Genomic DNA, 486317 nt, shown 5'->3' on the forward strand with positions numbered 1-486317 from the left:
AAAATATATTAAATCTACTTTATTTCTTTAGTGAAGACTTTTTAAATGATTTCACATGCGGTTTTCAGAGTAAGCATATTGATAGTTTTTTTGTAATGACTTATCTTGCTGCTGCTGTGGGTTGGAGGAGCAGCCTCACAGTCACACGGGTCATCGTAACGCTCAAACTCACTGCAGCTCCAGCTTTTGGAGCCGAGATGATCGGGTCTCTGAATATCCTCAAAAGTCATCCACACCTGGATACAACATACTGTCGAGGTTGTAAAAAAGAGCAAGCAACTGATGTGTTTTTCTCTCTCTATTCTTCTTCTTAAATTCATATTGTTAACTTTGTTTTGGAGTTGACCAATCAACCGTTAAACCTGTTATGTGGGGTCTATCACCAAATCTGACTTTTTTTAACTTGAAAATATTGCTAAAGATGCCTTTTCTCTCTTTGAGCAACACAAAGGACTTAATGTATGTTTTTATATCTAGCAGTCTTGATCAGTGTAATAATCTGCTCTCTAATATAAAAATATAACAATAAAATAAAATTAAAAAATTATTACATCAGCTACAGCTGATGCAGAACCCTGCCAGACTGCTTACTGGGATCAGAAGGAGAGAATATATTGCACCAGTTCTCTAGTCTGTAGGCTCCAGTAAATACATTTTGCTCACATCTGAACCTGTTTGGCTCTAGCACAAATCTGCTCCACATTCCAACATAAAGAAGAAAAAGCCTTAGAGGCAGCTTTAAGCTTTTATCCTGAGCTTCTAGAACTGTCTGCTGGAGGCCCTGAGAGCAGCCAGAAGTGTTGAAATGTTTAAACAAACTTAAAACTTACTGCCTCAGCTTGGCTTTTGACTGGTTATGTGCATATTTGGTGAATATGCTAAAAATCTATTCAATTCAATTCAATTTTATTTATACAGCGCCAAATCACAACAACAGTCGCCTCAAGGCGCTTTATAATATAAGGAAGATCCTACTATAATACATTCTGAGAAAAAACCCCAACAACCATATGACCCCCTATGAGCAAGCACTTTGGCGACAGTGGGAAGGAAAAACTCCCTTTTAACAGGAAGAAACCTCCAGCAGAACCAGGCTCAGGGAGGGGCGGGGCCATCTGCTGTGATTGGTTGGGGTGAGAGAAGGAAGACAGGATAAAGACATGCTGTGGAAGAGAGACAGAGATTAATAACAAGTACGATTCAATGCAGAGAGGTCTATTAACACATGTTAATGTTTTACTACAATCTGTGAAATATTAACTGATTTTCTTTTTTCTTTTCTTCTACATACAAAAACAAATATTAAATAACTTTCCTGGTTCTTATTTAGCGCATTTGTACTCTGAGCACTCTACACAACTTGCCTAATTCACACATTTAAAGCACTTTTCTCTAGGTTGTTACTAAGTGCTTTCTGTCTAACACTCACATGCATTCATTCTGTTACCCAAGGATATTTGACATGCAGACTGGGATCAAACCACCAACCTTCTGGTTAGTAGGTGACCTGCTCCACCACCTGAGCTACAGCCACCCATTAACATTTGTTGGATGTAGCTGTGCTCTCATCAGCTGCTTGTTATGTCTGTGAGGTCCCAAAAACCTGTTGTAGAGTTGGAAAGTATGGATGTCTGCTGGGAGGTTGCAGAGAGCCATCTGGTGGACAAACTGCTGAACAATACACCATGGTTGGAGTTCTCCTTCATTTCTGTTCAATTCTATATTATCCATATAGCTCCAAATCACAACAACTGCCACCTCAAGACCCTTTATGTTATAAGGTAAAGACTCCACTATAATACAGAGAAAACACCAACAATCAGATGAAGGAGAAGAAGGAAAACTCTATTTTAACAGGAGGAAATCTCTGGCAGAACCAGCCTCAGGGAGGTACTGGTTGGAAGTGATGGGAGGAAGACAGGACAAAAGACACAGTGGAAGAGAGACAGAGACTAATAATAACTAATGATTAAATGCAGCATGGTATATAAACACATAGTGAGTAAAATGGGTTAGTGAAAAAAAAACACTCAGTGCATCATGGGAAGCCCCCAGCAGCCTAGGTCTAATGCAGCGTAAGTAAAGGAGGATTCCTGGAAAGCTGATCCAGCCCTTAAGACCAATCGTAAAAGTAGAGGGGTGTCTGAAAGCTGAAGGCTCTGCCTCCCATTCTACTTCTAAATACCCTATCACCACAAGTAATCCAGCAGTGTGAGAGCAAAGTTCTCTGTTGGGCTGATGCAGTACTAATAGGTCTTTATTATAAAATGGGGCCTGATCATTTGAGCACTCGCATGTAATAAGTAGGATTTTCTTGATTCAAATTAACAGGGAGCCAATGAAGACAAGCAAAATCTGCTCTCTCTTTCTAGTCCCTGTCAGGACTCTTGCTGCAGCATTTTGGATTAACTGAAGGCTTTTCAGGGAGTTTTTAAGACTTCCTGATAATAATGAATTACAGTAGTCCAGCCTGGAAGTAATGAATGCATGAACTAGTTTTTCAGCGTCACTCTGAGACAGGATATTTCTAATTTTAGAGATGTTGCACAAATGGAAGAAAGCAGTCTTACATATTTGTTTAATATAACAATAATAATAATAATAATAATAATAATAATAATACATTTTACTTGAAAGCGCCTTTCAAAACACTCAAGGTCACTGTACACAGTAGAATAAAAAGCAACATAAAAGCAAGCAGTTTACACAATCATAAAAGCACAAGACATAAACAAATTTAAAATAGCAGAGTGGAGAGGTTATGTGGGATAAGCTATTTTGAACAAGTGAGTTTTGAGTTGGGAATTAAAGAGAGAGAAGGAAGAGATGTTTCTTAAATCGGGAGGTCGGGAATTCCAGAGTCGTGGAGCAGAGCAGCTGAAAGCCCTGTAGGGTTGCCAACCGTCCCTTAAAAAACGGAATCGTCCCGTATTTAGAAACAAAAGTACACGTCCCGTATTGAGCTAAGAAGGGACGCACTTTGTCCCGTAATACAGTGAGAATCAAAAGTAAAAGTAAAAAGTAATAAATGTTAATGGAATTAACGCTTTGTTTGAAAACATAATTCCCAGCCCCTCTCCTGCTTTGTGACTGGGGATGGGTATCAAAAACCGGTTCTTGTTGAGAACCGGTTCCCACTGTTTCAATTCCTTGGAATTGTTTGCCATTTTTACAAACGATTCCCTTATCGATTCCAGTCGCCCCGAATGACGTCACCACGTTGCGGAGCGTCATTTACCTGGCAGGAAACATGGCGGCTCAAACGCTCAAAAGTTTGGTCATACTTTACGAGAACAGATGACAACAGGGCAACTTTCAATACTTGCAAAGTAGATATTTCATTTAAGGGAGGAAACACTACGAATATGCAAAAGCATTTGCTCACAAAAAACACGATGACCTTAAATGAATGTCGTGTTTTTAATTCCACTCCGGACTCGTGAATCTCAACCCAGCAGCAGCGGTAACGTTTGCACGTCCTCTCCCGTTAATGCGGCAGGTAAATAATCAACTAACAGTGCATATTATGTTAGCGCGATCTGCCTTATTACAAAACCTGCCATTACTGTGCATTTAGGTGACCATGATGAGAGAGACAGAGTCTGGTTGGCTCAGATGCTGGCAGTTCTCGCTGCAGTCTACCGGTAGCGTCTCCTTTCAGGCCAGAATGTCACCGAGCAGTGACTAAGTTTGTGGTCAAAGGCTTGCACCCATTTGCCACAGCAGATGCCCCCGATTTTCTGTAAGTGAATGTGTTTAATTGTAGGCAGGGACATTACTGGATATTCTTGTGTAATTGCTACAGAATAATTTATGTTATACTTTGTTATTGCAACAGAAGAATATTTATTTTATTGTTTTACATTTACAATTTTTTTTTCCCGGGGACCCTGTGACACCCCATTGAAGAGCCGTAGGCTGTGGATCTCTTAAGATCTCACTGTTGGGTTTGTAAGGCCATGTTACTCCTAAATTTCTATCTTGTTCAAAGAGAAGATATAAAACAAAGTTCTAAGCTAATCGACCTTAGTGTTCTCCTTTTTTAAAGAGAATCGATAAAGAATCGAATCGTTAAACAGAATCGAAAATGGAATCGGAATCGTGAAAATCTTATCAATACCCATCCCTATTTGTGACCAATGAGCTGACATCACACTTATGACAATTCGAGTATGACAATTCAGATTACCGCTTATCTCATTGGTCGAGGAAAGGTCGCTTACGGAGAAAATACCGGAAGACAACAGATGACCACAACAAGAAGCATGACCAACAGGGAAACAAACGCCGACACTGCGGTGCAAGTCTCGGACGACAGTACACCTAAAGCTGGGCAGACACTGCGCGATTTTCAAACTGTACGATTGACTCGCAGGGGTTAGAAGTTCATAGGTCACGATGCAGGGTCTCAAACTATACGGCCCGATGCTCTGATGCGACCTGAGTGCTCACACTGTGCGTCCATAAAATGAAGGTTATAACAGAAAATCTGTCGCTCACTCTCCCTCTCTGTCTTTCACTCACACAGACACACCACCACCATCAACTTTGCTAAATTGCTAATGAAAAACATTGATCAGGCAGCTGTGATTGAGCAGCAATGTAAATCCAACTATTTTCACGGTTGTTGTGGTCGTGATAATTTTGTGAGGCCACATCGAAAAGGCTCGGATGAGCTTTCCAAAGTTCTACAAGTTGTGCCTCCATCGCTTGTGTCCAGATCACACGCTGCACTGCTGTGCTGCTCCGTCTTTTTCACCGACGTTTACGTGTTTGCGCATGAGCAGTGTGAGCGGCTGCGGTGACACCCTCACGAGCGATTAATGAACGGGAGCTGGTCGAGGTGTTAATCGCTTCTCGTTACCCCACGTATACTACACGATGCACGATGAAGGCCAAAATCGGGCCGATCACCAAATCGGTCGCACGACTCAAAAATCGGCTCAAAATGGGCCAAAAATCGCACAGTGTAAGCCCAGCATTAGACCAGCAATGTTTGTTCCCCTCAGAGAAAGAAAAAAAGGCTGCAAAAGTACTGGGAGGAATGGGAAAAGGAAAACACCTGGCTGGAAAAGTGCACGATAACACCTATAAAGCGCACTGCACTGTGTGCCGGCGCACTTTTTCCATAGGCATGCTTCTAATGGTGGGCACATGAAGAACATGAGGGGCGTGAAAGCTCGGGGAACCCTTAACCAATTTTTTGTCCACCAGGCCACGGCAGAAGCAGATATGGTATGTAAACACTGGTTTGTTTTTTTTAAACCCTCTGGTTAAGGTTAATATGGGCATGTGCAGTGAATATCAGCGCTATGTGGCCAGAAGTGTGATAATATCATTTATTTTGTGTAATAAACAACTGCAAGGATAGATGATTAACACAAATAGGTGACTAATACATAAAATTAATACATAGATGATATAATGATGATGAGTTATGATGCGTAATCATGGGAACAAGCGGGTTTACAAACGGCAGCAGCTGATTAGCATTAGAAAAGCTGAAATAATACCTCAACTGAAGCCAATTGTACTAAATGCACTAAATGTGCACTGTTACAAGAATGTTTTTCAGAGTTATTTTAAAGAAAGATTTACTTATATTCTCAAAAGTTAAGCATGACAGGCTTCTGTTTAAGAAAGAGACCTGTTTTATTGTGTTAATGTTGTCATTTTGAGCTAAAAATAAATGGCTAAATGATCATTTGTTTCCCATGTGTTCATATCACAAAGAATATGCATCTACTTAAATCAAATTCAAGTCAAATGATTAAAAAAATAATTTCACACACACACAAAAAGAGCTACAAAATTCACCACACTGGGAAGGGTGAAGACAACTGGGTTGCCCGGCCCTGGCCACGAGGTGTCCCTTATTTATTTTTCAGGGAGTTGGCAACCCTAAAGCCCTGGTCCCCATGATGGCAAGACGGGAAAAAAAGGAAAAAGCTGAAAATTTAAATAGTTAAAAGTTGAATTGTGACTAGTTGGTTTTTGTATTATATGATTTATTTATTACATTTTATGTGGAGTGAATAAATAAAAGTATAAAAGTATATTTACGGTGGCCCCTAGAGACAAAGCACGTACAAACTCCAAAACACGTAAAAACACAACAGAAGTGCTCCAGGATGCTAGGGGGCAGTGTTGAGCTTTTGTTACCTAGTGGCTACACAAGCCAGGAAGTACCAACGACCGGATTTGGTGTGTGGTAGTAACAGGTAAATGAACATTTTTTTTTAATTATTTGAATATATATGAGTGCTTGTGTATAAATACACAAACAATACACATATGCTTTCAATTGTGTAATTTAAGTGATCTAGGTAGCTCTGTTTTGGAAGGTCAGTTAACGCTAGAAATGTGTTTTGGAGTTTGTACGTACTTTTGTCTCTAGGGGCCACCGTATATATTTATATATAAACATATATAAATAAAACCATGTTTTTTTAACATTAGTAATTCCTTTTGTGCATAATTTTATATTATTGTTAATAATAAATTAATTAAAGCAACAAAACAACCTGAAGAGCCGGTTGGGAGCCGAAAGAGCCGGCTCTTTTTAGGGAGCCGAGCCGAAAGAGCCGGTTCTCTAAAAAGAGCCGGAAATCCCATCACTAGGAACTTCACCTTATTCAGCTTTTTTCAGCTGGTCATTTTGCTTGTCCAATATTTCTGCTTAAGTTATTAATTTTCTGCTAAATTATAGTGTTTCATGTTTTAGTATTTGTGCCAAAATTAGTATTTCTGACAAGTTATGTTTCTGTTAAGTCAGAATATTTTTGTTAAGATGTTATGTTAATGCTCCATGTCAGAAATACATTGCAGAAAGCCTCTGTCTGTGTCTGTGTGTGCAAGGGGTGCAGCTGTACTGACAGGAAAAAGTGCACAGCCTGAGGAACCAGACAGAAGCAGCCTCTCTGACTGGTGGATTGAAATTGAGCAAATATAAACGCACAGATAAATTCCTTGCATGCGTCTTCAGCATTACTGGGTTTCTGCAGCTCCTGGTTTTCGTGTTTAATACATTCCAGCACACAAGCAATTAAACACTATGAACTGGTTCCACAATATTTGCAGTCACTTTATAATGGGTAAGTTGTAAAAAGGCAGTCACTGATCACCACTATTTATTTTGACAATAAATTGTATTTGAATAAAACTGTTTCCTGTAGCCTAAATATGTCTCTGTGCCTGAATAGAACTAAAGATTTTTCTCATAGGGTTAATAACATGTCTACCAACTATTTCACGTCCACATTACTGCTGAGAGTTACTCCAAAAACTTCCTTTAATGGCACTTCATCAGAATATTTATTTATTTGTTGACATGAAAATCAGTCAGTGTGTATTTTTAACACCTAAAATTCAATGTGATGCCATTATCCTGCCAGACAACATAAAAGTCTCCAAAAAGGTTAAGTATGGAACATGTTATAAATGGAAAATCTTATATTGCATTCTAAGCACAATAAATGTGAAATGGCAGGAAAGATCAGTGCTCTGTTGCAGTATGCAGAGTACACGTGTAAATTTTTCAGAGTACCAAAAAACACATTGCCTTTGCAGACTGATGATCAAACACAGAGATAGAGGTCGCAGAAACATTACAAATACCTGAACGTTGCTATCTTATGTCATTCAGTCACCTAAAGGTAGTAAGTTTGACCTTCGGAGGGTCATCGTGACTAGGTCTGCATGCCTACTGTAAATGTACCGATTTCCAGTCATGTGACTGGCTGATTAGATATTTGTCTTAATGAGCAGTTGAGCAGCTGTACCTAAGTTACCTGATTTTAGTCATTAGGCCTTTTAAAAAGTATTACTGCCATTTGTGTCTTAATATTTCTAGTAACACTACTTTAACTGCAGTGAGCACGTGAGACATCCCTTTTTATGGAAAAGGGAGGAAAAGTCATATTTATTATTATTCACATATTACACAGACTGTGCTGACTGAACAGGCTCAGGCTGAAGCAGTGCAGTTCCTGGCCTATTTTCAAGTATCATTAAAGTTATCACGTGTATAAATCTCACCATTAGATGTCAGTAGATTGCAGATTGCAGTCAATTCAGTCACTTTTCTTATCCCTCCTAATTCAAATGCATAAACCGATCTACGTTAGCTCTGGTAATTTTGACGATCGTTCAATAAATCTTAGTTTAATATCTTTATTTGCTTTTTGGAGAAGTGAAGTTACAAAAACCTCTTCAATCAAATTTGCTTTGGTGGAGAGAAAACAACCGTTGTAGACTGTTTGGGGTTACCTTTTATAATGTGGGACTAGTATTGAATTTTCAAAAGTGAAGTCAGTTCTTCTGACCAAGTTCAGACCAGGATGAACATAAGTATAATATTGAACCTGAAGTATGATCCTCCCACCCACTAGGGAACGCTCCCAGCTGTGGGTTCACCTCCTCCTGCTGAACTCATAGAGCAGCAAACAACCAGTCCAGGGACAGACTCTAAGGCTACGTTCACACTGCAGGCGAAAGCGCATCAAATCCATTTTTTTCTGACCCTATGCGACCCATATCCGATCATGGTATGACAGTGTGAACGGCACAAATCCCATATTTTCAAATCCGATCTGGGTCACTTTCGTATGTGGTCCTGAATCCGATACATATCCGATGTTTTAGAAAGCGACTGCTGTTTGAACGGTCATGTCACATTAAATCCGTCTTTTACGTCACTGACACAAGACAGACGCCAATTATCAGCGCCGGAGAAGACATGGTGAACGCTTACTGGCCATCCAGCGTAGATGTTAGTGAAACTGTTGGGAAGACAACGTTGGAGAAACGTGAACATTTTATTTGTACTGTATAATCTGCAGATTCTGACAGAAATCTGCAGCTATCCTTTGAAGCACCGCTCCTCTAAAACAGCAATAAGGATAATTATTAAGTTATCTACATTATTATGTAAATAACAAAATAACTTAAAGCAAAAATTGTGAAACGTAAAGTCCGAAGTCTTTATATTAAGGGCCATCAGTCAAACAATATTGTTTGCTCTGGGTCTAAACAGCGCGTTGTGTGTGACGTCTTCTTTTGCGCATGCGGGCCGCTTTGAGCGTTCACACTAGAGCGCGTTTGCTGTCGCATTTTATTTGTAGTGTGAACAAGCAGACAAAAAAAAATCGGATTTGATCAAAAAATCGGAATTGAGTATTAAGACCTGCAGTGTGAACGTAGCCTAATGTAGCATCACTTTCATCGGTCACTCCTGAACTCCTGTGAAACATGACGAATGTGGCCTCTCTAAATATGAGTAACTAAGAAAACATGTCCACTGTTTTGTAAGCCATTGTTTTAGTTCCCATCTACAGTAATGGAGATTAAGCAGGCACATAATATGAAAAGGCATGCTGTAGGTTGACTTTGTCTTTTCTGATCCATCGGTTTGTGTGACTCTTTTCACAGGAGTGACCTAACCCACACTTTATTTACTTATATGATAAATTAAGTTTAGTGCAATGTAGTGCAAAATACACTTCTTTTAATTTAATAACATGAAGCTGCATCAAGTTTCCATGGTGACTGTTCAAGAAATTCTGCATTCATAAATAAACATCAGACTGTCAAAAGAGCTCATCTGTGCGAGACCACCGAGCTGAGAGCATTTTCAGGTCGAGATCCCCCCGTACGCCATCGTTGGAGAGCAGTTAAAAGTTTTTCTTCCCGACTGTGATTTGAAAACGTCTAAATGGAATCAAGTCAAGGAATCTATAAACCTATCAGGGAATGTGACCGTTTTTGTTTTTACTGCATTCAATAATTTGAAGAATTTGTTGTAGTTTTAAAAGTTGACAAACTGAGAATCATTTTAAGTAACAATGACTAAATTGCTATTTCTTTGACAGGTGTTGTTCAACACACCGATTTATGAAACAGCTGTAAAGATCTGCTGGCATCTTCCAGGCTACAGGACTCAGGTAGGACCCAGATTCATGCAAAGCAAAGCTGACAGAAAATATCAGGTAATTTCTGAGGACCTGAGAGTGGTGGTGATTAAATGTCTCCTTTTATTTTTAGATTGCGATTATGACGGAGTTTCTCAGACTTCAGCAGGAAGATCTAATTCCACCGAACCTCACTGCTGAAGATCTGAGAGATCTTTTGGTGGAGAAGAGCAGGGAGACACTCAGAGAGCAGTGAGTTACTGTCACACCTCAAAGTCTGTTTGTGATGACGTGTAAATGCTGAGAGAAAACCTCTGCTTTGCTTTATTTTGAAGGCTGTGGGAGTTTGAATTAGAGGATTTTGAAGAAGAGGAAGCCAAACCTCTCCTAAGGCTGGTAAGACTAGAAAACTCACAAGACTTGTAGTAATTTGGAAATTTCTTTTTTTCATTATGTTAACATAACCTTTAAACATAAGCGCACTGTAAATGTGTTTTCTGTTTCAGGTATGGGCGGTGAACGTCATCAATAAAATGAGGGACATTGAATTTCAAGCCAGAATGCTTCTTCAGTTCCCAGAGGCCGTACCTCCTAAATTTCAGTGAGTCACATGTAGTATACAGTTATTAACCCTGTAAGACCCAACCCATCAAAAAATAGCCAGAAAATTCTGATTTTTTGGAACTGAGATGTTTATTAACCCTTTAAACAAAATCCACAAATTTGTTTTTGACAACAAAACAACATGACAACAAATGTCATGTTGTTTATGATATACTTTTATTATGTATTTATTACAATTTTTTGTAATGAATTTGATACATCGGGTGTTTTTGGCAACTTTTTGTTAACAACAATGTTAATTTTAGACAAAAAAAAAAGAAGAGTTTTGTCCATAACATTTAGAAATTATGGCAAGTATTGATCATGTTGATGAGATCGAGGTCTCAGAAACTCATGTATGATACAAAGGGCATTATAGGGTTAACAGTCCAGCTCCAGTGTTTCAATACTCAAGTGATGCTTTGAATATGTTTAAAAGAGAACTCTTATGTTTTTCTACAGAGCACCTAAACTCATCAGCATGGTGAAGGATTACGTTGAAATCCTAAAAAAGAAGCAGCAGGAACAGCATAACAGCAAACTGCTCACCGCGCAGGAGGCAGTGATCGAGGTAGTTCCCCGTGTTCTCCAGGGTTTCTGGGAGCTTCCTCCTCGTCCCCTCCTAAACATGGCCTCCCAGAGTTTAAGCATCCTCTCCACGAGTGTCACCAAGGCCACTTTAGATCGTGTCTCCAAGAGTCTCACGGTGATGGAAACACAGGCCATCTTCACCCGCTCCATCCGAGACGATATGGTCGACAGCATCCTGACGGAGATTAGGCAGAAATTTCCTCAAGAAATTCTGGTTGCAAACTTTGCACCAGTGTTGCTGAAGACCATAGCTGATGTAGCAATGATCCGGATATGTGAAATCTTTGAGCCCCCTTCAAGTCTTCCTGATGTGAAGAACACAAATGAAGAACGCTCCTCTGACGGTCTTTCAATGGCAAATGTTCCACCAGCCGAAGGATCTTTTTCAGAAAGTGTTCCAGAGCCTGATGTTCCCTGTGAGGAACTTCTTTCTGAAAGGGCATCCAGTCTGAGTTCTCAAGACCTTAAGATCGAAGGAGCTCTGTCAGAAAGTGTGGCAGTGGCTGACATTCTCTGTGAGGAACCCTATGCCGAGTCCAAATCCAGTGTTAAAGGCGAAGATGTTAAGATCAAAGGATCTCGTTCTGAAATTGGGCCAGTTCCTGATGTTCCCTGTGAGGAACCTTTTCCTGAACCCGAATCCAGTATGAAGTGCAAAGACCTTCAGATCAATAAGAAGAAGAAGAAAAAGGGCTTCTTCAAAAGACTGAAAAGTCTGTTCTGCTGTTGTTGCAGACCAAAAGACACCGACTGACATTGAAACTGCGACCCAGTATTGGTGTTCCAGTAACTGTAAATATGTAACTATGTTCCTTGATGGTTGTTGTTCATGTTTTGGGGGTTTCTTTAGTTTTCAGTGGACTGGGTGTTTTTCTCCTTCGTGTTCTTTACTTAATTCTTGTTCATAATTCCTGATTTATTTTCCTAGTTCTTGTTTCTTAGTTTTTAGTTTCTTGATTCCAGTTGAGTTTCTATATGAGTTTTGAGTTTTTGGTTTGTTTTTTGTGACGTTTATCTCTAATGAAAATGTTTTTCCAGCAATAAAAGCTGCCGATTTAAGCTTCATTCCACGTAAGAGTCCTGTGTTTGGGTCCGACTACTTGCCTGTCACAAAACACCATGACAGAAATCAAACTTTATAAACTCATTCACATTTCTACATGAGTCTCCAGCTATATTAAAGATTTTTTTTTCTTTCAAACATTTGTAAGAGTCTCTTATGGTTCTCAAAATACTTCCACAAGTCCAGTAGGTGTAGCCGGGTAAACATAACATATTAATGGTATTATTTTTAATACAATTTGAACTTATTCTGTTAACATATGAACAACAGTAACTGAAACTGGTATATAAAATGAATTTCCTGTAGAAAATGCAGTGTGAATGCTAATAGCTGAATAGTTTGAGTTGAATTTTTATAATTGCTGAAATCTTTGGTAAAAAAAAAAAAAAAACATGTTTAATGGGCTGAAATACACCAAAACATTCACCTGACAGCCAAAGCACAGAACTGAAATTCACACAGAAGAACTTTGAAACTAGCTGAACAGCTTGAGAATGTACATAAGAAAAACTGTCTAAGGGCAAAAGAAAATTTAGAACTAGAACGCATCTGAATGAATATTAATAGCTCATATTCTTTAAATCACTGGAAGAGTGGAATTATGTATTTTAAATGTTGAAACTCAAGAATCTCAAATGAAAAAAAAACAGAATATTTTCAGAATATCTGCTGTGTGTGTGTGTGTGTGTCACCCAATTTTTATTCTTTGGGGGCAGCATTTCATTGGTGGATTCAAATTGAGCATTTTCAGACTGCTTGACTGGCATAGACACACGCAGGACACTCCATGCTCTGTGTGTGTCTCTGTGTGCCCCTGTCTGTGTATGTTTGTATGTCTGTGTTTATGTTTGCATCCATGTTTGTAAACATTGCTTTCTGGATGTGGGTTATGTGTCACTGCATTTCTGTGTGTGTGTGTGTCCATATTTGTAAATATTGTTAGGCATGTCATTTTTGCCTTACCCTTGTGTATCTGCCATTTGTTCGAGGGGAATCCTCTATATGAGAAATACACTGCAGAAAGCTCGTGTCTCTCTTTGTCTGAGTGTGTAAGGGCTGCAGCAGGTGCAGCTGTTTGGGCAGGAAAAAGTACACAGCCTCTCTGATTGGTGGATTCAAATTGAGTTCAGACTCATTGACTGGCATAGATTCACACATGCCCCTCTGTGCTCCATGTCTGTGTGTTTGTGTGAGTCTCTGTGTGCATATGTGTCCATATTTGCAATTTTTGCATCTGCTGGCTGTTCCTTCTTCCTTTTCTAATGTTTCTGCCAATATTTCAGAGTTGAAAAACAAGTAGTTTTGAGAAAACTTCAGCTTTTATCAGCTGGCCATTTTGCTTTTCCAATATTTCTGCTTAAGTTATTACTTTTCTCTTAAATGATACTATTTCTGCTACTATGTTACAGCGAGACAGATAAATATGAAGGCATGCCGGCTCGGGCGTCGCCCGGATCAACAAGGTCCGCGTCAGGTGTTGAGGAACCAGGGCAACCTGACCACAAGTGGGCTACTGGAACAAGAAGGCATCGGTGGGCAAGAGACGAAAACAGGGCGTTGTTGGAATGCTACTACGCAAGTAACCGTGGCGGAAGGGGTTACATGAATAGGATGAGGGACCTATGGATTCCTCGATACCCAACATCCACAATGACGGCGAAACAACTAGTAGCTCAGTGTTCCAACATTCGAAAGAAGGGACTGCTCTCACAGCTAGAGATTGACGAGGTACAACATAAATGCTACGGCAAGGAGGAGCCAGGACGCCAGGTCAGGGGGGAGATATCATCACCCCCACCCGAGATTGGGTACATAGCCCCAAGTGCGATAGGAGAAGGATCGTTGAGTGCGAGAGGAACTGACCTGAAAGATAGGATCATGGCCAAGCTTGAAACCTGGATCCCCCGTAGCCGGTTACCAAGATTACGTGAAGTACCCTCAGAAGGTCTGCTAGATGATGTTAATGCAGCACTACGGACGATACCTACAACCACGATTACTGACACTAACAAGCTGATCTACAATACGGCAGCAGTGATCAGTGAGATGCTTGGCTACAAGTTGAACAGCCACAAGGGGCAGTACCCTCCATGGAGAAGGAGGCTAGAGGCTAAGATCAAGGTAGCACGGAGGGAGGTTAGCCAACTAACGGAGTTGCAGAAAGGCGCGACAAAGAAGGTGCCTAAGAAGTACAGGAAGCTGTCCATACCTGAGGCCTTGGAAACTGCCAAACAAAGACTCACAGCCTTGGCCGCTTAAGGAGGTACACCAGAGAGATAGAAGGCAGGAGAATAAACCAGCTGTTCTCCACAGAACCAGCAAAGGTGTACTCTCAGTGGCAAGGGAACAATAAGAGAACAGCACCACCAAGGCTGGAGACGGAGCAATACTGGAAGAGCATATGGGAGAAGGATGCAACCCATAACAGCAATGCTCAGTGGCTAGTGGATCTGAGGGCAGACCATAGTGACCTCCCTGAACAGGGTCCAGTAACCATCACAGTGGCAGACATCCAAGAAAGGGTCTCCAGTATGAAGAGTTGGACAGCACCAGGCCCTGACATGGTTCACGCCTACTGGCTAAAGAAGCTGACTGCACTCCACGAGCGTCTGGCAGCACAAATGAACCAGCTGCTAGTTAACGAGACACACCCGGAATGGCTAACCGAAGGTCGGACGGTCCTGATCCCCAAGGACCCCCAGAAGGGACCGGTCCCCTCCGACTACCGACCAATAACCTGCCTCAGTACTACATGGAAGCTCCTGTCAGGCATCATATTGGCTAAGATGAACAGGCACATGGGTCAATACATGAGCGGGGCACAGAAAGGGATTGGCAAGAATACCAGAGGCGCAAAACACCAGCTACTGGTAGACAGAACAGTCAGCCGAGACTGCAAGACCAGACTGACCAACCTGTGCACTGCCTGGATTGATTACAAGAAGGCCTATGACTCAATGCCCCACACCTGAACCCATTCAGGCCTATGCAGATCATTAACAAGACTGGCTACGGATACCGACTACGAAACGGAGCGGTTGTCAGCCACCTCCTGTACATGGATGACATCAAGCTGTATGCCAAGAGTGAACGAGACATCGATTCACTGATCCACACCACCAGGCTATACAGCAATGACATTGGAATGTCGTTCGGACTGGAGAAGTGTAGTCGGATGGTAACAAAGAGAGGGAAGGTAGTCAGAACTGAGGGGATTGAACTACCAGAAGGCAACATTGCAGACATAGAGGACAGTTACAAGTACCTGGGGATCCCGCAGGCTTATGGGAACCATGAAGAGGCCGCTAGGAAAGCTGCAACCACCAAGTACCTGCAGAGGGTCAGGCAAGTCCTGAGGAGTCAGCTGAACGGTAAGAACAAGATCCGGGCCATCAACACCTACGCCCTGCCCGTGATCCCTGCTGGGGTAATAGGCTGGCCAAAGGAGGAGATAGAAGCCACTGACATAAAGACAAGAAAGCTCCTGACCATGCATGGAGGGTTTCACCCCAAGTCCAGCACCCTGAGGCTGTACGCTAAGCGGAAGGAAGGAGGCCGGGGACTGGTGAGTGTCAGCACCACAGTCCAGGATGAGACAAGAAACATCCACGAATACATCACGAAGATGGCCCCAACTGACAGCGTGCTCAGTGAATACCTCAGGCAGCAGAAACCCAAGAAAGAGGAGGAAGGCGAGGAACCATCATGGAAGAACAGGCCCCTGCACGGTATGTACCACCGGCAGATAGAGGAGGTGGCTGATATCCAGAAATCCTACCAGTGGCTGGACAAAGCTGGACTGAAAGACAGCACAGAGGCACTAATCATGGCAGCACAGGAACAAGCACTGAACACAGGATCCATAGAGGCTGGGGTCTATCACACCAGGCAAGACCCCAGGTGCAGGCTGTGTAAAGATGCCCCTGAGACAATCCAGCACATAACAGCAGGGTGCAAGATGCTAGCAGGCAGGGCATACATGGAACGCCATAACCAAGTGGCCGGCATAGTGTACAGGAACGTCTGCGCCGAGTATGGCCTGGAAGTCCCGAGGTCACAATGGGAGATGCCCCCAAGGGTGATGGAGAATGACCGAGCTAAGATCCTGTGGGACTTCCAGATACAGACGGACAAAATGGTGGTGGCTAACCAACCGGACATAGTGGTGGTGGACAAACAGAAGAAGACGGCCGTAGTGATCGATGTAGCGGTTCCCAATGACAGCAACATCAGAAAGAAGGAACACGAGAAGCTGGAGAAATACCAAGGGCTCAGAGAAGAGCTCGAGAGGATGTGGAGGGTGAAGGTAACGGTGGTCCCCGTGGTAATCGGAGCACTCGGTGCGGTGACTCCCAAGCTAGGCGAGTGGCTCCAGCAGATCCCGGGAACAACATCGGAGATCTCTGTCCAGAACAGCGCAGTCCTGGGAACAGCTAAGATACTGCGCAGGACCCTCAAGCTCCCAGGCCTCTGGTAGAGGACCCGAGCTTGAAGGATAAAACCGCCCGCAGGGGCGAGATGGGTGGGTTTTTTTTTGTTTTTTTATATACATATATATATAGATAAAATAAATAAAACCACTCTGGTGGAGTTGGAGCTGGGAATCTTCCAGAACTGACCAAAGAGTATCATTAAGAATCTCTGCTTTGGGGTATTATTGGATCATTGCTACTTGTTTAAAAAATAAATAAATAAAAATCACAGTATGTTCAAGCATGTAAGGCATCTTTATTTAGGCTGGTACCATATATACAACAATTTGCTGATGGACGACAGATTAACTACATTCAAATGCCATTCGCTCAACTTAAGCTCACATGAAATCATGACAACTTATAGACTGAAGGTCTGAAAATGGAAAAGTTACTTGTGTTTTAAAATGTCAAAGGAAAACATTAAATTTCAATCACAACATCTTATGATGTCTCATATATCGTTATAAATGACAGCACCTGCTGCTGCCCAGTGTCGTGTTTCAGTTGAATGCATAACAATCATCCCCCAGGCACACCAAGTACAAATTCAACATTTTCCATCTACCGACCTATTTGTCCACCCATGGCATGCATTTCAATTACAGAGTTCCTGTGGTCCAAAACACACTTTGTCTTTTTCAAAGAAAAGCGGGTCTCCACGTTAATGGACAAACATCTAAGTGTGACAGCTGAAGTGCTGTTTCAGTCCCATTCATGTTTTCACTTTAGCCTCATAAAGCAGAGCTGTCCAGGGCCTCTTTCATCCTTCTCTCACTTTGGCAGCGAGTGAAGCGTTCTCCTGTCGAATCGCTTTGTAGTCTTCCAGAATCCTCTCCAGGTTAGCCACAGTTTTGTTACCGTTTTCTGTCTCAATCTAACAGAGAATAACACAAAATGACCAAAAGACCAAAGATTTTTCAAAAGACACATGTTGCCTGTGGTGACTAAAGACAAACATGGATAAAAATATAATTACTGTGTGCCTACTATGGACCTGCTACAGGTATAATGTAGCTTAGCAAATACAACAACAAACAAAAAGCAACCTGTGACTGTTGCTGGTCAACTAATAGCCCTCAAATTTCAAGTCTAATACTTTTTTCTTGTTGGTTTGTTTTCATAAATACAGTATTGAATAAAACTCTCAGCTAAGACTAAATATTTAAACTAAAGAGAAAAATCTGCACATATATAAGTTGTTGCAAACGTTACTGCCTGACTGCTAACCACTGTTCACTGAGTGGAAGCTGATGATCCACATGTGACGTATATAAGTGAGAAATAACATAACCAATACTTTGCTGCAAATAGGAATCAATTCAACTAATATAAGAAAAGTTCGACTTTGTAAATTCATTGTGTGTTGCTTTTACACCACACGTAGGTGGGGAGGGGGTAAACCTCTTTGACAGCATTGTCTACGGGGATAGGTGGGTAGAGGTTTGAGGCAATAACCCACAGGAAGAACATCCCCAGGGAAAAGGGTGACCTGAGCAGGAGATTTCTAAGTTTATAAAGGAGAGGCGGCTACTTTGGGTCCAGATCAAGAGAGACAGAAAGAGAAAGGAGCGGGCGAGGTTCTTTCAGGACACTTTTTAATACGTGTAAAAGTCTACTGGAGGAGAAAAATAACAGAAAGCTGCCATCCAGCAGGAGCTTGAAGAGCACACCAAGACTCAATTATGTGACCCTGAGAACACCCCACTTGGCTCTCCAGAGCATGTGCCTCGTCTCACTGAGCCAGTCTTCAGGTTTGATACTGCGCCTCCCAAAAATGGTCTGAAATTAATCTTGTGGTAAACAAGGCTGCCTTGGCACCAGGACCAAATGGCATGCCTCATAAGGTGTACAAGAACTGTCCCATGGTGCTGAAGCTCCTCTGGAAACTGATGAGGATAGCCTGGAAGGCCCAAGCCATCCCCTCAGAGTACAGCCAAGCAGTTGCCACCTTTACACCTCAAGAGGCCACAACCAGCTGGCATCAGCTTGGAAAAGGCATTGCAATGGGTTGCTCAACCTCACCTATCCTTTCTAACACAGCCTTCAACATCCTGCTCATCGGGTCACAGTTAACTACATCCCGCAGCTCTTTCCAGGCTGGACAACTATTTGACTTTTCATTCTATTCTAATGTAACACAGCAATCAACACTGCAGCAGTCGAACTGTAAATCCTACCTGCTCCTCGAGATCTCGAATCTCTCTCAGGATTGTACCGGTGTCTTCAATGGTTTGGATTAGCTGATTACAGTTCTACGGAAGAATCCAAGATGATGAAAACATTTGTTGTTGATAGTCACCAAGGGTATAGTAATATATGATACACAGACAAACAGTGACATACTTCATGCAAGGCTGCCAGGTACTTGTAGGATTTGCGGACGGTTTCGTCTTTTTTGGCATCCTACACAAATCATACATGACAAATATTTATTGACAAAATAAACACAGGAGCAACTGATTTCTCTGAAAAAAAGAAAACAATCAAGTTAGGGAACGACAAGATTAAAGAGCATCTATCCCATCGCTGGGAAGAACTCAAACCTCTTTTTACTAAACATTTGTTCAATGAAGAAATAAATTTGCTGGTTATAGAGAAATGGTAAAATGATAAAAAGAAATCATCCTCATAATTATGCATAACATTTCTGAACAGTGAGACAGAGGAGTTCCAATCCTGTGAAAATAAAAACTCTCTACTACCTTAAAGACCAGCTCATCAGTCACAGCAAATGTCCTGTCTAGTTTTCCAGTCAGATTATTGATCTCTTTCTGGAGCTCCTTAGTGTCTGATAAAATCTGAAAGGAAAGTGAACAGTGTTAAATCTGAATTTTTAAGGTGCAAGATTTTCAAATCACCAGGATTTGAACTTGTCTGAGATTTTAGCAGATGCACACGTGGTACCAATGTGAAAGTCCTACAGGACTTCGTTCTTGAGATCTTGCATTCAGAAGATTTTCAGAAAACTTGACCTCTGACCTAGACTGAAATTCAAACTTGTATGAGATTTTTAGTAGATGCACCTATGGTCTGTCTAAGGAGCTTGGAAAGAAAAGAGTCTGGACTTCTTTAAGTTTCTTGAAGATGTTTCACCTCTCATCAGAGAAGCTTCTTCAGTTCTAAGAGCAACTGGTGGAGAGTCTCAGATTTTTAAGCCCTATGGGTAGGGCTGCTCAATTAATCGAATTTTAATCTCGATTACGATCTGGGTTTTTCAACGATCATTAAAAATGACTGAGCCGATTATTAGCACCTCCCTCGTGCTTTACTCTCGCGCTGCTCCCTGTGGCAAATCGAGCGCACCTCTCTGCGTTTCGAACACGCGTCACAACAATTAAGAGGACCCGAGGGAAGCTCAGAAAGCTAAGCAGAAGTTATTTGGAGAGGAGAGGATAATGGCTGCTGAAGAAAGAATGCCGTTGGTTGAAAAGAGAGGTAAAACGACTTCAGTGGTGTGGAAACCAATGTTCCCTCTAAGCTGCGCACGTGCGCAATTGCGCACTGCTGGCACGGTCTCTGCGCACAGAAAATCTGCATTGCGCACAAAAAAAATCTAACCTGAATTGAAATTAAAATTAAAACTTTAACAATTGTGTTCTGCAGTGTTAGTCAGTAAGTGACTGGCTGCTCCCGTAGATTAGAACGATGCCACCTTATCCCATAGTCCAGCCAATAATGCGATTTACATTCGTATATACGCAGCTAATCAACGTGGTTGACAGGCTATGACAGCGTCCTTATGTCCCGACACCGGTGTTTTAGCTAGCAAAGCGGTGTGGCTGATGTGGAGTGAAGCCACGTTAATGACAACGTGTACAACCATTGGAGATGTGAGCAGGACAGACGGAACAACTGACGGAAAAAGTGTGGACTTTATACCAGTTTTTAAATTGTGTTGATAGGCCACGTAAAACCAGAGTTATGATAAAAATATCTGCAAAGTTTGGTTTTCTTCCTGAATACTATCGTTGTTTATATTTACTGCGGGAAGAAACGGTAAAAACGGCGTTTTATAAGGAAAACGCTCGAAAGCGCTCTCCACCTGTGAGCAAAAACAACACCAAAAAACCCCACCCTTTCCTATTGGTCGAAAAATGTACCATGTCGACCAATCAAAAAATGATATGGCAACATGGCATTTAGTTGTTAAGAAACGGGGGGAAGTTTTAGGAGTGACGGCGGTGCTTTGAGATGTGAGAGATTTGAGACGTGTAGCACAAATCTTGTGTAGTTAGTGTGTAGTTAGTGTGTAGTGTAGTCAATAGTTTTGTTGTGTGTGTCAGAACAATGAGGCGACTGCTGAATGTTACAGGTGTTACAGGAGTGATACATCTCCTGTTGTCAGGCCTGCAGGTATCAGGCTGTTGTTCTCCTTTATCTCATAGTGGACAGAAATTATTTTTTGGAGTGGCACAAATAATTTGTGTGGCATCAAATTTGATGCAGAACAGCTGATTGTTCTGTAAATAGTTTGAAATGTTTGTTTAAAAAAATGCCTTGGCTGCATTTTTAGGTAAACAGCTGCAAAAAACTTTGTTTGCATAACTCAGTTACTTTTTTGAAGAAGTAACTATATAATTAATTGACCAACATTGGTCATTATATACAGTATTTTACAGACAGAGTTACAGACTCTCTCCCAGACCACAGACTCATAATACAAGTCAGAGCTATATTTTTATTTTTTTTTTTAAAAAAAGAAAGTTGTGTTTTCAAAATTGGAGTTCAAGTTATTTTTACTTCCAATAGTGTTAACATACTACACAGGTCATGAACAGGATTTTTTTTTTCATTGTAAGTGGGCTAAAGCAGTTAATTAAAAGTAGTCTAACATAAATGTAAATGCTGTAATTTGATTATTTTAATAAACCATGTAACTTGGATGGATTCGATGCTGGCGTGACCACAGTGCACACGTCTGCTGTTGCTCACAGTGGTCCAAGGGACCGCTCAGGGAGTTTGTGTGTTCGCTCACACATGAAAAATTAGAGGGAACATTGGTGGAAACATTATGGGTTCGCGGAGTCAGACGTGGATCAAATATTGTGCAGTATTTTGAAGTTCACTAAACATAGATGTTTACATTTTTCATTTATTTTTTATATTGCAAACATTTGCACTGTTATCGGTATTTGCACACTATTTTATATTATTTTTTGACATCTTTAAAGCCATTATTCAATACATTGTTATTGTTAAATAAATATCGTCAAATAATCGAGATCTCAATTTCAGTGAAAATAATCGTGATTATCATTTTTGCCATAATCGAGCAGCCCTACCTATGGGAGTGTCCCTACTGATCCTCTGCCTAATCACACGAGCCAGGGTGTAAACCCACACCCGTTTTTAAACCGTGGCTCGTGTGTGAGTGCTCTTTCCACCAACTGCTCTTAGAAATGAAGCAGTTTCTCAGATAAGAGGTGAAACGTCTTCAAGAAACTTAAAGTCCAAACGCTTCTCTTTCCAAGCTCCTTAGACTGCGAAGACCTGGATGACTGAAACCCTTCACTCTAGGATTTTGGTACATGTTTCAAAATCCTACGTCGCCTCGTTCTTGGGTTATCGCATTCACAAACTTGAGTGTGCACGCCACCTGCCCGCCTGTACACCAGACCTCATCAGCCTTTTATGGCTGAGGGGTAAAAACAGAGGGAAAACCCAAACAATCAAAAGACCTCGTATGAGGACACGGTGACTCCTACAAACCGGGCTCAGAGAGGAGCAAACATTTGCCATTACTTGTTGTGGGTGAGGGGAAAAGAAGAGAGCAGAGGACAAAAAGTACACTATGGAAAGCAAGACAGAATTTAACTAGAAAAAGTTGCATTTCCTGCGAAAATGCAGTGTGGATGCCTTGTAGTGGAAACTGCTGAAAACAGCAGAGGAAGCAGAACTTTCTGCTGAAAAGAGTTGTAAAAGCTGAAATGCTTGCTAAAGATGGCTGTATTTGAAAGGGTACAGTGAAGCGTGTCGAGAAAGCTGAGTGCATGCAAGCGGGCGAACACGTGTGGCAATCGCCACAGGTAGGATTCGAACCTTCGCCACCGGGTCTCACGGCGGCTACTCATCCCACTGAGCCAAACCAGTTCTGATGCCAACCAAAGATATAATGAGAAAAACAATTTGCACTGATAAGAGGTGAAAAAGCTCAAAATTCTGCTGAAAAGAGCAGAAGAAACAGAAAATTGTGCTGAAAAGAGCAGAAGAGGCTGAGATTTGTACTGAAAAGAGGTAAAAATTCTGCTGAAAAGAGGTGAACTTTTGAACTTTGTGCTGAAAAGAGGTGAAAAAACTGAAAATTGTGTTGAAAATAGTGAAAAAGCTCAACTTTCTGCTGGAAAGAGCAGAAAAACTGAATATTCTGCTGAAGAGGGGTGAAGAAGCTGAAATTTGTGTTGAAAAGAGTTCAAAAAAAGTTGAACTGTTTACTGAATTTTTTTTGTCCTAAGCGGGATTTGAACCCGGGCCTCCCGCCCTCATCTTACTGCTCCACACTTACCATTCAGCAAAATGGGCCAAAAAATGGCATAAAAAGCTTAATATCTCAAAAAGTATACAAGTTATGAGCACCAAAAGATATAGCTGGCATTAGCAGAAAGAGCAGAACAGTTGAAAACTTGAATGGTGAAAATCGGCTGAAAACTGAGGGAGTAGTTAACCAGCAAAGGTCGGAGCAACTAGAATAAGGTAGAAGAATAAAGTTTAAAGAGAAACAGGATCTCAATAGTGTGAATGCCTTGAGGCATTCACACAATTATAACTAGATGAGTGAAGAAGAAATAGTGAGTGAGCCTGCAGCAGCCCAGGCGTACTGCTTCAGGGTTACCTGATCCAGCCCTAACAAGTACTCTGCTGGGGTGATAAGATGTGGGGTGCAAAGAAGGACTTTAAATCCTAGATTTAACAGGGAGCCAATAAACAGAAGCTGGGAGAAATACACTATATTGCCAAAATTATTCACGTACCATTCAAATAATCGAATTCATGCAGCTCCAACAATTTCTATGGCCACAGGTGTATAAAAATCAAGAACCTAGGTATGCAGACTGCTGGTCTGGTCATAGGACATGTACAAATCACTAATTAAGATTTCTTCAGTTCTTGGTTTTAAACATACCTTTGTAATTTCCTCCTTCTGTTTCTTGATGTTGCTGACAATCTCTAGAATTCTCTGAGTGTACGCTGAGCGAGACGCATCTTGAGGAAGATTTTCTAACTCTGTTACCTACGTTAGAAACAAACAGGGACAAAAGACCAGCACATTTATTACATTCAGCAGCCAAAACACACATTTTACAAACTAATCCTTCCAACTACTTGCCATAACCATTATAAACCTTATATTACGAAACAAGCTTCAAAGAATGAATGACCTAATTTGATGTATTGGAGATGCACTACTTTGGGATCTGTGGAGCAAATTTCCTTGCCTTTTCTCATAACATTTTTTTCAGGCTTAGAAAATACCATTTTCACAGTATTTAAAGGTACATCAACCACTCAACGTTACAAATTAAAATTATTTTTAATGTTTTTAAATTTGCCTATGTCAACCCCAATAAAAATGTAATTAGTATCTTCGATACCAGCTGTTTGTATGCATCTTCCTTCTTCTTGGCCTCCTCTGTAGAAACACGGATCTTTTCATGCAAAGACTTGATTTCGGACAGCTTCTTGGATGACTCCACCTGTGGAAAATACACAAAAATGATCAAACTGTACATTTACTGTTAAAGAAAAGCAAAAGGCCTGTTACACGACATACATCTTTGCTGCTGCAGATGTCTTTGAGTCTGCGATATTCATCAACGAGTGGAGCACGGTGTTTCTCCCACTGAGATGCCAGGTTCACTACTCGCTTGGCACTGGCCTCTACCAGAGCCTGCAGAGAGGAAAGCACATATATATAGTGGATCTGTGAGACCTGCTTGGCTGGGTGACATCAAGCATCAGCTCCTACCTGAAGTTTCAGCAGGTTATTATCTGCATCTGGCAGAAGATCAATTGTTTTCTTCTTCACTTGGATTTTCTCTTCTTTTTCAGAGTTTCTCAGTTCTCTCTGTTTCAGCTCATCCAACACCTGCACCACACCACAAATAAATAAAAATGATATTATTATATGCATCTTCAGGTTATTCTGTTACATCATTAGCCACGTCGCCGTGCACATTTGTGAATCTTGAATCAGGAAACAATCATTTGTGCTCATTTTGCTCTTTTCAGAGATTGTGACAATACAGCTCCTCCACAGGTTCTTACATTTCTGTCAGCACCTTTCAGTATACTGTCTCTTCATTCTGTGAGATGAACAGACTGACAGTGTCAGGAGTAAAGAAAAGGAAGCAGAACGAGAAGTGGTAACGAAGAATTTACCACTCCTACGCATGTTGCAACCCATAACTCTCACCATGTTATGGATTACAGACCTCGAACCGCCAAGACAGATCTGTTTAACTCCTCTGACCTATAGACTGGTGTAGACTTCCCATTGAGATGTTGCTGGGAACAAAGGAAATATGAAATATCCTGCTTAGCCTTCTGCTACTGCAACCTGACTCCAGATAAGCAAAAGATTATGGAGAGAACGACAGATGGATTTTGTCATCCTTGTTAATCTTCGTCTTACTTTTTAAATCTAGAGCAAACCTGGGCATTGTACGGCCACATTCAGCCCTTTGGTTATGTCTGACTGAACCAGTTGAGATCAATGGGAAGTATAGAGCATGCAGTTTGTCAGCTTTTCAGCCACCAAACAGTCTGATGCATGTTACATCTCATAATGACTATTCAAATTGTAATCCTTAAATACAGGAATCAGCTCTCTACAAGCTTCACTTCTGATGTTGTGTTAAAAAAACCCTCTACACTCTCTCTCTCTCTCTTTAATGTAAGATGACATCATTTGGCCCTTACAACTCGCATGTCTCATCAACGTCTGTTCCAACAGTGAGGGTTTTGTTCTTGGAGGTAACTGAATGTTTGGATATGCTCGAGCTGAAACAAGACGAACTGGGAAGTGTCATATTTTTCAAATTCTTCATTCATACTTAGTGTTGAGTTGAACAAAAGTCCAAATTTTGGTGATTGTTAAGTTACGTACAGGCGACTTGCCATATGAAACAAATGCAAATGGAGAATGTGAAGTTGCTTTTACATGCACAGTGCCAGAGCAGCGCTCTCTGCCTGCCCATCTGTATTGCATTACTTGCTGGGTGTTGCAACATCCATCAATTAATGAATTCACGTTTACGTTTTGATTTTGCATTTTATATAAGAACATTAGCAGTGCAGGTAAATAACTGTTCTACGCTTTCATGTTCAGAAATATAAATCAGCAACAATCACAGAGTGCAAGCGTCACTTCCTGTCTTCTGTCTTGCTCGTTCGGTGTGGACAACCTCTATTTTAATTGCTGCAAGCAAATACGTATGTTTTATAGAAAGGCTCTATGTTATGATTCTGTTATAATTATAATATAAAATGTAAATATGATTATATAATTACAGAATCCTTGAACAAATTTAAAAGGTCTAAGCATATAGTGTAGCAAGCCTGCAAATGAATGTACGTCCATGCTGCTCCCCCTGGTGGATGCACAAGACATTACCGCCGGCTTTCCTAAATGCTGCTTAGGGGCATTTAGCACTCGTGATTACATCACCCACGTCACCAGCTTTTAAAGCCTAATGAAGACAATCTGAGAAAAACACTTCTTTTATTCCAAAATGCTGGGACAGCACTGAGGTACATGAAAAACAACTTAGAATAAAGTAAAAAAGAAAAACAAAAATAAATAAAAACGCTTAAATGTCTAAGTGGGCATTACATAATTCAAAATAAAGGGTGACAAACGAGCTCTTTGGAGTAACTCTTTAAAAATCACTTATAAGTTTTGCCTTCTGTCCCTCGTTCCTCTAATTCAGCTCTCATTCTCTATGAAAATGCACCTTTGCCTTGAAGCCTTTCACCAAATGTTTTGTATCATTAGTAGCAATACTTTAGTGAAAAAATGAAGTAAGATATGAAAGACACATTTGTGACAGGAACAATTCAATCCACTTAGTCAATAATGACTTCACCATTTCAGATAAGTAGGAAAAACTGCTATACACTCCAGTTTCCTCTCAGAAGAAAGAGACTAGAGTAAATGACATCTTTGCAGTGTATTCAGTTCTTATTTATGAATGAAAACGGAGAAAGAGAAAAAAGTAACTATTGACTGCCATCAGTCCATCAGGTTCGTCTTAGGTGAGCTTACCTGAGCGTTGGTAACACTCATGTGCTTCATGTCTGCTGCTAGATGGTCAACCTCACTGCAAAGCTGCTGGAATTGCTGCTGAAGGTAAGCCAACTCCTCCTGCTGACCCAGCTGTACATCCCCCTCTGACTGATGATTAGTCAGGATGGTTTTTGCTACTGGAGGCACTTCCTGTAGAACACACACACACTTAAACATGCTTTAAGGGGGAAGTAGGTTACACCCTGGACAGGTTGCCCATGCTAACACAGAGACAAACAACTACTGACACCTATGGGCAATTTAAAATCTCCAGTTAATTAATTAACAACTACTAATTAACAAAAACATGCAGTTGGTGCATGTCTTTAGAAAAAACTGGGCTACCTGGAGACACGGGGAGAACATGTAAACTCTACAGAGCAAAGGCCAAGTCTATTTGTCGTAACAATGCGTACTTTCACAGAACAAACTTTGCATTAAAATTTCCTGTTTGAATCCACATCTGTAAACATACGGAGTCACAGACAGGATCCATCAGGAAGTTGCTCAGCTCGGGAGCTATTAGAACTACAGTGAAAATCTTTCTTGTTATAAGAAACAAAAGCAATTCCAAAGAGTTTTCAGGCACTTAGTTTGCAGCATTACTGAAATAAAACTTCATTTCAATTTACTGAGCCCAAAGTGGTGACGTGTAAAGGTAAGTTTATTGTTATCTGTATCTAATTTAGTAGTGGAAAGCGAGGCTGTGTGGTAGAAGTAAACCACACAATCTTTCAACTTTAAAGTTTCTTTTTTCCAGTGAAATTTCTTACACAGGCTGAAGGATGTGATGTAGGCTCTGTGAGACCTGAGAGATACATTCAGGACCAAACCTACAGGTTCAAAGACAGGATGTGTTAAATGCCCCACAATAAAAGAATTCGAACTGTCAAGCAGGTTGTTTTAGGTTTGCTGAGGTGGTCAAACTTCAATCAGAATGCATTCATTTGTTGGACAAAGTGTAAATTAGGCTGAAAAAATGTTTTCGCTGGTTAAGAGTTTTGTGAGGATCAAACTGTATGTATGCAGTTGTTTTAAACAATGCTGAGGTCTCTACCTGTGTGAAGTTGAACTTCTGTGTGTGGGTGAAGTGTGTGCCCTTGGTCAGGATGTGGCCGGGTTGAACGGAGCCTTTGAAGGCCTGCAGGAGCTCACACAGGTCAGAGGTGGAGCGAGAAACACCAAAGGCACTATGAGAAGAGGGCAGGGCAGCAGAACGCAGTTGGTCCTCGATCCGTTTATGCAACCGGGCGAATTTCCGTAAGCAATATTCCTGTTACACAACATCCAATAAACATGTTCATACAGAGGTGTACAAGGAGTTAACACTTTCAAATTTGGTGCATTTAGACAGAGCATACTCAACAGGGGTTCATTTAACACTATATCGACTCGTGTGATTCAAAAGATTAGAAATCTGTGAAAAACCTTCATAGTTTCATTCAAAAAGACATTACTTACTGGCTTACTACAAGCCAATAATGAAACAGAAAGGACATGAACATTTTTAAATGTTGATACAATACATCAAAGTTAACTTTTTTGATTTATTTACAATTTTTTTGTACTGGCATTAGTAACATTAGGTTAATAGGAAGCAAATAACTTGTTACAAAACAGATAAAACTCTAAGATTCAAATAGGACTGTGTGAATATTTGCCTGTGGCGTAAAGCGGGACAACAGTCCCTGATTGTTCCACTCGTTGTCCCACTCCTGAGCAGCACTTATTTCAGCTGTGTGCTGCTCCAGTATGGACGCCACCACAGAAGCTTGACTGGAAATCTGGGCGGTGACAGGGGAGAGAACGTCCCGCTGGTAGTCCTTCACTTCTGCAAACACAGCACACCTTACATTTCACTCACACTTTCTCTTTTGTAAAGACTTTTCTGAAGTGATTTCACCGCCAGTGTGATGGCAAACTGAACATTTTCATTATTCATAATTTGTAGGAAAAAAACACACTGTGTGTGTGTGTGTGTTACGTTTGTGTGTGTTACGTTTGTGTGTGTGTGTGTGTGTGTGTTACGTTTGTGTGTGTGTGTGTGTGTGTGTGTTACGTTTGTGTGTGTGTGTGTGTGTGTGTGTTACGTTTGTGTGTGTGTGTGTGTGTGTGTGTGTTACGTTTGTGTGTGTGTGTGTGTGTGTGTGTGTGTGTGTGTGTGTGTGTGTGTGTGTGTGTTACGTTTGTGTGTAGTAGGAGGACTACCTTTTGTGTGCTTCTTGCTTGAGCCTTTAGTGCAGTTCGTTAGGCTGAGGGGCTGGACGTGGAAGCTGTGCATGACTCCTTGTCTCTGTACATGTGAAAATAGAAATAAAACATTTTATAAACAAAACTGATCTTTACCTGGCTGTCTGTTAACTCAGGAAACATAGCTATGTTTAGCTCCACTTTATTATTATTTATAAGAATATTATAAATTATTTCATAGTTTATACATTGTTCAAAAGTCTCACTCACTGCCAGTCATAATTATACACATACATTCAAAAACAAAATTAAAGCTATAGCATATAACAAAGAGCAGAATGGGGCATTAGTTAACCTGTGTTTCACAGTTTAGTGGTAGTCTGCATTTTGGAGGCAGCCAAGGTACAGCAAGATGGGCTTTGATGGCAGCAGCTATGGTTCTCTCCAGTACCACTGATTTCCCTAAAGGAAGACAAAACCAAAGCTTTGGGTGACTTAAATGCATCGTCCTTGATGAAAAATGCCCCGGTCATGTCCACATCATCATCACATCACTTTTTTAAACAATCCACAGCAGATAAATGTGTCGTCTTCTACAGCTGTGAAAGTGTGAGCCAGGGCCCTTGTTAGTTACTACAGGTGGGTCGCAGAAATTCACTTTAAAATTACTCACTAGTGCGTACAGTTATGTATCTATACAAACTAACTGGCATAAAAAAGTGAAATAAAACTGGTAATAGGAGGTAGGTAGTTTATGATTTTACTCATTACTTCAGTTCAATTCAATTTTATTTATACAGCGCCAAATCACAACAAAAGTCGCCTCAAGGCGCTTCATAGGTACAGAGAAAAACCCAACAATCATATGACCCCCTATGAGCAAGCACTTTGGTGACAGTGGGAAGGAAAAACTCCCTTTTAACAGGAAGAAACCTCCAGCAGAACCAGGCTCAGGGAGGGGCGGGGCCATCTGCTGTGATTGGTTGGGGTGAGAGAAGGAAAACAGGATAAGACATGCTGTGGAAGAGAGACAGAGATTAATAACAGATATGATTCAATGCAGAGTGGTCTATTAACACATAGTGAGTGAGAAAGGTGACTGGAAAGGAAAAACTCAATGCATCATGGGAATCCCCGGCAGCCTACGTCTATTGCAGCATAACTAAGGGAGGATTCAGGGTCACCTGGTCCAGCCCTAACTATATGCTTTAGCAAAAAGGAAAGTTTGAAGCCTAATCTTGAAAGTAGAGATAGTGTCTGTCTCCTGAATCCAAACTGGAAGCTGGTTCCACAGAAGAGGGGCCTGAAAACTGAAGGCTCTGCCTCCCATTCTACTTTTAAATACTTTAGGATTACTCTGACCTAAATGTACTCGTGTTGAATTTTGCCCCGATCCACCTGCCAATCTCCCCTCTCTTCTCACATGAACAAGACAAGTTTACAAGATTAAACTCCTCCACACAGTTCTCCACTTAACCTGTCCCTATCCCGGTGTGGGAAGGGCACCCTTTCCTGGCTAAGGGTGTTATTTTAGGTTCTAATTCTCATTACTGCCACTTCACACTCGACTACGGACAACTCCAGTATGAGCTGGAGGGGACCACCTGATGAAGCCAGCACTTCCACATTCTGAGTGGAAGTCTTTTCCCACTTGGCTACGCCTAAAAATTCTGTCCATAAAATTTATTATAAACAAATCCCTGGCAGAGTGCAACACCCACTGAGAACAACTCCAACTTATGGCTGACAGTGCAGACCAAGCTCTGTACCAGGACCAAATGGACCAAACTTCCACTCTCACTCCAGGACTCCACCAGTTACCCCCAGTTGGCACCTTGGCTCACTCAACAATTAGCCGTCAGACATTATACAGGCCACAGATCCACCTGCAAGCGTTGTTGCTGGTTATCTGTCCTGCTCCTGGTCCTGCTTTAATTTTGTGTGTGTAAAACCATGTAGAGATATTATCTTTGACACTGAAGCCCGAGGCCTGTCCTGAGTAAAGGGGGCGTGTCCAAATAAAGCCCGTGTCAAGGCCCGACTCATTCTTCAGAATATTATATGATCAAACATAAACAAGGTCCTGATTCTCTGAAATGACACGACTGCCTTGTTAAGTGATACGAGCTGTTGAAAAGACGCTGAAATTGGGTTTTTTTTGTGTGAACTGGACCTGAGGTTATTCTGAGGATTATTATGAGCCTGCAAAGAGATTGTAAGCACACTATAAATCCACCAAACAAATATCAGCAGTCAGGGAGCATTTGGACATGATATCTCCAATAACAACATACAACTTAAATCAATCTCAGAGAGGATGGTTAGTTAGAGGTGTAATATAAAAAATGGAACAGTATACAGGAACAGATGTTCCAGCTTTGTCCAGCCACTAGCAGGATTTCTGGATGTCAGCCACTTCTTCTACCTGCCGCTTGTCGTGCAGGGACCAGTCCTTCCATCATGGTAAATGGTAAATGGACTGGTTCTTATATAGCGCTTTTCTACTCATCTGAGCACTCAAAGCGCTTTACACAACTTGTGCATTCACCCATTCACCCACAAGCACATCTTTTTAAGTGCTTCATAGCTAACATTCACACACATTCATACTCCGATGGATGCATCGGAGAGCAATTTGGGGTTAGTATCTTGCCCAAGGATATTTGGCATGTAGACTAGGGGAAGCCAGGAATCGAACCACCAACCTTCCGATCAGTGGCTGACCTGCTCTACCACCTGAGCTACAGCCACCCATGGCGGAGAGGAGAGCATGGCTCATGGGTGGCTGTAGCTCAGAAACTCATGGCTCCTCTTCTCTCTCTGGTGTCTGCTGCCTGAGCTATTCACTAAGCACAAGGTCATTTGTGGCCATCTTCCTGATGTACTCATGGATGTTTGTTGTCTCATCCTGGAAAGTGTTTCTGATGCTCACTAGTCCTCGGCCTCCTTCCTTCCCGTCAGCGTACAGTCTCAGTGTGCTGGATTTGAGGTGAAACCCTCCACGCATGGTAAGGAGCTTCCTTGTCTTGATGTCAGTGGCTTCTATCTCCTCCTTCAGAAGGATTATTATTGCAACAGGGTATCTGACAGGGCGTGGGTGTGGATCGCCCTTGTTCTTCCCACTAAGTGGACTCCTCAGGACTTGTTACACTTTGCAGGTATTTGGCTGTTGCAGCTCTCTTAGCGGTCTCTTCATGGTTCCCGTGGGACTATTACCAGTAGCAGATGTTGGACCGCTGAGAGTGAAGAAGTATGTCGATATGCCTTTTTCTTTCTTTTTTTGTGAAAGGGAAATAAAATGCAGACAAATATTAAAAATAAAATTATATGCCCTATTCTAAACATAGATTAGAATATGTAGGAGGTCTACATGTCCTGATAAAGTCTTTCTGAACCTTTAATGAATACGTTATTGTCCCATCACATAGATCTGTAAACGCCTATTAAACCAGATATGTCCCTGTGTCTATATTAACCGACTGTTGTTAAAAGAGGAGAGCATGCTACACAGGGGTAAACATGGCCCCGTCCTAGCTTTTGATACATGTTACTGCCATCAATTTCAAATTGATCTAATATTCAAAATGAGAAAATGTACCATTTCACAAATGAATCATTGAATTCCAGGATGCCGCCTGCACAACAAGTCCAGTCGTAAAATCTCTGCACTAATAAATATTCCACAGTCAACTGTTTGTGGTATTTTAATAAAGTGGAAGCGATTGGGAATGACAGCAATCCCACCACACAGTAATAATGCTACTAATAATCACAGAGGCTCAGGCACATAGTAAGCAGTTGCCAACTTTCTGCAGAGTCAATTGCTACAGATCATCAAACTTCATGAGGCCTTCAGCTCAAGAGCAGTGCATCGAGTGCTTCATGGAATGGTTTTCCATGGCCGAGCAGCTGCATCCAAGCCTTACAACACAGGGAAAAAGTATTGAACACGTGGACAAAGAGGGGAGCAAAAAAGTAGGAAAGTCATGATACCAGCTGAAATCTATCAGTAATAAGAACACAATCGTGCCAAATTTATATCAGCTGCTTTGACTGATAATTGATCATTTCACCATAAACTGGCACAAAGACCTCTTCTCGCTTCGGGGCATATCTCAGCCTTCTTAGGCTAGCTAGCTTAGCATTCCACAGAGTGATAGCTATTTAGCCATTTCCTGTCACCGGGCGCTAGCTACCTTTGCTCATCTCTCCTGAACCCAAAACTTCCCCATGGATCGGGCGTCATACCACTTACCCTCCAGTAAGGCGGTCCCATCTGCACCTGTATATACATATATATGTAAATGATTATTTTTTTTAAAACCAAGATATGTTTGATCTCAGGAACAACCATTTTTTGTTTGTTTGGCTTTTTTCACACATATTTGTTCTTCATTATGGGTGGGAATTGATAAGAATTTGGCGATTCCGATTCCATTATCGATATCACTTATCAATAACTTATCAATTAACAAATCAAAGATGTAAAACCAGCACAAAGACACTTCAAAGTAGATGATTCTACTGTAGAAACACGAACAGGTAGAAACAGAGGCTGCAGTCTGACTGCTCATCTGACTGCTCTGACACACAGACTGAAATCAGCTGACTGTAAGAACCAATAAGTGGGATTGATAGGCAGGCATATTAACAATTACAAGGAATTAGACTACTGGGAATCTGTTTCTGTAGAGAACCAGTTCTCAATTTCCATCCCTAGTCCTCACAGGATCGTCACTACAAACGTGGTTTATAGATATAACAGCAAGAAAAATACTGGTGGCCAGCAGTACCCCTCAGCCTTCTAGAAGATGCACCTATGGTATCAATTTGAAACTCCTACGTTACTTAGTTCTCGAGTTATCGCATCCACAAGATTTTCATAAAACGTGACCTCTGACCCCTGACCTTGAGGTGGAGGTCACTGAGCTTCATACTTGTCAAAGTTGTATGTTCTAGCTTCAATCTCAAGTTATCACAAACTGGGTTGTCTATGTCAGCCACCTGTCTGCCTGCCCGGCAGGATGACAACATTCAACAACTGGGCTGAATTGGCAAATCGCTTCTGTTGTGGCTTCCAGCGAAATGTAGAATTAATTTGAAAATGTTATTAATAAGATATAAAGCCTTTTATGGCCTTGCCCCTGTTCATATAGCCTGTAGTGCCAAGACCTTATTCTATCAGTTCTCTTTTTAGCCATTTGATCAGGGCCTCATGCTTTTCAGGCAGTTAACACAACAACAGCCTTTGTCTGTCCATCAGGTTGCCTGGGTCAGTGGGTTGTTTTAATGTCTGCTGAATGTCAGAGACATTTTCTACTCGAGTGTCTCAAAAAGATTTGCACTGACGGAAAACAATTCACAAAACAAGACCTTTGAATTTACCTGTAGCTGTATCTCATAATACTCTAATTAAATCTTTTCACTCATTAACATTAGAGGCTAAAGTAAAACAACAATTACTAGATAATATAGGAACATGTCTTTATCTCCAAGATTATATGAAACTGTGTGGATGCCAGAGATAAACTGTGTCAGTGTACCTGTCGGCTGGTCTGAAGTCTCAGCACTTTCTCTGGGCAGCTTCTCCACCAGAAACATGAGCAGGGAGCGGATCTCCGGTTCACTGCTGTACAGAAAAGTCTGGTATCCTAGCTCTCCTTTGTATCCAATGTCCTGAAAAATAAGAATTTACTTTGAGACAACAGAAAGCTCATTTTGTACTTTTCTAATAATACGCAATTTTGCTCTTATATCTTCTGTGAACATTATTTGCTTCATCACTCACTGAATTTCTCAGTTGTCATTAACAATTTAGAAATTTCACCTGATGAGAAAGATAAGCCAAAGCTCCAGTACAGGCTATAACTTGTTAAGCTGTGCAATAAATCATTTGAAGCCTATATTAAATTTAAAATAGTACAAAGACAATACTGGCAGCAGCCAGCAGTACCCCTCAGCCTCCGAGTAGATTCACCTGTGGTATACTTTTAAAATCTTATGTCACCTCATACTCAAGTTATCGCACTCACAAGATTTTCAGAAACCTTGACCTCTGACCTTGTCCTTGAGGTCGAGGTCACTCAAATTCAAACTCATCTGAGATTTTTAGTAGATACACTGATGTTATCAATTTAAACTCAGACGGCATCTGATTCTCAAGTTATCGCATTGACAAACTTGGATAACCACGTCGCTCGCTCATCTGCCCAGCAGGGTCACGACAATACCCATAAACACCAGTGTTTTACAGCTGAGGTGTAAAAACATCTTCTTTCATCTTTCATTTGGTAAATATTTACATCGCATGTCCTTCCTGATGGAACACTTCCAAGGATTCACGTCTTCATTCATAATGTGTTAACTACCACAGGAGACACTGAGGTACAAGCAACAAGGGAATTAAATTTGCGTAAATAATGCACTCATGACTGGGTGTAAAAAGAGGATCCCAGGAAGGTAGAATCTTTCAAAAGTAAAGACAGAACAGGTTCATCACTCAGAAAGAAATAATTTCACAATTTAAGAAAAATATTTATTGATATAAATTTTAGTAATGAGAAGAATGAAAAATAGAAATATCTGTATACAACAGACAAGGTTGACAAAACCAAACTCAGTGGGTTTAAGTGAGAAAAGATCACGTAACTTGGAAACTGTAAAGTTAATCATTTATTTTATTAAGGATCCATGAAATTAAGGATGAAAGGAAGGTCAAATTCAACCATGCAAGAAAAAACCCGAAAAGATCCACACAGTAACTAATCTAAACTCTTCAAGAACAATCCTTTATGAAAGGGGAGAGAAAGCTCCATCCCACTGCAAAGGATCATCTGACCATTCATAAAAACATCAACAAAATAAGCCATAACTGCCTGATATATTTAAAAAGAAATTAACAACAGCCTATTAACTCACAGCTGAACGTCATACAGCTGGATTGTGGAGTTGTTGCTCCATAAAGAGGACAGATATAAGCTCTATAATAATGATCTATATTAACTGATGTAAGTGTGCTCAAGCATTATCAGTGTTCATCAGTACTGTCCCTTGAAGTACTGCAGTCCTTAGGATTCATTCTATATCCTATGAGGCAAAGTGGGCCAAAATTTGCAGGGTGATCTACAAACAATGTGCTGTAGTTTACATAGAAAGATGCAGCCAGTTCACTTCAGTAACAACCAACATTCTCCCAGGAGCAGCGTGAAAAATCCAGAGGGAGCCGCTGCAGGCCTGCTAACCAAAATAATTCAGTGTAAGCTCAGACTTCACACAAATGTTTTTCTCTGAAAACGGTGCGTCAGCTCAGATAAAGGAAAATCAATATGCTTCTGATAGAAATCATTCCGCACTGAACACAGGGTTCAGAGGATTAGGACTCAGGTGTGGTGCAAGATTTATCTAAAGGAGGAGATTGTCCCTACAAACCTGACATCTATGTGGAACAGCTGGATTGTACAATATAAAGAAGAACCCAAAACTGTATTTACCATCAGATCACTTATTGTGCCACATTTTGTTGTTACAGATTCAGCAGAGAGAAGCCGCTCAGTGTGTGCACAGTGCCGAGAAAAAGCTCATTTCAGTTCATTTCTGCTGTGTTTCATGAAAACAGTGGTATTAAATTGCAGTAAGTGGGGCTCACCTCTAAACTCTCAGCATGAGGAATGAGCGAAGAGTTTTAGGACAGAGCCAACGTTTTGGCACTGCGCTCACAGCTTTGAGCTGATCACGTTCTCGTTCTGATAACATCTCCCCTCCTAAAAATAAACTAGCTCTGTAATTGGAGCCAGACTGGACACACTGGGGGAAGTGGTGGAAAGATGCACACTAACGATGTTAGAAGTCATCTTGAATAACTTTGATCAATCCCTCACAGCATCTTTACAGAACAAAAAAAACCATCACTACTAGAAGATGACTCTTTCTCTGTTGTAAAACAAAGAGACACAGAAAATCATTGGGACCCAGAGCCATCAGACCTTTTAATTCTCATACAAACAGCAGATAAGCTATGGCATTAAAACCATCAGGGTCTATCACTGCATTTTATTTACATTGAACTGTTTTGGAAAAACTAGGTTGTCAGCTTTTTTCACATTCTTCTTTCCATGGTGAAAAGAGAAACAACATGTAGGCGATGTTCCTAATTGTACTTTCTCTACCAGTTAATGATTCCTGTTGCGAAGAACTAGTTGTGCACAAACTCTTTAAGTAGACAACTGCTTACAGAGTTTGTGTCTGAACACTGCCAACTGTCTGACTGGATTCAGCCAGTGATAACAGGGGACAACAGTTCCATTCAGATATCTTACCTGACAGGCCTGTGCCAGGCTCATGCCCACTCTGAAGCGGGCAGACATACCCGGAGGGAGGGAGGTGGCCAGCGTGCTGCTCAGACCAGGATCGATCACCCGAATACATCTGGCCACCGCCTCTACTATCAGCTCGCTGCTGAACTGTTTCACGCTATTAATTTCTTCAGGCACTTCCCTGCGGGACACGAAGACAAAAAATCAACTCTTAGCTGCTACAAAGCTGGTCGTGTCCACACAAGCTTCAAATAACCCACATACAGCATGATCATATGACTGGGCTGGTTCAACACAGGACTGAGCGGAAAACTTGCCATTAGCCTGTAAACATGTCAGCTCGGTAACTTATGCTTACTTTGAAGATCACAGTGGACAGCTTGGCATTTATGAAACCCTGTTGTTGATACTTACGTCCCAACCTGTTTTAGGGCGTGAATCAGAATTTTATCAACTTCCTCCATGGCCGGAGCTTCTCTGAAAGAAGCTAAACTAGCTAACCAACTGGATAACAGCAAAGCATCCGGTGACAGTGAGGCGAAATATGAGCATCGACTTAGCTGGTATTAGTTAAAGCTAAAGTATTAGCATCATTTCCATGCATAAAACAGAGTTAAGGTACATTCCATCTTCTGCTAGCTTGAAAATAGAAACCAGTTACTTAGCACGACTGCCACTCCTTATATCAGCAAAACGCATTGTAATTATCCGCTGCGTTGGAGACCATTCGCTACAAAACAGCTTCTTTTGTAATTAGTTTTCTTCATTCCCTGCAAACTGAACCTGACCGGGGATTTCTCTATCAAACTAAATAAATCTGACACTTCTGTGTCTGCTACAGTGTGGAAACGAAGTAGCAAGCCAATCGAATAATGTGTGAACGCGGTGTTTCTGGGAGCTTGAGTTTTATTCTAGACTTACTGTCACCGAGAATGAATGGGAAATGAAAACTCGCCAAAATACAGTTCCCAGAATGCACCATAAAGACAGTCTCATGACTATGATAACGTTTTTTTTCCTTCAACTTTATTTAAAAAAATATATCATACATAGCCGTGTCCCAATTCAGGGGCTGCAGCCTTCGAAGGGCGCATTCAAAAGCCTCGAAGTGTAGCCCACAAATGCGGCCTCCTTTTTCCTTCGTGGCCCAAACCATCCCAAGATTCACAGCGCGGCGGTGGTGGAATATTTTCTAAATAATGGCGCACGGCTCAAGAGTAAATTGATTACTGGGTTTTATCTAGTGATGGGCAAAGCGAGGCTTTGTGACACTCTGAAACAAAGCATTTGTGTCCAGACTGTATTGAGGCTTCAAAACTCAACCCCATCCCCGCAGACATGCCCTGCACAACTTCAAACAAAGCTACTTATTATATCAGACTGTCAGTAATTGTGGTCAGCAGATGTTTTCATACACGCAAGGGAAGAAAAATAATGAGACTGTTAAAGACAGATCTGTGACTATAGTGATCGATGTGCTTCAGCAAATTTCTCCATCTGATAATATTCGTGCTGCTCACAATAAATCAATTTATATAGTAAAACAAACAGAGAAAAGACTGCGGTGTTCACTGTAACGACCGCACTGATTTACAGCTGTTTTTGCTCACAGCCCTGAAACTTTGAATGTGTTTGTTTGACTTTTAGGTTTTCTGGGAGTTCATGTCATCATGGGAGTTCATTTTACACACTGTCAAGCAAAGCGAGAAGCTGGCATAGCGTTAGCTTTGATTTTAATTAACTTAAAAATATACATTTAAATGAAAAGACTACATGTGTTTTCCTTCTTTATAAAAAAGTTAACATTTTCATGGGATAATTCTGACCAATCGTAACAGTCCATTTCACGCACATCTTCATCCTCTGCTGAGCAGCCTCTGAACTATGCAGAAACTCTCCTGAACTTTATCTTGTGACACTGGCGTGATGTTTTACTGGGAGTTTTGGTCAAAGTGAGCCTGCATAAGAAAAAGAAGAAGAAAAAACCCCACACATCTGTCATGAAAATTGTTAAGAAATAGATCGCCTGTAATTAATGAATGAGTTTTATTGGCGTCTCTTTTTATAGTATAAACATATTCTTTATGGCGGCGCATATGTAAGTAACGGATTGTAGTGAGGATGAAGTCACTTAATGCTGCAAATGACATTTTCTGTTGAAAGCAGACAAAACTAAATTTTCTCCTTAAAGCAGGTGTGTTGTTGTTATTGAGATCTTTTAATGATTTTACAGCCCAGTGTGCCGCTCTCTCTCTCTCTCTGCTGATAGGAGTGAATGGAGCTCACCCACCAGCCTCTGTCTCTCGCTTTCTCTCCAGTAATCATTAAAATAAACTATTTATATATTATTTATAATGTTTATTCGATTATCCTTTAGATTCCAGTGTTTAAGAGATTGGATAGTCTAGTCTTCACAATCCACAGCAAAAATAATAATGACAGAGAGGGTATTATTTTCTTTTACACGCGCGTATAGTAAATTGAAGCGGTAGTATCAAAAACATGAAGTCAATAGTTACAAGCCTCAGTCCAAAAGACTGGTTAATAGAAAATGGTACGTCACCAGTCGAAACTGGGGTACCAAAACCTGGGTTTGTCGTGGTCACGTGGCCACGATCTGGGTGTTTTGAACCACGTTTCGGAGCAGTGTTTCGAAACATCTGCGCTTCGGGATGTCGAAATGTCTGCTTGGAGCTTCCCATCTCTAGTTTTATCCTAATTTACTAATCTAGCGACACAAATATTCCAGTATCGAAGAACATGAAAAAATTACTTTTGGTCACATGTCGGCAACGTTACCTGACATCTAAATCTGCTTATTTAGTAACCCTCACAGGACAAACAGTAAATGTCACTTAGAATCCCAACTTTATTAGAGAACAGTTATTTTGTTCTCTAATAAAGAACAAAATAATTTCAGCGGTTGAATATTAGGTTTTGTTTGACAACACTTGGATATTATGTAGATATATTACCGGCTTGTTTTGTAGTGCGTTTTTTTTTTGTTGTTGTTGTTTTTTGTTTTTAATTTAGTGCGTCTAATTAACTAATAAGAGTTTGATGTGTTGTGCATCGGAAATCGTGGTAATTCACCAGATAAAAAAACAGGCAAGTTTTTAGACAAGTTCACTTGGTTTACTATTGGTGCCTAGGAACCAAAAAGTCTTTTTTAATTCAGTATATATATATATATATATATATATATATATATATATATATATATATATATATAAATATATATATATATATACGTATCTTGACAGAAGCAGATTTGGTGATATGAACTACTGTCATCAAATATCACAGGAGAATCCGCATAAGAATAAGGTTAACCAATGACACAGACCGTCCATGTTACATTTTAATAAGCTATCCAGTCATGACAACATGAGGTTGCACAAAAACTCATAGATAATATTATATTGAACTGCAGATACGAGCGCGTCTGTGTACTACCAAGGGGTTTTCACAAAGCGAGTGGCTAATTTGAGTACCCCGAACACCGGAACTGAACTGATCACTGAACTGGAAGTTCTTTCATTTTAGCTGAAGACTGAAAATTGTTTCCTTATTTTCCCACGGTGTCAGGCTGAAGACCAAAACCATTAAACGAACTCGTATCTGAAACTCTCCCTGAAAGCAGCAGTGCCGCATGTTAATAGGGTGGAAACCTATGTCTTTAACTAATATCGTGCAGTTGACCAAAACATTAAACGTAGCTAAACTTGGTTTCTACCTTCAAAGAAGCGTTGCTATTACATCCCGAGAAGCTAACTTACCGTTAGCTGCCTACTGAAGTTTGATAGCTTCGGACTCATCAGGACACATTAAAGGTAACATAAATGTATCTTTGATAATTATGCATATCTTTTGTTTCGTTGTAATTTTTTACTGATCTTATTACTGTAGGTAGGTGACGTTACAGCTTACATGAAATCATGACTAAATCGATGAGGAGTCACAACAAATAACGTAATTCATAAAGATCGGTGTAGCATTGTATTGCGTAATCTTTACATATTAGTGGTTATTAAGCTAGAGAACAATAACAGGGATGTGGCAATCATACGAAAAAACCAAACTGCAGTTTCTTTAAATCTATTTAAATGTAGTTAGCTTTCTAGCTAACTTCCGTTTGGTACGTGGCTAGCTGTTAACCTGTTTTGTGGTTTGCTGCACAGATGGAAGTGGTTCTTGTTTATTTTATTTTAGAAACTATTCAAGTGAGTTGGGCTCGTGAATTTATATAAATGCTAACAGGACTTTGAATTACAGTCGCCACAACATAAGCAGACATTTTCGTATTTGGCTAGTGATTTATAATGCTTGTTGTTTTCGCAGGCATTGGGACGGTGATGAAACGGGCATTTATATTGACATTTTACTTGCATTCAGTCTGAATGTTCCCAGAATCCAGTATGGAATTTAATAGTCATTAAAGTGGACATGAAACAGTGCATGTATTTTAGGTATTTTTAGGGTATGATATACTCTGTCAGAAACCCTTTTCCTTGTTTTGGTTTAGAAATTCTCATCTCACATTATCTCACCTAGTGGATTGCTTGATTGTATAAGTGAGGAAAAGTGAACATCAGATGTAAATGAAGGCGTCTGTGACATTAAAAATTTATGAAACCTCTAATAAAGAAAGGGAAGAACAAACAACCCAACATGTGGCATCTAAATAATTCAACTTTTTGTAAAAGTATAAAAGTTAAACTTTATTATCTTGTCCGCACCCACAAAGAGTTGATGTTTACAGAATATGCCCAATCACAAATGTTAGCAAAGCACATATTTTGTAAATGAAGAATGAACTGTAGTGTAAAATATTAGGAGAGGAAATAAATGTAGATTAAATGCATTATACAGTTTAAGTGCAAGATATCTGCTGCAGCCCAGGTAGCTGTATGAGACGGCTGCTGTACAGAGTCCATAGTATTAAAAAGTGTTGTCATTAATGTGTGCACATTAAAGGCCCTTTCACATAGGCCACAGCATGTGCTAGCTAGAGCGTAGGACCCAAAATCCTCTATTCGAGTTTGTGTTTTAATATGTTCAAATGTTTAATTAAAAAAAATAAGATAAGATAAGATAAGATGACCTTTATTAGTCCCACACGTGGGAAATTTGTTTTGTCACAGCAGGAAGTGGACAGTGCAAAAGTTATGAAGGACAATTAGAATAAAATAAAATAAGAATAAATACAGTACACAACTGTACAGAATAGAATAAAAATAGAATACTATATATAGTAGAATAAAATAGAATAAAATATACAATAGGATAAAAATAGAATACAAATGCTATATACAACAGAGTGAAAAATACAACGGTGCCAGAAAGAAGAACGCTTCTATCCCCAGAACCATTGAAAGGACTGACTTAAAGACTCTGGAGTCAAAACATTTACTGAACTCAGAAACACAAAGAGTTTGTTTTCCTTCCTTGTGTAGTTGAACTTAGCGCAGCTGTACGTGTGAAGGTACTTTGCAGCATGCGGTGGTGAAAGTTCAACTGGTTTGAATTTTGACTGCGGTATGCACAAGTACTTGCTGGGACGATTGCGCTGCGCTTTGCTTGGCGCAGTGGGAAATGTTATTGCCCGGCGCAAGCGTTAGAAATAACTAGGTTTCAGAGTGCAGCACTGCGTGTACCGTGTCCTGTGGGAAAGGGCCTTTAGCGCGTTGAGACATCAGTAAGGCTGGAAAAGACTGATCAGTCTCTTCATTTGGATAAAAAATCTCACTATAATTACGGGCTTGGGCACGCATCAGTTTTCATTTTCTTGTCCTTATGTTCAGTTTGTGTTGACTGTGTTGTGCTTGGGAGTGTTCAATACTTTACTTGAGGCACTCAGTTTCTCCATTTTTAAGTTTCCTTTATGATGGATTTACTCACTGCTGATATTGAGAGTGAAAGAGAGGCAAGGTGCTCAGGAGTGAGCATTTGAGGGAATTATTGTTGTACATGACACAAACTGCTTTTACAAAATAGAACGACTTAGTAAAAAGCTAAAGGTAATTCACATTTATACAACATAAAGCAAATTACTCATATTTTCAGAAAAACCCAACCTTTTATGTGCAACATTGATCTTATTCAGAGTTAATAAACACTTACTTGCTCTGTTCTGTTTCTCTAAATAACGTAGTTCATTGTACTGTTATTAGGGGTGGAAATTAGCACCAGTCATTGCCCAAATGCAGGTTAAGTGGCGTGGAAATTTGAACAGTGCACAAACCTGCTAGTCTTCTCTAAATGCCGTTATGCGATTCGAGCAGATACTAACATGTAACGTCGTCATACTGCGTGCCACCGATTGGCTGGTCAGTAGCGTCACTCGGTCTCGTTCGTGAAAATTAAAACCGCCATTTTTTGAAACCCGGAAACAAGGGAATGGTTATAAAAAAGCAACGCCGTGGTCCCCGAAGCACCAGGCTTCTTTTTTTTTTTTTACACACAAAAAAGCAAGATAGTGGCAGGTTAAATGTTTGAGTGGCTGATCAATTTTAATTTCCACCCGTGACTGTAATTATGCCTATAATGCCTATAATTAAATGCCTTCTCAAAAGTAAGATGTGAGTGATCCTATTTATTTGTTTGTATCATGTTAACGTTTGGTTATTTATCTTTATGTTCACTAACGGTAAGCTTTATCAGAAGTGCTTGAAAATTTATGTATTTGTTCCTTTCCTTATTTGTAGTTCATCAATTGATTGGAAGGAGGAGTTGCAGGGATTCTTGCATCCCTCGTCACCATTGGCCCCTGAGATGACATCACAACAACCTCAACTCCCTAATGCTCTTATACCTCCCCAGCTTGCTCAGAACTCCAATGCTCAGCAGATCCGACCTCACATTCACCCGAATCAGCTGGAGTCGAGTCAGAGCAGTGCAAATGCTGGGCTTCTTGAACATAGGCCTCTGACAGGCAGGCCAGGCTGCCCTGGTGCTTTAGCCACTACTGGGGAGTTGGTCAACAGGAATGTTTCTGTTTCCTCCACCAACTCTAGCTTGACCAGAAGAGATGGGGGCTTTGAACCATGGCCTGAGGAAGCAGTGGATAACTCCCATGGGCTGTACTCACTCCACCGTATGTTTGACATAGTTGGAGCACAGCTAACACATCGGGATGTAAGGGTACTGTCATTCCTGTTTGTTGATGTGATTGACGAGTATGAGCGAGGTGGCATCAGGAGTGGAAGAGATTTTCTGCTGGCGTTAGAGCGCCAGGGTCGCTGTGATGAGACAAACTTCAGACATGTGCTGCAGCTTCTAAGGATTATCACCCGCCATGACCTTTTGCCTTATGTCACACTCAGGAAACGGCAGGCCGGTGAGTTAATCTAACCAACTCCATGTTGTCCTATAAATGACTACAAAAATAACTTGCACATTCATGCAGGAATTTACATTAGAGTGGTGTGAAGCAGGAAAAACTGGAAAAATGGATTTTAGTTAGGCTGACGAGGGCCAAGTTGTCATAAGTAGACAAATGGTTGGGGCATCTCAGTGCCCCAGTCTGCAGTAGGTAGTATCTATCAAAAGTGATCCAAGGAAGAAACAGCTGTAAACTATTGACTGGGTCATGGGCAGCCAAGGCTCACTGATGCATGGGGAAAATGAAGGCTTACCCATGTGGTCAGATCCAACAGACAAGGTACTGTTGCTAAACCAAAAAAAAAAATGTTGACGCTGGTTTTGATAGAAACGTGTCAGAATACACAGTACATCACAGCTTGTTGCATATGGGGCTGCATAGCTGCAGGCCAGTCAGGGTGCCCATGCTGGCCTCGTGCACTGCTAAAAGTACCAACAGTGGCCAAGTAAGCGTCGACATTGGACCATGGAGGAATGGAAAGCTGTGCCTAGTCTGATGAATTGCCAATTTGTTTACATCACATGTGCGTCTCCATCACTAAACTGGGGACCACCTGGCACCAGGATGCACTATACTTCAGTAAGTTATATAGCACCAAGTCACAACAATAGTTGCCTCACAGAGTTTGTATTGTAAGGTAAAGACCATACAATTAAACAGAGAAACCACAACAATTAGATGACCTCCTATGAGCAAGCACTTTGTGATGGTGATAAGGAAAAACTCCCCCTAAACAGGAAGTAACCGCTAGCAGAACCAGGCTCAGGTAGGGGCAGCCATCTGCAACTCACCCCTGTGTTAGCTTAACGGTGCACTTAATCCAAGACTGACACTCTGCAGTCGATGTTTGGAGACAGGATGTTTGCCTGACGACCATACAGGAGCAGTAATGACAGCCGGAGGCCTCAGCTTGTGTGACTGTGTGCGTCATCTAGTGTGTTTTACTGTGGGATAATGCTACTTAAGGCCCAGTCTTACTTCGTTTTGATTGTTTATTATATAAGTGTAAAAAATAAATGGTATTTTTGATGTGGTGATTAAATAAGCTGTTCGCTGAATTTACAGAAAACGCACAGAATTTTGTTATATACATCATTATCGGGATAAGAAATTACTTTTGGTAATATTGCACAGCCCTAGCTCTAACTATGTAGTTTATCAAAAAGGAAATTGTAAGTCTAATCTTAAAAGTAGAGAGGGTGTCTGTTTCACAAACCCAAACCACAGAAGAGGGGCCACCTCCCATTCTACTTTTAAATACCCCGGTGACACAAGTAAACCAGCAGTCTGAGAACGCGTTCTGTTGGGGTGATACGGTACTATGAGGTATACCATATCATCCTAAGATAAAATGGGATGTGAACCAACTAATAATGCTAGATTCTGATTATTTTTTTTCTTTTTTCTGTTGCAAATATCATCTTTCTCTTTGCTTTCCCCTGCCAGCACAATAGACACCATGGGGGGAAGAAGTTAAGGAGACAATATACAGTAAATGCAGTAATGTTAAACAGTAATACCCAATGCTGTAATTTAAGCTCTAGCTTTAAAAAAGAAAACAAAACCATCCAGCAGTCAGAAATATCATCCAGTGTCACCGGCTCACTAACATGAATTTCAAGCCTTTTTACTTTTTACATTTTTTAACATGAATTTTTTTTTTTATTTAATTCTGTTCCATTTTGATTCAAAGCCTTTGTTTATAACCATGTTGCATGGAGTAAAGACATCATTCTAGAACCGTCACCTTATCTGTGTATTGTCTTAATGCAAACATTAAAATGATACACATAAAGCTAATTTAATCCGTTCTTTACATAAATGTTGATTGTTGCATGTCATCTTTGCATTATGTGTGACTGATTCCTGTAGTTTGAAGAGGATTAGCTTTTGAAATAAAATAATATCAGAAATCATTTCTTTTCAGTGTGCCCAGACCCTGTTGATAAATACCTGGAAGAGACATCAGTGCGATATATATTACCAAGAGGAAGAGTACAGAACAAAGACACTGTACCGTACAGAAGAACAGGTGGGTGCTGACATCTGAGTGCACGCTTATGTCTTCCTATTCACATTTTACAGTACGATTCAGATCACTAAAAAACATAATAAAAATAATGTTGTTTTCTAGGTCCCCAGCCAGTCATTTGTTGTTCCCCATCAGCACCACACGTGGGTCCTGCACAAACAAAGCCAGCTCCTCCTGTACCAAACCGCAAACGGAAGAGAATTCACTCTTCGGCTGACTGCAGAGAGAAGCAAACATGCGGTAAGAAGAAAGTGCATATACTGCGTTATCAGTGTTTTTATTCTACTATCTTATGTGTGTGTATGTGCACATATACACCAAACATATCCAATCACAGCCCTGCATCATTTTGGGGGGTTTACACCTTGAAATGTATTTTATATATATATATATATATATATATACTATGGCTGCCACGATTAGTCGACTAGTCACGATTACGTCGACTATCAAAATCGTCGACGACTAATTTAATAGTCGACGCGTCGTTTGAAGCTTTGTAAGATCCCAAAAGACGCAGAAATAAGTAGCAGGATTTAAGAGTGTAATAACGGACTGAAACAGAAGATGGCAGCACTGCATGTACAAGGATGCCAGCTGCCGTTAAACCCCGAAGAAGAAGAAGTAGCTCTGTCCCAGAATTCATAGCGCAGCCCAGCTCAGTTTCCAACAATGGCGGCAGCTAGTTAGTTTTAATATTACTCTTATTATTCTTTCTGGGTCACAAAATAAACGTTTAACATGTTTTCAGGTGAGAATGTAACTGTGTAAACTTCAAATATCTGCTCAGTTTATCAAGACACCACATATTTTCAAAAGCGCTCCGACGTTTTCGGAGACGTCTGTTACCCACTAGCTCGATAGCTAGCCGGGGGCAAGGCTCACTAGAGCCCGTGAGAACACCGGACTCCCGGCAAATCGTTTTCAAACCCACCGCAGTCTTTCGCTACTCAGGTTAAACATACATAAGTCACTTAGATAACTTAAAATGTTACTGTTTGGCTTTTTTTTAGTATTTTATTAGTTCCTGAGTAAATCGGTTTGGCTGAGATTAAAGTTATAGTTTTTACACAGCTGAATAAATGTCAAGCAGACAACTGATTATCAGAAGTGTGAGATGCTCGAGAATTTACTCCGGTGTCCCGTTACATATTAGATAGCAAGGAGTTTATTAAACTTCACCGAAACAATCTGCAAATTTCATTAAAATTTATTAAACAATCATCTTGTCTTTATTTTTAGTTAGCACATACCGTAAACACTTAAAGCTGTAAGCTAATGATAGTTATATAAGAGCAGATGCTGCTGGTGCAATAAGCTGTAGTTTTACGTCCAATGGATGATGATCTGATTAGTCGACTAATCGCAAAAATAATCGGTGACTAGTCGACTATCAAAATAATCGTTTGTGGCAGCCCTAATATATACTATATATATAGTTGAAAGAGCTGTTGATAGTCCCACTCAAGTTTTTATCAGATTCATGGATGTATGAGCCCAAGTAGCCAAAAGAGGCAGCACAGTCCATCAGCTGGTTAGCACAACCAAATATAACAATTTCTGTTTTGCTTTCATTAATGAAAATGACGAAAAGTATTGCTTTAACAAATTCATTAGGTTTTTAAGGCAGTTTAACAAGAACCGCAGTGAATATCATATGAAAATAAATCTGGATCTCATCAGCAAAATGATGAAAAGACAGATTATGTTTCCTCAAAGCAAACCTAATGGGCCCTAATGGGCACCTTTAATGTCCACACGCAGTTCAAAGAGATAAAAGAGTAGAAATAAAGCAGTCTTTTGTATTAACTAAAGCAGTGCAATTAGTTTTGCAATGAAAGTCATGGTCTCGATGAACTACCTTTTGTTTTTTAATCTAGCCTTGTTGCTTATTATCGCCTTTCAGAACTTAACATTTTGGGTGGGATATATTAAATAAACTACAAATATGTGGTTTATGAGCTCTGTAGCTCTCAATTTACTACAAATTGCACTGAGCAGAAAAAAGCATGTGGTAATTTGCAGTTGATATGACTGCTGCCTTTAGAAGTGTTGCTTTATTTGGAATATCAGGAAGGGTATAGTATAGAAGCGATGTGTGAGTTTGAAGCATATCTTCTGTTGTTTGTTTGTTTTTTAACACTGTAATGATTGAAATACTCATTGTCTTGTACAACATTTACAAGACAATTAATGACAAAGAAGTTGTCCAGAATACTTTGACAGTCTCTTGTTTTTTGTGTTTTTGTTCAACCCTTTCAGATATTCGTCTACGAGTTCGTGCTGAGTACTGCCAGCATGAATCTGCACTTCAGGGCAACGTCTTCTCCAACAAGCAAGAGGCAGTGGAGCGGCAATTTGAGCGCTTCAACCAGGCCAACACTATCCTAAAATCGCGAGACTTGGGCTCCATCATCTGTGACATCAAATTTTCTGAGCTCACCTACTTGGATGCCTTTTGGAGGGACTACATCAATGGATCATTGTTAGAGGCCCTCAAAGGGGTCTTTATCACAGATTCCCTAAAACAGGCTGTAGGCCACGAGGCTATAAAACTGTTAGTCAATGTTGATGAGGAGGACTACCAAGCTGGTCGACGCAAACTGCTCCGTAATTTGGTCACAAGTGGAGGGAGCTCAGCAGTGGGTAACAAAGACTCTGTATCTTAGAAACATTCTCCAGGTGGTAGGGAGTAGAGTGAGATGTGATTGTTGTTTAAGGTGCCTGAAAGGAACTGAAGAACTTCCAGCCAACCCCATTAAATATTTGAGAACTAAGTTCATATGTTATCTACTTGGCATCCCTTTCCATAGCATGTACAGAGAAATGGAACTGTGTTGGCAAAAACAAAGGGGTGATGCAAACAAGTTGGTATTATTGTTCATTTTCTTCAAGGATGGAATCAAACAAGTGCATTGAATTTAACCAATTTCTTGTTTGTGGTATGTTAGCTCAGCTCATTTAAAACTTTTAACCTAAAGATACTGTTCAATCCTGTTTTAAGGTGAAGTTATTTTGAATGCAGGAAACACTTAATTCTCACAAGTTACTCCCAGTGGGAGATGTACTTATTTTTAGACTTGTTTTGTGTTTTTTTCCCAGGTTTTTCCAGGTAGATTACAAATTGTTTGGCATACCCAACGAGAGAATGTTCTGTGAACACTTTTGCAAAGATCAAGCTTCTCTTTCCCTGTCACCTTTACTGTGCCTGGCATTCTTTAACACATTCTGTCTGCCAACAGCTGTGAATTCAAATTCAATTGTAAAGTCACTGCCAGTTTATGGAAACAATGTAAGAGAATAATTCTAATGTGTTCAATTATTTCCAGTGAGAAATGGACTTTTGTGGTGTTCTTAATATGTATGGATTTGAAAGTGTGTCAGTTCCTTTGTCACCCTGTACCTACTTGCTGTGTTAACTATGAAGCAAGACTGATGTTGAATAAATTTTATAACGACACTAAACACAAATCTGTAAAACAGCAGGGAAATTCACACCAGTATGTGCAGTCACGTCAGTAGGTGCAGGAAGCAAGATGCCAGACCAAAGTGATGTGGGTGACAGAGAGTCGGTGATTGTCTGTGATTGGTTACAAATCTCTCATCTAGCTTTAGCTTTAGAATTGGTATAAAGAGCAATCTTTTCTATGGATACAACATGAGCATGTAGTTAAACTTGTCTCCTCTAATAGTGGTACAGGAGGTGTTGAAATAACATCACATCTCATTTCATCCCATCCCTTAAAGAGCAGTTGTCACAGGTATGGTAACTTTCAAACAGAAAATAAAGCGTAAAAAAATAGCACTGTAGAAGCCAAAATAATATAATAGCAAGATGTAAAGCATGTTGATCCTCCACAATTTAAGTTGCACAATTATATGCTTCTAGTGGTAGGAGGCTTTCACAGTGTAACATGAAACTAATAATGGATGGGTGCCTGTGAAAACCACATGTGGCCCCCCGCCCCTAAAATTATAACCACTTGTTATGTTTAATAAATCCAAGTGTAAGACAGGACTAAGAATGTATCAATGTCTGACATATACATGCCCTTTCATCACACCAAACTATACTTTACTAGTTTCAAAGTAGGCCCTATTTCTTGCAATGACATGTAATGTTAATGTTAGTGTTCACCATCAAATGTTGATATGCAGAATCATCTTTTTGGATGCAATTCATCAGGATAAATGACTAATTAGACATTGATGTCAGGCCAATGCAAGCTCAGTTAGAAAATGTGTAATAGCAGTATATCGAGGATGAAGTAGATCGGAGACTGAATATCATTTCAGTACGTACTGTTACCTGGAACACCAATCTGTAATTCTGCTATTTTACATTTTCCTTTGTTTTTCTGTATGCCTACCCTAAAGTCTCCTACGACATGAACAGGCCAGTACTCAAGAGAAGCAAATGTGTACTGTGTAATCAGCAAACTATGTTTTTAATGCAGTTGTTCACTTTCCAGCTTAATATTTTCTCTTAATGCATTACAGATATGCATTTTTTTTTTGTCAAATGTTGTAATGAAATTTTACTTGTGTTAAAAATGTAACTGAATCTTGTCTAGCTTCTCATCAGTTAGTTAAATGGTGACCTGAATTTAGCATTTGGTTTTATGTAACCTTATAAAAATTCCGTGTGTTTTTATTATGATTTTTGATCCTAGGAAAGAAAGAAATAAAAGCCCCGTATTGTGTTGGCCATAATGGCATCTTTTGGGACATATCAGAACATGCAAGTTTGACAGGCCACTGTGAATGATATAGAAGAGGCATACATTTTATATTTTTATCCAGTGGAATTTCATGTCAAGGTTAAAAGTTCGTATCTAAGAAATAGGTAGGTGTATGTTGACTGTATGTTATGGTAGTTGTTAAATCCAGCTTTTACATTAAATTGCATGCAACCTGTTATGGTGTCAGTGTCTCAAGTCAAGTAACCATTTTGTAAATATTTTTGTGGGTCACATTTTCTTACTTCAGTTTTGCATTTCTTTCAGAAAATAGACCTGTAGAAAGTTTTGATTTTACGTGGCACTGCAAATATTACAAAAAAATAATAATCCAAACTCATCCCTGAAGGCGCTCTTTGTCCTTCGATCATGGGTCCTGTATTAGAGGCCTGGGAGTTTGAGGGTCTCGTGCAATAATTTTGCTGTTCATAGGACTGCATTCTTCTGGACAGAGATCTCGGATGTCGTTCCCTGAATCTGCTTGAACCACTCGCCCAGTTTGGCGGTCACTGCCTCAAGTAATCTGATTACCACAGGGACAACTGTTGCCTTCACCCTCCGCATCTTCTCGAGCTCCTGTCTCAGCCCTTGGTTATTCTTGAGCTACAGCCATCTTCCTCTGCCTGTCCACTTCTACCACTATTCCTCATGGTTCATGGCTCCTGTTTGCTCGTGGGATTCCAAGGTACATGTAGCTACCTTCAATGTCTGCCTTCTGTCAAATTGTACTGGTTCTTATATAGTACTTTTCTACTCTTCATGCTTGAGAGTTTTGAACATTGTTGTTATGTGTTGTGTCCTTCAGCCCATTATGCTCTTCCAGTATTTCTGCATCTCCAGCCTTGGTGGGGCTGTTCTCATATTGTCCCGTGCCACTGAGAGTACACCTGGCATGGTTCAGTGGAGAACGTGGTTTATTGACCTGGCTTCTATCGCTCTGGTATCACGACCAGTCAAAAGTCTGGACACACTTTCTGATTTAAAGGTTTTTCTTTATTTTGACTACTTTCTACATTGTAGATACCAAAGACATCAAATATATGAAGCAAGATATATGGAATTATGTAGCAAAGAAAAAAAATATAAATAATTCTTAATATGTCATATTTTAGACAGAGCTCCAGTAGCAGACACATCTCTACATGTTCAGAGGAGACTGTGTGAATCAGGCCTTTATGGTCAAACAGCTGCTAAGAAACCACGACTAAGAAAAAGCAACAAGCAGCAGAGATTTGTTTGGGCCAAGAAACACGAGGAATGGACATTAGACCAGTGGAAATCTGTGCTTTGGTCTGATAAGTCTTTGTCTTTGTGTGACGCAGTGGGAACCATGCATGGTCTCTACATGCATGGTTCCCACTGTGAAGCATGGAGGAGGTGTGAGGGTGTGGGGGGCTTTGCTGGTGACACTGTTGGAGATTTATTCAAAACTAACGACACACTGAACCAGCATAGCTACCACAGCATCCTGCAGCAACATCCCATCATTGATTTTTCAACAGCACAATGACCCAACACACCTCCAGGCTGTGTCACGGCTATTTGACCAAGAAGGAGAGTGATGGAGTGCTGCACCAGATGGCCTGGCCTCCACAGTCACCTGACCTAAACCAACCAACAAGTGCTCAGCATCTCTGGGAACTCCTTCAAGACTGTTGGAAACCATTTCAGGAGACGACCTCATGAAGCTCATGGAGAGAAGGCCAAGAGTGAGCAAAGCAGGAATCAAAGCAAAGGATCTGAAATATCAAACATGTTTTGAGTTATTTCACACTTATGTGTTCATTCATAGTTTTGATGCCTTCAGTGAGAATCTACAATGTAAACAGTCATGAAAATAAAGAAAAACTATTAAATGAGAAGCCGTGTCCAAACGTTTGACTTGTAGTGTACCTCTTAAGGTGGCTGCCCAAGGCTGTGAGTCTTCGCTTGGCAGTTTCTACGGCCTCAGGTAAAGGCAGCTTGTTATACTTCTTTATCACACCTTTTTGCAGTTCTGACGGTTGGTTAACTTGCCTCTGTTCTGGCTTGATCCTGGCCTGTAGTCTCCTTCTCCATGGAAGGTCATACTCTTTGTGACTGTTCATTTTGTAACCAAGCATCTCAGTGATCACTGTTGCTGTGGCGTAGATCAGCTGGTGTGTTTTAGCGATGGTCGCAGTAGGGATTATTATTATTAATAATAATAATGATACATTTTATTTAAAAGTGCTTTTCAAGACACCCAAGGACACTTAACAATAGAATAAAACAGATAAAACAAGACAAAACAAAGAACAATTTTAAAAAAGATAAAATAAAGAAACAGTTAGTTCACAGTGAACATGCAGATTTGAACAGATGAGTTGAGAGAACCAATGTTTCTTATATCTGTGGGTACAGAGTTCCACAGCCTGGGAGCAGAGCAACTGAAAGCTCTGCATCCCATGGTGCTGAGGCGGAAAGAAGGCACAGCAAGTGGGATAGAAGAAGAAAATCCAAGCGAGCGGGCAGAAGAGGTAGTGCTTAACAGGTCCGAAAGGTAAGGAGGAGCAAGGCTATGAGGGGCCTTGAAGGTGAGCAGAAGAAGCTTGTATACTATTTGGAATTTCGCAGGGAGCCAGTGAAGTTCCTGACGTACAGGGGTGATGTGCTGGAGGAGGGGTTCTGGTGATAATGCGGGCAGCAGAGCTTTGAACCAGTTGAAACTTGTGGAGGGATTTTTGGGGGAGAGACCATGCATGAGAGAATTACAGTAGTCAGTATGCGAGGATTCAGGGTCACCTGATCCAGCCCTAATAACATGCTTTGTCAAAAGGAAAAGTTTGAAGTTTAATCTTGAAAGTGGAGAGTGTCTGTCTCCTGAATCCAAACTGGAAGCTGGTTTCACATAAGAGGGGCCTGGAAGCTGAAGGCTCTGCCTCCCATTCTACTTTTAAATATCCTGGGAACCACAAGCTGTACTATGAGGTTGTTAAGATAAGATGGGGCCAGATTATTCAATTAATTATTTAATAAATGAATGAACAAATTTTTTCAGCGTCACTCTGAGACAGGATGTTTCAGATTTTAGAGATGTTGCACAAATGAAAGAGGGCAGTCCTACATATTATTTTAATATGCTCAATAAAGGACATGTCCTGGTCAAAAACGATTCCAAAAATCCTCACAGTGAAGCTGGAGGCCAAGGTAATGCCGTCCAAAGTAAGCATCTGGTTAGATACCATATCTAAGATTTGTAGGACTGATTACATTAACCTCAGTTTGATCTGAATTTAGAGGCATAAAAATTAGACGGGGAGAGAAACCTAGTGTAGTTCTTATTTTCTTCAATCAATCATCAAAAGCAAGATGTTCTAGCTTTACCAATGGCTTTTTTTTTTACAGAGCAGCGAACTCTTTTTCAAGGCTAAATGGTAACTTCTAGTGAGACGCCTATTCCTCTACAGCTTACAAGTGATCTGCTTTAATGTGCATGTTTGAGAGTTACACTGGAGAGTCAAGAACTTCTGATTTGAGGCTTTCATTTTCAGAGGAGCAAGAGTGTCCAGAGTTGTGTTAATAATCCTAAAATTATTAACAATATAATCAACATCTGTAGGAGTGGAGTTCAGTGAGCTGCTCTGCTCTGTTGGCACTGAAGATGATAACAGTTGATGAATTATGTCCTTAAACCTGTTGCAGCACTTTCAGAAAGACATGTACTGCGATTAAATCTACTCCCCACTGCTGTGTAATCCATTATTGTAAATTGAAATGTCATTAGGGATCGATCAGACAAAAGAGGGTTTTCAGACAACTGTTTGCAGGCTTAATTTATCTGACAGACAGTTTCTTTCCATCATCACAATATAACTCAATTGAGAAGCTGGAGCAAGCTGCAGGTCTCAGAAGGCAGTGAGTCCTTTAATTCCTGTCTGAATTTCCTCCACACTGACACAAATCTTTACACATCCTACCTAACAATGCAAAAACTGCAGAAAATATTAGAACATGTCTGCTTAGCTGCAGACATATTTACTCTTTTATTGAAAGCTGTAGTAGGAACGGTTAATCCCATCTTCCCAACTTTTCAATATACTAAGTATTGGGGAAAAACCCCACATGCACTTTGACTTTTGCACAATTGTTGTTTGTATTTAACCTTCAGTTAGCACATTAGTTTGTTGTAGATATTTTAGCAGCAACATGATATCTTTCTCTGTGTCTAAATATTATCCATTAAACAAATATTCATATTTTCCATCCTCTTAATGGTTAATATCACTAAACAGCTGATGCATGAAGGTTAAAATTAGAGTTATTTGCGTGTGTTTTACAGTTGAAATGTAAGTAGAATTGGTTGTAATATTCATGTCTTTACTAGAAGTACACAAAATAAAGGAGTTCCCTTCATCTGCTCGTTGGCCCCTCCTCTTTTTAATTCATAGAAGGTTTGTATACATTTCTAAGGAGATGCACATTTATGTACTTAGGCTAAGAGTAAGCTTCATATTATTATTATTCTTGGACTCCATTAAAGGATATTGTACGCAATGCATGGTGACAACATCCAATCAAAAATATGATATGATAGATCTCCTTTGGTTCAAACTGGTGGGAGTGTTAGTCTGGTCAGGCCAAGATTACTAACCAAACTGGATGAAATGGTTATGTACAGTATAATATGCATACATATATACGTGCAGTCTGCAGTGTGTGTGTGTCTTCATAAGGGAATGGTGTTGTTGCAATGCAATTTTTTAAATTAATTATATTGCTTAAGATATTAAAACTGCATTCTATATTACAGGACAGATCAGGCTCATTCATTTGTGACTTGTGTTTTTATCACACAGGATACAGACATGGAGGCTGGAAAACAGGGAATGGGGCTGCATGTGAGAGAGGAGATGTGCAGCCAGAAGACGTTCAGTTGGAAAAAAGTGTCTTCATTTAAGCTGTGGTGGTCCTCACTGGCTCGGCTAGCATTGCACGGGTGTGTGGTCTGCTGTTTGGACTTAAGTTACCCACCAGAGCTCAAACACATGTTTGGATTTTTTTTCTGATGGATACAAACTGTCATCCAATGCACAAACTCTCAAAAACAAGTTTGTGGGACAAGTAGAACAAGAGTGGCGGCAGCCAGCAGCCTTTAATGTTAGGTTTAAGATAGTTATAATTCAGCTAGCATGGAATTTCTAAAAACATGTTTAGTCTTGGAAACTGTTGTGCAAAAGTCTTGAACCAGTTGTTTATTTGCTTTTGCTAGGGAAATGGGTGAACATTTTAATACACATGGTATAGTAGGGCATATAGTGTATATTAAAATTATACGGTATACAAGACAAAAACAGTGCTTCACAATTCAAATGACCTTGAAAGTCAATATTTGGTATGAGCAGCTTTACTCTTCAACACAGCCAACTTTCTGAGGCAGCTTTCTGCTAGTAACAAAGTGCCTACATATGAAGTTACATGTACAAATGAGTTCTTTGCTAAGTTGACTGTTATGTGTAGATTGGTTGATCCTTTGGACTCAAATAGACTGAAAAAGCAGCCAATATAAAACACTAAAGATACAAACACACAACTTTGCAAGAGCTTGAGAAAGCCTGTAACACCACAGAAAAACAGAAAATGTGCTGGTAATTTTCTGCCAGGACGTTTTCAGTTTTTTTCCAGACGTTCACAGACTTTTCCAGAAACGGTAAAACAAAAAATCCTGTAGATATAGAGTACACTCTCTGTTCTATTTAGGGACAGTTCCTTCAACTCTAAAATGGAAAAATCATTTTTTTCACAGTATATTTCCTGTATTATTAATGGATATTTTGCATTAATAGAAAAATTGAACATTCTGTTTATATTACCAATTACAGGCACTTCTTTTCACTGTAAATCATTAACCTCCTAAGACCCGAACTCTTCCACGACATGCATTTTTAATTTCTCGTTGATATTTGGGCATATTGGGGCCGGATGAATGTAAAAACAAAGAATTTCCAGATTTTTTTTTTTTATCTTATTTTTGTTTTTAAGAAAAATGAGAGCCACAAATGAGGATATTCATTTAAAATTTTGATAGAACAGTAGCAGTATAATGTCCTCGTAAGTGGATATCAGGCCCATGTAGAGCAAAATTGAGTATTTTGGTCAAAATAACCAAAAATGTGACGTCCACATATGTGGATGGCAGGTCCTAGGAGGTTAAATGTACTTTTTTATATCCTTAACCATACATTCCTATAATTACTACCTAATATATCATTTGCTCAAAACTTCTTAAACTAAAACTTCTTAAATTAATCTGTGCCAAGTACACAACAACATTGGTACAATTAATGTTAGGTATTATTTTATTCTCCTCAACTCAAAAAAACTAATTTTTTATTGACTAAACAGCTAATACATGAACCAAATAACTCACAATCTTTCAAATTTGAGCATTTTAATTTTCCATTAAAAAGGTTTGTAGTCATGTAAATGTGTTCATGTATATACATAAGGGATGGGTATTCACTAACTGATATGATTCTGATTCAATTCAATTCAATTTTACTCAGACAGTCAGAAATATTATAATTCTGATCATTTACAGTACATATCCATATTTGTATATCTATGTATAAAACAAACACTGTGAGACTTCATCAGAAGTGTGAGCGTCACAGCAGATGCCTTTGTGTCAAAGTAACTGAGGATAAAACACAGAAAAACACGAAGGATTTTCCTGGCCTGGCTTTTTATAGCAGATAACCTAAAAATATTCTGCAGGAGATCAAAAACGGAAGAAAACCATGAATCAACATCTGAACATCACCTGATGCTGAAGTGAAACAGAGCAGACCTCTTATCAGAGGTTATTTTTGAAAAAACAAAACTGTGGGCAACAATTCTGGACTGCAGGAAACAGATTTTTTTATGGTGAGCTGGTTTTGAAGTACACTGAGAGAAATGACCTGCTCAGCATTACATAAATCCTATTTTCAGTATATGCTGGTCAGCTAGCTTAGTCTTTACTTTACTTTACCTTTGTATTTCTCCAGCTTCTCGTGTTCCTTCTTCCTGATGTTGCTGTCATTCGGAACTGCTACATCTATCACTACAGCCGTGTTCTTCTGCCACCACCATTTTGTCCGTCTGTACCTGGAAGTCCCACAGAATCTTAACTCTGTCATTCTCCATCACCCTTGGGGGCATCTCCCATTTTGACCTCGGGACTTCCAGGCCATATTCGGCACAGATGTTCCTGTACACTATGCCGGCCACTTGGTTATGGCGTTCCATGTATGCCCTGCCTGCTAGCATCTTGCACCCTGCTGTTATGTGCTGGATTGTCTCAGGGGCATCTTTACACAGCCTGGGGTCTTGCCTGGTGTGATAGACCCCAGCCTCTATGGATCTTGTGTTCAGAGCTTGTTCCTGTGCTGCCATGATTAGTGCCTCTGTGCTGTCTTTCAGTCCAGCTTTGTCCAGCCACTGGTAGGATTTCTGGATGTCAGCCACCTCCTCTATCTGCCGGTGGTACATACCGTGCAGGGGCCTGTCCTTCCATGATGGTTCCTCCTCTTTCTTGGGTTCCTGAGGTATTCACTGAGCACGCGGTCAGTTGGGGCCATCTTCGTGATGTATTCGTGGATGTTTGTTGTCTCATTCTGGACCGTGGTGGTGGTGTGGATCAGTGAATCAATGTCTCGTTCACTCTTGATGTCATCCATGTAGAGGAGGTGACTGACAACTGCTCCGTTCTGTAGTTGGTATCCGTAGCCAGCCTTGTCAATGATCTCACTACGTCATACCCAGCCCAGGGGCTCAATATCTTTCATGTTTGTTGGAGGTCATACTGAGCATTTTTGCCCAACCCATGTCTGAAACCAAATTTTCACCAGACCTGACACGTGTGCAAAATTTCATGAGTTTTTGAACATGTTTAGGCCCTCAAAAAGCCAATTCATTTGCAGAAATAATAATAATAACAATAATAATAAAAGCTACAAGCAGCAATGGGTGGGCCCTTGCACGCATGAAAATGGCACAAAATGTTAACAAATTCCTGTTGCACAGGGCTCCAAGAAACTTTTTTGTACATCTTGATAGCTTACATGAGGGTGCCAAAATTCAGACTCACAGATCAAGCATAGTGCAGGGGCTTCTGTTTTGAAATGTTCTAGGAGGAGCTGTGGATTTATTTTGAAATACTCAGTGAAAATGACCATATAACATGAGAGCCTTCGTCAAGTTGGAGGTCTGTGACAGGTTTCATGAATTTTTTAAGCTTAAAGCACAAAACTGCTGCAAATCAAAGACACATTTGTCCAATCTCCACCAAACTTCACAGGCATGGTGAGAGTCCAGCCCTGACCAGACTGATATGCAGTTTGTATGCAATACTGAGAGCGCCACCTAGTGGGAACAGGAAATACTCAGACGGGTATAATCATAATCTAATTGAGACAAATTTGTCCCAGCAGTCAGCTAATATGACAAATTCTCAAATTTAGATAAATATAAGAACACATTGTTGACACTGTTGACTCAAAATAACATTTTATTGTTATTGGGGTGAGTGTAGTAAACTAATAAGACAAATAGAGGAGGAAAAAGCAGTGATGCTGGCACATTTGGGAAGAACTGTAACTTCAACTGATTGGTCATTTAACAGTGATTTCCTTATCTGTTCATCTTTAATCTGACGTTATCATGGCAGTTTACCTGGTAAGAAGTAAACCATCTTCCTTCTGTGGTTAACCCGTAAGGTTTGTCCAAAGTTGCCTGGATAAGCCAAAATCCTGCTCTGTAGTATTTGGCTCTGGTGTGTCATTTATAAACTAAAGCATTAATTTCAGTTTATTAACTGTGTGTCTATCATGTCCTTCATGATGCTGAAAAACAAACATTTTCCAAATTACAGGGTAAAATTGCTCATACTGGAGATTTCAAAACCCTTTTCCTTTAAAATGTGCATGCAAGTATCCAAGCTGGATTTTTTCAGCAGTTTAGGTTGTTGGTGTAATGATGTTGGGTAATTTTCACTTTGTGCCCCCTAATACCAAAGGATGGCTGCTTCCAGCAGGGTAAACGCACCACGTAGAGCACCTGTGGCAAGTGATTTGGTGTTTTTTTCTCCCAGCTGGATGGCAGGTTGGAAGAGACACAGCGTAGCTCCATTAGATTATTTTTCAACAATGTGCCTCATACAGTATAAAACAGCCTCTTTAAATGTATTAATACTCGTACTACACTGAAAGAGCTGCAAAAGCACAACAGTAATCCAGCTGTTAAACATGTCATGTCTGTTTCAATAGTCCCGTATGAAGTATAAGAAAAGTATATGAACAAATCACTTAACTAGACGCCCCAAAAATACTTCACGAAGAAAGGGCATCGTATCAGAATTACATACATCTTGCAATCACAGTTCACATTATAAGCCATGTGGGACAGTAATTTGGAAATGTGAGCAGAAACCCATACTAACATCATGAATACGCACCTCAGACCATAAATGATTCATGTGAACAAATGTCACATGATAAATTAAGTCTTTTTAATCAAAATATACCAGGCATGTGTATGAATAAATGAATGCTAATTCATTTGAGAAAACAATTTAAAGAGTAATTTGAGTCGGCTTGGTGCTACAGCCTAAGTTTAACTTTGCTTCACATATTGGAAGTTTAACAGAAAAAAAAGAAAAGAAAAAATGCAATGAACTAATTTAGCAACGCAAGAATTACAAAATAAAATAAAAATTAAGAACTCAAACACACAGGCCTAGAGACTGCTCGACAACCCAGAAACCAGCGATCGCAGTATTCCCCAACCAGTCTGGGGTGGTCGCTGGAGGGTGCTGGCAGTAGTTAGATTTGTCACAAAGAGGTATAAGCCTTGTATAAGGCTTGATTATTATAAGTTTACTGGGCTCCACTTGGTTCCAAGTAACATATCCTTTGCGAATCAGATGGCGAGCGTGGACTTCAAAGAAGTACAATCAGACAGCTCAGCCATGATGTCTGCAGCTGTCCGTCTCCACAACAGGCTTTAGACTCTGACGGAGACGATGACTGATTAGTTATTCCTGTTATACAGTCTGCTGCCTGGAGCGCGTGTTAGTGCATTAAATTCTCCACAGACGAGTCTGTGTGGTCACAAAAAATCTGGCAAGTGCCCAGATGTCTGCTTGGCCCCCATCTGATGATGACATCTACAGAGCTCTGACCAATCACCTGTGGATAAGGTGATGCACCGAAACCTTCCTTGTGATTGGTCACTAACAGGTCTCTACAGTCTTACATCGTTACCTTGGAAGACACAAAGCTGTCTACTAAAAACAAACTACTTGCCAAGAAGCAGTGAAACTGTACAAGGGTGACACAACTTAGAACCAGACGTTCAAAGCAGAAGCTGCACCTTTGAAACATGTTTTAGCATTAAGGCACAATTTTTCAGTTTTCGGTTGCGTCACATTTTTAAGTTTCACTACGACTTGGTGAGTCGCAGTATGAACCAGGAAAGATATTTATATGATACACACTTTATCATGAACCTGGTTTTTGTTCTTATGCCTTTCATTTACACTTCAGGATAAATCATTTTGATAGTCTGATGGCACATGTGGTTAAATCAAAGCAGAATACAGTAAGGTCACATCATTCACAGCGGTTAGCAGCAAAGTTGGTGAATAAAACAAAGAAGGCTGATTGAAAAAAAAAAATAGTGCTACAAAAATATTACCTAATTTCTAAAATAACCTCATTTTAAATCTCTGTAGTACACGAAGCATGACACTAAGGAATGATGACCACTACAGCTGTCCCGAGGCTTCTCAAGACCAAGTTACAACCCTGGTATAGGACCATACGACTCTTTGTGCAGTAAAAAAAATGTAGCATTACATTGAGTGTCTCTCTTCTAAGACTGTGCAGTACTGAGTGTGGAAATTATGACAAATGTTAGAACTGTGTTTAGTAACTTGCAATTTGATGTTTGAGAGGCTTAACAGACTGATTTTAAGAGGGCAATACTGATATTTCATATTGTAGGATTTCTATTATTATTAAGACTAAGAGTCTTCAATCTACCAATTTGAAAACTGACAGCATTAGTGATTTAAAGGTCTTGAAGGAGTTATTTGAAAGCTGACTGCAGTTCTTTGAATGCGGCTCGTCTTTGTTTCTGCTCCTCAGCTTGCTTTTTCTTGGCCTCTTGTTCCTGGCGGATCTCCGACTCAAATCGGTTGGATTCATTGATGGCCTTGACCTGTTCAACAGAAAAACACAAAGCTGCCTTAGTAAAGAAGTGAGAATCACAAAATGAAGAAGAGAATCCTCTGACCTCTAAACAACAGCTTTCAGGGTTTTCATCAATCTACTGTTAATTTGTACCTTTAGTTTTTAGTCAGTGAGTGAAACGCATGCACATGTGACATAAATGAGTCATGTCGAGATGACTCAACCACTGGAAAATATTCTACTTCCTTGCTTGAAATGCTTTTGCAGCACGTCTTGGATTACTGTCAACACTTATTACAAAGCACAGTCCAGTCAGTAGCAGAGGATCTGTTTTTCATATTGGTGTGTAGAATTCACACAGTCAGACTCACACAGCCACTAATCACACCGTTGCATGTTAAGGCAGAGATCAACAACAAGGTCAAAAAATAAACACATTAAAAGTAAGATAAAAAAAAATAAAACAAGGAGAAATGTCTAAAAATGAACAACCACAGGAAGATTAATCTACACGAGGTCTGTCAGCTTTAAGCGACCTGATAGCAGAGGGAAGGATTATAAGTACCTGTTTGTTCTACACTGAGGTAACGGCCTGAGAGCAACTTCCTGAACTCAGATGACAAAACATGTCCAGGATGGATAATAAGGCAGAGGCCAGCCACCCTTTGGAGAGAGCTCATTTCTGCAGTCACTACCCAAAGCTTGTCACCATAGGTGAGGGCGTAGATCGACTGGTAAATCGAGAGCTTCGCTTTTACACTCAGCTCTCTCTTCACCACAAGGATCGGTACAGCACCCGCATCACTGCAGCTACAGCACCGATCCTCAATCTCATGAACAAGACTCTGAGATACTTAAACTCCTCCACCTGGTCAGGGATGAGTTCCTGCCCTGGAGTGGGCACTCCACCCTATTCAGCTGAGGACCATGGATATAATAATACTTTAAATATTTTCCAAGGGTCTCTTGTGTTCATTGTGGAAACAAGATTGCCCACAAATATTTTAGTCTGTTCTTCTTAGTGTTAACGCCAAATAATTAGTCTTGATTTCAATTATTTATACGTTTTTAGGAAGTGCAATGCATCCCTCTTTCTCTGTGCCACTAATGAAATGATGTGTTTTTCAATAGAAAGTTGAGAATCATCATGGAGTTTCCGCTGTAACTTCACAGCAAGGAGGTTCTGGTTCAAATTTCTGTGTAGATTTTGCACATTTTCTCTGCGAGTTTGCTCCAGGTACTCTGGATTCTTCCCATAGTTCAAAGAAATACATACTAGGTTAATTGGTGATGAACTAAACTGGCCACAGACGTTGATGAAAGTTAAGTGCAATGACTAGATGACATGCAATGATCAGAAAGACTAGGAAAATTCTATAGAATAAATCCTACTCTATTCCATTTCAACTTACTTTAGCTTCAAAAAAGGTCTTGGCTCCTTTGACCCCCTCTGTAGAGACGTCAATTTCAGAGAGGCGAGCAAGGGCACAGAGGCCGCTGTCCTCTGCCAGCTCTCCTGCTGCTGCCTTCCTGAAAATCAGTAGGAACTGTGGAAGACAAGAACAACAAACAGATACTGATAGAACAGGAACTTCGATTCTGACTCTGAATTTTAATTTTAAAAAAACAAACAAAAAAACCCTCTTGCTTCACCTCTCTGAAGCTGAGCTTGTTGTCGAGGTCTTCATCCACCTCTTTGATCATATTCTTCAAGCCGATGTGTGTCTGCGGAGCTCCAAGCTTCTCCATCATCAGCTTCAGCTCCATTAGGTCAATGTAGTTGTCCTTACCAGCATCATACCTTGACAGAATTAAACAGAAGAACAACTGTTGCTACATTTGCTGAAAGAGTTCATGCTGGTTCTGACAGAATACGCAGTGCATCACAGTCAGGGAGGAAATTATTTGAACCCCTGCTGATTTTGTAAGTTTGTCCACTAACAAAGAAATGACCAGTCTACAATTTCAGTGGTAGGTTTATTTGAACAGAAAAAAATCCAGACAAATGCATTTCAAAAAAGTCATAAATTGATTTGAATTTTCATGAATGAAATAAGTATTTGATCAATCAGCAAGTTTTCTGGCTCCCAGGTGTTTTTATACAGGTAACAAGCTGACATTTGGAGCCTTCTCAGCTCGTTACCTGTATAAAAGACAGCTGTCCATAGAAGCAATCAATCGATCCAGATTCCAAACTCTGCACCATGGCCAAGACCAAAGAGTTTTCCATGGATATCAGGGACAAGATTGTGGACCTACACAGGACCATCGCCAAGCAGCTGGGTGAGAAGGTGACAACAGTTGGTGCGATTATTCGCATATGGAAGAATCATAAAATAACTGCCAGTCTCCCTCGGTCTGGCGCTCCACACAAGATCTCACCTCGTGGAGTTTATGATAATAAGAACGGTGAGGAATCAGGCCAGAACTACTGGACTAAGAAGTTCTGGGCTGGGAACTAAGAAGCATATTAAGGTCTTGGAGCGGCCTAGTCAGTCTCCAATCCCACAGAAAATCTGTGGAGGGAGCTGAAGGTTGGAGTTGCCAAACACCAGCCATGAAACATTGATGTCTTTGCAGAGGATCTGCAAAGACGAGTGGGACAAAATCCCCGCTGAGATGTGTGCAAAAAAAAAAAAAAAAAAATCTGACCTCTATGATTACCAGCAAAGAGGGGCAACCATCTGGCATAGCCGGTTGGGGGTAAAAGGAGAAAGACAACCAGAGATTAATAATAAATAATTATTAAATGCAGAGTGGTGGATAAACTAGAGATGTTCCTAATGATTAATCACTTTGTCGACTAAAAGAAAAAAAAGTTTTAGTCATCTAAAACTAAGAGACACTCAGATATTAAGGTGCACTTGAGAACAGTCTAATGGAGCATATGAACAAACTAATAACCAAAGGTATTTAAAACCATTTATCGCATTTTTCAGTAATGACTTTGTCGCACTGTGACTTAAATGAGGGGCTTATCTGGAGTCAGGTCCAAGGGGCGGCAGCAGGGAATGAGGCGGCATTTGGTGAAATGCAGGGAAGGCTGGACATATTGCTAATCCATCACCCAATGAGCAAGTGGTTTGGTGACGGCGGGAAGGAAAAACTCCTTTTTAACAGGTAGAAACCTCCAGAAGAACCAGGCTCAGGGAGGGGCGGGGCCATTTGGCGCAACCAATTAGGGGTGAGGGGAAGAAGACAGGGGCAGCAGGGTGGCACGGTAGTTAGCACTCACAGCACGAAGTTCCTGAGTTCAATTCCACCATCAGGCCGGGGTCTTTCTGTGTGGAGTTTGCATGTTCTACCTGTGTTTGCGTGGGTTCTCCCACAGTCCAAAGACATGCACTTAGTGGGGGATAGGTTAATTGGAAACTCTAAATTGCCCATAGGTGTGAATGCAGGAGTGAGCGTGAATGTTTGTCTCTGTCTACGTGTTAGCCCTGCAGGCCATACCTAACCTTCCTGTATACCAGGGGTGTCCAACTCCAGGCCTCGAGGGCCGGTGTCCTGCAGGTTTTAGGTCTCACCCTGGGTCAACACACCTGAATCACATGATTAGTTCATTACCAGGCCTCTGGAGAACTTCAAGACATGTTGAGGAGCTCATTTAGCCTTTTGAATCAGCTGTGTTGGATCTAGGACACATCTAAAACCTGCAGGACACCAGCCCTCGAGGCCTGGAGTTGCCCACCCCTGCTGTATACTGTGCCAGCCACTTGGTTATGGCATTGTTAGGGACATCGTTACACAGCCTGCACCTGGTTTCTTGCCTGGTGTGGTAGAGCCCAGCCTCTATCAGTCTTGTGCTTAGGGCTTGTTCCTATCTTTCATTCCAGCCATTGGTAGGATTTCTCAGTATCAGCCACTTCTTCTATCTGCTGATGCTGCATGCCGTGCAGGGGCTTGTCCTCCCATGATGGTTCAGTTTCAGCTGCCTAAGGTATTCACTAAGCACATGATCAGTTATAGCCATCTTTCTGATGTACTCATGGATCTTTGTTGTTTCATCCTGGATAGTGGTTCTGAACCCTTAATGTGTTTTAATTTGCTGTAAGAAGAGACATGGTGATATTCGTAGGTGAGCACAGTTAGGGGGCAGGTTAAACATGCACTGGAGCCTGGAACAGGAGGTATGCCCACAGGGAGCAGAAACTGAAGGAGTGTCAGAAATAGTTGTTGACTAATTGACTTGTTTAAAAAAAAAAAAAAAAAAAAAAAAAAAAAAAAAAAAAAAAAAAAACCTGACAGATTAGTTGACTGCCAAATAATCCTTAGTTGCAGCCCTACTCTGCACCTTACTAAATATCCCCTAAATAAGTTAAAATTACATTGTTAATTTGTTTTACAACGATCTCATAAAAGCAACAAGATGAAACATGTTGTTAAAACAAAGGTTTTCTATAGAATTGTGTTTCTTCACCCTGCGTTGCAAAAGAATTTAACTTTCTACGTCTCCAAAAAGGAACACCGTTGATGATAACTGTAACAAATGTGCAGTACGGGGAAGTGGCACACACTGTTTAAACTAAACACATTTACACAGCAGCTTATCAGTTCAAACTGGAATGTTTGCTGTAATCCATTAGTTCTCACAGCTAGAATTGCTCATGAATGGGAAACGTCTTCTCAGTTTTTTAATCAGTGTAGAGAATCCTGCAAACATGTAGTTGTTACTTAGTGTGTTTACGAGGGTAAATACACTGTTAAATTTAATTAAACTGTTAAATCTTAAACTAACTGCAATTTAAGTTAGTTTATGTCAGAGTAGAACGCTTGCATGTACACGCCAACCTCTATCAACTTGTATAGTGCGTGCAAGTTTTCTTCCTGCAACATACAAATGTGATTGTTTCAGGAGAATGTATTTTCCTCATGTTCATGGCATGAAAATGTTTGGACATTCTGCAAAATTTCGTGATTTGATTATGTGACCATCTCACAAAAAGGCAGAACAGCACCCCCATCGTGTTTCTACGTCAGTACGTGCGGTCAATTCATGTCATTTTTAACCTTCATTGTAACTGCATCTAGTTAAGGAGAGCACCGCTCTTTAAACAAAAATGTTTTTAACTCCCAAGACAAATTTACAAGAACAAACTGTAAAGCTCTGATGTCTCAGGAACAATAAAGAGTTTATGCCATAAGCAAAAAGCACTTAAGTGGCCTAGACAGGCCGAGACAAGCTAGAAACTTGAAGAATCTGGGTTGGGCATTGCAAGGAAGCAGCCATGACTTGTGAACATGCAAACATTACCAAAACATTTCTACCCCGATCTGATTTTTACTGCACTACAAAATTCTTAAACTATGTTTTAAAAGAACAAAGAAAACAAAGTAGCAAAAAAACCCAAAACAAAACTTGATGAATGTTATGAGCTTGAAACGATCTTTGAATGTGGTTTTGGAATGACCATGTCAACATTTCTGGATACTTCGTGCTGAGAATTTTAAATGTGATTTCTGGCATTTGCAGCAGGCAAATGGCATTTAGTTTAATTACATCTAAGAGAAGACGGACAGTTCTACACTACATTTCCAAAACAGGGCAACTCAATCAAAATCATGAAGGATTAACAGTTCAGAGGAGGCTGCTGCTCCTCTATGTTGAGAGGTAACAGGGAGAACAAAGTACATTTCATGAAGAGAGTAGTTGAGTTTGCTGAAATTAAATGTCTGCAACATCTGGAAGAGGGGTCAGGCCAGCACACGTGAGACTGCCATGGGCTCCTGATGTCTTCCACAGGCAGAACTTCCTTTTTATTTTAGGTTAATCTCTTATTTGCAAAGACACATAAAATGAGCGCTGTCTCCTAATACACCTCATAACGGTTAGACCTGCATGTAACAGGTTATTAACAAGACTCATGCAAAGCTGCGTTTGTGGTTTAGCCATTTATAGTCTTCTGTACGGGGCCAAACAACATTAACACCATTAACTGTAAATAACAACTAATTATCAGTCCGCACTATGTCAGACAACAACAACTAAAAATGAAAATGAAAAATGAACACTGACTTGAGTTGCCTCCATGTTTCTTCTTTACAGTGATGATGTGACATTTTTTATTGTTCTTTTGCAAATGTCCCTGGAAATCACATATGAAGGATAATGCAGACAGCCAAAGAAACAGCGCGCATATATCTATATTCATATTTCTATCCATAGGGAGGAAGAGAGACGCAGTTGTTTATTCTGTCATTTGTAGTAGATGGATAAGGCAAGTTATTTCCTGTTTAATTACGATTTGAGCTACACCAGCAAACTGTCAAGTCAACTTCCTTAATCTCAGTGCGTAATCTCAATGCTACTTCCTTGAAAACCAGTGCCCAGTAAAATGACATTAAAACGGGGCAGCGATAGGCATTTCCGAATTGTAGCTCAGTTTAACAGGGATATTGTGAAACACTCACGTTTTGAACAAAGTTTCCATATCTTTGATCTGCTTTCGAGAGAACTCTTTAAACTCGGTGTAGGGGTTGAAGACCTTCATGCTGGGTTGGGAGTGTTCACCAATCCCCTCGTTCAGCTCTTCTCGCCGCAACAGTTTAGCGCCCAGCTCCGAGTTCGCGTTGGCCGTATTCGGTTTCTCTTCCGAACCAGTGTGCTGTCCGGGAGCATCCACGGCGACAGGATCCTCGGCTCCTTCTTCTATCTGCAGCCGACGGCTGAGTTTGGACGAGAGCTCATCTGTGGCCATTTTCAAACCAGGAAACTAATAATCAAGAGACGGACACATGTCTGATAAACGTGTTACAGCCAGAGAATACAGAAACAATACAGAGTGTATATCAAAATCACAAAAACACTCACCTTTCTTTATTTTTCTGTCAAATAATGCAAAGTTAACATAAATACCGCCACTGCAGAATGTACAGGACGCCAGATAACTGTTCAGTACGCTGTCACGTTTATTACCACACCTTTTAAAGTGGCAGTTAGCGTAGTTGTAGGACGGGCGTGTTTTCAGACTGTCGTGCTCAGAAGCCACTAAAGCCTTTTAAGCCTCGAATAGTGTCCTGAATTTTACAAAAAACAGACAGCCCCCCCCACACACACACCACCCACCCCAGCTCCACCTCCACTTCCACTTCCCACGGATTAAAAAAGTAAAAGAAAAGAGAAATCTTCAACACAGAAAGGCCACAAACAGATTAAAACACACCTGGCTGCATTTCATTATCTCACCTATGGAGACAGCTCTGTACATGTTGCTCCACTCCTGCGTGTCTTCACCTTTCTGCACTCCTAGTTATCCTTATTATCTATGTTTTATTTATTAGTTTTACTAACATAACATCCCACAAATGACTTATGATTATTTTAACGTAACTCAAGCAATGAACCAGTGTTGTGTTTACACATATAAACAACTTAGCAGAGAACCAATTTTGGAACTTGTAACTACGGTACTGACGACAAACAACACGTAGTTGTTCCACTTTCTTTAGCTGAATCTTGGTGTCATCTCTGGTATTTCAGTTTGACAGGCGTTAAACGGTATTTTTGCACCAACGAGTTGACTTACAAAAAGAACTTGGCATATCTCAGCCTGGTGTGCAGTGTGAGCTTAAAAACAAAACTGCCCACTGCACACAAACAAATAAACAATAAGAACTGTAAAACACACCCAGACACAGTCAATATGTTCAAATTTGCTCATTTATTTACACATGCTTTTCCATGGCACAAGCCTGTGAAATGACATTCACTACCCATGATGTGTATGCTTTGCACACTTTGTTTCTCCTTCGCACAGCATGTCCTGCTTGCGCTGTCACACTCCCACTCTCCTCTTCCACAGACCAGCTTCTGACACTGCTTTTTAGCCTCGTCATAAGCTGCTCTGCCACCTACTCTCTTACCAGATACTAAAAATAAGGGAGGCATGATTAGAAAGATGGGCACCCCAGCTACTACCCAATCTCACTCATAAATGTAGACATTAAAATACTTTGCAAAGCCCTTGCAAGAAGATTAGAAAAAGTCACTCCATTCATAAATATATGCTGATCAAACAGGTTTTATCAAGGCAGACACTCAGCCAATAATACACAGAGACCAATTAATGTAATAGATTATTGCTTTGATTCATTATTCATAAATTGGATCAAAGCACTATACAGCTCTCTAAATACATCTGTTAGGACAAATTATGTTACATCCCAGAGCTGTCTAAATCTAAAGAGGTGCACCAGACAGTGGTTCATTTTCATCCAACCACTAGCAGCAGCAAAATGTAGATATTAAAGGAATTTAAACTGAAAATACAGACCATAAGATAAGCCTATATGCTGATGATGTATTGCCTTTCCTTCTGAAGACAATAACATTCATAGATAAGTTCTCATCCATATCAGACTACTCCATTAACTGGAGTAAATCAACAGTTCTACGTCTGAGCTGCGAATTTCAGAACACCTCCACCAGTCCACTACAATTAGGTAACATTAGATAATTAGGTATAGATTTTTCGACCAGGCTCTCACACTTGGTACAGTTGAATCATATTCTCCCACTAAGAAGAAGAAGAAGATCCCACGCATTGGAATACTTTACTTATATCAGTCATGGGAAGAGTCGCACCACTTAAAATGATGGTTCTGTTTCAAACAGACAACTGGTTCTTGCTGATCTCTAATAAACTCTTTACTGCCTGGTTTAAGTCACTAGAAAAAAAAACATCATGTATAAGTTTGAAAACTCTATTAAAGCCAAAAAAACAATGGTGGTCTACAACTACCAAAATTGTATTACTCCTTCTTGACCAATAGATTGTTTTATCTTTCAAAATGGATCAAATCAAGCTCACCTGTGGCTGCACCTAGAAGAAGCATTGTGTGGGAAAGTGAAAATCTCTAGTCTGACTTTCATAAGCTTAGAAAGCATTAAGCATCATAACTGCTTTAAAAGCCTTAACATAAACACCTCTCTGACAGCCTGGTGGGAATTTTTAATAAATAGCTCATTCTTAACTTATCCCATTTAAACTAACATCCATTTAACAATCCAGATATCTGCCAGAAACTTGATGGTCCGCGTCCTTTGAAAGCTCTGAGGAGGGGAGGTCCAGAATGTCTGGGGTGTAATAGCAGCCAGAGGGCAGGCAAGCAGACAAGGAGGTGAAGCAGATGTCCAGGTGAGTCCAAACTGTGAGAAACAACAACCTCTAACTTCAAGGAGAACAAGGTTACACAGGGAAAAGCAGGTAGAGGAGGTCTACAAGTCCAGAGGTTATGTGAAGACTATCCGCATGGTTTAGTTGCTGTATCCCAACCTCACTGAAGCTGAGCATCTTGGCTGACGTAAGTGAAACAAAAACATCACATATAGTCCTTACTGCCCTATGCATTGCTAAGAAAATTAGCCTCATAACTGCAAATGAAAAAAACAGTTTGTGTATTACTCAATGCAGAACTTTACTTCTAGATCACATTAGTTTGGAAAAAATGTCTGTCTCCTCGAAAAAACAAACAAACAAACTACTGGATGAATTTATTTCTTATTGGTCTGCACTGATCAGTTCCTTTACCCAGTTGGGGGTGGTCCGCTATAGTCACATTTCCCTGTGTGGCTTGCAGGTGGCTGGGGGTGAACTCTGGGTCTAAGGAAGTCTGGCAGTTTTCTGGGGTCCTAAAGGCTGCAGCTGCTGTTTTGTGGCATACGTATGTCTGCTTTGGTTGGTGGTGGTGGGTGGCTGTGGGGACTGCTGCCTTGTGGTCTTGGGATGTGGGGCCTGGGGTGGCTGGTGGCTGGTCTCCCTTGCGCAGGTCTGGGTGCAGGGCCCAGGATGGACCAGTAGTTGAGCGGGTGGTGTCACAACGGGACCCACACACAGATTCAATCACAGACACCAAGGATACAGTTCTCACACAAGCTTTAGTGCAAAACGTAAAAGTAAACAATGGCACAAGGAGAGATTGCTTAATGTGCTGGGAGGAGAAGGCTAGGGAGAATCTTGTGGCTTACTTGGCAGGAGGAGCAGAAGAAGCTCCTGGGAGAAGTAATATTGACCAGGTGAGTGTCCCGAGAGATGGGAGTGTGAAGTGAATCCAAGCTGGTTTGTACAGTGATCCAGAGCAGTGGAAGGCAGGAAGGCGGTGAAGCATGATCCAGAAAACCTGAAGCAGCCTGAGGATTTCCAAAATGGTGACCAGCATCCGGGTAGAGATGCAAACTGCACACAATGTGAGAACGAGGTAAGTTAATTATAGACGTGACTTGTGAAGCAAAGGTGGCCTGTTACTAACACGGGTTAGATAACAAACTGGCGAGGAACAGATGTGGACATTGGTCTTAAATACTGCCTGTTGATACTCCTGGATCAATGACAGGTGAGCATAACGGCCACCGTGCAGGGGAAAGCACAGCGTTCGATACTGTCGACCATAATATCCTATTAGAGCGATTAGAACATGCTGTAGGTATTACAGGTACTGCACTGCAGTGGTTTGTATCATATCTATCTAATAGACTCCAGTTTGTTGGAGAGTCCTCTTCACACACTGAGGTTAATTATGGAGTTCCACAGGGTTCAGTGCTAGGACCAATTCTGTTTACATCATACTGCCTGAGGGAAGCATGTATGATCAGATTATTATACATGCTTCCCATTAATGGCCTCATAGTACCATATCACTCTCACACTGCAGGTTTCTTCTGTTAATTTGTGCATTTTACTCTGTGAGAGGAAGTTCTCACTCACTTCCTGTATTTATAGCTTCCTGTTTATTGTTGACTTCACAGAAAGGGACAAGGTGAAGAGAGGGAAGAAAACTGTTGTTTAATAAAAGTGCATTTTAGGGTTTTGTTTGCTTTAGTGTTGTATGTATTATTGTAAAATGTAATGTGCACTTTAGAAGTGTGTGTTTTGTTGCTGGTGAAAAGTGAGTAAGAGGATGATTATAATATTTAGTCTCATGTCTTACCTGGATGACTGTATTCTATTTGTATGGACTAGCCCATTGGAGGCAATTTTGTTTGTATAGCTTGAGAGTATTTAAACAGAAGAACTTAGTTGTTCAAGAGACGAGGACCAGGTCAGTGTGCATGTGAGATTCATTTTGGTTGGTTTAAGTTTAGTTATGTTTATTTGTCCAAGGCAGCTTTTAAGTTATTGATTTTTTGTAAATATTTTTTGTCACAATGTTTGTAAATAAATCACCTGCTACATTGGACAGCATCTGTTTCCTGATCTTCTTCAGCCACTTTGGCCCAGCCATCTCAGTCATTTTGCAGAATTTGATTTCCTGCTCTTTTAGTTGTTCGGCTGTTTTGAGGAGTTACACAAAAATGTTTTCATGAGCTTTTGACTGAGATTCTGAGGTTTCTAAAGCTACGACTGATGTCTGTATTTAAATAGACTTTGTGTCACATCATACTAAACCTGTTCCCAGGGGCAAGAGGGACTTACGAAGTTAATAAGTTGTATTTGGGGAACTCCTGACTGAGGTTTCCCTGAGTCAAATCACCAAGAACAATGACTAAGGAGTCCCTGTTTCTCTGCTCCACACAGCATTTGCTGAGCAAGCAAGCACTGGGCTTGAGGTTGCACGTACACACAGACCAGAATAAATTAATAAAACTCATGTGGGGAGTTTGCAGTGAATGGAAAAAAATATTCCAGATGACTGTCACCAAAGCGGTTGCTAACAGGGGATCATATGATTGTTGGGTTCTCTGCTGTATTACTGTAGGGTCTACCTTACAATACAAAGCACCTTTTGGCGACTGTTGTTGTGATTTGGTGCTGTATAAGTAAAAATGAAACTGAACTGAAAGCAGTGTTTCTGAATAACACTGAGGATCTTCTTCAGTGTTATTCAGTCCCACCTCCAGCAGCTCCTAGAAAACAAGTTAGATGTGTAAAGGTAGCATGTGTCAATTTCATGCTGACAATGTTTCCGTCCTTGGCTACAGCTCTGAGAAGAGTCAAATCAGAGCCAACCCAGCTAAGGTCCAAGCGGTTCTGGATTGGCCAGAGCTAACCACTTGAAAACATCTTCAGCGCTGCCTCGGCTTCTCTGTGTCTTTTATGTTGCTTCAGTTGTCCAGTCTTAGAATATACATTGGCCACACATGTCAAAATTCACCTGTCATCCAGCCAAAGTTCGAGTTGCTACAATGTTGTCATATACAGACAACAATTTACCCATAATGTGAATCCTTAGACCCGTGTTCCCCAACTTTACATGAACATATAGAAACTATACAGGTATATTAAAGAAAGGAAAATAATAATAATAATAATAATAATAATAATAATAAAAGTCTCAGAGACGTCTGAGTGGCTGTCTGCCTGTGCCACCTGTCTTCAAAACAAAACTTCTGCCACTCTCCCAGTTGGTCTGCTGCATCATACCTGGAAGTGCCACTGGTCCCATATTGCACTGGATTTTGTTACCTGACTGCCTCCATCTGCAGGTAACACTGTCGTTCTCACAACTGACCGTTTTTCACACGCTGTATACTTCATTGCTCTCCCCAAGTTCCTCCTCGGCCATGAAACCACCCACATCGGTTTACTTAGAAATAACTCAGGAAGTAAAAGTTATCAGCAATATTTCATTATCTTTATGGAACGCCAGGACTGCCATAATGAATTAATTAAATACACCATTAAATAATTAATTAAATGTGTCAATAATTAATTAAAATTGGAATTAATTAATTAAATACATAGTTATGACACATGTAATTAATTAATTATTGACACATTTAATTAATTAATTATTGACACATTTAATTAATTATTTAATGGTGTATTTAATTAATTCATTATGGCAGTCCTGGCGTTCCATATATCTTAGACAAACGCATTTGTATGATATTCCGGTGCACACTCCATACCAGTTGGTGGCGGTAATGCACCAATTCGTTGTTTGTCAACAGCCAATGAACACAAAGAAGAAGAAAAAGAAGCAGCAGAATATCGTCAAGCATAGGAACTCGGCTAGTGCCACTTCCATCATGTCAGGATAGAAAAGCAAACAAACAGCAGACAAAGCTCGGTCGAACCATCCTTTTCCGAAACGGAGTCTTTACGATGGAAGGCGAGGAGGAGAGGGGTGTTGTTCGTGTCAAAGTCAAGGTGGGAGAATGATGGTTTCTTTGACTTCCACATAGGCTGCCAAAGACTGCTAACAGCGAGCCATCATATTATCGCATATGTTAAATTGGCTGTTTAGACAGACACGCTCCCGCGTTAATGTTAAACGTCGAAAATATGCACTCCGTAAACTGGATGTTTAGCAGTGTGCCATAACAGAGGGGGCCTCTTCTATTTATTTGGGTTTTTTCGGTAGCATTGCTTCTTCTCGATGCCGATCAGTCATTGTCCCTGTCAGTTTACACTGAGTAAACCTGTAACATACACCTGACACGGTTATCGGTCATAACACGTTGACAATATCCAATGCAAACATCGGGCTGTCACAGAGGTGAGCTGACGTCACTTGCCTGCCCAGAAAATGTGTGCGTATTGTGCCTGTAGGTATCCCCGGCGGTGTTTGTTCCCCCTGCGTCGGGAGCACGTCCGGTTGACTCCGCCTCCATTACAAACAGCCAGACGTGCAAGTAGCGATGTTTACTTTAGTGCAAACTGAAAGCTGACTGTCGTTACATTACCGTTCAGTTTGTGCGTTACAAACAGAAAATGATACATTTATTGTTCTCACTTTTTTTAAGATTATTTTAACAAACCGACGACATTTTGCCCGATAATTATTTTTATCCTCCTGTACCTTTACTGCATGAAGAGCTAAAACTCCAAAATTTCAGGAGTAGCTGGTCATTAGAAGAAGTGTTTGTGAACTAAAAATCAAGAATGAGGGAAACTCTTTGTCCGTGATTTGGAGAGCCCAGTGGGAAGTCTGCCGGGGATGCCGTGGCAGGACAGGTGCACCAGCATTTTTGTTGTGTCAATTGTTATCTGCATCAAAGACATAACAGCTTATAATGTTACGAACCTTTTTGCTGTATGTTGCACAATACTTCAAAGTCATAATATGACAAACTTCATGCAGAGGAAAGAAATGTACACCGCGTCATTTAATTATACTGTTAAATTAATGGCTTTTTTGTGACACGTTAATGTTGTTATTAATGGTAAATGCTCTGTATTTGTATAGAGCTTTACTAGTCCCTAAGGACCCCAAAGCGCTTTACACATCCAGTCATCCACCCATCCACACACACATTCACACACTGGTGATGGCAGCTACATTGTAGCCACAGCCACCCTGGGGCGCACTGACAGAGGCGAGGCTGCCGGACACTGGCGCCACCGGGCCCTCTGACCACCACCAGTAGGCAACGGGTGAAGTGTCTTGCCCAAGGACACAACGACCGAGACTGTCCGAGCCGGGGCTCAAACCAGCAACCTTCCGATTACAAGGCGAACTCCCAACTCTTGAGCCACGATCGCCCCATTAAACCAAAAGAAATTCATAATACTGTTATAGTTGCATAAATGTGTAGAATGTGTAGAAACTAAAAAGCTAGTTTCTACACATTATTTCTATCACATTATCGGATATCAAAAAGGTTTAATATTCGAATGTACATTTGAACAACATGTATTCAAATATTGAACCAAATAATAATGTTGATTGATATAAAAACCAGAAAAAAATCCCTTCATCCTTCAAGCTCGGGTCCTCTACCAGAGTCTTGGGAGCTCAAGGGTCCTGCACAGTATCTTAGCTGTTCCTAGTACTGCGCTCTGCTGGACACCACTACTGTATCCGGTTGGTCAGCCATCACCAGTTTATCTGTCTGTATCTGGAAGTCCCACAGAATCTTAACTCGGTCATGCTCAACCACCCTAGGGGGCGTATCCAATTTTGACCTTGTGACGTCCAGGTTATACTCGGCACAGATGTTCCTGTACACTATGCCGGCCGCTTGGTTATGGCGTTCCATGTATGCCCTGCCTGCTAGCATCTTGCACCCTGCTGTTATGTGCTGGATTGTCTCTGGGGCATCTTTACACAGCCTGCACCTGGGGTCTTGTCTGGTGTGACAGACCCCAGCCTCTATGTGCTCAGTGCTTGTTCCTGTGCTGCCATGATTAGTGTCTATGTGCTGTCACTCCAGCTTTGTCCAGCCACTGGTAGGATTTCCAGCCACTTCAGCTATCTGCCGGTGGTACATACAGGGGCCTTTCCTTCATGATGGTTCTTCTTGCTCCTCTTCTTTCTTGGGCTTCTGCTGCCTGAGCTATTCACTAAGCACACAGTCAGTTGTGGCCATCTTCCTGATGTACTCATGGATGCTTGTTGTCTCATCCTGGACGGTGGTTCTGACACTCACTTGTCCTCTGCCTCCTTCCTTCCGCTTAGTGTACAATCTCAAGGTGCTGGATTTGGGTTGAAACCCTCCACACATGGTAAGGAGATTGATGTAATCTCTCCAGCATGTCCTGGGTCTGCCTCGGTGCCTCCATCTGGTGGGCCATGCCCAGAACACCTCACCCAGAAGGCTCTGAGGAGGCATCCTAATAAGATACCCAAACCACCTCAACTGGTCGTGCTCCTTTTCCAGCTGAGGACCACAACCTCAGATTTGGAGGTGCTAGTTCTCATTCCCGCTGCTTCACACTTGGCTCCAAACTGCTCTAGTGCAAGCTGGAGGCAACCACCAAGGCCACATCATCTGCAAACAGCAGAGGTGAGTCTCACTGTTTTTCCCATGTGAGCGTTGAAGTTTTCCAGTAGGATGACAGAAACACCAGATGGATCACCCTAAAGCATCCCACTCAGTGACCCCAAGAAGGCTGGCTAGTCTGAACTGTCCATTGGCGCATAAGCACAGATGACAGTCAGGACCCATTCCCCGACCCAAAGGTGCAGGGAAGCAGCCATCTCATCCACCAGCAAAAACCCCAGCATACTGGCAGCAAGGTGAGAGAATACAAGAATACCCATACCTGCCTACCACCTGTCACTGAGACCGGAACAGAGTCCAGCCCCAAGCTGTGCATTGAGGTGAGACCTACTGTAGCTTTATGTATCTGTTAACCTCAGGCTTCTTATTCACCACAGAGGTTACATTCCATGAGTGTGGTCCCAGTGTGGCTGTGCCTGCCAGCACCGATGGCACAAGGCCCGACCCCCCCAGACGCTCACCTTTGAGCTCTCCAGGCCTGGTTCCAGGGTGAGGCCCCAGTAACCCTTTTGCAGATAGAATAAGCTGTCCCTTGATTTCTATTCTTTTCATAGGGGTCGACTTAATCGTGCTTTGTCTGGCCCCTCATCCAGGACAAATTTGCCCTGAGAGACTGTAGCACCCCCTAGGCCTTGACAACCCCCCACCCCCCAACAACGTAGCCCCTGGGGTCACTGGGACACACAAAACAGAGAACACAGAGGATGACGTGGAGCATTATTCCATTAATTTTATGTGTTTTGTATGCTTTACATTTAAATAGATGAATTATTATGTGTTTTGTTTTATAATTATTTTACAGTTATGGTCTAATAACAATGCATTGTTTTTTATTTTATTATAGGGTGGTATAGTATCCCATTGACTTTCTTTGTATCTCTTATTCTCTTACCATGGTTTAACCACACCAAGAATGTTTGTATGTTTACTTGTTTGTCAGTGATGAGATTGTAAAATGATTTTTATTTATTTATTTATTTTTTTCCCAGAAATGTGATGGGGCACTTCCTGTGGAGTTTCGCTCCTTTGCTGTTGATCCCCAGATAACATCGCTGGAGGTTTTGCAGCACATACTTATCAGAGCCTTTGATTTGAATGGGTAAGAATAGTCAGAATGGCCAAACAGACTTATAAACAGAGAAGTGCCCAAAGAATTTATCTAACATTGTTTAAATATCTTTCTCGAATTAGGAAGAGAAATTTCAGCGTTGGTTACCTGTCTCGCGATCGCAGCGGGGCTGAAATGTATCTGTCTCTGCTCTCTGACTGGGATTTGGATGTTGCGTTTGTCAGTGCAGCCAGACCATTTCTGCAGCTCAAGATGGATATAAAACCTTCTGAGGACAGTAAGAACACCAGCAACTTAAATCAAGACTGAAAGCAATGTCATAGATTTCTAATTTATGATGTAAATAATATCAATTTTAAAGATCAAAACTACAGTCTGTGGTAGATGGAACATTTTGTTGCCCATCACATCCAAACTTTTAAAAGTCTGTTTGCAGAAGAGAAATGATTACAACAAAGAATACCTCTTTCAGATTGAAACCAGGCATCAAAACGTGACACAGGAAGGACTAAAACACTGTTGCTGTTAAATCTGCTTGTCTTTATTTGACTGCAGGCCCTGTTTTGGAAGACTGGGACATCATAAGCCCCAAAGACGTGATTGGCTCTGAGCAGCTTCTCACAGAGAAGACTAGATCTTTGGCCTCTGCAGCTCTTCCCTTCACCCAGTCTCTACTGTCCCAGGTTCCTTTAGCTTTCCTCACTCTGTTTAACCTAACCACACACTCTGAGCCACGGTTTTGCTTATGCACCCGTTTCTATTCTGTTTAGGTGGGCCGGACCCTGTCGAAGGTCCAGCAGGCCTTCAGCTGGTCTTATGGGGAGGAGATCAAGCCTTTCAAGCCCCCTCTAAGTGACGCTGAGTTTCACAGTTACCTTAACGGACAGGGACAGTTGACCCGGCCTGAGGAACTCAGACTGCGAATCTACCATGGGGGTGTGGAGCCGTCGCTGCGGAAGGTTTAGCACCTGTGTTTGATTAATATTGTATATGAGCATCTTGTATGCTCTAAACAAAATAATCTGGTTATTATTTAAACTGAACAAATTCTCGTGCTAATTCTAGCTATCCTGCTATCCTAGCTCTCCCTCTTGGCTGAGAGTTTTAACAATCAGCCAGCTTGCAAGCAGATTTGAACTGATACGTTCAGTCATTTGCGATTTTTGGATGAAAAGATGGAACTTGAAGGACAATTAAGAACATATATGTGCAATTATAGAATTTGTATTTTGTGACTTACATTTCTCAAGGATTAACTCCTCTGTTGTCCTCTGTTGGGTTAGGTGGTTTGGCGTTACCTCCTGAACGTCTATCCAGATGGACTGAGTGGACAGGAGAGAATGGACTACATGAAGAGGAAGACGAGAGAGTATGACCAGCTAAAGAGAGAGTGGACAACCCGGGTTAGTCATGAGGACCTTGAATTTATCCGTGGAAATGTTCTCAAAGACGTCCTGAGGACGGATCGAGCTCATCCATACTATGCAGGCTCCGAGGATAGTCCACATTTGACTGCCCTCACAGATCTGCTCACCACATTTGCCATCACTCATCCACAGGTTTGTATTGGCGCATTATCTGGAACGCAAATCTTCTCCTGCAGTCTGAATCTCTGAACCCTCTGTATCCACAGAAACGCCAGAATCTTGGCTAAAAGCTCAACAAACAAATAGAAGAGCATGTAAACACAAATGACATAAACACAAAGCATGGATTCCCTGTTTGCAGAGTCACACAGACAAGTATGTAACATTGAAAGCCGGCATCTCGCAGATTCCAAAACTGCAAGTTTCATCACGCTCCGACCAAAATTCACTGAACCAGCAGCAAAAGAAAACCAAACCACGCTTCGAGTTTGAAAAATAGTAGCATGAATTTTGTCTTACCTTTGCTGTCTTTCATCTAAAACCTATTTTGTCACTGTTAAAGTTCATTAACTAAATAACTCCATCTCCTACAATGCCTCAGAGCAGTTTTCCATCAAAAGAAAATCACAATTTTCTGCCCGGTTACAGAGATTACTGTCTGATAGTGACGGCACGTATGAGGAGAAAAGGAACAAACCAAGACAAAATAACAGGGCTGATATTTTTCTTTAAGAAAAGACTGATTTGCATGACTTTAGCTTTTCTTTGCTCAAAGCAATCCAGTTTTGATTCCTTTAAAAGTATTTTAATGTCGGCTGTTTTAGGGAAGAAAGACCACAGTCTTAAATGATGCATTTGATGATTGTGACATGACATTATATAAGGTGATATAGAAATGCGTTCTTTGTGCAAACTGTCATCTTTTGTAAAGTTTTGCCATTGTGTTGTTTTTCCAGATATCTTACTGTCAAGGCATGAGTGACATTGCCTCCCCAATACTTGCAGTAATGGACAACGAGGCACACGCCTTCATTTGCTTTTGTGGCATCATGAAACGCTTAGAAGGAAACTTCCGGCCAGACGGGCAGCTCATGTCTGTTAAGTTCCAGCATCTGAAGCTCCTCCTGCAGTACTCCGATCCTGAATTCTACTCTTACCTAGTGTCCCGAGGAGCTGACGACCTCTTCTTCTGCTACCGTTGGCTCCTTCTGGAGCTTAAACGAGAGTTTGCGTTTGATGATGCTCTAAGGATGCTGGAAGTTACTTGGAGCTCTCTGCCCCCAGATCCTCCTGAAACTGAAGTGGAGCTTCTGGGGCCACCTCTGGAAGCCGACGAAACAATGTTCAGCAACTTTGAGGACAAGACGGTTGAGGACTACTTTCAAGATAAGGAACAAAAAGAGAAGCAGCGTCGGCGGCACATGCTGCGACCTTCAAGAGAAGAAGCAGACATGAACATAAATGCCATCGCTGATGAAATGGACAGGCAAAGCGTGAGCTCGGACAAAGCAAATGTGGGTGACGAGTGTGATATCCCTCAGGTAACCATGGCAAAGACAGATTTGAAAGGTGCTCCCTTCGAGAGGCAGACTAGTTTTGGGGAGTTTAAATATTATACTGCCCGAAACGAAGACAGCTTTGATATGGAGGAGGGTGAACAGCATCCTCCATGTCAACAGGGTGCGGTGGTTTCAGAGTCGATAACGAGCATCCCGAGGCGCCAATCCACAACTGACACTGAGGAGGACACGGGAGAGCAAACACCACTGTTTAAAAATTTTGATAATGATGTTTCTCCACCTCTTTTCCCAAGCAGCCAACCCGTCTGGAAAACTGGCTCCTCTGTCTCTCCCATGTCTTCAGTGTCACCGTCGAGTTGGCCTGGTGTTTCTCCAGACTCTCCTCCAAAGTCCACATCACCATACGCGAGCAACGAAAGTGAGGCCTTACCAAGAACTGGCCTAAACGTGTCAGCTTCTTCTACTCAGTTGCCCAGCAGTACACGCATCAGTTCACCCACAACCCCCACTGCAAGGACATCCGTCAGCTCTCTTTCTACTGCTCAAAACAGATCCCTGCTGTCTTCACCCATTTTGTCCTTTGGAAGAGGAACATCTTTGTCTGGTTCCAGGTTGTACTCAAACAGTCTCCTCTCACCTGGCAACAAATCCCCCAGCAGCGCTGCTAATACGCCCAGTTCTCTAAAAGCCGAGACCACTGGCATCAAGCCGTGCTCCTTGCCACCTCCTCAAGAGTTTGGTAAAGGCAACCCCTTCATGCTGTTCCTGTGCTTGTCCATCCTGTTGGAGCACAGAGACCATATCATCAAGAACAGTTTGGATTACAATGAGCTAGCCATGCACTTTGATCGCCTTGTGCGACGCCACAACCTGAGCAGGGTGCTGCAAAGAGCCAAGGCCCTGTTTGCAGAGTACTTGCAAAGTGAGGTGTGGGACTCAGAAGAAGGGGATGAGGTTAGCTCAGACTCCCCAACAACAGCTACTGCTACTCAGCACTCCCCTTCTTCAGCCATCTCTGCTAAGCCCATTTACAGCCCTTTAGCATCTCCACAGTTATCATCTCCAAACTCAACCTATAATTTGGCAAACACCATTCCTTCTCTGATAGCTCAAAATTCCTTTTCCACCAGTTCCTGATTCTGTTGTACATCACTGGCCTCCTTTTCCGGACTGCTTAGTGGATTCAGCTCTTTTAATTCTGTCTCTAATTAAATACATATGTTCCTTAAGGTCAGTGTAATATTTTCTTGCTTGTTCTCTGGAAGTTGGGCTAAAGAACCTAACGAGCCTTTTTTCCATTGGGGTTGCTGATTCTTGGAGCTCAGTAATTCAGGAATCTGATATTTGACCCTGAGCCTGTCTGAATCACACACTTGGTGCATTTAACCTGTGTTGCCACTTTTATTATGTTTGTTTACAATCTGGTTTCCTCTCCAGGAAGCCAGGGAAGTATCTTAATTAAAACACGGGAGTTAAATTATTTAAAAACATAATGGGATGGTGGTTTCTTGAAATCATGAGTCAAGTCTTTGCTTTCACTCATCCAGAGTGCACGAGCCACTGAATAATTGCAGAATTTGTATGTTTTGTTTTTTGTTTGTTTGCTTGTTTATTGTTTTGTTTTTTTAATAACCTCAAGTGTGACTTGTTACTCATAAAATAACATGCTTGATAGGGATGTGACCCCAATAATTTAATCCGATAATCTAAATTCTTTTAGTTTGGATATTTTAAATAAGTGTGTGTGCGTGCACAAGGAGCCACTCGCTGACTATGTAGTTGGCATGTTGTTTCATTTCTTTGTATCTTCAAAGCAAACATGCAGAAAGGCATTTGCAGTGACATTCACTGTGCTCGGGAGCACATGGTGCACCATCCAGGACTCATTTCTGCCTGAGATTGCTTCCTGTTAAAAGTAGGTTGTCCTCTAAAACACTCACTTGAGGCAACTAGTTGTGAACTGGTGCCATACAAATAATATTGAATTGAAAACATACTTGGCAATATTTGACACATAACACGACCATAGCTGCATACTTATTGGCCAGTAGTTCCTCATAGAGTAGCTATGGTCCAGATGAACTGGTTTACTTATTACAAACATATAGCTGCTGCGTATGGTCGAGTCTCTGCTCTTTAGACGTTTTCCAGTCAATTTCTAGTTCTTTCTAATTCATCTTGGAGTTGTAAGTCTAGCTCACCATAACCACAACCTACCCTATACTGGAGCAGACAGTATGAAGGCGTAGGGTCTGATGTTGAAACTGAGATGGGGCCACTGTCTCTGATCCAACCTCTGCTAAGCCGCTGTTAAAACAAACAGTTGTGGCGTCTCTTTAAAACATGTTAGCCCAGGACAAAAACTGGCTGCCGTGCTGTGAACATCAGTGTGGTTTCAGTCTACTTTGTACAAATGCCTTTTTATTAAGAGACCTTGTGCTGGGGTCACAAATTAAAACTACATCAGTAGTAAATTAAGTACTGCAAATGTGTTTTTTGAGTAATGTTTCATTTTAGCACTTTGCTTATTGCTCTTTTCCAAAGACTGTTTTATGAATGTACAGCTCGCATCTTCTTTTGTCCTTTTTGGAGGGAAACTTTAAGATCTGTGGTGATCTCACAGAGTGAACCCGACTAACAGCAGTCAATCAAAAAGCAGCTGAAAGCTGTCAGGACACGCCCAGGACGACTGGCCCTATTTTGTTGTTTTGGGTTTTTTTTGAGTTGATTCACAGATTTATTGATCACATTACATATATGCCTGTGAAATCAAAGCTTGCATTGTGCTAGCTCTGATATAAACTCCACTTTAACAAAGCTTACATTCATCATTTTCTGTTATTGTTTGTGTCAAAGCAGTTATGCTCATGCTGTGGTTACAATAGGTGGTGATGATGTTCTGGTCTTATTTTTTACCAGCTCAACATAGGTGAAGGGAAGCAAAATACATATTCATGTTTTAGGCCATGACACTGTCAGTAAGCTGGGCAGCTGGAGAAATGCTTACTCTGGATGGGTTTTGGCCCCGGTCACATGAATCCATCCTTAGACCACATGCTCGACGTTCCAGACCTCAGCTCAGTTGTGTGCCATCTGTTAGGGATATGAAGGCACAAGAGTAGATCTTAAAACATTCTTCTTCTTAGCATGGTTTACCTTACCTATTCTTACTTTTTAAAGGATAGGTATTCTGCAAACACAGTACTCATGCAAAAGGTAACGCTTATTTGAGAAATACCTTCTGAGGACTGTTTCTGTTTAAACAGAATTTGAAGTGACTGATATCGTTGGAGACGCTCGTATGGTTCTGATTCTGGGTTCTGTTTTGCCTCCTTTTGTATGTCAGTATTTAATATCAAAATAAACCAATCAAAGTAACTGTACTCACTAGACTGTGAGCTAGCAATATGTACATTTATTTAAAAAGATTTATCTCAAGTTATCTATGTAAACAAAAGTTAAAACACAATGTTACTGATTGTATATTGGACACAAATAAATATTCAGTGCAGCTGATTGCATGGAGGATGATTGTTTTGAACTGATTCATGAAGGCTACAAAAGTCCAAGTGTAGAATTTGAAATACAATCCTGTTCTCAAAACTGCCTCAATTTTAATTTTACTTGGGTGGATCTAGTACTTCTTTGTTAATTGGTTTAAAGCAATTAAGCATTTTAAGAAGTTAGTCTAACTGATGCACACCTGAGGTTCACACCTGATTATAAATTTGGTTCACACTCACCATCTGATGACAAAGTTGAGCTGTAGACACAGTAGGGTTGAATTCGATGTCAGCCCGTCCTTTGCAGCTGTAACAGCTTCAACTCTTCTCGGAAGGCTTTCTACAACGTTCAAGAGTGTAATTATGTCAATTCTGACCATTCTTCCGAAAGCACATTTATGAAATCGCACACTGACGTTGGACCAGAAGGCCTGGCCTATTCATCCCAAAGGTGTTCTGTCGGGTTGAGGCCAGGACTCTGGCGTGGAAGAGCTTGACTAGCCAGAACAAACTCCCTCATATATGTCTTTGATTTGTACATTGATGCACAGTCATGTTGGCACAGGAGGGGCCATCTCCAAACTGTTCCTACAAAGGTGAGAGCATGAAATTGTCCAAAATGCCTTGGTATGCTGAGGCATTAAGAGTTCCTTTGACTGGAGCAAAGGTGACTAACTCCTGAAAAATGACCCCGCACTGTAATCTTCCCTCTACCAAACTTTACATTTGGCACAATACAGTCACACAGGTACCATTCATCTGGGAACTGGTAAATCCAGACTCGTCTGTCCAATTGCCAGACAGAGAAGCACTGCTCAAGAGTACAGTGGCAGCGTGTTTTACACCACTGCATCTGACAGTTTGCATTATGGTTTGGATGCAGCTGCTCAGCCATGGAAACCCATTCCATGAAGCTCTGTATGCGCTGAGCTAATCTGAAGGCCAGGTGAAGTTTGCAGGTGTGTATCCATTTACTCTACAGAAAAGCTGTGTTGCTGTCATTCCCAGTTGCTTCACTGTGTTATATTACCTGTATCAGTTGACTGGAATTTTTAATGAGGAAATTTAACATCTGGAATTGTTACACAGGTGGCATCCTGTGTAACAGGGTACCGCTCTGAGCTCCTGAGAGCAACCCGCTCTGTCACAAGGAGCAGTCTGCAGACTTAGGTCCTTGCTTTTATACACCTGTGGCCAGTGAAGTGATTGGAAAACCTGAATTCAATGATTTGGATGGGTGTGTGAATTATTTTGGCAACAGCATATTTATATTGCTCATGTTATGTTTGAGCAGGGGTAGCTTGTCGGCTGTCTACCTGCAGAGAGTGTTGTCAGTGGAGGGAGTGTGCAAAATAATCAGTCCACCGCGTCTGTGGGCTGCGCTTCCTGTTGTTGTAGCCAATTGTAGACATGAGCAAAGTTGTAACTTACAAAAGAGTTGAAGTGAAATCAAGTGGAGGACTACACAGGAGCACATTTGCAGTGGTTGAAAACCTCTCCCTGTACATGGACCCTATGACAATGACAGATTTGCAGGATCATAAATCTTTAATACTTATTTTATGCTTGAACGTGGATAGTACAAAGGTAGCCTGTGGGCACTCACAGACTGATAAAAACGTAATACATCCGGTCTTTAGGCTACTCGTAATTGTTTTTGTCGGTCCATCAGCAAACTGCTGAGAAGATCAAAGATATAACTTACAAACAGCTCAAGTAATTTTAAAACAATAAAAAATGGTCATTGCAGCTACTGTCTGTTATTTCCATCCTTTATTTTTCATCATTTATGATTATTTTTACATTTCAACTCCTGCTGGTGAATTCTGCTGTGACTCCCTTCCCCGTTCAGTGTCACACAGTCAGCATTTTACTGACAAATAGACGATCTGCGTCCAGCAACATGAATGCAAAACTGTTGAAAACATGACAAAATCAAAGCTGCAGAAATGTTTTAATCTTGGGATTTATCAAAGAACATTTAAAAAAACAAAAACAAGCAGAGGACGAGGCTGTAGTGATAGATGTAGCTGCACTGAATGTCAGCAGCATCAGGAAGAAGGAACACGAGCAGCTGGAGAAGAACCAAGAGCTGAGAGGAGAACAGGGAGAGGTGTGGAGCGTGAAGGTAACAGTAGGGATATGGAACAGCCAATTTGTGTTAGTGCTCTTTTAATCTTAGCAAACACAGTAGTTAGAGCAGATTAATGATCTTGCAGATATGCTAGGTGCTTAGTGATGTGTGGAACTGTTTATAAGTATACACACCTAAATGCTGCCTGACATTTTTTTTCTGAGTGTCATTTCGGTCCACACACACAGTTGGTGGCGGTAATGCAGCGTTTTGTTATTTGGTAACCGCAAACAAAAATAAGAAGAAGAAGAGTTGAAACCGTAGTTTCCGGTTCCGGGCTAACAGTATCCTTCACAAGTGGCAAAAATGTTGACCCGAATTTCGCGGTTTGGGCTGACTTTGCCCCGGTTACTTTATAATCCACCAGCCCGGTTGGTCTCCCAGTCTAAAGCGAACAGTGCTACAGGCTCGACCGCGGTGACGGAGCTCCACCCCGAGGCCCAGCATTCTGGTCACGGTGAGGTCAGCCCGTATGTCAAGGTGAGTTCTGCTCGATCAGATTTGAGGACGGCATGCTAATGTTATTTTTACACAGTAAAGGGCTTTACACACCGGACGCGTTCAATTCTGTGCGTTTAAATTATTCTCGGACTCGCCCGTTAACGCAGCCGTTCACACCGACCGCGTATTTTCACTGGACGAATTTACGGCATTTATTTTTTCCCAACCAGGCTCGATTTTTGCGGTTCTTCAGATCCAAATAAACCGATCTGACCAATCAGATCTTTATGTAAACAGGATTAGATCGCGGCCACTCAGGTATGTCCGCTGCAGTTATATGAAAGCAACAGCGATATTTCCCCACTGTTTTACCATAAATAAATATTATCAATGTAACTAAATATAATGCAGCATTTGATTCTTTTATTGATGTCATACAGATACACACAGGTCATTTCCGAAAAAAAGGGAAATGTACTATTAATCATTCTATGTCATGTATTTGATTATGTCAGATGTAATTCATATTTTAGAGTAGTAATAGTAAATTACTTCGTGTAATCAAGATGAGAGACCACGGCTATAAAAGCGAAGGTGGATTTGGGAAGTCTGTCGCAGCCATGTCCTGTCCGTTTGTACGCGAGCAACCCATTGCGGAAGGTGCAAGATTGATAAGGAGAGTTTTCAGAATTCAGCGTATATTGCGGGATAGACAGGATCCTTTAGCTCAGCGCGACAGTGTGCTCATAGAGAGATATCGATTTTTTTGTTATTTACTTAACACACTCTCTCTATCTATCTATCTATCTATCTATCTATCTATCTATCTATCTATCTATATATCTCCCAACTTGCTGTGCATGCTTCAGTCACCCCTTGCATGGGAACAAGTAAAAGTGATGGAGTGTTATGTAAAACTACACACAAAAAACCCACAATGTCAATAAATGTCACGGTACGAAAAGCCGGGGTGTGACGAGGGGGTGCAGGACCACCACCTGTCTTTATTTGCTCTGCCCTTTTCTTGGTTGCTGTTATAAACAAACAAACAGATTATTGCAGGGTCTCTTTTCAAGAGACTAAAAGCAATATGATAAATTGAAAGTAATAAATATTACCATTCTGTAGAATATTCTTATATTTCACTTTTACTTGTTCCCATGTTCTAGTGGGTCCTGTTGTGGCTCTAATGTGAAAGAGGATATGATGTAATATAATATAATGTGGTATAATATAATATCACATGATATAATGTAATATCATGGATCACTTACGAGTTTAATTTGTCAGCAACTTTCTGCCAGCCCTCTCTCCTTGCTTTTGCAGCCTTTGCAGTGTTCCCCTGCGTTTTAATTAAACTCTGAAACTCCTGAAATCCCTCAATCAAGAGTTCTTGCTCTGCTGCCGTGAAATACTGAGCGCGCTCCTTCGACATCTTCGCCGACCAATCACAGGGTTGCCGATCAATGTTTCTACTATCGATGCGTAGCCCCTTTTAAGCCACCCAGTGATCTCAGATTACTTCATCCAGCTATACTAATCGTCAACAACAGGTGTGTTCGGAGAACCGGATTAGCGAGCTCAAAGTTAGCGCGATGATTTGATCTTGGATGTAGTAAGCGAGGTACGAAGAACGGACCCCAGGTGTTCGTTTTGTTTTTGTTTGTTTGTTTTTTAAGCAGTGTATTTTGTGTGAGGACCATTGAATCTTACAAGGCCGCTATAAACCTGGAGATGCAAACAATCTTAGCTATCTTCACAACAGAGAAAGGAAACAGGAACAATACAAAGATACAGATTGTACAAATATTAACTATAAGATGCAAACATAACCCACCTGAGGTCTATACAGCACTGAAACACAAGTACGATTAGTCTGAGTTTGAAGGTTTTAAGGGAGAATGAGCTGCTAGAGCAACAGAGGTACTTTAACACGAAGCATCTTCATTTAAAATAAAACACGAATATGCTTATCAGAAAAACAATTAATATTTCACAAATGTGTAAATATCACAAACTGTCCATAATATTAGACTGATTTTAAAAGCTGCTTTAGGCTATTCCCTGTCAGAAGAGGTCACCTGATAATGCAGGAAAATGTCTGTGGGACATTTAAGCGTTTGCAAATTCTTCAGTTTATTCCTCAGGTTCAGCTTTCCTCTGGCTTGTAGTCAGTTGTCTAGATGTAGTCAGATAAGGCGGTTTTAAGTCAGGTTCTCCTGAATAAAACAAAGAACTTTAGTTGTTCTGTTAACATACAAATCATATCAGAAAGTGTAGACAGGCCAGTATCATCCTTCCAGTACTGACTGAAAACATGTTGGATACTTAAACTGGTCCCCTTTTGTGGGTTTTTTTCAGAATCCGGATTACCATGGCTTCTCCAGCGATCCAGTGGAGGATGAGTGGAATATGAAAGTGGGCTTCTTCTTTGGCATTTCAGTTGCTCTCGTCATTGGAGGAACTTTTATCCACTATTTACCCGACCATGGGTGAGTTCTCAATTTATTTTTTCATATCAGCTCATTTATACGGTGGCTAGGCTTAGGACTTAGCTATGGTTCTTTGTCAAAGGACAGAGTGAAAATGTCAGATGTCTTGTCCTAAGTTAAAATAGGATTATATACACTACTCATCAAAAGTTTCAGAACACCACAACTTTTTTTTTTATTGAAAATTATGCAGTTTAATGTCTCATTGCACTCTGAAATGAAAGCATGGTACAAATAAGTAATTGGAGTAAAAAAAAAACAAGTCATGGAATCAGTTTATAGACCAAAATTCTAAACCTTTACTCCTCAAAGTAGCACCTGATATAACAGCTGAACACACCTGCTGCATTCTGTCTACAAATCAAATATTCCCCAGAAAGTTCTTCCCATATTCCCATCTTCCTTTTTTCCCAACATAGTTCTGGCACAGCTTGGACTTATGTTTTGGGTCATTATCTTGCTGTAGGATGTATTGCACTGCAGAATGCTGTTGTAGCTGTTTTGGTTCAGGGAGCCTCTCACTCTGTACAAGTCAAGGATCCAGCAAACAGCCCCAGACCATCACACTTCCTCCTCCATGTTTGACAGACGATGCCACACACTGTGGAACCATCCTTTACCTACTCGACCGTGTACAAAGATCCTGTGTGATGAACCCAAGATTTCAAATGTTGATCCATCAGCCCATAATACCTTCTTCCAGTCTTCAGTAGTCCAATGGTGGTGTTTCACGGCCCAGCCAAGCCTCTGTCTTATTCTGACGTCTGGCTTTCTTGCTGCAACTCGTCCTGTCAAACCTGCAGCTCAAAGTCTTCTCTTCACAGTTGAAACTGAGACTTTCTCACTACGACCACTGTTAAGCTGCTTGAAGCTGTTGTCCTGTCAGCCGCCATCACACAGCTGTTAACTCTCAGAAACTTGTCCTCTGATTCAGTCGTGTCTTTGGGTCTGCAGACCTCTTCCTGTCACAGTTTCTGAGCCTTTGATGGAACAGGAAACTGTACTCACTGACACTTTGACTTTCTTTGCAGTTTCTCTGTAGGACAGACCGACATTTATAAGTGTTATGATGGTCTGTCTCTCTTCCATTGTTAATCACCTTTTCTCCCCATTCTTGTACCATCACACTACTTTCTGCAGTACAGCACTGTTCAACTGATGCTCATGAGGGTATGGTACCACAGTGTGTTCCAGCACAGCTTTTATGCAGACAGAGGGGGTTGGAAGTAATCCAGAAAAGCTGGAACAGCTGTAGGAATTAGTAGCACCAGCTTCAAGGCTTGATCAAGCTCCATTGTTGCAGGACAGCTTTAAATTGTTAATCTGTTTTTGTATAATTCTGAAATGTACATGATTTTTCAGTTTTAGGTAACCTTACCATTTTTTTCCCTTTTTTTAACCTCTGGCAGTTCACCGCTTTGTACCATTTCAAGCTATTTATTGGACCTGAATTGCAATAAATAACTGGAAAAATTGGGGTGTTCTAAAACCCTGCGTGTGTGCATGCGTGTGTGCGTTATGTGTGTACACGGATTCTCTGTCACCATACCACCAACAATGGCGGGCTCCCAGCACACAATTTCAAAACCCCTGCTGACCCTGACCTCTCAGCATAGGTTGAACATGGGATATAATTCAGTTTTACTAGAGTAAAAATAAAATCAGATTAACACCTGATTTGATTGTGGCCCATCGAACCATTGACCCAGTAATGGCCAAGAAAAAGACTAAAGGCAGCGAGGTGTCCTTTCAATGTAAAGGTATGATCAATAATGGTCGGCACCACCAAGACTTATATCCAAGTTTATTTGTATGCACTTGTATGTTACTGATATATTAAGTGTGATTATATTTCAGTATAGTGGTGTGCAATTCTTTACCAGTTTGTACCAGTTCCTACTTGGAAAGTCCACTGGTGTCTGCTCAGATCTGCAAACACTTTAAACAATATTCTTTTAGTTATTATCCTTAGAAATGTGTGTTTTGGTTTTTTTCATGTTTTTATTTATGTATTTTTGGTAAAGCGTCATGGTCAAAGGACGCTACAAACTAGTCACCAGTTCTTGAAATTGTCCCCATTTTGGCCTCATCAGAGTACCTTGTGATTAAGAACACTATGAATGCTGCAAAGTGAGCCGTCGTTTCTGAGCCGTGGTTAAGCCAGCCGCTTGCATTTTCTCACCAGGGTGGAAATTGGCACCTGCCACTGGCCAAATGTGGGCAAATTTTTGAAGTGGTGTGTAAATGTGAACAATGCACAAGCCACTGTGGTGGGTTTCACAGGAGGCTGTTGCTAGCATCAGCCTTGAAGAAGTGCAGGAGGGATGCAGTCCCTACAAGAGAGTGAGGAAGATGAAGGTGAAATTTATGTAAGAAAATCGACAATTCAGGCAAAATGAATGGCTGCTTTGAACATGAGCCACCCTCAGTATCTAAAGTGTAGCAATTAATCCCCACATGCTGCCCTGCTGAGGAAACGAAGATGTCCTAACCAAGCAATAGCTGTACCAGCCCGAATGAAAGGAAAACTTTCAGTAATCAAACAATGATGTCTTGATTCATAGTTAATCATCCAGGTAAAGAAATCCCCACAATGTTGATTCTGTTTATCTCCCCCTGAAAACACTACATCCAGTTGAATGAACTTCCTGTCATTAAATATAATTGTTTGAGCGATCACGAGGGGCCCGTCTTCATGCCCGTCCTCCAGGGCATGAAGCAGGTATGGAGGAGATCCAGGCTCCAGACATCCAGAGGCCCCCAGAACACAGGAGACCAAGGAAGACCAATGCTTATCAATATATTAATAAGCAATACTTAGGAGCACAGCAGATGCTAACTGAATATCAAGTTAATAACACTTTATTTTTTTTAAACAATGACTTGAGATTAAGAAACTTAAATTTTACAGTTGGAATATTTTTAAAATGTAAATAGAATGAAAGTATTTGCGAAACTCTTTAGAATTGCCTTACATAGAGGATTTAAAGTATAACATGAGGCTTGCAGACAGCAGCGTTTGTAATTGTAAATTCATGAAGGAAATTGTCCCGCCTCCTTTTCCAGTCAGTTATTGTCATTAATAACACAGTAATTTAAACTGTGGCTCTACTGAAACAAGGTGCGAGCAGCATTATAGACATTCGTGACTTTGCATTATATCCATTCAAACAGCATAAATCAAAAGTAGCATGTATGTAACCAGATCAGTAATTTTCACCCACTGTTTGCATCAGCAGCTGCTCTCCTCCTTAGCCGGGTTGTACTGGATGGTGTCTTTTCTTTTCTTTTTTTTTCTCAAAAAGAAGTTTGTTTCCATCTCTAGCGTGAACGGTTTTCTTGCATATTTTACTAAGTGCTGCTTTGTTTTGCAATAATGCAAAACCTTACTATAGTAATGACATCACTATGACATTTTTATATTGCATAAAAACTTAGACTGATATTATTGTGGACAATATGATATAGGCACAGCCCTCGTCGATGGTACAACACTAAAACATCCAGACGGTCTGGACAAATCTCATCGGTCTTTGTTCTGCTGGAGATTTTGTAAATGTTCTTGTTCCTGTTGTTGTATTTATGTCGCAGGTTGATCGATTGATTTTTGTATCACTGGATCTGCGGCGTATGTTCTAGACACTCACGTGAAGAGAGAGGGTGAGCTCTTAGCTGATGAATAGGTTGGTGGGGGAGGATGCAAGACAGGCCTGGTGCAACTTAACAGCTTCACTTAAACCATGCAAAGAAAAGATCCAAAAGTGTACCCATCAACTCTGATTTAACATGGACGGATGAAAGTTGTCCTGTTGACTAAACATCACAGTTTAATATTCTTTCTGGAATTCATGAAGGCCTAAGTGGAATAATGAAATGTTTACACCTAAACTTGAGTTAATTATTGTTTAATTATAGGTTTCATTCTGATTTTCTCACCGTCCATATCTGGTGTATTTTTGTGTTCCAGCATGCGGCAGTGGGCCAGAAGAGAGGCTGAACGTTTGATTCAGCAGCGCGAGGCCGATGGTGTCCCTCTCATAGAGGAGAACTACTATGACACAAACAAAATCATTCTTCCCACAGCTGGAGGACAGTAACGTGTCCACTGTAATACCTGATTATTGTATTTCACTGATAAAAATAAAATACATACGTGTGTTGAATTTTGTTATTTTTTGTGGACAGTGATAACTTAGACATATTAATCCGAGCCAATAAAAACATAGAATATGTTTGACCGTACCTGTCAACTGTCAGTCTCTTCTATTTAAAAAATACACTGTAACTTCAGACCCCACATATCAGTATGTAACCATAATAACTGTGTAGTCATTTGGTGTACTTCTACGTTACATGACTTGTATAAAGCTCCTAGCCTGATATAATTCTGGAAATGAAAGACAATGAGGGAATATAATAACTGCTCTGAAACATTTTTACAAACAAACCACTCATCCTAAAACACATTATGATGATTATAAGGATTTGAAAGAAACGGTCTTTCCATGCTGACTTTGTAGTCACTTTGGTGTACTAGTGAGTTACACGATTTGTATAAAAGTCTTATTGAGATTAAAATCTCTTTGCCAAGAGGGCAGCAGAATCACAACATAGTATAACACAGAACAATATTCAGTACAGACAAGTGAATCAACGCAATAGCAAACATTCAACATGGTTACAGAAGAGCGATTCTCTCGCTCCTTTAACACGGACCTAAACTCCCCCACTGTGGCGGCCCACACTCCCATGTTTTATTTAAACGTAAGTACTGAGTGTGTAATCCATGTTTTGGATAAATACATTTGACAGCACGGGTAAACCTTTACACAAAGTAGCTATGTAGCCGTCACTCACACATCACAGAGCCGTTGTTATTATGGTTTGTTTTTGATTCGTAAATTATCATAGTGAATTTCATCAGTCTGTTAGTTAAAAGCGGATTCTGAAATTAAGTTAAAAAAATATGCTGGCCAAGTTTTGGGGGGATTGTTGAGAGGAGCGAAGATGAAGAGTTCAGCAGATTGGAGACACCGGAAGAGCAGAAAGATGAAGAAGGTGTGCGCATCAAAAAGACAAGCAAGAGGTTTAAAACAAGCCACAATAAAAGCAGACGCTATGAAGCCAGGGCTGGTAGAGCGTACTGTCAGCATACTACCTTTCAAATAAATACACTTACAGTTAATTTATGCTCAGTTTCATAAAAAAATACAAGAATTATTGAGGAGGAAAAATAAATGGGGATCTGTGTGGGCTGCTTCCAGGCATTGCCAGGCGCAAGGATTCCCATTTTCTATTAACCAGTCTTTTGGACTGAGGCTTGTAACTATTGACTTCATGTTTTTGATACTACCGCTTCAATTTACTATACGCGCGTGTAAAAGAAAATAATACCCTCTCTGTCATTATTATTTTTGCTGTGGATGGTGAAGACTAGACTATCCAATCTCTTAAACACTGGAATCTAAAGGATAATCGAATAAACATTATAAATAATATATAAATAGCTTATTTTAATGATTACTGGAGAGAAAGCGAGAGACAGAGGCTGGTGGGTGAGCTCCATTCACTCCTATCAGCAGAGAGAGAGAGAGAGCGGCACACTGGGCTGTAAAATCATTAAAAGATCTCAATAACAACAACACACCTGCTTTAAGGAGAAAATTTAGTTTTGTCTGCTTTCAACAGAAAATGTCATTTGCAGCATTAAGTGACTTCATCCTCACTACAATCCGTTACTTACATATGCGCCGCCATAAAGAATATGTTTATACTATAAAAAGAGACGCCAATAAAACTCATTCATTAATTACAGGCGATCTATTTCTTAACAATTTTCATGACAGATGTGTGGGGGTTTTTTCTTCTTCTTTTTCTTATGCAGGCTCACTATGACCAAAACTCCCAGTAAAACATCACGCCAGTGTCACAAGATAAAGTTCAGGAAAGTTTCTGCATAGTTCAGAGGCTGCTCAGCAGAGGATGAAGATGTGCGTGAAATGGACTGTTACGATTGGTCAGAATTATCCCATGAAAATGTTAACTTTTTTATAAAGAAGGAAAACACATGTAGTCTTTTCATTTAAATGTATATTTTTAAGTTAATTAAAATCAAAGCTAACGCTATGCCAGCTTCTCGCTTTGCTTGACAGTGTGTAAAATGAACTCCCATGATGACATGAACTCCCAGAAAACCTAAAAGTCAAACAAACACATTCAAAGTTTCAGGGCTGTGAGCAAAAACAGCTGTAAATCAGTGCGGTCGTTACAGTGAACACCGCAGTCTTTTCTCTGTTTGTTTTACTATATAAATTGATTTATTGTGAGCAGCACGAATATTATCAGATGGAGAAATTTGCTGAAGCACATCGATCACTATAGTCACAGATCTGTCTTTAACAGTCTCATTATTTTTCTTCCCTTGCGTGTATGAAAACATCTGCTGACCACAATTACTGACAGTCTGATATAATAAGTAGCTTTGTTTGAAGTTGTGCAGGGCATGTCTGCATCACTGTTTCACAGAAAGGTATTTTCAAGATGTCTACTGTAGCCAAATTGGCCAGTAGATGTCACTGTGGAGATGGGTTTCAGATTGTTTCAAAGCCTGGCTCATTTCATTTGCGGCACTTTTAGGTACAACACGGGTAACGACGCGCGTTTTGTAGTCCAGCTTCTGCACGTTGTAGTTTCAGCGTGGCAGACATCAATACTTTGGAGACTGTAAAAAGTCGTTGCGATTCTCAGTGCACCGCTTTTCTCCTTATGAGTTATCCTACCCATTTCCCCCTGATCTGCTCACTTTTTCCATCGAAGGCGAGAAAAGTGGTTTAGAAAATTAGATAAAAGGTTGCTGTTGGAGTGATCAGGATTCCGTGACCCTTTGAACGCACCAGTCGTCAGCGTCACAGTGCGCATGGGCAAGTTAACTGAAAGCTGGCGCGAAACAACTAGAGTTGGGATTGGGAACTCCTTTCCACTGAGCCTAAACGAGCCAATGTTAAAAGTACATTATACCACAGTTCAGCCATTTAAACGGGTCAAACAGTAGAAGTGACTACAGCGCTAGAAGAAGTACCTCTCTGGATTTTAAACAAGAACAACTACTCTTGTCTATGCTGCTGCCGACTAACGCCAGATGACAGAATGCCTTCACTGACTCTTAGCGGAGTGACTGTAAATTTCCCCTTTTCTCCCTACGAATGTCAGAAGGCATACATGAACAAAGTGATCGAATGTCTTCAGAAGGTAAGAATCGACTGTCATGTGTCTGTTAATGGAAACGTGCTGCAAAGGGGCAGTACTGAGTAGCCACGGCTATGCGGCCACCATGCTCACCGTTTGCCGCATGACAGAAGTGATCTCGCATCTGCTCGCGCAAAACGTCGCTTCCCAGAAAGCACAACGGCGTATTGCCGACATATATCTGCTGTGTCTGTCGGGATAGGCGCCGTTTCCTCTTTGGGAACAGGTCGTTTAGTGCTGCTTTGCCTTCGTTTCAGGTGGCAGTCGCATCTACGTATCTTAGCACTGCTTTAGCGACTTCCTCCTGCTCTCTGTGCCATACTCATACCGGCTGATCTTCTCACTCAAGTCGTGGTGTAATGTGTGCATTAAAATACAGCAAGCATTCCTATATTCTTTAATAATAGAACATTATGTGTTATGTTTCCCCCTGTTGTGTCAGTACACGAAGCAGGAGTTATAAAGAGCCAGACAGATACACACGTTAGCTGTTTACATTCCGTCTTCTTCTCTTTATTATCATATACCTGAAGAAGTTACACACACACACATAACATGGCGTGGTGCCCACTACTGGCGATAGCTTTTATAACACACACTATACCTCGGCTCATACATAGCATTATGAATTAAGCAAAAAAGAAAAGCACTTGGATACTTAGTTCCTTTCTAAAATTCAGTTTAGGCTACTGCAAACATCTGCTCAGGAATGAAAAGTGATCCAGGCACATGTATGACCTCTTTTTGAAACCTCAAAACACACTGAAGATGACAGAAAGACAACATATCCTTAATAAAGGTGAAAGTAATGGTTTTGCATCTTCATTTATTTTCAGCACATACATTCATGCATTAATATTTCACAGCAAGACTGTGACTGAAGAGGATTCTGATGCAGCACATTTAAAAACAAAGGGGAAAAAGAGCTAACTGTATGCAGAGTCTATTATTGTTCTATTATAAATTTGCCACATTTTCAAATTTGAAATAAAATAAATATTTCTTAGCCCACAGCAGAATGAATAAAGGAACAAAGCACTTTAAGGGAAGGGGGGGGGGGGGCAGTGAGGGAGGATAAGTTACTACATGAAATTGTAATCTTCAGTTGGAGTAATCGAGTGCAGCTGAATGCACAGATATCTTTCAGGACTGTACAAATACACAAAATGAATGAATTTTAAACAGCTTTATCCAAGAAAAGACATGTCAGCAGGTCCAGAGCAAGCAAGACTTTACATCAACAACAAATTCCCCACGTGTGGGACTAATAAAGGTTATCTTATCTTATCTTATCTTCTTCTTGTAGAAGATTTTTCATCATCTTCAGGTGTATGAATTTTACCCCTAAGATTGCAGCAATTAAAGGAACTGATTGTAATCAGAATCCACAACATTCAGCTAAAGAGGTTTCCTCCAGGTGAATGTGTTAATGGAGTTACCCTGTGGTAAAAAACAAAATGCTGGAAAAAAATTTATTTTAATATACTTTGACTTTTATGTTTGAGGAACGCTGGCATGAAATGTGTTATCTACCCAACATAGCAGCTAAGCAAAGCTTTCTAACAGGGCGCCATCCGCAACAGGACATAATCATTAGCTAATGTTAGTAAACTCTCCGTAGTTTTTCAGACAAACATGTTAATATGATATGAAAATTCACATTATTTTATGTTCATCTTCTGTGTCTTCTATTTTCAAACTGTTAGCTTCATTCAAAATTCACGCTCTATTTTCAAGACATACTAAATCCCCAGGAGGGATTGCCCAGAGAGTTAAAAGCGTTGGTGAAATGGGGGTAAATGATGTTGGCAATATGTTGCTGTGCTATACTGGATGAAGTGTGATTTATCGAATACGTTCCTATGTAATGCCGATGTTGCAGCGATGTGTGCACCACTGGATTTTTGTAACCTCTTCCATTGTGTTGCTACAGTTACAGCTGGGTTGAAGAAATGAGTGTACATTCATATTGGTTTTTAATTCAAGTTCAGTTTTATTTATACAGCACTAAATCACAACAACAGTCGCCTCAAGGTGCTTTATATTGTAAGGTAGACCCTACAATAATACAACAGAGAAAACCCAACAATCATATGACCCCCTATGAGCAAGCACTTTGGTGACAGTGGGAAGGAAAAACTCCCTTTTAACAGGAAGAAACCTCCAGCAGAACCAGGCTCAGGGAGGGGCGGGGCCATCTGCTGTGATTGGTTGGGGTGAGAGAAGGAAAACAGGATAAAGACATGCTGTGGAAGAGAGACAGATTAATAATGATTCATAATTAAAAGCAGAGTGCCTAACACCACACTTCACAGTGAGTGAAAAGGGGTGAGAGATGCTGAAACACAGTGCATCATGGGAAGTTCCCAGCAGCCTAAGTCTATTGAAGCATAACTAAGGATGGATTCAGACCTAAAGTCAAAAGTCAAATTTATTTATATAGCACATTTAAAACAACAACCGTTGACCAAGGTGCTGTACAATTAAGATAATTAAAATAAATAAAAACAGAGGGAGATATGATAAGAGTTAAGAAAAAGAATCATGAAATTAGAAGATTTGAGTGAGAAATAAGATAAAAGTAATACAAACTCATTCTGATTTAAAAGCCAAGGAATAAAAGTGGGTTTTCAGACGGGTTTTAAAAGTGTCCAATGTTGGGTTGAGGTCCTGATGTGAAGGGGCAGTTCGTTCCACAGTTTAGGAGCAGTCACAGCAAAGGCCCGATCTCCTCTGTGCTTTAATCTGGACCTCGGGACAGCCAGGAGCAATTGATCCGCAGACCTCAGTGATCTTGCAGGAATGTACCAGTTTAAAAGATCAGAAAGGTATGAGGGTGACCTAGCCCTGACAAAAAAGGAACCTGACTTTTTAACAGTGGCACCAAAAGGCAGCACACACAATAATGCGTTTCACAGTGTGTTGTTTCATGTAAACAAGACACTGATTTTCAGCATGCCTCCATAGTAAAAGAGATCGGTGATAAACTGACGTGCTTACGGTCCAGATCTGTTTTAATACTTTTAATACTTGACGGGCCTGTCCTTACAATTTCTGTATAGTTTCTATGTAAAAAATAAATAAATAAAATAAATAGCACTCTGGTGACCTGTCTGGGGTGTACTCTGGCTCTTGACTGCTGACAAACAGCTGAAATAGCCCCCATGTTAAGTTGAGAACTGATTTTAAAATCAATCTTTTCATGTGTATGAATGACTTGAATGTTTTTGAATGATAACATATTACCCGAGCAGGGTATTTTGCTCTGACAGTGAAAGCTTACTTGTGCTTCTTAGTCTAAATTTACCAGGCTCTTCTATTATTGAACTACCTCTAAGTTTGGGTTCTGGAGCCAGACGCCTTCCCTGCTTTTAACATTGGGCTTCACATTGGGATCAGGTGACCCTGAACCATCCTCAGGTTAGGCTACTGGGGGATGTCCCATCTTTGCACTGAACATTCTGGTTGTGTACTCGCTCTGATAGTTTGTGTTGTGCCATGGCGAGGTGTATGTCCACCTTTCCATCCACAAGTCACAAGAATTTCTACTTCTACAGTACTTGCACACAATTATCACCATATGGATCGTGACCCACATTGTGCTGTTTTTATTTGTTTGTTTGTTTGTTTGTTTTTCTCCTTACCTTTCAGCTGATCTGTGCAGATAACTGCCCTGATAACTGAACCTGGTTCTGCTACAGATTTCTTCCTGTTAAAAGGGAGAGCTTCCTCCACACTGCCAAGTGTTTGCTCATAGAAGCATAGTCTAATACCTGGAAGTCTCTAATACTGCAATATTGTCACCATCACAATGTGCAGTTTTTCTGTTTAGCTTTATCTGTCTGGTTATTTCAGAAAGTCAATGGTGTTCTGGAGAGCCCCACAGGCACAGGTAAGACTTTGTGCCTGCTGTGCGCCACCCTGGCCTGGAGGGAGAACTTCAAGGACACCATCTCTGCTCGGAAGATAGCAGAGAGGCTGGGCAAGGAGATGTTTCCAAACACACCTCTGTCTTCCTGGGGGACAGCTGCCACTGACGGTGACAAACCAAGTATGTTTGTATCATCTGCACATCACGAGTCATTTCTAATTTTACAGGTCAAAAAAGAATAACAGATACATATACACACATACAGACATGCTGTGTGCTTACATTACTGTGCAAAACAAAATGAGCTGGCACTGATTTCTTTATATTTTGGTAAATGGACTGTTTCCTATGTAGTGCTTTTCTACTCTATTTGAGCGCTCAAACCACTTTATATTTTGTTAGGAAAATAGGATTTAACAATTTACTGAAACATGTATATGTGTCCAAACATACACGGAAATATTGTACATAAGGCAAAATCAGCATTTGTACAAGTCTAACAAGGTGGAAGTCAATATTTGGTATGATGACCTTTATACTTCAACATAGTCCAAACTCCCTCTTCGTGATTTCTTCAGGAATAGTTCCTTTGGACTTTCAGCGCATGTTCCAAAGCTGGTCTTTGGTTGTCGGCTACTTTGTGTTCCATTTCCTGTCAATATGATCCCACACTTTTGAGTTATGGTGAGGTCTTGGGAGGTCAGCCATGACTGATGGTCTTCCATTGTGACTTTCTTCTATTCAAGTATGCTTTTAAAACATTGGCAGTATGTTTGGGATCATTGGGAATGGCTTAAATTTTCATAACCAGATGTTTTTAAGATGGGATTGCATGCTGGAGCAAAGTCTGTATTCATAATTCCACCAGTTCTGACAAAAGTCCAACACCACTTGTTGAAATACAGTCCTAAGCCAGAAAGCCTCGACTGTGCTTTACAGATGACTGTAGACACTTACGTTGTACTTCTCTCCTGACATCCTCCAAACATATTGACAATAATTTGAACCAGAACTTTGATATTTTGATTCATCAGACCTGTCACCATTGATTGTGTAATTTGGAATACTTTGTCCTTTTCTCTATATCATGTGTACAGAGAATGTAGTGTAATTCAGTTCAGTTTTATTCATATAGCACCAAATTACAACAACAGTTCCTCAAAGTGCTTTTTATTGTAAAGACCCTACAATAATACAAGGAAACAGAGAAAACCCCAACAATCATATGACCCCCTATGAGCAAACACTTTGGTAGGGATGGAAATGGATAAGAATTTAGTAATTCCAGTTCCATAATCGATATCACTTATTGATTCGATTCCTTATCGATTCTCAATGGCTCTACTTTGAGGAATATATCAAAGACATTACCTTCATGCAAATCAGTTACATCCTGCATGGTCAAATGTTTGTGCATGTTGGAGGTATTTGCTCTTATTGCTGTGGTCAGTGTTGGCGTCATTACTCCAAAAGAGTAAAGTTAAAAAAAAGTTACTACACAACACTTTTCTTAAAAGTAATGCAGTACCTTACTTAATTACACCCAGGACAAAGATATTTGTTATATTACTCTGTTACAGTTACCAGGCTGCTGACAGTAATAGCAATCGAGGTTGTACCTTTGACTGCAATGTATAGGTTTCTTACCACACCTAGGGTCCAAGCTTTCAGCACTAGTTGCCCATGGAGGTTTTACCTCCACAAACCTTGGTCTCCCCACAGTCATCTATGGGGAGCTAGGTAACATTCAGCCAGATTTGCAGCTTCCTCGTCTGTCTTTGGATTGTTCTCCTTCACCCATGTGCAGACATCTGGATGAAGCATGTGAAGAAACTGCTCTAAGATGACGGTTTCCCCAATCTCTTCTTTACTTCGACTGTCATGTTGCATCCATCGCTTATAGAGCCCCTTTATCCAGTTGAAGGTTTCTCTAACACACAGTTCCTCTGGTGCTCTGGAACTGGTATTTGTAGGTCTCCTCTGTCACATTAAAGTTAGATAACACTGCAGCTTTAATAGCATCATAAGAGTCAGACTGTTCTTAATCCATGTCAGCATAAGCCTCAAGGGCTTTGCCATCCCTGTGTTTTAGCTATGCGTTCAAATCGTACAAAGAAACTTTCAGGATGCTCACCTTCCTTAAAGTTTGGTATTCTTGTTGAGGCTGTGCACGGAGTGGTTGAGATGGAGGAGGGAGCTCAGCTTGGTGCTCAGTGGCTCCATGAGGTGGCTGCACAGCTGATAGCTGAGGCAGCTGTTGTAGAAATGTCACTCTGGACAGAAGGCCGATAGAGAAGTTTAGAATAGACATCATGTTGCAGCTTTGGTATATTATTGCTCAGCTGTTTAATCTGTTCAAGCAGTATTGTTTCTGTTCTTTTGGTCATCGAATGAATTCTCTAATTTCGTCAAAGATATCAGGATCAGAAATTTCTTTACCACTGGCTCAAAATCATCCTCGTCAGCCATCGCTCCTTCTGGTGGTGGATCTAGCTTATATGTTTTTCCACCTTCTCTTTCTTCAATGTCAGGAAGGGAACTTTTCCTTGTCCCACGGGTTTTTCCACATCCTACTTCTCTCATTTAGTGTTTTCCTCTTTAATTCACTTCTGACACCACAGTTACGCAGAGAGGTATGGTGAGCATAACAGCAGACAGCACTCTGACTTAACAGAAAACAAGCGTAGTTTATTGGCCCATCTTTGGCACACACAGCAACTTCCTAAATAACAGCCTATCCATCTCTCTCTCCCACATCCTGCATCCTGAAATATATTTGTTTAATGTGCCCATTAAAGTACATATCTTGTTCAAAAATGACTCCAAGATTCCTCAGTGTTACCGGAGAACAAGATAATGGCATCTGGTTAGACACCATATTTTCAGAGCTGAGTACACTGAACTCTATTTGATCTGAATTTAGAAGCAGAAAGTTAGAAGCCAAGAGGTTAACTAATTGGTGTGTGTTATCTGGCTTCATGGAGAGATAGAGTTGGGTATAGCAGTGAAAATGTATACCATGTCTTCTAATGATACTGCCTAAGGGAAGCATGTATAATGTAAACAGAATTGGTCCTAGCACTGAACCCTGTGGAACTCCATAATTGACCTTAGTGAGAAGGCTCGTCTAGCTCAGCACAAGAAGTCTAAGACCAGGCAACAAAGGAAGTTTGACTTACTTGTTGTACGTCGGAAACCACCGCAAAATATGGAGAGTGTCCTCAGCGGCCAGAAGAGACAAGGATGCGACACAGAGGATGTGGACAAGTGGGTGAAGAATTTGTCTGACAGCTCACCCAAACAGAGAAAAACATCCTTGCTAAAGGGTTGAATTTTGCTGTCACACCGAGACAAATCCCGCTAGTGGAGCTGATCACAGCCACAGAAACAGCAATTCGTAACAACAATATTGCAGAAGTGGAAGCAGAGCAACTACGGACGAAAGTTTCGGCCTGTCTCAGCAATGCAAAGCCCCCAGCATCCAACATCACCATGGAGGAGAGGAAGGCACTCACATCACTTAGTGATGACAACAACATTATCATCCTTCCGGCAGACAAGGGTCAAGACTATCATGAGAAGATTTTGTCACTACTCAGTGACGAAAATACTTATGAGCCCCTGAAACGAGACCCAGGAAGTGGCTACAGGAAGAGGGTGATAGACTGTCTGAAGCAGTTAGAACAAGACAAGGCTATTGACCGGACCTTATACCACAGGCTGTACCCAGGGGAGTCTACACCAAGTCTGTATGGTTTACCAAAAATACATAAGCAGGGTGCACCTTTAAGACCGATTGTCTGCATGATCAACTCGGTCACCTATAACATCTCCAAGTTTCTTCGATCCTCAACCCGCTGGTGGGCAGCTCTGAACACCCTGGATTTTATTGAGAAGGTGAGAGATGTCATTATGGAGACAGATGAAACCATGGTCTCGTACGACGTTACATCTCTCTTCACTTGCATCCTAGTCACGGAAGCGTTGGAGGTAGTCCGTAAGAGATTACAGGATGACACCAACCTCAGCAACAGGACCACTCTCAGCATCGACCAAGTGTGTTTGAACTGTGTCTTCATTCCACCTACTTCACATACAAGGGTCAGTTCTACAGGCAGAAACATGGGTGTGCCATGGGCTCCCCAGTTTCACCCATCGTGGCCAATTTGTACATGGAAGAAGTGGAAAAGAGGGCTTTGCTATCCTACCCTGGAACACCACCAAGCCATTGGTTCAGATATGTGGATGACACCTAGGTGAAAATCAAATCTGAGGACGTACCACACTTCACGGATCACATTAACTCGGTGGACCGACACATCAAATTCACCAGGGAGGATATGAAAAGTGGCAGGTTAGCCTTCTTAGACTGTGAGATTTCCATCAGTAATGGGGGACATCTAAAAGCTGACGTGTACCGTAAACCTACACATACGGATCAGTATCTAAGGTTTGACTCTCATCATCCAAACTGGGTGTCATCAGGACGCTACAACACAGAGCGAACACCATCCCCACTGACACAGCGGCCAGGGAGGCAGAAGAACAGCAAGAAGGCCCTGAGTAAATGTGGTTATCCCAGCTGGACTTTTGTCAAAGCTGGAAAGACACCTAAAGAAAGCTCCAGCCGATCCAGGAGAGAAGGACAACCGCTGCCCAAGCGAAAACCTGTAGTGATCCCGTATGTGTCAGGAGTATCGGAGCAGTTGAGACACATTTTTTCTAAACACCGGGTCTCTGTGGCTTTTAAACCCTAAAACACGCTGTGCCAAAAACTGGTCCACCCCAAGGATCGGGTCCCCCGACACAAACAGAGTAACATAGTGTACGCTGTTAAGTGCAGGAGGATTGCCAGGATTTATACATCGGGGAAACCAAACAACCTTTGGCGAAGCGGATGGCACAACACAGAAGAGCTACCTCGTCAGGCCAGGACTCTGCAGTCTATTTACACCTACAGGCCAGTGGACACTCTTTCAATGATGAGGATGTACACATCCTGGACAGGGAGGAATGCTGGTTTGAGGGCGGAGTCAAGGAGGACATTTACGTGAAAAGGGAAAGACCATCTCTGAATCGAGGAGGGGGCCTAAGGGTACATCTGTCACCATCTTACAATGCTGTGATTGCAGCCATTCCCCAACTCTCTGTGAATGGGACTCATGGCCATTGATCAGTGGTCTTTGATCAGTGGGTTTTGGTCAGTGGTTGTTGATCAATGGTCATGAGAATTTGCATATTAAGATTAAGGAACTGACCTCCCAGCCCATTGTTCCTTCAGTGGGCTGGTTTCAGTCATTATGCAAATATAAGATTGGGGAAACCTGCAGTCAGCTGAGACTGAAGAAGTCACAAAACGCTACGTCCAGATGAACAGAATCAACTTTGTGTGTGAAGAGGACTCTCCATTTACATGTACAAATTGGAGTCTATTAGATAGATATGATACAAACCACTGCAGTGCAGTACCTGTAATACCTACAGCATGTTCTAATCGCTCTAATAGGATATTATGGTCGACAGTATCGAACGCTGCACTGAGGTCTAGCAGGACAAGCACAGAGATGAGTCCACTGTCAGAGGCCATAAGAAGATCATTTGTAACCTTCACTAAAGCTGTTTCTGTGCTGTGATGAGCTCTGAAACCTGACTGAAACTCTTCAAATAAGCCATTCCTCTGCAGATGATCAGGTAGCTGTTTTACCATTAATATTGTTTGTTTTGGTTTGTTTTTTTGTTTGTTTTAGATAAAAGGAAAGTTGGAGATTGGCTCATAATTAGCTAAGACCTCTGGGTTAAGTGATGGCGTTTTAATTAATGGTTTAATCATTGCCACTTCTGATGAATAGTTGATAGAACAGCTGAAGGGCCAGATGCAGCTCTGCTGTGTCCTGTGCTAGGTCTTTGATGGATTTCTTTCCCATTTCTCAAGGACATGACATTTAAATATTTTTAATATTTAAATGCAATGGAGGTGCTGAACATGGTCCACTCGGACTGAATGTCCCCAGTCTCCTCGAAATGCTGTCTAAGTTCAGATCCTGCAGACTGTTCCAGCGACACCCCTGCAGGTCTCGTTGCCCAGTAGGATGAAGAAATTCAGGAACGAAAATACTGATAAATCAGATCAGTGCGTGAAATGTTCATACACACGATTTGTGCATACACACAATATCCCAGAAGTTTGACTTGATGCTATACGATGTTAATAGGTGTTCTATTAGGTTTTTTCAGCAGTGTATAAAGCCCTAATTGTCTTTTCTTCTTGTTCTCAAGCTTACTACACTGATGTCCCCAAGATTGTATACGCATCGAGGACACATTCTCAGCTTGCACAAGTTATTAGTGAGTTAAAGAACACTTCATACAGGTAAGCATTTCTAAAAACTACTGGATATAAGTTTTTGATTATGCGTGATTGTCTGAATTAGAGCTGTTCGCAATATAAAACAGTTTTATTTTATACAATTTGGGGAGGAATTCAAAACAGCTGCAAATTTCAAGGTCATCAGTTCTTGAAACAATTGTACATAAGTAAGTTATTTGTCACTGCTGGCAAGACCCTGTTAAAACTGTTATCCTCCGATGAGAGGAAACTTGGTTAGGATGGACAACCCAGGAACCACAAAAGCTGGAGCCATAACCTGGAAAGTTCTACAGCGTCAGCTTCACTGTTCAGTGAAGCGACTTTTACATTGCCCTTTTACATGCACTGAGGTTGTCAACCAATATGCTCTTAAATCAACATTTTCAAGCTCATCTGCAATTTTCAGCTACCTACATAGATGAGTCGAAACCCAAATCCATTTAAATTGTACATTGCACAAAGTTACAAAATTATCCCGAAGCTTGTTGAAAGCTACTAAAAGTGTATCATCGAGGTGCAACTTGCTAAGTGGCATTTAACCAAATATTAGTGGGGCTTTAAAGGGTTATTACATATGTTACAATCATTTTGAGGCCTTACTGAGTCCAGAACCTCTTGTCTGTTCTGGTTTTGTTGGCTATTTATGGCAATCCAGTTCTCCAATGTCTCTGTTGATTCAGGCCAAAGATGTGTGTGCTGGGCTCAAGAGAGCAGTTGTGTATTAACCAGGAAGTCATGCGTCAGGAGAGCAACCACGTCAAAGTAAGTTATAAATGCAGTTTTAGCGATATAAATACAATGGGATGTTTTAATTGTTATGTCCAATGAATTGTATTAAACACAAAACACTGAATGTCTGCAACCTCACTACTGATTTACCAAAGAATATCTACTTTTGACAGACTCACAAAGACCAAACATCAGTTGTGCCAACTCTACTCTATTGGACTTACGCTCAGAACAGTAGCTTCACTCTTGTTCTGCTCAGCGGCCTAAAACTATAGCATTACATAAACCAGTTCTCCATCTGCTGCAGGTTCTGGTTGGTGTGGGCCTTCAGTGTGCAGTAGATCTCAAGAACAGAGGTACTACTATCACCAGCTCTAGTTCAAGACAGTGGAGTTGCGTTATATCTGAGGCAGCTCAATGAAATCAACAACCACCTCAACAGCAACTTTAGATAATCTGTAGATAAGCTTTGTTGTCACTGTTGCAGGAAAACTGAAAAATAGTTTCATTGTTCAAACTCATTGTTGGATCTTTTCGGTTTAGCATCATAAATCCAGAATAGAAGATGATGACGATGATGATGATGAACTTTTATTTTGGACATATAAAACAACCAAAACAATATATACACATACACACAGATACATGCATAAACAAAATCAAAATGACCACTCATCATCAAGCCCAACCCCATTATCAACATTCTATTCACCATATTCATCAATACCCTAACTGGAGGAGTTCAAGTATCTCAGGGTCTTGTTCACAAGTGAAGGAAGAAGGGAGATCGACAGACGGATTGGTGCTGCGGCTGCAGTGATGCGGACGCTACACCGGTCCGTTGTGGTGAAGAGAGAGCTGAGTGTAAAAGTGAAGCTCTCAATTTACTGGTCGATCTACGTCACGAGCTGTGGGTAGTGACTGAAATAACGAGATACAAGGGATGGAAATGAGCTTCCTCCGAAGGGCGGCTGGTTTCTCCCTTAGAGTTACGGTGAGAAGTCGGCCATCCAGGAGGGGCTCAGATTAGAGTCGCTGCTCCTCCACATCAAAATGAGCCCGTTGAGGTGGTTCGGGCATCTGACAAGGATGCCTCCTGATCGCCTCCTGGGTGAGGTGTTCCAGGCAAGTCCCAGCGGGACAGGGCCCCGGGGCAGACCCAGGACACACTGGAGAGATTATATCTCTCGGCTCGCCTGGGAACGCCTTGGCGTTCCCCTGGATAAGCTGGAGGAGGTGGCTGGGGAGAGGGTTATATCATCTGCAGACAGAGTTGAAACCTTGTTTTTCCACTTAACAGTCACATGAAGATTTACCTTCCAAGGCCTCCCCCCGGAGGCCCCCTCACTCCCAAAGGTCAGAGAGGGGTCTCTTCCTCTCCAGTGTCTAATGGTGCCTGGGTGTGCCAGTCCACATCTAACTTACAATAACTGTGTGTGTAAAGCATAAAACACATATATGATGCTATCCTTTCTATCTCTAACTAATATCTCTATACACATTCTATTGTAAAAACACATAATCAATACACTAAGGTAAAAGAAATTTCCATCAGAGTGAAAAAAATGTATAATAGCAGATCATTAAGAGCGACAATACAAACAGTCACACTGCCTCATGGTAACCGTTCCTGACAGTTTCAGTTCCTTCTGCAGATTATTCCAGGAAACTTAATTTGAACTTATGGACAGAAGTCATTATTAGGTTCCTATTTTCAGTTTTTTGTTTAAATACTTCTAATACTTTAATTTGTATTAGCTAATATTTTTTTAATTTCATTTTTATTCTGACAGTCCTGTTGAGTAATAAAAATTATTGATTATTGATACAAGTGATTATTTTCAAATTCGTAAGTTTCCTGGGTCACTCTATCTATCTTAACACATTAATTTCCTGCACATCCTTGCCAGTGATCTAGCTGGTTTAAAAAAAAAAAGATAAGTAATGGGTTAGGGCTAGATGGTTAGTGGTTTGTCTTAATGTGGAATCATTTTTTTGTTTTTCAGGTTCATATGTGCAGAGGCAAAGTTTCCACCAGGTCATGTGTCTACTACAACAACGTTGAAGGTAATGGTCTAACAGAGTGACTGTATCTGTGTAGCAGAACGTAGTCTGGAAAAGCATGTCCTGTTACCTTTTTATGTTTTACTGACTACATGCATAATTTAAATATTATATTATTTGACACTAATAACTCTCGAAGTATGGCACAACCTGTGAGGAAGCACTACTGTGAGAAAGTTTGGAGTCCAGGAATGTCCAACATGTGGATATCAATAAAATATCTACTGCCTGCTTTCAGTTGATTTAAAAAGGGGGAAAACTGTTATGTTGAGAATCTAGTCCATGCATTTGTTACTTTGATGACAGACTATTATAATTATTTATTATCGCGCCGTGTCAGCTGTTTTTCTTGCTCCAACAATGCCCCCGTCCAAACCAGGTTTTGATGGGCCAAGCTCTGCCGTGCAGCGTAGTCTGGAATGTACCCCTCTGGTACCCGACAGGAACGCTGTATGGCCCTCCAGAAATCGGGGGAAGGTGTTGGAAGGCCGATGACACAGAACACATGGCCCATCTCAATTAACAATACTCGGAGGTTGTGCAACTGCAGCACTCCTGCCCCGACATCTGAGTGATCCATGGTAAATCGGGTGCAGTCGCCACCGGAATCATGGGGAGAGAGAGGGAGAAGAAAGAAAAGGGTCAGTAGGTCACCACAGCTGTCCATCAGTGAGTGGAGGTGATAGGACGGAGCCAGGAAGCTTCCTCGTTGGGGCCACAAGGGGTGTAACTGAAATACAGACGATTCAGTTCACGTTTCTGTGTTTACAGTGATTAGTCTTTACCCGTTTTAACGTCCACAATTGTGGTTCCAGTCGTCTTGCTGCCCAGCTTGGCGTCACGTCTTGTTCCTCCTCTCTTCCCAGGTCTTGGTGCAATATTAAAATACACAAGGAAGGTTTGGCGGTTTTAATGTGAGCTGTGTTTGCTAGCTTCACCAGGCACTGCCGCCTGAACCAACTGATTGAGTGTCGGAGCGCAAAAGTAAACATAGAGCATCTACAAATACATCAAGATGATGTCTCCATGCGTGCGTCAGGCACCTGAAAACGCATGGTGGTGAGGAGCCGCCATGTGTGTTCTGTTTTCTCCTCTCTCTTTTTGTCTTTCCCGTGATCTCCCAACCTGTCATGGCAGATTCCCCTTTCTGAGCTTGATTCTGTTGAAGGTTTCTTCACTTGATTTGTTTTATTATTGTGATTTTTCTCCTAAATATTGTAGGGCTTTACCTCGTAGAATGACGCACCTTGATGTGACTGTTTTTGTGATTTGGTTCTATATAAATAAACATGAAGTGAACCAGCTCCTGTTTTGAGTTCAGGACACAGACTGGTGTGTGTCCCCTCCTGAACTCTACATGTTTTTAATTTAGGCTTCAAACTTTAATTTTGGATAAAGCTTGTAGTTATGGTTAAGGTATGGAGTTAGTTATGCTGCTAGTTATAATGACACTCATACATTCTGAATGTCTTAGCATTGTAATAGTATGTATAATTAATTACACTTTATATTTTGATTACACTCTAGCCTTTTGTACATAGTATTTGATTTATTATAGTTCTTCCAGGAAAAAAATCTGTGAGTCTGAAGGTTTAGGACCTGCCTGACCTCGTCTGGAGGGCAATGGGTCAAACAGGTGGTGGGTGGGATGCAAGGGGTCACCAGATCTCAAGCTTGATTTTTTTTTTCTTCTAGATAAGAGCACTGACAGAGATTTGGTTAATTCTATCCTCGATGTGGAAGATTTGGTCCAATTTGGCACCAAACAGAGGTTTGTAGTTCATGTGTTCATTTTTTTGTACTTGTCTGTTTCAGTCTCTGTACTGCGCTTTCTTACTTTGGTAAGAAATAATCATTGGTAACATTGGCGGCTGGGTATGTCTCTGTGTGACACCAAACTAATGTCTTAATATTTGATTTTTCTGCTTCTGATTCATCTGTGGAATCATTTAAAAAGTAGTTAAAAGCTTTTCTGTTTAAACAAACCTGCTGTTGATCAACTTTTTTTAAAAAATACATTTTTTATTTACATGTAACCTTTTGTATTGTCTATATTGGTATGCTTATTTTAACCTCTGCGTACAGCGCTTTGTGACTGCACTCTCTCCAGTGTGAAACCTCTATTGTGATCCATCTGTCAGTAATCTACAGATGGTCACAATTTAGAAAGCTGAAGTCTTGATCAGAACCGTGAAGTGATCCAATAAATATGTGACCAAATATGGGCATTTCATTAGAGTGGGTGGGTCTGCTTATCCACTTAAAGTGGGGATATTAAACATGCAGCAAGGACTAGACTTCCAAAGGGTCCACTGTAGCATCACCTCTGCAAATCAGGAAAATTGCAGATTTATTAATATTTCAAATTCTTGTATAAAAAAATAAACAACAACACAAAAAAACAAACAAAAATCGATACTCTTGTTTAGTTACAAAATACTTGTGGATCCCAAGTAAATGACGCTGTGTACTGAGTGAGTGGTTGGGGGAAAACTGAAGTGTACAGTTAGCTTCATAAGCATTTAGACAGTTATCAAATTTTTGTATATTTGACTCTGCATGCCATACAGTAGATTCTCACAGGCAACAATGAAAATGTGATTTAAGTGTACACTTGCAAAGTGAGGGGAGTTTAACAGACATTAAGTCTTAATTGTTTTGGAATTGCAGCCATTTTTAATGCATCGTCCTCTATTTTTAGCAGTTTAAAGTAGTCGGATAACTGACTGATAGACAGTTTCATGGCCAGGTGAGGACTGTTCTCTCATTATTCCATCACATATTTATCAGATGACAGATCTAGAGTTGATTCCAAGTGCTGAATTTGTATTTTGTAGCAGTTCACTAGAACTTTCAATATGAGGTCCAAAGTCATATCGAAGTGAAGGAGAACATTATTATGCTGAAAAAAACCCAAATTAATCTAAAATAAATAGGAGTGGTCAAATCAACAATCTACAAGTGCCTGAGTGTGCCACAGCTGAAATAATAAATTGGCCACTGGAGGATATATGGGCCACTGATATCAGGACATGAAAACTCCTCACGATGTATAGAGATCTCCATCAGACGCCCAGCACCACAGGCAACAGAAAGAGGCAAAGTCACAATGCAGGATGAAACGCTGAGCATCCACGAATACATCAGCAAGATGGGCCACCCGAGGTGAGCTGCTCCAAGTATGCCAAAGACATGATCAGGAACCATCATGGACAACCCCTGCAGTGGACGTACCATCAACATGGTAGCTAGAAAAGGCCGGGTTAAAGGACAGCAGAGTCCATAACAGACAGGACCCAAGTTGCAGACTGTGCAAAGGTTCCCCGGAGACTTTCCAGCGCATAGTAGCGGGACGTAAGATGCAAACTAGGGCAGGCTACACTGAGAAGGACGATCAAGTGAGTGGGATACAGGAACATCTGTGCTGCATGTGTACTAGAAGTCCCCAGGTCCTGATGGGAGACAACACCAAAGGTGGTTGAGAAAAATTGGGCCTGTGTCCTGTGGGACTTTCAAGTAACAGAAAACTGCAGCTGTGATAGAGTGGACAGCAACATCAGGAAGGAGCACAAGAAGAAGTGCTCAAATAGAAAATGGAGAAGGGCTAAAGTAACAACTGGAGCAGATTTGAAATGAATGAAGAGGCCTTATCACAAATGAGCCATTATCATTTGAAGGATGCTTTTTGACTTTCTTTCAGTAGTTGTCCTGAAACTTCACTACTAAGAAACAGTACCAGAGGCATGATGTTTTCTTTCATTTTTAATGTCTTTTTAACCCTTCAAATTCTCTGAGTCAAAATGCAACAGTCACCTGAGCAATAAATCTTAAAAATCTTAACAACCACCTCCCCTAACAGTGCAGCAACTCGTCCAAGAACCACTGAAACTCAGTAACTGCTGGGCTACGTGGTCACAGGCTAGTGGATGGAAACTATACCTTTTGTACTATGTTATCTCTTTAAACAGCTCTCAGAATGAGTCAGTTTTTCCGTAAAGTTCACGTATTTGATTTCGCATTTGCAAATTTTTCCACAGAGTCTGTCCCTACTACCTCTCCCGTTCACTGAAACAACAAGCAGATGTCATTTTTATGCCATACAACTACCTGCTAGATCCAAAGGTAAGCTCAGTCATCCACATTATATCTGAGGCTGACATATGTGACCATAAATGAGCATCAACAGAAACTTTAGTGTTGTGATTGGCACTGTCATTTCTAATCTCCACGAATGCTAATATTCAACTGCCTCTCCCTCCCTCTCTCATTCCACAGAGCCGCAAGGCACACAATATCGACCTGAATGGAGCTGTGGTTATCTTTGACGAAGCTCACAATGTGGTAAGGTTATATCTGGTTTCTTCTGTTAAATGTGTTCACTAAAAATTGGCATTGTTGTATGTATATAAAAGCTTTGAAGACCACAAGTGACCCACTACTAAACGGGGATGGTCTACACTAGAGGGTTTCAAATTCATTTTAACTTGCAGGCCACATCGAGCCTAATTTGAAATCAGAGGGGCTGGCCTACTCAAACCATAAGGACATATTAAAACCAATGTTTCCAGATTTTCCTTTTGTTTTTGTGTAAAGAAATACAAATGCAAAAAAACCCATTCACATTTAATGAACTGTCCTTTTGAAAACCAGATATTGAACTAATATCTTCAGAAAAATGTGTGATTTTTTACTACATCCCATGTCATTACTGTGCATTACAATTTATAGATCGCAGTAGATCTCAAGTATTTTGCAAATGAACAAGTATTTTCTTCTATGAACTGAAAAACCTGTCAAAGCATATATTCTCCTGTATCATCATGCCATGTATATAACTTGGAGATTTCACAGTGTAATCTTCACATTCTTTCACCAAAGCACACTCTCGTTTGATTCACCCACTAATTATACTCACAGTATTCATTCACTGTATCTTTAGGAATTTGCTAACTTAGATTGTAGTCGACTCTCTAGCAGCACGGCCTCTTCACCTGTCCCTCCTCCACATTCCTGCTCAGTATGTCAGAGCTTTAGTTACTCCTCGGCCCTCTTTAGTAATAACGATACTTGTAATAAATGTAGCCTGTTTACAGCTCTGGAGTCCCGGGTTCACACCCTTGAAAAACCTGTATCTAGCCAGGCCCATGTAGCAGGTGCAGCCAAAGCTAGCATAGCCACCGTTAGCTTTCGCCCAGCAGATTGTCCCAAGCAGCCGGGAAAACAGGACGGCTGGGTGACAGTCAGCAGGAAGCGTAGTCCTAAACAGAGGCCCCGGTACACCACCACACCTGTCTATATCTCTAGTTGTTTTTCCCAACTTAGTGACACATCCTCTGAGGAGCAAACTCTAGTAATTGGCTAATCTGTTTTGACACATGTGAAGCTCGAGACACGAGCAACAGATATGACATAGAAACTGAACAATTTACAGGATCTCCTGAAAACCCTCTTGTCTGATCATTTTCTTATAACATTTAAATTTACAGTTAATGCACAATGCAAGGTGCTGCATATTTAAGGCATGATTCATTATTGAAGAATGTGATAAATACGTGACCATGAGCTCAGGGTCAAGGTCAGAGGTCACGCTTTCTGAAAATCCTACTTACCCTGATGCTGAGGTGTCGCACTGGTGCCTGCCAATGTTATCAGTTCAGCAGTAGAGAGCAAAAGAACATATTTGGGATTTTTGCAAAGCAACAATCTAAGCATATGTCATTCTTGATTAAAGCTCTTTTGTTATGATTATTAATGTGAACACTGTTCTGGAACATGCTCATCATGCTATTTTCATCTATTTATTACACGATGGCCACTTTTCCTGACAAAATCTCATTCAGCTTAATGCAACAAATGTAACTTGAGACAAAGGACTCCTTGGTTGTGATGGTCTAATGCCAGTTTGCTCCACTAAAATCTATATTTTTGTGGACACAACATTCTCAGACAAACTCTACATTTACATTACCTGTCCTGTCATCCTTTGACATGTAGTAACCACACACCATTTTCATTTCATACACTGGGTTTAGAGGTTATATATATATAAAGTTACTATTTACAAAACCATTGGTTGCACAGACTTATAACAATGTTTAAAATAAATATTTGTTATTTGAATTATGCTGATGATTACTTTTGTTGATACTATCCCACCTGATCTGATGTCTCTTTTATTTGCAGGAGAAGACATGTGAAGAATCAACATCGTTTGATCTGACTCCCTATGATGTGGCCTCGGCCATCAATGCTGTGGACAGGCTGCTTGTGGAGCAGGCTAAAGAAATCAGCCACAAAGACTCTGTGAGTGAAGATGTCAACGTGGAATCCCTCAGCTCTGGTAGGAAAACCTTCGCTTATACACATTTTCCTAACAGAGTTTTCCATCTAATACTTAGAGTGTATAGTTGTTTATGAATGTCATGGTACTTTGGGCTACTTGTATACTTTAAAAGTTTGGATTTACTTCTACTTGTTAAGTCTTTACTAGCCCTAGTTTTGCCTTGGCCTTAGTTTCATTATTACTAGTAATTTTAGTTTATTCTTTAGTAAAGCAAGTCAAAGATTGTCAGCTGCAGGTCTTTTGATATTTTGTCTTTTTTTTGTTTTAGGTTTAAAATTAGATTTGTCCACCATCGCTAAAATCAAACGTAAGTATTGTGGAGTGGGTCGTCCTGTTGGTTGGTTATTTGAGGTCTTTTTCTAAACTTGTTTTCTGCTTTAACAGAGATACTACTGGATCTGGAAGCTGCCATTGATTCCTATGATGTTCCAAGTGATAAAGGCATTACCAAACCTGGAATGTAGGTGACAGCAGTGCTGAGCAGGCTTTCAAAATAAGAGCGTATGGATTGTCCATTAATAAACTGATTATGCAGTTGTTCCAGACATATGAAAATGAATGAATAAATCTCAAAGCACACTTGGTGGGAGCTGGTCCAAGAAAATAATAAATATTGTCAAAGCTTTTCCACCTTCAACAATGCAGGTTTGAAATAAGATGGCATCAGAATGTTTTAGCTTCACTAAGATACACATATCCTTACAGAACAGATAACAACATGTATCTGTTCATGTTTATTTTGTTGGTTCCCTGAATGCCGTCAGTGCCACTTTAAGTTAAGGTCATGTGGAAAAAGCAGACAATGTAAGAGAGAAAGCTTCTAAGGCAACAAAGGCAGACTTGGAGTGCAGTTAGTGTAAAACATCAGTAGGATGAGGGCAAGAAACAAGACTTTAAGTGATGACATCTGACCAGGATGAGAGTAAATTTTATTTGAAAGATGTCAATTCGTCAATTTTCCAGAACAGACTGTCAGCATTTATTTTTACACACGGTCTGAGTCGGTTCTGTTCCATAGAGTATGGTTCAGGTAAGAAAACACGTCACAGGTTGGTGTGTCGTATCGTTCGTGTGTGTTTTATGCATAGATTTGTGCGTTTGTGCTTCGTATGATGTCTGTTATGTTTAAAGGCTGTCTACATCCAATTTTCATTCATGGGAATGCCCTGAGAACTTCCTGACATTTAGCACGTGCATTTCCTCTCTAACCCAAAGGTTATCTGCAAACTCAATCAGAAATCATAAGTGACACGCACGAGCTCACGCTTTGACCCCTGCCTCACTTGGCTCCGCCTCCTATGTACTGCATGTATCAAACAAAAGAAAAATGCCAAAATTAATTAAGGCTAAAACAATGTGGCCTCAAGAAAAACACCTGATTATAACTATTATTATAGATACATTGGTTCTTATATATAATGATCATATATATTGGATTATAACTGGAATTTATAGAGTGATTAAGACAAATTGAACGTTGGTGACATCCTACATGTTATTATAATTACAGAAAACTTTTTCTGCACCACAATGTTGTAATAGAAGGAAAAACTGAGATATCACATTTGATTTGATATTTAATTAGCAGCATGAAAAATGCTTTTCTTCTACGTCCATATTTGAAATAATCGTCTATAATGTTTTGTGTGAATCAGTGTTAACTGCATACAAAAAACATTTTAAAAAAATGTACCTTAGTCAGTTTAACCGCTGTTAAAATGGACACACAGCAGAACAACAACGAGCTCTGAGTCTGAGATCAGTTTTATTTATATTGTCGTTTTTATCATACTTTATTGCAGGAAACTGACACAAATGTTCCCAAAGTATTTTTAGGGTAGTGTGGTGACACTGTGACAAATCTGTGGTTGGAGTCATGTATTTAAAATAAAACAAGAAGAAGAAAGTGGTCAGAGACTGTCTGTGTGGGTAGTCCTTAGACTACTGTGACATAAACCCTGGTGGGGTTCTTCCTTAGGTGGTCAGAGAATGATTCTGAATGTTAACTGTTACAATAAACCTGCACTGCATGTCTCTCTGTTGTGTCTTAGTTTCATCTATGAGGTGTTAGAAAGAGCTCATCTGACCTACAGCAACAAGACGGCAGTCTATGAAGCTCTGGAGCAGATCAGTGGATACCTGGCAGGACGTAGGACACATTATCACTTCATTTATCATCTGTAACATTTGCTGGGTGTAGGGATGGGTATCGAAAACCGGTTCTTGTTGAGAACCGGTTCCCACTGTTTCAATTCCTTGGAATTGTTTGCCATTTTTACAAACGACTCCCTTATCGATTCCAGTCGCCCCGAATGACGTCACCACGTTGCGGAGCGTCATTTACCTGGCAGGAAACACGGCGGCTCAAACGCTCAAAAGTTTGGTCATACTTTACGAGAACAGATGACAACAGGGCAACTTGCAATACTTGCAAAGTAGATATTTCATTTAAAGGAGGAAACACTACGAATATGCAAAAGCATTTGCTCACAAAACACACGATGACCTTAAATGAATGTCGTGTTTTTAATTCCACTCCGGACTCGTGAATCTCAACCCAGCAGCAGCGGTAACGTTTGCACGTCCTCTCCCGTTAATGCGGCAGGTAAATAATCAACTAACAGTAAGATAAGATAACCTTTATTAGTCCCACACGTGGGAAATTTGTTTTGTCACAGCAGGAAGTGGACAGTGCAAAAGTTATGAAGCAAAAATTAGAATAAAATAAAATAAGAATAAATACAGTACACAACTGTACAGAATAGAATAAAATAAAATACTATATACAGTAGAATAAAATAGAATAAAATATACAATAGGATAAAAATAGAATACAAATGCTATATACAACTCAGTATAGTGCATATTATGTTAGCGCGATCTGCCTTATTACAAAACCTGCCATTACTGTGCATTTAAGTGACCATGATGAGACAGACAGAGTCTGGCTGGCTCAGATGCTGGCAGTTCTCGCTGCAGTCTACCGGTAGCGTCTCCTTTCAGGCCAGAATGTCACCGAGCAGTGACTAAGTTTGTGGTCAAAGGCTTGCACCCATTTGCCACAGCAGATGCCCCCGATTTTCTGTAAGTGAATGTGTTTAATTGTAGGCAGGGACATTACTGGATATTCTTGTGTAATTGCTACAGAATAATTTATGTTATACTTTGTTATTGCAACAGAAGAATATTTATTTTATTATTTTACATTTACAATTTTTTTTCCCGGGGACCCTGTGACACCCCATTGAAGAGCCGTAGGCTGTGGATCTCTTAAGATCTCACTGTTGGGTTTGTAAGGCCATGTTACTCCTAAATTTCTATCTTGTTCAAAGAGAAGATATAAAACAAAGTTCTAAGCTAATCGACCTTAGTGTTCTCCTTTTTAAAAAAGAATCGATAAGAGAATCGATAAAGAATCGAATCGTTAAACAGAATCGAAAATGGAATCGGAATCGTGAAAATCTTATCAATACCCATCCCTAGCTGGGTGTATTATACAGATCATCTTAGTGCTACTAAGTAACAAATGACCTGTTTGATGCATGTTTCTCATCAGAGCCCGGAATATTCCTCAATACAAGTGGACTCCAGAAGCTGTCTGATATCATACAGGTACACTTTGTATGGATATTAAAGAAACAATGTTAAACTTCTTCTATGTTTGGGTTTTTGGATTGGTTCCATAATATTTGTGTAGCCTACCAGAATTGATTGAGATCATTCCACAAAATGATAGACTTCATTACTATTTATTGCATAAAGAGTAATTATTTAATCACCTCGTGGCGTGTTTGAGCGTTCCCCTCTGTTCTGGTGTTTTCAGCTGGTATTTTGTGGTGAACCGTCAGAAAAGGACAGACAGCACCAGATGGAGACCAACACGGCTCATTTTAAGGTGTGTTTTTGAGAAGTAACTGAAACTGTAACCATTGTTTCGGCATCTTAAATGTTTAATTTCTTTTCTTCTTTTTTTTCTTGAAATGAAATGACTAATGATGATGTGTCATGTGTTTGGCTCAGGTTCATATCCATCGGGACACCAGCGTTCACAAAAAGAAACAGAGTGTTGACGTGTGGGCTTCATCTTCATCAAAAAAACAAGGTAACGATGCACAGCGACGCGTTGGTGGGTTACATGGAGTCACATGAACTGAATGTAATATCATGATATTTTCTTTATACATTTAGGTCAGAATGTGAACCCTGGTATGAGTGTATGAACTATTTGTACTGTAAGTAAATGTGATTTGTTTCTCTGCATATTGCAGGCAATATTCTGAGTTACTGGTGCTTCTCTCCGGGCTTCAGTATGCAGGATCTGGTGAATCAAGGTGTTCGCTGCATCATTCTGACCAGTGGTACCCTCTCTCCCCTGTCGTCTTTCACATCTGAGATGAGAATGTAAGTTAGCTGTCACTCTGACTGCACAGCTGCACAGTTACATTTTTCCCACACTGACCTGAGTAGCAGCTCATTAAAATAAAAACACAATGGCCTTTATACCTGTTTAGCCTGAACACTGTCTACAGTGAACTGTTCTTAAAATGTGAATCTTTGGTGATTTTTGTAACAAGTGAACTACACTCACCATGAAAGTTAATGATTCATTTTAAAGCCAGAAGACTCAGCATAAAAAGTGGTCTTTAACATGGTTAAACCAGGAGTGCTCAGAATGTCCAAACGATTGCATTAACTGTTCAGAGGTTTCAGGCAGTTTTTACCCCTTACGGGTGTGATTGTCCCCAAACCTGGCAGGTGGGTGGTGTGGACACACAGGTTTGTGAATGTGATAAATCAAGAAGTGGTTGGTGTATGACTTTTAAATTGACACCGTAGGTGGATTTAATAACTCGTAACTTTAGCGTATTCACTTGTTTGTCAGTGCAGCCCCTAATGAAACAGTGTTATGCATGTATCTGGGCCAAATATGTTTACTGTAATGCATCTCTATATGCCAGTGAGTTTCTGCTCCTGCTGTTACAGAGAATTCCCAGTACGTCTGGAGAACAACCATGTGATTGAGCGGGACCAGATCTTTGTGAGCATCATTGCACAAGGGCCTGATGGAGCGCATCTAAGTTCAGCGTTTGATCGGAGGTCGGTATTCTTTTTTAGTGTATGATTACTTTCTCACAGGTCGGTCAAGTTTTGCCATGTGCCTAAATGCAAATGAAGGTGCATGGCCAAACTCATTTAGCTCATGGTAGTCTCTGACCTCTGGGGAAAGGTTGTCAAACCATATTTTTTCTCATCTTTTGATTTATTAGAAAGTCAAGTAAAATCCTGCTGTGTGTGTGGAAGACTTCAACTCACTTTAATGTAACACTAGTTCAAGAAAACTGTCTTCTCAAGGCACTTTGTATTGCACGATAAATATTAGAAAGAACACCCCAACAATCAGACTGTTGTGCATTAGAGGTAAACTGTAAATAAGCTGATTCTTATATAGAGCTATTCAGAGATTATCAAGCTAAGCACATAAAGTGGAAGAGTCATAGTAGCAATAAAATCAGTGTTCACAAGACATGAGATTCCAGATTATCTACTTTGTTTCTATTATATTACCAAAAATGAAAACACACTCACTGAAACACTGACACACACTGAAATAAACAACTCGGCTACATCTGGAAAAAAAACAGCTGCATCAGTCAGACAATTGCAGAATATGATCAACTGGAACTGAGACCATTTAAGTACATGGATCACAATACACAGGATTTGGAACATGAAATAGATCCAAACAACAACAACTTGCAACTAGGGCTGCCACGATTAGTCGACTAGTCACGATTACGTCGACTATCAAAATCGTCGACGACTGATTTAATAGTCGACGCGTCGTTTGAAGCTTTGTAAGACCACAAAAGCTGCAGGAATAAGTAGCAGGATTTAAGAGTGTAATAACGGACTGAAACAGAAGATGGCAGCACTGCATGTACAAGGATGCCAGCTGCCGTTAAACCCCGAAGAAGAAGAAGTAGCTCTGTCCCAGAATTCATAGTGCGGCCCAGCTCAGTTTCCAACAATGGCGGCAGCTAGTTAGTTTTAATATTACGCTTATTATTCTTTCTGGGTCACAAAATAAACGTTTAACATATTTTCAGGCGAGAATGTAACTGTGTAAACCTCAAATATCTGCTCAGTTTATCAAGACACCACATATTTTCAAAAGCGCTCCGACATTTTCGGAGACGTCTGTTACCCACTAGCTCGATAGCTAGCCGGGGGAAAGGCTCACTAGAGCCGCTGAGAACACCGGACTCCCGGCAAATCGTTTTCAAACTCACCGCCGTCTTTCGCTACTCAGGTTAAACATGATCTATAAGTCACTTAGATAACTTAAAAATGTTATTGTTTGGCTTTTTTCAGTATTTTATTTGTTCCTGAGTAAATCGGTTTGGCTGAGATTAAAGTTATAGTTTTTACACAGCTTAACGTCAAGCAGACAACTGATTAGAAGTGTGAGATGCTCGAGAATATACTCCGGTGTCCTGTTATATTTTAGATAGCAAGGAGCAGACGGCTGAGTTTATTAAATCTGTAAATTTCATTAAAATGTAATAAACTATCATCTTGTCTTTATTTTTAGTTAGCACATACCGTAAACACTTAAAGCTGTAAGCTAATGATAGTTATATAAGAGCAGATGCTGCTGGTGCAATAAGCTGTACGTTTTACGTCCAATGGATGCATGATCTGATTAGTCGACTAATCGCAAAAATAATCGGTGACTAGTCGACTATCAAAATAATCGTTTGTGACAGCCCTACTTGCAACTGCAGCATTTATTGGATGATATAACTAATGAAATAATTAAATTGAAGCTTTGGCTTGATAAAAACAAATTGTCATTAAATTTGAATAAAACTAAAAATATGTTATTTGGAAATAGCGGTTCAACTACAAATGTTAAGCTTCAAATAAATGGTGTTGATATTGAAAGAGTCAATGAAAATGGATTTCTTGGGGTAATAATAGATCAAAGACTTAACTGGAGAGCTCACATAAGATATATTCATTCCAAAGTATCAATAAGTATTGCAATACTAAACAAGGCAAAGCAGGTATTAGACTGGACATTATTTCTACTGTTCACTGGTTTCACCTTAATTAAGTGGTGGGATTAAATAAGTTTGCACTTCTTCAACTTCTTTTTGATATATAACTGAATCTTTGCTAAATGAACTTTTGTATATTGTTTACATGATCAAAATAAAAATTAGCAACAAACAGAACAGCAGGTTAAACTTATTACTTATTCAGACATTCTCATAGATGCAAATCTGAAAGTGCTGCTGAGCCTTCGCCTGTTCAACTTGCCTTTTATATTAAACCAGACATGGTCAGAACTGCTGTCTCTTTTCTCCATCATAGTTACAGCTTTCCTTGCTAATGTATTAAAGGCATTATTAACATTATTAATTTTTCACATACTTTGGTACGTTTTAATTTATGTTTATTTTTAGATTTGACAAAGAAAGCACCACTTTGGCTTGCTTGTCCTGACAGAACGCTACAGTGTTCAGTATATCAGAACGCCAGTGATGAGTTTAAAGCTTTTGAGGGAATCAAAGTGTTTGTAAGTTCAAGCCTTGGTCACAACCAGTCCAATGGACAAGGTGACAATGCAAACAACAGGAAAAAAATCCAACCTTATTTCCTGTTTATGTAAGAAAAGGGGCCTTCCCATTAACTGACCATAGAACGTGTTTGGTTGATAAGAGTTTAAGTAACTCTTAGTTAAATTGAAATTGTAACTGGAAACTGTTATCTTATTATGAAAATCTTTCAATATAGTGTGTCTGTGAAGGTTCTCAGTCATCCAGGTCATCGTAGTCAAAGGAGTTTGCAGAGAAAAGCGTCTGGACTTCTTAAAGTTGCTTGAAGAGGTTTCACCTCTCATCCGAGAAGCTTCTTCAGTTCTAAGGTCAAATGGTCGAGAGTCCCAGATTTAAACCCAGTGGGAGTGTCCCCCCAAAGAGGGACAAAGGACCCCCTGGTGATCCTCTAATCACATGAGCCAAGGTGTGAAAGCGGGTGTGGGTCACAATCAGCCAGGGTTTCGGGTGAGCTCATTGTGAAACCTGGCCCCACCTTATCATGTGAATTCCTGAGGTCAGATGGCCCAGGATGTGAGTGGGCGTTAAGGCGTCTGGGAAGGGATCTCAAAACTGGATTATAGATGGCAGACAGTTGGTGTCGTAAACCACCGCCTCTGTTCAAAGATGGTCACTCACAGTGGACATAGATGGCCTCTTTCACTCCTCTTTCAAACCATCTGTCCTCTCTGTCCAAAATGTGAACGTTGGCATCCTCGAAAGAGTGACCTTTGACCTTAAGATGCAGATGGACTGCTGAGTCTTGTCCTGTGGAGGTGGCTCTTCTATGTTGTGCCATGCGCTTGTGAAGTGGCTGTTTGGTCTCTCCAATGTAGAGGTCTGGGCATTCCTCGCTGCACTGTACAGCATACACCACATTGTTAAGTCTGTGTTTTGGAGTTTTGCCTTTCGGGTGAACCAGTTTCTGTCTGAGTGTGTTGCTGGGTCTGAAGTACACTGGGATGTCGTGCTTGGAGAAAACTCTCCTGAGTTTCTCTGATACACCGGCTACATAGGGGATGACAACGTTGTTGCGTCTGTCTTTCTTATCCTCCCTCGCTGGTGTCTGATCTTCTTTTCTGTGCCTCTTTGCTGACTTCATGAATGCCCAGTTAGGATAACCGCATGTTTTGAGTGCTTCCTTTACGTGTGTGTGTTCCTTCTTTTTTCCCTCAGGCTTAGAGGGAACATGTTCTGCCCGGTGGTGTAGGGTCCTGATTACTCCAAGTTTGTGTTCCAGAGGGTGATGGGAGTCAAAGAGGAGGTACTGGTCCGTGTGTGTGGGCTTCCGGTAAACTTCAATGTTGAGGTTGCCATTCTCTTCAATGTGCACGGCGCAGTCCAGGAAAGGCAAACAGTTATCCTTTGTGTCTTCCCTGGTGAACTTGATGTTTTTATCCACAGCGTTAATGTGCGCAGTGAAGGATTCCACTTCTTGTGTCTTGATTTTGACCCAGGTGTCATCTACATATCTGTACCAGTGGCTGGGTACTCTTCCTTTGAAAGAGCCAAGAGCCTTCCTTTCCACTTCCTCCATGTAAAGGTTGGCTACAATAGGTGACACCGGGGAGCCCATGGCACAGCCATGTTTTTGTCTGTAGAAGCCTTCGTTGTATTTGAAGTATGTTGTGGTGAGGCAGAGGTCTAACAGTGTGCAGATCTGATCGGGTGTGAAGTTGGTCCTGTCTTCCAAGGAGCTGTCTTCTTGTAGTCGTTTTCTGACGGTCTCCACTGCCTCCGTGGTGGGAATGCAAGTGAAGAGAGAGACTACATCAAAGGACACCATGCTTCATCTGGATCCAGGGTCAGTTTCTGGACCTTGTCGGTGGAGTTCTTGATGTGGTGTGGGGTGTTCCCCACAAGAGGTGCAAGGATGGTAGCAAGGTGTTTCGTAGGTATTGTTGTCACTGAGGAGAGTAGTGATCTTTGTGTGGTAATCTGTAGTGTTTAGGACCACGGTGCATCTTCCCTTATCCGCTGGTAAAACAGTGATGTTGTGGTCTTTGCTCAGGGAAGCGACGGCCTTCTTTTCTTTGAACAGAGGTGGTGGTTTATGACACCAACTGTCTGCCATCTATAATCCAGTTTTGAGATCCCTCCCCAGACGCCTTAAGGCCCACTCACATCCTGGGCCATCTGACCTCAGGAATTCACATGATAGGGTGGGGCCAGGTTTCACAATGAGCTCACCCGAAACCCTGGCTGATTGTGACCCACACCCGTTTTCACACCTTGGCTCAGGCGATTAGAGGATCATCAGGGGGTCCTTTGTCCCTCTTTGTGGGGATACTCCCACTGGGTTTAAATCTGGGACTCTCGGCCATTTGACCTTAGAACTGAAGAAGCTTCTCGGATGAGAGGTGAAACGTCTTCAAGCAACTTAAAGAAGTCCTTTTTTTTTTTTTGTAAGACAGACAGTTTTTTTTGTTGTTGTTTTTTTAATAAAAAAAAACCCTGATTTGTTAATCCCTTAAAACCAGTGGGAGAGCTCCTGTAGGGTTTAGGTCAGACTTATAGATCAAATTACCATAACTCTTAAAACAATGGGGCAATCAAAAAATTCCAGCAGTTTCTGAAAGTATCACCTTTTTTCAGTTATATTAGGGTCATTACGGTAATCCCAGGCAGGGCACCACATCTAAATCTCAGCAAACAACACAGAAAACAACAAACAGCAACAAAAAGAACCCAGATGCCCAATAAAATGTCAGTTTTCTGTAGAGCTTCATCACACTCACTCACTCTCTCTTCTCTCAACCAACATTAGTCTTTTGGGACTGCTGTAGCACTGTGCCTGGGTTTAACGTTATGACCCAAATATCACTGTATCGCTGCTTTCAGGAACCACGAAGATGTCTTTCAATTGAACAGATGGGACAGGAGTTACAGATGTTGAAAAACCTGTCTGATGTCAGCGACAGGCTAGGCTTTAGAGGGCTAAAAGAGGGGGTGTAATGTGTTAGAGAGATGTCCCTCAGAGGCACCCATACACTTTTCAATTTATGGAGGATATGATAAGAAAGATAAGAGCTGCTGTGGCTCAGTAAACGATGCTCTAAAACAGGGCTGGGGAACTCCAGGCCTCGAGGGCCGGTGTCCTGCTGCCTGGTCTGCCTTATTTGTATGACACAGACAATCCCTTTGCAGTAGCAGTTGGTGAGAGTGGGAAGGAAGAACTCCTCTTTTATATGTTACCTCATATATATTTTACTGGTTCTGACTTTGAAGTTGTTACTTGAGTGCTAAACTCAAACTGTAAATTTGTGTGGCAGGTTTGTTCCTGAAAACATGGCGTCTTTAGGCAACACTGTTGGTAAGATCACAGTATACAGCATGGAAATCGTTTGATTGTGCTGACATCACCAACATTGTTAACTTTTAGCTCTGTTGTTCATGGTGATGTCATATTGCTTATTACCTTTTTGATATAGTGTTTAAGGTAGCACTTTCTACTACAGCTTAGCAATAACGGGGCCATAAGGTGGAAACAGAAGGTACGCTTGTACCTGTGTCTATGAAGCAAAACCAATGACTGATAAGAATAGCAACATATTGATTAGACTTAATAATACTACTAATACTGGCTGATGCTGTGACATATAACATATTACTATTTCTACACTATATTGCCAAAAGTATTGAAGACAAGTGTGCGATTGTTTATATCACCATTTTACTGATGGTGCTCGTGTTAATTTGGTCCATGGTTGTTGATCAGTGGTCAAGACAATCATGACAGCTCATTGTTCCTCAGTGCTGCTGGTTTCAGTCATTATGCAAATGTACTGTTTATAAGGTTGGGGAAACCTGAGCTGAGACAGTCACCTGGTAGGGTGACGAAATGTCTCTACTGCTGACAACAATACATCTATATGAACAGGATTAATGTTTTAGGACTGTCTATAAATTTATTTGCCAGTGATGTAATAAAAAATAACCATAACATGATTATAACATTTACATTTAACACACAGACATGTTTTTCTTCTGTTCTGTTTTTTAATTATAGGAAGTATACACACAGATTGTGCAGATTGTTTAATGCTGTACTAATACGCCACATTAAATAATATTTACATTGTTACCTTCAAACAAAGAGTAAGGTTGTGAACACAAGGCAGGATTAAAATCCAGCATTATAATAGAGAGTATCCTACTTTTTAACCATTAGTTACTATTGCTTTATTATTATAAGGTTAATGTGAAGGGCCAGTATATACATATTCAGATGCACAGTAATAGGAATTTTATTATTAGCAGGTATATGTCATATATGATATATATCATATTGCCAGTATATTACTGTAACTAATTGGTTTTGCCTCATAGGCATACATTTTTCTATGTTATTACACCCAATTTTGGCCCGTTACCACAACTCTCCTATAACCACTGTTGATACGAGGTAAAAAATAAAAACCGCTTAGATATTATTCTGGTGATTAAGTCGTAGTAATTTGCTATTTCCATATTATTAGCTTCTTGGCCTTTAATGCCTCGTTATTACCACATTACTGCTGATCTATCACAGGAAGTGCTACCATGTTGGATTGTATATGGAGTGTGAAATCTTTGTTTTGATTGTGATATATATTTGTAAGTTATACTCGCATATATTTGTAACTTGTGTTCTTTCCTCAGCTAACCTGAGCCGTGTGGTTCCTCATGGACTCTTAGTATTTTTCCCTTCCTTCCCTTTAATGGAGAAAACATTGGAATTCTGGAAAGTAAGTGCAAAGTCAGCAGAGTCACCTGTGGAAAAAAATAATAGTTTGGGGGCGGTGTTTTTAGCTTTTCTAGTGACTTTTATGTTGATGTTTTTTGTTTTCCCATGAGCTATATTTTTGTATTTTCTAGCAAATTAGAAATCAATTTACTGGAAATTTAATATGGAGACAACTATGCCAATGCTTCTGCTACTGGTTGACTTGTCAGCAGCCAATAAGAGGTAATGGGATGTGTGACAATTGTGTCACACATCCTGTGGAACCAGGACTCCAGTACAGGAAGTGTGGATCAGGTCTCTCTGTTTAAATAGTCCAGTCTCTGAGCCTGCGAGTATTAAAAATTGCAGAGAGCTTAGATGGAGCCAATTGATGAGGGGACTCGTCCAGTTCCAACTGCCTCTTGGCCTCCCGATGTCTACCTGCCTACCCGAAAAACCGGGGCCGAGTAGCCTTGCAGTGCAGAACACCTCACCCAGGAGGCGCCCAGGAGGCATCCTTGTCTGATGCACAAACCATCTCAGCTGGCTCCTTTCGATGTGGAGGAGCAGCAGCTCTACTCTGAGCCCCTCCTGGATGGCTGAACTCTTCACCCTATCTCTAAGGGAGAGGCCAGCCACCCTTCGGAGGAAGCCAATTTCCGCGGCTTGTATCCACGATCTCGTTCCTTCAGTCAGTACCCACAGCTCGTCACCATAGGTGAAGGTAGGGACGACCACTTGAGAGCTTCACTTTTACACTCAGCTCTCTCTTCACCACGACGGACCTGTACAGCGTCCGCATCACTGCAGCCGCAGCACCAATCGTCTGTCGGTCTCCCGCTCCCTTCTCCCATCACTCGTGAGCAAGACCCCGAGACACTTAAACTCCTCCTCCTGGGGAGTGAGAAGCGCTGGGAATGAGAATCAGCACCTCATTCTCAGCGCTTCTCAGTCAGCTGCGAACCATTCCAGTGCCAGCTGGAGGCCATCACCCGGTGAAGCCAACTGAACCACATCATCTGCAAAAAGCAGAGGTCAGATTCCGCGACCATAAAACCAAATAATCAAATCACTTGAACTATACTTTTTCAATTAACCTACTCGGAGCTAATGCTGATTCTCTTCTGATCTTTGAGAGGAGAGGGTTTGAGGAGAGAAGGAACCAAAGAATGTTAAGCCAAATTGTAAGTCCATAGTTTGGGCAGCAGTTGATCCTTCTGACGTCTCTGCTGGAACTTCCAACTGTGAACTATGAGATCCAATTTTTTTATTTTATTTTATTTTAATTGCTCATCTTCTAGACGACAGATGGAAAACCCTTTATTTGTTCTGCACTAAAGTTTTATACTTGCTCATCCTTTCTCCCACCTCTCTTTCTGGATGTCACATCTTCTGAGGTGATGTCTGGGCTCACACCCACTGTGGCATCCAGTCACTGTTGTTGGCATTTAATCTCTACACTTTACCTCCCTGTCTGTTTCTCTCTGTGACCTTACTTCATCATGATTTTAAGCATAGTTTAAACTTCCAAATCACTTTTACATTTTTTTTTAATTTTCTCATCATTATTTCAATTACATAAATACTTCTTCTTATACTAATTAGAAGCTAAGAATTGCTTTCTGAAGTGTGCAAGAAATACATAAGAAATGCATATTAAAAATAGCATGTAAAGATATCAAAAGAGTTAATCATTAAGTCAAAAGCCTTGTAACCTGTATGAACCAATTTATTTATGTTACGTTTATGTTACTCCGCAGTCAAATTAATCATTTATAACAATCTAAGATGCTGCTGTAAATCATTTCCTGCATGTGTGTCATCACCAGGCTAACGGACATGCAAACCGCATTGAGAACATAAAGCCCATGTTTGTTGAACCTAAGGGGAAGGGCACCTTTAATGACGTGAGTATTTTTTTAGCTATCTAATCACTTGGCTGTAAACCCCTCTATTCACATTTTCACATCTAAAAATATTTCCTAAGTTGTTTATAGTAAAAAAAGAAAAAAAAAGTAAAGATCTGATTAAACTTGAGCCTCTGTCTATTCCCAGGTTATTGATGGTTATTACAGCAAAGTCAATGATCCGGCATCCAAAGGAGGATCCTTCTTTGCTGTGTGTCGAGGGAAGGTGAGGAGGCTGTCCATGAAGTCTGTAAAAGTCCTAAAATGTTTTCTGTTATCATGTTTCACCTCAAAACTTCAGCTGTATACAGTGAGTATGCAGTTGTAGTCAGAAGTTTACGTACACTCATCGTGAGCATGAATGTACAACAGGCAAATCATCCCTCTGCATACTTGATAGTCGGCGCGGTGTTCTTAGGTTTGAAGGCCTCACTTTTACTCGTCCAGTCCAGTTTTCATTGTCTGTGAAGGTTCTCAGTCATCCAGGTTATCGTAGTCTAAGGAGCTTGGAAAGAAAAGCATTTGACCCTAGAACTGAAGAAGCTTCTCAGCTGAGAGGTGAAACGTCTTCAAGCAACTTAAGGAAGTCCAGACGCTTTTCTTTCCAAGCTCCTTAGACTACCTGCTCATTGTCAACAACAACACAGTCGTTGTCTTGTTTGTCCAAAAAACCTTTCTCCAGAAATCATTTGGCTTCTCTGTGTGGGCAGCTGCAAATTCTGTTGGTGTTGAATATCCTATTTTCTCAATCTGAGGCCGACCGTTTGAGTCTCCTTCCAGAGCTTGATAAAGTGGTGAGACATCTGAATAACTTGTATTTACTTCAAATTGTTTGAACTGATGATCTTGGAATTTGCAGTTCAGAAATGTTCCAGTTGACATAAATCTACAGTTCTCATTATTAGCTCTTTACTGAGTTCCTTGGATTTTCATATTGTTCTGAGTACTGGTCAATCCAGACAAATCTTGTAGTTGTAATGGATCACGATCACTAATGAGTTTATAGGCCCTGACCTCATCAAGTTAAAAGACTTTATGAAAGATTTTAGCAGATGTATGTTAATATTTGAGTTTTTGCTTTTGACCCAGTGCGAATAAGAGAAAATCTAAATTAATTTAAAGTTGTGCATCAATTTTGTGAAAGTCATAAGAGATGAGTGCTGTAACATCATTCCACCCTGAATAAAGCAGTTGGAAGAAATCATTAAAAGCTCCAAATAATCATGACTTTTATACCAAATAAACCTCTGACCACACCTGTGTATGATATTCAAAGGACAGGGGTGCCAAAGATGTGACATCATTTTTTTCTTTTGTTGACAGACTGCATAACTACACAATGTTTTTGTAATGATGGCTCGTGAGTGTGAATGGTTGTCTCTCTTTGTTCGCAGTTTTATTGCTTTTCCAGGGTGCACGCTACCTCCTGTTCTGTGATGCTGGGACTAATTGGATAAACATTTAAGAACATGCATAGACAGATTTTCTTTCATGTTAGTGTAGGGTTACACAAATAGCCGTTCTGTAATGATATCTTCTTGTGCTAGGCGAGCGAGGGTCTGGATTTTGCAGACACCTATGGTCGGGGTGTCATCATCACTGGCCTTCCTTTCCCTCCAAAGAACGACCCTCGAGTCATCCTGAAAATGCAATTTTTGGATGAGATGAATCGAAAGAAAGCTCCAGGGCTCAAGGTGAAAGAAAATTAACTATTGATGTACACTAAAAAGTTGCTCCGTCGTATTACGGTAGTTGGATCTCTCTGTCTTTGTGTGTGTGAACAGTACTTATCAGGGCAAGACTGGTACAAACAGCAGGCTTTCAGAGCTGTGAATCAGGCCATCGGTAGAGTGATTCGTCACAAGGAAGACTATGGAGCGATCTTCTTGTGTGATCAGAGGTCAGAGCTGGTTTACTTCAGTAACATCACATCAGAGGCAACAACCTCCACTATACCACACAGCAGCACACAAGCTTCATTTAAGTGCTTCGGTCACCTTATTTATTATTTATTGATGAGTAAAAATGATTGTTAAACTAAAGGAAAACTTTCCCCACAGATTTAAAAGTGCCGATGCCCGGGCTCAGCTTCCATCGTGGGTGAGGTCGTATGTGCGCCTCTGTGACAGCTTTGGCAACGTGGTCCGTGATGTCTCGCAGTTCTTCAGGATTGCACAAAAATTGGTGAGTTGTCGAACCTGCACGGTTCATACAATGCAGCAAATTCTTGCATTATTCAGCTTTGTTAAAGAACCAGCTCATAGTACTGATTCTGATCTGGAGGGAAGTTTTTTTAAGCACTGAAAAAATGGAAAACTTTTGATTTAAAACACAAAAAGTGAATAATTACCTGAAGTGTTTCCATTAATGGCTATGACACTGTTTATCGTGCTGAAATATAATTTGATGTCAAGTGTTTTCTGTGAGTTTCTGTGGAATAAAGGTGAAGTTAAGGGTCTTTTTACTTACATAATAAATGTCTACTAACATATCTGTCAATGTTTATCTGGTTTTCATTCATTGCATGTGCAGTAAAGGTGTGTAGACACTTGGTTACAGTTCAGGTTGTCAGCTTATACTCACAGTTTGTGCATTATACATTTAAGAGGCCTGTGGTTGAGAAGAAGGCTCCAGCAGACAGCTGTGCGACTGTGTGTTCATCAGACACTCAGTCCTCCAGTTTCACCTCTTGCTCCTCCTCACAAAAGTCTCACACCCAGAAGGCCAAAGTGCTGGACACCTGCCTTCCCAGCCTGAAGAGGAGGAGACTCGGTGAGTACACAGATGATGGATGTGGTTTGATGTTTTGCTATTAAAGATGAAGGTCTTCTTTTGCTATACTAGATACGTTTAGCAAAGGGTTTCACAGGAGTGTCTTTAGAATTCATTATGCAGTTGAAATGTAGAAGAACTACAGTAGAAACACAGAGTTCAATAATAAATGGTAGAAATTCAACTAACTAAGAGCCAGTTAACCCTAAACCTACAGCTGGAAGCACTAGTTTTAAAATCTCCAGCTACAGCTGCTCTAAAGTGAGTCCTTGATGAATTTTAACCCTTGTTTTTGTGATCAGATGAGAACAGTGGAGCCAGTGGAATGGCCAGTATCTGCCATGAGTATGAGAGTGAGGTGCAGGACAGTCAGAGGAGACCAGCCAACCTGCTGGATGCTTTGGAGCAAGGCAACCACGGCACTGGAGAGGACAGTGATTTTACCATGGGAGAGGAAAAGGTAGCTCGTTTTATTAACGCACATCGTGTGTGTGTGTGTGTGTGTGTGTGTGTGGGGTGGGGGGGTTACACTATAAAACAAAAAAGTTTAAATACCAGATTTTCCACTTGTTTTGCTTTTGAAGGCAAATCATTTGTCCACACTGTCTCTTCAATACGATAAGAGGATGGAGGACGAGTTGCGGGGTGGAAAACGTAAAATCAAGTTGGTCCAAGAACAGGTAAGTGGTGTTCTAAACAACACACAGCTGGACTCGGTGAAAACGTGTTTTCTGACTGTTGGAAGTTGGGGATGAATCGTTAAAGTTTTAAGGGTTGGGATAATTATGTTTATCTGTGGCCTGCTGTTAACTGAATTTGAACTTTTAAGCAAATATTTATCTAATAAACCTATGGTGCAGACACCTGGTGAAAGTGCAGACGATTAGTAAGAATGATGTGAAGCTTTTCTAGTTTTACAGATGACATACCTGTAGACGTACGGAGATGTGTAACAGGGGGCAGTGAACTTTGAACCAGATTGTTTAACATCATTTTGAATTTGCACTGCTGCTGAGATGATCTTTTCCTCCATGGTTACTGAAGAAGCCGAGTGTCTCTGAGGATTTGTCTGAAGAAGGAAAGGCGAGCAGGGCTAAGAAATTCCTGGCGGACATGAAGAAGTCCCTGAGTCAGGTCAGCTTTGACCGCATCATACAGGCTCTGCAGACCTACAAAAAGACCGACGACCTGGATCACCTGCTGACTGAGGCAGCAATTTTAAGTGAAGACGCTAATACTCAGAGTCTCCTCCGTGGTAAATCTTCTGCTCTAATAAACATTCAGACTCGTATCTGAGCCTCAGTGTTGCATGTGGTAGCACTGCATGTTGTGTACTGATACTAGAAGGTACGGCAATACACTGCTATTAAAACGATAAAATACCACACATAGTTAACACTGAAGAATGACAGTACGCTGCCACCTATAAAGTATACCTGCTTTGCAGACGTCTGAACTCTACAGAACACGTTTTCTCAATTTACGATTAGTCGTTTTACGCTCTTTGTAAAATGTGTCTAACTAGTGCAACTATTTACAAATCCATTAAAGTCTTTGCACTCTTTTCAATAGAGTGTTTTAAATTATTTTAATATGTATAATTAGTATGTTTTAAATCGTACACAGCACGATAGTTTGAATATGTACAGAATGCATTGACAAGCAGGGTTTCTATGAAAATCACATTTTCTAAACTGCAACGTTCAGGTTGTTTCATTTGATATACAACTTACTGTGGTCGTGCACAGTGCAAAAGTGTAAAAGTTGTGTCTCTGTTCACATGGTAAGGATGAGATAAGCTTTAATTCAAAGGGTTTAAGTATTGCTTTAACTGTTAAGGAATTATAACATGCATTTTCAGAAGCTCAAAGTAGTTAGACAAACCAACTTAATTTTAAATAAAGATTGTTTTTAATAACTGGGTGAAAATCTCTTGCAGTCAATGATTGCCTAAATTGTCCATGAACATTGCCATATTTAGTTTTTTTCCAAATTCATGTTGATTTAAACATGTTGTTTGGATTGTAAAGTCTGAACTTGCATGTTTGCATACAGTGCAGATCACAGTCGGTCAGTATGAATTTTCAGCCTTGTGTCTTACAGAGATTTCTCTACAATAATAGAATCCTCGCGTTCATTGTAGTTTGCCCTGTTTTTTCACAGTAGTGTAAGAACTGTCATTATTATTAGTCTTGATATTTACACAGGAATAATATCAATGTCAAAGTCATGATTTCAGTATCAGGGCACCACTATAACAGTGTGTTAGTGCAAAACAGTTTGTAGTTGACTGCTGTTGCTGCCTTGTGTCACAGGCTTCTACCAGTTTGTTCGCCCACATCACAAAAAGAGGTTTGATGAAAATTGCCAGGAGCTGACAGGGAAGGGCTGTGGATACAAACCTGATCACACTCTGTCCAAGGATGACAAGAAGACTGTAATGCTGCAGAACGGTATGAAACACGCTCTTCATTTTGTTCTTGGAAATGTGTGTGAGATACATGGATTAGAAAAGAATGTCAAGGAATAATTTTGGAAGAATAACACAGTATTCCCTTTTAAACATGAAAGACGAATTCCAGGCCATATTCGGCACAGATGTTCCTGTACACTATGCCGGCCACTTGGTTATGGCGTTCCATGTATGCCCTGCCTGCTAGCATCTTGCACCCTGCTGTTATGTGCTGGATTGTCTCAGGGGCATCTTTACACAGCCTGGGGTCTTGCCTGGTGTGATAGACCCCAGCCTCTATGGATCTTGTGTTCAGAGCTTGTTCCTGTGCTGCCATGATTAGTGTCTCTGTGCTGTCTTTCAGTCCAGCTTTGTCCAGCCACTGGTAGGATTTCTGGATGTCAGCCACCTCCTCTATCTGCCGGTGGTACATACCATGGAGTGGTCTGGCCTTTGTTTGTTGTCTCACCCTGGACTGTGGTGCTGACACTCACCAGTCCCCGGCCTCCTTCCTTAGCTTAGCGTACCGCCTCAGGGTGCTGGACTTGGGGTGAAACCCTCCATGCATGGTCAGGAGCTTCCTGGTCTTGATGTCAGTGGCTTCTATCTCCTCCTTTGGCCACCTTATTATCCCAGCAGGCCACCTAATCAGGTCTTGATAGCCCGGATCTTGTTCTTACTGTTCAGCTGACTCCTCAGGACTTGCCTGACCCTCTGCAGGTACTTGGTGGTTGCAGCTTTTCTAGCGGCCTCTTCATGGTTCCCATTTGCCTGTGGGATCCCCAGGTACCTGTAACTGTCCTCTATGTCTGCAGTGTTGTTCAGTTCTGACTACCTTAACTCTCTTTGTTACCATCCGACTACACTTCTCCAGTCCGAACGACATTCCAATGTCATTACTTTAGATCCTGGTAATCAGTGAATCGATGTCTCGTTCACTCTTGGCATACAGCTTGATGTCATCCATGTACAGGAGGTGGCTGACAACTGTTCCATTTTGTAGTCGGTATCCGTAGCCAGTCTTGTTAATGATCTCACTGAGGGGGTTCAGGCCTATGCAGAACAGCAGTGGGGACAGAGCATCTCCTTGGTAGATCCCACACTTGATGGTGACTTGTGCTATGGGCTTGAAGTTGGCCTCTAGTGTTGTACGCCACATCCCCATTGAGTTCTTGATGAAGGCTCTCAGGGTCCTGTTGATCTTGTACAGTTCTCGGCATTCCAGGATCCAGGTGTGGGGCATTGAGTCATAGGCCTTCTTGTAATCAATCCAGGCTGTGCACAGGTTGGTCAGCCTGGTCTTGCAGTCTCAGCTGACTGCTCGGTCCACCTGTAGCTGATGTTTTCACCTATTCTCTGCATATCATGCTGCATTTTTGTCAAACAGTAATGATGTTTACTTGATACATACCCATACAAAAAACTTGTGTCATGTAATGTGTGTCAGTGGTGGTTAAGCATAAAACTATGTTGATCAGGTTCTGCATCAAAGAATGAAGTCCACACTACCTTTCTGACTGATGTGAAAAAAGCTCTTGGAGCAGAGAGATCGACACAGCTCTTTCAGGCTATTCACACCTACAAAAACACAGACAACTATGAAAAACTGGTGACCACAGCAGTGAGCTTATTCACTGAGAGAGATGAGAACTTCGGCCTTCTTGTCAGTAAGTGTTCTTCCAGATCATGAGATGTTCTCTGCTATCTTCCTGTAAATGTTTGTGGTTTGAAAAGACTTTCTTGTGTTCCTTTTCTTAAGGATTTGGTATGTTTATTCGTCCTAACCACAAGAAGCAGTACAAAGACATGTTGGATGGCTTGATAGGTCAGCCAGCCTCTGCTCCTGATGTTCCTGTTATGATTGAGGAGCAGCAGGAACAACCTGAAGGTAAATCCCTGTGGTTTAGAAAAGTGCTTTACCTTGTGACTAATCATTCTCATTAATTCAGTTTTATTTATATGGTGCCACTTCACAATATACTGTAGGCATATAACTTTACCCACCCCGCAAAACTGAATATTCAGTTCTCATTTAGTTTTTTATTTTTCGGTTTCTGTCAGCGCCTAAACACATGACAGATACAGATAACTCTTTATTGTTATTGCACAGTCATACATAGAACAACAGTACAACGAAATTGGAAACTTGTTTCCATGTGTCATCCTGTTGTGTGTTTGATGTCATGTTTTTTTTAAGTAACGAAAAGGATATTAAATAATAAAATGAACACGACATCTGACATATAAAAACTTCCTTTTGCATTTTTTCTTTGTTTTCCAGCTTCGCTGTTGTCTCCTTTGAGGTCCCAAAGCAAGATTTCCAGTTATTTCTCAAGCAGCCAAAGAAGATAGAATGCAAGTGAATACTAAATGAATGGTCCAGAATTCCTTATGGAGTTCAGGTATCATAGTTCAAACTAACGTGAGTTAAATTTCTGTCTGTTGTCTTCAGTGACCATCCCAGGAACAAGTCTGTTCCTCTGCTGAGTAGTTTTTTTAACTTGTTCTTGATGTTTTGAATGTAACTGTAAAGAAATTAGCTTTTCTCCATGTGATGAAATGTAAATCTGATATGGATAAATAAAATCTTTTTCATTTTTTAAGATAATTGAATTGATGAAATATTCTCATGACCTGAGTTTCATTTGTATGTCCGGCAATGCTCGAAGCAATAAAGTGTAGCTTATTGATTTGTAAACAAGTCATACACCAATGAAAATAGTTAGCATTAGCATTACTTTAGAATTGCATTTATAGAAAGCAGAGATTGCCCCAACACACACACACACACACACACACACACACGCAGTTTCACAAGAATAAATCAGATCAGATCAAATCATGCCTAACATACATAACAAATCATTTGCCTGTCTGCACTCTACATTCCTTCCTCGCTGAAGAATTAAAATATTTCTCTGCATAGTTAAGTAAATATTTTCTGTGTTACCAAAAATATTTGTTATTAGCTGAAAATGTCAAGTAGTGGAAGAATTTTATTCAAATCATTCTATTAGGAAAAGAATCAGGAAAAACACTGTTACAACTCAGCACACTTAAAACTGTATTATTGGAAAAATGCAACATCAAGTGGACTAATGTTACTGCTGCATATCTTTGACTCGTGGATTGAAGTTGAAATCATTTAAAATATTTTATATTTAAATTCCAGAGTCATATTGGATAAATTGTGTGTGTGTAGTTGTTGTCTTGTGTGTGTCTCTCCAAGTATATATTAATTTTAAAAATCAGCTTAATTACAAGACTTGAGCAGCGTGACATTAAGTGTCCATATCTACAGGTTGGATTAAACAGATGTTTAAATGTATTACTTTCAGTCAACCAAGTAATTTGTCATAGACGTTAATCTGTGAGTAATCACACACTTGGTCAGCTTAACTCATTGTTAACAGGAGACAGAGTTTTATGGAAGAATATTTATGTCAAAAGTTGTACATGAGAAAAAATCTATTCAGTGTTATTTATACGGCACCAAATCACAACAGCAGTCGCCTCGAGGTGCTTTATATTGCAACGTAGACCCTACAATAATGTAGATAATCACGAGTAAATTGTTAGGCCTAGTCTCAGAGTACGGTAGCACAACATACAGGTTTAACAGGGCGTCTCTGCCCCAAAACCAGAAGGCCAATCACAGATTCAGAATTCAAAGGGATGTTTATTGCTACTCAAATAACACCAAAACATAACCTCCAGTGTTGACCGCGGTCAAAATAACAAACAAAACAAGCTATTCTAAAAAAAAAGTGGTACCTAAACCCAGCATGAAACAAAAATAGTGCTATCCCTAACTCCCTAGTTTAATAAACGAGAGACGACTGTGCAGGAGTAAGTTCTGAGTTTTGCCCTTCTGCTTCAATGGACAAAGCTGCTTACAAAACACTGTGTACAAAACTTAGTTGCTCTCTAAACAAAAACAGGGTTAACACTAATGCCGGGCTCACACTGCGATTTTTTTCAGTCGCGCGATTCAGCTTCTGCTCAAACTGCACGATTGACTCGCAGGGGTTAGAAGTTCATAGGTCACGATGCAGGGTCTCACACTATACGGCCCGATGCTCTGATGCGACCTGAGTGCTCACACTGTGCGTCCATAAAATGAAGGTTATAACAGAAAATCTGTCGCTCACTCTCCCTCTGTGTCTCTCACTCACACAGACACGCACACCACCACCATCAACTTTGCTAAATTGTTAATTAAAAACATTGATCAGGCAGCTGTGACTGAGCAGCAATGTAAATCCAACTATTTTCACGGTTGTTGTGGTCGTGATAATTTTGTGAGGCCACATCGAAAAGGCTCGGATGAGCTTTCCAAAGTTCTACAAGTTGTGCCTCCATGCTTGTGTCCAGATCACACGCTGCACAGCCGCGCTGCTCCGTCTTTTTCGCTGACATTTGTGTTTGCGCGTGCGCAGTGTGAAAAGCTGCGGTGACACCCTCACGACCAAGCGATTGATGATCGGGAGCTGGTCGTGAGGTGTTAATCGCTTCTCGTTACCCCACGTACACTACACGATGCACGACGCACGATGAAGGCCAAAATCGGGCCGATCGACAAAACGGTCGCACGACTCAAAAATCGGCTCAAAATGGGCCAAAAATCGCACAGTGTGAGCCCGGCATAAGCCACAGACCGAGCAGCAGGTATATTCTTGCTTCGACGTACTGTATAGTCGAGCCAAGTAGGTACTATGAGGGAGGTCTGGAATGGTGTGAAAACCATCACAGGCCACAACATCAAGAACAGCACAGTGGGGGGGCTATGGAGAAGGCAAACGAACTCAACAACTTCTTCAACAGGTTTGACCGGCACACAACCCCCCCACCCTCACCTTTACTACAGAGCCCTCTCCCTACTCTCCTACCTCCCTCACTTTCCCCCCTCCCTGACACTATGACATCCCCCTCCTCCTCCAACCCCTCTCTAAACAGTACGACATCCTCCCTCCCCCCCTCCCAATCCACTCCCAGTGTCACAGTTGACCAGGTCAGCTTCGCCCCAGGAAGGCAGCAGGCCCAGACAAGGTGTGTCCCAGGATGCTAAAGGCGTGTGCTGCTGAACTTGGGGAGCCGCTACAACGAGTCTTCAATCTCAGTCTGCGACTGGGGAGAGTGCCCGCCCTATGGAAGACATCCTGCATCGTCCCGGTCCCCAAAAGCAACCGACCCAATGAGCTGAATGACTTCTGACCGGTGGCACTGACGTCACATCTTATGAAGACTCTAGAGCGGCTCTTCCTCAACCTCCTCCGACCACAGGTACAACATGCCCAGGACCCACTACAGTTCGCCTACAAGGCGGATGTCGGAGTGGAGGATGCCATCCTGTACCTCCTACATAGAGCCCACTCACACCTGGACGGGGGAAAAGGTACGGTCAGGATCCTGCTTCTGGGCTTTTCAAGTGCCTTTAATACCATCCGGCCCTGTCTGCTTCAGGAAAAACTGAACAGGATGGAGGTGGACCCCTGCCTGGTCGCCTGGATCTCAAACTACCTCACTGACAGACCACAGTACGTCAGGCTGAAGGACATCATGTCTGACACTGTGGGCAGGAGCACAGGAGCACCACAGGGAACTGTGCTGTCCCCTCTTCTTTTCATCCTGTACACCTCTGACTTCTGCTACAACTCTGAATTATGCCACATTCAGAAGTTTGCAGACGACACAGCCAGCATGGGGTGTATCTGGGATGATCAGGAAGAGGAGTACAGAAGTCTGGTGAGGAACTTTGTCGCATGGAGTCACACAAACCACCTGCAACTCAACACCTCAAAGACCAAGGAACTGGTTGTGGACTTCGGGAGGTCCAGAGCAGGTCCACTGCCAGTTCAGATAGAGGGAGAGGAGGTGGAGGTGGTCAACACGTACAAGTACCTCGGGCTGTGGGTGGACAACAAACTGGACCTGTCATGCAACACAGAGCACCTGTATAAAAAAGGCCAAAGCCGACTGTACTTCCTCAGGAGGCTGAGGTCTTTCAACATCTGCAGGAAGCTCCTGAGGATGTTTTACCAGTCGGTGGTTGCTGGAGTACTGTTCTATGCTGTGGTGTGCTGGGGGAGCAGCACAGCAAAGAAGGACTCATCCAGGCTGGAAAAACTGATCAGGAAGGCTGGCTCTGTGGTCGGCATGAAGCTGGACACTCTGGTGACAGTGGCAGAGAAAAGGACACTGAAGAAACTGCTGGACATTATGGACAATGCTGGGCATCCTCTGCACACGGCCATAAACAACCAGAGGAGTCTGTTCAGTGACAGGTTGCTTCTCCCAAAGATAAGAACCAACAGACTTAAAAACTCCTTTGTTCCACACGCCATCAGACTGTTTAACTCCTCTCTGGAGGGGAGAGGGAGGGGAGACAGGAGGACAAGGGAGGGCGGGAACAACTGAACTGCAGTGCTTTTTTACACTGTGCAATATTTGGGTTTTTTCTTATATTCGACTGTGCAATAATCACTGTGCAATATACTCACTCAAATGTGCAGTCCGCTGGTATTCCTATTTATCCATATTATATATTCTGTATTAATATGTGTATATATGGTATATTTATGCTTATATCCTTACTCTCATTCCCCTTACTGTATCTGTAACATGCAACTTCTGTCGGTGCTGTGCTACTGGAAACTGAATTTCCCGGAGGAACTCACCCGAGGGATTAATAAAGTTTCATCTAATCTAATCTAATCTCTACTAATGGGAAACAGGCTTTAGATCCATAAATGACACATTCTTCACTAATTAGGATAGTTAGAAAGCTTTCTTCTTTATAAAGGAGCAATACATGTTTTTATTAAACATTTGAACATAATACAACACAAATTCTTGCAGAGGATACAAAGTCAGAGAGATACAGTTGAAAATGACAAGTACACGTAGAGCGGCTGCAAAAACAATGACGTACAAGCAGAGTGCAGCAGCCAGCACAACACAAATTTTGGGTCCTACTCTCTAGCTTAAGAGCGAAGGACCCACTCCTGAGTATCATAGTATGAACCCTTTTGAATTGTAACTCACATCCATCCCATCATTTCCTGGGTCATCACTGTGTGAAGTAAGCGCAGACTGAACAAAACCAACACTTCTTAATTGTTTTTCTAGTTTTGCTCTTTGCGCTGAAGTGACTGATAACTGGCAATGAGGTGTCCAGTTTCATGGCATCAGGACCAAACTGGGTTTCCTGGGTTCAGAGGTTTGCAGAAGCTTCCTCTCTTTGTTTCATCACAGCCGTCCTGTTGTTCTGTTGGCCCACTGAGAGCGACTTCATTTCAGAAACATCAGGAAGACTGAAGCTAATCTCCGCTGTAGGCCTGCTCCAGAAGATGGACAAATCCAGGACTTTATGATCGCGACCTTTGTTTGTGTGATGTGAGAAGTACTCTACATCATTATCAGATAAAGCACAGAGGCTCTGGACTTTTACATAATGATGTTATATTCAGTCCTGTAAAAAGTTATATGTTTATTAATATGTAATATCCTCCCTGGTTACTCTGATATGCATGACTTGGTGGTGATGGTGAATAACACGTCATTAGCAAAACACAGTGTGGAAGAATTCCAGATTCCACTTTTAGTTCAACAAATAAGTGAAGACCTTTGACCTTACATCGGGTTTGATTTAATGCTTTAGGAGAAAATATCATGTCCTCTTTATGCAGCTGACTGCATTCAGGATGTGTCCTGGATGAAATGTGGGAACACCAGATTAAGGCCGATATTCCAGAAGGTATTTGTGATGAGCAGATCCCGTTTGAGCGCGTTGGCATAGACCTCATTGGAACATTTCACCGGAGTGCACAGGGATATCATTTTGTAGTAGTTCTAGTGAAAACTGCCACACAATATCCTGAAGCACTGCCGGTGCACACCATTTCCACAAAGTGTATGGCACAGGCGGTCCTTTACCGAGTCGGTATCCCAAAAGAGATCCTGGTTGACCAGGACACTTTGTTCATGTCTCGCAAACTAAAGGAATTACTGGGCATTAAATTTGTTTGGACCAGCATCTACCACCCTCAGACTGACGGGTTGGTGGAGCGGCTGAATAAGATGTTAAAATCCATGATTTGTAAGTTCATTCATGAATGAACACAGTTGTGATGGCTGGTTAGACCCTGTCTCCTCGCTGCCCAGTCACACCACTCTCATAGTGCATTTGTAACGCACCCTGGCTTCTGTCAAAATGTAAAAGAACCCACCCACCACTTTAATCACACTCTAGATCTTGTTTTAACATATGGCATAGAAACTGAACATTTAACAGTGTTTCCTGAAAACCCTCTGCTGTCTGATCATTTCCTGATAACAGTTACATTTACAATAATTGATTACACAGCAGTGGAGAGTAGACTTTATCACAGTAGTAGTTGTATTATTGTAGGGTCTACCTTACAATGTAAAGCGCGTTGAGGCAGCTGTTGTTGTGATTTGGTGCTGTATAAATAAAACTGAATTGAATTGTTTCAACTCAGACTGTAGTATCATTGTATGAGTTTCCTGTTTAACAAGCATAAATGTCATCATAGAATTTCCTCCGTGCTCCTGCACAGCATATCTATTCTTGTCACCAGCATATAAGGTTTGTGATTTTTTTAATGATCTGCTTCAAACTGTAAGAAACGTACCAGGTTAAATCTATATTTTAATTTGGAATTCGAAAATCGTTTTTGAAAAGAGGTTTTTATTGAGAGTTTAATTCTTTGTTTGTGAATTTTATTTTCAATTTGAAATAATCAATTTTGAAATATTGATTTATAAATAGTGCTTTCATTTTTAATTTAATTATTAAATAATAAAATCATTTTTAACAAATGCATGTATTAATTACACATATTTTATTGCACAATTCATTACTGAAGCACAAAACTGTTTATTTGATCCGCATGACTCTTCTGGTTTTCTGTACTGGCAGCTTATAAAATACAAAGGCAGTCATATGACCTCACGAGATTGTCATTTAGTTCTCGCGATATCTCGTTTTACCACTGTACAGTATTTCCATCATGGCAGGCAGTAAGTTGGTATTAGAGGCTAGAGTAAGTATAAATGGCTTTATCTTAGGGCTTAGCGTGGTTGTAATTCCTCTGATCAGAACCTGGTTTGGACGTCACGACTGGGTCTTTGATTATCTGACCGAGACTCCCGGGAAAATTGCGATTTCTTCTCATATTGCCCTTATTAACGGCCTCTTACTTCTGATATACAAGGGACCTCTGTACAAGGTAGGTGCTGTCATAAGGTTACCAACTTCCTGCTTTTGTGCTGAATCTTATGCTGAAGTCGTATTTTTTGTGACCTCGGTTTTTTTGGCATCCTGCAGTTTATATAGCAATCTAGTTTTACGCCATTTAATATTAAATGCTAAATCTTGCTGCTAATGTTATCAAACTGAGTCGCCTAGCTAGCTAACACTGAGTTAATCTCATTAGCAAAAGAAGAGAGTGGCTGTTGGTACTGATGTGCTAAACATAGAAGTCTGTTAAGCTTAGGAACTTGCTGATTTTAGACAGTTGAAATGGCTAAACTCGATAACTGGTACTAACAGTTACTTCATGTGCTGTGACAAAAAGGTAAGACAGAAGTCCATTCAGAAATCTGCTCATTTAGTCCCGTATTGGTTTGTATCTAATATAATTTACTTATACAGCATTGCTTGAGTTGATGAATGGAGAAAGAGGCAGTGATAAATTACAAAATGAGAGAAAGGAGGACAGTTACAGGATTAGGACGCGCATAGGATTAGCAAGGAGGATGTGAGGGCTATAAATAGAATGAAAAGTGGAAAGGCGCTTGGTCCACATGACATACCTGTGGAGTTATGGGATTGTCTTGGTCTCTCTGAGAGAGCAGGGCAGCGAACTTTGCAAACACATTGTTTAATGCAATGCCTGAGAAATAGAGGAGGAGGGTACTGGTACTGCTTCTCAAGAACAAGGGTGATATGTAGCACAGTAGTAACAACAGAGCGAGAAAACTGTCGAGCCTTACCAAGAAGCTGTGGGAAAGAGTTTTTGAACTAAGACTGAGAAGACCCCTACAGATTGTATGTTTGCATTGGAGAAGTATAGATAAGGTACTGTCTTTCTGGATGTAGACAAAGCATATCTTAGGATGCTAGGAGACACACTGTGGTACTGTATGAGTAAAGTCAGGAGTGACATAGACGTGTGTGAGGTGTGCAGCTGGAATGAGTTCCAGGGGATACATGGTCTGGTACTTGTATACTGTGCACTCAAAGCACTTTTTACTACAAGACTTATTCATCCAATAATACACACATTTATTCAAGCGGTTTTCCTATCAATGAGTGCCTTGTCTGTCATTCACACACACTCACACTCTGCATTGTGGATGCACAGGGGGCAGCTTGCCCATGGATCATTTGACATTCAGACTGGAGGAACTGGGAAACAAACTATCGATCTGGAGATGACCCCTTCTGAGCCAGCCAGGTGGGGCTGGGATTTGCCTTGAGCCCCATCTTGTTCACAGGTTGAAGATGAAGTCAGGCAGGAGTCTCCCTGGACTTTGATATCTGCAGATGACATTGTGATCTGTAGTGAGAGTACAGAGCAGGTGAGATAGAGTTTGGAGAGGTGGAGATATGCTCTGGATAGGAGAAGAATTAAAGTCGGTAGAAGCAAGACAGAATACGTGTTTGTGAATGAGCAGCAGACGGGTGTAATAGTGAAGAAGTGAAGGACGAGTTTTAAATACCTGGACAGTGAAAAAGTGAGTGCAGAGTGGGTTAACAGCATGTCCTCGTTCTAGGTTGCTGTGAGAGCCTGCTTTTTGGGAGTGACCTTTGGCTGTGGTTTAATTATAAGCTTCTCTGAAACCACTTGGACACATTTTGGCTGGTATGTACATTTGTTATGTTGTGTAAAACTATATATATGTCACACTTTCTTGGTTAAATTCTACATAGATTGCATACGTTGACATCAGGATGTGTTTTTTCCTAATATAGGCCGGCTACAGTTGAACGTGAAGTAATCCTGTCTCTCTGCAGGTACATGTGTTCCCTGTCGTTCTTCCATTACTCCGAGTATCTGGTAACGGCCATCATCAACCCTCGCAGCCTGTCGTTGGACTCATTCCTGCTCAACCACAGTGTGGAGTACACGCTGGCTGCTGTCTCATCATGGGTGGAGTTCATTGTGGAGAAGCTGACCGTTCCAGGTTGGTGTGTCATTTCTGTAATGACCTGCACTCAGTCCACTCAGAACTGTTGAGAAGGGAGGTTGCCTGATCCAGTATATTAGCTCATGCTGAAATAACAATGATCTCAGATTACATCCAGACTGTGGAGCGTGTGGATGGGCTAATGGATTCATGGCTGACTCACATCCTATGTGCAGAGCTTCTGGCCGTGTCGTAGTACCCAGTATGATGCTGGCTGCTGCCAGAGGTGTATCACTTTCCTTGCTGTCACATGGGTATGACAATCAACAGTTCCAAAGAGTGGTTGGAGATTTGTGTTTCAAAATAGGAAGTAAACATGTCTGTTAAGTTTAAGTAACTTAACAGACATGTTAGCTAAACTATAATAGTAAGTATTATAGTTTAGCTGGAAACCTGTGGCGACGTGCAAAATGCATGAACAGCTATTCATGTAACCATCAACATCAAAAAAATGTAATAATCTATTTTTTTAATAGATAACAGAGAAGGAAGGAGAAAGAGGCCAGCCATCATCCTTTCATGGGAACATACTGACACCTAATGTGCTCACACCTCTGTTGAATAAAGGAAGTGATGTACCCTGGTTTCCTGTTGGCCTGCAGACCAGCAGCTGGTCAGATCCAGATCTGCGCTCTGAGGCTTTTTATGTGCTCGCCAGTATTTCATCGGTCTTTCTTATCTCTTATAGAACTGAAGCAGCTCAGCTGGTTGAGCTTCTTGGGTCTCTTCATGGTTCTGTGTGGTGAAGGATTACGGAAGGCGGCCATGTTGACAGCCGGTTCCAACTTCAATCACATTGTCCAGAATGAGAAGGCCCAAAGCCATGTGCTGGTCACCACTGGGGTCTACGCCTATTTCAGACACCCCTCCTATGTGGGCTGGTTCTACTGGAGCATAGGAACACAGGTGAGCTGCAGCAGCAATCATTCGTGTTTAACTTCAGCTCATTTTCCCACCTGGTGTGGTTTGTTTGTGCAGGTGTGAACACAATAATCGCGCTCAGGTGCAGACCAAAGCAGCCTCAGCGAGACTGTTTGGTTCTGTGTGGTTCCAAACAAACTCCAGAGTGACTCTGGATCACAGTTTATGATGTGAACGTGCTCACACACTAATCCGAACCATCTACCAGGCGTATGGTAGAAGTTTGAGCTCACAGGAAACGTCCTGTAGCCACGTATGCTTCGTATTCTCAGTGCAGGAAGGCGCTATAAGCTCTGCATGGGCTAGCAGCTAGCTGTGAAATACTAAAGAAGTTTTCAGGCTCTGAACATTTCTCCCACTGTAAACACTACGACCAGATGAACACAATCAACTTTCTGGGGATAAAGAAGTCTTTTCACTTTCTTTCCAAGCTCTTTAGAAAACCTTTGGGATGAATTAGAGGAGAGACTGAATCAGGCTCATCCAACATCAGCCTCACAAATGCACTACTAGGTGATTTTTAAAACATTCCCATAGACACACTCCCAAACTTTGTAGAAAGCTTTCCCAGACGAGTTGAAGCTGTTATGCTGCAGGGTGTGCCGACATCCTAAATCCTTAAACCCTGTAGTTTAAGAATGGGATGTCAGTTAAGTTCATATGCGTGTGACGGCAGATGAGCAAATACTTTCAGATCTGGAAGCTACGTCCATCTTTTATTATGTCTGTTAAGCCCACGCAGCCCCCAACAGCAGCAGTGATGACGATGCTGGCGCAGTCTAACGTGGAGTCTGTTTACAAACTGTAAAGAGCGAAGAGGCGGAGGTTTCTGTCGTCCAAAACAGCAGCGCTGCTCCTGTGGTCACCTTTAAAACCTTTACTGGGAAAAAAGCGAGTGTGAGTCCTTCATCAAAGCAGCTGATCAACAAACTCCAACATGAAGAAAAGCAACTCAGCAGCTGTTTGTTTTATACAGAGAAAAACCTGCAGATGAACTGTGAACTTAGTCTGATAGCATGTTTAAATGATACTGCTGAAGGATGACGGCAGCCATCCTATTTTACATGGAAGAGAGCAGGGGTGAGCCTAAAGGGGGGCACGGGGGGCACTAGACCATATCGATTTCAATGCTATCGTAACATGTTTCAGATTGAAAGTAAAATAATACAAAAGTTTGTGTTTGGTACATTGCATTAATATTTTTGTACATGGGCCAGTAGAACACTGAGCCGCTGACCTGAGGGTTGTTAGGTAGATGTTGGTAAACTTTAAAACATCGCAAAACAGTAAGCAGTTCATTTAAAAACCTGTGTTGTTTTTTTTCTCTTTTGAATATTAATTATTGCTCGTTAATAGAGCTCGCTGAGTGATGTAATGAGATCGCTCTGTCTCCACCTTTCATGGATCTTCTTAAAAATGAAGAATGTAATTCTTGAAAAATGTAAATCAGCCCATTTGAGCTATAAATAAGTCAAGTGGGCTTATTAGTTTATATCGTTTTCAAGTGCTGTTTATGTGCAGCGGCTCCTCAGCAGTAGTTTGTTCATCAGTGAATTGAATCAGAATTTGTAATGAACATATTAAAAACCCTGAGATGATCTAAGTGTATATCTCAAATGATTTAGATGCAGTTTTCTATGCATCTAACAGCTCTGTCGTATCTAAGAGTAATGAGCAGCACTCCACCACTACAATAATAAAGGTCAAAGAACATATTAATACTGTGTATTTTACAATTAGGATCATTTTATCTTCTTGTTTGTTAAACACAAGGAACACAGTTTGATCAGAGTATAGCATCAAGCCCGTTAAACATGTGGGATATGGATCTGGTCAGTTAGGTAACGAGATTATTCCGTTTCAGCTGCTTTGGAGTTAAAAAATTAACAAAACAGGAAGTTTTCCAGGTGGAGGCTATTTTATTTTATTTATTTTAAATTAGTCTGTCATTTGGCCAGGGTCAGTGTCACTGCTAGCAGTATGAAGCAATGCCTGTGCCCTGCAGGTACCACCTGTAGTCCAGCTGCTCTGTGATGATACTGTGTGTGCCATTGCCAGAAGCTTTGCTGTGCGGCACCGATAGGCTGCTACTGTAGAAGAGCTGGACAGGGCCATAGAAGGTCCTTACACCATGAGCAGGACCAGTATCTGTTCTTTGTAGGAGGGACGCAGTGAACAATTAATAATAAATACATTTGACAAGATTTAACTCTGAGATCCAAACTTAAAACAAAACAAGCAAAAACATTACAGAAGACGTAACGTTTGATGTGATCGGGCACACAGAACAGGATATGAAGGGTTACTGCTCGGCTGCTTTAATGCAGCTGTCAGTGTTTGAAAAGCATCATTTGTGGTTTACATGTTTTGGAACACTTTGTGTAGAATTATGAAAGATTTCTTAAAGTACTAACTATGAACTAATTGTCCCACTCCTGCTGGTACACAGACCTCAGTCACTGGTTTACTATTGGAGGGGTTTTCTAAATCAGTTTAATGAATTGTTTGTTGTTGCTGACATCTGTTGTCTTTTTCTGGCTGCTGCAGGTGATGCTGTGTAACCCACTGTGTATCCTGGCTTACACAATAGCCAGCTGGCGGTTCTTCCGGGAGCGGATAGAGGAGGAGGAGCTCTCCCTTATCCATTTTTTCGCCGAGGACTATGTTGAGTACAAGAAAAGGGTTCCCACCGGGCTGCCCTTCATCTCAGGCATCCGTGTCAACTAGACCGAGGAGGTGGATGCTGGACGCAATAGACTTAAAGCTCTAAAGCGAGTCAGACCTGATGGGTGGGTGTGTGTCTCGGCACGGCCCTCCCGAGGTAAAACCCTGCAGCTGACTGAGAGTCCGTAGCTCACAGGCAGAAACCATGATAGCTGCGACAGTGTCAGGCTGCTGGACTGCTGTTTTTATATCAACCTCCAACATTCAGTTTAAGGCCAGACAAGCTGCACTCTTCTACATGTGTCCCATTTCATTTATTTCTCACGTGTCATTTGTACACTTGTAGCACGCTTTGTGTTCTCACTGATTACCTGTGTTGTTGGAGAGTGATGTGCTCATTCTCTCAGGGGTTAGTAGCAAATGTTTGGACAGGAAATCAACCAGGTTCAAAATCATTAGTGTACAAATTCTTGTAGTACTTCTCCATTAAAGCAAACTATTTTTGATATGAGACAAACCCACACGGAGACTCATTATATTCAAGTCCTGATGTCTGTGTTTCCCATCACCATGCTTCCAGTGGCAGATGTGCAGAATAAATGTCTGTTTATCCTCTGAATCTGGATTTAAATGAACAAGTCAGATTGGTTGGCAATGTTTACATTTTCCTTCTAAACATGTCCAATTCCACATCGTCCCTGCTAATCCCAGTTTGTCCAATCACACCTCTTCATGTGAAACCTGCAGTCAGGCGTTGCTATTAGGTGTATGTGTCAGCATATAAATAAAAAGACTTTTTGTAGCGTCATCTGTAGTGTGATGCACAGGTAACAAAAAAAGTCTTTTCTATGTGAAAAGACCAAAATTACAAAGAGTGAAACTCAGTAGCACAGGTTGGCTCAGTGCGCATCCTCAAAACATGTTATCTGGTTTAAAAACATGTCATGATTTATGGAGACAAATAGTCCCAATTCTCACTTTGTACCTCAGCTTTTCTCCTTTTTTTGAGCTGTGAGCAGAGGTGTTTAATAAGACCAAGGCCTCAATTTGAAGTGACATTTGTTCAGTTTTAAATGTTCATGAGAACTTTTATATTTACTCACAGTGTGACAAGAGCATACGAATACCATACAGTTTTGTTTAGTTACACTCTTACAGAGCATTTCATCGTCGTATATGACTGACTGCAAACGTAGACCTTCATATGTATATCGTCCCTGTTTGCGCCTCCTGTAAACCTGTGATGTGACTCAGAGGCAGGACGGGCGAGAGAAGTGAAAAGGTAGAACAGAGTGGAGTCACAGGAAGTGCTCACAGAGAGCGCAAAAGGGGAAATATAAGAGCTCAACAGGTCGATACAGGTTGAGTGATGAATAAGTGAAAGGTTGGTTTTTATCAAGTTAAATATACAAAAGTGTTTAACATAATTTTACTAATGCATGGACTGATGAAATAAATGAAGCTATACAGGAATCAGCCCCAACATTAAATCTACTTACAGCTTAAAAAACATTGAGTATTACTAAAACATGTGATGCATGGACTAAGTGACATCACCAGAGCTCCTCGGCTACAGCTGTTTACAGCTCAGGTGGGCCGACACAGCACTGGGCACATGGCTTCAATGTTGTGGCTGACAAAAACTTGATTAAGGATCGTTTCTAAGCCCCTGAGTACAAGAAGGACTTGTGCATACAGCATTAAACAAGTGTTTAGTGCTGTATGCTCGCATTATAAAGTACCTGAGGCTGTTAAAGTAACGTGAGCATGATCTGTATTCACCAGGAAGTGCGAGCAGCGCTCCAGTGCTGGAGCTCCTTTTGTGTTTTAGGAACTGATTTTTCTTTTTGTCTCTCCTGTCAGCCTGTGACGCTCAAACTGTTATCCAAACCAACCAAATGACTTTATACTGTCAGCTGTAGCCGACAGTATAAAGCGCCTTTAGGGAACAGTTGTTGTTAATTGGAGTTACATAAATAAATCTGAGCTGAATGACTGAGTTATATTTGGTGTTCTTGTTTTGAGGAGCGATTGGATTACCCTTATCTGACTGTGTGTTTAAGGCTTTAGTGTCAGATTTCTACTCATGTAGTAAAAACACTGAAACCACAATATTGTCTGTAGATGCAGAAAAGTGTTTACAGAGTTAACTGGAACTTTTTATTTGCAGCTTTACACACATTTGGTTTCAAAAACTGGTTAAAAATAGTTCCCCAACAGCATGTGTCAGGACAAATGAGCAAACATCCTCCAGCTTCTGTCTCCAGGCAGGGATGCCCACTCTGCCCTTCACTGTTTGCAATTTTAACAAACCACAGCATCAATCAGACAGGCTTTAGTTAAAATCAGTCTTTATGCAGATGATGTGTTACTTTTTCTCCAACAACAAAGACATACGCTCATAGATGAGCCTGGCTCATCAGAACAGGCACTATGCAATAATATAGAGACCATTCATTACCATTCATCAGCTCAAACATCAAACGATGCGGTAAAGCATCAATGTTCAGCTGCTCTCTGGGTGGGAGTTTCTATAAATGAAATGAGATTTAAAGACAGGGTGTCCTGTTTTCTGTTAGCAGTGAAACGTCAGTGACGCCCTCATGAAAGGGAAATGTTTTGAGGGGAATGTACTCGTGAGCCGTGAGCAAGTTTAAAGTGTAATTCTGCTGGATAGAACTGACATCTGTATGCAGATGACTCTGCTACGACAGAAAGAAAAGCTAAATGGGAGGAATGATGGTGCTTTGATGAACCGAGGTGCCAAAGGTGGAAACTGCAGAAAGTGTGTGTGCACAATAAGTTAGCATTTTTTGTTTGTTGTTGTTTTCCCACATTCTGTATTCTATGAATCACATGAGCTGCTTTTCTTTTTCTCTGTTGGAGTTTAATGTGAAATATTTTACTTTAGGTGTGAGATGACAGTAATATTACAGTACTGTATGGTAATGGTATATTGAAATGGGTAAATAAGGCTTCCCAACCATCTGGTTCAAACAACCAAAACACCACAGTCATTATTAAACAGACCTTCTGCCCATAGATGCTATGTGACCATCAGAAACTGGGAACATGGCAACACTAAGAGCGTAGGCCTTGTACCTGTTTCTGTGTTTAGCATGGCAGTGATCTGACCTCACCTGGCAGGCAGAGGTTTTGGCATTTCACCCTCACTCAACATGGTGTTGATTAGCTTCACTGTTTACCTGGTAACTTATTTGTATGTGTGTTAACTGAGACATCCATCAGGGGAGTCAGCATGAAGACCCCCCGCAGTGAGACAGCACCCTGACCCGAAGCTTTACCTGCTTCTTATATATAATAAACCAAACACTACGTTTCCAGGTGTCTGGTGGTGCTTGAATACGTTTTAATACCTCATGGTAGCAGTGGATACCATATACAGCACACGTGCAGCACATCTGGAGAGTATTAACACAAGTTTAACTGTTCCACGTTTTGTCATGTTACAGTCTTATTCCACCTTCCACCTATTCTGAGTCCACCTGCGGTGGAAAATGCACACACTCAGTAGTTGAGCATGCATGTCAGAGCACAAACTCGAAGCCAAAGTCCAAGAAATTGTGTCGAGGCACAGATTTGGGGGAATGTACAGAAAGATTTCTTCAGCATTGAAGTGAGCGCTGTGAACCCCAAAATCACTTAATGGAAGAAGTATGAACCATGCTGCCAAGAGCTGGTCGCCCCGACACGCTGAGCGATCGGTGTAGAAGGGCCTTAGAGAGGAAAATGACCTGGTTCTTAGTAACACAGTAACACTGTGAGGAACCTTGGAGTCATTTTTGACCAGGACATGTCCTTCAAGGCACATATTAAACAAATATGTAAGACTGCTTTCTTCCATTTGCGCAACATCTCTAAAATTAGAAATATCCTGTCTCAGAGTGACGCTGAAAAACTAGTTCATGCATTTATTACTTCCAGGCTGGACTACTGTAATTCATTATTATCAGGAAGTCCTAAAAACTCGCTGAAAAGCCTTCAGCTGATCCAAAATGCTGCAGCAAGAGTCCTGACAGGGACTAGAAAGAGAGAGCAGATTTCTCCTGTTTTGGCTTCCCTTCATTGGCTTCCTGTTAAATCCAGAATTCAAAATCCTGCTCCTCACATACAAGGTCTTAAATAATCAGGCCCCATCTTATCTTAATGACCTTGTAGTACCATATCACCCTATTAGAGCACTTCGCTCTCACACTGCAGGCTTACTTGTTGTTCCTAGAGTATTTAAAAGTAGAATGGGAGGCAGAGCCTTCAGTTTTCAGGCCCCTCTTCTGTGGAACCAGCTTCCAGTTTGGATTCAGGAGACAGACACTATCTCTACTTTTAAGATTAGACTTCACATTTTATTTTGCCAGTTTAAAAATGATTCTATCCCCAGGTCAAATACATAAATAAGAAATACACTATACATATAAGTTAATATATAAATAAATATACTTGTTCTCTGGTTAATTGCTGGTTAAAAACTGAGTTGCATCAAGTACTGACTAACATTATTAATGTCATCCAAAAAAAAGTTGATTCTGTTGATCTGGACGTAGCGTTTCAGCGAGAGAAATGTGTCGTCACTCATCCAGCTGACGTCTTCAGTCTCAGCTGACTGCAGGTTTCCAACCTTATAAACAGAAGCTCTCGCTTATCACCTGTAGTGATCCCGTATGTGTCAGGAGTGTCAGAACAGTTGAGACGCATTTTTTCTAAATACTGCAGGCTCTGTGAAACTCTGTGGCTTTTAAACCCCAAAACACGCTGTGCCAAAAATTGGTCCACCCCAAGGATCCCCCGACACAAACAGAGTAACATAGTGTACGCTGTTAAGTGCAGGAGGATTGCCAGGATTTATACATCGGGGAAACCAAACAACCTCTGGCGAAGCGGATGGCACAACACAGAAGAGCTACCTCGTCAGGCCAGGACTCTGCAGTCTATTTACACCTACAGGCCAGTGGACACTCTTTCAATGATGAGGATGTACACATCCTGGACAGGGAGGAACGCTGGTTTGAGCGCGGAGTCAAGGAGGCCATTTACGTGAAAAGGGAAAGACCATCTCTGAATCGAGGAGGGGGCCTAAGGGTCCATCTGTCACCATCTTACAATGCTGTGATTGCAGCCATTCCCCAACTCTCTGTGAATGGTACTCATGGTTATTGATCAGTGCAGGAAACCTGCAGTCAGCTGAGACTGAAGAGGTCATCTGGATGAGTGACGAAACGTTTCTCCCACTGAAAATGTCCAGATGAACAGAATCAACCTTTTGGGATTTCTTTACCTGGATGATTGAGCATCAAGACATTTTAACTTAGGTGTAGAAAAAAGTGCTTGTATGAAAGGGTCTGAATGGGTGAATGAGGCACGTTGTATAAAGTGTGTTGAGTGCTCCAACAGTTTAAAACAGCCATATAAGAACCACCACATGTACCGCTTAAAGAAGTCCAGTCACGTCCTTTTTTCAAGCTCTTAAGAAAGGATCAGGCCGTTGAGCAGTATTAATACTGTAGCACTATAACTGATGATAAGGTTACCTTTGAGCTTTAGGTGGATGCTGTCTGTAGAAAAGCTTCCCAGCACATCTGCTTTTAGGTTACTGTTTTATTAAATCTGCTCTTCCACTCTCTTTTTTGTCTGCTGGTGCAGGCACAACGATACTTCAAGATACAGTGACAGAGTCCAGCACAATCGCAGGTGTGACCCTGAATGAGCTTCCACACCTGTAGCAGGTTATGGCAGCTCCTCGACACTCCTTATTAGAGGAGTTTGAGTTGATTCCATCTGGTTGTAGAAACAGTGTCCCAGCATACAGGACTGCAACTCCCCAACCATTCGTCTTTTAAATAACTCACCATGTTCTCAATGGTCATATCGCTTTGTTGTGTATTTATTGCACATTATTGCATTTTGCTTGATGGTTGTGTGATTTCTACTGACTGCACAACAAATTTGTGTTTGGGGATAATAAAAACCTCCCTGATCCTCCAGAGTCAGCTTACCCTTCTGTCCTCCACCCGTTGTCTCTGTCTCTCTCTCTGTGTCTTGCCAAGTGCGTGGTGTATATGGACGTGGACATATGAATGTCCACAGTCATAATATATATGGACATACAGTAATAAGTTGAGAGATGTGATAAAGTGCCAGGCTTCTTCCCGCTAACCATCAGAGCATTCCACCGGAGTGTTGAATTCCATGTTTTGTTTCTTGTGGCTTGTCTTTGCTGTCATCTCCTTTGTGCATAGCCTCATGTACCAAGGAGGGAAGCGAGTGGAAAACTTGGAATTACCTGCCTGCCCTCTCATTCATTCTGTGGAACCTTGGAAAAGCCACTCGTGTCCTGCGCTGGAGACCGGTGTCCCATTGAAACTATAACATGACTGTGCAGCTCAGTTAAGCACCATAGAAATAACACAAATTCACTTTCAGTTAAGCTAATTTACACAAAATTGTGTGACAGACAAAACAAACATGTAAGTATTTTTATTCAGAAAAAATATTTTATTCAATGAAATCTCCTGGAAAAGGCCTTGAAGGTACAGTATTAGAAAAACCGGTGAAGATATCTTCAAGAAGACCTTCGATGATGTTGCCAACGCATGTAGAGGATAGAAGATGTGAAGCCTCCGGCAGAATCCTTTATTCAACACCTTTCATGAACTCCAGGAACTCTGTCAGAGACAACGAACAGGTCAGTACATCAGTCACATCAGCAAAGCTATTCATTACTAACTCTCCATGACTGGGTACAATGGAGGAAATAACGTTATTTTGAACTTTTCTACACAACACTGTTTGATTTAAAATCTATGGGTTTTAAAATCAAAGTCCATAAATATCATTTTCACAGTGACTCCTTTGGATTTTGTTTACTTGCCTTTTGAACTGATTTTTGTTACTTTATGCACTTTGTCAGCCACAATAAAGAGCTCAGTGACTCTGTAATCATTCTCAGTGAAATGGTTTGTGAACGTGATGAAAATGTTCTCCTTATGTTGTCAGGAGTAAGCTGTTTTGTGCACATTTTAACTGCGAATAAACTGCTTCCCATACCATCATAATCAATTTTGCCATCATTGTTTTTGTCTCCATCCTTCATCAACTCTTCGATGTCATCTTCAGTGATGGCCTCTCCAGTGGACTCCAGCATGGACTTCAGCTCTTCTAAGTCTATGTATCCATCTCCATTCCTTCACATAAAAATACACTCATCAATCCTACGTGGAATACTCGCTGAGCTCTTTTGGCATTAAGATTTTTACTGTATGTGTACTTTACATACACAACAATATTCAAAACATCCCTCCATCTCCTACTGGCAGTCAGCAAAGATTTGTCTTGTATCAGGCTGGTGGTATTTTCTTTGTATTTTGGCTGCGTGTGAACAGAAAATGCAAAAGAGACCTACTTATCAAACATGCGAAAAAGTTCAGCCAACTCCTCCTCAGATTTTCCTTTGCTCTCCTCCTTCATGCAGCGGACCATCATAACCAAGAACTCATCAAAATCTACCGTCCCGCTGCCTGTGAAAATACAGCAAATAAATAAATCAGGACTATAATGTCTTTTTCACCTTTAAATTTTATTTTAAATATGCTAACCATGTCATGAAATAAACATGTTCTTGATGGCAACATACTAATACTGACATACCATCTTCATCCACCTCGTCAATCATCTCCTGTAACTCTTCAGGAGTGGGATTCTGTCCCAGCATCCTCATCACCTTTCCTAACTCCTTGGTACTGATGCAGCCGTCCTCTGCATCCTGAATGAAGATATCAAACGCAGCTTTGAACTCTGAAAAAACAAATCGTTGTTGTTACTGAGATTGTTGTTAACGTTGCACACAACAACAAACAGCCGATACAGACCAGACTGATGCTGAAAATATAACATCTGTGAAGACAAAGCTAACTTTGAACTGTTTCTATCGAGGGCTTGTTTACAGCATCTAATATTACAGGAATTCACTGATTATCCTTTGTTATGATAAAAGCTGTCATTTAAACACAAAGATCCACAATGGAAAACAGAAAACAAAATAAAATATTTACACTGGAAAAATACTGTTATTTATCCTGGCACCATTTATGAGAAAGAAATAGGCTTTCCTATGGTGTCAGGTTTGTTGTCAAACAATGAAATAATCCAACAACCACAAATTTACCAATTTAGTTTTATTTATTTTATTTATTTTCTGTTTAACCATCTTTGATTTGTCTAAAATATTTATTTATGCTTGCTTGAAAATGTAGCTTCACATATCAGATACTTTACAATCTCAGGCCTTTTTTCACACATGGAAATCTGAGGCAATGATCATGAATCCCTCAAAAAGTATTTAAAATAAAAGCCTGAAATGGTTCATTGGTTTCTCCTGTCATGAAAAATAATCAGGATCTGTAATTGAAACAAAATGAACACAAAAAATAATGAAAACAAAACATTTTCATATTATTAATATAAAATGCTTTAAGGTGACTGTTGTTGTGATTTGGTGCTGTAGAAATAACATTGAATCATAATTATATAACTTCTTTCTCAAAGGTGGGATGAATAAAGCATTTTTCATTTCATCTAATAAAGAGAAAGACAGCAATGAAAAGAAGTCGTTTCCTCACCATTCTTTTGCTCCTCTGTTAAGTTCTCGACCTGGAGGAAAACATCACATTTTAATTGACATGAAATTCACCTGCCTGTGTTTTTCATTGGGTGATTGTTTGTGGCACTCAGCAGCAGCAGAGGTTCACGTCTGCAGCTTCACTGCTGCTCTCAGTATGGACTGCAATGTGACACTAATTTCTTCACTTGCTATTCTTGTTTATGGAAGTTGAGCGACGGGGTCAGCAGCTGTCACTTCTCTTCTTCCCTTCAACTGTCCAGCTGTTCTTTGTTCTCTTGTCGGGCACCATTTATTTATACATACAAAAGTGACATTTTCAAACCGTTTCAAATGAATCCCTTTTTCTTTTCTATGAACTTTCTCCTAAAATTCTTCATTGCACTGCATTGTGAAGTTGGTCAAATATATCACATTGATACACAAGGCTGACTGAACTCAGATTTCACTGTAAAGCTACAGTAACGCAAAGCTTACAATAATAACAGAACTTCACATTTTCAGGAGGACACTGACAGTTGTTAAAGAACAACTATACAGTCTGTCTTCTAATATAATTGTGTAATTGTCCAATAAATATGTATATCATAGAAGACATGTTATAGAAGGAAATATAACAGCATACTCGGCATTATCAGTACTCACCGCTGCTTTATATACATCATCCATGGCTGCTTATCTGATCCTGCAGTTGAAACAAGAGCACACTCAGACACAGCACGAGGACTGGCAGTTATAACTCCCTCTGCCTTTATTGTGAGAGGACTGTGAAACTAAAAAAGGCTCTTGACCTATCTCACAAAATTCAAGGAGGATGGTGGGAGGGGTGACAGAGGGATTAAAAGAGAGAAGTCTATAAATAGGAAACAACAGAAGGCAGCAAAGAACAGTGAAACGCTGTCAGTAGCCCCTCAGCTCTCCACTGCAGCACATTTGAAACATATCACTGCAGGCTTCAGCTTTTTCTTTTGGTCTTTGAAGGTTACTGCCAGTAAACACCAGAACTGCTGTAGTTCCCAGTGACCTACACTTACAGGACTGTAATGGACCGTAATATGTTAAGATCTTCTCTTTTAGAGAAAAGACACGGTGTCATTGAACCGCTGAGTGCTGCAGGGAGCTTTAGTCGACTTCCAGTGAAGAAGAAGATAACGTCTTGTCATTAAGAAAGTAAACGTTAAAATATTTATTGGTTAGAGGTCAAGTGGGACATGGAAACATGGGGGGAAGGTTTAATGATCACTGAAAATGTCCTTTACATGAAATCGAAATAATTCTGCCAAAAGCGAGTAAGTGATGAGCCAGAGAGTCAGTGATACTGGGATGGATCTGTGACAATCAGGTTTCAGAGAGCAGGACTGTATGAGAGAAAGCTGAACGCAGACTGAACCTGTGTGATTCTTTTAGAGCATTGTCTCACCAGTCATCCCCCAAATTTAGACCCAATTCACGTTCCCAAGCAGCCTTTAGTAACTGGTGAGGAATCAAAACATGACATTTCATTATAAACTTTAGAGATAATTGGCTTTTGAAGAGGGTCTTGGCTCATAAGCTCCTCCCACTGCTGTGGAGAGAAAAACTTGGAATAAAACTTTGGCACAATGTCTAATCTGAAAGCACTGAAACAGGTCGGAAGGACGGAGATCTGAGAGAGAGCGAGATCTGTGACGCTGCGGAAAACACCATCATTGTAAAAATCATTAAAACATGCCAGCCCCTTATTATATCATGCTAAAATGGTTGAAACAGATGATTCCTCAATAAAGGAGATAACATAGATACTTAGAGAGTTAAATTGGCGCTGATGCCAAATTTTCAGTGTGGAGTGAACCAAGGGTTCTTTGTGAAGCCAGAGAGGTTGGATGGAACAGGAGAAGTAAAGCATGAGAAACAGGACGGGGCTCTACACTGAGCCATAGCAGGTCCAAAGATCTGAACCAAAAGGAGATTTTGTGGATATGCACTGTCCAGAACAGAACAGGAAGTTAGGAAGTGACAATCCGCCTCTGAATTTTACATCTCTGAAGTGTGGATTTATTCAAATGTTCATTTTAATCACACTGATTCTACCAATAAGCGAATTAAGTAAGCTTCCCTATCTTTGGAGGTCCTGCTAAATTAGCAGAGAAAACAGCATTTAATGTTACATTGATCCTTGATGTTTAAAGTCAGAGGGGCCTAATTTAAAAAAGGGACATCAGGATGTGCGAGCAGTAATGATGATAGGCTCGCATTCACTTTTAGCGATGGTCACTCTATAATCAAATCTGTGAAAAGCAGATAAAATAATAATAATAATAAAAAAGCCTGAGTGAATGCTATTGGTGGAGATGCTGGCATGAGCAGATGTATAAAGGACTCTTATAGAAATGAGAGCGACAGATTTTGAAATTAATCCAGTTTTAAGTGAAACTACTGCAGCTGTCAATGGTGACAAAGGCACCTGTTTGTTCATTATGGAAACTGTTTCATTAAAAGTGCTTCTTTCTGTCACTGACAGGCTCTTATTATAAATGTCTACAGCTGCTTAGAGAGAGAGATTTTTTAGAGTCTGATCATTTTGGTTTAAACAGAAACAAGTGATTTATTGATTTACCTGCTGTGGCGAATGAAGCCTTTGGGCCTAACCACAGTTGGTCATTGAACAGTGTAAAGGTAAACCAAAACATTTTTCTTTTTTGTTTCTGTCAATCTTGAATGAAGTGATGCTAAAATGACTGTTTCTGTAAATGGAGCTCTGCTTTGAACAGAGAAGTAAAGATGCTTTTTGTGATAGAGGAAAATTATTTTATTCATTTCACAAAAAGATGTATCTTTGTAGACCATAGTGCTGTCAAACACTCACAGCTGTACATGTCTGTGATAAAACAAGTACTATCAATGAAAATACTTTGATGGCATGAAAAAATGTAACAAAAGGGCAAATTATTATGGTAAACACAATACTGATGTAAAAAAAAAAAAACATCTAGCATGCTCAGTCATCCAGATTAGGAAATTCTGCCTGACCGGAGAGGTGATGAAACGTTTCTCCCACTAAAAAACATGAAAATAGGACTAAAAATAAAATATTAGTAAAAGTACAAATTTATGACAGCTCTTGCACTGCATCAGTTTTCCTAATGAAATGCTTAATGAGTGTATATTAATGTTAGAAATGGTAATAATGTTACAGAAGTTGTACATATTCATATTTTTATGCACATAGCAGTGTTTGAAGTATGATGTTGTTTTTCAGAGAGTAACTTATAATTGTGCTAAATATGTTTGTTGCACTCTCCTTTATAAATGACCTCAATAGGGAGCTGGAACAAGTTGTCCTGGTGGCATCTTCACCATCACTGTTGAGAGAGGCGATGCCAGCACAGACAAAGCTTTGTTTCTTACATGGATTCTGCACGTGCAGATTCAGGAACACTGAATCTCATTTACCCTCAGCAACTGAAGCCAGCTGTGAAGTACTTCAGAACATCTTCCTTCAGCTGGGTGCCAGCAGGCTCTTGACCAAAGTACAGATGCTCAATAATAATGTGTATGAATGAGCCAACCATTCATTTGGATGCTGAATCTTCTGACAAATGAGCAGAATTTTATTTTAGACTGAAAGTGAATAAAACGATCCATTGGTTGAAAACAGCAGAGGAGGGAAAAACTACACTTGAGAAAATGTTTGCAAAGTTTGTAAAGTTTGTTGAAGGTTGGTGAGCAAGTTCAAATGATATGTTTATGAGGTATGTCGTATTTATACTCCATGCAACAGTACGTAAAATACGTACGTACAGACAAAGAGTAAAGAAAAATATGTGATTTTGACTGCAGGGTGAATGTGCATAAACATACATGTGCACATACATGTGCACGACTAAAGTGTCATCTTATTGACCTCTTATGTTGGCAGAAATGTTGTCATTTTCATTTATCTGTCCATCAGTGTCATGTGGTTTGGGGTTTTATTTTAAACTCACCTACAGTGCAGGCATATATTGATCAGTATTACAGTTAAAATCTACACAGATCCATAAAGGAATACATCCAACCAGTGTTCCCTCTAAGCTGTGCGCGGAGACTGTGTCAGCAGTGCGCGATTGATCCAACTAAAGCAGGATAACATTTATTGTTCCTGAGCTTCATGTCAAAGTAAGGAAAAAGATCAGAGATGGATTATCAGCGCACACGGGAGAAATGGTTTCCGTACTGTTAGCTGTCGAGTGGTTTGAAGACGCAAGACCATTAAGATCGGTGATATGCTCGGACTCAAGTTCATCATTGGCTAGTTTGCAAGACAGTCACTCAGATAGCAGGCCACACAATCTGATAGAGATTCAACAAACACTATGGAGTTGATATGATGGGGCTTATGGTCACCTTCTTGTGTACCAGCGCATCATGAATCAGGGGAAATGAAAAGGCAGACAGGACAGCAAAGGACACTACAAAGAGACTTTCAGTGGATCTGGTTATCTGTGTTAGTAGGACAGAGATAAAGAGGCGAATAAAGCAGAAAATGGAAGAAAGGTGAGAACGAGAGGACGTTTTGTTTTACAAATTCCAAATGAATTTGCAGATTGTTTTATTTTATTTTAATTATATAATGTATATAACTCACTCGCTTACTGCACATAATGTCCTCTTTGTAAATATTCACTCACTGTATATAATGTTCTCTCTCTTGTTTTTTTGCACAGTCGAGGAGCGACTCACAGTCGGGTCACATTTCACTGCGTGTTGTACTTGTATAACTATGCACGTGACAAATGAACAATCTTGAATCTTGAAATGAGAAGCACAGGAATGAACAGGAGAGAGGAGACAGTTATATCTGGACTCAGATTTGGGCACGCTGGTTTGAATAGCACATTGTTTAACAGGAAAACACCAGGAAAGTGTGACTGCAACAAAGAAGAAGAAACAATAGGACATGTTTTAGTGCTTTGTCACAAATATGATGCTGAAAGAAGACAACTGATCCAAAAGTTCGATGATATGAAAGTGAAACTGGACTTGGCTGATTTATTTCGAAAGAACTCGAGAAGTGAAAATTATCAGGCCATATTTTGTTTTTTAATTTGTTTGGAAAGATTTGACTTTTTTTTTTTTTTTTGAAAGTTTGGTCCACACTCCACACCAGTTGGTGTTAATGCACCATTTTGCTGTTTGCCAACCGCCAATAAATAATTAAAAGAAGAAGACGAAGATGAAAACACGCCTACGTTAACTGGTGATAGACCAGGGGTGGGCAACTCCAGGCCTCAAGGGCTGGTGTCCTGCAGCTTTTAGATGTGTCCTTGATCCAACACAGCTGATTCAAAAGGCTAAATGAGCTCCTCAACATGTCTTGAAGTTCTCCAGAGGCCTGGTAATGAACTAATCATGTGATTCAGGTGTGCTGACCCAGGGTGAGATCTAAAACCTGAAGGACACCGGCCCTCGAGGCCTGGAGTTGGACGCCCCTGTGATAGACATATGCAGTCGGTGGTTACTGTGAATAAAAAAAATCATCTTTAAATAATCAATCCCAGGTGTTATGGGGAATCTTATGCTGAGTAATTGTATTTGTAATGTTTTATTGTAAGTTCGGGGCACTGAGAATTTAATTCATAGAGTCCCCAGGAGACATTGAAACAATGTTTAGTCAATATCAGGTGATTCTATTGAATCAACGTAGTGAATTGCTAACACGATCGTGTCAGCAATTCACTACAATTCACTACACTCCCCTCAGACAATAAATGTGCTTTTGTTTTATCTTTGTTTTAAGACGATGATCAGCTCAAAGCGCTCAAAACGTACTTATAGACATTTCTCATGCTGAAATAAAGAGCACTTAGCCTACTGGAAACAGATTATTTCAGCCTGGTTTCCTGTTTGTAAGCTGACTGATCTGCTGCCCAGTGTCCATCACTCCCTCCTGTTAAATCCCGTTTGTCACTTTTAACCCAGATCAGTCACTCTGAGGGGAAACAGGCTCCAGCAGCTCTGCGCTGAGAAAACGGGCTGCAGTTGCTTATTTTGTGGAGAATATGGGATGACGTTACCAGGGGTTTCCAACTCCAGGCCTCGAGGGCCGGTGTCCTGCAGGTTTTAGGTCTCACCCTGGGTCAACACACCTGAATCAAAGATTAGCTCATTACCAGGCCTCTGGAGAACTTCAAGACATGTTGAGGAGGTGATTCAGCCATTTCAATCAGCTGTGTTGGATCAAGGACACATCTAAAACCTGCAGGACACCGGCCCTCGAGGCCTGGAGTTCCCCCACCCCTGCGTTACATTAAACAGCAGCTGTCCACGTTAAACCGTCACTGTCACGTGGGCGTGTTTCCTGTATCAGCAGCAGGTGTTTAACAGCTGACAGGTAAACCCGCGGGCCCGTCGAACTAATCGGTGTCGTGAGGAAAATGTCGAGTCGTTGTTTATGTTACAAAAAGACGGACCAGGCAGAAGATGTTTTGGGTTTTTTTTTAATTAAAATAATTTAATTGTTATCTGAATATAATATCGATACGTGTATATATTTGAACGAGCTGGAGATCGAGACTTTTTTTGCGGAGGTCTTTAATCTTGTTAGAGCGATCAGACGGTTCTGCGAAAATGACGAATCTGCGGATGCAACATTTTTAACACGGAGAGTGGAAAATGTAAACAAATCTAACCAGTTAATGTAAAAACTAGTTAACAAGGAATACCGGAACTATTGCGAGGTTGTATGAACATCCATTGCTGTTTAAAAAAAAGTTTATTGGATGAATGGAAATGAAGAGATTTTGGGACAAAACGAATTCCATCAATTTTTCGGCGTATGATGTGTAGCGCATGCGCACCGCTTGCTCTTCCTTTTTGATAGCTTCTTCACCATGGCGCCTATTGTAAGTAAAAAGTCGTGCTAAAATCTACCGAAGTTGTATCTTTTCCTATATGAAATCTGGAAAAACTGGCTTGTGACAGCTACATGGACTAAAATGCAGGGTTTGGGTCCGTTTGTGATGGTTTTTTCTGTTACACAGCTGAGTTTTTTGTGGCCTATGGCTGTCTGTGAGTTAACGTTAGCTTAGCAGCGTCGCAGAGCTAACCACGTTGCTAGCCCTATAACGATACCTTTGTTTAATAAGGTGCGCAGATAAGGTTTCGGAGGCTGACAGTATCTACGGAGCTATCGCTGTTTGTTTGACCTGTTTGTTAGTTAATCGCTCCGAGACGTGAACGTTACTAGTCGGGGGATTGACGCAGAGCTCAACTCATGGAGATGTTTTTAATTACTTTTAGTCGTACTTATCAAAACATTAAAGAGTCGAAAATAGCACTTATGCATACTTAATGTTGTGTCATTGGATGTTCTTATAATTACAGTCAAGCTTTGGCTAGAAACTAAGTACAGTTGCATCATCACGTATATTAAACTGTTATGCTGAATACATATAACGTAGTAGGTAAAAGCAAAATCCGCTGTTAATTCAGATTGCAGGATCTTTGAATTAATCAGTTGAATGTGATGGTGACCAGATTTTACTAATCGCTCTTTGGACCCATGTACGGCACAAACGGGAAATTAACATTTTGATACATTGGAATGTTAACAGTTGGTTGTTGTTGGGTTTTTTACTAAATTTTGTTCATATAAATGCAGTGGACAGCCTAGAGGTTCTTTGCAGTGAAGTAAATGTTTGTCCTTCCATTGGCAGAAGAAGCAGAATGCCAGCAAAGGTGGTAAGAAGAAAAAGCAGGTCCTAAAATTCACACTGGACTGCACGCACCCCGTCGAAGATGGCATCATGGATGCTGCCAACTTTGTAAGTTTTAAGCTGTAACTTTTTCTGAGTTATTTTATTACCAATTTAAGACTGGAGGCTGTCCTGCACAAGCTGCAGGGCCTCTTTGAGATGACATTCCTAGCCAGATCTGGCTCACTCTGCACCCTTTTTGAGTTCAGCCTCCATTTGGATTAGCTCGGGAAACCACACCTTTACACACACCTAAGCTTTTTTCTTCTTCTCTTCAGTCGGTAACATTTCTTGCTACAGATGTCTTTAGGGCCACATGACGCTAAGGATGAACGTCATTAGCATTTTCTCAGTACTGGTAGTTGTCAGCACCTAGTTACTGATACTCACTATAATTTGGTGTGAAAGGCTTAGTTACTGGTTATACTACTTATACGACTTGTTAAGAACAAACTAACAAGGCCAATGTGGTTATGTATTGCAAAGCAGAGGTGGTGGCAATTTTTCTGGCAAGTGGCAAGAAACAGTGTTTTTACATGTTTAAGATGATATCTGAAACAAATAAGAGTAGGGTTTTTTTTCTTCTCTTTTAAGCAACAAGAAAATTAGTAAGTACCAACCAAGTTTCTGCACGTTGAACAGATAATGAGGTAAAGGTCTCCTCTCTGTGTGGCTCCTGTCAATTGATGAAGCTTTCTAGGTGCTAATTAGCTTTCTAAACTGCAGTTATTGGTTATTGCTCACAAGCATTTTGATGTCAACACAGCAGCGTAACAGCTGTGATTGGAACACCTGAATTCAACAACTTGGGTGGGTGAGTGAATACTTTTGGCAATGTGGTGTACGCGCCACCAGAATAGCTGCACCAAATATCAACAAACTGGGTGGAGGATTAACAGCTGTGCACAAGGACAAACGTTCTCATAATGCCAGTAACAGTACCTAGGATAAAGAAATGCAGATCTATTGCTTAAATAAAAATAGTGCTCGTTATTTTGACTTGAGGTGGAAAAACACTTGAACGTTTAGTTTGTACATTGAAGGCTTTGCTGGAAACACAGGAAACTAAAGCAGTTACATGTAACACAGTCAAATGTGCTGCACAAAAAAGTCAAAATGAATTAACACCAAAGGAATAACCCCAGAAATGACTGATTTTTGAATATGTAATTATCTGCTTGGGGACAAGTTTAATACCAGGGTTCTGTAGCCATCGAACTCACAGCCATACAATTGGAAAACAGCTCGTAATAATCCATACTACTGTTAGCTTCATTTAAGCAAAAAGGCCTGATGCATTTAAAATCCACAAACTCACTCACCCAAAGAGATTTGTTGGTTTTATTAGAACTTTGCTTGTTACTCTTCAGTGAACTTGTTGCTCATGTGGAGCATAAATAGAGCCGTCGATATAAAGTAACATTTTTACCACACGTTAATTGCAGGAACAGTTTCTGCAGGAGCGCATTAAAGTGAACGGCAAGGCCGGGAACCTTGGTGGCGGTGTGGTCTCCATTGAGAGAAGCAAGAGCAAGATTACAGTGTCCTCTGAGGTGCCCTTCTCCAAAAGGTATCAGGCACTCACTGTGTTGTTTGTTCCTAATGTAAAGTTCTGAGTAAGATGACAAGACCACATTACTAACAGAAGCAAATGTAAAGACCAGTTAACTCAACATCTGCATATAGATCATGTGACGTTACTAAAAACTGCTATTGGTGATTTCACTGTGCTGAAGGGTTCACGCAGCTGCAGCCATTCACAAATACCAACATTAACATTTTCATTTTAAGACATTAACAATATGGTGGCATATCAGTGTCAAACGACAGCTGACACACATCTTTAATCCTGAATGACTAATAAATGTAAAAATAATAATAATGAAACGATGTCTAATAAAGTGTCATATGTTATATGAAATGTAACTTTCTCTCTTGCTGTGCAAGAACAAAGCTGCACAGGGTTTTTATTGAGTAGAATCATCATGTGATGTGAGCTGGGATATTACAACTGAAGACTGGAACCTGTAGTAACTCTTAAACATGGAACATTTCACAGCTAGTGAGCTTATTAGTCATTTTTTATTTAATAGAGGATTCCAGAAAAGTTGAGTCTTTAAAAAAAGACTAAAAATCCATAAATGTATTTGCCACGTAGGCAAATAGTTTAACAATTATTAATGATGATGTCAGGGAATGGATATTTAGGGAGTTCATCATCATCATGATCCATGAGAAAACAGCCCATGGTGAACAGGATTCAGTTCTTAAAGGTATAATGGCAGTTATGAGTTCACCGATGTCGCCACACCACCAGTCTGTTGTTTGTGGGGAAAAATGTGCTATTTTCATGGCATTGTTAAAGCAAGGTTTGCATAGCTTTTTGTAACATTCCATATACCAGGAAGCTATCCATAACCCACCCCCTCACCCACCGTGCTGCTGTTCCCTGAAGGGGATTCAACTGATGATGAAATCTCTTGTTTTTCCAGATACCTGAAGTATCTGACAAAGAAGTACCTGAAGAAGAACAATCTCCGTGACTGGCTGCGTGTTGTTGCCAACACCAAGGAGAGCTATGAGCTCCGCTACTTCCAGATTAATCAGGATGAAGAGGAGGAAGAAGATGATGATTAAAATGGCAATTAATCTGATTTTGTGTATTTAAATAAATGTTGTTTACAATACAGTTTTTGTTTAAGGTTCTTTTTCATAATGTGATGACCAGTGTTGGTCAAGGTACTTGAAAAAAGTAATCCCGTTACTTTACTGATTACTTATTTTCAAAAGTAATTAATTACTTAGTTACTTAGTTACTTTAAAAAAACATGATTTACAACCTGAATAGGTGATAAAGAAATAGATCTTTCAGCCCAATTCTACTTTTTCTGCATAATCCATCATACAAAATGTAATCAAATGGAAAAGTCTCTTTTTAAAACTTGTTTTATTAGTTTTAATCTTTTAACTTTATGCATCAAGCAAACATTAAATTATATGCAACATTCTCTGACTGGAAGAAATTTATTTAACATTTAAACCTATTTTCTGCACATTCCAGCACATAAAATAAAATATTTTTTTTGTGTTTACACTCTTTCAAATAGATGCAAGTAAAACACAGCAGAAAATAAATAAAATCAAAGACTCGGCGGTCCTGTTGCTCTATTTTCACCTGTAAAGCAGGAGTGGGGCAGGCGGAGGTTTGCCCTGGTGCAGGTGTGCCGCAGCGGTCAGTGGAAGAATCCGTGAGTTTCTCTGTGAATTTCACATTCCAATTTTTATTTGTCACATACACAGTCATACACAGTATGATGTGCAGTGAAATGCTTACACAACTGTTTGTGACCTAAAGAAGAAAAAAGAGACTATGAATAGGATGGGAAATAAATATGAAAATTAAAATTAAAAGGGTACATTTGACTAGGAAGGAATAAGATAAAATATAAAAATTAAGTTAAAAAATGAAATAACTGTAAAACAAATTAGAATGAAGGGTAAATTTAACTGGGAAAGAATAAGATAAAATATATAAATTAAAGTTGAAAATAAAATAACTACAACAAAATACACAATATAGAAATATATAAGAATGTATGAAGAAATATAGAATAATAACAGCAGCTGTACAAGTATTAAATGGAAATGAAGAAATATAATGTCCAAGATTGTGCAATCCACATTTGTAAGTGACTTGTGCAGTGCAAATATGTTTAAAGTGATGAAGTGATTCGATTAGATGACCACGCATCTATTCGAATTAGTGTAAACAAAGTCCAGAATGTCCAGTGTGGGTCCGTTCTATGTGGTGGTGTGATTGAGAGACCGTATCGCCTGCGGGAAGAAGCTCTTCCTCAGTCTCTCTGTGTTGGTCTTCAGGGAGCGGAATCGCTTTCCTGACCTCAACAGAGAGAACAGTCCGTTGTTGGGATGGCTGAGGTCCTTCACGATCTTCCTGGCCTTGGTCCAGCACCGCCTGCTGTAGATTGAGTGCAGGTCAGGAAGCTCGGAGCGGATGGTGCGCTCAGCTGATCGCACAACCCTCCGTAGAGCTCGTCTGTCCTGCATGGTGCTGTTCCCGAACCAGGTTGAGATGTTTCCCGTCAGGATGCTCTCTGTGGTGCACGAGTAGAAGTTCCTGAGCACCTTGGAAGGCAGTCGGAAGTCTCTCAAGCGTCTGAGGTGGTAGAGACGCTGTCGGGCCTTTTTCACCACGGTGTTGATGTGACAGGACCATGACAGGTCCTGTGTGATGTGAACTCCGAGGTATTTGAAGCTGTCCACTCTCTCCACTGGGCACTCGTTGATGACAGGGGTCCGGTAGTTCCTCTCCTGCTTAGTGCTGAAGTCCACTATCAACTCCTTTGTCTTACTGACGTTTAGAAGGAGGTTGTTCCTCTGGCACCAGTTCTCCAGATTCCTAATCTCCTTCAGGTAGGCCGTCTCGTTGTTGTCAGAGATCAGGCCCACCATGACGGTGTCGTCAGCAAACTTGATGATGGTGGTGGAGTTGGTAGTGGCCACACAGTCATATGTGTACAAAGAGTACAGCAGGGGGCTCAGAACACACCCCTGGGGGGCTCCAGTGCTGAGAGTGATGGAGGCTGAGACATGTCCGCCCATCCTTACTGCCTGTGGTCTGCCAGTTAGGAAGTTGGAGATCCACTGACGCATAGGTGAGCTGAGTCCCAGGTGCTCCAGTTTGGTGGTGAGTGTGGAGGGAATTATGGTATTAAATGCAAAGCTGTAGTCGATTTTCCCGAATTTCCCATTACGTCGTAGCGCACTCGGTGCTTGCTTGGAAGTTTAGGGGTTTTTTCGCTGTAAAAAGTTGTTTTCTTCCCACGCACAACGGACGCTAATGTTTTTGTCACTTTTTATGGAATCAAACTTAAAGTAAGGTCAGTACTTCCACGCTTTAAACGCTGCATGCTCATACTCTCTCCCGCACTCGATATCCATTGTTGATCTGCACACAGCTGTTGTCACGAACGTCACACTCGCTTACGTCACTGTCATGAGACACTCGCAAAAAAATCACTGTTTTAGTAACGCAGTAACGCGTTACTGTAATCCTTACTGCCCATCTCTGGTACTGACAGATCAGGAGAAACATTATTCATTCCAGTGTTACTGCACTGTAGAGCACTCAGTGTAGGGTCTACATAGGACCCAATGAATCATGGAAACAAGATTTTTAAAAAATTGCAAATTAAGCAGCTCAGATGGGCTGAAATAAAACTGAGCGGTGTGATTATGTTCATTCTTCGTTGTTATGAAGTGGGCGGAGTCTTCATATGAGTCAATTACTGCTGGAGTTGAAAACAAACTGCTTGTAATTTAATGTAAGAGTTCTTCACAGGGTTCTTTCTGTCCTGTGGCAAACCCAGTACACCCTCTGACTTACTAGCTTGTAGATCCAGCTTTAGGAGGAATTGTTTTCTGTTTGTCTTGCGTTGTTGTAGAGCAATTTTGGCCCCACTACAACAATCTGTTGTGGATTTGCTGGTATTTGGGGTCACTCTCCTGTTTCTCAAACCAGTTTTGCTCCATATTAAATGGCGCCGTTTTCGTAGTCTTGATGGTGGTGATTTGGTGGCTCAGGAAAAGCACAGACCAGTTTCATGTCATTCCACATGATACCACTCAGCCAATCAAATGTGTGTATTCTGGGCAGCAAACACTACGACTGTACAGTACAGATAAGATTTAGAGGCAAATGACGCAGAAAAAGATGGTAGAAAGCAAAAGAGTGATACATGTAGAAAAAAAAACCGAGAGCGATACAGTAATGAAGTACCAATACTTCAGGTTTCTGTACTGACAACGTTTTGCTTTTAATCCCTACAGTTTTAAACAGGTATCTGAACTTTCTACTCCTTTCAAAACAGGCTGTTTGCTTAAGTTATACACGACTGGTCAAATGTTTTAAAATACCCCAATTTGTCCTGTTATCTATTGTAATTCAAGTTGTTTAAGTACAATGAAAGCTTGAAATGTTACAAAGTAAGTGGTGAGCTGGCAGAGGTTTAAAAAAAGGTAAGGTTACTCAAAACTGAAAAATCATGTACATTTCACAATGATAAAACATGGGTTAACAATTTAAAGCTGTTCTGCAGCAATGGAGGTTGATCAAGCCTTGAAAGCTGGTGTAATTCCCACAGCTGTTCCAACTGTTGTGGATTACTCTGTCTGCATAAATTTAAACAGTGTTGTACTGCAGAAAGTAGTGTGTTGGTACAAAAATGGTGAGAAAAAGGCGATTAACAATGGAAGAGAGAAGGACCATCATAATACTAGCCAGCTGAGTCTAATAATAGTTTGAATTTAATTAAATTTGATGCTGTCATTTTTAATTTTATTTTTAGAATAAGGCCCAGGTGGATGGAAGACAGCAAATAAGACTGGTTTTTGAGTTTTGGTTGATTAATAGGCTGGTGTGAAAAATTGCTGCCACACCGCCCCCTCGGCCTGTGCTTCGAGATTTCTGGTAGTTAGAATGACTCGGGGGTAACCAGGTTTCTGTGAGGCAGAGTAAATCGATTTGTTGATCAATTGTGGTGGTTTGGGAGCTGACACAGTCTCCAAGGGGATGGGGTTTTGGGGTGATAACAGGAGGGGGAAGAACTGCAGAGGCGTGTAAGATTGGTCCCCACTATAGTCATGTTTTGGGTAGGTTCAATAAATTTGTCCAGATTTCTAGAAATTAGAGCTGCTCCATCCAAACTGGGATGGATTCTGTGTCTCTTAGAAAGACCATGTTTCCCCAGAAAGTTTCCAAATTATCTATAAAGCCCACATTTTTTGGACACCACTCAGACAGCCACCATTTTAAGGCAGACATGGACCCTAAAAATCTTAGAAATATGGTATCTAACCAGATTCTTACTCTGGATGGCATTACCTTGGCCTCCAGTAACACTGTGAGGAACCTTGGAGTCATTTTTGACCAGGACATGTCCTTCAACGCACATATTAAAACATATGTGGTACAACTTTCTTCCATTTGCACAATCTTGCTAAAATTGGAAATATCCTGTCTCAGAGTGACGCTGAAAAACCAGTTCATGCAATTATTACTTCCAGGCTGGACTACTGTAATTCATTATTATCAGGATGTCCTAAAAACTCCCCGAAAAGCCTTCAGTTAATCCAAAATGCTGCAGCATATTTCACCTACACTGACTTCTCTTCATTAGCTCCCTGTTGAATCCAGAATCAAATTTCCCATCCCATCTCTTGAAAAATCAGGCTCATCATAAAGACCTCGTAGGCTGTTAATTTACTTGTTCCTAGAGTATTTAAAAGTAGAATGGGAGGCACAGCCTTCAGGTTTCAGGCCCCTCTTCTGTGGAACCAGCTTCCAGATTGGATTTGGAAAACAAGATTCGCTCTCTACCTTTTGGATTAGGCTTAAAACTCTTTTTCAATAAAGCATATAGTTAGGGCTGGATCAGGTGACCCTGAATCCTCCCTTAGTTACACTGCTGGGGGGCTTCCTCCCCCCCTCTGTTTCTACACTACTCTGCATTAAATCAGTCTTTATTTCTCTCTGGTTTTCTTCCACTGCAGTGTTGTCCAGTCTTCCTGGTCATGGGCGGCCCTCCCTGAGCCTGGTTCTGCTGTAGGCTTCCTGTTAAAAGGGAGTTTTCTTTCCCACTGTCACCAAAGTGCTTGCTCATAGAGGACATCAGATTGTTTGGATTGTCTCTGTATTTTCGGATGGTCTTAACCTTACAATGTGAAGCACCATGAGGCAACTGTTGTTTGGTGCTGTACAAATAAAAAACTGAACAAACAGGCCCCCATTCACACAGCCCTCCCCATCAACCTCCCCACCTCTGAGGTGGATGGATGGCTGAATCGTTTTGTTCAATCTGACCTGAGTAGAGGTTTGACTGCACAGACAAATTCATTTACAGGAATCTTTATTCAACCATTTCAATGAAATAAAAAAGCAAGAAACAAACCAAACAAAAACATAACCCAGAGAAATTTCACCATTAAAAAGAACGCACTGCACCTTATCACGTCGAACGAGTTTAGACAGTGCATTGGTGTTTTTGAAGGTTCTGACCTGTTTGTGAAATCGCTTAGAGCGCTGTAAAAGTTAAACTTAATGAAATAAGCAAGAGAAAAAAAAGAGCTAAGAGACTCTGTGGTCTTGGAAGGACTGAGGCGCGCATCATTGATGCAAACATTGAAGAAACAAGGAATGTAACATCAACATGAAGTGCACAGAACATGACTGCTGTGTCTCAGGTAATATTCTTCCATACACTTACTATTTAATGCATAAGTGTGCTCACAATGACAAGTGCGACTGCATAGAGTAAACAGAGTACCTGAATGGTATACTCAACAGCTGGACCAGGATGCATACGAGCCATCCGTGTTGTTGCACCAGATCATCTTTTCTTAGCTTCCTGTATATCAATAACAACAATCAGCTTGGCATTTTTCAGACTTTTGGCAGTTGTTAATAAAGCTGTGGCGTTGTCAAACTGCACGTGGATACTCCAAGTATAATTTGCAAAGAAAAAAAGCTTTTTAAACCTCATTCTGGGGCAGTCTCCAAAAGCGTTTTAATCAGATTTGACTTGAGATTCTATGCATGCAGTTTGGTCCTGGTGAACACTAAAGTCAAACCTTCAATTCAATCAAAAGAAGCTTCAGAATAGCTGCCCAGAGGCATTACCAAGATGGCTGCCAAACATCAAGACAACTTCAGTCAGTGGAGAGTATACGACCAACTGTGTTTAATCTGAGTAAACACTATCCTGTCGACCTTAATGCAGTCTGCAACAAAGTACTTAAGTGCACTATATGGAAGTGTATTACTGCAAGTATTCAAAATGAGACACAGTGTATGTTCCAAATCCTGATTATAATCTGCAGCAGTCGCATACACTCGGTCACACTGCCACAGACAAGACGGATCAGCTGATCCTCGGAACCAAATAAACAAGAATTCCATAACCTGAACATACATGTAGAAAAAGGCACAGGTATGGAGTGTTGGTCTTTAAAATGCCCCCAGTAGGAAAAGACCGAGGGCTCCTGGAGTAGCACCTGTAAATGTCACAACTATCAATACTGAAACAAACAAACAGAATTAAGAGACCCGACATGAATGAGAAAAGAAACTGGAATGGGTTTTTTGGGAAGCACAACTTTGCTGGACGAGATGTGCTTAGAACAAACCGTTGCAGGCTCATTGGGAAGTAAAGATATCTTGACCATTCATTGTGAGAGCTGGACCATCCAGAGCATCTGTCAGTCTCCAGTCCCATCTTCTCTGATTTGAGTGTCCAAATTGTTGTGGAGTCTGTTGGGAGTCGAGATGTGTGGATAACCTTCAGACTCGTGAACACCTCTCCCCTCAACTCAACCATCCCACTAGCACGATGCCGTGACTAGTAGCGACTGAACAGGTCAGGTATTCCTGCTGATCACATGGTTGTTCCTCTGCTCTGTGAAACGGGTTGAGGTGTCACTGCTGGTGGGCCCTTCAGATTGTTCGGGGGTTGTACTCAGGCAGCTTTTTCAGTTTCTCCTGTTCCTGCTCAGTATCCTGTCTAGCAATGACCAGAGAGTGAGAGTAGCCCATCACCACCTGGAGAAACAACACGCAGGTTATTTGAAAGAGAAGGACATTTCCCTGCTTCGTGGTAAATAGACAGGTTCTTAGATTTCAAATCTACCCGAGTCCTCAAAGCGCTTTGTACAAGCTGCCTCGTTCACCCAGTCTCACAGGCACTTTTGTCGTATGCTTTTTCAATTTAATTTAGCTCACTTTTTTTTTTATATACCACCACATCACAACAACAGATGCCTCAAGGAACTGTACATTGTAAGGCAAAGAGCCTACAGCAACTATTAGTTACTATTGTTATTATTAATTGCTACAATGTGTAGCAATTAGTCTACAGGTTTAAGGACATCACTACTGAAGCTGAGTACAAGCAAACTAGGGCTGATATAATGCTCATTTAAAGTTTTACTTTTATTCAATCCAAGCTCACACACATTATACAGTTTATCTACCCGTAAGCATTTATAACACACACACACACACACACACACACACACACACACACACACACACACACACACACACCAGGGTTCAGTATCTTGCCCAAGAATACTCGAGTTTTTGGGAGTCTGGGATCGACTCTGCGACTGTCTGATTGGTAGCTGACCAATCAGACCACGTTCTACCACCTGAGCCACAACCGCCCCAGTACAAATCCAAGACTGTCTGAAACTATGCATCAGATTTGGATCGGATCACTCATACATTCACACAATCTAATTATGTGAAACTTTGGCACTGCTTAATTTGATCAACGATTGATCAGCGATTGCAACAGTATGCATCTTAATGACTCTACTTCAAATTGTTACCACCTTGTCCATTTACCTGCTCAATGTAGATGCCATCCAAGGTCTTTACCTCCTGGGCGGTGGTGGAGGATTTGGGTTTGGTGTCTCCGTATCCCTGCAAGATCAATGACAGATGTGATCAATGTTCATCTCCTAGCTTACAACAAAACAGCCAATATCACAATATTTCCCTTGCATAAACATTGTTCGAATTTGGAAGCAAGTCACTGGTCAAATTCATCTTTATGTGAATGTCAAAGAGATTTTGACAAGACTGTAGCAAGACTAAAGAACACTACAAAGTTTCAATGTAACACAAGACGATGGCGTGGAGTCTTATGACCGTTTTCCAATTCATCCTCCGACTTTAATTTTCCTGTGTCCCACTTATTTTAAGTTATATTAAAGTAATTTAAGTACTAAGTTGTTTTGCATCCTTTTCCCGTTTTCCCTCGCTGCCTACTGAACAGCCATTGGATGGTCTTCTGGTCTTTCGACTTCACAAACTATACAACACACTGATGGCCCTGGATACTCATACTGCAGTCAAAAACAAAAACGCACAAGGTTGGAATCAGGCTGACAGGTCAACGGTGGGATAAAATTGTCCTTAGTATACAATGAAGTGCAAGCTGCGCCAAGTTGCAACTCTTACAGTTTAACAAGTCCATTTCAGTCTGGACTGTCAAAACTGATTCCAAAATAACTGACCAATGTGACAGATGCAATGCCTCTTCTTGCAACCTGAGCCACATGTTTCCATTCCTGGTGTAAAATGAACAAATGTTGGACTGACTACTTCATGATCATGTCTAAGGTTTTAGGGACACGGGTAAATGCGGAGCTTTTCATTGCTATTTTTGGGGGTTCCACTTGTTCCCCTGTAGATTACAAGTCGTTCTCTGTTAGGAAGATATATCCTCCTTCTCTGGAGGTCACCTTTGACTTCCCACGTTTTTGTGGCTCAAAGACGAGATTTCTTAAACTGGAAAAGATCAATTTCACATTTAAAAGGTAGCTCTTCATTTCTTTTATTGGTTAAATTTTTTCCAACTATGTCTATAGTTTGTGTATACCCTGTAAGTTGATTCTGTTCATCTTGATGTTGCGTTTTCAGTGGGACAAACATTTCTTCACTTATCCAGGCGACTTCTTCAGTCTCAGTTTCTCCCACTGAAAACCCAGCATGCAGCAGGGGTGGGCGATATATTGAATATAATCAATGTATTGCGAGTTTTTCCACGCATGATGGCTAAAATGACTTTATCATAACCACCGAGTAGAAATTGCCATGGCAATATTAAGTTGTCTGCACGTAATTCACTGAGTTTTTTTTTCTCCCACACGCTGTGAATGCATCATAAATCCCCCCTCCCAACTGGAAAACTTGCTACCTGCTCTGAGCATGCGTGTTTAAATACTGTCAGCGTGAGTTTCAGACGAGCAATGAATGAGACTCGCTCCTCGTTTGGATTTTAAGGAGGACGTCAAACAAAATGCGGTAATTTCCAAAACATGCTGTAAAACTATTGCTGCAAACGGAGCAGTGCCATGAATTTATTCCACCAGCTGAATCATCCACTGCAGAATTAAGACTGTTTTACACTCTGCACGCCAATGTCTCCTCACACACCAACGGAAACGTTAAACCAGCTGTGACTGTTCTCTGTCAGCAGTTTTTACAGTCACTATCTAGACTTTTGTTTCTGTAATTTGAGGGCATCACATTTTTTATTTGACAGATTTTATGTTATTAGCACAAAAGAGCACCTGTGTAATTTCAATCGTTTTATTTTGTCTCACAAAATATTGATATTTTCACTAACTAAATTTAAATTTTATTTTAACTAAATGTTACTATTTTAACCAAACAGAACTATTGTTCTGTATGTTTTTTGTTCAGGTTTAAAAACAACAACAACAGATTATGTAGACGATGGCCTACAAAGCTGTTAACACTGGACATGTGATGTCTCATAATGACTCTTACCAGCTCTCCAAATGTGGGCGAGGGTCCCCAGCTGATTGTACTCTCATCTGCAGCAATGATGATGCTGCTCTTCCTGATCGACACAAACATGCAAACACAGTCAGAGCTACGGATGTAGATAAGAAAACAACAAACAGTCCCAAAAGTGTATGTAAAACACTATTAAAAGTGCTTTACTTACATTAATTGTATTGTAAAGTACTATACATACATATTACACATATAAGGTGTTGACTAATGACCCATCTTATCTTAAAGACCTCACAGTACCATATCACCCCAAAAGAGCATTTGGCTTTCAGACTGCAAGCTTATTTGTGTTTCCTTCAGCTTCCTGGCGCCTCTTCTGTGGAACCAGTTCCCAGTCTGGAGGCAGACACCCTCTCTACGTTTAGTTCTATGCTGCTGAAGGCTTCCCATGAGGAGTGTGACGAGTGTTTTTTCTTCACTCTCTTTTTTCATTCACTGTGTTTTTACGCCACATTTAATCAGTTATCCCTGAACCTCGTTCTGCCAGAGGTTTCTTCCTTTCAAAAGGAAGTTTTACCTTCCCACTGTTGCCAAAGCGCTTGCTCAAAGGAGGTCATGTGACTGTTGGGGTTTTCTCTGTATTATTGTAGGGTCTTTACCCAACTGTTGTTTTGATTTGGAGCTATACAGGTTAAACTGACTCTAATATGCATGTGATAATATATCAGTGTGTGTGTGTGTGTTAGAGCTGGGCGATATGACCCAAAATTCATATCTCAATATTTTTTAGCTGGATGGCGATATACGATATATATCTCGATATTTTTTTTTAAAGCCATAAGGTAAGAACAAAAAGAGAGTTCTTAGTCAAAGCTGTGTCCCAGGTGTCACACAAGCACTTTTATTAACATACAGCGTAGATGTACATGAAGAAATTACTCAAAAATAAATTATCAGCATTTATTAAATAATAATGCTCCATAAATAAAAGAAAACAATGTTGTTTTTGTGCATAACAAAAAGCTCACAATTGTGCAGTCAAAATGTAAACTAACAGACGCTGAGCATAATAACAGACAGATTTCACAGCTGCTCTGTTCCCAACTTCTACTGCGTGACTGACAGCCTGGAGTTTGAAATCCTCTTTGTAACCATGTCTCTTAACAGGTGCCATTTATGATCCTTATACACAGTACGGTAATATTACGTTGAAGCACAGTACGTATCACTCCGCGAGGCTCCTCGGTAGCCGTAATCCTCCGACAATCCATCAAGCGGTGCGGCTCCGTATCTTACTAAAGTCGTACTAAAACATTTTTTGACAGATTGCTGAGCGCCGTGTACCACATTAAATCGGTTCGCGGCCATCAAGCACAACTAGAATTCATACATAAGGCACGCTGTCAACTTTTGAGAGAATGAAAGGATTTTAGGCTGTGCAGCCCCTGTGGGCTGCATGGGGTTAGCGTGGTTAGCTCGCTAACACGTTGACGCCGTCCAGCCCCACGCACGGGGCGATGCGCAGTAACTCGTTAACGGAGATTTGCTGTGTTCATCTTGTCGTTGCCTGCAGGTGAAGCTATGGGGGAGGAGGAGTTGTGTTCAGTGAAGGAGAGGCGAGGTCGAGTAACGTTGCGTAAAGACAAAAGTGGACGAAAGAGAGGCAAACTTGTGGCTCCACAACTATAATTATAACGTAACATAGACTATATCGATATAAAGGATATTGTCAGATCTTTTATCTCGTAAAAAATATATCGATATTTTTAAAAAACTCGATATATCGCCCAGCTCTAGTGTGTGTGCACAGTGAACCTTCAAAGGTCAGTCTATAAATCAAAGCGTGAGAGAACTGACCCTGAGGAACTGTCCAATTAGGGCAAGATAATCCCAAAACCAAAAAATACTGCCGGCTGTGAGCGGTACCCCTTAGCAACACCTATGGCATCAACATAAAAAAATCCTAGGCGACTTCCTTCCTGACTTATCACATTCACAATATTTTCAGAAAACGTGCCTTGTGATCTTGAGGTGGAGGTTTAAACTTATCTGAGATTTCTAGTAGATACATCTATGGTATGAATCTACGTCAGCTTGTTCTTGAGTTATCACATCAACAAACCATCCACGCTGTCCACCCACCTGGTGGGGTCCCCACAATATTCAATCAGGCTTTTATGGCTGAAGGGTAATAAAAACCAAAAGCAAAAAAGAAAACAACAAAACCAAACAAGTAACGACAGCACTCACCCACATGCCAGGCTGCGGATCTTCCAGCCACAAAGATCCTGCACAGCTTTGGGGTACATGGTTGACTCTCTAGAAGTATTGGTCACCCCCCAGAAAAACAGCCCACCTGTAAAATACAACATGTACAGATTTATACGTGTGCTCCTCTCATACCTCTAATTAAAATTGTAGTTTCTGTAAACAACCTTGCAAAGAAAAAAAAATGTTTTCTTTTCTTTTCTTTAGAAGACAGAAAGTTAAAGAAGCCTTTCTTTTTCATTTATTTATTTATCACCTTAAAGCACGATTACTTCTTTATGGTTTCAACAATTTAAATACATTAAAAATGGAAAATAATAACTGCAGCTTGTAATGGCTTTTTGTAGCAGGAAATAGCCATGGTACAGTTTTTGTCCACTAGGGTCTGAATGGCATACACGTCATCATCAGCTAGGCTTCTGCTTCAGTGACGTCTGAGGGAGTCCATCCTCTTTATATTGAAGAACTGCTTTATATTTAATTGATTTAATTCTTCGCTCTGCCAGTGTAATCTTATGCAAATGACTATAACACAAGTCTAAAGAATGAGCAGACTGATAGACGCCTCTTTTATGCTCCTAATTTCCTTCAAACAAATTTACTCTGTGCAGCTACAAAGTTACATTTTAACTCCATGAGACTTGTTTCTAAAATGCATTCGGTTTGTCTAAACTGTTGATGGAATGGACTGGTGGGACTCTTCTTACTAAGAGGCAATTCTGCGTGCCACGTGACTTCACTTTCCTGAACATCCAAGTTAAACAAGAATCTGTGAAAACTAACAGTATCAACGTTCATGCAACCTACTTGAGCGAGACTGTTCAGAGATCTTGTTGCAATGTGACATACCCATCTCGCTGACAGCAAACGAACATTGGTAGCCTGCATAGATCTGACTGGCACCACGGCCAGGAAAGTCAAACAGCTTGACCAGCCGGGGAACCATCTCATCCTTCTGCTCGGTGTGACCGAGGCGCCCATAGCCGCCAAAGCCCCAGGTGAACACGCGCTTCTGAGAGTCCAGCACCAGCTGAAAACACAAACAGCAGCAGTTTGTAAACCCTTTTGCAAAATTAAAAAATAAATCAATCAATCACTGGCCATCTAATTTGATTTGCTCCTGATAAGACTTCTGGGAATCCTCTCACCGTGTGATTAGCCCCGCAGGCCACGTCTCTCACAACCACGTTAGGCACAGGCATGATCTGGCCATCCTTGGACTTCTCAATGAAGATCGCGACACGACGAGGGATGAGCTCACAGTCGAACTCTATGCGCTGGGCACGAGCTATGAACTTTCCATCACTGTTGTGGCCTGCAGTGACAGAGATGCAGAACAATAAAAAACTAAGAATGGAGTTTATCGTTCCCAACACATCAGTGCTTTCCAGTGCCCAAACTACACTACTGTGTCTACATGATACATATCCCGTGGTATGAATTTCAGAATTCTATGCCGCCTCACTCTCAAGTTATCACATTCACAAACTTGAGTGTCCATGCTGTCAGCCTGGGAAATTCACCATGATGGAAATCATTTGCGTGCATTTAACTACAGTTTTCTAGAATAAATCAGCAAGAAAGGTTTCGTGAAACACGTCAGTGATGGTGAACTGTGATGGGCTCGATATAAAATGTCATTTCATCTCGATAAGTATGTAGTTTGTTAACGTATGAAAACACTTTATTTACCAACCCAAACAGATGCACCTATGGTATCAATTTCAAAATCTTGAGTTAACACATACACAACATTTTTGGAAAACTTGACCCTGAGGTTGAGATCGCTGAAATTAAAACTGCTCTAAGAGTTTTAGTAGATGCACCTATGGTAACAATTTAAAACTCCCAAATCGCTGAGGAGTGAAAACTGGTGTCATTGCAAACAATCTTCTGCAGCCTTAAGCAGTTTTACACTGTAAACAATGTTAAAACATGAAAACACTGTGCTGAGAGCTTACCCAGCTGTCCATACTCCGGGCAGCCGAACGAGTACAGGTTTCCTTTGCAGTCCACCACCATGCTGAATTCAGCACCACAAGCCACCTTCACCAGGGGCTGCCCATTGTAGGAAATCTAGAGAGAAACACATTTCAGTTTTATTTATATAGCGCCAAATCACAACAGTTGCCTCTAAGTGCTTAATACTGTATGGTGGCACCCTAAAATAATGGAGAGAAAACCACAACAATCAGACAACCCCAGCAGCCTAACCCCATCACAGCAAAATAAGGGAGGTTTCAGGGTAACCCGATCCAGCGCCAACCAGCTTTATTAAAAAGGATGCTTTAAGCTTATCTTAAAAGCCACGAGCGTATCCGTCTCTCGACTGACTGGTTCAACAGAAGAGGGACCTGAAACCTGAATCTCTCCCACTCTACTTTTAAATAGCCTAGCAGGCAGTCTGAGAGGAAGTGATATGGCTCAGCATGAGTAACAATAACTTTGTGTATCACATTTTAAAACTGAATTTGTGCTTCACAGTTTGAATAAAAGACACACATTAAAAGTATACATGTTCAAACATACAGACCAACCACATGGGGTGAAACATTCATTCCAACGTACACACTTAGAAACTACAGCCCAAAATAAAGAGGAAAAGATTAAGGGAACGCTAACCTAGGGCTGCTCGATTATGGCAAAAATGATAATCACGATTATTTTCACTGAAATTGAGATCTCGATTATTTGACGATATTTATTTAACAATAACAATGTATTGAATAATGGCTTTAAAGATGTCAAAAAATAATATAATATAGTGTGCAAATACTGATAACAGTGCAAATGTTTGCAATATAAAAAATAAATGAAAAATGTAAACATCTATGTTTAGTGATCTTCAAAATACTGCATAATACTGGTTGTTCACTGTGTTAATTGAGCAGTGGTCTTTGGCGAGGAAAACGTTACCGCGTTTGTTATCTCCTTGTGTCTCTGGGAGCTGCTGGGATATTTAGTCGCGTTGTACAGGGTAGCGTGAATGGAAGTCTGTGAGGATGAAGCAGGTGTTGTCAAGAGTTTTTCTCTATGTTCCTTCATTGTTTGATCGTATGTCACTTTGTGAGCGGTCTTCAAATGATTGAATACATTTGTAGTGTTGCTCTGTGGTGCAGCTACGACACCGTAGCAAAGTTTCCACACTATGTCTACTTGATCCGCGTCTGACTCCGCGAACCCAAAATGTTTCCACACCACTTAAGTCGTTTTACCTCTCTTTTCAACCAACGGCATTCTTGCTTCAGCAGCCATTATCCTCTCCTCACCAAATAACTTCTGCTTAGCTTTCCGAGCTTCCCTCGGGTCCTCTTAATTGTTGTGACGCGTGTTCGAAACGCAGAGAGGTGCGCTCGATTTGCCACACGGAGCAGCGCGAGAGGAGGAGCTAATAATCGGCTCAGTCATTTTTAATGATCGTTGAAAGCCCAGATCGTAATCACGATTAAAATTCGATTAATTGAGCAGCCCTACGCTAACCTATAAATGTGTTTTCAGCAGTCGTTTAAAAGAAGTCTCACGCTCAACCTGACAGGGTGTTTGGGCACCACAGCCTCACCAACATGATCGCCTCTGGTGGGACTGTTGGGAGACCCTGGTTAGAGGATTGGACAGGTCAGCCGCAATGGTAAGCTCTCTGAAGTTTACTATTGCGGCTGACTAATCAAAGGTCCTGGGACCCTGTTTCTCAGCTCATTCCAGGTGCTGTATGTTTGTTTTTTTATTACAGGTGCAGCAGTTTGCCATACATTATACAGAGCGGTTTTCTCTGTATTATTGTAGAGTGTTTACCTTACAATATAAAGTGCCTTCAGGCAACAATTTGCTACATTTATACAACACTGTTTCTGACGCTGGATTTAAGAAATAAGTTCGCTTTTAAAACATGTAAATGTTTTGTTCTTATGTAGCACTTTTCTACTCTGCCTCATTCACACCTCTTCACACAAGCACTGTTTCAATGCAGAAGTGCTTTCTATCTAACATTCACACACATTCATGCTCTGATGGATGCAGCAGAAAGCCACTCCTGTTTGAGGATTCTGGCAAGAGGATTCGGGGTGTTGATTCATTTAAATTAACCACCTCACTGCTGTCACCAGGTTTCTAGCAGGCAGAGTAAATCAATAACTTGATTAAATAATTAATCATTTACTCACAGAGACTTAGAAGAGCGAGACCACTATAGAATAAGTTGTGCACAAGAAAACTATAATCCAGGCAAATAATTTCATTTCACAGGATCAATTAAATTCCTTGCATGTAAATTCAACAACCTGCATGTGAACTTAGCAGCCACATGCACAAAGAAGCCACCGTCTACATGAGTATGTCTCCTTGGTGCACTGTTGCAGTTTCACAGTCTGTGGGTAGCTCTCTGCGCTCTAAGTCCTGTATGCACAAATCAACTGATTTCTGAATGTTGGAGGCAGAGCACAAAGGAAGGAGGTGTCCTGCTGTGGTCACTTTGATGGACTGTTCAGGTTACGGCTTTAAACTGAGTTACATCGCGGCATTTGCTGTGTAGCAGAGGAATTGCTGACAACTGTCACTGAGTTACTGTGTTGCTGAAGAAATCCTTTAAACCAAAGGATTCTAAGGTAAACTATGAAGCCACTGCACTGCTGTCCCATTAATTAGCAATTTTGTTTTTGTTTGATAATTTTATATAATTGTTTTGAGTTTGTTTTTGTTATTTTGAAACCATAAAAGCTATGGAATAGCAGATTAACTGTATTCATTTCCTGTGACAGACGAGACTTGGACAGCAGTGACACCTACACCAGCACACTTACAGATGATAAAGGAAGGAAAAGTACGAGTTACACCCTGGCTTACCAGTGCTGGGGTGAGGACTGCATCAGTCTGGTTGCCCTGACCAAGCTGGCCCAGCTTGTTCTCTCCAAATGAATACACAGCGCCATCCTCTGAGGAGACAGAGTACCATCAGCAAACATGTTAAAAGCACAGAGCCATTACCGACTGGATTTCAGTTTGGAAACCTCCTTCGATGACCTGTGCAATCAAACCAATAATGCGTAATCCAATCCCAGAATACACTGGTGTTTCATTTCAACAAGCGGCTGTATTACACGATCTTGTGGCTGTTCTGCACAACCACTGAAAACAGCTGCTGTTGTGTAAGAAAACCCACACACTCCCCAGTTAAGCCTACCTGTGAGTGCCAGGGTGTGATTGCGTCCACAGGCTACAGAAACAATAACATGCTCTGCCAGGGCCTCGATTAACTTGGGAGCTTCCAGGCGCTTGGTGTCTCCATGACCCAGCTGACCTTTGTCATTACGACCTAAGGAAGCAGGAAGACAAGCTCAGTGTCTGATAACACAACCAACACAGACAACCACTGAGCATGTTACTTACCCCAGCTCCACAGCTTGCCCTCTGTGGTTATGAAGAGACTGTGAGCAGCACAGGGGCCGGACACCACGCAGCTAACCTGGACGTCATTTAGGCAGCCATAACGATGAGGGCCCCAGAGATTTTGGCCCAGGTTGCGGAAAGCAGCTAAGAAACACACACAGAACCCGTGTCAAGACCCCCCACACACACACACACACGCGCACAACGCTGTCAACACTGGCACAACGCTTCCTCTGTACCTTATTCTGTTCATAAATACTGCATTCTTTAAGAATGCTGACATTTCTATAAAGTTTGTGTTTGATCATTTCTTGTAACAATGCTTCTTTGTAATAACTAAGGTGCACGGTTGGCTTGGAGAACTTTAATAGTTTAACTGCACACAACACTGTCAAAAAAACAAAAACAGCGTTGACTGTATTTATGTGCCAAGTCAAAAATATACTTTCTAAAGAAAATATTTTTGTTAAATGCAAAAATATATATAAATAATCTCAAGTGCAGTCAAAGCTTAACATTTTTATTGATCTGTGGAAAAAATGTTATATTTTTAAATAAATGCAATTTAATTAACACAATATTTTATATTATTACAATTTTATTTTATTCAAAAAATATTTCAAGTTGATGTGGTCTGACACTGCCCACGGCCCCCTTTAGACTCACCCTTGCTTGGCCTTCAGTGAGCTGTGTAATATAAACATGCTAAGTTAACAGTTCATCTGCTGATTTTAACGGAGGATTTTTCACTGTGTAAAACAAACAGCGGTGGAGACAAAGTTTACTTTTCTTCAGGTCAGCGTTTGTTGATCAGGTGGTTTGATGAGGACTTTGCTAGCTTTTCCCAGTAAAAGGTTTTAATGGTGATTACAGGAACAGTGCCGCCGGTCAGCCCGACCTCCCGATGTTATCGGCTCCACCTCTCTGCTCTTCTCCGGTGTGTAAACAGACTCTAGAGTCACGAAAAACTAATAAAATGCACCTGGAAAATGTGGCGCATTATGGCGTGCATTTTTAAGGATGCACTATTCAAAAATTCGTGACAACCACCTCAAAAAACCAACTTATCACACATCTAGTTTCCTTTGAAAACTGCAAGTGGCCAGAGTCAGGAAAGACTGAGAAATCCACTGCTGCAGCTGAGCTGTGGTGTCTTTCAGGGAGAGCAACAGCTTCCCACCCCTGCTGATACACCAGGACAGCAGTGAGAGGAGCCAGCCAGCTGAGAGATGGAGAGCAGAATAGACACGCTGTTCTGCCTTTATCAAAGACTGATAGTTTAAAAATAACTAGTTACCCGTTTTCAGGTAATATTTAAATAATTCTGTCATTAAAATGGGATGTTTTCAGTCGTGCTCAGGTCCTACAAGCAAAAAGTAAACAGGTACTTAAACGTTCGACAACACTTGAAACATCCAGTTACATGAAACATGGTGTATTCTGGATTATACTACTGTTACATCTATGTATTTGTTGCAGATGGCAAATGCTTTATATATTTTACAGTAAGTTCACAATGATGATATTCATTTGTATCATCTCTGCACTGTTAGAGCCGTTTAGCAAAAATCTGCCTGTTTAAGACTCTGATATCTTTTCCATCTGACTTCAAACAGTGAACATATACAAGCACTCCCAGTGTCACGCGAGCTTTTATTTCCTAAACAAAACTTAAACTTTTAATTTTTTTTCCATTTATGCTTCTTTTGCAAAAAATGTTTTGTAAATTCTGGATTTGACATAACCAAATAGATTGGAATATAAATACTCACTTCATGTAGTTAACACCATCATCAGCTGGTTAAATAAACAAGCCCATTCACTCATTTGGTGTCCAGATGTCAGCATGAATGAACCTATTTCAGACTCTTTGGCTGCAATGATTTTTTAACCCCAGGATCACACAGACTGTGACGTGTACGGCCGGTTCATAGTGAACAGGCTGCATCATCCACTGACTTCTCTACTGCAGATGTAAACTAATCAACCGCTTATTGATTTTGTCTGGGTCTGTATGCATCAGTTCTGCACCATAATGAGAACAGCAGTCAGGTAAAGACAAGAGCATCCACACAGCAAACAAAAGCACTCACATGCACAGAGAGTGCTTTTTTTGGAGCCAATTTCTTTTCATGTTGTTTGGGAAACGGTTGCAGTCATTTATTGAAAATTTTGCAAATATAAATGAAAATACAGGAAGCACAAACAAAGTCTGTGCAGTTCTAATGAGCTTGAAAATGAATATTTGATACGTCTTTGTTCTTTGCTCTCCTCTATGAAGATAACACCACACACTGCTGCATCCCTCTTGACATCCTCCATAGACACCAGATATTGTAAACTTGCATTTGTCACTCCTTAAGACCTGCTGCCACTGAATTTTGAGGAAGCTTGTGAGAGCTTTCCTTAGTAAATCAAATTTTTGCCATTTCTGCCTTGAACAAAGGTGACGACAGGATTCAGGAAAAATTGACTCTAGAGGGTAAAGAATGGCTTCTTCACAGCCACACGTCTACTTCTGATGAGGCTTGGCATACAGTAGACGGATCAACTGATAGGCCAGATGCATCTTTTAGATCCTGTGTTGAGTCTTTGCTTGATTATGTTCCTATTTCTTATGGACATTAGTTCTTGAAGATCTCTGAAAGCTTGGAGGATTATTGTTTACAACTATTAAGCAAAGTATAAAATAGAAATAAGACGGCTCAAGACTTTTGAGGAATCATTTTCAATGAGTTGTTAGTACTTTTAACTGGTTGTAATGAAAGATACAATCAATGTGACTCAAACTGCTCCAATGTTACAGGCTTAAAGCTTTCAACATGTCCTGATGTTGTCTCCACACTCTCAGATGTCCAACTAGGGGCTAAATTTGACGAGTACCTGGAATCTAGTTAAGTGCTAGTGGTTCAGCTTCCAGTGCAACAAGTCTGCAGCAGTATAGCACCGCAGTTTGGATATCACAGCTGATAACATTTGTCTAGGTGATGTTCAATGATTTCTCTGCCCATGTCTTCAGGGGCAGTAGGGGCCCCTGAAGACAACAACACAGGGACTTGATATCTACAATATGGTGAGGAGATTCTTCATGGAGGAAAAAAAAGAAGATACCAGTGAAAAAGCTGTTGACATAACTACAGATGGAACAGGCGGACGTGCAGGCATCATTGTGCAATGTAAAAATGACACAGATTTCCCAACATTTCTACATTACTCCTGCATCATTCAGCAGCAGGTGATACATGCAATATGACGACTCCCATCATGGAGATCATAATTAGCATCTGGAACTTTTAGCTGAATATGGTAACCTGTTACGAAACAAAGATCCAATGGTGCAGGCGGGGGTGAGTTTGGCAGTGTTTTTGTCACTTTTGAATTCAATGAGTTAATGCAAACCCAAGATGAAGACATCTCGCTGTAAATGCATTTAAAGCTACGATGAAAATTCTCTCTGTACATTTACAGAGGAGGAAAAAAGCCCTGCACTTTCCCTCTGTGCAGTCAGTGCTGAATGACAATGCTTCTGCATCTGGGGCTTTGGACGAAGCTGCAGACAAGTACGCTCAAGTCTTAAACAGACTCGGGCAAGAGTTTGAGAACAGGTTTAGTGACTTTGATCGACTTGAGCCGTGTGTGTTAGTCATCTGAAATCATTTCATGTAAGTGTACACGACATGCACTGCTGAACAGCTAAGTTCAACTTGGATGCTGGACAAGATTAAAATCCTAACAAAATGACCTCCACACATCTACAAGACTCACTCAGAAGTGCAGTGTTATTTATATTGTAATTATAGCCCAGATTACGGTTCACTGGTGTACAGCATATCTGTTAGCGGGAAACCAGGCTTCCCACTAACAGATATTTACAAAGATGTTTTCAGTAAAAGACACCATAGTTCTGTTAAACTCAAATATTGTACAAAAATGTGATCAGTTCAAATAAAAAAATGTTACATGATTTGAAGTTGTGACAGTTAATGGTTTCTTAAAGAAAATGTTACAGAAATTGTTGTGATTTTAGACAAAATGCTACAAATGTGTTCATTCATACAAAACTGTCAAAATATTTACAAAAATATCACAAGTGGAAACAGACTTTCAAATGTTGATACAGAAGAGTTGCACAAATAAATAATGCAAATAATTGCAAATATTAATTCTGGGGAATCCTCGACACTACTGTGATCAGGTCACCCGCTCTCAGGTAGAAATATTAGCACTAAAGGGGAACTGCTGAACTTTGTTATTCAAGATATCATACAAGTAGCACCTCGTACTACTCTGTATGCTTCAAGTAACTCTCAGTTTAACAAAAGGTCGGTGACCCTTGACCTAAAGCGCAGTATAGGTTGACCTTACAACTACCAGCACCATGGAAGCTCATAAAAGGTGTGTTTGAATCAAACAACAGACGTACTGTTTGATAGAATAGAAAGGTAAAAATAACATTTTGTAGCTTTGATTATGCACTGAAGCCTTTTCTAGATAAAAATAGTTTCTCTAACAGGCTCAGGACTACAGTGTGCGCTCTCTGTACAAGGACCTCAGGAAGCTTCTTAATCACGCCATCACCACCAAAATATTAAAAATGACTAGATGAGTCATACTCCCTAAGAAAACAGGATACACGTGGCCATGCCAACATACAAAAAGTAGACTATCCTGTGACACAGGTACATTATAGGATAGCCATTTGAATGGTGTTTACCTTGCTGTTTGGGAACCTCCTTTCTTCCAATCAAATCCCAGTTGGTTGCCCCAAAGATGAGCAGTTGGCCCTTTACCTTTGGGCACTCGAGTTTCTGCAAAAAGAGGACAATAACTATAAAAAAACAATGAATAAACAAAAAATAAATCTAATCTAAATTTCCTGGGTCAAAGGGAAAAGTAGGTTTTATTTTGTATTATTATTTAGCAATCACCAAACAGGAACAGTTTTAACATAAACTTTTCATACAGCGAATATTTCTTTAAACAAGAAAAACGATGAAAAAATGCTGATTAAATTTCATATTGCAGGTCAGGCTGTACTACGAGAAGGGAAAAGCATAAACACACATGCTGATGAAAAACAAAGAAAGGCGAACGGTTTGACTGACGGTCATTATCAGGTAATAAATGAGAAATGTTTGTTACACAGAACACTTTAACTTTCAAAAACCAGTCAGTCTTTGTTTGATCAAACGCACTATTTTCTCTTTCACGTCGTCTGCCACAGTGACCGGTTGGAGACCAGACTTGGTGGTGGGTTTGCCGGATTTCTTGTTGTTTTCCTGCTCAAAGTCAAACTCGTCATCACTGCTGAAATCTCTCTCTCTCCTTTTCCCGCTGGCTCGCTTCCTTTTCATCCCACCATTCCCTGAGACATCTGTCACCTTCTTGCGTGGCATCTTTCAAACTCGAGCTGTTTTCTGTGGAAAAGAAGAAACCACAAAGTGTTATTCAGACCACATGGAAACTTAATTGTTGAAGAAACAAAGGCTGTGGAAAAGACCAAACGAAGGCTTGTTGAATAAAACTACTAACGTGTTAAATTACAGAAACACTTATTTGAAGTACAGCACAACACAATAAGATGTGAATGAAAAACACTGTGCAGGAGTTAATTACCAAAAACTTCAACTCATTAAACTCGTGGGCTGGTTATGGCGGAATGGACGTTATTAAAAATAACTAAATGTTTCAAATCGGTCTTTTGTTAACGTAAACTTAAGAATTGGCGAACTTCACTGGCTACAAGTTCACACGCTTGAGTTGATGCTGCCAGCACTATATGTGTGCCGTTATATAAGTTTGCAACATTCAAGAAGCCCTAATTCATCTCTATTGTTACGTACAAGCTAATAAAATCTCTCCGGTTTTCTTAAATTACATTCTTAGTGGCTGTCTAATACTCGGCTATTCGACATTGGCGTCGGGGGAACAAAACAACCACCTAGCTTGTTATGCACACACAAAAAACAGCAAACTATAACAGTGCACCGGTTTAAGTTTACGAGCTAGCTGCTAGCCTCATTAGGCTGAGCGGCTAACCTCTGTCGCTCTTTGTTCACATAATGGTTGGTTGGGTACCAAGCTAGCTGATGTGCTAACGCACGGCGTACGAAGTTAAATAGTTAGCCGCTACACAAACAAGCTGCGCAAAGTTTGTATATTGTACGAAAACACCAACACTCTCGAACCCACCGTAAAATAATGTCGCATAAAATGGGAAAAATAGACGACTTGATAGGTTTCATTAAGCTAACGTTACCTCTCTACTGTATGCTAACACACATTCTAAATAAAGACATAAACACAAACACTCTATAAAACGATGATACAACATAAAACTTTATCCACGTTTTCTTGGCTGGAAATATTTTTGAATAAGCCCAGGTACAATCTGTGTGATTTCGGGAAATATCCTTATTAATTTTAGACAACTAAAAATAAATCAGATACCGGCGATTTCCTGATTCAGCGGCTCTCTGTCCGTCTCCGGTTTGATTGATTTGAACAAAAGAAGCTGCAGTCTGCTTTTACACCACGTGGTCTGTTTTTCGTATTCATACAGGAAGCCGATACACACAGAGGGGGATATGGGCCCCGTGAAGAAAAACAGCACTGTGGCCCCCACCACGTTCATATTGCAAACCATGCGAGCCCAAAAATATAACACTGCGCAGACATCAATATTCTGCTTGGATAATTACATTTTATGACTTTGTGTAAGCTTGATGAGAGATTTTTAATGTTAATGTTTGCTAATGGTTGGTACCTTATACTAAAAACAAATAAAATATACCTTAACTACTGTTACTACTTATATATATATATATATATACTTAATGCACAGTTGGCGTGAAGCACCCATAATTTTGCTGTACATGTACAATGACAATAAAGGGCTATTCTCTTCTATATAAATTAAATAATCCTCTGGATATGTTTTTTTCAAACAAAGTATTGCAACCTGAAATATGTCTCTGTCCTGAGACCTGGTGGAAATAAAAATAGATTTTAATCTGTTTTAGCTTCCTGAAAGCTCTCACCACCTGCAACAGTCAAAGGTGGTGTGCAAAATACACCCAGAGCTGTACATCTCTAAAAGTTCTCTGCTCATGTTACAAAATAAATAATGTGTAGAAAAGTATATTTCCCAAAGGGCCTCCTGCAACTTTGGACATCACCTATTTCTTGGGTCCTACCTCTGCTTGCCACACAGCACAACCCTGACAATAGCAGCCATGGCAGTTTGTCTTCCTTCACCTGTTGGCTGTCTTACAACAGTCCCAACATGGGAATAATCACTGCCTAGAATAGAAATAAAAACACCTTAATCTGTTTTATTTTATCTTATTTTATTTTTCACTGTGGTTCATTCATTCATCTAATTTGTTTTTGATTAATGTGTGTAGACATGAGTGATTGTGTTTATGAATACTGCTGTGATGGTAACTGTATTTATTTTATTAAGAAATAATATTTTTTCCATGTGCTTGACTCAGGTGTTTTTTGGCAATAAGCTCTCTAAGCTTTGGAGCAAAACCCTTTGACATGATACTGAAGATAGAAGGGTGACAGAAGTGTTGCACAGCAGGCCTCGAGGGCCGGTGTCCTGCCGGTTTTAGTTCTCACCTTGGGTCTACACACCTGAATCACATGATTAGTTCATTACCAGGCCTCTGGAGAACGTTAGGACATGTTGAGGAGGTCATTTAGCCATTTCAATCAGCTGTGTTGGATCAAGGACACATCTAAAACCTGCAGGACATAATTCACACCAACACCAACACTCAAACCACTTTCTGAAACAGCGAGGCTTCAGACTGCAGACACCATTAGATGTCAACAACATGATCAGATGTCACAGGGTCACAGTTTCAACCACTGTCCAAACTGTGAAACCTAAAATTAGTTTTGTTTTTTTGGCTTTTTTCTCTGCTCATTTTTGTCATGCTAGAGCAGGGGTGGGCAATCTCAGTCCACGAGGGCCGGTGTCCCTGCAGGTTTTAGATGTGTCCTCGAACCAACACAGCTGATTTAAATGGCTAAATTAGCTCCTCAACATGTCCTAACGTTCTCCAGAGGCCTGGTAACGAACTAATCATGTGATTCAGGTGTGTTGACCCAAGGTGAGATCTAAAACCTGCAGGGACACCGGCCCTCGTGGACTGAGATTGCCCACCCCTGGGCTAGAGTATAAAATCCACAGTATTTATAAATCCATTGTTCGCCTTTGGACTTGACTTCTCTTCTATTGGTTATCCCTACACAGAAGAGAGAGGGGCGCTGGTGGCCATCGCACACTCGTTCTCCTAACCTTCTTCCTCACAAGGATCAGCACACAGTAAGCATTATAGCATAGAATAGAATGGAATAGAATAGGTCTTTATTGTCACTGTTACAAGAACAATGAAAGGCAGTTTGGCATTGTTCCATGTGTGTGAAATACACAATAGCGTAAGTATTTACACAGTAACACAGACAAATTTACATTTACACAAGAAAGATATGTACAAGTTATACATACACCTGCATACATACGGATACATTGATACATTGAGTGTGTGTGTTTGTGTGTGTGTTTATGGCGGGTGGGAGATGCTGCTGTTGCAAATCGAGTGGGGTGGGGGTGCTGTTGCTACTATAATAATTACAGTTTAAAAACGTAGGAATGTTGGTTGCAATATAGTAAAAATAAAAATCCGGTCTATAAATAAGGTGTAATGTCCATGAGTTTTGGCAGTGCAGTTATCCTCCAATCAGGGTGGAGGTAGGGCATGTTTGACAGCCTGTGGGTAAAAACTTCTATTCAGTCTGTTTCTCTTTGAGGTGATGAGAAAAAAAAACTTACCGGGGGGAGTGAGTGTCCAGGGTGTGAGGGGTCTTTGATGATGATGCTGGCTTTCTGCTGAAGTCTGCCAGTATAGATGTCTCTGAGGGGGGTTAGTGAGGTGCCAGTTGCCCGCTCTGCTGCCCTCACCACCCGCTGCAGTTTCCTCTTGTCCTCCGCGGTGCAGCAGTTGAACCAGAGTGTGCAGCAGTAAGTCAGAAGGCTCTCGATGGTGGAGCGGTAGAAGTTTACTAGCAGTCTCTGGGGTAATTGGACCTGACGCAGCTTCCTGAGAAAGTACAGCCTTTGTTGTGCTTTCCCTACCTGGTGGGAAATGTTTGTGGACGAGGTTAGGTTGCCGAGATGTGGACTCTGAGGAACTTAAAGCTTTCTAACCTTTCTACCTCCTCCCCATCAATGTAGAGGGTAGAATATCTCAGAGTAGGTTAATTAGGTAAATATAATTTCAGGTTTTGATTATTTTTTATTTGATTCTGGTTTTGCTCTGCTCCTGCTAAACTCCTTTAATAAAATACTCTGCAATTAAAGTGTAAATTGTTGACATTTCCTTTGTGAAGCAGTAAAGATAAAAACTTGAGTATTAATCTACATTAATATGAACAGCTCTCACTCCAGCAGTTTAAAAGTAACAGACCCTTGGGGCTTGGTCCAAGCCATTAAATTCAAGCTGGTCAGTTACCAGGTTCACAGATCTAGAGGGGAGCTGTCCTTAACGGGTGTGGCTGGTAGGACCAGGCCTGCAAAGCTACTCGAGGCCCCAGTTTTTAATCAAAAGAGGGAGGGTAGACACCCAAAGGGCTTCAATCACCTCCCTCACTGTTTGTGAATGTTAGACAGAAAGCGTTTAAGCAAAAAAGTGCTTGTACTTAATACAAAAGTGCTTCTATTAAATGGTGTGAGTGGGTGAATGAGGCATGCTGTATAAAGCACTTTGCATGAACTGGGATATTACTTGAGTGCAATCACAGCATTGTCCTCTGTTCAGAAATGCTCTTTCCTGTTTTACATAAATGACGTTCTCTCTTCTTGTTCGTCTGTTTTGTGCCATTTGTTTAGGCTCAGGTTGTTTGCTTTCCCGAATGATAGATCATGCGTTTCTCCTGGCACGTAAAAGCATATGTTACTCTGTGCTGGGGGTTGGGCACATTTTAACGCTGGTTTAAGGTACACATCAACTTTTAATTGTCCCCTATTACTAATGAAAATCTCACTATCAAAGAAGTCTAGCGTGTCCCCGTTGGTAAACTTGATTTGTTTTTTAACCAGGTTAATGTGATCAGTGAACTGTGGCATGTCTTGAGATTTAATTTTGACCCAAAGTCTTTGCCATTGTTAAAAATCTGAATTCCTGTGGATTTTTACTATTGTTCTACTTCACTTATGCCATCTGCATTTTCTTTTCAATATATCCACATACCTGAACTGATGACTTGGTTGTGTTCCAGGCTAGGATAACAGAGCGCTCTTTTTCACTTCCTCTATATACAAATTGGTGTCAATAGGTAAAACTGGGGAACCCATGGCGCATCCACGTTTCTGCCCTTTAGTACTGGCCCTTGTATGTCAAATATATGAAATGAAGACAGTTCCAAGAGCAGACTCACTTGAATCGGTGCTGATCCTGCGGTGATCCTGTTGCTGACGTTGGGACTAGCCTGTAATTTCTTACAAACCTTTGGGGCTTTCAAACCCCAAAACATGCCAAAAACTGGTCCACGCTAAGGATAAAGTCTTCGGTACAAATAGTGTATGCTACTAAGTGTCAGGGGGATTTATCATCTTTCTGGGATGTTACCTGAGTCTTTGCTATTGCTGGTATCAGAGGCTGTAAATCCAAAACTATTCTACATATCTGTGTGCAGTAAAGGATAAAACAGAAATATGTGACACAAATTATGAGGCAATTATACAATATACAATAATGGGGGTTTATAAGCCTTAAAGATGAAAATAAATTCTAACATAAGCAAATATGTATCCACTAGTTAAATTTGAAGTCTAGTATTTCTTTTTATTTCCTCCACTAACTCTGAGAAAATTTACTTTTTAAGGAACACGCTTGAGTATTTAATAAGTGAATTAAACAACTGAAGTTTTGCCATATTGGTAAATAATCAGCTAAATTCCACCAACATCAAACTCTGATACAAAGTCAATTACAGTTCAATGAGTACAGCCCCAGAACACCTGCAGCAATAATCATTTCACTCACTGTCAAAGCCTCGTCTCACAGTCGCATGTTAAGTTGCAGGCAGCTGCTGCAGTACTCTCCTGAGCGACAGGTGTCGCCACTCACACAGTATCTCCACATAAGCATCTCAGCTTCTTGCAAAATACAGTGCTGCTCGTTGACTTTGTTAGTTGTTCCCCGTACACGACTCAGGGGGATGATGCCTTTCAGTCTGTGGCACCGTGTCTGTTATATTGAATTAATATTTACTTAAAACTTAAAACTACATGCTTATTTTACTGTCTTTATTTAGTTAATTACTCATTTTTGTAGCCTTTTGTGTACAGTGCTTTATGACCACTTGTCTGTGAAAAGTGCTTAATAAATAAACTTTACTAAACCTTTTCTACACAAGCAGAAAAGACAAAACCAGAAAGCAAGACTTTGTTTTGTTGCAAAATGTTTTCCACAAACTCAAGTTTTCCAGCTGTTCCAACATCTAAGCTTCTGCACTGGAGTCTGTGCTGTATAATTAAAATGGTAACAAAAACCAACAGGATTGTACACTCGTGTTTTCATGCCAGCTGTGGTGGCCACAGCACAACGCACCATGTTACAAAAATTGAGAGGTGCATGATGACCGACGTGCCTCAAAGGCTGTGTTGCACAACGCATGATATGATGTCTAAATCAGCACAAAGCATCCAGTAGACAGACATAATGCCTCCATAAGGCCTGCCTGACACCCATCAATAAAAGCTGCCATCACTTCCAATATTAAGCCTTAATATCATTTGAATATATAACATAAAAAAGAGGGAGAACTATTTACCTACCTAGATAATTTTCTAAACATATTTTTTATTGTTATGTATTTGACATTTTGACTGGGTAAAGATTTTGGCCCCAGCCTCAAGGGGCCACTGAAGGAACCAGTTCTCCATATTGGATACATGTTTCCTCCCCAGCATTGCTCTTTGGGTTTGACAAGTATGCAACAAGCTGAAACTTAATATGAACGTTCATAGCTGAAGACTCAACTGATATTGAACCTAAAGTCGTTTCCTATCACACACACTTTTCACATTTCACTGTTCCTGCGTGTCCACGATGACTCCTGGGGCTAAAATTTGTGAAATTTCCAAAACAAGTTCAGCAACCTACAAATGTACATTTTTAAATCCAATTTTTTAACAAAAAAGCATATAAAGTATAAAATACAGTACTACACAGTACCAGCTGTGGCATCAGAGCAAGAAGGTTCTCAGTGTTTTGTGTTCAGTGCTTTATTTGTTCCTGAGTAAATCAGTTTGTCTGAGATTAAAGTTACAGTTTTCACACAGCTGCATGAATGTCAGATTGAAAACTGATTAAACAGAAGTGTGAGATGGTCGAGAATTTACTCTAAAAAAAGAAACTTTTTGAATGCAGGATATTTTATTGACACAGTTTAGTAGGAGCAAATCAAAAGCATAATCAAATATTCAAGCAATCAAATAATTTGAATTATACTAATCTAACCAACCTACTCAGAGCTAATGCTGACTTTGTTTTGATCTTTAAGAGGAGAGCGGTTGGAGAAGAGAAATGGGCACGCCATGGCCACGATGCGCCTATCTCTGTGTGGATATAATCCAACAGGAGAGGAGCCAAGTTCTTGTTTCCAATCAGAAACAATGGAAATCCCAATCCTATTGAATTTATAATCCAACCTGGCAAAACTGAGCAGAGAAAAAGTCAAAAATCATGAATCCAATTAGTGGGCATTGGTTGCTCCTGTAGTGTTACTACTACAGAATAATTCCTAATTCTCTCCTGTCTGGATTGACTTACAATCACCTCATATCCAGTCACACCTCATCATCGTTTCAACATTTATGATTTAAAACAAAGTGTAAATTTGAAATTTTAAAATCTTCACATTTTCTTCTTTTCTATGTTGTACTTTAACATGACTTGTCAATAATTCAGTCACATATGAACACTTAGTCATGTATGAATATATGTTACTGCATGTTTCATTCAGTTTATTCACTTCTCACATCCACCTCAGCATAATCCCTTTTAATTCAAATGCAGATAAATACCTTTTCTTACTTTTTTCTTCAAAACTCTGACAAACTGTGTTTGTCAATTACAATATAGTCAATACGATTTTTTAAATTAAGTCATGCATTTCAAAGTCAGACATTCTTAGCTCCTTAGTGTCACCACCAATCACACACAGCCTCCAAGGCCATCTCCACAGACGAGGCCTGTCTTAAAATCATTACTATAGTTTCTTATTTATTATACTGTTTAACCTTATACCCGATTATATTCCAGTATTAAGCAATTAAACGTGATTAACTATCAGCAAGATCACATTAGTAGAATTATGATTCTGTGTTCAACAATTACAAGACATATTAGCATTACTTTTATTCAAAATCAGATATAATGATGGGTTGGTGACACATTTGGGATCTTTTCCACATTCCTACAGTCACACACAGACACTAATCTGTGAAGCTGGATCATGTCCACACACACAAAATCCAGAGAATAATTTTCATTACTCAAACTGCACTCATTCAACATATGAATCAGAATTATATTCTTTATCTTTGATTAAGAATAAAGATGATTTACTATTAGCAAAAGCACATATTATGGCACTCTACATCATTTTAATCATTAAAGGCTGGATGTTTACCCTCTCTCAGGTGATGGGAGGTAAGCCGGGGGGACTTCAGTCTCTCTCTTTCCCAATCTGTGGGTTGACTGTGGGTTCTCTTCAGGTACTCTGGCTTTCTCCCAGTGATATGCAGTTAGTAAGGTTAGGTTAACTAAACTGGCCATAGGTGTGAATGGGAGTGTAAATGGTTGGCCATCTCTGTATGTTAGCCCTATGACAGAATGGCCACCTGTCCAGGGTATAGCCTGCCTCTCACCCAATGCCAGCTAGGATGGGCTCCAGCACCCTATGACCTGGAGCGCAGGATGTATGCATTTAAACATGCTTTTGTTGCCAAGCCAGAGCAGAAGTTGGCTGCAATCAAAGTAATGGAGATCGTACCACCAGGATGATACATATTGGCTGCTGAAGGGAATTCAGTCATTCAGCATTACTCTCTTTTTATGTGCAGTACTGTGCAAAAGTTTTTAGCCACCTCATTTTTCATACTTTGCATCTAAGAATCCAGACGTTCATTCTTTAAAAAACAACAACTAACAATTATCTTCAGTTCTCCAGTCTTTCCGAAGCTCTTCGAAGTTTTTCTTTGGACATTAGCCACTTTTATTTGTTAAGCCGCCGTGGCGGGGTATGATTTGTGGCTCAGTTGCAGGGGAGGGGTGGACCAGTGGGTTCAGGGTGTGGTGTCAGGGGAGGCTGGCCCACACAGCTGCTGTCCATCACATGGTCACGCTTCCCTATTTCAGTAGGACGCCAGGACCTGACAGGGGAGTGTGTTGCATTAATGAGGTGGCTGGAAAGCTGCACAAACATTTAAATAGTTATAAATAAAGGAATTCACCTGTCTGTAACACTGTGTGCTCGGGTGCTTTCTAACACAGCCACTAAACACTGACCAGTGAAGCTATAAAAAAAAGTACCTAAGTCAAGGGATGAGCTACCATTGAGTCTACTAACAACAGAACACTTAGTAAAAAAGAAAAAAAAAGTATATTTATATATATTTTTATATTTATACATATATTGATTATAATTCTCCTCATTTTGAATGAGTGCTAAGGTGATGATGGAGGGTGGACGCAGCAAAGGCTTTGGCTTTGTGCGCTTCTCTTCTTCAGAGGAGGACACTAAAGCTGTAACAGAGATGAATGGGCGTATTATGGCTACAAAGCCACTGTATGTGGCCCTTGCTCAGCGGAAAGAGGAGCATCAGGCTCATCTAACTAACCAGTACATGCAAAAGATGGCCACTGTCCAAGCTGTGCCCAATCCTGTCCTTAACCCATACCAGCCTGTTCCACCCTCATGGCAGCTATCCCACAGGCTCAGAACCGTGCTGCGTTCTCTGCCAAACAGCTGGCCCAGCTGGAAGTTCTGGAAGTGCGCCCTCAGCACTTCCAGAACATGCCGAATGCTATGCGTCAGTCAGCACCCAGGCCTCAGGCCTTAAACACCATCTATACAACCACCACCAACAACAACACCCAGGTCCCACACTGATGGCTGCTCAGCGTATACCCACACAGGCACTCAACCAGCGCCCTGCAAATGCTTCAGCCGCCGCAGCCCCAGTGCGTGCCAGTACAAATATGCTGCCGGTCTCTGGTCCTAGCAGCTGTCAGGAAGCCATTGTTTAGGAATGGAAACAAGGGAAAAGGCTGAGGTACGCTGAATTAAACAAGAACAGGACTGAAAATCAGTGGCAATAGTTCTCATGGAGTGATGAAAATTTCTAATTTTGACTTAAACTGTTATCATTTGTGACACCAAAGACCCCACATGTACACATTGTTGCAGTGTTAGTGATGTTTTTGCAGCTGTCTAGCCTCTAGACAGCCTGGCCTCTGCTGAAGGCTGATTAGCCAATTAGCCAATTCATCCAAGAAGGCAATTTTTTCCATAGACTCTGGAGACAAGGGAATCTGCCTGTAGCCATTAGTTAAATCCAGTGTCATGGAAAAATGAGCAGTACCCAACTGGTCCAGGAGCTCATCGACCCGGGGCGTGGGATAACTGAGACACTTTATTCATGGTAGTCAACACAGAACCGTGGAGACCCATCTTGGAGCTACACCATACTCTCTGTGACTTTTCTATTTTTCTCATTTTCAGTCTTTCAGCCATTTCTTTCTGAACTATTTTTGTCTCATGCTCAGGTAACCTGTAGGGCCGTGAACTCATCGTCATGCCAGGTCCCATGTTAAAATGGTGCTCTGTGAGTGACATACGACTGGGCAACATACAACATTGTGTGGATCCTCCTCTGTCCGACACTACCATCTCATAGTCAGTGTCACCCATTCATTGTGTCACTACGAAGGGTCCTTGCCACTTGGAAAGTACCTTTGAGCTCAAAGAAGGAAGCAGTATTGCCTGATCCTAGACCCTCTGTTGTCCATGTGTTGCAAATTCTCTTGTGATAACAATGTGTGTAGCTTTGCTTTCCGGTCCAGGACCTATTGAATTTTGCTCTTAGCTGGGCTTGGGCCTTCCTCCCAGTTTTTAATAATTAGGGTCAACACACCCTGTGTCTTCCTGCCAAACAGTAGGTCAAGGGGGAACCTACCCAAATGCAAACAACCGAGGGTCTAACCAGCAATCCCAGTTGTGCTCATCCTCGTAAATGAACTTCTGAATCATGGACTTTGAAGTCTTATTCAGCTGCTCGACCAGTCTGTCAATCTGAGGGTGATAGATGCTGATGCAAACATCTTTAATGCCAGTAATTCATACAGTTACAGTTCTTTTAGTGTTGGAGACATGAATGCCCTGGTCAGACAGTAATTACATGAAAGAGCCCCTGCGCCACACTCTTTGCAGGAATGGAGTGCAGGGGCACTGCTTCAGGAGATCCCATTACATAGTTCACTAGAACTGATGTAAAGCAATATCCCCAATTTAAATAAAAAAGACTAAATGTGTGTGACGTGGTGTGGTCTGTGGCTCAGCTGCAGGAGAAGGATGGGGCTGTGGGTTTAGGGGCAGTGCCAGGGGAGACTCCAGGGGAGTGTTTCTAAATGTTGGGGCTTCAGAAAATCAACACAGTGTCAAGCACCTTATCCACAGAGAGAGCTAAAAATAACTATACTAAAATAAACCTAACCAGAATACAAATGTAAATAAGCAAGAACTAAAAATGAGGAGTCACGATATAAAGGAGTATAAAAATCTAAAACAAACAAACAAACAGAACATCAAATAACAAGACTTCAGAAACAAAACCCCTCAAAACTGGACCAAAGCCCAGGACCATATCAAGTTTGGACTTTAGAGCTTGTTAGATTTGCACAGACTCTTTTTTGTGTTGTGTATTATATTTCCATGTCTGTTTGCACGTCGCTGCACCTATTCCCAATTTGAAAACATCAAGAGAAAAAGGGTGGCTCAAGACCTTTGTACAGTACTGTAAACTGACATTAATTCTATCTAAGACCTACCACATTAATGTAGCATCCATTGTTTTTAATAAGCTGTACAAACAATAATGGTCTGGAATGTATTAGACAAAGCTGTTCACAGAACACAAGGACATAAACCTACAAACACTGAGGCCCACACAACACAAGGAATATCTAAAAAGTTCTTCTTCATATGAACTCAAAATCAAAACCTAAGAAGTAGAAACCTTCACTGATCACATCAACTCAGTGGTTACAAACAAAGTTTAGGGAGGAGGATACCAAGGATAATGGGTTACCATTCCTGTACAGTGTTGTGCTCATTGAAGAGGATGAAAGCCTCAACATTGAAGTTTACCAGAAACCCACACACAAGACAAGCGCCTACTCTTTAACTCCCACCACCCAACAAAAGTCCAATGGCAGGACATTTCTCTTGTCCAGATCAGGCTGGCTGTTCCACCTGATCACCCCCCTCCAGATCTAGCTGTCATTGTCCACATGACTATTGAAGTCTGTCGATACGAAGTGTGGCATCATCCAGAACCCCACCCAGCAACTCCAAGAAAGTTGAGTACTCTGAACTGTTATTCAGCACAAGGAAACAAACCTTTTGTCTACTGGGAGAAAGCAAGAATACCCACTCTTGCCCACTGCCTCTAAGGGACACTTGAGACTGAGTCCAGTCCCTTGCCAGGAGCCTGGTTCTGGGGCCATTTTCAATATCAAGCCTAAATACTCTGAGCCAATAACTTTGGAAAGAAATTGGACTCAAAAGGGTTAAAAATGTGTATGGTATGTTAATAAAGATTTACAAAAATGTTCAATCCACACACAAATACAAAGCAATTTGACCACATGTAAATTATTTTGCAAATGCATGCACCCAAACATGAATAACTACGGATCATTTACACATAATTTATGAAGTTCAGCTTCACAAGATTTTCACTTTCAAAAAGCTTTCCGTGCATCTAGATGTCTAAACTACGTGTAACATCCTTCTCACTTACAACCTTAAATACGAGTGCACAAATAGCACAGGTCAAAGCCCACGTGGGGACGAATTTCATGCTGCCAGCTTCACACAGACTCACAAATGTAAGCTGCATTCAAGATCTTGCTGTCGTCTGGCCTTCTTCTAAACAGAACTCTACTGGAAAACATAGATTTACCAATTACAGACACTACACAGTACCCCGTGAAGGTTGATATATATAGTTAAAATAAGCTGATGCTGTGGATGATAACGGATGCATTTATAACCCTTTTGAGCCAAAGTTCTCTCCATAGATAACCACCTTTGTGTGTCTGCTTGGCCTGATTGACACTGTTGGCGTGTGTCTGATGACAGAATGTCGAACTTTCTTTGTAATACTTGGTATGAGTGAGACTTTCCAACTCAAAAGGAAGGAAATTAGTATGAGTTGAAATTTTTTATGTCAGGTGACAACTATGTCTTTTAGCTGTTAAGGCACTACCTGCAACAAACTAATTTCTCAGATTCTCTTAGGTTAATTTATGCTGGCAGAGTTATTGGCTACACATGCTGGTTGGAGACAGGAACCAGATCAGGTTTGAGTCCACTGCTATGCTGGCTGGGTTGAGGACTCTTATCTCCTCCCTGCAGTCCTCCAATCATGGAGCCAAGGGTACTGCAGCTGCTGCTGTAGGTCTCCATCTGAGCTGCCATTCTCTTGCCAGGTTTGTCTTTCGGTGGCTGTGGCGAAGTTTGGTTCATGAGAAGAGACACTGGAGTGGTAGCCTTCTCGGTCAGACTCTGCACTGTCACTGATGACTGGCATAAGTACATATGGAAGGTACATTCATATTAGAAAAGATACATCGCTTTTTACACAATTCCATATGATTGTTATTCATCATAGTCAGTTTTAGTTTAGTTGTTTTTATTAACATAACACCAGAAGAGGGTTCCAAGAATACCATATGACCAATCACATAACTGTCCCACTCTCATATTTTATGTTCCCATTAGTCCCAGTATATACTAAACATTAGCACCGTTTTCTGTAATCTGCCTGTAACGCTCTTTTTCCACATTAAAACCACCCGAATTGTGAATAACAAGGTTGGGAAATTTTCTTATCGATTTATAATGCATACAAAATGCAATGTGAACAACAAAAAATAACATTAAAAGTATGTTTGTGATTATGGTGCTGTGGGGATAAATTCATTCATTGCACCAGACTGCTACTGGCAGCAATACTGACTACGAGGTGAATCGTGTACTTGCTATTAGATGATAGAGCTACACTATCTGTGTCATATAAGTGTCAGTAAATAAAATTATGTTAAATGTTTTTGCTCTCATAAATGTATTCAGTTCAATGCGTTTTTTGAAGCTTTTTAGCTATTCAATACAATTCAATTAAAATGTATTGATGCAGTGCCAAATTACAACAACAGTCGCCTCAAGGCGCTTCATATTGTAAGGTCAAGACTCTACAATAACACAGAGAAAGCCAAGAATCATATGATCCCCTATGAGCAAGCGCTTTGGTGACAGTGGGAAGGAAAAACTCCCTTTTAACAGGAAGAAACATCCAGCAGAACCAGGCTCATCTGTGCCGTGATTGGTTGGGTGTGAGGGGAGGGAGCCGAGTTGGTGAATATGGAGAGCCAGAGATGAATAACAATTAAGAGTGGGGGAGATGAAGAGTGGAGCACAATGAGTGAAAAAGGGTGAGCAAAAAAGAAACAGTCAGTGTACCGAGCTCAAAGGATTCAGGGTCGCCTGATTCAGCCCTGGCTATATGCTTTATCAACAAGGAAAGTTTGAAGCCTAATCTGAAAAGTAGAAAGGATATCTGTCTAATTGGGAGCTGGTTCTAGAGAAAAGGGCCTGAAAGCTGAAAACTCTGCCTCTCTATCTACTTTTATTTACCCTGGAAACCACAAATAAGCCTACAGTCTGAGAGTGAAGTGTTCTATTGGTGTGATGCAACAGTATGAGGTCTTTAAGATAAGATTCTATTCTGATGTTAAACATGGGCTCAGGAGGCAGGCCCACGGGACGCCATCATCACACCAGGCAGTAACTGTGTAATTTCTACCTCTCCTATTTCAGCAGGTGCCAGGACCTGAAGAGGAGAGCTAAACAGTGAGCAGGAAGTAGCACCAGAGATGAGTTGGGAAGCCGGATACTGCCGACCTGCATGTGCCAAAGTGTTTGTGTGCAAAACAGTAATAAAAGAAACCGCACTTCACCCTGACCCTCTGGCTGTGTGTGAGGTCCTTAGTGCTCCAGTGGTGCCCAAACCGAATCTGCGTGATGACGGATATGTGACCTGCACAACCGGTGGAGGCACTAGCACAAATGGTGGTGGAGCTTGCTATTATGCACTGGGAGCAGCCAGTGGCCACCCGTAAAAAACACGTAGAACCAGTCCGAGAGCCAGACAAAGTTACCTCCCACAAAAGAGGAGGCCCAGTTAGTGAATATGGTGGTCCTGGAACAATTCATGGAGGGGCTCCCAGCGGGAATGGCAGAGTGGGTCTGCTGCCACCAGCCCTTGGATCTGGCAGTGACCCACTCTGGCCAACGATCACCTGGCAGCACGGCCAGGGTCTCTAAGGGAGCTCCTGCAGCTGGAGGTCGGGAGCCGGGCAGTCTCAGCCCCGAAGAGGAGGTTCCGGGGCATGTTCCAAGCATGGCTATAGTTACTGCAGCTGCTGAACCGGATCCGCATCCCCTTCTGTTTCCACCCCTTCTTCCACTGACGCGACTCTGATTTGATTTGATTCAATTCAGTTTTTTACTCAGAAATATTATAATTATGATTTTTTATGAGTACATATCCATTTTTTATATCTATGTATAAAAGCAAAGCTGACACTTGTGAGACTTCATCAGAGGTGGGTGTACCCTCTTCTTGATCTATAATAGCTGGGATAGGCTCCAGCCTAACTGTGAACCTCAATTGGAAAAGAAGAAGATGGATGGTTGGATGGATGGAGGACACTGACACACACTGGAAGATGTGTTGCATTGGAATAGGATAGAAAAAAGTGCTTATGCAAATTGGTGTGAATGGGTGAATGAGGCAAGTTGTGTAAAGCACGTTGAGTGCTCAGAGTAGAAAAGCACTGTATATTAATGGTATATTTACCATAAGTCAATGAGAAAATGATGCTAACATCTGGAACGAGATTGTAACATGCTTTTGAGAACCAGTTTTCATTAGCTTGGTGGTTACACTGGGTGTTAATTGCTGTAATACCCACGTGACACAATTGCAGTAAAACATATACATACAGAACACAAACATAAAAATATCAAAACAAAATTGTAATAAATTGATGAAAATGTAAATTTATAGACACCTACAGTTGGTCAGGGAAGATGTAATACAGAAATAATGGGAACAAATTAGTATAAACCTGTTTTTATACAACAAATGAATGACTACAGTGCTATTCACAGCAGAACAAACATTTAAGGCTCAGTGTTAAACTATGCAGGACAAAAGCTGGAGGACATGCACGGATGCTTCTCTAATGGAACATATTCAGAATATTAAAGCACTTTAACTCACATTGCTCACAGATACCTGGCTCCCTGCTAACATCTTCTTCTTTCTGGCCATGTTGGGATTCCAGTGGCAAACCAGACTGTCATTCTGCACGCTGTAGTTCTTGTGGCCAATCAGCCAGTATGTATACATTTTGCCCTTACCCTGGCAGGAGAAGACCGCGTGTGAAAAAGGAGCAATGACAAGGTACTGTTCACCAAAAAAAACAAAATGAAAACTAAGCACTGCATATTGTTTGTGTATATGTGGAAATTTTAAGAAATCTCTGAAAGTAGACTTGTGTTGAACATGAAGTAAGAAAATGTTTTATAAAAACTTGGACTAAAGACTCTTTAACAAACATAAAACTTCCACCAAATTTCACTTTTTTGTCTTTTAATTTAAATTTGGAACGTTCTTAAAATAAATAAAATAATATTAATGATAAGATATCAATCAGACTAACTCACAGTTATACAGGATTTTAATTTTATGGCATGGCTGGAAATTCTTTTACCTTAATCTCAATCTCTCCACGAAGCTGCAGCTCATAAGCATTGTCTTTGATCAGAGCCAGGTATGCTTCTGAACTGATGTGGATTTTCTGAGCTGGCATAAAGAAAAATTAAAATCAACAGAAATTAAAATCATGTAAAGATTTAAGATTTTCCAGATTTGTATTTGTATATTTGTGCAAGAAAGATCCAAGAAAGCTGTTTTTGGTACCAAATTCCAATACAACACATACAGTCTATTTAGTTTCATTTCATGTCCACTATATTGTGCTATATTGTGTGCTAGTGTATACTGGGACTAGCTGCACATACGCAGGCTGGTTGATTCCATTCTAGAGGCTGTGTTGACGGTATCTCCAAATAGACAGTATCTTGGCATCTTGTAGCCCACTATTCCTGCCACACATGGACCTGCATCGCAGGAGAAAAAGAAGCAACACTTTACAATCTTCTAAAAAAAACCTATAGCACTAAACATTCAGAATATTCATCAATGGAAGAAGATTGGGGGAAAAAGCAACGACATATCAACTGTAGTTTTTGTAAAATGTGTGGTGGTGGGGTGTGGTTTGTGGCTAAGCTGGGAGGGGTGGTGCCAGGGTGCCAGCCATCACCTAATTGTGCCTTTCCTATTTTACACAATAGGACACTGGGAGTGAGGGGCGTGTGGAGACAGGAGAAAAGCTGCAAGTAGCAGTCAGAGTGACATTAAAGTGGCTAAAAGAAAGCATGAGAGATATGCCTGAGCGACGGCGCGCACTAACCAACCTATGGCTACGTGCATTGCCCAACTCACGGGAACTCGTGCAAACGCCACGACACTTCTGCCGAGTGGATCTTCTAGGCGGATGGTGTGTGTTCTGTGGATGGGCTAAAATCAGACAATTTACACTGGATGATAAAGTACTTGTATTACTCTCCTTATCCAAATGAAAGTTATTTGCCAAGTGGCAGGGACCTTTTGTGGTCATGCAGTGAGTGAGGGATGTTGACTATAAAGTGGTGCATTCGGACAGGGGTGGAGCAGAACAAATATAGCACCTCCACCCCCTTAAAGCATGGAGAGAGACAGAACCTGTATCTCTGGGGAACCTGGTGAAAGACCGTTGTGATAACCATCTCACGCTGGTTCAGACAACAGCGTTCTCCAGATGTATTCTCTCACTTGCCCATTCACACCACACTCACCACTTTGAAACTCACCCAGGTGTAACACTGTGTTCATGGTCCTACAGATTATCTGCACATAAAAGACAAGTAGTTCAGAAGGAACTGGCTGTAATGCTGGAGATGAGTGTAATAGGAGAGCTGCACAAAGACGGCTCTATATGCTCGTGCGCAGACTAAAACAAAGTGAATGAGGTGTCATCGCTTATCCCATGACGCAGGTTTTTCACCACACTGGCTTCTGGCAGATTCACAATGTGTATATAGGCTAAGTGCATGTTAGGTGCATAGCTGCCAGCCATCACCTAATTGTGCCTTCCCTATTTTACACAGTAGGACGCTGGAACCAAGGGCCATGCACAAGAAGCGGTCAGAGCAACATTCAAGTGGCTGAAAGCAAGCACGAGAGCTGCAGCTCACACAGCTGTGTGTGTGCCAAGCAGTGAAGACTGTCTGAACTGCCATACTCCATGTTAGACTTGGTGTTTTGGGTTTGTCAGTAGCCTCTTGTGTTGCAAAATAAAACTAGAAACTGAAATACAAATTCTAGTCAAAATCATCTGTTGCTTTATCCATAAAAGTTAAAAACAGTACCTTTTTCAAATTTTTACAATCTTCCCTTCATGGTTGTCTCTTTGTGCACATCTGGACTGCCCCCAGCACTCCATATAGACTCCTTATAAGTCCTGTTCAAGAATGTATACATGAACAACAAACTTAAACAGAGCCCAAAGATCAGTTTCTGTGTCAAAACAGAACCAATAGCAAACTGTGTCTTCAACTGAAGAATTGAAACCTTGTTGGTTTACCCTGTGAGTGACTGCCTTGCAAAAATCTTGGCAGCACAGATGCAGCACACTCATCCATTGTCAAAAGTTGCAAGAACATGAGAATCTACTAACATGTCCAAAGGAGAGCATGCAGCTGTGGTGCATAAGGAGTAAGTACGTTTGAGTAAGTACTGCACAAGGAGACAACCTTCAAGAGGAGATTTGGCAAATGTAAATCAGATGTTCCTCAGACTTTTATATACTCACATATGTGGAAAGTACAAGATTGAATTAATGCTGAATAATGCTTAAGGAGCTATAAAGACTGTGTAAAACCACAAACAATGTGGACAACTTGAAATTGTTTGAAAAGTAAGTGTATACTGTATGCAAACTAAAAAGCACTCAAACACCTGGATATAGTTTCTGCATCTAAGAGCTACTAAGTGTTATTGAGTTTACCTGATGTCTATCATCTCCAATAAATTTTGTGGCTTTGTTCTGATGGTACACAGTTAAAGCTCCGTGAGGATGCCGACATTTCTATGTTTAAGATTTTCAACAGAATCCTCCTCTGAGGATTGTGAATTGTTGAGGATTGTTGCTTTTTAATGCCATTTTTATATTGTTAAGCACTTTGTGCAGCATCGGCTGTTTGAAATGTGCTATATAAATAAACTTGGCCTTGAATATCCAGGAATTGTAATCTGATATGGTTCCTTTACTAGATGGTACTTACCACAAAGCACCTGACCAAGGTCGCTGTAGTGATTCACATTTTTATCAATCCCCACGCAGATTATAATTTTCTATAACACATAAAACATCTGCTGTATCTTAATAAATTCCTCTGACCTGTGTGGATGCCAGCTCTGAGCTGAAGCCTCTCATTGGGCATGTGAGGAATGGAGACCTGTCTGACGGCTGCTACCAGATCCAGAGCCATCTTGGCAATTTCATCCACATGTCTGTCTCCGTTCCTTTCAGGTAGGCCGCTCACCACCATGTATGCATCTCCTATAGTCTCCACCTGGATTAACAGATTTTTAGAAATTTGCATAAAATATACAACCTACTCATGTCTAGGAAAATGTCGGGATCGGTGTGGGATCGACTCGTCTGATTTATATATTTTGCAATACCATATTTTCCGCACTATAAGGCGCACTTAAAATCCTTTAATTTTCTCAAAAATCAACAATGCGCCTTATAATGCAGCGCGCCTTATGTATGAATTCTGGTTGTGCTTACTGACCTCGAACCGATTTTATGTAATACACAGCGCTCAAAAATCTGTCAAAAATGTTTTAGTACGATTTTGGTAAGCTATGAAGCCGCACCGCTTGATAGATTGTCGCAGCATTACGGCTGCCGTAGTCAGGAGCCTTGCAGAGTAATCTGGGTCCAAACTCTGCTTCAGGTCAAAAGTCAAAGAAACACTGCAGCATTACTGAGAATTAAAAACTGTCTAAATTCTTTCATCTTTAATAAAATGATCAGCGTTGCTGCTTTACCAGGTGTAACAATTAAGTTTAACATCCAGGCATCCATGAAAACAGAATTTATTATATTTAACGGAGTTAGAAGTTAGCAGGAAGTTAGCTCGCTAGTTTCCACCTAAACATGATATAGCATGTTCTGACTGAGAGATTTGTGAAAATTAAAACGTACAGCTCTGCTATCACTTAAATGAAGGTCCCTCCAGCAGGAACAGAAGATGAAGAAGAAATGAAGACAGAAAACTTCATAAATGAAGACAGAAAACTAAACAGCAGTGACGTTTGTAGGGTTACTGAAGTTGGGCTAGCTGGTATATAATGATGTGCTATGTGATTGCAAGCGACACAGCTATGTTAGCATAACATAAACACAGTGAAGCTGGAGGATGAACGCTAACTTTTTTCCCCTCGATAAAAGTTAACGTGAGGGTTCCTGATGGTTAGAGACAAATGCAATCGCATGGCAGGATGCTGTAAACGGACCAAACTTCAGTCAGGAGAACAACTGAGATAATCCATCCACAATACGAGGTTAGTCATTAATATACTGCAACAACATTATGAATCAATGGTACAGAAGTGGAGGAAGCAAGAAGAATGAGCTGAGTAGAGTTTGACTAATCTGACTGTTTTGTTTCGTTTAATGTGCCTTATAATCCGGTGGAGAGAGAGGTGGTCAGATTGTCCCAGGTGGGGTAGGGGTGTCGCTTTGCAGGTTTGCTTGTTGTTACTGTACACACGGTCCAGTGTCCTGTGCCCCTGGTAGGACGCTTAACATGATGGTGGAATTTCGGGTTTACAGATTTCAAACATGGCTTATTAAAATCCCCAGCAACGATAGGGATGCCCTCAAGCTGGTCTCTCTGCTGTTTACTGATGATAAGTTTTAGGTGATCCCTTACCAGAGTCTTTGTTGCAGTCCTGGCGGTGAAGCATCAGATATTTGTGGATGGAGCCAAGATTCAGTTATAATCAGTAGATAACACGCCCGGACAAAATGGTTGTAGTAAATCTTTGATTGTAGCTCTTCCATTTTGTTTGTGCGGGATCTGTCGTTAGTTAGGAAGATGAATGGAAGCAGGGGTTTGTGTTGCTGCTTTTGCAGTTGGACACGATAGCCAGCTCTGCATCCCAGCTTTTGTTTCCTCTCCTGCCATCTCTTGCTGTTCCTGACAATAACCAATGGAGCTCCTGGTGGTCTTGCAATCCTGATAGATACTGTGGGTCCAATCCAAATAAAGTCTGGCTTCAGGCTGAGTTCCTGACTACTGAAAGTGATCAGTGCATTGCAGGAACTAGCAACGAAAAAGCATAAAAAACACAAAAAGATGCACAGTAGTTGGGAGCGCTGTGCTGCAGCACGCGTCCGTTTGCATTTCAATCTTTGAATTTAGCTTATTTGAAACTTAAGTAGGATATAAACAAGGTACCCTAAAGTCCAAGTTTGTGGTGAGAGTAGACAGCAGTGAAATACTGAAAATATTCTTTGAGACTAGCTTCACACTGGAGTACTGCATTCCAAGTGAAGTATCACAATGACAATTATGTGACAAAGTACCAACATCAGGTCAGAATCAAATCACTGAGCTATGACCCATCCATATTTGCAAACTTAGCAGAGGAACTTTAAAGCATTCTCCTGTTGTATGGCAACACTTTCACATCATCTGATATGTAGCCAGTCTATGATAAGAGCAAGACAATAGCATTTAACACAAATGAAGAACTGATTCTATGTGACAGTCTTGTAACTCTTGGAGAAAAAAAAGTTTAAAAATGTCAGAAGTTTCATGTATCTTGGTGTAGTGCAGCTGCAGGGGAGGGGTAGGGCAGAGGGTTCAGGGGCAGTTCTAGGCGCACAGCCACAGTGTGCCAGCCACTATTTTAACTCAGTAAAATGCTGAGACCGGTGATGTTCAGAGAGTAAGGACAGCAGCAGTGGAAGAACGCAGGAGGAAAAGCTGCAAGTGAAGCACATGTATAAAACAGTAATTGTGAGAATAGACGCAACCTGTTCAGTTGAAACTGAGAGTCTGGAGCTGGATGGTGGGTTTCCCATGACCGTGGTGTTACATTGGCACCCAACTTTGCCCATCACACGAGATGCAAGGGAGCTGGCCAACATGCACCAAGAGCAAGAGACAGCACCACAGCAGTAACTGGAGACGCTGCAGGCCCAAGCCGAGCAGCACACACAGGTAATAGGAGAAGTAAAGTAAAAGTAAAGTTTATTTATTGAGCACTTTTCATAGACAGGCAGTCACAAAGTGCTGTACACAAAGGTTAAAATAAACAGAACGTTTGGTAGCAAAATCAACAATATAGTCAATACAAAAGGTTACATATAAATAAAAATGTAAAATTGAAAAAGGCGTTGATCAACAGAAGTTCTGTTTAAACAAAAAAGTTTTAAACTGCTTTTTAAAGAATCCACAGAGTTAACCAAAAGTAGTTGTGGTGGTCGACTGTTCCACAGCCTTAGTGCCACAGACTGAAAGGCTCTGTCCCCTCTAGTCTTCAGTCGTGATGTTCCGCCCGGACCGCTGGAGGATTTGTGGCTCCGTACCAGTTAATCCTGTCTGTTCCTGCTGAAGGGTCCGAGGAACCTCTTCATCCATCTTCTGTTCCTGCTCGAGGGTCCGAGGAATCGCTCCAGCCATCTGTCTGGAGGGTCAGAGGAACCGTTTCTGTTCCTGCTGAAGGTCCCGAGGGGTCGCTCCAGCCGTCTTCTGTTCCTGCTGGGGCTTCTGGAGAACCACGCCAGCCGTCTGTTCCTGCTGGGGGTCCGAGGAACTGCTTCAGCCATCTGTCTTAGCTGGAGGGTCAGATAAACCGCTTCAGCCGTCTTCTGTTCCTGCTGAAGGTCCAGAAGGGTCGCGTCAGCCATCTTCTGTTCCTGCTGGAGGGTCCGGGGGGGTCGCTCCAGCCGTCTTCTGTTCCTGCTGGAGGGTCCGGGGGGTCGCGCCAGCCGTCTGTTCCTGCTGCAGGGTCCCAGGAACTGCTTCAGCTGTCTGTCTTCGCTGGAGGGTCAGAGGAACCGCTTCAGCCGTTTTCTGTTCCTGCTGAAGGTCCCAAGGGGTCACTTCAGCCATTTTCTGTTCCTGCTGGAGGGTCCAGGGGTCGCTCCAGCTGTCTTCTGTTCCTGCTGGGGGTTCTGGAGAACCGCGCCAGCCGTCTGTTCCTGCGGGGGGTTCCGAGGAACTGCTCCAGCTGTCTGTCTTCGCTGGAGGGTCAGAGGAACCGCTTCAGCAGTCTTCTGTTCCTGCTGAAGGGTCCAGGGTGTCGCTCCAGCCATCTTCTGTTCCTGCTGGAAGGTCCGGGCGGTCGCTCCAGCCGTCTTCTGTTCCTGCTGAAGGGGCCGGGGGGTCGCTCCAGCCGTCTTCTGTTCCTGCTGGGGAGTCCAAGGAACTGCTTCAGCCATCTGTCTTCGCTGGAGGGTCAAAGGAACCGCTAAAGCCATCTTCCGTTCCTGCTGGAGGGTCCGGGGGGTCGCTCCAGCCGTCTTCTGTTCCTGCTGGGGGTTCTGGAGAACCGCGCCAGCCGTCTGTTCCTGCTGGGGGGTCCGAGGTACTGCTTTAGCCATCTGTCTTCGCTGGAGGTTTAGAGGAACCGCTTCAGCCGTCTTCTGTTCCTGCTGAAGGTCCCGAGGGGTCGCTTCAGCCGTTTTCTCATCCTGCTGGAGGGTCCGGGGTGTCGCACCAGCCATCTTCTGTTCCTGCTGGAGGGTCCGGGGGTTGCTCCAGCCGTCTTCTGTTCCTGCTGGGGGTTCTGGAGAACCGCGCCAGCCGTCTGTTCCTGCAGGGGGGTCCGAGGAACTGCTTCAGTTGTCTGTCTGTCTTCACTGGAGGGTCAGATGAACCGCTTCAGCCGCCTTCTGTTCCTGCTGAGGTCGCAAGGGGTCACTTCAGCCGTTTTCTTTTCCTGCTGGAGGGTCCGGGGGGGTCGCTCCAGCCGTCTTCTGTTCCTGCTGGAGGGTCCGGGGGGGGTTGCTCCAGCCGTCTTCTGTTCCTGCTGCAGGGTCTGGGGGGGTCGCTCCAGCCATCTTCTGTTCCTGCTGGAGGGTCCGGGGGATCGCTCCAGCCGTCTTCTGTTCGTGCTGGAGGGTCCGGGGGGGTTGCTCCAGCCGTCTTCTGTTCCTGCTGCCGGACCGGTTCAGTCGCCTGTGCCGTTGCCACTTTCCTTGTGGTTGGGCCCTGAACTGTTTAGCAATGGACTGTTGTGCTGTCGCCTTCCAAGTTGGCCACCTGAACTCTATGTGAACGGTGTCCGTGAGCTCCAGTATTTTCTGTGGAATCTGTTTCCTGTTCCTGTTCCTGCTCATCATGTCCTGTGTTTCTCTGGTTATCATCTCATGTTTCTCTCCGCATGTTATAATTTCAGGTTTGTTTACTGGGTTTCCCAGTTCAGAGTATTTCTTAGTTCTGTCCCTGCCACCCTTGCTTTTGTTTGTTTCCACCTATTGTAAATAAAGCTCACTAGCATCACTGCCTATGCCTGCATTCTGGGTCCTTCTCTCATAAACTTCACACGTCTGCCGTAGCAGCCGTAACATGTTTTATTGTGAAGGTCTCGTGCTTCCATGTTCAGTGTGTCTACCTGTGGCGTCACGTTAATTTGTGTCAGCTGTGTTCCCCATGTGTTCTCACTACCCAGACATTATCCTTCTGTGTATTTATGTCAGCGTCTCCCTCAGTCCTGTGTTGTGATCGCCCTCATACCTCACTGTGTGTTCTGTCTGCCAGCCTGCCTGCCTGTCTAGTTTATTTTGTATTCTCCGTTTAGTTAATGTTGGTTTTCCTAGTGTTCTCCTCTGTTCATTCTCCCAGGGTGGAATGCTTAGGCAATTTAACTTAAACACCTTGACAACATAAGACTACCTCACTGATATGTGAGTTCGGCGCTGGATCATGACACCAACCAAAGAGAGTTGCATGTCTTCTCTTACACATCCCAGCATGCATATAGTAGTGTGGGATATCTGCGCGCAGGACTAGAATTACATGTTTAGGTGGTGTTTCTTACAGCTTGCTCCTGAGCGGCTCCAAACTGCCAGCTTTCTATGAGTTTAATAGACTGTGGCCAGTCTATTCCATTGCCAGAGTGAGGATTTCACAGAGGAGCAAAGACAGTCAACATTCTGCCGAGTTACAGCAGTAACTACTGCTGCAAACACACTACCGGATGCTCAGCAGTTTAGCAGCTTTAGTGAACTAGTGAAGGCAACTGTGAGGTACCTTCATGGGCTGTCTGCCACCCCTGGACAGACCCCTATAGCAGTGGAATTCCAGAAAGCAGAACTCGGCATATTGTGTTCTGCTCAAAGTGACAGTTTTCCTGAAGAAATCCAGTGCTTAACAATGGGAAAACCAGTCCCTTCATCTAGCTGCTTAATGACCTTGGTCCCAAATATGATGAATCTCTTAATGTTGGGTGGTCACCTATGGCACTGTCAAAGTCGGAATGACGTTATTCACCCTATAGTGCTTGACCCTGAACATGTTGTGACTATGTTGCTAATCTAACAAGTAGACTGTGACTTAAAACACCCAAGTGCAGAGCGACTCTTTGCTGAACTGAGAAAAAGTTCTTCGTGGTCGTGAGGCTATTAGAAGAGAACCGCGCTCTTGTCCTGAATGTCAAAGAAGTACAGCCCAACCAGTCAACCATAAAATGGCTGATTCCACTTCAACCTACCTAGCACCTCTCATTCTGGAGGCTCCTGGGAGCATGAACAGGTCTGTCAAGGCTGTCCTGACTGCAGCCCTGGGTTCGCAAGTTGTCAGCAAAGAAGTGCGGACAACTCGCAAACCCAGGGCTGTTGCTGATGATTTGGCCAGACCATTTGTTTCGACAGGCAGTATATCGCTGCTTGGACGTCAGCACTGGAGGGCCTGCCAAGTACTATCAGGCCACTTCTCGACATGGTTCCTGCACCACTACCTGCCCGCCCTGCATACTCCCTCTTAGTGGCAGTCAGATACAGCCCTGCTTCAACTGGGAAGTGTTTTGATAATCGCTGATCCCAAACTTCCCAGAGCTTCATGGCCTGTAGGGAACATTAGCAAGGTGATCCCTGGCAGCCTTATTTGCACTGCAGAGGTTAAAGTGATGGACCATACCTATGGATGACCTGTGAGGTAACCTCATTCGGCTGACTGCTGTTCCGAATGAAGATTTATACAATGGATTTAGTATTGCAAACTTGCTGGAGCAAGTCTGGGGGTGGCTGTTCTGAAGATGTCATTTACCAGCCTGTCCACAAGGGCCAGGTGTGTACTGTATTTAGTGCAGATGGACCAGTGATAACCGGTTCAGCCATGCAGTCTCTTGGTTGGGGGCTTCATCAGATCCACAGTTGATTGCTGTTTGTGTTCCTGTGTGTGCATTCGGAGAAATGTAAGTTGTAACGTCGCAACTGTTCAGTAAGGCATGCAGGCTGTGAACAACTTTTCAGTTTCTGATAAACTTTAATGTGCCTTATATTATTGTGTGTATGCATGTGAACCACATGCATACACATATTCTCTGTGCTGCCTTACAGAGCAGTAAACCCATCAACTGTGTCATGATTCTTTGTCTGCATTGAGCCTGGGGGAAACATAGGGAGTGCAGTTGAACCGATGCGCACTCTGTGATTATCACCAAGTGTAGCTGGATGGTAGTTTAGAGCCTTCACCACAATAGCAACATAGCATAATGAACAGGATCCATACTGTCTTAATATCATTCTTTGCAGCAGAGACTTCAGGCTTCAATGATGGCTGCAGATAGAGAACCAGGGAAACTCAGCTGCAGCTTTTCAGACTGATTAGTAGTCTGAGGAGCAGCCCAGAACCCTGCTCTGTCTCTTCTGCAAGTACTGCAAAGGTTCTGTTGAGGTTTCCTTGTGTGTAACGGCACACACAAAATACCTAAAACAGGGAGGACTAGAATGCATGCTAGGGTGTTACTGATTGACAGTGCATATTGTTACTGAAATCTGTTGAAGCCTAAGCTACAACCAAAATTAGGCTTTACAGCGGTATACTGAAAGGCTACAACTACTAACTAGCAGATTTAATAAATCTGCATAAGTGCAGACACCCCAGATTTCAACAACGTATAACCTTAAAGCCCAGAGACATGCCCACAGAACAAGTAACTAAATAAAGAATTATTTCAATTGAAGTCAAAAAAGTGATGAAAGTGGAAGTAAAACTTGGGTTACCTTGTAGACATCATAGGAGTCAATGCGCGTATCAAAACACATGTAGAGGTTGTTGAGCATCTCCACTACTTGCAATGGAGTACAGGACGCAGAGATAGAGGTGAAGCCCACAATGTCTGAGAAAAAAATGGTCACCTGGAACCAAAGGTAGAAAAGTAGTTCCATTACTATATAGAATTACTGTTTGTAGTGGAAATATAGTAGAAAACATCTAAAAGAGAAATAAAATCTTCAGACGGAGAAAATGAAGTTGAACTTGTACCTGAATTATGGGAAGATAAAACTACAGAGAAAAAAAGGAACATCTTGTGATCCAGAGCGTATGGCGTTATGTGTCAGACATGGTGACCGCAGTGTTGTGCCATGGGGATGTATGGCTGCTAAAGGAATGTGCCACTACAGTTTACTGTTGATGCGACTGCTGCCATAGTAGTCCATGGTCACATTGAAGGATCCCTGAAACTGCTGGCTAAGAAAAAATGGCGGGCGGACACACACAGCGGCTTCTCTCTGTCCCGACAAAACGGTTTTCCTGTCTTTGGGAATGCACAGCAGTGGCAGACATGGGCTGAGGCTCACCTGTGGCTTGGCAGCGTGCATTGGGGTCCTGCACGCTGCCCTCCAGTGGACGCAAGGCAGGTCCCGCGGGTGCGCAGAACCCAAACTCTACTACAGCGGGTCCCTCCTGCGCTCTGGCCACCGCCGACCTCTGACTCCGGCTGCAAGGGACTCTCCCACATGCTGTCCGCCGGCTTAGGTCAAGCACCACAGTCCAGCACCTTGACCCCCGGGTCTGGCAGAGCAGGTCCCTCTGGTGCTCTGTCCAATGGGTTGGGCTGAGCAGGTGGTGGAAACTGAGGTTGCTCGACTGCCCTCCTCTGTGGAACAGGAACAGGTGAAGGCACCTGCCGGTCACCAACCTCCTCCCATCCGTGGATGGGGGTGAGGTCAGCAGTCCGGAGCAGTCCGGACATCAGCCACTCCACTGCAGTCGAGGGACACCGGTGGTGTCGGCCAGGAGCCGACCTTAGCAGCCAGACTCTATATCACGTGTATCTGGCGCTCAGTCCGGTTCTGCAGTTCCTCCACCTCTCGGGGCGACACCGCTGCCTTCTCCCTCTGCGTGGCCACCAGCTCAGCCACCATTTCAGCATCCAGTTCAGTCCTTTTATATGCAGGAGAGAAAGATGCAGCTCAGGTGTGTCCGCCTCCCCCGCAGCCTCACCACCGACCACACACCTCACCTGAAAAGCCCTTTGCATTACAGGTGACTCCACTCATCTGTCCAACAGCTTCTTCAGTTTGCTGCCATAAGCAATGCACTTGATTTCTTCTTATGGTTGCCTTTGTCTTCACAGTTACCTTCATTTCCCACTTACTAACCTTCAGCACTTCCCGATTCACTAAATTACCTTCATCTGTGCTCTTCTCTCGCTCATTTTCTTCATCAGCTGATAAAAGTACCCCTTACATCTTATCAATACACTCAGCTGAGCTGTGTGCTCAGCCACACAGTTAAGTAGGGAGGCTGCTGACGATGACAATCAGCTGCAGCTGGCAAGGGCTGATGAGCAGCAGGTGTGGCCGACTTCAGCGCGCCAATACTTCTCGGTCAGATGACGCTTGAAACCAGACTTCCGGAAACACACACATCAAAACACAGAAACACACAAACAGGGTAGGGAACTGGGAAGTGAGCCGAGACAAAACAAATCATACGGACACAACAGGTCGACCGGCGAGGACATTTTAATTCACTTCCATGCCTTTACATTCTCTCTCACCGGTTCTGAACATGCATTCACCCGCTCCTCTAGTTCTGCCTTTAACCAACAATATCACAACCCAGGCCCTGACCGGTCGGGTATGGAAATGTTGATGATGTGCATGTTTGATTTGGCAAAAACTCAAACAGGGGCATCTGGGCTTGTGGCTGGCATTAGGACTACACTGGCTTGTGGCCGTCCCCCTACCTGGGTTCAGTTACATCACATCTAGACTTTTTGATTTAAAATCCACTGTGGGGTTGTGTGGAGGCAAAATTACAGTGTTTGTCCAGCAAATTTTGGACCTGACTCTATAGGCTCATCCGTACTGGCTTCACCTGGGATACATGAAAAACATTATGGATCTTGATGTTGCGAGAAGATTCAAATGAACAGTTACAGGGTTGATGATAGACTGCATTTCAAAAGGACCAATGAACTGTTCTCAGGGGTACACACTTGTAAAAGAGCCAAACCTTCTGGCCAGCTTGGTAGGAGGGAGCTGGAACACAACGTTGATCAGCCAGATGCTTGTTCTGTTCCACTGACCTGAGGAAAGCTGCCTGTGTGGTCCTCCATAAACGGTGGCAGCGGTGCGTGTGATGCTGCACGGAGGGTACAGCCAGTTCTCCCTCTGTGATGGTCAGAAGAGGAGGTTGGTATCCCAGGGACGCCTCAAAAGGAAAAACTCCAGTGGCAGCTGACATCATGGAGTTGTGAGCATACTCCACCCACGTCATCTGGCTTGATTCGATGAGGCCACACAACGGAGAACGATTTCCAGCTCCTGATTGGCCCTCTCCACTTAGCTGTTGGTCTGAGGATGAAAACCAGAAGATTAACTGACTTGGGGCTCCAGTTCCGTGCAGAACTCCTTCCACATCCGGGAAGCGAACTGGGACCCCGATATGGCACAATATCCTGAGGAATGCAACGAAGTTGGGACACATGATCGGTAAGAAGTTTAGCAGTTTTAAGGGCTGTGGGTAACTTTGGTAGAGCAATAAAGTGGACCGCCTTGGAAAAATATTCGATTATGGTGAGGATGGTTGTGTTACCTGATGAAGGTGGCAGGCTGGTGAGAAAGTCTAGAGCAATGTCAGACAACAGCCTCTTGGGTGCAGGCAGTGGTCGAAGCAGGCCAGCGGGAAGAGTGTTTGGCACCTTATTTTGTGCACAAACGGAACAGGCCGTTTGTGCACAATTATTCTTGTGCATCTTTCCAACGACGGCCACCAAAACAGATGATGGGGAAACTGAATCATGCGATTCTTACCCGGCTGGCAGGCGACTCTGGCCACGTGTTCCCAGTGGATGACCTTGCCTTGGACCGCAGTGGGGATGTACAACTGGCCCGTGAGTCCAGACCCCAGGTCAGGTTCATTCTGTTGAGCCTCCCGCATCAGCTTCTCAATCTCCCAAGTGAGGGAGCACACTATGCATACGGAGAGTAGGATGGGCTTCTCCTTTTCCAAGGCTTCCTGGTGCAGCGGAAACTGACACAACTTCTGGCTTTGTATTTCAAGATCTGGGCCTGTAGGTAATAGTGAGGTTAAATCTGGCAAAAAACAATGCCCACCTGGCTTGAAGGGTGTTCAGGTGCCTGGCCGCCTGCAGGTACACCAGATTCTTGTGGTTCATCCAGATCAGTTTGTTGAGGTCCGCTTGAATCAAGATGGGAGCGGAGGAGAACAGCTGCTTGAGCTGCTTGAGCTGCTTGAACTGCATTGGCTGTTCCTCCCCGTCCACCTGCTCGTGTTCCACCTAGCGCCGGTCTGCAGACAGAGACCCTTGCCTGCTAAGCAGAGGGAGACCACTGAAACAAGACTCTTGATGAGGTGAGTTGGGTGAGGGTTTGTTACCACTTTGCTGAACTCTCTGATAAACAGTCTTTAGAAGTTTGCAAATCCCAGGAATGTCTGTAGCTCCTTCTGATTCTTTGGCTTGGGCCATTCCACCACGAACCTGATCTTGGCTGGATCTGCCTGCAGCTGCCCCTGCTCCACAAAGAAACCCAGGAAGGAAAGACAAAATGGTTCATGGAGTCCTTCATCACATCATTCACCATAACCTAAAAAACACAGAAGGTGCATTGGTTAGTCCAAAGAGTATGGCTAAATACTCAAAGTTGCCCAGGTGAGTGTTAAGCATGGTCATCACACTTTTGGATTTGAACCAAGTGGTAGGCGGTTGAGTTTAGAAAAGATGGTGGCCTCCTTCAGTAACTCGAGAGCTGACGAAAGCAGAGGTAAGTGATATTTATTTTTAACAGTGATCTTCTTTAAGCCATGGAAGAAGTGCAGGAACAGAGAGTCTTGTCTTTCTTTTTGACGAAGAAAAACCCTGCCCTAGGATTGGACAGGCTGTATAGCCGGCTAGTTGGCATATGGTTCGTGTATCAGGAGTGAAAGAGCCAGATCTTTAATAAGAACTTTAGCCAGATCATGAGACACATCAAGAATGGTAGAGAGGTCCGGTTTAGTTAACTGCTCGGGCAGTTCAGATACTGCGATGCAAGGAATAGCTGATCACAAACAGTTTTTGTGGCACCAAGTGCTCCACCCAGACACGCATCCTTGGCCCAGTCAATCTGTGGATTATGCTGGTTGAGCCAAGGATAACCTAACACCAAAGAGGCACTTGGTGCTTGGAACAGAAACAGGCTGACCTCCTCCACATGGTTGCCTGACTATGAGTTATGTCAGCTAATTGAGACCCAGTAAGGGCAGACACCTTTTTCAGGCCCCTCTTCTGTGGAACCAGCTTCCAGTTTGGATTCAGGAGACAGACACTATCTCTACTTTTAAGATTAGGCTTCAAACTTTCCTTTTTGCTAAAGCATATAGTTAGGGCTGGACCAGGTGACCCTGAATCCTCCCTTAGTTATGCTGCAATAGACGTAGGCGGCCAGGGGATTCCCATGATGCACTGAGTTTTTCCTTTCCAGTCACCTTTCTCACTCACTATGTGTTAACCCTTTAAAACAGGTCAGAGCGGGCACGCTCCGTTTTGCATAACTATTTTTAAATCCCTGTAGAACTGCAACCATATAAGCTAGCTCAATAATTTTTTTTGCATAAGAAACCGGAGGAGTTGTATTTACATCTTATGCCATCAGCTTGTGCTAGGTCACGGTTTCCTTCCACATACAGCTTTGCAAAAATTGCATAAAAAGCACTTGCAGCAACAAAAACATAATATTCCAGAAACACGCTTCGCCGATCCGATCAGCTGTTCATAACACTTCCTACGTTGGAATAGAGGTCAGCGCGAGCTATCGCATGTCCCATTACCTGCCCGAAACTGGAAGTGACGTCATGTTCACGGAAAATGTAGTTTTTTACCTTTGGGGCCTTATAAGCCTACACTGGTGTTTTTAAAAGTCATGTTTGACTTTATGCTTTTCTGTATAGTTTCTGGGATGCTTAGAAGTCAATTTGCACTGCTGGAAATAGTTTAATTTGATGCACATGCAGTTTTTTTGCAAATTTGCATTATAATATTTTTTCTTCATTTTTCCTGTAGTATATAAAAATTAGTGTATCTCAAAAATAAAACTATGAAGACTCTCAAAATAAATTTCCTGTTGTTGGAAACTATTTTGTGCAACTTTCTTTTCCAGTTTTGAGGGATAAACCTCTTAAATTTCTCTAACTAGAAATATATGTAAATAAACAAAAACAATTTTCAATTTTTTTGTAGGTTATTGCACTTTTTTGCAATTTGTTTAACTATTATGCACTAAATGCATACATATTATTAAAGTTTGGGCTATAATGGTTGTATTGATGTATAGCAACTTGAAATGCTCCCAAAAATGGCACTACAGCATGTAAAAATATAAAGATAAGCTCTGGCGGACTTGGTTCTATGGTAGGTCTTAAAGGGTTAATAGACCTCTCTGCATTGAATCATACTTGTTATTAATCTCTGTCTCTCTTCCTTTATCCTGTCTTCCTTCTCTCACCCCAACCGGTTGCAGCAGATGGCCCCGCCCCTCCCTGAGCCTGGTTCTGCTGGAGGTTTCTTCCTGTTAAAACTGAGTTTTTCCTTCCCACTGTCGCCAAAGTGCTTGGTCATAGGGGGTCATATGATTGTGGGGTTTTTTCTTTTGTATAATTGTACAATCTACAATTGAATTGAATTGAATTGAATAGAACCTGCAAGGGTTCAGAGAGGGGGATTAATGGAAGCTCGAACCTCTTGGCGAGGGTCTCATTGATAAAATGTTGTTCTGCCCTAGAGTCAACACATTTTCAGTCAGGCCTGTCAGTATCCCCACAGCTACTGATGGGCAGCATCTTTTAGCTGCGAGGGGCAGGAATCTGCAAAATGCCCCTTCTTCCCACAGCTAAAGCTGTGGGAATTTTCACCTACAATCTATCTTATTCTTCAATCAGGGAAGGACAGCTTGGCCAAAGAGCCAGCACGGCCCAACTGCATTGGCTGTTCCTCCCCGTCCACCTGCTCGTGTTCCACCTAGCGCCGCTCTGCAGACAGAGACCCTTTCCAGGGGCTCGAGCTTCTACCAGCCTGCTGAGGTCCACCAGTCCATTTTCCATACTCATGCATATGATCATCCGCCCTGACACACATAGCAATGAAAGCATCCAAAGATTTGGGCATTTCTTTTGTAGCCAACTCACATTTAAACTCCTCATTTAGGCTGTTCAGGAATGCTCCAGGGAGCTTTCTCCTCCCAACCCGTCTCCTCAGCCAAAACCCAGAAGTCCACTGAGAAATCTGCCATGCTTTTCCTGCCCTGTTTGAGGGTGAATATTCAGTCTGCGGCCGTGTCTGGGCTGCAACCTTTATCAAAAACCTTTATCAGAATTTAGCCAAAAGGTCATTATATGAGATCTCTGGGTGAGTCCTTGGTACTGTTTGTGCTCGCCCCGTCAGCAGTTCCACCACAAATGAAACCTTGGCACAGTCCGAAGCATAGGCTCAACTCTGCTGTCTGAAAAGCACATTGCATGAGAAAACCTGCACTTTTATCCAACTCTCTCAATAGTTTTTCCGGCACCAGTAGCGGATGCTCCCAAGGAAAGGGTGGAGGGGAGGTAGAGGACAGGCAGCAGGAATGTTAAGTGAAGGCAGAGAGGGTGGAACATTTTCTGCCATGGTGAGGTTGAAACATACATTTCAGTTCGGTAACAACCTGGAGGAGCACATTCTGTTCCTTTGAGATATGCTGCAGCATTTTCTTATGGCGATCCAAAAAATCTGAAGTGACAGCTCTCGCTGAACAGGGCTCGAGTCCGCTGGGTCCTTTGCTGGCTGGATCGTTCTGTCAGGTCTGTGGTAAGAAGCGAACCCAAACGTAGCACTCTTCCAACACAAAGTTTTCACTAGAGAACAGGGGATGTACTGACAAGTAAACTCAACGATCCAGCGTCGAATGAAGCTCTGTCACACAGTTAAGTAGGGAGGCTGCTGACGATGACAATCAGCTGCAACTGGCGAGGGCTGATGAGCAGCAAGTGTGGCCGACTTCAGCCTGGAAATACTTCCCGGTCAAATGACGCTTGAAACTGGACTTCCGGAAACACACACATCAAAACACAGAAACACACAAACAGGGAAATAGGGAACCGGGAAGGGAACCGAGACAAAACAAAACACATGGACACAACGGGCAGGTCGACCGGCGAGGACATTTTAATTCACTTCCATGCCTTTCATTCTCTCTCACCGGTTCTGAACATGCATTCACCCGCTCCTCTAGTTTTGTCTAGCTTACAATATCACAACCCAGGCTCTGACCGGTCGGGTATGGAAATGTTGATGATGTGCATGTTTGATGTGGCAAAAACTCAAACAGGGGCATCTGGGCTTGTGGCTGGCATTAGGACTACACTGGCTTGTGGCCGTCCCCCTACCTGGGTTCAATTACATCACATCTAGACTTTTTGATTTAAAATCCACTGTGAGGTTGTGTGGAGGCAAAATTACAGTCTTTTGAATTCTGGATATGACTCTAAGACATTGATTTTGAAAATAAAGGTACTGTTATGGCAATAGCTCAAGAAAATGCACTTGAAGACATTAAAAATCCTCTTTTTTAACATTATATAGAGGACATGGCAGTATAAAATATATACAAAAACCCACACACCTACAGTCGGTTTAGAATCACCAATTAACATAACGACATAAATGTCTTTTATAAAAGACAGATAAGAGGAAGCTGGAGTACCCAGAGAGAACCGCCAATCCCCACACAGAAAGGCCCAGGCTGCATTCAAACCCTGGAGCTTATAGTATGAGGCACCAGTGCCACCACACCACCATGCTACCTGAAAGCAAATGCCAAATGTCTAGCAAGTGATAGTTTAATCTTTGATGTTTGTTTTTTAAAGGATCAGTGCATATCATTTATAGGCATTTAGCCATAAGTTTACAAATTCAAACTCACTAAATATACCTTTCACTTTCCAAAATGCAAATGCCTAGGGGAGCCAGGTTGACAGCATAACAGAAGAAGACCCATCCAGGTCATCGTACTCTAAGGAGCTTGGAAAGAAAAGCGTCCGGACTTCTTTAGGTTGCTTGAAGACCTTTCACCTCTCATCCGAGAAGCTTCTTCAGTTCTAGGGTCAAATGGTGGGGAGTCCCAGATTTAAGCTCTGTGGGAGTGTCTCCTCAAGAGGGACAAAGGACCCCCTGATGATCCTCTACCTAATCACACGAGCCGAGGTGTGAAAACAGGTGTGGGTCACAATCAGCCAGGGTTTCGGGTGAGCTCATTGTGAAACCTGGCCCCACCTTATCATGTGAATTCCTGAGGTCAGATGGCCCAGGATGTGAGTGGGCGTTAAGGTGTCTGGGGAGGGAACTCAAAACTGGATTATAGATGGCAGACAATTGGTGTCGTAAACCACCGCCTCTGTTCAAAGATGGTCGCTCACAGTGGACATAGATGGCTTCTTTCACTCCTCTTTCAAACCATCTGTCCTCTCTGTCCAAAATGTGAACATTGGCATCCTCGAAAGAGTGACCTTTGACCTTTAGATGCAGATGGACTGCTGAGTCTTGTCCTGTGGAGGTGGCTCTTCTATGTTGTGCCATGCGCTTGTGAAGTGGCTGTTTGGTCTCTCCAATGTAGAGGTCTGGGCATTCCTCACTGCACTGTACAGCATACACCACGTTGTTAAGTCTGTGTTTTGGAGTTTTGTCTTTCGGGTGAACCAGTTTCTGTCTGAGTGTGTTGCTGGGTCTGAAGTACACTGGGATGTTGTACTTGGAGAAGACTCTCCTGAGTTTCTCTGATACACCGGCTACATAGAGGATGTCACTAAGGAAGGAGGCATGTTGTACAAAGTGCTCAGAGTAGAAATGCAACATATAAGACCCAGTCCATTCTTAGCTAACAAAAACAAGGCAGTTTGTAGGTGATTGTAAAGAAAAGATGAGATAATTATTTATACTACCCTTCAATTTTGGAACTGGACCCCCCCTGTAGCCTGAACAATGGTCCTTTACATAGAAAGTCAGTAATAATATCTTGAAATATCAGAGTTACATTTTCAAGTACCTCTCACTTTGTCTTTTTCATATCTGACTTTTTGTGATCTGAGTACAATGTGTCAGCTTGCAGCGCAAAGTCTAGGATTTTTCCCATGGTTAGCCCACAAGAGGTATTACAGCTTATGTCCTATATCATAGAGGGCTTTATATTTTATATTGGTATTTCTATCCTGTTCTCAGTTGGTAGTGTTCTCTGTTTTCATTTAGTTTGAAACAAATTAATAAGGGGTATAACATTTTCCTCCCAGAATACTCTAGAACTTGAAATTTGTTTAAAATTTACCCTATCAAGCCGTATTCTGTAATCGCCCCACAGCCTTGTTCAGAGGGCTTTTTTGCTACAGCTGCTTCAAATCTCTTCAAAAAGCCAGATGCAATTTTCACTCATACGATATGTTTTATCTTCCAATGAATATGCAACAGGGCAATTATAGACAATTATGCTAACAATAGCAACAAAGGCAGCAAACACACACACATTCATTGTGTGTGTGTTTGCAGATCTTCCAGAAGTAACCCCCTCGCAGCAACATCCCACAGCTCTCACAGCCGCACATGCTCTGGATTTGTTTGGTTAAATGATCAAAGCAAATGGCAATTGTATAAGGTAAAGGTTGTTGTCTTCCCTTTCTTTGCCAAAGTTGCAACTTGCATTTAAGGCTTTAGGTTTTTGCATCATCAGAGGAATAAAGGTTGAAATGAGCCCATACTGAAGGCTTTTTTCATCAATCTTTGTAAACTAGTAAAAGATTACTCTTAGAGATATAAAATCTCTTTCCTCTCAAGAGGACTCTCCATTTACATGAACAAACTGGAGTCTATTAGATAGATATGATGCAAACCACTGCAGTGCAGTACCTGTAATACCTACAGCGTGCTCTAATCGCTCTAATAGGATATTATGGTCAACAGTATCAAACGCTGCACTAAAGTCTAGCAGGACAAGCACAGAGATGAGTCCACTGTCAGAGGCCATAAGAAGATCATTTGTAACCTTCACTAAAGCTGTTTCTGTGCTGTGATGAGCTCTTAAACTCTTTAAGTAAACTATTTCTCTCCAGATGATCAGTCAGCTGTTTTAAAACCACGCTTTCAAGAATTTTATAGAGAAAAATAAAGTTTTTCTCTTTATCCCTGTATATTAATGTAGTTCAAATTTTAACATTTCTCTTCTAGTTTAGATTTAGGGGTTTTCAGAATCAGATTCTTCTAATTATAAAGCTACTAAAGATTCAGACACAAAGCCTACCTCATTTCTGCAGATTAATTTTCTTATTTTGTGTTTTTCCTGTTGCACATTTCTAACTTTTCTTTTCTTTTATTAGAAAATGTACAAATTAAAATGACACAAGATACAATGAAACCTGACTGCATAAACAGTTTCTAATGGAGAATTTATTTTGAAACTGTTCTGGTGTATAATTTGTTTCCAATGACAGGCAAGGAAGGTTGGTCCATTGGTCCAATCAGGTTTGAAGGGGGATTTAGACACCAGCAATCCTTCACTGTATAACCTGGTATAGTCATAGCTACCTCTTGCACCAACCTTTTCGTAGCTCTCAGCTTCAACATGTTTATGCTGGCGGAGCTGTTTGGCCACTGACTTTGGCAGCATTTGGTGAAGCAGATCTTCAGCCAGCTGCCTCTGGTGCTTAAGATCTTGTGTTTTCTCCTTCAGACTGTGGGCATAGTTCTGTATCCACTCTGTCATCTGTTTGAAAGAGAACATCACCACAGGGTAGATAAGGCACGCCATGGCCAGCAGGCATATCCTCATACTGAGGCCTGAAGAGATGGATCGAGAGCCCGCCCTGAGAGCCAACACTGCACGATCAAATAAACACTGCTGAGTGTTTGTCAGAGCTTGAATTCCAGTGTGAGACCCAGACAGACGTTCCGTACTTGTGCCAGAGATCTGCCATTGACTTGTGTCAAAAATATAGGAACGCTGAACATCCAGCGTAGTGTTTATCTCGTGGTCTATGTTTTCTAGCCAACAGTCATTCAGTTTCTCTGTCAAAACCCTGGCAAAGCTGAGGTAGCTCAGAATGTATGACCATCTAAACTGGAAGCCAGTAGGAGTTTGCATGTGGCCAAAGTCTCTCAACTGGTGGTTGAGCTCAATAAATGTGACCAACAGTCTTGCAGACAGTACATCTCTCCAATTAGAATTCTGTTTGGCCTTTACCAAAGTATCTTCTACTGTACACCAGACGTCAAGAAGTCTTTCAATAGCCAGTGAGAAAGCACGAATTCCACTTTCATTGGTAATGTTTGTATCCTGTGAAGTATTTAAAAATCCTTGAATGCTCCTCACTAGCTCTTTGCAAAAGCTAGGAAACTCAGTACTGCAAGGAATCCCAATGTCATTACTTCGACCCACCAGTTCGTCACAGTGATTATCAAAGATGAGAAAAAGCATCTTAGGAAAACTTGCCTCAGCTGTCTCATTCCCTACTTTTTTGGAAAATAAATGTCTCGTCTTTTGAAGTTTACTGACAAGTTGCAGGAGAGTTAGAGTCTTGCATGAAGTCAGCTCGCTGTAAGCTGCTTCTGTATTGTACAGCAAGTCAAAGTTGGAGTTGACGTCGATGAATACAGAGCCGAGCAGGGCCATGAAAGAGAGGAGGCAGGCTGTCAGAATCCGACGAACAGTCTGGTTGCTGCCTGAATGGGAAAATATGGAACATCTGCAAAAGAAGAATACAGTTTGTTTAGTGTGCTTCAGACTAACTACCCAATGCTAAGCAGTGTCTAAATGCTAATTACAGGCACTGTTTTTGTTCCTTTTAGACAAAGATTGAAAATACCGGTTTCTAGACTCTGTATTTTTAAGCTTTAATGTTATTGCGCCCACTGTGCTGGCACACATGCGAATTAGTGCTAAGTGACACATTAAAAAAAACGAGAATTGAACCACACAGCTCATAGCAGGCCATGTTATTTGGCAGGTGAATATGCAAATGCATATTATTTGCATTACAAATATTCCAAAAGACATCACTACCAGACGTTTAACTGGGTTTTAGTCCTTTTTAAAAAAAAAAAGTATTTTGCTGGGACTGTTGCAACACATCATACAACATGTTGTTGTTGGATTATTTTTAATATTAGTGGGAATAATCTCACTATATGTTATTGTACAGATACATTCTTTATTACTGTTATATTTAGTGGTAGAATTGTTACAAAACAATAGATCCTACTATGTGCTATTGTCAAATATTATTATTATTATTATTTCTCAAGGACTGATATAGGGACACAATTCTTGCCCCAAACCATTTGACTCTGTGGTGAGATGGCTGCTTTTACTTCTGTCAGGCATATGTCTTATGGATCTTGAATTATTTATAATGTTAAAACAAAGTCCTAAAAACACCTCCCTATTTAAGTGAGGGAGGACTGGAATAGACTAATTAACAGAATGTAGAATGGGAGAAATAGAAAAATTCTAGTGAAAAGTGAAGATTTGTCTTCTTTCTTATGAGGTGTACTCTTTGGTCTGGACCCATTTGAGTGCCCAGTATAGTCCAGTATAGTCCAGTATAGTCCTATTATAACTTGATCATGGATTTTCAGAGAAAAGCAGAGAAAAGCTGGGGAATGATCTGAAAAGCTTGTGTTTAGGTCATTCCCCTGACCTGAACACAAGCCTGGAGACGAGCTACTTCAGTTTTTGTTTTTATTATTTTATCATGACAATATAACTTGTGGTTGTGAATTTATTAACTTTATCAAATGAATAGTGCTGAGTGGCATTTTGTAGATTTAATTAAGTGAAAGCCACTTTATTAGGTACACCAGGCACCTCCCTTCAGCCTTTTTAGCCAACCTAAACTGCCAACTCGTTAGTAGGAAGCCTCAGACCAAATCCCTCCACAACTTCCACATTACTTTTCTTTTTGTTGTCACTTTTTTGATTTTCACCGAGTTTTTAATTACTTGGTGTGATGTCGCAGTTTCTCAGTGCAAAACAGTTATATGTTATAGGACAGAACACATTAACCTTAACTTTAATGTTGTTGAGTGTAGAGGTCCACCAATATTTAGATGTACTCTGAATAAAGCTGATAATCTCTTCATATTCTTTGTTTAGTGCAAATAAACTAAGCAAACTCTTGTTTTCCGCTAAATAAGATGCAAACTTATCCGATTACTCATTATTATGAAGACAACATAAACATGAACCCTAACTGCAATCTGTCAAGTAATCAGTCAGCAGAATCTACAGCAAATGTGGAAACTTCTTTATTTAATTTTAAAAGAACCATATATTCCAAATGTCTGCCTGTGTTTGGGGGGTTTTCTCGGTGTGTCCCAACTTTCTGTCTCACCTGCACAGCTGACACTCGCTGCCCGCATCGTGTTGCCTCCCCGGAGCGACCCTGCTCTTCTTTATGAACCTTCTTTTGAGAGAAGCTGAGGACAGCGTCCCAGATGCAAAACACTGTTTTTTCATCAAGTCCAAGGACGTCATGAGACTTGTGCTGGAGCTGCTGTTATTTGATTCACCGCAGATGATAGAAGCTGATAGAAGTCAGCGCAAGTCAACAGTATTGTCCACTTCGTTTGTGGCCTTAAAAAATTAAAATACTGATATAAATAAATGTATTCATTCAAATAAAACGCATTTAATCCAAAACACACATTAGGTTAATTTTACCGTAAAAGCTGTTAATGCCTTTCTTATCTCTGTGATCGCCGGCCTGTGCGGGATGTAGTACGCAGCCTCTCTCCCGAGCGGCGGGGCACGACTAAAGCTGCATGTCTCTTCGATGGCACAGGCTGCAGCGGTTTTATTATGAAAGTGATCTCGCTGGACAGGAAGTCGTGGTTTTCCTGCCAACTATTTGATGTTTTTTGGTGATAATTATTCAAATTTGATTTAATAACATGGCCATGGTTAGCCTGGCACAAGTCTATCGATCTATTTCTAAAATATAATGTTTAGGATACAGAATCATATTTTCTATGAAACTGTAAATCTCTGCAGCAGCACACAGTTATTCATACAGTGTAAATTCCACTAATGTTAATGAGCCTGAAAATATCCCGTTTACATCTGGACGCTGAACTGAACCGTGTCCACAGGCTGATCTGCGCGTCCCACTCTGCACGGTCTCAGATTAACTCTAATTAAATGCTATACTCATATAATCCCATTCGCCTTTTTGTTGCTTTAGAGAATCGTATGCCATTCACTCTTGTTGTTGTTTGTCTTGTCTTTCTATTCTCCTCTTTTTCCTGTCTTTTCCTCAGCCAACCAGTGGGACGGATGGCTGTTGCTGTGGCGCGATATAAACAAAACGGACTAAACTGACTGAAACGTTTCATTGGTCCGATAAGTTCACTACCCAGACTTTTGTGTTTTGCAGTGGTTTCACTGCATTTTATACATTTAATATATATATATATATATATATATATATATATATATATATATATATATATATATATATATATATATATATATATTCGTCATCTCGAAAACATTTCTTTCGATTTGATGTAAAGAAAGAAGTTCATGTTTTCCGAAGAGATATCTGGAAATTTAGATTCAGGAATCGAAGCGCACATATTTGCACAGCTCTTTTTCCTCTTGGTTGTGGCTTTTAATTTTGAAAGTCCTTGCCGGAAGTGCTTTATGTAACTTTATTTGGCTTGAGAAATGAACACACACGTCCAAGTGTATAGTATTGTGTGCAGAAAGAAGGAGAATGGTGAAACATAGTGCGGTTATGGTAGGGTCGCTAACTTTCCGCGTCTTCGTGTAACGCGGTGGGCCCGCTGCCCGGTAAAGACTCCCGGGTCGGACTCCTGCCGTTTTCACGGAGGGAGTGTAATCAGTATATGAAAGCGTTGTTTGGAGCCGTTGAACAAAGAGCTTTTCTTCGCTCTACTATTGTTACGGACTGGGACGGCTGGTATCCCTCCGATCCAGAGGCGGTCTCGAACCGTAAAAGTAAGTGAACTCATCTTTAATGTCTTTTTTAAGGAGAAGAAAAGGTGCGTTTGAATGCGCTAATTTTATCCACTACGCAACCAGCAGGTCCAAGTGTCCGCCTGGCTAAACTGATTTGATTCAAAGCTAGCCGTAAGTTTACGCAACACTGCATATATATATATATATATATTTATATATAATAGTATTCACAGGTATATTTGGTTCACACGGGTCTTTCGCTTAAATGTAATGTGTGCGGTTTAAATTTGAGCCAAACTCCTTGTTTTGTTTTCGTTAGCGAGTTTGGATTATTAACACTCTGCGCTCTTACTGTTCAAAGTCACACAGCCTATAGTGTTAACGTTATCCAGATCACATGCATATATATGGCAGCGTGATTCCACGGTTCTTTCTTTCATTTTTTGGTGCTTATTAAATCGTGGGTTTCCACAGCAACCGCGCACGCACAACCCCACGTTAGCCTAACTGAGGTCCCCCTTTGTAAGAGTGACTCACTCCATTCTTAAATCTGGAAATTCAGATTCAGTTAAGGCAGATATATACGCTCAAATCGGACCGGGACACAGTGGATCCCGTCTTTATATCAGCATGAGTTAAAACTCAGATTACTGCAAGAAGTTGGCAAAAGAACCAAAGTTTACGTGACTGAAAAACAGCTGCTGTAACGGATTCAGAATCCAAAGGTGTTGCTGAAAGAATAAAACTAACACTTTTCATAATCAGTGTTATATCAACGTGGTGAGCTTTGCCAGAGACACTGAGTAACATTTAAAAGTCTCTTCCAATTAAGGTGAGACTTGTCCACATGGCGAGCACTTGTTGAGTTTGTCACGCTGCTCCTGTTGACAGGTGAGGGGTGCCCTGTGCTCCAGTCATGACCTCTGGGAATGGGAACACTAACAGCACCCAAAACAATGGAGAGAGTAAACCTGCCCAGGCCATAGTCAAGTCTCACATCCTCACCCATCTCATAGAAGGCTTCGTTATCCAAGAGGGTGCAGAGCCTTTCCCTGTGAGTACATGCTATGTATGTTTCTGTTAATGCAGATGTTTGTTGAGTGCATGAATACACAGCCTGAAAGTGACAACAGAAGATTCGATTTGATATATCTGACAGAATATAATGTTTTGTGTTGTGTTTGTCAGCTGTTCCTCTCAGACTTCAGGTTTCTAACAGTCTGAGTCCTCATCCTCAGAACCCTTTGCACAGTGTTTGGCTCTTTCTATCAAAAGACTTCTTATAGAAAAACAATATGGCTTTTCTTTCATCCTCGTATCTTTTCACCATTTTCAAAGAGAAACACTTGCGTGAAACTTCACCTTACACCAAATTATTTTTTGTTAGCAGGCCTGAGTGCTCTCCTCATCCTCCCTCTTTGGGATTTTTGAGCCACTAATTGACACTTAGTAAATCTGTCCAATAATGTATTAAAAAATAAAAGCATCTTATTTTCTTATATTTACCTGCTGTGTACCTGCTCTACGCCTCACTGGTTAGGATTTCCATGACTGCAGTAAAATTCTTCATCCAGCTGCCCTGAAGAAAAAGTTAATTTATGATGATCCCTAAGACTGCAGTTACTAATGACCACTGATGACCATAAACACATTTTTATAATTTAGCATAGTCCATAATCTTGAGCTTGTGTAGCGTTCTGCGTTCTTCATGCAGAAACAACTCAACAAGAAGTAGTTTATATTCCAGAGTTGTGATGTTCACAGTTCAGCTGTGGTTGTGGTTAAAAACTGAAGAATGATCAGGAGGTTATGGCATCAAATGCAAAACTACATGATCTGCTCCACTTTGTTTATTATGGCAGTTGTTTTCACGAATGGTCTGATAGTCTGTCGTCATGAATTATGGGATGGCGTCTCCCCCTGTTTCATAAAGGATGGTCCAGTGACCGTCTTTTCACATAACGTGGCTACTCTGGTTCTGACGATCTGTGCTGATGGTTTTACAAACTCACTGTAGAAAGCTGGGGCGTGTGGCTCCACGTCCTCCCATTGTGCAAATGTGAAACCGACTTTCCCGTCTGTGGGAGCTGTTACGTTGCACTTTTGGAGTCAGTGTCTGCGCAGTACTGACTTGAGGTGCAGTCACTGCGTCGAACTCCCGCCCACACCGACTGGACGTGACCACGAACATGCCCCTCTGCTCTTTTAAGGTAGCCCAGCTGCTCCAGTTTGAGGGTATCTGCTGATGGGTTTACCGTTACTGACAGCTTGTTAAATTAAGGTAAATACAATCACGTCACCATGATTCAAAAGACTCACATCTTAACCTCTTATAGTTGTACACAACACCTGACATCACTCTGTAGCTCCTGGTGGTGATTTGTTTGCTAGATTAGCTGTTAGCATATGCAGTGTGTTAAAGACTTGTTACTGGCTAGTTAACAGTGCTACACACATTTTTGAAGGATTTATTACTCCTTAGTTTGTGTTGTGATATTTTAAACAGAGGTGACGTCAGCAGAGTTGCTTTTAGAATTATCTGGACATTAAAAGTCGTTCTTTGAGATTTTAACATAAGACTGAGGATGATATAGAACTGCAGATTTAAACAGTCTTAGATCCACTCACAGAGCACTCTGCTGACATGGAAACATTAAATAAAATGTTAGATCTAAAAATGCAGCAGAAGGTTTGATAGAAGTTTAATTTGTCCTTTTCATTTAATAACAGAGTCCACACTATTATGAACAGATAGATTCACGAGTGAGGGAGACCAAGCTGGGTGTCCAGAGGTTTGGAGAAGCTTGTTTCCTTTCTGTCACCACAGCTGTCCTGTGCCAGATGTTCTGTTGACTCACTGAGAGACATCATTTCAGAAACATCAGGCGGACTGAAGCTTATGGCAGGGATCAGCCTGCTAGAACAGCCTGTTTCAGTTTAAGCGTTGTTTTCAATAAATTTAATGCTCAAAAAAGGTTTTGTGTTGCATGTTGAAGCTCGACTTGGAGCCTTGTTAAGATCCAACCATGCAAAATATGATTTCTGCCATTTTTCAAGTGGTCTTAAACTTTTGGCCGAGACTGTGTATTATCCTCTCTGGTTACTCTGGAATGAATGGCTTTGAATTACTTCATGGCAAATAAGACTCTATTAGCAAAACACAATGTGAAAGAATTCCTTATTAAAGTTTTTAGTTCAACAAATAAGTGAAGACCTTTGACTTTCATCAGGTTTTATTTAATGCTGTCAAAGAAAATCTCATGTTCTCTTTATGCAGTTGAATATATTCAGTGTTTAAAGCAGAAACTGTGCAGGTCTGAGATCAGCAGCTTTCCTAAACACCAAACCCAGTGACTGTTTATGCTCCTATGTAATGACTCCAGTTACATGGATGTTTAATCTCTTTGACTTTTTGAAGTTTAGTCCAATGTAATGTGGGTAGTTACCATTAAGAGTGGACATTTAAGAATATTTATCTGTTGTCACTGGGCAGGGTGAGGAATCCTAGGTCAGCATCTGTTACTGTATAGACAAAATAATCATCACAAACTGTCAAATGTGAAGTTTATCCCTAAAAGATGTGGAGACAGAAACATGCAGCTGTTTACAGATATTTATTTAACAGCTCTGCAGAGGAAAAGGAGAACAGTTCAGCCTGTAATGTAACAGTAATGTTGGTGGCTGGGCAGCGCGATGACTTTTGGACCTCGGTGTAACAGCATCAAGTTAGAAGTTAGAATCAAACTTATGGGAAAGATAGCCCTCAAACACGTAATGAGAACGACCAATAACAGCTGAAAGCATCTTTGGGTAAAACTTATCTGAGAAAATGTGTTTTTGTTTAGTTTTACCACAGTCCCATCTGCTTTATGGCCTGTGCTGCAGCTAGACACCAGGGGGCAGTAGAGATGGCTCCAGGTGTTTTCTACATTCATTGGTCTGAATGAGTAATGTCACATTAACAAGATGAGGATTGTGCACGCCCCTGCCCAGTGTCTTAAGTTTCTGCCTTATACGAAATTACTGTTTTGGAGAATGGTGTGTGTGTGTGTGTGTGTGTGTGTGTGTGTGTGTGTGTGTGTGTGTGTGTGTGTGTGTGTGTGTGTGTGTGTGTGTGTGTGTGTGCACGTGCACACACTGTAATTTGATGCCTGTATCACATCAAATTACAGTGAGGTAATTTGATGTGATATAGGCACAGTAAAAATGCTAAAATTTTATCAGCATTTCAAAAACCAAACATGAGCACACTGTGCATGTGTGTGCAAAAGCCAAAGACCTGTTGCTATAGTTTATTTACTGCATGTGCCCTCTTTCAATTGTTTTGTTTTTTTTGCTTGTTCAATAAATAAAGTCTGTTTGGGCTGAACAAGTGAAGTAAGGTTCAGTGACTGAGGGGAAAATGCTGAAATTTGCCTGGGCTGAGCCACCTGACTGCTCAGTGGTAGCCTGTATCACCATGTTCAGTTTCATGCTCCTCCAAAAGTACAACAAACTGCATGTAAATCAGTGCCTTTGTTACAACATCAACAGCATGGTTCATTTTAAACACCTATTTGGACAACACCTCCTGGTGTATAACACAATGCAAAATTACCAGTTAAAATTCTGGGTTTGATTCAGTCACTTTAACTCGTCCTCAGAGGCTTGATATTTTTCCCAACCATAAAAAACTACTCAAAAAACACTAAAGATAAAAGCCTGAAATTTGCCCTGTTTTTGTTTGGTTTCTTACCATCTAAACCAGCGGTCCCCAACCCCCGGGCCTCGGACCGGTACCGGTCCGTGAGTCGTTTGGTACCGGGCCGCGAGAGTTGAGGCTCAGGTGTGAAATGTATGGTTTTCAGGGTTTTTATCGGTTTTTAGCGTTATTTTGTTATCGTTTTTATCGTTAACTCGGTTTTCCTGGGTCTTTTCACGTGTGTTATGAATAAATCTTCTTTTTTCGGTACCGGTACTAGTTTTATTTGTTGTATTTATCCGCGACACCTTAAAGGCCGGTCCGTGAAAATATTGTCGGGCATAAACCGGTCCGTGGCGCAAAAAAGGTTGGGGACCGCTGATCTAAATTGTTAATTAGTATAAGCAATGTGAGCGACACAGAGAAACCATGAAGGTCCTGGGTTCGAATCAGCTATCTGGGGCCTTTCTGTGGGGAGTTTGCATGTTCTCCCCTTGTCTGCGTGGGGTTCCCTGCAGGTTCTCTGGTACTCGTTCTTCCTCCCACAATCCAGAGACATGTAGTTGGTGGGATTAGGTTAAAGTGATGATTCTAAGTTGCCCATAGGTATGAATGTAAGTGCAAACTAATGTCTGTCTCTCTGTGTTAACCTGCAACATGAGCTGTGTAGGTGGTACGCTGTGTTTTGCCACATGGAAGCTGGGATAGGCTGAATGGGAGAAAAATATTTTTGTTTTGTTTTATTTATTTTTTGCCAACACAAATAAAATCTTACTCTCACAGCAACTTTAATAAGTGCTTTTATTTATTTAGATTACTTCCTTCTTCTGTTGCTCTGTCTAAGCAGATTTCTGTAATTCTATAATTCAAGCCAACGACATGTTTGTTAAACTGTTTCCCAACAAGACTGTTGGATCAATATTAACTATGAGCTGTTTATCTTTATTATAAGACTATGTATAACAGGCTTTTAAGTCATGTTTTTAACTACAGTCTTCTTAAAAAGCTTTTATTTGTTTTTGCTAATTATAGACTGATTCCTAAATAGTTCTAGGATGACGTTACTTCTGCCTCCATAACCCACCAGCCGATCGCTGTAAGATTTAAGAGAGACACAAGGCCTTTTATTTCCCACTAGGACAAGAGTGATTATAGGTCATACTATTAAGAAAGTTTCATTCATATACATGCGTATGAATGATTTCAACCAACAGTATTTAATAAGCATGAGTGCACTGATATGTTTTTGTGTCTGCAGGTGGAACGTCCATCTTTCTCAATAGAGAATCTAAGAAGATATACACCAGATTCAAAGATGGACAGCCTGTCAACAAAGGGTTTGTCAAATTTAAACGTTTCTCTTTCTCAGAATATGGGCTTGGTTTGGGCACGCTTGTCCCTGGAAATCAGTCCAAAGCTGTACTGAGTGGTTGTCTTTATTCCTCGGATTCCTTGTAGACTTTCAAAATCAGTGCCCAGGACTATGAAGCTGTTTTTGTGGCTCGTGGTGGCCCGACACTTTACTAAGACAAGCTATAAAATGAATTTATAACTTTTTAGAAATGCATTTTTCTGGATTTTTTTAGTTATTGTTCTGTCTCTCACTGTTCAAATCAACTGAAATTGTAGACTGTAGGGGTAGATTTCTTTGTTTAGTGGGCAAACTTACAAAATCAGCTGGTGTTCAAATAATTTTTTCCCTGACTGTAGATTGTACCAACATCAATTTGTGTCCCACTGTTTTCCAACTGTCAGTAGGGTTTTGGATGGCCCTTTGTAATAAATGTATAAATGAAAATCATTACTGTGCCTCAGCATATTTGACCCGTCCAACACGCCCAACACTTCTTCACCAGCGGAGTTTGTGACAAAGATTTGATTGACCGCAGAGCTTCAGAATACACAGTAAGCTGTAGTCAGTACCGTCCACACCTTCATCCTTGCTCAGTTATATGCAAGATTGAGGAGATTTCCAGCATTTCTTTTCTGAGGGTGTATGTAGAGGTAGAAGGTGTAGGACAGCATCATGTTGAAGATGCTTAAAAACATAAGAGCAAGCAGGGACGCGTGTTTTGCATCACTTTTGAATGGGCTCTGAACAGGAACGTTTTACAGAATGATGCCATAAGCATTTTCATGGAAGGACGGTATCATCAAAAGCTCCCTAAGTTGCAACAGTTTGTTAATTTGATTTCATATCGTACAAGTGAAACCAAGTTCAGTCTGCGCTGTCACTACCACAGGGATTGGTCGAAGGGTTTTGAAAGTAGCAAAGTGACCTCAGCTGCACATATAAACGTGTTTTGGCTGCTCAGTGAGACTAAAAAAGTGCCATTAAATTCCATTCAGCGTTTATTTTGTGTAAGAAAGGAGTCAGGAATACTGGGCATAAAGGGAGTTGTGTAGAACTCTAGAGTTGTGTTAGCCCCTTGTTTTGGTTAACAGCTTTGGTGTTGCAGTTCTTTTTACTGGATGTTCAACAGTTTCAGCGTGATGATCACAAAGATCGTGTTGACTGTGTTCCCTCAGAGGTAAAGGGCCAGCAGGAGCCCATGCTGACCTGTGAATTATGTGGCAGGGTGGATTTTGCCTACATCTTCAAAAGATCTAAGAGGTTCTGTTCTACGGTGTGTGCTAAACGGTAAGATCATTGTCTTCATTTTCACAGTTCACTGTGCTTCACTGCCTTAATATTGTCTCCGAGCTGATACATCATTAGTCAACATTTAGGAGAATGTGACTGAGGAAGCTACTTGAGTGTTTGGTCCAGTCTTTGCCTGTGACCTCAGTGTCACATGTTTCTCCCCCGTGTGCAGCGACTTGCTGTGTGCTATAGTTCCAGCTATTTTAAAATATTTTAGGGTCTTTACCTTAGAATATAAAGCACTTTGAGGTGACTACTGTTGTGAACTGGCGCTATAGAAATAAAATGGAACTGAATACAAAGAACACTTCTACTGAGAATGACAAAGGAATAACTTAATTCACAACACACCAGACGTAAACATCTAGTTCAGACTTGTGAATGATGCACAGATTTTGAACTTGCCTTGTTTGCTATCCTTGTAGTTACAATGTGGGATGCACAAAGCGAATGGGTCTGTTCCCGAACCGCAAAACCACCCTGGAGAACATGAAGAAGCAAAAAGCTGTGAATGGAAACCACAAAAACACCATCATAGACTCTAAGAAGAAGGTGAGACAGTCAGGACTATTTCCCCTAATGAAGTGAAGGATAACTGAGAGTGGTTTGCAAAGATGGGGTGGTTGGTGCTTTGAACCCCGGCTGCTCCAGTCTGCATGTGGCTAACATTGTAACGTTAGTAAGATGCTGAACCCAGGTTACTCCCAGTGCATCCATCAGACTGTAAATGTTACATAGAAGTGCAGAGTGTGTGTGTTTGCTGTGTCTCTCAGCACAGTCTCAACAGCATAGAGGAGGTTTCAGTACTCTAGCAGAGCTGAGCGCGGCCATAGAAGCTCTTTAAACTGTCAGCAGGACTGGTATCTGCTCCTTTGTGTAAGAAGGAACAGGATAAGCACTGCCCGAGCCAGAGAGTGGATATCTCTGACCAAACAATCAGAGAGCTTCATCAGGATGGCCTGATGGCTCGAGTCCTTCAGTGGCTTTGTGCTTCCTGCAGTTTCTGAAGGATGAAGAACTGAAATGTTTGAAGGTTGCCATGTTGCCACCATCCTGGAGGTCCAGACTGGCTCTTAGTCCATATTCTTGTGCCTTCCCAGTGTCATCAGCATGGACCCTGCCAGTAACAAGGGTGATCAAAACATAAACAACCAAAATATAAATAAACATGAGGCTAACAGGAATTCTGGATTCCGCTGGTAAAAAAATGGGTACCAAACTTTTGAATATGGTTTTATATATATATATATATATGTGTGTCTTTTTTTTTTTAAATCAGACTGATGTATTACACCTATAGATGGGAGGAAAACCTCATTAAAGTCCCATTTTTCTCTCGGACTCCCTCAGACTGCTCCCTGTGTTCAGAAGCCTGCTGCTGCTCTGCCTACTGCTCACTCAGTCCACCCTGCACAGGAGGATTCAAATCAGTGTTCGGATTTGTCCCTCTACAAAAGACCCCCGTCCCCCGTGTCAGTTCCCCAGCGCCTGCCTGTGACACAAGGCTCTGAGCTGCCACTGCTGCACCATGGCTTCCTGCCCAGTGATCCGGGGCAGTGGAACATAGAGGACGTTTACGAGTTCATCTCGTCTCTGCCAGGTGGGTGCTCAATCTGGTAACGCCTGTGTTCATATCCAGCTGTGCATTTTTCTTTCTTTACAGTGCAGAGAGAGTCAAGTGTGCACAACTCTACAGAGCCTCTTCTCATTTATTCATAATTTGTTTCTATGGAGACAAACAAGCTTGTAATAATTTAAACTGAACATTAATCTACGAATCGTTAAAGGCACTTAACTCAGTCGATGACAACTAAAAATCTCAACCAGTCTAAATCTCAGTGACCTGAAGTTTTGTGAAAATCTTGTGAATGTGCTAACTCTGAGAGGAAGCCACCTAGGGGTTTCAAACTGATACCATCGGTGTATCTACTATCTGCTCTCAGACAAGTTCCAGTGTCAGTCATGTTGGACTCAGCGTGAGAATCAGAATACTTCCTCAGGGATTAATAAAGGGATTTAAAAAATCCAGCAAAGATCTGACGCAGATTAAATTGATCCTGACTCGGCTGATCCTGTGGTTTGCTGAAGCCTCATCATCGATTGATTGATTGATTGATTGATTGATCATACTTTATTCATCCCGAGGGAAACTGGGTTAAGGCTGCCAGCCGTGCCAGCGCCGTCTTACCCTTCTGACCATACATACATTACACAAACATCACATGGGGAAGACAGGTCAGAGAGGTATAACATGGAAAATACACAACATGAGGAAAGACGAGGAGAAAACAGAACTCCCCCCAGACTGAGCTCCAACAGGGAGATCAGTTTGATAACAGAAAAAAACACCTCAGCACAAAAAGCACATGACTATCAATACACCATAGAAACACAAGACAAGCAACAGGGGTGGGTAAAGGGTGATAGAGAGCCGGTGTAGACAGCGCATCCGGTCCTGCAGCATGTCTGCGCTGGTCCAGTCGACCGCCAGCTTCCCCGGGAGGGGACAAGCATCGAAGGCGTTTGGAAAGGGAGGGGGGATGAGTGTGTATCAGTGTATGTGTGTCCAGAGTTCAGCTGAGACAGTGTCCTTCGCCCTGCCAGGCTAAGTAAACAGTCTTCCAGCCAACCCAGGTGGCCTCGCATAGGGGAGGAACAGTCTAAGCACAGTCTGTTATCAGGGTGTTTTTGTTCAGCTCCAGCCTTGAGATCACAGCTGGTGCAGAGGTGGTAGCCGCATGAAGTGATGGTGGTTTTTACTTTAGTGCGAACAACTCATGTGAATTTCAAAGCTGTTCTAACAGTCCGACACTGGTCTCTCAGTCTCCCGTTGGAGAGCCGTGAGCTTCTCCATGATGTTATCCGTGCTGCGCTCAATGAGCCCATTTTGAGAACTCACGCCTATCCTGGAAAGTCTGTCCGACCTCTGTACACACACAGTAGGAGGGTTTATTGTTTTTTAATGGAGGTGTCTTTGTTTCCCTAATGAACGTCTGTAATAAATAATATCGATGTTTAGACACAACTTCATTCTGCGACACCACGCCCGACAAGTTGGCAGAACCTTCACTGTATATCAAAGTCATACATACATTATGTTTGAATTCTATTTTTATATTTAATGTTTGCTCTCAAATCCAATACTGAGTGTGCAGCCGAGAGAATAAAAGTTCAAACCGTCAGAAGCAGGTTTCAGTTTAAAATCGGCTGGAAGTGCCACATTTACAGTTTAAGCGTATTATAGAGTTACTGCTGGTTGAATGTGTTTTATATGTGCAGCTTGTTAAACTGTGCTTTGCTAAAAACACTAAATGAATCACAAACTGTCACATTGTCACTGGAAAGTCTGTGTGTTAATTTGGCGATTTAGAAAATGTATAAAATGCTGCCACGTCTCTTTCATGCTGCTGGGATTACAGCTACGAGAACACAGGACACATGTTACGATTACCTGTTCATTAAATGAAATGAACTTCACTGCAGTGATTTCCAGTAAGCTTTAAACTGGATCCATTTAAAGATTAAAGTTGCAGAGCTCTAATGTTTAACCATCAGCTTAGGAATCAGCAGTGAGAGTGCACTCAATGTTAAAATGATCAACTGGATTTAAAATGATACCATTCTGTGTGCTGAATCACCACGTTCACAATGAATGATCGTGTCTTATTTTACAACACTGTTTCATTTTATTGACATGTTTTCTATGTTTCTTATAGATTGTAACACATTTCTAGTAAAGCTGTCACAGGGATCATTTTCTGTGATCCATAAAGGCTGGTAATGTAAATGAGCATTTGGAGTGTTTTAAGTAGCAGGTCATTTCAAATGCAACATTTCTGTCAGCTGAACAAACATCAGCAAACACACAAACTGTGTGTGTGTGCAGTCTGTGACAGTGTGTTGCTAACTAAAGGTCCAGCTGCTGGATTCCCAGGGAGAGAAAAGAGTGTAACTTTAGTCAGAGATGGAGGAAGACAGATGAACAGGTTATAGTTAAAGGTAAGAGCTGCAGATTTAAAGGTTACATGTAATGTCCTCATTTTTATTCCCATATTGGATCTGTATATGATGTGTTTTGATAAGTTGTATATTTTCACATTGTGAAACTCCCTGCAAAACAAGCTAAGTATAGTAACTTTGTGTTATTCAAATGCTGATGTAGCATGGTAGTTTTGTGCAGGTTAAACAGGTTAGCTTGCTCACAGTCAGTGTTGGCTTACATTAAATGTAGCAAAGATTAATGTGGACTGGAGCTGCTGTCGCTTAGATTCATTCACTGAATTTCTACCAACTGTATAAAGACAGTGTACAGTGTACTGTTAGAGTAGGATAAGTCAGCAAAGATGGCTCAACAAACATCTGCTTACATTTGGTTGAATTCAGTTGTGTAAATCCACAAAGAGCAGCAGGTCAGCTGACCTGTTCACTAATAATCACAACTGATGTAGAGTTACTGGATCCCACCTTAAACCCCGACTGTAAACGTTTTTCTGTTTAGATGTGGAGGCAAAGTCGCCCTCTACAATATAGGCAACAGAAAATAATGATGTTTGGAAACTGTCTTTCACTGCTTGTGTCCTGCATCACTCGTTTAAGCTTAGTGCATTCATTAGAATTAGAAAGTAGATTTGTATCCTCCCGTTCTAGTCTAATGTAAAACGAGGTTTAGTTAGCTTTGGTAGAATTGTCCTTCATGGAGCTTTACTTCCTTACTTTGAGTACATTTCACTTGTTTACTTATGCTCGAGTAAAATTGATTTAATACTTCAACTTTTACTGCAGTTTTTAATTCAGGTATTTGTACTTCTGCCTATTTCAATAATGTCTGTACTTCTGACATTCTGTGCTTTCATAAGTTAGACAGCAAAGCTTTGACAATCTCTCTGAGATTGCAACCAATCAGTCCAAGTGAGGCTATGACTATTTGCTGAAAGGTTACCTCCTGTCGTGGGATATTTGCTGTCTTTAAAAAATAATAATAAAATATCAATATTTGGGTTCCCCATATTAATACAATATGGTGATGCTATGCTGTATCAATTTTTTCCTCCACCCCCTTTGAGCTTAGTGATGCAAGGCTTGGATGCAGTCCAACCGCTCCATGAACCCCTCTCCAATCTGAAGACCACCTGAAGTTTGGAGCTGACTGTGATTTTATGAAGCCTACCACTCCATGGCTGGGTTGCTGTTATTCCCAAGTACCACTAACTAGATCATTGAAAAGATCATTGGAGCCTCTGTTCCCTCCATCACAGACACTTATCACACCCACTGCATCTGCAACGCCACCAGCATCGTGGACGACCCCACACACCCCTCACACACACTCATCACCCTGCTGGTACCGCAGCATTCGGCCCTCACTGCCAGGCTGTCAAACAGTTTCTTCCCTCAGACTCCAGAACACTCAGTGACTGGACCGACATGCTGACACACACCTTCTTACACCAAGTGACTTTTTGCACAACACTCATTCTTTTGTACATTTCTATTGCACTGTTGTGTCTTTGTTGTAGACCATGTAGCACCATGGTCTTTGAGGAACGCTGTCTCGTCTCACTGTGTACTGCACCACTGCACCTGGTTGGAATGACAATAAAGCCACTTGACTAACAGCTGACTGCAGAACATTTAGTAGTCAGGATTTGTTCTGATTTTTACTCGTGACCTCGAGGCTGACGGACATCAGACTGGTCGACTCTCGCTACACAACAAATGCAGCAGTGAAATTGTAAGAAGTGAAGCTGAACACCAAACAGGTGTTAACAGCATGGAAATCCCAACCCTCTATGCAGATTAGGGTTGTCACTATCTGATTATTACACAACAACAGTCGATCACAGTAATTTCGTTGATGCCTGACTTCAGCAGTGTCCTGTTCTGATTCCGCTCTCTTTGTGCTTCCCTTTTCTTGCAAAGAGATTTCCGATAGATTATTTTACTGTTCTCTGTAAGGACTGCATGTGAGCTGTGAACTCACCGTTGTCGCTCTGTTGCTGCAGGCTGCCTGGAAATTGCCGAGGAGTTCCGCTCTCAGGAGATCGACGGGCAGGCCCTGCTGCTGCTGAAGGAGGACCACCTAATGGGAACCATGAACATCAAACTGGGGCCTGCACTCAAGATCTTTGCTCAGATCAGCATGCTCAAAGACTCATAGTTCATCTCATCCAATACATACACAGCTCTCAATGGCAGCTCAGCTATTACTGCACTAACAGGACGTGCTCAGGATTCCCCATGTTAAATAGTTCTCGGCTGAATTCAGGTCCCAAGACAATTTTCATTGATGGATATTTTGTAACTGTCTTCTGACCTAATGGCCATCAGCTCCAACGTTTACACTGAAAACTTCACTGTGCCCTGTGGTTGGGGGGGCTGCTGTGTTAGCTAGGCAGTGTAGAAAAAAGTTTGATTATGAGTACATTTAGTTTTTTATAGTGTTTATTGTACCTTAAGTTTAGCATTTCATTTGTTCTGGAGCGTGACTGTGAAGATTTCAAACATGTGCCTACCGTTTCAGTAAAATACACTTTATTCATGCTTCTGCGTCCTGCATGGAGTCAGTTATTCCTGAATGCCTGTGATCCAGCTTTAGGACTGTCTCATCAAACTCTGCGTGGTTCTGTGTCTGGTTTGCACAGTATTGGAGCTATGGAAAAAATACATTTAAAAAAATCACAAGGAAGATAACTATTCATTTATCCAGCTTAAATATAGGGCTGTGATTAAACGTTGTGTTAAAGTTAGACATTAGACAGTTAACAAAGTAACTAAGCTTTGTCCAGACTCTGCACTCTATGGAAGGTATGGTTTTGTTTGTTTAGTAATCTTTGACTGAAACGGAGGTAAAGATTCAGAACAGCCCAGCTCAGAGCCAAGATGCAGCTGGGAATGTGTAAGAGCCAGAGCATGTCATTGCTTCATACACAATAACATTTAAAGGTTTTCAGAAAGGTGAACTATGAAGCAAGTTCAGGATAGCCAGGCGTTCTTATTATGAGGCCCAAATATTCGAGCAGCTACCACAGCAGTGGCTTCACTCACTTGAAATGGGGCTATTTGCCTGAACACTTGTTAAACACAGACTGGTGCTTTCTGATGCTCTCCCAAATTCAAGGAGGCCTGGAAATTGCCTGGAAATGTGCAGAAACGACAACAATCCAATACACTTTCTGCAAAAAACAGAAATAAGAAACCCTCAAGAGGCTCTTCAGCGATGGTACTTAGACTTTTTTTGTTGTGCTTTTATTGCACTGAAGCCGTCGTAATGTTTTCTTGGTAGTGATACACAGAACTACTACTAAAACTGGTCTGTGGAGGTTCGTCTCCAGGACCAAACAGAAACTAAACAACATTGTGTATGCTGTGCAGAGCAGTGAGGAGTGCTCAGTCCGTTACATTGGAGAACCTAAACCATAAACACATGGCACAACATAGAAGAGCCATATTGACAGCACACGACTCACATCTGCACCTAAAGGACAAAGGTCGCTCTTCGAGGATGCCGATGTTCACATTCTGGACAGAGAAGACAGATAGAGGAGTGAAAGAGGAGGCCAATCATGCATACTGTCATCTTTGAACATGAGCTTACGACTCATGGCTCAGAAAAGGTTGGGGACCACTGCCTTAGATGACTCTAGAATGTACTGCACATGTGTCAGCCTTTTAATTACTTAAAAGCTGCCTTATGAAGGTGACATGCTTCATTGCTATATGACAACATTCGTCTAAATCAGTTGGAAGACCTACACTTTTCCATGTTTATGGAATAGTGTTTGTCTGCTTCCACTCTGCCAGACTAAAGATTTCATTGGTGGTGGATGCACAGACAATATCAGCTGGTCACAGGATGCCTTCATCAGATGAGCAGCTTGTTTGTTTGTTGGATCAAAAACAAAAACAGGAACAATCAGTCTGCAGAAAGATGATGATCACTTTTGCAAGAATCTGAATTTACAAACACACAGACTCAATGAACCTACTGTAGCAGACCTGCAATTTCCAGGTTGAGGCTGACAGCAGGAGCACCTGTAAAGTTGATGGTGTCCGTTGATTCAGTCACATGTCAGTTCACCACTTGCATTTATTGTTTCCTTACAACGTGCTTCTCGTATTCCTCTGTCCTCTGATCGTCTGCATGTGACCTCAAGCAAACCAAGGATGTGTCAAAAATTAAAATACAGCTGTGGTGGGCTGCATCAAAACAATTCATGATTTAGTTATAAAATTATGTCATTAATATTGTTTATAAAGGTTTACAAATATTACATTAGATTCAAGTTTCCGCCCTTCCGTGGCCACTCAAGGACATTCAAAGAGTGGTCCTGATCCAGTCCCTTTCTGTGTCCTTACTGTCATTGTCCCATTGGAAGATGAAACTTTGCACCAGTTGGAGGTCCAGATTGCTCTGGAGCAGGTTATTATCAAGCATGCACTGTACACATTCATCTTTCCTTTGACCATTACTAGTCTCTCAGTTTCCAGTCTCTCCCCAAAGCCATCCCCACAGCATGATGCTGCCACCGCATCACTGTGGGGATGGTACTGACCAGGTGATGAGCCGTGCCTGGTTCATCCAGACACCATGATTGGCATTCAAGCCAAACAGGTGAACCTTTGTTTCATCAGACTAAAGAATTTTATTTCTCATGTCATGCATCATGTACTGAGGAGTGGCTTCGTCTGGCAGCTCTACCATACAGGGCTGATTGTTGCAGTGCTTCAGAAATGGATGTGTTGGAAGATGCTCCTCACTCCACAAAGCAGCACTGAAGCTCTGTTGAAGTGACCATCGGGTTCTTGGTCACCTCACTAACTACAGCCTCTCTACCCTGATTGCTCAGATTTGCCAGGCAGGAAGAGAACTGGAGGCCACTGTGCTCACTGGGACAGACAATTCCTTGTAACTGGACACAAAGGAATATATTCTAGCATCCACAGAACTTTCTTTTGTGGTCTTCCAGATCTTTTGGTGTTAGACCTGTGATGGGCTCCTGACCTGTCTCTTGCCCAGGGACAGTTGGAATAGGCTCCAGATTAAGTTTCACACTTTCTTTCTTTTCTTTTTTTTTCTCGATAAAACTTAGAGATGGGGTTGGATCAGGTGACCCTGAAGCTGCTATAGGCTGCTTGGAAACCAGCCAAACCAGTTTACTCCTAATGTTGGTCCCAAGCCCAGGTAAGTCAGGAGGGTTGCATTGGGAAGTGTAAAACCTTTGCCAAATCAGACATGTAGATAATCCTGGGTTAACAACGCTGCCAAATCGTTGTTCAGTAAATTATGTGCAGTTTGTTCAAGTATTAGTTCTGTTACATTCAGCCGACACTGGGTCCGATGGGTCCCAGATGAAAGAAGAGAGAAAAAATGAACACATTTCAATATTTTCTCACAATAATTCGTGATTTATTCTCCCCAGTGTAAGACAAAAACTCATTTGCTTTAAATTTACACGATCAGAAATCACCCTAGCTTCTTTCTTCATTATAAGGCACACACAGCAGAAACTAAAAGCTTCACATCCTCTCGGCTACGTGTTCATGAACGTACACTCACGTAAGAACCTCAGTTGAAAAATACAGAACATTTTTTGCAACTTGTTAAAAGTAGTAGAAATGTGTACATACATAAACTGAGTTTGCTTTGTTTTTAAAACCCTTTAGTTGATACAAGTATTTTTGCAAAATCTAAAATCAATTCTAACCTTCGATTTATTTATTTTATTAAAGTTGTTATAAATTGTCAGTTGCAAATTAATGTTTTTGAAGTGCTTCAGTAAAGATGGAAAACAGCAGAGCTACAAGTTACTAATGATGTTGTCATGGCCTCTGACACTGAGCTCTGTGCAGACACTAGAATAAACTGTTGGCATTAAAATAGTTGTGCTGGTCTAATCTCATCTGTCTGATACATCATTTATGTGAATGACGATTTTTCCTCATGCACGAGTTCTGCAGGATTGTGTGTTGGGACCAGTACTTTCCATATTCTACATGCTTCCCTTAGAAATTATTATAATGAAAGTGTTATTATTAAATTATTAGAAACACGTACATTGCACATGATACCTAACAGCTTTTCTGATGAATAAAATATATATATAATGTACACATATATATATATACACACACTTCTTCATTTGAGTTTCCTTGTTGTTAGTCACAGTCACTTTAACCAACACTGACGATTAGTACGAAACTTTTGCTTTCACCTAGTTTTTGGATAGATTTGGATCATGCTTTGAGTTTATGAGCTCCATTTTCTGGGTTACCTGGTTGAACAGTCCCATTTCAAAAAATAAACTAAATTCCATTTTAACCAGTTAGTTTTACAGGAGCGCTCTGCAGCAGATGATGGCTGTGACATACAGGTCAGCACATCCATTTTAATACCCCCCCCCCAGCTCAAGCAGAACCACATGTGTGTGCATCACACTGCTGCAGCATTCAATCAGTGTCCAAGGAGTCATGGCAGTTATCCTCATGTTTGCTGGTCACCTGGTGAAGTCAGAGGGGAAGGTTAAAACAGCTGAGGAAACTGGCTACCCCAACCCAACAACTCCACCCAGGAGAAAAAAAACAGACATGCTGAGAGTGACAGGACCCCGACCAAAGCATAGGAACATCTCACAGAGCAGCAGGGAAAACAGAGTCAGAGACAAATCCACATATTTCTTATCATTTAATTAAGTGATTTGATATAAAACATCATTAAAACGCAGGGAAAAAGGAACAGCAGAAAGAGACCTGGCAAAGAAAGCACACGGTTCATGCTGATCAGAGAAACGTTTAACCTGCCTCTCTTGCAAATGTCCAAAAGTCCAAATGTCCAATTTTGGTATTTTATGCTTCCAAATTGATGTGTGTTTGTTTGTTGTGCTGAAAACGTGAAGAAAGAAAGAAATGAGCAGACACCATCAGACAGGAAAGAAAGCTCCCCTGAAATATACCGATAACACCTGACTGCAGAGCTAACACGTTAGCCTTTCATTTGCCTCCAAACCAATAAATAACAGAGTAGATAAAAATGAGAGAATCTACATATTCCAGATCGATATGATACAGATTTGCAGATTTCACAGTTTAACATAAATTTCCTTTCATTGTCGGAGCGGCGCTAACGTTGGCTCATGTTTTCTGCGACTGCCTGTTATTTGTTGTGTATTGTTAATGAACAGAGCGTTTCTGGGCCGATGGTTTAGTCCAAAATGAACTCATGAACTTGTTTCAGTCAAACATTATACTGGGAGCATAAAACTGCTTTTCAAAATGAAAGCACTAACCTGTGGAGTACCTGTCACTGGTTTAAAAATCCTCAATGTTTGACACATATACCCTATAATTACTTTACATGAGCAATGCACTCTGGGTAAATGATGTAAACTGATGGCACTTCAGAGCAGTCTTTATCAACTGCCACTCTAACAGGTTACACAAAGTATAAAACATGGCACAGTGTGCTACTTTTGGCTTTGATTTCCAGCTGAAAGGAATCAGGGGAAGTGACACTGGTCTCTTTCTTATTAGAAAGGATTGTGGAAGAAGACAATACCCACAACACTTACTGTGGTGTTCTTGGTACTAATCACCTAAAAGAGCTGACAAATGGCAGATAGAGTCCAAACACCCTTGAATAGTCTGAGAAACATGAAAAATAAGAAATGCTTTCCTGCTGGGTGGTAAACCAATCACAGCCGCAGTTCCTGTTCCTGAAAGCAAACCGGTACTCATCACGACCCTGACCACAGAGGCAGCAATAACTCCAGAGGTTTAGCCAAGTTCAATCAGCTGGTGTATAAAGTATAAGGTGATCATAAAATGATGACCACTCTTCCTCTCAGCAGGGCAGCAGTGGCTGCACTGACGCTCTCGCCTTGCTTTAATGTCAGATATGTTTTCCAGCTCAGTTTGAACCATCTGTTCAATTACCCAGACTGCAATGCAACTTAAATAACAATGGCGGCTTGTTATTATTATATCAGGTCTTAATGTTAGTATAACAGGCTGTGCACACATTCAGTCAAGGTGCCTTTTAAATGCGAGTTCATGTGGGAGGCTGTTCGATTATTGCTGCTCCACATTTAAAACACATGATGTCCTGTCTAATGGACAACTCTCCAAGAGGACTGTTCAGTGTCATAGAACAATGAAACCATCATTTTCATTTCATTCAGAGATCGTTCATCACTATGTGGGTAATAAACATGGCATGTTAAGCCTATTTTTAAAAAAAGGGATTATTTGGAAAAGGAGCTCCGAATTTTTGACGTGTTGAAAAGTTGAGAAAGAATTGAGAAAACTGAGATCACATGGTTTCAATTTCAAACATTAAACCAATTTTACTAAATCCAGGTTGCATCAGCATAATCACAGCACAGATATCTGTTTGTACATTTATTCATTTTTCCTATTCTTTTTCATTTCCCGACTTTTTGTTACTGTTTAACCTGACAGCGACCATAAAACTCATTATTGTAGGCAATTAAGACACCAGCCTGGACTGATGGGTAAGCAAGCAGGAGAAAAATAACAGTAGCCCCTTGTGCTCAAAATTTCACCATTGTAATCAACAATGTTTTACATTCCACAACGAACATGAAGTGCAAACAGATGTGCTAAGAGGACACTGCAGACTAAATGATTTACTGCTACTCTGCTTTTAACTGAGATCTGACTTTGCCTTCAGTCTCTTAGAGTAAACGTGTGCAGTGAAAATCTTTATCAAGTCATTCAACACGAAACAAAAACTGTAGAAAGAGCTGGAAAGGAGAGGTGTGTAATGCCATTATGCCAAAACGATCCATGTGAGTTTAGAAAACAGTTCATTGACAGAAAAGGTTAAAGTCAAAACTGAGAACCCATCCCACAGAGAGAGCACTGAGCCAGCGACACACACACACACACACACTCGAGCAGAGAACATCAGGGTTCAGTTCTGCTTCATCTCTGCTGTTTATACCTTGCTCCTGAAGAGAGGCTTAGCTCCGGGCCCACAGTACTCGTTGTATATGAGCTTGAACAGGAAAAGGTGGAAGAGAGTTATGAGCGAGGCCACGCTGAACCAGAAGAGGAAGGGCAGGCCTGGGTACCTGTTGGCCATGTGTTCCTCGTGAGCGAGGATGGCCTTGAGGTGCAGAGTGTGGCGGAGGTCCTGCAGATGGCGCAAGTCTGTGGAGATGTAGAGCAGCGGCGTGATGGGCTGCGTCACCATGACGGGGAAGGTGTGGCCTTTGATCTCTGAGGTAAGCTCCACGGGCTCGTTGAGGCAGCCGGCCTCACAGGCATACAGCTTCACCGGCTTTTCCTGCGGCTTTACCGACACGTGGAGAAAAGGCTTTCCGTCCACATCCAACAGCACCGCCAAGTTGATGAGGTCCTGGTTGTAGTGAATGCCTCTCAATGCGTAGCTGTTGTGCAGCACGTCTGGGTCGGTCTGGAACTGAAGATGGTTCTCTGTGAACTGAAGGCCACCAAAGCTGAGCACCATGCCCTGCATGACTCCATGGGCCCCAGCAGCTACCAACACCTTGCAGCCTCTTTTGTGCAAAGTCAGAGTCCACAGCGTGACCAGCTGCAGGATCTGAGCAGTGCTGCTTACTCTCTCAGGCCACAGGTTTTCTGCATGCATGGTAGCGTGGCCGCTGAAGCAGTGGTCAGCGTAGTTGAGACTGGATTCGAGACTGGCACGCTCCTCGCCATTTAACCTTTGGTCCAGAAGCGGAGCCGCGGAGGAGGACAAGATGTAGTAGAGGGTGGTGTTCACAGTGCGGCTCGATGGCGTGTGGGAGTCTATGATCTTCCTCATTTCAATACCTGAATGGAAACAAAAAGCAGAGTTATAGCTTCACATGACTCCCTGGGCCCCTTCTGAACAACACAGCAGGTGAAAGTAGCTATTGAAAATACATTCAACTGTACACAGAGAGACACTATGGGCTGACAGGAAGCTTTAACAAATTAAAGACAGGGTCACACACATCCTATTCCAGTGGTAGCTGCTGATTCAGTTCATTTGTTAGTCTTGCTACTTCTGTGTTATTTTTGTAGATTCGACTAAAGAAATGGGAACAAATGTTGTGTTTTTGTGACTGCTAATAAAAAACTACAGACACTAAACTGGATCTTTGCCAAGTCTGTTATAGGCAGACACAATAGTTACCAACTTAAAAAAAAAAAAGCTTCACCTTTGGACGACTTGCAAATCAGTGCACTGTTTTTATTTAGCTTTAAAGGAGGTTTGGTTACTGTCACGCTTGCATTATGGCTGTACAGTGACACCATCTGTGATCGTTGGTACAGCCAGCTACTGCTACTCCTCACCTGAAATGAAGAGCTCCCTCCAGGCTTCCTGGTGGTGTTTGACCAGGTCATCCTCACTGGTCCTCAGCAACTCTTCCAGCTCCTTTTTGGCTCCGTCTTTGAGGGCGCTGAAGGTCTCCTCCAGCATTGAGGACTCGATGGACTCTGAGGTCCACACCACACTCACAATGTTGTCTACATGCTCTGACTTAGCCAAAACATGGATCCTGCTGCTTAGCTTTTTGGTGACCACCACGACCAGAACCATCCTATTTTTTTCCACCGGCACCCTGCCAGAGGAGAGGACTACCTCTCTGTCCTCCAGTTTCTCCACACTGGTGGAGAACTTGCTACCGAAAGAGGGATTTCCAGACGATAAGTCCAGGTTTAGCGCCCTATCGGAGGGATTGTTGATATGGATTCGCTGCAGAAATACGTTAGGTCTGCTTCTGTGAGCAATAAACTCCTCTCTAATAGTGACACAGTCTCGGGCTGACTGCAGGGTGGCTGGTGAGGCGCAGCGGACTGACAGGACCGATCCCTTCCGGAACCACAGCATGTTAGCCTCAGCCTCGGCCAGCGCCCCATCCAGGCTGACGGTGACTCTGGGAGAGTACTCAGTCTGGTGTACTGGAGCCGAGCCGGGCTGTGAGGATGAGGCTACCCAAAGTTTGTTAGACTCAATATCAATCAGAATATGGCCGTTTCCAGTGACAAAAGGCGTGTCTAGCCGTTCCTGAGGTGTGCTGTATATGCCTTCTCCTCGGTCTACCAGAGACCTCCACCTGTAGATCTCAGTCAAGAGACACTGGCCGGCCGCCCCTCCGGGCATGGCCGAGCCACCGAACAACCTCCATCTTCGCTCGGCTCCCAGGTACCAATAGAAAATGAGGAAGAGCAACAGTCCTATAAGGAGTCTTCTCGCCCAGCTGCTCGATAACAAGCCTGGTAGCCCCTTCAGTCGTTGCTGTAGCCACATTTTACGATCAAAACCCGGCTGTGAGTCTGCTAAGGACAGCACCCAGAGGGCTCGGGGTGAACACGCGAGGATGTCTCACATGGAATTTCGCTCGTACTTTCTCCAGGAACGAAAGCTGACAAACAGGATTCAGGCTAAATGAGCTCGTTAGCTAGCACTGTGGACAAAAGCTGCACAAAATGTGCGGACGCTTCTCGCATTGTAAGCTTCTCTCGTATCCTCAGAAGTGAGACATCAAGATCTCCGTTTGACTTCAACTAGAAAAAAACGAATAAATAATTAAAACAATTCTCTCCAGAAACAACTTTGCCATAGGCTGACACTTCTGGTTTGTCAAAGATGTCGTAAAGCAAATCGGCAAAAAAAAAAAACGATCGGCAAACATAACGACCGGAACTGTCGCAAAAACCAGTAACTTTACGACAAACAGCGCTGGACAGGAAAACCCTGCGGAACTGATCATTCCACAGCTCCGGCCAGAGCAAAGTGGAGCTACTGGTGCTTTATGCTTCCTGCTGTTTGGGTACAACATGAATAACGACAGCTGCAGTCAGAGGGGAGGAGATCAGTGTTTACTTTCCATAACAGCGACTGTCTGTCTGAACTGACAGAGAACATGTGAGGTGGTCTGCAGTAAACTCGACTAAGGAACATGAGAGTCTTCATTTTTATAAATATCATAAAATTATGATATTTCATACCTCAGCAATAATCATTTACCCAAAAAATAAAATGAAAATAGGGGAGATGGACTAGACTGATGAACAGGATGTTCATCTCATCTGTTGTCATTTTTAGAAAAAAAGTTTACTTTTTGGACAAAAAGGTCATCTTTTGAGAAACTGTTTTGGTGACCTGTGTGTGTGTGTGTGTGTGTGTGTGTGTGTGTGTGTGTGTGTGTGTGTGTGTGTGTGTGTGTGTGTGTGAGAAAATGTGTTAAACCATAAAAAGAAGGTTATTTTTGATTAAATCGGTGCTTTTGTAACAACAGAGGGCAGTGAGGATGGGGGGAGTTGGAGGCTGCGTGCTTCGTTGGCTTTGATTCGTTTCATTTGTGTTTGTTTAATCCAAACAAAGAAAATCAAAGTCAGACTTACACACACTCTACCTTAGCGTGAGACGGTCGTACCTGAGCAAGGATCTCCAAGAGAGTCACACAGCAGCCAGTGTGGGTAAAATGAGGATGTGCGACCCCAAAGCAATTTCAGAAAAGCAGGCTCTCACTTTGCTCTCCTCCAGAGAGTGGAGGAGGCCTGGGTTTAACCTGATCCATGTGAAACAGCTGTTTGTGGGGGGAAACCCCACCCCCGCTCAACCCCAGCGACCCCGAGTGACTGGAAGTTGTTGCTTGCCTGACTTTCACCAACTGGAAATATCCCCCCGACTGTAACCCCCGGCCACAACCTCGAACTCCTCCCAGACCGTCAATAAAGTCATTACAGTGAGGCCGGCTGTCGCTTCAGCCACTGAAACACCAGGGGATGGTTTTGATCTGACCAATGAGCCTAATTTACTGATGAGTGAAGCGCGCAGTTTTTGAAATCAACCAAGACAGCTTTGCAGACTCTCCAGAAATACACAAGTCCTTACCAGCTGCTCCATAACTCAGTATGGTTGGTCCCCTCACCACATTCAGCCGTTTTTCCACTTAAAACATCGCACTGTCAAATATTTTTTGATAAACTGCCATTTTTACCCCCCAGTACAGAACACTGTGCCTTTAGATCTGATCCAGCACACCCGAGGAGAGCAGCGCACAAATGATTGTGAAGAAGTGAAGGACATTTGATGGCAGGTCTTAGCTAATCGTGAGTTATTGTGTCTGATGGTGAAAAGCACAAAGGCACTGTGAAAAAAGTAAAGCTGTGTAAGTTCTCTAAAACGGTTTTGTGAACACTTTTCTAAGATTATTATGCTTTGAAAATGTGACACATCTAATGTGATCATCAAAGACTTTTTAATGAAAATTTTATTACTATGCTTTGAAACGATGTCAGATTTTCATATAACATTTATTTGGATGTTGTAATGTTTTTCTTACACAGCGTGTAATTTTTATAGAAACCTTATTCATTGTATGAATGTGTAATCATGTATCTTTGATAAATAAAATATTTTATCTTTTATTTGTCTACTTTGTGGTTATTAAATAAAGATTAGTCACATATCGCACTGATAAACACAGATGGCTGATGGAAAAAGGAAACACAGTGTTGTGCTGCTAAACTTTGAGGTTCTAAGTCACCAACGTTCAAATAAGAAAAGATCAAGAGGAGACGAGCAGCCCTGAGTCTGCATGTAAAACATGAAAACTCCAAAGCAGTGATACGTGTTCTCTCATAGGTGCACTTATTCTTTGTTGTGGTACTTTACTGTTCCAATGAAACAAGAAGATGTCATTTTAAAGACCATTTTTTCCCATCCTGTCACCTCATTTTCCAGATTATCTTAACAGCTTAGATCTATTTCCAGGGGTGAGAATGTTGTATGTTAGATTTTGTTTTAAATCAGATGATTATGGGGTAAATTGCAGTACTGAAGGCAAAACATACATATAATGCTGAGTGCAGAAAGAGATGTGAAAGGAGACAAAGAGAATGAGGCAGAGCAGGCACCCAGGATGGCAGCTGGGAGCCTCCTTGGATTAACTCTTTTTTGGATATGTAGCAAAGAAAAACTGATAAATAATTCTAAATATGTTTTATATCACAGATTCCTCAAAGTAGCCGCCCTTTGCTGTGTTGACAGCGCTGCAAACCCTCGGCCTTCTCTCAGTGAGCTTCATGATGTCGTCACCTGAAATGGTTTCACCTCACAGGTGTGCCTGTCAGGGTTCATTTGTTGCCTTCTTAATGGGGTTGGAACCATCAGTTGTGTTGTGCAGCAGTCAGGTTGGTACACAGCTCACAGCTCTATTTGACAACTGTTAGAATTCATATTATGGCAAGAACCAATCAGCTAAGTAAAGAGAAACAACAGCCCATCATTACTTCAAGAACTGAAGGTCAGTCAGTCTGGAAAACTTTGATTGTGTCCCCGAGTGCAGTCGCAAAAACTGCATTTCTTCCCACTAGAAGTGCTACACCAAAACTGTCTCACATGAGGACGCCCCAGGAAAGGAAGACCCAGAGTCCCCTCTGCTGCTGAGGACACATTCATCCGAGTCACCAGCCTCAGAAATCACACGTTAACAGCAGCTCAGATTAGAGCCCAGATAGATGCCACACAGAGCTCCAGTAGCAGACACATCTCTACATGTTCAGAGGAGACTGTGTGAATCAGGCCTTTATGGTCAAATAGCTGCTAAGAAACCACGACTAAGAAAAAGCAACAAGCAGAAGAGATTTGTTTGGGCCAAGAAACACAAGGAATGGACATTAGACCATCTGTGCTTTGGTCTGATGGGTCCGAAATTGAGATGTTTGGTTCCACCCCTGACCCAGAAAGATGAATGGATGGTCTCTACATGCATGGTTCCCACCGTGAAGCATGGAGGAGGAGGTGTGATGGTGTGGGGGTTGCATTGCGGGGACACTGTTGGAGATTTATTGAAAAATTGAAGCCACACTGAACCAGCATGGCTACCACAGCATCCTGCAGCAACATGCCATCCCATCATTGATTTTTCAACAGCACAATGACCCCAAACACACCTCCAGGCTGTGTCACGGCTATTTGACCAAGAAGGAGAGTGATGGAGTGCTGTTGGAAAACCATTTCAGGTGATGACCTCACGAAGCTCATCGAGAGAATGCCAAGAATGTGCAAAGCAGTAATTAAAACAAAGGGCGGCTATTTCGAGCCATCTGAGATATAAAACATGAAGGAAGGATTAATGAGGGATTAATCTCCATCTCATATGTTTCTGCCGTCAGGATAGGAATTAATAAGGATTTGGCGATTCCAATTCCATTACCAACATCACTTATCAATTCAATTTCCTGTTGATTATCTTAGCACTTCTCACTGGGTTCTCGTTGGCTGCACTTTGAGAGTGGCCACCATTGTTAAACAGCATATCAAAGACATTACATTCATGCAGATGAATTGCATGTTCTGGGTCAAATGTTTGTACATGTTGGAGGTTACTCAAAAACGTCATTAGTACCGATTTTTCTACCTCTAATAACCTCTAGCTGGACTTTAATGAATGCAATAACACTTTTTAACGTCAATTAAATTAACCACTAACTAACACTCTCGTAACCCTAACCCTATACCAGTATTCGCAAATATATCGGATGTCAAAACCACATTAGATATACCTCTGTCTAAACCCTTCATTTGGGTTCTAATGTTAGGTTTATGATTACTTTGGATAATGTGATTGGCACTGATGTTTAACATTTCCTTTCTTTCTTTTCATGATCAAGTTATAGTGAGAGCTTTAATTTGACAAATTGAGTTTACCCATAGTCTTTGTAAGAAACTTATATACAACCACCGGCTCAGGCTACGTGCAGATACTCATGTCTGCGGAACAGCAGGATCCCCATGTGCACAGTTCTCTCCTGCCCACTGTGGAAGTAGGCGTTTGCTTGCGATTTTAACAAGTGGGCTACTATGTTATAAAAGAGCCTGGATGGCAAATCTTTACACAGATGCCAAACTGCTGTTTTACTACTGTTATTGTTCTACTGTAACTGCTGCATAGACAAATACACGGTTTGTGTGCACACACTGAGAAACTGCGAGGAGGAGAGAGAAAAGGCAAAGTAGGGAAAAGAAGAAGGCTGAGCTGGCAGATCCAACACAGTCGTAGTTGACGTTCGCTAACGGGACCAGTCCGGTTCAAAAACAGGGACGTTAACCTGGCAAAAATGAGACTTTCATCTTTGCTGTTATTTTCAGGTATTGTTGTCTGCGCGCTTTCCGCTCTGGTAAACTCCGAAGTAGAGGGAATTCCTGAAGGTAAGTCTGGAATGCTGGCAGAGATAACGCTGTGTCCGCACCCTACGGTGTTGGCGGTGCAGTTTGTAGCAAATGTGTAACGAGACGAGTTGGGCCAGTTAAGCTCGACACAGGGAGTTCATTTGATAACTGGCCGAAAAAAGCTGTGCTGCAACCACGCGTGTCACAGAAATGTGTGAGAAAGAGTTGAAGCCGAACTACAGACAAAACAAGACGGTGGCGACAAATTATCTGACTGCATCTTTATGAAAAGCCCGGATCCTTGGTTCAGTGTTAGTCTGTTAGAAAAACCCAGATTTCCCCACTTTGTCTCGTAGTGCTTGATGCATGTCGAAAAGTTGTTTTTCAGTTTTCCAAAATACAAAAACATGAACGGAGTTTATTAACGTTTCGTCAGCGCTTTCCAATTCAAAGCAAACTGTAGTGGCTTCGGGCTGAGGAGGGCTGCCATGCCGCTGACGTGGACGATGCTCCTCTGAACTGCTGGAATCATTGCCTCTAACACATTCACGTTAGCCTGTGGGAAGCCTGTATTATTAATAGTTGCAGGGGATGCGGACTTGATTCTGTGATACATCCACAAAGAATAAAAATATACGTTTAGAGACTTTTTTCAAGCTTAATACATAGCGACATTAATTCTCTGTTACATCGTAACCATGACCATCTTAAAGCCTTTATCGCAGCCTGTGCAAGAAACGTATTTGCTCCTCTGTAGAAATGTAACTACACGTCGACATAATGGCACAAGTATAGCTCTGCATTAAAACTCCGCGTTTAAGTGCAAATGTGCGAGCATCAAAATGCCATCATGTTACTAACACAGCGCCTCTACTTTCTGCTAGGTTATTGTACACTATAGTTCACAGTCATACGTGCGTTACATAAATACTCTTTATGGTGGTACTGTAAAGTTTGGTCACGCTTAAGGCATTCTGAATTCCTCTGTCATGCTCTGGTTTCCAGACAAACTTCTAGTTGTGACTGTTGCGACCAAAGAGACTGATGGCTACAGGCGTTTCCTGAGGACAGCGAAACACTTTAACTATACTGTCAAGGTAAGAACTTCTGGGGCAAAGTTTTCGACAAAGTTTATTTCATGCTCTGTAGACGTGAGGCCTCACAGTCTCTTTAAAACAAGTCCCTGCTGTGTGCTTTAAGGAGTTTTATCTAAACACAAAATTGGTCCTTTTCAGTGGATTTCAGTCATACTAATATGTGTTGATAATATAAAGCAGAAAATAAGGAAAGACATAACCTTAATGGCTGTATTATTAAAGGATGATACATTAAAATCTTTAAACTAAAAGATGAGGTGTATGTTTTTAAGGTTCTGGGCCGAGATCAGAAATGGAAGGGAGGTGACTACATGTCAGCCCCAGGAGGAGGCCAGAAAGTACGACTTCTTAAAGAAGGTCTGAAGGAGATGAAGGATGATGACCAAATAATCCTTTTTATTGACAGGTAGAGTGTCTATCTGGATACCTAGGCCACTATGATACTGTGTTAGTTATTCAGCCACTGGTTCAGTTTCATTTCATGTTACATGAATCTGCCTTGTTCTGCCTTTTGTCAGCACACGAAATATAGTAATGTGTAGTTTGTAATTTTACAGCTTGATGACAAATTAAGGAAGAACTGTATTAGTAGGTGAGAAACATACTCTGTTTGGAAGCTTTTCAGCACTGTGGTGCTCTGCAGGCTGCAGTTAACATCCAGTCATTCTGTGTGGCATTGTGTGTGTAAACTCTAAGCAGGTTGATTCTGGTGTCAAAACGGTAAGAAGAGAAGAGCTCAGTGACTTTGACATGACGGATCACTTTGTGTTTCAGTAGGAACAGTGACTAGAAACACATCTGCATTTAGACATATTGGAAGAACATCAGTCCACATGGTTAGAACAACAGCAAACATTTGATGAGCGTGATATTCGGCATTGATACATAAGGAAAACATAGGAGCACTAAATATTAGTGCATGATGTAATCAGGCTGTAAGTATGAATAGTCAACAGTTAAAGTGATTGATATTGAACAGCTGCACTGCATTATACTCTCTTTGTAAAGATGAATGCACATTTGTGACTTCATCATTTGAATAGTTGTGTACAACATGAGTATAGAAGTAAAATTAACAGCAACAGTATTTTGTCTAAGTCCGCCATTATAGAAATCCATTTCACCGAAACAATAACGTGGCTCACGGTGTGACGTCAAAAAAGGCGCACACCTTTGACGCTTCTCCGTTTTCCTCGTCCACACATAAATGCAAAAATGGAGTTTTCGAAAATCTCCACCCTGGCAGCAGTTTTTAAAAATCTCCGTTTTCAGTGACCGAAAACGCCGTTTACGTGTGGACGAAAGATGCAAACGCATAGAAAAATCAGTGTTTTCAAAAATACCCGTGTACGTGTGGACGTAGCCTCAGTGTAGGGGAAAAAAAATTACACTTACAATAATTTCTATTGTGCGCTGCAGTAGATTTGTTTTAGCTGACCTGCAGCTCTTTGTGGTTTTACAGAACTGAATTCAGCCAGATGTAAGCAGATGTTTCACGAGCTATCTTGGCTGATTGTCTCCCTCTACACTGACAGCACAATGTTTATGCTGGACAGTCTGAAGCTGCTGTGAAGGTGGACTTCAGTGAATGAACCTAAGCATCATCACATAAAGTTCATATTATGTAACCCGACACTGACCATGAACACCACAGCTGCTGTGCACCCGTCCAGTACAGTGCTTTACTTAGAATCCATTGTATGACTCTAAGCTAACCTGTTTATCCTGCACTAAAGAGCAGATTCAGTAACACAAAGGTCGAAGGCTACACCTCAGTTTGTCTTGCAGGAAGCCTAAAAAATAAGAAAAAAAAAACAAAAGGTCACATATACAGAAGCCAGTATCTGATTTAAAAATGAGGACTTACATGTAAACCTAAAATTTCCAGTATATTAAATACCACTGAGCAGTCTTTACCTTTAAATATAACCTCTCTTCTTTCTCTTCTCTTCTACATTTTATACCAAACTAGGCCAACTGACTCAACATGTCCAGTTCAAAATAATGCAAATATCAAGTACAGGTGTATAAGAATTGCCTCGGTATAAATTTAATAGCCACTTATTTAAAAGACGTTAGCAGTTCTGCTGTTTCTCTAGTCTTTTAAGGTAGCGTGCTTTGAATTGAGCAACAAGCTCCACTTATAGCAGTTTATTTGCTGCGTTACGATGTTATGAGTCAGTATACTAAATTCAGAAGATATTGCTGTTTCAGTGTTTATGCTTATTTAATTTAAATGACATGTTTTTGAAGCACATTTGATGCACTTTAGCTGTACATGGCAGCTAAAGGAAAAGTCCTGACATTTTGTAAAGTTGTAAAATTCTTTATGGTGAAGCATGTAATTATAGTGAAATCAAGAAAGTGTGTGTTGTTTTTGTTGCAGTTCCTTTTGTGGTAGTAAACATAGTCACAGGCAAATTAACTCTGGCTGGTATCATATAATAACAGCGCCTTCATTTGTTTTAACTGTGTCACTGGCTTCACACAGTGCTGAGCTGCACTGTGTACTAACGTTTTCTGTTTTCACTCCCTTCATGACTTAGCTACGATGTGGTTTTCGCCTCGGGTCCCAAAGAGCTGCTCAAGAAGTTCCAGCAGGCCAAGCACAGGGTTGTGTTCTCCTCTGAGACCCTCATCTGGCCAGACAGACATCTGGAGGACAAATATCCCCATGTCAGGGAGGGCAACAGGTTCCTGGGCTCAGGGGGTATGTTTATCAGTCTTGATGTTTCTTGTACTGCTGAAAAAAGTAATATTGCTGTGTAATTTCTGTCTGTTTGTTTTTACCTAACATGAAGTATTTCTTCTGAGAAAAAACAATATTTTTATGTCATATTTATATATTAGAGACACCTGCGTCACAGTGTAGCCATGTGTGGAGGGTCACGTAATTTTAGGATGCAGGACACAGCACACAAAGGATTTTTCATAAAGGGAGCTCTTTAATAGCTAATCCAAAGTGAATCATTGTTCAAGGGAAAAATCCAAAACACAAGAAATTAGAAAACAACAAAACACAGAAAAGTTACAAAGAACAGTGCATACAATGCCAGAGTGGACAAAGCAACTACAGTTCATACTGTACAGTACTGCTGTATGTAGCCACACTGAGGCCTGATGAAATACTGGAGGCCAGCTCGGCAATGAGATAAATCTAAACATAATAAACGCAGGTGAAAACAGTCAGGGCAGTCACACAGCAGGGACAGGAGACATCACAGTAAAACAGGCACATTTATAACATCCTGAATACCAACTCCCACTACCTCTCACTACAGAACAAGGAAACACAAAAAGACCAACGCACAGACACAGAATGGAGACAGTTTCAACAGATTTTGTAATATGTGTTCATATGGGATGGGAATCTATTGGAATTTAGCGATTCCAATTCCATTGTTGGTGTCACTTGTCCATTCAGTTCCTTACCAATTATCTTATTGATTCTCTACACAATAGCTCTCTAACCTCAAGTACTAGAAGTTAAACTCAGCAGAAAGCATTTATTAATGAAAATCAACCCAGAGACTCTGAAGTAGCTCACTAACATACGTAAACAGATCCAAATCCAAATGCAGTGCAGCACTGCACTTAATGTTGTTTTAATACTTTATTAATCAGTACTTTCTTAACGTTGTTTCAGCATTTGCATACTTAGTCAACTGGTGCCATGTAAGCAATTATAAAAATGTAAATTATAAAAAATAAAACATTTTGATGGTATTAAATGTTAAACTGCTGCTGTATCTCTCACATCCAGCAGGAAAACCTGGAAGGTAAATGAACCGGTTCCTATGTAGTGCTTTTCTACTCAACCTCAGCACTCAAAGCTCTTTATACAACATGCGTCATTCACCCAATCATAGAAACTCCCCACTTGTGTAAGCAGGTTAAAAGGGTCACTCACCTTCTGGACTTAAGAAGTACCAGAAAAAAAATCCTTAAAATGTGAGGCTCACAGGTTGCTGATAGATGAGATAGGGCAGATGTTTTTATAGCAGGTCGCTAGTCAGCACTGCACTGGTGACATAAACCTGGTAGAGCTCATTAGACATGCTCCTTGAAACAGACGCCTTCACTTTCCCTCACTGTGTCTACATGAAGGTCGTGAACAAATGTATACTTCTAACATATGTGATCATTTCCTGTCTCATTTCTCTTGTCTCCTCACAGGTTTCATTGGCTATCTTCCCAACATCAAAGAGCTCGTTGCTAATTGGACAGGAGACGACGGTGACAGTGACCAGCTGTTTTTCACCAAGATTTACACGGATCAATCAAAAAGAGTAAGACTTGTTCCACTGCTGGAACTTTATGAAATTCCACTATTTTTTCATGAATGCCCCTACAGCACTGTAATTACATGAAGTGATGTTTATAACATCTCCTGCTAACTGAAATTCAGCACTTTCTGTCCACATGGTTCGAATTACAGGTCTTTTAGCTCATTGGACATTTTCCTGGTTCCTGCTAGGCTTTTAATTTGAAACATGTACCAGGGGCTTTTTGATGGTAATGATGAACAATACACAAAACAGTAGTGCTGAAAATACATCGTTTTCATGTTGAATGCAGCATAATTCAGGGCAGTAGTATTCTGATGTTAGCTATCATGTGAAAGCAGGTAAATATACGCTGCTTGGTGTTAAATATCAACACTTCACCGAGTTCTTTTGATTCCTCAGAGGCATCCGATGGAAGACAACACACTGCTCAGTAGACCATTTAACACTTTCTCTTTCACATTACTTCTAGAAGGGAGATGCGTCCTGCATGACGCGTTGCTGCGGATCTCCAAATGGTGATGTGCCCCTAACAGTTTTATTACAGAAGCTCTCTCATTCCAGTCTAAACAACAGTGTCTCAGTAACTTTCCTCTAGAGATGGTCCCCTCTTATCTACATTTTCCCAGGCAAGCGTGAGTGAGAGTCTGCAGCTTTCTACTCCCCAAGGACACGTGGTCTCATGCCTTTATTTTTCAGGGCTGTGTCCACTTAATACTACATTATATAACTTTATAAACACTTATTAATAAAAAAGCATAGCATTATTGAGGCACTGAAAAATGATTTATTCCCAACATCGGCCTGAAGAAGCAGCCACAATTTGTTTGTTCCTGTAGAAGTTTTCATCTTATTGGATACATGTAACATAATAGATCAAAAGAATATATTTCTATGTTTCAGAAATCTATAAATATCACCCTGGACAACAAATGCAGACTCTTTCAGAACCTTCATGGAGCACTTGGTGAGTAAACTGAATTTTGTTTTCTTTGACCAGCAGGTTGTTGATAACACACGTAACTCTGCCCAGCATCTTCTCCTGCTCTTGTTTACCATGCACATTATAACTAAAAATGATAAACAACAGACAATAAATCAGAAAAATCAGAAATCAGAGACACTTTACTTATCCCAAAGGGGCATTTAAGATACAACAGAGCAGCATGACGTTGAAGATAAGGACAGGGCATAAACAGGCAATAAGAATGAGAGCGTTGGGTTCATGTCGAAGTGACGGAAACAAGTCTGAAAATCACAAAAATGAGGAAAAGGTAAAGAATACAAAATAAACTGAGTAGATGGCGAAAAGCAACAACGCAAAGAGCATTAAAGTTAGAAAACGGTGACAGATTAACAACTTTAACAACCTTTTCATGTTTGGCTTCATAACTCAAAAAGACCTTTTAAGGAACTTATTGAATTGTAGCATTTTCACTTTGACCTACGGATACATAGATGAGGTGATATTTTTGGATAATAACTTAGAAATTCATACACTGATGATGAAGTGGTGATTGTTTTAATACCCCAAAAGTGAAGGGTGACATTATGGTTTGCCAAAGTAATTTTTGTGGCATCATTTCCTTTGCTGAAATGAACAATCATTGGCTACCTTAGCAAGGTGCATAATAAACAAAACGATGTCAGCAGATGTGGTATGGTGACTAAACTATACACTTCATTTAGATGTTACATTTATTTCCTCTGTTGACAGGTCTGTAGTCACATTGTAAAGTCTCAGGAGGAGTGCTCCATTTACTTTTAATGCATCACCAAAATGTACAAAGATCATTGTAAGAATGAGAGAGTTAAAGTGTCTTTGCAGGAATAACAGTCAGTGTCATACTGTTTACAGAACAGTTGTCTAGTTGGTGGCAGGTAGTTTTTTGTGTGTAACTGAACAAGTCTAGTAGGGAACACATGTCACAAGGTTTGGCAGGCAAGGCAATATGAGGAAGTCCCTCTCTGGTATTGTGTGGGATCAATTCAAGTTTATTTATACAGCACCAAATAACAACAACAGTCGCTCTCAAGGTGCTTTATAGTGTAAGGTAGAGCCTACAATAATACATACAGAGAAAAAAAACAATAATAATATGACCCCCTATGAACAAGCACTGGTCCAGCCCTAACTATATGCTTTAGCAAAAAGGAAAGTTTGAAGCCTAATCTTGAAAGTAGAGATAGTGTCTGTCTCGTGAATCCAAACTGGAAGCTGGTTCCACAGAAGAGGGGCCTGAAAACTGAAGGCTCTGCCTCCCATTCTACTTTTAAATACTCTAGGAACAACAAGTAAGCCTGCAGTGTGAGAGCCAAGTGCTCTAATAGGGTGATATGGTACTACAAGGTCATTAAGATAAGATGGGGCCTGATTATTTAAGACCTTGTATGTGAGGAGCAGGATTTTGAATTCTGGGTTTAACAGGAAGCCAATGAAGGGAAGCCAATACAGGAGAAATCTGCTCTGTCTTTCTAGTCCCTGTCAGGACTCTTGCTGCAGCATTTTGGATTAACTGAAGACTTTTCAGGGAGTTTTTAGGACTTCCTGATAATAATGAATTACAGTAGTCCAGCCTGGAAGTAATAAATGCATGAACTAGTTTTTCAGCATCACTCTGAGACAGGATATTTCTAACTTTAGAGATGTTGCACAAATGGAAGAAAGCAGTCGTACATATTTGTTTAATATGTGCGTTGAAGGACATGTCCTGGTCAAAAAGGTTCCTCACAGTGTTACTGGAGGCCAAGGTAATGCCATCCAGAGGAAGAATCTGGTTAGATACCATATTTCTAAGATTTTCCCCAGAGGTATAGTTGTTTTGGGGGGTTGGGCTATTATCAGCAACCATTTTTGCTAATAGCTAAGTGTTAAGGTATGGAGTCTGTTTCTTTCACTGTTTGCAGAAAGCTCAGGTATATGATGTCTATAGCTGGATATCTATATTTTACTTGGTTCAAGCAGATTGTAATGTTGGTCTGGTGAGGAAGGAGCTGCTTGTAGGTCCCGCGGGCATTTGGCATGGAGGTTAGCCGGACAAGTCGGAGCCTAGGCAGTTAGACAGAGCAACGGAGCTTTATTTGGCATTAAATGGTAAATAAATGTTTATTTATTTGGCATTAACAGATTAAGATCATACAAGCCAAGTCTCCACTCTACGCTATCCGTACATACATGTGCCGGGGGTTATGTAGTTGCCTGCGCCAGCCCATTACAATGGTAAGGTCTCTCTAAAACACATGAGCGGAGAGCAGCATGCTCGACTGTAATGGCTGCACTCGAAATAGGAGACTCTCCAACTACTACAATAATGGGAAGACACCCCATAGCGGTGCTATGCCATAATAATGTTTGTTACAAGATGTAGGCCTTGAAAAGCTCTCACTGGAGCTCCAGTGGTTGCAATGCTCCTATATTGGTCCCCACGTCTACTTCTGTGACTCCAGTTCTTGCATATTTTCATTGTCAAGGAGTGGTTCTTGTTGCTTTTTTGCTCAACTGTAGAGGACAATCGGCAGTAGCTTCATCGTTTCTTTGTAGATGAGGGTGCATCCCACCATTCTAGGATAAGTATGGTGCCATGGTGAGGACACCTTCTGTTGGTCTTTTGAGGAGTTATCTTGATGAGGTGTCACTATGAGAAGACTACACAACCTTTATCCAGGTGTGGATAAGTTGAGTAGCACAGGTTAGAGCAGAACAAAAAATGTTATCCATGACACGCAGGTCATCTTTTCTATATGAAGTATAAAATGACTTGGTTACATTGGTCTGACAGTAACAACGTGTGAGTGTGTTTTTTGATAAAGGTTGACGTCACTGACATCAACGTTGCAGTCCATTTTAGGGCTATTTCTAGGCAGTGTTTAGCCAGTTTTTATCCTAACTAGTTCTAGATTGCAGATGATATGGACAGTGGAGTTTCTGGTCAATTCACAGTTTGGTCATTACCTGCTAGTGAAATTACTTCCTCTCTGTGTCATTTCACAGAGCATCAGGACTGATGCTCTGTGAAATGCCGTCTCTGTTGCATCTTTCTGGAACAGAGATAAAGTCGACTTTTCTACAAGGCCACACTTCTGCTAGCTTGGAAAGATATCTACACATATGTGTCACACTTTGACATGTGAATGAATAGACCCCACAGTTACCAGCTGATATGGAGTGTGGGTAAAAATGTTGCCAGTTGATTTGGTAGATTTTTACACCAGGTATCCTCCCTGACACAATCTTTTAGGGATTTATGTTTCCTCACGCACCCAAGCCAGGGATCTTCTGCTTGATACTCAAAGATCTTAATCACTACACTATGGAGCCACTTGCCCTGAAAGACAAAAATACTCCACAGTAATCACATTTCCCTGTATGTCATTTGCTTATTATAAATAACATGGCATCCAGACAACAGGGGGTAGGTGTGGGTGAACTGTGGGGCAAACCCATACTTATCCCAGTCTTTTGGTTGCCCACAGCCAACTGTGATGGGGGCCCCGTGAAGTAAAACTACTCCTAAACTATTAAAGGGCAAAACTGCTATGGGCCCGTTTTCTTTGCCACACAGCCAGAGCTGCCCACTGTGGGGCTCACCGGGCATGTTTGCTGGGATTATTTCTCGGTCTAGTCTAGATCTAAATTGAATTACTGATATAACACCTTTTCTGTTTTCATGAGACACAGGATATTGAGGGATCATTGGAAAGTCTGTATTTTGCTTTAATAGTATCTGTACAGGCTCAGCAGATCTGATCTGACTAACATCACTAGACACAGAGCCGTACTGATGTAGGAAGAGTGGAAACTATCGTGTCATAAAGCTCCTCTGTGAACTGACTCTGATCTAACAGTGACAAGTGTGTTGTCCTGGCTGGTTTCAGTAAGTTTGCCGTTCAAAGTATATCATATAACAATGTCTCTGTCACCCTCGGAGGATGGTATGTGTGTGTTCCTCAAGCTCAGGTGCTCTCCGGTACTGAGCAGTATCTTAGCTGTTCCTAAGACTGTGCTCTTCCATGGATAGAGACCTCGGATGTTGTAACTGGAATCTGCTGGAGCCACTCTTCCAGTTTCGTGTTTAGAAGCTAAGGGGGGAATTCCAGTGTGGTACTGTGTGGATGAGTTCTTGAAAACACGTTCAAATCTTTGAGGTGTTTATATCATACCTAGAAAATTAAATATCTATGAGGCTTTTAATCATTTCCTCTCATTCATAATCAGCTGTACCATAAATGCTGTCTCTGTATATATTCTCCACCAAATATTATAAATTCTTATTTATATTGATGAGCCAACGAGAGGTTTAGAGTAAGTGGGGTTGGTTTACACCCAACAAATATATAGGACAATATATAGATCTCTCCAAAACTAAGATTTTACAAATTTGTTATAAAAATGCTATTAATATTATATTTGTCAAAGGATACTGATATGAACTCAAAGCGTTTGCAGCTTTATAGTCCAGTTATATATTTGATTAATTCCATGCTGCTGTAACTTCAGCTCTGAAGACAAGCAGCAGACGAGCTGACAGGAATGAAAGAAAACACACAGACTAATGCACACAGGAGGCGATCAGGGGAAGTGGAAACACCTGGGGAAACAGCTGACTAGAATGAACATAATGACGCCAGGAGGAAGTGAAACTAAACACAATGAACATGGGACACCAGACCTCTTCAAAATAAAACAGGAAGCATAATGAGACGCAGACATGACACAAGCTTGACAACATAGGACACGCAGACATGAAAGACATGACAGACGTGGATTTATCATGGTGGACTGACGAGGAACGCGAACACCGTAAAAACTTACAGAGGATGAAAAAGGGACTGGAGATGAGTCATGGACATAACGAAACATGATGACGGGGGAAAGCACACGTGACAGAAGGAATGGGTCACAGGGGGAAAAACACGTAAACAAGAGGAGGAAACGGGAGACAAAGATGTCACTGAAACACATGAAGGGCGAGGGAGACAGGGGGTGAGGACACACCTGATAAACAAAGAACTAACATGGCATCAAAATAGAAGGAACTTTAGATAACTAAATGAGACTAAAACATAAACAATGAATATCAGCATACAAGGAAACACAAAACACTGGGTCACATGACCTAGGACTGTGACATACTGTCAGCAGTAACAGTATTGTGTATGTTTTGTGGTAGCTAGGTCTTACAGTAGTTAACTTGTTCTTCTGTTCTTCTCTGTCTATCTGATCTATTTATCTTCAGTGTTCTCTTGAAACATTTAAAATGTAAATGTGTATTTTTGATATTTCAAATCTTAAAGTCTGATAGTTGTTTTACATCTGTTTATGTTTCCAGATGATGTGGTGCTGAAGTTTGAAGATAGTCAAGTACGAGTCAGAAATGTGTTGTATGATACTCTGCCTGTCATTATCCACGGGAACGGACCAACAAAGGTACCAACTTATCTGTTCCATGTTATTAAGCTGCAGTCACATCACACAGTTTTTAATGGAAACAATAAAACCTGCTCCAAAGGTTTGAGTTTGTATTCTCTCAGCAGTTTTCTCAGCTGAAAACTGAAGGCTCTGCCTCCCATTCTACTTTTAAATACTCTAGGAACAACAAGTAAGCCTGCAGTGTGAGAGCGAAGTGCTCTAATAGGGTGATATGGTACTACAAGGTCATTAAGATAAGATGGGGCCTGATTATTTAAGACCTTGTATGTGAGGAGCAGGATTTGAAATTTAACACAGAGCCAGCGAAGAGCAGCCAAAATGGGAAAAATATTAAACCATATTTCTAAGAAGAGCTCTGACTGTTTGTCAGCCTGGCTACAGTGCTGAAGAGAAACCTGGGGTTGTTCTTATTTTCTTCAATCAGTGACGAATAGTAAGATGTTCTGGCTTTGTGGAGGGCTTTCTTATAAAGCAGCAAACTATTTCTCCAGGCTAAATGATGATCCTCTAAATTTGTGACACGCCATTTCCTCTCCAGCTTACGAGTTATCTGCTTTAGGCTACGTGTTTGAGAATTATACCACGGAGTCAGGGACTTCTGATTTGAGGCCTTAGTTTTCACAGGAGCTACAGTATCCAGAGTCGTACGTAGTGAGGAGGTAAAATTATTAACAAGATAATCGACCTCTGTTGGAGTAGCGTTCAGATAGCTGCTCTGCTCTATGTTGGTACAGGGCATTGAAGATGATAACAGTGAGCGGATTATATTCTTAAACTTAGTTACAGCACTTTCAGAAAGACATCTACTTTGATAAAGTCTACTCTCCACTGCTGTGTAATCAATTATTGTAAATGTAAATGTTATCAGGAAATGATCAGACAGCAGAGGGTTTTCAGGAAACACTGTTAAATGTTCAGTTTCTATGCCATATGTTAAAACAAGATCTAGAGTGTGATTAAAGTGGTGGGTGGGTTCTTTTACATTTTGAGAGAAGCCAATTGAGTCTAATAACAGATTAAATGCAATGTTGAGTCTGACATGTTTAGTACCTGCCTATGAGGCCCGGGTGGACGATGAATAACAACAAATAAAACCGTTTTTTTAGTTTGCCTTCTTGGCTGGACTGGGTTAAGTATCAGGCTTTCAAATGAACTGAAACTGTTGGTGTGTTGGTTGATTAATAAGCTGGGTTGGACGATTGCTGCCATCCCCACCTCGGCCTGTGCTTCACTGATTCTGATACATAATATAACTCAGGGGTCGTCTCTGTGACATATTATCTAATTTATGTTCCAGTAATCTAATGATAATCTACCTATATGTCTGAGATTCTGAAAATCTGTTACTCTCATCCTTTAGTACGACTAAGAGATTACCAGTGTTAGATTTTTAGATATGAGATTGATATAAAATGAACTACAAGAGCACACGACTGTTTTCCAGCTCCAGATCAACTACCTGGGAAACTACATCCCCAACACATGGACATTTGAGTCTGGGTGCACAGTGTGTCACGAGGATCTACGGTCACTCACAGCTCTTCAGGTCTGTTTACATTTCCTGACAAACTGTATCCGTATTATTTCCCAAAGCTACCTTTGATGCCTGATAAAAATGGCATTAAGCCTCATCCTGGTAGAACATGACACTTATTTTTTGTTTAATGTGTGTGTTTCTAACAGGAACATGAATACCCTCTGGTAGTGATTGGCATCTTCATTCAGCAGCCCACTCCATTTGTTACAGTGTTCTTCGAACGGCTGCTGAAGCTCCAGTATCCCAAGAACAAGCTTAAACTCTTCATTTTTAACAAGGTAACTATATTTTCCTGACACTCAGCAAAAATATGTCTGATGTAGTCTGACACAAATTAGCATCACACCAGAATACCTCACTAAGATGTAAATACGCTGGCTAAATGAAACACTGTGGATTTTATTTAATAAAGGTGCTACTTCTATATATATATATATATGTACATACACACACACACACACACACACACACACACACACACACACACACACACACACACACACACACACACACACACCAGGTGCTAGTATAAAGTAAAGAAGGATCATTATGTGCTTCACAGCTACTCCAGCAGTCTGTGAATAGAAACTTGCTGTGTGGGGCTGTAGTTTGATTATCAGACAAAACCTTTCAGAGACTACAGAGAAACCCAAAAGTAATGTAACGAGTAGTGTAACAAATTACCTTCTCCTTGGAGTTATTAAGTAATGTACTGTAATGTACATATTACACACAAAATGTGTTGTGTGTAATATGTGTAATACACTACTTGTGTTGAATAACGACACCAACACTGATCACAACAAAGAAAGGAAAAACCCCAACAAACACGCACAAAAATTTGACCGCACAGCGTGCAAGTATTTGCACGAATGTAATGCTGTTGATGTGTTGCTTAGCGACGGTGGTGACTCTCAAAGCAGAGCCAGTGACAGTCGATAAGTGATATTGATAATGGAGTCAGAATGGTTACAGTATCTACTCTTATCACAGGTGCATGATGGGCGCTACACCTTCTTACTTAGCTACAGTTAGACTTTGATGTTTTTGAGGACTTCTCTTCACATGAAGGTTTTTAAGGACATTTTCAGTCCTTCTAAAAATTATTAACCTGCTGGATTTAACATAACTTAGCAGGTAATGAACAGATTGATTTAGACAATTTTAACAGAAGATGAGTTCATGATTTTCTCTGTGACAAAGTCCATGAAACTAGGAGAATAGTTTGTTAGACTGCTGTGTGTGGAACCCAGCAGTGCGTTCAGCCAGAGAGCTGGAGGGAATCAAGTACTTGTGATTTGAGAAATTCCTGAGTTGAGTTGTACACAGTGTCCTCAATGTCCAGGCAGCAGTTATCCTTTGGCGCCTCCCCACCTTTGCCAAATGGGTTAACCTTTATGCCCTCCTCGGACATTTCTGTACATTCTTTTCAACTTTTTCTTGATTTGGCAAACATTTAGGTGGTGTTATAGCCTGTGACATTTTTGCAGGAAATCTTTTGTCAAATCTTTGAAATCGAGTGTCTTTTACTCTTACATGTAATGAATACGCTGTTGATGCATTTTCACAGTCTTTAGACACCTCAAGCAGTTCTGCAGAGCCTCGCTGGCTTCCTGCTTCCACCTCCTTGCAGACTTGGTGGCAACAGGAAGTCTTTAAACTGCAGGAACATACTGAGGTGCTAACTGGACAACAGTGTGGTCTGATCCACTGAGTGGGAGGAGGTTTATTGTCCCGTGTTTTGCAGTCCACATATTACTGCAAAGTGGGCAGACTGGAGTTCAGACTGGTGTGATTAAACCAGTGATGGTGATGAAAGCCTCTGCGTGTTTATGCAGTAGGTCAGCAACAGTCATGTGTATGATGTCACATGCTGCTGTACCATTGGCTGATGAAGATCATTTGGTCTCCTGCTTTCTGATTGGCTGACCTGCTCCCTCCACCCCCAACCACCGTGCTCCTCACTACTGCCTACAAGCTCCAGTTTTACCACACATCACAGTCAAAGTGCAGAATGTGGATTTGTGACTTGAGAGGATGCAGTCGAGCACTTTTATTCAGATTTGTGGTTATAAGGAGTAAAAAAATAAATAAATATGAGCAAAATTTGAATTACAAGTTTGCAGTTCTAGTATATTAATTAGTAACCATAAATTTAAAACAAGCGTGTAAAAAACGTACAGGTTTCTACACATTCTCACTTTTTATTCTACATTTTGCAACATATTTATCTTCACAGCAGTCTTCCTGCTCTGCATATCTTTGTGTTTTCCTTTTCCCTCCAGGAAGCTCATCATCAGCGTCAGGTCCGATCTTTCCTGAAGGATTATGGAAGCCTGTATGAGAACGTCACAGTCATCGAACATGAGGAAGAGATGGATGGAGCTGCCTCTAGGAACCTAGGCCTGTGAGTGCTGTCCAACCAGAACGTGACACATCTTCATTTTAAAATGTTTATCAACTGAGTTGCAGAAGATGACATGTACTCTTCATTATACAGTATTAAGGTCAATAACAGATTGCTCTTTAAATTCTATTATAATATATGTGCTAATCTATCAGTGTGTTTTCTTCTTCAGCGATCTGTGCCGGAGGGACCAGGACTGTGACTATTTCTTCAGTTTGGACATTGAAGTGGTCTTAAAGAACAAGGATACACTCAAAATTCTGATTGAACAAAACCTGTAAGGAAATGTTTTTATACTGAGTCATTAGCTGATGTGCTGGCAGTAGTCACAGTCACATTTAACTTCTTTAGCTCTAGTGTATTTATGTGAGTTGAGTATATGTCTAGATGAAGAAATGTAACACATAGCCCTTCTTGAATGGCCTCCTGTAGTCCTATTGTAGCACCAATGATAACTCGAGCTGGTCGGCTGTGGAGCAACTTTTGGGGAGCCCTCAGTGGAGACGGCTACTACGCCAGGTCTGAGGACTATGTGGACATTGTACAAGGACGGAGAGTGTAAGTTGCTTATTTGCTCCCTAAAAACTTTGTCAGCATTTAGAATTTTTTTTTCCTCATTTTTGACCATAAAAGGCTGATGGGAGTATTGTCGTCACCCGTGGGTGGCACAGATACCCAAATCTGTGCCTGCAATAACTAGTGTATCTAGGTGTTTCTAGGAAAACTCTCAGACAAGGTTGAATCTTGGTGACCTAAAGGTCAAGGTCAGAGGTCAAGTTTCCAGAAAATCCTGTGAATATAATAACTCAAGAAGGAATTGGGATTTTCAAACTGGTGCTATATGTTCATCTTTTAAAAATCAAATGAGTTTGATTCTCAGCAACCTTAGCCCCAATGTTCATAAGTGTGTGAGAGCACAGGAGCTGGATGAGAATTTAAAATAGATCGAGAGTTTAGGAGAGGTGAGAGTGGTGAGAGGCAGACCTGTGTTGATAAAGTTAGCGATAAAGCGATGGTAGAAGTTGTTAAATGGCAGGAACTGCTGCGGCTGTTTGTAAGTACTTGGTTCGGACCAACCCACCTGGACCTTGGCTAGATCCACCTTCACTCGATCCTTCAGAATAATAAAGCTCTGGGATGAAAGTGTGTCATCATGGAGTTCACACTCTGCGATAGCGGAGTTCAGCAGGAACCGGAGAACAGCAACAAAAACCTCAAAACATCAATGTCTTTGAGAATAAAGCAGAAATTTCAAGATTGATGTCTAAATGCAATTTTGAGAAAAAAGTTGAAATGTGGAAATATGGAGATGTTGTATCTATAAAATGCTTTGACTGACAGCATCTGACAGTGATTGTGCTCCCTCTGCTCGACCGTAAATTCAGCTTTCTTTGGCTCTCGTCACCTGTCTGGAGATAGGAGGGATGTCTGATCTGCTGACAATTAATAACTGCAACAACATCAAGAATAAATGAGTATGTTCCTGTAGGATTTCTTATGCTAGAACCATTACTTCAGTTCAAGAGTGAGGCTTCAGGTGAGAAGGGAGAGGATGAGATGGGGATGAGGATGGGAGAAGTGGTGGAGAAGCCAGATGAGAAAGTTTAGAAAGAAAAAACTAGAAAGACATAATAAAAATATAACTGTAAGATTTTTAAATGGTCAAATATTATTTGAAACAGATACTGGTGAGTTTAAAAATTGAAATAACTTATAACAAATACTATGTATCTGATGCAGGAGAGTATAAAAAGATTCTCCTTCTGTCCTTGATGATTGACAGCTGAGTGTAAGCAAGGTGGGCAGTGATCATGTCTATGGAAGCAATGTAGGAGTGACTGGACGTGATCGCCACAGGTTATCACGTCCAACATGGTGGACATGTGTGCATGACGTCACGTGCAGAGCCTTAGTGTATCGTGTTCTTTGCCTCGTTCCCCTGAGACGTTACATTCTCCTTTTTCGTTTGTTTCACGTGTCACGTTCAACATACATCACCAGCTAACAGTCAGCTTGCATCAATGATGACATTTTGATCAACTCACCACAAAAAGAAGCACTGCAGGCCTGACAAAAAGTGCCTGGAGGGTGGGCTTGTTAAATAATGACCAACAGAAATTTGTAGCAGCTAAGACTTCATTGGAACATTTGTTGGTACGTCAATTATCTGTTGTTTTTAGGGGCGTCTGGAATGTGCCATATGTGTCCAATGTGTACCTGGTGAAAGGCGGCCTCCTCCGTAGAGAGCTGAAAGACTACGAGCTGTTCAGCTCCTCGAACCCTGACATGGCTTTCTGCCACAACATACGCAACAAGGTCAGTAAGAGAAACAGGAAACTGGTTTTTTTACCTAAAGAAACGTTCAAGTGACAAACTGTCCACAGTAGTGACTGACCTGTTGTTTTTGCGCTCAGGGAATCTTCATGTATGTGACCAACATGCACACATTTGGCCGCATCCTGTCTACAGAAAATTACCAGACCGGTCATCTACACAATGATCTGTGGCAGATCTTTGAAAATCCAGTGGTGAGATGGTTGAAGAAACACCTGGAAACATTACTAGCTGTTGTAGTGTTTGTGGCAGGTCAGAGAATGGTTATTGCAGTGGCAGGAATGAAGTTGGTGGAATTAAGCTGCTATGTACGATATAAAAGCTGTTTAAATTTTATAGTGGTGTATAAATGTTAGCTACAAAATCAAAACATTCATATAAGTACACAGTTCTCACCACTCAGTCACTATGTGTTTTATAGGCTCAGTAAAGGATTCCTGTGTTTATATAAAATAAGAATCACAAATATAAAATGAGACAAAATGGAAAAACAAAGCAAAGGAATAAAACAGTGTAACATATGAAGAGTGTTTAAATAATTAATGTCGTTTGTGTGAATGTATAGACAGTGGGGTTTTAGGTTGGGTTTAAAGAAACACCGCTTGCTATTTTTTACTAAGACACCAAATGATGATATATATCTGCGAGAGAACGTCCACAGTTCCTCCTCGAGGAAACCTTTGATAAACGTAATGTAAAATATGTCGGACTAGCTCAAAATTTCAGGGGACTAGTTGCCATATACCAATTTCACCAATGTATTTTTGCCATGCCACCAAACATGCTAACGTTTCAGTTTTATGACCTTCATCAGAGCATGACAACATGCAGGTCATATCATGTATGTACTGCAATATGGCAGGTTTAAAAAGTCACATGGTAATCCACATCCTGATCGGTTTTCCTCATCATTACATGGATAACAGATGAACACTTTATTGATCCCAAAGGTTACAGTTACAGTAAATAATAAATAAACAACAAAGATAGTGAAGGTGCCACAGATGCCTGGTAAGGGCCTCTTATACTATGAGATACAAAAATGTAAAAGTAAAAATGAAGTTAGCTACAAACAGTAGACGTAAGACAGACGAAACAAGTGCAAACTGGATTCATAAATCATGTGTACATGAAAGTATAATACAAAATATGTTTGGGATCTTAAGTCTGACAGGTGTGTTGTCTCACTCTGGTTTGTCTCACTACCAATTCTTCCTGTTCCGTGTTGAAGTTCCACTTGGAACCTTGTTAAGATCCAACCATGCAAAATATGAGTTTTCAAGTGGTCTTAAACTTTTGATCAGGACTGTATCATCTACAGTACACATCCACTCAAAATGTTAAGTATTAAAATGCTTCGCCATGTATACTGTAAAATAAGAGCTATGCTTATTTCCTCCCTCTGTGTGCTTCTTCAGACACCGTGTCTTCAGTCCTCTTAGCTCCACACACATATTGAAATTTAAAAGTAATTATCTACAGAAAAATGTCTGAGAAAGTCTTTTGTAATGTTCACAGTGAAATTCAGTTTGTGGTTTTCGTGATGGTAGATAAGATTCACAGGTGTGCTGAACCAATCTATTAGTCGTTTCTTTATTTGAGTTTTTGTAAGATTTTTTTCTTCTTCTTTTTTTTACAACATTATACGACTTCAGCACAAATGATCCATGAGAACATTGTAGATGTCGTTATAGGGGATTTCCGTGTTACGAGTGCGGACATCAGCATAAAGTATCAAAGTTTTAGTATACATGTCAACATCAACATTACTGAACAATCAGTTTTTTAAAGTTACTGTCTAAGCTAAGCCACCGTCTGATCTTCATATGTAAAAGAAGGCGGTCTAGAAGAATTTCTGCGTCTACACGAAGGTTTGATGAGGACACGGTGTGATTTGCAGTGAGCAAATCTGTATGTTATATTTATTTCAGGACTGGGAGGAGCGCTACATCCACGAGAACTATACCCGCATCATGAAGGACAAGCTGATTGAAAATGTAAGTTTAAACTGGAGCTGAGCTGGAGTCAGATTAACCTACTGAATGAGCTCTTGTGTTTAGAAGAGGCAAAAGCAAATACATTGAGCTCCTATCAACTTCCATGTTTCTTATAAATATTGTGGCACAGATAAGAAGTTAGTTCTGTTACATCTGAGGAACTAACACCGTCCTCAGTTTGTAGGACCTTCCTTTAAGAGGCAGTTCTGTTACAAGCTGTTACTCGGTGCTTAATGCTGTTGTATCTTCTGCCTTCCAGCCTTGCCCAGATGTGTACTGGTTCCCAGTGTTCTCCAATGTTGCTTGTAACCACATGATTGAAGAAATGGAGCACTATGGAAAGTGGTCAGGAGGGGGCAATGTGGTAAGGCATCTTGTTATTAACATTAATCATGTAGTCATGATTATCGATAATAACATGTCAGTCATGTAATAAGACGACATCACTGAGCTCCAGTGTTCCTTATATTCAGTCTTTGTTTGCATTATTTGTCACAAGTTCATGTCATTTGCATCTTCCAGCTACACACCCAGCTCTGAAAACGTCGGGCAGCTGCTCGTGCAAAAAAATAAAAAGTGAATGTTGTGATTTTCAAATTTCAGAAACTCATATTTGTATTCAAATAGAACAAAGAAAACATATCAAACGCTTATAAAATGTGCCATTTTAAGAAACATACTAGCTCATATTTAATTTGATGACAGCAACATCTCTCTAAAGGTAAAGACAGCCACTGTGTAGATTCCCTCTTCTTTAACAACAGTCTGTATTTCACTAACTGAACCCACGTCCTCATTTTAGGTTTTTCAGTAGATAAAGGCTTAATCAAGAATTGAGCTGCTGTTTGGTGAAGGCCTGGCAGATCCCCGCCTACTAATGAGAAGTGAAAGAATTTAAAAGGGGAGGGACGGCTTGTAGACCTGGGGGGTAAGACCTGGAAGGGGCGTGTTTGGAGGTGTGGCCCTGCTGCTGAAATTGAGATCATTTATCTCCAATTAAAACTGAGAGTAGTTTTCATTTATGCTGAACAACATCCTGGGAGAGGAGCGTTGTTCCATTCTCGTCTGATATAGGATTCTAGCTCCTCCACAGCTCTGGGTCTTCATCGTCATATTGCTTCATAAATGTTTTCAGTTGGGGAAAAGTTAGGCCAGAAGTTCAGCACGTGAACGCTGCCAGGCTATGGTATTCTAACAGATGCAGTATGCGGTTTAGAATAGTCTCGTTTTGATCCGAGCATATGTTGTTGTAAAGCAATAACAGCAAGCAAGCTGCAGCTTCCATCGACACCGATGCACCTCAGTACCATCAGAGACGCGGGCTTTTGAAACGAGCGCTGATAAAAAGCCAAACGGTCTCTTTTCACTTCAGACCAGAGCAGCATCCGTGTTTTCTTCTGCGGTCTATTTTAAAGCTGCTTGGCCCAGAGAGAGAGACCTGAACCTGCATCTGTGGACGGCACAGCAAACTGTGTTTGCACTGATTTTCACACAGATTTATCCAGATTCTCTGAATCCTTCGATGATATTCTGTACTGATAACGATTTCAATTTTATGTATATAGCGCCAAATCACAATAACAGTCGCCTCAAAGCGCTTTATATTGTACAGTGGATGGTACAATAAGAACGAGATCAGTTTTGTTGAAGGACATTATTCTGAAGTTGTTTCACAATTTATAGATGCAGTTTTTTGCAGACTGGTAAACCTCTCTCTGCTCGTCTTTATTTGATGTCACTGACCTGTTACTTAGTAACCAAGTTCATTCAAAATGTTCCTCCAGCTCCAGTTTCTTTTCAGTACTACTTACTTTTTCAGCCTGTTGCTGTCATCAAATCCAAAAAAGGCCATAAGTGTCTTTTTTATAAAGTCAGTTTCCCAGTTCATACATTTAATGTTTTCTATATTCTGTTGTGAATAAAATGTGGTTTTAAAATATGGAGATTTACAAATCGCTGTATTCTGTTTTTATTTACACTGTACAGGCTCCCAACCTTTCTGGAATCTGGTCCTGAATACCTCCTGTACTTTAACTATATACCTGATACAAGTTTCTTGTTTTTCCAGGATAACCGAATCACTGGTGGCTATGAGAATGTCCCCACCATCGACATCCATATGATTCAAATCAACTTTGAAAAAGAATGGCAGAAATTCTTGGTGGAGTATGTGGTACCAATCACAGAAAAAATGTTCCCTGGATACTACACCAAGGTAAGACCATCACTGACACACACTTGTGAAATGTTTCAGAGAAAATTCAAGAATCTCCTTCCATGTGAGATCTGTGAAGGATGTTCTCAGCTTTACTGAAGAAGGACACTGTGAACACATTCGCAGCTCATTTACGTCACCTGCTCTTGACATTTTGGTGTCGCATGCACTGATTCATTTTTTAAAAATCTGTAGTACACACATATACCTGAGTGTTTGTAGAAACAGGAAGGAATTTCAAGCAATGGCACATGAATACTTCTTTAAGACACTCCAGCTAGGCCGGCCACACCCCACAGCTTACATATAAAACAGCTGACAGACGTGAAACCTGTGATCGTTTGATCTCCACTTGGTGTGCATGTGTGTACTTTGTGTGGTACCGTGAGTGTGCAGTTCAGTGTGTGGTAACAGTGTGTGTCCGTTTACCTTTGTGCTGAGAACCTTTCTCAGTAGCCTCGCAGGATTTCTGTTACGACCTTTCTGTGTCTCACGTGTCAGCCGGCGAGTGAGAGTTCTCCAGCCTGCAGGACCAGCTTCCCACCTGGCTTAATGCCCGCGCCGTCACGGGTTTACCTGGCCAGTGGGACCCGGCTGTAGCTGATGCATTAGCTCAGCGAGCAAGAGCTTCTCTGTCCTCCCAGGGGAGCCCGGCTTGTTCTCGGGTTGCGAGTTGTACTCAGGCTTCCCAGGTCATAACACATCAAGCATTCCATTCACACCACCATTAACGATAAGAGCAGTGGTTTGGGAAAGCTTATATGTAAGCTGTGGGACATGGCCGGCCTAGCCAGAGTGTCTTAAAAAAGGGCCATGACAGATGTAACTGCATCTCTTCTGAGATGTTGGAAAGTACTGTGCAATGATCAGGTGATGACCGATGATTTTCATATCTGGTTATTTAACCGGTAGAACAACTGGAGGACAAAATCAGCCATTAAATGTTCTAAACTCATTGAGTAAAACAGGATAACAGCCAACCTCTCTTTGTTTCTGTGCTGCTATCCTGTGTGTGTATTACTGACCAGCATGTCTTATCATCAGTGTGTTACACTCCAGTCGATTTAGTGTAGTGGGACAGAAACCTGACCCCTCTTGTGCCACATCATGACAGCTACACATTCTGTTCCATCTCTGGAGGCGAATGCTGGACCAAGAACCAGGATTCTGCTTTTATTCAATAAACTGGAGTGTATCTGTGTACAGGGGGCTACAGGCAAACGTTTGCATGATTCTTTTCCCTCTGTGTGTTTGCAGGCTCACTTCGAATTGGCCTTTGTAGTTAGATATAAGCCAGATGAGCAACCCTCCTTAAGGCCGCACCATGATGCCTCCACATTCACTGTAAACATTGCACTCAACCAAGTAGACCTTGATTACCAGGTGAGTGTCAAGTGCTCCATTTCCACCTACACTTCAGTTAACATGTATTTTGGTTTTATTCACACAGAGACCGAATCATTACAAATTCATTCTTTTGATCACAGAATGAAATAACCCCATTCTTCATGCAAACATTAAAAGCCAAACAGCTGGTTTACCAGCAGCAGAAATCTGAAAGTTGATTGTCCTCTTCAGTTTGTGGCATTTAGGCATAGAAAAAAAGAAGAACTCAGGAAGTTGTTGAAGGGTTGTTAAAGATCATAAAACTGTTCTTGGCTGCAGGGTGGTGGATGCAGGTTCCTCCGCTATGACTGCTCCATTCAGGCTCCTCGTAAAGGCTGGGCCCTTCTGCACCCGGGCCGCCTCACCCACTACCACGAAGGGCTGCCCACCACCGCTGGTGTCCGCTACATCGCAGTGTCCTTCGTGGATCCCTGAGCTCACCAAGCGGGACACATACTGACCAAATGGTCCAGCATCATTCTCTGCATTATCCGATTTAAAGCAGAGTTGTTTTTGTTTTCATCAACTCATTTCCTTTAATCTGATATGGCTTCTGTCACACTCACACAGTGATGAACTATTAGCTGCATTAGACGAACTTTTCTGTAGTGAAACATGAAAAACACACAATTTTATCACCACTTAAGATGAGAACTGTTTATTTAAAGTGTCAGACATGATCTTTTGCCTATGAGTATTTTTCAGCAGCAGTCTGCAGGTGTTACCCATCATATGCTCATTTGTATTGAGGCCAGTAACCATCAAAGGGGTAATTTGAATAATTGTTGACCGGCTCACTGAGGTTTGAAAGGCCTAAGACTGTTTTTTTTAAATACATTTTATAATATGTTCATTTTGACTTTAGAATACTTGCAGTGCTGAAATCACCGAGAGCTTCCCCCTCACAGAATGGCAGCATCTGTTGCTGGAGAAGCTGTGTGTCATTCAGCATTCATGGTGCTGGATGGACGGACAGCTGGATGTTTAATTGGTTTCTTTTGTATTTCTTTGATCTCAGTTATGTTTGTTGTTTTAAAGAGGTAACGCTGCAAAAACTAACGTGGGTCAGGAAGCCTGTAAATGCTTGGACCCATTAGTTTTGTTGGGCCATCCAGATGGCAGCTTGTGTAGTAACACAAGTCATGTCTTCAGCTGAACTTCATTACAGGCAGGTTACCTTTGATTTGTAAAAATAAGTTGTTTTGCTTGATTTTACTTCAGCAAATATCTCTTTACTGTAGCTAAAGCAGCTTTATTCAGACACTCCAAAGCCTTTTTTGTACTGTATTAGATAAAAGCCACACTGAGAAGTTTCATATTGGAATCACAGCTCACTTTTATTCTTGAAACTGATGTTCATGAGCTTAAATTTGTGAGGTTCAGGCTCACTGAACGATCTGACCCAAAACCATCAAGTTCTGTGTATAAACATATTTAAGAATAATAATGATTAAAAGTCTCAGCAGTGCTGAGTGAGAGGGCTCGTCTCATGAAACAGCGCCTCTGGTTTGGTGGTTCAGCCAAGAGCACCATCAGGAAACCAGCCAATCAGGAGAAGTCTGATGCCAAGTGTTAAAATTTAGATATTAAACTTTGTAATAATTCTTCCCCACGGATGCACAAGTTCTTTTATTTGTATAGCACTCCAGTTTCTGGCCAATCACAAAAAGAGCTCTTTAGCAAATAAACGGGCGACCTTGTGCTGATGTCAAACAATCTGACAGAACAAACTCAGCAGTTAACAGGCCAATAACTACTGGTGGGTGTAGATGACATTTTATTCTGTAAAACAGTCACATTAATAAGTGTACATCAGGCAGTTAAAATACAAAGCTAAACATGGAAAAAAAAAGAAAAATTTAAAAGCAATGTAAAAACAACATTTCAGGTCAGAGACTTCTGTGGTAACGTTACATTTCACAACAAAAGTGGTCACAAGCGGAAGCGATCGGAGAAGTTTGGAGACTCCGGGACTGTAAGAGGAACTTCGCTCTTCTTCACAGCTACAGGTTTGTAGTGTCTGATGGGCTGAGCTTTGTGCACCTGCAAAGTGTGACATACACTGTGTCAGACCACAGACAGGCTGTAAAGTACTGATAGAGCAATAACATACAAGTATACAGTGACATTACACGGAGCCCTGTAATGACTGTGCAGCGTTTCACACGACCAGCTCAAACTGTCACACAGGTCATCCTGCTGGGACGTGGCACGGCCTCATGGTTGATATTTGATATGAAGCACCTTGTGGCGACTGTTGTGATTTGGTGCTGTGTTAATAAAATGACATTGAATATTTAAGTTATATATATTTAAGGACAACATCTCACCATTATTTGATGCGATTTTATTTCGAGTGATACGATAGGGTTTATAAAAATATGCTCAGGCAGAAGCTAGAAATGAAATCTATTTGTTCCAAATCTGATGAAAAGCAGCGTTTCCATATTAAATATTTCCAATATTACATCATGCCACTTTCTAGTAGTCTTTGTACTGCGTCAGCAACTTTCTGTCCCTCCTCAGCATCAAGTGACCAAAATATATGGTCTCAAAGTTTAGAGGTATTTGTGTTCTGAATGTCAATGCAGCTTATGTTTTGGGAAATCCCAAAATACACGGTCGTGGTTTGCATCACCTGAACTGCATGGCTCCAACAGAATTTGGGTTCTTAGATTTGTCTTGATGTGGGGTTTTGAAATCTCTGATTACGTTCTTCCAGCAGTGCTCTGTCCAAGTCAGAGGGTTAGCTGAAGAACACTGTGCAAATGTTACCAAAGACTTCCTCTGATAGTTTCCCAGTAAAGGTTTTAATGGTGACCACAGGAGCAGCGCTGCTGTTTTGGACGATCGTTTTCTTTCACTTAACCTGAGCTCAGCGTCAGTAGCAGCTCCGCCTCTTTGCAGTGTATAAACAGACTCTAGCTGCACCTTAAACTGTGCCAGCGTCATCATCATCGCTGCTGCTGTTGTGTTAACAGTCTTTGTTCAAAACTGGGGGCTGTGTGAGCTGCCAAACGTGCATTTTTACAGCCATCTGTAGCTCTATATCTACACACATACACACCAGCACCAGGCGCTGCTGATTCTTTCTGCAGTTACCTGCTCTTGTCGCAGCCGGGCAATCTCCTCCTTCTGTCTCTGCTCTTCTTCTCGTCTCTGCTCTGCCTCCATGTGCGCCCGCAGAACCTCCTTCTCACTGGTCGCTCGCTCGTACTCCTGCCACTCTCGGGCACGCCGCTCTGTTGCCAGTTCAAAGGCCTCTACAACTATGGAAGAATTATTGCCTTCAGAGTGCAGTGACAGATGACAGTGAAGACAAAGGACACAGTGAGTGACACAACCTTGAAGAGTGGTTCAGCCTCAGCAAAGCTGAAGCACTCTTCAAGACACATGCAATTTTCAGACAGTATTCAACACCAGCGCTGCACCTGCCCATTACTTTTATCATCCATTAGTCATTCTCAGATCAATCAGACAATAGTGAGATATTTATCTAGAGCCAGTAAATGTGGCTCCAGTGTCTGATAATCAAACTCAAAACTACTTTTCTGATAATTGCACTGAATACTCGCAGCAACAACAGGGCGCAGACATGTGGCTGCAGCTGTATCGAGCGTTTTACATGTCAGCTGAAGATTTAGGTGTAGCAAACACCTCTGTGCCTAGGTGGAGTCTCCAGGTAATCTGATTTGCTAAGAGCAAGATAACGCTCATATTTGTCATTGACATTCCTCAGAGAGAGAAATAAAGCAGTTTCTGCTTTATAGTTTGTCAGACTGTCATTTGAACATTTTGGAAAATGTGGCGTTCAGCTGAGGAAAGGAGATGTGACAACAGCACAACAGACGACCTCTATACAGCTGCAACCTCCCATCATGCATCACAGCAATGATAATAAACACAAAGGATCTGTTTTAGTCTACACTGAGCGTCCTTACCCACTGCAGGCCGGGCCTCTTTCTTGGGCCTGAAAGGCTCCTTGTGAATGACGGTGTTGGGCCGAGCTTTAAATACTGCTGCGTCCCCTTGATGTTTCTGTTCTTCTTTCACCTGCGAGGTACAGATGTTGTGAGCGTTATTCAAATAAAAAAATGAAAATAAAGTGAAAAATCCCATCATACCATCTGCTCCCAGCGACTGTTCTTCACAGCTCCCCGTTCATCCAGAAGCAGCCTAAAAGGCTCAGGCTTGGTAGGCTCCAGCTTCTTCTTCTCTGGCAGGACCACACTGTCAAAGTCAGGCAGCGGCTGGGCCTTAAACTGTGGTATCTGGAAAATATTCAGGCCACAGAGAGTCACTCAGTAACTCTGTATGTGAAACTCTCAACGACAGACTGAAAGTCAAACTACCTCTTCGTTTCGCTTTTCCTCCAACTTTTTCTCTCTCAAGGCTTTTCTTTCACGCTCCCTCTGCTCAAAGGAGAAAGGACAGACCTCCACACGGTGGTTCTCAGGTAGCCGGGGCTGAAAGGGCAGGCCGAAGTGAGGCACTGGAGGGGCCTTAACTGGTGACGGCTGCTTGACCTGACAAAGACAGTTTTATGGGTACAGCTGCAGAAGACGGTGCACAGAGCCATAGCAAAGACACGCGTCCTTACCTCCTCGACCTTGCGGTCTAGTCGAACTCTCTTCTTGAGAGCAAAGGCAGGAGACTCGGGAACAGTCGGATTTGCAACTTTCTTTTCTGGCAGTCCCTGTTGATGAGAGGATTCTTAAAACTGTATTCCCACACAGCAAAATCTGCCTTTCTGCAATGGAAAAATAAACAACTTTGAAACTCATCAGTCTTTAAACTCACCACAACTCCTTCCAGAACCTTTTTGGGCAGAGGCTTGGCTTTAAAGTTCTGGGGCTTTTCGTCATCCTCCTGGGGCTTCTTTGTGGCCTGCCTCTCCTGGAGCCTTTTTTCAATCTCCAGCTCGAAGCCTTCGGGTACGGTGGGCTCCTTCACTGCTGGCTTTTTTAGGTCCTCTGCACTCTCCAGTATCTTCCTGTTCAGCTCCAGCGCCTTGATTTTAAAGCTGCGTTTAAAAGCCAACATTAGTCAGTGGTCACTAGATCAAAATGTAACGCTGTCACAGTGAAGTGACCCAAACGTAGCTTCTGACACAACCAAACTACAAGTGTAGCGGCAAAAACACGTCACATCAATCAACGCATTTCAGCATTTTGGCCTCTGTAACCGTTGAAGCTGCACCCATGCACATACTGACCCATGACTCCTAAATAATCAGCTGTATTTTGTACAATAATGGTCTTTAAAGAAACCCTGCAATGCCACATTTTCCATGTGTTAGCAAAAGGAGGAAGTTTACAATGGCCCATCTGAAACATCTTAGTGCATTTATTATTTCTATGCTATTGTAAGTCATTATTGTCAGGCTGTCCTAAACACTGCCTGAAAAACCTTCAGTTGATGCCAAATACTGCACCAAAAGTACTGACAGGGACTAGAAAGTAAGAGAGCACACACACTGGCTCCAGATTCTGATTTAAAATCCTTCCCCTCAAACACAAGTTTGGATTCAGGAGGCAGACGCTCTCTACTTTTAAGATTAGGCTTCAAACTTTCCTTTTTGCTTATAGTTAGCACTGGATCAGGTCACCCGGACACTTTAAATACAACGTTTTTTGCAAAACACCAGAAATTTGTTGTGAAACCACGTTTCCCAACACAAAGTGTTGGCACATTACAAGAACCTCCAAGCAGAAAAAGCCAAGCTTCTCACTTTGCAAGTTTTTCTGCCTCCTCAGCCTCCAGCTCAGCAGAGCACTTAACAGTAGGCGGCCGGCTCCTCTGACGAGTCATCAGGTGTGGGGAGTGGGGCTGAGTGAGCTTCAGGTGGTTCCCCTTTGCTGTGGCGGGTCCTGTTGAAACAGGACGCAGATACAATGAAAACCTGCAATGTTTTTAAAGCCTTATCTGAAGAGTGTCAGAGAGTCAGCGTGCACCACACCTCTCTCTTGACTTCTACGACTGTGCATATGGTAGCGGGTGGGGGTTCGCTTCTGGAACTGCTCGATCTGCTGGGCCATGGGCACATAAGCGCTCGCCTCTTCCGCCTTCCTCTTGTTGCCTGCTGACAGGTTGAAAGGTTTGGGCACCGTGGCACCTTTCCGAGCCTTTGCCTGAAAACAAGTATAATCAGGCATTTTTCATCTGACCTTAGCTTAAATATGCAGATGTTTCATCACGTTTCTTTTAGCTGCTGTTAACAAAGATGAACTTTATAGTGGGCTGCAATGAACTGGCAATAAAGCAAGTTGTGCCACTTACTGGGGAGGAGGGTTTACGAAGCTGACTGACAAAGTCCACTTCCTTCTCCGTGTTGCATGAAGTGGAGGACTTAACACGGGTATCTGTACTGAAGTGGAAGTCTTTGGGCACAGTTGTAGACAGGAACATCTTCTTTGGTGGTGGATCTGAAATGACACCGTTCTCTGGTTTGGTTTTGTTTTTTTAAACCAAACAAGTAAAGTGAACATTTTAACCCCCAGAACTCTAAACTCATCAGAACTGCTAACAGGGGTCATTTTGACCTGCAACAACAGTGATGGCAAAGACGGCGTTTCTGGGTCGTCTCAGATCCTTTAAAAATGCACATGAGAATAAACCAATAAACAAAGGGTACAACACATAAAACTGACACCTAAACAATTTACTTGAATAAGAACATTATGAAAAGTTAAACATGTGGTAGTACATGTGCTGAAATAGAGGTGTGAAAACACTGTTAAACAGACCGATCAACTCATTGTCTGCATTGTAAACTTAACCACAGAGCAGGCTACAAAAATGTAACAAACATTTAATTTCTATAAAAAGTAAAACAGTCAAGTTTCATCAGTTTCCTTCACATCGTCTTTGCTGATCGGACCTTAAGCACCACCCACACTGCAGCTCAGTTCTGACCCGTCTGCTTCACCATCTGATTGGATTAGTTCTCCACACACTTGACTGCTCAGTTCACCCAGCATGCCTAGCAACACTTTCATTTTACTTTAGTCTCTATGGGTCACAATGACGTCTTTGACAGTTCAAAGTATGAGTGGTCGTACTATTTCTCCCCTCTTAAAAAACAAATTCACAAAAAAAAACAAATTTTAGGAATATTTTTGGAAACACAGGCTGATGAAAAAAAAAAATGATGGGGTTTTATTTTTCACAGCTCGTTTTGTTTAAATGCCAAAGGGTCAAACGTACCCGTTGGCAGTTCTAGAGTTAGAGTGTTACTACTGGCTGTAGCACCACAGTCTGAAACATGTACTCACTCCCTGCTAGAGCAGCCTTGTAGCTGGCCTCATTCTTCTTCCGGTGAAGAGCAACTTCCTTCTGAAGGTTCCTGATGCGCTCCAGCTCCAGCTCCTCAGAGGTGCTCGGCCTGCGGGTCACAGATTTTTGTAGACTTTAATCTTTAGTAAAAGTACATCTGAACCCCCGTCTCTCATTTAAAGGCTCAACGTGTCAACGTTCTCTTCATGACCCTACTACTAAAAAAGGCGACTGGCTCAAGCTCAAGGACTCATTTACACCAAATCCCAGACACTACACCTGCTACCATCATCCACCTTCCCACATGTCTGGGTGGGGTACTGTCTTAAAGAAGGATTCCTGCAATGCGAGTACTGGAGGTCAGCCCAGTACTCAGAACAAACCTGAACAAGAGAAATTCAAGCACTTCATGACAGGCGAGCCCTCAGACTGAGGACACAGGACTGCAACCATTGATCATTGTAATTATTAAGCGTCCTATCCTGTCAATTAATCACATAATCAGACAAGAAATGATTTTTACTTATGAGCAATAATCAAAAGAGAAAAAAGGGTTTAAAATGAACTGCTCATTGGTTTCCATTTTACAAATGTCAGTCAAAGAACAGTCAAAGGTCAAAATCAAATAAGGTATACATAAAATCTCTACTCTGACACAAAATAAATGTCTGTGGCATTTGGCTGTTTGGGAAGAGGGAACGTTTTAGAAGTGACTTGGCAGCAGCAGACGGATGCAGAGCGACACTGAGGGCGAGCTTTCTGATGTGAGGGGTTCGTGACATTTAGTGTAGTCCTCTGTTTTTTTTAAAACAATGAGGCGACTCCTGAATGTCACAGATGGCTAAGAACCAACCAAAGGCAGGAAGAAATGTATAAACACCTGTTTTTGTGAGGCCTGATGTGGCTGTATCGCCTGACACCCGTCCATGAGGAGAACTCTGCAGCGGTTACCTGTGGCTCAACAACAGCCGCACACAGGAGTGACTGATACTGCAGCAGTAAGCAAAACGACCGGGCTGGAGAGTTCAAACAGCTGGAGACCAACTACCACCCCCCCCCACACACCCCCACCCCCCCACACACACCTCTAGTCACCACGTACTGTGTGTAACAGTCCTCTGTCATGGTGAACCAGACGCAGCCCTGCTCCAGCACACATTGTGAACCCAGTGCTCCTTTCCCACTAGTACCAACTCAACTCTGCCCCAAAGGCGTGGTGGGTCGTTATAGCAACGAAGCAAAAAACTGATGTCATCTGTATGCGACAAATGCAGCACCAACAGAGGATGCTGAGGCGATGGTATACCTGCTGCTCGCTCTGCAGGTTTTTGTTGCAGCATTTTCAATTGTTAAGTTGAAAAAAGAAACGGAAGAAAAAGGCAGTTTTATTTTTTAGTGTGACCTTCAACCATTTCAACGATCCTTCTAACGTCTTTAACTCTGCCAAAACAGATGCTGTCATTTTGCTGTCAGATGCACTAATCAACGTTTATTTACAGCTGCTACAGGAGCGTAGAGTACATGTGACCACACCTCTCTAACCCCGCCCCACACGCCAAATCACACAAATCCCTGTACCTCCACAATAACTCAGGCTGTCAGTAGCAGCTCATTTACACTGTGGGAATGAATTACCTGACAATGGAAAAATACTTATGACACGACACTAATGTGACAAACGCACATTTTTCTGGCCACACACTGTAACAAAACAAGATTTATGTATGGTGGGTCTTTTAGCCGATATGTAGCGCTTACCTTTGCTTTAACAATGAACAATTTCTTGTTGTTCCCCTCCGACACGGCGGCATTATTTACCCAGCCAGATCCAAAATGCATGTATCTGTCCCTGCTTTGAAAGCTTTAATCCTGGCAGCAGTGTAAGGTGAGGGGTGCTCTACAAGCTACATGGTGGTGACCAAACTGGTGAGACTCTCACAGAGACATCACTACTTTCAGGGATTCAAATAAAGCTGCACAGTACGATCACAGTTCCCCCACAAAGTTTCTCTTCATTTTCCCTCCATGGACAGATGATCCAAGCAGTCCGTCTAATATTTACAGTCATGAAAAATGTTTTACCCACGAGGGTAGTGAGTCAGGTCATGTGACTGAAAACTGTGAACACACAAGTCCAGATTGTCTGTTTATAACCACTTTAAGACTGACAAATATCTGATTTTCATCCTTTTCTCTAGTTTTATACTCTCCAGCCTTCCTTCTGTTACCAGTATCAGTTCACCCTCCGTCCTGCTTACAAACTTGGAACCTGCCGTCTATTTTTAGCTGCCTTAAAACCGCTCGCTCTACCATGAAGTAAATACATATGAGCCAGTTTTACTTTATCATTCTACACAAATGCTGAACATTTCCAGCCGAGAGCATTTTAACATTAATTTCAAGTTCTTTCTCATTGTACATTCAAGGATAGATAAAGGTGTAAGGCACAGTCTTACTCTGTGAGTGTGGAGGTGGAAGCTGCTGCGTGGGTCTGATGTTCTCTCTTTGAATTTAGCCGCTCACTCCTGCGGGGACCCAGCCCGGAAATCAGCTGCTCACTCCTGGATTTTTGGGCAACAGGACATCTACATTAAACCGCTGTAACTGAAAACTCGAAGAAAAAAGTTAAGGTGAAGAGATGTTTTCTTAGCTTTCTAACTGGTAGAAAGTGTGCATGTGCTGGACTCTCAGCTTTTTCAGGTTTAGAATGATGACAGGATACTTCTAATACTCACTCTTTGCACTTCTTTGATGGTGGTGCAGCTGGACCACTGGTCATCTCTTTACGCTTTGAAACTCTAAAATAAATTAGAACAGAAGCAGTTCTCAAACTTGAACCGATTACACACAGATGCTGTTCTATAACCATCGTGTTTTTACACAGGGGCTGGATCAGACAGCGAAGCTGCAGTGTTTAAGGTTGGGACTCTGCGTGGTACGAAGGGTACTGCACACCCACTTAGAGGAGTTGCCAATACATAATGCAATGCCACACATTTATATAGTATTTATTAATGTAATTTGCACTTGTCTCTTCCACAATGTCAGTCTTACTTTTACTGTTTTGAACCAGCTTCATTACACCAACTGTACCTGCGTGGCTGTGTAGGGACTTTATTAACAGGCCTTTGCTTTGAACGGACATCGTTCTCTGTGCGACGTTCACCACCCCAGGACGTCACAATGTTTGCAGGTGGAGATGCCGATATGCTGGGACCTGGAACATAAAAACAATTGCAGATAGTCACACATTAACCAAGTTACAAGGACAAAAAATAATAAAGACGCACAGGGGTGTTGACTAACCAGAGCCACCGTCAGTGTTTGTTTGAGGCAACATCGCGTGCTCAGGCTCATCACTTGTCAGAGGCAGCTGGTCCGGTCTCGAAGGTGTGATAAGATGATCACTTTCTCCCGCAGCGTGCATTTCTGCCAACGAGAGATTCGATAGTCAAAATTTTTGAATAAATTCTGGTCACTAGTACACTACAGGTTCGACTGTAAAGCCCCACTTTTTTAGTTAGAAATCCCACCTGAGGGGCCATTCCAGTTTAGGAGAAAAGAAAACATTAACCAAATAAAGTCCGACTTTAAATGGAACGCTCAGTCAAATCCTCAGGACTGAGGATCAAATAGAGCAAGCCTATTCAAATGGTGGCAAACGGGCCACATGCAGCCCAGAAGCAACCTCTGAGTGGCCCTGCCTGTGGTCCTGGCAGAAACGCAAAAAAATATATATATATTTTTTTCCTACAGCATAGTGTAGACTGTGAATGCAACACTCCTAGTAGGCTAGCAACATTCAACCCACAATGCAGCGTGATGTTGTAAACATTAAGCTATCATGGCACCAGTTCCCTAATGTTAAGAAAGTAGCAGTCGTCATCCTCAGTATATTTGGGTCAACGTACACATGTGAATCAAGCTTTTCACACATGAACTCAATAAAAAGCAGCTCTCGCTGTTCACCGACTGACACTTCACTGCTGCCTTTGGATTGCACCGACATCTTACGAGCCAAAAGTTGCTGCTCTTGTTCAGAAAAAAAAAGTCACGTCTCCCATTAATAATGTAAGAGTAACTGTAGCCTACATATCAACATAATGTGGGATGTCTAACAAGCCATGAAGCACTGATAGCTTTGATAGGATTGACCGTTCTTTTTTAAATTCTGTTAAATGCTCTTTAAGATGCGTCTGAGTCACCAAAATATTTATTTTATTTTGAAAGGGAATTATCAAAACGTCTGTTTTTTGAATTTATTTCAAATGTGAAGAAAAAGTATTGCTACTACCGCAGACGCTATTCAGTTATAGCTCATTTAATGTTTTTATGGACCTTTAGGTGTGCATTTGTGAGAGGTCACCAGATTTAAAAGGAAAAAAGTGAATAAACATTACTTCAATACATTTGTGTTGGTTTTAAATTTATCATGATCTGCTGCTACTGGCTGCAAAAATATGTCTATAAAAAAATAAATAAATAAATAATAATCTGACCCAACTAACTTTTTAGTTGAATAGCCGTGAAATAGAGGATCAAACGCCATTAAACAAAAAGACACTATAGTAGTTTGTTGACCTCGAGTGCTGCTGATCTGACCCAAGCTAAAAACGACTCTTCCTCCCTCCTGTTTTAAATATCACAGTCAGGACGCGCTGGTTAGCTCAGTGAGAAACCAGGAAACCATTGGCCACGTGGCCAGAGTGCAGCGACGCATGCTTGAGCTGCAGCCCTTTGCTGCATGTCTTCACCCCTACTCTCTTCTTTCTTGTCTTCATTGCTCATCTATCCAATAGAGGCATAAAAAGCACAAAAATGTTTTTAGAAAACAATTACAAAACACCACAGTCGGGACTAACACGTGGTAATATTCCCTAGTCCTCTGGATTAAAATGGAGACCCTGCTCTGCAGAAGAATGTCAGAGTTACCAATCTCACAGTTAGTTGTGATAGTTTGTTGAACATGCTTCCTGGAATAGGGCCCTGTTGATGTCTTTGTTTTGGTTTTGCAACCATTATGAGGCAACAAACCACAATGCATTGCCATTCCAAGAGCAATCACTGGTGTGTCTTTATATACATCATCGGGAATTCGATGGGGATGTGGCGAACAGCACCTAGAGGCCAACTTCAAGCCTGTAGCACAAACTACCATCAACTGTGGGATTTACCAATGAGATGCCCTGTCCCCACAGCTGTTCTTCACAGGCCTGAACCCCCTCAGCCAGACCATTGACAAGACTCGCTAGGGATACAGACTACAGAATGGAGTTGACGTTAGACACCTTCGCTTCATGGAGGACACGAAGCTGTATTCAAGGAGTGAACGTGACATTGATTCACTGATCTATACAACAAGGATCTACAGTAGTGACACAGGTATATAATCCAGACTGGAGATGTGGCGTTGGACAGTAATAAAGAGGGGAGGTAGTCAGAATTGAGTGGGTTGCACTACCAGAAGGCAACATTGCAGATATCAAGGAAAGTTAAAAGTACTTGGGAATCCCACAGGTAAATGAACGCCACAGTCACCAAATACCCAACATGACAAATCTGAATTTTAAAAAACTGGACTAAATTTCAATAAAACTCATTTTCAATATAAAAGATATGCACAGGCTTCAAAACAGATCTTTTTTTTTAAAAATATATAATACAACACTCTTAAAATACATATGCAGGGACACTGAAGCTCTAGTAAATATGAAATTAAATAGTAAAATGAGGAACTGACTGGTTCATATACAGCGCTTTTCTGCTCTGAGCACTCTATAAAACCGCCTCATTCAACCATTCACACAAGCAACAAATATCAAACATTAGTACCCCAATGGATGCATCAGAGAGCAACCTGGGCTTTGTATCTTGCCCAAGGATATTAGGCAAACAGACTGGAACAGCCCAGCATCAGAGCACCAACTTTCCAACTAAAGATGACCTGCTCTACCTCCTCAGCCTAAACTCTCTCTCTACATTCAAAACACTTGGAGATGACAATATGACCTGCGAGTGGACACTTTGGTTAAAACTGTTAGCCAACATCCTAAGATAAAGGATACTGGCAAATGGTAGGAATGACGTACACATGTTTTTGTGAAACAAGTCACCAAAAAGCCTTCTTCAAAAAGTGATCGCTGCCTGTTAGGTCCGCTTTTGTAGCCCTCCATAACAACACCCACTTGCTGTATGGCCAGCAGGGTATCCTTTAAAATGCATATTGCTGGATAAAGATGTCCAGAGGACACTTACCAAACCACTTGTCGTCGGTTCCAGCATTCACTAGTTCTTTGAAGTCAACGACGTGGGACGGGGCATCAAACTCGTAGCGCTCCGAAGTATCCCCGGACTCGTTCTCGGCCATGTTTTCAGGTTACTTCTTCGACAACTCACTAAACAGGAAACTACGAAGATTGAAAAGTTAATAATTTGAAGTTTGCAAACAAAACCAGTTTTATTTGCAACAACCAAACTGAGGTGACTTGCATCCACATAAAACACGGCTGGGTTGCATTCTATCGCTATGGCTTCTGATGGGAGACTATTGGCCGTGTTAGCCAAGACAACAGACCAAACTGGCTGGAAAAGGTCAAAAGCATTTACTTCTCGTCTCCTACGAGAATTTACCCCACAGTAATGTCACGTTAGCTTTGTAATTGCGGTTCCGAGTCGCTTTTTCTTCATAGAAACTGAATATAAACGGTAACATTGCTGAGAAAGAAACAACTGCCGAGCTAGCGTTACATACGTCTTCACAGGAAGGTACTATTAACATAAATCCAACTATAAACTCACTCCATTATACACATAACAATATGCAACACTATATACCGCTCATTAAAAAACTACATCTGAAAATAAGGCAACAATAAATAATGTAAATGAGTGCAAAAACTCACCGTCTTTGCTCACTGCGACTAAAAGGGAAAACAAACAAGCCGCGAAGCGCTCAACGGAAGCGTTTAAATTTGCCACTGGTTTGAAGCAGCCAATCACAAACGTTGTATTCGCCAACTTGTCACTTATTGGCTTATGCAATGTAAAACGTATTACGTAACCACGTAATCACAAAACTTAAAATCTGCGTGATTTTGTACAGTGATGTGTGAAATTTTGAATACGCCGGCTCCAGTCCACATAATATTGAATATACGTTGTTATTTTTTTTAGAAATACACACCCACAAGTTGTTAAATTCAGTGTCACAAACTGAATCATCCAAAAATACAAATGTTTAATATGTGACTTTCTTTTCGTTCGCTTAAAGATCGTTAAATAGGCAGCCACTTTTTCTTCCTCCAAACTTTTATGTCTTATAAACTGTGTAAATGGGTACATTCATCAGCTAAGGAAAAAAATACAAAAACTGATGGAACAAAAAATAATAAATAAAAAATCAGCAAACGTTACAGTTACACATCATGATGTCAATGTATGATAGCACATACAGATAAACGCACACAACTAAATTATAAAATAATGAAATGCACGACTGATTTTGTTCCTGCCTATGTGTTAACCCTGCGACAGACTGGCGACCTGTCCAGTGTGTACTCTGCCTCTCGCCCAAAGACAGCTGGGATAGGCTCCAGCGCCCAGCGACCGTGAAAACGATAAGTGGAAGCGAATGGATGGATGGATGGATGGATGATTTTGTTCCTTCCTATTTTTCTTATGACCATGAAGTTTTCCAAAAGTAATGCACGTTCTTTTCAATTTAGTCTTCATCAAAATAACAATATACAACACTATATACCGTTTATTAAATAAATGAAATATTTCACCACACATACATCTTAACAGTCCTACTGAGTATCTTCCTTTGCTACATCCTTTCAGGCAGATAGGACTCACACAGGACTCCAAGCTAGAAGTTCAGTAGCTTATTTGCAGGATAACAAGGGGAGCAATGATACAGGCTTGGGTCTCCAAAAGCAGACAAATCACAGTTACTCCTCTCCACAGAATGATTCCTCACCAGACATCAGCCCACCAGTCAACTGTCTCCAAACAGAAAAAAGTCTATCACGCTATAAATAATGCCTCAATTAGTCTTTTAATTCATTTAATTCATTTAAGGTTATTTATTTGAGGTAAGCACCGATGATCACTGATGATCAATAAACCAATAGGATTGTCTTTTATTTGAAATGGGTTTGCTGTGGGGATGGACTGTGCTGAGGCTAAATAATCAGTAACTCCCCTCAGAGTTATTGTTTTTCATAAGAAACATTATTATTGTAATACTGTTAACAGCATCATGTTCTGTTAAACACAATGCCTGTGGTTTTGTGAATACCTTTATAAAATCATCCTAAATGTAGTCAAGTGAAATAAACACGTGATGACATTTTATTTATTTCATAGTTTATTTCTAAGAGTGTAGTAGATAAAAACACTGACAGCTGCAGAGGTCGTGTCTGATGTGTTGAACATGAAACAGGAAGTGCTGATCTGAAATCTGGTCAGAATGAATCCAGGTGAAGGTGTGTCACAGGTTAATCTGGTTGGACTGACTGACAGCGTAGCACGGGAGGACTAACATCCACTCCCGCATAGCAAAATTGGTATGGCCCGGATCTGTCCCACACAATATGCTTACACATGGCCCACATACCGCAAAGAATGATGGCCCTTTGGTGGCCCAGACCTGGTTTGTCAGAGGTGGCCCACACATGGGCCAGCACAAGGCCAGTTGCATAGACACTGGTGGTCCTGTGCTGGCCCATGTGTGGATTACCTCTTGCAAACCTGATCTGGGCCACCAAAGGGCCGTCATTCTTTGCGGTATGTGGGCCACGTGTAAGTTGTGTGCAGCCACAGGCCAGTTGTAGGCACACTGCTGGCCCTGTGCTGGCCCAGAACAGTTTCAGCTCTGGCCCCAGATGCCAGCCTGTGTGCTTCCTAACTACATTCATACACATTCACAATCTTGACATGCAGACTGGAGGAGCCAGGGATCGAACCACTAACCTTCCGATCAGTAGGTGACCTGCTCTACCTCCTGAGTTACAGCCACCCACTGGCAAAGATGAGTAAACCGTCACTAGGTTTTGGATACAGTGTACACTCACAAACCAGTCAAACCTGCATTTGAAACTTTGGCTACCATAGCAGTATAGTAATGCAACATGGCATTTGGGTCTTCTAACTTAAATAGGAAAATAAGAACATAAATAGTGCCATCATTACCAGACCTGGCCCACATCTGGCTGACATACATCCTGCCATGACACCAGTCAGTCAGAAGTGCCAGCTTGATGCCAGATCCGTGCCAGACCTGTTTTCTATGAGCCTGGGCCACAAAAACCAAACCACAACCGAGCCAGATATGGCATGCCATCACGTGACAGTGCCATCTATGCCAGGCCTGGCCTGTATCTGGATGACATACGTCTTATCATGCCAGAAGTCAGCCAGCAGTGCCGGGCCAGACCTGCTTGCTATGTGGGCTGTGAGTGCAGATGTTATGAAATGTGTGCTGTAGTTGTAGTGCTCACCATCCTCACATCAACAGTTTAATGTTGGTGAAATTACAAGCACGGATCAGCGCAGACACACCTGCATTGTTCTTCAGCGTTGTAGCGTCACCAGTTAAACTTGAATGCTGTTCAATGTCTAAAACAAAGCGTCAGCAGACTGATGTGTCATGTTGAAAACAATGAGCACAGAAATACATATTTAAAGATGAAATAGTGACCACATTCATTTCCTTGGTTTGTAGGTAGAGGCTCCTGAAAAGCAAGTCTACCGCACATCTGTTTGACCAACACCAGTTAATGTGAAACACCGGGACAACCAGCAGCACTGCCGATGTTTGTTACAATGTTTAGGGTAAGGATTAAAATTTAGGTGCATGTTGAGGGTCAGTCAGTGAGGTTCAGCTGCTGTGAGACTGCAAGTGGCAAAAATAAGTGCCATCATTTGGCAGCACTGTTGATTTAGGTGGAGAAAAATGTATCTCACACCGATATGGAATATGTGTACATCAAAAATGTTAAAACATGTGCTGTAAGTGAATAGTCCTAACTAAATGCTGTTAATTTGAATCTAGTATCTGACCTTGAAATGACTACTTATTCATATTACTAAAACAATGTTTTGGTTTGTTTTTCAGCTGGAGTCTGTGAGCCAGGAGAACGGGAACTGGCATCACTATCAGCATTTGGGCGTTTTACTGGAATGGGCTGGATTTTGAGTCCAGAAGGCCCTCGTGTAATTTGATATTTACTTTGAAACATGGTAAAAATTAAACAATATGTAAACTCTTCTAAACTACAGACATCAGACTGTCTGTCTCCACTTTCTCCACTTTAATGTTAAATATATTATTTATACTCTATACTCGACTTTGTCTACTGTATGTGGTCAAAACTGCTTGGTCCCAATAAAACCTTTGCTGAGTCACATTGTATTTGTTTTTGCTTTAAATCTAAACTCTGCCCGCCAAGATATTTGATGGAGTGCTGAGCAACTTTGGGTTTGCCTTCTTTATTTAACACTCAGCTTGGCCAGTACAACCTAACAGAATGATCTAAAGTAAGCTGCTAGTAACAAGTGGTCAGTGCAGACTAAGTGATATTGTCACCCCCAAAAGCGTGTGACTTCATGATCCAAAGGGCAAGCAGCTGTACACTGACTGCACTGGTGCAGTTATCAAGAAGAGGGGACTGTTTTTATCTGACAGTGGCTTGCATGGCAGTTCTCCAGATGGGGCAGTCTCTGATAACTGCATCATTGAAAAACTGATTCAAATCAGTTCATTCAAAAGTTATTACTTCCAGCTTTTTAAGAAGTGCAGATTTTTAAAATTACTAATATTGTGTAGTCTTTTAACATAAAACAGCACGAAAAAATATGCTGATTCATGAAAATTTTAGAATACATCCTCCCCTCAAAGTTTTGTGTATTTTCCACAAATTGACCACTGGAAAATGGACAGATTGTCAGGTTAAATGTGTGATATTGACAAAATTCCATGGTTCCCTCTAATGTGATATCAACCAGCAATGTGACATGTCCCTATGTTAATAATTCCTGAATATTGTATGTGTATGTTGTTGTTTTAAAGTGGGAAAAATTATTTTCCAAACAGGATATGGGATAAATAAACCATTTCTCATCATCATCAGAACAACAGACTGACAGAGCAACCAGCGTTGCTCCTATGCTGCTACAGACACGACAGTGATTGAGGTGCAAACCTCCTTAATCTCAAAACTGATTGCAGCTATAATTAAATTATGATGATTCAGCATTTAGGCACTGGCCTGGCCTTGTTTCTTTGATTCTTTCATGTTGTTTGCCATTTTCAGTATGATTATTCAGCATGTCTGGCTGTTTGAGAGTAATTATGAAAACAATATGTTTTTCACATACTTACAGTCTTCACTTTCAGTGCCCTGACTCACTTGAAAAAATTCATATATGCTCTGCAGAATTTTAACTTGTGTGGGTAACATACAGGGTAATACATCTGCAACACGAGCTATCAGCGGTGACCCTTCAGTATAACATAGAACTTCAGAAACGATGAAGGGGATGCTGTGGGTGTCAGCTGACCTTGTTTCATATAATTTAATAGAGAAATGCTTTATATACCAACTGCGCTCTAAACACGAACATCCCTGGGAGGCTGTACTCAGGGGAACAACCTTTCAGGCTCTCGGTTAGGGCTAAACAATGTATGGAGACTTTTCATAATATGCTATTTTGGTTGGCTAAGTTGCCGTTCACTCAAGACTTCAACGTATCCTATTGGCTGAAAGTATGTGGTTTGGCCGGGACAATCCTCGTAGCGCTTTCGGGGGCGGGACTGTTGGTTCTGACAGGAAAACTAAAGAAAGGCGAGTATCTCGCAGGAAAAAGGTAAAACTCTGATTGCTCAGAATCTCCCTTTGCTTTTTAAATTCCTAGCGTTGAAGCTGGTATCAAGTAATATGCTTCTTTCTCTAAAGTGTGTGTGTTTAGGTCGACAAGAGGCCAGCTATCATGAAGAAGTAAGCAAAGTTAGCAAGCTAATGATTAGCTTCCGTAGACGAGACGGAAACTGCAGCTAGGTAGAAGTTAGCCGACACTCCGGTGACCTAAAGAGGTCAACGGGCTACTTCAGAACTGAGGAAACATTAGCGTGCCAAGTTTTATGTAACTTCATTTCACCAGCGTTGAGCTGAGTTACAAGTGCCCCCTCCATTGGAGAGAAGTATCATTAAGGAAGTGAAGTTCTAAAGCAGCATAATATTACAAAATCCCCAGATAACCGAGGCTTAAACTCTCAGCAGTGTATAACGGTAAACTATCTTGTTGTGAAGTAGTTAATGGTTCGTATAGGTATTTACAGAAAGACTAGTCGTTTATAGTATAACTGGAAAGTTAGTTAGGAGATCGATGTACTCAAAATATGTCTGCCTTTACTGAACTGCGTTTGAGCGGACGTCTTCAGGAAATAGTGATGTCACAGAAATACATCCTGAAATTACTGCTTTGGATAAAGAAGAGTCACAGCGCTTGAATGGGTTTATCGAGACAATTTAAAAGCCAAATTGTGGCATTTGTGAGCCAACGTATTTATATTGGGTGCCATATTTAGTCAAAAGGACAGAAACTTGGTCTTAACTATCATAACTGTACTTTATTGTGTAGTGATGTGTTCAGTGTTATTGCCACACACCCCCCAAAAATACTATAAGAAGTTTAATTTTTGACATGGTTGTCATATGTAATAAAAACATGTCCACTAATGCTTTTAGCAAAACTCATAATTATTTATGTAAGAGATTAGTTCATTAGATTTATTTTTCTAAAAAGGCAGCTTGGTCCAAAATAACTTGGAAAGTTGAAAAATAAAATTTAGTTTTTAATAATTTCAATTATCAAGGGAAAAAAATAACCCAAACTACCTGGCCCTGTGGGGAAAAAGTTATTGGCCCCCTTGAGTTGAATTCAGTTTCACTCACCACCGAGGCCTGATTACTGTCAGACCAGTTTAATCAAGAAATTGCTTAAATACAACCTGTGTCACAACGTGAAGTAGGCTAAAAGATCTCAAAAAGTAACAAACCATGCCAAAGTCTAAAGAAACTCAAAAAGAGTTGAGAAACAAAGTAACTGACATCTGTCTGGAAATGGTTACAAAGCCATTTTTAAGGTTTTGGGACTCCAGGGCACCACAGTGAGAGCCATTATCCACAAATAAAGAACACTTGGAACAGTGGTGAACTTCCCAAAATTGACGATGGGCGATATATTTGCACATGCGCAGACTTTTTGATGGGCGGAGCAATGTAATCATGGACTGATTTGCATGTTTACAACACAGAAGAAGTCCAAACATGGACAAACTAATTTCCCCCCAAAATTGGGGCTGTCAGCCCTAGCGCGGTCATCACGATTAACCCGATTAAAATTTTGAATGCGCTCAACCCATCTGGAGCACAGAATGAACAAACTTTGGACAAACTGCTGAAATGCGTTGACAGAGACATTTCAGGGATTTTAATTCAGTCTGCGCTCCAGATGAGTTAATTGTTTATCGCGTTAGTCGTGATGATGGCATGTTAACGCTGACAGCACTAAAAAAATATAAAGTCGCCAATTTGGGATTTCTTTGGCTTTAAACCAGATGACAGAGGTAAACCTAAGGATGTAACCAAAGCGGTGTGCCGCTTGTGCAGACGTATAGTGTGAGCAAAGTACTCAAACACGGCTAACTTACATGAGCATGTACGTGTCCACCATCCGCCTGAGTATGCTAGGCTATCACCAGCTTCTGCAGCTCCATCAACAAGCATTTGGGTGCACTCAGAGGAGGGTGCATTTGCTCACAGATGAAAGAGGGTGCTGTTAAAACAGCGCTATTATTTTTCTTTCTGTTGACTGCTTCTATTAGCTCCATCATTATTAGCAAATGTACTCATGGACAAATAAATCAATCAATCAATAAATAAATACTTTTTTTTTTCCTACGGATCTTGGAAGCTAGCTGACCAAAATGAGTAACATCCAAGCCATCAATACATATGGCTGACTATTCATCTAATGCCCATCTCCACTAGTAAGGTAGCCACAGTAGAAGATATGTCACTGATAACAGGAACTCCTCACAGTACTCGCAGGTCTTCACCTGAAGTCGAGCACTTCGAGCCTCTGCGAGCAATGGAAACAGGCAAGGTGAGGATTAGTAAGTGTCAGAACTGCAATCCTTGATGAAACACAACGCATTCGCAAATACATCAGGAAGATGACCTCCTGAGTTTAGCTGCTCCATGATGTCTTAGGCATCCATACTTCCTCATGGAAGAGGAAGTATGGATGACTGAGCCCCTGCGTGTGATGTACCATTGACAGATGAAGGAAGTGGATGACATCAAGAAATCCTACCAGTTCCTAGAAGAGGCCGGCCTACAGGACAGCACAGAGGCTGTGATCATGGCACATGCCTCTATGGATCTAAGCACCAGATCCATAAAGGCGGCTGTCACAGCTGACAGGACCCAAGTTACAGACTGTGCAAAGGGACCCTGGAAACTGTGAAACACATAGTACCAGGATAAAACCTGGTGAGTGTTGTTCCTGGAATCCAGCACATTCCAGGAACAACATCTGAGACCTCTTTCCAGGAGAAGAGCGCAGTCCTAGGAACAGCTAAGATACAGAACTAGTGCTGGGCGATATGACGATATATATTGTGTGGACGATAGAAAAGTGTCTATCGTGCCATTTGTCTTCTATCGTTTCTATAGTTTCTAACCCTAATTTTATAAATTATTACATAAAATATATCATTAACCCTTTACAACCGGTCAGAGCAGGCACACTCCGTTTTACCTAACTATTTTTAAATCCCTGTAGAACTGGAACCACGTAAGGTAGCACAATAATGTTTTTGCATATGAAACCGTAGGAGTTGTACTTGCATCTTATTCCATTAGTTTGCCCTAGGTCACGGTTTCCTTCCACATATAGCTTTGCAAAAATTGCATAAAAAGCACTTCCAGCAACAAAAACATAATATTCCAGACTTGCAGCAACAAAAACATAATATTCCAGAAACACGCTTTGCCGATCCGATCAGCTGTTCATAACACTTCCTACTTGGAATATGAGTCAGCGCGAACTATCGCATGTCCGCCATTACCTGTCCGAAACCGGAAGTGGCGTCATTTTCGCGGAAATGTAGTTTTTTACCTTCAAAGCCTATGTTGGTGTTTTTAAAAGTCATGTTTGACTTTATGCTTTTCTGTATCGTTTCTGGGATGCTTAGAAGTCAAATTACACTGTTGGAAATAGTTTATTTTGATGCACATGCTGGTTTTTTTGCAAATTTGCATTATAATATTTATTTTCATTTTTCCTGTAGTATATTAAAATTAGTGTATCTCAAAAATAAAACTATGAAGACACTCAAAATAAATTTCTCGTGGTTGGAAACTATTTTGTGCAACTTTTTTGTATTTACAGTTTTGAGGGATAAGCCTCTTAAATTTCTCTAACTAGAAATATATCTACAAAACAAAACAAAAACGATTTTCAATTTTTTTTGTAGTTTATTGCACTTTTTTTGCAATTTATGTAGTTACTATGCACTTAATGCATACATATTATTAAAATTTGGGCTATAACGGTTGTATTGATGTATAGCAACTTGAAATGCTCCCACAAATGGCACTACAGCATGTAAAATGTAAACATAAGCTCTGGCGGACTTGGTTCTATGGTTGGTCTTAAAGGGTTAAATAGCCTGTGCAAATATATTAGTGTTGTCTTCTCACTATACATACTCTGAACTTTATGCAAGAGAAAATAAAGTATAAAAAAATGATATTTTTCGCAAAGAAACTCCGTCTTGTGGTTTTGCGACATGGTGCTGCTTTACGTGCACCCGGATTTGTGACATGCTTTACGGTAGAGCTGGGCGATATAAGATTTTTTCATATCACGATATGTTTTTTTCATTTCAGGCGATTACGATATATGTCATGATATAAGCCAAATTATAACTACGCTGGCACGGCTGGCAGCCTTAACCCAATTTCCCTCGGGATGAATAAAGTATAATCAATCAAATAACTATATTTGTAAGATTTAAATGTGCCGTTGCTCACGAGTAAAATGTGAAATAATCTGCAGCTTGTTTTGAATTAAATATTTATTTCCCATAATAAGTTTAACAGGGTAGATGTACTTAAGGAACATGAGACTTCAGTTTCAGATAAATAAAGGCAAATATTGCAAACTACACAAAAGGCAGCCGCTAAAGCGTTTAAGTTTCAAAATAGAACAAACAAAACAGACTAAATTGTCAATTCCACTTAGAAACAAAATTTTAATTCTAAAAATAAATCTTAGTTTGTTTTACAGAAGAACAGACAAAATTGACTAACTTTTGTCAATATCAAATAAACTGAGAACTAAAAGGAAATTCTCAATCTCTCCTTGTTGTATAGCTTAGCTTTTCAAACAGTTTTAACAGTGACTTTAGTCTGACAAAAGCCGAATGACGAATTAGCGCTTTCAGTCAGAGATTGAGCATGCACCGGTTTATTGTATTTCCAGACTTGCTTTCGGCACAATTTACAGTGCGCGCTACTCTGTTTTTTGTCAGACTTGAAATAGCCGAAATACCTTCACACTACGGAACTTTTATGGCCCTTCCGTTCGACAATCTCTCCGGCATTGGAACCATCATCGGTTTTCTCTTCGGTAACCTTCGCTCACGCTCTCGGTTGATTTTTCTCTAGTCGGCACACTTATTTCCTCCATTACCCGGGCGGCACGGCGGCTGGCAGCCGCTTCCCAAACAAATACACATGTGCGGCTTGGCACTTGTGCTGTACGTAACAAGTCACGTGACGTGACGCTGCGGCTGTGATTGGTTCGGCTCTGTGCTACTTAATTTGGATTGGCTGTTCTTTTTTTTAAGAGGACAAGAGGGATGAGGCCTATCGCAATAGTTTAATTTTTCTATCGAGAAAAAGTTATTTCGCAATACATATCGTTATCGTTTTATCGCCCAGCTCTACTTTATGGTAACTCAAAACAAAGACTGCACCCTCTCCACTCGCTGTTTACAGACTGCATACTTTCCAGATGACCACAGGTCAGGTGGTATATCGTGATATATATCGTTATCGTGATATAAAAGAATTCATATCGTGATAAATATTTTTTCCATATCGCCCAGCACTATACAGAATGCATAATAGCAGGATGTCAAGTTGGGACTGGTATTGGTGATTCTTCAATATGCCTCCTGTCTGGAAAAACTAGTCACATGCATTGTTCAGGTGTGAGTTGGGCCCATTCTTCAACACAAACTTTCTTCAAATTCTGTGGTGGTCCTTGGCTCTTGGACGACACTTCTGATAAGTCTTTTCCTGCAGGGAACCATCCTATCCACAAAGGATTGGATGGTTCCCAACATCTGGGAAGAATTTCATGTCAGTAGCGCCTTTACAAATATATTCCCTTAGAAAACTGGTGACATGTTCAATACTTATTTTACCTGCTGTATTTAAAAACTAGTCCACCTACCTAGATACAGCAAGCTTCTTTATTTTTTTAACAAACCTGTGTTGTGCCTAATTTAGGGAAAATATGATTCAGCACCACTTTCCTCCTTAGGACCCTTAAAGGAAGTTTTGGAATATAATTCTCAAACTTGGATAAACTTTTCTTCCATGTTTTCATTCATTGTGTGGTTGAACTTCATGCAGCTGTACACTTTTTCTTTTGGTTTTTGGTGTTGCAAACATGCATCACAACGCACAGTTTTCAAAGCTCAACTGTTGAGGATTGACCATGACATGTGTGAGTGCTCACACTCTGCAGGAAACCGTTATTTTGCGGCACAAGCAATAGAAAAGAATGTGTTTCAGAGTGTGTGAACGGGCCTATAGGCTTTAAATGTTTTACAAATCCCTGCATTCCATTTTCAGGCAAAGCAGTGGCTCTCTGATACAGTTGTGTCTGGTTTAGTTACAGAGGAACATTAATAATGTCCTCATCAGGCACTCTACCTGCAAAGACAGGAAATAACCACAACTGCAAAAGCTAGAACTGTTTTGCCTAACGTTCAAAATAAGCTGTGATGAAACATTACAGTTGAAGTTATTTTGTGATTGGTGAGAAATGTGCAAACATTTTAGGGACCTTACTTCAGCTCTGTCCAAGCACACATTATTTTCTTCTTAGTTTTACGTAGTATTTTCTCACCTTTTCAGATTTCTTATTTCACTGATTTTGTGTTTTCACAAGAGCTCAAACCACTCACCCTAACAAGTTTGTCTTTGGCAATAAACATTTGTGTTAATTTAAATCTCTAGCTTGGCTGATGGATTCTGTACTTTGACTTTTTTCAGATGGCGGCAATCAGAAAGAAACTGGTGATAGTCGGTGATGGAGCCTGTGGCAAGACTTGCCTCCTCATAGTGTTCAGCAAGGATCAGTTCCCGGAGGTCTACGTGCCTACAGTGTTTGAAAACTACGTGGCAGATATTGAGGTGGATGCTAAACAGGTAAGCTGTTCATTCTAACAATAAATGTCAGATTGTTTTATATTTATTGTAGCACAGTAGCATAGCAGTGTGTGTGCTATGTGTGAGGCTAAGAGTTTTAAGACAGGACATATCTAAAGTACTTTAACACCAGCCAATTTTATAAATAGCACATTATATTGTAACTATCGATTGATGTATGTACATTAATATTGAAGCTGGAACTAGCTTTAATTATTTTCTCTGTCTTGGATAGCTTTATGAGTGTTAATATAGATATAGCTGATAGAGTTGTGATATTAAAATTACTGCAAAATTTGCTTTTAACTTACTCAAGTACACCTTGAGTAAAGCTTAACAATAAATAATTTTAACATGGCAGTCTACCACTAATAGATGGTATTAGTCACATGCGTTGCTCAGGTGTGATTTTGGTCCATTCTTCCACACAAACAGTTTTCAAGTCCTGAACGTCACATAGGCCCCTTCTATGAACTCTGACCTTTAGTTCTTTCCAAAGATTTTCAGTTGGGTTCAGGTCAGGTGACTGGACCATTTCAACAGCTTTATTTTCTTTCTTTGAAACCAGTTGACAGTTTCGTTGACTGTGTTGTCTTGCTGAAATGTCCACCTTCATCCTGGTAGATGGCAGCAGATTTAATCAAGAACCTCTTGCTTCATTTTTCTATTCATCTTTCCTTCAATGACATGAAGCGTGTCAGTGCCGTATGCTGAAAAACATCCCCACACCATGATGTTCCAACCTCCAATTTTCAGTGTTGGTATAGTGTTTGTGGGGCGATATGTTGTGACCTCCCAGCATGGTGTGTAGACCAAGTTTGGTATCATCTGACCAGACTAACTTTCCCAGTATTTCACAGGCTTGTTTAAATGTTGTTCAGCAAATTTTCTGTAGCTCCATAAGTGCTCCTTGGCTCTTTGACAACTCTTCTGATAATTCTTTTCACTCTTCTGTCTGAAGTCTTGTGGGGAGCATCCGGTCGTGGCTCGTTGATGGTAAAATGATGTTCTTTTCACCTCCAGATCATGGCCCCAACAGTACTTACTGGATCCTTCAGTAGTTTAGAAATTCTCCTGTAACCCATTCCATCAGTATGGTTGCAAAGGTCAAAGAGAGCTTATTTTACATTATATACATTATTTATGGACATCAGTGGTTTGACTGAACTAAATTCTTTGCTCTTGTATCGAAGTTTGACTGGCCTTAACACTTTGATACAGCAGGTAAAATAAGTATTGAACATGTCACCAATTTTAATAGGTAAATATATTTCTAAAGTTGTTATTGATATGAAATTCCTACCAGATGTTGGTAACCATCCAATCCACACATACAAAGAAGCACAATGAGGCACATCACAAACTAACCACCTCCTATTACCAGTTTTAAATCTCTGTTTATATGTAACTGTAGATACTCGTGTACATACCCTTTCAAACTGAATTTCTGTAATACTGCATCTCACCTGCAGTATCTGTGTGGCTCACGCTTTGGATTCACTGATCAAGCAAAACATGATCTGGAGCCGGGTCATAATTTTACAGTTTAGCAAGAAAACAAACAAAAATGAATCCATTTCCCTCCCAGTTGTAAAACTGGAGCGAGATCTGTCCATCCAAACTATCTATGAATGCAAAATCAAAACAATTATCAATGCGTTACTCAGGATAGAAATTACTTGTAGATCACATTAATCTTGAGAGAATGTCTGCCTCCTCAAACAAGGATCTTGGGGGCAGATGTCACCTAGAGGTTGGTGGGTTGTGCTGCTCTTTTCTTCTCTGCTGTCGCCCCCTTAAGTTTGTCTGCACCTTCATCAGTCGAGTGCTCATGCCCTCGATTTTAGGACTCTGTGTAAGCTAGAACACTAATCAATGATTTACACCTCATGCACTTACATACATGCCTGAATGGCTTCCATCCACCTGTCTTCATAGCATGCTGTTACATGATAAAAATGGGCCTGTGTTTGATGACCCTAAGCAGAATTGGTGTGTGTAGTAGGAGTTAACTATAGTCCCTCCCCTGCAGGTGGAGCTGGCCTTGTGGGACACAGCAGGTCAGGAGGACTATGACCGACTGAGGCCTCTGTCATATCCAGACACAGATGTCATCCTCATGTGCTTTTCCATTGACAGCCCTGACAGTTTAGGTGAGCCTGTTTCTGTTGGTTTCATTAAAAAAAATTAAAAAACTCTTTTATATCTGCTGCATGTTTACCTTGTCCACATTGTACCTGATACAGAGAATATTCCGGAGAAGTGGACTCCAGAAGTGAAGCACTTCTGTCCCAATGTGCCCATTATTCTTGTGGGAAACAAGAAAGACCTGCGAAATGATGAGCACACGCGCCGAGAGTTGGCTAAAATGAAACAGGTCAGTGACGGCATGCACTCATACAGTTTCATATTAAACCCACCACACAAACACTACACTAACATAACTAATGACAAAAATGTCCATAACTTTTGTCTGTCAGCCTTTAGTCTGCTACAGTTTCCACTAACATTCATTAGGTTTTTTTATAGGGCTGCAGCCACTGATAATGAAGAGAAATATATTTACTAACTTTTGTTTTGACATAAACTACAAGTGAAAAGTTTGGACACGGCTTCTCATTCAATGGTTTTTCTTTATTTTCATGACTGTTTACATTGTAGATTCTCACTGAAGGCATCAAAACTATGAATGAACACATAAGTGTGAAATAACTCAAAACATGTTTGATATTTCAGATCCTTTGCTTTGATTCTTGCTTTGCTCACTCTTGGCGTTCTCTCCATGAGCTTCATGAGGTCGTCTCCTGAAATGGTTTCCAACAGTCTTGAAGGAGTTCCCAGAGATGCTGAGCACTTGTTGGTCCTTTGCCTTCACTCTGCGCTCCATCTCATCCCAAACCATCTCCACTGGGTTTAGGTCAGGTGACTGTGGAGGCCAGGCCATCTGGTGCAGCACTCCATCACTCTCCTTCTTGGTCAAACAGCCGTGACACAGCCTGGAGGTGTGTTGGGTCATTGTGCTGTTGAAAAATCAATGATGGCATGTTGCTGCAGGATGCTGTGGTAGCTATGCTGGTTCAGTGTGTCGTTAGTTTTGAATAAATCTCCAACAGTGTCACCAGCAAAGCCCCCCACACCCTCACACCTCCTCCTCCATGCTTCACAGTGCATGCATGTAGAGACCATTGTTCACCATTTCTGCATCACGGGTGGAACCAAACATCTCAGATTTGGACCCATCAGACCAAAGCACAGATGTCCACTGGTCTAATGTCCGTTCCTCGTGTTTCTTGGCCCAAACAAATCTCTTCTGCTTGTTGCTTTTCCTCAGTCGTGGTTTCTTAGCAGCTGTTTGACCATAAAGGCCTGATTCACACAGTCTCCTCTGAACATGTAGAGATGTGTCTGCTACTGGAGCGCTGTGTGGCATCTATCTGGGCTCTAATCTGAGCTGCTGTTAACTTGTGATTTCTGAGGCTGGTGACTCGGATGAATGTGTCCTCAGCAGCAGAGGGGACTCTGGGTCTTCCTTTCCTGGGGCGTCCTCATGTGAGACCGTTTCATTGTAGCGTTTGGTTCTTGCGACTGCACTCGGGGACACAATCAAAGTTTTCCAGACTGACTGACCTTCAGTTCTTGAAGTAATGATGGGCTGTTGTTTCTCTTTACTTAGCTGATTGGTTCTTGCCATAATATGAATTCTAACAGTTGTCAAATAGAGCTGTGAGCTGTGTACCAACCTGACTGCTGCACAACACAACTGATGGTCCCAACACCATTAAGAAGGCAACAAATGAACCCTGACAGGCACACCTGTGAGGTGAAACCATTTCAGGTGACGACATCATGAAGCTCACTGAGAGAAGGCCGAGGGTTTGCAGCGCTGTCAACACAGCAAAGGGCGGCTACTTTGAGGAATCTGTGATACATTTATATATATACATAATTCCATAAACAATCCCGATCAAAAGTTTAAGACCACTTGAAAAATGGCAAAAAATCATATTTTGCATGGTTGGATCTTAACAAGGTTCCAAGTAGAGCTTCAATATGCAACATGAAGAAATGGGAGTGAGACAAAACAATTATTTTTGAAAACAACATTTAAACTGAAACAGGCTGTTTCACAGCTGATCAAAAGTTTAGGACCACACCTCAAAAAAACCTGTAAACCCCCCAAAACAGAAATCAAAGGTCCAAACATGAACTCGGTCATGAGCAGCTCCACCGTTAGTGTTGATCACATCAGAAATTAGTTCCGGCATGCTTGATGATTTACTGGTAAACTTAAGACAGGCTTGTGCATATACCATACTGTGGACAGGTGTGCTTTATACATTTACAGTAAAGAGTTCAGATGGGGAGTGTCTCGAATTGATTCATTGTAATCTGTGGGCTAAATGTGCTCACAGCCAATCTGTGGGAGGGATCAAAGACTTATTTCACTCAATGACAAACAAATCAAAATTACTTTTATGTTTTTGTTTCTGGACCTTCGGTTACTCTTACTGCTCTCCATTAAAATTAATCTACCATGAACATTAGAGTGTGTTCATTTCTTCTAAGTGAGCAAACGTATAAATCCCACAGAGGGTCGAATAATGATTCCACTTCTTCTTTTTCATTGGATTGAGCTGGTTTTCCTTCATGGTTTTGTTCTTCCCAAACAGGAACCTGTGAAGTCAGAGGAGGCGAGAGAAATGGCCAACCGGATCAATGCCTTTGGTTACTTGGAGTGCTCAGCCAAGACGAAGGATGGTGTGAGGGAGGTGTTTGAGATGGCCACCAGGGCGGCGCTACAGGCCAAGAAACGAGGCAGAAAGAGTGGCTGCCTTCTGCTATAGAGTGTCAAGTTACACAGGTTAGGGAGGACAGGAGGAAAGGATCCTTGCCAACAAAAACATTCCTCCTGTTTCTACTTTGTCACCATGCTGTGCAGAATTGAATGGGGCCTTTTCAGGAATAAGGGAGAAAAATCAAACTAGGTCAAAAGGGGAGTGTAAGCATTCATGTCCAAGGTTTAATCTGCCTTTAATCTGTAATCATATCTTTGGATTCATCAAGCCTAAAATCAAGAGAACATGGAAAGAAGGAACCATCTCTCTTAAAGAGGTGCGTTGGGATTTCCAGACCTATGAAGTGGTCTCCGTTATTCTAAATTGCAGCCTGATGGTCTGTACACGAGCCCATCTTTAGAACAGATCCATCCCAGGTGTTCAGTACATTCACAGCTGTATACCATATGAACAAGTTTCTGGGGAACTTGGCTTGCGGCGTTTCTTTGAGTTAACATCCTATTAGTCTGTACTTTTGTCATTTCCTTTATTTCTCTGCAAAGACCAACCAACTCTATACGGACCTGATTTCCTCCTTTATGATGATGAAGTAACCTGTCGCTGCAGGTTCACATTCAAAATCCACACTACCGCTCAAAAGTACAAGTCGCCAAATGTCAAATTAAATAATTCAATAAAAATCACACTTTTATTCTTTAAATTCTTTAAATGAATCCTAAAGTGAGTAGAAAACATATTATTGATATTAAAAAGGTTAGAAATAATGATTTTTGCAAAAATAATCGAGTCTTTCCAGCATTCTACCATCAGTTTGCTGACATTTTAGTTCATTCTTCCAGAAGCTCCCAGTTTAATGTGGGTGAGAGTGGACTGAGACCCAATGACAATGATTATCTGTTCATAAAACTTTCTCCCTGACTTTCTCTGTCCAACATCTGTTCTTTTTCCCCCACTTTATTTCTAAAGCACTTTAAAAACAACATAACAGCTGACCAAAGTGCTGTACAGAAAATATAAGAACAAAAGAATAAATCGGTAAAAGTACATACAAAGGGGGTAAGAAGATGACAACTCTCACTGGGTTAAAAGCCAAGGAGAAAAGGTGTGTTTTTAAAAACAGTGAGGGGTGGAGCCTGCCTGACCTCCAGAGGCAGCTCATCCCACATTTTGGGAGCCAAAGCTGCAGAAGCTCGGCCTCCTTTGGATTTATAAAAGCACCTGGTTAGCTGATGTAAGAGCATGTGACGGCATGTAAAGGTGAAGCAGCTCAGGGGCAAAACCATTAAGAGAATTAAAAACAAAAGAATTTTAAAATGGATTCAAAACCTTTACCCATCTATTCATTTTATAAGGTGGTCTTTTTTCCCCCACTGTTTTTAAGCAGGCGTTCCTGATCTGCTTCTCAGCTCTTGTCGTTTAGTGTTTAACAGGTGTTGTTCTCCGACAGCAGACTCATGTATTTGGCCTGCTGCTCAGTTGGGCTGTTCTATAAAGGGAATAATATTGTGTACAATGTTCTGGGCAGTTTCCTGCATGCAATAAATTTAACATGAAATTTCCCCTTGTGGGACTAATAAAGGTATATATAAAAAAAAATAGCGTTCACTTTCATTGCACATTATGGTTGAACACACAAAGGATGATGTTTCAGTTACTCAGCTAGCTAGAAGTTTAAAAATGTAACGAATTAACCTTCTAACATGATAAACCTGAATTAGTAACAACATGCCATTGGAACACTGTGTGCTAAGAATCGGCCTTTCTACTCCAATACAGGTATTCCAATAAAATTACAGTAATGCATGATTACGTTAGTTGTGTATGATGTAGTCATAGTCTGTGGTTCATTTCTGACTTTTTTTTTTTCAAAATAAAAGTCTGCGCTTCTCTTTCAAAACAAGGACTTTCTGTGTGATGCCAAACCTTGTAAGATTAAATTACCAGTGTTTTGTACAACTTTTAAAAATTTGATTGCTCGATTTTGTTTTTCAAGTCATTAAACTGATGTGAACTGTCTAACACTGTATGTAGTTGGCTATAGAAGCGCTAACAAAGGCAAATGATCCTGAACAGAGTTTTTGTTAACTGTCAGATATTAAAGAGGCCTTGGTACCTCTGACCCAGAGGAGTGGATGTTTATAGAAGAAAGGATTGTGTTCGAGTCGAGCAGTTCCAGTTTTAATGCGACACCTCCATGTTTCTGATCTGGTCTTGTTCACCTGCTGTCTTGAAGAATTCAGTATAATGTACAATTTCTACAACACTAATTCCATCAGTGCTACAGTTAGACTGTAACTAGAAGGCTTTTAAGACTGGACACACTTGGTAAAGAACAGTGTTTCTCTTTTAATATCTTTGTGTTGTACTGATGGAATTATTGGAAATTTACATTATGCTACTTTAAAGCATGTTGTGAGGCTAATATGTAACTCATTATTTAAGTACATTTATTAAGAACATTTATAGTGTACCTATATGTTTTGTTTTTCTTTCCTGCTCTGCATTCCATTGTATGCTATTTTAACTATGGGATATTCTATCAGCTTACTTTTGTATTATTTGCACATAGCTTCAAATGTCTGTGTCGTATAAAAACACACAATGTCCAAATTCTGAAATGCAAAATGCAAGGATCTTCTATAGGATTGGTTATTTGTAAGCAAAATATTCTTTTATATCCAGTAGTCTTTTGTAAAGTTTTCTAAAGGAAATACATTTGAGAATGACCAAATCTGCTGTGTGTGTCACTTCTCCTGTGTTTTGTCCTCTTACCCACTTAGAGTGCCCAAGTCTTGGCTCAAGATGGTGAGCATGATGGTCTGTGTAGATGTTCATGTGTCTGCAAACGTATAACAGGAACATATTCCCCATCGATGCTATAACCTCATCAACAGCCAAGTTTAATCCCAACTCCATACTGCAAACATTCAACTGTTATAATATTCAAGTATTCCAGATAAGCAATGAGTCTAGTTTTTGCCTCACAAAGGAAAAATAACATAAAAGCCAAAGTGTAATTACTGGCCAACACTTGGCAGACTTATGATGTAAGTGTGTGTGAGCCCCACATTTAAGGGCCTTAGATGCAGAGAGGCTGGAGAAGGTTATGAAAGCCATTCTAAAAACCTGACAGTTTAGCAGTTCAGCAGATAAAATGACTGTTCCCGTTTTTGCAAAACAATGCACTGCACATCAAACCTCATCCCAACAATGAAGCATGTTTTGGGATCAACGCCTGATCTCTTCAGCCTCAAATATACTCCATTGTGGGCACAGACAACTGGAGACCCCGAGGAGTTATTACTGTAAAGTCTGACTAATCACAAAATTCACATCACTTGAACCTGAGCAGACACTAGTGGGCATGCAAGTGGAAGTACTGAGGCTTTACAGTCATTAAAGGAACAATAAATTGAATCAATGAGTCTGATTATTTGCACTGGATCTAGTGAGCGATTCACGAGTTGAATCTTAGGACAGTTTGATGAAATAAGATAAATTACCCAAAGCATGGATGTAAATTAATATCAGAATTGTTCAAAGAAAAATCAGGGAGTCCTGCGCTTAACCCACATGAGGTGGTGTAGCATGATGCGATGATATTTTATGATCAAGATATTTCATAACTGTTGATGAACTGAAACACCTCGCAGAAGGACTGGTCCAAAGTTGTTCTTCGTTACTGTGCAAGTGTCACGAGCAACTGTAGGAAACCTGTGATGAAGGCTGGTCCAGTGAACACTGTTAAGATTTTACAACAGAAAGCACCAATAAATAAAGATGAACTCGCAAGTTCCACTTTATTGCTGTGAGGAATCTCAAAACATTCTTCTTTTGGAGTGTCATATGTGTATATTGTCGTATATATCACTGTGTAAACAGTTTTTCAGCAGTACCAAACACAGCTCCAGGCTCTGTCAGGTTTATGTGACCAGTGCTGGATCCCACAAACCACCCGCCTACACAGCAAATATCCATGTGTGCTTTACTCTAATGAGGTTGCTTATCTTCTCTTTGAGCTCTACATACTCAAAAGAATAACATAAAATATTTTTCTTCTCTACATTTTTATGCTATAGACAAATCTAAGTTAAAAAAAAAACACAATAAAAACAACTGGTTGTGATCTTCTAACCAAAAATTAAATCCTGTCAGAGAATTGCAGTATATAAGGAGATGACCAGATTTGAATCAGGTATGATTGCTGCATTTAATGGGTGGAATTGCAGAAACTGAAATTGCACTTTGTACTTAAAAGGTCTTACTATGACTATAGATACTATAGGAGCATAATTACTCTGAGGTCTGTACGACACCTGCAAAGTGTTGTGCATGATAACTCTTACATGTCATTCTCAGATCCAGCACTCATGTGGTTCAGCCATCCTCTGAAGCACTTGCCTGCAGTTATCAGGCTGAGCCCACTGAACAAAACTGCATGAAAAACACCTGTGAAATATAATAACTCACTATATTTAATATTAACATGATGTACAATAAAGTGTATGACTTTTCTTTAGTGTTTCTGAAGATCAGTTCACATTTTTGTGATGTTTCTTGCAACTGTAAATGTGAACAACAATGTTGGCACCACACGACATATGGTGCCTCAGGCACAGTGAGTTTAATCTTGATCTTCTTTCTATAATATCTGGTGGAGTCCTGTCACAAAGTCCTGATAGTACGGCTCTGAAATGACAATAAAACGAGAACTAAGGCACTGAGCTGGTTTTTTGACTGTGGACATTTTGCAAACACCCACAAACCTGTGTCAGGGTCAATGTACGAGTGTCTTATGAGAAAGTCCAAGACTACCATGGCAGAGTTGGGTTTGAAGTCATCAGTGGCCAGCAGTTCCTTCACCTGAAACAAGATGCTATATTTTATATCTTTGTGTCATCTATATCTCAACCCATGCAGTACTGGCTCCTAGAAGCTGAATTCCCAAATTACAGTGTGAGAAAAACACTAACCTTATCTACGGGGAGGAGGTAAAACTCCTGCACCTCTCCATCCCCTATTCTGGGCTTGAACTCCAAAGGAAGTTCCAAATCAAAGACAAACTGGCTTTCTGGAAACACACCCTCTTCATCCTCATATGTGTAGCTTGAAAATAAAATAAAACAAAAGCAGCTAAATTGTCTCTTTGAAAATCCGAATATGTAACTAACTGTTTCATAAAGCAATGATTCTCCAGACCAGGAGGTTCTTCCAGAGGTGTCACTGTGAGGCTGTGATCCAACCACACCAAAGCTGCAGTATATCAACACCAGTGCCTGTGCTCCTCTACCATTCTGACTACTAAAACACATGTTTTATTATACCCAGTATTTAATTCATTTTTATCACACTATTCCAATTAATGCAAAAAGTGTTAACAGAATTGTGTTTGTTCTGCCTGTTACAGCAACACGATGGAGCTGCAGCTGCTGAGAAGTTCTAAGCAGCTGCACAGGCTTTGAAGTGACAGATCTGTAGATCACAATCAAACAATCAACAATCAAAAATATAATGTAGGAATTTAAAAAGATATTGCAAATAAAAATAGTTCTGGTTTTATAGACAGAAGCTGTCTGATGGCTTTCTGTGGTACATCACAGTGGAATGAACCTTTTCCACAGTGCCTCCTGTTACTGTCCAGCAACAAATATACTGATAAAAATAAAAAATTCAACTTCCACATTTTTTTCTAGTTCCTCCCTCAGCCCTTGGTATATCTACATCTATATATATATATATATATATATATATATATCCACATCCCCCTTATTATGTGGGGATCTGGATCTGGTGGCTCTGTTTTTGCCTTTTGATCTGTTACTGTGTAATCACTGTTAGTTGGAGTCTTTTCGGGAGACATGTCAGTAAGAAAACAAAGTGTAGACTACCCTTAGCGTTGTTCTTTAACCCCCTTCTTCTTAGCAGTGTATCAAGCTCACCTTACTGTTGCAACTGGATGAGCCTTCTTAGCTATGGCTGCTGGAACACAGGCTTCCTCCTGACACTCTTTGACCAGAGTGTGTTTGATGCCAACACCAGCAGCCAGCCCACCTGCTGCCTTTGAGGATACAAGCAATACACTGAAGAAACTGAAGTGGAATAGCTTGACATGAGATGCTGCACCAATGCTTTCATCACACTATGGCAGTATATCAGTGTTTCAGTCTATTCTTACCATGTTATCCAGGAGCCCAGGGTACGTCTGCTTGGTGTGGGAGCGCCGTGCCAACCACATGCAAACCTCCTGACTGTCACTGACAGTGTAGCCATTGATATGAACTCCATACCGCTTCACCCCAAAGAGACCTGCAGTGTAGCAGCATGGTCTGCTCATACAGCTCAAACACAGGTATAATATCAAAGCCTGAGACGGTGCTCCAAAACCTACTTGTAGCTGCTCTTTCCATCCACATCAAAGGGCAGTCTGAAAATCTGGGCATTACACTGTATTTCTGAAAGAACAGATGTTTTAGTGTTGTAAGTGAGAACATGTAAGTTGATTTAACCTTGAACATTTTTTCACACCTTCCACCTATATTTAAGACAGTGAAACTATCTTGCTTTGCCCTTTTCATTCCACCTGCTTATAACCATTCAGAGAAGTAAACAACTGAACCCAAAGCCAAAATGTAATGCAATGCAATTTGGTTAGCATGGTGGTTAGGACTCTTGCCACACAGCAAGAAGCTGCTGGGTTTGAGTCCACCATCTGGCCGGGGCTTTTCTTTATGAAGTTTGCATGTTCTCCTTGTGTCTGCATGGGTTCTCTCCAGGTTCTCCGGCTTCTTCCACCAGTCAAAGGCATGCAGTTAGTGGGATTATGTAAATGGATGGATGCTTACATTTTCATTGCTATAAAGCCTAGGTATATTAATCTATACATCAACAAGTTATGGCATGTCTCAAAGCCATAAAGGGCTGGATGTTGTGTAATTTTCTTCTCCTACAGTCAGATCAAACTGATGCTTTTCTACTTGGCCTTAAATCCTCAGAAGCAGGCTTTTTAATCAAATACTACTAAGGCATTACCTTTGCCTTCATTAACACTGACAAATCTTGGAGCTACTTTGACCAGCACATGTCCTTTAACATGCACTTTAATAAAATATGTGGGACTGCTTTCTTTCATTTGCAAAATATTGCAAAAAATTAGAAACATCATTTCTCAGAGTGATGTTGAAAAGCGTGTTCATGTTTATTAATTCTAGGTTGGACTATTATACTTTATTATAATCTGAGCACACTATATGTATGTATGTATATATATATATATATATATTTTAGGGGTGCAACGATACACAAAATTCACGGTTCGGTTCGGTTCGATACTTTGGTGTCACGGTTCGATATTTTTTCGATACAAAAAAATGTTCATGCCTTTTTAATTTGTCATTTATTAAAATTATAAATATATATTTTAACTCAAAAGTACAGTTTTTAAATTTAATGTTGCTGAAACAACAAAATAATAAATAAATAAATAAATCTGTCTGATCGAGAAATCACTCATCTTTGGAAAAGAGAGTTTATTACAGAGAAATGGCTCTTTCCAAAATAAAAGCTATACTATACGCTTCTTCTGGGGTATACTCTCAGCAGCATATTAAACATATCAGGTCCCCATAAGGAGAATCATGTGCTAACGGCTGTCTAAATGACTCGGGTAAAGTCTGTAGCATGCGTGCTTGTTGTTTTTGTCTGCTTCCACTTGTCTTTGCACTAGGATGATGTCGGAGTAAATGTGCAGTCATATTCATTGTGTTCCCACGAGCTAATCTCCGTTAACGAGTTACCGCGGATTGCCCCGTGCGTGGGGCTGGACGGCGTCAACACGTTAACAAGCTAACTGCGCTAACGCACTAGTTCCCACCAATTGAGCATTGCGTGGCACATCCGACATACTGTTTTACTTTTGTCCATGACGCGCTTACCATCAGGTTCATACTTCACATGAAAACCAAGATAGTTCCAAACGCCAGATCTGAATGAGGGTGGGGGAGGTTCAATTTCGGGTAGCGTTGAGGCAGTTGCCATGTTGTAACGAGCTTAGCTTCTGTCTTGCTAGCTTACGCTGCGCTCAGTGGATCTGCACTCGACAGTGCAGCCTAGGCCGAGTAGTCGAACGCAGATCCACTGAGCGCTCAACACAGACAGCATCGTCAGAAGAAAAGTTGATAAAATAAAGAAAAAGCACTGTATCTAACGGTTCAATATCGATACGAGTATTGTTGCACCCCTAATATATATATATATATATATATATATATATATATATATATTCTCATCAGGACCATCAAGGACTCAGTGGGGATGTGGCGTACACACTAGAGCCCAACTTCAAGCCAATATCACAAGTCACCATCAAGTGTGGGATCTGCTGCTGTTCTGCACCCCTGAACCCCCTCAGTGAGACCGTTAACAAAACTGGCTACAGATACTGGCTACAGAATGGAGCCGTTGCCACCTCCTCTACATGGATGACATTAAGCTGTATGCCAAGAGTGAACGTGACATTGATTCATTGATCCACACCACCAGGATTTATCTACAGGAACGACATCGGAATGTTGTTAAGACTGGAGAAACGTAGTCTGATGATAACAACGGAAGGTAGCCAGAACTGACAGGACTGAACTACCAGAAGGCAACATTGCAGACATAGAGGACAGCTACAGGTACCTGGGGATCCCACAGGTAAATGGGAACCATGAAGAGGCCGCTAGGAAAGCTGCAACCACTGAGTACCTGCAGAGGGTCAGGCAAGTCCTGAGGAGTCAGCTGAATGGTAAGAAAAAGATCCAGGCTATCAACACCTACGCCCTGCCCGTGATCAGGTACCCTGCTCGGTTAATAAGCTGGCCAAAGGAGCCACTGACATCAAGACCAGGAAACTTCTGACCATGCATGGAGGGTTTCACCCCATGTCCAGCACCCTGAGGCTGTATGTTAAGCGTAGGGAAGGAGGCCGGGGACTGGTGAGTGTCAGCACCACAGTCCAGGATGAGGCATCCATGAATACATCAGGAAGACGCGGGCCATCTTCCTGACTGCGTGCTCAGTGAATACCTCAGGCAGCAGAAACCCAAGAAAGTAAAGGAAGAGGAGGAACCATCATGGAAGGACAGGCCCCAGCACGGTATGTACCACTGGCAGATAGCGGAGGTGGCTGATATCCAGAAATCCTACCAGTGGCTGGAAAAAGCTGGACTAAAAGACAGAACAGAGGCACTAATCAGGACTTCCAGCACAGATGTTCCTGTATGCCAACCACTTGGTTATGGTGCTCCATGCCTGCTAGCATCTTGCACCCTGCTGTTATGTGCTGGATTGTCTCAGGGGCATCTTTACACAGCCTGCACCTGGAGTCTTGCCTGGTGTGATAGACCCCAGCCTCTATGTGCTCAGAGCTTGTTCCTGTGCTGCCATGATTAGTGCCTCTGTGCTGTCTTTCAGTCCGGCTTTGTCCAGCCACTGGTAGGATTTCTGGATGTCAGCCACCTCCGCTATCTGCCTATGGTACATACTGTGCAGAGGCCTGTCCTTCCATGATGGTGCCTCCTCTTTCTCTGCATTCTTGGGTTTCTGCTGCCTGAGGTATTCATTGAGCAAGTGAATGAAGGCTCTTAGGATCCTGTTAATCTTGTATAGTTCGAGGCATTCCCAGATCCAGGTGTGTGACATTGAGCCACAGGCCTTCTTGTAATCAATCCAAACAGTCCATAAGTTGGTCAGCCTGGTCTTGCAGTCTCAGGCAACTGCTCTGTCTACCAATAGCTCGCGTTTGGCTCCTCCTCTTGCCAATTCCTTTCTGTGCCCCGCTATCGAGCTATGTGTCTGTTCATCTTAGCTGCTATGATGCTTGACAGGAGCTTCCACGTGGTACTGAGGCAGGTTATTGGCCAGTAGTTGGATGGAACCGGTTTCTTCTGGGGGTCCTTGAGGATCAGGACTGTCCGGCCTTCAGTTAGCCATTCTGGGTGTCTCTCATCCACTAGCAGCTGGTTCATTTGTGCTGCCAGACGCTCATGGAGTGCAGTCAGCTTCTTCAGCCAGTAGACATGAATCATGTCGGGGCCTGTTGCTGTCCAACTCTTCATACTGGAGACCTTTTCTTGGATGTCTGCCACTGTAATGGTTACTGGTCCCTGTTCAGGGAGATTGCTGTGGTTTGCTCGTAGATCCACTAGCCACTGAGCATTGCCATCATGTGTTGTGTCCTTCTCCCATATGCTCTTCCAGTATTGCTCAGTCTCTGTACACCTTGGATGGTTCTGTGGAGAACAAGTGGTTTGTTCACGTGCCTTCTATCTCTCTGGTGTACCTCTTAAAGCGGCTGGCCAAGGCTGTCAGTCTTTCCTTGGTAGTTTCCAAGGTCTCAGGTAGAGACAGCTTGCTGTACTTCTTAGGCACCTTTTTCATCGCACCATTTTGCAGCTCCTATAGTTGGCTAACTTTCCTCTGTGCTTCCTTGATCTTGGCCTCTATCCTCCTTTACCATGGACTGTACTGCTCCTTGTGGCTGTTCTACTTGTAGCCAAGCACCTCATTGATCACTGCTGCCATGATGTAGATCAGCTGGTTAGTTTTGGTGATGGTTGCAGTAGGTATGGTCCATAGTGCTGCATTCACATCACCTAGTAGATTCTCAAAGGGTACTTTACGTAGTCTTGGTAATCGGCTACGGAGAGTCCAGGTTTTAAGCTCCGCAATGATCCTGTCTTTCAGGTCAGTTCCCAATCTCGGGTGGGCTGTTCCCCCCTTGCCGTTGCATGTGTGTGTGTGTATATAAAAAAAAAATTAAAAAAAAATACTATTTTGCTATATCATATAGTACTCTGAAACTGAAGTGCATGATCCTGCTGTATAACCCATACAGCATGATAATGTTCTAATACACTTGCAAGTCATGACAAATGGTTTGCACTGCAGTTCTCATTGCCAAGGGTAGCACAACCAGTTCTTAGGTTTAGAGGACAAATGAACCTCTTTTCCACTAGTACCTACTCATCTTGAGTCAACTTAATTAGACTCAACTTGGTTTAGGTTGTTTTCCAATATAACTGAATACCATATCAATATGTCCACACTGTGGGAGTTAGCTAGCTGGGAAAACCTCTTACCAGCTCACATCAAGAACATTGGTGTGGTAGCTATTACATCCTTGGAGACACAGCTTGTCCCTTGCAAGGCTGGTTCTTGAAACCATTTCATGACACTGGACATTTTAAAAAAAATCATTTGAGCATGGCTGGTTATTGAAAATGCTTTCAGCAGACTGAAGGGAAGGTGCCGTTGCCTTCCCAGTCATGTCCCCACAAACGTACTCCTGTTTAATGTCACTATGAATTTTGACAATAAAGCTGTGTTCTGTCTCCATCTTTGTTTCTAAGTTTTTTTTTTCCTGGTGACCAAGATTCAGTGATACAAATTAAATGTTAAAAGATAAATTTAACTTGTTTGTGTTATGTTAAATCCTATTAAACACTAACAGAGTTATAGGAAATACCGACACCAGCATGACACAGAGTTTGTTGATATACTGTTGCAATAACTAAAGTGTGCAATATCTTCTGCATTGGCGCATCCAATAATATAGTGTTTTTTGTGATGACTTTACCTGGTGAAGAAGATTATTTCTTTTGGTTACTTTTTATTACAAATGAGCTGTCATTGCACCAAACCTTCACTGATAATTGTTTGTTTCGTACTTTTTTCCTACTGGTGTTGTAACAGACAAAAAAAAAAAAAAAAATCACATACACAATGGTCACTGAATTCTTTATTATAGTCAGCAGCAAAATCCAAACGATTTACAATGTGCAAAATGAAGGCTGAAAAGTTAAACTATATACATTTATTGCATTCATGATGTAAAAATACTGGTGACTGCCAGTGCTACCCCTCAGCCTCCTACTAGCCACACCTATGGTATCAATTTCAAAATCCTACATTTTTGAGTTATTGCTTTCACAAGATTTTCAGAAAACTTGACCTCTGACCTTTCAAGTCAAGGTCACTGAGATTTAAACCTGTCCCCGATTTTTAGTAGTTGCACCTATGGTTTCAATTTAAACGTCCTACGTGACTTCCTTCTTGAGTTATCACATTTACAAAATTAGGAGTCCATGCTGCCCACTCGCCAACAGGGTGATGACGATACCGCATCAGCCTTTCACAGCTGACGGGTAAAAATGTCACTCACGCTGGCAACTCGTTGCCTGTACAAGCTCACCTAGCACAAAGAGGAATGCCTGGATGAAGGTAGCACTCTGTAATCTCCTTCCTCTGGAAGATGGCTTCTTGCTCCATTGCCTTACATCACTCACTGAGAAGCAAATCGATTGTGCTGTTCATGGTGGGCCAGATTTAGGACACTGAGCCTGCATCTCTTCAAGTACACTTGTCAGGTCCGGTTTGGTGTGGGTCCTCTTCCTCTTGAGAAAGGCAGAAATGGCAGATGGTTAATGAAAGCCAGTTTAAAAACAATATTGGGGAAATGCACTTGGAGCTAAAAATATTTTGTTCTTGGAAGTGACTACTTGGAGTTAGAGTTGATAGTTAACCATCTAGGTTATTGTCTGCATATAGGAGACAATGGTATTACCTTTAAAATATCCTTGTTAGTTCAAAGTGAGCTTACCACCAATGGGATAATTAGCATAAAAGATGCATAAACCCATAAAGAACTCACCATCCTCATTATGGTTTCCAACAATGCTGTAGCCGAGTCAAGCCCAATCTTCCTCCTGTTGCTCGCCGGTCAGTGCCTGTAGATCCAGTCCATTTGATTGAACCATTTCCAGTCGAACCACTCTGACTGTGGTGGTCCTTGATGGTCCTGCAATTGCTTTTATATTCAATAGGTTTTTGTTGAGATTGCTCTGGCACGTCCTCTGGTATCCCTGAGCAGCCATCAGCTCACAGATCTCCTGGTACACATTCTCATTTCAGGTTGTTCTGCCTGGTTCCTGCTATCATCAGTCACCAAGACCAAATAAATATGCATATCATGATTGGTCTAACGTGTTGGTATTTGCGTAGACACTTCCCCAATTACAAAAATGGCAGGTTTGAGTTTTGTGAAGGACTTGCTTTTATGCGACACGGAGTCAGTGGTTCCCAAACTTTTTTTTTTTTACTAGGCTCCTTTGTTCTGAGCTCAGCCTTCGACACCATTTCTCACTCTGTACTTCTAAGCAGACTTTCCTCTCTCGCTATCTCTGACACACCCCTCGCCTGGTTTCAATCATATCTCCTCGACCGTTCCCAGTTTATTCAACTAAGATCATTCCGCTCTCGTCTATTCCCCGTCACCTCTGGTGTACCCCAAGGCTCAGTTTTAGGCCCTCTTCTCTTCATAATATACATCCTCCCTCTAGGTACCATTTTCCACATATTTGATCTTCAGTTTCACTGTTTTGCTGATGACACCCAGTTATATCTCTCTTGCAGACCTGATTCCTCCCTCCCACCTTCCTCCCTTTCAGAATGTCTATCCAAGTTAAAATCCTGGTTTACCTCTAATTTTCTAAAGCTCAATGAGGATAAAACTGAGATCCTCCTTATTGGCACCAAATCCAACCTTTTGAAGGCGAACCATTTCTCACTCACCATCGATAACTCCACAGTTTTCCCTTCTCCTCAGGTTAGGAGCCTTGGTGTCATCTAGACAGTTCACTTTCCTATAAATCTCACATCAATAATCACACCCGTTCTGCCTACTTCCATCTACGTAACATTAACAGATTACTTCCTTCTCTTTCCACCCAGTCTACGTCCATTCTTGTCCACAGTCTTGTTACCTCCCGTATTGACTACTGCAATTCTCTTCTGCATGGTCTCCCCCAAAAATCCCTCCATAAGCTTCAACTGGTTCAGAACTCTGCTGCTCGCATTATCACCAGAACCCCTCCTCCAGCACATCAGCCCTGTTCTTCAGGAACTTCACTGGCTCCCTGTGAAATTCCGGATAATATTCAAACTTCTTCTGCTCACCTTCAAGGCCATTCATAACCTCGCTCCTCCTTACCTTTCTGACCTGTTAACCACTACCTGTTCTGCCCGTTCACTTTGATCTTCTTCTTCTATCCAGCTTGCTGTACCTTCCTTCCGCCCACCTCCATGGGAAGCAGAGCTTTCAGCTGCTCTGCTCCCAGGCTGTGGAACTGTCTACCCCCAGAAATAAGAAACATTTGCTCTCTCCCCCAGTTTAAATCCCAACTCAAAACTCATCTGTTCAAATCTGCATATTCACTGTGAATCCACCGTTTGTTAATTTTATCTTGTGCTTTTGTTTTATTGTTCTTATTTTGCCATTGTTTTACTATGTGTTTTATCCTATTGTAAAGTGTCCTTGGGTGACTTGAAAGGCGCTCATAAATAAAATTTATTATTATTATTATTATTATTATTATTATTATTATTATTATTATTATTATTATTATTAAGAAAATCTTCGCACAGCCTCTTAAACTGCAGCCTCTTTGTTGAATCAGAGGTTAGATCAATGAACTGTTCCTCCTTGGATGTGCTTAAGTCAGCAGGGGCTGTTCATCATATTTTCTTGTCTTTGGCTTGGAAGGAAGTTGGTTTGGCGATGCTTCATCTTCTGCTTTGCATTTGTGTGGGAGCCCCCCCCCCCACCTTGGGAACCACAGCACTGAGTGATGTCACTGACTGGCAATTGGTGGAATGCAGTCTACCGATGTCACATTTTTGGATCGACTCTGCTCACTTGGAATCCCAGCAGATAGTAAAAAAAGTACCTGGAATCAGGAACTACTACCTAATGGAAAACCCAAAAAACCGAGTCGAGCCAGGTGGAGCCAAGTAGGTACTAGTGGAACAGAAACATGGCTTTTTTCCCCCCACTTTCACTTAGGGCTAGGCACATAAAAACTAATGATAAGAAAGGTGGCAAAAACGTTTTCAAAGCAGTGTTTATTGTAGAGCATAGGCCTAGAAATCAAAACACACTTTATAGCTGGAATTGGAGTCACATGATTTGCTAAGAGATAAAAATGATTAAGTTAAAAGGTAAAAAACAAAGCATTATAATGGACCCGTCTGGTTTGGATCATGCCACACTATATGAACAAAGTACTGTGCTACCAACACATTACACGTATCAAAGCTGTTCAGCCATGGAAACAATGCCATGAAGCTTCTGGTGCACAGTTTTTGGGCCAGTGTTAATTTTCAGGAGATTTGGAACTTGGCGTCATCTGAGTTGCCACAAAGTTACTTTTTCTATTAATATTACGTGTAGTAGATTGTGGAATATCTTGAAGGGAAGAAACTTCACAAGTGAGACTGTTGCAAAACTGACACAAATGTTTGGCTACGTGCTTGATTTATACATCTGTGGCTTTGGGAGTGAAAATGTCTGAATTCTACAATGAAGAGATGGATGCAACACGTAGTGATGTAAAATTTTAATTATTCTTAATTGTTTTGCTATAGAGATAACAAAACAATTAAGAATAATTAAAATACATGTAGTAGCTCATTTAATGTGAAACGTTTTGCAAAGCCAAGTTGCCGTGTCCAGATAGTGCGATCCAATACAAGACCCGGCCCCATATTTGAGCACGCACAAATAAAAAACTTTATATTGCAAAAGGCAACTAGTGACAATTTCTGAAATATTTCACTATAGTGCAAAATAAAGCATGTAAAACACAAGAAATTCTTAGTAACAAAATGAAGAAAATACTTTTTAAAAAAATTCACTTTCATGTTGGATTTAGAAAACAGGACAAATTGTATCACAAAACAGAGGACAGTGTAATCCACCCACAACGCCAAAGGTTTGTAGGAACCCTTCAGTTCTTTAAATGAACTGTTTTCTTTGCATTCTTTGTGGAAACACTACTTCCTCTACATTTACCTGAGCTTTTGCGCGTACTTGAGTCTCAGATGTTGCAGTGAGGACACACTTGCAAAGCTGAAACGTTTTAGTAAATTCTGACTTTGGGGGTCAGGCTTGGTTTTACAATTCGTGATACAGTTGGCCACGGGTAAAGAGTATGTTATGCTTCCAGTGAAAAACCACACAAAGACACAACTGTAAACGTTGACGTTTGACTTGCGTGCCTCACCTCATCTCTCCATCCTTTAAGGCAGGTTAAAGAGGGCTCCTGTCTGAGAGCTTGCAGTACATGACTCACAGCCTCGGATCTCTTTTCGTACGAGTCCAGGCCGTGGCAGAGGGTCACTGCACCCTGGTGTGGCGGACTGAACACGTCTGGATAGCGTGCTAAAAGCGAAGCTACGTGAGGAGGTATCCAGCCGACCTGGGCTCCTTCAATCTCAAAACGAAAGCAGCTTGAACGACACGAACCTGTGGAGACAAAGTTAGAGGTGGTTACTTATCAAACTGCCTTCATCCGTTTCATCCTTGCTCTTACTGTCACCCGCATACCTGGTAAATAAAAGTTATTCATTTTACGGAGGAGCTGGAGTATGTTTTCTGCCCAAGAGCAACTAGCCATTTTAAATGTCATCAAATAACTGCACACACAACTCAGCTGCTAGCACTGTAGCCACTCTACTGCGCATGCCCATGAAACAGCCGCTGTAGTGAGATTTCTCCCTGAGATCTGCTTGTCAGGCAGCACTTCCTCTGACCCGCTGGGTAACGGGACCGTTAACAATAAAAAATGACGGCAACAAAAAGGTCACTGTAGTAAAGATTTTTATTTTATTTTATTTTATTTTATTGCCCATTCACATCTCATCTCCATCGTTTTATCATGAGGTCTCCCTCCCACTCGTGCTATGCGATGATATTGCAAATTTTGGTATCGATCCGATACCAAGTAAACACAGGGCCTGCATATCAATACTGATACTGTAACTTATAAAGGCAGCTTATTTCGGAGTGAGCAGCCATGATTTATGATCATCATACATTTGCAAATTTGCAAACACATTATAATGACTACTAAGTCACTGTTATTTCCACTTTCCACAATAATTAATTAACACAATAAACACACCTTATAACCTTTAGTGTATTTTCAAACTTTTTTAAAAACTATTAACCTGGAATTTGAATGTGTCTGTCCTCAAAATACTTGGGGGCAGTTTCTCCTCTTTAAATGTGCTCTGTACATAAAACAGACTTGACAGTCAACACAATATATTTATATATTCCTTATGTGGTGAGAGCAGGAAGGTAGTTCCTGGAGGATGATGGAATTGATACCATCTAATAGAAAACCTCTGGGACTTTATTTTTGGTCCATCCAACACCACCAGGTTACACCTTAGACTGTTTTGGAGCTCAGTGATTTCCTGGTCCATATGTGGGAGGAGACTCCAGGACTCCATTGGTTGTCTCAATAGGACCATGCCCTGATGTTGTTAGACATGCTTACAAACCACGTTGTTTGCCTGTTGTTGTTTGTTATCAACATTATCCTAGCCTAATGATAATAAGCCCCAAATCTGCTAAGTCTTTGGTGATAGATGCACTTGCATGTTTTCAGGAACAAATTAATTTCATTTATGTTTGCTGATAACACCCATAAATGTCTTGTTTAATCTTTCTTTAGAAAATTCTGAAACTTCTGTGCTGCTGTGGCTGCTAGTGTGTGCTGCCAATTTCTATTGCAAGGCTCTGTGATCTGACTTTGTTGTAAAATAAATAAATACATTTTAGAAAATAAATAATCCTTTTGTTCTCATGCTTATAGCATTTTAACTGTTTCCTTCTTATTATTAGCAAGAACAATTAGCTGTACAAAAACTTGTAGAAACTTAGTAAATATAGAAACATGTAAAAAGTCTTGATAGCTTTCTTATTTTTTAATTCGGAGATGGTTTTAATGTAATGCTCCTAAGAGAGAACCTTAGGAATGGAGCAATCACTGAACAGAGAATACAACACACACACACACACACACACACACACACACACACACACACACACACACACACACACACACACACACACACACACACATTTGGACAGCAACAGGACATTCTGCACATTGTGAAGTTAAAAGACTTGAAATGGCTGATAGGACAGCAAAGGAAGCCACAAAGAGTCTTTCAGCTGATCTCGCCAAACAGACTCTCGTTAGGACAAGGATGAAGGGCATAACAAGACAAGGAATATAGGAAAGGTGGCGAAAGCACTGAAAGGAAGATATGAAGGGACAGTGCTTTTACAAAATTCAAAGGAAAACAGAGAAACGAGAAGCACAAGAAAGAACAGCAGAGGCGACAGTCATATCTGGATTTAGACTTGGACACACTGGTTTAAACAGAAAAATACCACACAGGAAAATGTGTCTGCAGTGGAGAACCATAAAACATGTTTTATTGCAATGCTGGAAATATGAGGGTATGCATAGACAACTGATCCAAAAACTGAAATGAAACTGGACCTTATTGATTTATTTATAAAGAACTGAAAACGTGAAAACTATCAGGCTATATTTCATTTTTTTAAAGACAGCCTAATTTGTATGGGCAGAAATCTGTGCCATCAGAAACTGAATTTGAATAAGTTAAATTTGAATTTGAATTGCTCGGATTGAATCTGAATTGTAACTTGAATAAATGCTTTTAAAAACTGAATTTGAATTAGCCTAATTTGAAATTCAATTTATTGGTTTGAAAATGATCATCACTAAATTGAAATTGAATTTTATATTCTGAAATTGAATTCATTTGCTTTGAAACTGTATTTTATCCTTTAAAACTTTAGCTCTCGAATAATTTCAGATTCACTTCTCACCATTCAGTTTCAGTTCTACAATTCAGTTTTTTGGGACTTACATCCGGTTCCGGTTCAAGAGTAATCGAGCGCAGATTAATAGAATTATGTTTTATTAGCTGACCGAAAGTTGTTGTTTTTTTTCTTTCTTTCTTTTAATTGTACAAACTAACAATTACAGCGCATATCTTACAAGTCAAAAGGATATGTACAAGTATAGGTGGTTAAGAACAAAGCAGCCATCGAACAAAGAACAAAAGAACAGTATGGGTCAGAAATGCCATAAAGCAGCATACAAGTACATTAAGTGACCTTCCATATAAAAATAAAAAAAAGTTAAAACACAAAAACAAAGAAAACAAAAGAAAAACAAAAGTACGCACACACAGTCTAGCTACATCAGTTGAAAAGCAGCATCAAAAATTCAAGTAAGGTGTGATCTTTATTTAAGTTACATTTGTCTAATGAAGCCTTCAACAGAAGGACTTCATTTTTAAAGCCAGCAAAAATCGGAGTAATTTTCAAGAAGCGACATTTATGAATGAAAAATTTTGCAACTATAAATAAGTTGTTAATCCCAAATTCTATTTTTTTATTTTCTGTTTGTAGGCCAAATCTAATTACTTGAAAGGTTAGAGAAGGGCAGCGGACCGAAAGTGTTACTGACGGGACTCTACAGCATCTTGAGCTGAATTCAGACTTCAGAAGTCATGTTGAATGACCAGCGGATAAACTCTCAGGTTGGTAATAAATGTATTACATGTATAAGAACAAGCTCATGTTAACAAGTGATAGCCGTAAGGTAACTTTTATGCTTATTGTAGCTGTTAGCTAGAAACGCTAATTTAGCCTAGTTTGCCCTGGATTCAGCTTTGACAAACAAATATGATCGACTGTTTCTAGTAGAAATCCAAAGTTGTCATCTTGTACCCTGTCAGAGCCCTGTATGCTTGCAGAGACCCCTACAGTAGGGAAACATGCAAAACAGCGTCCAAACCTTTGTATTTGAGCTTTATTTATGTCTTACACAGCATCCCAACTCTTTAGCTAACTTAATAACTTTAGCTAAAGTGAATAGTTAGTCTAATTCATTAGTGCAGCATTACTGGATCACCTCTGTTTGAAGTGATATAATATGATATACAACTATCACTGAAACAGCAAACTTTGTAAATAAACAAACAACACTTCTCATTATCTAAACGTTTGGCCACAGCTGTAGATTACACTATCAGTGCTTGTTCACTCTTGACAATAATTACATTTCTAAATTCTCTTTGTGCATTTACAGGTAAACAATATCTAATATTTTATCTAAATGACTGCTTTGTCTTTGAAAAGGTGAAGAGCCTGAGGCCGGTGACAGTCCAGTCTAAGTACATCCTTACGGTGGCTCACAGGACAAGGCCACATTCCTGTCCTGCCAGAAGAGAAGAGAAACTTCAGAGTCTTCATGCAGTTCAACCACACCTGTCATATTCCGTATGACAGGGGTCTCAAACTCCAGTCCTCAAGGGATGCATGCAACTTTTCCATGTGTCCCTGGTGCAACACACCTGAATACAATTAGTAGGTCATTAGCAAGAGTATAGAACTTGACTGCATGCTGAGGTGGCAACCCCTAACCCTACCTACTCAAGTAAATTTAAGTAAATGTATGTATTTGGAAACATATACTTCTAAAATACTTTTATTGCACCATGTTCATTCACTCATGAGCTGCTGTAACGTGAATCAAATGGCTGAATTGCCAACTCAGCATGCAGTCAAGTTCTATAGTCTTGCTAATGACCTACTAGGTGTGTTGCAACAGGGACACATGGAAAAGTTGCAGGACAGCGGCCCTCGAGGACTGGAGTTTGAGACCCCTGCCGTATGGTGTTCATGCAGTTTTCTACCCCACAGTTACAGCATGTCTGACTGCCTGTTCAGGATATGCAAAAATATATGATGAGTTTAAGCATGTGATGACAAAGGCCTTCCATTATGGTGTTTGTCATCACATGTCACAGACATCTGGATGATCATTTGGAATAAACAAAAAACTAAGAACTTGTTACTTCATCTTTATTATTATTATTGTTCTTATTTTACATTTTTCATTGTTAGGCATTAGGTTTATTTGTAGTAGTCCTTTCCAACTTCTTTCCCTCTTCCATGTTACTGTGTCAGCTTGTCAGCATCTATTTGGGTTTGGAAGTGGAACAGAAAGTAAGGAAATCCAAAGTGCCATTAAAACCAGGAGAGGTTCTTATATTTAAGAAGGGATTAATTCAAAAGAAATGACCTCAATGCCATATTTTATTTAGAAACCCTAGAGAGCACTTTGCAAAATAACACATTCTTATAATTTCACCCTCAGATGAGCCAAGCTACGACTGTCAGGGAAGGTGATGTAGGTACAGAGCATGTGAGAGTAGTTAAGTTGATGTCTCTTGTCTAGATGAAGGCACAAGAGGGATCAATGGCAGTGCGTAGAGATTCAGTATCTTCAGTCTTCAGTGGACACTCCATTTCTGGCACAAAACACCTGTAAAAGATGGTCGATTTAGGAGGTGACCTGACAACTTCAGCCTGTCAAACATAGCAATGGAGCAGTATGTTTAAAAAAAAACCTAATTAAGCATGCACTCAGTACCCTAAGAATTATTATGGTAGTTAAACACAGTGATAGTCACATATCATATCACTTCAAACAGAGGTGATCCAGTAATGCTGCACTAATGAATTAGACTAACTATTCACTTTAGCTAAAGTTATTAAGTTAGCTAAACAGTTGGGATGCTGTGTGAGACATAAATAAAGCTCAAATACAAAGGTTTGGACACCGTTTTGCATGTTTCCCTACTGTAGGGGTCTCTGCAAGCATACAGGGCTCTGACAGGGTACAAGATGACAACTTTGGATTTCTATTAGAAACAGTCGATCATATTTGTTTGTCAAAGCTGAATTCAGGGCAAACTAGGCTAAATTAGCGTTTTTAGCTAACAGCTACAATAAGCATAAAAGTTACCTTACGGCTATCACTTGTTAACATGAGCTTGTTCTTATACATGTAATACATTTATTACCAACCTGAGAGTTTATCCGCTGGTCATTCAACATGACTTCTGAAGTCTGAATTCAGCTCAAGATGCTGTAGAGTCCCGTCAGTAACACTTTCGGTCCGCTGCCCTTCTCTAACCTTTCAAGTAATTAGATTTGGCCTACAAACAGAAAATAAAAAAATAGAATTTGGGATTAACAACTTATTTATAGTTGCAAAATTTTTCATTCATAAATGTCGCTTCTTGAAAATTACTCCGATTTTTGCTGGCTTTAAAAATGAAGTCCTTCTGTTGAAGGCTTCATTAGACAAATGTAACTTAAATAAAGATCACACCTTACTTGAATTTTTGATGCTGCTTTTCAACTGATGTAGCTAGACTGTGTGTGCGTACTTTTGTTTTTCTTTTGTTTTCTTTGTTTTTGTGTTTTAACTTTTTTTTATTTTTATATGGAAGGTCACTTAATGTACTTGTATGCTGCTTTATGGTATTTCTGACCCATACTGTTCTTTTGTTCTTTGTTCGATGGCTGCTTTGTTCTTAACCACCTATACTTGTACATATCCTTTTGACTTGTAAGATATGCGCTGTAATTGTTAGTTTGTACAATTAAAAGAAAGAAAGAAAAAAAACACAACTTTCGGTCAGCTAATAAAACATAGTTCTATTAATCTGCGCTCGATTACTCTTGAACCGGAACCGGATGTAAGTCCCAAAAAACTGAATTGTAGAACTGAAACTGAATGGTGAGAAGTGAATCTGAAATTATTTGAGAGCTAAAGTTTTAAAGGATAAAATACAGTTTCAAAGCAAATGAATTCAATTTCAATTTAGTGATGATCGTTTTGAAACCAATAAATTGAATTTCAAATTAGGCTAATTCAAATTCAGTTTTTAAAAGCATTTATTCAAGTTACAATTCAGATTCAATCCGAGCAATTCAAATTCGAATTTAACTTATTCAAATTCAGTTTCTGATGGCACAGATTAAATTTGTTAGGTAGCTTCTGTTTTTTGTATTTTGTGGCATTTCAGCCTCCACACCAATGGAGGGCAGTAATGTACCATCTGTACCACCAAGAAAAATAACAAACGAAGAAGAACTATACAGAAAACTATTCATGCTAGCTGGGTACGAGCAGGAAATCTTAATTGTATTTGTTTTCAAATTTAGGCTTCAGAAATCTTAAAAATAGAGCGGCAGTGTTCTGTATGAAGACGAAAAGAGACGGATATCAGCAGCTTTATATTTTGACAGTAATTTACTGGAATAGGTTCAGATTTACTAGATAGCATCCTTTCTGTCCGGACGACACCAACACACCGTTTTCAACATTACGTCCCAAGGCCAAGGTAAGCTTATTCAGCTCCCTCTATAATACTCTAATCTGCGGGAGCGTCGTTACATCCTGTTCGATCAGGCCAAGAAAGCAAACACGTTCATTTCATTTCAATATGTTAGTTAGTTTGTTGCAAACAAATTCAAACCCCGACAATTTAATTCCGTCACAAAACAGTGATGTCTCCTGTAGTTTTTCAGTGTAGACAAAGTACACAGTAGATGCTGTCATTGTTTACTACAGCTAGCAGCCATTTAGCCCCCGTATACAGTTACGGACGCTCCGCAGTCATTCCCAGTATTACTGGAATAATTCTGCACATTCCCACCCTTCTCTGAACTATGGTGTGTTTTTGCTATAGTCAGGAGATCATTTATTCTAATTACTAAATCTTTTACAACATTATACAAGCAGTAACATCTGTCCACCCCCTGCTGTCACCTGTCTGTAGGTGAGCTCCTCCGAGTCTTCATGGCTTCATCAGAGGTAAACATGCAGGAAATGAATGAGGTTGTGATCGTCACCTTACCGGAGTCGGGGAGCGAGGACCTCCCCTCTGTGGCAGAGGAGGATAAAGCAGTGCTGGTGACTGCAGAGTTGACCTCTCAGACCGGGTAACACATACTCACTGCACACATGGCCTTGTGGTCAAAATGTAAAATAAATGTGAAGGGGCAAATTTACTGAAAGATATAAGATGAGTAATAGTGAGATAGAAATGCAAAACTGCTATAAAGAGATACAGAGACACAAACAGGTCCAAAGATGAGCAAGATGTCAACAAAAACACAAAATAAAAATATGCAAAAGTGCACGCTACAAAGAAATGCAACAAACAGAGAAATGTAAAATCACTCAACATGTACAAAAAGGGAAAATAAATAAAATAAAATGACTGTCATACAAAGTGAGAGAGATACAACATTAAAAATAAACTCAAACAACTGTAATAAGATGCAGAATAGCTACATAAAGAACAGAAATACTGTAGGTGGTCTGCCAACTCCAGTTACTTGACAGTCATATATATACAAAATAACATATTGTACATGAAATCAAGTACAGCAGATGTACTGATATGCAGACGTTTGCTGAGCTGAGCCTTGTTTTTCCCCCTCAGGGAGAATGTCCTCACAGTAGCACCAATGGAAGCAGAGGCCATCAGAGCAGATTCACTGGCAAAGGAAGACGCAGTCATTGGTAATTTGAACTGAACTTTTCTTTATTAGCTTCAGCTGGATTTATTTTTCTTGTTTTCCACTTTGTTTGCATAATTTTCTGTAAAGAATAAACTGCCGTGCCATTTTTCACTCTTCTGAATATTTCAGAAGTAAATAAAAGTGTAAGTGATGGTGTTACGTTACAGTTTACTCAGTGTCCTTATGAAGATGTTTGCATCTCTGTCTTTGCAGTGAAATTAAGTGAAGAGGTGGATGTGGAAGCTGACGTGTTCTACCCAATCACATGCGGAGACGTCAAAGCCACTCTGATCTGGAAGAAATTCGTCTGCCCTGGGATAAATGTGAAATGTGTCCAGGTACACAGTCGTTTTTAAAGCACTTAGCTTGTCCTGAATCTACACTGACTTGTTTTTCTTTCCCCTCTGATCAGTTCAATGAGCAGCTCATCAGCCCAAAGGAGTTTGTGTGTTTAGCAGGGAAATCCACTCTGAAGGACTGGAAGAGAGCTATCCGACTCAATGGCACCATGCTCAGGTCTGGACTTGTTATTAATAGTCAGTGACTGTAGTGGATACAAACCAAAACTGTGCAGTATGTTTTTCAACGCAATGTAATTTGAGAGAATCCAGTATTTAACCTTTTCAGAGTGCTTGTGTGCAGGACTTCTTATAGCTGCCTTCATCAGACCTGATCGTGTTACATTGTGTGTTAGTTTGCGATCTCAAATCAGCCTTTTGTATCGTCATCACTAGGGGTGGGTTTTAATAATCGATTTATCGATTAAAATCGATTCTGGCTTGGATAACGTGAAATCGATTCATTAAAATCCTGAATCGATTTTTTAATATAAATTTATTTTGCCCGAAACGCCAGAATCTCAGGTGAAACCTCACAAAATTTCAACAACCACCAAACAGCTAAGACAGTAAATGAGAGCAGGTACACGGATTCTGCACAAGGACGTAAACACACAGCGCGGACCCGCGGATCAGAATCAGTGAGATGTCGCCTTTCTCACCCGACGGGCGCTGCGGCTTTAAGCGGCTACGCGCGCTCCCGCGGACGGCAATCACTTTCTGGCACAACAACTGCACGGACAGCTCGCTGATTCTGATCTGTCGGCGGGTCCGCGCTTTGTGTTCACGCCCTTTTTGCGCTGATTCTAAAGCTGTTAGTTTGATCTCTCTCCAAACAATATTGACTGAACCAGCAACAAAAGAAGATCCAAACTACGCTTCACATAAACATCGTCATGAAATCACTCTGACTTTTACTGTTTTGCTTCCACCACGATAAAACTTCACTTCATGCACAGCTCTCTCTCTCTCTCTCTCTCTCTCTCTCTCTGTACTTCAAGAACAGTTTCCCGTCTAAAAATCTGTTTTCTGCATTATTCGCTTGCTTGTTACGCACAAGTCTACCGTTGTTTACAGCGCTGTCGGCCGCTGTTTTTATTTTTTTTCGTTTTACATACTTCCGAAAAGAAAACCTAATTTCTGCCGTTCAATTTAAACTTTTTAAAATTATGCAAAATGCAAAACGCTTAGCCGTGTGTCTAATAAAACTGCTGTAACGTCAGAGGTAACGTTCATATGTTGATTAATGGTTTTCTTTCGTTTTTGATGTACTGCAGAATATTTTTATAAAATCCCAGGCCAGGAAAACCACCTTCATGTTTTTCTGTTTTATCTTCAGCTACTTTGACACAAAGGCATCTGCTGTGACGCTCACACCTTTGATAAAGTCTTGTGTGTGTCAGCTTCCTTTTTATAGATACAAAAATATGTAAATGTACTGATCTGAATTATAATATTTCTCTGAATTATAAAATTCTGAATTATTAAATTATAAAATTTCCCAGATTCAAATCGAATTGAATTGAATCGAATTGAATTGAATCGAATCGAATTGAATCGAATCGTGGATCGAATCGATTCGGGACCTTGTGAATCGGAAACGAATCGATTCTAGAAATCAGTGACGATACCCAGCCCTAGTCATCACCTCGCTGGGCGGGTGCCGTGGATACCTAAGTTTGTGAATGCAGTGATTCGAAAACGAGTTGACGTAGGAGCTTCAAATTGACAGCATAGGCGATTTCACTAAAAATCGTGCACAGTTTTGAATCTCAACACACCCACTGGTCGGACATGTTGATGCTTACATATGAAAGATCTAGCCAGGATCTGGCCCAGTGGCTCGATTTTCCCCCGATATTTAAAATCTTTCACACAAGTTAGCCATCATATGATTCCTTCCAGCGTGGGCTGTAATATGATGAGTCTGTCTCAGGTGTAATATGAGAGTATTTAGGTAAAATGAATGCTGCTTGAAATCATGTGGCATCACTGAGCGGCTTAAACTTCCTCTCACTCTCATAACTGGGTTCAACCCATACAAAGGCTAAGTCTCTTTACTCCACCTTTAACATCATCATGTCTTCTGCAAAACTTTGACTTTAATAATAATAATAAAAATAATAATAATAGACTTTATTTGAGGGTGCCTTTAAAAACCCAAGGTCACCTTACAAAGAACAACATTAATAAAAGGAGCAATAGTCATAAAATACATAAAATAAGTTAATATTGCAAAACAGAACTTGACAACAGATAAAATCAGCACTTAAGCGAATAAGTCAGTTTGAACAGATGTGTTTGGAGCTCTGACTTAAATACAGGAAGAGAGTTTATGTTTCTGATGGCTGGAGGAAGAGAGTTCCAGAGCCGAGGAGCAGAGCTGAAGGCTCTGCTCCCCACAGTGATGAGACGTGAGGACGGAACAGTAAGATGAAGAGCAGATGAGGATCTGAGAGGGCGGGAAACAGTGGTGATATGAAGCAGGTCACACAAATATGAAGGAGCAGATTTATGGATACACTTGTACGTGAGAAGTAAGATTTTAAAGTTTATCCTTCTACGGGCAACCAGTGAAGCTGCTGAAGAACTGGGGCAATATGAGCTCTTGATGGAGTACGGGTTATGACCCGAGCTGCAGAGTTTTGAAGAAGTTGGAGTTTATGAAGGGACCTTTTAGGGAGACCAAATAAGAGGGAATTGCAGTAATCAATACGGGACGTAATAAGACTATGGACAAGGATGGCAGCAGCATGGGGGGTAAGGAAGGGGCGGAGTCGGTTAATATTACGTAAGTGGAAGTATGCAGACTGGGTTATGTAATTAATGTGAGACTGGAATGAAAGAGTATTATCACGTATGACACCCAAACTCTTAACCTGAGGGGAGGGAAGGGTGGGAGAACTTTCAATGTTAATGGAACAACTGTGGGATTTGGTTAAGATAGAGGCTGTGCCAACAAGTAAAACTTCAGTTTATTACTGGTAAGTTTAAGAAAATTAGAGGAGAACCAGGATCTGATCTCAATAAGACAGTTTGAGAGGGAGGGAGGTGGGAGGGATGAATTGGGTTTAGAAGAAATGTAGAGCTGGGTGTCATCGACATAACAGTGAAAATGTATATTATATTTTCAGAATATCCAAGAAGGAGCATGTAAATAATGAATAAAAGAGGCCCTAATACTGAACCCTGGGGCACACCAGCAGAAACAGGACAGAGACTTGAAGAGCGTGATTTAAATTGGATAAACTGAGTGCGGTCTGAGAGATATGAGGCTATCCGAGCAAGGGGGGGTATGTGGGGATATTGTGAGAAATGGTATCAAACGCTGTCAAGAAGAATGAGGATGTATAGGAGACCAGAATCAGCTGCCATCAGAAGGTCATTGGTAATCCAGAAGACAGGCTTGAACTAACACAGTGGGAAGAGGGTCAAGGTGACAGGTGAATGATGTAGATTTTTTTAATAAGATTAGATACATCAGTTATGGAGGGAAGAGTAAAGCTTGAAAATAACTGTGAGGAAGACAGTGGGGGAAACAGGAAGTCTACTTCAGAGTCAGAAGCTCCTGCAGAGTTAAGTTGACGGTAGATATCTGAGATTTTACGAGTGAAAAAAGAGACAAGTCGGCTTGTTGTTCCCGACAGCAACCAGTAGAGGGCCTGGTGGTCTCACAGTCCACCAGGCAATGCATTAAAAAATAACTTTTTCATTCAAACTAGTAATTTAAAGTGTTTAAATTTCCTTTTTTGTGTGTGTGTATATTTTCTTCCCTCCCCTGTTTACATTTAATTTATTCATAAACTTGTAGAGATTCCCACGCTCTCTGGTTATTTATTTATTTATTGTCTATACTTAAACTCTCCCCTATTTTTATTTTTATTTTTTTTTTTTATTTAACCTTTATTTAACCAGGAATGTCCCATTGAGATTAAAAACCTCTTTTTCAAGGGAGTCCTGGCCAAGAGGCAGCACATTTCCAAACAAATACATACAAACAAACAAGATTAAAAATTACACAAAACAATTACACATTATTGAGGCAGTCTGTAGGCCTTTGAGTTTAGTTTTAAAAACATTTAAAGACAACAATTCAGTCAGTTTCCAGTCTTTCTGTAACAGGTTCCATGAAAAAGGCGCAGAGTGGACAAAGGCTTTCTTACCCAACTCTGTGCGGACAAGGGGAACAGACAGCAGCAGCTGATCATTTGAACGCAAGGAGTAAGAACCACTATTTGTCCTTGTGACCAAAGTACAAATATAAGGAGGCAACAATCCAAGAATAGCTTTGTAAATAAAAGTGTACCAATGCCCCTGTCTTCTAATGGCCAAAGAAGGCCAATTTACTCTTAAGTACAAGTCACAATGATGGGTCAAATATCTACAATTGGTGATAAACCTCAAGGAAGCATGATACATCGTATCCAACATTAGAAGGCATGAAGAAGAAGCGTTCATATACAGAATGTCACCATAATCTAACACAGATAAAAAGGTTGCAGTGACAAGACGTTTTTTTACTGCAAAAGAAAAACACTGTTTATTACGGAAAAAAAAACGAAGTTTCAGCCTCAGTTTCTTTACAAGTCTCTCTATATGTGGTTTAAAGGTAAAGGAGTCATCTATCCAGACACCAAGGTATTTATATTCATGAACTATCTCTATGACATTTCCTTCAAGGGTGGACACCACTGGAATAGGCTCTGGGACCTTCTTTGACTTAGAAAACAACATTAGCTTAGTCTTGTCAGCATTGAGAACTAATTTTAGCTGGATAAGTGAATGCTGGAAAGCAACAAAGGCTTTCTGTAAGGTTTCAATGGCCTGAGTAAGAGATGATCCATAACAGTAAATAACTGTATCGTCAGCATAAAAATGCAAATTTGTGTCTGAGACATTTTGACCCAAGTCATTGATATATAAAAGAAACAGAAGGGGACCCAAAACTGAGCCCTGTGGCACCCCCTTGTGGACAGCAACAAATTTAGAACAAAGACCTTCAAGTTTAATGCACTGGGTTCTATTATTCAGATAATTTGAGAACCACGCTATTGCATGTTCTGACAGTCCAAGGCTGAGCAGTCTGTTTTTTAGGACAGCATGATCAACAGTGTCAAAAGCTTTTGAGAGGTCAATAAAGAGTGACGCACAGTACAATTTCTTATCAAGTGCCATAATAATATCATTTATCACTTTCATAGTGGCAGTGTTAGTACTGTGTTTTTTCCTGAAGCCTGACTGAAATTTAGAGACAATATCATTAGAGTACAAAAACTCCTTCAACTGGTCACAAACTAGCGATTCCATAATTTTGGATAAAACACACAAATTTGATATTGGCCTATAATTAGTCAACACCGATGGATCACCTCCTTTCAACAAAGGCAAGACAAAAGCTGATTTCCAAACCGATGGAATTTCTTTGGTTTTAATTGAAAAATTAAATAGAATTGAAAGTGGTTCTGCAATATAATCCGCTGCCAGCTTCAAAAAATAAGGTTCCATCAAGTCTGGACCAGGAGGTTTTCTGTGATCCAAAGCCTTTAAAGCTTTATGCACTTCATAAACACTAAAAGGTACAAAGTTAAAACGGTCTCCAGAAAACATAGAGAATTCTGGGCAAGAATTTGTTAAAAAAGTTTCTGCAGAATCAAACAAGGAACCCACTGATAAAAAGTGTTCATTAAAGCAATTCAAAATTTCAGTTTTATCATTAATTGAGACTGAGTCTTTTACAACAAATTTAGGAAAGGTTTGAGTCATTTTATTGGCAGAAAAGGACTTGATTACTTTCCAAAATTTCTGTGGATCGTTGAGATTCTCAGTGGTGACAGACAAAAAGTATTCAGATTTGGCCTTTTTAATAAGAGAAGTGCATTTATTTCTAAGCTGTTTGAAAGCAGACCAATCAGTGGTAGTATCTGTTTGCCTCGCCTTGTCCCATGCTCTATTACGCTTGTGTATGTTATCTGCGAGTGTCTGCGAAAACCAGGGATTTTCTCGGCCTTTAATTCTAACTTTCCGTAAGGGGGCATGTTTATTAACAATTTCCATAAAGCTTTCCTTAAAATATGTCCAGGCTAACTCTACATCTGGTAATAATCCGATTTTTTCCCAATTAACTACTGACAAATCATGATGAAAAGCCTGTTCATTGAATTGTTTAAGATTCCTTTTACACACTATGCGCGGCTTACATTTTGGGATTTTAGCATTTCTACAAACAGCAACAACACAGTGATCACTTAGGTCATTACAGAAGACACCAAGCGAAGAGAATTTATGAGGTACATTTGTTAAAACCAAATCAATTAATGTGGACTTTTCAGGGCATTTAAGATTTGGCCTGGTAGGAAGATAGACTAGCTGGGTAAGATTAATTGAATCGCAAAATTCTTTAAATTCACCAGAAGTTGCATTTAGCCAGTCCCAATTCAAATCTCCAGCCATTAGTAGTTCAGTGTAATTTAATTTAGCCAAAAGGTGCTTTAGTGAAGATAATGCCTCTTTTGAAGCAGATGGGGGCCTGTAACACCCAACAATGGTTATCGAAAGAGTATTAGCAATATCTACATTCAAAGCCAAAAACTCCATTTGTTTACATATCGATTGGGACAGAACAATCGAGGCATTAAATCTTGATTTGACATAAATAGCTACACCGCCTCCTTTTTTTGGCCTATCAGTACGATATATATTGTACCCATATATATTAATGTCTTCATTAGTAATAGATTTAGTTAACCAAGATCTCCCCTAGATATTGTTTTTGGCCTTTGGTTTGCATTGTAACTTATTTTCAACATGTTTTGCGTCATGATGGCACTCTTCTGTCAGACATGATAGACAGTTACAGCAAATTGTGCTTAACAGCCTTTCATCATATTTAATTTCACAGGAAGATCATGGACTCTGGTGAACTGGACTTCTATCACCACACAAAGGTCTGCTCCAACACCTGCCGCAGTACTAAAATAGACCTGGTGGGAACTAAAGTGTCCATCAGCACTGATTCGTCAGGCGATGTGATTCCTGCCACGCCTTCATCAGCTGATTGTAAGTCCTTTTACAAAATGATTTAGTGCAAATCAAATACACTACATAAAAATAATGACTGTGATGAAGCAAAAATAAACACTTTTAAACAGTAAAAATGAACAGATTCTGTACACTATACTGAAAACAAAAATAACTTTGCAGAGTCTTGGAGTGTGTTACATCTCCATGTGCAGGTTTGCAAACACGATGAGGTCAGAATCATGAAGATTAATCAGTAATCTTTTGCATTAGCCTCACTTAATGTAATCCTGCCAACACAGATTTTAGGTTCGGCTTTGGCCCCATGTACGAGTGTGAGCACAGTTTTAGGAGCTTTTTAAAACCTTCATCCAGCAGTATAGTCACAGGCAAACAGAAAACCTGACTTGTTATTTCCGAGCTAGTTTTAGTGAAGACTGGGAAAACATGTTACCTGTGAAAAATCCCATTTGGCAGTAATTCAGTCACAGTGTGAGTGACTTTGCATCCAGGTGTACGTCATTGTTATAAATAAATATAAAGCGAAGCCAAAGCGCAGCACAGATGAGTGGAGCTTCTGAACCTCCACCACAGTCTGCATTGCAACCACGTGTGCCGTCTCTGTTGTAGTGAATGGAGCTGCAGCATCATTTCCAGAGGTGATGGAGGAAGCTTCAGGCTGGGTCACAGCCATTGGAGGTGATCAGCAACCTACATACACACAGACACCATCAAGTGGAGTCACCTGACTCAGAGAGGTACTCATGTTATTGATGTGTGTGTTTGTGTGCACAGAGGACTCCATCGCGTTCTGGCGTGCGGTGAAGGAGGCAGGGCTGCTGGAAGAGGTGGTAGAGGACTTCCAGAATGAGCTGCAGGAGGTGCTGAAGGGGCTGCAGGAGAGAGTGTGTGACCCACCGCTGCAGGTCAAAGGTTAGAAACACACACAGGTGTGGGTCGGTTAGTCACCTGCCACAGACGACTAATAAAAATACCGATCGTGAAATGACTGCTCTGTTTCTCAGATGCTGTTTTACTCAACAACATAGTGCAGAACTTTGGAATGCTGGACCTTGTGAAAAAGGTTCTGGCAAGTCACAAGAGCCAGATGGACCGTTACAGAGAGCAGTACACTCGCAGCTTAGCCGGTCAGTGCAGAATCCTAAGTGGTCTTTCTTGTGCTTGTGATTTGTGTAACTTTGTAGAAATGACTGCATTCTGCATGAAGGAGTAACAGCAATCTTGTGATACTTCACCGTCTCCCCCTGTAGCCCTGGAGCAGCAGTGTGACGAGCACAGGAAGCGAGCTAAGGAGCTGAAGAGCAAATCGCAGCACCTCAACAACGTCCTGATGACCCTCACGCCGGTGCCTGTGCCTCCCGGGCCCAAGCGTCCCCGGCTGACGCGTGCTGTCTCCGGTCCTGCTGCAGTCAACACTGCACCCACCCAGATCACCCTGCCTCTTAGCCAGCTGACCAGCCTCCCACTGGGGAAGGTGCTGACCGTGGCAGGAGCCCAGCCCAGCACCAATGTTGGCGCGTACACCCTCCTGACCTCCTCGCTTTCTGGGTCAGAGCTTTCAGCTGATGGCTCTAACTTGACAGTTTTGTCCACTGCTGCCGGTCAGGAAGGGGCAGCTGGGGCCAGCAGCCAAGCAGCCTCCGGGGCCTTCGTTAAGTTGGTGGGACCTCAGTTCCAGCTGGTGACGCTGCAGGGTCTGGCCACCACACAGGGCGCCGCTGTCCAACAGCAGGTTGGCACCATCAGTGTTGTCGATGCCTTGGCAGCCACTGCCGACGATTCCGAGGAGGCAAACCAGCTAGATGATGATGATAAAGGTCAGCCAGAGCAGGTTAAAGAGGAAGACGGGGACCAGCAGGACCAGCAGCAGTGAAATACAGCCTGGCTGTTTGCTCCCTCGTCTGGCTTCTGATTGGCTTCAGTTTGGAGTGGACTGAAGGTGGAGGTGAAGGCCTATGAACCCTTTGACTTTTCCACACCATTTCATGCATTTCAAGACATCCATAGGTCTCCATTAGAAACCGAACAGGTGTTGTGACTGTATATTTCATCTGTAATAAAATATGTATCACGTCTGTCTGTTTATTCCACACAGGAAGATTGTTTAGTTTGATAATAAATGCTTGTTTTTTTAAAGAAAAGTTCAGGACTTGAGGATTTTTGTAAAACTTATTTTTATAATTCAAAATTTCATTTAAAAAGAAAAAGAGTGAAGGGATTTTTGAATTGTCCCGACCTTGGACGACTGTTTGCTGTGATGTTATTGGCTTCATAGATTCTAAATTCACTTGGATTATAAAACACTGTTAATGTACAGGGTCTTAAATCGTGCTTTTCTATTCTACTTGAACACTCAAAGCACTTTGTACAACATGCTTTATGCTTTTCTGTCTAACATGCATCCGATAGCATGTTGGGATTTAGCTCCACCAACCTTCCAGTAGATGACCTGCTCCACCTCCTGTTCTTGGGATGCTTTGGGACACTGGGTGTGGTCAGGAGAACACTTTAAAATAGGGTAAAAAAACATTTATGTGAAGCTTAACCAGTACATGACTTATGCTGGCTGGAGTATGTGTCATGAACTCAGCATTAACATGTAAATTACAAAAACTTTGTGTTATTTATACTTCACATTGAGGAAGGCAAATGTACAGGTATTTAATTGATCGTTACTCTTGTTGCGTTAAAGTTTTGTGACCCTACTTTGCATTAAAAGCTTTATTCTCCCCCAGAACATGAAGTTTATGAGTAAATCCTTCAGCTTTATAAGCAAAGCAGCAGATTACAGCAGTCATTCCAAGCTTGGACACGAGCTCCAGTCATCGGATGGTTGGTGGAAGAACTCTTAACTAGAAGAGATCTGCAGCAGGTTCTTTAGTTTTTGCATTTGCACACTTACATATTTCAAGTCATAGAACAAATGTTAATATTAGAAAATAGTCTTCTGTTATGAGAAAAAAGTAATTGCACTGTAAACCCAAGAACTGGTTGTGTTACCCTTGACAGAGCAATCAACTGATGACTGGCACTGAGTCATTCACATTACTGTGGAGCAACATTGGTCTGTTTTTCTTTGCAGAATTGTTCTAATTCATCCACACTGAAAGGTTTCTTTCATGAATCACTTGTTTAAGGTCATGCAATTTATTCACTTTCCCTCTGGGGTTAATAAAGTTTCTCTGTTTCTGATACAAGTCTGAGTTTTGATTAAAGCAGTGTAAAACTTTTGGTTTTTTTGGCATTCAGAGGTGGACGTGCTGGTGTGTTTTGGTTCAGGTCTGTGCTGCATAACAAATGTGCTCGAGCTCCAGGGTACAAACTGATGGCTGGACATTTTCTGATCAAGAGCAGAATTCACTGTTATCAGTTACAGAAAGTCATCCGGGTGCTGAAGCAGCAAAGTGACCCCAGACTATCACACTACCAGTACCATGTTTGACCGGTTAGTATAATATAATGGGACTCAAACCTTCTCATCGGTGCACAGGATATTTTCCCTAAAGTCTTGGATCATCAGGATGCTCTTTGGCCAACCGTGATTTTCATCGTGGAACTCTCCAGGATGCCATTTTTGTCCAGTCTCTTTCTTTCTGTTGGATCATGAACTCTGACCTCCACTGGGCCAAGTGATACCTGCAGTTCTTTAGATGTTGTTCTGGCTTGTTTTATAACCTCCCAGATGAATCGTCTATGCACTCGGGAGTAATTTTGGTAGAACAGCCACTCCTGGGAGTTTCACCACTGTTCCAAGTTTTCTCCATCTGTGAGATTGGTGAACCACAAATGAATCTCACTAAAGTTTGCTGGAGCTCCAAATCCTTAGAAATGGCTTTGTGATGCTTTCCAGGATGGCACATGTCAGTTACTTTGTCCATCCAATCACCTATCAGAATCACAGGAGGGCTAAAACCTTTCCCAGCTACCACAGGACGAGAAGCGGGTTATCTTTGTCTAGTCTTTAATCATTTGTCTGCGTATCTTTTTTACATGTGCAGCAGGTGGCCCGGTGGGTCGCACTGTTGCCTCACAGTAAAAAGATCCTGAGTGCGACTCCACCTTTCTCCCCCTGTTCTCTCCGGGCACTCTGGCTTCCTCCCACAGTCCAAAGACATGCAGTCAGTGGGGTTAGTTCCTCTCAGGAAAAAAGGTTTTGAACCTCCTGATCAGCTGGGCCCTTTTTCTGTGGATTTTTCCTGTACTTTTGTGGGTTTCCTACAGGCACTCCTGGTTTCATCCCACAGCTGTTTAGTTCAACTTGTCATTGTAAATTAGCCATGCACATGAGAATTATACAGTGACGGAGATATGCTAAAGCTGGTAGTGTAAATAATTTGTTCAGTAAGAATAGAAAAATGTCAAACGAGTCTATTTCTATTTCTTTTTTCTTCTGCTTTTTTTCTTTATAATAAGAAAGGGAATGAATAAAATCTGCATATTCTCCTGTGGTGCAGAAATGAGCTAATTCATACACATTCATTCATCGTGAATGACGCCTTTATTATTAAAGTGCTTTAACTCCTGTTCTGTGAAAGACTTCTGACGCTTGCCCACACCGTGGCGCAACAACATCCTGTTTTAATGACTTCACAGATTCATCCGTTTTCTGTCTCAGGATCAAATTCTTGGCATCTGCGCTCCTGTTATATTCATCCTGTAAAACTGTTTATCTATATTTTGGAAAACTTGGGAAAATGTTAACAACAACAACAACAACAACAATAACCTAATATAATAATAATAAATATTCAGGTTGTGTAAAATTTAGTTGGCATTTAGATTCTGTAAAGTGTCAAAGTATAGTCCGCAGACAGCAGCGGACTGATGCGTTGGCCTTGATTTTTTGGTGTCGTTAGAAGTAAACAGAATTATTTTTTATTGTTTGTTAATATTAATTATATATATTGTTTTTAAAAATTAACGTAAGTATCTATTATGTCAAGTATTGTTTTGAATAATAAAACGGGAACACTGACACAAAGCCTACATCGTTTTACTGGGAAATTCAAAATGAGGACAAAAACAACCAGCCTGAGTGCAAACAGCGGCCGCAACAAGAGAAACAGCAACGTAAAATTGTTAAATCGCTCTCAAAGCGAACACCGCGCCATATCTTCCTGTGTGCAAAAAAATCAAATACATTTAAAAGGAGGGTGAATTTATTTATGATTTTATTAAACAAGCATTTATTGAAGGAAAGGCGATGATGCAAATTACACAAATGTTACACAGAAGGCAGCCGAATCTAGGCGAGCTCAGCAGGCATATGATACTTCAATTATGGCATTTCAAGTAAACCTGTGCAAGTTCCTTTGAGTTCTCCTACGACTGTGTCTATAGGGTCAGCTCGTCATAGGAGAAATAGGGCTCCTCCACTGAGCGCATAGAGATTTTGAAGTGACGGCGCAGAAACCCTCCGTACCGCTTGTCCCACTTCAGGTTGTTCAACTTTGGTCGGACTCTCCTCATGAAGCCTCCGTAGCGCTTCTGTAGCTCCTCGGGCTCCTGGTCCTCCTGCTCCACGGAACTACTTCTCTTTGACTTTGGGCCGAATTTCCGTAAAAAGCCGCCGTAACGTTTAACATAACCACGGAGGATGTGATCCTCCGTGTCGTCTGCCTGCTCCGCTGTATCTGCGTCTCTATCTTCCAGCTTCTTCAAAAAGAGCTCATATTTCTTGGGGAGCGAGGCACCTTTTAGGATGTAATTGTCGCGCCACGGAGAGGTGAATATTTTGTTCTTGTTCTTGTCGATCCTCTTGATGAAGCCGCCGTAGCGTTTGACCAGATCCGCCTGCTGGCTCTCCTCCGCAGCAGCAGCCTCATCCTGGCTGAAGTCGGCCAACCGCGGAGCCTGGCTGCAGCTCTCCAGCTGGCCCTCACACTCGGCGCTGCACGACTGCAGGACACAGACAAGATCGGGAAACCAGGGGACATCAGCAGGGCGCACTATACCTGAACGCACGTTACATTTCCCACTTGTGAGTTATGTTTGTGGTAAAGCTCGGCGTCTGCGCCTTACTTCCCAGTCGAACGGGAAATTTCAAAACTATATATACACACAGGCTACTGCATATTCCTAGATTTTATTAATGTTTTTGCCTGATTTTTAACTCCAGGATTTAGATGATTACAGTTAGAATAACACACTGAAGAAATTTCTATCATTTTGGATCAGCAACAAGATTATGAAGTCATCTTAAATTTCCCTTTTGAACTTTCTTACCAGGCTGCTGTAAGCTTCATCGGGGCTAAGGATTTGCTGCGCGCATTTCTGACACTGTGAAGAACAATCTGTGTGGATGCAGGGCGGCAAGCTCAGCATCAGCACCAGGACATACCACTCCATTCTTCAAAAACATCCAGACACACACACACAGAGTCAGTGAGGGGAGAGAAACACCACATCAAATGTTTCACCAGACTGGAATTAAAGAAATTACTGAAACTGAGAATCGCGTTAGCGGAGAGCGCACGTATCTGCAAGTTTTTTTTTTTATGTTCCTTCGTCTATTTGTTATCATTACCAATAAAAGGGAAATAAAATGTCCTCTAGTTTAAAGTTTGAGAGAAAGAAAAAGTGTAAAAACCAGACTCGGTACCTCAGGAATCGGACCGATACTTCCAGCCTTGTTAAGAGTCGCAGAGGCACATCTACCATGAAACTGCTCGCTGTCCGCCCTCCGACACCCGTTTCTCTAGCGCGTCTTGGCGTCTATCTTTTTATCACTGGAGATTTGGCTGTGTCATCAGAACAGCTTCTATAATCGGACCAATAGGAGGGAAATATACTGCGTAAATAAACGCACTGCCTCCCCGCTTCAGGAGTTTTAACAACGCCCACACAGAGACAGGAGTAGCAGCGCGGTTCATCCCATCAGCACATCATTATTGTCATCATTCCATCTCTGAAGTGACCAAACCCTTGGCTGTAAATCATACTGACATCAATAAGAAAATGATTTTTCTTTTTCAGTGGAACACCATATACCTGAACTGAACAGGAAATGGATCCAAAAGTGACCATTGTGCGTCAAAACAGAGCTTTTCACTCAGCGGCAAATCTTCTGGGGTTCTAGGCACATAAGGCCCCTCCAGGTTCACCGCCATTGTCTTATGTAAATAATCAGACACCACCACCGTCAAAACAACGCCCTATTAGCATTTTACGCTGCTCAAAAAAAAATTAAAGGAACAATTTAATTAAAAAATCATGCTGGGTATCTAGACTCATACGGACTGGGCACAAAAGGATGCCACATTGTTGGATGGATCTGAGGGCTGAATTCAAAGACACGCTGAAAATCAAAGTGAAAAAAGGATATGGCATGCTAGTTCAGTTTGCCAAAAAATAAAATAAAATGACTGCGGGTACTCAAAAGGGTCCTTAATAGTTTTTGTGGCTCCATGTGCTTGTTTGTATGCCTGAAAATGTTGGGGCATGCTCCTAATGAACTGGTGGATGGTATCCTGGGGGATCACTGAGCTCCTGAACATTCTGAAGTGCAACCTGGTGCCAGAGGAGGGACATGAACATAATGTCCCAGAGGTGTTCTTATAGATTTAGGTCAGGTGACCATGGGGGCCAGCCAGTCACTGGTACATGCTCCTTCATCCTCCAGGAACTGCCTGCATAGTCATGCATCAGGAAGAACCCAGGGCGCACCGCATCAGTGTAGGGTCTGACAGTGGGTCCAAGGATTTCATTGCACAGTTTGTAGAGGTCTTGTGTCCCTCCATGGATGTGCCTCCCCCCAAAAAACCATTGACCCAGTGATGAACCAGGCAACATAACGTTCTCATTGGCTTTTTCAAACTCTTTCGTGTGCTAACTGTGAACTTGCTCCCCTCATCTGTGAAAAGCACAGGACACCAGTGCTTTTCACCTGCTAATTCCATGACAAACTGGCATTCCCCATAGAATACCACAGTAGTGGGCAGTGAACACAGGGTCCACTAGAGGACATCAAGCCCTCAGACACTGTGCACATTGTCAGTGATGTAGTTTAAGTTTGTCAGCCGTTGGTCCCCACACTGGTCTGGGGTTCCCAACAGTTGCCTGTGTTGACTGATGGCAAGCAGAGTTTCCAGTTTCACCAAAAACTCCTGAAAGCTCAGGTTCCACATGCAACAATTACTGCTTAGAAAAAAACAAACATCACAAAAAAAAATAATTTTGTCTGACGTGAAATCACGTGTGAGATTTTTTCCTGCTGTCATGCTTGTGTATACCTGGATAACGAGAACATAAACAGCACCATCCACACTGTGTTCAGTAAACCTGCACACAGTAGCTGAATAACTATAATAATAGTACTTTATCAGAGAGAGAAAAATCTGCTTATTGGTAACTATTTATAATTCTAACTAATTGTTAAATAATAGCTTATGAACTGTGACTCCTCATGACAGTCTGAAGTGTATAGTATTATTTTCAATTCTCTGTTGAGGATAATTTACTGTAATTAATCCAGTTAGAATGTGTAAAAGTCTCTCTTTATTCATGGTCCTGCTGTTGTTTCATGTTGCAGGTGAGTTACTATTCCCATTAAGTGGATTTTGCAGAACCCCAGATTATTGTCATTACGGTTCCAAGCTGACCTGTCACACACTTTTATCACTGTGGTAAAGCTTTATTGTGAAGTTGTATTTTACTAAAAAGGTTTCTGCTGTGAACCGGTGCTAATGATTAAATGTTAACCCTGCATCAGGCGTCATTAATACCAATTAACCCAGTGTTTGAATAAAAATGAAATTGCTTAAAAAATGTAAGTGCTTTTAATGTGAACTGTTACAGTGTTTACTTTTTGTTACTTGAAAAGCTAAGAGTTTGGAGAAAAGCCACAAAAACTGTATTGTGATAGCAAAGCATTAACGCTATGTGTGTAGTTACTAATGATGTTTGAGACCTCATAGAGGTCATCATCTTCTCATAACACTAACCAGGTAGTTTTTTTGTCTAACCATATAAAAAAAATGAAATGTTCTCATATGGGAAACAAACTGAGGTGACATGCGGTCTGTGGCTCGGCTGCAGGGCAGGGGTAGTGCAGTGGGTTCAGGGGGCAGTGCCATCTCCAGGGTACAAATGTAGCAAACACTTCATCCTCCCACCAACATCCCTTGACTTTTCGTTCTGTCAAAAAACATATCACATGTCCATGATTTTTCACCACTATTTATTGAGTTGATAATGGTGCATTGAGATCTAGGAGGTGGAGGAGGGTTACTGGGGTGGCTGTAACTGAGCTGTGGCTCAGAAGGCAGAGCAGGTCGTCTACAAGTTGGAATGTTGGTGGTTCAGTGTGTGGCTGCAAAGTGTATGTCTTAGAATTTAAAGGGTTTCAAGTAACAGTAACAATAATAGAGCACAGTTTTCAGGAAGTTAATAAATAAGATTATGTCAACCCCTCCTCTACCTCTCAGCTGAGTTACACCCACTGTATGTATTGGTTATTCACGTGACCCACATGGTCTGTAAATGCCTAAAGGTTTGTTTATGAGATAAGCAGTAGCAAATCCAGCCAGTCTTTGTTTTACAGTGAAATAGATCAAGCATGACCGTTCAGGTTCATCAGGTTCAGGTCTGAAGTGTTAAGAGACCACCTGACTGTGAGTCTTCTCAGCATTTCTATATGGAAACATGATGATGGAATAACAATGTGCTGGCGCAGTCTACATGTGTTTTTGGTATCATACCCAGCCTTTTACTTAAAAAAGTTGATTTCTTAGTCTGATAAATGTCAACATTGCACATACTGACATTTAATTCTATTGGGAGACTTCATTCCATTTAAGACACAACAACACAAAGACAACTCAAAAGTCTAGTTCAGTGACTCCAATTAGATGAGAGAGCTGGTTCCCTATGCCTTTGGTTTGGGGAACGGGTCCCGACTGCGCCCTGTCAGCTCAGAATCCGTGGCCTTCTTGGAGTCTCTGTGTGGGGTGTTCAAATGTGCAGGTCCTCCTGGGAGACTTCCACACTCATCCCTATACAACTGCTGCAAGTGCTTCGTCCACATTCAGTTGTATAGGGATTGAAGCAGGGTAATTATCTTTTTAATATTATTATTATTAGTATTCACTATAATTATACAATCTTATTCATTAGAGTCATAGGGGACCTGGAAGCTTTTCAGGCTATCTTTGGGTGTGAGGCAGGATAACCTTCAACAAGCTGCCAGTCTGTCACATAGAGACAAATGATCATATATCATATGACATGTGATCGGGTCATATGATTGTTGGGTTTTTTCACTTTATGTATTATTGTAGGGTCTACCTTACAATCTAAAGCTCCTCGATGTGACTGTTGTTGTGATTTGGCGCTTTGTGAATAAAATTGAATTGAATCGTTCACTCTGTCCAGTTTAGAATATGCATGCTTTTGGACTATAAGAGGAAACCCACACACAGAGAGAGCATGGGATTGTTTTAGCTTATTAATTAGCCAGCTTCTCTTATTTCTTTTAGTCTTATTTCCTCTTGTCCTGTGTTTGGGTTTCATGATTTTGTCAGTGAGTGGAGGCAAATTAGAGATCAAATTCAACCTTAGGAAAGCAGGGCAGGAAGATACCTATCTGTTACAGGAACAATATATAATTAAACAAAAACCCATGTTAAAATACACAACTCAATGGCAGAAATGAGCCTGCTTTGCAACCTATCCTAACCTACACCACAGCACCACAGCTTTATGGTGATCAGGCAAATATGGCCTTATGTGTGATTACAACTGGCTCATCCTAAAAGTCTGGCTGAAATTGTATCCATCCATGTATCTATTTTATTTCGCTTATTTAGCGCTGGGCTGCAGGAGTAGCAGCCTGAACAAAGAAGCCCAGACCTCTCTCTCTCTAGTCACCCCTCTAGCTCAAACAGGGGAACACTGAAGGATCACAGCACCACTGTCGATCTCCCACTCCCCTCACTCGTGAACAAAACCCAGAGATACTTAGACTCCTCTAGTTGGGGGAGCAACTTGTCCCTGACTAGGCTACTTCTAGTTAGTTGGGGATACTGCAAGGGGAGAGGTTACTTGAGAGGAAAGGGTCAGGTTTCTGATGGGAGGGCTGCCAGTTAAGGGATGGAAAGAGGGTTCAGAGAAGAACTGGAGACAGAGAAACAGTACAGTTAGGACAAGGGACAACTAGATGCTGAGGCCAAAACATGGGGAGCCGATTTACCTCTTCAAGCAAATAGACAATCTGGTGGACAGTAAAGGCTCAAGCTGGTCCTTAAATGCTACTCATTGGTTGATGGCTGATGAGGAACAGATCAGTTTGGTAAGAGGCTAGAACCTAACTCCCCCTGGAGGGAGAAGCCCAACCCCATGACAACAAAACACATGTAGACTGGTTGGGCAAAGTCCCATGCACCCTCAAATGTCCTTGAGAGGGTAAAGAGCTGGTCCAGTGTTCCATGACTGGGGTGAACACCACATTGTGTCAAACCTGTATCTGAGGTTTGTCTAACGGATCAACTCTCCTTTCCAGCACCCAGCGTAGAGTGTCCCGGGAGTGTGATTCCAGCATATAGTTGGAGCATACCCCCCTTCTTGAAGAACAGAAACCAACACCCTGGTGCCAAACCAGAGATACTGAACTAAATCTCCATGCAACGTTGTAGAGGTGTGTCAGCCAAGACAGCCCTACATCATCCAAAGCCATCAGGAACTCAGGGCGAACCTCATCCACCCCAGTGATGGATGAGTGGTCCCCCTCGTCCCCAGAGTCTGGTTCCTCAACATGTTGGGTGGTTTAAGGAACACTTCGAAGACCTCCTTAATCCCACTGACTGAAATTTTACTGTTTTATTTTTTGTCAGTTGACACAAGACACTGACATGTGTCTACTGACACCCTGGTTTATGCTGTTGTCCTCCAGCCCCTGCAGCGAGGCTTAGCCACTCGGCTTTGGTTTTTAAAGTAAAAGTCTTTTATTAAGGTCTGCGGGTTTCGTTAATCATGAACTGTTGCTGACACAACTGTAGGAAACACCACAGCAGTTTGAGTTCTTCTATCAACATTTGACACTATTTGGTTTCATAGGTGGTAGCTATTGTGATGACGCCACTTAGACCCAGTTGTGTTCGATGTGACTAATCACTTCCTGTCTTATGCACAGAAAAAGAATACACCTTCGGGATTCTAGGCCCGTTTTTGTGAAAGATGGTCAGATGAGCACACAAACTGTTTTTTTCTACCAGCAAGCCCTCCTCCGCACGGAGAAGAACAGACCCTGAAACTCTGAATGCTTTGCTCTACAGAGTACAAGATAAATCTGAGAAACAAAGTAACTCCCTTGGATCTGTAATTGAATTGGAGCATAGAACACAACAGTTACTATGGTTACCATGACATACTTTTTCACCTGCATTCATCTAGCTTTAATTTTTTTCATTTGGTTTTAATTTCATTGAAAGACTGGTCAAGCTGGAAATTGTAGCTGTTCTAACAGGATGTAATCCTTACAGAAGGTTAATTCTACACTTTTGTAGGATTATGGTTTCCCTACACGACCACATTACAGTACAATATGCAGACTCATAAGTAAAATGTAATCCCCCCCTGATTAGTGGCCAAAACTGGAGTCTGGAAGTTGTTAAAATAAATGATGTGTAACCATGGGAAAGCTTTACTTTTAACATCATCAGCTATTTTTTCAATTCATTCTTGGCATAAGATGTTGAAATAATTGATTAACTGAAACTAAGAGTTTCAGCACAGAAACAACAGTAGCTAAAGTTACTTGAATTGGCCTCAGATAGTAGATTTGTCTGTTTGCTTGTCCTGCCAGATCTTAATGTAACTTCTGATTCCAATATTCAAAGACTATAATCACTGTTATAGGATAACTTCTGCACTGCCATGAGTCATGTCCTTTTGCTAAATTTCAATTTGTTTATGTACGCAAAGACTCTTCTTCACACACAAACATTAATCATGTAATTCTGCAGCGTTCTGTGTTGGGACCAATAGTTTTTTATGATATTATTTCACATTATCCCGAGCATCCTCCAGATATTAATAACACGTATGATTCAGTGCAGAGAGGTCTATTAACACACAGTGAGTGAAAAAGGTGAGCGAAGAAGAAACACCCAGTGCATCATGGGAATCCTCCGGCAGCCTACACCTATTGCAACATAACTACGGGAGGATTCAGGGTCACCTGGTCCAGCCCTAACTATATGCTTTAGCAAAAAGGAAAGTTTGAAGCCTAATCTTGAAAGTAGAGATAGTGTCTGTCTCCCGAATCCAAACTGGAAGCTGGTTCCACAGAAGAGGGGCCTGAAAACTGAAGGCTCTGCCTCCCATTCTACTTTTAAATACTCTAGGAACAACAAGTAAGCCTGCAGTGCGAGAGCGAAGTGCTCTAATAGGGTGATATGGTACTACAAGGTCATTAAGATAAGATGGGGCCTGATTATTTAAGACCTTGTATGTGAGGAGCAGGATTTTGAATTCTGGATTTAACAGGAAGCCAATGAAGGGAAGCCAATACAGGAGAAATCTGCTCTCTCTTTCTAGTCCCTGTCAGGACTCTTGCTGCAGCATTTTGGATTAGCTGAAGACTTTTCAGGGAGTTTTTAGGACATCCTGATAATAAGGAATTACAGTAGTCCAGCCTGGAAGTAATAAATGCATGAACTAGTTTTTCAGCGTCACTCTGAGACAGGATATTTCTAATTGTGCAAATGAAAGAAAGCTCCTGTCATTTTTGTCAATCCTGATGTCTCCATCCATACATTGTAGCAGGTCTCACTTCCAGCTGGCGTCCAGCTTCTGAGGCATACACACTGACAACATTCAATATCACACCTTCGACTTCTAGCTTAAAAGTCATGATTCTCCTAACACTCCCTTCACCTCCACAATACTATTCACATGTTTTCCTTCAGAATTACACCTTCTCCACTTTTCTTCCTTTACATTTCAGTAGAACAGTTTCAATTCACCCTCCATGCTCTTGGCCTTGCTAACAACATTGGAGGTTCAGACTGTGCAGAATGCAACAGTTAAACCCAAAAGTGCTAAAACTCAGCAGTCACCTCTATGAGCTGTTAAAAGTAAGCCACTGATAATCTTCATAACGGCAGTCTCTATATAATAAACTGTAAAACCTGAATAAAAATGCTAAAACTATTATTACAATTCATAAGTGTTATTGACGGGTTCAAAAACCTTTAGTGAAATAAAAGGTTCTTAAGTTAATATTTAAAAGAATAAAATAAGCAGTTGTAGGAAATATTGATTTAAAACACTTGATTGGGGTGAAGGTTGCAAGGTGTACTCTGTCTCTGAGCGATCAATCAGTGTCAGGCCATTACATGCAGGACTGCAGGAATCTTCTTAACTTTGTACTTTATATCACTAAAAGGTTTTATATAAATAAATGTTACTTATTTAAAATGCTCATGCTACTTTTACACACTACTTAACCAGTTACACAACATGCATAATGTACCTAATATTTGTGCAGCCCTTGGCGATGTGTAGACAACCTTTCATGGTTTTCACAGAAGCGCCACAGCTATGAGTGCATCATTAACATCCTTATGATGCAAACTCACCTTTTCAAAATCTGCTGAAAGAAAAGTGCAGGGATGTTCTGAAATTTAATAAATTTGACAAACTCCAATGAAACGTGTGTATTCATCATTATTTCTAAAGTTCAGGAATAATAATTCTTTGTCAGTAGGTGCTGCCAAAACAAAGACAGATGCCCACAAATAATAAGGAGGAAAATACACTAAACACTAAATGCTGATAAACCACAGAAATGACCTGTGAGAAGATCGGCAGCATGAAACAATACAAAGAGAAACCAAACAAGTGTTCATAGGAGGGTTGATCCATATGAACATGATGATTGGTCACTTCATTTTTAGGACCTCTGTTCTGTGAAACCAGCTTCCAGGTTAAATTCCAGTTATTTTCCTAAACATAAGCTGCTCTGACAGTTTTTGTTTCTTATTTTTTCAGCTGCAGGTGTTTAAGGGTTTGAGACTGAGACAAAGATTAGATATAAAAGCATAATTCAATCCTGTTCCAGGAACAGTGATGCTATTTTCTCGAGAATCAATTGGCAAACCTGTTGATCTCTAATTTGGAACCTAACCGGCTACTCGGGTCTACAGCATAAGCTTCCTTTACAACGTACCCCTCTTAGCCTTCTCTCTCTCTGTTAGCAGGTGCCTCATAGCAAGCAACAGAAGTGTTACAACTGAGTTACAACAAAAAAACAAACAAAAAAATACAACACAGTCAGTTTTCTTGCTGTTGTTGCCATGACATCATGGATAAATATGGTGTGGTTGAATTTATTTATGGCTTTTGATAAATCATTTCATGGTCAGATGTGGTTAATGTAGTTAGCTGTACTATGAAATAATATGACTATATGACTGACTAAACTGACGTGTTGTATGCCATCCTCAGCTGTAGTGTTAGCAACACACCCACACCGCTGCAGCCACTTAATATATCTTCTTTAAAGGCAAAGTTATTTTGGGAGTAAGCATGGCCTAACAGAGTGACCTTGATATGCAAGTGTGACTCAGGTTCAGAAAAAAGCAAACATTTTTTGACTCGAGGTCAAATGTTTGTGGTGAGATGTGAATCCTTAAACTGGGCTGACTCGACTGCTTATCACCAGTATGATACGTGGATACATCAACAGATTTTATAGACTCAAACTGAACTCACACTGTGTTAATTTTTAAAATATAGAGTACTTTGCTAAAGTCTTGAGCTATCCTTGTATCTTTTATGTTTTTCTTCTAAGGAGCTACCATTTGCTATCATTTCAAATGGTCAAGTGGACCTGAGCAAGAAGTTCTCCATACTTTCTAAAGGTATTAAAAAATCTCTTTTGACATTTGGTGCTTTTCCGTTTTTAGTCCAGTCCTTGTACCTGACCTGATCATTTCCAGAGGAATGCTTTAGTTTGTTTGTTAAGCCTCTTAACACTAACCGATGAATCATTCCAGCATATAACTGAAAGGATAAACGAGTGTTGTGTTTGAACATAACAGACAACTTAGCAAAGAGCCAATGTTAAACTGCATTATTATTCACTTTGTTGTTAACAGTCAGTCACTGAGAAACTAAAGGAGATATATTATGTGATACAGCTAAACAGTCTGTGAAAGTCCTTACAGACATCTGTAGATAATGGTTGAGGCTTTGTCACGTTTTTTGGCTGCATGTTTGTAGAAACAGTAAGACAGTTTCTACATTACATGTAAGTAAGACTGACCCATCATGCAAAAACATCAGAAATAGTTTTGACTGGCATCAGCTTAAAGAGCCAACAGAAATCGAGAGCTTGATGCTTTTGAATCATTTCCTTGTGGCTGACAGTCAGTTAAAAACACTCCAGGCTCTGATCGTCATGTGTTTTTCTTCTTCTTCAGGCTGCTCTCTTTAGAGGTCATCACATCTGCCTCCATCCCATCTTATCCCCGCATCCTCCGCTGTCACATGCACAACCCCAGTTCCAGCAAAGTTGTGATGAAGTTGTATTTTGATTACAATATGTTACGTTCCCCTGAGGGGTCTAGGCGGTGAGGGGAAGTAACAAAAAGTGTCCGGGTCAGAAAAAGGAGTCAAGGAGGCAAAAGGGTTAAATTAAAGAGTTTTATTAAAGTTTCTATTAAAGCTAACTAAAAGAGACGGACAAGCCGCTATCACCATTTGAGGAAAGCAAACAAAACTCAAGTGTTGGTCAATAAAATAAAAGTAAGTCAAAAAGAAAGAGAGCAGCTCACTAGCTGCAAACACAGCAAAGACACACAGCTCCCTAGCTGTAACCACTCACATGGCACTCTGGCCCAGAGCTCACCTTTGCCTGGGCTTAAATCCCTTTAATTACTGATACGAGTCAGGTGTGTAAAGGAGAAAAGGTGGCACCTCAGGCAAAAGAGATTGAAGAACACGCCCACACAGGCACCTTCAGGAGGAGGCCCTGCTAGGGCCGTAACACAATAGAACATAGAAAACATAACAAACACACAGAAATGCAGAAAATGTACTATTTTATTTATTGATTTTTTTTGTGTACTATTTTTTTCACAGCTGTGGTGTTTGGTCCATTTAAATCGAACTGTGGTTTATTTTTCCTCTTGATGTGGTTCCTTTTCCAGATGTGAACATTGCACTCGGGTGTGGACCAAAACAACCACACTGAGACCTGCTGGAGGAGGGGGTCTGGGGGTTGAAGTTAGTTGGGGGTTAGTTGAAGTTTAGTCTAGTTGTGTTATCTCCTTGTCTATGTAGGTTTCTCTCCTATGTGTCCCTCTCCCTCTCTCGCTCCCTCTCTCTTTGTCAGGCTTGTGTGTCCCAGTTCATGTCTCTCCATGTTTCCTGTTTTATTTTGAAAGTCTTGTGTTTCCATGTTCAGTGTGTTTGGTTTTGCTTCCCCTGTGGTGCCTTGTTCATTTGTGTCAGCTGTGTCTCCCCGGGTGTTTCCACTTCCCTCATTACCCTTCTGTGTATTTAAGTCCTCTGTCGTCCTTTGTTCAGTGTCACATCGTCTGTTTTGCTCTCTCCACGTCACGTCAGGTTTCAAATGATTCATGTTCATGGTTTGTCTCATAGCTTCTCTCATAGTCCTGCTCTGAATCATGTTCATGCCTCTCTTGGTCGTAGTTATTATAGTCTAGTTTTTTCCAGTTTAGGTTTCAGTTTTTGCCACTGTTTGTTTTGCCTTGTTTTTGGATTCATGTTATCAGCTGAAATAAAGGCTCACCTTTTGTTTAAACAGCACGTTCATTTCTCCAGTGGCTGCTTTTGGGTCAGCTTCACAAGCACACCGACCATCCCAGCTGTGACACCTGAAACCTCGACCACGTATGCTTTTCATTCTCAATGTGGCAAGATACTATAGATGTACAAGGGTCTGTACGGACTAGCAACTAGCTGTGAAATGAACATAAATTCTCCATGTTTTCAAACAGACCAGAACAGCACCTTTTCCCTCTTTTTACTTTTGTTATCCTGCTCCAGGCGTATCTCTATATGTTGTAGTGACACATTTCGATTCACTTGGATTTATCCCCTGTGAAAACAAACCAAACCACAGGAAAAAGCTGCAAGTTTACAAACTCATCAGCTGATTCAGACCAGAGTAAATCAACTATATGTGTAATATTAGCTCATGTTGAATTTGAAGGCAGAAATGCATCGCAGAAATGTTGGGTTAGGGACACATTTCCCCCTGTTCTGTTAGCAACAGTCCATAAATGTCAGGTGTCAAAGATGGGCCGCGTGGGAGTTTGGAGATCCAAAAAACAGACAAAACGCAAACTCAAAAACCCCTTTAATGCGGAGCTCCTACAGAGAAAATAATGCAGGTCGAAGTGACCTGCTTGCCTAGGCAAGCAGTGTTGCTCTAAAAGTAAACATAAATAAAAACCTGACCAAAGTAAATCGATCTCTTTCGCGTTTCATCTCCTGGTTTGTTTACTTCCATCCTTTACATTACTGCCATCTTGTGGCCACAGTCAGCTACTGGAGTTGCGCAAACTGAGGGGCAAACATATTTTCTGGTCATTTGCACATGCACATTGCGAACAAACCGATGGTTTTTCAACCTCTGCTAACCTGATGGAAGACCAGCGCGCCAGGCAAGCTGGCACCGCCTCCGCTTTCACTGCTCCGAGATCAGTTACAGTCTTCAAATGGAAACACAGCTACCATTAGCAAGTAAAAGAACCTTCAGCGATTTATCATCGCAACAGATACGTTTTGTCTTGCTAACCACCTTGGCCAACACGTGTGATGTAGAGAAGATGAGTTCAAAACTCCTTTAGTACATGAACAAGGAAAGCACCGATAATGTTGGAGAAGGGACGGCAACTCTGACCAGATATCCAGGCAAAACCTGATGTTCATGAGCTCAGACACACAGACTCAACTTTAAAAATATATGTTTTTACAAAAAAAAAAGCTCATGAGCAAAACCTGTGTGTCCTCAGAGGACAGCCGCCAACAGCATATGCTTTATAGAATATGATGATAGATAGAGTTTAAAAAGGATTTAAAGTATTTCAAATAAGCTCTGCCTTAAACATATGGAATCACATTTAAGACCGACGGGGAAGATTTTTCTCAACTTTATTTTTCTTAATTTTACTATAGAAGTAATAATATCATATAATCCTTTAGCCAGGCAAGAGTGCCGAAAGGTGAAGACCCACGTAGAGAACCCAATGAGAATTGATAAGGAATGAAATTGATAATGAAATTGGAATAGCTAAATTCTTACCATGTGCCATACCTTGATGGGTTTTTGTCTAGTTATTTACAGTGCAGTGGACCTCATCGGGATAAAGGACAGTCAGTGGACTGGTTCTTCTAGAGTGCTTTTCTATACTAAAAGCCCTTTATACAATTGCCTCATTCATCTATCATTACTTTTCTATCCAACATTCACACACATTCATTCATGCATAGGCGAAGAGATTGGTGTTAGTATCTTGCCTAAGCCTAAGAACTGGGATGGCCATGGATGTGAGTGGGACACCTGATATGGTAAATTGTGAATGGACTGGTTCTTATATAGTGCTTCTCTACTCTAGTGCTGGTATCAATAATTTGGATGTGTGAATAAATAGTTTGGCAATATAGTGTATGGTTTGAAAGGGGAGTAAAGGAGGGGGCCGTTTATGTCCACTGTGAACAGCCATCATTGAAAAGAGGTGGTGGCTACAATGCATCCTTGAGTTCCCCTCCCAGGCGCATCAACCCCCTCAGGTGATCTTGAGAGGTCACATGATGAGTTGGGGCAGGGTCTCCCAGTGGTTTCACCCTTAATGAGTAATTGTAATGACCCTGGCAGATGTAATGACTGAACAATAGTGGGTCAATCCTTAGGATCGCATCCAAAAGGAACAACCCACACAGGAGGTTAAATACCTGGGTCACCTTTCAAACTGAAGCTCCTTGTGTGACAGATGAAATATCTTCATAAACCTGAGGAAGTCTGGTTGCCTGTTTTTCAAGCTGTCAATTATAATATTTTGAAGTTCTTCAGCCAGGAAGGTGAATATGTCCAAGGACAATGCAGCCATTTACATCCACAGTCCCCCATTTGCAGAGGTTCAATATTAATTACAAACAAAGTAGACAAAGTTTTGCATTTGTATTTTATAGTTTTTCACTGTAATTTGAAATATGAGGCCCAGAGATATGTTAGTGCAAGTGAGGAGGGTTGAAATAACCAAATAACCAGACTACCAGAGAGGTAAAAGAAACCACTCAGAGCCACTTGAATCTCTGAGGTCGTTATCTCTGACGCTGAGACTTTTCAGAGGAATCTGATTTCTGCTAATTGATTTTAATTTTAATTTTAATTATTTTTATGAGCTGACAACCCATGAAAAAGTGAAAATTTACCACCAAAACATTCCAACATTTGCAAAGTGCTGGCTGTAGAGAACTGTTTTATTCTCACACACCCACACCCCTCTTCTCTCTCTCACACACATACACACGAGTATCGTATATGGCTCTGGTTTCATAAATGCTCCCCCTTTCTCTGTTTGAGCAGCCTTGTTTGCATTTACGTTCCCCAGTAACCTGGAGACACCTGCATGTCACACAGACCAGCCTACTACTCTGACATTCTACTGCTTTCAACACACACACACACACACACACACACACACACACACACACACACACACACACACACACACTACACTATATGGCGTTATCTTGCAAGTCATGGTTTACAGCACAATTAAACAGATAGTAATGCTGTAATGTTTGTCTTGAGTTCAATGAGCATAAACCTTCTTCTTTCCATTTCCCTGCTCTCTCACAGTGATTTACTCCTGTAGGTTCCACATGCACACGATCATTGTGTCAAGGTGGCTGAAAAAGTGCTTTAAAGCCAACCTCTCCTCAGGCTTTTCCATGCATCATCATCATCACACTTACACGCTTACACAGTTTACCTCTATCCCTCCCACCCACCGACTCCTTGGTGACGCCTCACACCTCCGCCAATGAAAAAGATCTGTTGTGAGACAAAAGCGAGGTGAGCACACAAGTGACAACAACACCACCAACCTGAGCTATACACCGTATTTGGTGTGAAAGTAACCATAGCAGCCGTTAAGAAAAGCTGCCACTGTGACCATAAATAAAACTTCCTGATAGGTGGAAGATCATGGTATTTATTTCATAACAGCAAACATATACGCAGCTACGCAGTGTAAATACACAATTTAATGCAACAGACTTTAATTTTTCATTAATGCCACTCTCCACTTAAACAGAGCTAACGTATTAATAAAAAAGAGTTTTTTTGACTTCTCAGAGTTGCGATGAAAGCTGTGTGTACAAGGGAAAATATTAAGTGCCTGCCTCTGTATGTTTGAATTGAAAACATCAAGTGTGCTTCAAGGCAAGAGTGTCTTAAATGCAACAAGGCAGATATGCTCCCGAACAAAGCAAAAATAAAGCAGAAGTATGTGAATCAGCAGACTTGATGCTGAATATCAGAAGACTAAGTTTAAAAAAAAAAGTGCCATGTCAACAACATACTTCACTGAAGATGGATTTTTCTACATGTATGCCTTTATAGCAGGCATAGTTCTGGGACACGATTTCTGCTGCTAGGAAACTAAAATGCATGGAAAACAAAAAAGTACAAAAAAGCAGACAAAGTAAAAACATTATTCAATAATGCATTTACATTCAACAGTTTTAAGGTGGATCCCATCCACTTGTTATGTGCAAAAAGCAAAACAAAGAACCCCCAAACTGACAGGGGATGGTTGGAGAAAAAAAAAATCCTACCTGCTTTAAGCAGCTCCAGTGCTTCAGTGAAGACTCTAAACGACCTCGCAAGTTTTTTGACACAATTGTTTATTTTATAGGTATGTCTGTTTTCCCCCTTAAATAATGCCACATTTGTGATGAAAATGCATGTGTTTGTTGAGCAGCAGAGCCGGGCCCATGAAAAATTAGCCAAATCTTCTCTGCCAATGCCAAATTACTTATTCTGCTATTGACTCTTGTTACAAGATTTTGGTACCCCTGGTCCTGACAATCCGGTTCCTGTTTGGGGGCTGATTAGCACACATGTGAGTGTGTATCCTGCTACAGCAGTCAGTTGGTGTCTGCTCTAGGGATGGGTATCGTTTAGGTTTTATCCAATACCGGTGCCAAACCGGTACTTTTGAAACGGTGCCGGTGCTTAAACGGTGCTCGAACCGGTGCTTAAAGAATGGAGAACACAAACTTTGTCCAAAAACCTCTCATGTTCAGCTGGTTTTTTTTAGAAAAAGATAACAATGTTAGTCTTTTCTGCAGCTATAGGGCATATATGGTATCACTCTTGGCTGGAAGCAGTGCTTAAACAATGGAAAAAACACAAACTTTGTCCAAAAACCTCTCATGTTTAACTGTTTTCCACTTTTTCTTTGGTCATTTTAGCCTTTTTGGCCAGGGTGAAGGGAGTATCTGCCATCAAGCAAGAAGACAGCCGCATGTAACTACGACGGTGTTTGCTAGCTCACCTTACATGCATTAATGTAATAACGTGGTTAGCCTACTCAAAGTAAATTACACACGAACAACATTAAGCTACTCACCCAGAGAAGAACGGCTGCTGCTGCCATCATCATCCGTCATCATTTCTGCTACACTGGCAGGGCTAGGGGCCAGGACTCTCCTCTTCGGGTTTTTGGGGGATGTTGCTAACTCCGGGTCCGATAACAGGCACCACACCCGCAGTAGATGTGCTCGGTGTGAAGTCTCGCAGCAAGCTATCAAATACGGTGCATTTCTCGGCTTTTAAAAAATGCGTCGCCAGGTGTTTCATCAGATTCGAGGTGTTACCTCCTTTGACAGTATCACAGTATCACCTTAAAGCACTTGTTGCAGGCTGCTGAGTTTGCATATTTTGCTGTGGAGTACAGCCAGACTTTTGACCGCTTCGCCTTGGGCATTTTTAATCTGTAGCTCTGCTCTAAAAGAACGTACGTACCTGGGCCCGCCTACTATCCTTGGAAAGGTAAAATGATTGGCTAGAATCCAAAGTGTATGACATCTCAGAAAAAAAGCACCGAAATAAAGCACCAAAATGTGCGCTGCTTTTCGGTCTGGTTACTACCGTTTATGTCAGAACCGGTGCCATAATGGCACCAGATACCGGTACCCATCCCTAGTCTGCTCCAAGCATGCCACATTTAACTGATCTGGATGGGGCCCATGCTGTAGGGCAACTTCAAGCTAGTGTCCGCAAAATCCAAGTTGCTGCATTATTTGGAGTGAGCCCGAGTACAGTCACTAAGTTGAAGGCCAATTTTGATATACAGCGGTCCCTCACTATAACGCGGTTCACCTTTCGCGGCTTCGCTGTTTCACAGATTTTTTGTGTGTGCAATTTTGCATGCTTTCTTTCTTTCTTTCTTTTCTTTTTTTTCTTTTTTTTTTTACAGCGCATTGTGTTCTGCATCCTTATTGGCTGTAGACCATTGTCAATCAATCTCCTTTGTGCCTCCTGTACAGTACAGAATGCGTTCAGCTTGTCAAATTTACATAAATCTTCGATTGCTAGCAGAGTGACTCTGAAGTGCTGAATGTATGTTTGTAAGTTTTCTCCCCAACAAACACAACAATGTCGACAAAACGTTCTGCACCATCATCTGGGTACTTATGACCAGAGTGTGTCTCAACAGCATTTTTCATTTTTCAGCTTCCTCCATTTAATTCTTGCCTCTCTCTCTTTCACACACACACACACACACACACGCACACGCACACGCACACACACGCACACACACACACACACACACACACCGGGAGATTGTTGATTGTTTTCTCCTTTCTTTTCTCTTACAGGTGCAGATGTTGGCTGTTCATCGTGCATTTCCATTTGTTCTCTATCCTTTCAATATATTTTCTCATATTTCCTCCCCGTTCCCTCTTTTTTCTCCTGCCTTGGTCATTGTCATACTATACTATGTTACATATAATGTAATAACTGAAATAACACTAATAAAAATTATTAAATAAACAGTTAAAAGAAATACATAAACAAGAGAAGCCTATTTACAAAAATTTATAGAGCACATCTTGGAAAAGCAAAATGTGTTTGGGACAACAGGGTGTTTAGATCATGATTCAGATCGCAAAAGCTGCCAAGACAGGACAGAATTTAGAAAAAAAAATGAAGTTGCACTTTATGCTTAGGTTTTAGCTCCAATTAACTTTCCAATTCTACGACTCTGACCACAAACACTCGGTTTTCATATAAATGTTACAGATAAAAGCACTAACTGGTATTCAGGCCTTGCAGCTGCGGCTTTTGCAGCCGAAATAATCCCAAAAAGTTCCAGTGGAACAAACACAAACAGTTATTCCAAGTGTGTCACAGGTTAAAACTCTGTGGCTAGATGGGACGATGCACAACAAAACACAGTATGGCAAGTTGTAACTTGTAGTTCGGATACTCCACGACTCCACTGCTGACAAGTTTGATTTTCCCAAAACATACTGTATGTTATTGCAGTTTAGTTAAATCAGTGGTATTAAGAAACAAAATGAATATAAAACATCAAAAGAAAATATGAATTTAAAGTAAAATAATTCCCCATTATGTTTAGTTTCTCCACAATAATTCAAAATCAAAAGTGGTGACAGAGTGAAGAATAAAATACTATAACACATACAAAAGTTTCAATCAAAGGTAAACCTGACGTCCAGAAAAAGACAGAGCACATATCACCACAGTAGGAGAGCAACATGTCTGGATTACAGTTTTTATAAGAACAGCATTAACATTAATACTTTCCAAGCCCTTTCTGTAACGTGGATCACTCTCAGGCAGTGAATATAATGCTGATGTACAATGGCTGAAACATGGTGAAAACCTCGTTTGGTGCCTGCCTTCCCTTTTTATCCCACTTCATAGTTGAGGAAGGTAACACTGACTTTCCACTGCTGTGAGACACTAATAAATGATGCATCAGGCAGTCACCTGCTTGACTTCCCACATTTCCTTTGTGTGGTTTTGACACAGCATGTTGCCATGACTTCCTACAAGGCATCTAAAAGCATTTTGCCATTTCCTCAGTACTGACTGCTCTGACCTGGAGGCTCATCCCAAACAAAATCACACAGAAGTCCCTGCCTAATACAGAGCGGCAGGACTTTACTTCTCCTGCATGCTATGTGGTCTGTTTCAGTTAGTAACTTCAACTAACGAAGTTCATTATCAAACTCACGGCTGGATGAAAGGTCAGAGGAGCTAGGGTTGCTGTTGTTGAAAGTTCTCCTAATAACCTTTGGAACACTTTCACTGTGTGTGTTTTGGTTTTTTTCCTTAAAAATCTTACCAGGTTTCTTTGGATGAAAAGGTTTCTGGTTTTATGTGTTGGACCCATTTCTTGAACCCGACTGCAGTAACTGTATGAATGTACCGTTTCATCATAAGAAAGTGGCTTGGCTGTCATACAGCAGCTAGAGAACTAAGAACTGAGCACAGTGAAAAACTAACCAATACTCACAGAGTGTGTCCTCCAGCAAATCAAAGAAAATCTTCTGGATTTATACCATAATCTGAACTGTTATTTCTTTGCCTGTACTCTCAGCCAGTGCTCATCCTCTCACCATGTCTCATGAAATATAGATTGGTAGTTTCTGGGTAATGGTCAGACAATCATACCACAGCCTTGGTTCTCACCTTGGTGGAGAAACTACAAAGTGGCTCAATACACTTTGTGTTGAAACAGGCTGTATCGAACTTGTGGTTCAAAACAAGTGGTGCACTCATTCTAGTGGTGTTTTCTACACCACTAGAATGAGACACAGGACTCCACGACTCCCTTTCTGTTGTGTTAGTAGGGATGACTGTTAAAAGCATGTAGATCAGCACTTAATACGACTGAGACTGTCCTGATGTCCTCTGAAAGCTCACCAGTGGATGATATAAGGACATATGTTCAAAAGTCCCTCTGTTAAGATTGGACAAATCTGTGAAATGTCATTGAAAAGTTTACAAAGAAAACATATGGTTATGAATGCTCCATGCTGAGTGATTGCTGGTTGCAAGCAGCTCAGGTATATTTTCTTGTTTTTCAGTATTTGTTATTCTTCATTGCTACTCAATACACCTTTGCTTTTACTGTTTTTTGGCAAATAAAGCTGTTTCGTTTACGCAGCTGACAAACCGATGGCACTGAGTACAGCTAGAGTTGCTGGAAAGGTACAGCTAAAGTGGTAAGGGCCAAAAAGGTGTTGGGTGTTTATGCTGTGGAAAGAGGAAAGAAGACAAGTAGTGGGATGAGGAAGAACAGGAACAAAGAAAGATGTTGGCAAATAAAAGGTGGGACAGTCAGGGAGATGAAGAAAGTAGGTAGGAGTACTGGGAGACTAGATGTATGGCAAAGAGAGATTTCAAAAGAAAATGGTTACAGTGAGTTTTCTGTAACGCTGAATACTAAAAGAAGGCTAGGGATGTTAAGGATAATGATGGAAACGTAATGAATGAAGAGTGAAGACGGGAGGAGTTCTTTGAGTAGCTGATGAATAAAGAAAATGAGACAGAAGCATGGATGGAGGGCAGTTGTTGAATCAAGAACTTCAGGAAATTAGTGAGCAGGAAGGGAAAGCAGTTATCAAGACAATGAAGAGCGGAAATGCAGCTGGTTGTGATGACTTACCTGTGGAGATAGTTAGCAGACAGGGCAGTGGTCAGCCATACCATGAACATATGGGAAAGAGATGTTGATGCTAGGTTAAGAAGAGAGGTGGTGATTGGTGATCAGCAGTATGGCTTCGTGGAGTGAAGGAGCACTACAGATATGATGTTTGCTTTGAAAGGGTTGAGGATTGCTCTACGTCTTTGTGGATCTATAGAAAATGTGGGTTGCTTATCTAGGAACTGTGGTACTGCACAAGGACGTGTATGAAGGACGGCGAGACTGTCACATGGGTTTGAAGTGGGGGTGGGATCTGAGCCCCTTCTTTAGAGTAGTTTAAAACAGCTAACTGATCATCTGCAGGTGAATAGTTTATTTAAAGAGTGTGGCGGGTATGGTGTCAGGGGAGCCTGGTTGTCACAGCTCCATCATCTCATCGTGCCTCCCCTGGTTTTGATTAGCTGCCAGGGCCCGGAGGAGAGAGCTGTGTCATGGTCCAAGTGAGTGCCTGGTGTGTGGCGTGTTTTTCCGTCGCAGCTCTGGTATCCAGGTTCTGCATTCGGGGTGGAGTTCCGCTCTCACACATGTTGCTCCCACCTGCAAGCCATCAAGCAGAAATCAGCTGACTGGCATTTAAAATTAGCATAAACTTCCAATCTCCGCCAGATTACCCCATGGTGGTAAGTTGCTATGCTTTGGTGCTCAGTCCAGGATCAGTATCCAACTTACCTGCTGTTTTTGTCACTGGTCACACATCTGCTGCACAACTCACCTGTTAAATCAGCCTTGCTCAATGATTCCTGCCACTCAACTGGAAATAAGTAAGTCTCAAACAATCTCACCTGCATGCCTTCCTGCTTGCCGATCACTTCTGGATTACTGGAGAAAAAGTTGGACTATCTGTTCCACTCACCTTGCCAGTCCTTGCCGGACACTTGCTTGGCCACTTTCTTTGGAACTCCTGGTTTTTCGGTTTCACAGGTAAGCACTCACCTTGTCATGATTCATCTACTGCCAACCATTTACTGCTTGGTAATAACTCCCCTCTAATCCTGAATTTTTTAAAAAGCTTTGATTTCTTACAAACCTGTCTGTCCTTTGAGTCTGGTTTGGGTCCACTCCACGTACCCGCCTTTCAGCCCCTTTACATGGACCCAACAGACCCAATTCGGACCACTATATCTAAGCAGGATGCCATCATTGGGGAGGATGAGCAGGCACTACAGTGTCAGTCAATTTGTGATAAACAGGAGGAAATTCTCACAGCTCTAAAGGAGATTCACTCTAACGCCACCACCACTCCCAGCTAGTCACCTCCACTTAAGGTCCCTTTGTTGCACCTGAGGCATTTGCCCAGCTTTCCCTGCAGCTGTCCAAATAGTGCCCATATCTGTGATGCCATGTTGTCAGCCACCATTTTCTGGTGAGTTGGGTTGCTGTGGGGGATTCCTGTTACAATGTTCCCTGGCAATCGGCCACTCGCCCTGCTCGCTCTGATGCTGCTGCAAAACTCTCTAACTTTGGAGGATTGCTGTGTGTAAAAGAGCTGAAAAAGACTTTCGCTCACCCAGTTTCTGAGGGCTGCACAGCCAAGAAACGATTACATTTACGACAGGGTAATCGCACTGTGACCGGATTCATTATTAGTTTCTGCACAGGAGCTGCTGAGGCCTGCTGGCTCGATCACGCTCTTCAGGACATATTTTTTCAAGCGTTAAATTATCAAATGAAAGATGAGTTAGAATCATGAACCTGTCTCATTCAAAGATTTAGCTCTCTCTTTCTCTCTGGATAAATAAACACCTGAGGGAGAGAGAGGCTGAGAAAAACCACAAATCCCATAAGGCACTGTTTTGATCATTTCCGGTGTACGTCTCCACTCTCTCCCCTCTGTTAGCAGCTTCTGCTACCACCTCCTTACACTCTTTACCTGGTTCACTGGCCGAGCCCATACAGACAGGCTGGTCACTCAGGAGCTGAAGGAGAAGTGCTTCTGTGCCTGTGAGTGTTTTTATTGTGGCCACTCATTTCCTTACAGCGTACTTTGACTCCTCCCACTGGTAGTTTTGGGAATGCGGGTGGCAGCTCCATGGCTATGTCCAAGCCCTGTTTGCGATTACCAGTTACCCTTTGCTTCAACCAGCTTTCCAACTCTCTCCATGCACTTACTGACTCTGGCGCTAAACAAAATCTCACTGATATTGAATTAAAATGGTAAATGGCCTGTATTTGTATAGCGCTTTACTAGTCCCTAAGGACCCCAAAGCGCTTTACACAACCAGTCATCCACCCATTCACACACACATTCACACACTGGTGATGGCAGCTACATTGTAGCCACAGCCACCCTGGGGCGCACTGACAGAGGCGATTAGCTTAAAAACTAACCATTCCTCTAATACTGCTAGATCCACCAAACCCTGCCACCGCATTAAACAGTGACGTTTTGCCAAGATTACCCACCAGACCGAGCCTGTCAGATTTATATCCTCTAGAAATCACTGGGAAACCATTACGTTTCCCTCCTCAGACACCTCGTGGATTCTTGGCTATCCCTGGTTGGAGAAATACAACCCTCATATCCACTGGGCTGGTAATAAAATCAAGAGTTGGAGTCTGTTTTGTCTCGCTAACTGTTTAGAATCTGTGCTAACTACAAGTTCAAGCAATTCTCCCTCTTCACTTACGCAACCGCCATACCTGTCCACCATCCTGGAAGAATACCATGACCTTCAGGAAGAATTCAGTGTTCAAAGACAAGGCTCCTTCTCTTCCCCCACACAGACCCTAATATTGTGCAATTCCCCCTTCTGTAGCCCGGCATCCTTTGAGTTGCCTTTAAAATCTGTCATGGCCATGTATTGATTACCGAACAGTGAAAAATGAATACTGATCCAGTCTTGCTAGCTGGGGATTGGTCCGCCAGGATCTCTGCTCCTGGCTGCCGCCCAGCTCACAATGCACCCTACCCCTACAGTGCCTCCTGTGGGTAGTGGGCCTGCAAGAAGATGGGCCCATGTCCTGTGCTAGGCCGGGCCCCATGGACTAAGGCCCAGCCACCAGACGCTCGCCCTCAGGCACCCTCCCCAGGCCTGGCTCCAGGGCGGGCCCCGGTAACCCTATCCCGGGCAGAGTGAACTGTTCCCTCGATGGTCTTCTTATAGGGGTCTTCTGAATCGCTCTTTGTCTGGTCCCTCACCCAGGACCAATTTGCCATAGGAGACCCTACCAAGGGGCAAAAAGCCCCCAGACAACATAGTGCCTGGGATCCCTGGGACACACAAATCCCTCCACCACGAAGGTAGCGATTTGTGGATGATGTGGTTCTGTTGGCTTCATTGGGTGATGACCTCCAGCTCGCTTTGTGGGAATGAGAATCAGCGCCTCCTGAAAATAACTACTGAAAATAAAATAAATAATAACAACAAAAGTTGATCAAATGGACCAATACGGCAATGCCATGATGATCCATTTGGCAAAATAAATCCATTTGGTATCCTTGTTGGTCTTCAGACAACAATTCTGACGGCTAAAGAACCAAATGGGACAGACAAAAAAAAAAAAGAAAAAAAAAAAGAGAATCAGCGCCTCCAAATCCGGGTGAGGCCATGGTTGTCAGCCGGAAATGGGTGGAGTGCCCACTCCGTGTCAGGGACGAGTTCCTGCCCCAAGTGGAGGAGTTTAAGTATCTCTGGGTCTTGTTTACGAGTGACGGGAGAAGGGAGCGGGGGATCGACAGACGGCTTGGTGCTGTGGCTGCAGTGATGTGGTTGCTGTAGCGGTCGTGGTGAAGAGAGAGCTGAGTGTAAAAGCGAAGCTCTCAATTTACCGATCGATCTACGTCCCTACCCTCACCTATAGTCACGAGCTGTGGGTAGTGACTGAAAGAACAAGATCGCGGATACAAGCGGCGGAAATGGCCTTCCCCCAAAGGATGGCCGGACTCTCCCTTAGGGATAGGGTGAGAAGTTCGGCCATCCAGGAGGGGCTCAGAGTAGAGCCGCTGCTCCTCCACATCGAAAGGAGCCACTTGAGATGGTTCGGGCATCTGACAAGGATGCCTCCTGTGCGCGTCCTGGGTGAGGTGTTCTGGGCATGTCCCACCGGGAGGAGGCCCGCGGCAGACCCAGGACACGCTGGTGAGATTATATTTTGGAATTATTATATCTCTTGGGTGGCCTGGGAACGCCTTGGTGTTCCCCCAGACAAGCTGGAGGAGGTGGCTGGGGAGAGGGAGGTCTGGGCTTCTCTGCTTGGGCTGCTGCCCCCTCGACCTGGCCCCGGATAAGCGGAAGAAGATAGATGGATGGATGGAATAAATACTGATTACCTCTCATCAGTTCCAGTTTTGAGTCACTTCAGAGGGCCACCATATTCACTAAGCTTCAGCTTCATAACACTCACCATTTAGTCTGCATCAGAAGTGGACGAGTGGCTCCTTTGAGTCACTTTGAGTATCTTATAATGCTATTTGGTCTCACTACCGCCCCAGCATTCTTCTAGGCTCTCATTAAACATGTACTAAGAAACTTTTTGAACTTATTAGTTTTTGTGTATGTGGATGACATATTGACTTTTTTCCAAGTCCCCGGAGGAACACAGGCTTCATGTCTGCATCGTGCAACTGTAGCTCCTGGAAAACAGACTGTACGTAAAAGCTTCTAGGCAGGATAGCCATTTGTCATTTGGACAGATCATAAGACCGTGACTTACCTGTGAACCATTAAGAGACTTAATGCTTGCCAAGCCTGTTGGTGCCTGTTTTTTAGTCATTTCAACTTTCTCCTATGGCCCAGGTTAATATAAAATCAGACGCACTCTCTCGCCAGTTCTCTACCAATGCCAAGCAGCCCATAACAGAAAACAATCTCCCCTCCATGTGCAAAGTGGGCTCCCTCACTTGGGACAGAGAGGAGACCATTCGTTGAGCCCGACTGCTCGAACCAGACTCTGGCCCATCTGGCCAGGGCCTTTCTGTGTGGAGATTGCATGTCTTCCACACGTCTATATGGGTAATCTGGCGTTTTCCACGGCACAAAGAAAAGCAGTTGGTGCTGTTGTGTTCTCTCAAAATATGAAATAGCTCACCCACCATTTTAATCACACTCTGGATCTTGTTTTGACAAACTGAACATTTGACAGTATTTCCTGAAAACCCTCTTGTTAATTTTTTAAATAGCATTTCAATTTACAATAATAAATTTCACAGCAGTGAGAAATACATTTCATTAAAGTACCGTAGTTTTCGGGTCATAAGCCGCTACTTTTTTCCCACACTGTGAACACTGCGGCTTATACTGACGTGCGGCTAATGCATTTTTTTTTTCATGCGGCCAAAAACATTTTGCCTGGTAACAGTAGACCAATAAAATTGATAAGTAGTATATGTACGGTATATATGTTTACCGGTTGTTAAGAGACGTTGTAATGTTGTTTGTGGACTGTTCCGTAAAAGAGCCATAAGCAACGTAATTTGTGTGTTACCGATACGTACGTATACTTAAAGGGAGCCGTGTTACAGGCGCTGTTCGAGGAAAAAAGCATTTGCAGTATGTATTTTTGTATGTTACCATAAAGTTTATGTTACCATGTTTATGTTACCTTATGGATTAAATTAAATGTTAAAAATCCTCACGTGTAATATTTCTGTGTAAATATCTCATATTACGAGTGAAATGCATACAGCTTAAAATCCGGTGCGGCCTGTACAAGTACAAAATTGATTTTCTTTCTAAAATTAGAGCATGCGGCTTTTAATCAGGTGCGCTCTGTAGTCCGGGAATTACAGTAGTTATTGTTCTAAAAAAGCTGTAACTAACTTTAACGATATAATTCTTCCACTTCAGTGCCAATACAGAGCAGAGTGGCTACCTACACTCCACTCCCACAGAGGTAAATGATCTCATTAATAGTATCACATCCTCACGGCGTGTGACCTTGCATACTGTGGCTCCTTTGAAAAAAAGAGCCTTAAAATCAGAAGTGCTTGACTCCCAGGTATAACTCTCAAACGTGCACCTTAAAGCCATAATCTGGAGAGGAACTAGTGTCACGAATGTTGAAAATCTTCACTTAGCCTGGAAAAAGTGTTTGTTGCTATAAAAGCCCTCCATAAAGCTAGAACACGTTACTATTCATCAAAAATTAAGAAAATAAGAAGAAACATTGGTTTCTTTTCTGCACTGTAGCTGGCATGGAGAAAGAGCAGTTGTAAAACAGCTAACTGATCAAAATAAACATTTTTGATTTTTGATATATGCTTCAGTCTACACATTAAACATATATTTTTTTCATGTGCACAATATCAGCACAAAGAGACTTCAAGGCAGTTGCCACAGTGATTCTACTTTAGAATCATGACCAGGTAAAAATGGAGGCTGCAGTTAAAGGTCAGGGTCTGGCTGCTGAGCTGGGCTTAGCATTCACTGAGCTTTATCATCACTCGGGGTTCCTGGGTAGCTCAGTATAAGCACGTGGACTATGCATGTTCTTGTGCGTTCATCCTTTTGTGCAACAATAATAAAAGGTTTGTCCAGATCCATGCTGGAGGCTGCACCACTGTTTACCTACTCTGGCACAAAAACTGAAATCAACTGATTTTTACAATAAGTGTAAGTGAAACCAATAAGTGGGTTAACAGGCAAGTAGATTAACAATTCCAAAAAATGTAACTAGTGGAAACCAGTTTTTGATTCCCATGCCTAAGGCCCCCCATCTTATCTAAAGATGTCCCATATCACCCAAAGTAGAATGGGAGGCAGAGCCTTCAGCCTTCAGGCTCCTCTTCCCTGGAAACAGCTTCCAGTTTGTATCTGGGAGACAGACAGCCTCTCTGCTTTTATAAGATCAGGCTTAAAACCTTTTGATAAAGCATATCGTTAGGGCTGAAGCCCTCAGGCTTAGGCTGCTGGGGGGTCCCACAGTGCACTCATTGTTTCTTCTTCACTCACCTTAACCCCCCACCCCCACTTACTGTGTTTATGCATCACACTACATGTGACCATTAGTTATTATTAATGTCTGGCTTTCCTGCCCTCGTGTGTCTCTTTTCATCAAGCACTTGTTGTGGACTCTTGTTGTGATTTTGTGCAATCTAACTAAAATTCAATTGAAATTAAGTTGAAATTTTAATTGGTGATTCTAAATTTCTCCAAGGAGTGCGACTGTTCCTCTGTCTCTGTGTATGAGCCCTGCCACAGACCGGCAACCCGTCCTTACCCCATGGCAGCAAGAGTCCAGCCACCCCAACATGTGATAAACAGAAGAAAATAATGTAGTGAGATATTCACCAGTTGTTTTTGACAGCCTGTGGGAATGGACTTGTGTGTACTACATGCTATATCTGACATTTAAGATGAGGATGTTTTTCCCCCCATAGGCAGTATCAATAGTAATTTGTGTTGGCTTGCTTTGTTGTGGGCTCCGCCATTAAACGCCACCAGATAACTTATTTTCTTTATTTTGCCACATTTTGTAAATATTTAGGTTGTTCTTTCTCATTTCACATCTTGTCCTTGCTGATATTAAGGGATAAAAAGATTCTCTTCTGTGTAAAACATCAAACATATTCATATTTCAACCAACCGTCTCTTGTGTGTCCCTGTTCTTGTGTGTCTGAGCTTTTCTTTGCTAACAGGAGCCAACATTTTTCTGAAAAGTTGCCTTGTTAGCTATGTTCACAAACAGAAACTCACTGGGGTCAGTCACCTCTTCTGTTATCCATTATCAGCCAGTTATCCAAAACAAACTGCACAACACCTCTGTGTCTAGGTGAAGATGTGTTCATTTCTCACCAGAAGCTGTTGACCTGTTTGGTTGACTGATCCCCGTGAAACCCTGTTTCAGGATGCCACATGATTTAACACCTCAGATTTCCTCCTGTATGATTTATTGTGTGGTTTCAGTGATTGAAGAGATCAGAGTTACTGCAACTCAAGAAGAAATGTCTGCAGAAACATCAACTTTTTGGTGCTAACTTTTGAAACTATAACTTGGTCCAATCTAAATGAGATAAAAAACATTCATTTTGAAAACTTGTTTTATTGTTTTCATCCAGATGTCACTTGAGACCAACTCCAAAAGGAAGTCTGTTCCCACTGAGCCACAAGGTAAAATGATCAGTTTAATCACATTAGTGCACATGTTTATAGTCTTTGACAAAAGAAATGGTTTTGGTTTTTCCTCTGAGTTGGGGGAATATTTTTTTCTTTTACAAATCATCTCTCTGGATATTGTAGTTATATTTTGGCTGCTGTCAGGTGACATGAGGCTGAGAGAGAGTGAAGTACCCCCTGGTCATCACAGCTAAGAGGGAGTAAAAGGCGTTAACATCCAGCTTTATGTGATTAAAAATGAGCAACGTGCTAAACACAGACCTTTTCCCCATTTTTCTACTAAAAATCAAACATTTTCTAGTCTTAATCAAAAAGAAATCAAAATATAGTTTGATACACTAAATGAAATATGAAGTGAATTATATCCATATGTGATTGAATGTTTAAATGTGATGGAATTTCTGTGTGAACCATTACAAAAGACATAAATGATTTTAAAGCTTAAAGTTTGTGTTATATCATGTAAGTCAGATAGAGAGAGGATGATAAGGTGTGGGTGGACATTCGGTGATTAGATGTTAATAATGTGATTGGATGTCCCCGGGAAGGAACAGTTCAGAAGATCGGATGTAAGACGCTCACAAATCACAGCAGAGATGCTTGACCCAGTCCGACCTGTGAACCTGCAAACTGGTCGTATATTTTTGGCTTTCCTCTCTGCTCATTTTCCCTGTGTTAGATGGTTAATTCAGAAGGATTTTGGTTTACATCATGCTTCCACTGAATGCCCAGGGCATGCAGTTTTCTCAATAATCAATCAATATTTTATGTCTATAGCACATTTAAAAAGGACAGTGTCCATCAAAGTGCTTCACACAAGGTAGCAAAGCAGATTACAACAAAGGCAACAAAAACAGTTAAAAACAATTAAAAACAGTTACAGTTACAGTTACATAGCACAACTGCAGGCCAGGTGGAAGTCCAAACTAATTTGCTTCAAAAGCTAGATGGAACAGGTGAGTTTTTAAGCATGATGTAAACGATTGAATGGAATCTGACAACTCGGAACTCAACTCGGAGCGTGTGGATAAGTGCATCTTTGGGGTTGGTGTGGTCATCCTTTATCCAGCCTCTCCTCATCGAAGAGCTCAGAGTAGGTTAATTATACAAATAGAGTTTAGGTGATTTGATTATAGCTTTGTGATTATTACCATTCGATTATCTCTTTCTAAGCCGCATTAATTAAACTTCCTGCAATTAAAGTCTAAATTGTGGACATTCACTTTTTTAACATTTTGTGAGACACTAAAGGTAAAAGTCAGAGTATTATTCTGTGACAATGAAAGGACCCGACAACAGCAGCGTTGCAGTTTAACCTGTTTTTATTGGGTTTCCAACGTGCAGCTCTCCAGTTGCCATGCTCCTGCAGCATGCACACCACCCTCTCCTCCGGCCGGCAACATCTTCAACAGGGGACACATGATTGGATGATGGGGTCAGGTGTGTAAGTCAGCCTCCCCTGACACCACACCCTGAACCCACTGCTCCACCCTCCCCTGCAGCTGAGCCATAAACCACACCCCACACATATTCTTTATAGTGCAAATAGCTCTTAGAGGTTACTCTAGTGTTTTATATTATAACATATGATAACTTTCCCCAGAGGCCTGCTGTCCAGAACTCTGAAATCCACCCAGAAATTACAACGCTGTGATCAACAGGGGAACTGCAGTTAACAGGCTGATAGGATTCGACTCATGTTTGCTTATCTTATCAGTGTGAGCAGGGGAGACACCTCGCCCAGTACGTCCCCTCACCCACATCGGATCCATCTGAATTCAGCATTAACTACTGGGTAAGGCTCATAGGATCAGATGTTAGGACTTTTTAATCACAGAGCTGAAGCAGACTTCTTTTATAGGGGTTGTTGGCTCTGCAGATCGACACTCCTTTGACCAGTGTCCTGACAAAAAGTAGCTGGAGATGACTGCCGTCTACTAGCACTCACCTCTGCTACTTCATCTCATTAGACTAGGCCTTTTCACTCAGAGCAATAACTTACTGGGGAAAAGCCAAACCTGTATGTAAACATTCCTTTGAGCTGCTTCTCAGCGAGAGCAACTCCTCAGTGGACCACAGTCCAGCCCCTTTCCAGGAGACTGGTTTCAGAACCAGAGTTTAAGGTGCCACTTAGCCACATCTGGCAAGTATTTGTCAAAGTCACACATTAGTTCCTTTCCCACCAGAGAAGTGTCATTCCATGTCCCTGTAGCCAGTCACAGAAACTGGTCATAGACCACGAGGGCCTTCGCCCCTGACTGCTGCACAGGTCACAGAACATTAGTATCTCACATCTCAGTAATGAAGACAGGCTTAGATGTTACCAGGTTTAAAAGTGACTCATGTGGCAAAGTTTTCTTTTTATATTTCCATTTTCAATTTTATTTATATCTGTCACCTCAGGGTGCTTCATATTGTGAGGTAAAGGACAATAATACATTTTGTAATATAGATTTGTTTAGAGGCAGAAAAAAACACTGTTTTTTGTGATAAAGCAGTAGTATTGTGAGAGTTTTTGAGCTCTCCCACGTGGAAAAATTAAGTGCTATACATAAGTCGTGACGGTGACTTCATGGGGGTGGGAGCCAGCTCTCACTTTGTTGCTTCCACTCACTGTCAGCACCTGAGAGCTACATCACATTACTGAAATATAAACAGGAAAACAAAAGCAAATGATGCAAAAAAAATATACTTCATATACTTATTACAGTACTGGTTGCTGCCATAGCAATGAAGACACATGGTTGAGAGTGAGAGTGCTGTAAGGTCACATGATAGAGAGTGAAAGAAAGAAAAACTGAATAATGGAAGGTAACAACAAGCACGGGGGCAATAGGGCTGTACTACTGTAACCAGACTATGTACACTTACATTTTTAATGCTAGACAACTAGAGGCTACCCCTCTCTGAGTCTGTTAGACATCTCTTCCTGTTAAAAGGGAGCTCTTACTCCCCACTATTGCAGTGCATGCTCATATGACTGTTGGGTTTCTGTCTCTTATACTGTATGAGATTTGTGTTGAAACAGTTGAACATGACTGTTGTTGTGAGCTGATAAATGAAACTGAATTGAAATTTAATTAAGTACTATGCTGTTAGACATTTTTAGTCAATCTTTGGCTTTATTTGATAGCTATCAGCGAACAACAGATATAAAAATGATGTGTCAGCTCACATTCAGCTGTCAGCTCTCCACATGTGTCAGTTTATCAGTAAATCATTGTGTTTCATGTAGTAAGAAACGTCTTAACTTTTTAATCACTTAATCCTTTTGACTTTTTAGCCCGTCCGTCCGTCCGTCCGTCTGTCTGCTTCTGCTCATCCGGGGCCGGGTCACAGGTGCAGCAGCCTAAGCAGAGAAGCCCAGACCTACCTCGCCATGGCCACCTCCTCCAGCTTGTCCGGGGGAACACCAAGGTGTTCTCAGGCCAGCTGACAGATATAATCCCTCCAGTGTGTCCTGGGTCTGCCCCGGGGCCTCCTCCCGGTGGGACATGCCCAGAACACCTCACCGAGGAGGCGCCCAGGAGGCATCCTTGTCAGATGCCCGAACCATCTCAACTGGCTCCTTTTGATAATGTAAACAGAATTGGTCCTAGCACTGAACCATGTGGAACTCCATAATTAACCTCAATGTGTAAAGAGGACTCTCCATTTACATGAACAACTAAAGTCTGTTAGATAGATATGATACAAACCACTGCAGCACAGTACCTGTAATACCTACAGCGTGCTCTAATCGCTCTAATAGGATATTATGGTCGACAGTATCGAACGCTGCACTGAGGCCTAGCAGGACAAGCACAGAGATGAGTCCACTGTCAGAGGCCATAAGAAGATCATTTGTAACCTTCACTAAAGCTGTTTCTGTGCTGTGATGAGCTCTGAAACCTGACTGAAACTCTTCAAATAAGCCATTCCTCTGCAGATGATCTGTTAGCTGTTTGACAACTACTCTTTCAAGGATGTTTGATATGAAAGGAAGGTTGGAGATTGGCCTATAATTAGCCATTTCCTCTCCAGCTTACGAGTTATCTGCTTTAGGCTACGTGTTTGAGAATTATACCACGGAGTCAGGGACTTCGGATTTGAGACCTTAGTTTTCACTGGAGCTACAGTATCCAGAGTCGTACGTAGTGAGGAGGTAAAATTTTTAACAAGATAATCGACCTCTGTTGGAGTAGCGTTCAGATAGCTGCTCTGCTCTGTGTTGGTACAGGGCATTGAAGATGATAACAGTGGGTGGATTATATTCTTAAACTTAGTTACAGCACTTTCAGAAAGACATCTACTGTGATAAAGTCTGCTCTCCACTGCTGTGTAATCAATTATTGTAAATGTAAATGTTATCAGGAAATGATCAGACAGCAGAGGGTTTTCAGGAAACACTGTTAAATGTTCAGTTTCTATGCCATATGTTAAAACAAGATCTAGAGTGTGATTAAAGTGGTGGGTGGGTTCTTTTACATTTTGACAGAAGCCAGTTGAGTCTAATAACAGATTAAATGCCATGTTGAGGCTGTCATTTTTAGCATCTACATGGATGTTAAAATCACCCACAATAATTATTTTATCAGAGCTGAGCACTAAATCAGATAAAAAGTCTGAGAAATCAGAGAGAAACTCTGTGTAAGGCCCAGGTGGACGATAGATGATAACAAGTAAGACTGGTTTCTGAGTTTTACAGCTGGGGTGGACGAGGCTAAGCATCAGGCTTTCAAATGAATTAAAAGTCTGTCTGGGTCTTTGGTTGATTAATAGGCTGGTGTTGAGGCAAGAGTAAGGCAGAGTAAATCGATTTGTTGAACAATTATTAATTCATGTACTAACAGAGACTTGGAAGAGAGAGAGACCTAGTGTTTAGTAATCCACATTTCACTGTTTTACTCTTTGGTGCAGATGTGGATACTTTTTGTTCTTTCTTTGTGATTTTTTTTTATGTTTAAGTTGTTTCTCCTCAAAGGAGAGGCTGATGGCTGATGACAAAACACACAGACAAAACTAGGACAGATGGGACAGCTAGATGCAACAATGCATCTTAGGTGATGTGGAGTAACAGAAAATGCTAACTTTGGGGCTTTAAAATACTGAGTCAAGAAAGCATCATGGTGGCTTTATCTGTCTTTTATATTTTGTTTATACAGATACAGATCCAGCTTTTCACTGATAATGAGGACCGAGATAACTGCCAATATCCAGCAAAACTTTACATTTTTGTTGTCGTTTTAATTGAGAGATTACATCCATGTGAATGTAACTATGGGCAACCTATAGCCTTAACCATGTTTTCTTTTATTGCAACCATAGAGACAAGGGTCTGCAAACTGTGATAATGGGCTTACTTAAAGCCAAAAATGGGCTTTACTCAAACCCAACTGAGGAGCTTTTGTTCCTTCACCTATCAAAACTTTTCCATAACACGTCGGAAATGGTTTTGTTCTTTTGATTTCAACAGGAATTTTAAACACTGTATATATGGAGCATCTGCAGCCTCTCTGCCATAAACAAATAATGCATGATTGTTTAGGCTGGAAGATTTTAAATTATGGTGTGTTGTATTTTTCTGAGCCAGTTTCCTCCATGTAGACAGCCTATCTCACTCCTTTTGCAAAAGACAACATTAGTTTTCTTCTGGATTGGAGTTTTTTTAATTACATTTTTGTATTGCATATTAATTAAATTATATTTTGTGTCATTTTTCATGTATTCACTGGTTATAAAAACAAAATAAAAAAATTCAGACATATTCAGACTCTGTAGCTGGACAGAAAGTGTCTCATCTCAGCTGTCTTTTCAGGGCAGTGTTCACAAGCCTTTATCACCTCCAGTTAATCAATTCACTCCAGAGGAAACTCCAGACAAAAGACACCAATAGACAAGCATCTCTCTTTCTCCATCCATGCAGTTCTACATTAGCAGTACTGGCCTTCAAGTTGCCTTGGTTACGCAGGTTGTAATCGTGTCTGAGTCAGAAGCTAAAGTGAATGTCCCTGAAACTTGTAAAAGATATTTATCCGGAAGGAGAGCAGTGAAAAAAAATACAGGCAGAACTCGGCTCCAACACAAAACCTCTGAAGGCAAACAGAGGAGCAGAAAGAAGGCAAGGTCAGACCCTTCCCCCAACGCCCCCTTCCACCCCACCACCGAATATCCACCTCCACATGCTCATGATTTTTAAATAGACACACACACACACACACACACACACACACACACACACACACACACACACACACACACACACACACACACACACATGTGAGTTTGATTGTGCGGCTCTTTAAATCAGAAATGTAAACTGTTACATCGGTACATTGTTCTGATAATGAATTCACATGTTGCAAGTATATCACCAGAGATCTTTAGGGCCACTGGACATGAGCCCCAACTCATCACTTTTATCTCCAAGTAGAGACTTATCGATAAGTGAATGCTTGGAAGTGTCATTTAGAGCATATTTTTCCAACTCAGCCACAAGAGGTCAGGAGAGAATGCTGCTTTTCAAGTGCTCAGACTAAAGCCATTGTAATAAAATGTCTTACATTATGTGCAATGTGAAACATTTTTTATTACGCTCTCATTATGACGAGCACAGCGAATCCTTATTTAGAAGCACTAAAAGAGGAATAGTACTTCTATCTATCTGAGTTTCAGAATGATTGTACAACATACTGTTTATGGTGCTGGTTAATGTTCAGTTCAGTTCAATCAGGTTTTATTTATATAGCACCAAAGACTACAATAACACAGAGAAAGCAGAACAATTAGACGACCCCCTATGAGAAAGCACTTTGGTGACAGAGGAAAGGAAAAACCAGGATCAGGAAGGGGCGGCCATGGGCCATGACCAGCGGTGGCTGAGGGGAGAGAGACAGGACAAAAGTGATATTGTTTTCACCAGGGCCCTAACACCTTCCTCTGGTCCAGGAGGGATGTACAGCATTCCGGTAAGTTGCCAAAGGGAATACGCCAGGCTATGGTGAACTCTGGACCTTAGTCCACCAAACACCAAACCCGCACTCTGTGATGGCGAGGGACAGGTGACAAGTGAGTTGTGATGCTCGCGTGGAAGAGGAACACACCCAGTTGATTGTAAAAAAAGCCGTCGGGAAATTCTTTCCTTATCCATGATTGGTCGTACAAATTCCATAAAAATGGTCTCTCTTCCTAGATTTTTATATATTTGCCAGAATCTTCCTATTTATCTCACTTCCTCTTTCTCCAAGGAATTGGACTCGATTATCACTTCTTAGATATGGAACAACAAGAATCCTAGAATTTCGAAACTACATCTACACAAATCCAAATTGAAGAGAGATCTGAGTTTACCCATTTTCAAACATTATTACTGGGCTGCAAATCTATGAGCGTTGTCCTTCTGGCACCAGACGCCCCCAGATCTTAGTAATTCTAACACCCCCCTTTGGGTTAAAATGGAGGCTGACGTAGTAAGGGACTCCTCTTTAGAGGCCCTGCTTTTCTCAAGAGTGCGGGAGGCTGACAGTTTTAAGAAAGTTTTGTTCCAAAACAATCTGTGCGTATTTTAAACCAAATTAGAGGTTTCCTTGAGCTGCTAAACTCACATTCACATTTTTACCATTACCTGCAAATTAGGCATTTTGTGCAATCCAATATCAAGAATTATCAAGATATTCCAAATGAACACAACTTTTTAATGTGCCCCTGAGCCCTCCTTACTCCAAACATCTGATTTCTACAGTTGTACATTTGTTTGATGACAGTGTTGAGGCGCGGACTACGAGGATAAGAGATGCTTGGAGGGAGGAACTGGGTATAGAAATATCGGAATCAATGTGGGACAAGTGCTTATCAAAAATTCATTCCTGCTCTGTTAACAGCTGACATCAGTTAATACAATTTAAAGTTGTCCATCGGCTACATTACTCCAAGGCTCTACACAAAATTTGTTCTTCGACTTCCCCCATATGTGACAGATGTAAAATATCAGATAGCACTCTGGCTCATGCTTTTTGGCATTGTCCCTCATTGACTAATTTCTGGTCCAGAATATTTGATTGGTACTCTAAAGCTTATGGAATCTTCATCCCACCCAATCCAGAAATTGCAGTTTTTGGCTGCGTACGTTTCAGAACTATTGCTGCAACTACGCGGGTGCCAGTCGATCTTAAAATGATGGTTGCAAAAAGACTTATCCTAAAGGAATGGAAGTCTGCTGTTTCTTCCTCCTTCAATGTCTGGCTTAATGACATGCTATCAGTCATTCAAATGGAAAATATTCGACACCTACAAACTTCTACAGCAAATGTTTTCTCAAAATCCTGGACTCCATTTTTTAATTACCTTGGGAAAGCTCCCATTATATGAACATGTACCATGGTGCTGCGGTTTCTCTGTTTGTTACATATTCATGATATTTGATTTACTCTGGATACTGGTAGTTCTTATCATTACTGTGCTATTTCTCATCTTCTTGTCTGAGCACCTGAGCTGCATTTGTTTGTTGATGGGGTTTTCTGATTTGAAAAATTTAAATAAGATATTGCAAAAGGAAATGTTTTTCCATGTGCCTCACTATAATACCATGGCGGTGTATATGAGATATGACAAAACTCTGGAGCGAATAATGGCCTGAGTCGGGGGATCTGGGGGAACGTGTGCCGGTGGTGAGCGTCCTGCCCTGAATGTCAGCTGGTGAACCACCAGGCCATTCCTAAAGTGCCCACTACCTTCCACTGAGGTTTCGTTGGAGAACATTTGCATGGAAATCATTGGGCCATTTCACCACAGTGCAAAGGTGTGACACAGGACCCACACACACACACACGGGTTATTCTTAGTGTCTTTTTATTTTGAAAATAATCTGCGGTTTTTTGGCACCCGCCTCGGACGCAGCCACTCCGTCTCTCTGCCAGCATCCTCTGCTCCATCTCACTGTGGGCACACAAAAAGACATCTCCCTCATTAACGCAGTCCCGTACACCTGTTGCCTCCCCGCCTCCGTGCCGCCCAGAGAGCTCACTGTGTCACCCCTCCTCTGTAGCAGGCCAGCAAACCACGCCCCCGCCACAGCTTCCCCACCGCCCGACTGAGGCCGGGGCCACACCCGGCCGAGCCTACTCCCCCCCCCCACAAGCGGGAGAGGAAATCAGCCACGACCATCTGTGTACCTGGCCTGTGGACCACCTTGAACTTAAATGGCTGCAAAGCCAGATACCAGCGGGTGATCCGGGCGTTTGCATCCTTCATGTGGTGGAGCCACTGCAGCGGGGCGTGGTCCGAACAGAGAGTGAATGGGCGCCCCAGGAGGTAGTAACAAAGGGAGTCGACCGCCCACCGGATCGCCAGGCACTCCTTCTCGACTGTGCTGTAGCGCGTCTCTCGATCCGTAAGTTTTCGACTGATGAAGAGAATGGGGCGGTTGCCCCCCCCCCCACCTGCTAGGACAAAACGACCCCCAGCCCTCTGTTCGAGGCGTCCGTCTGCAAAAATAAACGGGAGAGAGAAGTTAGATGTGAACAGCAGCGGCTCCCCACAGAGAGCCGTTTTTACCTGCACAAACGCCGCCTGGCACTGCTCCGACCACCGGACCAGATCTGGAGCACCTTTTCGGGTGAGATCGGTCAAGGGGCTAGTCAGTAGGGGTGCAACGATACACAAAATTCACGGTTCGGTTCGATACTTTGGTGTCACGGTTCGATATTTTTTCGATACAAAAAAATGTTCATGCCTTTTTAATTTGTCATTTATTAAAATTTTAAAAATATATTTTAACTCAAAAGTACAGTTTTTAAATTTAATGTTGCTGAAACAACAAAATAATAAATCTATCTGATCGAGAAATCACTCATCTTTGGAAAAAGAGAGTTTATTACAGAGAAATGGCTCTTTCCAAAATAAAAGCTATACTATACACTTCTTCTGGGGTATATTCTCAGCAGCATATTAAACATATCAGGTCCCCATAAGGAGAATCATGTGCTAACGGCTGTCTAAATGACTCGGGTAAAGTCTGTAGCATGCCTGCTTGTTGTTTTTGTCTGCTTCCACTTGTCTTTGCACTAGTATGATGTCGGCGTAAATGTGCAGTCATATTCATTGTGTTCCCACTAGTGCTGTCAGCGTTAATCTCGTTGAAATGACGTTAACGCCGCAACACGGCAAATCTCCGTTAACGAGCTACCGCGGATCGCCCCGTGCGTGGGGCTGGACGGCATCAACACGTTAACAAGCTAACTGCGCTAACGCACTAGTTCCCACCAATGTAATTGAGCATTGCGTGGCACATCCAACATACTGTTTTACTTTTGTCCATGACGCGCTTACCTTCAGGGTCATACTTCACATGAAGACCAAAATAGTTCCAAACGCCAGATCTGAATTAGGGTGAGGGAGGTTCAATTTGCCATGTTGCAACGAGCAACTTCTGTCTGGCTAGCTTGTGCTGCGCTCAGTGGATCTGCACTCGACAGTGCAGCCTAGGCGGATAAGTCGAACGCAGATGCACTGAGCTCTCAAGACAGACAGCATCGTCAGAAGAAAAGTTGATAAAATAAATTAAAAATTTTGTATTGTTCGATACACATGCGTACCGAACCGAAAGCACTGTATCGAACGGTTCAATATCGATACGAGTATCGTTGCACCCCTACTAGTCAGGTCCGCAAACCCAGGAACCGCCTCACCTCCTTTTTGGTCTTGGGGCGCGGGCAGGACGCGATAGCCGCGGTCTTCTCCACTTGCGGGCGCACCTGCCCGCCCCCCAAGTGGTACCCCAGATACTGTACCTCCCTCCGTCCAACAGCACACTTCTTCGGGTTGGCCTTGAGCCCCGCCTGCCTCAGGGACCCCAGGACCGCGGCCACCCGCTGCACATGCTCCGCCCAGGTGCCGCTGTAGATGATCACGTCATCCAAGTAGGCAGCAGCATACGCAGCGTGCGGACGCAGCACCCGGTCCATGAGGCGTTGAAAGGTGGCTGGGGCACCGAACAACCCGAACGGAAGTGTGACAAATTGGTACAACCCGTACGGAGTGGAGAAGGCTGTTTTTTCCTTGGACTCTGCAGACAAGGGAATCTGCCAGTAGCCCTTGGTCAAATCCAGTGTTGTAAAGAAACGAGCAGTGCCCAACCGGTCCAGGAGTTCGTCGACCCGGGGCATCGGATATGCATCAAACCGTGACACCTCATTCACCTTGCGGTAGTCCACACAGAACCCATCCTTAGACCCATCCTTCTTCACTACAAGAACTATGGGGCTACACCAAGCACTGTGCGACTCTTCTATTATACCCAGCCTCAGCATCTCATTCAATTCTCGCTGAACAATTTGTCTTTTATGTTCCGGCAGCCTGTAGGGCCGTGAACGCACCGTCACGCCAGGCTGCGTTTCAACATGATGCTCTATGAGAGCTGTACGGCTGGGCAGGGGGGAAAACACATCAGCAAAGCGCTGTTGCAAGGCAGCAACATTCGTTCTCTGGGCCTGTGTGAGATGGTCGTCACAATGGAGGGAGGCGGGAATGGTCAAGTTTGGCACCTCCAGCCCCAACTCATCTCGATCCTTAACCAGGCTTACCAGAGCGGCGGTTTCCGCCTCACTCCACACTTTGAGGAGGTTGAGGTGGTAAATCTGTGCTGCCCCTCCCCTGTCCGTCCGGGCAACTTCATAATCAACATCCCCCACCCGCCGTGTGACCACGAAGGGCCCTTGCCAATTGGCGAGCAATTTAGAGCTGGAGGAAGGGAGCAATACAAGCACTTTGTCTCCCGGTGAAAATTGCCTGAGCCTAGCCCCTCTGTTGTACAGGCTCTGCTGATGTTGCTGGGCCTGGAGCAAATTCTCCCGTGATAACTTCCCACGCCTGTGCAGTTTTGCTCTCAGGTCCAGAACGTATTGAATTTCATTCTTGGCGGGGCTCGACCCTTCCTCCCAGTTTTCTTTAATCAGGTCGAGCACCCCCCGCGGCCATCTACCGTACAGTAATTCAAAGGGAGAAAATCCCATGGAGGCCTGGGGTACCTTCCGCACTGCAAACAACAGAGGGTCTAGCCAGCGATCCCAATTTCGTTCATCCTCGCGAATAAACTTACGAATCATGGACTTTAAAAGTCTTATTCAGCCTCTCTACCAGCCCGTCAGTCTGAGGGTGGTAGACACTGGTCCGAATAGATTTAATGCCCAGTAATTCGTACAGTTCCCGCAATGTGCGCGACATGAACGACGTGCCCTGGTCGGTCAGTATTTCTTTTGGAATACCGACTCGGGAGATGACCTGAAACAGTGCCTGCGCCATGCTCTTTGCTGAAATGGTGCGCAGCGGCACTGCTTCCGGGTATCACGTTGCGTAATCCACCAAGACCAACACAAAGCGATAGCCACGTGCACTCCGGTGAAATGGCCTGATGAGATCCATGCCAATGCGTTCAAACGGGATCTCCATCAGTGGTAATGGGCGCAACGGCGCTTTTGGCTTGGGCGGCTGGTTAACCAGCTGGCATTCTGGGCACGACGCACACCAGCGGCGCACATCGGCCCAAATGCCCGGCCAATAGAATCGGGCCATTATGAGCTCCAGAGTTTTCTCACAACCCAAATGCCCTGCCATGGGGTTCGAATGAGCCGCCTGGAAAATTGTTTCCCGGCGGCTTTGTGGCACCAACAACCGGGTGCGGATCTCATTAGTGTGAGTGTTGCGGCTCACTCGATAAAGCCGATCGTTCCGCAATTGGAAATGAGGGTAAGTCCGCGCAGCATCAGGGCATCCCCGCGTACTGCCCCAATAAGCTGTGGAACCCTGGCCAATCCGTGCCCAAAATTAGGGGATGCGACAGGCGCGGGCTAACCGCCGCCTTAACTCTATGTGTTTTACCCCTGAATTTCAGCAACAGCGACACAACCGGGTACTTGTGAATATCCCCATGCACACATTTCACCTCCACCCACTCTGCTTCCAACAATGCCCTGGGGCGAACCAAGTTTTGGTGAACCAGGGTCTGCGTACAGCCCGTGTCCACCAAAGCGTGGCGTATACCCCCTCGACACCTTACCGGTATGCGGTATGTCCCTCACGGACCGGGAGCAGGTGCTGGAGCCCCAGCGATGCGGAACACCTGACCGACCTCCATTAGCGGGCAGTCCTGGTGCAGATGTCCCGGCCGTCCGCACTTCCAGCAATCTGGTCCCGGCATTTGTGCGGCTCCCCGTGGCTCCGGGCTGGTGTCGGGTCTATCAGCGTTTGCGGCCGGGAGCAGCGCTGCGAATGGATTCCTCGGGCTCCAAGCACCAGCTCTCTCCATCCCACCAACCACGCCTCCCCTCCTTCTAACAGCAGGTGGCGGCGGCGGCGGCCGCTCCGAGGCCCCTCCCCTCGGCCGCGACGCTTGAGGAGCCGGCAGCGGTCCCGCCGCCAGGTGATCTTCCGCCAGTGTCACAGCAGTGGTCAGGTCCAGCGGCCGGTGAGAGCGCACCCAGCGAGCCGTAGCTTCCGGCAGGCCCTCCACAAACTGCTCCAACACCACCAGGTTCATCAATCGTGCCTCCTCCTCCGTCGGACCCGGACGCAACCATCTCGCCACCGCGTCATCCAGCTGACGAGCCCAAGCGAACGGCCGCTCCGCCTCCGACATCCGGCTCGCTCGAAACCGCCGCCGGTAGTCCTCCGGGGTGAGCCCAAGCCGATCCAGCACCACCCGGCAGACATCCGCATATACAGTCCGGGATGCCGGGGGCAGACTGAGGGCCGCCGTCTGCGTGTCCCCGGACAGCAGCGGCAGCAGCCTGGGAGCCCACTCCTCTTCAGGCCACCGGCAGGCAAGCGCCGTGGCCTGGAACATCTCCAGAAACGTCAGGGGATCCTCCCCATCACCCATCCGGTGCAGCGTCACAGACAGCGGGGGGAGGCGGGGGCGGCGCGGCCGGACCCCCCAGCAACTGTTGCATCGCCGCCGTCTGCTGAGCCACTTGCTGGCGAAGCAAAGCCAGCTGCTGGTCCTGGGCCGCCGCCTGGCGCACGGACATAGCAGCCAGATCCTGCATCATCTGCCCCAGAATCTGCAACGGCTGGACAAGCGGCTGGGCAGCAGCCTGGGGGGCAGCCTGGGGGGCAGGCTGGGCGGCGGGCGGGCCAGCGGGGTGAGCAGCAGGCTGATCCGGCGGGGGGCCTGACATGACAGGACATACCAGGGTTTCGGCACCACTTGTGACACAGGACCCACACACACACGGGTTATGCTTAGTGTCTTTTTATTTTGAAAATAATCTGCGGTTTTTGGCACCCGCCTTGGACGCAGCCACTCCGTCTCTCTACCAGCATCCTCTGCTCCATCTCACTGTGGGCACACAAAAAGACATCTCCCTCATTAACGCAGTCCCGTACACCTGTTGCCTCCCCGCCTCCGTGCCGCCCAGAGAGCTCACTGTGTCACCCCTCCTCTGCAGCAGGCCAGCAAACCACACCTCCGCCACAAAAGGGAAATAATTTTTTGTTATTTCTGGTGGTTTATGCAATGAAATATTCCCAAGCAGTGCCGCTGAGCACCATCTGTTGTTCACACTGTGGGAGGTGCCCCAGGCCTCCAAGGGATTGTCTCCCTTTGAGTTACTGTTCAGCAGGAAGCTGCAAGGGGTGTTGCACCTAATTAAGAAGACTGGGAGGAAGGTCCAAGGACAGCTGGGATCATCTGTGATGGAGATTAGACAGGGCAGAGAAAAAATTGTCCTGTTGGTGCTCAGAAAATAACCTTAAAAGAAAAGAAGCCATAATGGTCTTCAGGAGGCACAAACTTAAGCTACTCACACACACACACACACGGACTCTAGTCAGACCAAGTCTTTTTCTTTGCACTACTTCCAAGCACTTTGCAACTTTTTCTCTAATGTCTTACCTTTCTATTTAAAAATCATCTCTGTTTTTGTATATCCCTTTTGATTCTATATATTTCTCCTGTGTGCTATTCATTCCTGAGGTATTCACTGAACACATTTGTACTGCTAGACGCTCATGGAGTGCAGTCAGCTTCTTCAGCTGGTGTGAATCATGCTGGGGGCCTGGTGCTGCCCAACTCTTCATACTGGAGACCCTTTCTTGGATGTCTGTTACTGTGATGTTTTATGGAGTGGTGATCTGCGGCAATGCTCACTAGCCACTGAACAGTGCCGTTATGGGTTGCGTCCTTTTCCCATATGCTCTTCCAGTATTGCTTTGTCTCCAGCCTCGGTGGTGCTGTTCTCATCTTGTTCTCCTGCCCCTGAGAGTACACCTTGGATGGTTCTGTGGAGAACAAGAAAGAAATTGTCAGAATGGGTAAAACACTAACTACTGGTAGAAGCAGTTGCTTGGGGCTGTAAGAACAGAAGAAGAAGAAGAAGTGTAGTCGGATGGATCACCGCAGATCACGCCCCACCACACCCATTAAATGGCAACACATTTATAAAGAAAATGCATTTGAACAGCATAGTTGAGTATTTGTGTCCACTTGTCAGGTCTTTTCTGCCAGTGCTGAAAAGCTCATTCTGCCACTGGTGCTTTGTATTAGGTAGCCAAGGTGCTGCTAATCAGGTAACTGATTGGTGCATGATTAGCAGTATCTGTAAGCATGGACTCTGCTACAACGGTCAGTTGGTCTCAGCTCCAAACATGCCACATTTGACTGATCTGGGCCTGTGCCACAGGACAATTTCAAGCTGGTGTTCTTCAAACCAGCTTGATGTAGGAGTATTTTTGTATTTTTGTGAGGACCACGGGAGGCAAAAACTGTGCTTAACTGAGGGCGTGCTGTTTATTAAGGTTGATTTATAGAAAACAGGGAAAAACCAAAATAACAAAACCCAAACCTTGAAATAATTAAACTGGGAAAAACTAAATAAATAAATGCAAAACCCGAAACACAAGAACACCTTGGAAACCAAGGAAGGATTCACAAGAGAAACACAGCTGCACCGACCAAGGCGAAACTGATGCAACATATACACACATGAGGGAGATCAGGGAAGTGGAAACACGTGGGGAAACAGCTGGGACCAATTAGGTGCGACGACACAGAGGGAAGCAAAACTGAACACACTGAACATGGGACGCAAGACTGTCAAAATAAAACAGGAAACACGGAGACATAGACCTAAGACACACGGGCTTAACACAGCAATAGGGATGAACAAACAGAGGCAAAAGATGAGACATAAGGTGACGAACAGGGGAAGACACGTAAGGGAAACAGTGACAGGACGTAGACACAAAGGGGGAGAGGGAGAGGGGGAGAGACACAGAGAGACAGGTCACACTGGCGACACAGGAGTGAGACAAACACGCAAGAGAAACCTCACAGAGAATAAACCACAGCGTGAGTAAACCACGTTAATCCACTGGACTGAGATCTGGGGAATTTGGAGGCCAAACCAACACCTCAAACTTGCTGTTTGTCCTCAAACCATTCCTAAATCATTTTTGCTTTGCGGCAGGGTGCACTATCCCGTTGAAAGAGAAAACCTGGCTAGCTATTTAATGTAAAAGAAAATGTGATTTATCAGACTAGGCCACCTTCTTTCGTTGCTGTGCTCCAGCTCACAGACCCATTGTGGACAGAAATCAGCATGGGCACACTGACTGGTCTGTGGCCATGCAGCACCATACAAACTGTGATGAACTGTGTATTCTGACACTTTTCTATTATAACCAGCATTAAATTTTTCTCCCAATTTAGGCTACAGTAGCTCGTCTGTTTGATTAGACCACAGGTGGAAGCCTTCGCTCCCCACATGCATCAGTAATCCTTGGCAGCTCATGGACCAGTCACTGGTTCATCTCTGTTTCTTCCTTGGACAAGTTTGATAGATACAAACAGACTGAAGACTGAGAATAAGCCACAAAAGCTGTAGTTTTGGAGATGTTGTGACCCACTGTTTTAGCAATTTGGCCCTTGTCAAACTCACTCAAATCCTTACGCTCACCCATTTTTCCTGCTTCCATCACATTAATGTTGAGGACAAAATGTTCTGTTGCTCCCTGTAACACACGAGGACCTGCCAAGACTCAGAAGCTCGCATTTTGCTTTTTATTTCATTCACCAGGTCTCTGTGGCTCTTCACTGTGCGCTTCAGCACGTTGCAGTGCTCTCTGCTCCAGCAGCTCTCTCGTCCTCTCCGCCCCAGCAGCAACTGAATTAGGGAAGGTATGATTAGATGATGCTCGCCGGCTGCGAAAACCAGTCTGGTCTTCAGCAACAGTTTTCTCAAAGTTTTTCTTTGTTTATAGATTTGCAGTTTTTGGTTCAAGTCATCATCAGTTTGTACAGGGGAGGGCAGGAAATAGGTAAAACAGTCATTGTCTAGTGACATGTGGAAACCACGGTGGAGGCGCTGCCAGTGGTATTGGGGAGCTTGTCAAAAATAATGGAATTATGAACACAGAAAAGTAATGTTGGACTTTGATCCATTATGCAATACCATCTGGGAAGCACCTGATTGGCAATAGCTTAATTTTTTAGTCTGAAAATGATCCCAAACACAATGTCAATAGATTTAAACCATACATGTACAGAAGAACACACAGCAGGAGACAGAGAATGGCCTCCCCAGAACCAGGACCGCATTTTGATTGAAGCAGAATGAGATCATCTCGTGACAGAGAATAGAACAAAAGGCAGCCAACAGTACTGTCATTCAAGAAGCTCAGAGAACTATTTCTTAAGACTGCTTAAAGAAATTATAAGAAAGCTTGCCTAAAAGAGTTCATGCTGTGTTGAAGAATAAAGCTCATTAGAATTCTGCAAGCTTTGTTTTTTCCTTTGTTTTAATGTATGTACTACAAGTCAAAGGTTTGGACACAGCTTCTTATTCAATGGTTTTTCTTTATTTTCATGACTGTTTACATTGTAGATTCTTATTAAAGGCGTCAAAATTATGAATGAACACATGTGGAACTTTGCTATAAACAAAAAAAGTGTGAAATAACTCAAAACATGTTTGATATTTCAGATCCTTTGCTTTGATTCCTGCTTTGCTCACTCTTGGCCTTCTCTCCATGAGCTTCATGAGGTCGTCTCCTGAAATGGTTTCCAACAGTCTTGAAGGAGTTCCCAGAGATGCTGAGCACTTGTTGGTCCTTTGCCTTCACTCTGCGCTCCGTGTCATCCCAAACCATCTCCACTGGGTTTAGGTCTGGTGACTGTGGAGGCCAGGCCTCCATCACTCTCCTTCTTGGTCAGACAGCCGTGACACAGCCTGGAGGTGTGTTTGGGGTCATTGTGCTGTTGAAGAATAAATGATGGTCCAACTAAATGCAAACCAGATTGGATGGCGTCTCACAGCAGGATGCTGTGGTAGCCATGATGGTTCAGTGTGCCTTCAGTTTTGAATAAATCCCCAACTGTATCCCTGCAATGCAACCCCCACACCATCACACCTCCTCCTCCATGCTTCATGGTGGGAACCATGCATGTAGAGACCATCTGTTCACCTTTTCTCCTCTGAATAGCTGATGTAGAGACGTGTCTGCTACTGGAGCGCTGTGCGGCATCTATCTGGGCTCTAATCTGAGCTGCTGTTAACTTGTGATTTCTGAGGCTGGTGACTCGGATGAATGTGTCCTCAGCAGCAGAGGTGACTCTGGGTCTTCCTTTCCTGGGGTGTCCTCATGTGAGACCGTTTCGGTGTAGCACTTCTAGTGGGAAGAAATGCAGTTTTTGCGACTGCACTCGGGGACACAATCAAAGTTTTCCAGACTGACTGACCTTCAGTTCTTAAAGTAATGATGGGCTGTTGTTTCTCTTTACTTAGCTGATTGGTTCTTGCCATAATATGAATTCTAACAGTTGTCAAATAGGTCTGTCAGCTGTGTACCAACCTGACTGCTGCACAACACGACTGATGGTCCCAACCCCATCAAGAAGGCAACAAATGAACCCTGACAGGCACACCTGTGAGGTGAAACCATTTCAGGTGACGACATCATGAAGCTCACTGAGAGAAGGCCGAGGGTTTGCAGCGCTGTCAACAAAGCAAAGGGCGGCTACTTTGAGGAATCTGTGATATAAAACATATTTAGAGTTTTTACCAGTTTTTTTTGCTACATAATTCCATATATCTTGCTTCATATATTTGATGTCTTCAGTTTGTATCTTCAATGTATTAAGTAGTACAAATAAAGAAAGACATACATTAAATAAGGAGGTGTGCCTAAACATTTGACTGGTAGTGTGTATATATATCTATAACTTAAACTAACATTTGAAACAGTAGTAGTGTGATGGGCCGAGTTGAAAAAGCAGGAGTCACAGGAATTAATAGAAAAATAGAGTTGCCATTTATTTAACCCAAAAATTATATTTACAAAAGTAATAAATTTGAGCTCATAAAAGAAACAAAACTAAACTCAGGCAAAAACTGCAAACTTAACAAACAAAATGACTGCCCAAACAAACATGACTGACCTAAACATGAATTGACACACAGGGGTTTATATAATGGCTGATCAGACCACTATGACACACGAGGGGGTAACTAAACAAAACACAGTCCTAAACAAACAATGAAGTACAGTCTGGTTTGTTAACAAACCAAAGATCAAAGAAGAAAATCAAAACTACTAAACCTTAAACTCAATATTTAACTAAGTACAAATACTGTTTTTTAATTAAAGAAAACACACATTCTCCCCTTCAGCAGGAAGTGGTGGTGCGGTCCAGTTATCTCTCTTCGTATTTAAGGGCTTCAAACCCTGGCCACCACTTTTTGTCTGGCAACTCCCAGGGATCATGGCAGGTAAGAGGAAAGAAAAACAAAGGTTAGTCAAAAATCAAAGTAATGAACTGGTATGCATACAAAAGTAAACTAAATGTGCACGCTTACAAATAGAACAAATGTATCCAAACCAAACAATAAACTTATTGGAAACTAAAGTGTGTTACTGTGTTGAAATGAAAAAATACATAGGAGTTACCGACTTTTAGAGTGTGGCCATGGGTTTGGCCATCACAAGTAGCCAATTTAAAAAAAAAAAATGCAATGTGTAAAATTAACCCAAAAATGGGGAAAGACGGTAGACAGCTGTCAGATAAGTAAACAACATAAGAACAAATAAACAATATCGAATTAGGAACAAGTAAAATAATGTAATTGTTATCTCACCACCTAATCATCCAGAGCTATACATGACTCCAAAACTGCAAAAACAGTTGTCAAGGGTAATTGCTGAGACATTGTAAAGTTGTTTTGAGTAGTCACCCCCCCCCAAAAAAAGGAATAATAAAACTAGAAATTTGTTATTATTATTAACTCCAAGAAAACAATAATTAATTCTTTATTTTCAGTAAATTTTAAATCATGTTAATTAAAAAGCCATCTAAAACCATGCTTCTATGTTTTGTATTTCAGCCTAAGAAATCGAACAAGAACTTTCTACTTTTTCCTTAAATGCGAGCAAACTGCGATAGATATGGAATGAGATTCTAAATTGTCTGACTTTAGATTTTTTTGCATTTCCATGCAAACACTTTAATTTCTCAGAACTAACCGAGCACCGCCACTGATAGAAGGGCTGCAAGGCTTTTGAGGGTTCAGTCTCAAAACCATAATAACCCCGTTCAGATAGTAAACTAGATAAATGTGTTGGTTTTATGCTCACAGTTCGTGATAAAACATAATAAACTAGAGTACTGCCACAACACGGAATACTCATGCGTGGATCTGCCACAGATGGGTCCCTCTGTATGAGTAGGGCGAATAATTGAAGCTCACAGCCTTATCTATAAGCAGCCCCACGCGTGAGTACCGTCCCATCTGAAAATAAAAACAAATCCAGCATGCTGGCTCAATCTCCGCGAGCTACTTTCTCTCTCCACCAATCAGCGCGCACCGCAGCTGCACGCTAAGCCACGCCCTCTGTTCCCTCTGAACTGGAACATTTTGTTTATCGTGCCAAAGAAGTTGGTACAGCTTCGATGTGGCACGGTTGTGTTCACTGTTAGCACGCAGACGTTTTACATATCAAAGCACACAGATAGAAGTAAGGACGTCGTAGCGTAGTGCAGAGTAGAGTAATGACAAAGAAAGACGTCCAGCCTCCATGCTTACTTTTAACAAAAAAGAAGTTATGGATTCTAACGACGGGAGGAAGAGACGCAAGGTAAGCGGCTTTGTGCGGGGCTGCAGGCGGAGTGTGGCCGGAAAGATGAAACGAGAGATGAGCAAAGTCCTGCGCTCCATAGCGCTGGACGATAACAACCATAAAGAGCTCGTGCAGGGGGAAGAGGACGACTACGACTGCTTCCCCATCAGTTTCCTCCGCAGTGACCTATTGGAGCCCCACTTGGTCGTGGCTCCCCGGTACAGCCTGCTACGAGAGGTCGGTCGTGGAAGCTACGGGGTGGTGTACGAGGCTGTAGCTCGGAAAACAGGGGCCAGGGTAGCGGTGAAGAGGCTGCAGTGTGACGCCCCGGAGAAAGTGGAGTTGGCGCTAGCCGAATTCTGGGCCTTGACGAGCTTGGAGAACCGACACCAGAATGTAGTCCAGCTGGAAGAGTGTGTCCTGCAGAGGAACGGCTTGGCCCAGAAGATGAGCCACGGAAACAAGAAATCCAAGCAGTATTTGCGGCTCGTGGAGACTTCACTCAAAGGTACACACGCTGCTGTTAGCTGACCAGTATCACCAGTACAGTAATGAAAGTACAGGAGCTGCTGTTGGAGCTTGAGTCGTGGTGATTTTACCGGCCTAAGAAATGCAAACTTTACGGTCCGCCGTGTTAAAGCCTCAGATGTCTCATCTGAGATGTGTCATTCAAGATCCAAGCAGAGCGAGAAACGACAAAAGGCCATATTTAAATACCGCTGAAGTTGGGTAGTTACTGATAGGCAGTGTTAGCAGTATTGTGAGCCTGGTTTATTATTTATTCTATTTAACACAAAGAACTTTTACACTCCGTTACAAATAAGAGAATGCTGCTGGGTTCACCAAAGTGCTGTAGACATATGTTAAAAGGTGCAGGTTTCATTCACTAAAGAGCATTTAAAGTCAACTTCATTGCAGCCTGCTGTGACGTCACTCCACTACTACCTATAGAAGGCACAGAAAAGTACACGGTGCTGCCCTGCTCACAGAGAACACAGTGTACTACTTACAGCCTGCCCTTGTTAACTGAAATGTGACGTGTTAAATAGTAATATTACAGTGCAATGTCAATGGCAGAGTTGTTACATTATTAACTTAATATGATCAGAGCAATTTTAACTATTTTATCATATCGTTTGTTTACATTTATCAGCCCAGAGATGCATTTAGTGATGTTTAAATGTGTCTTCTACAAACTGAAATTTAACATCATCTAACATCTTAATACTGATGTTAAAAGCTGGGTTCTGAACAGGCCCAGTTTACAGTCTTGTTTTCTTTTAATAGCTTGCCTGTTATGTAAGTGTCACCACTGAGGCTCTCTGAATAAAATATTAATCCTAAGCTGAGATCTCTTGGATCCATCAAGCGATGAAGCGAGAACGTTTGTAGATTTGAAACAGTGAGGAGGATTTGATTTGTATCTTTATGGCTCATCAGCTTTTGTCGTGATCCACCTAACAAGTTTCTCAAATGCAGTCAGTGATCATGACACAAGCATGATAACTGAGTGCAGCCTTTGCTTAATACCTGTGAAAATCTAGCAAATTCAATGTTACCATTGTGGACAGGTAATTGACTTTGAAGTGATGAGGAAAGTAAATAACTCCCAGTGTCAATAGAGCTTGATTTGGTAATTTACCAGGACCTGTACAGAATGTCAGCTAATACTGGTGTATGGCAGCTACAGTATATTGATCATTTGGGCATTATGTAAACTGATAAGTCTTAACTGCCTATACTGGTAACAATTCTTTAAGAACTAGAAATACAAGATTTTGTTCAAAGTAGTTTTCAAAAACCTCTGTACCCAGTTTGATCTGGCTTTAATAATGTTCATACAGTACACATCAGTCCTCATAGGTCCCCATAACTAAAAGATTAGAAGTTTGAAACCTCAAGCACAGCTTTTTTTTGAGTGGCGCAGCCAAATGTGTCAGCAGATTGTGATCTGTTGCATGCAATCACAAACCAGTGACAGAACTTTTCCCTCCCTTGCTCTTTAAACGGTCCCACAGTGTACCATAACAGTAGCTTTTACCAGAATCTTGCAGTTGACTTTTAAAATTTTCTTTCCTGGAGAAAAACAAAGTAAACTGTCGGCACGTGAGTTCTCATGCATAAAAGTCATCTGTGCTGAAATGGCGTGAAACATGGCACTGCACTTGTTTGAGTCAATGACTCATATTTCTTCAATGCTGGTCACTGTCACGGCACGGAGCACGACCGGGTTTAACTGCTCAGCAGCTGACTTCATTTCGGTGTTTGACAGTCGTCGTCCCACTGTTCATATCTGCTCCCTTTGTTGTTGCAGGAGAGCGTATCCTGGGCTACTCGGAGGAACCATGTTACCTTTGGTTTGTTATGGAGTTTTGTGATGGTGGGGACCTTAACCAGTACATTTTGTCCCGCCGGCCTGACCCCCAGACCAACAGGAACTTTATGCGCCAGCTGACCAGTGCTGTGGCTTTCCTGCACAGGAACAGTATCGTCCACCGCGACCTTAAACCAGACAACATTCTTATCTCACAGAAGTCTGGTTTTCCTATCCTTAAAGTGGCTGACTTTGGACTCAGTAAGGTTTGTGCTGGTCTGACCTCCAAAAACGGTGAAGAACATCCCGTAGCAGGAGCAGGCGGCAGAGGGAGCGTCCAGAACAGCTCGGTCAACATAAACAAATTCTGGTTGTCATCAGCCTGCGGCTCGGACTTCTACATGGCTCCTGAGGTGTGGGAGGGTCACTACACAGCCAAGGCTGACATCTTTGCTCTGGGCATCATCATCTGGGCAATGATCGAAAGGATTACATTTATTGATGCAGAGTCCAAGCGTGAACTGCTGGGTACTTATGTTCGGCAAGGCTCAGAAATTGTCCCCGTTGGAGAGGCTTTGCTGGAGAACCCCAAGATGGTGCTTCATATTCCTCAGAAGGCCAGAAGCTCCATGTCTGAGGAGGAGAAGAAACTCCTCCACGAGATGCTTGCGGTAAACCCTCAGGACCGGCCGGACGCCCTCCAGCTGGAGGTGCGGATGGACCAAGTCACATGTGCTGTTTGACAGACAGCACCTCCTATAGCCTCTTATTTCCCTGACCACTCAAAGAAGGGACCTTTCAACTTCCCAGGTAAGAGTCATGTCTTTATAAACCATTACCTCATCTGTCTGTTAGGAAAGGAAGCACATTCACAAAAAAAATGTAACAGAAGAACTGTAATGCCAAGATTAATTGTTGTTGTTATCATTTGGTTAAATTCAACTTAATTTGTTAATCAGAGGCCTGGCAGAGGTTAACATTTACTTACCTAATACATGCTGTGGGAAAGAGACGGTAAAGTGCTTAAATCGTATAGAATAAAGAACTATATGAGCCAACGATTACATGTGGTTGGCAGTTTAAATTGCTGAGCGGTCAATAAGACCAGAAATGGCAGTCCATTTCATACTGAAGGTGAGCTTACTTATATCTTGGTTGCTACAGCACACAATCCTTAAGAAATGGACATTTCTTAACTGCTGAGTTAAGCAATGAAGACGTGGAGATTCTGGATCAGACCATTATTTGTTTGATTACTCCTCCTTCCTAGAAGGACTCGGAGATGGCCAGAAAACGTGCAGGAAGTGCAATTTTCAGCTGTCTCCATGTTGGACTGCTGCTTTGCAATTATTGTGTAAATAAATAAAAATCGACATAATAGTATTTTAACAACATCTTAGAAGATTGGTCGAGTAGCTTGTGGACCATTTCTGTGGGATGAAAGACAAATTAGGCAGCATCTGATTAAAAAAATAAAATAATGAATTCATAATTTTTTCTCTGACTTTGTTATTAGTCAGTGTATTTGGCAGTCTGCAGAGGGCAAAGTGTTTTTGTGCCACATACATATAGAAAAGTTTCCCCGTCAGTATTGTTGGTATCATTGCTTTGGTACAGTTTGTGTTTGTCATACGTAACATAAGGGTCACCAACACTTTTATCTGTGATGGAATTTTGTTTGACTCACCGTTAAATACGAATTGATGAATTTGAAAAAAAGCACAGTGGGCTTGGGTACAGGCTTTTTGTTACTAACTATAACCCAAGAGCCAAGTTATAATTATAATGACCCTTTTGAAAATGAACTAGAAAAGCAGTTATCTCTGCCCTCTGCTGATCTCTTGATCCATGGGAACCAAACCCAAAGCCTCAGGTGACGTCCTAGACCTGTCCCTTCACTTCACATACACCCAACTTCTGCTGACGTCTTGCCAGAGCTTCGTACGTCACTGCGGGATTAACTGAGGTAAAAATATCTCCGTATTCAAAAAGAGGAATTCATTTGAAATGATCTTGTTTGACAAAACAAATCTTGCTTAAAATGAACGAACAAATACAAAAGCGTTTATAGTAGGTGAGAGGAGGCGTGTCCATGTCCTCAGGGAAGAGGAGAGGGTGGTTCAGGGAGACAGCTGCGTGATCAGTACTGGGAACCAAACGGGGTACAACCCTGGCCTGAGGGCAAACAGCCTGGTTGTGTGTGTCTGGGGGGGGGGCAGTGTGAGAGTGAATCAGAAAGTGTTGAATAAGCCTTCTGGATCTTTGGCATTTGTACAGTAAATGTGTTTTATGTGGTTTGTTTTCACACCTGACAGTTTTGGAAAACACTGACTTCAGTTTTTATCACCACAGAGACTCTTCAATAAAGCTCTCGTGACACACAGCCTGGCTTATTTATGATCAGTGAAAACTTGGCCTGACCTTCTGCTCAGTTTTGTTCTGAAGAGGGTGATATGTAACATCCCTGTTTTTAAATCTCACTTTGGATTATTCTGAAAATGATTAAAAACCCCACAATGTTCCCTGCTTTAGCCCTAACTCGTACCACTTTACCCAGCTCTTTCAGACCTGGTTATGTGCCCTGGCGATCAGTGTGCAGTGGGAAACACCACGGCATCAAACAGATTTTAATATTAGACAAAGATAAGCCAACAACTAATATCTACAAATGAACATAATTCAACAATAACAAAGAGACTGAGCAAAAATCGCTAAGCTGAAAACCACTGTAGACCAAACAGAATGCAAAGGCTCATCTCACATTTCCAGATGTTTGTTAATTAAAAACATCTGGATGATTCACAAGATATTTGAAAATATTTTGTCGACTAATAAAACAAAGGTGGAACTTTCTAGAAAGTTTTCATCCCATTAAACCTGACATAAAAATGTACATAGCATTTCAAATAAAGAACACCAACAGTCAAACATGGTGGTAGCATGGTGCGCTCTACCAGAACATCCTGAAGGAGAATGTGCAGCCATCTGAAGCTGTTAGGTTTTGCAGCAGGGCGATGATCTGAAACACCATCAAGTCTACCTCAGAGTGACCCCCCCCCCCTCCAAAAAACTCAAAATATAGATTATAGTCAAAGTCCAGCATTAAAATCCTATTGAAATGCTTTGGGATGACCTTAAACAGGCCGTTTATGTTAGAAAATCCTGCAGTGTGGTTGAATTTAAACAATTCTGCAAAGAAAACTTGGCTAAAATTCCTCCAAAGTGAAAGACATTTATCGCAAAAAGCTTGATTGAACTTCTGGTAGCCAAGGTTTGCACAACCAGCATTAGGTAGTTACTTTTCCACTTAGGCCAGGGCCAGTTGGGCTGGATAAATCGACATCCTGGACCTAGATATAGAAGCGGAGGAATGGTCGAGGGTGCAGCTAGCATCGTGGTATCAGTAGCACAGTTGGATACGTTAAGCTGTGTTGTCAGGCTGCTGAAAGCTGATGCCTCTCGTTTTAGGGCCCACTGTGGTGGGGCTCCAATCCAAGTACAAATCCTTGACGGTTAATTTTCAGGGGAACTGACTGGAGCATGAGAGTAGTGATGAAACTTCTGAACCCAGCACCAAGATAAGCACGCTTTTCAGGAGACTCGCCTGATTTGAGGGGTGGTTTTGAAGTAGGGAGGAGTAGAGCCAATGAAGGAGCTTTTGCTGGTGGGTAATCTTCATTTATTGAAGCTTATAAAATTGCAATTTTGACGAGATGGCAAGCGAGTGAATGGAGCAGAGGGAAGAAATGTGCAGAATGAATGTGACAGACCTGATTATTGTTTGGTAGTGCCAATGGCTGCCTAATGGTCCTGCAGCATGGCACGTGGTGTTTGGTGTTGTGCTGTAACCATCCAGACAGCCTGAAGTTTGTTAGCCTTAATTATTGACTACAACGTTTAGGCAAAATAATTTTATGCAACTTGTTTAAACATTTAAATTCAATTTTACTTGGATTAATCAGAAAATTGGCCTGAGATATTTCTACAAAGAGGTACAGAACAGTATAAAGCTTCCTAAGCTTGGTAATCCTTATCAGCCTTGTTTTTTCTAATCCTCAGACCTGCTGATCCCTACTCAGTAGCTGGATCTTTGTGACAGTGTTTGTTGTTAGCAGTGTGGAGAGATGCTTAAACCTTAACTGGAAGACACTCATACACTCATTCACTCACCCATTCAAATAATTGAATTCAGGTGTTCCAGTCGCTTCCATCACCACAGGTGTGTAAAATCAAGCACGTTGGATTGTAGACTGCTTTTACAAACGTGTGAAAGAATGAATTGCTCCCAGAAGCTCAGTGAATCCTAGTGTGACACTGTGCAACAAATCCAGCTGTGAAATGTCTTTGCTCTTGAAAATTTCAGTCAACTGCTTGTTGTTATTATTACAAAGTAGAAGCAATTGGGAACGCCAGTACCTCAGCCACAAAGTGATAAGCCACGTACAATCACAGAGCGGGGTCAGGCGATGTTACGGTGCATAATACGCCGAGGTCGCCAACTTTCTGCAGAGTCAGTGTAGCTCAGGAAGTCGAGCAGCTCATCTACTAATAGGAAGGTTTGACTGTCAGATATTTGTGAATGGTAGATAGGAAGCACTTACTCATTGAAAAACGCATGTTTGAATGGGTGTGACTAAGTGGATGTACGAAGAGCTTTGAGTGCTCATGTGGAGTAGTGCCATATAAGAACCAGTCCATTCACTCGCTGCAGACCTCCACACTTCAAGTGGCCTTTATATTAGCTGAAGAACAGTGCATAGAGAGCAGCTGCATCAAGCCTTACCAATGCACTGCAAAAGTGTTGGAGACTGTAGTTTAGTCTCACTGACTGCTTTGTTCTTCTTTGTTTGTTTTAATACGAAAGCTTGCGTGAAAAAGAAAAGATATTGTGGTTTTTCCTGTTTTGGAAGTGGATAACATCCATATTCCCACCCTGTGTCGTGCACTGCAAACAGGACAGCATTGTAGCCTACCCACTGTAGATATATCAGGACAACATTGTAAAATTATGGATTATTTTATTCATAATATCAGGATAGAATAGCTACTTTTGCGGCAGTGTGTGCATGAAAATGTCCTGGTGAGATTGTTTAGAATGAAAACCTTTTGTAGTGCATCAAATGGCTGTTCAGGCGATGCTCAGTGACCTAAATCATTCTCCTGTTTGTTTGAACTTGAACTCTCCACTTGCCTGGATTAAGCATTCAGCTCCACAGTACTGTTCGCTGTCACAGACCTCATTCTGTGACGTAAGGTCTCTCAGACCTGAAGATGCCACTGCGTGTTAGCTTCCTGTCTCAGACTGGCCTCATTCTCTCGCGTCATGATTGGATAGCATGTTACACAACAGGAACGGCTCACAGCATGGCTGTGGTTCAGTGGAAAACCCTGAGGGATTAGTGTTTGTAAGCACACAGAGAGAAGGGGAGGCTGTGGTTTTTGCTGCTTGTGCATATTTACTGGATATCAGGACATGTTTGACTGAGAAACCATCACACTGACCAATTTCAGACCAACGAGGAAAAGCACAATGTGTTGAATCTGTGGCCATCTGTGATCCCTCATCCAGTCAGCACGACGATGGATGTCTTATTTTCTATTAATGAGATGTAGAAAGAATAAAATGCTGTAATGTGTGTGTGAACAGGTAAATGAGCTTTGCAGTGTGAGCTCTGGAAAACTGAAAACTGCTATGTGCCTGTATACAAGTCTGAGTACTGAGTGATGAGCACAGACTTGGAAAGTAACTGAGTAAAAGTAAAGTATAGTAAAGTTACTGCTCAGCGTTTTCTTGCTGAATGAGTTCATCTGGATGCAGCAGTGTGGTAACTGGAGATCACAGAGGAGGAAAAAAAGCTCTTGATGCAACTTAAATTTTCTCAACTTAACAACAATATTGTTACAACCACGTCGTGTTTGACGCACAACATGGTTGTAAATGAAGGTTGGGCGATTGGATGATATATCGACGATAGGCTGAGTGTTTCACTGATGGTTTTTACAAGAGATGTATTTATTTGCCCATCAGTAAGTTAGCTTCGACCAACATTATTAGCAAACAGAAGCAGTCGATGGGAAAAATGATAGCGCTGAAGAGTGTGCCCAAACGTTCGTTTACTCAAACTCACAACAGAAAAAAAGAACAGCAGCACCCTATGTTCAGAAATAAACAAAGATTTTATTGAAATAAAAACCCACAATGGTGCGGAGGGAAACAACGAGAAGCTTTCTGCTTTTTTCCACTCTAACCTTGTTTATCTGCTTACACACTCGACCAAACAACAGATACAAAATTAAACAAAAAGTCAGTTAAAAATCAAAATATTTATCACCAATCGTCGGTTATTGGACTGACGACTGTCGGTTGGAAAACTGTTACATATCCTCCAACCTTAGTAAATACCTGGGAGGCTCACTTAGGCTGCCAGAAACTGGAAAGTCCAGGCTAACAAGCCGCCAGCTCAGTCATGTGTGATAGGCAAATCACTCCTTGTGTGATTCAAATGAGCATTTCTTATCTGTGTGCAGTGAGGTCTTCACATTTGTGATTACACTGACAGTCCAGAATACAGTCTGTTGGCTGCCACATACAAGGAGAGATTCATGGCATTTTCCTTCTCTTTAAAAATGCTCCATCTTAGTACTTTGTTTTCAGTTCTGTTGTCACAGGTGGATAAAATCAAGCAGGCTTGAGGGCTGAGTAACAACAAAAACTGAACATCAGGAACTTTATGGCTGGACTGCTCCTGTGAGTGTAATGTGTAGGTGGCCCTTTGAATCTAAACTCAAAGGTTTAAGCCCTTTGTCTGGTTTTCTTTATGTGCAATTAATTACATTCTAATTCTGAGCATTGTGTGGCTTATGGCATTTCAGAATACTATAAATCATGATTATAGGACAATTTAACAAATATAGATTATTAAATATTATTATAGTGCAGGCTTCTGTCTTACAACATGATCATCACGTTCTCCAGTTCCCCTGAAGGTGAGGTAGAGCAGCTCGCCTGCTAAGCGGAAGGCTGGTGGTTCAGTGCCTGCATGCCAAACATCTCTGGGTATGAACCCCAAGTGAACATTGGGTATAGAGAAAACATGCTTGTATACATGAGGCGCCTTGCATGCATGCATGCATGCATGCTTCCTTGTATAGAGAAATGTGGCGTATGCAGAGAATGATTCTGATTTACTAACATGCACAAGGCTGGTGTGTAAGAATGTTTCCACCCACGTGTCATTTGTGCTGTGGTCAGTAACATACAACATGGACAACATGTGTTTTTGTGTTGTCTTCATAAAGGACATAGTTTGAAAGGTGGCATCGGATGGCCGGGGTGGAATATTTGGTGACATGAGTCAGCACTGATGTCCATGTGCGTTGTGCGTGACATCCCCTAATCCGCCCCCACCCGCTCCTCTGCTGGACAATGAGATGAGAGCGCTGCTTTTGGTTGATGGCTTATGGGAGCTTTGGTCGGGAACATTTTGTCTTCTTGTGTGCAGCCGTGTGTCACTGCTATCCAGACCAGTCCAGTCCAGAGCAGTGTAAGCTTCTGTACTGCACACACGAACGGTCCTTACTTTCAGGAATTCTTTTGTTTTCATATGAGCTGAGAGCACGAACAAGCTGTGTGCAAACAAGCGTTTTCAGCATGTTGTCCTTGCCGCGGACAAGAATGCTTATGTGCTATAAAGACAATACGTTTGATGCTTTCACTCTTCATATGGTGTTTTAGTACTCTAAAACCGAGAGGGTGCTGATTGTGGACAGCAGCCTGAAGGCACAGTATGTTATGTACGGGCTCAGAAAGCGTGGGCTATTACAGGGCGGCTGAGAAATGCTGAGAAGCCGTCTTTACGAGAGTTTGGGAGAAAGCGTGATGAGCACACTGGTTTGTTCTTATGTAACATTGCTGTAAAAACAGGCTAGCTGAGTGGCTGCAGCGCTTGTAAATATTTCCTCTGGGTCCTCGGGGCTCTGAGGAAGAACTGCAAAAACCAGTTCTTACACAAGTGATCACAACGAAGCACCTCACCGTGTTCTGTGGTGTATTCAGAAGCAAAAAGACTGAAAGCTCAAGCCGACCCCTGCTTCTAGGCTCGGATGTCTATAATTTATGATAGGCAAACTTCCTGTACAGCCCAGCAAACCACCTTTTCTCACAGTGAATAACATAGAGCCACATCTCTTCCACTCTGCTGTCTCCATTCACAGCAGCTGTGTTGGATCTAATGGTGTGTAAGCTCTTTACATGATGTTAATCTGCTGACAGTCTGCATGCCATCAACCACAGACTCACAACTCTGTGGTGGCGCTGTCATGCTTTGGTCTCCTGCTTATTTCTCTTTGGTTAAATGTTGCCAACTGTGGCTTCATTTTGACTTGTAAATAATAAATAGAAACAGTTTGGTCAGCAGAAAGTGAGGATTTTGACCAACAAGAAGAGGGTTTGACACGGTTTGATATCTTTGGGTTTTGAACCTTTGTTGGAACAGAACTACACATATTTCACAATAAAATAACAGAAACAATGACTGACCTGATGGGTTCATCATTCGTTTATCTGGCATTCCTCATTTAGCAGCATCTGTAATACTTGCTGTAAGGTGGCTGAGGAAGTCGAGTAGATCATCTGCCAATCAGAAGGTTGCACTGTTCTTTTCCCAATACTTCATATGAAAAAAAGCTTTGGGTGATCAGTTAAAGTAGAGGAGTACTCTATAAATACTAGTCCATGTTAGGATTGCATACTGGAAATCATGTGCTTCTTTTTCAGTTTCATCCATAGCTGTTGTTTGTATCCCCTCATTCCTTGTGTTGTGGCACAGTTCCTAACATTTGTCCTGACATTTAACAGAGGATTGCAGCATTAAAGGTCAGATTAGCATCACTCACATCCTAAATATCTGCTCATGAGAGAACAACATATTTGTTGTGGTCAAATCATGGTTCAGTGGTTAAAACTCTCACAGCAGAAAGCTCCTGGTCTGAACTTTGGCCATTCTGTGTCAAGATTTCATCCAGATACGGCAGTTTCTTCCCACACTCCATAGATGACCGCATTCATTTGAATATTCTATATTTGCCATAAATGAGATTTAGATAAGGTGTGCAGGATAAAGCAGTGTATGAATGTATGGTTAAATCTGGCTTGTAGTTTAAAGTGCTTGGAGTGATGAGTAAGAGTAGAAAGTTGCTGTATGTGTTTGCTGCCTCTGGCAGTCCTACCACTTCCTGTAAGATGCCGGTCTCCGCTGCTGCTTTTTAATGAGGCAGTCTGCCTTTGGGTTATAAAACAAGAGGAGGCAGCAGGCCGTAGTTCTGTCCAGGATATACTGAGCTTCCACCTGGCTTGTTTTCTTTATTACGCTTGCTTATAAAGAGCGTTAAACAGAATAATTACATGTTGAATTCAGTGAAAGTGGAGTTTCACATTTTTAACCTTTTTAGTTTAACGACAGCTAGTTTCAGGACGAGAAAACACGACTAACTAGACTTAAAGCTTTAATTTCTCTAATGGTAACACAATGTGCTGTTTAAAACTAGCGATGCTACCTTCATTTGACTTCCAGTGTGGATTAAACACACAGGGAAAACCTCTGTGCAGCACCTCATGCTCCAATCAGACAGCGAAGAAGAAAAAATACACTTAAAATGCTAAATATTATATGAAAACATGTTTCTACCAAAAAATGTTTACAGTATATTAAAATATGACAAATTAACATCTGAAAAATAAACAGCGACTGAAAGTGTTGCACATTGTGCCAGGCATTATGGATGCACATTGTTCTATGTTCCATTGTTATGCTATTTTTATTCCCGTAGTTTTTGTGAAATATTTTCTTTCTCTATACAAAGTAAAATAATTTAAGCATCTTAAATCTTAAACTTAGCACTGTGTGTGTACTTGTCTATTTCCCCCCATTTATACCCTTTGTATAACTACATTTGTTGCTCATGTCAGATGTGTGCGTCCTGCTAAGCTGATCCACTTTTGTCCATAGCGTGTGCTGTGATGTTATGCAACATATGAAAAGAGGAACAAAGTGCTGCCAGCCTGAGCTGTTGCATGTCAGCCGGTGAGCTATTATTAGAGCACAGTTCTGAACCAAACCTGGACACATCCAACGGCAGGAAGTATGGCTGTGTGCGGCAGTGCTGTCATTTTTACTGCAGGTAGACACAAACGTGCACGGTTCTACTTTTGCACCCAGTGACCTCAGTGCCTGTGCTATAGCATCCCTGTGCAGTGCACATTTCTTTTCGTTATAGTAGTTTGCAGGGCTCTTCAGACGAAACGCCTCTGTTATAGGGTTTGATTCAGAAGAGATCTAAATCATTTTGCATGTCACATATTACAGTGAGAGAAAATAGTTGATCTGCTGCTGAATTTGTAAGTTTGGTCAAGAAATGAATAGTCTCTACATTGATAGTTTCATTTTAATAGAGAGGGACAGAGTATCAATCAAAAATCCAGAAAACATCTATTTTAAAAAAGTTACGGATTGATTTGTACGTCATTGAGTAAAATCAGTAATTGATCCTCTATAAAGCAGCCAGAGTTCTGATTGGCTGTGTACCCATGTGATACACAGATTACAGATTGTCAGTCAGATACTCCTGATCTCAACGTGTGTGTTGAGATCAGGAAAGAGGAATGAACATTAGGGATAAGAGACCTGCACAATGCTTGAATGGGCTACAGACAATTAGCAAGATGGTGACAACTGTTTGTGCGAGTATTCAGAACTGGAAGAAATACACTGCTCAGAAACATTTTAATCAGATTCTAGCTTCAAGTCAATGAAATGTCTGGGTTATTGATCTCATCAATTAGTTCAGTTGTATTTATATAGTGCCAAATCCCAGGAGTCGTCGTTTCAATTCAATTTTATTTATACAGCGCCAAATCACAACAAAAGTCGCCTCAAGGCGCTTTATATTGTACAGTAGATCGCACAATAATAAATACAGAGAAAAACCCAACAATCATATGACCCCCTATGAGCAAGCACTTTGGCGACAGTGGGAAGGAAAAACTCCCTTTTAACAGGAAGAAACCTCCGGCAGAACCAGGCTCAGGGAGGGGCGGGGCCATCTGCTGCGACCGGTTGGGGTGAGAGAAGGAAGACAGGATAAAGACATGCTCTACTCTCCACTGCTGTGTAATCAATTATTGTAAATGTAAATGTTATCAGGAAATGATCAGACAGCAGAGGGTTTTCAGGAAACACTGTTAAATGTTCAGTTTCTATGCCATATGTTAAAACAAGATCTAGAGTGTGATTAAAGTGGTGGGTGGGTTCTTTTACATTTCAATGCGCTGTATTACCCTACAATAATACAGAGAAAACCACAACAATCAGAATCCCTAAGAACAAGAACTTGGTGACAATGGGAAGGGACACCTCAGCAGAACCAGGCTCAGGTCGGGGCAGCCATCTGCCACGGGGGGTTTGGGGTGAGGGTAGGGAGCAGGACAAAAGACGCATCGTTGAAGAGAGCCGGAGGGCATTGTTAATCAGTTTCATGTCCTTTGGAATTTATGAAATTAACAAGGGCAACATTGAAACAACTTCCAAAACAGGAATGGTTTTATAGGTGGAGGCCACTGACCTTGTTCGCTCTCTGTTTTAGTGTTTTTCTTGTTTAAACTAGTTTTGCATTTGGTCAGGTTCAGTATGATTACTGTCAGCCTAAGACAATACCTGCAGGTTTACAGGTTACACAGTGAAGCATGCTACAAAAAAGCAGCACGAAATCCCATTTTTAGGATTAGGGTTACACAGGGGTTACCATGTGATGATCATCAATAAATCAAGAAAGCATAAGGACCAGAGTCTCCAAACTTTGTGGACTGGTCTTGGTACCAGGATGCACCTGCCTACCAAGTTTGGAAAACACAGGTGTGACATCCTGTAGTGGTCACTTTAGGGGTCATAATTTAAGTTTTTCCAATTGCAATCAATCGTATAAAAACCCTGGACTGACTCAGTCGTGGCTACGATGTGGAGATTGAGATATGCAAACCACTGGATAGATCTGGACGAGACCTTTCGGGTAATATACCACGTCGGGTCTAGAAGGTATGATATAGAAGTGCATCTGCATGAATGCTCACCAATGTATCTGCTGCAATGTGAATGTTAGAAAGCACGTAAGCATAGAGAAAGGTGCTTGTGTGAATGAGTGAATGAGGTATGTTGTATAAAGCGATTTGTATGCTCAGGTAGAAAAGTGCTACATAAGAGCTAGTCCATTTACCATTTACAGCTTTGAGTGACAAGTGGGTGGGGCTACGTACCATAAGATCTTGGACGAGAAACTACTTCTCTCAGTCAAAACATCAAAGATGAGTCGTGGATGGGTCTGCTAGCACGACAGTGGCCCAAAACATACCACCAAGGCAATAAAGGTGTGGTTAAAGAAAATTAATGTCATCGAGTGGCTTAGCCACCTCCCCCAGGAAATCTGTGGAGGGAGGTGATGCTTCAAGTCGTCGAGTGTAATCCAAGAAACCCAAATGGTTTGGCTGACATTCTGTCTCTACTACTATAAAATTAGAGACTGTTCTTTGGAAGTAAGCAAAGTTACAAATTCAGACGAGTATCAAATAATTTTCCTCTAGTGTATACGCATTAAAGCTATTCATTATATTGGAATTATACTCAAAAGAAAACGAGTCTTACCTGGCGGGCTTGACTAAACTAGGTCTGTGTTTTCTAATTTTTTCCAACCTGTTCTGGCTGTGCGAATAAACATGTGAATAAACATGCTTATGTTTCAATCTTGTGACCTTTATTGTACATTGTGGAAAAGATCTGGTGATTTCAATAGAAGGTTTGCAGATGTTTAACTTAAACTCACGTGATAGTTCACTCTGCTGTACTTTTTAGATTATAAAGTGATGTTGTATATTTCTGCTGATGACTTAATCAGTATAATTGTCACAGTTTGCACTGGCAGACTGTGTGGAGGGAGGAAGAGGACCCAAATGCAGACACTTGGAACAAAACTATAATTTAACAAAAGGCAAGCCGTTTATTTGTGGCGGGGAAAAGGTACAAAACAAAAAGGCAGATGCACACTGAGGCGAAACTAACTAGAACTAAACTGGGAGAAACTAAACACAACAAAGAAAAAAACTTTGAATATGATAAAAACCTGAGCATGGAAAAACACGGAGGCGTGGACACATGATGAGAACTCAAAAGACAAACTGACAACGAATGAATGAAAACAGACCAAATGCACACAGATGATCAGGGGACGTGAAACTAAACACAATGAACATGGGACACCAGACCTCTTCAAAATAAAACAGGAAACGTAATGAGACGCAGACATGAAACACATGAAGGGTGAGGGAGACTTAAACACCGGGGAATCTAAGAAACGATGAACTATAACAGGACAACATTGGTAACACAGAAATGAACTTAGATAATCTAATGAACATAAACATAAACATCAAAATATATTACAACTCAAACCACTGGGTCCAGTGACCCACGATCGTGACAGTATTATTACCTTTGCTACTGATTGATTTGTTCTTTCTGAAATGACTTTTGCTCCTTTATGCTGACCTGCTGATTCTTTGTGTCCCTACATCTGTGTGTCCTACAGGTATCGACTCCAGTGGAAAAACGGACCCTGACAAGCTGAATTGTGAGGAATCTTCAATCATAATTTGAGCGCAGAGTGACAGACCGCTCACTCTGAAACTGTCTGGACCAGTCTGCAAGTCAAACCACAACGACGCACTTCCAACTCCACGTAGTTCCAACACAGTCACTGTGGTGCTTTGGACTGGGGACGATTGGAGCACATCGTTTCTCTGAGAGCGACCTGGGCCTGAAACTGTGCGTCTGTTTTGTAGTGGTGGACTTTTGTTCCCATCCTTCCCAGTATAGGCCTGTTCTTCCTTAATTGTGTAAGGTCTGTGACTGTGGCACAGGTTACTGTATGTTATTGCACTCTACTGTACCAGTATTCAATCATTGTACTAATGATAGCAGTAGCTGTAAACGGTTGACATTCACCTCCCAGTGCAACCTTGTGCCTTAACAATGATGTACACAAAGTGCACTTTGATTTCTAAAACTATTTTGTGGGTCGCTTTCGAAAGTTCACACCAAGAAGGAAATTTACTGGAACCACTTTCATCTCATGGAAGCTGAGCAACGGCGTCTTCTGCTTTCAGTGGCGTTTGACACAATATTCCAGGCTGCATTAATATCATATGGGAACGTGGCCCCCTCTGTCCAAACACTGAAGTACAATCATGAAACTGAAGCTGAGACATTGATTTAAACCAATGACAGGTGAAGTGATTAATGTTGATCACATTGAGGTCAGTTCTACAGCACAGTGAGTAGCACTGTTCCCAACGTCTGGTTTCATGGAGGCCCTCTCTCAAAACCATCGGGGCCCGAGGCGTCCCAACATGCTAATGCCAGACACAACAGGACACCCCCAGAGTTTCTTCCTGTCAGTGTCCTGACAGGTCCGAGGTGTTTCGGGGTCGTGATCAGTGTCGCACTGGAGAAACACTGTGCGTATATGATCAGTTTTGTGCTCTGAAGGAAAAGCAGCAGGCCTGTATCAGCTCCACACAACCCTCCAGCAGGGAGTTCACACGATCCTATTGGACATTTGTTCCTGATTAATCCAAAGAGCACCTGATGGAAAAGCACATCTATGTGGTAACGTGTAGTCATCCATGTTTAAAAGATACTGAGGATGGTTCTGTATTCTTTTGAATGGTGCAGTGTGAATCATGTGTACCGGGTCATATCTAAGCAGCACTGACCCGTTTATGGCAGAAGGACGTCAGATTAGCATCTGGAGACAATTCCCCAAACCAGCCACTGAAGTGTGTTAGACTCTTTGCAGTGTCGAGTGATGCTGTGGTTGGACAGACGCTTGTGGTTGGCTGATCGGAGCCCCTGTAACTCCTGGGAAACTTTTGGGATTTTTGACTTGATTTGTGAAAACTGGTCACTCCAGAAAATGTATAAAGCCATGAGGCTTGAAGGAAAAGAGCAAAATACAACACAGCAACTTTAGAAGGAGAGCGCAGTGTTAGATAGCTCTTCTAGCCTTCACTCCAGCATAGACCCGAGGAGCTCCTTTGGGCTTCACATCACTGTATTACATGGTAGTATAATACAGTAGATTTTGAGGTGTTTTGTGACGTACCTCTACCTCATTCTCTGCACTCTGAAACCTCTTTCCTAGCTTTACTGTCTCTGTAGCAACCTCATCTTAGTCTGTGATACAAGACGCACTTTGAGTGGGATAGATTTTTACCTCAGACTCAATGACTTATTTTAATTCAACCTCTCACTGATATTTGTTTTGTTTTCTTTTGCTTAGTGACAACGTATCCCATTGTAACATCTACGTCTGCAGGGTCTTCTGTCATAGATACTGTATAACAGAGCAATAAATACATTGTCTTTATTCAACAATGACAGCTCCAGCTCAGAATAGTTTTAATGGCAGTTTGTGAAACAGACACAAATTTTAATTGGTTATGGTCATGGACACGAAGATGTGTGGGTAAGAAATAAATTAAACAAATGGTGACAGAAAGTCACAAGTCTACATACACAAACACATAGATTGGATTGCTTAAAGTATTTCCATAAGAACAGTGTTTGAAGGCGGATTGAAGCCTGGCCAAGCAGTGGGAGTCAGTGTTGTTGTGGGGCGTCACAAACATGTTTGTAATGTTTACACACCTATAATCTCGTTGTGAAGCATACTGAGAAGTGCACCCACACTAATTCCTTGGATCCATTTCTGAGAGCCGTTTGTGGTGAATGCTAACACAACTTGAATGTGTTATTAAATTTGTGGTGAGTTTAAACGTTTGGAGTTTTGCCAATAGGCTAGCGTAACATAGACAGTCTTCCCTTTGAATTTTTGGGTTGTTGAATCTCTGAGCTGCTCAGGAGTTTTGGTCACATTCATTTTTCTATAAGCACTAAAGGCGAGGTTGATACCAAACTGTTATTCCTAAAGGCTTTACACACCTGCCCTGCTGCCACTTTCTGTACGAGTCAGCTCCTTTAGTTCTCTTGAGACTCATAACAATTCCACTTTAAAACACTTTACTATGCAAAATGGTTCTGCCACAATGTGAGCACCACACAGAGCCACACCGTTCACAAGCTGTTGTAAGATCTTGAATTCCTCTAGTGCTGATTTCCAGTGAGTGCAGAAATGTTTCTTTAACATGTTGTTACATAAATACTGTTTTTGTAACTAAAGCTGGCAGGAGCCATTAGAGAACCAAGAAAGCATTGTTTTTCTGTAACTATGTAACTATTCTCAGAATAAATGGTTAAAACTGTAAATGTCTGCATCATGTGTGTTACGTGTGAACTTTATTTTGTTTACAAAGTCACATCATGGCCGTCTTCCTTATTGGATGAAAATCACAGATTCTTTAACAAATGTAATATAATGTTGGGATTAGGGAAATGATAGTTTAAAAAAGCATTTTAATTATAGTTGGGGGGCAGAAAACTTTCAGAGTGAAAATAAATGTGAGTCAGTACAATGAAGTCGTGGATGCAAGCAGGCATTTCCTGAGCTGAACCGTTTGGCACTCGGGACAATTTTGTCAAACCACCAGAAAAAAAAAAACTGTCTTTTTATACATTCACCAGTAATTTAATATCTGCATTTAGCCTGATGTTTAATCACCCAGGAGCAGTTTGCCTTGAGAGACAATGGCTCCTGGGACACGTGATCCCTTCACCACAGTGAGCAGTGATTTATGCTGCAGTAACACTATCAATGTTCTGTTAGAGCACCAGATCTCTTAATCACTTACTTTGGAATTGATGGTGCAAATTTGTCAAAAACTATTCTACACGCTTGTCTAAGGAGCTTGGAAAGAAAAGCGTCTGGACTTAAAGTTGCTTGAAGACGTTTCACCTCTCATCCGAGAAGCTTCTTCAGTTCTAAGGTCAAATGGCCGAGAGTCCCAGATTTAAACCCAGTGGGAGTGTCCCCCCAAAGAGGGACAAAGGACCCCCTGGTGATCCTCTAATCACATGAGCCAAGGTGTGAAAGCGGGTGTGGGACCTAATCAGCCAGGGTTTCGGGTGAGCTCATTGTTAAACCTGGCCCCACCCTATCATGTGAATTCCTGAGGTCAGATGGCCCAGAATGTGAGTGGGCGTTAAGGTGTCTGGGAAGGGAACTCAAAACTGGATTATAGATGGCAGACAGTTGGTGTCGTAAACCACCACCTCTGTTCAAAGATGGTCGCTCACAGTGGACATAGATGGCCTCTTTCACTCCTCTTTCAAACCATCTGTCCTCTCTGTCCAAAATGTGAACATTGGCATCCTCAAAAGAGTGACCTTTGTCCTTTAGATGCAGATGGACTGCTGAGTCTTGTCCTGTGGAGGTGGCTCTTCTATGTTGTGCCATGCGCTTGTGAAGTGGCTGTTTGGTCTCTCCAATGTAGAGGTCTGGGCATTCCTCGCTGCACTGTACAGCATACACCACGTTGTTAAGTCTGTGTTTTGGAGTTTTGTCTTTCGGGTGAACCAGTTTCTGTCTGAGTGTGTTGCTGGGTCTGAAGTACACTGGGATGTCGTGCTTGGAGAAAACTCTCCTGAGTTTCTCTGATACACCGGCTACATAGGGGATGACAATGTTGTTGCGTCTGTCTTTCTTATCCTCCCTCGCTGGTGTCTGATCTTCTTTTCTGTGCATCTTTGCTGACTTCATGAACGCCCAGTTAGGATAACCGCATGTTTTGAGTGCTTCCTTTACATGTGTGTGTTCCTTCTTTTTCCCTTCAGGCTTAGAGGGAACATGTTCTGCCCGGTGGTGTAGGGTCCTGATTACTCCAAGTTTGTGTTCCAGAGGGTGATGGGAGTCACCCTCTGGAAGAAGTCCAGACGCTTTTCTTTCCAAGCTCCTTAGACTACGATGACCTGGATGACTGAGAACCTTCACAGACATTCTACACGCTTATTTCACAGTATGGTAAAAGTCAAATTTATACTCAGAAATGTTCACTCTTTTGCAATTTGAGGCTTTTTTTCTTAGTGTCTGAGGACTTTGTAGGAGACATTTTTATTGAATCTGTCCCAAATTATATATCCTGATTCATTCTGATGACAAGAAATACCAGTGAAGATTTGACCTTTAACAGTTTTTCAAGTATTCATGTCCCATACAGAACCAAAATGATTTTACAAGCTCTGAACATTACAGGTTTAAATCCATGAATGCACAGCAGTGGACTGTAATATGGCTTAATAAAAAGGTCAGTTCTGTTCATAATTCTGATTAATAATAATTGAATGAGTTCTGAATGAGCCTTCTAATGATGCTGCCTAAGGGAAGCATGTATAATGTAAACAGAATTGGTCCTAGCACTGAACCCTGTGGAACTCCATAATTAACCTCAGTGTGTGAAGAGGACTCTCCATTTACATGCACAAATTGGAGTCTGTTAGATAGATATGATACAAACCACTGCAGTGCAGTACCTGTAATACCTACAGCATGTTCCAATCGCTCTAATAGGATATTATGGTCAACAGTATCGAATGCTGCACTAAGGTCTAGCAGGACAAGCACAGAGATGAGTCCACTGTCAGAGGCCATAAGAAGATCATTTGTAACCTTCACTAAAGCTGTTTCTGTGCTGTGATGAGCTCTGAAACCTGACTGAAACTCTTCAAATAAGCCATTCCTCTGCAGATGATCTGTTAGCTGTTTGACAACTACTCACGTACACCAGGAGCACCAGCGAAGGTCAAGATGGCGCCTGTGTTTGGCTGTGCCGCTGCCTTCGTCCGTGTGTTTGTTTATTTTATATGCTATGCAAGTGTTTTTGTCACAGTTTTCTCTGGTGTCACCTCCCTTTGGATTTACGATCGTCATGCGTTGCTAGCAATCAAATCTGCAATGGATAGCTTTCAGAGTCAACGAAACGAGGCTGTTTTCCTACCGCCGTTAGAGCGCGACGCAGCACCCGGTCTACCTCCACTCTTGCCGGTTAGCTCATTTTTGCTTCAGATGCCTCGTCGGAGAAAGCGGGGGAAGCGAGCCGGCCTTCACGTCCTGCTCCGTCGTCTCCGGAAAGAGATGGACCTTCGGGGGCTCTATTCCTGGGTTGCTACCGGTGAGTGTACCACCCAGGCTATCATCTGAAAGCATGGAAACCCAAGCCTTATCGCGGCAGGAACCCTGTTTTGCTGCGCGGTTTAGCGCATAGCACCGACTCTGTCCTTGGAAACTCTACCCCTGTCCTGGTGAGTCACAGCCTTAAATGGATGTTAATTAATGCCCGCTCAATCGCCAATAAGTCTTATATTTTAAATGACTTGTTCTGCTCTGAGAAGCTTGACTTCATGTTTATCTCTGAGACGTGGCAACGTGAGAATGAAGTCTCACATCTTTTAGAGCTTTGTCCCGCTGACTGCTCATTTCTCTGTGCACCTCGGATATCTGGACGAGGAGGTGGAACAGCTGTAATTTTTAAAAAGACTTTTTTGTGCCAGATGACTTCTTCAAGCTGCTACAATTCTTTTGAGATGCTTATGATAAAAATTGGAAGAGAACAGCCCATATACGGCATCTTAATTTATCGTCCACCTGGGTCTGCTGCGTCTTTTTTGTCAGACCTACAAGAGCTTTTAACTTCCACCATTAAAATGGGCAAGGTTATCATTGTTGGAGATTTCAACATTCATGTGGATGACTCTACAAACAGTACCACTAAGGAGTTCCTGAGCATTATGGACTCTTTCAACTTTGTTCAGCATGTAGCAGGGCCTACTCATAGGGCTGGGCACACTCTGGACTTGGTCTTCACCTGTGGTGTTTCCCTTGACCACATGAACTTAAATGAAGTTGTTTTTAGTGACCATAAGTCAGTCTCTTTTACTGTATCTGTTAATTCAGAGTCCCATCCTCAAGGTTCTATTAGGCGCAGGCGCTTTATTGACGACTCTATAATTTCTGAGTTTTCCTCTCTTTATAATTTTAAAAGTTCTTCTAACGAGGTTGAGGTTCTTTTAATGAACACTGTCTTGCCATTCTAAATCAGGTTGCTCCTTTCAAAACCAGTTATTGCTCTGTTAGTTTCCGCACACCATGGTTAAATAATCAGACTCGTGGTCTTCGACGCTCCTATCAAAAAGCAGAGCGTCTGTGGAAGTCCACTGGTCTGACTGTCCATCGTGAGCACTTTAAAGAACTACTTTACCTGTATAATGAGTCAGTCAAAGAGGCCAGATCCTCTTACTTCAATAATCTTATAAATCGTCATAAAAATAATTCAAGAATTCTATTTGATACCATCAACAGTATTGTTTCTCCTCCAACCCAGCATGCTCTGTTGCTTTCTGATGAAGATTGTAATACCTTCCTTAATTACTTTGTAAATAAGGTGATGGACTTGAAATCCAAAATTTCCCCAAGTGCCTCCCCTTATGAAGACACCCCCTGCTGTCTTGGATCATTTACCTCCTTTTCTCCAATCACACTAAATGACTTGATTATAGTTTTAGGTAAAATGAAATCCTCATCATGCTCTGTATATATATTACCTCACTCTGTCCTGTCTGGGTCCATCACCAGCATTGGTCCCACATTACTATCCATCATTAACACTTCACTGAGGCAAGGCTGTGTTCAGTCTTATTTTAAACATGCTGAGGTAACTCCTCTGTTAAAAAAACAGAATCTTGATCCTAGCTCTGCTAGTAATTACCGACCTATTTCAAAATTGCCATTTTTAAGTAAATTACTTGTTATGTAAATTACACATCCTTGACCCTTTTCAGTCTGGCTTTCAAAAGCAGCACTCTACAGAGACCGCTCTCCTAAGAGTCTATAATGATCTATTAATGGCATCTGACGCAGGGAATTGTTCTGTGATCATCTTGCTTGATCTTAGTGCTGCCTTCGACACCATCGATCACAAAATCCTACTTAACAGGCTCAAGGTTTTGGCTGGTATATCTGGCTCTGCCCTAGACTGGTTTTCTTCATATTTATCAGACAGGACCTTTTCTGTTAGGACTGACAGGTTCTCCTCTGACATTGCTGCCCTGACCTGTGGGGTCCCACAGGGTTCAGTTTTAGGTCCATTACTATTTTCTTTTTATATGCTTCCTTTAGCTGGTATCATTCAATCTTTTAGCGACCTGTCTTATCATTTTTATGCTGATGACATCCAGCTCCATATGTCCTTTAAGCCTCATCAGCTGGATAGGCTGTCCACCCTAGTCCAGTTCTTAGCCCAGGTTTCTGATTGGCTTTCAAGCAACTACCTCGTTCTAAATACTAACATGACCGAGACCATGATCGTAGCTCCTCCTGAGCTACACTCTAAAATCAGTCAGGTTCTTGCCTCTTTCTGTCCATCTGTCAAGTCAAATATTCGAAATCTCGGAGTAATATTTGACTCTTCTCTGGGCCTTGACTCTCATGTAAAATCTTTGTCTCGTTCCTGTTTCTATCATTTAAGAAACATCTCTAAACTGCGACATATGGTTTCTTCAGCTGAACTGCACAAACTAATTCATGCATTTGTGTCGTCACGCTTAGATTATTGTAATGCCCTGTTTACTAGCTTGGATAAATCATCTCTCTCTCGCCTCCAGGCGATACAAAACGCAGCAGCCAGACTACTAACTTGTTCTACCAGGCGTGCTCACATCACTCCCATCTTATATTCTTTACATTGGCTCCCAATAGAGTTTAGAATTCGCTTTAAAATTCTTGTTTTAACATATAGAGCACTAAATGGCCCCAGATTATTTATCCAAGCTTCTTATAAAATACACTGCTCGTCATCTCCGCTCACAGACTCAGAGTCTGTTGGTTGTTCCCCGTACACGACTGAAGACAAAAGGGGACAGAGCCTTTCAGTCTGTGGCACCAAGGCTGTGGAACAATTTACCACTACAGTTACGTTTGCTTGACTCTGTGGATTCTTTTAAAAAACAGTTAAAAACTTTTCTGTTCAAACAAGCCTTTTGTTGATCTACATATTTTATATTTTTTACACTATTTACATTTGATCTTTTATATTGTGTACATTGTCTATTGATTTTGTTTATTTTAATATTTGTGTACAGCGCTTTGTGATTGTCTGTCTGTGAAAAGCGCTTAATAAATAAAGTTTACTTACTAAGTTTACTTACTCTTTCAAGGATGTTTGATATGAAAGGAAGGTTGGAGATTGGCCTATAATTAGCTAAGACAGCTGGATGTAGTTATACAGGTACCTTAAAGGCCTGTGCACTGTAAAATGTAATATTGTGTTTAATTAAAAATATTAAATAGGCTGAACTCAATTTTTATCAATTTGTTATCAGAACTCGATTTAAATACGTTACCAGTACTTTTTATGCAAAAATGCTGATAAACTCAATTTATTTGAGTTGTCTTAACTTAGAAAAACTAAGTAAGCTGGACGTTTTGCTTCTCAGTGCGGAAGGATGAAAGATGTGTTTTGAAAATGCCACCTGACTACCGTCCTCCTCCCTCCCGGATCAGTCCGCATGTTCATGGCGCCAGCATTTGTTATGGAATATATTGAGCAAACCTGGAGATATTATTGTTGTCATTGCTGTGGATCTTTACTGACTTGGTGAGTAAATGTTTACTCTTATTCAAACTGATTTTGTGGCTTCTCTTAGTTTAGCACCAGGTTTAAAATCTTGCTAGCTAGTTAGTGTTAGCCTAGCGTTGCTGCTGCCGCTGGGCTCATGTTACTTAAAAATTAACACCACAGCCTTAAAAACCTTACATAAAACTATGTCTGTGAAATTTTCTGTTGATCGTTTGAAATAAAAAAGTGAGATAAGAGCCCAGACAAAATTCTTCGGGAGGTGCAGCCGTTAGGGGTAGGGTGGGGTGTGGGGGGTATTTTCAATCCATAGCCATAACTAACTAACTAACTAACTATATATATCATGTTTAACCTGAGTAGCAAAAGAGTGCAGGGGGGTTGAAAAGAATACGCCAGGAGTTAGCTGTGCTCCCGGACTCTATCGAGCCTTGACCTCCCGGTCAGCTATCGCGCTGGTGGATAACAGAGCTCTCCGAAAACGTGGAAGCACTTTTGCAAATATGTGATATTTTGATAAATTAAGTAGATATTTCAGCATTACACAGCTACATTCTCGCCTGAAAATATCTTAAAAGGTTATTTTGTGACCCAGAAAGGGTAGTCTGGGGAAAAGGAGGATCGCATTTGTCGGCCACGGTTGTCAGAGCCTGTGTACTTGTAAGCGCGGCAATGGCGGAGGAGCGCGGCTAAGAAACTTATTACTTTTTCTGGGTCACAAAATAAACTTTTAAGATATTTTCAGGCGAGAATGTCGCTGTGTAAAGTTTAAATATCTGCTCGATTTATCAAGACATCACATATTTGCAAAAATGCTCCGACGTTTTCGGAGACGTCCATTTTTTTCATGCTTTGTGGCAGCTTTAGAACATCTGTGGCATCTATTGATGTCAAATCCAGCCTTTATTTAACAACATAAGCAAACTCTATGTTACAATGATTGCACAGCCATTAAGGATCAAATCAGTTTCTGAAATATGTTCTGTTTTTTCTCCCTCTGCTTGCTTCTTACTGTCTTTGAGGCTCGGGACCAGCACTCCTGTTGTTGGACAGAAAGACATCAACTCAGTGGTAAGTATTTTGGTTTTCCAATATATTAGCAACTGTCAGTGACATTTATATTAATCAGGCTGAACTTTAATCATACTTTAGATCAGCCTGTTTTACTTATTGTTTTGTTTGTGCTTTGGTTTGGGGAAGTTGTTTCTTTACTGATCTTTTCCTGTCTTCTGTTATTAGACTTGAGATATGACTGCACTGTGCTGTTGCTGTGACTCCAGTTAATTCTACAAGACATGCTGTGTAAGTAAACAAACAACAACAGTTTGGTCTGCATTTCTTCAAACTTAGTTTAGAGGGTCTACACTGTATATAGTGAAGTCTGCAAGTTTTCTAACAGCAAAATTTGTTTTGTGCCCAAATCATTTTGCACATCATTAGAATGAAAGTTATTGCCCATGTTTGCATAGCCCTTTTTAAAATGATGCTTTCATGACATTATTGTGTGTTGCGTGGTGGTCAGGGCTATCCAGACTGACAATTGGGACATTGAATGTCACCTCTCCGGCGGGGAGGGAGCCTGAGATCGTCTAAATTGGAGTCTGTTTTATACCAAAAGCAGAAAAAAATGTTTTAAGAAAGCAATTAAGTTCATGTTCCAAAAAATATGATTGTTTGCTTGCAGGACAACAGGAGAGATGAGTCCTCCGTCACAGATGGTGTGGTCAGTGAAGATGGTCGCCTGCAGGTTCAAGCTCATTGCATCTCCAACCCACATCCACTGCCACTGTACTTAAGGGAAGTTAAAGACTTTCTTCTGCACCTACATTTGGATCACCTCGATCCATGATAGTCATTCAGGCAGTAATGCCTGGACTGGAAACAAGCATCCTTAAAACATTACAACATTCCAGCTCCTGTGTTGGAATGAAAAACAAATGTGTTGTTTAAATTAGAGACTGCACTTGTGACAGAACAATAAATATTTTATTTTGATTATATAAATAATGTAAGTACAAAACAAACTTGTGGTAGGCCTAAACTTATTTTCAGAATAATTACATCTGAGACTTTGTTTCATTGTAAGATTATAATTGTTTGTTGTTCAGCAGAACAGTGTCCAGTATGTTGGCTGTTGTACTTTGTTGTGTTTGAAAATAAAAGTTGGGCTGATTTTAACATCATTACAAAAAGTGTTGTTAATTATTTTTAATCATATTCATGGTACCACAAATTGTTTTTTCATTTAGTTGAACTTGAAATGTTTGTCAGTAGGTAAACGATTAGTATTGTACAGTCAGAAATATCAAGTTATTGTTAATACTGCAGACTTGCAATGTATAAGGTGTCCTAACAGTCATCTTAAGTAAGCTTTACTTAGTTTTTTTGAGGCAACGAGTTTCCTCAATTTTTTTGAGTTCTGGGAACTAACAAGGCTGTACAGTGTACTCAAAATGAGTAAGTTGTCCTAACTTGGTCATCTTACGTAAACTTGATCCAATTTTTTTGAGTTCTGGGAACAAATGAGCTTGTACAGAGTACTCAAAATAAATAAGTTGTCCTAACTTAGTCATTTTTAGCTAAGCTTTACTCAATTTTTTTGAGGCAACGAGTTTCCTCAATTTTTTTGAGTTCTGGGAACTAATTAGATTTTACAGTGTGGTATATACCTACTAATAGGTTGATCATATGTAAAATGAAAGCATTAATTGATGGCAGGATTTCTTTGAACAGTCTTGTAGGAATGCTACGTTCACTCTGCAGGTCTTAATGCTCAATTCCGATTTTTTGATCAAATCCGATTTTTTTGTCTGCTTGTTCACACTACAAATAAAATGTGACAGCAAACGCGCTCTAGTGTGAACCCTCAAAGCGGCCCGTATGCGCAAAAGAAGACGTCACACACAACGTGCTCTGTTTAGACCCAGACCAAACAGTATTGTTTGACTGGTGGCCTTAATGTAAAGACTTCGGACTTTACGTTTCCCAATTTTGCTTTATTTTGTTATTTACATATGGCCTAATAATGATCCTTATTGCTGTTTTAGAGGAGCGGTGCTTCAAAGGATAGTTGCAGATTTCTGTCAGAATCTGCAGATTATACAGTACAAATAAAATGTTCACGTTTCTCCAACATTGTCTTCCAAACAGTTTCACCGGATGGCCAGGAAGCGTTTACCATGTCTTCTCCGGCGCTGATAATTGGCGTCTGTCTTGTGTCAGTGACGTAAAAGACGGATTTAATGCGACATGACCATTCAAAGGCTACGTTCACACTGCAAGCGAAAGCGCATCAAATACGATTTTTTTTGACCCTATGCGACCCATATCCGATCATGGTATGACAGTGTGAACGGCACAAATCCCATATTTTCAAATCCGATATGGGTCACTTTCGTATGTGGTACTGAATCCGATACATATCCGAACGTGTTGTTTAGAAAGCGACTGCTGTTTGAACGGTCATGTCGCATTAAATCCGTCTTTTACGTCACTGACACAAGACAGACGCCAATTATCAGCTCCCGAGAAGACATTGTGAACAATTCCTGGCCATCCGGTGTAGATGTTAGTGAAACTGTTGGGAAGACAACGTGAACATTTTATTTGTAGTGTGAACAAGCAGACAAAAAAATCAGATTTGATCAAAAAATCGGAATTGAGCATTAAAACCTGCAGTGTGAACGTAGCCTAAGAGTAAGTAGTCAGATAGGAACTTTCACAGGGCAATCTAAAAATAGCCACCCTGCTCACAGTGGTCCTGAGGTACACGGGGACTTTAAGTCATTTATGCATTCTTATGAGTGGCACCGTGAAACTTTTACATCAATCCCTGTAAATATATTTTCCATTCCTAACTGTTGATTTATTATGAAAAAATCTGCAAATGTCAGAGTTTTTAAAATCTTTTTGAACTAAAGAAAATGTGTCTGACATAAGTTATGTCCTTTCAGCAGCTCCTTCTCTAATGTGATGAGAGAGAGACTGTATCTGATTTTCCTAGCAGTGTGGACATCATAAGATATAAACACAATGTGCTTAATGGGATGTTTGATATAGCTTACATGATAATTAGTGGACCTAATGGTTTCTCTCTTTTTGTGTGGGCTTCACTTCTCATAAAAGAAGTATTGATCTGGGTAAATAATATCTTCACACAGAGCGTCATGTTCTCTAATGACAGCATCAAGGTGTCTAAAAGTTGTTTTAATGAGTCATTTTGTGAAAGGACAGAATCCACAAAGTGACTGATGTTTGAGGGTTTTGTTCTCTTGGTCTGAATTGTGTGTCAGTTGTTCTGTTTTTAGGTTTTATCTAGCAGAAAAATCTCTTTTTGCACATTGATGACATCTTTTTCTTCTATGTTCTTTATTCTTTTAGTTATGATCTATTTGAAGCTACATAATCTTGTGCATGAATAGAATTCCATTTACATTTCTTTTTCTTAATTTTTAATAAAATCCATTCCAAATCATTGCTTACCACTGCATTATCCTAAATAAAAATAAATTAATATATTTGTTTATTTGCGTTACTTTCCATTTTTTAATATTATCATATAAAATATAATGTTATAAAACAGGGCTGTAAAAATATATGTTCTTGTACATTTCACTATGATAATATATGCTACAAGTCAAAAGTTTGGACACAGCTTCTCATTTAATGGTTTTTCTTTATTTTCATGACTGTTTACATTGTAGATTCTTATTAAAGGCGTCTAAATTATGAATGAACACATGTGGAACTTTGCTATAAACAAAAAAAGTGTGAAATAACTCAAAACATGTTTGATATTTCAGATCCTTTGCTTTGATTCCTGCTTTGCTCACTCTTGGCGTTCTCTCCATGAGCTTCATGAGGTCGTCTCCTGAAATGCTTTCCAACAGTCTTGAAGGAGTTCCCAGAGATGCTGAGCACTTGTTGGTCCTTTGCCTTCACTCTGCGCTCCGTCTCATCCCAAACCATCTCCACTGGGTTTAGGTCAGGTGACTGTGGAGGCCAGGCCATCTGGTGCAGCACTCCATCACTCTCCTTCTTGGTCAAACAGCCGTGACACAGCCTGGAGGTGTGTTTGGGGTCATGTGCTGTTGAAAAATCAATGATGGGATGTTGCTGCAGGATGCTGTGGTAGCTATGCTGGTTCAGTGTGTCGTTAGTTTTGAATAAATCTCCAACAGTGTCACCAGCAAAGCCCCCTGACACCGAGGTTGACTTAAGTAAATACCAAACCTCCTCTTTATGTAACTTTCCAGTTGAAGCAAGAAAACAATGTGTGTATAAACATGAAAGGAGTTTTATTCTAAAACAAATTTAGAATCACCTGATTTACAGTAACTGTATCAACTCTTTCTGGGCTGATTTTGTCCCCGTCTCTCTCTCCAGGTACATTTCTGTCATGGTGCTAGGTCTTTGACCGAGTACTTTGAGATTTTGTTCTGGACTTTTTATTTGTTCCTTTGTATTTGAGAAATGTTCACATTCAAGGTCTGATTAGTTGTTCTTGAGTTTAGTATTCTGTAATGCTTCTAAGTTTGTTATTGTTAGTTCCCTTAGTTCTCTGTGTCTTGTCATCAGCATCTTCTGTGAAGGTCAGTCTTGTCTCCCTGCTTTCTGTCTCCCCGTCCACTCCCCGTGTCTGTCTGGCCTCTCCGTGTCCCGTCTCTGCGGTTGTCTGGTTCCCTGTCTTGTCTCATTAATACGTATTTAGTTCTGGTTCCTGTGTTTATCCCGTGTTGATCCCGTAATAATCTCTCTGTGTTTTGTCCTTTTGTCTCTCCGGTCAGTCATGCCTACCTGTCTGTTTGTCTCAGATACCTGTATCAAGTTCATGTTTCTTAGTCTGGGCCTTGGTGTGTGCACTACTTACAGTTTTATTTTAATACTTCCTCGCCTCGTGTTTAGTTTTGCTTCAACTGTCTTATGAATCTGTCCAGCTGTGCTCCAGGTGTGTCCACTCTGCATCTCACTGTGGTCTGAATCACCTCCTCATTGATGGGACTGTTCCTACCCACCTCAATTATTGGTTTTGCTTTTCCTCCTTAATAAAGCTGTGACTCTGAGTTTACTTCTGTCTGCTGATAATGTACATGTGGGCATGCAAATAATATTTAAGAGAAACTTGAAGAATGTGAACTATCATTTAAACTTGAAGACTTGAATAAAATGAAATTAACCTGCTTTATAGTTTGAGTTGCAGAGTGAGGGGGCAGTCTGCAGTTGGCTGCTGTTTCTGCCTCTTTCATACTGGACTGACCCACTTCTTATGTGCCGCTGTCTTGTTCTAGGGCGGCACGTGGCACTGACAGGCACCACACACACACACACACACTCTCTAACTTGCATCAAAGCTGAGATGTGCCTTCTGTTCATCCTAATCTGCTCTATCCAAATCTGTCTGAGTCACTCCTCCGTCTGACTGGAAAGTGGAAATCAGATATACAGTTTTAAACTCATAAAAACAATAATGCCAGTTATTTCCATGTGATAGACATGCAGACTTTTAGCTTCAATTCAGGGGTTTAAGAAGATAATTATATTAACTTTTTAGAAATGACAGACATTTTTTATTCTTTATTTTTGGCACAGCCTCAAAATCCCAGCTCTGGTGTTGCTGAAGGATCGTGACAGTGACTGAGTTTGGGTTTAAAACTGGTTGTTTGTACTGAATGTTCTCCCTCAGATGCTTTCAGGACATCACAGTAACACTTAGTGACAGTTAATGAGGGAATGATTCAGTATTTCAATGCTATAGAACGAAGAAAATAAAGAACAGGAAACTTAAGTCATGTGTTGGATACCGTGCAAATGTGGCTTCACCGTCAGTCTTTATTTTCTGAAACTGTCTGATGTAAAAGGAGTAAAATGTAAACTTTCCCACTGCAGACCATGTTGATATTAAAGAGAGGATCTTTGGTCTTAAAAATCCAGGCTTGTGTCAGACTTTACACATAAACCGAAACAAACAAATCCAAGTTTGAAGAATAGTTTTATTGTTGGTTGTTGAAATATATAACATTGATATTAATACAGCAAATCATATTTTCAATGTAAATAGATAAACACCGGATATATGACCTCTACCTTGGACTTCTACTGTGTCATTGTCGTCTGCAGTTCCTGCTTTAATGATGCACTGCAAATCCAATTGCAGTTCCCACTTGGAGCCACTGCTACAGCATGTGGCCTGCTTCTCCTCTGACCCAGGTCACTGCTTTATTTGAAACACTTCCTGCCCTCTCTTCTTCCCACCAGCATTTAGACTGCAAGTGTGCACAGGTGTACATAGATCTGACTGATCCTAATCTATAGGGCCTTAATCTCCTGTGAGAATAAGCTGAGGGTGCAAGATGCTGAAGCATGATCCAGGCCGGCCCGCTGCAGGGTGCTCAGTCCAGTCCTTCTCCCTGTGTGTAGAATATTAGTATTATTTAATTAATGGAATGATTTACTCTTATTTGATTTCTCATACCAAAACCAAATACTGTCAGCACAAGGATTATCAGGCATGTGGTGCAGAATGCACATTGAACTACTGTAATATGTGCATAATGGATGAACACCGACCAATTTACATCTTACAGATACGTGGGTTTTAAAGTCAAAATGGGAATAAACAAAACAAACACAACAGGCAACACAAATCAGCAACAAAATAAGAACCTAATTTTAAGGAAAATATGAAGGAAATTAAATTGCAAACAATGTCCAGCTGTGTGTATATTGATGACAGTAAAGATGTGATTACTGATCAGAGGGTTTCACTGCAACACCAGTAAAATTTGTTTCTTTGTGTATTTTGTAGTGCAGCACACAACGTTCAGTACACAATGTTCTGGCACATTTAGAGCCATGTGCACACGGCCTGGGAACTGACGTCTAAGAGCTATAGGAAAGCTTATGAGGTACAGCAGCAGAGAGCAGTGGCGCCCTCTGTCTGAGTTCAGTAGTCCTGCTGCTGACAGTCAATTCAGTTCAATTCCCTTCAGCTTTATTTATACAGCACCAAATCACAACAACAGCTGCCTCAGGGCGCTTTTACTCCAGGAATAAATGTGGGACTAAGTTAGTTTTAACATTAAGATAAACTATGAATTCCTGCCTGTTGGCTATGATATATAAATATATGGGAAGCTCTCTCTCTCTCTCTCTCTCTCTCTATATATATATATATCTATATATCTATATATATTTTTGTGTGTGTGTAATGATGAATGACTCTAAATATGTATTATATATATATATATGTACAAACACAGTTTATTTCTTCATATGTTGTCACATTTATGTCAGCTGCTACTTGGACTGTGAAAAATATAAATTAGTGTTAAATAATCACAGAGGCTCACAGAGTTTATTGTGAAATCTAAACTGGCTCTAAGTTTTATAAATGTATTTGGCAGCCAGATGACTTTAATGTCACAGTGAATTAAAGTCTTCTGACTGACCTGGTGGCCTCCATACTGAATGTTTCCGTACTGATAACTCTTTGTCATAAAGTACCCCCTGGTGGCTGAGTGTTTAATGTTCCCTGTTTGGTGCATATAAACCTTCTTGTTTTATGGTACAGATATTGTACCAGATGGAGTTGCCAGAAAGGCCATACAAAGAAAAGTGCTAGTGAACCGGTGGATTTAAACCCAGCAGCCTGTTGCATAATAACATGGCTGTTGTACCAATGTTTGTCTAAATCGAGCTCCACAAAAACGAGTTTGAAACAATGAATCCAATCCTTTGTCACCAAAGTGTTTTCAGTTAAAACTACATAAGAATGTAGTTTGACTAAAGAATAGTTTTTAAAAATATACCTGTAAAAACGTTTCTGTAATACAGACAAAACAAGACTAAACAAAGCTAAAGACAAACCAAGAAACATGTCATTAATAGATTTACTTGTTGTTTATCTTTTCTCTCATGTAATTTTGTTCTGTCTATAAAATGGAAATGAGCTGCATTTTTTCATTTGGAAGGAACCGTAACTAATTTTGGATAGTTATCACTGTCGGATCATAAATAAATGATAAATGTTTAGTAAGTGCAGAATAACAGTGACAGCCAACATGTGCCAGTGGTATGATGTACATTAGACTGAAACAAACATATATCACATATATCATATATCCCAGGATCCAAATGCAGGACTCAGACACAAAAGATAAACTAAAGGAGGCAGATTTAATTCTGTTACTTAGAAACTCAAAAAGAAATATAAAAATACCAAGGGCAGGGCAGGAGGAAACTAGGAACTAGGAAACTACAAGGGGAAACATGGGACTGATGGACTGCATTTGAGGGGACAAGGAACAGAGGGAAGCTGGGGACTTAAATACATAGACAGGCTAACAAGAGGATGGACAACAGCTGGGACCACAGCTAGGGCTAATTACAGACCAAAGAGACAGAGGAAGCAAACTGAACACAACGCACACAGGATGAGAGAGCAAAGTAAAACAGGAAGTAACAAACACAGAGACCAGGACTACGACGTGAACACTGGGGCTGGGGATAAACAGGCATGGAGACATAACAGACAGGGGACAAACAAAGAGAGACTGGACATAGAAAGGCCCCATCATCATGAGCAACCAAGAACTAGAAGTAAAGAAAAACTCAGAAGCACAAAGAGATGATATTATACAGAATACAAAATAACACAGACGGAACATAAATCATTTTTAAAAAACAATAAGAATCAAATACACACACATCAACAATAGATATTAATATTTGTATGGTCTCAACTCAGCCCTTATAACCTGAAATAATTATGTCAACAATAAACTAGCAGGAATAAAATGTTATAAAAACAATAGCTTGTATTATATGTTACAATATAACCAATAAAATTAATATAATCAAACAGAACAGATTTTTGGTGTTATCAATATATTATTTTAGTAAAATAAAATATATTCATAAGTTGTCAGTGACGTCTTATAGCCCGACGACTGTACAATCATATTTCTTCTCTCCATAGCCTCAGCCATCAAGAGTAGCACCAGCTACAGCTGATTTGGGTCCCTAATTTACTGTTTACAGGTGATGGTATCAGTCTTCTTTATGTACCTCCTCTGCATTTTTCAATTGTGCTTCTTTTGTGTTTTCCTCTTGTGTTACAACTGGGTAATGTCAAGGACACCAGCCAGTGAAGCTCCTGAAGGTTGAATAGAAACTACACAATAGAATGACAGGAAGATCGGATGGGTTGTAGCACTGGCAGGATCCATCTGGGAATAGGCAGGAGAGGTTGGAGATCTGGGTAGGATGCCTTTAAATTCAATTTCAATTCAATTCAATTTTATTTATATAGCGCCAAATCACAACAAAAGTCGCCTCAAGGCGCTTTATATTGTACAGTAGATAGCACAATATTAAATACAGAGAAAAACCCAACAATCATATCATATGACCCCCTATGAGCAAGCACTTTGGCGACAGTGGGAAGGAAAAACTCCCTTTTAACAGGAAGAAACCTCCGGCAGAACCAGGCTCAGGGAGGGGCGGGGCCATCTGCTGTGATTGGTTGGGGTGAAAGAAGGAAAACAGGATAAAGACATGCTGTGGAAGAGAGACAGAGATTAATAACAGATATGGTTCAATGCAGAGAGGTCTATTAACACATAGTGAGTGAGAAAGGTGACTGGAAAGGAAAAACTCGATGCATCATGGGAATCCCCGGCAGCCTACGTCTATTGCAGCATAACTAAGGGAGGATTCAGGGTCACCTGGTCCAGCCCTAACTATATGCTTTAGCAAAAAGGAAAGTTTGAAGCCTAATCTTGAAAGTAGAGATAGTGTCTGTCTCCTGAATCCAAACTGGAAGCTGGTTCCACAGAAGAGGGGCCTGAAAACTGAAGGCTCTGCCTCCCATTCTACTTTTAAATACTCTAGGAACAACAAGTAAGCCTGCAGTGCGAGAGCGAAGTGCTCTAATAGGGTGATATGGTACTACAAGGTCATTAAGATAAGATGGGGCCTGATTATTTAAGACCTTGTATGTGAGGAGCAGGATTTTGAATTCTGGATTTAACAGGAAGCCAATGAAGGGAAGCCAAAACAGGAGAAATCTGCTCTCTCTTTCTAGTCCCTGTCAGGACTCTTGCTGCAGCATTTTGGATTAACTGAAGACTTTTCAGCGAGTTTTTAGGACATCCTGATAATAATGAATTACAGTCGTCCAGCCTAGAAGTAATAAATGCATGAACTAGTTTTTCAGCGTCACTCTGAGACAGGATATTTCTAATTTTAGAGATGTTGCGCAAATGGAAGAAAGCAGTGTTACATATTTGTTTAATATGTGCGTTGAAGGACATGTCCTGGTCAAAAATGACTCCAAGGTTCCTCACAGTGTTACTGGAGGCCAAGGTAATGCCATCCAGAGTAAGAATCTGGTTAGATACCATATTTCTAAGATTTTCAGGGCCGAGTACAATAACCTCAGTTTGATCTGAATTAAGAAGCAGAAAGTTAGCGGCCATCCAGGTCTTTATGTCTTTAAGACATTCCTGCAGTTTAACTAATTGGTGTGTGTTACCTGGCTTCATGGATAGATAGAGCTGCGTATCATCTGCATAGCAGTGAAAATTTATGCTATGTCTTCTAATGATGCTGCCTAGGGGAAGCATGTATAATGTAAACAGAATTGGTCCTAGCACTGAACCCTGTGGAACACCATAATTGACCTTAGTGTGTGAAGAGGACTCTCCATTTACATGTACAAACTGGAGTCTATTAGATAGATATGATACAAACCACTGCAGCGCAGTACCTGTAATACCTACAGCATGTTCTAATCACTCTAATAGGATATTATGGTCGACAGTATCGAACGCTGCACTGAGGTCTAGCAGGACAAGCACAGAGATGAGTCCACTGTCAGAGGCCATAAGAAGATCATTTGTAACCTTCACTAAAGCTGTTTCTGTGCTGTGATGAGCTCTGAAACCTGACTGAAACTCTTCAAATAAGCCATTCCTCTGCAGATGATCTGTTAGCTGTTTGACAACTACTCTTTCAAGGATGTTTGATATGAAAGGAAGGTTGGAGATTGGCCTATAATTAGCTAAGACAGCTGGGTCTAGAGATGCTTTTTGAGTAAAGGTTTAACTACAGCCAGCTTGAAGGCCTGTGGTACATAGCTGATTATTAGAGATAGATTGATTATATTTAAGATTGAAGAATTAATTAATGGCAGGACTTCTTTGAGCAGTTTTGTAGGAATGGGGTCTAAAAGACACGTTGATGGTTTGGAGGAAGTAATTATTGAAGTTAACTCAGAAAGATCGATTGGAGAAAAAGAGTCTAACTTAACATCAATGGTACTGAAAGTAGCTGTAGATAATGTTACATCTGTGGGATGATTATTGGTAATTTTTTCTCTAATGATAAAAATTTTATTTCTGAAGAAGTTCATGAAGTCATTACTAGTTAACGTTAAAGGGATGGTTGGCTCAGTAGCTTCAAATAAAGGTGAAGTCGACAAGATGAAGCCACTGGAGAGATCTGTCTTAGATGGGCCATCCGTGTTAGAGGGGCAGAAGAAAGACACAGGGAGAGCTCAGCTGGAAGCAGGCTCGCTGGGTTTAAGATGGAGCATTGCTCCAGCATGCTCTTGTCATGCTACTTGTTCATGTTTGCAGTATCCAAAAGTATTCTAAATAGTATTTTTTTCCATACAATAGTGTCTTTGGAGTGGCTGTAGCTCAACTAATCTGCTACTATCTTCTACTAATCAGAAGGTTGGTGGTTTGATCCCCATCTGCTCCAGTCTGCATCCCAAACATCCTTGGGACAGATACTAACCCCAAGTTGCTCTCCGGTGCATTCAGCAAAGTATGAACGAGTGTAAATGTTAGAAAGCACTTACAAAGAAAAAAGTGCTTGTGTGAATGGGTGAATGAGGCAAGTTGTTTAAAGCGCTTTGAGTGCTCAGAGTAGGAAAGTGCTATATAAGAACCAGCCCACTCAGCTCAGAAAATACTACAATAGGTACTCAGTTAGTTTTTTTTTTTTTTTTTTTTTTTTTTTTTTTTATTAAACCTGTCCCGTTTGGTTCTTTTGCCATCAGAATTATTGTCTAAAGGCGAAGAAAGATGCCCAACGGATTTACTTTACCAAATGGACCATCCCAGCCTTGCCGTAATGGTCCATTTGATTTACCTTTTATTGTTTATTTTATTTTATTTATTTATTTATTTTTACTTCTTTACTTGCTAGATACGGGACAGGGGAAAAGAAAAGGGAGAAAGAAAGAGGGGGAAGAAAAAAAAAAAACAGCGGAGAAGAGGGACGGGGATAAAGGGCAAAAAACAAAAACCAACAAAATAAGCAGACAAAAAATACATATATCGATCACCTGGATCACCTGTTGGGAAAGAAAAAAGAAAACAAGCAGAAGAAAACGAGAGTAATAGAATAAACAACATCACAATGATATATGGGAATATAACGCTAAATACTTAATATTAAACATTATTGTGCAGCACGTAAGATCGACAGCGCACAGTGTGCTTTGTGGTAGGAGCCAAAAAGGGTGTAGTTTGTGTGTGTGATCACCTGTGTGTACACCTGTGAGCATGAGCGCGCTTGTATTTAAAAGGTTCCTTAATGTAATGATCTGCTAGAGGGTGTGGGGGGCCACAGTCCCATCCTCCAGGGCATGAAGCAGGTATGGAGGAGATCAAAACTCCAGACATCCAGAGGCCCCCAGAACACAAGAGACCAAGGAAGACCAACAGAGGGGCAGCCGCGCCACTATCCCAGAAAGAGCTGAGGAGAGTCCCAGATGAGGGATCACTCAGCAGCCGCGGAGCAGAAGCCAGGGGGGGTTGCAGTGACGTGCCCGTGAGCTCCGCCGGCAGCCAGCTGTGCCTGAGTGACCGAGCCCCAGGCCGAGAGGCCGAGGGCACCCCACCCCCGAAGTGGCCTGAGCGAGCCCCAGATTCCAGGCCCCGATAAGCAGCCACCAAGGAGTGAGCTGGTGTGTACCCGGACGCCCACCCCCGGACACAAAGAACCACCAACGCATCGATGTCTGAGGGCGTCTGCCACCGGCAGGGGAAGTGGTGGGGGGAGATAGGCCTCCAAACCTTGGAGGGCCTGAGATGTCCCCAGAGAGGTGACGTCTGATACCCAACCTGACATATAGACACAGACATACAGGCACACTCAAATACAAACATCCATTCCCACCCTCATGCTCTCATAGGCAATTACTCCACACTCAACCAACGTGGAGACAGACATAAAGAGACGCTGTACACACAATCACACTCCCCAAGCGTACTCTAAGAACCGGGTCTAGGTACCCCTGCCCCTGGAGGGGGAAACTGCACCCAGACCCAGGTGGTGTTACCCTTTTCCCTGCAGTGGGGAGAAGCAGACTGCCCCGACTCCGCAGCAGCAGGGAGGCCCCACACACCAGACCCCAGTCGGACGGCCAACTCCTCCTCCTAGCCCCCCCGCTCCAGCAGGCCGCAGAGACCGGGGGTGTGAGAAGACTCCAAACCTCCCTCTACCCGCTCATATGTAGTGTTGATGTATATGTGTTCTAAGGTGCAATTAAAACCCAGGAGGGCATGGAGCTACCTGCCAGAGAGCAGCAGGTAAGCGCATAGCCCCTCCTGATAGCCCTCAATGTCTACGTGTATTTAAAATTGAGAGGTGGGCAACGACGCCAGGGGTGAGGTGTACACCCTGATGGTAATTTGGAGTCCGTGTTGTGAGCCCACCCCCAAGATCCTATATGTATGTGTTATGAGAGTGTGAGTAATGTGAATGTCTAAGTTGTGAGATAAAATTGAGGCAGAGGCAGCCAGAAGGGGACAGAGGGGGGGGGATGCCTCCTCTGCACCCTGGTGACACACCCCTACCCCAAGGCCCTGCATGTGTGGGTGATTGTGGTGGAGCGGGAAGAGGGAGGCAGCTGGAGATGGGGAGGGAAGAAAGGGAGGGGCAAGTGACCCCTCCCTGGGGCCAGCTCCCCCGCTGACCCCAGTAGGCACCCCCATGCTCTGCAACCCGCCAGGGAAAGGGGGCCCAGGCCCATCCAGACCAGGGCCCAGTGCAGCAGCGCCGCCCGGCCCCACAGAGCCCGGGACAGCCCACCCGACCCCACTACAGAGAAAACTGCACCCACCCCATCATCCACTCATCTTCCAGACTACACAAGACAATAGACGCCCAGGCTGAGATCTTCCTCCACCTCTCCTATATCTCCCCCTCCTGCAGAGAGAATTCCTGAGGAGAGGAAAGCTCCTGCAAGATGTGACAACCTCCCCCACCAGTTGAAGAGTCCCCCAGGTGGCTCGATGCACTGGCGGCGCCCTGCGCCAGGACTGGGCCCCCATATACCCACCCGCCCAACCGAGGTACTCAGTTAGTTATTAACTCACCAGCTAGTGAGGATTGCACTATGTGGTCTTCTACATGATTTGTTTAAAATGAGGTCCTGGATGTGACGGTATCTTCTGGTCAATGTCAGTTTTAAGAATTGAACTTTATGGTTTTAATGTTACTATTACTGAAAGGCAGCAGTGTAAAAAACATAAAACATACGTACTTCTTTGTACTCTCCACAGTTGTTTTTTAGCCTCCAGTCTGCCTTCCTGTAACTTGGTGGCTTGGAGGGAATCTTTTGACATATTTAGGCTCCCTAAGAGCAATTACATGTGTCTCTTATCTTGACAAAGCATGAGTTTTACTATTACTACTAATTAATTCTGGACTGTTTGGAAATCCTCAGTGTTGTCAGGTTTAACCAAATCATAGACAAACTAGAAAAAATGAGCTAAGCAAATAAAAGAGCGAGAGACAACATGCATGAACATTTTTTATTGATGTTTATGTTTGAACAACTGTACCATATTTCTGCAGCTACTGTTTATATAGTTGCCTGTTTGATAAAACAGAAAGATATGTTCACAATGTGTTTTAGACTAAGGGCTAAAAATATTGCAAAATAAACTATAAACCCTGTGTAATCCCAAAAGGACGCGACACGACTCTGCTGTTATGTTTTGTGGTTTTTATCGTTATCTGCACACAATCTCCTTTGTCACTCTGGCACTTTGCGGGTCATGCTGCCCTGGCTCCGGTGCTCTCCTGCAGCAGCAGCCTCCTTCTCCCCGGCCCGGCTGCTACTGAAATAGGGAAGGCATGATTAGAAAATGCTCACCGGCTGTGAAAAACCAGCTTCCCTGACACCACACCCTGAACCTGCTGCTCCATGCCTCCCCTGCAGCCGAGCCACCAACCACACCCTGTTTTTTTTTTGTTGTTTCTTTTTACACTAGGCCCTGTAATATCTTCAATATTACTTCTCGGTTATATCTTAATGTAAAAGATTGATGTATATGGAAGGTTGGTGGTTCGATTCCTCCAGTCTGCATGCCAAAAATCCTCGGGCTAGACACTAACCCTAAGTGTGAATGTGTGTGAATGTGAGAATGAAGCAAGATGTATAAAGTAGAAAAGCGCTCTAAAAGAATCAGTCCATTTGTAAGGCATTACAATTTGTGTGTCTTTCAACATTAAAATAACAACATACCGCTCTGCATAATAGTATCACACACAGAGGGTTTAGCTGGTGGTGCTACAGATGACACAGTCACAGTGCCTGTCATGGTCCTGAGTCTGGAGACCCAGTGTTTATGTTTTTGGTTAGTAATATTCTTTGATTCAGTTAGTTTCTGGTTATATTTTTGGTGATTTCTCATTCTTTGGTTTTGTCCCTGTGTCTCCTTGTGTTACACGTTTCTTGCCTAGGACAGCCACCTCCATGGGACAAGACTCGGCAGTCCATCTGCATCTAAAGGTCAAAGGTCATTCCTTCGAGGACACCAGTGTTCACATTTTGGACAGAGAAGACAGATGGTTTGAAAGAGGAGTGAAAGAACCAATCTGTGTCCCCTGTGAACGACACTATACACTGTTGTGGAAGCCAGATTGTGTCCAGGCTGAAATCAGCTGTATCACTAAAGTAAAGAGTAAAGTGGCTCCAAGATCCATCACATTCATACCGTGTCTTTCTGTGGCATTCAGTTTTGTCCTAAGCACCTACTCTGAAACCTGGTTTGCAGTGTTCCTAAGAAAACCGCTGTAAAGCTGAATCCTTGCTCAAATCAACTGACTTTGACAGTCAGGAGGCCTGAGCTCAGAGGAACAGGGTCATAATGTGATCGTTCACTTTCAAAGCGGTGATGTCATATCCTCTGATGGAAGGATTCAGGTTACTGCGTTATACTGAGTTACACTGTGGCAGCCACTGAAGTGCTGTTTAAAACTGTATGCTTTCATTTTGGAAAATGAAGTTAACTACTGATTAATTTTTGCTGTGTAGCTGTGGAAATTCTGACAGTTGTCACTGGATTATTTTATAGTTGAAGAAATCTTAGAAACTGGAGGATTCTAAGTTCTGAAGCCTCTGCGCTCGTGCACCATCAGTCTGATTTAATGTGATGCTGTAAAATTCAGGAGCCACTTTAAGGTCAGGCTCTCTTCACACCCCAGCCCGTGCTGGGGGGCAGAATCCCTCACTCCAAATCCAAAGAATTTCACCACACCCGTGTCTTGCATAGACGACAAAGGATCAAAATTTAAGCATGGATTTTTGTGGTCTGACCTGTGTCCAGCTACTGTCCAGGAATCTCATGTGTAAATCAAACATAAATTTGATCTCCTGTCATAATGGCATCACCAAGCTGTAAACAGATTTGGACTATACAATGGTGAAATACAGCCCTGCCATCCCAGCTTTCACTTATGAGTGGAAGCTGGGAGACGGGTCTGTGGCAGAGCACTTTGTGCAGGCGGTGAACCATTGTACGTCTCCAGATCACTGCTTCATGGCTGCTGGAGACCTCCACTGTATGTTGCATTACTCCCCACAAGGCCCTGATGACAGATCTGAGGTAGTATGGTGCAACAGAACCTGCGACTGACAGGCTACAGAGAACCCCACAGTGTTATTCTCCCTAGACTAAATACTTACTTGCACATTTCATTGTGTTTGCTCAGTCGAACTGGTGGACACAACTGCTTCACAATGTTTGGTCCAAACAACACACCCTCCAGACTCTATGCAGTCTCACCCACTGCTGGTAGAGGTCCCAGATGGACTGGACCTTGTTAAAGTATGATATAGGATTGATTAAAGCCTGCAAGGCAGTAGTAATAACTCCAAAGTCCTCCTATCGTCCATGTCAGAGATAATATCCCCTGAAACAGGAAGCTATAGGTGAAAAACCCCAGTGTTTGACTCTCTGCTAAAAGCAGGAGTAATTGTGCCACGTCCCAGTTCACCCATTCACACTCCACTGTTTCCTGTAAAGAAAATTAGAGGACCCAACAAACCTGTTGGGTGGCGTTTTGTTCAGGATTTACAAGCCATAAATAAGGCTGTAGCGCCCAGAGCCCCTGTAGTTCCAAGCCCCCACACCATTCTGTCTCAGATCCCATCTAACACCACGTGTTTCACTGTTGTTCATTTATCTAATGCATTGTCCTCTGTTCCAGTACACCCAGACAGCCAATTATGGTTTGCTTTGAGTTCCAGGGAAAGCCCTGCACCTTCACCCGCTTGTGTCAAGGTTACTGCGAATCTCCCACAATCTACAACACGTCCTGAGGGACTCTCTGGCTTATTTGAATCTCTCGCAAGGCTCAGTCTTGCTGCAGTATGTTGATGATTTGTTACTGTGTGCACCCAAACAAGAACAATGCAGTGCAGGTTCTCCCTCCCGTTTAAAGCACCTGTATCACAAGAGTCACAAAGCCAGCAAATCTAAACTTCAGCTCTGTAGAGAGCAGGTCACATTCCTAGGCCACGTCATTTCCTGTAATTCCCGACAGATCTCCTCCAAAAGGGTGGAGGCTGTCACAAACATTCTAAAACCACTTACTAAAAAGCAGATGATGCCATTCCTACAGCAGTATGGACTACCTCATACTGCTGCAATTTTATACCACATTATTCCTCTGTGGAAGCTCCGCTGGCTGCACACGTACATGGTAAGAACCTGTCTGCACACCAATGCATTACCTGGACCCTGGAGGGTCCTTACACTCCGATGGTGGAGGAGATAAATGGTTTCATGTCTTTTGTTCTTTTACAACAGCAGGGGATCTGCTCCGGCCTGTTGCTTACTACTCCTCTAAACTTGACCCGCTAGCTGCAGGCCTTGCTGGGTGCCTCCGTGCGACTGCAGTGTGTGAAAAGGCTTTATTCGCCTCTCATGACATAGTAGGACATTCCCCTCTAACGGCGCAGGAACCCCACGCAGTTTCCATTATTCTGTTAGAGCAGAAAACCTCACATCTCTCGGCAGCTCGCTGGCTCAGGTACTCCTCTATACTGCTTGACATACCCAACATCACAGTAAAGCGCTGCACCACACTTAATCCAGCTACTCTCCTCTCCACAGAAGAGGATGGAGAGCCTCACAGCTGCACTACAGTGCTGGCTGACACATGCACACCATGTATAGACCTCTTAGATGTTTCCATTGGTGCTGTATGTGGACGGTTCCTCCTCACGTGATCTCGGAGGAACTAACCTGCTGTGAGTTCTGAACGTGACATTCTCGTTTCAGGCTCGCTGCCCAAGCACTTCTCTGCACAGACAGCAGAACTTGTTGCACTCACAGAAGCCTGCAAACTCACTGGAGGTCGCTCTGTCACCAGCTACACTGACTCTTGCTATGTATTTGGTGTGGTGCATGACTTTGGCGCCCTGTGGAGACATAGGAAATTCCTGAAATCCGATGGGAAACCAATCCAGAATGCTGACTGGGTATCTCCGTTGCTGGAAGCTATCCTTGTACCTGCTCGCATCGCTGTGGAACAATGCACAGCGCACACAGGTAAACAGATCCAGTCTCACAGGGAAATGCTGCTGCTGATGCAGCCGTGAAAGCAGCACCCTCAGAAGGCCAGCCTTTCCAACTCCTGTTAGCTCCATTGCCCACACCTGACCTCGCTGACATCTCCGCTGTGCAGTCATTTGCCTCTCAGGCAGAAAAGGACACACTGTGCAAATCGCCGACAGTCTGGAGGTGCAGTGGAGACAATCAACGGCTCCTTAAAAAGCAAACTAGCAAAATGCTGCAAAGAAACTAGCCTCACGTGGCCAAATGCACTTCCCCTCGTGCTAATGCACATGCGCATGTGAACCAGACCTCCAGCACACCTTAGCCCCTATGAGGTGTTGTATGGACGTCCTGCCAGAATGGGGGCAGAACCCCCACAATGGACAGGCATGTCCACCCAATGGCGTAACAGTGAAAGCAGCCCTGCCCAGACCAGTAGAAGGACTTCTACACCCGTTTAAACCAGGCGACTGGGTTCTGGTGCAGGACTTCAGGCTGAAACACTGGAAGGCGAGGCGCGACCCTGCTGATACTGCTGGGAGCAGCCCTCTGGTGGACGAATGTGGTAGATCCCAAGCTGCCCACAACACCGGACAACAACGGGCCCAACTCCACACTCACCAGATGTGTCCGAGTGGCAGGAGGCAGTGACTGGATCCTTTGGAGCCCAGTGGTTGGACAGCAATTCCCAGAGTGGGTAGCTCCTCCACACAAGTGCAGGCGTATTTCTCACTGACCAGAGCTCAGGTGAGACAAGACGCAGCCACAGGAAAGGTAAACCCATTGATTCTAACAATCAAAACCGCAACACAACTTTGTTTCATGACAGATTGCCAGAACAATGATCGAACCTACTTCATCCTGGTCATGCATTTATTACTTCTAGGTTGGACTACTGTTATTGGTATTATCTGGGTGCCTTGAAAAACTCCCTAAAATGCCTTCAGGTGATCCACAATGTTGCAGCAACAGTACTGATGAAACAGGAATAAATCTTTGTGTCAGAGCAGTCAGTGTAAATAGATCTTATTGGACATTTTATCAAGTTCAGATCAGAAAGTTTAATAGGAAAGAATATTTTTTAGGCCTGTATAAAATAAACAGAGCTGTATTTTCCTGCTCTAATCCTTCATGTGTTGGCCTTTATGTCCAGAACAGATAAAAATGATGCTTTACATTCATCTGGAGAGACTATAAGCCTTTTTGATTTAGGATGTGGCTAATCTTCTGCAGGGCTCCAACAGCTCTCACAGATGGTATTACTTTATCCTCAATCCAAGGGGATGGAAAGATGTTAGATGTCAGTGTATTAGAGGATGTTATTCTGTTATTTTCAATTACTTAACATAACATAAAATATTTTGTAAATGTTGATTTTTAGTTTCTGGTGAGAAATATAATCATCTCTTTGTGTTGCCACTGTTAAAGATAATCTGAGAAAAGAAATAGCTGTGGCCTTTTTTAATTTTCCTCATGGCATATTATCCTGTCAAGGTTTAGCTGTATCACTTTGACACATTCGATCTAACATTGCTGAGGAGCTCACCAGTATCAAACACAAAATTATTGCTGCAGCATCACCACAAACCTCATACAACATACAGCTCTGGGGTACGTATGAAGTGTTGGGATACTCACAAAAATCATCTTTGTATTACATGCTAATTGTTAATTTTTTAAAAAGTAATGCATTATATGGATTATATTATACAATTTCTTTTACCTTACTTTTTCAATAATGTGTCACATGCATCGTCACATATTTACTTTTTTTTTCTTTCAGCTGCTTCCTTTAGAGGTCGTCAATTCAACCTAGTTTTATACCAACAGCCAGACAAACAGCATGGCAAAACAAGATGATGTATTTAAAATGCTTCTCATCACATACGAGGTCTTGAATAATCAGGCCCCATCTTATCCTAAAGACCTCATCACAGGGGGTCATCTGACTGTTGGAGTTTTCTCTGTACTATTGTATGGTCTTTACCTTATAATATAAAGTACCCTGAGGGAAATGCTGTTTTATTTGGCGCTATATAAATAAAATTGAATTGACATAAAAGTGGTACTCTTCTCACACGGTGGATCATAGGGATGGGGTGTTGTTTACCTCAACTGAGGACATAATCGTGTGGAAGGAATCATCCAAGGACCTCCTCAATCCCACTGACATGTCTTCTGTAAAGGAAGGAGAGTCTGGGGACGAGGGGGACGACTCTCCCATCACTAGGAGCGAGGTCACTGAGGCAGTTAAATAACTCCTTGGTGCCCAGGGCACTGTGGTAGATGAAGTTCACCCTGAGTTCCTAAAGGCTCTGGATGTTGTAGGGCTCTCCTGGTTAATATATTGCTACAATATTGTCTGGAGATCTTGGTGGTGCCCCTGGACTGGGAGACTGGGATTGTGGTCTCCATCTTTAAGAAGGGGGACCAAAGGGTGTGCCCCAACTACAGGGGGATCACACTCCTCAGCCTCCTTGGGAAGGTCTATGCCAGGGTACTGGAGAGAAGAGTTAGTCCGTTAATTGAACCTTGGACACAGGAGGAGCCATGCACTTTTCATCCTGGTTGCAGGGTTTGAGGGTACATGGGAGTTTGCCCCTACATGTGTTTTGTGGACTTGGAGAAGACAACCATGTTCCCCTGAAAATCCTGTGGGTGCTTTGGGAGTATGGGGTGTCTATTGCTAAGATCTATTCAATCCCTGTATAACCATTGCAGGAGGTCTGCACTGCAATAAGCTGGACTCATTCCCAGTGTGTGTTGGACTCTGCCAGGGCTGCCCTTTGTGTTCATAGTTTGTATGGATAAAATTCCTGTGTGTAGCCAGGTGTTTTTTGGTGGCCGCAGAATCTCATCTCTGCTTTTTGCAGATGTTGTGGTTCTGCTGGGTTCATTAGGTGGTGGCCATCAGTCTGCGCTTTTCACAGCCAAGTGTGAAGCAACAGAAATAAGAATTAACACCTCGAGTCTGAGGCCACGGTCCTCAGCCAAAAAAAGGTGGGGTGCCCACTCTAGATCAGGGACAAGATGCTCAAGCGGAAAGTAGCCAGTTGAAGTTGCTCGGGAAACTCACAAGGATGCCTCCTGGGTGAGGTGTTTTGGGCATATCCCACTGGGAGGAGGCCCCCGGGACAGACCAAGGGAGAGATTACTCTTGGCTGACCAGCTGCAGGAGGTGGCTGGAAAGAGGGAGGACTGGGCGTCTTTATTTAGGCTGCTACCCCCAGGGCCCGGCCTCAAATAAGCAGAAGACGATGGATGGATGGATGGATGGATGGAACGTATAAAAATGGCTATAATTTTTAAACAGTAATAGAGTACTTTTGTTAAGTCTCTTGAATTAAAGTTGAAAAATGTGACTTAAAATTTGCTGTGGTGGCGTACAGAAGCAAAGTTCCAAAAAGTTATGGATCTAACTTTAACTACATGACCTGATTTCAGCACTTGCTTCAGTCATAATTAATAAAACTCTAAAACTCCATCTGTTCATCTTGCCCTGGATTAATCCCTCCTTCTATGCAGACGTCTTTGCAAACCCAGAGGCCCAAAAAGTGACAGCACATGTGTTTGTGTCCACGGAGTGTCTGCAATACCCTTTGCCTGGAAATATAATTGACTGTGCTAACCTGTTTCTCATTCATTCTCATTCACCAACTTGTAAATAAACTTTCTCTCCATTTATGTCAGAATAGACCTGCTGACACTAGCCACTGTTCTGACCCCATCTCCCCATTGAAAAAACAGATCGAGAAGCACGAGTCAGTGCTTAGTGGCCTTGCCACAAATCAGTACGTTCTCCTTCCAAAGGTAAGAGGCTCAGCAGAATGTTTCAACTTCGTTTTGGACAATCTCAGCTAGGGCTGTGCGATATGACAAAAATCTCATATCCCCATATAAGACATTTATCGTCCTGACAATGATATAAATAACAAAAATGTAATATTTTCTGTAAATATTGTGAATCTCGGGCAACTCGACTTGCTTGAAGTTTTTCCAGCTGGGCGTCCTTTACCTGGATTTGAGTGTTTTAACCGATGCATGAAACTATACATTTTTAGACATAAGTTGTAACGGCCACCATTTTCTTTCAAAGTTTGAGTCTAAGGGTTATTTTTTTAGCACCTGACGGCTCTTTTTTTTTTTCTTCTCATCCGTAAACTGTCTGCAATACTCTTGCACGTGATTCAGTTTATTTTGAAAAGTCTCGACAGGATCTTGAGCTTTATTGTGAAAGGTTTACATAGAAAACAAACAAGCGGACAGTGGAGCCACGCGATGGTTTTACCATCATTGTTGCTAACGACAACACGTAAAACGGGCTCTTGTCCGTCCGTAGTGTGGTTATATTAAATATAAGAGAAAGAGAGAACTTTAAGAAATGAATATACCCACTACAGTGACCATCAAAACCATGAAAAAATATTGCCGTAAACAGTTTATTGTACGACACCATGAAACTTTTTTTTTTTTTTGCACAAAATATAATGTACAACAATTATGGCAATCTCTACAAAGATTCAATTTTTCCAACATGAAATAGTATCAGAACAGGCTGAATTCCAACATATAGAAGGAGGATAATGAACAGGAAGTACAAACAACAACAAATAAATAAATAAAATAAAAACAAACCCTAAACAAAATCAAAGTAAACAAATAAGCAAACACATAAACAAAAAAGAGATAATTAAAAGACATAAAATAAGTTATACCTTAGGGGTTTTCTAGCAGATCTAGTTCAACAATCATATGATTCAAATCCAGAGCTTGTTTTTTGTCCATAACTTTTACAGATGAGAGAAAGAGGCAGAGTTCTTTGTGAAAAGTAAAAAAAGACGGCTTTGTTTTCAGAAAACGACATTTGTGAATGAAGAATTTGCCCATAATAATTATTACATTTAAAACATTTTCAAGCTTCTTTTCTTTTCTTAGAGAACCAAACATAATATCATTTTTAGAAAATTCAAGTAAGTTTGGGATCTTAGGGAAGAGCCAGTAGTGCACATCGTTCCACAGGGCTTTACAGAATATACAATCATAAAATAAATGTTCTGTTGATTCAATATCCCCATCACAAAAAGAGACACCATGAAACAAACGATAGCGTAATAGGAAACCATAGACGTTTTTATATCGTCATCCGATATATATCATTATATTGAACAGCCCTAATCTCAGCCGCTCCCCACAGCGTTGCATGCAGCTTTCTGTTTGCTCCATCTGCTTTGCCTTCTCCTTCACCTCAGTTTTCCTCAATGCAGCATCCTAAGCAAAATCTTACACATACAGTGTGTAAGGTTGCTTACACACTGTATGTTGATTTTTAGACTGCTTTGCAGAACCTATGCTTCAGACTTGGCAAAAATCACTTATATGACCAATCTGATGACACAGAGCACTGCAGTGGGAACAAGCTGTAATTAACTGCAGTGATGAGTTATTACTTTGTCAATAAGTTCAGATGGGCTTTTGTAAGGTACCAGATGTGCTGCAACACATCACATGTTCAGCCTCAAACAAGGAAAACTGAGTGTTGCAGACTGCTGGAGTGTTTTTAAAAGTAGAGTGCTTAGTAGAGGAAAAATATCTCTATTGGGGTGATAGTGCACTATAAGGTCATTAAGATAAGATGGGGTCTGATTATTCAAAACCTTGTATGTGATGAGATGGATTTTAAATTTGGTTCAGGATCTAACAGGGAGCCAATGAAGTGAAGCCAATAAGGGAGAAATCTGCTCTCTCTTTGTAGTCCCTGTCAGTACTGTTGCTGCTGCATGTCATCCACAGTAAGCATCTAGTTAGACACCTTATTTCTAAGATTATTAGAGCTGAGTACAATAACGTCAGTTTTACCTGCAAAGCACGTAAAGCTAAAACAGAAAATTAGAGTCCATCCAGATCTTTATATCCTAAATCATTCCTGCAATTTAAATATTTGGTGTATGTTATCTGGCTGAATGGGTAAATAAATTGTGTGTGGTGAAAACGCATGCTCTGCATGTATAATTTAAACAAATCATTCCTAGCACCCTGTGGAACTCCATAATTAACCTTAGTGTGTGAAGAGGACTCTCCATTTACATGAGCAAACTGGAATCTATTACATAGATATGATTCAAACCACTGCATAAACTGTCTGTGCAGTTGTTTAGGGCTACAATCATTCGGGAGGTGCACACACTGTTGTAGTACTTTTAACTCCTGGCATTCTGCTGACTTTGCAGTACTTCTCTGTCCAGTTAGCCTCAGCAGCTACATAGTTACTGAACAACTTATTTAACAGTAAATAGCCACAGTTAATTTGAACCTGACCACTTGACTAGACATAACAGATTAGATGCTGACTCATCTGAAGCATGTTTTGTTTTTTATCAGTTTGTTAACCAGACTGTCAGGGACCAAGCAGTAAGGCATAAAGGACACAGGTGTTTAAAAAAGGGGTTTAATTGACCCCAAAATATGAGAAGATATTTAACCAAGCCAAAAAACTTAAACAGGCAAACCAGTAAAAGACTCAATAAACTCAAGATAACAATTAACAAAATCTCAAACAAACTTAAGCCAAACTGACCTGCTGAAATGACACATGGGGGAACTTAAATACTGGCTTAGCTAAACCAAATGACACACATGGGGGAAAACAAAATGGCTGCCACATAACCAACTAATACAAAACAATTAAACAACTTGAAACACCCCCAAGGCAATGAAGCATGTGGTTCCATCCAATTAGTCGGTGGTACTGCAGCTCTCCCAGCCTTTGCCAGACAGGAAGGAGAAGCCAAACCCCAGGAAACTCAAACAAAGATGTATTAATACAACATAAAACAGAACTTTGACCTTGCAGTGTTAATATGTGTGCACACCATATAAACATTGGAAGGTGTAATAGAAAAATAAATGTAATAAAGAAACAATATTGAACAATAAGTAGAATATATTTAAAGTAGTGACTGCAAAGTAAACTCAAGTGAATGAACTGGTGGTGAGGTGTGGAGCTTAGCATCACACAGACCAAGAGAAACTGCAAACATAATTAATAACCAAACAACCTTTTTGATTGTCTTTAATGTCTTGCTTTGGTTGTTTGTTGTTGTTTTGCAACTTAGAATTGTTTTTTAATTTTGAACAAATTAAATTGAATATAGCCACAGTGATTTTTAAAATTTTCAGCTTTACTTGCCATTTGCTTGCAAAATCAAGGCACAGGAACATCATTTATAATTTAAAATAGCTAGCTTCTTTTGTTACCTACAATGCAATGCAAGATTAAAGTGGTGTTTTAGTTAACTGCTGTATTTCAACACAAAACCTATGAAATGTTAAAATTGCCACAAATTCTTCCTGGTTAACTTTCCAGCTCAGCCGGGGGCACCAGCCTCCAATTTTCCCTTCTCAGGAGGCTGAACTCAATGTCCTGTATGTCCAGTATCATCTCCATGTCAGCGCCTCTGGAAGGCAACCCAGTCTGTGCTAAAGAAGACTGCAGAAAATTAGCAACAAGCCAACCGTGATCGCCTTTCCACACCGAGTACTCACAAGGTCAGAAAGTCTGGTTGTCTACCTAAAATATTCAGCTCCACACAGAATCTAAAAAACGGTCTCCTCGTTTCATCAGCCCCTTTGAAATCTTGTCTGCTGATAATCCCGTAAACCTTCTGGGTTACATCCCAGGACAGAAACAGCTTTGCACCACATTCCTAATATATGCTAATGAGTGTCTCATTTCACAGGCGAGGGCATCTTTACTAATTAACTGATGCAAATGTTCTCTGTCCTCGTCAGTGATTGAGGGTAATGGGTGACTGAGTCACTGTGCCTGTTGTGAGCATTGGCACAGTCTCATCAGCTGGACTGGTCTGCAGGGGTGAAGGACATTTAAAAGGTCTGATAAGAGGAGACCATCACAACAAAGGCAGAGAGGACTGCAGATCACAGGACAAAGGGGAACACTCAACGCAGCTCAACTTGACTGAGAGCACACGAAACCAGTAATTAAGACTGCTGTGCATTCACTGATGCTATTATTAAGGTGGCTAAATATAATTACGATTGGTGAGATGGCGTGGACAGAGGAATATGATATGAAATGAGTTGCAGTGTAAACGTGGAAGCAGAGAACAATTACCAACTAGCTGCACGAACAGATGTTGTAACTTTTCTGTTAAAAAAAATAAATGTATGTTTCTGGTACTTTTATGGCACCTTTCTACTCCAATTGTGCACTCACACTGTTTTCTATTGCAAGTGCTTTGAGTAGACAAGAAAAATGGAGTAGTGGTAATTTTACACTTTGATTGCAGCACTTTCATTAACACACATACATTGATGTACTTGGTGCAACTGAAGGTTGTGCCTAAACATGAGGACTGGAGGAGTCAGGGCTTGATCCACTGCCCATACTCCTGGCAGATAACCCACTCTACTACCTGAGCCACAGACACCTGGAGCTGATTGAGGCAAATAGGCTTGGAGATTTAAGCTCCGTGCTGACGCCCCTTCTCCACCAGTTCATCAACAACTCTATGTTGGTAACCAGGCCTCATGTTTCATGCTTTCTATCCCAAGTGCATTACTTACCTTGTTACCTTGTTGTCTTGTGCTCTAGTTGCTTCTGGAAACTCCACAGCTCAGAACTACTCCTCTCTTGGATTCTGGCTCCCTTACCTGCTCTCTGGAAATCTTTCCATGCCTCACCTGCCTGCCCTCCTGTCATCTCACAATCTCAGAACAAACAGAACTCACATCAGCCAGTTCACATCGCCAAACTCACCCGGACCTACATTTTTGCCCGCCCCCTTTTGTGAGTGTGGACGCTTCCTCTCTTTGCTCTTCAAATGCTTTGCTTCTTTTATTGATTTTTATTGATTTTTATGCTGATTTTTTCCCTTTTTTCTGTATGAGCCTACCTGCGAGAGCTTCTGGACACTTATAGATCATTAGGACTAAAGTGTTCTTAACAGAAACAGCAACATTTTTAGTTACCTTATCCTCAGCGCTCCGTGTGTCTGTGGCCTAGACACAGCTGAAGCCTGATTACAGCGTCTGGACTCCGAACAGCCTCAATAGCCTGGAAAGGTGCTAACTGCTAGGCTAACTAGGCTAACTAGCTAGGCTAACTAGCAACAAGATGCCTTCCCTCTCCACAGATGACTACCACAAACTCCTGCAGAAGATTGCAGTACTGGAGACAAAAATTCATCGCTTAGAAGTAAATGTGGAGGTAAATGGACTGTGTGGAAATGAAACAACCTTGCCTTTGATTCAAAGCAATGGCGATGAGCAAGCTAGTACACAGCTAAGGAGCACAGATAACATGACCAAGAAAGTAGACTCTGTGCATTACTATAAATTATCAAGCGATAATCCCCCCTTGGACTGTCCTGGTGCAAAACCAAGACACAAATCATGTCTCCTAGAAGGGGGAGGACGTATCACAGGCAGAACACAGCGAGCTGAAATCTCTGAAACCGACTGGCCTTCACTTCCTACGAGACAGAGAAGCTCTTCTACCCCTGTATACGGGAGGAAACAGGACTGGACAACCGTGAATAGAAAGGTTAACAACAAACCTCCAAAACAACTGAATGTGAAACTGCAGAACAGATTTGCTCCACTATCAAAGGACCCTGGATCTATATCGGACAACCATCCATCTAAAAGTAGCGAAGTAAGGTCTGAAAATCTGTTGAAAAGTAAAAGGCCACAGGGAAAGCTAAAGGCTAGGCCTGAAACCCTGATTGTGGGTGACTCTGCCGTAAAGGATGTACAAAGGATGTGCGGTAAGAACACTAAAGTCCTATGCTTTCCTAAGGATATGGTCAACAACCTGAAGGAGAGAATTCTTCAGATTGCAGATGAATATCCAACTGTGACAAATATTGTTCTGCATACAGGGTCAAACGATGTGTCCAAACAACAGTCGGAGGTTCTGAAACGGGACTTTACTGGATTATTAAATACTGTAAACTCTCTGAATGCAGCTGTATTCATCAGTGGGCCTGTACCGCCCGTCAGAGGAGGAGACGAGAGATTCAGCAGATTGTTTGCACTGAATAAATGGCTTATATCAGCATGTACTGACCACTCAGTGCATTTTATCAACAACTTTAATATTTTTTGGGAACGCAGGCATCTGTTTAAAGCAAATGGATTTAATTTTAACAAGTCAGGGGTGAAACTGTTCACCTCCAACTTGTTTTATTCCATACGTCATCCATCTGTGCTTGGTGCCAAGGCTGAGATAAACGAGGAGTTATCTAATAAAGAGGAACAAACAGTACTCCAAGAACAGACAAAGCCCAGCAGAAACCTTGAGGAGGAGCTCCATCTGCCCCCACCCGGGAAGAGCCTCAGAAAGGAGAGACATCTGAGGCAAGAAGAGGGGTCCCTATTTGCCTCCACCTCTCTCAACAACACCAACGACCAGGACCAGGGACCACGACCTTCCCCAGTCCCCCAAACCCCTGACAGGCCATCACCCTCCTCCCCCTCCCTTTCTCCCTCCTCCCCACACCTGAAATTCACTGAGGAGATGATGGAGCGGGTCAATGCTGGGCTCAGATCTACCCCCCGGCCAAATCCCTTTTTGTCCCCCATTAACCCCCCACCAGAGCAGCCAAAGGTTCGCCATCGAGCCCCGCCCTCAACAGAGCAATCAAAGTTACACTGCGCAGCCTCGCCGCCCTTAGTTCCTCCTTACCACCTTCATGCTCTGTCTCCGCAGTCTGATGTGTGATGTGTGGAGGGTCCGGGCTGCGAGGATTATGACAGTGGTGACTTTTCCCAGGAGAAGCTGGGACCCTGTTTATTAGAAGGTTTCAAAATTTCTGTACTTTTAGGTGACAGAAGGAGACATGTGGCCTGGTCAAAACACAAAGAGCTGCACTCTAAAAGATCTTTAAATGTAGTAAACATACCTTGTGTGCCACAGACTGCTCCCAAACACGAGGGGGCAAATAATACCTCTAAAACACTTAAGTTGGCTTTATTAAACGTTAGATCTTTAGCTGGGAAAACATTTTTAATTAATGATTTAATCACTGAGCACAGCCTTGATTTTATGTTTTTAACTGAAACTTGGTTGGACCAAAGTAACAGTGGAGCTGTTCTCATCGAGACGACCCCTCCTAACTACAGTTTTATCAGTGAGGCCAGGGTGAGCAGGAGAGGAGGAGGGGTTGCCGTCTTATTTAATGAATCATTTCAATGTAAGCAGCTATCTCCTGGAAGCTTTCAGTCTTTTGAATATGTGGCGTTACAGCTGAAGGCTCCATCCAAAGTTGTGTTTCTTAATGTTTACAGGCCTCCCAAATACTGCACAGACTTTTTTAATGACCTCAGTGAACTGCTGTCTGTGATCTGTGTTGATTTCGACTGTGTAATTATTGTTGGGGATTTTAACATCCATGTGGACAACCCTCAGGACAAAGGGACTAAAGACCTGAGTAACACTCTGGGCAACTTTGGGCTGACTCAGCATGTAACAGAGGCCACACATAATAGAGGACACACTCTTGACCTACTGATCTCCAAGGGCCTGAGCATTTCAAAGGTTACTGTGTCTGATGTGGGCCTGTCTGATCATTACTGTGTTTTCTTTGAAAGTAAAATCTCAGCCCACATAAATATATCAACAGCAGTGATCACAAAACGGTGTATAACTGAACACAGTAGTGAGATCTTTAACCAGGTCTTCCCATTAACACCTGACCTGTCCAGAGGTTCAGTCAATGAGCTCGTCACTAGCTTCAATGCTAAAATGTTAAATGTAATGGACACTATTGCTCCCATTAAGGTGAAGGTTATCTCTGGAAGGAAAAAGTCTCCATGGAGAAACTCCACACTGGTGAAAAATGAAAAAAGAGAGTGTAGGAAAGCTGAGCGCAGATGGAGAAAAACAAACCTCCAGGTTCATTATGACATCTATAAAGAGAAACTTCACAATTATAATTTACAACTGAGGAGTGCAAGGAGGTCCTACTTCTCTGACATCATCACCAAAAACAGTCATAACGCTCGGGTCCTATTTTCTACAGTTGACAGGCTAACAAACCCTCCTGTGTCAGTGGCAGCTGAACTTCATTCGACCATGGCCTGCAATGACTTTGCCAAATTCTTCACAGAAAAAATCCAAAAGATTAGACAAGCAATTGGTACATCAACAGCAGATCCAGGACATGTACTGTGTCCACCAAAAAACTGTTTAAACACCATCAAACAGTTTCACCCTATTAACAACAAAGACCTGGAGGACATCTTAGGTCAACTGAACTCCTCCTCTTGCTGTTTAGATGTCCTGCCAACAAGTTTTTTCAAAAAGGTCTCAAAGACTTTGGAGTCAGACCTGTTACAGATCATAAACTTTTCTTTAACGTCAGGTGTGTTTCCAGAATCACTAAAAACTGCTGTAATTAAACCTATACTGAAAAAGGACAATCTTGACAAGACACAAATGAATAACTACAGGCCGATCTCAAACCTCCCATTTTTAAGTAAGATCATTGAAAAAGCAGTTTCTCAACAGCTCAATTACTTCTTAACACAGAATAACTGCTATGATGCCTTCCAGTCAGGTTTTAGACAGAACCACAGCACTGAAACCGCTCTGACCAAAGTGTTTAATGACATATGTCTGAATACAGACAGTGGAAAAATGTCAGTCTTAGTTTTACTGGATCTCAGTGCAGCATTTGATACAGTTGACCACAACATATTACTCAAACGACTGGAGAACTGGGCAGGTCTTTCAGGAACTGTACTAAACTGGTTCAAAACATACTTAGAAAACAGGAAATACTTTGTATCAATAGGTAACTTCACATCTGAGCAGACAAGTATCACATGTGGAGTTCCCCAAGGTTCCATCTTGGGACCCCTTCTGTTTAACATCTACATGCTCCCACTGGCACAGATTATAAAGAACAACAAAATAAACTATCATAGCTACGCAGATGACACACAAATATATATCACAATGTCACCAGGAGACCGAGGCCCTGTACAGGCTCTTGGTAAATGCATTGAGGAAATTAATGACTGGTTGTGCCACAATTTTCTCCAGCTAAACAAAAACAAAACTGAAGTAATAGTCTTTGGTGCCAAAGAAAAACGATTACAGGTCACCAGAGAACTTCAATCTATACACTTAAAAACCACCAACCAGGCGAGAAATTTGGGTGTAGTGATGGATGCAGACCTAAACTTAGAAAAACACATTAAGACAATAACAAAATCGGCTTACTATCACCTCAAGAATATTTCAAGGATAAAAGATCTGATGTCTCAACAGGACCTGGAAAAACTAGTCCATGCATTCATCTTTAGCAGGCTTGATTACTGTAACAGCATCTTTACAGGTCTACCTAAAAAATCAGTCAGACAACTACAGCTCATTCAGAACTCTGCTGCTCGAGTCCTCACTAACACCAAAAAAGTGGACCACATCAGTCCAGCTCTGAGGTCTTTACACTGGCTGCCTGTCCGTCAGAGGATAGACTTTAAAGTTCTGATGCTGGTTTATAAAGCTCTGAATGGTTTAGGACCAAAATACATCAGTGACCTCCTGACCCAGTATGAACCTTCCAGATCCCTCAGGTCATCTGGATCCGGTTTTTTATCAGTTCCCAGAGTCAGAACCAAACACGGAGAAGCTGCATTCAGCTTTTATGCTCCATATATCTGGAACAAACTCCCAGAAAGCCTCAGATCAGCTGAAACACTCAGTTTATTTAAATCCAGGTTGAAGACTCACCTGTTCTCAGCTGCTTTTGAATAAAGCACCAAATCCACACTTTTAAGCTTAAATTTCAAAACTTACATTTTAACTACTGACTTTATCTACTGTTCTGATTTTATCTACTGTTCTGATTTTATCTACTGTTTTGATTTTTGATTTTAAATACTGTTTTGTTTGTTTGTTTGTTTGTTTGCTTGTCTTAATCAATTTTAAATCGTGCTTTTTATTTGTTTTTGTTTTTAATGTCTCTGTAAAGCACTTTGAATCACCTTGTTGTTGAATTGTGCTATATAAATAAACTTGCCTTGCCTTGCCTTGCCTTACCTCTCCCTCAACCCTCCTGTCACTCGTCCTGCAAAGTAAGCTGGGAAAAACTATTGTACTCTCCCTTTTCTGGAGCTTACTGCTGGCTGCATTCTAATTCCATTCTCCTCTCTCCTCGGTATGTACCCGTCACGCCCCAGTTGCCTTCCCGGTCTTGTTTCTGTTTTGCCACAGCCACGCTACCACGGCACATTCACCAAGCCACTGTATATTTTGTCACTGCCAAGTGACTGCTCTGGGTGCAGTTCAGTTACCGGCCTCTGGCCTTTTGACAGGTATTGCTGTTGTTCTTATTGTACAAACAGACAAGTGTGCAAAGGTAGAATGCAGACTGCATCAAGGACAGAAGTAACAGCCTTATAATGCTAACAGAACTCTCTCGCCTCTTTGCAAGCATCTCTGCAGACTTCATGCTAACAAAAAGCTAGCTAAGTAGTGTAGCAAATTACTTTCTTAGGTGAGTTATTATCTGAACATACTCAACACAATATGATTGTGTTGATTGTAGCCATATTGTGTTGAGAATATGGCCTCTGGAGTAAGCACAGATCTCAGAGGTGTTCTTTGGACTCTGTATCCTTGTCCAGTGTGTTATGGCATTAGTGATATGCCCAAAGTTAAAATCTGCTTCTGATGCTGTTGTGCCCTTCCCTCTCACCAAAGTAAGAAGAGGTGAGAGGGAAGTTCTGTCCTGAGGCAGCTAAAGAGAAGTGTGAAATGACCGGACCCACACAGCGTACGATTAGCATGGTGTAAGCTTTATTTTTGGCCACAAGCACTCTTACTGAGTTCGACACTGTCTCTCTGCTCTCTCCGTGGCTTCCTCTGGGGCTACATCTGGCCGAACCTACTCCCTTTCCCCTCCCCCGCGAGTGTGAGAGGAAATCAGCCACAACCATCTTTGTCCCTGGCCTACGGACCACCTTGAACTTAAAGAGCTGTTGGCATCCTTCATGCAGTGGAACCACTGCAGCGGGGCGTGGTCTGAGCAGAGCGTGAATGAGCACCCCAGGAGGTAATAGCACAGCCAATCAACTGCCCGCTGGATCACCAGAAACTCCTTTTCAATGGTGCTGTACAGGTCCTTCTCAAAAAATTAGCATATTGTGATAAAGTTCATTATTTCCTGTAATGTACTGATAAACATTAGACTTTCATATATTTTAGATTCATTACACACAACTGAAGTAGTTCAAGCCTTTCATTGTTTTAATATTGATGATTTTGGCATACATAACTCATGAAAACCCAAAATTCCTATCTCAAAAAATTAGCATATCATGAAAAGGTTCTCTAAACGAGCTATTAACCTAACCATCTGAATCAACGAATTAACTCTAAACACCTGCAAAAGATTCCTGAGGCTTTTAAAAACTCCCAGCCTGGTTCATTACTCAAAACCGCAATCATGGGTAAGACTGCCGACCTGACTGCTGTCCAGAAGGCCATCATTGACACCCTCAAGCAAGAGGGTAAGACACAGAAAGAAATTTCTGAACGAATAGGCTGTTCCCAGAGTGTTGTATCAAGGCACCTCAGTGGGAAGTCTGTGGGAAGGAAAAAGTGTGGCAGAAAACGCTGCACAACGAGAAGAGGTGACCGGACCCTGAGGAAGATTGTGGAGAAGAACCGATTCCAGACCTTGGGGGACCTGCGGAAGAAGTGGACTGAGTCTGGAGTAGAAACATCCAGAGCCACCGTGTACAGGCGTGTGCAGGAAATGGGCCACAGGTGCCGCATTCCCCAGGTCAAGCCACTTTTGAACCAGAAACAGCGGCAGAAGCGCCTGACCTGGGCTACAGAGAAGCAGCACTGGACTGTTGCTCAGTGGTCCAAAGTACTTTTTTCGGATGAAAGCAACTTTTGCATGTCATTCAGAAATCAAGGTGCCAGAGTCTGGAGGAAGACTGGGGAGAGGGAAATGCCAAAATGCCTGAAGTCCAGTGTCAAGTACCCACAGTCAGTGATGGTCTGGGGTGCCATGTCAGCTGCCGGTGTTGGTCCACTGTGTTTTATCAAGGGCAGGGTCAATGCAGCTAGCTATCAGGAGATTTTGGAGCACTTCATGCTTCCATCTGCTGAAAACCTTTATGGAGATGAAGATTTCATTTTTCAGCACGACCTGGCACCTGCTCACAGTGCCAAAACCACTGGTAAATGGTTTACTGACCATGGTATTACTGTGCTCAATTGGCCTGCCAACTCTCCTGACCTGAACCCCATAGAGAATCTGTGGGATATTGTGAAGAGAAAGTTGAGAGACGCAAGACCCAACACTCTGGATGAGCTTAAGGCCGCTATCGAAGCATCCTGGGCCTCCATAACACCTCAGCAGTGCCACAGGCTGATTGCCTCCATGCCACGCCGCATTATAGCAGTCATTTCTGCAAAAGGATTCCCGACCAAGTATTGAGTGCATAACTGAACATAATTATTTGAAGGTTGACTTTTTTTGTATTAAAAACACTTTTCTTTTATTGGTCAGATGAAATATGCTAATTTTTTGAGACAGGAATTTTGGGTTTTCATGAGTTATGTATGCCAAAATCATCAATATTAAAACAATGAAAGGCTTGAACTACTTCAGTTGTGTGTAATGAATCTAAAATATATGAAAGTCTAATGTTTATCAGTACATTACAGGAAATAATGAACTTTATCACAATATGCTAATTTTTTGAGAAGGACCTGTATAACAGGTGTGTATAACAGCAGCTCCCCACAGAGAGCCTCTTTGACCCACACAAACGCTGCCTGGCACTGCCCTGTCCACTGGACCAGATCTGGGGCACCGTTACAGGTGAGATCGATCAATCGGCTGGTCAGGTCCACGAACCTTGGCACGAACTGGCGGTAGAACCCTGCCAGCCCCAGGAGCCGTCTCACCTCCCTTTTGGTCTTGGGGCGTAGGCAGGATGTGATCGTTGCTGTTTTCTCCACCTGTGGGTACACCTGCCCACCCCCCAAGTGGTACCCCAAATACTGTACCTCCCTCCGACCAACTGCAAATGCCCATGGTCTGCGTGCAGCCCGTGTCCACCAAAGCCTGGCGTAGAGGTCTGCATTCCCGCGGCTGTCCCGCGGGAGCCGCGGGACCCGACCAGATTTCTTGCGGCGCGGGAATAAATTTCCAAATAAAATGCGGTAGCGGTCGGTAACTCTGGTGTAATTTGAACGGGAGCGGGCGGTCTGAAAATATAGCGTGCCCGACATTTTTTCGGAACAGCATATCTGTGATTTCCTCATTCTAATTGAGCACTGGTACAGCCAGTGCTCACGCCTGTTACACGCACTGAGCGCATGGATCAGTGCTTTTTGCACGTGCATTTTACTTGCACAGTCTGTGACTCTGTGCGCGCATCACCTGCATCAGAGCGCGCTTTACCAACATGGCAGAGCAAACTGAAGATGCAATTTCCTTGAAGGACGTTCAGCTGGGATTAGACAACGGTCAGTTTACTTTAAGGAAACCCTCATCAGTCAGTGACATTCTTTTCCTGCATGGAAATTTAAAATAATTTGGATTTTTTAAGTAAGTTTCGTTCATTTGATTAATAGTTTATAATTTTGAGATGTCGTTTATTGTTGTATTTATATATGCATATTTTCTTTTGTAGGAGAGACCTTGAATTCGACATTGGGACATTTTTTCGTTAAACTGATAGTTTAAACAATCATTTAATTTCGCAGTGGCCAACTATTTTGTTCTTTTGTTTACAATTTTAAGTGACTTTTTTTTTTTTCGCGACACTTTCCCTACTTTGTTGACAGAAAAATGTTACGTTTGTATTTTACATAAAAATAACAAACAGGCCACAATGCTGTATTCGTTTTTATTTATTTTATTTTTGCAACACGTTTTCCATGTTAAAAGATAAATGTTGCATCTTGACAGATAAATGCATCTTGTTTAAGAAAAATAAATACAATCATTGCACAACCTGCAGTTTTATCTGTTATCTCTATTTTTTGGTGGTACCCCATTTAAATGTGAGATTTTGGAAACCAGATCTAAATTTAGCGGGAACGGTCGGGTCGGGTAGAAAATTATTCTAAGCGGGCAGCGGGTGAACAAAGACTGAATATACAGCGGGAGCGGTCGGGTGCGGTACAAAACCTTGCGGGAGCGGGCGGGAGCGGGACTAAAAAAACATTCCCGCGCAGACCTCTAGCCTGGCGTACACCCCCTTGACACCTTACCAGAATGCGGTACATCCCTCCTGGGCCGATGGGAGAGTGAAACACCTTGCCCACCTCCATCAGCAGACACTCCCGCCTCAGTTGTCCTGGTCATCCGCACCTGGTCATCAGTCACTCCTGTGACTGTGCTGCTCCCAGTGGCTTGGGTGTAGCGCCAGGCGCTTCCAGGGTCTGGAAGGGAGAGAGACACAAACTGGTTAGTTGCACTCTACGTCTGCGTCTGATCGACCGGGGCTGGGCCAGGGGGCTTCCTCCGAGGGTCCAGGCTGCAGCCACCTTCCAGCTTCCGCACCCAGGAGAATGGCTGCTCCTCTCCGGACATCCGACACCACCGATGGTCTTCCATGGAAAGCCCTAGACGATGGAGCACAACACGGCAGATGTCATCAAACTCCCTTCGGGATGCCGGCGGCAGACTCAGGGCTGTCATCTGGGCCTCCCCCCGACAGCAGTGGCCGCAGCCGCGGCAGCCATTCCACCGCCGGCCAGCAACACGCCTCCACTGTGGCATGGAACGTTTCCAAAAAGACCTGCAGGTCTTCGGCCCATCCGGCGCATGGTCACTGTCAGTGGCGTTGTTTTTTTAAATTGTCTTGTTGACTTGTAGTAATGTCTTGATGCCTTTTGTTTTAATAAAAGGTTATTGAAAAATCTAAAATCTCTCTGTCCCTTGGTCTCTCTCTCTTTTTCTGTCAGTATTTAGTCAGTCAGGACTTTGTTTACTTTTTGTCTGACAAATAACAAAACCTCTATTAACACACGCACAAATAAGCGCACAGCTCTCTCCATGCCCTTTATTACGATTTATACTTTATATGGTTATATATGCTGAAATGCAGTTTGTCTGGCCACCTTAAAGTGTGTTCAGTTTCTGTGCAGTTCAAAGACCTGTAAAACTGTCATCAAAAACATTTTTTCTAAACCATCTTGTAAGTTGACCAAAACCTCCAGAACTTTAAACAATGAAACATATCATAAAGATGGTCAACAGGGTCATACTTACTTCTTCAATAATGTGTTGACAGACGGCCCCTTCTGATGTAGCCACAAGAATGTGATGTGTGTAGTTGGTGAGTTGCACTTTCAGAAATGTACAGAACAGTTTGCATATAAAGAAAACAATAACAATCCCAAAACGCGATTCCCACAGCCATGTAGACCCAATCAACAGGTGCCAGTAACTAATAATAATAAAGTTTATGTTGACAGTCTCCACAGCCTCTGGGCACGAGCAGCTCTTTATCTGCTTCAACTCTCTGGGAGTTGTTGAGGATGTTACAGGTCATTTCAAATCATTAACACTGTAAGAATTGTGCGTGTGGTATGAAAGACTGGTGAAAATTTCTTTTATCTTTAGTGCTTTGAGATGTTCGTGTTCAAACATTGCTGCAAATTTCAGTGTCTGAAAAAATGGTTTGAACATGAGTTGGCCAAGCATAGTTCAAAAACTTTGTCTTGAGAAGTATTCAAAATATGAAGATACAATTTCACTGCACTCATTATATATGTTTAACATTTGGACCATAAAATCTTTATGCAAAGTGGTTAAGCAGAAAATGCTCTAAAGTGATGAGAGGTGATCCGCTCAGTCATGAAGCTCTGAGTAGAAAAAAGCTGTTAGTACTTTTATTTCTGTCTGCTGGTGTAAATACTGTTCACTCAAAAAATCAATTTGGTTTCAGTGCTCAGTTTGTTTTTCCACCACATGTTCTGTCACCCAGGTTTATTGGACCTTTTAAGATCACGATTCACTCACCTGCTCCATGAATATTCATCTCACCTTTCACGTTTCTCTTCCAGCGCTCACAGTTGGTCTGTTGCGTGTGCTCCTTAATCCTATTTGAGCTTAGACATGACAGTTTCTCCATCACATGAAACATTTAGGTCGCATTACTGAACACCTAAGCACTCTACTACATTTGAACAGGGGGCGGTTGTTCAACCTGCTTTATATCAATTTGTAGAGCAGACTTTTTCATTTCACAACCTACAGCTTTGGTACGGATGATTTATGTCTGACATACCTGCTGTTTACCAAGTCAGACTCACGTCAGTGCAGCCTCCTCCTGTGAGACTGAAATACTGAGATTCAGTCATTTTTTTAGAATTCACGTTTCTATCCTAATAACAGGTTTTTGTCTAATAAAGTCAGAATTCAATTGAAAGCTAAAAACCACATAAGTATAAAGTAGTATTCCTGATAGTGTAAACACTTTCAGAGACTATTCTAAGCCAGTACTCCTCAACCTTCCACTACAAGTTATGGGATTTATTAAAATCCAAAGCACTAATATAATTACATTGTTTGAAGGTACCACTAATGCTTGACAGCAGCTACTTAAACAATTACTTTTTGATTGAAAATTTTCCATAGTTTGTTCTGTATGTTCAAACAATAAAATAAAATAAAAAATCTTCTTAAGTACAAAATAAGCAGTTGGTAATAAAGGATTTGAAAATGTCCCAAGCATCAAAAAGATCCCTGTTTGAAATAAAGATTTATAAGTTTGCAAGGTGCCATGAATTTAACTAATTTAACTAAAAAAGCTAAAACCATCTAAATATTGGGAGGTCTGTTGACTGCCAAAACCCGGAGTTCCTGAAGTCGGCTCTTTAGGCTGACTTCAAAAGCAAATTAGTCCTCAGTCCGATGAAAACATTTATTACTCTGCAAGCAACAACTAGCAGGTATCTGTCTGCACTGTGCTGGCTAGTCTTAGCTCATCACTTCACCCTCATATCTAAACAGGATCTCTTGTTTTTCTAGAGAAGCTGGCATGACAGTGGACAAATCCTAAATGTTAAAGTGGAGATTAAAGCTAGTCCTGGATTTGAACAGGCTTTTATTGCATAAATTAAAGTTTAAATGAAACCTCCCAGCAGGCAGGTTTAACTTCAGATTAATGTTGTTTGCTGAAGAAGACACATGAATCACTTAGAGCACAGGTGTCAAACTCCAGGCCTCGAGGGCCGGTATCCTGCAGGTTTTAGATGTGTCCTTGATCCAACACAGCTGATTTAAATGTCTGCCTAAGTGCTTTCATGCACACTCCAATAAAGGCATCAGAGACATCTCTGTCCTCCTCAGGAATACTGTCATGCAAACTGGAGCAGCGTTATTTAGAGTTGGTTCTGCCAACACTTCAGATTAGCATCACTTGGTTGACTAAATTTAAATCAAAGATATTGAGAGTTAACATGTCACACAGAAGCTCACACTCAAGCCTTTTAATTCAGCTGTATGTTTTTATTGAATACATTAAAAATCCATCCATTCGCTTCTCCTTTCCAGGGTCGCTGGAGCCTATCCCAGCTGTCATAGGGCGAGAGGCAGGGTACACCCTGGACAAGTCGCCAGTCTAACACACAGACACAAACAACCATTCGCACTCACACCTATGGGAAATTTGGATTAATCAATTAACCTATCCCTACAAACTGCATGTCTTTAGACGGTGGGAGTACCCGGGGGGAACCCACGCAAACACGGGGAGAACATGCAAACTCCACACAGAAAGACCGCGGTCTGATGGTGGAATTGAACTCAATTGACTTTCTTGCTGTGCGGCAACAGTGCTAACCACCGTGCTGCCCTACATTAAAAATACTTTTAAAAATCAAGTTGCAGATCTGTATTTCTGAGTTGATTCAGATCTTTTTACTTAGAGAGGTCCCCACATGACTGCATTACTGGAGATTAAACAGAATATAAATTGTTTAAAGTGAGCCCAACCTGCAGCAGAAAGATATATAAAGATATAGAAATTTAAATCGATACCCAGCCCCAGGACTTGTCGAAAAAAGTGCTTGTATGAATGTATGTGAATGGGTGAGTGAGATTTGTTGTATAAAGCATCTTTAAAGCAGATTAGAAAAATGCGATATAAGAACCAGTCCATTTATCTTTTAATATTTAGGAATATGTCCAAGTCTTTCAAACATGTGTCGACCTGCAACTTTTCATGCTGAAAAGTCACAATATTACTTTGCTAATTACTAAAAAACCATTACTTTAAGAACCCTTACTTGGTTCAGCTGTCTTAGCTCATTATAAACTGCTCTCTCACCTTCGTTTTTTCATTTAAAAAATTATTGAAAGAATAGTTTTCCAACAGTTAACTTGTCATTTAAGGAGTAGATTATCTGAAGAGTTTCAGTCAGGGTTTAGAATGCGTTTGGCAGTTGACTCATCTCTGTGCTGGTCCTATTAGACGTGCAGTGTTCGAGACCACTGACCACGATATTTTACTAAAGAGAAAAGTGAGATAGGCCAAATGGAGCCAGAGTTTAATAACACTACTGTTTGCACTACAGCCTATTCCAGCCTGAATTATAAGTTTGTTAAAAAAAAGTTTTAAGCCTAATTTGAACAGTAGAGAGATTCTGTCCTGGGAGCTGGTTCCATAGTAGAAGGGCTTGATAGCTGAAGCCTCTGCCTTAGTTTCCATTTCTGTATACACCAGGAACCACAAGTTCCACTTCATGGAAAGTGAAGGGCTTTGTTAGGATAGTAAGGTACTGTGAGGTCCTGATTATTCAAGAGAAGTGAGGAGAAAGATTTTAAATTAAATTCTAAATCCAACAGGTAATCAGTGAAGAGAAACTAACATGGGAGAAATCTGCTCTCTCTCTTCCTTGTCCCTATCAATACTCCCGCTGCAGCATTTTGGATCGACTGAAGGCTTTTCAGTGAGCTTCTAGAGGAATCTGATAATAAGGACTGTAATAGTCCAGCCAAAAACTAATAAATGCATGTTTTTCAGCATCACTCTGAAACAGGATGTTTCTAATTTTAGAGATATTGCACAAATCATAGCCTGATTATAAATTACTCTGAGATTTGTGACAGTGTTATTAGAAGCCAAGCTAATGACAGTTAAAGAAATCTCGTCAGAGACAATGTTTCTAAGGTTTCAGGACCAAGTACAATAACCTCAGTTAGAGGTCATCCAGGCTGTTATGTCTTTAAGACATGCCCGTACTTTAACTAGTTGATTTGTATCATCAACTTCATGGATAAATAAAGATGGGTATCATTTGCATAGGAATTAACATGTATGCCGTGTTTTCTAATAATATTGTCTAAGGGATGCATGTACAGTGCAAAATGTATTGGTCCCAACCAGTGTTGGGTAAGTTACTTTAAATTAGTAACTTAGTTACATTACTAGTTACTTCTATCGAAAGTAACTCAGTTACTTCAAGTTACTCGTTACTTTCAAAGTAACTAGTTACTAGGAAAAGTAACTTTGGTTTTACTCAGAATTCTCTTGTTAATGTGTTGCTTCCGTAACTGGATACCCAGCCAGATTGCCAGTCTTCTAGCTTGCTTACTTGCCACAAGTGCACTGTGCCACCTACCAATAGAAAGGAAAAGATAATGTGCACATTTCCACGAGAGAAATCCCACGCCTGGACCGTCGTTGACCGCTGCCATGATTCTAGCCTGCTTTTTACATCCAACACAAAAACTGCAGTCGTGGTGCTTTTGATTGTACTCAGAACTTGGAAATTCTGCCTTCTCAATAGGAAGATGTAGGTAACACCAAACTGCAGATGAGCTGCATACAGGGCTGGACTGGGACAAAAAAATCGGCCGGGCATTTTGACTAGAGACCGGCCCACCATTATAGGAAAAATCATAAAGCCTTTGAATGAAAACAAACACTGTTGTGACAGTGATGTACACTGTTCTGATGGTGTATATGTATCAATCTATCAATCGTTTGTTGTAAGACTCAGATAATTATTTAATAAAAGCGAGACATTTTAAATGAGAATAAGAAAGAAAAGTATTTCTTTGTGCCCCCCTTTCCCTGTTAATGCCCTACCTGGCCCCCCTGGCAACACTTTGCTAGACCCGCCCCTGCACAGTTACCAGCTGTCAGCTACTTAGAAAAGGATCCTGGTGTTATTTGTCTCTCAGAAACATTTCATAACTTCAACTCATTCATGTCACCTAAAAGGTAAACCTGTTTCTCCATCACCTGTTCAGCTCTGATGATTCAGTAAGGACATCTCCTGGTTTCATCTTCATGTTTCCCTCTCACCACATATCCAAACCGACATCATGACCAGCAGCTTTACAGCTGTGGCTCCAGCAAACATCAGCTGATACTAGAAATTAATATTAAATAAATTCTAACAACAGCTGATCAAGCTTAAACGTGCTGCTGTTGTTTAGCGCGACATCCGCTGGTTTCCTCTTTCTGGCGCAAAGTGAGCGATAAACAAACAAGAGAGACGATCAGCTGATCATTGATCAGTTTCGTGATTGAAGTAGAAACGGGAGAGAATGAGAGAAGAAGAGGCAGCTGTGCAGCTCCAGCTTTGTGTCTTTTTCATTGTAGCTGAAGTCCGGGACAAACTGTTCCTTTTCACCTCAATACGAAACGCGAAATATTTTCTCTGAATACCAGACGATTCCGTTTTTTAGGGGACGGTTGGCAACTCTAATAATTAACCTTATGAACAAAATAAAGTTCAACATCAGTAACATAGCACCACCCAGCTGTATAGAAACTCCGTCATGCTAGCTAGCACGCAGTACGAAAAAGTTAGCATAACGAAAATAAACTCCACCTAAACTTGGTTTATATCTGACCCAGATAGACTGCAGGTCATAACTTCTTACCTGAAGTTCAGTTCACCTGGCAGTGGCCGCCTCGGGTCTCTCCTCTTGCCTCCCCTTTCCCTCATCCACCTGCTGGCCTCCACCACTTGCTAATGTTATTGAATCTGTGGAAGCTCCACGATAGCCACCACACAAAGTAACGAATAACGACCCTATCTAAATCCCGGTAACGAGTAACGCGTTCCTGGTTTTGGCATAATAACTAGTTACTGTGCTCGTTACCACAATAATAACGTAGTTACTGTAACGCGTTACTTAATAACGCGTTAGTCCCAACACTGGTCCCAACACAGAAGTCTGTTCAACATGTGACTATTTACATGCACAAACTGGAATCTATCAGATATGATTCAAAGCACTACAGCTCTAAATGTCTTTAAGATAATATGGTGGTCAGTGGTATAAAATGCTGCTCTGACGTCTAGAAGGACAAGCATTAGTCACTAATGCTGTTTAGTAGTACAGCCATACTGGTTATTAACAGGGCAACACATTTAATTTGACCAATGACCATTTGTATAAAGGCAAGGCAAAAATATTTTATGTCTGTTTTTCAATTAGTCATTACAGTAAAATCAGTAGTGTCAGACTGAGGAAAGCTGCATGGACACAGGCTGTTGTGATAGAAGAAAAGATTGCACTTTAAGCCTAATTTTTACTACCTCTGGCTTAGATAGCAGCAGAATAAAATGGTCTAGTGAAGTGATGTATCTAACAGCAGTCTGAGGGCTTGTGTCTGTCAGCGTAAATGGAAATGCTCAGTGAGCTGAAACCAGCATCTGTCATGACGACAGTAAATCAACTGATCTGCAGTGTCTGCCTTTTACCCCATGCTTGTTTTTGAGTTGTTCGCGTGTGTAGAATGAACCTAGCACTTAAACCTGACATCATGCAAGTGTGTAACAGGCACTCTGGTCCACTGTGTGAATGTCACAGTTTGTCTCTACTTGAAGCTTGAAATGTGCACGCATGCTCAAATCGCAGTAAGCTGCACTACCAGCAGAGGGTGATATTTTATTTCAAGCCAACATGAAACGAGTCATGGGAAAACATTTAAAGAGACGATACAAACACATGTAGATGTATATACACATCAGTCACCTAACTTAATGTTTCTGGCATAGAAGGCCTGTTATTACAATCATTATTGAATTTTCTTATTAACTGTATTGGTTAAACTTACAGATGATTTTATGATCAGTTTGTAAGCAGTTAAGAATTGAATAGGATAGGATAGAATAGAATAGCCCTTTATTGTCATTGTACATGTACAACGAAAGTATGGGTGCTCCACGCCAACTGTGCAGGAGAAAAAAATGTATATATGTATATATATATGTATAAGTATATGTACACAAAAAACAAGACATCCCAGATCTGAATGAATGAAATATTCTTATTAAATACTTTAAATACTTTGTTTCAAATCACACAAAAATTATCAATGGAAATCAAATGAAGGCTTGGATTTGGAGTCACACTCAAAATCAAAGTGGAAAAACACACTACAGGCTAATCCAGCTTTGATGTAATGTCCTTAAAACACGTCAAAATGAGGCTCAGTAGTGTGTGTGGCCTCCACGTGCCTGTATGACCTCCCTACAACACCTGGGCATGCTCCTGATGAGGTGGTGGATGGTCTCCTGACAGATCTCCTCCCAGACCTGGACTAAAGCATCTGCCAACTCCTGGACAGTCTGTGGTGCAACATGGTGGATGGAGCGAGACATGATGTCCCAGATGTGCTCACTTGGATTCAGGTCTGGGGGACAGGCGGGCCAGTCCATAGCATCGTGTTGCAGGAACTGCTGACACACTCCAGCCACATGAGGTCTGGCATTGTCTTGCATTAGGAGGAACCCAGGGCCAACCGCACCAGGATATGGTCTCACAAGGGGTCTGAGGATCTCATCTCGGTACCTAATGGAGGTGAGCTTCCCTCCCTCCAAGACATCTACAGGAAGCGGTGCCTGAGGAAAGCGGGGAGGATCATCAAGGACTCCAGTCACCCCAGCCATAAACTGTTCAGACTACTTCCATCAGGAAGGAGGTTCTGCAGCATCCGGTCCCGTACCAGCAGACTGAGAGACAGCTTTTTCCACCAGGCCATCAGACTGCTGAACACTTCATAGACACCTCACCTTCACTACTGGAACTTCAACATTATGCACTCCATACTGTACATTAATGCCACTGTTTTGCACATGTCAACTACCAACCTCTGTATATTTTATATATCTTATTTTATTGTTTACTCTATTTCATTTGTAAAATATGTATATACACACACACACACACACACACACACACACACACACACACACACACACACGTAGAGAAAAACATATTTAGTATACACATCCAGTAATGCATATACTCTTATATATTGTACATATATTTATTACTTTCAGATTTAGCCAATCTTATATTTTGCTTGTTTTACGTTATTGTATTTTTGCACAACTCTGTTGCTTGTGAAGCTCGCACACAAGAATTTCACTCTCATGTACTGTACCAGTGTACCTGCACATGTGATGTGACAATAAAAGTGATTTGATTTGATTTTGGCAGTCAGGCTACCTCTGGCAAGCACATGGAAGGCTGTGTTGCCCCCCAAAGAAATGCCACCCCACACCATTACTGACCCACTGCCAAACTGGTCATGCTGGAGGATGCTGCAGGCAGCAGAACGTTCTCCACGGCGTCTCCAGACTCTGTCACATGCACATGTGCTCAGTGTGAACCTGCTTTCATCTGTGAAGAGCACAGGGCGCCAGTGGCCAAGTTGCCAATCTTGGTGTTCTCTGGCAAATGCCAGCACACTCTCCTCTGAGGAGCGGTAGAAGGCCAGCAGCAACTTCTGGTCCAGTTTATTCTTCCTCAGGACAGGGAGGAAGTGCAGCTGCTGCTGGGTCTTCTTTACCTGGGCGATGGTGTTGTGGGTCCAGGTGAGAACAGCAGAGATGTGGGTGCCCAGAAACCTGAAGGTGGAGACAGATTCCACCCATTTTCCATTTATAATCAGAGGAGAGTGGACCTGTCTGTGCCTCCTGAAGTCCATTATGAGATCTTCTGTTTTAAGGACATTCAGCTTCAGGGGTGGCCTCAAACTGAGCAAAGAAGTTGTTGAGCTCCTCTGCGAGTTTGAGGCTGCTGCTGGAGGGCTACTTTAGTTACTTAGTGAGAGTCTGGATAACTCTCCACATCTGGCAGGGGTTGTTGTCAGTGAGGAAGCCCTCTATCCGCCTCCTGTAGGCCTCCTTGGCCCGTTCGATGCCCCTCCGCAGGTTGGCTCTGGCAGTGCTATACAGGGAACTGCCTCTCAGCCTGAAGGCTGATTTAAGAGTTCTGATCAGAGCCTGTACTTCACTTGTCATCCAAGGTTTTCCGTTAGGAAAAACCTAGATGGTTTTTGTCACTGTCACATTTTCTTAAAACACTTTATGTAGAAAAGGACAGACTGAGTGAACCAATCAGATCAAAACAGTCCTGTAGTAGAAGAGCAAATATCTGGCCATGTTTTAATGACCCAGATGCTTGAAGGGTCTACTGATAGTTAATAGCATGATGAACTATCAGCAGATCCCTCCGAGTGCTTTGAGGGGTCTGCTGCATTGAAATCATCATAAATTATGATTCTGTGTTTAGCATCTACAACATTTTTAATACCATTTTTCTCACTCAGAATTGTGAATAATGCTGGGCGGAGACCCATACTATCTTATCTTTCACATTCTTGCACTCAGTCACACACACACACACACACACACACACACACACCTGACAAGGATGATCAGGAATCATGTCTATACACACAAAATCCAAACATTGGAATAATTTTTATTTCTCAAATTTCATTTCTCATTCAACACATTAATTAGATTTATACTTTGATTATATTTTGATTAGAGATGATTTACCTCCAGCAAAAGCACATTGTACAAAAGGCCCCGTAGTTGTGAGTTTGTTATGTTCAGTTGTTCACCTGTAGTTTTTTGGAGTGGCCAGCAGAGGTCACCCCACCGCTTTGTATGAGAGAGGATTTGGGCAGGGAGATACGTGGGTGAGATATATGAGCGTTTCCGCTCCCGATTGCCGGCAGAGAAGTGGTCATTTCGTGAGAAGTGTGCGTTACTGAGCAACGTAAGTCTGTGATGTGTGAGGATGTGGGGATAAGATGCGTTTGTGACTGTAATCGAAGTTAGAGGGGAAATGACTATGTTTCTGTCTGTGTCGCTAGCGAATGCTAAGCGGGGCTAAGCTAAGCTAAGCTAGGCTAGCTCTCCGGCCGTGTGATTGGGGATAACTGTGTGCTGGGTTAGCTCAGTGGGTTTATATGTGAGACGTGGGTAATATATGGCTTATGGTAGCAAAGGGGATGTTAGTTTATTTCCCACCTGTGTTTCAGTGATGTACTGTTTTCTTTCTGTTCATTTCAGAGACCACACACACACACACACGCTCATATCCACACCGATGCACCCCCCACACTCCTACCTGCACACCTAAACTTGTATGTAACACCTGCTCCTCTGACAAGCCTGTTACCTTTGACCGTGTGAAGGCAATACAAGCGTCTAAACCATCCTTGGTGTCCTCATTGTCTCCTTCCTGAATATCCATCCGGGCCTAGAGTAGTGTTCTGGCCGACACTCCGGGGAGTGGTGGCTGCAAACCCGAATCAACACCTTACAGTCCTCCCATTCCGGGTTATCTACCCAACATTAGTGGTCCTTCGAGCCGGATGTAAGCTGCTTCTCCCCTAACGAGATGGATGATATTCAGAACTTCTCAGCCCTTGGTGCGCGCCCGCGGCGTAACGTACGTCGTCCCCTCCGCTATGAAGCTTATGAGACTGACTTCCCCGGGCTTGGTGCAGGTTACCAGGAGGAAAGTGAGACAGGAGGCAACACCCGTTCTTCCCACCATCCTCCGTCTGACCCCTCTTATGACTGCTCACACGGCTATGTCACACCATTGAGAGCAGAGTTAGAAGATATACAACGTGAAAGGTTCCTGTTCCAGCAGTCCCATGACCACATGAGAGCTGGGCTGGCTGATTTCCAGGCCCTTCATGCTAGTTTGCTGCAGCTGCTGGACCGTGCAGAGAGTCTGCAGCTCAGTCCACCGCCCAGAGGCCCTGCTGTTCATCTCCAGCCACCCCCTGCTGAGGAGGAAGAGGACTGGCCTCCACCACCTCCTCCGGTTGTGTTCACGGAGGAACCTGTCTCCAGTCAGAGCCCAGTCACAGACCGCATCGACACGATGATGAAAGAGCTCCAGGCTCTGAAGAGTGAGTCTATGACTGCACAGGAGGGCCGGATCATCCCCCCACCTGAATCTAAGCCGAGGTTCACTTCTCCTCAGCCGAGGCCCACCCACCCTCCAGCGCCGCCTCCGAGAGCACACCCCCCTCCATTGCAACCACTGCCAGCTCCGATTCCATCCCCATCCATTCCTTTCTCAGCCTCCCAGAGGCATAGACCCTTCGGCTTAGCAGCGGCCCCAGATATGACCTACAGGGGGCCTCGCCCAAGCATTCCCAAGCTCACACGTCGTGATCCTGGGGAATTCGCTCGTCTGAAGATGGCGCTAGAGAACTTACTGCCCCCGGAGAGTTCAGAGCTCTTCAGGTACCAAGTCTTGTTAGATCACCTACACCTGGAGGAAGCAAAGTTGATAGCAGACGCTTACCTCCATTCTGCCACGCCCTTCAGTGACACCATGAAGGCTCTTAACGACAGGCTTGGACAGCCCCACCAGCTTGCCCTGAGAAGAATTGCTGCTGTCATGGACTCACCTGACATCCGCCGAGGGGATGCAGCCGCATTCGAGCGATTCTCTCTCCACATCCAGTCGCTCGTGGGCATGCTGAAGACTTTAGGCCCTGATGGGGAGGTCGAACTCCAGTGTGGCTCCCATGTGGCTCGACTCCTTAGTAAGCTTCCTTCAGAGCAAAGAGCTGATTTCCGTCGGTGCATGTACAACCATTCTGGTCAGGCTTACACCCTGGACGACCTGGCTACCTGGTTAAAGTACGAATCCTGGTGTCAGGACTATGACAGCTTGCCCACTCCAACGATCACCAGAGAGAAGCCTGACGTCAGACCAAGTAGGCGCCCTGTTGCGGTTCTTCACGGTGCAGAGACCTCACCCAGGTCACTAGGTACCACTCCAAACAAAGCTAGGCCGCAGCCCTACTGTGCCTTCTGCGATAACCGTGCCCATCACCTGAGTCAGTGTCCAGAGGTCGTTAAGCTGAGTCGCGAACAGCTCACAGACTGGATGAAGACCAATAAGAGGTGCTGGCGTTGCGCTCGTTCCCATCAGGCAGCCCAGTGCACCCTCAAGAAACCCTGCAGCCTGTGCCAGGGTCGCCATCTGCAGGTCCTTCACGACGTGAATTCTAAGCCCTTAAAGACCCCTGGTCCAGCGTCTGTTCCCCCACGAGAAGGTGAGAATCCTACGGGCGTCCTGTACCTCGATCGTCCTATAGAGAGCGGCCAAGTCCTGTTAAAGGTTGTCCCAGTCATCCTTCACCATAATGGCAAGACTCTGAGCACTCACGCGGTTTTGGATGATGGGTCAGAGAGGACTATGCTGCTACCCGCCGCTGCCCAGAAGCTTGACCTTCAAGGCACCCCAGAGACACTTCCGTTGCGCACTATAAGGCAAGATGTGCAGACTTTACATGGGTCGTGTGTCTCCTTCGAGATCTCCCCTGGTGGCAAACCTAAGCAGCAGTATAAGATCCGTAATGCCACACCGCCACCCGCATTGACCTAGCAGAGCACAGCTACCCTGTGGAGTCCTTGCAGCAGAAGTACAGACACCTCAGAGGCCTGCCTCTCCAGTCCTTCAAGAAGGTCAAACCTCTCCTTCTCATTGGCAGTGACCATCCACAGCTCATCACTCCAACTGAAGCAGTCCGTCTTGGTCCACCGGGTGGTCCCGCTGCTATGCGCACCAGGTTAGAGTGGACACTACAGGGTCCCTCCAGCCTTATCGGTTCATCCGCGCTGCCACAACAGTGCCTCTTCACGACCGCCATTCCTCCCCAGGTGAGTGAGCTACTCAAACATGTAGAGAAGTTATGGCAGGTAGATGTCGTCCCAGTGCCAGAAGGCAAGGTGGTTACCCGTTCAAGGGAAGATAACTATGCAGTTAGCCTGCTAGAGCAGAAGACAGTTCGTGTCGAAGTAGAGGGCATCCAACGTTATGCCACCCCCCTCCTTCGCCGCCAGAACATGCCACGCCTTAAAGCTAGCCCTAACGCAGTTATTCCTAGTTTGAGAAGTGTGGAGAGAAGGCTCCAGAAAGATCCAGGACGAGCTAAAATCTACAGGGCGGAGATAGAGAAGTTGGTCCAGGCCGGTTCGGTGGTGAAAGTGCCCCCCTCTGAGGTTGCTCAAGCAGATGAGTCATGGTATATCCCTCACCACCTTGTTAGCCATAATGGCAAAGATCGCCTTGTGTTTAACTGTTCGTTCCAGTTCCAAGGTCAAGCCCTCAACGAACATCTACTACCGGGGCCTACCCTGAGTGCATCGCTCCTTGGCGTCCTCCTTCGCTTTCGAGAGCATGCTGTAGCCATCAGTGGTGACATTCAGGGTATGTTCCACCAGATTCGCCTTCTTCCCGAGGACCGTTCCCTCCTGCGGTTTGTGTGGCGGGATCTGCACCCTGAGGAACCTGTGGCCGTTTATGAATGGCAGGTCCTCCCCTTCGGTACAACCTGCAGCCCATGCTGTGCAACCTTCGCTCTGCAGCGCCACACCAGGGATCACACCGAGGGTGATGATCCACTACGTCACTCGGTGGGACGGTGTTTCTATGTGGATAACCTTCTCCAGAGTGTGCCAACCCCTGAGGGAGCCCGGGACCTAGTGGACGGCCTAAGAGCCCTCCTGTCCTCTGCGGGATTTGTTCTTCGCCAGTGGGCCAGTAATGAACCCAGCACCATTGGCCACCTACCTGAAGACCTCAGATCTCCAAGTGCAGAACTTTGGCTCACTCAAGACAAATCAGACACCTCTGAGCCAACTCTGGGCCTTAGCTGGCACTTCCCCACGGACACCTTGGGTTACAAACACCGCAAAGTCAGTTATGGCGCCCCCACTATGCGGAACATTTATAAGGTTCTCGCAAGCCAGTACGACCCACTTGGCTTTATCCTACCGTACACCACCCGAGCCAAGATGCTGGTGAGGCGCCTTTGGGATCAGCAGAGGGGGTGGGATGACCCGCAGCTTCCGCCAGAACTACTGCAGCAGTGGGAAACCTGGGAAGAGGAGTTGCTGTTCCTTGCACAAATCCTGCTTCCTCGCCCTTATCTCCCAAAGCACATCACGGAGTCAGTTAGTGAGAGAGAGATTCACATCTTCTGTGATGCGTCTGAGCAGGCTTATGGTGCAGTGGCCTACATGAGAACAGTGACAGGTGATGGCAGCTCACATCTGGCCTTTCTGATGGCTCGCTCCCGTGTTGCCCCTAAACGCATTCTCTCCATACCCAGACTCGAGCTGTGTGGTGCCCTCTCCGGAGCACATCTCTCCCGTCTCCTTAGAAATGAGCTCACTCTGGACATAAAGAGAATAGTGCTGTGGTCCGACTCCACAACTGTACTCACCTGGTTGGGGTCCGAGTCATGCCACTTCAAGGTCTTCGTCGGCACCCGCGTGGCTGAGATCCAGGAAGTAACTCAGTCGCACACCTGGCGCTATGTGGATTCAGCCCAGAACCCTGCGGATGATATAACCCGTGGGAAGACCCTTTCGGAACTGGCCAGATCCAACAGATGGAGTCAAGGGCCTCCTTTCCTGCTCCAGAACAGTGGCCTTCAGAGCCCAGCGGCACCCTGGCTGAGCCGCCAGGCCCATCTGAGCTCCGTAAAGAGACCTTTTGTGGAGTTTCTACCACCTTTGACCCTGCCACCTCGAACTTCAGCGGATATGACACCTGGGCGCAGCTGCTGGAAGCTGCTATTATGCAGTTGCATGGGGCGGCCAAAGGCGGTGGAACTTCATCAGCTCAGGACTATATTCAAGCGGAGATGCACGTCCTGAGAGGAGCTCAACAGGAGAGCTTTCCTGAGGAGTATCGACTCCTTAAGCAGGGGAAATCTATCAGTCGCAGCAGTCGTCTCCTTGCACTATCCCCTGAGTTCGACCGTAAAGATGAGGTTATCCGTGTAGGTGGACGTCTTCGCCACTCTGAAGATCTTGCCTTTACCAACTCGCACCCCTTAGTTTTGGATCCAACACATCCGGTCACCCGCTTGCTCATCCAGGATGTCGACAGTCGTCTGCTTCATCCAGGGCCAGAGAGGGTCTTCGCGGAGATTCGGCGCACTCATTGGATCCTGAGAGGCCGGGAAGCGGTTAGGCGTTTCCAGAGGACCTGTCTTGAGTGTCGCAGATGGAAAGCCCAACCAACTGTTCCCAAGATGGCTGACCTGCCAGTTGCGCGCCTCCGCCTTTACAAACCTGCCTTTTATTCGACAGGCGTGGACTGTTTCGGACCCTTTGAGGTCAAAATTGGGCGCCGTGTGGAGAAGAGGTGGGGCATCATCTTTAAGTGCCTTACTATCAGAGCAGTCCACCTTGATGTCCTAACCTCCATCGATACAGATGCCTTCATAATGGCACTTCGTCGGTTCGTTGCCAGGAGAGGGACCCCAGCTGAGCTGTACTCAGACCAGGGGACCAACTTCCGTGGGGGAGAAAGGGAACTCCAAGCAGCTTTTGCAGCCATGACCTCTGACCTACAGGAGCTCCTGGCCCCTCAGAAGATCGTCTTCCACTTCAATCCACCAGCGGCTCCTCATTTTGGGGGAGTGTGGGAGCGGGAGATTAGATCTGTGAAGACGGCGCTCTACACTACAGTAGGATCCCAACCCCTACAAGAGGAGGTCCTCCGCACGGTGCTTGTGGAGGTGGAGGGCATCTTGAACTCCAAACCACTAGGTTATGTCCCGTCCGACATCAGTGATCCTGATCCAGTGACCCCCAACTGCTTTCTGATGGGGCGGCCTGATGGGGCGCTTCCTCAAGTGGCTTACCCTAAAGAAGAGCTCCTGAGTCGCCGGAGGTGGAAGCACTCCCAGGTGCTGGCTGACCACTTCTGGTCTCGATTCATCCGGCTGTACCTTCCGAGCCTGCAGCTTCGCCCGAAATGGCAGTCATCCCCCGCGGACGTCACAGAAGGTTCGGTGGTGATGATTGTAGATCCTCAGCTGCCTCGCGCTGCCTGGCTCGTGGGTCGCATCTCCAAGGTCCACCCCAGTCCCGACGGGCACATCAGGTCTGCTGACGTCAAGGTGAAAGACAGGACCTTCACCCGACCTGTGGCGAGGCTGGTGGTACTGCCTGCCCTCCCGGACGAAGACAAAGGACAATCACTGTGACTTTATTAGAGAAGTTGCCTTTTGTTGTGAGCAAATGTACTTCATACATTTGGGGGCGGCTGTACAAAAGGCCCCGTAGTTGTGAGTTTGTTATGTTCAGTTGTTCACCTGTAGTTTTTTGGAGTGGCCAGTAGAGGTCACCCCACCGCTTTGTATGAGAGAGGATTTGGGCAGGGAGATACGTGGGTGAGATATATGAGCGTTTCCGCTCCCGATTGCCGGCAGAGAAGTGGTCATTTCGTGAGAAGTGTGCGTTACTGAGCAACGTAAGTCTGTGATGTGTGAGGATGTGGGGATAAGATGCGTTTGCGTGACTGTAATCGAAGTTAGAGGGGAAATGACTATGTTTCTGTCTGTGTCGCTAGCGAATGCTAAGCGGGGCTAAGCTAAGCTAAGCTAGGCTAGCTCTCCGGCCGTGTGATTGGGGATAACTGTGTGCTGGGTTAGCTCAGTGGGTTTATATGTGAGACGTGGGTAATATATGGCTTATGGTAGCAAAGGGGATGTTAGTTTATTTCCCACCTGTGTTTCAGTGATGTACTGTTTTCTTTCTGTTCATTTCAGAGACCACACACACACACACACGCTCATATCCACACCGATGCACCCCCCACACTCCTACCTGCACACCTAAACTTGTATGTAACACCTGCTCCTCTGACAAGCCTGTTACCTTTGACCGTGTGAAGGCAATACAAGCGTCTAAACCATCCTTGGTGTCCTCATTGTCTCCTTCCTGAA

The 486317-nt window shown here is 41.8% G+C and overlaps 21 protein-coding genes and 1 long non-coding RNA gene across 29 annotated transcripts; 12 read left to right on the forward strand and 10 right to left on the reverse strand.

Moving 5' to 3' along the window:
• The first annotated feature begins 10050 nt into the window (after nt 1-10050).
• Nucleotides 10051-12175, forward strand: LOC134619315 (uncharacterized). Its single transcript, XM_063465076.1, has 4 exons — nt 10051-10160; nt 10244-10304; nt 10415-10509; nt 10974-12175. The coding sequence occupies exons 1-4, from the start codon at nt 10051-10053 to the stop codon at nt 11854-11856; spliced, it is 1149 nt and encodes a 382-aa protein (XP_063321146.1). The 3' UTR covers nt 11857-12175.
• A 4698-nt stretch (nt 12176-16873) lies between these two features.
• Nucleotides 16874-38281, reverse strand: ccdc22 (coiled-coil domain containing 22). Its single transcript, XM_063464030.1, has 16 exons — nt 37839-38281; nt 37428-37605; nt 34656-34788; nt 29468-29574; nt 29131-29215; nt 28584-28753; nt 27980-28195; nt 26902-27072; nt 24604-24723; nt 24409-24525; nt 24230-24331; nt 23761-23868; nt 19343-19438; nt 18984-19043; nt 18818-18892; nt 16874-17514 (listed from the first exon to the last, which is right to left on the reverse strand). The coding sequence occupies exons 1-16, from the start codon at nt 37886-37888 to the stop codon at nt 17401-17403; spliced, it is 1902 nt and encodes a 633-aa protein (XP_063320100.1). The 5' UTR covers nt 37889-38281; the 3' UTR covers nt 16874-17400.
• A 2680-nt stretch (nt 38282-40961) lies between these two features.
• dedd (death effector domain containing) lies at nt 40962-51743 on the forward strand. Its single transcript, XM_063464839.1, has 5 exons — nt 40962-41257; nt 44132-44763; nt 46736-46840; nt 46943-47080; nt 49103-51743. The coding sequence occupies exons 2-5, from the start codon at nt 44199-44201 to the stop codon at nt 49507-49509; spliced, it is 1215 nt and encodes a 404-aa protein (XP_063320909.1). The 5' UTR covers nt 40962-41257; nt 44132-44198; the 3' UTR covers nt 49510-51743.
• Nucleotides 51744-60070: 8327 nt separating this feature from the next.
• efhd2 (EF-hand domain family, member D2) lies at nt 60071-69703 on the reverse strand. The gene is made up of 5 exons (XM_063465136.1): nt 69583-69703; nt 69183-69484; nt 64425-64572; nt 64184-64318; nt 60071-62799 (listed from the first exon to the last, which is right to left on the reverse strand). Exons 2-5 carry the CDS (start codon nt 69467-69469, stop codon nt 62668-62670), a joined length of 702 nt encoding a protein of 233 aa, XP_063321206.1. The 5' UTR covers nt 69470-69484; nt 69583-69703; the 3' UTR covers nt 60071-62667.
• Nucleotides 69704-75667: 5964 nt separating this feature from the next.
• On the forward strand, nt 75668-85892 carry tbc1d25 (TBC1 domain family, member 25). Of its 3 annotated transcripts, XM_063464078.1 has the most exons (9): nt 75668-75859; nt 78111-78671; nt 78813-78924; nt 79425-79534; nt 79627-79781; nt 80060-80187; nt 80275-80463; nt 80788-81063; nt 81828-85892. In XM_063464078.1, the coding sequence occupies exons 5-9, from the start codon at nt 79679-79681 to the stop codon at nt 83526-83528; spliced, it is 2397 nt and encodes a 798-aa protein (XP_063320148.1). In that variant the 5' UTR covers nt 75668-75859; nt 78111-78671; nt 78813-78924; nt 79425-79534; nt 79627-79678; the 3' UTR covers nt 83529-85892. The 3 variants fall into 3 exon arrangements, with proteins under 3 accessions (XP_063320148.1, XP_063320149.1, XP_063320147.1); XM_063464079.1 differs by lacking the exon at nt 78111-78671; XM_063464077.1 differs by lacking the exons at nt 78111-78671; nt 78813-78924.
• A 2381-nt stretch (nt 85893-88273) lies between these two features.
• On the forward strand, nt 88274-95124 carry ndufb11 (NADH:ubiquinone oxidoreductase subunit B11). Its single transcript, XM_063464055.1, has 3 exons — nt 88274-88508; nt 90831-90961; nt 94929-95124. Exons 1-3 carry the CDS (start codon nt 88335-88337, stop codon nt 95056-95058), a joined length of 435 nt encoding a protein of 144 aa, XP_063320125.1. The 5' UTR covers nt 88274-88334; the 3' UTR covers nt 95059-95124.
• Nucleotides 95125-97897: 2773 nt separating this feature from the next.
• rtel1 (regulator of telomere elongation helicase 1) lies at nt 97898-139552 on the forward strand. Its single transcript, XM_063463964.1, has 32 exons — nt 97898-98209; nt 102062-102257; nt 108354-108447; nt 109125-109206; nt 111180-111240; nt 112933-113008; nt 115275-115359; nt 115513-115578; nt 117421-117577; nt 117849-117887; nt 117965-118040; nt 119632-119729; nt 121137-121192; nt 121404-121475; nt 121601-121682; nt 121849-121981; nt 122564-122677; nt 128454-128494; nt 129823-129908; nt 131716-131793; nt 131942-132019; nt 133341-133487; nt 133578-133693; nt 133854-133977; nt 134400-134565; nt 134868-135025; nt 135150-135245; nt 135610-135820; nt 136881-137018; nt 138496-138684; nt 138777-138905; nt 139299-139552. Exons 1-32 carry the CDS (start codon nt 98108-98110, stop codon nt 139367-139369), a joined length of 3417 nt encoding a protein of 1138 aa, XP_063320034.1. The 5' UTR covers nt 97898-98107; the 3' UTR covers nt 139370-139552.
• Nucleotides 139553-146025: 6473 nt separating this feature from the next.
• Nucleotides 146026-153812, forward strand: icmt (isoprenylcysteine carboxyl methyltransferase). The gene is made up of 5 exons (XM_063463855.1): nt 146026-146268; nt 147818-147906; nt 148059-148228; nt 148920-149137; nt 151700-153812. The coding sequence occupies exons 1-5, from the start codon at nt 146050-146052 to the stop codon at nt 151877-151879; spliced, it is 876 nt and encodes a 291-aa protein (XP_063319925.1). The 5' UTR covers nt 146026-146049; the 3' UTR covers nt 151880-153812.
• A 2544-nt stretch (nt 153813-156356) lies between these two features.
• On the reverse strand, nt 156357-161212 carry LOC134618394 (troponin C, slow skeletal and cardiac muscles-like). The gene is made up of 6 exons (XM_063463765.1): nt 161094-161212; nt 160450-160480; nt 159479-159625; nt 159234-159348; nt 158879-159015; nt 156357-158496 (listed from the first exon to the last, which is right to left on the reverse strand). The coding sequence occupies exons 1-6, from the start codon at nt 161115-161117 to the stop codon at nt 158465-158467; spliced, it is 486 nt and encodes a 161-aa protein (XP_063319835.1). The 5' UTR covers nt 161118-161212; the 3' UTR covers nt 156357-158464.
• A 5975-nt stretch (nt 161213-167187) lies between these two features.
• LOC134618472 (large ribosomal subunit protein eL22) lies at nt 167188-170850 on the forward strand. Its single transcript, XM_063463884.1, has 4 exons — nt 167188-167311; nt 168125-168232; nt 169609-169733; nt 170656-170850. Exons 1-4 carry the CDS (start codon nt 167300-167302, stop codon nt 170798-170800), a joined length of 390 nt encoding a protein of 129 aa, XP_063319954.1. The 5' UTR covers nt 167188-167299; the 3' UTR covers nt 170801-170850.
• Nucleotides 170851-175979: 5129 nt separating this feature from the next.
• rcc2 (regulator of chromosome condensation 2) lies at nt 175980-194718 on the reverse strand. 3 transcript variants are annotated; one of them, XM_063465143.1, is made up of 13 exons: nt 194352-194454; nt 193355-193576; nt 192874-192967; nt 188160-188303; nt 187954-188085; nt 187617-187705; nt 184739-184853; nt 183926-184092; nt 183627-183807; nt 182760-182865; nt 180540-180612; nt 178587-178664; nt 175980-177779 (listed from the first exon to the last, which is right to left on the reverse strand). In XM_063465143.1, exons 2-13 carry the CDS (start codon nt 193553-193555, stop codon nt 177675-177677), a joined length of 1485 nt encoding a protein of 494 aa, XP_063321213.1. In that variant the 5' UTR covers nt 193556-193576; nt 194352-194454; the 3' UTR covers nt 175980-177674. The 3 variants fall into 3 exon arrangements, with proteins under 3 accessions (XP_063321213.1, XP_063321215.1, XP_063321214.1); XM_063465145.1 differs by lacking the exon at nt 194352-194454 and adding an exon at nt 193776-193866; XM_063465144.1 differs by lacking the exon at nt 194352-194454 and adding an exon at nt 194610-194718 and having other exon boundaries at nt 176037-177779.
• A 15081-nt stretch (nt 194719-209799) lies between these two features.
• Nucleotides 209800-232327, reverse strand: LOC134619316 (atrial natriuretic peptide receptor 1). Its single transcript, XM_063465077.1, has 6 exons — nt 231785-232327; nt 220943-221077; nt 213092-213266; nt 210612-210710; nt 210302-210393; nt 209800-209949 (listed from the first exon to the last, which is right to left on the reverse strand). Exons 1-6 carry the CDS (start codon nt 232325-232327, stop codon nt 209800-209802), a joined length of 1194 nt encoding a protein of 397 aa, XP_063321147.1.
• A 3618-nt stretch (nt 232328-235945) lies between these two features.
• Nucleotides 235946-249994, forward strand: phc2a (polyhomeotic homolog 2a (Drosophila)). 2 transcript variants are annotated; one of them, XM_063464387.1, is made up of 7 exons: nt 235946-236203; nt 237056-237218; nt 242104-242182; nt 243375-243486; nt 243915-244041; nt 244840-245089; nt 249492-249994. In XM_063464387.1, exons 2-7 carry the CDS (start codon nt 237081-237083, stop codon nt 249644-249646), a joined length of 861 nt encoding a protein of 286 aa, XP_063320457.1. In that variant the 5' UTR covers nt 235946-236203; nt 237056-237080; the 3' UTR covers nt 249647-249994. The 2 variants fall into 2 exon arrangements, with proteins under 2 accessions (XP_063320457.1, XP_063320458.1); XM_063464388.1 differs by lacking the exon at nt 235946-236203 and adding an exon at nt 236273-236335.
• Nucleotides 249995-252883: 2889 nt separating this feature from the next.
• On the reverse strand, nt 252884-259386 carry kiaa2013 (KIAA2013 ortholog). Its single transcript, XM_063464509.1, has 2 exons — nt 257809-259386; nt 252884-257301 (listed from the first exon to the last, which is right to left on the reverse strand). The coding sequence occupies exons 1-2, from the start codon at nt 258764-258766 to the stop codon at nt 256442-256444; spliced, it is 1818 nt and encodes a 605-aa protein (XP_063320579.1). The 5' UTR covers nt 258767-259386; the 3' UTR covers nt 252884-256441.
• A 3919-nt stretch (nt 259387-263305) lies between these two features.
• On the forward strand, nt 263306-288007 carry plod1a (procollagen-lysine, 2-oxoglutarate 5-dioxygenase 1a). The gene is made up of 19 exons (XM_063464161.1): nt 263306-263677; nt 264644-264735; nt 265008-265141; nt 267282-267445; nt 268912-269024; nt 269925-269988; nt 275351-275448; nt 276896-276997; nt 277135-277266; nt 279274-279395; nt 279568-279672; nt 279828-279953; nt 281576-281711; nt 281810-281923; nt 283661-283726; nt 283986-284090; nt 285795-285941; nt 287199-287324; nt 287607-288007. The coding sequence occupies exons 1-19, from the start codon at nt 263587-263589 to the stop codon at nt 287760-287762; spliced, it is 2193 nt and encodes a 730-aa protein (XP_063320231.1). The 5' UTR covers nt 263306-263586; the 3' UTR covers nt 287763-288007.
• A 116-nt stretch (nt 288008-288123) lies between these two features.
• Nucleotides 288124-301534, reverse strand: tpx2 (TPX2 microtubule nucleation factor). Of its 2 annotated transcripts, none has more exons than XM_063464164.1 (17): nt 301505-301534; nt 300858-301009; nt 297909-298031; nt 297696-297819; nt 297338-297400; nt 297059-297163; nt 294602-294711; nt 293607-293752; nt 293287-293458; nt 293059-293197; nt 292128-292350; nt 291928-292023; nt 291680-291853; nt 291452-291598; nt 291269-291380; nt 290430-290596; nt 288124-289370 (listed from the first exon to the last, which is right to left on the reverse strand). In XM_063464164.1, the coding sequence occupies exons 2-17, from the start codon at nt 300967-300969 to the stop codon at nt 289260-289262; spliced, it is 2124 nt and encodes a 707-aa protein (XP_063320234.1). In that variant the 5' UTR covers nt 300970-301009; nt 301505-301534; the 3' UTR covers nt 288124-289259. The 2 variants fall into 2 exon arrangements, with proteins under 2 accessions (XP_063320234.1, XP_063320233.1); XM_063464163.1 differs by having other exon boundaries at nt 290430-290614.
• Nucleotides 301535-306385: 4851 nt separating this feature from the next.
• LOC134619384 (rho-related GTP-binding protein RhoA-C) lies at nt 306386-320615 on the forward strand. 2 transcript variants are annotated; one of them, XM_063465194.1, is made up of 5 exons: nt 306386-306473; nt 312965-313120; nt 315153-315273; nt 315367-315497; nt 317791-320612. In XM_063465194.1, exons 2-5 carry the CDS (start codon nt 312965-312967, stop codon nt 317962-317964), a joined length of 582 nt encoding a protein of 193 aa, XP_063321264.1. In that variant the 5' UTR covers nt 306386-306473; the 3' UTR covers nt 317965-320612. The 2 variants fall into 2 exon arrangements, with proteins under 2 accessions (XP_063321264.1, XP_063321265.1); XM_063465195.1 differs by having other exon boundaries at nt 306404-306451; nt 317791-320615.
• A 1099-nt stretch (nt 320616-321714) lies between these two features.
• On the reverse strand, nt 321715-334456 carry tpk2 (thiamin pyrophosphokinase 2). Its single transcript, XM_063465193.1, has 8 exons — nt 334340-334456; nt 334017-334258; nt 324305-324368; nt 324092-324222; nt 323856-323974; nt 322890-323022; nt 322683-322779; nt 321715-322605 (listed from the first exon to the last, which is right to left on the reverse strand). Exons 1-8 carry the CDS (start codon nt 334419-334421, stop codon nt 322559-322561), a joined length of 915 nt encoding a protein of 304 aa, XP_063321263.1. The 5' UTR covers nt 334422-334456; the 3' UTR covers nt 321715-322558.
• A 4257-nt stretch (nt 334457-338713) lies between these two features.
• LOC134618668 (uncharacterized) lies at nt 338714-341562 on the reverse strand. The gene is made up of 3 exons (XR_010091919.1): nt 341472-341562; nt 339719-339849; nt 338714-339173 (listed from the first exon to the last, which is right to left on the reverse strand). It is a non-coding gene; the product is annotated as an uncharacterized LOC134618668 (long non-coding RNA).
• On the forward strand, nt 340795-352784 carry gmeb2 (glucocorticoid modulatory element binding protein 2). The gene is made up of 10 exons (XM_063464165.1): nt 340795-341043; nt 341482-341644; nt 342151-342230; nt 342443-342567; nt 342642-342745; nt 349466-349623; nt 350215-350283; nt 350380-350517; nt 350610-350732; nt 350856-352784. Exons 2-10 carry the CDS (start codon nt 341502-341504, stop codon nt 351476-351478), a joined length of 1563 nt encoding a protein of 520 aa, XP_063320235.1. The 5' UTR covers nt 340795-341043; nt 341482-341501; the 3' UTR covers nt 351479-352784.
• A 1981-nt stretch (nt 352785-354765) lies between these two features.
• On the reverse strand, nt 354766-356291 carry pdyn (prodynorphin). Its single transcript, XM_063464166.1, has 3 exons — nt 356207-356291; nt 355831-355954; nt 354766-355503 (listed from the first exon to the last, which is right to left on the reverse strand). Exons 1-3 carry the CDS (start codon nt 356263-356265, stop codon nt 354940-354942), a joined length of 747 nt encoding a protein of 248 aa, XP_063320236.1. The 5' UTR covers nt 356266-356291; the 3' UTR covers nt 354766-354939.
• A 48966-nt stretch (nt 356292-405257) lies between these two features.
• stk35 (serine/threonine kinase 35) lies at nt 405258-424150 on the forward strand. Its single transcript, XM_063464617.1, has 3 exons — nt 405258-405974; nt 407781-408590; nt 421413-424150. The coding sequence occupies exons 1-2, from the start codon at nt 405425-405427 to the stop codon at nt 408521-408523; spliced, it is 1293 nt and encodes a 430-aa protein (XP_063320687.1). The 5' UTR covers nt 405258-405424; the 3' UTR covers nt 408524-408590; nt 421413-424150.
• Nucleotides 424151-486317: the final 62167 nt, after the last annotated feature.

The sequence above is a fragment of the Pelmatolapia mariae genome, linkage group LG20 (assembly GCF_036321145.2).
Source record: "Pelmatolapia mariae isolate MD_Pm_ZW linkage group LG20, Pm_UMD_F_2, whole genome shotgun sequence".
Classification (NCBI taxonomy): Eukaryota; Metazoa; Chordata; class Actinopteri; order Cichliformes; family Cichlidae; genus Pelmatolapia; species Pelmatolapia mariae.

Bases quoted from the DNA above. Each gene is read 5' to 3' on its own strand.
- LOC134619315 (XM_063465076.1), top strand. From the start codon at position 10,051: ATGACGGAGTTTCTCAGACTTCAGCAGGAAGATCTAATTCCACCGAAC. The intron at 10,305-10,414 runs GTAAGACTAGAA...TTTCTGTTTCAG, and splicing joins CCAAACCTCTCCTAAGGCTG to GTATGGGCGGTGAACGTCAT. The intron at 10,510-10,973 runs GTGAGTCACATG...GTTTTTCTACAG, and splicing joins GCCGTACCTCCTAAATTTCA to AGCACCTAAACTCATCAGCA.
- ccdc22 (XM_063464030.1), bottom strand. From the start codon at position 37,888: ATGGAGGAAGTTGATAAAATTCTGATTCACGCCCTAAAACAGGTTGGG. The intron at 34,789-37,427 runs GTAAGATATCTG...CTTATTTTTCAG, and splicing joins GCCTGGCACAGGCCTGTCAG to GACATTGGATACAAAGGAGA. The intron at 24,332-24,408 runs GTATGTCGTGTA...TATTTTCCACAG, and splicing joins ACATCTGCAGCAGCAAAGAT to GTGGAGTCATCCAAGAAGCT.
- dedd (XM_063464839.1), top strand. From the start codon at position 44,199: ATGACATCACAACAACCTCAACTCCCTAATGCTCTTATACCTCCCCAG. The intron at 46,841-46,942 runs GTGGGTGCTGAC...GTTGTTTTCTAG, and splicing joins TGTACCGTACAGAAGAACAG to GTCCCCAGCCAGTCATTTGT. The intron at 47,081-49,102 runs GTAAGAAGAAAG...CAACCCTTTCAG, and splicing joins CAGAGAGAAGCAAACATGCG to ATATTCGTCTACGAGTTCGT.
- efhd2 (XM_063465136.1), bottom strand. From the start codon at position 69,469: ATGGCCACAGATGAGCTCTCGTCCAAACTCAGCCGTCGGCTGCAGATA. The intron at 64,319-64,424 runs GTGAAGCAAGAG...TGTCTTCCACAG, and splicing joins ACAAGCTCAGCTTCAGAGAG to TTCCTACTGATTTTCAGGAA. The intron at 62,800-64,183 runs GTAAGTTGAAAT...TCTGTTGAACAG, and splicing joins AGACCTTTTTTGAAGCTAAA to GTCAAGGCCATCAATGAATC.
- tbc1d25 (XM_063464077.1), top strand. From the start codon at position 75,815: ATGGAAGGCGAGGAGGAGAGGGGTGTTGTTCGTGTCAAAGTCAAG. The intron at 79,535-79,626 runs GTAAGAATAGTC...TTCTCGAATTAG, and splicing joins AGAGCCTTTGATTTGAATGG to GAAGAGAAATTTCAGCGTTG. The intron at 79,782-80,059 runs GTAAGAACACCA...ATTTGACTGCAG, and splicing joins TATAAAACCTTCTGAGGACA to GCCCTGTTTTGGAAGACTGG.
- ndufb11 (XM_063464055.1), top strand. From the start codon at position 88,335: ATGTTGACCCGAATTTCGCGGTTTGGGCTGACTTTGCCCCGGTTACTT. The intron at 88,509-90,830 runs GTGAGTTCTGCT...GGTTTTTTTCAG, and splicing joins AGGTCAGCCCGTATGTCAAG to AATCCGGATTACCATGGCTT. The intron at 90,962-94,928 runs GTGAGTTCTCAA...TTTGTGTTCCAG, and splicing joins CACTATTTACCCGACCATGG to CATGCGGCAGTGGGCCAGAA.
- rtel1 (XM_063463964.1), top strand. From the start codon at position 98,108: ATGCCTTCACTGACTCTTAGCGGAGTGACTGTAAATTTCCCCTTTTCT. The intron at 102,258-108,353 runs GTATGTTTGTAT...CTTGTTCTCAAG, and splicing joins CACTGACGGTGACAAACCAA to CTTACTACACTGATGTCCCC. The intron at 133,978-134,399 runs GTGAGTTGTCGA...TATACATTTAAG, and splicing joins TCAGGATTGCACAAAAATTG to AGGCCTGTGGTTGAGAAGAA.
- icmt (XM_063463855.1), top strand. From the start codon at position 146,050: ATGGCAGGCAGTAAGTTGGTATTAGAGGCTAGAGTAAGTATAAATGGC. The intron at 146,269-147,817 runs GTAGGTGCTGTC...TCCTCGTTCTAG, and splicing joins ACAAGGGACCTCTGTACAAG to GTTGCTGTGAGAGCCTGCTT. The intron at 148,229-148,919 runs GTTGGTGTGTCA...TATCTCTTATAG, and splicing joins GGAGAAGCTGACCGTTCCAG to AACTGAAGCAGCTCAGCTGG.
- LOC134618394 (XM_063463765.1), bottom strand. From the start codon at position 161,117: ATGGATGATGTATATAAAGCAGCG. The intron at 160,481-161,093 runs GTGAGTACTGAT...GTTTTCCTCCAG, and splicing joins ATGATGTATATAAAGCAGCG to GTCGAGAACTTAACAGAGGA. The intron at 159,626-160,449 runs GTGAGGAAACGA...TTGTTTTTTCAG, and splicing joins AACAGAGGAGCAAAAGAATG to AGTTCAAAGCTGCGTTTGAT.
- LOC134618472 (XM_063463884.1), top strand. The intron at 168,233-169,608 runs GTAAGTTTTAAG...CGTTAATTGCAG, and splicing joins TCATGGATGCTGCCAACTTT to GAACAGTTTCTGCAGGAGCG. The intron at 169,734-170,655 runs GTATCAGGCACT...TTGTTTTTCCAG, and splicing joins GAGGTGCCCTTCTCCAAAAG to ATACCTGAAGTATCTGACAA.
- rcc2 (XM_063465143.1), bottom strand. From the start codon at position 193,555: ATGCCACGCAAGAAGGTGACAGATGTCTCAGGGAATGGTGGGATGAAA. The intron at 188,086-188,159 runs GTAAGTAACATG...CTGCTTCCTTAG, and splicing joins GGGCAAGCTGTGGAGCTGGG to GTCGTAATGACAAAGGTCAG. The intron at 178,665-180,539 runs GTAAGAGTCATT...TTGATCTTGCAG, and splicing joins CGCCCACATTTGGAGAGCTG to GGATACGGAGACACCAAACC.
- LOC134619316 (XM_063465077.1), bottom strand. From the start codon at position 232,327: ATGCAAACTCCTACTGGCTTCCAGTTTAGATGGTCATACATTCTGAGC. The intron at 221,078-231,784 runs GTTGGTGCAAGA...CTTTGGTTCCAG, and splicing joins AAGCTGAGAGCTACGAAAAG to GTGACCATTTTTTTCTCAGA. The intron at 210,711-213,091 runs GTCAGAGGAATT...CCTGCGATGCAG, and splicing joins CAGAGCTGGCATCCACACAG to GTCCATGTGTGGCAGGAATA.
- phc2a (XM_063464387.1), top strand. From the start codon at position 237,081: ATGACCTCTGGGAATGGGAACACTAACAGCACCCAAAACAATGGAGAG. The intron at 243,487-243,914 runs GTAAGATCATTG...CTATCCTTGTAG, and splicing joins TCTACGGTGTGTGCTAAACG to TTACAATGTGGGATGCACAA. The intron at 244,042-244,839 runs GTGAGACAGTCA...GGACTCCCTCAG, and splicing joins TCATAGACTCTAAGAAGAAG to ACTGCTCCCTGTGTTCAGAA.
- kiaa2013 (XM_063464509.1), bottom strand. From the start codon at position 258,766: ATGTGGCTACAGCAACGACTGAAGGGGCTACCAGGCTTGTTATCGAGC. The intron at 257,302-257,808 runs GTGAGGAGTAGC...GTTTCCATTCAG, and splicing joins GAGGGAGCTCTTCATTTCAG to GTATTGAAATGAGGAAGATC.
- plod1a (XM_063464161.1), top strand. From the start codon at position 263,587: ATGAGACTTTCATCTTTGCTGTTATTTTCAGGTATTGTTGTCTGCGCG. The intron at 279,954-281,575 runs GTAAGTTGCTTA...TGTTGTTTTTAG, and splicing joins ATTGTACAAGGACGGAGAGT to GGGCGTCTGGAATGTGCCAT. The intron at 283,727-283,985 runs GTAAGTTTAAAC...TCTGCCTTCCAG, and splicing joins AGGACAAGCTGATTGAAAAT to CCTTGCCCAGATGTGTACTG.
- tpx2 (XM_063464163.1), bottom strand. From the start codon at position 300,969: ATGGCCGAGAACGAGTCCGGGGATACTTCGGAGCGCTACGAGTTTGAT. The intron at 294,712-297,058 runs GTAAGACTGTGC...TGTGACCCGCAG, and splicing joins TCCACCTCCACACTCACAGA to GCCGAGCACCTCTGAGGAGC. The intron at 292,024-292,127 runs GTGAGTTTAAAG...TCTCATCAACAG, and splicing joins AGGTTCTGGAAGGAGTTGTG to GGACTGCCAGAAAAGAAAGT.
- LOC134619384 (XM_063465194.1), top strand. From the start codon at position 312,965: ATGGCGGCAATCAGAAAGAAACTGGTGATAGTCGGTGATGGAGCCTGT. The intron at 313,121-315,152 runs GTAAGCTGTTCA...CCTCCCCTGCAG, and splicing joins TTGAGGTGGATGCTAAACAG to GTGGAGCTGGCCTTGTGGGA. The intron at 315,498-317,790 runs GTCAGTGACGGC...CTTCCCAAACAG, and splicing joins AGTTGGCTAAAATGAAACAG to GAACCTGTGAAGTCAGAGGA.
- tpk2 (XM_063465193.1), bottom strand. From the start codon at position 334,421: ATGACATTTAAAATGGCTAGTTGCTCTTGGGCAGAAAACATACTCCAG. The intron at 324,223-324,304 runs GTAGGTTTTGGA...GCTACACTGCAG, and splicing joins GATGGAAAGAGCAGCTACAA to GTCTCTTTGGGGTGAAGCGG. The intron at 323,975-324,091 runs GTAAGAATAGAC...GTATCCTCAAAG, and splicing joins CTGGGCTCCTGGATAACATG to GCAGCAGGTGGGCTGGCTGC.
- gmeb2 (XM_063464165.1), top strand. From the start codon at position 341,502: ATGGCTTCATCAGAGGTAAACATGCAGGAAATGAATGAGGTTGTGATC. The intron at 349,624-350,214 runs GTAAGTCCTTTT...TCTCTGTTGTAG, and splicing joins CACGCCTTCATCAGCTGATT to TGAATGGAGCTGCAGCATCA. The intron at 350,518-350,609 runs GTTAGAAACACA...TCTGTTTCTCAG, and splicing joins CCCACCGCTGCAGGTCAAAG to ATGCTGTTTTACTCAACAAC.
- pdyn (XM_063464166.1), bottom strand. From the start codon at position 356,265: ATGGTAGATGTGCCTCTGCGACTCTTAACAAGGCTGGAAGTATCGGTC. The intron at 355,955-356,206 runs GTACCGAGTCTG...ATGTTTTTGAAG, and splicing joins GTATCGGTCCGATTCCTGAG to AATGGAGTGGTATGTCCTGG. The intron at 355,504-355,830 runs GTAAGAAAGTTC...TGTGTCCTGCAG, and splicing joins ATGAAGCTTACAGCAGCCTG to TCGTGCAGCGCCGAGTGTGA.
- stk35 (XM_063464617.1), top strand. From the start codon at position 405,425: ATGCTTACTTTTAACAAAAAAGAAGTTATGGATTCTAACGACGGGAGG. The intron at 405,975-407,780 runs GTACACACGCTG...TTGTTGTTGCAG, and splicing joins CGTGGAGACTTCACTCAAAG to GAGAGCGTATCCTGGGCTAC.